Source organism: Opisthocomus hoazin, chromosome 26 (assembly GCF_030867145.1).
Source record: "Opisthocomus hoazin isolate bOpiHoa1 chromosome 26, bOpiHoa1.hap1, whole genome shotgun sequence".
In the NCBI taxonomy this organism is placed as follows: Eukaryota; Metazoa; Chordata; class Aves; order Opisthocomiformes; family Opisthocomidae; genus Opisthocomus; species Opisthocomus hoazin.
This window is the reverse complement of record NC_134439.1, coordinates 5,242,427-5,667,388: the sequence shown is the minus strand read 5'-3', so window position 1 is coordinate 5,667,388 and position 424,962 is coordinate 5,242,427. Positions and strand designations below refer to the sequence as shown.

The window sequence follows — 424,962 nt, the reverse complement described above, 5'->3', positions numbered from 1 at the left end:
ACCTGGCTTTAATCTTGGCGTTTACAAGTAAATAACCTTGTCCTTTTGCCTTCAGTTTGCCTCCCTGTCCCCCCTCCAACAAAACCACACAAAGCTTTCTCCAGTGAGCATCCCCCTGCCCAGGAGGCAGCAGAGCTGTTCCAAAATAAACGATGTGTCTTGGCGTTATCTTGCCCTTCTCTTGTTCTTCAGAGTTTCAGGTAAACTTTCGGAAGCGGTACTTCTTGCAGACTCACTTTGGGTGTCTCTCGCAGACAGGCTGGCCGTGCTGCATCCGAGGCACTGCCTTGCCATAATGATGCCCCGTTAAAGAAGCAGGAGCTTGATTCCTGCGAAGGTGGAACGCTGGTCTGATAAAACATGGGTTGATGCAGCCAGGCTGCAAGGCGAGTGGTCTTACTGCTGTGCCCAAGCTGCTCGCTTGAATTTCAGGTGATCGGGCTCGGGACGGCGGCTGCCTGTGCTGCAGGGGCTGCTTCCTGCTCAAGTGTGAACTGAGGCAGCGGCTTATGGAGAAAAATGTATCAAAGGAATGTAAATTACTTGGTCTTGAGTAGAGGATACGCAAGTGATGGGTGCAATGTTCTCTTAGCCTTGAGATTAAAGGGTTAATTCATGTTTTGAAATCACTTCTGAAACAACTCCACGCTGCAGATTGTTGGGGGCGCGGAGGAAGGGGGTGTGGTTGGGGGATAGTTTGTTTTTTACCTGTCCTTTTTTCAAATTGCCTCCCTAATCACCTTGCGTTGATCATGATTAGATGTAGCAGCCTTGGCCAGGTGGATCTTCACTTTGAGGTGTCCCCTTTTTTCCTACCCCATCAGCTTTAGATAATGGAATCCGAGTTCTAAGGAAATCTCTGTGTTCAGCGGTTTGCTTTTCTTAGCAGGGGCAGTAAAAATAATGAATGCACTTGAAATTTAGTTGATGTTGGTTGTGACTGGAAGCTGATACAGAGCCAGTTTGATACGGAGCCGGTACGGAATGGTCAGGCACCTGCATTCCCGTTGGCCCCATGACACCGAAATGCCGAGCTTCAAATAAGCTGGAAATGGAGTTCTTCAGAATTGTTTCTGGGAGCGCTTCCGATGGGTGGAGGACTGGTGGCCTCCTGCCCTGCTGTTGCTGGGGCAGATCCAGTCCTGCCGCCGACACAGGCAGGTTTGCTCGGAAAGTGTCCCCTCCATCTGAAAAACAACCACCACACCTGTGAACTCTCCAAAGCAGTTTGGAAAAGGCAAATTTCATAACAACCAAAATATACGTTCCTATATGTAGTCATTCCTTTGATATTTGCAAGACTCTTACACATGCGATAGAATAATATTTAATCCGTCAGGCAAAAAGGCAGAGGCTTGCCAGGTGGATGTGGAATTAGCTGGGAAAGAAAGTTTCAGGATCTGGCTTACTCTCCAAAAATACTCAGATTTTGGACCAGAATTTTGCCTAGCGTAAGTGGAACTGCAGCATCTGGAAAGACATACTATTTGCTTCCCCAAATGCCAGGCTCTTTTCCCAGACAAACTCGCATTATGAATATGCTCCATATTTTAAATTATAGTAAAATTACGTGGTGTACAGCAAAAGAAAAACAAAAAGCTTGTGAACCCTTTGAAAAACAATAAAAAAACCCAGCAAAACCCTAAATTTGAATTCCCAAATCCTTCTCTAACGTGTACTTACTTGTTCCCGTACAGGGCCACGGGATGCAGTGAGGTCTCGGTGTTCCCCACCGCTGCCTGTCCCTGTGATCAGCCGTTCTGCTGCTGTGTTGCAGAGACTTCACGCCCATGTTCTGTCAAAGGTACCTTAACCCCTGCAAAACACCTGGACGAGCGAACACGCTCTGTGACCGGCGGTGGACGGCCAGGATCAGAACCAGGCTCACGGCAGCCATCAGATTGATGTCACCTGGAGCGAAGCCCTCTTCCATTGCCTAGCGGATTCTGGTTGGTGAAGAGGGATCGTGTGTGGCTCGTCCTTCGGTGACGATGTCAAGATGAGCGTCCTTCCAGCCCAGGGAAGGAAGGACCAAGCAGTGACAAGCGGTCAGAAATCAGGCTGAGCAGTGGCTGGCTCAGTGAGCTCCATTTGGGCTCCTTCAGACTTTCATTACAGTAGAGTTCAATTTGCTGTGCTAAATTTGTGGTTTAAGGTTAAAATTATTCACGTTGAAGTGAAAACGTGTGGGGAAAATAGACATATGTGCCAAAACTCAGAGCCAAAGAGGATTGCATGCTCTGCTCCACTGTCATCTTTTTCACTGGGTTGATGTTGCGGACGCATAAACTTTTCTTTTACAGGGACCCAAACCAGGAAGGAAAAGTGAGGTTGTTTTAAGACTGAAGACAACCAAAGCGCTTGGAAGTCATTCCCCCTAAGCCAGGAAGGCCAGGTGAGTGTCTCTGCTCAGCCTTGTGTAACTTAGTCATCCGTGCTGGCTGGATTTCATCCAGGTTTTTTTCAAAACTGGATTTCATCACCTGACTGTTAGAACGCATCTTCTCTGCGCAGCACGTAAGTCAGCTGCTCCAGCAAGGTGAGATGGAGCCCACAGAGATCCACCGTGTTGCTGTAATTCAGGGTGTCCGGGTTTCGGCTGGCAGAGTTAAACCACGCCATGGGGTTAAAGAAATGCTGAGTGTTAAGCAGCGTTTAGTCTTTTGTTTCCTACAGGGGAAGGGCCGCACCTTGGTGGACGTGTTGTCCTTTCAGTGCACGTACTGGTTCGTGTTAAATCTTATTCTGGATTCCTGGGTTAACTTCTTACACCTGGCGTCATCCAAGCTCTGCTTGATTTACGGTGGTTCCACAGAGGTTTCCACTGAACTCCAAGCTCTGGATATACACAAAACCAGAGGCAGTTCCCGTCCCTTCGAATTGCTCTGTATTTAGGATTTTCTGAGAAACCTGAAGGCACTGAGCAGCCTCGATGGACTCGGGAAGGGGAACCTGGTTGCCTAGTTCTTGTTCTAACCCCTTCGCTTGCCAAAATAACCCCAAGTACCCTGACTGTCTCTGGAGTTGTTCCAAAGGTCAGCAGCTTTTCAGCATTTCTCTCCCAGTTTCTGTAGCCAGTTTATGAAAGCAGGAGGTGATACAAGCCTCTGTAATGTGAATGCTGAGTATGCCATTTATGGCAATGAGGAGAAAACCAGTACATGTAGCTCAAGCTTATGGCTCTAGCTCAAGTTTACAGCTCCAGCCCAAGCACTACCAGGGGGAGCGGACCCCGCAGTCTCACTTACCCTGATTTTACACGGGGGTTTCAGGCTCTCATTGCTACCAAGGCCAGATTTGTACAAAATTCTTTAATCCTCCTCTCCCGCCCTGGCTTTCCTATGGGAACAGTCCCCTGAGGAAGGCCATCCTGGGCAGCAACGTGGAAGGCGGTAATGGTCAGTGGCACTGCGCTTGCTGAAGCGCTGTGTGCATCTGGGTTGCATCCTTGGGCTGGGGAGGGCAAGAGGGGAGCAGTCTGGAGCAGGACAGTGCTCCGCTGACCCCAGCAGCAACTGCAGCGTGTGCCAGGCTCCTGCCTTCCTGCCTCGTCTCCTCCCTGCTGGGGATGAGCTGCGAGAGAGTGAATTTCACCTGATTTCAACCCAAATGACTTTGATCTGCTAGCAGAGGTGTACTACAGGGTGGCGAAGAAGGCTGTATGCGAAGTGAGCTCCATTCCTTCGGGCTGAATAGCGCGTCCGTTCTGTGCCGTGAGTCAAGCTGTGAACAGTAGTCGGTCTTCAACGAGTCAATGCTGCGAGCTGTTGACAACTCTGTCCCTCCAGACTCCTGCGCTGGTGCGGGTTTACCAGGGAGCCGCAGCCCCGTCGCCTCCTCCCGTCACGCAGTCCGTGCCACCGTCACGCTGTCTGTGCCGCCGCATCCTGCGCTCCCTCGCTGCCAGACGTCGGAGATCTCAGAGCTTTGCGGTCGCCAGCGAGGGCAGGCCCCGTCCTCCGTCCGCACGTTGGTCTCAGCGTTGTTTTTCCAGCTGGAGCGGCTGTGGCAGACGCAGGCGAGAACGTAAGAACGTGCAACAGGATGGTGGCAGCAAGACAAACAGAAACCACATCCCGATGCACGGACATGTTTTAGCCCTTCTTGTAACTGCAGTAAACCTGCCAGCGTGAGGCTTAGTGCTCCTCATCCAGAGATCTCAAAGCACTTCAAAAAAGAAGCTGATCCGGATTTGTCCCCGTTTTAAAATCTGAGACTCGAGGCACGGGTAGACAGAGGGAAGTTTTCCGCGATTCTCCTGCAGGCCGCTGGCAGAGGTAGGGACGGCAGTTCGGTCTCCTGAGCCTCAGCGTACCCCTCCGTCCCTGGAACCTGCATCTCTCTGGGGCAGTCACAGAATGGTTTGGGTTGGAAGGGACCTTAAAAATCTTCTGGTTCCAACCCCCCTGCCATGAGCAGGGACATCTTCCACCAGTCCAGGGTGCTCAGAGCCCCATCCACCCTGGCCTTGAACCCTGCCAGAGAGGTGGCAGCCACAGCTTCTCTGGGCAGCCTGGGCCAGGGCTTCACCACCCTCATGGTGAAGAATTTCTTCCTAATATCTCAACTAAATCTGCCCTCTTTTAGTTTAGAGCCATTCCCCCTTGTCCTATCCCTACACCCCCTTGTGAAAAGCCCCTCTCCACCCTTCCTGTTGGCCCCTTCAAGCACTGGCAGCTGCTCTAAGGTCACCCCGGAGCCTTCTCTTCTCCAGACTGACCAGCCCCAGCTCCCTCAGCTTGTCCCCGTAGGAGAGGTGCTCCAGCCCTCGGATCATCTCCGTGGCCTCCTCCAGCCCCGCTCCAACACATCCATGCCCTTCCTAAGCTGGGGGCTCCAGAGCTGGACGCAGGAATCTTTTTGGTGTTGCACAGCTGTGGGTGAGTCTGCTTCCTCGGCAATGAACAAGACCAGTCCTCCGGGGCCAGCACTGGCGCTGCTCTGCAGCGAAAGCCTTTTCCGTGGGCAACAGCTCGTGTGTGCGGGGAGAACAGCAGCAGCGCAGGGCAGGAAGGCCTGGAGACATCAAGGATGAGTTCGGCTGCTTTTCCTCACCTTCCGCTTTCGTCTGGAGAGGGGAGAGAAGCCTGTGCAGGCCTTCAGCCCTGGGAGGAAGCCAGGCGTGTGCCGGGCTCGAGGACGGCACGGACCACCCGAAGGTGCCAGGGTGCTGCCACGGGGCACAGCCTTCAGAATCCCAGCATGGTGGGGGTTGGCAGGGCCCTCTGGGGGTCACCCAGCCCAACCCCCTGCCCAAGCAGGGTCACCCAGAGCAGGCTGCACAGCACCGCGTCCAGGTGGGACTGGAATATCTCCAGAGAAGGAGACTCCACAACCTCCCTGGGCAGCCTGGGCCAGGGCTCCGTCACCCTCAGAGGGAAGAAGTTCTTCCTCATGTTCAGCTGGAGCTTCCTCTGCTTCAGTTTGTGCCCGTTGCCCCTTGTCCTGTCGCTGGGCACCACTGGAAAGAGTCTGGCCCTGTCCTCCTGACCCCCACCCTGCAGATATTTGTAGGCATTTCTAAGGTCCCCTCTCAGCCTTCTCTTCTCCAGGCTGAACAAGCCCAGCTCCCTCAGCCTCTTCTCGTAGGAGAGATGCTCCAGTCCCCTCCTCATCCTCGTAGCCCTCCGCTGGACTCTCTCCAGTAGCTCCTCATCTTTCTTGACCTGGGGAGCCCAGCACTGGACACAGCACTGCAGATGGGGCCTCACCAGGGCAGAGTAGAGGGGAAGGAGAACCTCTCTCGCCCTGCTGGCCACACTCCTCTTGATGCACCCCAGGATCCCATTGGCCTTCTTGGCACCCAGGGCACGCTGCTGGCTCATGGTCACCCTGTCGTCCCCCAGCACTCCCAGTCCCTCTCCGCAGAGCTGCTCTCCAGCAGGTCAGCCCCAGCCTGTACTGGTGCCTGGGGTTGTTCCTCCCCAGGTGCAGGACCCTGCCCTTGCCCTTGTTGAACCTCATCAGGTTCCTCTGCCCAGCTCTCCAGCCTGTCCTGCAGCCCGTTGGGGAACGCAGGTGCAAACGAAGGGCTGCCTGCGAGCTCTGCAGCGGGGTGACTGTCGCGACAGCCTGACACGCCCCTGATGTCAGCTCCTCTCGCGTATTCGTACCTCGAGAAGTTTTCCCCTTGCTGGGACCAGCTCAGCGTCCCCTCGTGCCCCTGCTCCTGGACAGCCACCACCGGCCACGTCCCAGGGCTGGAGCGCGGCCCTTTCCCAGGAAACCCAAATATATTCGGGGCAAAGAATAATTAACGGCGGAAGCCTTCGGGCCCCCCAGCTGCCCCTGCTCCCACACCGCTGCCTGATTGAGTTACTAATTGCTGCCACCCGGGGCTTTAATTACTGACCGGCCCCGCTGCCCTGCCCCCTCCCCCGGTTCCCTGCACCCCGTGGGGGGGACGCGCGGGGTCCTCTCCGTGGGGAGCGGTGAAGCCCAGCGCCGCGGGGCCCTGGGGAGCGGTGCTGGCCGGGGCCGGGTCTGGCAGCGCCGGTTCCCGCGGGATGTCGGTGTTTCCCGCCCCCCCCCCCCCCGGTGCAGCGTTAAACTGGCGGCAGTTTCGGCTCCTTCCCGGGGCTCCGCTCCCCGCCGGGCCGACCCCGCGGCCGCAGGGGGGGAGGAGCCGATCCCCGGGGCTGGGGCTGGGACCGGGAGCTGGGCTGGGGCCGGCAGCGGGGCCGGGGTTCGCGGCGCGGCCCCACGTGGTCGCCTCGCCCTCCGCACCGCCGGGGCGCCTTTCCCAGCCCCGCCCAATCAGCGCGCGCGCGCCGCCGGAAGCCCACCCACTCTTCTCCCCCCCTCCTCTACCTTCCTCTACCGCCTCCCGCCAATAGCCTCGCCCCGGCAGCCGCCGCCAATAGGAGCGCGCCCCCGCCGGGAGCCGTCGGCCAATCAGCGCGGCGGCGCGGGGCGGCGGGCCGAGGCTCGGTATCCCTCCGCCGCCCGCCCGCCCGCCCCGCTCGGTGTGTGCGCGCGCGCGGCCGCCCCGCTCGCGCGCGGCCCTTTTCTCCCTCCGCCGCCCGCAGCAGCAGGAGCCGCCGCCCCCCCCCCCTCCCCCCTCGCGGGACCCTCCCTCGGCCGCGTCCGCGGGGCAGGCCCCGGCTGTCCTCCCTTCCCCTCCCTCCCCTCCTCTGGCCCCGGCCCGTCCCGCTTCCGCCGGCGCCGGAGCCGCCACGCCGCCGCCATGGAGCTCATCACCATCCTGGAGAAGACGGTCTCGCCGGGTAGGGCGCGGGCGGAGGAGCGGCGGCGGCTCCGGGAGGGGGGGAAAGGGGCGGCAGGGGTGGGGGAGGCCGGTGGGGCCGGGCGGGGCGGGGGCCGCGTACCCCTGAGGCGGCGGCCCCGGGAGGGCGTGGGCGGCGGCGGGGACGGGCGGTGGGGAGCGGGGCTGGGGGGGGCGGTGAGGGGGCGGGTGCGGCTGGGCCGCGGTGCCTGAGGGCCGGGCGGTTGGGCCCCGCGCGGCCGCTGACTGACGCCGGTTTCCTCCCCGGGCTTCCCCCCTCCCTCCCCGCAGACCGCTCCGAGCTCGAGGCGGCGCAGAAGTTCCTGGAGCAGGCGGCGATCGAGAACCTGGTGAGCGCGGGGCCGGGGGCGGCGGGGCCGGGGCCGGCGGCGGGCGCTTCCCTTCCCCCCTCCCCCCCCCCCTTCCACCTTCCCCGCCCGGCCAGGCCGAACCGCCATGGAGCGCAGCCTACCCTGCCCGCGCCCGGCCGCTGAGCCCGGCCAATAGCGGCGCGTCCTCCACCCTCGCCAGCCAATAGGAGCGCGGCGCCGGGCGTAGGGGCCGAGCCGGCTACGGGAGCGGCCCGCGGGCCATGTGCGGCCGCGGCCATCGCTGCCCCGGGCGCCGCCCGGCCCCGCCGCCCTGCCCCGCCCGGGAGGCCCCGCCAGCGGCCCGGCCTCGCCGCCCCGCCCCGGCCGCCAGCCCCGGCGGGACGGGAGCCGCCGAGCTGCCGGGGACCCCCTCCGGGCCTGGGGGGGGGGGTCAGGGGAGGTTAGGGCCTGGTGGCTTCACCCCGGGGGGCTGGGCCCGGCCCTCCGCACGTGGCCTTCCTGAGGGGGGGAGGGGAAGAAAGAAATAAAACCCGAAAAAGCGAAAGAGGAGGTGGGGGAAAAAAAACAAACCAAGAAACCCCTCGGCGGCGCGGGGAAGCGGGATTTTTGCTTAGTCAAGGCGTGGTGCTGCCGGGCAACGGTGTTGGCTCCCGGTGCCGCCCCGGCGCGGCATCACCACGGGCAGAACCGGCATCCTTCGGCAGCAGGGCGGTTCCACCCACTGAGGTGAACTGGGGAAGCCGCGGCGTCTTTACTCCCGTTGCTCCGTTTCAAGGCGTTCCCTCAGAATCAGAACTGGCGTGGCCTCCGCGCTAAACATCGGTTTTTGACTCAAAATTCTCCGGTTTGCTGTTTGTGAAGTGTTCGGGTGCCCTCGGTTAGACTGAAGCTGCCCGGGCTGCGTCGTGCGAAGCGTTCCGGGGCGAGGTGCCCAGCTGCTCGCGATCCTGGGCTTCAGGCTTTGAAACCGGCCGAGGGATGCGCCAGTTCCTCGGGGATCTGTTTCTACCTAACGCGAGAGCCGGGCCAAGGCGACAAGCAGAGCTTGTGCTGGGGCTAAGATTTGTGCCCTGGGGTGGGCATGTGGAGCGGTCCAGGCGTGGAAAGGGGCTGCGAGGGCTGGTGAGGGCTCAGCTTTGGAGGAGGATGAGGCTGGAGAGGGAGGATGCAGGGCTGGGGGCTGCTCCCGTCGCAGCCCGTGGTGGGTGGGAGGGTGGGAAGGGGCTGGGGGTAGGGGGTTGAGCGAGAGGTTCTGCGCCCGGGGAGCTGGAAGCGCTCTCCCAGTTAGTTAATGGAGAGGCACCTGCAGAGCGGATTGTTCTTCCCCATCCCCTCCTCCTCTCGTAGTTAATTTAGATCCTTTCCAGAGATTTTCATTGACACTTCTGTAGGTGTGAGAGCCGAGGTCGTATGCATCTGCACTTGCTCTGAGTCTCAAGTCTGGAAGATTCAATGCAGTGCTTCTCATTTTTAGCTAGAATTATTCTTAAAGCTCCACGAAAAGACAAACTGGGTTTGCGAACTGATGAGTGGGAAATCCAAGGACGCTTCTTCACCTTTGCATCTTAGTGCAGCTTGCTTCTCAAAGGTGGTGGCACCACTTTGATTTTGCCGTCAACTTCTTGTGAGTGGTTCCTCGCTTTCAATAAAATCCGTGTGTAAGACATGAGCGATCTTCATGGTTGGGAGGTGGTTTAGTGTGGTGTATTTGTAGGGGGTTTGTCTATCGTATTGACGTTCCAGAGTATCTCCAATGGCTTACGCTCATCACTTGTAGCTGTCCCACGTTTTGGTTTCCAAATTCTGCAGTCTGAATGCCGAGGAGCACCGGATAGCCCAGCGAGGACTTTTTTTGAAGAGCTGCGTTTGGCCATTGAAAACGGGAAGTCCAAGATACTGGACTTATTCTGTATTTCTGTTGAACTTTTGACAGTTAAATTAGTTTCAAAAATAGTCATTTCTGGTGCCCTAAAATCTTGGTGTGTACCTTCAGTCCCGTGATAGAGATTTTTGGAGGTGGGTTACGTGTAACTGCGTGTTACACGCTCTCAGGAAAACCGTGCTCCGGCTCGGAGCGAGACGGTTTGGAGCACGGCGCAGCTGTTTCCACCGCTTCCTAGAAAGGTTTTCTCAGCAGGCAAAACGCTTCGTAGGGGCAGCGAAAGGAAAAAGCTTCGCTGCTGCAACTTCAGCTGCGTCTTGTACACAGCGGAAGTCTCTGAAACGTGAAGCTGGCAAATCAGGAAAGGATTTAAACGCGGAGGCATTTCTCACTGGCTCTCACCAAACGCGAGTGGCACGAAGGGCAGGTATTTTTACCCACAGGTCGGCACTTTTTGGGGAGGGGGGTGATCTTCATATGTGTCTGTGCACCTCTGGCTGCGGAGAGGGCGGTTGGTAATCTCACAGACCTGTTTGTAACACACAAGAGGAGCATCTGATTTCGCAATTTAACCATTCCTCTGTTAGGTTATAGTTGGAGTGTTTGCCTTGAAGCAAGGGAATAAGTAGCAGCGAGTTACTCTTCGCCATGTTTGATATCCATCCAGAAAATACATATCTTGGCATAGGACCCGAGTAGTTTATTTAAAGGAATACTTAAAGCAGGCAGGAGCACGGAAGGTAACAGTCTCTCAAGCAGGCTGAAAAAAAATCCAGCAAAGTCAGTGCCTACTTACGTCGCTTTCCAACGGTTCTAATTAGGGATTTAACGCCCGTAATCTGCGGATGGCGCCGCCGTCGTTGCGCAGTGCCGGGGTTTGCTGCTGGCCTGGGGGAGAAGCAGCTTCAGCGGGTCGAGGTCTCGTTTTACGGGGTGAATGGGGTTTTTTTTTTTTCCCCTTACTGGTGAGCAGGGGTGGGTGCTGAGCCCTCCTCTCTCCCCAGCCGACCTTCCTGGTGGAACTCTCCCGAGTGCTGGCAAACCCCGGCAACAGCCAAGTTGCCCGTGTGGCGGCCGGCTTGCAGATCAAGAACTCGCTGACGTCCAAGGACCCCGACATCAAGGCCCAGTACCAGCAGAGATGGCTCGCGATCGACGCCAACGCCCGCAGGGAAGTCAAGAACTACGTAAGTGGGGCAACTTTGGGTTCTCTGCCTGGTGTTTTCTCGTGAGGGGGACGAGCGATGGTTGTCTTGTCCATCCTTTTCCACGTGAGGAGCCTTCCGTTGGCCGGCTGCTCCCTTTCAGGAGAGAAGCCATGTCATCTCTGCTTGCTTGGGTGCTTTGTTGCTCGTAGCGTATTTAATCTGTAGATTTATTGGGGTAAAACCCAAACAGGTACAAGCCACTGCTTTTAAATTCACATCTGTAAATACTTTTACAAGGAGCTTCTGAATAGTCTGGTGTGATTGCAGGAGCTCGTGAGCACGGTTTCCCCACTGGGTGACTGCAGCTGGGTTGGTGTTTGCTGCTTCTTATGCTTGAACAGCTTCCTCAGCTCTTGCGCAGTCCACGTTAACATCTCTGAAGATGTGCAGTGATGAGCAAGACCGTGGTCTTGTTCCTCTGTGTCGGAGCACACATGTATACACGAGGCCTCGCAAATTTTAGAAGTAGAATATGGTCCAAAATTTGCCAAGTTCCAAATAGGAAACAATTTTCCTAAGTTTTCACAGATGGGGAATTTGCCTGAGGACTGCTGTGCTCTTTGATGGTTAAAGCTCAGGACTTGCGGTGGCAGAACTGGTGGCTTGGTGGGTTTTGGCTGGTGGGAACAAAGGTGTGCTTGGATGTGTGCGGGGTTGAGGAAGTGACACAATTTGCCAGTGTGCTTTATATAATGCTTTTGTGTTAACAGGATCCACATATAGCAGAATAAGGTTGGGGAAGTGATGATACAACTTCAGTCTTGTATTTACATTGATGGTAGCTAAAGGAGAACTTACGCTGCTAACGGGAGCTGTCAGATGGTTGTACTGGAGCTAACGAGGAGTTTGTTAGCAGCAATAGCCACTTTTCTGTCACGTAACATCAGAAGTACAGTATTTGTTAACGGAGTATAGGGGAAATGAAGGCGTATAACTGGAAGTGCTGAAACAAATGCATGCTCCTCCCTCAAGTTTCTTTTTTAAAGAAATGTTGTTGAAGTATACAAGAAAAAAATTCGTTCTTCTGATTGATTTCAATTAAAACGAAAGAAAATCATTCAGTCCTATTCAGATTATCTGGGCATAAACAGCCCGATATTTGGGTGGGATTTTTAAGCCGCAGTTTGTTTGGCTTTTGCAATTTTGCTTCAGAACACGAGCGGGGAGGAATTGTTCAGTGAGTCAGTGCTGCGCGTTGCGGCGCACGGCATTGTGCCTGGGATTTAAGGGCTGTGGCAGAAGTGCGGGCAGTGGCACAGCTGTATCTCGCTTCCTGAAAGGGGCAGCCGTGGCCGAGCTCGTTTCAGACATCATTTGTCCACGGTCACAGCGGGGAAAAAGCAGAACGAGCAAACAGCTTTGCTGGGGAGGGGGCGTGCCTGGGATTAACACCAAGTGAAGGCTGCGGTGCCCAGGCAACGCCCGTCTCCGGCCGCTGGCATCGAAGCATCATCGCCTGCCTGTCTGTCCCGCAGGTTTTGCAGACGCTGGGTACCGAAACGTACAGGCCCAGCTCGGCCTCCCAGTGCGTGGCCGGCATCGCCTGCGCTGAGATCCCCATGAACCAGTGGCCTGAGCTCATTCCCCAGCTGGTAGCGAACGTTACGAATCAGCACAGTACGGAGCACATGAAAGAGTCGACGTTGGAGGCCATCGGATACATCTGTCAGGACATCGTGAGTGTGTTTTGAGTATTATCATGAGTGTGTTTGAAGTGCTGGCCCAACCTCTCCCCAGCACCTTTCCTCTTCCAGCCTTTGCTTGCTCACACCTCTGTGTCTCGTACGCTGCGATCCTGCCTTGGGGCTGCCTTTTCGTGCTTGTCCGGAGGTCGGCTGGGTGCGAGCAGAGCGAGGGGCAGTGAACACGCAGGGATGGTGCCTGCACGGGCTGACCTGCTTTCGCAGCACAGATCCAGGTCGCCTTCTGTAAGGTGCAGGTTGAAGTCTGGATGTCGCTGCGGTCGTACGCTGGCGAGGGGTGCTGGTGTAAAACTTCAGCTGAACGTCCGCTTGTGCAAAGCGTTAAGTGTTTGATTCCTTTCTGTGCTGGGGAGACCTGACAAGTACCTTAATCTTCTGTGAGGATTCCTTTTATGCTTGATTTAGCAATTTTTTTGATGCACAGGCAAGAATATTTAGCTCTTTGAGGCACCTTCCATGAAAGGTCTTGTGGTTTTATTAGCGTAGTTTGCAGCATTGCAATGTGCTGCCCAGGGAGGTGGTGGAGTCCCCATCCCTGGAGGGGTTCAAAAACCGTGTCGATGTGGCACTTCAGGACATGGTTTAGCAGGCATGGTGGTGATGGGGTGACAGTTGGACTTGGTGACCTTAGAGGTCTTTTCCAACCTTAATGATCCTGTGATTCCAAGTATCTGATGGGAACTGCTTGCAAAATCCCTGTGTGCTGTCTGACCTGGCACTGACAGACAAAACGAGCTGCTGCTCTTCTGGTGCCGCTGGATGCCGTGGAGAACACACGTGCGGTGTGTCACGGGCTGAACCTGGGTACAGTGAGGTGGAAAGAGAGATGTTCAGTTTGGTGCTTTCATCAGGCTGCGGGGGGATTGGTTTCGTTGGGGAGGTCGGCTGCTTCGTGGAGGGTGAACGAAATAAGAGAGGAAACCTACAGCTGTGCAGGGGAGCTGCTCCAGGTCGCACACTGTTTGTGGCGAGGCCGTGCGAGGCTCGGGCGCGTGGTCGTTGGGAGGTGCGTGTCGCTCGCCTCTGGAGTTTTGGATGCCCTGGCTTGCGGGTTGGGCATTTTGTAACCAAGATCCCTGTTAGAGTCTGCAGTTTGTCGGTCACGTTGTGACACTGTTTGTGACCGTAGTTTGGGGATCTGCTGCTGGATGAATTCTGATGTAACTGGTAATACAGTTCTTTGGGGATCTTGTGGTCTTTACATTTACCACGAAGAAACGTTCATCTTTAGTCTACGTTCACAGCTGGATTCTTCAAGCCTTGAGTGCTTGAGCTGCCTGTCCTTGCTGCTGGTCTAGGCAATATATTTTTGCCCGATGTCCAAAAAAGATTCATGACTTTACCAACAAAAGAATCAACTGCAACTGCTGGTGTAGACCGCTGCCCAGCATATGGAGGAACTGGAAAACAGTCGATGTTTTTTAACTTGCTAATTGAATGAAGTCAACTAGTCTGAAGCTTGTTGACTTATTTGAAACAGTCAAGGTTATTTGGCATTTATGACCTGAATACCTGGAGTGTTGATGCTCAGTTCAGTCTTCTCTTTCCTGTCCCAGAAGCCGTGAATGGTGCATGAATTCCTTGTACTTGCGTTCTGGTCCTCCCAGTGAGCAAAGGGCTGCTTGGCCTTAAGATCTTACAGCTGCTACTTGTGGATTTCAAACTTAGAGGGTACTTTAAAACATGGAGAAAGCTGTTCAGCTGGCAAATAACCTTATCAACGCTTCTTTTAGGAACCAGAGCAGCTTCAGGACAAATCCAACGAGATCCTGACAGCCATCATCCAGGGAATGAGAAAGGAAGAGCCCAGCAACAATGTGAAGCTAGCAGCTACTAATGCACTCCTGAACTCTTTGGAATTCACCAAAGCAAACTTTGACAAAGAGGTGAGGGGGTAACAAGCCTTGGCCTAAAATCCAAGGGCTGAATCCACGGTCTGTGATGAGAAATCATGCACCACGCTGAGTTTTGATGCATAATTATTTTGGAACTGAGACTTGGATTCATTTCTGTAAATCCAGTATATTCTTGTTGTAATGCAGAAAGACTGTGGAAATCTTGAGAGCTTCAGCAATGGGAAGGAAGCATCGTGGACTTTTTTTGGATAAATTTGAACGGACCTCAGAGTTTAGCCTATTAGATGTTCTGCTTCCTAATCAAACTCTACTCTGTAATGCTGCTGTAAGAGTACCAGCTTGGATCAGCACTTTCTTTCGAGTGGTGTGGCAGCAATCCAGATTTAACTTTGCCTCTGAAAATTGTTGGGGGAGGAAGGCCTGTGAGAGTCTTCGGAACAGGGGCCTCGGAACGAGAGTCTGTTCAGAACAGACAAGTCTATTGAGTTTTCTTTTCCATCTTGGATGAAGTTCTATCCTCTGGGTGTCTACCAGGGAGAGTAAGGGGAAGGTGGAATAAATATTGGACCTTCAGCTTAGAAGGTCTTTTAATGAAAACCTGCCCTAGTCGACTGTTCGGTGGGTGTGGCTGGGGATCAACGAGAGTTGGTCAGAATTCGAGATGGGAGGTGCATGATCCGTTCAGACCGCGTTTCTGCTGGGCTTCAGTGCTGGAAATCGCCTGGGCATTTGTCTGTTCCTTCCTCCTAAAATGCAAGTGTCCAGGTCCTGCCCCTCGAGAAACTGATGTCCTGGCTGAGTTTTGAGGTTTCTGGAAGCAATTGCTGAACTAGTTCAGGAAACTGCACGATTTTTCCCTTCTCCCCCTGAAATGCTAGTGTCTTTAGTTCTGCTGTATCTTTCTATTTTGGACACCCTGTTAAGCACTTTCTAAAATGGAAGCTTGGGATTCCCGTTTTGGGGGAAGAAATGATGTAAAATACTGCGGTGAATAGGAACCTGTACTGCTCCTTGATCTTTAAAAGTGCTGCATAAGTGATTGTACCAGTCCAGACTCAAAATACAGCCTTCACGGGAAGGCTTGCAAAGTCTTTAATGCTTTTATAAGGCAATTCTAATGTTCTTTTATTTCTCCTTCTAGTCTGAAAGGCACTTTATTATGCAAGTAGTCTGTGAAGCAACGCAGTGTCCAGATACAAGGGTGAGTGAAATGAAATGCTTGATTTGTCACTGCACCTTGCCGGGGAAGCTGACCAGAAGCTCTGGCATCAACAAACAGTTGAGAAGTGTTGAGGGAAATAAACGGTGTTCTTCTGTTAAATGATTGGTGCACGTGTGAGTACGGAGACAAAATGAATTTTATACTTAAAGTTAGAAGTAGTAGACTCCTAGGAGGATTTATGTCACTTGTTGGGGAAAGTCTGTATTAGGTTCAGAGTAAACTGAATCAGCTGAAAGGCTGGGTTATTAATCTGTGGTAGGCTACAGCCGTGCCTGGTGTTCAGAGCACTCACAAAGGTCACATCTTTGATCCACTTTCTACTCTTGGCAGGTACGAGTGGCTGCCTTACAGAATTTGGTGAAGATAATGTCCCTTTATTATCAGTATATGGAGACATACATGGGTCCTGCGCTTTTTGCTGTGAGTACTCGGGTTTCTCATATACAGCTGCCTGATCTTCCAGTACTCCGTTGTCCTAATCCAGGAGGAAAAGTTCTCCTGCGTTCCCAATTTGTTTGGCTTTTCTTTAGCTGTGCCTGCATGCTGTGAATCCCTCTCTTAGAAAACTCCGTAAAACCGACATCAAATCTTTCAGACTCCAAAAGTCGGGACGACGCAGATTGCTTACCTTGCTCTGTCGTGCTCCCGAGGTGCTGAGAGCTGATAAACTTCTAAATGAGGAAATTGTCTTCAAGAACAGTAGCTCTAATGTGGCATCTGGTTTCAGACAATCTCAGATCTCTTACCAGCTGGCCAAAAGGTGGGGCATGTATTTCGGGAGAAATAACTGGCTAAAACGTCCTTCTCTCCCCTCCTTTCTTTCATGTTCCTAAAGATAACTATTGAAGCAATGAAAAGTGACATAGACGAGGTGGCTCTGCAGGGAATAGAGTTCTGGTCAAACGTCTGCGATGAGGAGATGGACCTGGCCATAGAGGCCTCTGAGGTGAGCTTGCAAATGACTGCTGAAAAGCGGCGGATGCCTGGGATCCCGTTTGGGAATACTGAACTCGTGCCGTCGAACTCTCTCTGGAAAGTCTTCTCGTTCTCCCAAGTGGAATAGCGTGGGAGAGCCCATCTCAGCCCCTCGTGCGGTGGTCGTGGGTCCGTGGTGGACACTGAGCACCACTGGTGTGACATGATGGGTGTCTGTGACAGAAGCAGAGACCTGCAGAGCGAGGGCCCCCGAGGCCGGCTGACTCTGCGGGTGTTAACGTGTGCGACAGGCACCGGCACGGTGCTGCGGCACCCAGCTCGGTTCCGAGCTGTCAGCCTGGGTGCTAGGAGCTGCCTCAGCCAGGGCTCGGCTGTCGTTCATTTATTCTGCCCTGCAAGGTAAAGGCGAAGCTTGTAGCTAAGGCTGCACAGCAGCCGTCGTTTGGAATTCCCTTAAATAACTCCTTGGGTTGTTCTGTAGGCTCTGTAGGCTAAGGTGAAGTTCTTGGGAGTAGCTGGAGTGTAGCCCCTTCTGCTTCCTACATGGGATGAGGATGAACTGCCTTTTGAAGTCAGCACAATGGCTTTAGTGCCAGCCTGGCTGGGAATTGAAGTTACTTGGGATGAAGATTCCCTGACAGGTTTGATGAGAACACGCTGTGACATACAAGTGCTGATTTTCTGCAAATGGCATGTGACAGCTACCTGATTTCTCTTTAGCATTCCAAAGTCAGCTCGAGCTACTCCTGTAAGGTTAACCTAAATGTGCATTAAGCATGTGTGCTAGGCACAGTATAATGCCAGAAAACTCTCAGTGTCATGAAGATCTCCGAGCTGTTGCTTGATTAAGACGGCTCCTCGAGTTGTTGAGATGTGTACCACACTGAAGGCAGAGCATTTCTTGAATTACTTGCTGTCGTGGAGGCCTAGTGGGCTCTGTTACGCTCACGAGTAAGGCTTTGGGGTCCGTTACAAGCGTGAACGACTCAGTCCTACCCTATTGAGCAAAAGGATTGATTGCATTCTGTATAATACATTATTTATGAGCCAAGTATAAAATTATGGGATGAGATAAAAGTAATCATTATCCCTTACAATGGATAGGGCTGGAGATGAATTTGGGGTATTGTTCTGCATGCAGATGCTGTTTGCATAAATTAGCTGTAGAGATCAATAATAGCTTAAACTTTGAAGGGCTCTAGATGAATCACATCCATCTTTAAAAGTAGCTAAATATATATTTATGTTGAATGCCCAAAAAAGCAAGGATAGCAAGGATAAAAGGACAGTCAGCAGCACATAGCTTTCGTTTCGATGCTGGAGACCTTTGGTGCTTCTGCTTGGGGTCACTTGTTAATTGTACATAACTGCAAACTGAAAATATTTGTGTCTGTACCACGTGAGGAGAGGCTATATACGTGTATGGAATGGCCAATTGAACGTGCTTATGGAATATTTAACTGGGATTCATGCAGGGTGTCCTTGAGATTCCTGTGTGTAATGATAACTTAAAGATTGTGCTGGGAGAGAGAGGAAAGCATGCTGGAGAGTTGGGCAGAGAAGAACGTGATGAGGTTCAACAAGGGCGAGTGCACGGTCCTGCACCTGGGGAGGAACAACCCCAGGCACCAGTACAGGCTGGGGCTGACCTGCTGGAGATCAGTTCTGCAGAGAGGGACCTGGGAGTGCTGGGGGATGACAGGGTGACCATGAGCCAGCAGCGTGCCCTGGGTGCCCAGAAGGCCAACGGGATCCTGGGGTGCATCAAGAGGAGTGTGGGCAGCAGGGCGAGAGAGGTTCTCCTCCCCCTCTGCTCTGCCCTAGTGAGGCCCCATCTGCAGTGCTGTGTCCAGTGCTGGGCTCCCCAGTTCAAGAAAGATGAGGAGCTACTGGAGAGAGTCCAGCGGAGGGCTACGAGGATGAGGAGGGGACTGGAGCATCTCTCCTACGAGAAGAGGCTGAGGGAGCTGGGCTTGTTCAGCCTGGAGAAGAGAAGGCGGAGAGGGGACCTTCGAAATGCTTCTGAATATCTGCAGGGTGGGTGTCAGGAGGACAGGGCCAGACTCTTTGCAGTGGTGCCCAGCGACAGGACAAGGGGCAACAGGCACAAACTGGAGCAGAGGAAGCTCCAGCTGAACCCGAGGAAGAACTTCTTCCCTCTGAGGGTGATGGAGCCCTGGCCCAGGCTGCCCAGGGAGGCTGTGGAGTCTCCTTCTCTGGAGATATTCCAGCCCCGCCTGGCCGCGGTGCTGTGCAGCCTGCTCTGGGTGACCCTGCTTGGGCAGGGGGTTGGGCTGGGTGACCCCCAGAGGTCCCTGCCAACCCCCACCATTCTGTGATTCTGTGAAAAGAGAATTTGTATCTACCGGAGTTCATAATTCAGACCTCGTGCCTATATCGCCACTGAGAATCATTTTGTAACCTTTTTTTCTAGGCAGCAGAGCAAGGAAGGCCTCCAGAGCACACTAGCAAATTTTACGCGAAGGGAGCACTACAGTATTTGGTCCCAATTCTAACCCAAACGTTAACGAAACAGGTGAGTTGCAAAATCCCTGCTGCACGTCAAAAAATAACGTACTGCGCCCGCTTTCCAGCTCGGGGCCGGGGATGCTGCTGTGGCACGGAGGAGCAGGCTGTCGGTGGTGGTCGTTGCTCCCTTGCAGAGGTGCCTTGGTGGTATGCTTGGTCCCGAAAGCGCTTGAGGACCCCGGGGGCAGTTTTCACTGGTGTGCTTGTCGAGGGCAGCGGCAGTCCGTGGTCTGTGATGAGCCACCATGCACCACTCTGAAGGAATGATGCGTCGGTTTTTAGGGCTGAGACTGTGAGACTGCATGCAGCGTCATTTTTGTGCTGAATTCTGGTAACACAGGCTTGTGTTGATGGTTTCTGAAGAGGTTTGATAGTGATCTGTATTCCTGAGGAAATGTTTGTGGAATTAGAACCAATATACAGTCTCTGTGTCATTAGAGATCCAATTTCTGGAGTTCTTCAGCTTTTCTTTTTGAGCTGTGAAGTCCATGTTTATTTAGTACCTATTAAGCACTTCACAGGGACTTGTTTGGACTGTGTTTCACAGTCTAATCAGAATTAATGGAATCACTTGCTAGAGCAGGTCTAATTATAAAATAAAACTGTTAATTAAACCATACGGGATGGAGTTCATTTGGCTTACTGCGATGAGCTGGGAAAATGCTTGGTGTGCTTAGCAAATCCAGGGCATTGTTTCCCTGTTTGTTTTTGTGGCACTGTCCGCTTGGATGCGGAGAGTTAAATTGCAGGAGGTTCCAAAGGAAAGAAAAAGCGGATAAGGGAAAGGTACGAAGCTTCAAAGGAATTTGGTAAGTGGCTGAGCTAACAGCTGGGGGGGGAGAAGCTATTTAACTGTACAACGGGCCACTCTGCCAGGCGACGGCGTGGATCAAAGGAACAAAGTCTCCACCTGGATGAGAGGGGAGCAGTCTGGGAGATGCACGAGGCTCCTCTAGGTGCGTCAGTACAGAGCTCGCAGCCTTGCGCCGGGGTGGAGGGGTACAGACGATGCAAGGAACTCGGGTTGCCTCTCTGTCAGAGCTGTAGCCAGTACTTCCAGACCTGAATTAATTTCTAGATACAACACCTGATGAGAAGGCAGTGTTACTTGCAGTAGCTCCAGCAGAATGCCACTGCCTGCGGGCGGTGAGGGATATTTTCCCCTGGGCTGACCAGAGGTGCCGTTTTCCTCCTAGGATGAAAACGATGATGACGACGACTGGAACCCCTGCAAAGCAGCGGGAGTCTGCCTCATGCTCCTGGCGACCTGCTGTGAAGATGACATTGTTCCTCATGTGCTGCCCTTTATTAAAGAACACATTAAAAATCCAGATTGGCGATACAGAGATGCAGCTGTGATGGCTTTTGGGTGCATTTTGGAAGGACCAGAGCCGAACCAGCTCAAACCACTAGTCATACAGGTAAGAGTCGTGTTTTCTTGGAGCAAAAGATTTCAGATTTATCCGGAGTAGGACACCTGCTTAGCACATTGTTCTTAATCTGAGGAAAAGTGAAAGGCTTTTAATCATGTTTTAGAGAGATTTGGTCAGCCCAGGGCAGGTGGTTGTGTTGCATAGCTCTGGTTCACAGGGACACACAGGACTTCAGAATGCCTGACTCCAGATGCCTCAGTTCTCAAGTCTTACCCCCCCGGGAAAGAACTTTGAGTCTTAAAATGTGAGAACAATGGCCTAACTGGATCTAGACTGTCTTCCCCTTCCCTGTCTATCACAGTCTCCTAGGGAATATGTTAAAATCGGAAACAGTGGCAAACTCACATTTCCATGTGTTGCATTCGATCACATCTTTCTCCTGTCTGCAATGATGTTCTAGGCAATGCCAACTTTAATAGAACTAATGAAGGACCCCAGCGTTGTGGTTCGAGACACAACCGCTTGGACCGTGGGCAGGATCTGCGAGATGCTGCCCGAAGCTGCCATCAATGACATTTACCTCGCTCCGCTGCTGCAGTGTCTGATGGAGGGCCTGAGCGCCGAGCCCAGAGTGGCCTCCAACGTCTGCTGGGTAAGGCAGCCCCGTTGCTGTTGGACATGCGAGGAGTTTCTGACAAAACACAGCTCATATTTGTATAATATGAATATACACACACACACATACATATACTCACACATATATATATTACTCATACGCTGGAGTGGATTTCAGAAGATGGCTCATGGCTTGGTCGTCCGGCACACACAACTGTTGTTGAGTGTCAGTTATCTCCAGTCTGTTTGGTGGCTCTGGTAGGAAAGAATAAAGGAAGAAATTGATTTTAAGGAGAAAAATGCTAATATTCGCTGAGTGTAGAAGTTGCCTTCGGCTTGAAAATGCTATGGAAACTCCTTGATAAACAGGTTTTTAGAAAAAGCATGTTGGGATTTAGCTTTTTTCCTGGGGGCCGCTGGGCTGCCGGCTTATCTTACGGGAGAGGCGAGATACCTTGTTTCCCATTACCTAAGCCTGCTCCTGCAGTGGTTCCAGAACTAAATTGAGGAGCATGAGGTTTTTTGTTCACTTCCAGAGCTGCAGTCCCTCGGGTTGGCTTGCTGGCTTTGGTTGTATCATCGTCTTGATGCTAACCTACTGCCAAGTAATATATCTCATCTTTCCCTATAAAGAGGATGTGTCCCTTACTGCCTTTTAAGAGAGCTGCTCAGTAAGAATTGAGCTGGAGATGAGTATTTGCATGTCAAAACAAGCTTTAGATGTGACAGAATTTGTTCTCTTAGTATTGAGGTCTGAAGACTTCTAGTCAGCACGGAAGCTTTTGCCTGATCTGTTGATCCTGGCAAAAGTCCATGGTAGCTGTGGCTTTTGTCTTCTGCAGATGATGACTGCTACATGTTCTTAGACTGAAATGAAAATCAGGAGGCTTTCAACTCTCTGATTCACCTGTCTCTCAGCACAGTTACAGTCGCCCTGCGGCTGGGAATTTGAGCAGTCCGCAGCCTGGTCTGAACCAGGATGTTAACTCGCAGTGCTGATGCTGGATAGTGGGCACAATCTGCGAACACCCTGCGAGGTTCAGGCAGCCTGCCTTTGCTCGGGTTGATTCTCGACAGCTACCGGTTGCTGAGACCAGTAACGGTGTGCAGACTTCTGGCTGCAGACAGCGCGGCTGCCTCGCGTGTTAGTGTGACAGTTTAGGTCTCTGAAATTTTCACCGCTGTTGCACCAAAGTTCACTGCACTGAGTAATTAGCTGATCAGGAGGGGAGCTGTTAATCTTGCACTGTTTGGGGGTTTTCTTGGTGGTGGTCTGTTAGAATGAAAACTGTTGGAATATCTGCTTCTGGACTCGTGGCAGTAAACTCCGTGGAGTAACAGCAATGGTTGTTCTGTCTTTCAGGCCTTCTCTAGTCTTGCTGAAGCTGCCTATGAAGCTGCAGATGTAGCTGATGATCAGGAAGAACCAGCAACCTACTGCTTATCCTCATCATTTGAGCTAATAGTTCAGAAGCTTCTGGAGACTGCAGATAGGTAACGCTAAACTGCCTGGCTTAAGCTCTGCAAAGATGCTTTGTTTTTTATTACTTCAGGCTGTTGGTCCCCTTTCTCTTGCAGCTCAGATCTGAATGGTGTTTTATCAGAACTGGGCTTTTTTGATATCCCATGGAATATAGAATGCTAATCCCCAGGAACAAAGCTATTCCCACAGCATGATATCTCAGTATTTTGTCCTTATCTGCTTTTTTAGCAAGTCTGGGGTTTCCTCCAAGAGTGCCTCTTCCATGTTTTCCTTTTGAAGTTTCCGAGCCCAGTTTAAGACTGTGCACATCTTTGTACAGCAGTGAGAAGACTCTGCAAGGTTGGCTGCGACAATCAGGATTGCAGCAAGAGATAATTGGAAATCCATGTGTATTGTGCAGTTCGTTTTACGGTGATTGTTTTATGCCGTGGCTGTTGCTGTAGTGTTACATCCCCTTCCATTAGCACCAGGTACTCCCAGGAGAGCTGAGGACCTAGTTTGGCTAGATACTGTCCTTTTCCCAATGAAGTTGAAGTATAAATAGACGAGGCAAAATATTTTCTCGGTTCTGCAGATGGAAGAATAAAGGTAATATTGAACTCATATTCTGCCTTGAAGGTCGCATAAATCCTGACAGCTCAGAGTTCAATCCCTGGATCAGTTCAGTCGTCAGCTGAAGCCTTTTGCTGCAGGTCTGCTTCTTCTGGAGTGGTGTCTCTGTCTGAACAGCTCAGAGTCTAAACTCTTCCTGTCTCATTTGCATCCAACCAGAAGTGTAGTGTCTAGCTCAAGGCTCTGAAGTCCATCAGTCATCTTAGCATAGATCTCAGCTGTCTTTATTTCAGATTTAACACCCTCAGCAACATCTCGGAGGGATGTCAGAGAGCTGGTAATGTATGCTGCTCACCTCTCGAGACCATCGCTTCCCCGGCAGGGTAGCGGCACGCTGGGAGATGAGGGGCTGAGGCTCTTTCTGCTCCTGAACTTGCTGCAGTGACTGAAGATATTGGAAGTCATTATTAACAGTGAATGCAAAAATGTTCCAAAAGTGGCTTCACAAATTTCATTTACTTCCAAGTCTTGGAATACAGGAATGCAAGTGCTTCTGCTTGTCACAACACTAAAATTTAGCTGTTACCAATTTAGTAAAAAAAGAGTCTGTTTCTAAGCAAGCCTGAGCACTGGAAGCTGCAAATATATTCCTTCTGTTACAGGCCTGATGGACACCAGAATAACTTGAGGAGTTCTGCATACGAATCTCTGATGGAAATCGTGAAAAACAGTGCCAAGGACTGTTACCCAGCTGTCCAGAAGACAACTCTGGTCATCATGGAACGACTTCAGCAAGTGCTGCAGATGGAGGTCAGTAAACCCGGGACTTAAAGCCCCGTTCCGGGAAGGGGTTTGAGGAAACTGGGGAGGAGTGATGTTGCTGTTGTGCTGTGATTTCCTCTGGTGTGGAAAAATGAGTTTTATTGACGACTGCGTGTATTATGGTACGATGTTTTTTTATATTTTTATAGATAGCTATATTAAGCTTCCAAACATTACCTCTTGTCTTAAAATATAACAAATATTTAGCATTGAATCTCTGGAACTTGTAGTGCCGTCAAGATCCGCAGGGTTTGCATGGACTGCGATGCAGGCTTTTCACGTGTGGGGTTTTGTTCTTTTTCAGTCTCATATCCAGAGCACTTCCGACAGAATCCAGTTCAACGATCTTCAGTCTCTCCTTTGTGCTACTCTACAGGTAAGCTCGTGTCTCCTGTGTTTGTGTTGATGGGGAAGAGGCGGTTTTAGAGACGCTGCTGTGTCCCCGAGGATGCAGACTTGGTTCTGTTGATGAGATCCGAACCAGGAAATTGGATCTTGTGTCCCAGCTGACGTGTGGGAGGTGACACAAGGTTCAGAAGGCTTCCGTAGAGTACGACTTACAGAATTCAGGGCAATATGAATAAAGAACGCTGTATGCAGCGTGTTAAAGGTTGTGTATGCTTTCAGATTGGCTCTCGTGTTGGCTACAGGCTGAACAATCACTTTGGTTGGCACAGACAAAAAAACTCCTTAACAGCTTTAATTTGTTCATCTGCCTCTTGTGGTTGGTGTTCTTATTTAAAATGGCACTAGTTAAAATGCACTGAATGTCCTTGAAATTAAACATCTGGTAATGAACAGCCCATGTGACTTGGAGTACTAGCACATTTCAGTTCTTTGCTTACTCCTACAAGGTCCATGGAAAACAGACGCTTTTTTTCCCCCAAAATCCGCTCTGGAGATTGATCGGCCCGTCCTCTGAAAAGCGTGGTGTTTGATATTGAAGCTTTCCTGTGGGACGGGCGGTCCCGTGCTGTCTTGCCTAGCTTGTTCACAGCTACAAGGCGCTGCTTTAAAACTCGAATAGGCGTAGGTTGAGCATCGACACAGCGCTGTGCAGCTCGGAGAAGGAGGGAGCGTTTTCTGCTGGAGGTGTAACAGGGTACTGTGTAATCAGAAATAAAAGTAGAGCTGAGTATCCGTCTCTACTCAGATTTATTCCTTTGCTGGGTGCTGATTCCGGTTCTCTGCAGTTTTCCTTCCGTTCCTGTAATCCCATGAAAGGGAGCCTTTTCCTGGCCTGTTTCTATCAGTTTTAGCTTCCCTTTCTCTTAAGCGAGGTTAGGAGGTCTCCTGGGTGCTGTCTCCAGGTTGTTTAGAGAAATCAGACTTCATCCTGCTTGTTCAGAAGCCCATAGCATCAGCTGTTACCTTCACTCTCCAATTTTTAGGGTAATTTTTCAGATAATGGGTAGATGGGAATAGTCTGTCCTTACGGTGGGCTGTAATGGGGAGACTTCAGCACCTGAGCATCTCTTCTTTTGGCGCAGTGTGATCACTGATCTCTTTCAAGACATCTCTGCCTGTGAGAAGTGTCGTACAGGTGGAATTAAACTGCTAGTTTTAATTTGTAAACGTGTGTTTCTTCATTATCTCAAAATCTGAACCCTAAGTGTTTACAGTACTTGCAGCAGATAATTAAATACCGCTGAATAAAAATCAACAGGGAGGTTTTTTCAGTGTTGCGTAGTCAAATATACTGCTTTGTTAAAGTACTTTTTTCTCTTCTACTGGAAATACAATTATGAACATCTAGCAGAGGAAAAACATTTGTTAATATTTAAATGTAACAAGAAAATCAAGACCAATTATTTAAACACTCAAAGTCGATCTTGTTGGAGTGACTCACTTTGAAGAATCAGACTTGAAATCATTATTTTCCTCTGCAGGTTAAGGAATCGGTCTTTCTCTTTTCATAGGAAATGCAAATTCATTTTAAACACGGACGCATCCGAGCTGTGTTCTGTAGTTCAGGTGCTGAAGGGGACGGTCAGAACGGTGCAGCCGGAGCAGAGCACAGGTTAAGCTCCGGTATTTACCCGGGGCGTTTCCTTGGCCCTCCTGCTCGCTGCGATCTGCCGGAGAACGCAGAGCGCGTGCGTGCTCACCACCCCCTCTGCTCGTCTGCAAGGCAGCCTCTGCTCTCGCCAGCAGTCGGGTTTGCTTTTCAGACACCCCAGTGCTAAACATGGTCCTGTAAACCCATTTTGCATTGGTTGTACCTTGATTTGTTCTGTTCACCCGGGGTAGGAGAGGTTTCACTGCAGTTAGCAGTAGGGGTGTTCTTACGTCGTATTTCTGAGGCTTAATTCTCTGGTTTAGAAGCAAAGCTTATGTGCAACCCATACTTGGCAGTAAGATTGCTGTCACATAGCTGTGATGGAAAAGGGTTTGTTTTTTCACGGGGCCAAATTTGGGCTGGTCACATTTAATGCCAGCTTACAAATGGAAAGCCTGGAGAATAGCCTATGCAGCAGGAAAGGTAAATTCAACTTGTTCTCTAGCTGGGAGATTGAATGCAGCTCAGATGAATGGGACTTTGCACTTGCACTGACAAAGCATATTTTTGCAGCAGCAGACTTCGAACAGCAGCTTCTTTTTCAGCAGCCCAGTGTGGTCACGAGCGTTCAGAGCTAGCACAGGAGATGGAAAGGCACGGTTCGGCCTCGCCTAGATGGAAGCAATCACACTCTCTTTCTCCATCCCCACGCAGAACGTCCTCCGGAAGGTCCAGCACCAGGATGCCTTGCAGATCTCCGACGTGGTGATGGCATCTCTGCTGAGAATGTTCCAGAGCACGGCGGGCTCGGGGGGCGTGCAGGAGGACGCCTTGATGGCGGTCAGCACCCTGGTGGAAGGTCAGTCTTGCGTGGCAGAGCGAGGTTGTGTTCAGGGGGACAGAACTGGTTTGCTTCCTTCACTTTTTGACTGTCATCAAGAAACATTATTAGTTCCTGGTTTTGCTTGAGGTATGGTTTTGACCACACATCTCGCCACATCTCTCCGTGAAGCCGCGGCTGGCCGGTTACGCTAGACTGTTTCATTAATGAACGGTTTGTTTTCTGTTAATAACGTAGCTACGATGCAAGTTCTGCCAGAAGAATACCCTCGTGCTGCTTTGTCCAGTGCCCAGCAGGCTGGGAACCTGTTCTCTTCCTGCCGCGGGACAGGTTTAACGTTACCTTAATGATTCATGCTTGTCACTGCCTGTGACCCCTGGTCGTTTTGTCAGCAGTGGATTTACAGACTTTGTTCTTCTTTAAAAGAAATCACGGTGGCAAAGATCAGCGTTACAGTGGGTCGGAAGGAGTGAAGTGAAAGAAAATTTGGGTTGTGGTGTTCCGGGCAGTTTGAGCTTTGCGGTTCAGGTTTAGGCGGTGGCTGTGGCATCACCTGGAGCTCTCGGAACACGCTCTGCTGGCAGATGCTACGTAGGAGTGTGAAGTTCAGGTGCTGTTGAAAGTCGGCAGCTAGCATCATTGCCTACCACCCCTGCCTTACCTCCAGTAAAATCCACACGTGATTCGGGAATGGGTCTCTGGGGAGATCAGTTTGCATGGAGGCTCCTGGTGGGTCTTCCCCTCTTCCCGAGGCCGTTACCCTGGGTGGCCTCTGAGGGTCTGGGCGGGCGACAGGACCTGTTGCTAGTAGAAGTACACGCCTGATTGCTCCCAGAACAGGGGACGCCTTGTCGGTGCAGCAGTTTGGGCTGTTTGGGGTAGCCCCTGCCGATGCGAGCATGGTTTGGAGAGCAGGTCTTTGGCAGGTACCCCCCTGCCTGCCTTGGGAACGGGTAGCGGGATCGCCTGAGGAAGCTGGGCAGTGAGTGAGAAGCTTGAGCGGGATATTGCAGGTTAACCAGCGAGTACATTGGAAGTGTGTATGCTCTTGGAGCAAGGGCCTTTCTGCTTTTGGGTGGATAGGTCTGCATTCACAGTCTGAGCAAAGCGAGTGACTTGGGGAAGGTGGGAGTTAGCGGAGAAGAGAAGAAATATTTTACTTCAAATATTGCCTAAATATAAACGTAGTGAAGAGTGCCCTGCTTGAACTGCGTGAACCTCTGAAGAGGCTGAGCAGCCGTTTCCGAAAGGAAGACGCGGCAGCAAAGCCATATGGAAAGACGTGGAGTTTTCAGCTGATGCGAAGCAACATGACAGTGCCGAACGCTGTCTGAAGCGTGTCGCCACGTCCCTCTCCCTCTGATGGGTCTGCCCCATCAGGAAGGTCTCAGCATCCTTTCTGAGCACCGGAGGGGGTTGTCTGTCTCCAAAGGCCTGCAAAGAACTCAGTGTTTTGAATCTCAGTGTAGCCCGGGTGGGTGTATCTCACTGATGCCAGTTTTTGTGTGAGAATCATTTTATTATGTTTCTGTGGAACGTACAGGTACTGGGTTTGGCTGGAATGTAATGGTGGGTTTCTGTTTTGTTGGGCTCCAGCAAATGCCTCGTCGGTTGGGATTTTCTTCTAACTACAATATTTTCCATGCACAGTCTTAGGTGGAGAGTTTCTGAAGTACATGGATGCCTTCAAGCCGTTCCTTGGCATTGGACTGAAGAACTACGCCGAGTACCAGGTAGAGGCCGCCCTGTGTTCACAATCTCTAAATTCTCATCTGCTCTGAGTTCGGTAGGTGTGTGTCTGTAAAAGACCACAGCTTCTGGTGGTGAAGCCAAAAGCAGAGCCCTGTAGACTTTTCTCTAATTACTGGCTGCACGCACACACTTAGACTCTCTTCTGTGTCATGCAGCAGAAGGCCTTCATTGACTTGCCACTTGGGTTTTCCCAGTGGCTGCAGTGGTTGCCCTTGATGGGAAAGAGGTTGCTACTGGCTGTGAATTTCCACTAGCAGGCCAAGTTGTGGTACTCACCGTGGGGTGGCCGTTCAGACCACCCGGCTGCTGAATTTGGTGGCGTTTGTGCAGACCAAGTACCTGTCGCTTTGCTGGTGTCTGGATCTTTTGCCCTCCCCCGTGGTGAAGCAAGCCCAGCTCTTTGCAGCTCTGTGATGTCAATGGTTAACGAAGCAGGGACTCGTCAGCTGCTGTACGAGGGCCCTTATTCTGGGTGGTTTAATGGCTGCAGACTCTCACCACTACTTAGTGCTTTAATAAGCTGGAGCTGTAAGGATGGAGTGTGGAAGCCTGACTCACTGGGTGGGTGTCTTCCTTGCTGTTCTATTTGCAGGTTTGTCTGGCTGCAGTGGGCCTGGTTGGTGACTTATGCAGAGCCCTGCAATCCAACATCTTGCCTTTTTGTGATGAGGTTATGCAGCTGCTCTTGGAGAACTTGGGGGTGAGTGTTTACCTTCTCATTAGCCAGTTAGTAACAGTTGGCTTGCACGCTGAGAAGAAAGTGGGAGGTGGGAGAAGCAGAACTGTTAGGCATGCTCTGAAGATCTCGTGTTTGACAACTATCATGCTTACTATTTGAATGGAATCCAAATTTACTGGGGGGAAGGATTTACATTTCCAGTAAATGTGTTGATTTATTAGCTCCTCCCCCCTTAAAAAGAAGCGCAGCTGAATGTAATGGCGCTGAAATCTCTTCCAGAATGAAAATGTTCATAGGTCTGTGAAGCCTCAGATTCTCTCCGTGTTTGGCGACATTGCCCTTGCCATTGGAGGGGAATTCAAGAAGTACCTAGACGTCGTACTGAACACCCTGCAGCAGGCTTCCCAAGCGCAGGTGGATAAGGTAAGCCGGCGGCGCACGCTCCGGTTCCGTCATTAAAATCGTAAACGAGTAGGGGCTGCGCACGCGTCGTCGGGGGCATCGCTGAAGTGCGCTGTCCTGGTGCTGTTCCAGTCTGACTATGACATGGTGGATTACCTGAACGAGCTGCGGGAGGGCTGCCTGGAAGCTTACACTGGCATCATCCAGGGACTGAAGGGAGACCAAGAAAACGTTCATCGTGAGTACCCTGTCCTGCCGCGGTGGCTCTGTGCCTGGGGTGATGGGGGCTGGGGGGGGAGGGGGGAAGAACTATGCTTGGCCAAGCTGTGTCACGGTTGTCGTCACGTCCATGGGCACATCCTTGTTCATTCCCTTTTGTGTGGGAGGGAACACTCTGCTGCCACGAGCTGGGAAGAAGTTTAGAGCCCTTTGCTACGGTGCCTCTTCCTCTGGCAGTTTTCCCCCTCGCTATCTCAGAGAGCTCTGCTGGGGCCAGATTCTGGCTGGCTGGGAGCATGCTGGAATCCCTTCTAAAGGGCAGACTATTAAACATGGGCTGTGTTTCACCCTGCTGTAACAAAGCTGTTTTCTTTCAGCGGATGTGATGTTGGTGCAGCCCAGAGTAGAATTTATTCTGTCTTACATTGACCATATTGCTGGAGACGAGGATCACACCGATGGAGTAGTGGCGTGTGCTGCTGGGCTGATAGGGTAAGCGTCCCGATGCCGTTCCGACCGACAGCACGCTCAGTAGAGAGAAAACTTGGTACAACAGCCTTCATGTTTGAAGCTGCGTTTTTATAACCGCCTGAAGTATTTAACGTCAGTTCTGGGTTTTTACGGTCTGGTGCTGGGTGTTTAACCCCAGGTGGGAAGTGGTTATGCGGGCGAGGCCCTTGAACTGGCAGGGTGAAAAATAATGGGTAGAAGTGAAGGTTGGATGTGATTTACAGAAATTTCCAGATCTCGGGTTCTTCGAGGGTGACCTGAGCTTAAACTCTGAACACCCCCACCCTCAGTTCCCTGGGCACGGAGGGACTCGGGTCAGGGTGTTTTAATCTTTTCTATTGCATTTAGGGAGAGCTGATGGGAGTGTCAGGGAGATCAGTCTTTGGACAGGAGATTGAGTGTCTCCGGTTAGTCACAATTTCAGAAAACTGTTCAGCTCTTCTCCTGCTGAAATTAGTGACCATATGCAGCGTTTTAAAAAGGACATTAGCTGTGAGTCAGATTTCTTTTTGCTAGCGAGAGCTGATCGGAGTGGTACTGGCACATCTGTTTGTGGCACACAGCCTCAAAGCCTGGCTTTCTTCTGCAGGGATTTGTGTACAGCATTTGGAAAAGATGTACTGAAATTAGTAGAAGCTAGACCCATGATACATGAACTGCTAGCGGAAGGAAGAAGATCCAAGACGAACAAAACAAAAACCCTCGCTACCTGGGCGACTAAAGAACTGAGAAAACTGAAGAATCAAGCTTGGTAAGGGATTACACCCACCTCCTTTTCATGTTGCATAATTACGAAATTGGCTAAACTCCGGAGCCTGAGAGAGATGCTTCGCAAAGGCAGTGTTCTCTGGAAGGTTGCTTCTCATTGATTTTTCTGTAAACAAGCCCCATCTGTGGTCTTGTCTATCAGAACAGAGACAAAGCGAGAACCACGGTGAAGTGCTTGGCTCTCGCAGGACCGTCACGACCTTGCTGGTCGGGGACGATCCCGCGCTCCTCCAAATGCGCCGTGACTGGAGCCCATTGACTCCTCGGTCCTGCTTGGAGTTCAGGGAGCATCTGGAGGATGCTCGTGGTCACGGCTTAGTGTTAGGCTGCCCTGCGAGGAGCTCAGAGTTGGACTCGATGATCTTTACGGGTCCCTTCCAGCCTGAGGTGCTGTAGGAGTCTGTGGTTCCGCCGACGCGCCTACTGAAAGGAGCGGATCGCAGAGAGGGGCGCGATGGTGTGCCTGCATTGGGGACAAGAAGTCTGTCACAGCCTTGTCACCCCGCCTTGCGAGGTTCCTCAGTGTCCCTGTCACTGCTCTTTTGGTCAATTATTTCCACTTACTGCTGGTTTTTTCTCCGGAACGTGGGGCTTTGTGGTATTGGGGTTGTTTGGGATTGGTTTTTTTTTTTGATGGACGCTTTTTGCTTGCAGATCTGTTACCATTGGGATGACACCTGAGACCCCCACTGGAAATCTCCAATCTTTTGAAAAAACCCGGAAGTGAGGAGTGTGCGCGGATGCTGAATGTTTGGGAATGAGAGGATGAGTGAGTGAGGCTTGAAACACACCACATCGAAAATCCCGCCGCAGCAACAGCAGCAGCGCTGTTAGCCAGCTGAGCACTGACTTGCGTAGACAACCTGGCGTCGGCCGTCTTCGGGAACGAGGGAACGCCCGACTTCTGCCCGAGTAACGAGCGAGTCTCTTCTTCCGACAGACCGGGACTGGCTTCTCTGTCGAGGCCGGCGCAGAAGGGGAACGGCCGGTTTGGAGGAGAGGGAACTGGGTTCAGCTGTGGTGCTCTGTGTCTGAGGTCTGGCTTTGGCTGCTGGAGGGAGACGGAGCCTGGGTCTCCAGCCGCCCGCTGTCGCCTTTGCCGCACGACGCTGTCGGTGCATGGGATGAAAGGAGGGGGTGAAGGATTTTCAGTCTAGGAGTGAGTGTGTGTGAATGAGGCGGTATCCACATTCTCGACTTCAAGTCATTGCAGTTTATCTTTTCCCAAAAAAAAAGGGTTAGCTGTTGCATTTCATAAACTAACCGAAGTTCAGTCTACTGACGCAGCATAAGAGATGTAAAAAAGAAAAGAGGAAAAAGAAAAAAAAAAAAAAAAAAAAAAAGAAAAAAAAAATAAAGGAAAGTCGCTCTTTAGGGCTTTTTATTTTAGGGAAACACTGACGAATGTTCAGAGCTCCCGTTCCGAGTGACGCTTTTCACGGTCCCGTTTCATCAAAGCGCCTTTCCTTCCTTAATATTGTTCAACTGTGAATGTAGAAATGGGGGAAAAACAAAACTCTTGCGTTAGAGGGAATAGAAATAAATTGTCAAACAAGATTACAGGCTTAAAACAAACAACAAAAAAAGCAAAACGAAAATGCAGATGTTAAGTGCTCCGAATTGGCAGTGAGAACGCAAAGGGAAAGATCTCTCCTGACTTGTACTGTAGCAGCCCGAACACCCACAAAAGTTGTGCCAAAGAGTTGAAAAACAAAAGAAAACTTCAGGTAATATTTTGGATTGCAAAATGAGGATAAATTCAATGTTCAAACAGAATCTGATAAAATGCCATTTGGAAACTGCTTGGCCTTTTGTGCTCTTTATTTGATCAAATCTAATGTGGTATTGGTCTCTTGCTGCACTTCAAAAACAAAAAAAGGAAAAAAGAAATTTATATAAAATATATATATACTGACTTGAGCTTACACAAGACGGCACTTGTAAAAGGTTATATTTTTCCACTGCAGTTGAAGATTAATAAAATGGTGTCAAACATTCCCCAATACTTCCTTTTTGTATTCTTGGTCTTTCCAGTAAAAGGGGAACCCATGAACGATGATTTTTTTTTTCCCGATAGAGTAGTGACAGTCTGATGGGCAACGCGGGGGTGAGCTGGCTGTTCACTGCTTCCCCCATCGCGCCACGCCGTCTTTTCACGCGAAGGATCAGAACCTCTCGTTTCCTCTTAACGAGGCTTTTGCTTTTGAGGAATAGTCCCTGGCTTGGCAGCAATAAGCCGAGAACGAAGGGAGGAGGTGCAGGGTTTCGAGACTGTTCTTCATTTCGTTGTTACTAATGCAGCTGTGGATGCTACCAGCATTTGAACCTGCGGTTGAACTCGGGCATTTTTCAAAGCTGCTTGTGGGAGGGAGAGTAGAAGACCTTAGCCAGTATTTGTTTTCCTTTTTTTCTCTTTTTTTTTTCTGCAAAGCAGGCGAGGATCTGCTTGATCCCCCAATTCCCTTTTCCCGGTCTGATCCGAGGATCCGTGACGATGGAGTCCGCTCTCGTTGCCCATCTGCGCTGCAGCATCCACCGTAGCTCTTGTACAGGGTATCAGATATGTGCCTTTCAGTGCTGGGTTCAGATTGCAGTCGAAGTGCCGACTTTGAACCAGTGTACGAAAAAGATAAATAAATGAAATAAAAAAAAAAAAAAAATCCCAGGTGTTTAGAAGAGAGGAGGAGCTCTGTGAGCTGGGAGAGCCGGCCAGCTCCGGAGCACCGACTAGGGAGAGGACTGGGTCACATTTCTCGTAATGCCTTTTCTTTTTATTTTGTTTTCTCGAGGCGGGGTGGGATTTCCTAAAAAAAAATATATATATATGAAAAAAAAAAAAGCAAAAGCCATTCCTGAAGTTGGGGAGGGGGGCGTGAAGGGAAGAAATCTGATCATTCCTCAGTGCTACCTGTTTCTGTCCTGTGTGGCTGTTCAGCTGTAGACAGCAGGAGAATAAAGTACACTGAGACAGTAGTGGAAACAAACCTTGTGTCTGTCCTCTTTGTTTGGGGCCTTTTTGTTGGGTTTTTCTTTTTATTTTGTTGCAGGGAACCAGTGCTCAAAAGTAACTCACGGGAGGGATGTAGGGGTGTGCAGGAGCTGGTCCGTCTGTCCCCCCCCCTGGTGCCTTAGCCCTGAATCCTGCTGCTGGCTGTCAGGGCAGGGCCAAATATCTTATTTATGTACTTTTTTTCTTTTTTTAAGAGCTGTTTTCACTGCTTGGCAGATTTAATGAATAGAATAAATCCTTCATTTTTTTATTTCTTTCCTTCCCAAAGTGCCATTTCAGCGCTGGAACCCAAAGGCACCGTGCGGCTGCGGGCAGGGCCGTACCGCCGTGGCAGCTCCGCGCTGGCACCTCCGGCCGTGCCCGTCCCTCCTGCCCTCATCTCCGGGTGCCACCGGGGGACGAGCTTCATCCAACCCATCATCAAATCATCCCAATTATTTCAGCCCCGACCCAAGTTCCTTGATTAACTTCACTTTGTCCATTTGTCACCTGTACCTAGCGAAGGACCCGGCGCTTCGGTGCTCGTCTGCAGAGCCTCTCGCCCGCCGCCACGCGCCAGCGCTGTCACCGCGCCGCCGGCTGCGCCCGCTCCGTCAGAACCGTTGGACAGGACCCAGTTACTAACGAATCGGTAGGACCCATTTATTTACCTTGGAAATTAAAAACAACGAAAAAGCCGCTTGATATTTTTGGTTCCCTCTTTTATTTTTTCTGCCGCTGCTTCGTTTTGCCGGAGCCCGCCGCGTCTCCTGCTGCCAGCGATCTTCCCCCGCCGCGGCGGCTGCGTGGGTGGGCGCTCAATGAGTGACGGTCGCCCGTTTCCTCTCCGGGGGAGCTGGAGGTGACAGCAGTGTGTCATCAGCCATATGTGCCACTCCGGCACCCGGGGACGGCGGGGCCGTGCGGAGCTATTCCTGGGAGCGGGAGCTCGGGCTCTGCTCCCGACGCTGGATTTGGCGGTTGAGCATCTTTCTGGCGACGGGTGGCTCGAGGTGAGCGGGCTGATGGGCCGAGCTCCCCCGGGACGGCTGTGTTCCCACAGGGAGAGGAGAAAACCCGATTTCCCCGCAGCTTTGGGCAGGGGGAAAAAAAAAAACAGCTGAGAACTTGATTTTCGAGGCTCGGAGGTGACAGCGTGGCCTCGGTGCCCTCCTGCGAAGGGCTGCTGGGGCTCGCGGTCGCTGTCTGACACCACTGGCTGAACGCCGCGGTTTCCCACCTTGGGGAGTTGGCATGATGGCAGCGTGGGGGGACAGGGCCATCCGTGTGGCCCATGAGCTGGTGTCACCACTCTGGAATAAAACTTTCCAGCCGAGGGGACCTTAAATTCACCGCCGTTCTCATTCACCCCACTGTCGGGGGGCTGGCTGCCAGCAGAGCGGGGTCTTTGCACGTTGTAGTCCATGTATCACAGAATCCCAGCATGGTGGGGGTTGGCAGGGACCTCTGTGGGTCACCCAGCCCAACCCCCTGCCCAAGCAGGGTCACCCAGAGCAGGCTGCACAGCACCGTGTCCAGGCGGGGCTGGAATATCTCCAGAGAAGGAGACTCCACAGCCTCTCTGGGCAGCCTGGGCCAGGGCTCCAGCACCCTCAGAGGGAAGAAGTTCTTCCTCAGGTTCAGCTGGAGCTTCCTCGGCTTCAGTTTGTGCCCGTTGCCCCTTGTCCTGTCGCTGGGCACCACTGGAAAGAGTCTGGCCCCATCCTCCTGACCCCCATCCTGCAGATATTTAGAGGCATTTCTAAGGTCCCCTCGCAGCCTTCTCTTCTCCAGGCTGAACAAGCCCAGCTCCCTCAGCCTCTCCTCGCAGGAGAGATGCTCCAGTCCCCTCCTCATCCTCGCAGCCCTGCGCTGGGCTCTCTCCAGTAGCTCCTCGGCTACTGGGGAGCGCCGGAGGAAACCGGGAGCATCCCCCCCTGTGAAACCCGGGCGCCGGGTGGCCACACGCGGGCGGCCGCAGGGATCCGGGGCTGTCCCGCCACAGCCGGGGAGCCGGGACCCGAGCCGCCCGCCCTCCCTGCCGCCAGCACCCGGGAGCTGGGTGGGCCGTGCGGGTGCTGAGCCGGGGTCAGCGCAGTTACGGAAGGGGTTTGCGGATCAGGGACGGGCTCCGGCGCGGGGACTCGAGGGCTTTACGCTCTCGCTCACGGGGTGCAGCTTTCCCCTGCTCATACTCCGCAGTGTCGTCCTCCGCTCGGTGCTCCCGGGGCCGGGACAGGGCATCGGCGGCAGCAGCGTCGTGCGAGGACTCGCAGCCTTCCGCTCGCGTCCTGCCAAGCTGAGCTCGAGCCGACGGCGCGGACACGGATCCCATCGCTGCGGCTCTCCAGTGCCGGTGAACGCTGTGGTTTCCTCTGTCCCCAGCCTGCAGCCACCTCTGTGTTTTAGCCAAGCGACTCGGTGCTCAGAGCCGCAGCCTCGCGGGAGCCCAGAGCTGGTCGCCGGGTCGCAGTCGGCGCTGGGCACTGATGCCAGCGCTGGGCCAGGAGCGTTGCTGCAGCCTTCGCACCGAATGCCCGGGGTGAGCTCTGCGGTGAGGGTGCTCAGCCCCCCCGGGGTGCTTCCAGCCCGCCCAGCGATGCCTCGCGCGGGTGGGAGACGAGCTCCGCGCCGGCGTTGTGACCGTGCAGGGCTCTTCTTCTGCTGTTCCACAGCGGGGTCGGATGAGCCAAGTGGAGTCCTGTGTCCAGTGCTGGGCTCCCCAGTTCAAGAAAGATGAGGAGCTACTGGAGAGAGTCCAGCGGAGGGCTACGAGGATGAGGAGGGGACTGGAGCATCTCTCCTACGAGGAGAGGCTGAGGGAGCTGGGCTTGTTCAGCCTGGAGAGGAGAAGGCTGAGAGGGGACCTTAGAAATGCCTCTAAATATCTGCAGGGTGGGGGTCAGGAGGATGGGGCCAGACTCTTTCCAGTGGTGCCCAGCGACAGGACAAGGGGCAACGGGCACAAACTGAAGCAGAGGAAGCTCCAGCTGAACCCGAGGAAGAACTTCTTCCCTCTGAGGGTGACGGAGCCCTGGCCCAGGCTGCCCAGGGAGGCTGTGGAGTCTCCTTCTCTGGAGATATTCCAGCCCCGCCTGGACACGGTGCTGTGCAGCCTGCTCTGGGTGACCCTGCTTGGGCAGGGGGTTGGGCTGGGTGACCCACAGAGGTCCCTGCCAACCCCTGCCATGCTGGGATTCTGTGATTCTGTGAAAGCGGTCGGAGGTTTTCCCGGCTGGGTGGCAGGCGATGAGGTTCCCCCCGCAAAGCTGCCGCTGCACCGCTGTGACCCCTCTGCTCACACCAGCGCTTCCACAGCCACATCCTGTGATTGCGGCTGGGGACGGAGTTCCGTGTTCCCACCTCAGATCCTGTTGGTGAGCAGGAACCGAGGGACGAATCCGCTGCTTGGCCCCGTCCTGGTGGTGCCCAGAGCCGGTGGGGGTGGAAGGGGAAACCTCAGCCGGCTGCAGGCTCACGCTGCCGGGTGTCACTGTGGGGATTTGGAGTGTCCCCTGCCAAGAGGCAGCCAGGCTCTCGTTCTTTGGTAATAACCGAGGAGCCCAGCACTGCCTCCACCGTAAATGCGCCAAATAATTCTGCTCAGGCGAGCAAAGGCTCGGACCGAGGGGTCTGACGCGCTCCTTTGTTCCTGCTGAGTGTGGTTAACGGGGGTGACAAATGAGGGACTGTCCCCGAGGATGAGGAAGGCAACGTTTTGGGGTTCGACCGATGTTTCTGTCGCAGCTCAGGCCTTGGGTGAACCCTGGGAGTCTGCAGGCTCCAAGTGCCGGGGGCTGTTCCTACAGGCTGGGGGTCGGGAGGGATTGCTCCCCCCCTCGGTCCCCCCTCCAGGTCTCCATCATCCCCTGCCGCGGGGACCATGGGAGTGCATGGAGCTGCCAAGCCCTCCAGTGCACCCGAAACGCACTGGAGTTCAATAATTCAGTTACGGAGCGAAGATGGGGATCTGGGGGAGCGGCTCGGAAACGCGGGGGGAGGCAGCCCCCGGCCGCAGGGCGAAGCACGGCCGGGCAGCGGGGAAGGGAGCACCAGGGACCGACCCGGGCAGGCAGTGGAGGCCCCTGTGAGATGGCGGGGGGTGGAGGAACGCGGCTTGGAGCAGGATTCGGGAGCAGCGGAGGAGCCAGCGGAACTCCTGGCCGGGAGGGCGGCTGCTGGTGTTTCCTCCGCTGCGAGCAAAGCCGGGTGATGAACGGCAAAGTCTGATGGGGTGCATACGCGTATTCCTGCCTGCATCCCTGCCCCTATCCCTGCCTGCATCCCTGCCTGCATCCCTACCCACATTCCTGCTCACATCCCTGCTCGCATCCCTGCCCCTATCCCTGCCCGCATCCCTGCCCCTATCCCTGCCCATAACCCTGTCTGCATCCCTGCCCCTATCCCTGCTCCTATCCCTGCCTGCATCCCTGCCTGCATCCCTACCCGCATTCCTGCTCACATCCCAGCCCACATCCCTGCCCCTATCCCTGCCTGCATCCCTGCCCCTATCCCTGCCCCTATCCCTGCCCCTATCCCTGCCCGCATCCCTGCCCCTATCCCTGCCCATAACCCTGCCTGCATCCCTGCCCCTATCCCTGCCTCTATCCCTGCCCGCATCCCTGCCCGCCCGCACCCTTACAGGTGCCTCTGCCTTCAGGCTCGACCGCCCGGGGCAGCCGGCGAGCGGGGCCGCTGCAGAGCGAGCGACCGGTGATGGCTCTGCCCGGTGCGTTCGGGCACGGACGCTGCTGGGAGGGAGGGGTTCTGCCTGGGTTTGCGATGGTTGCCGTGAAAGCTGGCTGCGACGCGGCGTTAGAGCCGTTCCTGTCGCGCTGGGCTTGCGTCGCTCAACCGCTGCGTCCCAAACGTCCGGGTGCTGCGAGCCTGCGCTCGCCGTCGAGGGCTCTCCCCGTCGCGGGGTGCCCAGCACCCCAGAGGCAGCCGCGAGGGTGGGCGAGCGACCGCGCCGCGCTCGGCTTCAAACTCTGCAGAAACTTTTGGGAGCAGGAGAAAAGGCGACAGGGGGGTTGGGGGGGGGGGGGGGATGCCCTGCGCTGCCCTCGCCTCCCCACCCCGGCATCCCTCCTGCACCGGGGCGGCTGCTGGGGAATCCGCAGGGAAGGAGCGGAGCATCCCACGGGGCGGCCGGGCTGGGTCCGGCTCTGCCCGGAGCCGCGGTCCCGGACGGTGCCTTGGCCGTGGGGGTGCAACGGGGACCCCAAATCCCAGGGTCTGGTTTACACAGGCGACGATCGCAGGGATCGCCCCTGCTGCCCCGAAAGCCTCTGCCGACCCCGCGACAGCTCCTGGGGCGGCCGCCAGCCGCGTCGCGAACTTCTGCGCCCCGGCCCCTGCGTGCAGCCCCTCGGGGTGGGGGGGCTTGGGCCGTGTCCCCCTGCCCGCTGCGACCCCCTGGGCTGCGCATCCCCGGCCCGACGCCCGTCTCCATCAGCCGAGGCCGCGCTCTTTTCCTTGCGTCAAAATTAACTTCGAACCTGATGGAAAAACCTTAATTTGCACTTCAAAGCGCTTTGCAGCAATCTGCCAGCGCCAGCCAAGCCCGGAGCTGGCACTCGGGATTTTTCTGGGCCCCTGTTTGCGGCAGAGCCCAATCCCCGGCTCCTGCCTGCCCGCGCCCGTTCGATGCCCTCGGGCTCACCCGCCACCCTGCGACCCCCCCAGCCCCCCCAGAGCGCTTGACCTCACCGGGCCGTGTGCCGAAGGCGAGGTGCCGGTCCCCTGGCAGAAATCCCAACGGGAGCACCCGCGCTTCGCTGGCCGAAGCCTCGCCGCTGCCCGCTGCCCGCCTGCCGTCGGCCTCCCCAAACCTCCCCAGCCTCGCGGCGCGTTTCCCCCCCCCAAAACCCCCATTGCGGCGCCCGGCTCCGGCTCCAGCCGTGGGAATCGCCCGGTGCTGGATGTCCCCCGAGCGGTACCCACCGACGCCGGCCTGGGGCGGGTGGGGGTCCGGCCGCGCCGCCGAAGCCCCCGTTGCTTCTCCGCCGGCGACGCTGCGCGCGCTGAATCACCGCCGTGCTCTGCCGGGCTCCATCCGAGCGATGATGCAGCGGCGCTAAACATAGCGCCGGGAAAGGGGGGGGTCCAGGACCGGGGCCCCCACGGGAGCTGCTGCCTGGGGGCTTTGCTCCCTTTTTGGGTCTCCGAGGGGGGCCTGGGGGACGCCGAGCGCTGTCTTTGCCCGGTTTTGCACCGACGCCTTTTCCCCCCCGCCCAACACGAGGCCGGGATGCGGGATGGCACCGTGCTGGGGTTTCCCGGTACCCAGGGACGGGGCAAAGCCCCCCCCCATGGTCACCATCCCATTGCCCCCTGCCATGGTCACCATCCCATTGCCCCCCCCGCCATGGTCACCATCCCATTGCCCCCCCCACACGGTCACCATCCCATTGCCCCCCCCATGGTCACCATCCCATTGCCCCCCCCGCCATGGTCACCATCCCATTGCCCCCCCCATGGTCACCATCCCATTGCCCCCCGCCATGGTCACCATCCCATTGCCCCCCCCGCCATGGTCACCATCCAATTGCCCCCCCCACACGGTCACCATCCCATTGCCCCCCCCATGGTCACCATCCCATTGCCCCCCCCGCCATGGTCACCATCCCATTGCCCCCCCCATGGTCACCATCCCATTGCCCCCCCTGCCATGGCCACCATCCCATTGCCCCCCAGGTCCTCCAGCGGGGGGGGACGAGGCCTCGGCAGCGACGCTCGTGCCGTCGGGGTCAGCCAGCACCGTGGGTCCATCCGCCCTATGCCGGGGGTCCGTCCGTCCAGGCCGGGGGGGCTGTGGGCGCGGGGCTGGCAGCGGTGCCCCGCACCCCGGGGTGGGGGTGGGGGTGCAGGAGTCTGTCCCCCCGAGCACGGGACTCGCCGGCGGAGCCCCCGGCAGCGGCGAAAGGAGAGCAGCTATTAATAACCCTGCGCAGAGAGGGGAAAAAATGTAATTCCATCATGGAAGCGGCTCCGAGAACAATTCAGGGAATAAAATGTTCTCGGGGGGGGCAGGGAGGGAGGGAAGGGGGGGACACAGACAGCCCAGCCCCCCCGGCGTGTGGCTGCGGCCCTGCTCTGCCATCGCCCCCTCGGGAAGGGAGAAGCCCCCTCCCGCCCCCCGCTCCGGTCCCGGGGTCAGCCCCGGGGGGGGGTCCCGGCCGCAGGAAGGGGTTGGGGTCCGGTGTGTGACCCCCCCGGGCAGGGGGTGCGGCTCCCGTGGCGGGGGGCTGCAGCGGGGGTCCGGGACCGGGGGGCAGCGTTATCCCCCCCCCTCCAGGGACCCTGCCGTGCTCCCGGGGATGGGGGGGGGGGGGGGGGGCAGCCCCGGGGGCGGCCCCGGCGCGTGGCGGGGGGAGGGGCTGGCGGCCGCCCGGTGCCCACGTGGTTTCTCGGTGTCTCCGGAGCGGAAGAAACGGGGCGGCCGCGGCCGGGGCTGCGGCCGGACCGGGACCGGGGACCGGGGACCGGGGAGCGGGGAGGAGCCGCATCCCGGCGGGCATCGCCGCATCGCTGCGCCGGTGAGTGCGGGGCCGGGGCCGCGGGGAGGGGAGGGGGGAACCGGGCCGCCCGAGCACCCCCCCGGGCCCCCCCGGCCCCGGTACCCGGCGGCTCCCGGCCTCCTCCGACCCCATCGCGTCCCCATCCCCTTCCCCATCTCCAGCCCCATCCCAGTCCCCTTCCCCATCTCCATCCCCATCCCAGTCTCCATCCCAGTCCCCATCCCCATCCCCGTCTCCCCCGGCCGCCCTCACCCGCGGCTCCAGCCCCGGCTCCGCCCCGGACCCCCCCCCCCCCCCCGCCCCAGTCCGTCCCCCCCCTTCCCGAGCCCTGCCCGGAGCCCCCCAGCGCGGTGCGGCACCGGGCCGGGGTCGCGGGGGGGAGTGGGTATGGAGGGGGTGCGGGGGGGGGTACCGGAGGCCGCCGCAGACCGGGCCCAGCCCCGCCCCGCCGCTGCCCGCGACCCCCGCCCGGGCTCAGCGAGGGGGGGGGCACCCCCGGCCCCCTCCGCCCGCGGCCCTGCAGCCCGTCCGCGCCCACCCGGGACCGTGGCCTGGTGCCACCCGCGTCCTGGCCTCCAGCAGCTCCCCCCCCCCGCAGCCCCCCGACACGGAGAGACCCCCGCACCCCCGGGGAGGTGGCAGCAGTGAGGAGGGGGCTCGTCCCGCTCGCAGCCCCCCGGGGCAGGGGCAGTGGGGGGCTTGGTCCCACCCAGCGCATCCTCCCAGACCCCCCGAGCAGGGTCGTGGGTGGGGGGGCCCGGACCCCTCCCCAAATGACCTCTCCCCAGTGGCACCCGCTGCCAGGCGCAGCCTGTTCCGGTCGCCGCCGGCGCACCGGGGCGACGAGCTCCCGCTCACCGGCCGAGCCCTCCCGCGGGGTCCTGCTGCCGGGGAGCCGCAGCCCCATTTTCGGTCTCTTTGAAGGCATTCGTAGGCCTCGAGGAAGGGCCGACCGCCGGCGACGCGGAGGGAGCGTAGGTGCTGCGGTGCCGTGGGGATCGCCGCCGTTAACCCTGGAACCTAATGACGGCGGCGCCGTCTCCCGCTGACCCTCTGGTGGTTGATGTCCTGAGCTCCCACCCGCCGCGGCTCCCCGCCCGCGCCGCCGACGCCTGAGACCGCGCGTGCCTTGCGCCGCAGCCCTGCCCAGCCCGCACCGCCTCGCCCCGCGCCCGGGGCCCGCTGCCAGGCAGGTGTCGCGGCACGGTGCCGGTGGGGAAACTGAGGCACGGCTTGGGGAGCGGCAGGCCCTGTGTGTCGGGGAGGGAGAGGGTCCCGGCCCCGCTTGGCGCTGGGGGCTCCCCCTCCACCCCACGTGGTGCCCCCGGGCAGGGGTCCGGGCACCCACCGGCCCCATGACTCCTGGGGTTTTGCCTTGTGGGGGTCACCAGGGGCTTGTGGGGGGGTCTCATCTTGGCTGACGGTGTGCCTCAGTTTCCCCAGGGGGGATAACACTGCTCACGGTGCCCTCCCTGCACCCCGATGGGTCCCCTCCATCGCTGCCGGGGGGGTGTAAGGCCGTCACGGGGGGCGGGGGGACAGAGGAGGGGTCGCAGCGCTGGGGAATTTGTCCCCGTCCCAGCAGCGGCTGTGACAGCCCACGACTGCCCGGCCCGGGCTGAGGGGGGGTCACCGTGTCCCCGCGGGGCAGAGCGGGGATGGGGGTGGCAGCGGGTGCTCCAGCGGTGGCTCGGGGGGGCCGGGCTGCGTCGTGTGTGTCCCCCCCCGTCACCCTGCAGAAATCACCTCCCCTCCTGGCTTCGCGCTATGAATTATTTGTGCGGCCGCGGCTCCCGGATGTCTGCCCGAGCCGGCGCGGCTGCGTGCGGCCGGCGGCTGTCCCAGTGTCCCCAACCGGGACTGGGACGGTACCGGTGCGGCCAGGGCACCGCGTGCGGGTGCCGGGGCTCAGCGCCGCGCTCGCTGCTGGCTCGAGGCGCCTTTTCCCCACGGGCCGGTGGTGCCGAGCCGTGGCAGAGCTGCCGGTGCCGGTGGTTTTTGGGAGCCTCGACCGCTCAAAATCCCCAATCCGGGACAAATCCTGCGGTGCCGGGCAGAGAGGGATGGGCAGGATCGGGCATCCCCCCCGGGGCCGGCTCGGGGGGGTCGTGGGGCAGGTGGGTCCCCACGGGGCGAGCGGCGGTGCCGGTATATAGGGCACGGCGCGGGCTGCGTGCCGCCGCGGAGGCGTGGGAGGGCGGGAAGCACCGGCACCGGCCGCTATTTCTGGCGCTTGTTCCCGGGGGGGGGGACACGTGGGGAAAGCCACCGTGTCCCCCCCCAGGGATGCTCGCTGCCGCCCCAGCTCCCGGCCTCGTCCCCCGCCGCGGGGGTGCTGGGACCCCCGTCCCACCCGGCGGGCGCGGAGGCGATGGCCTGGCTGCCGGTGACACGCCGAGCTCCCGCAGACCCCGCCGGGACCCAGCTGGGCTTGGGGGGGCTGGCCCGAGGGGGGCCCGATCCTGCCCATCCTCTCCGCCTGGCACGGCAGGATTTGTCCTGAATTGAGGAATTTTGAGCGGTCGAGGATCGCAAAAACCACCGGCACCGGCAGCTCTGCCACGGCTCGGCACCACCGGCCCGTGGGGAAAAGGCGCCTCGAGCCAGCAGCGAGCGCGGCGCTGAGCCCCGGCACCCGCACGCGGTGCCCTGGCCACACCGGTACCGTCCCAGTCCCGGCTGGGGACACTGGGACAGCCACCGGCCAGCTCGGGCAGCCATCCGGGATGTCTGTGTCCTGCGCTCGGTGTCCCCGCAGCGCGGCTCCCGGGGCTGCCCCCGGCCGGGTTCATCCCTGCCCCGCGGTCACCGGCGGCCGTCTGTCCGTCCGTCCGTCGCAGGCAGGACATGGACTCCATGTTCGAGGACGACATCAGCATCCTGACGCCGGAGGCGCTGGGGCCGGACGAGGACTGGCTGGACAGCCCCAACACCGACCTCTCGGGCGAGATGTGCTCGGCCTCGCACTTCGCCCTCATCACCGCCTACGACGACATCAAGAACCGGCTGACGGGGCTGGAGAGGGAGAACTCCACGCTCAAGCGCCGGCTCAAGATGTACGAGGTCAAGGTGAGGGGCCGGGGGGGGCTGAGCCGGGGGGGGGGCAGAGGGCCGGGGGTCCCCGCTGACGCCCCTGCCCCGCACCCGCAGTACCCGCTGATCGGCGACTTCGGGGAGGAGCACATCTTCTCGCTCTACGAGGCCAAGGAGACGTCGCTGCTGAAGAGCGAGAAGGCGTCGCTGCAGCAGCAGCTCAACCAGTTCCAGCACGAGGTGAGTGGGGCCGGGGGGGACACGGGGAGGGGGACCCCGAGCTGCCCACCCACCCCCCCGTGCCCCCTCCCGGCAGCTGCAGAAGAGCAAAGAGCGGGAGGAGCAGCTGGAGGAGATGATCCGAGCCTATGAGAAGCTCTGCGTGGAGAAGGCTGACCTGGAGACGGAGCTGGGAGAGATGGTGGGTGCCGGCGGGACCCGGTGCCGGGGGACGGCGGGGGACGGTGGGGTCCCCTTCCCCACCCAGGCAGCGCGCTGCTCTGTCCCGCCGACCGCTCAAAATCCCCAATCCGGGACAAATCCTGCGGTGTCGGGCAGAGAGGGATGGGCAGGATCAGGCCCCCACCCCGGGGCCGGCTCCGGGGGGCCGTGGTGGGGGTCACAGGGCTGGGGGGGCTGCAGTGGGGGTCACAGGGCTGGGGGGCCGCAGTGGGGGTCGTGGGGATGCACGTGGCTCGGCTTTGTCCCTGTCACATCCCGCTCCTTGCCGAGGGGTGCTCCCGGCTCCGGCACGGCGCGTGCCCCCCATCCCAGCACCGCGTGTGTGGTGGCAACTGGGCATCCCCGGCTTCCACCACCCCGTCCCGTGCTCTGCCAGCGCGGGGGGGCCACCTCCACCGTGCCCCCCCCTCCTGGGCTGGTCCCCCCCCATTGCCCTGCCGGGACGGCCACCAGCTCCGCGGGGACCCCGGGGGACTGGTGGGAACCCGGGGAGGGGACGCGATGCCGCGGGGCTCAGCCCTCTCCCCCCTCCCCGGGCAGCGGGCGCTGGTGGAGACGCACTTGGGCCGCATCCGGAACCTGGAGCAGCAGCTGCGGCAGCGGGACGGCGGCACCTTCCCCGCGCTGGGCACCCCGCTGCCGGCGCAGGAGGTGCCATTCCTCGCCCTGCACCCCAACCCCAGCCTGACCCACGGTGAGCCACCCCCTCCCCACCCTGCGGGACCCCCCGGGAGACCCCCGCCCGGTGGCGGGGTGCTGAGGCGTGCCGTGCCCGCAGTGCTGGAGCGGGCGGGGGGCTGGCAGAGCCGGGGGCTGGAGGCCGAGCTGGAGGCGGCGCGGGAGGAGACCCAGCGCGCCCAGCACCGCGAGGAGCACCTCAAGGCCGAGTGCGAGCGGCTGCAGGCGGAGCTGAAGCACCTGCAGGACACCCGGGAGCAGGTACGGGGCACGGGGGGTGCCCCCGTGAGACCCCCACCCATCCCTGGGGCATGGGGGTCCGGGCGCTGACAGGGCATCTGCTCTCCCCAGGACCAGTCGGAGCGGGACATGGCCTGGGTGAAGAAGGTGGGCGACGACCAGTAAGTGCTGGGGGGGGACTGGGGCGAGTGCTGGGCTTGGGGAGGGGGGCGGGGTGTCCCCCACCGTGGCAGGGAGGGATGGGGGCACACAGGGTGCTCTGCTCGGGCACCGCTGGGCTTCGCGTGGGGCAGGGTCCCCGCGGGGTCCCCCCCGTTGAGGTGCCACAGGCAGGCAGGGTGCTGCCCCCCAAAAGCCCCCGCTGCGCCCCGGGGTCTGGAGCTGAGCTGGGCTCCAGGCGCGGGGTGGCCGCAGTCCGGTGGCGGCACTGGGCGGGCGACTGTGCCACTGCCTCCAGAGGGCACTGACAGCTTGTGGTGACCGCGCCGTCACCGCGCCGTCACCGTACCGCACCGTACAGCACCGTACTGTCACCGTGCAGTACCATACTGTCACCGTACCGTCACCACAAAGCACCGTGCTGTCACCGTACTGCACCGTACCGCACCGTACAGCACCGTACAGCACCGTCCCGTCACCACAAAGCACCGCGCTGTCACCATACAGCACCGTACAGCACCATATCATCACCATATGCCACCATACCATCACCATACGGCACCGTACCGTCACCATGCAGCACCGTACTGTCACCATACGGCACCGTACCGCACCGTACCGTCACCGGGCAGCACCGAGGTGTGCTGGGCAGCCGTGCCGGGCTGTGGGCTGCCAGCCTGGCTGCACTGGGCAGCGCTGGGAGCGTGCGCGGGGTGCTGGGGGCCGCTGGCTGCCCCTTCTCCAGCTCAGCGCCGAACCCCGCCAGCGGGGTCTCGCCGTGTCGCCGATGGGGAGCTGTCGCGGTGCCGGGGTTCCCTCCTCTGGCCCTGGCGCCTCTTCCTGGCCCCCCATCGCCGCAGCCGGGGGCTCCATCCAGGCACCCCCAGGGTGCTGAGCACCCCTGGTTTGGGGGTTTGAGCTGAGACCCCCAACCAGATGCGGGGAGGGGTCAGGGGTGGCTGTGCCCGGGCGGGGGCTGCGTTCCGTGGCCGGACCCCTGGACCCTCCCGGGGACCGATCCTGGCTTTGGGGCGCGCAGAGCAGCTCTGCGCTGGTGCTGGCCGTACCCCTCTAATTAGGCAGCGGCCTCGTTACCCCGCCGTCCTCACCCCGCCTCACAGCCCTGGCCCCCCCAGACCGGGGGTGATGGGTGGGGGCTGGCAGCCCCCGCCGAGCCGTGGACGGATGGAAGGTGACGCGCGGGGACGGAAGGTGCTGGGGTGCGGGGGGGGCTCCCCCCCCCGTTACCTCCTTTTTCCCGAGGTGTTGGACGCTTTCGCCATTTCTTGTCTCCGCGGCGTGGATCAGCGCGGGGGGCTCAGGGGGGCTGTCCCTGGGGGGTGCGGCTGTCACCCCGTCTCTCCACTGCGCACCCCGGGGGGGTCCCCCGATACCCCTCCCCACCGTCCTTCACGTTATTTTTCGCAGCCGGCAGAGCTGAGCTCGCCCACCCGTGCCACCCCCCACCACCATGGCGGGAGCCCCCTCTCCCTGGCCCCATCCCCGCAATATCCCCCCCCCCACTGCGAAATAAGTCTCCAAATACATATATATACACACACTTTTTTAATATATAAAAAATATATTTTATAATTTTTTATTTATGTTTTTATATTTTTTATATATACACACACTTAATATATTTTTATATATTATCTGTTATATATTATTTTATTTATTTTATTATTTATCTTATTAATATATTCATATAATATATAATATACAAATATATAATATATATTTTATAATATATATTGTATATTTATATAATACTTCTATATATTATATAGTATATATCCTTTTTATATATTATATATTTTATATATATTACATATAATATATATTATATATAAAATATTAAACATGTATTAAAAAGTGTGTGTATATATAAAAATATAAAAACATAAATAAAAATTACATAATACAATAAAGTATAATATATATAAAATATATAATATATATTATATATACACACTAACATTTCCCCAATTCCCCTTGCTTTTCAGCCCGACTTCTCCAGGTCGGGGCGGGGAAACTGAGGCAGGGCTGGCTCCGCGCCCCTCGCCCGCCGGCCTGGGGGCACCGTCCCCCCTCCCCGGCCATGCAGCTCTTTCTGTCTGTCTGTAACCTCTTCTCTCCACCACTTTTTTTGGTGTGAAAGGTGCCTTATCGGCGCTTTCCATCTCCGGGCGCCTTTGCTGGCTGGCGTCAGCGTGCCGCTGTGCCCCCCCCCCCTTTTTTTATGGCTTTTTTGAGTTTTTTTCTTGCTTTTATCTGTTTTTTGTTGTCCTTTTGGAGGTCCCGGCCGCTCCCGCTTGCACTTTCTTGGGGTGAGGCCTGGGGAGCAGGGTGGGGGGTACCGGGGGGCTGGTAAGAGACAAGGGGGTCCTGGTTCTTCGCAGGACCCCCTCCCTGGGACATCACCACCCAGGGGTGACGCAGTGCCGAAAGCGGGGGGGGGGTGCTGGGTGCAGGGGGGTCAGAGCACCACCCCCCCCAGCCCCCATGCCGACACCGTTTTGGTGGGATTTGATGGGATTGAATGAATTTTTGCACCCATGGTTGCCCCGGGCTGGGACGTCCCCAGCTCCCCCAACCCTGCGGCAAAGGGGGGGGGTCCAGCAGCTGCTGGGGGTCATGCCCAGCACCCCCCCGCCCCCCCCCAGCCCGGCGGTGCCTGCGGTTCCTTGCTTTTTATTTCGATCTCCGCCGGCTTCGTGTTTACCACCCGCGACTCGAGGTCACCCCTTCCTCGCACCCCACCCCGCCGAGGGGGGGGTCTGCACCCTGGCCAGCACCCACACTTTTCCCCCCGCCCGAGGTGGGTGTGTGTGTGTGTCGTGTGTCCCCCCCGTGGGTTTCTGGGGTGCTTGGGGGGGGGGGGGGTGTGTGATGTGGTTTGCATCTCTCTGGGTACCGGTAACGTGGGTGATGGGTACCATTTGGGGGGGGGGAGCGGCACAGCCTCCCCCAGCTGGGTCTTGCACCCCCTCACTGCGTGCTTTTTGATAGGGGGGGCACACATTGCCCCCCAACCCCTCACTTTGGGGGTCACAGCGACACTTGGCAGCCCCGCTGTCCGTCCACCCCCACCCCAGCATCCCTATCCGGGGACAAGGAGGAGGTCGGTGGTCCTGCCAGGCCCCCAGGGGTGGAGGGGGGACACCCACGGTGCGGGGGGGTCCCGTGGGGTCCAGCCGGGTTTTCGGCGGCTGTTTTGTTCTCAGGGCTTATCTGCGGGTGCGTATCCAAACCCCACCGCGTGCCCTGAAGCGGAGCGTTTTTTGGGGGGGTGGGGGGCACCAAGACACCCCCCCCACCTCATCTTTCCCTCCCTCCCTCCAACACCAAACCTCCCAAAAGGCCTCGCAGACCCCCCCCCAGCTGCAGGGGGGACCCACGGGGGAGGTCTCTGCCCTCCTCCCCATGCAGGTGGGGGGTCCCGTAGGGTGCTCTGAGAGGGGGGGGCTGCTTGCTGTGTCCCGTCCCCCCCCCCCACACCCTAGCACCACTCGCTCCCCTGCCCCAGCGTTGTGGTTTTGACGCTTCCTCCCTGCGCCTCAGCGTGACTTTGGGGGGGCCATGGGGGGGGACCCCAGTGGCGAGGCTGGAGGAGCGGGGACCACCCCCAAGCACACTGGGGAGCGACCACGGGCTCTGTGCGGGGTCCCGGGCTGGGAGCTGGGTGCCCGCGATGGGCCGCGGAGGGGAAACTGAGGCAGGGGAGGTGGGAGCCAGTGCGGGGGGGGTCTGGGGGGAGTCGTGTCCGGGGGTGTCCCTGGGTGCTCGAGTCCTCGGTGCCGCCCTGGCAGGGCCGTGGGGACCCTGGGGACGTGGCGTGGGGACCCGGCTGGGGAAAGGGCTCTCTGTCTCTCTTTCTTTACATCTCTTTTTCACTTTCTTTTCTTTTTCTTTCTCGGTTTTCTTTATTTTTTCTTCTTTTCTTTTTCTTCTCTTTTTCCTCTTTTCTGTTTCCTCTTTATCTTTTTTCTTCTTTTCTTTTTCTTCCTTTTTCTCTTTTTCATTGCTTTTTCTTTTTTCACTTTTGCTCTTGTTCTCTTTTTCTTTTCTTGTTCTCTCTCTCATTTTCTTGTTCTTTTTCTTTCTTTTCTTTTACTTCTTTTTCTCTGTTCTTTTTCTTTTTCTGTCTTCTTTTTCTTTTTTCTTTTTCTCTTTTTCTTTTTCTCTCTTTTTTTGCTTTTCTGTTTCTCTCATTTTCTTGTTCATTTTCTCTTTTGCTTCTTTTTCTCTCTTTTTCTCTCTTCTTTTTCTTTTTCTCTCTTCTTTTTTCTTTTTCTCTCTTTTTTGCTTTTCTTTTTCTCTCCTTTTACTTTTTCTTTTTTCTTCTTTTTCTCACTTTTTTGCTTATTTTCTTTTTCTCTCTTTTTACCTTTTTGCTTTTTTCTTTTTCTTCTTTTTCTCTCTTCTTTTTCTTTTCTTTCTCTTTTTCTCTCTTTTTTTGCTTTCCTTTTTCTTTCTTTTTACCTTTTCTCTTTTCTTCTTTTCTTTTTCTTCTTTTTCTTTTTTTTTTTTTTTCTTATTTTCTTCTTCTCTCTTTTTGCTTTTTTTCTTTTCTTTTTCTTCTTTTCCTCCCCCCCTGCCCCCGAAGAGATGACAGGAGGGCGGGCAGGGGCAGACCTGTCGGCTGCTGTTACGAGCGGCGTCTCCCAGGTCCCCGGGGTGTCACAACGGCTCAGCTGAACTCCCCGCGCGCGGCGCAGGAGGACGCGCTGAGCCCCCAGCCCCGCGGGGCCCTCGGGAGACGGCTTCTCCCTTCGCATCACCGCAGAGAATATGGTTTTGAAAAGCGACACCGAAGTTGGGGAAAAATTGATGACTTTGTCAGGGCCTCCGAGAGCTGTGGCGGGGAGCGCAGCACCCACCTCCCTCCCGCTCCCGGCTGCTCCCGGTGCGCGGGGCGGCCGCGGGTACGATGCCGTGCGGTGCACGGACGCAACTTTTCACTTTTGAGTTAAAAAACTGAATTTGGGTTTGTTATGGGTGCACCCCATGGCACCCCATGGCAGGGGGCCCCCCCGGGTCGGGGGACCAAGGGTGTTTCGCCCTCGGTGACGCTTCGTCCCTGCCGCAGGGTGAACCTGGCGCTGGCCTACACGGAGCTGACGGAGGAGCTGTGCCGCCTGAGGAACCTCAGCTCCCTGCAGAGCCAGATCCTCCGTGCCCTGCTGCAGGAGAAGAGCCTCAACGGCGGTAAGGGGGGGCCCTGGGGGCTGCACCCCACGGCCGGACGGGGCTGGGAGGCAAAAAACGGGGGGACCACACTGGCTGCCGTCATCCTCCGGCCGGTGCTGAGCTCCTGCGGGGAGCATCCCGCCCAGGGAGCATCCCTCCCGGGGAGCATCCCTCTGTCCGTCCGGGATGCACACAGCTGACGAGGGGTCTGTGCTGCCAAGCTGATGGTGGGGTGTGTGTGGGGGGGTATTTTCTGTGCTTCCCCCCCCTCCCCGTTTCACTTTGCAGGCCAGCGCCACTCCCCGCTGTCCCAGTGCCATTCCCCAGCCCAGCAACGCCGCTCGCCCGCCCCGCAGTGCCCCTCGCCCGCTCCGCCGGGGCGTTCGCCGGCACCCCAGTGCCAGTCGCCAGCGCTCCAACGCCGCTCGCCGGGACCCCCCAGCCAGTCGCCGGCCCAGCAACGCCGCTCGCCAGCCCCCGGCCCCTGCCAGTCCCCCGCCCAGCAACGCCGGTCCCCGGTGCCCCCCTCCAACCAGTCGCCCGCCCAGCAGCGCCGGTCTCCGGCCCCGCCGCCATGCCCGTCGCCTGCTTCGGCGTCGCCGCACCGGCTGCCCGGTGAGAGGATGGAGCTGGGTTACGCCAAACCCTCCAGCCGCCACGTCAAAGCCGGCTTCCAGGGCCGTCGCAGCTACTCGGAGGTGAGCAACGTGGCCCTGTACCAGCAGAGCCGCTCGCTCTGGCTCCAGCCCGAAGCCTCGACGCTCCCCAAGCACCGGCCCTACGGCGAGGTGTACCTGGGGGGCACGGGGGCCCCCCTGAGCGCCCGCCAGCCCTTCGAGGAGCACATGCGCTTCGAGAAGCAATCGTCGGATGAAGAGGAGTGGGCGCTGCCCAGCCCCCCCAGCCCCGAGGCGGGGGCCATCCGTTGTGCCTCCTTCTGCGCCGGCTTCCCCGACGCCGACGCCGTGCACCGGACGGCCGCAGCTTACGCCCGGGCAGAGCACGCGCAGTCCTGGCCCTCGATCAACGTAAGCGGGGAACCCCCCCCCCTCCCCGGGGATGCGTTGCGGTGGGTTGAAGACGGTGGGCAGGGTTGGGGAGAGGCGAGGAAACCCCCCCCCCACCACCACCACCAGGCAGGTGGGGCGGTCAGCCAGCGGCGTGCCTCAGTTTCCCCGTCTCTGACCGCAGCTGCTGCTGGAGACGGCGGACTCGGAGGTGCGGAGCTGCCCGCTGTGCCAGCTGGCCTTCCCCATCGGCTACCCGGACGATGCCCTGGTGAAGCACATCGACTCGCACCTGGAGAACAGCAAGATCTGAGCCTCCCCCCCCGCCGCCTCCCCGGGCTTTGGATGCTGCATGAAAACACACGAGGGGCGACACGGCCCCCGAAATACCTCCAAGCCTTCAGTAGCTACGGAAAGACTGAGCCCACCCTTACCCCGGAGCCCCCCGGCCCCCCCGTATGTGGGGTCCTCCGCTCCCGCCTCGCCCCGTCCCTGCCTCTGCGCCGGGCTGGGATGCTCGAATCGGGGGGGTGCCAGGACAACGCCGTCCCGGGCGGCGGCTGGAGGGGACCTGTCTGCGCCCGTGGGTGTCAGCTGCGCCCGTGGGTGTCACTGCTTGATCTCAGGGAGGATTCGAGGGGCCGGGTCCCGGATCGGGCCCCCAGGAAGCAGGTGAGGGAAGGGGCTGCCCCTTCCCCTGTTCCTTGGGTTAGGGGGGGTGGGAGTGGGGGGGGCGGCTGCTTGTTCTTGGTCCCCCTCATCTCGTCCCGCCGGTTCAAGCGTCTTTCCACTCTTTTACATTAAAAGCACCCCCCCCCTCCCCATTTCTCCCCCTCCCCACAACGATGCTGCTGAGAAATGAACCCTGAGGCGCAGCATGGAGCCCTCCCCCCCCCCGCATTGCACTGGGCTCTGTGGCTTGGGGCTCTCCCTGACCCTCATACCCCCAGCGTGGGGACAGCGCAGCCCCCCGGCAGCCCCCCACACCCCCCGGGCCCCCCCTGCTTTCACCTGGGGCTGCAGGTGGCTGCTCACCCTGAGCCCCCCAGCCCCGTCCCCCCCCACGTTCAATCTACCTCAAAGCTGCCGGGAGAGGGGGGGTCCACAGCACTGTGCCCCCCCGCTGAGCCGCTCCGCGCTGCATGTCCCCCCCATACCACGGTGCGCACCCCCCATGCACCCCAAGGGGCTCGGCCGGGTGCGGCCCCCCCGCTGCAGCGGGACCCCCCGGGCAGAGGGACCCGCGCTCTCCGCAACGCCACCGACCCCAATAAAACCTTTCCAGCACCCGAAACGCCGTGGGGGGGCCGAAGCCGTCTCCTCTCTTTGGGTCCCCAGCGAGGGAGGGGGGGTGTCCGGGCTATGGGTGCCCCCCCGGGGGGCTGGGGACGGGGCAGGGGACGAGCCTGGCACCGGGGCATCCGGCCAACTCGTGTCGCCAGGGCTCAGCGGGGCGGCCGCGGGGGTGAGAGGGTTCGGGGTGCCCGTTGCGGGTAACCCCGTTCCCGGCACGGCGGCACGTTTCGGGTTTACTGGCCCGGTGGGTGACAAGAAATGGGACAATCCAAAGCAAAACAAACAAAAAAAAATCATCGCCGGCCCCGGGGGTGATGGCGGGGACACGGCCAAACCCTGACGCCGCGGCGCTTGTCCCAGGCCTGGGGGGTCCGTGGGGTGGGCACAGGGGGGTCGTGGCTGCTGTGATGCCAGCGGCTCGTGGCACGGTGGGATGACGCCGTGCCACTCACCCTGGTGACGCTGGATGTCCCCGGGGTGAGACACAGCGGGGGGGAAGTGGACATGGGGGCCCCCCACGAGACCCCTGCTCGGAGCAGCCCTGCCCGTCCCCGTTATCCAGGCGAGGGGAGCCGGGGGGGAGAGCGCGTGGCCCCAAAAGGTGCCAGGGACACGATGGTGGCAGAAGCCACCGGCGAGGTGCCCGGTAAGGGAACGCCGAGCGGGGCGGCGCGGGGGGGGAGCCGGGGCGGCGAAGGTGCCCATGGGCACGACGCCGGGGTGATGGGCACTGAGCCTCGCCGGCGGAGCCCGCGGAGGGCAGCCGGGCTTCGCGCCTCCGTCACCTGCTCACGCTCGACCTCGTTAGCGGCCGCGCTTCTCCCGCCTAACGATGCCAGCAAACCAGCGGGGTGGGGAGACCCAACTGGGTTCAGGGTCCCCGGGGGTGAGGGTGCTCCTGGGTAACCTGGGGAAGGGTCTGCCCTGTGCCCCATCCCCCCCGACACTGCTCTGGCAGCACCTTGGGGACCCGCTCCTCCGTGTTATTGTAGGACCTACAGCCTCCCTGCCTGCGGGCTGGGGGTCAGGGCCGGCCCCGCGGGGCCCTCGGCTGATTTTGCACCCTACGGGGGTCCGGGTGCCCGACCTCAGCGCTGAGACACCCTTAAACTGGGCTGCTCCTGGGGAATCCCTGGCCCTGCCTGGGAGCATCCGTGTGATGAGTTGTGACCGTCCTCCAGCCTCTCTGCCTTGGGGCATCCATGTGACGAATTGTGACCGTCCTCCGGCCTCTCTGCCTTGGGGCATCCATGTGATGAGTTGTGACCATCCTTTGGCCTCTCTGCCTGGGGGCATCCGTGTGATGAGTTGTGACCGTTCTCTGGGCTTGCTGCCTGGTGGCATCTGTGTGATGAGTTGTGACCATCCTCTGGCCTTGCTGCCTGGGAGCATCCATGTGATGAGTTGTGACCGTCCTCTGGCCTCTCTGCCTGGGGAAGGCTGCAGGAGGCCGGGGGGGGATGTGCTCTGTCCCAGCTCCTCGAGCACAGCCCTGAGCAGGGCGCGGAGCCGGTTCCCAGCCGCTGCGGCACAGGAGGCTGCGGGGCGATGGTGTGAAGGAGATAGCTCCGTGCCTCCGGCGAAGCAGCAGCAGCAGCGGGCGTTATCGCAAGCTGATCTCTGCGTCTGGCGGGGAGGGGGGGGGAGAGCAGCCCCTGCCCAGGGCTGAGCTGGATCGGGCCCCACGGCCGGGCACCACCAGCTCCGGGGTGCTGGGCAGCGAGGGACCGAGGGAGCCGAGCTGGGGGGGTGCGCGGTGACCCCCACGGGGACACAACGCTGCAGGTGAGAGTCCCAAAATGAGCAAACTGGGGGGTGGGGGGGTTGCACCCACCTGGGGACGAGGCCTGATCCGCACCCAGGGTGGCGTCGAGGGTGACCAGGCTCCTCCACCCATCCACCAGTTTGGACTGGAAATGCGGTGGGAGAAGGGTGGAGGGGGGGGCCCAGAGGTGGGCAGGGGGTGCCTGGCCCCCACCCTCTCCCGCCACCCACTCTCCCCTCCCGGCTCCTCGCTCTTTTTTTTTGAAATCACGTGATAAACGTCAAACTGCGGGTGCCGTTACTCATCCCGCCGCCGACTCAGCACCCCGGGGGCGGCTGCCGCTGAGTCAGGAGGGCGCTGGGCTCCCCCGGGGCGCGGGGACCCCCGGACCCCCCAAAACACCAGCCCCTCCCCGGCTCCTGGGCCGTGCGGGGACTCTGGGACGTGTGTCACCCAGGGGAGATGCGTCCCCGTCCTGAGTCCGTGATGCTCATCTGAGTTTGGGGGGCCTGGCGCCCCGAGTTTGGGGCATTCGCCTCCGAAGCCGCTGCCTGGGGGCTGCCCTTGCTGGGGGGGGACACGAAGGGCTGGCGGTGGCCCCAGGATGCCTCGTGCTCACGGGGCACCCGAGGCTTGGTGCTCGACGGCCGTGCCACGCTGCATTACCGGGGCCGAGCAGCTCACCACGTCCCCGAGCAGGATGCAGGCTCATCGCCCCCCCCCACACCCCCACTTCAGCCGTGGGGACCACCCAACCTCAGCCCCACTCTGCCTGGGGAAACCCCGAGCCCTCCCCGCTGCGAGAGGGACCAGATCCCACTGATGCCCCCCACGCCCCCGTGCCTCAGTTTCCCTCACCCACCCCGCTGCGACTCCGCCGCCCGGTGCGCGGGGCGAGGGGGGCTGCCCGGGGGGGGGGTGGGGGGTGGGTGTGTGGCCCCGTTTCCTCCGACCCCCCCCGGGTGCCGTCGCCTCCCCGGCACCTTGCCGGAGGGAGCTGCAAACCGCAGCGCTGGGTTGTGGTTTTGGTCTCGCCCTCACCCCCCCGGGGCGGCAGGGCTTTAAGCCTGGGGCGGGGAGGGGGGGGGGCTGAAACGGGTGCCCACCTTGGGTGCCTGAACACCTCGCAGGGCTCTGGGAGCCGTGATGCCACCCACCTGTGGCACCCCCTTCCTCCCCGCTACGGTCCTGGTCCCCAAACCCACACTGGTGCAGCTGCCCTGCCCCAAGGGTGCTGAGGGGGGGGCTGGGGGGGACAGGACGTGGCCCTGCTGTCCCCATGGGTCAGGGCAGGGCACCGGGTGGCCAAGAGCATCCCCCCCGCTGCCACCGGCATCACCCCCCACTCCCCGCAGCAGAGTCTGGGGACCGGGACGAGGTGGTGGCCGTCTCAGGGGGGGTCTGGCGTGGGGGTCCCGCTGGCAGCAGGGGGGGGAGGACCCACACTGCGGCTCAGGGGGGCTTGGCGGGGGTCAGGCATCGGCCTGGAGCCACCAGGTCCCCGCTGCGACCTGGCTGGGCCGGCTGCGGTGACAAGGGACGAGCCTTCCCCATGTCAGCTCCGAGAAGGCCGGGTGGTGGGGGGCTTCCCGCGGTGGCAGGGGCTGGGGTCCGGCCCCCCCATCCTGCCCCAAGGGCGGAAGGAGAACCCCCGAGGGGGGGGATTGTCACCCCGAAACCCCAGGGATGTCACAGCCGCTGCACGGGGCATCATCCCCCCGCGCTGCCCGTGTGTGGGCAGCCCCCTCCCCACCCCGCGCCGTGCTCCCCACCCATGGCTGTGGACTGGCTCCGCGTCCCCCGGCGTCCCCGGTGCCACCCCGGCCTCGCAGCGGGGTCACACCTCGCCGTTCCCTATGAGGCAACTTTCTTTTTTAATTCCCAGCAAAAAAAAACCCCTCTTATTTTGGGCCGGCTGAAAAGTTTCTTTTTCCAGCAGGCTTTCGGGGTTTGGGGTTTTTTTTTTTCTCTTTTCTCGCCGTTTCCCTCATTTAGGGGAAAAATGCAGCAGCTCTCGCCGCGCCGGGGCCGCTTTCTCCCGCGGCTGGGTCCTGCGGCGCGGGGAGGGGGACCTGGGGGGCTCCTGCCCCATCGCCGGGCATTCGGGGCCAGCTCCAGGCAAGGGAGGACGGCGGTGACAGCCCAGCGTCCCCAGCTGCGGGTGCTGCCCAGGGGGATTCTCTGATGTCTAGTAAGGGTTGTGCTGATGCCTTGCCCTGGGTGTTGCTCGCTCCTTTTGACTTCGCCCGCTGACGGGCTCCGTACGCTCGTGGGGATCACCCGCGTGGACAAGCTGATCCCCCCCAAACCGGGCTGGAAGGATCCCCACGGCTCCAGGGGACCCCCGGCTCGGCCCAGCTCCCCTCCGTCGGGGTTTATAGGAAACGGCGCTGCGAGGAAGCGCCCGGCTCTCGTGCCCGGGTGAGCGTTTCTTTCCAGCCGTGGGCGCCGAAAGGCCCCTCTCGGCTGCGGATCCGGTGTGAGTCAAAGCCGGAGCCCTGGGGTTCAACCACAAGCCCCAGAGCTGCCGTGTCACGGGGCAGCATCGCCAGAGGCGTTTATAAGAAATGGAGGGGCTGCCCAGCCGGGGGAAGGGACCCCGGCCCGCGCGGGGGGCTTTGCCCACGCTCTTGGGGAGAAGCCCTTCACCCCCGCACGCGGAGGTGGCACGACCGGTGGCGGTGACCGTGGTCTCAGATCTTGGCCCACGTCTTCTGCAAAGGACTCGGGGCTGCTGCGCTTCAGCTTCTCAGCTCGGCCCCTTCCCGGGGGTGCCCGCATCGCCCTGCGGAGCCCACGTCACTCTAGGGTGCTCACATCACCCCCGGGTGCCTGCATCCAGGCTGGGTGCCTGGTCCCTGCATCACTCTGGGGTATCAGCATCACCCCTGGGTGCCTGCATCCAGGCTGGGTACCCCATTTGTTGGCATCATCCTGGGTGCCAGCATCACCCCTGGGTGCCTGCATCCAGGACGGGTATCTGGTCCCTGCATCACCCTGGGGTACCAGCATCACCCCCGGGTGCCTGCATCCAGGCTGGGTACCCTGTTTGTTGGCATCGTCCTGGGTGCCAGCATCACCCCTGGGTGCCTGCATCCAGACCGGGTACCTGGTACCCACATCCACCTGGGGTGACTGCATCCAGCCAGAGGGTCTGGTCCCTCCATCACCCTGGGGTACCAGCATCACCCCAGGTGCTTGCATCACTCCTGGGTGCCTGCATCTAGGGCGGGTACCTGGTCCCTGCATCGCCCTGGGGTCCCTGCATCCAGCCAGGGGGTCTGGTCCCTGCATCATCCTCGGGTACCAGCATCACCCCAGGTGCCTGCATCACCCCTGGGTGCCTGCATCCAGGCTGGGTGCCTTGTCCCTGCATCACCCTGGGGTCTCTGCATCACCCTGGGGTGCCTGGTCCCTGCATCGCCCCTGGGTGCCTGCATCTAGGACGGGTACCCGGTCCCTGCATCACCCTGGGGTCCCAGCATCACCCTGGGGTCCCAGCATCACCCCTGAGTGCCTGCATCCAGGCTGGGTACCTGATGCCTGCATCACCCTGGGGTCCCTGCATCACCCTGGGGTCCCAGCATCACCCTGGGGTGCCTACATCCAGGCTGGGTACCTGGTACCTGCATCACCCTGGGGTCCCTGCATCACCCTGGGGTCCCTGCATCACCCTGGGGTCCCAGCATCGCCCCGGGATGCCCGCCTCGCCCCGGGGTGCCCAGCTGGCCCTCGCTGCAGGCAGCAGCTGCCCGTCGCTCCCCTGCCAGCTCCGGCTCCGGCCGCGGCACCGCTGGGTGCTGGTCCCCTCCCCGCACGCGCGCCGGCAGCTGCCTGACCTTTCGCAGATGCTCTTCCTGGGGAGGCAGAAGGCTTTCGCACGTGCCTCGCCCTCCCTCTCCCAGCTCCCTAAGGCCTCGGGGGGGGTGGGGTGGGGGTCCCACAGTCCCTGGGGACCCCCTGCCCTTGACGCCTGGGATGTGCCAACCCTGTCACCCCAGGGAAGATGTGGCATGTCGCCTCCTGGCCAAGCCGCGCCGGTGTCCTTCCTCATCCTCGTGATGGGATCAGCTCTGCAGTATCCATCTGTGGTGATCCCCCCCCCGCCATGTTCACAGCCATCAGGGGGGCCGCGGCCTCAGATGACAGCGGGGAGGGGGGACACGCACGCGGCCCCGGCTGCCATGTGCCCAGCGCCATCACGGATCCTGCGGAGAGACAAGTGCCACCGGGTCCCCCCCAGGGACCCTCCGGCTGCCGACCCGGCCCCGGCCTCGCGCGCGGGACCCGCCATCTCGCTGCGGGGAGGTGACGGAGCCAACGCGCCGTGACATGGGCCTTCGCGCTCCCCCCGCCGCGGCCAGCGCCTCGCCGAGCGCCCGCCGGGGGGGACTTCTCGGCTGTCACAACCCATCTGCGTCGGGGGCAGCGTCTGCCGGCGCCGTAAGTGGGGTTAAACTGGGGGTCACCCGGATCGAGCATCCAACAGGGGGGTGTCTACTGGAAGACAAGTCATCGTGTCCCCCCCCCAAGTCACCCTCTGCCTGGGCACCCCCATCCCCGGTTGTCACCAGGGTGGGATACAGGGGGTGATGCTCCATGATGCAGCGGAGCGAGGGACAGAAAACTTGTCCCCTGGTCCCTGTGTGGCTCTCGGGGACAGCGCGGTGGTGGCCGGCCATGGCGGTGGCCCCGTGGGAGCTGCGCCTCGGCTCCTGCTGCAGGTCCTGGCTCTCGCCACGGCCGCAGGGACGCGCGGGGCTGTGACGTCCGTGACCCGCTGGTGGCCCTGCTCTGGCCGCTGGCCCGAAATCCAGCACCAGGCGGGCGCCCGGGGGCCATCGACACCCACGCCGGCAGCCTGAACTCCCTGCGACCCGCTGGGACGGCGGCCACGGCCACCGCCAGCACGAGGCCACCCCGGGCACCGGGCCACCCTCACGGGGAACACAGCCCCAGCGGTCCCCGCTGCAGTCCTGCCTTGAACCCCCCTCCACGGGAATCCTTGGGGGCCCCCCAAAAGCCCTCCAGCACCCGCGGGGCAGCTTGGGGCTGGGAAAGTGACTTTTTGGGGACAAATCCAGCCCTGCTTGCAGCAGTGGGAGCGTCCTGGTCTGATGCCGAGCCCCGGCGCTGCGGCAGAGCCGAGCTTTGGGCAGGTGGGACTTGGGGCTGGGGTCTCACCACGCCGAGCTTTGGGCAGGTGGGACTTGGGGTTGGGGTCTCACCACGCCGAGCTTTGGGCAGATGGGACTTGGGGCTGGGGTCTCATCACGCCGAGCTTTGGGCAGGTGGGACTTGGGGCTGGGGGTCTCACCACGCCGAGCTTTGGGCAGGTGGGACTTGGGGTTGGGGTCTCACCACGCCGAGCTCTGGGCAGGTGGGACTTGGGGCTGGGGTCTCACCACGCCGAGCTCTGGGCAGGTGGGACTTGGGGCTGGGGTCTCACCACGCCGAGCTCTGGGCAGGTGGGACTTGGGGCTGGGGTCTCACCACGCCGAGCTCTGGGCAGGTGGGACTTGGGGCTGGGGTCTCACCACGCAATGCCGACAGCGTGTCGCGTCCCCTTCCTCCTCCATCGCCCCCCTCCCTCATTTTCGGCTCCCCCCGCGCCGGCTGGACCCGCGGGCGGCTGCTTTTCACCGGCGGCTGCAATGAAACCGGCCCCGGCTCCTTTCCCCTGACCTATTTTTAACATTTGATTGGATTTTCTTTTTTTTTTTTTTTATTTATTTTTATTTTTTTCTGTTATCTCTCCTCTTCCCGCGCGCCGGCCCCGGGTGCGACCGTGGTGTCAGCCCCGCGTCACATCAATTAGCGCACGCGGGGCGTCATTTGTCACTTTGCATTTCCCGAAGGCCCCTGGCCGTGCCCCCGCCGTGGCGGTGGGCGCAAGCCGGCCTGGGTGCGCCCACCGCGGCGTGGGTGCCCGTGATGCTCCTCCCGCCTTGGGGTGTTTCGGGGTGCCCCACGGTGGGGACCCAGCAGCCGGTGCTGCCACCCACTTCGGTGGGGTCCCGCTGCTGGGTTTGAGGGTCCCCAACGGGGGCCAGGACACCTGAGCTCAGCCCCCCCCGGTCCTGAGCAGCCGGTGCCGACACCTCCACTTCCGTCGGCTTGGGCCCCGTGGGTATTTTTAGCTCCCGGCTCTGCCGTTTGGCACGCGGCGAGCGTCCGTCCCCTGCCTCCGGCTGCCTCCCCCGGCCCGTGCCACCCCCCCCCGGGGCAGGATCGGGCCCTCCAGAGCCGTGTCGGACCCTGTGGGTCTGCGTGGGACCTGATGGGTCAGGATGGGACCCTTCATGGCAGGGCAGGACCCTGCGGGACAGGACGAGAACCTGCGGGGCAGGATTGGACCCCATGGGGCAGGATTGGACCCCCCCATGGGGTCCAGTCCTGCCCCACAGGTTCTTATGGGGCAGGATTGCTTCCTGTGGGGCAGGCTGGGTCCCTGGGAAGCAGGACCAGGATCTGTGGGGCAGGATGAGACCCTATGGGAGAAGGTGGGACCCTGAAGCGCACGAGGCAGGGTGGGATCCCGGGGGCGGGGGGGTGGGGGCAGGATCTGGAGACCCAGCTGGGACCCTGCTGGACATGGTGGGACCGAGAGGGGCAGGATGAGACCCTGCCTGGAAGGACAGGACCCCCGAAGGGGGCGACTGGGACCCACAGGGGCAGGATCGATCCCCGTGGGGGCAGGATCGGGCCCCGTGGGGGCAGGATCGCTCCCCGTGGGGCAGGATCAGGCGCCGCCGCCTCTTCTGCCAGGCTGGAGCATCCTCAGCCCCATCCCAGAGGGGTCCGGTCCCCCCCTTGTCCCCACGGGACCCCACCCCCACCCCTGGGGACCCTCGGGAGGGTGGCGGCGGGGGGGGGAGGGTCGCGGACACGCGTGTGCCCCCCGGGGCCGCGCCCTGTCAGAAGCTGTAGCCCGTGTCTGTGTCCCCCCCCCCCTCCATCCCCCCCCCCCCCCGCTCAGCGCACTTCACTCCCCGGCCTTCGCCTCCCGCTGACGAAGAGGAAGGGCCGGGGGCCCGAGCCCCGACCCCCCGCGGCCCCGTCACGCTAAGCCGCCCGGACAGCGGGGGGGGGGGGGGGGGGGGGGGGGGGGGGGGGCTGCGACCCCCCCCGGGGCTCCCCACCGAGCCAGGAAGCCGGCTCCGGCTGAAGCAAATCTCCCGGTACGGGAGCGGGCGAGGGGCGACACGGACCCCCCCGGGCCCGGTGGGGGAGTCGGGGGGGTGAGGGACCCCCTGCGTGGCACAGGGACACGGGGGGGGTGGGGGGGTCCTGGGTCCGTGTGGGCACGCTCACGCTGGTGTCCTTGCACGCGTGCGGCACAGCTCTGCGCACACCCGTGGGCACCCCGGCCCCTCGCACACCCACACTCACACCGGCCCCTCGTGCACACACCCAGACCCCTTGCACACCCACACCCACCCCGACCCCTTGCACACCCATGGACACACCGGCCCCTCACACACCCACCCCGGTCCCTCGCACATCCACCCCGGTCCCTTGCACACCCACACTCACACCGGCTCCCTTGCACACCCACTCCAACCCCTTGCACACCCACACTCTCACCAGACCCCTTGCACACCCACCCCGGTCCCTTGCACACCCATGGACACACCGGCCCCTCGCACACCCACACCGGCCCCTCGCACACCCACCCCAGGCCTTTGCACCCACAACCCAGACCCTTGCACACCTGTAGGCACACCGGCCCCTTGCACATCCACTCCGACCCTTTGCACACCCACACTCACACCAGTCCCTCACACACCCACCCCAGCCCCTTGCACACCCACAGGCACACCACCCCCCCTACACACACCCCCCAACCCCTGGGACACCCATGGGCATGCTGGCCCCTTGCACACCCACCCCGGCCCCTTGCATACCCGTGGGCACACCACCTCCCCTGCCCCCTTACCCACGCACACACAGGCCCCCCTTGCACGCCCATGCACACACTGGCACCCCCTCACACCCATGCCACCTTGCACACGCACATCCCTCCAGCTCCTTGCACACCCACACCCACTCATGCACACTCCAGCTTCCTTGCATGCTGGTGTGCACACAACTCCCCCCTTGCACACCCATTCGCACCCCTCCCAGCCCTCTTGCACACCCACACCAACCCCCTTGCACACCCACACGGCCCCACGCTCACCGACGCGCCTCGGCCCTCCTGCCCCACGCTCGGGGTGACGGTGACACCCCGGACACGGTGACACCCCGGACGCGGTGGCACCCCGGACGCGGTGACGAGAGGACAGGGCCGGGGTGGGGAGCTGCCCCCCTCCACCCCATCACCTCCCACGCGGGCTCCCACGGCCCGGGCGAGGAGGAGGAGGAGGGACGGGAGCCTTCCACCCTCCCGGGGCCAGCGGGCAGCGTCCCCCCACCCCGAGCCCCGGGGCATCGCGGGTGGGGGGGGTCCCACGGCCGGACCCCCGGCCCCAGCTGATGCCCCAGCCCGGGGCCGGGCACCGGGGGGGGTGGCGGGGGGGTGTTGGGTGGCAGCGGCTGGAACGATGTTAATGACTTCTCTTCCTGTCGCTCTCCGTTTACACCGCGGGCAGCTCCGTAACCGGAGCCGCTTCCTTCCCCGAGATTAAGGAGCCGTCTGCTCGGCCCCCCCCCTGCTCGCTGAACCCCCCCCCGCCCCCCCCCGGGAGCTGCCACCGCCTTGTCACCCCCGACGGGCCCAGGCACGGCCCCGGCGGGGCTGGGGAAGGGGCAGCACCCACCCCCAGCACCCATGGGGTCCGGCGGCGGGAGGTGCTGAGCATCCTCCCAGCACCGGTCGGAATTCATCCCACCAAGTGGGAGGTGGTTCGGGGGTGCTCAGGGGAAGCCCCCCCCCCTCGCTCCCTTCCTCCCCCCCACCCCAGTGGGGCTTCCCCCCACGCGGGGCTGCCGAAGGGCTGGGGTGGAGCTGAGGGGGGGGGCTGAGGCAGGGAGGGGGGTGACAGTGCTGGGGTGCAGGGTGGGGAGCAGCGGCGTGGGGAGGGTGGGGGGGCTGGGACCCACCGCCGTGGGTCCTGATCCCCCCCAAACCGGCCGCTGGCTCTGCCTCATCCCCTCCGGCGACACGGTTTCCCCTGCCCGCTCTGACTCGTGGGACGCTGCTGGTGGGGTGGGAGCTGGCTGCGCTTTGGGGGGGGCACAGGGTGCTGGGGACCGTGGGACGGCCAGGGTCGGGGTGCAGGAGGGGGGGGGCTTTGCAGGGTGGGACCCTGGGCGGGCTGTCTGGGGGCTCGGCAGCATCGCTCCGGGGTACAGCAGGGAGGGACGAGCGACGTGGCTTCGTGGCACCCCGCACCCCCCGGCCCCTGGACGTGGGAGCAGCGGTGCTGGAGACCCCCAGGTGCAGGATGGGGCCCCTGGGCGGCCGTGCTGGGGGTCCCCCGGGGGGTGGCAGGTGGCCGGCCCGGCCGCGCTGCGGTTTGCCTTCATGCCTCCATGAGCTTCTCAGCAACGCGCTGCCTTCGAGCAGCGGCGAGATGCAAATTCCTCGGGGGGGGGGGGGGGGGGCACTTGGTTTTCCTTGAGACCAAATTTAGCCCCCGTGGGTGCCCGGTGCCCTCGCGCTCGTTTTAATAATGAAAACAGGAACAACGCCGATTACCAAGAAAATAACCCCAAAGTTTCCCCTCGGTCCCCAGCAGCCGAATTCCTGCCGGAAAAGCGAATCCCGGCAGCGGCACCCACGGCTGCCCGGGGTCTGGGCGGGAGGGTGGCGTGGGGACAGCGGGACATGGGGACAGCGGGGTGTGGGGACAGTGGGGTGTGGGGACAGCGGGGCTCAGGGACAGCGGGGCTTGGGGACAGCGGGACTCGGGGACAGCAGGGCTTGGGGACAGCGGGGTGTGGGGACAGCAGGGCTTGGGGACAGCAGGGCTCGGGAACAGTGGGGCTTGGGGACAGTGGGGCTTGGGGACAGCAGGGCTCACGGACAGAGGGCCACGGGCAAGCACCCTGAGCGGGGCTGGCTCCTGCCTGGTGCCTCTGCCGGGGATTTGCTCCCGGGGTCAGCCCAGGAGCAGTGAGACGTGGGACAGAGACGCGTCGCAGAGGTGACATGGAGCGGGGGGGTGCCCAATAATCCCCCCCCAAAGGCTCTGACCCCTGCCCCGAGCCGGCACTGGAGACCCCAGGGATGGGGATGCTGGATCCTGCAGCTCCAGGAGGAGAAACTGAGGCACGGGGCGACGCCGGGGCCTGGCTGAAGCCGGGGCTGGGCTCTCGGCGGACTGGAAATCCTGCCGGGGCGCAGGCTCGGCGCTGCGGCTGCGCTGGGGAGGGACGGGGCCCGTGGGGCAGAGCCGCTTCCTCCCCGGCCCCTCGCGTTTCGGCATGGCCGGGAGGGAGCGGGCACGGGGGGGCACACGCTGCCACCCTCACCACCCACCCCGTGCTCTCGGGTGTGCGACGTGCCATGTCGCGTCAGCTCGTCTGCGGAGGGGAAACTGAGGCACGGGGCTTGAAGTGGGGGGGGGTTTGGCCTCGAGGAGGTCGCTGCGGAGCGGCTGCCTGGCTGCAGGGAGGTTGGGACCCAAAATCCCGGCGCTCCCTCGCCGCGGAGGGCTGAGACTGTCCCATCCCGAGGGACACCGCGTCGGAGGGGACCAAGCCGGGCCGGGGACACCCCGGAGCATCCCCGTCACGGGCAGACGAGGCCGGCGGAGGCTCTTCGAGGTGACAGTCAGGACACGGTCCCCAGCCCTGCTCTACCCCCTGGGCCCGAGCGAGTCCTCCTTGCGCGGGGACACTGGTGACAAGCGTCACCCCGGGAGTCCCACTGTGTCTCCCAGGGAGGGCAGCGTCCCCCGTGTCACTTTACCCCGCGGGGGGGGGGGGGGGAATCAAGGATGTGACATCCTGGGGACAGAGCCACACTCCTTCCCCCGCCCCGTCTGGGACTGGGACCCCCGGGGACGAGGGGGACGTGGAGGGGGGGGGTGGCTGGTCCCCGGCCGTGGGCGCAGCGGGGGTGCTGGTGAGGCCGCGGCGGCTGATCTCGCAGCCGGGGGGGGGGGGGCTGTGCCTGTGAATTTATCCTCGCCGGCGATGGTGTAATGGGAATGAATTAGCACGTCGTGACGTCGGGGAGCCCATGTGCCGCAGCACTTGCCCCCCCCCCCCCCGTTAATGAGTCTCTGCCCCCCTATCTGTAACCCCCCTTCCAGCCTTTATTTTTCCTCGTAGAAAAATTTTCTGGAAATTTCGTTGTTTTCCTTCTTTTTCTCACTTGGGAACGCAGCGGGGGGATTCCTGGCAGCCCGGGGGTGCCTGGGGAGGGGGGGGGGCAGCTGCCACGCGCTGCCCTGGCCGCAGACAGCGGGCACAGCGGGCAGCGGCCGTGCCGCGGAGGGGTGCACACGCGTGTGCACGTGCATGTGCACGCACCAGGCCAGGGGTGAGCACGGGGTGGGGGGGGGGGTGTGACCACACGACACGGCCCCCACTGCAAAATCCCCCACTGTCCCCGCTGCCACACGCCCCACCACCAGCCCTGTCCCCCCCCCCGACTCCCGGGGGATTAGGGGCCGGGGGAGCTGGCAGGGAGCCGGAAGGGAAGAGGGAGGGGGGGCGTCAGCAGGGGGGGGCTTTGCATAGGGATTGAAGCCCGGGGACCCCTCCGGACAATGCCCCCGGTGAAAAGCCCGCCGGAAGGGCTGCTGGGCCAATCCACACCCCCTGCGAGACCACCACTGCCGGGAGGTGACACCCCAGGTGGACGCGGGGGTCCCGTCCCTCCGCCCCCCGCGGCCCCCGCCCCGCGCATCCGTAACTCCGCATTTCCTCCTGCCCCACAGCCGGACCCGTCCGTGGGGGAAGGAGAGCTGTCCCCAGAGCTGCCCGGAGGATTTGGGTGTGGGTTTGGTAGAGACCCACGTGTGCCCCTTTCTCCCCCCCCCCCCCCCCCCCCCGCAGGCTCCCAGCCTCACAGGGGACCTGCGGGTGTGGGGACGGCTGGAGACATCCCTGCACCCCAGGATGGGGACCCACAGGCCGGTGGCGATGTCACTCGTCCTTTCGTGCAGTGCGGGAGCGAGGGGCGCAGGGTGGCACCCAGCCATGTCCCCCCCCCCCCCAGCGCTGCCTCACTGGGAATGGAGAGCATTGATGGGGGCCGAGCTGGGGGGCTGCCAAGGGGATGACGAAACGCCTTGGTGGTGGCTCCAGGGGACACAGGGACCCCCCTGGTGCGGCGGGGTCAAGGGTGGGTGTTGGGAAGGCCTGGCCTCGGGGGGGGCACAGAGGGTGGGCACGGCTGCTCCCAGCTCCCCGTGGGACCACCCCAAACCCAGTGGGTGGGGGGAGGAGGCTGAGAAAGGGACCCCAGCCCCGGTTCCTGGGTGCTCGCCAGCCCGAGCCACCTCCCGTGTCCGCTGTGACAGCAGGGTGCGGGGGGGTGGGGACATCCAAAATTTTGGGCCCCCAGGACCCACGCAGAGTCTGGGGGCTGCCCTGGTCTCCCCAGGGGGGAGGCACCTCTGCACAGGGCCCACCATTGATTAGTGGGCTAATTAATGGATTAATTAAGGGCCGGGGGGGGGGCAGGGCGTTAACTGGCCCCCAGTGCCCTGCGTCACCACAGAGCCCCAAAATATGGGGGGGCCGTCCCCCTGCTCGCTCCACGCTCTGTCCCCACTTCCCCCCCATGTCCCTGTCCCCTCCCATGTGTCCCCCCCACCAGTGTCCCACGCGTGCTCCCCCCGCGCCTCCCCCCCCCAGAGCCCCGTGTCCCCCTGCGACCCACATCCCCCCCACACTCCGTGCCCCCACCCCGCGTCCCCCATCCCCTCCCACGCTCCGTGCCCCCCCCACCCCCCGCGTCCCCCATCCCCCCCGTCTCCGTGCCCCTCCTCGGTCCTCCATCCCCTCCCACGCTCCGTGCCCCCCCCCCCGGGTCCCGCGTCCCGCATCCCCCCCCGCACCCCCCCCGAGCGGCGCTCCCCGCGTGTCCGGGACCCGCGTGTCCCGCTCCCCGCCCCCGGCCCGCCCCCCCACCCCCCCTCCGCCCCGGTGGGGGCCGCCTCCTCGGGGGGGGGGCGGGGGGGGCGGAGCTCCCTGCCGGAGCCGCTGCTTTGGATAAGAACCGCGGGGCCACGGGGCCGGGCCGGTGGAGCGCGTGAGGGCACCGGCAGCAGCGGGGCAGGGCGGCCCCCCCCTCCCCCCCCCCTCCCCGGCGCAGCCGACCGCCCCCCCCCACCCCCCCGGCACTTTTGGGGGGCTTTCCGGCTGTTTGGGCTTTTTTGTTTTTTTTTTCTTTTTTTTCCGGATTGGTATTTTTTTAGATCCCCCCCTTGGCTTTCCCCGGGCCCCCCCGGCTCCCCCCCCTCCGCCCCGGGGCTGCCGGGTATGGAGGGGGCGGCGGGAGCCCGGCGGAGCGGCCACCGCTGAAGCGCTCCCGGCTCCGGGACCCCCCCATGAGCCGCTGAGCGGGGCCGCTGCCCCCCCCCGCCCGTCCATGGGCGCCTTGGAACCGGGCACCGGAGCCCCCCTCCCCGCCGTCCCCATGCTCAGCGGCTCAGCCGCCTTCTCCAAGGACCCTCCCGGCCCCCGGGACCCCACCGCCGTCTACTACGGGGATGGGGGGGCCCCGGAACCGCCCCCCCCCCCGCTGCCTTACGGGGCTCCCGGCGGGTTCGGCGGGCGGTTGATGGGACCGTGCCCCCCTTACCGGGCTCCGCCGCCTCCCACCGCCCCCTCGGTGGAAGGTTACGGCGTGGAGGGTTACGGGGGGGCGGAGGGGGCTTACGGGGCCGGGGGGGGCGCGCTGTGCCCCCGGCCCGGGCAGCTCTGCGCCCTGCCCGGGTACCGGGCGGCCGGGAAGCTGCAGGTGATGCTCAACAACTACCCGCTGTGGGCCAAGTTCCACAAGCACCAGACCGAGATGATCATCACCAAACAGGGCAGGTGAGACGGGGGGGGACACCGTGGGGGGGGGGACACACACACCGGGGTGGGGGTGGGACACCCACCGGGGTGGGGGACCGGCAGGGAACCGGGGCTGAGAGCAGCAGCGGCACCGGGACCCGCACGGGAGAGGAGGGAGTGGGTCTGGTGCGGGGAGGGGGATTCGGGGGCTGGGGGGGGGAACGCTCGTGCGGGACAAGCCGGGGGGGCTGCAGGGTGGTGAGGGGCTGCAGGTTCTTGCTGCGTCTCCCCAAAGGGCTGGAGGTGGGGTGGGGGGGGTGTTTGTAGGGCTGGGGGTCCCCGTCTGCCCGTGAGAGGGGTGGGGGGTGTTGTGCAAGCAGGGACCCCCATCCCCATGGGTTTGGGGGTGATGTCTTTCTGCGTGAACGAATGAAAAAAGTGGGGGAGCGAAGCGGACCAGACCCCCCCCCAGGTCGCGTTTTCTCGGGGAGTTGAGGCTTGTTGGAAGGAGCAGGGGGTCCGGGGGGGTGTCCCCACCTCTGTCAGGGTGGGAAAAGGGGGGTCCGGACCCTGTTGTGCCAGGAAGCTGGCGGAGACAGTGCCGGGGGCCTGGAAGCGGCGTTTGCCCGGCCTCACCCCGCGGGCCACGGCCGGAGCTCGGCGCGGTGACAAGTAGCGAGAGCCCGGGAGGGTGCCAGCGGCCCTGACCCCCCCCACGAGCACAGTGGGTGGGTGGGTGACCCCCCCACTCTCCCTGCTGTCCTCTATCCGGGATGGGACCCCCCCACCCCGCTCCTTGGGGTGGGCGGGGGCCGGGTGCCCCCCGTGTGCCCGGGGAAGGGCGAGCGTTTCGGCAGCGTCCCGGGTGCGGAAACATCCGTGGGTGACATCGTGGCCGGGCGCCTGCTGTCCCCTCCGTGCTGCGGGTCCCTGGGACTGAGGGCAAGGTTTGGGGGGTATGCGGGGGGCCGAAGCCCACCCCGCCTCCGCCAGCATCCCCCCTTGCAGGGTCTGGAGGGGGCCGGGTGCTGCGCGAGCCCTGGGCGGCCATGGGGTCACCCCGACTCGGAGCGAGGGGAGCCCGCAACGCTGGTGCCCACCCTGAGCCCGTCCTTCGACCCCACACCGGGGAGAGGCGGGTGGGGGGAGCCGGACCCCCGGGCTGCGGTTTGGGAGGTCTCGGCGGGATGGTGCTGGGGTGAGGAGAGGAGTGCGAGCGCGGTGGGGCCGGGCACGGGGCTCAGCCCCCTCTGGATCAGGCTCAAGGGCTGTGCGGCGGCTCTCAAAAATCCACGGCGAGCGGGAGACGGGGCAGTGGGCAGAGACCCCCCCCAGCTCCTCCTGCTGCAGCCAGCCCCCCACCCTCCGCCACCGTTCCCCCACCCGGGGGTTCTCCTTCTGCCCGGCGCGGGGGCAGCCGGCGGCGATGCTCCGTGCCCTCTCCCCGAGACAGACGGTGTCACTTCGATGCCCAGACCGCCCCGCTCAACGCCTTGGAAGTCTAAACGCGTTAGGGCCGCTTCGTTTGCCACGGCCGTGCCCAGGGCTCGGGGCCGCTCGGCAGCAAACCGGCACCGTCACGGGTGGGGTGACGCGTCCCCGGTGTCAGCCGAGGGGGTGGCAGGGGTGTCGGGCCCCCCAAAATGGCTGTTTGTCACCCACCATCGTTCAGGAACCCGCTGAAATTGGCCCCGTTGCTCTCCTCCTGTCTTTCCTGGGTGCTGGGGCAGTGCCCATCCCCGCTGCGTCGGGGCGGCTCGGGGAGGGTCTGGGAATTGGGGTGCCCCCAGCGCTCCCGCTCTCTCTGCCCCGCTGCGTACCCCACTGCTCTCCCACCGGCTCCCAGCCCGAAGCCGGGCGATTTGGGGGCTCCTTTTCCAGCTCTGTCCCCCACGATGGCTCTGCAGAGGGGCTGGGGGCTGGGGGGGGGGGGATGTGCTCTGTGCTAGGGGGGGGGGGCTCATGGCAAACCCAGCCCGGGGAGATGGCAAACTCGGAGCCACAAAACATCCGTTTCCCCCGACCCCGAGCTGCTTTTGCAAAAAATCTGTGTGCAGGGCCGAGCTGCAACGCCGCCGCGACACAGGAAAAACCCCGAAGCGGGGGCTCGAGGGGGCCCTGTGCCCCGAAGTGGGGACCCACCGGGCTGGGGGGCTCTGCGGCAGGGCAGGGGACACGTCCCATCCCTCCGGCCGTGCGGGTGCCCCGTCTCTCCGGGCTACGCTGGTCCCTCAACACCGGTGTCCCTGGGGTGCAGCCCCCCCACCGAGAGGAGCTGAGGCCCTGCGGGAGACGGCGGCACGGGGGAGAACGTGATCTGGCGCTGGGATTTATCCCTGCTGGCACCTTCCCTGCCCGCTCCCTCTGCCCCGGCTCTGAGACGCCGTCCCATGCCATCTCACACCATCCCACGCCATCCTACACCAACCCACACAGTCCCACACCGTCCCATGACATCCCGTGCCATCAGATGCCGTCCCACGCAGTCCCACACCATCCCACGCCATCCCGAGCCATCCCACGCCGTCCCACGCCCTCTCGTCTCCAGCAAAAACAATCTCCTGCAGGTTTCCCACCAGGCCGCCGTCCCTCCTCTGCCCCCCCAGCTCGCGGGGCTCGGCCGGGGCAGGATTTCGGTGGAAACCCCCACGGACCCGCCATCGCCCCGGCTGCGAAGGGCGCGGGGAATTCCTGCCACGGTTTCTGTTGCGAAGCCGGGGTTGGCTTTGCGTTCGGGGGGGGCTCAGTGCTGCCTTTAGGGGGGTGCAGGGGCTGTCTCTGCCTTTGGGGACACAGGGGCTGGCGTCGCCTTTGGGGGGGGACACACAGCTTTGGGGACACAAGGGTGGGGTTTGCATGTGGCAAGCGTGAGGGCTGGCGTAGGTTTGGGGGGTGCTGGGGGTGGCTGTGCCTTTGGGGGAGCACGAGGGCTGGCTCTGCCTTTTCGGGGGGCACGCAGGGATGGTTCGCTCAGGCCGGCAGCGGCTGTTCCTGGGCGGGGGGGGCCCGGCTGGCAGCTCCGCGGGGCTGGAGGCAGAGGTATAGCCGTGCCGTGCCGTGCCGTGCCATGCCGTGCCACCATGTAGCTGTGCCATGCACCTATGCCATGCTGAGTGACACAGCCACGCAGCGCTGTGCAGACACGCCACGCCGTGCAGCTGTGCCGTGGCACAGTGCCGTGCCGAGTAGCTGCACAATGCATCCATGCCGTGCCATGCAGCCGTGCCATGCCACTGAGCTGTGCCGTGCAGCTGTGCTGTGGCACCATGCTGTGCCACCAAGCCATGCCGTGCCACCGAGCCATGCCGTGCCACCGAGCCATGCCGTGCAGCCGTGCCGTGGCACCGTGCTGTGCCGAGTAGCTGTGCAATGCAGCCATGTCATGCTGTGCAGCTGTGCCATGGCACCATGCCGTGCCGAGTAGCCGCACAATGCAGCCATGCCGTGCCGTGCAGCCACACCATGCCATGCAGCCGTGCCGTGGCACCGCGCCACACTGAGTAGCCGTGCCGTGCCACCAAGCCATGTTGTGCAGCCGTGCCGTGTCACTGTGCCATGCCGAGTAGCTGCGCAATGCAGCCACGCCATGCTGTGGCACGGTGCCATGCTGAGTAGCCGTGCTGTGCCACCAAGCCATGCCATGCAGCCACACTTCTTACTCTGTGTCACTGTGCCACGCCATGCAGCCGTGCAATGCAGCCACGCCATACCATGCAACCGTGCCATGGCACCGTGCCATGCTGAGTAGCCATGCTGTGCCACTGAGCCGTGCCGTGCAGCCATGCCATGTCACCATGCTGTGCTGAGCAGCTGTGCAATGCAGCCGTGCCGTGCTGTGCAGCTGTGCCATGCCATGCAGCCATGCCATGCCGTGAAGCCCTGCTGTGTCACCGTGCCATGCCAAGTAGCCGTGCCACGCAGCCGTGCAGCGCCGCCGCGCAGCACCATGCCACCGTGCTACGCATTGCCACGCAGCCGTGCTGTGTCACTGTGCCATGCCGAGCAGCCGTGCCACGCAGCCATGCAATGCAGCCGTGCCATGCCGTGCCGCCCTGCCATGTCACCGTGCCATGCTGTATAGCTGCGCAATGCAGCCACGCCATGCCATGCAGCCGTGCCGTGGCACCATGCTGCACTGAGTAGCCGTGCCGTGCCACCAAGCCATGCCATGCAGCCCTGCCATGCCGAGTAGCCGTGCCACGCAGCCACGCAACGCAACCGCGCAGCACCGTGCCGCCGTGCCGCGCGTCGCCACGCAGCCGTGCCGCGTCGCCAGGCCGTGCCGGGCAGCTGTGCCATGTCACCGTGCCGGGCAGCTGTGCCATGTCACCGTGCCGTGCCGGGCAGCTGTGCCATGTCACCGTGCCGGGCAGCTGTGCCATGTCACCGTGCCGTGCCGGGCAGCTGTGCCATGCAGCTGTGCGGTGGGGGCGGGGGGCAGGTGGAGCGCGCTGGGGGCTGCGCCCATCTCCCACGCGGCTGCGGTTCTTGCGGTGGCTTGGGCTGGGGCGCGTGGGGTTGCCATCGGGAGAGGAGGCGGCTCAGGAAGCCGGCAGCCCCTCACCCTCACCCCGGTGCTTCAAGGGGGGGCACCCCTGGCCGGGGGGGGGTCTGTGCTCGTGGCCCGGGGCAGGTTTGCAGGCGGCTGACCCCAGGGTCCCACATCGCCCCGACCCCTGCGTCCTCTGAACACCCCCATCCCCTGGCCGTGCCGGTGTGCCCCCAGCTCCCCGTGTCCCCTGGCTCCCCACCGCCACTCACCCTATGCCCCCCAAACCCCTCGAGCTGGGGGGGGTTCCTGCCGGGACAAACCTCGGGGAAGCCTGAGAGCCGGGATCCCCTTCCAGAGCTCCAGAAACAGGCAAGGGGACGCGGGGGGGGAAACCAGAGGTGCCCACCGGCTTTTGGGGTGCACGGGGGGGGTGAGCTGGCCGGGGCACCGTGCCTCGGCACCTCCCAAACCGCAGGGACCGAACCCGCAGAACCAAGTCCTGCCTGAGCAGCACCCCGGGAGCTCAAGCGCTGGGGGATTTAAAAATAAACGTGAGGCGCGCACGGTTTCGGGTCTTACCCCCCACCCTCCCGTGCCCCGGCCGAGCCCTGCGGTTTGCACCGCGGCAGCGCCTGAGCTGTAACTCGCTCTCTCTGCTCCGCCGGCAGCGCGAGGCTCGGGGAGCCGGGGAACCGGCGGTGTCAGAGCGAGCAAGGTGCAAAAAAAAAAAAATTACAGAAAAAAAAAAAGCTGTTTATCTTCCTCCCTGCTCCTCGCAGCAGCTCGGGGCTGGTGCAGCACCCAGCCTGGCTGCTCACCCCCCCGGCCAGCCGTCACCCCGGCTCGCTGGCGTGCCAGGAGCCGCTGCCGGCGAGGCCTTCGGCACGCGGAGCGCGGCGGCAGTGAAGCAGCGCCCTGCGAGGGCTCGGCGGGGGCTGGGAGCCAGCGCAGCCCCTCAGCTGCCGCCCTTTGATGTGGCTGCAGTTTTTATCAGTGCCAGGAACCACCTTTCCCTCGACACGGCCGCGTCGCGCTCGCTCCGCAGGCGATGCGAGCCCCCGGGGGCCGCCCGCTTTCGGCACACGAGTGGCGGGACGGTGGCGGCGAGGGCTCCGTGGGTACCGGGGATGCTGGGGGCTGCCATCCATCCCGGCCCCAGGGAGGGCTCCGTGGGTACTGGGGATGCTGGGGGCTGCCGTCCGTCCCGGTACCGGGGAGGGCTCCGTGGGTACTGGGGATGCTCAAGGCTGCCATCCATCCCGGTACTGGGGATGCTGGGGGCTGCCGCCCATCCCGGCCCCAGGAAGGGCTCCGTGGGTACCGGGGATGCTGGGGGCTGCCGTCCATCCCGGTACCAGGGATGCTGGGGGCTGCCGCCCATCCCGGCCCCAGGAAGGGCTCTGTGGGTACTGGGGATGCTGGGGGCTGCCGCCCATCCCGGCCCTGGGAGCACGTGCGCAGCTCCTCGCTGCGAGCGCCGCTTTCTTTTTCTTTTTCTTTTCCCCCTCTCTCTCTCGCAAGGGCAATTTTGAGTCAGCGCGCTCTTTTCCACCGCTCTTTGCATTCCGTTTCCCCGGGGCCGCGGCGCTGCCCGGGCCACGCTTCCTGCCAGGGCCACGCTCCTGCCCCGGCACCTGGAGCAGCCCCCAGCCCCTCGCTTTGCCCCTCGCCCGTGTTTCGGCCCTGCCGGACCCCCCGGCCGCTGCAGAGGGGCAGGACGACGGCCTGGGGGGCTCGGCTGGGGTCCCTGGTGCAGCAGCCCCCGTGGTGCACCGTGCCATCCCTGTCATGAGCGCACAGGTCTCTGCTTTGGTGGGAAACCCTGGTGCGCGGGGGGCTGGGGTGGCCAGGGGCAGGCAGGAGACCCCCCAATTCCCGTGCTGGCAGGGAGGCAGAGTGACCCCCTCCCCACCAGCCCCCTGCCAGGGGTGACGATGAGCCCCGCTGCCGGCTCTGTCCCTTGCTCCCGCTGAGATGCCGGCCGGGCTGAGGTGGGCTCCAGGGAGCAGCCCACCCTCCCTGCCCAAACCCAGCCCGGACGCCCGGGTTCCCTTCTAGCACGGGGGGAGGCGGAAGCCCCCAGACCCACGCGGGACCCCTCGGCCAGGCAAGGCTTTTCGGGGTGCTTTCGGAGAAACCCCGGCACCCGCTTTATGAGAAACAGTGGTGCTTCGAGGAAATGGGGAGGGTGAGATCAGCCCCCCCCCCACCCTGCCACCATCCGCCCCCGACCCTCGCCCACCGGGTGCCGGCAGACGGGAAGCGGCAGAACCCAGGGGAGGGAGGAAGAGGGAGGGGGGGAGATGGAGGGGACCGGGGGTGTGCGGAGCTGCAGCCCCCCCAACCCTCTTCCCCCGGGGGTGTGTGTGTGTTTGGGGTGGGGGGGGTCAGGATGAATCCCCCCATCACCCTGTGTCTATCTCACCCAGGCAAAGCTGGAAGGAGCTCTGGGGGCTCTCCATGCCCCGTGTCGGTCTGGGGGGGGGTGTCTCTGTTCTGCTCCCTGCAATGGCTCGTTAACGCGGGTGACACTAACGGGGCAGCGGGGCCAGGGCTGCCGGTGGTGCTGAGGGTGGTCCCCAGCTACGGCTGCCAAAAGCCAGAACTCCAGCAGGGTCCGAAACGCTGCGGCCAAAGAGCCGAGCTCTGCCGGGGTGGGGGCTGAACGAGGGACCCCGGCCACGGCTCGAGGGCCCGCTGCGGACCTGGGCCGGCAACTGGGGCTACTGGGGCTACTGGTGGAAAACGAAGGGTTGAACTTGGAGGCGGGAGGTCAGGTCTTGCACCCCAGGGCTGGGATCTGGGGTCTCCCCTGGGTGCAGGGGGACAGCGGGGTGCAACCCCGGAGGGGGGGGCAGCAGCTGCGGCCACAGGGTCCCCCCCAGCCGTCCCGTCCCGTCCCCTTCCTGCCCTTGGCTCAGGCTGGCGCCCGGCCCGAAATAGCAGCGGTGTTGGTTTCCGATCCGGAAGGTGCTTGGGGAGGGGGAGGAAGATGCCCGGGGTGAGGGGGGGGGGGGGGGGGGGGCTCGGCCCCAGGAGCATCCCCTCAGCTGCCGGGGTCCGTCAGCTCCTCACGGGCACCCAGCCGGGTGTAGGGGCAGGGGCCAGGCATCGCGCTGCCTCAGTTTCCCCATCAAGGCAGAACCTCTCCCCCCTCCCCAGCGCAGCCAGGGCTTGAGGCCGGGGGGGGTGACGGTGTCCGCGCCTCTGTCCCCTCCCCAGGCGCATGTTCCCGTTCCTCAGCTTCAACCTCTCGGGGCTCAACCCCGTGGCCCACTACAGCGTCTGCGTGGACGTGGTGCTGGTGGACCAGCATCACTGGCGCTACCAGGGCGGCAAGTGGGTGCAGTGTGGCAAAGCCGAGGGCAGCATGCCAGGTATGGCCCTCTCCATCCCCTTCCTCATCCTCCTCCTCCTCGCGGTGCCGGGCAGGGGGTAACCCCATCCCTGCTGGACACCCCCCCTCAGGGAACCGCCTCTACCTGCACCCCGACTCGCCCAACACGGGTGCCCACTGGATGCGGCAGGAGGTCTCCTTCGGGAAGCTGAAGCTCACCAACAACAAGGGCGCGTCCAACAACGTCGGCCAGGTAAGGGTCCCGCCGCCGCGCTGTGCCGGGTCCCCGCGTGCTCCCCCCTGACCCCCCTCGACCCCCCCCAGATGATCGTGCTGCAGTCGCTGCACAAGTACCAGCCCCGGCTGCATGTGACGGAGGTGAAGGAGGGCGAGGGCGAGGAGGCCCACCCGTCCCCGCACACCCACACCTTCGCCTTCCCCGAGACCCAGTTCATCGCCGTCACGGCCTACCAGAACGCCGACGTGAGTATGAGACCCCCCCCCAATCCCCCAAATGGGAATACCCCCCCCCCAAACAGCCCCCCGAGCAGCACAGGAACCCCAGCACGGCCCCAGCATCCTCCTAGGGCCACAGAAACATCACCAGTATCCCCCCAGCATCACGGCAACCCCCCAGAGCAGCCCCTAGTCACCCCCTCCCCAGCACCCCACAAGGTCCCCAGCATCAGAGAAACCCCAATGGCATCCCCCCAGCCCCACCCTCCCCCCAGCCCCCCCACCCCAGCATCTCCACAACCCCTGGTACCTCCCCGCATCCCCTCAGCATCCCAGTACTCCCCCCTGAATCCCTTCAGCATCCCAGTAACCCCCCACCCAGGGTCCCCTGCATCCCCTCGGCCTCCCAGCATCCTGAAATGCTCCCGCCCAGCATCCCAGAAGTGCCCCCCCCAGTCCCCCCCCAGCACAGCCTGGCCCCCCAGCTCTGGCCAAGCCCCCCGGGGTGCTGGGGTGGGTGTCCTGAGACAGACTGGGGACTCTGGTAGGGCAGGGGCTGTTCAAGGGAAAAGAATGGGGGGGGGGGGGGCACACCCGGGGAGGGGGGGGGGCAGGCTGGCAGCATCCCCAGCCCCCCCAGCTCCGTGTCCCCCCCCCAGATCACCCAGCTGAAGATCGACCACAACCCCTTCGCCAAAGGCTTCCGTGACAACTTTGACTCGTGAGTGTCCCCCCCCCGCCTTCCCTCTGGGGTCCCCCCCCAGGCCCCAGCTGGCAGGAGGGGGTCCCCCTCACTCCCACCCTGTCCCCCCCCAGGATGTACGCGGCCTCGGAGGGCGATCGCCTCACCCCATCTCCGCCAGACGCTCCCGGCTGCCAGCAGCTCCTGCCCGCTCCCCGCTTCCAGCCCTTCCTCCCCGAGCAGTACCCGCTGCCCCCCGGGCGCTTCTTGGGTGGGGAGCGGGGGGCTCCGCTGCCGCTGCCCCCCAAGGACCCCCCACGCTGGTACTTCACCCCCCAGCAGCCGCCCACCGGCGGGGCACTGGAGTACGGCGGCTACGACGCGGGGTACGGGGGGGCCAAGCTGGTGCCCTACGGGGTGAAGCCCTTCGCCCTGCCACCCACCGCCCACCCCCCCCTGCCCTACTACCCCGAGGGGCCGGGGGCTTTCGGGGCGGCGGGGGGCTGGAGCCCCAAGGGCGGCCCCGGGGCGCTGGGCTGGTACCGGGAGCCTCGGGAGGAGAAGGGGAAGGAGGCGGAGGGCTGGCCCCCCGAGCCCCCCGAGCCCCCCGCCGCCGCCTCGGGGGACTCCTCGGACTCGGGGCTGTACGAGTGCAAGCGGCGGCGGGTGTCCCCGTACCCCTCCAGCACCGAGAGCTCCCCCCCGCCCCGCAACGGGGACCTCTACGACAAGGACCCGGGTGCCGACGGCGGCTACTACGGCTTCTACGGCAACTGAGCCACCCCGGGGGGCTCAGACCCCCCACCCAAGGCCATGGGAGCTGGGTGCAAGGGGTCCTGTGTGTGCCCCCCCCATTTAACACCCATATCCTGGGAAGACTTGAGCGGGGGGGGGGGCTGCAGCCAGACAATCAGCCCCCGGTGCCACCCCGGTGGGGCCGCGGGGGCAAGCGGGGAGGGGGCAGGGTTGGTTTTTTTGTCGTTGGTGATTTTTAAGGGGGGGGGGGCAGGGGTGTTAATGCTGGAATATTTATTGAGCCCCCCATGTGCCTGGCGTGGGCCCGGGGGCAGCAGCATATCTTGCAATAAAGGGGACGCTGTGGGGCACGGCTCTTTGCTCTGAGCACATGTGGGAGGGAAACTGAGGCACGGGGGGGGGGGGGGGGGGGGGGCGGGGGGCTAAGGAGCCCATGGCCCCCCTTGCTGGGGGGACCTGGGCTGGGAGGGGGTGTCCAGAGCCCCGGGGAGAAGGAAGCTCTCCGCGCACCCCAGCTCCTCACAACCTTTATTAGTGCAGCTGGGGGGGGGACCAGAGGGGTCTGCCCGCCCGCGGGCACCCCGAGACCCCATGCTGGCCCCCCCCAAGCCAGCGAGAGACCCAGGGGTCCTGTGCCCCCCGGGTGGGGGGGGGCACCGCCAGCCCCTGGCCCCATGTGTGCCAGCCAGCTCCAAGGCTCTGCCTCAGGGTTGGGGGGGGGCACTGCCTGCCCCCCGCCCCCCCCCCCCCCCCCCTTTTTTATATCACAGTTTTGCTTAAACACTGGCAAAACGTGGCTGGGGGGGGGGGGGTGGGCGTTGCACCCCGGTGCTGGGGGGACCAGCCCCACTGCTGCGATGAGCTGGGGGGGGGGTCAGCGCCCCGTTGGGGGGGGGGTCGCTACCAGAGGACAGCGCTGTCCAGGTGGGCGAAGCCGGGGTCCAGGCGCAGCTTCCAGTAGGTGTTGTTGGTGACCCAGGACTCCTTGCCACCGGCGTCCGTCAGCCGCCTGGGTGGGGGGCAAGGGGGGGTCACCTCTACGCTGCCATCAAGACTCCCCCCCCCCAGGGAGTCTCCCCCATTCCCTGAGAGCCCCGCATCCCTCTGGGTGCCCCTGTGCCCCACGCATCGCCCCGGGAGCCCCCCCCCCCCGACCTGAGAAGCGAGCCTGGTGCGTGATGTTGCCCCCCGCCCCCATCTCGGCCCCCCCCCCCCCCCCCCGAGAAGCGAGCCTGGTGCGTGATGTTGCCCCCTGCCCCCGTCTCGGCCCCCCCCCACCTGAAGAAGCGAGCCTGGTGCGTGATGTTGTTCTCCTCCATCACCCGGCGCCGGTCGCGCTGCAGCTGCTCGATCTGGCGCTTCTGCGTCTCGGCCGCCGGCACGTTGCCTTCCTCCAGGTACCTTGAGGGGGGGGGGTCACATTGCTGTGACAAGCTGCGCAGCCTCAGCAACCCCCCCCCCATGTCCTCCCGGGGGCTGGGGGGCCGCTCACCGCTGGTCGGGGCGCAGGCGGGTGTCGGTGGAGGGCAGCACCCGCCGCAGTTCGGGCGTCAGCTCGTTCAGCTCCAGGGCGAACTGGGTGAAGCCGTAGTTCCTCTCGTGGTCACGGGGCATGGGGTCTGTAGGGGGGGGCAGCGCTGAGACCCCCCCCCCCAGGTGGGGTATATCCCCCCCCCCCAGGGCAGGGGACCCCCCCCATGTCCTCACTGGCTCTCCAGACGCACTGTCCCGGCGCAGGCCCGCGGCGCAGCCCCTCGTGCCACTTCCCGGCCAGGCGCTCCACCACCGTCCCGCTGCGGCTCAGCACCGTCCCCTGCACCTCGTTGGCCCCCGCGCCCCAGTACCGGGCCTGGGGGGGGCGGGGGGGTGGGTGGGGGGGGCGGGGCCGGGGCGGGGCCGGGGGGAAAGGGTGGGGCTGTGAGGGAGGGGGCGGGGACATGGGGAATGGGTGGGGTCACTGGGAAAGGGTGGGGCACCCAATGATGGGCGGGGCCACTGGGAAAGGGTGGGGCCCCGAGGGGCGGGGTCATTGGGAAAGGGTGGGGTCCCCAGTGATGGGCAGGGCCATTGGGAAGGGTAGGTTGATGAGTGATGGGGTGGAGTCATTGGAAAAGGGTGGGGCCTTTGAGAAGGGGTGGGGCCATGAGTGATGGGGTGGAGTCACTTGGAAAGGGTGGGGCCACTGGGAAAGGGTGGTGCCATGAGTGAGTGGGCGGAGTCACTGGGAAAGGGCATGGCCCTAAGTGAGAGGCAGGGTCACTGGGATACAGGGCTATTTGGAAAGGGTGGGGCCATAAGTGAGGGGTGGGACTGTCAGAAAAGGGTGGGGCCAGGCAAGGGGCGGGGCAACAACACACAGCATTTAGATGAGCATGTGGGTGAGGGGGCGTGGCTACACCAGAAGGGGCGGGGCCAGGCAGTGGTGATGCACAGGGGGCAGGGTCAGTAGCACAGAGGGGGTGGAGCTAGGGGGTGGGTGGAGCCCGGGGAGTAAAGGGTGGGGCCAGGGACGGGCTGGGGGTAGGCTGGAGGCTGCGAGAGGCAGGGACTCTGTGGGGTGGGGCGGGGCATGGTGGGGCGGGGCATGGCAGGGTGTGGCAGAGCTGGGCGGGGCGTGGCAGGGCGTGGCAGGGCGTGGCAGGGCGCACCTTGCAGAAGGTGATCTTGCAGTGGAAGGAGGCGTCGCGGGCGTTGCGGATCAGCACCTCCCCATAGTGCTCGATCCAGCGGGGGCCGCTGAGGACGTTGTGGACGCACGTCGTCACCTTGTTCCACTCAAAGTGGTCCCCGGTCCTGCGGGCACCGCCGCACCGTCGGCTGGGGAGGGGGGCACGCCAGGGGGGTGGGGGGCCACCGCCCGTGGGCAGGCTCTCACCTGGGCAGCTGGACGTGGACGGTGCCCACGGGGACGATTTCCAGCGACTTGCCCCAGAATTTATTCTTCCACCTCATGTCTGGGGGGGGAGGCGGGGGGAGGAGGTGAGACCCCTCCTCCCCGGCCCCTGCACATGTCCCCAGCACCCTCCTCAGCACCCACCTTGCCAGAAGACGAAGTTGTCAGACTCAGCGTGGCAGGCGGAGATGGGGGGGTGGTGGCAGACCTGGGGGGGGGGGGGGGTGTGGAAGGAGAAGGACTCGCCAGCGCCCCGTCCGGCTCCGTCCCCCCTCCCCGTCCCCGTCCCTGTCCCCACCTGCTCGCTGATGAAGCGGAAGCCGCGGTCGGGCCGCACGCACTCGTAGGTCTCGCCCAGCACCGGGTTGAAGGGCTTGCTGCCCGCCCGGTAGTAGGTGGAGGCGTAGGCGGACACGGCGAAGGCGGCCACGTAAACCTGTCACGGTGGTGCCAAGTCGGCACGGCGCTGCCACGACTCCCCAAGGCCCCCCAAGACCCCTAAATCCTTGAACCCCCCAAGTCCCCCCGTGTCCTCTGAGACCCCTAAATCCTTGAACCCTCCAAGTCCCCCCGAGCCCCCCAAATCCTTGGACTCCCCAAGTCCCCCCAAGACCCCTAAATCCTCAAACTCCCTGAGTACCCCTGTGTCCCCCGAGCCCCACAAATCCTCGGACTCGCCAGGTCCCCCCGAGCCCCCCAAATCCTCGAACCCCCCAAGCTCCCCTAAATCCTCGGATCCCCAAGTCCCCCCCGAGTCCCCCAAATCCTCGAACCCCCCAAGTCCCCTCATGTTCCCCAAGCCCCCCAAACCCACAAACTCCTCAAGTCCCCCCAAGCTGCCCTAATCCTCGGACTCCCCAAGTCCCCCCATGTCCCCCAAGCTCCCCCCAAGCCCCTTGAGCCCCCTAAATCCTCAAACCCCCCCAAGCCCCCCTAAATCCTCGGATCCCCAAGTCCTCCCGAGCCTCCTAAATCCTTGAACCCCCCCGAGCCCCCCCTAAATCTTCGAATCCCCAAGTACCCCCGTGTCCCCAGAGCCCCCCAAATCCTCGGACTCCCTAAATCCCCCCGAGCCCTCGAAATTCTCGAACTCACCAAAGCCACCCAAGCCCCTCGAGCCCCCCAAATCCTCAAATCCCCCAAGTCCCCTGGACCCCCCCAAGCCCCCCTAAATCCTCCAACTCCCCAAGTGCCCCCGAGCCCCCCGAGCTCCCCCGTGTCCCTCCGAGGCCCCCAAGCTCCCTCCGCGTCCTCCGAACCCCCTCGGGGGTTCAGAGGACATGGAGGGAGCTTGGGGGGGTCTCAGTGTCCCCCCAAAACCCCCGACCTTTCCGAGCCCCCCGTGTCCACGATCTCCCCTTCCCCCCCCTTGTCCCCGCAGCCCCCCGAGCCCCCCGCCCCGTCTCACCAGACGCTGGCGGGGGTCTCGGGCGCGGCTGGCCCGGTCGAGCAGCTCGCTGTATTCCAGCTCCTCGCACAGACGTTGGAGCGTGTTGAGGGGTTCGTTGAGCTGCACGGGCAGAGCCACGCGTGACAGATCCTTCCCCACGCTGCTCCGCAACAACCCCCACAAGCTCACGTCCCCCGAAGGCGCGGGGGGGGCCGGCAGGCAGCTCCGCCGGCGAGGGTCCGGTCCCGGTAATTCCAGCGGTGCCGCTTCCACGGGCAATCCCGGACCCTTCGCTCCTGCCGGGCAGCGGGTGGTGGGGTGATGGCCCCCCCTCTGTGCCCCCCCACCCCGGTGCACCCCTTACAACTCCTTATACCTGTCGGGGGGCGGCCCGGCCCCCCCACTTCGGTCCCGTCCTCGCAGGCGCTGGCCTCGCTGATGATGGTGGATTCGTCATCCGACAGCTGGGGAAGTGCAGGGACCGTCGGCGGCTCCGGGGGGGTCCCGGGGGGGCGGGGGGATACCCCACCTCGAGGGCAGGAGGGGCTGTACCAGACAGGACCCCCCCCGGGTGGATGGGACCAGAGCCGGGTAGCTGGGATGGGCTGGGGGGGCGGGGCGCGGGGATGAGGAGGGGGTGGTGGGTACCGGTGGGGCTGCATAAGGAGGGGGAGCAGGGCCGGGGGGGGAGGCACTGGTAGCACCCGGTCCCCTCCACTGGGCTCAGAAACTGCGGAGACCCCAAAAGGCCAGAGTGGGGGGGCTGCAGGGGGGTCCAGGGGACTGGGGGAGCCGTGGGGAGCGGGGGGGGGACTCCCGGGCCGGCTAACGGGGAAGAGAGAAGGGAGAGATGAACCCACGGCAGCAGCGGGAGTGGGGGGCACTGGCGGGGGGTCTGCAGAGACCCCAGCCGGCAGAGCCCCGCCCCCCGCCGAAGCCCCGCCCCACCTCGTTCTCCGAGGAGCTGGCGGAGAGGAAGACTTCGCAGGCGTCGAAGAACTCGGTGTGCGAGTCGGCCGCCGAGACGATGCTGCGGTTGGAGAGCTGCTGCTCCCGGCCCTTGCTCGGCAGCGCATCCGGCTGCGGGGACGGCCACCGCCTCAGCCCCCCGCCCCGGGGGCACCGCCTGGACCCCCCCCACCCCATCCCAGCTCCCCCAGACCTCGTCGGGGTGCAGAGAGGCGAAGGAGTCGAGGGTGGTGTCGGAAGAGACGGAGAGGGAGTGGAAGCGGCGCAGGGCGGGCTGCGGAGGCAGGGGAGGCTGAGCCGTCAGCGGGGGGCTGGCGGGGAGGGGGGGTCACCCCGCTTGCTGCCTGGATCCCCAGCACCAGGCTGAGACCCTGCCAGCTCGCTGCACCCACCAGCACCCCAACAGCAACCCCCGGACCCCCAGCACCAGGCTGAGACCCGCCCAGCTCATTGCACCCACCAGCACCCCAACAGCAACAACCTCTGGGACCCCAGCACCAGGCTGAGACCCTGCCAACTCGCTGCACCCACCAGCAGCCCAACAGCAACAACGCCCGGGCCCTGGCGGGACCCAAACAGGGGGTGGCCCTGCCTGGCCCCCCACGATCCCTCACCCCGGTGTGGCCCGGGCGCGGAGCTGAGCGTCGCCGGTCCAGCGCCTGCCGCATCTCCTCCAGACGGGCCCTCTCAGCCGTCAGCGCAGCCACCACGCTGCTGAGCGAGCCGTGCACTGCCAGCAGACACGGGCACAGGTCGGGCCGTGGCATGGCACCCCGGCACCCGCCCTGCCGCCGTCGGGACCCCGCACCCCGTCCCACCTTTCTGGGCCAGCACCCAGAAGCTCCGCTGCAGCTGGCTGTACTCGGGGGGCAGGCTCAGGGCCAGCTGGCTCTGGGATGGCTCCAGGTAGCGCGAGAGGTTGGGGACGGAGCCGTGCAGGCGACCCACCTTGGGGGGGGACACACACATGGGGGTCAGCGGGGTCCCCGAGGGGGGGGTCCATCCCCAGGCAGCGAGCGGCTCGGCCGGATGCCCGCTCCCCCTCACCCTGCCAATGGTGTCATCCTTGGCGAAGCTCTGGGTGCACCAGATCTTGGTGGTCCTCCTGCCCTTCTTCGGCCTCTCCGCGGTGGCCGAGGGCTGCGAGCGAGAGGAGGGGGCTGGAGCCGGACCCTCCCCGGGAAGGGGGTCCACTGGGTGACGCCAAGCCCCACGCCTGCCATGGCCCCTCACCTGGCTGCCAGCGACGAGGGGGGCCGGGGGGCCGCGGTGCAGGGCCTCCAAGCTCTGCAGCACGCCCGTCAGCTCCTGCAGCTTCGCCTGGCACTCCGACAGCTCTGCGACGGGCACCGGGCGAGCCCGCTCAGGGACAGGGGGATGGGACATCCCCCCCCTGCCCCGTACACCCCCTCCCGCCCTGCTCACCGGCCGAGCAGCGCTCCAGCCCCTCGCTGTCCCTCAGCCAGGTGTCCACCTTCTCCCGGGAGCTGGCGAGGGCAGGGGCACTGCCCGAGGGCAGGATCCGTGTCCACGGGCCCTGCGGCATGGGGAGAAGGGGCACCGCCGGGGGGGCTGCCGTCGGGGGACCCCCGCGCCCGGACGCTGCCTCGCATCGCCAACCCGAGGTGCCACCCACCTGGGCGTTGGTGGGGGTCCTGCCCGCGGGACACCCGCTGGGGCAGAGCTCGGGTCTCTCGCCCCGGTGATGGGAGCAGAGGCTGCTCACCCAGCTGGCGAAGAGCTCCGGGGACTTGATCTGCGGGCCAGGGGCAGGTTGGGGGGGGGGGGGAACGACACAGGTGGGGGGCACCCAAAGCCCCCGGTCCCAGCTAGAGCCCCCCGCCGGCACCTTGAGGTGGTAGATGTTCTCCTCCGTGTCCAGGTCAACCCGCTGCGCCTTCTTGTTGATGGACATGACGGACTGACGGATGTCGATGGCCCCGTGCAGTTTGTCCTTGAGGACCTGGGGGAGCCCAGGGACCCCCGTCAGGGGGACGAGCCCCTTCCTCACGCGGGCCACGGGGTCCCCCCGGCCGCAGCCTGGCCCCACACTCACGTCCTGGCGCGTGGTGGCATATTTCAGGATGCCGTTTTCCAGCACAAAGTACCTCTGGAGACAGAGAGGGACGGTTTTTTGGGGGGAGCAGAGACTGCTCCCCGCGGACCCCCTTTATCCGGGGGCACGGAGTCCCGCACCGGCCGGGGGACGGCTCCCGGTGCCCGCTCTGCCCCGTTACCTTGTGCCAGCCCTTCAGGGGCCATTTCCTCTTCTTGAGCAGGTAGCCCTCGTGCCGCTGCGGCTCCCGGCCCGGGCTGCCCCGCGCCCGTGGCTCCTCCACCACCTCCCAGCTCTCCGAGCCCTGCCGGAGACGGGGTCAGCAGGGGGGTCCCTCAGCACCAGGGTGCTGCCCACCGTGTCCCCTGGCAGGGATACTTCGTACCCCCGGGGGACGGGGCGTCTCTGTATCACCCTTCCTAAAGCGGGGTGAAGCCCCCCGAGGCTCCACGGCACCCCCAGGTCAGCTTGGGTGCACCGCCGGGATCCCGCTGAGCCCCCCCACCCCAGCCCGGAGCCCCCCGACCTGCTGAACGCTGCTGTGCTTGGAGGACACGGTGCTGCTGGAGCGTGACAGGGCTCTTTTCGGAGAGGAGGGGTCCTTCTCGTGGCTGCCCATGGCCGGCAAGTGGAGGGGGCCGGTGGGCCAAGCCCCCCGCTCCCGTCCGTGCTGCGGGGGTCTGAGCTCAGCTGTCACAGCCCGGGCGGTGGGAGCCCCTGCAAGGAGCGGGTGCCACGTCACGGAGCCCAGGGAGGGCATCACCCCCCCCGCCCGCAGCTTTCCTGCCGTGACAGAGACCCTCACCCCTTCCTGCGTGGGCACAAGCGGGTGGGGGGACCCCCCGGCCCCCCACACCCCACTGCGCTCGGGGCCCAGAAGCTTCCGTGTGTCACGGATCTGCCGACCCACCCAGCCTTATCTCGCCTCCGCCACCCAGCCCTCACCCGCTCGCCGGGTCCAGAGTCCGGCCCCGCTCCTGCTCCGTCGCCCCACGGACTGGGTGCCATAGGGCAGCCCCACGGCGGGCACGGTGACCCGGGGTACGGTGACCGGGACCAGCCCTGCTCCATCCCAGCACCCCCCCCGAGCGTGGATACGGCCCCCCAAAACCCCAGCCTGGCCACACTCCCTCCCAGCATCCTGTTCCCTTTGCCCTTTTCAGCTACGGGGGGGGGGAAACTGAGGCACGGCGAGCCCCCCACCAGCCTGTCCCTGCCAGGGTCCCCGGACGCTGCTGCCGGGGGGTCCTGGGGTACCCCCAGTACCGGTAACAGCAGTCCACACGCCCCCCCCCAGCTTGGCAGCGAGGGGAGCCCCCCCCAGGGTGCTGCCGGGGGGCTTGACTGACCCCCCCACACCGGAGCGGGGCTGAGCCGGTGCCTCCGGGGATCCCCAGCCAACCCCCCACCTGCAGCCCCGGTGCCCCCGGGAGTCCCCAGCCGCCGCCCTCACCTGCAGCCCCGGTGCCCCCGGGGGTCCCCAGCCGCCGCCCTCACCTGCAGCCCCGGTGCCCCCGGGGGTCCCCAGCCGCCCCCCGTGAAGAGGACGGGGGGGGACAACACACACGAACGAGCCCCTCCCGGCTCCGGGCAGCGCAACGACCCCCGGCAGCGAGGGGAACCCGGCCCGGCGCCCCCCGGAGCAGCGGGGCCGGGGGTCCGGACCCCCCCCGGCGCTCACCTGGGCGGGCGGCGGGCGGGCAGCCGGGGCCGGTCGCATCCCGCCCGGCGGCCGCAGGAACCGGAACACGGAAGGAGGCGGAGGCACCGGGCCGGAGCCGCTCGGCTCTGCCCCCTGCACCGTGGAGGACCGGAGCCGCCAGCGCCGGGGACCCGGGACCCCCCCCCCCCCGGTACCGGGGACAGCCCCCCCCCCCCCCCGCCGTGGGTTGGCGGACCCCCTGGAGAAGCAGCACCCCACGGGGGTCCCGCTCCGTGTCTCCTCCCCCCCCCAGATTTCCCTCACCCCCCCCCACACTACTCTACTCACAGCAGTGAGGGGCCGGGACCCCCCCCCTCGCCGCCCCCCCCCAAAGCCAAGACGAAGCCTGGGGCGTCTCCACCACCGCACAGCTCCTTTAATGGACCCCGCGGCGAGCAGTGCCGCAGCACATCCCCCCCCGCTGCCCCCCGCTCTGGCTCTGCCCCACCAAAGACCCCAGCAATCGCACCCCGCAGCCGGGACCTCGGGTGCCATCGGCGCGGGGAGCAAAGGGAAGGGGTCCCCGAACAGGTTGGTGATGCTGCAGGACCCCCGACCCCCACCCGGGGCCAAACCTCCGATCCCCGACCCCCACCCCAGCTCCCGGCCGACACCGGGGGCCAGCGTCAGTGAGCCCCCGAGCTCTGGGCAGGGGGGGGCTCGGGCAGGCTCCCTGTCCCGGCAGGGGGGTGCTCAGGTGGGCTCCCCGTCCCAGCACAGGTGGGCTCGGGTGGGCTCCCCGTCCCAGCAGGGGGGGGCTCGGGTGGGCTCCCCGTCCCGGCAGGGGGGGGCTCGGGTGGGCTCCCCGTCCCGGCACAGGTGGGCTCGGGCGGGCTCCCCGTCCCGGCAGCCCGCAGCCGGCAGACGTGCTGCTCCAGGAGAGCTGTGAGGTGTGCGGGGCCGCGCTGGAGCAGGGAGGAGGTCTGGGAGGGCAGGAGGGCCAGGGCACCCACCGTCTGCCCCCGGGCGGCCTCCAGCGAGGGCAGCTTGGCGAAGCTCTCCACTCCCCGCCTGCTCAGGATGGTGCCGTCGATGCAGGCGCCTGCGGGAGAGGAGCAGAGCTGAGGGCGGGCAACGCTGTGCCGGAGCCCTTTTCATCTCCCGGCCCTCGCCATCCGTCCCCTCGTTTTCAGCGATCCCGCAGCGCCGTGAGCGTGGGTCCTGCCGGAGGGAGCAGCTCTCCCCGGTGCCGGATCGGAGCCCCGAGCCCGCGGACGCAGGGCAGGCTCTCACCCAGGAGGTTGATCTGTGGGGCTCCCTTCAGCACACGCAGCATCTCCTTCGCCTTCGTTTCGGGGCTCACCAGCAGGATATTGCGTGCCACGAAGAGAGGGAGGAGATTCTTGTACTTGGACTGCGACAGCACGGGTCGGACAATCTGGGGGGGGACAGCTCTCAAAACGCAGCTTTTCACCCTGCGCAGCCGTCCCACCTCTCCCCCACCGTCCCCCCCACACCCACCCCGGGCCCTGCCCTGACCTCGTTCAGGACGAACTTGACCTCGATGCCGTGCTTGCGGAGGTAGTGCCTCATCAGCACCACGTCCTCGCCGGGCATGGAGTTGTACTGACAGACGGCGATCATCCGATTGTCCCGGAACGCCTCCTCCACCTGCCGCCGCAGCAGCCGGGCGTAGCCGTCCTCCTGAGGGGAGCGAGCAGCGCTGGGCCGCAGCGGCTGGGGCAACGGCTGCTGCCTCCCCCGACCCCCACCCCGCGAATGGACCCGCTGCCGGGAGATGCCGCCGGGGACCGGGGAGATCACTGAATCCCAGAATGTTCGGGGTTGGCAGGGCCCTCTGTGGGTCACCCAGCCCAACCCCCTGCCCAAGCAGGGTCACCCAGAGCAGGCCGCACAGGACCACGTTCAGGTGGGGTTTGAATATCTCCAGAGAAGAAGACTCCACAGCCTCCCTGGGCAGCCTGGGCCAGGGCTCCGTCACCCTCAGAGGGAAGAATGAGATGCTGACAGTGATTGGGAGATGCCGCCGGTGATCGGGGAGATGCCTACTGCAGAGAGTCCAGCGCAGGGCTACAAGGATGAGGAGGGGACTGGAGCATCTCTCCTACGAGGAAAGGCTGAGGGAGCTGGGCTTGTTCAGCCTGGAGAAGAGAAGGCTGAGAGGGGACCTTAGAAATGCCTCTAAATATCTGCAGGGTGGGAGTCAGGAGGACGGGGCCAGACTCTTCCCAGTGGTGCCCAGCGACAGGACAAGGGGCAACGGGCACAAACTGAAGCAGAGGAAGCTCCAGCTGAACCCGAGGAAGAACTTCTTCCCTCTGAGGGTGACGGAGCCCTGGCCCAGGCTGCCCAGGGAGGCTGTGGAGTCTCCTTCTCTGGAGATATTCCAGCCCCGCCTGGACGCGGTGCTGTGCAGCCTGCTCTGGGTGACCCTGCTTGGGCAGGGGGTTGGGCTGGGTGACCCACAGAGGGCCCTGCCAACTCCCACCATGCTGGGATTCTGTGATCAGGGACATGCCGCTGGTGATCGGGGAGAAGCCGCCGGTGATCGGGGAGAAGCCACCGGGGACTCACCTGGTTTCCAGCATGTGGACCCCAGCCAGGGCATCTCCCAGCCACCCACAGTGGGGTGCAAAGGGGCAGACAACACCCTGCAAAGCCCCGGCGGAGGCAGCCGGCTGCAGACCCGGTGTCACCTCCCCGCAGCGAAGCACCCGCCCCGCAGAGCCACCCGGGCTCCCCGCACCCCCCAGTCACCTCCACATGCGTTTCCTTCTGGCGGGGCAGGCAGCGGGGCGGGACGGCCGGCCGCGGGGCCAGGTATTCGGTCACGGCCATCAGCTTCTGCCGCTGGAAGTGCATGGCCTTCCAGTGCCGGGTGACGGCCTTGGAGCCGCGGCGCACGGCCTGCACGGCGGGCAGCCAGCCTGGGGGGGGCAACACGGCCGGCGCTCAGGGCCCCGCGTCCCCGGACAGGGACAGGCCGGGCCGCCCGCACGCCCTCGCCCGCCCCGCCCCGCCGCCGGCCCGTTCCCGAGCGCCGCGGAGGGGCCCAGCCCCGGGGAGCAACCGCTCACCCCCCCGCCATGGCGTCCACCGGCCGCCCAGCGCCGCCATCTTGGCCGCCGGAGCGCAAAGGCTTGTGGGGAGGAGGAGGAGGGGGAGGAGCCGCGGGGCGCAAGCGCGGAGAGACCGCCCTCCGCCCCGCCCCTTCCGGGGCCGCCCGTCTCCTAGCAACGGGCACGCTGCGCCCTGCGCCTCCCGGGACACCCCGAGCCCGGCCCCGCGGGGTCTCTGTGCCCCCCAGCCCGGGGAGCCTGGTCCCGGTGACCCCCCCATCCCAAGCGGCCTGGTCCCGGTGACCCCCTCCCCCATCCCGGTGGTCTCTGTGCCCCCCAGCCCGGGGAGCCTGGTCCCAGTGACCCCCCCCAGCCCCAGCCCGGGGGTCTCTGTGCCCTCCAGCCCGAGGGGCCTGGTCCTGGTGACTCCCCGCAGCCCGGGGGGCCGGATCCTGGTGACCCCCCAGCCTGTGGATCTCCTGGTCCCGGTGACACCCCCCCCAACCCTGGATCCCATAGTCCCCCCAGGCCCTGGAGTTTCTCTGCCCCACCTGGGGGTCCCAGCGCTGAGCCCCTCCAGCCCAGCAGTCCTGACCCTGGCGATCCCCCCAGCCCGCGGGTTTCCGCCCCCCATCGCCTCAGCACCCTGCTCCTTGCAGAGAGCAGTGGGGCCAGCTCAGCCCCTCCAACACACCCACGGAAAGGGCGAGGACCCAGGCCACCCCCCCGCCATGGCAGGGCATGGCAAGATGCTGCTTGAGGGTGAGTGAGCCATGCCGGGTCCTGGGGGGGTACGGGGGGGCTGGGCCCCACTGCCCTGGGCCCCATCACCCTGGATTTCCCACAGGCCCTGCGCAGATGTCCCCGGGGGTGACCCTCACCGACAGCCTCATCGCCACGAGGAACCTGCCCCGGCTGGCAGAGCCCCCGAGCCTAGGCAGCCAGTGAGGACCCGCGCCGCGGAGCCCACCCTCACCACCCCGGCTGGCAGCGAGGGGTCTCCCAGCACAACGGACACCTCGAGCACCCCCCTTCCTCTAGATCCACGGAGCTGCTGGGCCCCTCGGCCATCCGCTTGGACCGGGAGAACATCTGTGCTATCGGGAGGCTCCGGAGCCCGCGGGAGATCCACAGCCTCTACCTGCAGCAGGTAAAGCCCTGCGGCAGGCGTGGGGCAGCGGAGATCAGCCCTGGGCCTCCTCGGGGGGACCACAAACACCCCCAGTTCTGCTCCAGAGCTTTGCCTCCCCGCATGGCCAGCGGGGCTGGCAGCGCTCCCCGCCGACGGCAGTGCCACCGACAGAATTCGAGCGAGCGTCCGGCATCATCCAGTCCATGTTTTTCCAACCCACACGTGGAGCCTTAGGGCCCTCATGGACTCTGCCAGGCTCTCCGTGCTGTCACAGCTCCGTGCCCTCTCCATAAAGCTCCCGCGGCAGTAGTGGGACCTGGTGTTGCCCCTGCGAGGCTGGAGTAATCCCAGGGTGCTCCCACTGTCTGACTTCCCTTGCGGTAGAAAAACACGTTGCCTTTTCCCCCTTTTTTTGTTTTCCAGAACCAAATTGAGAAGATCGAGAACCTGGGCTGCTTTCCCAACCTGCGGTACGGGCAGCTCCTGCCCCCGGGGAGATCGCTTCCCGTGGTCGGACGAGAGCGGGGCTCCCTCCTCCCCTTGGGGGGGGGTCGAGGTGCAGCCCCTGACAGCCTGGTGCCACTGGCTCTGACCCTGGGGGCCGTGGTGTCCCCCCCCGCCTCACACCACTGCCCTCCCTGCGCTCTGCAGGTTCCTCTCCCTGGCTGGGAACCGCATCCGCAGAGTGGAGAACCTGCAGCCCCTGCGACACCTGCGCGTCCTGGACTTGTCCCACAACCGGATCCAGACGCTGGATCCAGGTGGGAAGCAGGAACGGCTCCGGACGTGGCCTGGGTCTGCCCGAGAGGTGCCTGGGAAACGCCAGCAGACCCTTGGTCCAGGCTCTGCCGGGGTCTCTGGCTCTGGGGTCCCATCCAGAGCCCCAGCAGACCCACCCTGGGGCTGGCCTGCGTGTCCCAGCGTGACACCAGAGGAGCTCGGTGGCCAGGTTTGAGCTGTCCCTTCTGCCGGCGGACCCCAGATGTCTGCTTCCACCTTGGGTCCCGCTTCAGCAGAAGGCTTCAGCGGCTCCCGTCAGCTCGGGGGGTTCAGCCTGGAGCAAAGCTGCTCCCACCCTGACAGCCCTTCATGCACCTTGCAGCCGGCTCCTCCCGTGGGTGAGTTTTGGCAGCAGAGGGAGGGACAGAGGGATAACGTCTCCCTCTGTAGCGATGCTAGCGTGGCACCGGGCCCTCTGCGTGGAGACGGGGCTGAGAAAGGCCACGGTGAGGGGCTGGGAGGGGGAAACCCCTCGGATTCCCGTCCTCCCTGCCTCAGTTTCCCCAGCCGTGAGGTGAGAGACCACTTCCCACGGCGGGGCTGTCGCCTCGGGAATGGGTGAAGAGCTGCGGGAGATGGGGGGCACGGGGGTTTGGCGAGGGGGGGGGGGTCAGGCCCCATCTCAGCACCTTCCTGCCTTCCCTTTGGTCTCCGCAGACGAGCTGCCCCGCAGCCTCCGTCTCCTCGACTTAACGGGGAACGAATGCACCCGCCAGCACGGATACAGGTGGGTAAGGGGAGTCTGGGGGGAGTTGCGGGGGGAGAGCAAGTCCCCCAACCGCACACGGCCCTCAGCAGGGTACAGCCCCCCCCAAACACCAAATACAGCCTGACCTCCCCCCGCCAAACCCAGAAATCTGCATCTCTGCCCAGGCCAGGCTGTGGGTGGGCTGCACGGAGCAGTGCCGGGGGGGGCGGTGCTGGGGGGGGGGGGGGGGCATGGTGCTGGGGGTTCAGGGCCACCCCAAAACACTCCCAGCCCCGTGGCGATGCCATGCGGTGGGGGAACATCAGCTCGTCCTTCGGTGCCTGCAGAGAGCTGGTGGTGGGAGCCCTGCCCCACCTCCTGCAGCTGGACGCCCAGCCCGTCCGCAGCAGCGTGGGTGAGGAGGAGGAGGGAGGAGGCTCTTCCAGCAGCGAGGATGAAGATGAGTTGCTCTCTGAGCTGAATGGCCCTTTCACTGCAGGCAAAGGTACCCAGACTGAAGCGGGACACGTCCCACGCTCGGGGGCTAAGCAGGCCAGTCCCTCTGTCCCCAAGGGTGACAGGAGTGGCAGGGAGCTCGGGTGGCCTCCTGCAATTCCTCTCCCTCTCTCCGTCCCTGGCAGATTTCTTTGCGGATCTGCACCGGGAGCTGGCCGGGCGCTCGCGGCGGAGGCAGAGGGAGGCCCTGGCCGAACACCGGACCCATCTGGCAGAGCTGGAGGAGCTGCGGGAGCGTCGGGCCCTGCTGCTGCCTCCCGCACCGCCGAGCCCAGGCAGCGAGGCAGCCGCCCGCACCACAGCCCCGGGACCCAGGCACTCGCAGCCCCGTGACCAAGCGAAGCCGGGGACATGGCTGCCACCACTGCCGGGTCCCGGCGGGCAGCACGCCTGCCCGCAGCCCCAGCGAGCTCCCGGTGGGAGCCAGCCCCGGCCCAAAGCTCCGCAGGAGGAGACTCGTGCCAAAGGAGCAAGAAACGGGCCGTTACCCCAAACACCCCGCAGCAGCACGGCACCGCGCGGTTCGGATTAAAGCCGCTTTATTCCTACGCCGTTCTGCCTGTCGGCCACCGAGCCCCCGGCCCCGCAGCCAGCCCCGGAGGGGCCGGGCACAGGCAGCTCTGCCTGATGGTGGGGAAAGACACGCCGGGCTGCGGGCAGGACTCCGAATCCCGCTCCACATCCCTCTCCTTCCCTCCACACCCGCGTTTCAGGCCACGGCCACCTCCCGATTCCTCCAGGGTGGGTTGGGGGGCTGGAGGCTCCGCACCCCCGGGGCTGGAGATGCCGGTCAAAGCCATTCCCCATCGCGCCGTCAGCAGCAGACCCACGGCAGGAGGAGGTGAGGAGCTGGGGCTGGGCACCGGGAAGGTTTCTTCATCCCCTGTCCAGGATCATGCTGCGAGGGGGGCCGAGCCCACCCACCTGCGTGGGGTTTATGTGTAGAACTTCATCTCTGCCTCCACGCAGTCGAAGAAGAGGTCGGCCAGCTCCTCCGGGTGGGGGGCCACCGTGCCCCCCAGCAGCGCGTTCATCCCCTCCAGGGCCTGCTTCTCCAGGTCCCGCAGCATCTGCAGGAGCTTCTGACCCTGCTCCTGGTGGGGCAGGGGAGAGAGGAGAGCTGAGACCGGGCGCCCTCAGGGAATTCCACAGCCTCCCCCACCACCAGGGCAGTCGAGGGTCCCGGGGCAGCGGCGGCTGGGGAAGGGTCTGCGGTACCTGGTCCCTCTCCATCAGCTCCAGCGCTGCCTGATGCCGGCGGTAGAGCTCGTGCCGCCGATCGACCGTGCTCTGGAACCGCGGGATCTGCTTGGCGGGGTCGTCGTGGAAGGTGGGAGACCTCACCTGCGGCACGGGCTTGAGGCCGGCCACGAAGACGAAGGGCTTGAAGACGGACCTGCCAGAGAGGAGCACGGGGCCCTGGGACCGGCCAGCACGAGGACGGACGCTGCTCCGTGGGGATGCTCAGCCCGGGGCACGGCTCTGCCTTGTCCCCGTTGCCCCTGGAGCGGGGCTGTCCCCCCCGCTGTCCTCACCTGGAGGGGTCAGGGGTGGCTGTGAAGAAGTGGACGCAGGGCAAGGCGGGGTCCCGGGGCAGCACGGACACCATGCTGCCCGCCGTGCGGAAGCCCTCCGAGTCCACGCAGATCCCGCTGGCCTTGTCCCGCAGGATGGCCATGAACGTCTCCGCCGTGATGCGACCTGGCAGGCGAGGCAGAGCCACGTCGCCGCCGGCACCTCAGACCTGGCCCCGGCTGCTGTGGCCACGCCGGGGCGAGCCACGGGTGGCCGTCCCTGTCCCCTGTCCCCGTCCCCACCTGCGTGCTGCCGCAGCAGCTCCGTGCCAGCGCGGTAGCGGGCCTTGGCAGCCTCCATGCGGGCGGGCTGCTCTGCCAAGGAGAAGGCCTCGGTGAAGCTGAACTCGCCATCCCCGCTCCACCAGCCCTGGCTGCGGGCTTGCTGCCGCAGCCCCGCGTGCTCGGCCGTGATCTCCCTCCCGATGCTGAGCTGGTTGGAGATGTTGCGGCTGCCCTCTGCGAAGGCCAGAGAGGGGTCAAGGGAGGTTCTCCTTCCCCTCTACTCTGCCCTGGTGAGGCCCCATCTGCAGTGCTGTGTCCAGTGCTGGGCTCCCCACTTCAAGAAAGCTGAGGAGCTACTGGAGAGAGCCCAGCGGAGGGCTACAAGGATGGTGAGGGGACTGGAGCATCTCTCCTCCGAGGAGAGGCTGAGGGAGCTGGGCTTGTTCAGCCTGGAGAAGAGAAGGCTGAGAGGGGACCTTAGAAATGCCGATCAATATCTGCAGGGTGGGGGTCAGGAGGACGGGGCCAGACTCTTCCCAGTGGTGCCCAGTGACAGGACAAGGGGCAACGGGCACAAACTGAAGCTGAGGAAGCTCCAGCTGAACCCGAGGAAGAACTTCTTCCCTCTGAGGGTGACGGAGCCCTGGCCCAGGCTGCCCAGGGAGGCTGTGGAGTCTCCTTCTCTGGAGATATTCCAGCCCCGCCTGGACGCGGTGCTGTGCAGCCTGCTCTGGGTGACCCTGCTTGGGCAGGGGGTTGGGCTGGGTGACCCACAGAGGGCCCTGCCAACCCCCACCATGTTGGGATTCTGTGGGTCAGGCTGGGAGGGGGCACAGGGCTCCCAGTCCTCCCAGTACAACCAGTGCCCACTCACCTCGGATCCGCTGGGCTGCCCAGTACCGGCCGGCCGTCTCCAGCACCCAGGCCTCGGCGCGGTCAGCCAGCAGGAAGGTGTTGTGGTAGACGAAGGGCTCCGGCTCCTCCTTGCAGCTCCCGCCCTGGCCGTAGCGCTCCAGCAACGCCGTGATCACCTCCACGGCCTCCCGCGCAGAGCTGCCCCGCTCCAAACCCAGCCTGCCGCGCCGGCAGCACCCCATCAGCCTGCGCTGGGGGCCGGCGCGGGGTCAGGGGGGGTCACGACATGGTCCTCACCTCACCAAGTCCATCCCCAGCAGCGCCTCGTCCTCCCCCACGGGCTCGCGGGTCCAGACGCCCTCGTTGCCCACGCAGACGCCGTGCTCGTTGGCACCCATCTCGGCACCCCACAGCCAGGCGGGACGGCTCAGCACCACGGCGTGGGTCCTCTCCACCTGCTCGATCTCCAGGTAGGTGCACTGCGGGGGGGGGGGACACCGATGGGGGCTGAGACCCGGCATGCTCGGTGCGCCGTCCCCAGCAGCCGCTCCAGTCCCGGCACGGTCTCACCTGGACTTTGTCCCCAGGACGGTGGACGGCGGCGGGGACGTAGACGACCTCCTGGACCTCATGGCGCGGGCGGTCGGCGTTCTTGGCAAAGATGACGGCGGGCGTCGTGGTGTGCGGCGGCAGCGCCACGAAGCAGTCGCAGGATGAGGGCGCGGGACCCCGACCCGCCATCCTAAACTGGGCAGGGGGGCACCCCGGGGGACATCACCTCCTTGTCCTGGGTATCCCCAGAGTGAGTCCCTGTAGGGCCGGTAGACGTGGGGACAGGGGGTCTTTAGGGGGGCGGCTGGGGATGAGGCGGTCCCTGGACCTGGGGGGACAGCAGGGCCCCCACCTCGGGGTGGCCTGGGGGGCACCTCCTGCCCCGGGACTCCGCAGCTCTGCCCCGACCGGAGCCGCCCTCCCGCACAGCCCCGGTAGCCAGGACCTCCTGCACCGACCGCGGATGGGACCCCCTGCCCGCACAGCCCCGGTAACCGGGACCCCCTACACGAACCGCGGACGGGACTCCCGCCCGCACAGCCCCCCCCTTCCCGTGACCCCCTGCACCGACCGCGGATGGGACAGCCCCCCCCTTCCCGGGACCCCCTGCACCGACCGCGGATGGGACCCCCCGCCCGCACAGCCCCCCCCCTTCCCGGGACCCCCCTGCACCGACCGCGGATGGGACCCCCCGCCCGCACAGTCCCCCCCCTTCCCGGGACCCCCCTGCACCGACCGCGGATGGGACCCCCCCGCCCGCACAGTCCCCCCCTTCCCGGGACCCCCCTGCACCGACCGCGGATGGGAGCCCTCGCCCGCACAGCCCCCCCTTCCCGGGACCCCCGGACCTGCCGCGGCTCCGCCGCCGCTGGTCCCGCCCCCCCCGTCCCGTCTCGTCCCGCAGACAGCGGCGCCCCGTGGCCGGAGGCCGCACGGCGGCAGCGGGCGGCGACCGGCACCGGCACCGGCAGCCGCGTGGGGCGCGGCGGGGACCGGATCCCCCAAAGGAGCCCGAGGGCCGGGGTCGTAGCTGCCCCCGCCGTGGAGCAGGGACGGGGGACCCTGGTGCGAGCCGGGGGGGTCCCGTGGGGCAGAGCCTCCCGTGGGCAGTACCCCTGTGGGTAACACCCCCTCCCCCCGTGGGCAGCACCCCTGTGGGAAAGCACCTCCGAGGGCAGCACCCCCGTGGGCAGAACTCTCCGTGGGCAGGACCCCCGTGGGCACCCCCCCGTCAGCAGCACCCCGGGTGAGCAGTACCCCCGTGGGCAGCAACCCACGTTGGAAGCACCCCGTGGGTAGCACCCCCACCCCCCCCCGCGGGGAGCACCTCCGTGGGCAGCACCCCGGGTGGGCAGAACTCCCTGCGCCCAATATCCCCGTGGGCAGAACTCCCCGTGGGCTGTACACTCGTGGGCAGCACCCCCCTCCCGTGGGCAGCATCCCCCCCGTGGGCCCCCCCCCCCGCGGGCAGCACCCCGCCCGCCCCGCGGTATGCAGGCAGACCTGCCGGCCAGCGCCCTGCCCGCGGGGGAACCGTCCCGGCGTGCGGGGCCGGGCCCCACGCGGGTCACACCCCCCACACACACCCACCCCAGCGCCCTCCCGCATCCCCATCCCGCAGCCCCGAGGCCAGGACGGGGGTCGGGGGAGCCCTGGGGGGGAGGAGGGGGTCGGGGGTCCCTGGGCACAGACGCAGCCGGAGAGCCGGACCGTGGAAAACACGCGCGTTTATTCCAAGTACAAAACCCGAACCCGCAGCCCCCCGCAGCCTCTTCACAGCACGGACGCTCCCCTCGCCGGGTGGGGGGGCACCCCCCATCCCACCCCCCACCCCCCCCCACCCCACCTGCCCCGGGGAGGCGGCTCGGGGGTGGGTGGGGGACGCGGCGGGTCGGGGCGCGGGGCCGGCATCCCCACGCCGCAGCAGGCTGGACTGGTTTCGGCGGGTGGGGGCCGGCCTCCGTCCTTCCCCACCCGGTTTTACAGCCTTCATTGCCCCATCGCGGCGGGCAGGGCCCCTCCGGGGGGGGGGGTGGGGGGGTGCGGGGGCAGAGCACACCTGGGGCCCCTCCTCGCAGCCCCCCAGCTCTGGTGAGACAGATCCTGAGCCGCAGCCTTACCGTGGGACCCCCCCCTCCTCGGCGGTTCCCTCCTCAACCCACCCTTGGGGTGCCCCCAGCACAGCCCCCCTAAACCTGCCCCCCCTAAACCTAACCTTAAACCTGCCCCCCCCCAAACCACGCTGGAGCCCCCGGCTGCTCCCAGGAGCTGGGCTTGGCTACCAAAACCCGATGGGGCGCGACGCTGCGGGGGCCTGGAGAGGGTCCCGAGCCCCCCACCCCGGCGTCCCCTCGGGAGACGAAATCCCAACTGGGGGCACCGAGGCGGGGGGAATTTTGTGCTGGACAAGGCCAAAGCAGAGTCGGGGACGTCCTTCGAGAGCCACGGGCAGCCCAGGTCACCCGAGCCCTGCGGCCGTGCCGGGGTGGGGGACGCGACCCTGCAGACCCCCCCCCAGCGAGACTTCACCTGGCGCTGGGTGTCTCCCAGCGGGGCTGCCACTAGCCCCTCGCGCGCCGGTGGGGACGGGGACAGGACCCTGCGAGGGGTCCTACCCCCCCCTCATCCATAAGGCCCACGGCCGCAGCTTCAGCCCGAGACAACCACTCTGCCCGAGTGGCAAAGTCTGGCTTCACCTTAATAAAATAATAATAATTAATAATAATAATAATTAATAATTAATAATAATAAAACAATCAAAACCGAAGGCCTTGGGGCGCCCTCCGGGCACGGACCCCACTCAACTTCACCTCCACCCCTTCCCCCCCAGGCCCCGGGGTGCTCCGAGCCCGGGCAGCCCCCATCATGGCCCCCCCTGGACCCCCCAGGATGGGGCCACCCTGGGAGACCGGCCCCCCCCTCCCCAATCTTCCCCCCTCCCCAGATTCCCAACTGGTGTGAACTGGTGTGGGCTGTGGAGCAGAGCCAGGGGACCCCCGGGTGCCCCGAGCAGACCACAAGCCCCCTCCCACCCGGCCCCCCAACACCCCCCGGGCCCCAGGTTCAGCCTCTCCTTCCACCTCCAAGGGGTTCCGCCAAAATCGGGGGGGATAAGACCCAAAAAGGTCTAAAACCCAAGTTTTGCAGACCGCCAGCCAGGGGTGAGGGACAGACTCGGGGTCCCCCAGGGAAAGGGGGGACAGCCCCAGGGGAGAAATATTTGGGGGCCCTGGTGGGGGATGCCCCGGGGCATCCCCGAGAGATACAGGGACCCGGGAAGGGACAGCTATGGGGTCCCCGGGGGGACGGGCAGCATGCAGGGGGGGGACAGGCAGATGTCCCCTGGAGATGCGGGACCCCGGGGAGGGACGGCTACGGGGCCACAGGGGGACAGGCAGCATGCATGGAGGGATGGGGGGGTCCCCTGGAGGTCCCCCCCCGAGGGACCTGCAGCACGCACAGGGGCAAGGCTGCGGTCCCCAGTGGGGTCCCCGGGGGAGGGATGGCAATGGGGTCCCCAGGTCACAAGCAGCATGCCCGGGGGGGGACCCCCACAGTCACAGGGTCCCCAGGGAGGGCCGGGGGGGGCCAGGCGGGGGTCGCGGGGCAGCATGGCCATGCCAGGCTGGGGGAATGTGGCCATCCCGGCTCTCCCGGGGCTGCTGCTGCCCCGTGTGCCCCCCCCCGGGGCTGGGGGGGGTGGGAACGCCGCGGGTGTGCGCTTGGGCAACCGCCCGCCGCAGCCCCCCCGGCTCACCTGCAAGTGGGACTTCTTATTTTGCCATTTTAGCCTCAATTCGAGTTAAAAAATCAGGTTTTCACATCCCCAAGCTCCCACCCAAAGCGGGGCTCCAGGGGACGGGGGACCCCCGCCAGCCCAGCATCCCCAGCCGGGGAGGGGGGGCCCAGGGCCCCCCCCCCGAGATGCCAAAACCTCCCGGGTGGTGAAAAAGCGGGGCAGGCGTGGACGCGGCCCGAGCCCGGGACGCCAAGGGTTTGTGTGGGGATGACGGGGAGGGGGCTGGGGGGCTGCGGCCGCCCTCCCTGCACGAAGGCTCCCGGGTTTCTCCTCTCTCCCTTTCTCCTTCTCCTTCCTCCCCTTGGGGCTGGACGTGCCCGGGCAGCGCCCGCTCCTTCGGCTCCCATTGATGTTCCTCCCAACCAGCCGCGCCGCCTGCCAGCGGCCTCCCCAACAAGAAAAAGATTTGGGAAGCCGGGGGAGGACGGGAGCGGGGCGGGGAGGGGGGGGAAACCGGGCCGGGAGAGCGGGAGCGGGACAAGTGAAACCGCCGCCGGGCAGCTCCGGCGCTCCCCAACCGGCACCGCGATGGCGGGGGACAAAGCCGTGCCACCGGCCTTGCCCCCCCCCCCCGACCCTCACCACCGCTCCGAGCGCAAGGTGCCAGCCCCGCGCCCCCAACCCGCACCCCGACTCCCATCGGGGACCAGCCCCGAAGGGTTTCCCCCCCACCCCGGGGTCCTCCCCACCTCCATCCCCGTGTCCCCCCCCCCCACCCGGGGCTCAGCGGCTCAGTTTGTGGGGGCTGCGTTCCCCCCCTCGGACTCCCGCTTGCCTCCCTTGCCGGCTGACGGGTCCCCGGCGCCCTTCCCCTCGGGTTCGCCCCCGTCCTTGCCCCCGTCGTGCGTCTTCATGTGCTTGCCCAGGTGGTCGCTGCGCATGAAGACGCGGCCGCAGACGGGGCAGGCGAATTTCTTGGCGCCGGTGTGGGTCTGGAGGTGCCGCTGGAGCTCGTCGGAGCGGGTGAAGCGCTTGCCGCAGAAGAGCCAGTTGCAGACGAAGGGTCGGTCGCCGCTGTGCCAGCGCAGGTGGGCTTTCAGGTGCGAGGTCTTGGCGTACGCCTTCCCGCAGCCGGGGATGTGGCAGTTGTGGAGGTGCTTGCGTTTCGCCCCCTCCGGGCACGGACCCCCCCTTTCCGCCTCCTGGCAGTTGGGGCAGCGGCACGCCGCCTGCCCCCCGCCCCGCGGCACCGCGCGACGCGCTCCCTTCGGCCGCCCGCCGCCCTCCGCCTCCGGCCCCCGCGGCTCGGGGGGTCCCTCCAGCGCCTTCGCCCCCTCCGCTCCCAGCAGGTGCTGGCTAGGGGGGGGCAGCAGGTGGGCAGGGGGGCCGCAGAGCTGGTGCTCCCCGCCACCGTACCCCCCCAGCGCCGGCGGCAGCCCGGGGTGCCCGGGCACCTGCAGCCCCCCGCCCTGCCCGGGGGGCAGCTCCATCCAACTGGCTCCGGCGTGGAGATCCCACCAGTTGACGCTTCCCTCGTCGCCGGGAGCGCCGGGATGGGGGGGCCGGAACCAGGGCTCGTAGGGATGCGCCATGTCCGGGGCGGCCGGCAGCAGCTTGGCGTAGGAGCCGGGGGCGGCGGGGCCGTCGGCGGGGAGCTCTAACCGCGGGGGGCCATGGGGCTCGTAGGTGGCGGGAGCGGCGAAGGCGGAGGCGTCGGGACCCGCCAGCGGCAGCTCGGGCGGAGGCAGCGGGGAGGCGAAGTCGGCGGCGGCGGCGGCGGAGCTGCCGTGGGGCTGGAAGGGCGGCAGCGGCTGCAGGTCGAGGTGGCTGGGCGAGGCGCGGGGCGCGTCGGAGGCCTGGGTCCCCAGGGAGCCGCAGACCGCCGTCAGCATTGCCGGGCGGCGCGGGGCGAGGGCGGACAGACCTGCGGGGCCAAGGAGGGGGGGAGAGAAGCGCTGTCAGAAGAGGGGGGGCACACCCCCTAACCCCCCTGTCCCTGCGCACACTGGCACCGGGGACGGTTTGGCACCGGCGGCAGCCCTGGCGTCGATTCCTGTCCCTCCACGCCACGGGTGACAGCGTCCCCAGCACCCTGTCACCCGCGGTTTGGGGACACCTCTGCCCTGCCAAGGGGGTTTCTCTGCCCCACAGCCCGGTGTGACGCCAGGACGGTGATGCCAGCCTGGGGGGGCACCCCTTCTCACCCGTCCCCGTGCCCCTGCGGACCCTGTGCCAGCCCCTGGCACAGCCCCGGTGCTGGTGGGTCACGTCTGTGGCCCGAGGGGGTCGGTGCCTATCGCTGAAACCTAAGAGAGCTGCCAGCATCTGCCTCGCCACCTCCCCACCCGCGTCCCCCCAACGCAGCTGGGGTCCCCAAGGGGACACGAGTGGCGTCCCCAAGCCCGTGCCCCAACCACAGGGGGACACGGCACCCACGGGGCCACCCTGCTTCTCCCGCGTCCCAGTCGGGCTGGGAAACCATCGCCCCCATCTCTGCTTCTGCCCCAAGCCCCCAGCCCGGCTGGGAGCCCCCCGGCAGTGGGGGGGGGGGGGGGGGCTGCACCCCCGGGCTGGTTGGCAGCGGGATGGGGGAGCGGAGCCGGCTGCGGGGCGGCAGCGGAGCCCGGGGGCCAAGCCGCCGGCAGCCCTTTGAAGTCGGGCTCTGGGCTGCTTTCGCCCGCAGCCCGGACCCCCGGGGCACCCGCTGCGCCCCCGGACCCCCGGGCACCCGCTGCCTCCCCGGCACGGCGGCCGTGACTCACCAGGAGCTGTGCAAACCCCACTGGGGACGGGCCCCACCCCGGTGTCGAAATCCACCTGCTGCCACCGGCTCCCGCCCCCCGACTTCCCACCGGCACCGCGGCAGGGGGCGGCTGAGCCCCCCACTGTCCCCTCCCGCTCCCAGCCCCCCCCATGCCGTCCCCCCCTGGCTCCTCGCCACCCCCGGCCCGTGCGGGATGGGGACGGACCCCCAGGGAGACTCCCCGGGGGTGCTGAAGCTTTTGGGGTGGGGGATCCCCTGTGCAAAGGGGCTGCACCCCCAGAGCCCCCCAGTCCCTAGCACTATGAGCCCAGGGCAGGGAGGGGGTCCCGGACACTGGAGACCACCCCAGTTACGTGAGGACGCCGTTTCCCCCTGCCCGGAGGCACCGGGGAGGGAGGGGGACCCCAAGGAGAGGGGTGGGAGCTGGGGGGTGCCAAAATCCCCCCGACGGGACCCACCTCCACCTGCAATACCGACACTGGTGGGGGCTCGGCCTTGAGCGGGTGTCAGGGTGGTCACGGGTGGGACGAGCCCCCCAGGGCCGGCAGCCGGGGCAGGTTTCGGGGTGCTGCTCCCCAGAGGGGGCCCAGCTCTGCCCACCCCAGCCCTGAGGGGGGGTTGGCACCGATTTCGGGGCCAGCTCCTGGGGACCGTCCCTGCCTCCTGGGGATGCCAGTGGGGCCGGTGCTGGCTGGCACCAAGGGGGGGCCATGGCTTCCACCCAGTGCTGGTCCTCAGCGGGGTCCTGAGCCCCCCCCACTCCCCGTGGGTGCCAGATTGAGGCCACCACCACAAAACCCCACAGTGAAGGCCTTTTGTGGGGCTACGGCTAGGCAGCCTGCACTGCACAGGGCCCCCCCGGATCTGGGGATGGAGGGGGCTTCGCAGGGAGGACCCCCAGCCCCCCAGGTGGAGAAGGGCCCCCCGCGGGTAACCGGGCAGCTCCCACCCGACCCAGAGCTGGCACGGCCACGGTGAGCTCCGGCGGCCGTGGCTCTCCCAGCACACCCTGCTCCCAAAAGACCCCCCCAGCTCGGGGGTCCCACCAGGACTGAGCCCCCCGACCCACGGCCCCGCCACGCGCACCGAGACCCGCGGCCGCGTCGCACCACCTCCGCCGCAGCTGCGCCCCGTCCCGCTCCGAAGCCAGCGAGCGGGGACCCGCAGGGGATTCGGGGGGCTGGGAGGGACACCCCCTCACCCCCCCCACTCCCCCTCCCCCCCGTGGCCCTGCCCCAGCCACGCGTGGAGGTTCCCGGGGCGTTTTTCCATCCGGGAATGACGACAAAAATCCCCCCGGGGCCCCCAGCGTCCCCCTCCCTGGCGGGGCCCGACGACGCGTTGGCCATTTCACCGCAGGGAAACTGAGGCACGGGCGAGTGCTGCGTCCCGTGAGTCACGGTCCGGGCTGGGCAGAGGCGGCTCTGCCCGTCTGCCGGCCGCGGCCCGGCCCCTCGTCTCTCGCCCCCCGGCCCCCGGCCCCCGCCCGGCCGCCACCGGGGAGCCCCGACGGGAGGAGGATGGTCGGGGCCGGGGGTGATGCCGCGGTTTGGGGGCGATACCGCGGGTTTAGGGGGATGCCGAGGGGTCGGGGGACGGTGCCGAGGGGTTTGGGGTAATGCCGAGGGTTTTGGGGTGATGCCGAGGGTTTTTGGGGGGGATGCCGCGGCTTTTGGAAGGGCGATGCCGCGGGTTTCGGCGGGGGGGGGGATGCCGCCACCTCACCGCACCGCCCAGCCCGCAGCAACGCTCCCCGCAGCCCGAGCGAAACTCCCCGGGGCTTCTTCGGGGGACACACACACACACAGAGCACCGGTCGCGGGGTTGGGGGGGGACACGCAGCCCCCCCCAGCTCCCTGCCCCGCACCAGGGCTTGGCACCGGCGCGGGGTCCCTGCGGGGCGGCGGAGGGGGACCCGGCCCCATGGGAGGGAGGGGACTTCTCGCTGTAAATCGCGGGGGGGGGGGGGGCACACATCAGGGCGTCGCGGCGGGGCCGGCAGCCCCGGGGCTCGGTGGCCAGTGGACGCGGCGGGGGGGCAAGCAAAGACTTGCCGGGGCTGGGCTGGGCCGGGGCGGCGGAGCCGGAGGCAGCGCGTTCCCAGCCGCCCGTCGGGGCAGCCCCGACCCCCGCGGCCCGGCCGGGGGTCCCCGCGCCCCCCCACCCTCCCCTCCCTCCCTCCCTCCGTGGGGCTCGGGCAGCGCCGGGGTGGGATGGGGGGGGGGGGGGTACGTACGGGTCTAACGGCAGAGAGCTCCCGGCGGCTCCGTCCTCATCGGCGTTGGGGTCCGGTTCCCGAGGGGACCCCGAGGGACCCACGCGGCTCCCCAGGGACGGGGCACCCACCGGGCCGGGCGAGCAGGAATGGCTGGGTCCCAGCCCGGCGCCCGGCTCTTGCCTCCTCCCCGCCGGCCCAGCTCCTCCCCTCCCCGGCCCAGGTGATTTTAACCCTTGGAGGCAGAGCCCCGGCCCCGCCGCTCGACGGGAGCCCGCTCCCGGTCCCGGGATCCGGGGGAAAGACGGCGGAGGGAGGGGACGGCGAGTTGGCAGCGAGCGGGGTGCGGGGGGGGGTAATTAAAGAAGAAAGAAACAACCGCCTCCCTCCCCCGCCCCGTGGACGCCCTCCTCCTGCCACCCCCCCCCGCCCCGAGCACCCTGGGGAGCCCAGCCGGCTGTCGTGCCCACCCCCGGGGGTGGCACCCGGAGGTGGCCGTCTGCTGCTGCCCCCGGGGATGGCAGCCATCCCCGGGGAGGGGGGGGGCTCGGGGTCCCCCGTTGTGGCTCATCCCAGTGCCACGGGGTAACCGGGATGGGGACGGGCGCGGGGGGTGAGTTTTGGGGTCAGGGCTGGACCCGTGGTGGGAGGGAGCAGGATGCTGATGGCGGGACCCACCGTGACCCGGATGGATTTGGGGCACCCCAAAAGGGTCCGGGAGGTCCCGGCGGAGCCCGTCCCCCCCAGCCTGGGGTGTCCGACCCTCCCGACTCCAGTTCCCCCACCACTGCGGCTGGCGGCACGAGGGGCTGCCGGGATGGAGAAGCCCCAGGAGCCGCCAGACGGCAACGCCATGGCCAGAGGAGCCACTTAATCACCGGGGCGTCGTGTCCCCATTTCCACGGCCGAAATCCCTGGGCCAGCACGAGGCTGGCCACCCGTCACCGCAACCCCACGTGGACCCTGGGGGAAGCCCACCCCACTCCAAAGCCCATGGGAAAGGGTGGTGGTCACTGGCCAGAGCCAGGACCTCCGCCACCAGCGCCGGGAGCCCGGCTGGCCGAGCCCGGCGTGCCGGCACAAGGGAGCCCGCATCTCGCCGCCACGCTTGCCAAGCGCCCGGCCGGGCGGAGGGCGCGGGGGAACTCCTTCGCCCAGGGGAAAACTCTCCTGGTTTTCATCATCCCAGGGATGGCTCCACCGCCGTCACCGCCGAAACGCGGCTGGCTATGGGCTGAGCCTGGCCCCACGGCTCGGGCGGGCACCGGGATGGGGACCCCGGGATGGGGACCCTGGGACGGACAGGGGCAGGGCAAGCTGGTGCGGGGGGGTTTGGTGATGAACACGCGCTCCAGTTCTCCAGTGCTGGGGGGGATGCAGGGGGACCCCAGCTCCAGGGTCTTGCCACCTCCCCTCCCCTGCACCTGCCTGGGAGGTGGCGGGGGCCATTCCGGTGGCCGCGGGGAAGGGGGATGCTCCGGTTTGGGGACACCCGGGAGCTGTTTGGGCTGGGGTGGTGGGGCCCCGGGCACCCCGGCTGCCTCCCAGTCGCCGGTGTCGCGGCCACCAGCAGCTCCCCGGGGTAGGGACCACCTCGTGTGCAGCTCCAGGCACCGGTGAGGCCGATCCCCGGCTGGATCCCAGTCCCCATCCCAATCCCCATCCCAATCCCCATCCCGGCCCTGCTGCCACCGGGAGCCGGGACTCCACAGTGCGCCTTTCCCTGTGTGTCGTGCACGTGGTGGGGACGTGGCTCATCCTGCGTCCCTTCGCCCCGGGGTCTCCTTCCCAGTCTCCCCAGTGCTTGAGGGACTGGCGGTGCGGGAGGGAGATGGGTCGCTGCGCAGGGGTCCCAGGTGCCGGCTGCCGTGGTCCCTGCCAGTCCCGGGCTGCAGGGTGGGAGGGTGTGGGACACTGTGTGCCTGCTCTGGGGACAGGGACGAGGACCTGGGGTGGCCCCGACCTGCTGACACCCCCAGCCCCCAGCCCCAAGGCTGGAGCGGGGGTCTCTGGACCCATCCCAAAACACCGCAGCTGGACTGGGGGGGAAGGAGCCGCCGGGGTGCGGCCAGGGGCAGCGGGGGCTGAGAGGGGCAGTGGCACCGGGCCAGGGGGACCAGGGAGGGGGTCCGGGGGGACCGGGGGTCTGGGGGGGCCGGGGGCTCCTGGAGCCACCTCGAGCGGAGCTGGAGCCCCGTCTGGGATCACACGTGGGGAGGAAATTGCGCCGATGCCGGAGGATTCCGGGGGGGCATCTCCTCGCCACCGAGCGTCTGAAACCCCGAGCCGTGCCTTGAAATTACAGCTAATTACAGAGCCCATTTGCATAAATTACAAGGCGAGAGGCAAATGCCTCCAGTCCCTCCCGAGTGCTCAGGCAGCAGCAGCCGCTCCGGCCGATCGGGGGGGCACCGAGGGGCCAACGGGGGGGTCCCGGGTCCTGCGTGGAGCCAGAACGGGGGCAGGAAGGCTCGGGGCTCCCCAAAACTACATCTGGGACCCCGGTGAGCGGGTGGGCACCAGGCAGCAGCCCCCCCCTCCGTGCTCCCAGCCCTCGCCCCACTGATGCCCCCAGAGCTGGGCACAGCATGGCCCTGCTGGGGGGGGGACACAAGGACAACGATGGGTGACAGGGGGTGAAAGGGACCTGCACGGGCAGCTGGAGGGGTACAGCCCTATGGCACAGGGGGGTTGGGGACACCCCTGTCCCTAGGGGGAAATAGGGGTGGGGGGAGGGAGGGGTGCAGGGATGGAGGGATGGGGGGACAGTGGGATGAAAGGATGAAGGGATGAAGGGATGGAGGGATGGAGGTACAGAGGGGTGGGGGGACAGAGGGGTGGGGGGACAAAGGGATAGAGGGACAGAGGGACGGAGGGACAGAGGGGTGGGGGGACAGAGGGATGGAGGAGGACAGGCACCTCCTGGGCCCCCCAGGGCCGGGGGGAAGGAGAGACGGGGGAGCAGAGATGTCCCCCCAGGCCCCAGGAGGACGCTGGGGGACAGAGGTACAGCGAGGCCCCTCCCGGCCCAGGGGCAGAGCCCTTCAAACAGTCCCGGCCTGGGGAACGGAGGGAGGGCAATTTCCTCCGCTGCCATAAAACAAATTGGGGTCTGGGGGGGTGGGGGGTAGAGGGGCCGGCTGGGTGCTGGGAGCGTGTACATGCGTGTGCATGCGTGTGCCACACCACTGCGCGTGTGCAGGGGGTGTCGTGTCCACGCGTGTGCAAAGCGTGAGCCCCCCCCGCGCGCTGCGCCGGCTCCCTGCCTGTCTGCACGTCCGTCTGCGTGTGCACCCACCCACGCGTGTGGGTGCTGAGCTCGGCGGAGGCTGGGTGCCCAGGAGCGGGGTGCCCGGGGGGGGTGCCCGGGGGGGGTCTGCAGCGGGTGCCGCTGGGCTGCGCCGTCTGGGTCGCCCCAGCCCGGGGGGAAGCCCCAGGGGCAGCCGTGGGACCGCAGATGTGGAGAGGGAAGCACCCAGATCCTTCCCCGAGGTTCTGGGGGTGCCGCTGTCGGCCCCGCGCCCAGACACCCCCGGGGGGGTGACGCTGGGCTGACGCTGAGCCCGCTGCGGGGTGCAGCCGGGGTGCTGGCAGGAGCTGGGGGGGACCCCGAGCGAGTCGGGGCTGGCGTGGTAGGACCGATGCCGGGTGGGTCAGGGACTGGGGGTGCCCCCAGCCCCATGGGGGGCTCACAGCCCCGTGAGGACCCCCCACAGCCCCGTGAGGACAGTCACCACGAGGGTGTCACAGCCCCGTGCCCCCATGTCCCCAGCCCCATTAGGTGCTCACAGCCCTGTGAGGGAGGGTCACAACCCCATGCCCCCAGCCCCATTAAGTGCTCACAGCCCTGTGAGGGGGGGTCACAGTAACCCTGGGGGTGTCACAACCCCATATCTCCGTGCCCCCAGCCCCATGGGGGGCTCACAGCCCCGTGAGGGGGGGTCACAGTCCCCCTGGGGGTGTCACAGCCCCATGCCCCCAGCCCCATGGGGGGCTCACAGCCCCATGAGGGGGGGTCACAACCCCATGCCCCCAGTCCCATGGGGGGCTCACAGCCCCATGAGGGGGGGTTACAGCCCCATGCCCCCAGCCCCATTAAGTGCTCACAGCCCTGTGAGGGGGGGTCACAGTAACCCTGGGGGTGTCACAACCCCATATCTCCGTGCCCCCAGCCCCATGGGGGGCTCACAGCCCCGTGAGGGGGGGTCACAGTCCCCCTGGGGGTGTCACAGCCCCATGCCCCCAGCCCCATGGGGGGCTCACAGCCCCATGAGGGGGGGTCACAACCCCATGCCCCCAGTCCCATGGGGGGCTCACAGCCCCATGAGGGGGGGTTACAGCCCCATGCCCCCATGCCCCCAGCCCCATGGGGGGCTCACAGCCCCATGAGAGGGGGGTCACAGTCCCCCTGGGGGTGTCACAGCCCCATGCCCCCATGCCCCTAGCCCCATGGGGGGCTCACAGCCCCATGAGGGGGTGTCACAGCCCCATGCCCCCATGCCCCTAGCCCCATGGGGGGCTCACAGCCCCCACTGGGGTGTCACAACCCCGTGCCCCCAGCCCCATGAGGTGCTCACAGCCCTGTGACGGGAGGGTCACAGCCCCCACAGGGCTGTCACAACCCCGTGTCCCCTCAGCTGAGCAAACCCAGTAACCGGCACCCAGTAGGGGATCCCTCAGCCCAGACTGGGACCCCGTGGGACCCCCATCACAGTGACCCAAGTCCCCGTGCCCAGGCACAGCCCCCATCGCTCCCACAGCCCTCCAGCCACGAAAGTAAATGGGGGGACACGGTCCTACAGCCCTGTGACAGCCGTCGTGCCCCCCGGGGACGCAGCTATGCTGCGTCCCCGGGGGGCACGACGACTGCCACGGGGCTGCCCGCTTGGTCCCTGGGGACAAGCTGAAGGCAGGGCACCTGCCTGCCTGGCAGAGATATCTACCGGGATTATCGCGACGGGCTTCCCCTGCCCGCGGTGCGTGCCAGATCGCAGCGTGCCCCAAGGGAGCGTTTCTCACCGAGAAGAGGAATTACTGTCGGGACTCGACCTCTGCGACGTGGCGATGGGAGCTGACGGGCTCGGTTGTAGTTTTAAAGACGGCTTTTAATTAGTCCCGTGTAATCTCCCTGCCTATCTGCGCCCGACCGGCCCGGCTGTCAGTCATCGCGTGGGGAAACCTGCCTGGCACGGCGGCGGGGAGCGCCCGGCATCGTGCGCTGGGAACGGGGCACGTGGATGCACGGGGGAGGGGACACGCAGCCGAAACAGGGACAGGGACACGCGGCTGAGCCGGGGTTGGGACGCATGGATGGACCAGAGATGGGACATGTGGCTGGACTGGGACTGGGACACATGGATGGACCAGGGATGGGACACGCAGGTGAACCAGGGATGGGACACCTGGATGGACTGGGGACAGGGACACGCGGCTGCACCGGGGTTGGGACACATGGATGGACCAGGGGTGGGACACCCAGCTGCACTGAGGTTGGGACACATGGATGGACCAGGGATGGGACAGACGGATGGACGAGGGGTGGGACACGTGGATGGACTGGGATTGGGACACATGGATGGACCAGGGATGGGACAGACGGATGGACCAGGGATGGGACACGCGGATGGACCAGGGGTGAGACATGCAGCTGCACTGGGGTTGGGACACACGGACAGACCAGGGATGGGATACACATGAATGCACCAGGGACACGTGGCTGCACCAGGGGTGGGACACACGGATGGATCAGGGATGGGACACATGAATGCACCAGGGACACATGGCTGCACTGGTGTTGGGACACATGGATGGACCAGGGATGGGACACGTGGATGGACCAGGGATGGGACATATGGCTGCACTGGGGTTGGGACACACAGATGGACGAGGGATGGGACGCATGGATGGACAAGGGACGGGACACACGGATGCACTGGGGACACGTGACTGCACCAGGGATGGGACACACGGATGCACCGGGGGCAGGGACACATGGCTGTACGGGGGCTGGAACACATGGATGCACTGGGGATAGGGACATGTGGCTGCAGCAGGGATGGGATGTATGGATGGACCCAGGACAGGGACACATGGATGCATCAGGGACAGGACACATGGATGGACCAGGGATGGAACACACGGATGCACCAGGGACAGGGATAGGCAGCTGCACCAAGGATGGGACACACAGATGGACCAGGGATGGGACACACGGATGGAGCAGGGACAGGCACATGCAGCTGCACGATGGACAGGACACTGGGCTGTACTGGGGACAGGGACACGTGGCCAGACTGGGGACAGGGACAGAGCGCTGCACCAGGCGTGGGGACATGCGGCCGCAGTGGGAACAGGAACATGTGGCTGCGCCAGGGACGGGGACACGTGGCCGCGCCGGGGACAGGGCCAAGAATTGCACTGGGGACAGAGCCCACCCGGCCGTGGCCCCGCCACCTTCCCCCAGCGCGGGGCCGTGCTGGGACCCCCTCGGGGCTGGGGCTAACAGGGGACCCCAGACCGCCCCAGCCCATCCCCATGCCCGGTGGCCCGCGGGGCCTGGGGGACAGCGCGGGGGCCCCTCTGCGCCCAGTAGGACCCAAGGGACGGGAGGCAGCGGTGACAGCACCGTCCCCCCCCAGCTTGCTGCGCCCCGGGAAGAGCCCCCCGCAAACCCACGTCCTAATGCTCTGCAGAAACCGTGGGGAGCGGCTAACGAGCACGGCGGGCGCGGGGACGGGCTGGCAGCCAAGGAGGGGCCGTGGTTGCTGTCACCGAGCGTGGGCTTGGGCACGCTTCCCGCGCCGGGGCGCATCCAGCTGGCCCCGGGCGCTGGGTGGGTGGCGGGGGCTTGGGGACCGCAGGGGACAGAGTGCCCTCGCCCCGTGTCATGGCTCCGGGTCCTCTGGGGCCTCCCGGTGCTGCCTGGCTCTGCACGGATCCCTGCCTCGCTGATGGACCTGTGTCCCCATGTCCCCATGATCCTGTGTCCCCGTGTCCCCGTGTCCCCTTAGCCCCATCCCAGCCTTGCTGCGCCAACCTGTGTGTCCCTGTCCCCTGCCTTGCTGCGCACACCGGTTCCCCCAGCCCTGCCTGTGCCCCCAGCCCAGCCTCACTGGGTGGACCTGTGTCCCTGTGTCCCCACCTCCCCATCCCAGCCATGCTGTGCCAACCCGAGTCCCCGTCCCCTGCCTCGCTGCACAGACCCCTGTCCCCACGTCCCCGTCCCCTGCCTCGCTGTGCTGACCTGCGTGTCCCTGTCCCCTGCCTCGTTGCAGACCCCTGTCCCCATGTCCCTGTCCCCTGCCTCGCTGCAGACCCCTGTCCCCACGTCCCCATCCCCTGTCTCGCTTCCCAGACCCCTGTCCCCATGTCCCCACCCCAGCCTTGCTGCGCTGACCTGGGTGTCCCCATCCCCTGCCTCGCTGCAGACCCCTGTCCCCATGTCCCCGTCCCAGCCTCGCCGCACAAGCCCCTGTCCCCGTCCCGCCACGGAGGTGACGTGGCTGAGGCCGTGGCGATGGCCCTTTCCCAGGGACGGTGACAGCGATCGTGCCTGCGCTCGCGTCTGCGCCGGGCTCGCAGCCGACAGCCGGCGTCACCGCCCGCCTGGGGAAACTGAGGCAGGGAGCAGCAGGCTGGGACTCGCCGGGCAGCTGGGATGGGAGCGCCGGGAGCGGAGCCGAGGCCGTGTGGGCACCTGGCCAGGCCGTGGCCCTCGGGCACCGGTGGCCCTGGGCCCCGCTGCATCCCGCCACCCGCCCAGGGTCCCTCCGTGGGCTGACCCCGCGCCCAGTCCCCTCCCTCGCCCCGGCACAGCTGGCTGCGGGCTGAGCCCGCGGGGACCCCCGCACCGGGGTCCCCTCCACGGCGGGCGGCGATGCCGGACCCCAGGGTGGGATCCCCCGACAGGGTCCCGCTGCGGGGTGCAGGGTCAGCGCGGGGGGACGGGGCAGGCAGCACGCGTCGCAGCCGCGTCACACACGTGCACGGCCCCGTGTCCCCGTGTCCCCGTGTCCCCTGGCACGCGGCAGCCATCACCGAGGTCCCTCCCGCACCCTTGGCCGGAGCTGGGTCCTGAGGGTGCGCCCCACCCAGGCAACCCCCCCACCCAGGGGACTCCCTCACCCAAGGGACGCCCCCACCCAGGGGACCCCCCCACCCAGCGAACCCCTCCACCCAGGGGACCCTCTCACCCAGGGGACCTCCCCACCCAGGGAATCCCCCCACCCAGGGGACCTCCCCCACCCCGGGGCACCCACCCTCGCCCCACAGCGTGATGGGCACCGGGGCTGCTCTGCCCGGCCCGGGGCGGCCCGGGGACCCCTGGGGTGCCCCTCCGGGACCCCGCAGCGTGGTTGGGGGGGGGGGGGGCCGAGGCGGGGGTCGGTGGCGCCGGGTGCCGGGCGGTGAGTAAGCCGGGGCGGGGGGGGGAGGGGAGGTAATTAAAAGGGAGGCACTCGCCGCAGCGAGTTCCCACAAATGGAGGCCCCGGGGCCATAGACACCGCACAACAAAGCACCGGGCAATTATTTGGCTCCAGTAGGAGGTGCCGGGGCCGTGGGGGCTGGAGCCGGCCGGGCACCCCGGGGCCGGGGGCGGGGGGGCTGCCGGGGACCCCCGCCCCCCCTCCCCAAGGCGGCCCCTCGGCTGCGGCGGGGCGGGGGGAGCCGGGGGATGGGGATGGGGGGGGGGGGGGGGGTGTCGGAGCCGCTGGGGATCCCGAGCCCCTCCGGGCCAGCCCGAGCCCTGCGAGGGGACGGGGGCACCCCGACCCCCCCGCCCCCCAAATCCCCGGGGGAGGTGAGGGCCGTCGGGAGCGGAGGGGCTGGGGTCACCCCCGCCCCCCCCCCCCCCCCCGCGCTTTTCTGCCCCGGGGAGCCCCGAGGGGACGGGGACGGCGCCAGCCCGGGGAGGGGGGGCTCCGGTGCCTCAGTTTCCCCATCCGGGGGGCGGGAGGGGGCGCGGCCAGGGCTCGGCCCCGGAAGGCCCTGCCCGCCCCGGGGCTTGGGGGGAGGGGGACAGCACCGGGGACACCCCCGGGGGCCGAGACCCGACCCCCCCCCTTCGGGGATCCCCGGGACTCCCCGCCCCCGCGGGGACCCCGCTGCCGTCATCAGGCTTCACCGTTTCAGACCTGCCCCCTCCCCCTCCCAGACGCGCGGCCAATCACAGGAAGAGCTCAGCCGACTCGCGTCTCCCATTGTCTTCTCGGCGTGTCAATCAAAGTGATGGCGACCAACCGATTTGGGGTGGGTCCCGCCCACGAGGAAGTCCGCCTCCCCCGCCTTGAAGGCTTGTCAATCAGTCAGCGGATGGGACGGCCTGGCCTTGTTCCCATTAGCCAGTTGCGCTGTCAATCACAGATCTGCCATCCCATTGGGTCTCTGCTTCCGTCCGTCACCCCGGAGGCACGCGTCCATTGGCGGAATTGTCACTCCATCAGGAGTCCTATTGCTCGACGGAGCTGCCCATCAAGCTGAAAGAGGCGGCGGATTGGCCGACGGTAAAGTATCTGGCCTTCGGTTGGCCAACGCGCCGGCAAACCGGACGGAGATTGGTCAGGAGGCCGTCGAAGGGGCGGGTCACGCAGGGCGGTGCCCGGGCGGCCCCGGAGGAGGAAGATGGCGCCGTGAGGGGGTCGGAGCCGCCGTCACCGCCGCTCCGGCCGGTTTGTGCGGGCCCGCGGCGGGGGTGGGAGCGCCGGAGCGGGGGGCGGAGGCGCGGGGGGCGGCAGCGGTGGTGTCGCCGGGCCCGGAAGGGGCGTGCGGCCTCCCCCGGCCCGCCCTCTCCGAGCGCCGGGCGGGCGGGCGGCGCTTCCGGGGCCGGGGCCCGGTCGGGGGCGGGCCCGCTACCTCGGCCCGCCTCCCCGGGGACCGCCGCCGCCGGGAGGGGCGTGCGGGGCGGCCCCGGGGTCGGGGCCGTGCGGGGGGGCGCCCCGGTACGTAGCGGGGGGCCCGGGCGGTGGTGGGGTCCCCCGGTGCCCGGTCCCGGAGGCCCGGGGGTGCCCGGGCTGCTACGGGGTCCTGGGGGCCGGGGGGCTCCCCACGCGTGGGGGCTCGGAGCGGAAACCGGCCCAGTTTATGGGGGGGGGGTGTCTATTGGGGGGAGGGGATCTATGGGGGAGGGGGTTCGGCCCCGTCCCTTTCCCCACCCCCGGGGCGCGGAGCGGGGTTCGGCCTCGCTGCCCTCGGGCGCTGGCGGTACCGGGGGAGCCCTCCCGGGGCGGGCGGGGTAAAGGCCGAGGGGTCGGTCCCGGGGGCTGCGCAGGGCAGCGGGATCTCGGGCTGCACCGGGGGCCGCGGGTTGACGCTGCTGGAAGTTTCCCCCGGGGCCTCTCCCTGCTTGAGGTCGCCCCGCGATCCGGCTGCTCCCGCGCCTCAAAACCGTCCCAGCTCGCTCGATGTCGGCTGCTTCTCCTCCTCCTCCTCCTCCTCGCCTGCAGCCAGGGCTGCCCGGGAGCAGGGAAGGAGCGGACAGGTCCTGATGCCACGGGCGTGTCGGAGTCCCACCGGGAGTTAAAACAACGGCAACAGAACTCCTGGCCGGTTTATTCTAAGCCGCTGCTGGATTTCCTGCCGTTAGTATGTAAATACGCAGGTGTGTGAGCTCCGTTCTGCCCGCTTACGGTCCCGACAAACAAGTGGGGCTGCTACCATCGGTGTGGGTTTCTTCCCCTCTGACTGCGCTTAGCTTCATAATCCTGAGCGGTTTTTTGCAGTTGTTGAGGAAGGCTGCGAGGGGACCTAATAAATGCTTATAAATATCTGCAGGGTGGGGGTCAGGAGGATGGGGCCAGACTCTTTCCAGTGGTGCCCAGCGACAGGACAAGGGGCAACGTGCACAAAGTGAAGCAGAGGAAGCTCCAGCTGAACACGAGGAAGAACTTCTTCCCTCTGAGGGTGACGGAGCCCTGGCCCAGGCTGCCCAGGGAGGCTGTGGAGTCTCCTTCTCTGGAGATATTCCAGCCCCGCCTGGCCGCGGTGCTGTGCAGCCTGCTGTGGGTGACCCTGCTTGGGCAGGGGGTTGGGCTGGGGGACCCACAGAGGTCCCTGCCAACCCCAGCCATGCTGGGATTCTGTGATTTTCGGGGACTCTGATTCACCTTCACGCTCAACGTGCTAATCAAAACCACAGGAACTCAGATCAGGCGTGTCCGTTGGCTTAAACCCAGAGCTGGAGGTTAGGGTCGTGTTCACCCCCCCAGACAACGGTCCATGGGGCGGACGGGAAGGGCGTTGCGGGGAGCGGAGGCTCCCCTGCAGCTGGGGTACCTGGGCTGACGGCTCGTGCCCGGTCTGTAGCCGCTGCGGTGTTTCAGCTCTCGGAGGGGGGCTGTGAGACGGTAACAAGGCTGTCGTGGTGACAGGGCTTGAAGTCGTGGTCTGATATGTACAGAACTTCTGCAGAGCCCTCGAGAGGGAGTTCTGTGGCTGCGGGGAAGTGCTCGAGCGGCAGGACGGGGCGCTGGTTGTGGCTCTGAGGCCTGGCGGGTTCCTGCTCGGCTGCGTTTGTCGCGGGCTCCTCGGCTGAGCTGGAAGCCGGAGGTCCTGCGGAGGACTGCCTGGCAGCTCCTGGTTGGGAAGGAAAAAAAACAAACCAACCACCAACACCTGTCCCCTTTATATCTCTCGTAGAATATTGAAGATAATGGCAGAGTTTCCAAAGTAAATAAATTCTTGTGAGAAGCGAAGGAGCCGCCCCTGAGCAAACCTACCAATCGTGCTGGTGTGAGCGGTCCAGCTGGCTGCTAGCAGGCGTTTCCTCCGGCTGGACATGGGGTCTCACGGCCTGGCGCGGTTGGTGAGTTTTCTCTTCCTACAGCTCCGTCGCTCGAGTCCTGCGGAGTTGGTTTTTTTTTTTTCCCCATGTGCCGTGAGGTCACGACGGGCTCCAAGAGCTCCTTGGGGCAGACGGCAGGGTGTCCGGACAGTCGGTTGGGACGCAGGTGCTTGGTCTGTGTGTCCTGGGGCAGGCATGCAGCCTGGCTGTGCTCGTTTGAGGGAAGTAATAAGGGAAACAGTTCTCGGGCCCAAAATCGCTGAGTTTTTGGTTGCTTTGTCCTTTTACACGGGTGAAGGCAGGCAAGGGGTGAGGAGGCTGCTGTTTCCAGTCTGCAGGGAGATGCTTTCCTTACAAAACTGCCCTTGTGACAAGCAGAAAAGGGAGGAGGTGGCCAGAGAGAAATGAATTTTATGAATCGGTGCCCTCTAATTGCCTTAAGGCAGAGTCCTCTTCCACGTGAGGCTTGGCTGGGGGTTCACAGAAGGGCAGACTGGACCCAAGCTGCTCAGCAAAGCCTTTGTGCGGTGTGAATAAGTGTGTAACGCAGAGCGGGCGGCCGTTCCGTGGCGCGGGTCTGTGGGAGGGTGCTGGAGGGGGGCTCGTGCCCCTCGGCGGGGTCCGTATCCCCCAGGGCAGGTCCAGAGATGGTTCCCACAGGCAGCGACCGTCCCGCTCCCGGTCCTGGCCTGGGCGAACACGCGGGCAGTGAAGCCGTGCGCTTTGGTACCCGCCTGGTTTCACCGTGCTGGACGTCGGTTTGTACCGCGTTACACCCTCAGGATGCGAAACTGTCGCTGCTGGACTCGGGCGTAAATTGTACAAGTGAGAAACTCGCGGAGGGATTACAGTGCGACGGCGGCGGCGCAGGGCTGCTCCCCCAGTCATTATCCTTATTTATTTGCTCGGGCTCATGGGATCTCCCCTGGTATGTGTCTCTCTTTCTGGCCAGCTCAGCATTGCTCTTATTTGTAGTCAGGGCTGTTAATCCTCAGCAGTGCCCTAATTCTGCTGAAAGGGAGGGTGCAGCCGTTGGACTCAGGCAGCCGTACAAGCTCCCGGCTTTCTGGGAAGAAAGCGTCCTTTTATCACGGGCCAGCTCGCTGGGTGCGAGCGTCTGATGCTCTCGTCTCCAGGAGGTTGCCACAGCGAGCGGCAGCCGGTGGCTTCCAGGGAGTGGATGCCCTTCGCTGAGGAACGGGGCGAGCGATTTCCCTGCGGTGCCATCCCGGGCGCCTGGGACTCTGACCTGACGCTTCCCGGGGATTTATGCGCTCGGTCGCAGCGGGGCTGTGAAAGAGCCCGCGTGGTGCCTCGAGAGGAGCCGTGGAGCCCGTGCTGGTGCGGGCCGAGCTGCCTGCCGTGGGGAAGCGGGCTCCCTGGGGACTTGGCCCGGGGCCCGGCCGCTTGGTTTCTAAGCAGCTTTCTGTCTGGTGAAAGGCTTGGCGTTCCCGGGGAGGAGACGTCTGTCCGGGTCCGAGGGGTGCCGGCGGAGCTGGGGGCCTTCATCTCTGGATTTATGCGAGCGTCGGCTGCATCTCGATTACCTCGAGGACTTTTCTCCCAGCCTTTGGCTGCGTTCACAGAATCACAGAATGTTCGGGGTTGGGGGGGCCCTCTGTGGGTCACCCAGCCCAGCCCCCTGCCCAAGCAGGGTCACCCAGAGCAGGCTGCACAGCACCGCGTCCAGGCGGGGCTGGAATATCTCCAGAGAAGGAGACTCCACAGCCTCCCTGGGCAGCCTGGGCCAGGGCTCCGTCACCCTCAGCATTAAGATGTGACGACCGGCCCTTGCGTTGGGCAGCAATGTGTTCACCTCCTGCGCCGTCCCGGATAGCTGACAGTGTCTAAACAACCCCTGGATTTTCCCGATGCAGCTGTGCCTTTTGGCCGGGGCTCCTGCCGCCACGTCCTGGCAGCGGGTGATGCTTCGAGCAAAGCCAAGTTTGCCCTTCCCAAGGCTGGGTGCTGGCCGCGTCGCCCTCAGCCTGCCTGTGCTCGCTCCGCTGCGAGAGACGCTGCTGAGCCTGTGCCACGCTGGGCTGCGGAACGCAGAGTTCGCTCCCTATGAAACAAACCCCACGCCTGGTTTTCCCCATCCGTGTGGTCCCTTGTCTGACCCTGCATCTCCTGCAGCTCCCGGGCTGGAGTGTGAGGTTGTTCAAAAGTGGCTCTGCCCATGCCAGATCTTGACATCGCCCACCCGGAGCCAGAGACCCGCGCGCTGCCGCGGCCTGGGACGCCGTTCTCGCCCGGGCCCTGTGAGCAGCAAAAAGCCGCTCGCCGCGCTGCCGCGACAGTTCGTGTTTTGGGCTGGTGTGGTGTGTTTTCAGCCAGCCAGGGCTTCGTGTCTTCATCGAGCTACTCATCCTCGGCCGGTGCTGCCCATCGCTCTTGCAGTCCAGGCGTCTCTAAATACCACAGCGCTGGCTTCCCGTCGGCTCGCCTGCGCAGAGGCTGCGTTTGAGTAAACGCCGAGCATCCGTGCTCCTCGGGTGGCCGTCACTCCCCGGTTGAAGCCGGCACGTTGTCAGCAGCGGGAGCGAAGAGCGTTCGAGCACAGACAGGTTCTCCCTGGCACTCAATGTCACGCTATTGAGCCACACAGCGACTGCTGGATGGGGGCGATTGGGGAGTTGGCCAGAGGAAATTCGAGGATGAAATATCTTTCTAGTCCAGAACAAAAGATTTAGCCGATTGTGAGGATTTAGGAGTCGCTTTCCCTGGCTTTGCCATAGTAAATGTTTAAAACGAAGCTGTTGTAGCTGCCCCAGCGGCCAGAGCGGCCTCAGCCTCGGTGTTACTGCTCTGCGGCGTTCGGGGCAGCAGAAGCGATGAGCGTCGGCGGTGGCAGACTCCCGAGGAAGGCAGCAGAGCCGCGGGGGTGGTGGATCGCACGCCCTCGGGGTGTCCCGGCCTCGTCTCAGCCTGCCGAGCGACCGGCTCCTCCGCCGAAGCTTCGCCTTTCTCCCCTCCCCGGCGTGCGGATCCCGTCGAAGCTGTGGGCTCCATGGCCCTGACTCCCGCAGGCACCTCCTCCCCTTCGTGTTCCACCTGCTGCCGCTCTCCTCCTGGCTCCCGACGGCTTTTCTCAGCCTCCCGAGGTCCCGCTGCCAGCCAGCGACAGCTTTTTTTTTTTTCTGTTCCCCAAAGTGACCTTTTAATTACATAACGACTTGCAAACCCTCAGCACCGACAAACATACCAAAATAATTGAAACAATATTTTTCCAGCCTTGAAAAACAACGATTCTGTACCAAAACTCTGTCCTTTGAGATTCCCAAAGTTAGAAAAACAAGCGGCAGGGAGGCAGCGTGAGCTGGGAGCCGGGAGGCCGTCGGCTCGCTGGGCACGCCTGCCTCTGCTTGGAGCGAGGGGGGTCCACGGGGCAGCGAGGGTCTCTCGGCCGGGGGGGCTGTGACTTCAGGTCCAGGCTGTGCTGGGGTGCAGGTGGGTTGCCCACCGTAACTGGCATTTCCCTTTGGTGGCGAGCAAAGGGGAGCGTGGGAGAGGGTGATGAGATGGTGAGAATTCTCTCGCCCCTTTGCAGCCCCCCCGCTGAAGGCGTGTGGGCGAGCTGTGATGTTTTGGGGGATCCAGGGAGACACCGGGAGAGTCCCTCGGGCATCGGGGCCGCGGGCTGGGTGCAGTGAGGAGTTGTGGTCTCGGCCCTCGCTGCTGGTCTCACTCCTCCGTGTCTCTGCTTCCTCCTCGCAGATCAAGAGACAGCATGGCTGCGACTGCTGCCGTCAGCCCCAGTGAATACCTGCAGCCCGCCGCCTCCACTGCCCAGGTGAGTCGGGGGGTCTCGGTGGGCTCCAGCTCCTCGCCAGGGCGGAGGGACGCGTCCTGGGGCGCAGGACAGCAAACGCCGCATCCTTCGGCCCCTCCTGCCTCCGCCGTAGCCAGCGTTGCCGCGTCAGGAGTGGGGCTGGTTGTGGGACGAGTCGGGGAGCCACGCTCTGGACTCGTTCCCAGCCCCGACGCCAGCTCTTCCGGAGAGGTGTTTCTCCTCCCCGTGCTGTGTTTTCCTGAAGGATCTCTTGGGATGGGTTAGCAGCTGGTATCATGGGGTGGTCTGGGAATTAAAACTACGCGGAACGCTCCAGGGTGTGTGCAATGGGTGTAAATGCCAGCAGGCTTGCAGGGTGTTTGCAGTTCTGTAGAGGTCGTGAGAACGTAGGTGCACGATTAAAAGGCAGTCGCCATCCTGATGGCTGGAAGTAGCGTGACGAGGGTGAGCTAGAGGGACACGTGGTGTGGGTAATTAAGCAGTTTCCTTAATAAGGGACGTCTCGTTGGCATTGCTCTCAATAGCGTGTACCCTTTCCTTTGCTGACTTGATCTCCAGACGCTTGGCACAAGCCTCTGTCCCTAACTTTCCCATCTCCTCCCCGCTCCCCAGGACTCCCAGCCGTCTCCTCTCGCCCTCCTCGCTGCGACATGTAGCAAAATCGGTCCCCCTGCAGTGGAAGCCGCCGTGACTCCTCCTGCCCCTCCTCAGCCAACGCCTCGCAAACTCGTCCCCATCAAACCTGCTCCTCTCCCTCTGGGCTCCGGGAAGAACAGCTTTGGGATCCTGTCGTCGAAAGGGAACCTCTTCCAGATCCAGGGCTCGCAGGTCGGCGCCTCCTACCCTGGGGGGCAGCTGGTTTTTGCCATTCAGAACCCGGCCGTCATCAACAAGGGCACCCGCTCGTCCGCCAACGTCCAGTACCAGGCGGTGCCGCAGCTCCAGGCCGCGGGGGGACAGACCATCCAGGTCCAGCCCAACCTCACCAACCAGATCCAGATTATTCCGGGCACGAATCAAGCGATCCTCACTCCTTCCTCTTCCTCTCACAAGCCTGTGCCCATCAAACCGGCTCCGGCGCAGAAGGGGGGAGCTTCCCCGGCGCAGGGCGCGAGCAACGTGGTCAAGTTGGCCGGCGGCAGCAACGTGACTCTCACCCTGCCCGTGAACAACCTGGTGAACGCCGCTGAGCCGGGCGCGCAGGCTCAGATCCTTGCAGAGAGCCCCTCGAAGCCCGGCAAAAAGACTCGAAAGAAAGCCGTGTCTCCCGCCCAGCCCGCCGCCGTGGCTGTGGCCGAGCAGGTGGAGACGGTGTTGATAGAGACGACGGCGGAGAACATCATCCAGGCGGGCAACAACCTGCTCATCGTGCAGAGCCCGGGCTCGGGCCAGCCGGCCGTGGTGCAGCAGGTGCAGGTGGTGCAGCCCAAGCAGGAGTCGCAGGTGGTGCAGATCCCGCAGCAGGCCCTGCGCGTGGTCCAGGCCGCCTCCGCCACGCTCCCCACCGTCCCCCAGAAATCCTCCCAGAACTTCCAGATCCAGGCGGCGGAACCCACTCCTACCCAGGTACCACCTCCTGTGTCCTGCAAGGGCCTCCTGCCCTGTTTCTCTTCCCAGCCCTCACCCAGGCTTTAGAAACCTGAAGTGTTTTGTGAGCCACCAGACAGCCTCAACTTGGCATCCAGTTTAGGCATCACTTGTGTGGATTCTCTGATGTCTAGGAAGGGTTGGGAGCGTAACTGTTCCCTTGGCAGGGCTCTGTGAAGCCTCTCTTGCTGGCCACCTGCGTTTACGGGGCTGGTAGGAGCACAGTGTCCTCGAAACCTCTGCTGTGCCGCCAGCGCGGGTTGGGATGAGCCAGCCTGCTCAGAGGCTTGGGGGAGACGGAGGGAGGTGGGGGAGCGGCGCTCACAGCCTGCGGGCCTGGCTCTTTAGTGTTGCCTTTGGACACCACGCTCCAAGGCCGAGGCGGCCCTTTGCTGCTGTGCAATGCCAGGACCTTCTTCAGGAGGCCCGCAAAGGCTCTTCACATGCTCGGGCAGCTTCTGCTCTTCAGATGTTTGGGCAGCTTCTCCTGCTCTTTGGCTCATGGCAGGCCTGGTCTCCTGGGTTGTGTGGAGCGGGCAGCCGGTGTGCTGGAGCGGGGTCTGCCCTGTGACCGTGGCTGCTCTCATTCCTCTTTTCTCTTCCCACCAGGTCTACTTCAAAACGCCGTCGGGTGAGCTGCAGACCGTGCTGCTCCAGGAAGCCTCAGCCGTGACGGTGGCTCCATCTGGAACCTCTTGCAGCAGCCCCGTGTCCCGCACCTCCGGCACGGGGACCGGCGGGAAGAAACCGCCTACGCGCAAGGAACGCACGCTGCCAAAGATCGCCCCGGCCGGAGGCATCATCAGCTTGAACGCCGCTCAGCTGGCGGCCGCGGCGCAGGCCATGCAGACCATCAACATCAACGGCGTGCAAGTCCAGGGCGTGCCCGTCACCATCACCAACACCGGAGGTGGGCTCGCCGCGCTCTGCGGTGGAAGGGACGGCGGGAGGGACAGCGGGACGTGGGCAGCTCGCCGGTCCGGAGGGCAGGAAGCCCCCGCCCCGCTAGCAGCAGGCTTTGCCGCTTTGCCAGCAGATCCCCCGTACCCTGGGGCTCGGTGCTGCTGACTTGTCACCAGCTTCGCTAGTTGCCGTCGCAGCGGGAGGCCCCAGGTGTGTTGTTGGGTGTCACTTTGGTGGCTCTGCCGGGTGTTTCCCAGCCTGTCCTGGTGAGCTGTGTCGAGGACGGCAGTCGGCAGAGATGGACCGGGCTGCGCGGTCGTGCCGAGCTGCGTCAGGCCGAGCGCAGGGGCTGAGGCTGCCCGAGAGCCCAGCGCAGCTCCGTTTGCTGCCGAGCTCCGTGCGGGGGAAGGCTGAGCTGTGCCCAGGCCCTTGGGGTGAGGCGGGTGGCTCTTTTCCAGAGAGCTGGGACCCACCCAGGCGGAGGGATGCGGTGCACCGGGGTTTTCCCTCCACCGGTAGCACTGCCAGCTCCTGGGGCTGGGACATCTCCCCTCGCATCTCCTGGGTGCAGAGGCCGCTGATCTGGGTTTCCAAATCTTGGCTGAGCCAGGAGAGCTGCCTTCACACCCGCAAGCTCTGTGCTCCTCCAAGCTCTGCAGCGAGGGATCACCATTCCCTGAGAGTGAATCCGTGGGACGAGTGTCTTCCTGAAGCCAAGGACAGCCCTGGCTGGTGGCTGGAGGCAGGGGGGTTGGACTGGGTGACCCACAGAGGTCCCTTCCAACCCCGAACATTCTGTGATTCTGTGGAACGGTCTGTGAGCTGCAGATGGCCCTGGTGCACGTCCGTCCCCGCATCGGTCATCTCCCCGCTGCCGGGAGAGACGCGTCCCGGCAGTGGCTCCGTCCTCCACTCCTGCCCCGCAAACCTTCCCCAGCCCGGTCCCCGTGGCGTGGGCTGTCGCTGGGGAGCCGAGGGGAGGGAGCTGTGTCTGAGGGAAGTTTATCTGCTCTCTGATCCAGAAAGACCTGCTGCCGGGCGGTGGTTTCTCCCTCGGCATGAACCGGCAGGAGTCCCGGCTCGGTTTTGCAGTCGGAAGCTGTTCTTTCTTGCTTGACTAAACCGTGTCAGCATAAAACGCGGGCCAGCGTGGTTTTGTGCTCCGCAGCGGGCCGCCGTCCTCGCTGGCGTTGCTTTTTAAGGGGGTTTTTAATTGCTGCTTCGCGTGTCAACCCGGGGCCGGCCATGCGCGTCGGGGAGATGCCATGGGCAGATGTTGCTGCAGCCGCAGCGCTGGCGGGGGCCTTGCTGCAGCCCCGGCTGCGAGGGGGACCGGCAGGACCTGCTGGCCGCTGCCCGCGAGCGAAGCGAACCACGTCGGGTCTCAGCCTGGGTTCAGCCGGGACCTGTGGCCGCGTGTCTGGCCAAGGAGCTGCCCCGACCCTCGGCTTCGCGCTTCCCAGTGGACGTGGGACCTTTGCTCTGCCTGCGCCCCGATGCCACCCTCCCTCCCTGCAATCACCCCGTATTCGCTCCCCCGTCCCATCCCGCTCCTCCTCCTCCCTCCCCGCTGCCCCGAGAGCAGCGATCCCGCTTGCTGACGCTGACCCCATCTTCTTCTTTCCAGCCCCCGTCACGGCTGCCGGGTGCTGTGCAAGGCCCAGGCTGCCGCCGCCGTGAGCACCCGAGCGTGGAGCGGCCCTTAGGGTCTGGGGTAAGTCCCGTTTTTTTGGTCAATATATTGCACGTTTTTTCAAAGTTTCTTTTTTGTTTCCTCTTTGGTCATTTCCCCACCCCGAAGGGTCGAACCGAAAACTTTGAAAAACCGCACAGTATATTCAGAAAAAAAGGGACTTACCGGCCCCGCCTGGGGACCAGCACGTGGCGGGGCAGGGGGCCGTGGCACTGCTGCATGTGGGGCTGGGGGGCTGCAGGCCCAAGGCTGTCCCGTCCCGCGCTCCGGAGGGTTCCGAGGCGTCGGACAGCGGCGCGGGGCGGCAGAGCCTGACTCCCCCTTCTCCTCCCCAGGCCAGCAGCAGCTGACTGTGCAGAACGTCTCTGGCAACAACCTGACCATCAGCGGCCTGAGCCCGACCCAGATCCAGCTCCAGATGGAGCAAGCGCTGTCGGGAGAGATTCAGCCGGGGGAGAAGAGGCGGCGGATGGCGTGTACCTGCCCCAACTGCAAGGACGGGGAGAAGAGGTGAGCACGGAGGAGAGAGGGGCAGCCCCACGGGACCCGCACCCGTCTCCGAGGCTTGGTTTGGACACTGGGAGAAATTTCTTTACTGAAAGAGTTGTGAAGCGTTGGACCAGGCTGCCCGGGGACATGGTGGAGTCCCCATCCATGAAGGTGTTCAAAAAACGTGTGGATGTGGCAGTTTGGGATGTGGTCTAGCAGGCGTGGTGGCGATGGGGTGATGGTTGGTGGCGATGGGGTGATGGTTGGTGGCAATGGGGTGACGGTTGGACTTGGTGACCTTGGAGGTCTTCTCCAACCTTAACGATTCTGTGATTTCCTCGCCAGGCCGGGGGACCCAGGGAAGAAGAAGCACATCTGCCACATCCCCGAGTGCGGGAGGACCTTCCGCAAGACCTCGCTGCTGCGTGCTCACGTGCGCTTGCACACGGGCGAACGCCCTTTCGTCTGCAACTGGGTCTTCTGCGGGAAGCGCTTCACGCGCAGCGACGAGCTGCAGCGGCACGCTCGCACACACACAGGTCTGCAGCCCCCTCCCTCCCTCCTGCCCGGGGGTCCGAGCCGTGCGAGAGCCGAGGGCTGGAGTGGTCTTGGGCCACCCTTGCGATCTGGCTGGGTTACTGGGAGGCACTGGGGAGCGTGGTGGGGGGGGTCTGCGCTGCTGAAGGGCTCTCCAGGTGCTGGAGGTGTCGGGGGGTGTCACTGCCACCCTGGGAGGTCCCTGCTGCCCCAACCGCGGCTGGGTGGGGAGCGCAGGGATGCGAGCGGGTGGGTGCCGGCGCCGCGGCACGCCGCCTTGCCCACCCCCTGAACGCTGCCACTCTTCCCCCAGGCACCAGTACAGGCTTGGGGCGGACCTGCTGGAGAGCAGCTCTGCGGAGAGGGACCTGGGTGTCCTGGTGGGTGACAGGGTGGCCATGAGCCAGCAGCGTGCCCTGGGTGCCAAGAAGGCCAATGGGATCCTGGGGTGTATTAGGAGGAGTGTGGCCAGCAGGTCGAGGGAGGTACTCCTCCCCCTCTGCTCTGCCCTGGTGAGGCCCCATCTGCAGTGCTGTGTCCAGTGCTGGGCTCCCCAGTTCAAGAAAGATGAGGAGCTACTGGAGAGAGTCCAGCGGAGGGCTACGAGGATGAGGAGGGGCTGGAGCATCTCTCCCACAAGGAGAGGCTGAGGGAGCTGGGCTTGTTCAGCCTGGAGAAGAGAAGGCTGCGAGGGGACCTAATATATGCTTATAAATATCTCAAGGGTGGGTGTCAGGAGGACGGGGCCAGACTCTTTGCAGTGGTGCCCAGCGACAGGACAAGGGGCAACGGGCACAAACTGAAGCAGAGGAAGCTCCAGCTGAACCCGAGGAAGAACTTCTTCCGTCTGAGGGTGACGGAGCCCTGGCCCAGGCTGCCCAGGGAGGCTGTGGAGTCTCCTTCTCTGGAGATATTCCAGCCCCGCCTGGACGCGGTGCTGTGCAGCCTGCTCTGGGTGACCCTGCTTGGGCAGGGGGTTGGGCTGGGGGACCCACAGAGGGCCCTGCCAACCCCGAACATGCTGTGATTCTGTGATTCCCCGCAGGCGACAAGCGGTTCGAGTGCGCCCAGTGCCAGAAGCGCTTCATGCGAAGCGACCACCTGACGAAGCACTATAAAACCCACCTGGTCACCAAGAACTTGTAGGACCGGGAGTTGCCCCCACGTCTCCTGGCCGCGCACACGGAGCCTGCCGGGGCCCAGCCTGCTACGCCGCAGCACGCCGGAGTCCCTGGCCGCAGAGAGGGGCCCTGGGGGACGCCCTCCTGCCCTTCCTCCCGCCACCCAGGCCCTCGCCGAAGGGTGCGAGGGGCCGAGCCGCCCTGCGGACCCCCAGGGTGGCCCGGAGCCTGGCCAAATGCCAGGGCATGGAGGAGACTGCCCGCTCCGGTGCCGGCGGGCCGGGAGAGGCTCCACAGCACATTCCTACTTTATATTTAAAGTCTATAAATAGCTATAAATATCTATATAAGCCCCTTTGGAAGGTCCCTTTTTTCTATGGAGATCGTTGCCTTACGCTCCCCGCTCCCGATGACACACACTGTGTATTGTGAGTGCTTTTTTTTAATCTTTATTTAATTTCTCTGTAAGATGCTGCCAATCTTCTTGCCCACCCCCCTTTTCTCCTAACGTTTCTTTCCCAGTACTAAGAGGGGGTTTTTTTTTCTGTTTTTCTCTCCGATGATTTCTTTCTCCTCACTTTTCTGTTTCCAAGTGACGTGGCGTTTCCTTTTGAATTTTGGGACTTCAGCCCCCTTTCCTCCCCCGTGTGCTGCCCACCATCCCCCCTGTGTATAGTGTACATTGTATCATAGATTATATTGCTTTTGTGTTTACTACATGTTGAAAAAAACATATGGCTTGTTATTTTTGAGCTTTTAAATTAAACAAATCCACTTTATTTTTTAGTTGTAACTGCCCGAGGTTGTTTTCTGGATTACGTGACAGATGTGTTCTACTTTATTAACTGTAACTGGCTGCCCGGCGTGGAGGCAGCCGGCAGCTTTCCTTGCTAAATAAATTTAGTCACCAGAGGCAAATCCAGTGCAGCGTGTGCCGCCGAGGGTCCTTTCTCTCCCGAGCCGGCACGGTGCGAGCCGTGGTGCTGGGCCGGGGGTGCACCAGCAGGAGCCAAGCACGGCGGTGAAGGGCTGGAGGCGAAAGGCTCGGCGAGCTGCTGGCGTCTCGGGCGGAAAGGAAGTGGGGTTTATTTACCGCAATCCCAAATATCGCTGGAAACAGATTTATTTACAGGAAAATAAAAATTCCTGGGGTGTAGCTGGACGTGCGGAGCCACTGCTGTGTGCGGGAGCAGCTCTGCCAGTGAGGACGGCCGCTGGCTCTGCCCACTGCGCCAGGGGACCCAGCATCACGACCCCGGCACCGGCCGGTAAGACGCACGGCACCAGCAGAGAGAGAGTCCAGCGCAGGGCTACGAGGATGAGGAGGGGACTGGAGCATCTCTCCTACGAGGAGAGGCTGAGGGAGCTGGGCTTGTTCAGCCTGGAGAAGAGAAGGCTGAGAGGGGACCTTAGAAATGCCTCTAAATATCTGCAGGGTGGGGGTCAGGATGGGGCCAGACTCTTTCCAGTGGTGCCCAGCGACAGGACAAGGGGCAACGGGCACAAACTGAAGCAGAGGAAGCTCCAGCTGAACCCGAGGAAGAACTTCTTCCCTCTGAGGGTGACGGAGCCCTGGCCCAGGCTGCCCAGGGAGGCTGTGGAGTCTCCTTCTCTGGAGATATTCCAGCCCCGCCTGGATGCGGTGCTGTGCAGCCTGCTGTGGGTGACCCTGCTTGGGCAGGGGGTTGGGCTGAGTGACCCCCAGAGGGCCCTTCCACCCCCCACCATGCTGGGATTCTGTGATCTCCCCGCTCCAGCCGGCTCCTGCCAGCACCAGGAGCAGGACGCGGGGCCGCGGGCTCACCCACCGCGGGGCCGTGGGGCTGAGCCAGCCGCTCTCCGCAGGGCGAATCCTCCAGCCGCAGCCCCTCCGCGAGCCACAATCCCACCACGTCCCTCCCTGTCCCCTCTCCCCATCCGCGGCAATGGGGGGCTCCGGGCTCGGCCCCTCATGTGGCCGGAGGGCCGTGGCCGTCCCGTGGGTCTCACCTCACTCCATCTTTCTGTCCATCTTCTCAACGGCCTGCCGGGACGTGCCGCACGCCTTGGTGATGTCACACCGTGGGGCACAGGGGGACCCAGCCCCATTCACGGGCAGCACCGTGGCCCTTCCTGACCCACTACCGCGGTGCTGAGAGGGGACAGGGGACCCCATCCCCCCCGCCCCGTCCCCCACCTCTGGCAGCGTTGACCATGGCAGAAGGGCTGCTCCATGGCGGTGGCAGTGGCATGGGCGACGTGATGGACCGGGCCAGCATCTCCCGCGAGAAGAAGTAACCGAGCAGCCGCTGGGTTGGGAGCGTGGGCTTGGCAGAGACCTGTGTGAGGTCGTCCAAGCTCTGGGTGGGTGATGGAGACCCCCGAGTTGGGGACCAGCCCCAGCCTGGGCCTCTCGTTCTCCTGCGGCGAGCGGGAGAGTTTGCGTCTGGGTTCTGGATGGAGCCTGGGGACCCCCTGCTCCGTCCCCAGGCTCCTGGAGCCCCTCCATCCCTTGGGGACCCTCTGGGCCACCTCTCCCATGCCCTGGGGCAACCCCTTTGTCTCCTCTGCTCCAGCTGCAGCACCGTGCCCAGTGGCACCCCAGGAGCCTGGGTGGAACCCCAGGGATCTGGTGGGACCCCAGGAGCCTCTTAGGGTCCCAGGAGCTTTGGTGGGACCCCAGGAGCTTTGGAGGACCCCCAGAGCCTTGGTGGGACCCCAGATCTCTGGTGGAACCTCCAGAGCTTTGGTGGGACCTCAGGTTCCTGGTGGCATCCCAGGAGCTTTGGTGGGACCTCAGGTTCCTGGTGGCATCCCAGGAGCTTTGGTGGCACCCCAGGAGCCTTGGTGGGACCCCAGGAGCTTTGGTAGGGTCCCAGGTTCCTGGTGGGACCCCCAAAGCCTTAGTGGGAGTGCAGAAGCCTTGGTGGGAGCCCAGACCTCTGGTGGGACCCCCATCCAGCCCCCACACACCTCAATGGCTGAGGCCCAATGCGGGGTGCCGTCAGGAAGCATGTCCCCTCTGCTCTCCTCTCAGAGGCAGGTGGGCTCCGTGGGACGTCGTCTGGGGCCGGGAGCAGAGCAGGGCTGGAGCCCCCCAAGCTGTGGGGACAGAAATGGTTTGGCTGGGCAGGGGGTCCCGCTCGCCCCAGTGTTGCTGGGGGATGGGACCAGGGTCCCCAGCCTCCATGGGGCGAGGAGCTGCGTGGGGTGGGGACACGGGGGGGACAGGGCTGTCCCCAGACCCCCACCCCGTGGGGACCAGGACCCACCCGCATGGCCGCGTCACCCTCCAGCAGCCCCACAAGCCCTTGAGGAACCGGAGGCTGCTGTCACCTGTGGGGACATGGGGTGGGGGGGTGAGCTGCGGTCCCCCCCGTGTCTCCCCCAGTGTCCCCTGGCCCCTGGCCCCGCCCCCCAACCCCGCTCCCCTGAGGCCCCGCCCCCCGGGGACGCTGTGCCTTTAAGAGCCCCTCCATGCGCCTGTTTACAGCCCCGCCAGCACTTCCGGGGCTCCGCCTCCCGCCCCCGCCACCCCTTCCAATTGGCTGGCAGCTCGACTCACCCCTCCCTACTGTGGGCGGGCTCCACCGCTTTCTATTGGCTGACAGGGAGGGGGTGGGCGTGGTTTGGATTCGTCCCTCCCCATGGGGGCGGAGCGATGGTGGGGCCGCGAAAGGGGGGCTCCGGGTTTTGGCTCCGCTCGGCTCCCGTCGCCCGCCATGGACCTGGGCCCGCTGCGGAGGAGCTACCGGGGGGAGGCGGAGGTGGGGCGGCGGTGCCGGCTCCCGGGGGCGGGCGGGGACGCGGGGCCCTCGGCCTGGCGGCGGCCGGGGGCCGGACTGACCCTGAGGCCCGCGGGCGCCGCCCCCCACCCCGGCGGTGGTGACCTTGGAACTGGGGTGACCCCCCCCTCCTGCTAGCTGTGCCCAGGCCATTGGGCTGCTCCCCCCAGGCTGTCCCTAGGGCCTGGGGTGCCCCCCCCAGCACTAGCTGTGCTCAGGCCATTGGGGTGACCCCCCCCCCCCGGCCGTCCTTAGGCCCTGCGTTGATCCCCCCCTCCTGCTAGCTGTGCCCTGGCTATTGGGGTGACCCTCCCCAGCCCTCACCTAGGCCCTGGGGTGCCCCCCAGCGCTAGCTGTGCCCCAGGCATTGGAGTGACCCCCCCCAGGCTGCCCCTAGGGCCTGGGGTGCCCCCCCAGCTGCTAGCTGTGCCCCAGCTATTGGGGTGCCCCCCTAGGCTGTCCCTAGGGCCTGGGGTGCCCCCCCAAGTACTAGCTGTGCCCTGCCCATTGGGGTGACCCGCCCCCCCCAGGCTGTCCCTAGGGCCTGAGGTGACCCCTTGCCATGCTGGCAGACCCTGGCACCAGGGTGATCCCCCCCCCCATGCCGGTTGTGCCCCTGGAATTGGGGTGGCCCCCCCCAGCTGTCCCCAAGACCTGGGGTACCCCCCTCTCCTCACGCTTGCTGCACCCCCAGGGCTGGGCTCACCCCGTCCCCATTGCTGGCCGTGCCCTTGGCTCTGGTGTCCCCCCGCAGTGCTGGCTGTGTCCCCAGAGGCCGGGTGCCCCTCCCCCCCTCACAGCGTCCCCCGTCTCCCCCCAGGCCTTCGAGGAGCAGCACCTGGCCTCCCGCGACCCCATCCAGCAGTTCGGGGCCTGGTTCGAGGAGGCCGTGGGGTGCCCGGCCGTGGGGGAGGCGAATGCCATGTGCTTGGCCACCTGCACCAGGTGAGGCCGGGGGGGAGTGGGGGGGGTCCCCTGGCCCTCGCAGGGGGGGGACATTTCATCTCCCCCCCCGTCCCCCGTCTCCCACCGCAGGGACGGGAAGCCCTCGGCCCGGATGGTGCTGCTGAAGGGCTTCGGGCAGGATGGCTTCCGCTTCTTCACCAACCTCGAGAGCCGTAAGGGGAAGGAGCTGGTGAGGGCTGCGGCGGGGGGCTCTGGAAGGGGGTGTCCGCAGGGGGGGGACGGCGGCTTCCCGGCTGTCGGTGAAGCAGTGTGGGTGGGGGCTGTGCCCAGCACCACGTGCGGGGGGTCGGGGCGCGGGGGGTCGCTGGGTTTTGAAGCTGGGAGCGGTGCTGGGCTGCTGACGGCTCCCTCCTCTGTCCCCTCCCCTGCGCCCCAGGACGCCAACCCCTTCGCGTCGCTCGTCTTTTACTGGGAGCCCCTCAACCGGCAGGTGAGTGGCGGGGATGGGGGGGCCGGGGGGGACACGGCGGGGCCCCTGGCGCGGCGTCAGGCACTGGGTGCTCCCCCCCTTCAGAGCCCACGTTTGGGTGGGGGTCACGCTCGGGTGGATCCCAGCCCCGGGGATGCGATGGGATGAGGGGTGCTCGTGGGTTTTTTTTGGGGGGGGGGGGGAGGAGTTGGAGAATCAGGGGACGGGGCAGTCCCTCGCCGGGGAGCCGACGCAGCCCCTTCGCCGCAGGTACGGATCGAGGGCTCGGTGAAGCGGCTGCCGGAGGAGGAATCGGAGCGCTACTTCCACTCCCGCCCCAAGAGCAGCCAGATCGGGGCCGTGGTCAGCAGGCAGAGCACCGTCATTCCCGACCGGGAGGTGAGCACCCATCCCAGCACCCTACGGCAGTGCCGGGAGAGGCCCGGAGAGCCAGGGCTGCTGCCCCGGCTGCCATCAGCTTCCTCGCTTTCCCCTTCCTTGCAGTATTTAAGGAAGAAGAACACGGAGCTGGAGGAGCGGTACAGGGAGACGCCGGTGCCGAAGCCGGCGTACTGGTGAGCGGCGGGGGGCTGCGGGCAGGGTGCTGCCCACCGCTGGGGTCCCCCTGATGCCCCCCCCGTGTTTCTCCGCCAAGGGGGGGTTACGTCCTGCAGCCGGAGGTGGTGGAGTTCTGGCAGGGCCAAACCAACCGCCTGCACGACCGCATCGTCTTCCGCCGCCTGCGGGACGCCTCGGCCCCGCTGGGAGCCATGACGCGCCGCGGGGAGGGCGAGTGGGTCTTCGAGCGCTTCGCCCCGTGAGGCCCCGGCCGCACTCGCCCCGTCGGCAGCGTCACCCGTGCCAAACCTGCCTGCCCGTCCCCGCGTCGCGCCCCGGGATGCGGGAATGGGCTCGCTCTGCCACCCCGGCAGCCACCTGCAGAGCTCTGGGGGTGCTGCCGGAGGAGGGGGGGGGGCTCTGGTCCAGCCCGAGACCCTCCCACTCCCTTCGCTTCTCCCTGGGGCGGGCGCGAGCCGCAGGAGGGTCCCAGAACCCGGCTGCTTCCCCTTGCCCGCGTGTGGGGAGCAACCGCTCCCAGTGCCGCTGGTGGCTAATTAATCACGTTAATGATTGCGGAGGGGCCCCAGCAAGCCCCCCGCCCGTGCCCTGCCAGCACCCGTGCCTCGTGTTTTCGCTAGAACCGTGCCGTGTGCTCTGTCCCTGCGAGAACTTCTCGAACCGCAGCTTTATCGTCACCGCTCTGTGCAGTAATTTATTGAGTGGCAGCTCTGCTGTCCCCACCGTGTCACCGGTCCTCGTGGCTGCCCCTGTGCGTTGCCACCGGCGCACCCCATCTCCCTGGGGCTGCGGGACCCCCACCCTCAGCCTGCTCATTCGGGGGGGGCCGGGCTGCCGCCGCTCCCTGTCCCCCCTCCAGCTGCCCGGAAAAATAAATCCCGATGGGTGCGGAGCCGTGCGGTGGCTTTGGGTTAATATTTACCCGCGTGGGGCTGTGCCGCGCTCTCCGGCAGACGGAGCTCGGCGCAGCCGGGGGTCCTGGGGTGCTGGCCGCCCTCACTGCCCCGGGCCGTGTCCCGGTGGAACCGGGCCCCGAGAGCCTTCGTCCTCCCTGGCTCCGTCTTGGCTCGCGCGGTCGCTGGCGCGCGGGGCGGGATCGTGCCCTGCGGCTTTCCTGTGGCTGGGGGTTCCCCGGTGGGTTCCCGGCCGTGCCCGGCGGTGGGTGGCAGTGGGAGGGGACAGGGGGGACACATCAGCGCCGGGGTAGGGGAACCGGGTTGGGTGGCTGTGGGGGTGTCACGCGCCCCGTGCCACTGTCGCAGGCTCGCTCGGTGGCCTTGGTCCCTCCCGGCTGTGAGCCGCCATGGTGGGGCAGGAGGGGACGGCGTGAGGACGGTGTTCTCTCGAGGGGACGGTACAGGGGGCCAGCTGGGCATCCCTGCAAGGGGCTGGGGGTGGCCGCGCAGCCAGGTCCCCCCCCATCCCGGCCTTGGGAGCACGGCAGGAGCCCAGACACCACCGTGACGGGCGTAGCCGAGCCGATGGCCGCTGGCCGCGTGCCGAGCGCTCTCTTCCTCCTCCCGGGCAGGATCCGTCCCGCGCTGCCAGCGGGGACAAAGAGCGGGCTGCCAGCCGGGCAGAGCAAACAGCGCGGAGGGCGGGGGCCGGGGAGGGGGGGCCCAGGCCACCCCGGCGCAGGGTTCCTGCTGGGCGAGGACAGGTTGGACTCTGGCGCTTGGCACCGTCCGGCTTTTGTAACGGCCGGGAAGCGGCGGCTGCCGTTGGCCCCCGGCACGGCCGCACCCCAGGCTGCCAGTGCCAGTGACGGCCACCCCGTCCTGTGTCCCCCTTGGCCAGGCGTCCCTTGTGATGGCACCGCTCCCCACCGGGGTCACAGAGGGGACCTGCAGCCCCTCAACCTGGCCGGGCTGGGGCCGGGGGTCCCCCGAGCTCTCCCGAGCTGCCTTTGCTTCCAGACCTGGTTTATTACCCGCAGTTAATTACCAGCGGCCGCGAGCGCCGGCCGAAGGCTCAGCGAGCACCGGGGCTGCGGGATCGGCCGCGGCGGCTGCCCCGGCGTGGGCTCTGGCACCGTGCTCCGGGCTGGGCTGTCCCCTGCGGGAGCAGGGAGCGATTCCTGGGTGCGAGCGGGAATCGGGTCCTGGGAAGCCCGGGAATCGGGTCCTGGGAAGCCCGGGGTCCCCATGGAGGTGGCTCCGGGGGGGGGCTGTGCCCGCGGGGTCGTTCCCTCGGGGAAGGGGAGTGTCGTGTCCCCTGGCTTGGCAAGGACACGGGGTTGGTGGCTCTGCCTGCGGCCACGCAGCCCCTGGGGTGGGGGAGATGAGTGGGGGTCCCCCGGTCTCCCCCCGCCAGGAGGGGATGGGGGTCGGGCCCGTCATGCTCGGGGCAGGGCTGGGTGAACGATGGGCGCCGGTGACCCGTGGCAAGCGACCCAGCTGGGGGGAGCATCCCCATCCCAGTATGAACCAGTCAGCCTCGGGGGGCTGCTGGCTCCGCTCCCCGGTTCTCCGGCTGCCCCCGGGGTGCTGGAGCCGCGATTAAACAGGGTCCTTGCCTCTCCCTGAAGCAAACTCCGGTCCGAGTCCTCTCTCCTTCCGAAGCCCCGCGGTCCAGCGTCCCCGGGAGGGACGGGTCCGAGCCAGCCCGAGCAGCTGGTGGTGGTGGCTGGGGGGTGACGACGAGCCGGGTCATTTCTCCTCCCGCTCACCGGCGGCACAGAGGTTGGGGTTCTCGGCCAGCGTCGCTCGCACTTTCTTCTTCTCCTTGAAGCGTCCTGAGTTGGAGACCTTGACGTGTTTGCCCTTGCTGCTCTTGTCCACGATCTTCTCCAGGCGGGCGGTGAAGCCGGGCGGCCCCTCCTCGCCTGGCCCCTCCTGGCTCTCGTCGCCGGCGGCTGCGTGGCCGTCGGGGCTCTCGTACAGCACCGCCGGCACCGACCGCCGCTTCCGCAGGAAGGTCAGCTTCCACCAGCCGTGGGTGTCCGCCATCGCCGACGGCCCCTGAAACGGAGGTGGGGGTCATGGTGCCTCCCGGGGGGTCCCTTGGCCCACCCCAGCCCTGCCGTCACAGAGCTGGCAGGGATGGGCAGGGGACACGGTGGCCGATCCGGCAGTGCCTGCGGGGAGACCGGTGCCGTTTGCCAAAGGCGGCTCCGATGGACTCCCGCCATCTCTGCCGGGATGCTCATGGCAGGCACCAGGGGGGCTGCGGGGGGCCCAGGGCAGGAGGAGCCCGCCGGTGCCGGGAGGGGACACTGGGGTGACCTGGGCACTGCCGAGCCCCGGCACCGCCGGGAGCTGCCGTATCGGCCCCGCATAGTGGGGCAGGGAGGGAGCCCAGTAAGCAAACAGGAACTGGGAAAGAGCTGGGAGCTGGGGAGGTGCCGGGGTCCCGGCCGGGGGTTCACCGCCCGCTGCACCCCGGGGTCGGGGTTTTCCTCTTGCCCAGCCCTGCCCGCGGGGACAGGCGGCAGCCGCGGCTGAAGCCGGGAAGGCTCCGGCAATCCGGGAAGGCTCCGGAGCCGAGCGTGGCTCCGGGGCAGGGACAGGGCAGGCGGCTCCCGGGCGGAGGAGCGGAACGCATCCCCGGCAGCGGGCGAGGAGGGGGTTCCCAGCCCCCCGTCCCCATCCCGGGGGCCAGCGCCGCTCCGTGCGCCCGCGGTGCTTGGCCATGGCCGACCCTTGCCCGGCTCCTCCCGGGTGGTGCCTCCGGCTTCACTTTCGGTTGCCGGGGCGGGGGGATGAGGACACCGAGACCGGGGCCACCACCCTGGGGAGGACGGCTGGTGGTCCCCTGAGCCGGTTCGCTGTGTCCCCCCGCCACGCCGTGCCCCCTCCTCATGCCAGAGCCGGGCAGCGCCCGTCGCCGAACCGCAGCCGTGCCCCGAGCCCGGGCTGGCGGTGGGGTTCTCCGCGTCCCCCCTCCCCACCGCGGGCACCCCCGGTCCGTGTACCTGCGCCTCCCACGCCTCCGCTGCGGGTGCCCAGCCCGGGGGTGCCGGGGGGCTCCGGCCGGGGTGCGCGGGCGGGTGCTGTCGAGCTGCCGCTGCCCGGTTTGCTCGCCCGTCAAGGTGAACCCGCGACCAAACCCCTCCTGCCTGAGCAAACAGCGGGGCCGGGCCAGGCCACGGCTGAATATTCATGATGGGGAACCCGGCGCTGAGCCCCAAAGGCAGCCGGGACCGACCAGCCGCGGCTCCGGGTGCTGGCACCCACCGCGGCACCGGGCTGGGCTGGCCGCCCCGCCGGCCTCGAGGGACGGGGCACGGCGGGTGCCGCGCCGGCACATGGCACGCGTCTCGGGCAGCCAGGAGTTAAGGGCGGCCGGCGGGAACTTGGCTTTCGGTGGGGACTGACCGAAACCCGGCGGGCGGCCAGACCGGTTCCTGCCTCCCGCTTCTCCCCGCGGGCACCCGGCCGTCCCCGGGCTGTCCCCAGGGCTGCCACCGCCCCGCCGCCGGCCCCAGCCCCGGGGCGATGCCACGAGGGCCATGGGACAGCCACCATCGCTCCCCCGCGCGAGGCTGCGGCTGGTGGGGATGCGTCCCCGGCCCGGGGCTGGGTGGCACCCGTGGGTCGCCCCAGAGCGGTGACGGCCCCGAGGTGCTGGAGGGGTCTGGGGTCAGCTCTGGGGGCAACTGGGGATCCCCGGGGGGTCTGGAATCCGCTCTGGGAGCAATTGGGGGTCCCCGAGGGGTTTGGGATTTGCTCTGGGGGCAACTGGGGATCCCCAGGAGGTCTGGGATCCCCTCTGAGGGCAATTTGGGATCCCCGGGTGTTCTGGGATTTGTTCTGGGGGAAACTGGGGATCCCTGGGGGGTCTCAGATCTGGTCTGGGGGCAACTGGGCATCCCTGGAGGGGTCTGGGATCCCCTCTGAGGGCAACTGGGGATCCCTGGGGGGTCTCAGATCTGGTCTGGGGGCAACTGGGGATCCCCAGGGGGTCTGGGATCTGCTCTGGGGGCAACTGGGGATCCCCAGGGGGTCTGGGATCTGCTCTGGGGGCAACTGGGCATCTCCGAGGGGGTCTGGAATCCCCTCTGGGGGCAATTTGGGATCCCCAGGGGATCTGAGGTCTGCTCTGGGGACAGCTGGGGATCCCCGAGGGGTATGGGATCCTCTCTGGGGGACCTGGGGATCCCCGGGACGTCTAAGATCTGCTCTGGGGGCAATTGGGCATCCCTGGGGGGTCTGAGATCTGCTCTGGGGGCAACTGGGGATCCCCGGAGGGTCTAGGATCTGCTGTGGGGGCAACTGGGCATCTCCGAGGGGGTCTGGGATCTGCTCTGGGAGCATCTGGGGATCCCCGGGGGGTCTCAGATCTGCTCTGGAGGCAACTGGGCATCCCTGGAGGGGTCTGCGATCCCCTCTGAGGGCAACTGGGCATCCCTGAAGGGTCTGAGATCTGTTCTGGGGGCAACTGGGGATACCCAGGGGGTCTGGGATCCCCTCTGGGGGCAACTGAGGATCCTTGGGCAGTCTGGGATCCCCTCAGGGGGCAATTTGGGATCTCTAGGGGATCTGAGGCCTGCTCTGGGGGCATCTGGGGATCCCCGAGGGGGTCTGGGTATAGCTGGGGGGTCTGGAATCCGGTCTGGGGGCAACTGGGGATCCCCCACGACCCCCGCCGGAGCCTCCCCGGGGACCCACTGCACTGCGCATGCATGCCCGGCATCCCGTTTCTCCCCCTCCCCTCAGCCCATTCCGATTGGTCGGCGGCGCCTCCTCCCCCAGCCTCCTCCCAACCAACCGAGACGCTGAGACGTGGCACCGCCCCTCTTTCCTCTCCCTTCTGATCGGTTAGCGTGGCGGGGGAGGGGGCCGGTCGGGCCCAGCGCGTTTTGATTGGTTGAGCTGCGGGGGTCTCGCGAGGGGATTGGCTGTAAGACGGGAGGGGCGGGGGGAAGGGAGAAGGAAAGCGGAAGTGGAGCTGTGGCGGGCGGCATGCAGGTGGGGGGCCGGGGCCGGGGCCGGGGCCGGGGCCGGGGCCGACATCGACATCGACATCGACATCGGCCCCGGCAATGGGAGCCGAGCAGGGCCCCAGGCCGGTGGGAGCGGGGACAGGCCCGGCCCCGCCGCTAGAGTAGGGGGAGCCCCCCCTGCCACCTCCCGCCTCCCCGCAGGTCTCTCCCCAGGACTACCAGAACGTCCCCATCGACATCCAGACCAGCAAGCTCTTGGGTACGGCACCCCTGGGCCGAGCTCCCCCCCGCCTGGGACCCCCCCCACCCCCGGGGTGGGCAGAGTTTGGGGGGGGGGCCCTGCTGGGGGTCGGGAACGGGCTGGCACCGGTCACTCGTGTCCTCCGTCCCCGGGGGGGGGCTGGGTTCCCCACGCTGTGTGGCAGCGCATGGCCCCCACTCCCCCCCCTCGGTGCCGCGTTGGGTTATCCCAGCCCAGGCAGCAGCGGGGTGACCCCCCCGACCCCCCCCGGGCCCCGCTTTTCTCCTCTTCCCGGGTTTCACCCCCGCGTTTGGCCCCTCTGCTGGGTGGGGACGGGACCTGCGGGGTGCTAGGGCCTCAGCTCCTTCTGCCATCACCCAGGGGGTGACCCCCTCCCCTCGGTGAGCCCCCCCCAGGGTCCCTCTCTGCTGACCCCCCCCCCCTCTGTTTCCCTCCCTCCCGCCTCGCAGACTGGCTGGTGGACAGGAGACACTGCAGCCTGAAATGGCAGAGCCGGGTGCTGGCCGTCCGCGAGAAGATCGAGGCGGCCATGCGGGACATGCCGGAGAACGAGGAGATAAAGCAGCTGCTGGCGGGGGCCTGTGAGTGGAGCGGGGGGCAGTTGGGGGGTGCCCCAGGAGAGCGGGGACGTGGGGTGCTGGGAGCCTCTTCCCCAGGGTTCGGTGGCGGGGGACGGGGAGCCGGTGGCACGGAGCTGGGAGAAGGTGGCAGGCGGCAGCCGGCCCAGTGACCGCGGCCCTTGCCCCGCCGCAGACCTGCACTACTTCCACTGCCTGAGGATCGTGGAGATCCTCAAGGGCACTGAGGCCTCCACCAAGAACCTCTTCGGGCGCTACTCGTCCCAGCGCATGAAGGTGAGCGGGGCCCCGCCGCCGGCGCGCCCGCGGCCTCCCCCACCCCTGCTTCTTCTTCCCCCCCCTCCCCAGGACTGGCAGGAGATCGTGGCCCTCTACGAGAAGGAGAACACCTACCTGGGTACGGCAGCTCCGGAGAGCCCGCAGCGGGGTTTCGGTCTCCAAACTGGGACCGGGATGGGGAGGGAAAGGAGTGGGGGGCAATGGGCTGCGGGGACCCCCGGGGAGAAGGCCCCAAGATGGCTCCGCTGCGCAGCCGGGACGACAGCCGCGGTGGCTGGGGCACCCAGGGGGCTGATGCGGCCCCTCACCACCCCACCTGCCCCCCCACACCTCCCCGCAGCCGAGCTCGCCAGCCTCCTGGTGCGCAGCGTCAGCTACGAGGTGCCCTCGCTGAGGAAGCAGATCGGCCGGTGCCAGCAGGCGCAGCAGGACTTCGCCCGCCGTGAGGAGGAGTGCCAGCTGCAGGCGGCCGAGCTGCGGGAGCGCTTCTTCGCCTCCTGCAAGCAGTACGGCATCACCGTGAGTCCCCGCGGTCCTGCCGTGCCACCCACCTTCCCCCCCCCCGCGATACCCGTGCTTGGCTTCAAAGCTGGGACCATGCGTCCCATCGAATGTCCCCACAAGGCCACCTTCCCCATGGGAGGAGCTGGGGGGGCGTAGGGTGACCCCCCACCCAGCCCTCTGTCCGTGCCCACATTGAGCAGAGGGTGAAGCCCCCCCGGGGGCCGCGTCGCCTGCCCTGACGCATCCCCGCGCCATCCCCAGGGTGACGACGTGCGCCAGGAGCTGCTGGCCTTGGCCAGGGACCTGCCGTCGCGCCTGTCCGAGATCGGCGCGGGAGCCGGCGCGCTCGCCGAGGCCATCGAGCTGTACCAGGCCTGCGCGGAGTTCGTGTGCGAGAGGTGGGCGGGGGGCGGGTTTGGGGGGGCGTGGGGGTACCCCCGACCCCGGCATTGCCTCTCCCCACGCCTTGGGCTGGCGGCTGCGGCCAGGCTTGGGGGTCTCCCAGGGTGGGGGACCCCACGCCTGGCCCCGACGTGCCCGTGGCTGCCAGCCCCGCCGAGGTGGTGCCGCTGCTGCGGCACGTGGGGAGCAGAGGCAACACCACCGTCTACGAGTGGAGGACGGGGCTGCGACCGCTGCGTGTGGAGCGGCCGCGGGCGCAGGAGGTGCCGGAGCCGCCCAAGGAGGACACGGTGAGTCCCGGCCGAGCCGCGGCCGGCTCCGTCACGCGGCGGGGGGCTGTTTGCCCCCCCCCCCCCCCCCCGGGCTCTCAGGGGGTCTCTGCACCTTCTCCCCGCAGATCGACTGGGGAGACTTCACGCTGGAGCCGGCCGCTGCCGACGAGGGAACCCAGGGCGAGGAGATCGACTGGGGCATCACGCTGGAGCCCGGTCCCCAGGTGCGTGACCCCCAGCTGCGTGCTTCAGGGCCGGGCTGGGGACCTGGGGGTGTCCTGGGGACCCCCTCACCCCACCCACCTCGCTGCCCTTCGCTGCAGGGTGACGGCATTGACTGGGGAGACGGCGAAAGCCAGGAGGTGCAGATCACGGTGCTGGAGGCCGGCACTGAGGGTGAGCACAGCAGCGGGGTTCACGGGGGGGTCCCAGCGGGTGGCAGGCAGCACCCCGCCCACCTACACACCCCCTCCCCTGCCCGCGGGGACCCTGGGCACCCGGCTGGGCACGGAGGCCTCTCAGGGACGGCACTGAACGGAGCCGTGGGGCGATGCTGAGCGGGACGGGGGGCACGGCCGGACTGTCTGAGCTGTGGAGCTCACCCCCCGTGCCCCCCTCACCCCCCGTGCCCCCCTCACCCCCCCACCTCATCCCCCAGCACCCGAGGGCCTCGCCTGCGGCTCCGACGCCCTGACGCTGCTGGAAAACACCGAGACCCGGAGCCAGTTCATCGACGAGCTGATGGAGGTGAGTTACGGGGTCAGGGGCGGCTCTGCCACCCTGTCTCCCTCCCCGGGGTGGGGGACAGCACCTGAGTGTCCCCCCCGGCCCTGTCCCCGCAGCTGGAGCTGTTCCTGTCCCAGCGCCTGGCCGAGATGGAGGAGGAGGCCGACGTGGTGGCCGTCAGCCAGTTCCAGCTCGCCCCGGCCGTGCTGCAGGGCCAGACCAGCGCCCGCCTCGGCTCCCTCCTGGCCGCGGCGCGGGCGCTGCTGGGCCAGCTCTGCACCCGCAGCATGCAGCACCTCTTCATCATCCTCGCCTCGCCCAGGTCCTTGCTCGGGCTGGGGGGGAGAAATGGGGCTGGGGGAGGGACCAGGGGGGCTCTGTGGGAGCCGGAGGTGTCCATGGGTGGGGAGGGGGTGACAGGGGTCTGGGGTCCCCCCCGACAGGTACGTGGACCGCGTGAGTGAGCTCCTGGGGCAGAGGCTGAAGCAGGCGGAGCTGCTGCTGGCCAAGAAGGAGGCCATGAGCCGGAAGCGGCGGGAGGCCCTGGCCGAGCAGGCGGCCCTGGAGCCCAAGCTCGACCGGCTGCTGGAGAAGACCAAGGAGCTCCAGAAGCTGGTGAGGGGGGGCAGGGGGGGATGTGGCATCTCTCCATCCCGGCAAGCCCCGTATCCATCCCCCAGTCCCTCAGGCCCTGCATCCCCTCCCGGTGTCCCTGACTGTGTTTCGCCCCCCCTCCATCCGTCCCTGCCTGCGTTTCCCCCCCCCCCGTGCATCCCTGCCTGCGTTTCCCCCCCCCCCGTGCATCCCTGCCTGCGTTTCCCCCCCCCCGTGCATCCCTGCCTGCGTTTCCCCCCTCCCCGTGCATCCCTGCCTGCGTTTCCCCCCTCCCCGTGCATCCCTGCCTGCGTTTCCCCCTCCCCGTGCATCCCTGCCTGCGTTTCCCCCCCCCCTCTGTGCCTCCCTCGGTGCTGGAGGGCCCCCCCTGAACCCCCCCTCCCCATTTCTGTCTCGCAGATCGAGGCTGACGTCTCCAAGCGCTACGGCGGGCGGCCGGTGAACCTGATGGGCGTCTGCCTGTGAGCCCCCCGCAGAGGGGCAGGGGGGGTCCTGCCACTCCCCCACCGCCCTTGGGTGCTGGTGACGTGGCCGTGGCTTTGTGGGGGGGGGAAATGACATGCCACTGCTGAATAAAGCCATATCCCCTCTCCCAGCATCCCTCCAGCCCCTCACTGCGGGGGTCCCTCGCTGGGGTGGGGGCTGCGGGGTGGCCCTGGGGACACTGGATCCCTGGGAGGAGGGGGGGGGGGGCGATTCGATTTTAATTTCATAGCAGAGCGGTTGATTCATGGCCGGCTGTCGCCGCCCGTAATGACTCTCCATCACCGGGGGAAGCGGAGTGACACCCCTCATTATTCCTGCCGCTCGTTAGGGCTGCGCGGGGGGGGCCCCCCCGCCCCCGCCCGACAGTGAGCGATGGCCCCCCATTAATCACACCCCACCCCCCGCCTTCACGTCAGCCCGCCCGTACTGGGCTGTACTGGGACATACTGGGCTGGGGGAGGCTGGACCCCCCACCCCCCCACCCCAAGCATCTCCTGGGAGGGGCCTGCCACACCCAGAGCACGTCATGTGTTGGCCACACCCCCCGCAGGCCATTGGTCACTGTGCCCTGCTTGTCCCGCCCCCCCGCCAGCTTGAAGTCGCTCATTGGTTTGGCTCTGCTGTGGGCCCGCCCTCCCCCGAGGGATGGGGGTTTCCGTGGGGTGGGGGGGGGTCCCGAGTGGGGCAGGGGGTCCAGCAGTGGGACGGGGGGTCCCGAGTGCGGGGGGGGGGGTCTCGCAGGGGGGCAGAGGGTCCCGAGCGGAGCGGGGGGAGACTCGCAGTGGGGCGGGGTGTCCCGAGTGGGGCAGGGGCTGCGGGCGTGGGGCTGTGTCCCCGCCGCGGGCGGGCATAGGACACTGGGACCCCCCCCCCGTGGGGTCTGGGGGCTCTTGATGCCGTGGGGTCCGGTTGCGGGGCGGGGGGTGGGCTCCTGCCCCATTGCTTGGGGGGGGATCCCGTCCCCCGCGGGGGATCCTGGGGCTGTCGGCGTGGGGTCCCGGTCCCCAGGGGCTGTGAGGCAGGACCCCAGGTGTGTGGCGGGGGTGCTCCCCTCACCCCCTTGCCGAGGGTCGGTCCGACTGCGGGGAGCCCCTCATTACCCCGCTGACGGTGATTAACGGGCAAATTAATTGTGCCTGTAACCCCTCGCTGCCCGTGGATGGCGCTAGGAGCTGGGGGGGGTCTCGTGACCCCCCCCCCCCCCCAGGGCGGGGAGTGCGGGGGGTCCCCACCCCGCCGGGTCTGGGGGGTGCAGCGGGCGGGGGGGGGTCACTACCGCCATCACCTCCGTAGCGAGCAGCAGGGACGGTGTCTGGCATGGGGTGGGGGTCCCGGCCACGACGCCCCCCCCCTTCACCACCCACCGCGGGGCTGTCCCGGACCCCTGACCCCGCCGGGACCCCCGGGCCCCCCCGGTCACCTCCCGGGTCACGGTGGCAGAGGGCAGAGCCGCCTCCGCAGGTCAGGGAGACCGGGGCACCGCGGGGGCTTTGAGGGGGAATTAAATGGGGGGGGGGGGGCGCAGAGATGCCCACGCGAGACCCTGCTGCCCCCAGACCCCCCCCAGCCCTGCCTGCACCCCGCACCCCATGCAGCCCCGTGTCTGTGTCCCCTAGGGGGGACCGTGTGGGTCCGGGGGATGCGTCGGTGGCAGGGTCCTATGGTCCTGGGCAAGGACCCCCCCAGAATTCTGGGGTCCCCCGCGGGTCCTCATCCCCTGCCCGGCTGTCCCCCCCCCGGCGACTGTCACCAGATGGGCTGTGGGAGGGGGGACCGTGGTGGCCCCGGGGGGGCTTGGGGCTGGGTTTGCGCCAGAAACCGGCAGACAAAGGGACAGAGCGGGGATGGGGACAGGGACCCCCCGCCCCCCCCCGCGGCCGGGGGGGCTCCGGCTGCTCCATCTCACGTGCCAGCGAGGAATTTAATTACCAATTAAGGGGCCTTCCATCTGGTTGAGGCCTGCCCGAGCGCTCGCGCTCCCCTTTAATTACCTCGCTGACAGCCATTTCGCTCAATTAGCTGCGAGGCGCAGCCGGGAGCAGGGGCTCCTCCGGGCCCCTCCAGCTGGGGGGACCGCGCGTGTCCCCCCCCCCCGCTCCCCTCGTGCTGTCCCCAGCCTTCCCCAGGACTGTCCCCATGCCATCCGGCCCCGGGGCCCTTGTCTGTCCCGTGCATCCCCCCCTCCATCCCCCCTCCATCCATCCCTGCATCCATCCCTCCATCCCTGCATCCCCCCTCCATCCAGCCCTGCAGCCATCCCTGCATGCCCACATCCCTCAGTCCCTGCATCCATCCCTGCATCCCTCCCTCCATCCATCCCTGCATCCCTCCCTCCATCCATCCCTGCATCCCTCAGTCCCTCCATCCATCCCTGCAGCCCTCCCTCCATCCCTCCCTCCATCCCTGCATCCCTCCCTCCATCCCCGCCTCCATCCAGCCCTGCATCCCTGCATCCCGCAGTGCCTGCAGCCATCCCTGCATCCCTCCCTCCATCCAGCCCTGCAGCCATCCCAGAATCCCTCGGTGCCTCCATCCATTCCTACATCCCTGCATCCCGTGGTGCCTGCAGCCATCCCTGCACCCCTGCAGCCATCCCTGCATCCCTCCCTCCATCCCCCCTCCATCCAGGCCCGCAGCCATTGCAGCATCCCTCGGTACCTCCATCCATCCCCACATCCCTGCAGCCATCCCAGTATCCCTGCATCTCTCCATCCCTCCATCCAGCCCTGCATCCCTCCCTGTATCCATCCCGGCATCCCTGCATCTCCACTCCATCCAGCCCTGCAGCCACCCCCACATCCCTGCAGCCATCCCAGCATCCCTGCATCTCTCCATCCCTCCATCCAGCCCTGCATCCATCCCGGCATCCCTCGGCACCTCCATCCATCCCCACATCCCTGCATCCCTCCCTCCATCTATTCCTGCATCCCACGGTCCCTCCATCCCTCCCTGCATCCATCCTTCCATCCCTGCATCCCTTGGTGCCTGCATCCCTCCCCGCATCCCTCCCTGCATCCCTCGGTCCCTCCCCGCATCCCTCCCTGCATCCCTCGGTCCCTCCATCCATCTCTCCCTGCATCCCTCCCTCCATCCCTCCATCCCTGCCTCCATCCCTGCCTCCTTCCCCGCACCCTTTCCTGCATCCTCCCGCCCCCCCCGCGCCCCCCCCGCCTGTGCTGTCTGACCGGCGGTCGCCGCAGCTGCGGGCCCCGTTAAGCCCCGGTGTCACGGCGACGGCCGCCCGGTGCGCCGGGGAGGGGGGGCTGGCCCGGGCCCCCCCGGAGCCGTCTCGGGGGTCCCGGGGGCTCCCCCGGTGCCACGGCGGGGGGGGGTGAAACCACAGAGAAGGCACTGGGGGGGGGGGGGGGGCTGTGTGCGCAGCCACCCCCGGCCCAGCAGCACCCAAGGGTGTCATGAATTGGGGGGGGGGGCTCAGCCAAGGGGTTTTTTGGGGGGGCTGGGGCTCATTGTGTGGCCAAGGATGGGGGGGCTGCCCCCCACCGCAGGACGTGCAGCCCCCGGCCGGTCTCTGAGGGCTGCTTGGGCCCCCCAGCCCCGGGGGGTGGGGGCGGTCCCCGGCGCTGTGACCCCCCCCTCCCCGGGCGAGGATGCTGGGGCGAGGCGATCCATCACCGCGACAGGCGAGGAGGGGCCCCCCCCACCCCGGCCCCCCCAAGCCCTGCCGCCCCCCCGCCCCGGGCCCTGCTCCCCCTCCTCTTGCCCTTTCTCTTCCCTTCCCCCCCCCGCGCCTGGAGACAAAACCCGGCTGCCAAGATGGAGGCGCGGCCATCAATCAGGGCGCCGCGGAGCCGCCCCCCGCACCCCCCCGCTAATGAGCCCCTGCCCGGGCGGCTGCTGCGGCACCCCCGCACCCCCGCACCCCGGACGCCCGGCACCCCCGCCATGGTCACCCCCGCAGTCCCGCACCTCGGCACCCCCGCAGCCCCACACCCCCGCCACGGCCCCCCCCCGCACCCCGGACCCCCGGCACACCCGCCATGGTCACCCCCGCACCCCCGCCACGGCCCCCCCCGCACCCCGGACCCCCGGCACACCCGCCATGGTCACCTCCGCAGTCCGACACCCCCACACCCCCACACCCCGGCACCCTTGCCACGGCCCCCCCCGCACTCCGGCACCCTCGCACCCCCGCCATGGTCACCTCCGCAGTCCCGCACCCCGGCACCCCCGCAGCCCCGCACCCCCGCCACGGCCCCCCCCGCACCCCGGCACCCCCGCACCCCTGCCATGGTCACCCCGGCTCCGCGGCCCCCCAGCCACGGCCCCCCCGCCACTGCCACCCCGGCTTTGTCACCCACCTGGCACCAGCACCCCCGAGACCCCCGGCATTGTCACCCCCCCGGCACGGGCACCCTCGGGACCCCCGCCATGGCACCCCTGGCATTGTCACTGTCCCCACACACCTCCGGGACCCCCAACACCCCCCTCATTGTCACCCCCCTGTCACCGGCACCCGCTGCACCCCGCCATGACCACACCGGCTTTGTCACCCCCACGGCACCGGCCCCCCCCGGGACCCCCAGCACCCCCGACACTGTCACCCCTGGCATTGTCCCTCCCACCCGAGCGCCAGCACCCCCGGCCCCCCTGGAACCGGCACCCCCAACACCAGCACCCCCAACACCGGCACCCCCGGCACGGCCACCCTGTCACTGCCACCCCCCAGCAGGGCTGTCCCCCCCCGGTCACCCCCATCATCGCCCCCCAGACTCGGGGTCCCAGCTGGGGGGGGGGTGGAGCAAGGGGGTGACCTCAGTGCAGGGTGGCAGGGGACTGGGGTGACGTGGGGGTGGGGTGACAGGGGGTTGGGTGACAAGGGGTTGGGGTGACAGGGGGTTGGGGTGATGAGGGTTTAGGGGTGACATGGGATTGGGGTGACAGGGCTTTGGGGGTGACATGGAGTGGGGTGACAAGGCTTTGGGGGTATCAGGGGATTGGGGTGACATGGGATTTGGGTAACAGGGATTTGTGGGTGACATGGGATTAGGGTGACGTGGGATTGGGGTGACATGGGAGTGGGGTGACAAGGGTTTGGGGGTGACGAGGGTCCCGGTGGTCACTCTGTTCGTGGGTGGCAGGGGCCTGTGGGTGCCGTGGCCCCGGACGGGCAGGATTTTGGGGTGCAGGGCGGCACAGACGCAAGCAGCAAGGTCTTTTTTTGGGGGGGGGTGTCAGCGTGGGTCTGGGGGTGCCGTGACCTTGGGCTCGCAGGGCCCCCCCCCCCCCCCCGTGAGGGACATCTGGGGGGGTCCCCAGCCCCGTGAAGCCCCTTTGTCCCCGAGCCCGTCGCCTGTCGCCGCGCCTTTGTCCCCGTGTCACTTGGGGGGGGGGGGGGCACCAGCTGTCATGGCCGGGGGGGGCCTCGGGGCCTTCGCGCTCCTCCTCCTCCTCTTCTTTGTTCGCTCCCACGCTGGGGGCTGCCCGGGGCGGGGAGGGAGGAGGGATTCGGAGTTCCCCCCCCCCATGATGAGGCAGCCCCCTCCCCCCGGTAGCCTGCCCCCCCCCCCCCCCCCCCCCCCCCGACGGGGGGGTGTCGTGGTGGGGGGTTCTTGCCCCATCCATCCCTGGCCAGGGGGTCCCTGCGCTCGGGGTGACTCTGGGGTTTTTTTGGGGGAGGGGTCCCTGGGGCTGGGGGTCCCCAGGGTGGGAAATCACCTCCCCGCCCCCCCCCCCCCCCCCCCCCCCGCAGCCCCTGCCCCACGCCCCCAGTTTTGGGGCATGCGGCGGGGAGGGGGGGGGGTGTCCCGCCGAGCGCTGGGCTTTGTTGTCCCGGGGTGAGGGGGGCAGATCCAGGGCGGGGGGCAGCTGGGAGGGGGCTGCGAGCTCCTGGGGGGGGGGGGGCTAGGACCTGCCCCCCCCCCGGGGAGACGGGGGCCGTGGGGACACAAGGGTGCATTGGGGGAGGGGGCAGAGGGGGAGCTGTCTCGGGGGGCCCCCAGAGCAGTGGGGAAACCTGGGGGGGGGGGTGTGTGACGGTGGGGGGGCTGTGGGGGGGCTGTCCTACAGCAGGGGCGTCCCTGGGTGGGGGGGGATTGCCCGGGGGGCGGTGTCCCTATGATGGGGGGGGGGGGGGGGAGGGGGGTCGCTGGGACTGTGGGAGTCCCCAAGGATTTGGGGGTGCTCAAGGCGGGAGGGGGGGGCTGTGATGGGAGGGTCCCGGGCTGGGGGTGGTCCCGGGGCGGGCTGGTCCTGTGCTGGGGGGGGGGGGGGTGACGGTGCCGGGCTCTCCTCCCCTCAACGGCCGTCAGGGGGCGCTGCAGGATCGCGAATGCGCTGCCCAGGTAGGGGCGGGGCACCGGGGCAGGGCGGGGCTAAGGAGGGTAGGGGCGGGGCCATGTTCCGTATAAGGGGCGTGCCCGGCGCTGGGCGGGGCTATGCAAAGGCCGCCGTGGCCCCTCCAGGGAGCGGCGAGCAAGAGCCGCGCTGAGACCGCGGCGTTAGGGAGCGTCGCGCAAGAGGTGGTGGGGGTCTCAAGGTGGGGGGGGGGTGATCCCAAGGTGGGGGGGGTCCCTGCGCTGGTGCAGCGTGGCTGTGGCAGAGCAGGCCATGCCCACCTGCGGGTGCAAGCCCCATGGCTGCCCCACGCATGGGCACACACAGGTGAGTGGTGTTTGGGTGCCCGGCTGCGTGCACCCATCCCCACCCTGGGCATGGCCAGGGAGAGGGTGGGGGGCTCCTCTCCTCTTCACCCGGACCCCCGCTGCAACCGCGGGGTCCCACAGCCTTCCGCCAGCCCCAGACCACTGGGTGCTGGACCCCATCAGCCTGCGGTGGCTTGAAGCGACGAACCCGTAGAAAGTGGGATTTAACGGAAAACCCCATAAATGTCGTGTTTTCCTCCCAAGGAGCAGCACCGCAGAGCGAAGGAGCCCCCGGGGCCTGGCCTCACTGGGCTCTTTCGAGCAGCGGGCGGCAAGAGGACGCCAAACCGAGGAAGGAAAACTTTTATTTGTGGCTGGTTCTGGCTGGGAGCGAGCAGGAACGGCAAAGCAATTCTCCTTCATTAGCGCTTAATTTTTCCCTCGATATTATTAATGCCGGGGGTGGAATGGAGACCTGGCAAGGGGCTTCTGGAGGCTGCCACAGCCGGGAGCTCTGCGGCCGTGGCCAGACCCCAGCCCCTGCCCGTCCTGCCAGACCCCCGGCCCGGGGAAGGGTTTGCACCCCCTCGGTGCTGCCTATTCGTGGCCACCCGCGTCCCTCCGCTCTGAGCCCCCCGCCAGGTAGTCGAAGAGGACGAAGCCGTACGCCGCCGGCTCCGGGGCCTGGGGGGCAGAGAGGACGAGGCGGGTGGGCCGAGGCAGAGGAGGGTGGAGGAAGGCCATGGCGCGAGACGGCCGCACTCACCCGCAGGCTCAGCCGCCGGATCACTTGCTGTGGGTCGCTCTCCAGGATCACCCTGTGGAGCAGCGCGGTGCTGGCACCGTCCCTCCGGGACCCCCCCCGGCATGGCTGCACCACCGGTCCCCGTGCCTCAGTTTCCCTCCCTGCCCAAGGCCTGGGACGCCCTGACGAAGGCTCGAGGAAGAGCTGCCATGATGGCAGCAAACCAGGGTGCCTGGGTCCCCCTTGGCACCCCAACATGGTCCCACTTGGCACCCCGACATGGAGCCGGGGACGGGGCCAGCCCCTTCCCAGCACCCGGGAGGGCAATGCCACCCCCTGTCCCTGCAGCCCCCAGTGCTTGTCCCCCTCTGTCCCCCCCCAGCGAGAGCTCACCCCCTGTCCACGATCTCATCCACCACCAGGAAGGTCCCCTCCATGTTGTCCAGCAGCCAGCGCTTCTCCACCTCCTTCCTGCCAGCGGGAGACGTCGTGGTCACCGCCTGGGGTCAAGGGTGCTGGGACCTGGTCCCCCGCCATCCCAGAGCAGCGCTGGCCCCGTGTCCCCCCTCCCCGGGGTGTCGAGGGACAGGGGGTCTCACCCACGCCGGGTCCCACCACCCCGCGCCCTGCCTCAGTGTCCCCACCCGAGGCGCAGGGGTCTGGGGGGGCCAGCCCCGGGGTCTCACCGCAGGAGGTGGCCGAGGGCGTCGAGGAGGCAGGCGAGCACGGCCGACAGCATCAGCTGTGGGAGACGGGGGGGGCATCAGCGGGGCTGTGGGGGGGTCCCCGGGGCCGTGGGGCGTCCCCAGGGCTGCCCCCCACCCCCTTTACCTCGTTCTCCTGGCAGCCCCCCACCACGTAGAAGAAGAGGTCGACGCTGCTGCTGTAGACGATGGTGAGCCCCCCCAGAGAGGCGATGCCACCTGCATGGGGGGAGGGGGGACGCGGGATGGCGTCAGCCCCCAGCCTGGGGCCCCCACTCCCAGCATTAAACGGTGTCCCCCGGAGCGGGACCCCCCTCACCGCCCCCCCGCTGGCTCTCGCTGAAGATGCTCCTCTCGAAGGCCGCCCGCTCCTGGGCCGTGGGGAAGGTGCTGTCGTAGTACTGCAGGGATGGGGGGGGTCAGCAGGGATCCCCCAGAACCCCCGCCGGGACCCTCGTGTGGGGGGGGGAGATGGCTGAGCCAGGGTGAGCGGGGGGGGGGGGCTGGGGAAACTGAGGCAGGGCCCGGGTTCACCTTGGCCAGGAGCCGCTGCCCGAGGCTGTCGAGGATGAGCAGGGCCTTCACCGTGTACAGGGAGGGCTCCTGGGGGGGGCCCGGGGGGGCTCAGCCCCGCGGCGGGGCCGCCCCCCCACCCCCTCCCTGGATCCTCTCCCTTGGGCCCCCCCCCCCCCAAGGTCTGGATTTTGGGGATCCCCTTTGCCCCCCCCGTCCCGCCCCCGCTGACCCCCTGCTGCCCGTCCTGCCCCTCCCTTCTCCCCATTCCCCCCCATTTCTGGGTCCCTTCTTCTTCCCACTTCTCCCCTCACCCCCCCCCTCCCCCCCCCGTTTCACCACGGCCCTCCCCCTCCTCCCGCCCGCAGCCCCTTCCCCTCCCCTCTCCCCCCCCTTTGCCCCCCCGGACCCCTTCATTTATTTCCATCGCCCCCTCGTTTCCCCCCCCCCGGTGTGTGGTCCCCCCTCCGTTTTTCCCCCGTGTTTTTTTTTCCTGTGGGTTTCTCTCCCGTGTTTCCCCCCCGCCCATGTTTTCCCTCCCGTTTTTATCCCATTCCCCCCCGTCCCCGTTTCTCCCCCCCCGTCCCCCCACGAAGCTCCCGGCGGGGCTGCGAACCCCGGCTCGGACCCGCTCCCCGTCCCGGTCCGGCCGTACCGGCCCCGCGGGCTCCATGGTTCCCCCGGGCCCCCCCCCCCCCCCGCTGCCGTGCCCGCCCCCCCGGCCCGCCCCGCCCCCCTTCCCCCACCCCCCGCACCCCGGGCTCAGCCCCCGCAGGGCCCCCCTCCCAGTAAGGGAGAAACCGGGGGTCCCCCAGGCGGGGCTCCCGCACCCCACTGTGGTGGGGAATGGGGGGGACACGTGTGGCTGTGGGGGCTTTTCCCCCAGTCCCCCCCCCCCCCCCCGCACCCGGGCACCTCCTTTGGGAAAAGAACCAACCCGGGGGGGGGGCTGGAGGGGTGGATGGAGGCCAGGACCCCCACGCACCCCGAATTTGGGGGTTCAGGGAAGCCCCTGCGGGGGGGTAGGAACGCTCAGCAGTGGGGTGGGGGGCATCACCCCTCACCCAACCTCTGCTGCCTTTAATTTGGGGCGGGTGGGGGTCCTGGCAGCGGGTGCCCAGCTCAGCCCCCGCTCCAGTGGGCTCTGCGGGGGGTCGGTAACCCCCCAGCTGCCGTCAAGGGGTGTCCCGGCCATGGGGCATGGCCCCCCCCATGCCCCTGCTGCCGACCCCTGCCCTCCCCGGCGCCATTTCCCGGCGACCCACCGGCTGCACCCAAATCACCCCTGTTCGCTTGAACCTCCGGGGCTGGAGCCTTTCCCCACGGCGGGCGCTGAGCCCACGGGGGACGCCGGGCCACGGCCCGGGAGCGAGGGGCAGCGGGACATGGGGGGACAGCAGGACACCCATGGAGGGACAGTGGGACACGGAGGGACGACGGGACATGGAGGGGCAGCAGGATACACATGGAGGGACAGTGGGACACGGCGGGATGACGGGACATGGAGGGACAGCAGGACACACACGGCGGGGCAGCGGGACACAGAGGGATAGCAGGACACACATGGAGGGACAGTGGGACATGGAGGGACAGCAGGACATGGAGGGACGCTGCTCGCCCCAGCTCTCCCTCGCCAACCCCACCAAACCGGGGGGCAGATGGCCCATGCCCCCCTCCACAGCACGAGGAACCCCACGGCTTTCGCCCGCCCTAGGCAGAAGAGGGCCAGGAGCGGGGCAGGGCGCGGGGCCGCCTGCCAGCCCCCCAAATAGCCCCGCGGAGGGACACCAAAAATAACCCGGCGAGCGGCGGGCCGGCTCGGGTTGCTGGCCGGAGGCTGACCGCAGTGAGAGGGTTTGAGGCCGCTCCCCTGCACCCCTTCTCCCCGTGGGGTGCAGCGGGGGGAGACGGTGCCCGAATAACACCCACCAGCCAGGCCAGCCCCGCGGCAGACCCTCGGCGGCCATCGGCGTTGGCGGCACCCCCGGGTCTCGCACCCGGCGTCCAAGGTGCCGAGCGGCGGCTCTGGGCGTCGAGGCTCCGGTAATGGGGCCGTGCCTGCCCGCCGGGGCCGTTGCCTCAGCAAATTGCCGGTTGTGGCACGACGTGGGCCGCGGCCGCACCCCGGCTTTCGTGGGTGTTTCGCAGCTTGTTTTCCAGGAGGAGATTAGCGAGACGGAGCAGCTGTGGCAGAGCGAGCTCCTGACCCAAAATCGCTCGGATCTGGGCGCTTCCAGGCTCCTCGCCACCTTCCCCCGGCCGCTCCGCTCCCCTTCCCTGCCATCCTGGTCCCCCTGGATGCCCTGGCAGGGTTCAAGGCCAGGTTGGATCGAGCTCTGAGCACCCTGGGCTGGTGGAAGGGGTCCCTGCTCATGGCAGGGGGGTTGGAACCAGATGATCTTTAAGGTCCCTTCCAGCCCAAACCATTCTGTGATTCTGTGATCCCTGCTCGCAGCGTTGGGGCTCTTCGGGTGGGGTGCGCAGCCTGTCCCCCCCCTCTCAGCTATGTGCCAGGCTTAGTCCTTGCCGTGAAAAAAAAAGGGGGCTCTGCTGCTGCTGCTGCCGTGGGAAGACACCCCCGGCTGGGAAACCTCACCCCGCCGCGAGGCGTTGGAGCCCACGCTCATTTTCCACGGGTTTTTTTTTTCGGATGAACTATTGTCTCTGGCATCCTGTTTGTCCCGGCGAGTTTCTGGGGCAGGGAAGAGGGTGTCCGGGCTTGGCAGCTGCGGGTGCTGCGGCGTTGCAGGAATAGCAGGCAGGGGTGGTGCTGCCCGGCTGCCCCTCGCCCTGCAGGCACCGGTGTCGGTTTGGGCAGGAGGCCACGGAGTTGAGGGTTTTTACACCGACGCCGCTCCGTGCTTATTTATTGAAATTGTTGACAGAGCTCCCCTCGGTGATCTGCTGGTTGATCATCCCGGAGGGGCGAGGACGGGCCGGGGGGCTGACGCCCGCCCCGCTCCTGCGGCCGCTCACGGCACCTTTCCGCCTCCGCTCCTGCAGCTCTACCGGGAGATCCCAGCGCGTTTCATCGAGTGGCTTCAGAGCCACCGTCCACGCGTGCTGCTGGCATGGGCCCTCAGGCGCCCGGCGAGGTGCTTGGGACGAGCCACAGCCTCTCCCTCGCCTCCGCTGGGTGGTTACTGTCTCGACAGCCATCGAATGTCGCGACCTTGGTTTTTCGGTTAAGCTCAAACCGGCCGGCGGGTGCAGCCACGACGAGCGGCGCTCACGGGACGACCTGCGGACAGCACGGCTGTTGTAGGCTGGCAAGGGACAGCCAGGCACACGGACAGCCCCCGGCACGCGGCTGTGAGCAGCGCGACGGCGGCAGCTCTGCGCGGTGGGGAGCCCCGTCCCGCTCCCAGCACCCACACCTCGGGGTCTCCGATCCCCCCGGGGTCTCCCCCTCCCCGCGGCTCCCAGCCGGCGTGGGTCGGGGCTGGGAGCCGCCATTGGCACCTCCACCGCCGCAGGTGGGGAGCAGCGACCAGGAGAGCTGGCTCTTCCCAACCCGGGTGTAACGAGCGGGGCTACGCCGGCCGGGCACCCGCCGCGGCGTCAAATTAAAGACCTTTAATTAGCGAAGATCTGGAGCAACGAAGAATGCAAAGCACGGGGTGCGCAGGCAATGCCCCCGCTGCCCTCCCAGCCCCGCCACCGACCGGTGGCCAGGCCCGAGGCGAAGCCCCGCGCTCCAGGCGCCTGCGCGGGGCTGGGGACCCGCGAGGGCTGCGGGCGGGAGCGGGGCAGGGCCGTGCCCAGGCCGCGGCCCGAGGGCCCGCGGCAGTGCAGGGGAGGCCCCCGGGCCCCTCGGGTGGGGTGGGTGAGGCCCAGGAGCCCCCTCCCCGCCGCTGGCCCCATTGGGGTGAGGCCCTGCGGGAGGCCCCGAGCCCCCTCTGCCCCCCCGGGAGGTGGCGGGGTCCCCGGGGCCCTCACCGGGGAGGTGTCGGGGCCTGCGGGGCGATGGAGGCTCCGCCATGGCGGCCCCGGGCCTCGCCCCTGCGCTAAGGGCCTGGGGCGCCTGGTGCCATGGCAACAGCTGCGGGGCGAGGGGAGCGGTGTGCCTGCGCCTTAGGGATTGGTGCGCGCCGCTGCCAGTCAAGCGCCCAGACGGGCGGGTGGCTGCTGCTCGTCGTCTCATTGGGAGCTGCCGCTGTCGTTCGGCGGAGACTTCGCTTTCCATTGGGGGGGTTCCTTGTCACACAATAGTTGAGGGGGCGGGTTGCTTTGGCGCCCTGTTCGTCTCTGATTGGCCTAGGGCGCGGCCAGCGGGCCAAGCACGGGGGCCGTCGGCCCTCTCCGCGCGCCGATTGGCCGCTCAGCCTGCCCATCCAGCCGGCGGCGGGGGCGGGAAGAACGCCTCACCTCCTCCTACCATTGGCCCGCTGCTTTGTCCCGCCTCCCGTCCCAGCGCGCCGATTGGCCGGCGGCGCCGCGCGAGGCGGGAGGGGGAGGTGGTTGGGACAGGGCGGGGAGCGGGAGCGGGGCCGGCGGCGGCGGCGGGGCCGGGAGCGAGCGGCGGCGGCCAGCGGGTAGCAGCGGGCGGAGGGGCCGGGGCGGTGGCGGCGCGGCGCGGCGCGGTGCGGGCCGGGCCGGGCCGGGGGGCGCGGGGCGGGCGGGCGGGCGGCGCTGAGGGGACGGCGAGGCCGCGCGGGGTGGGGGGGGGGCGGGTCACGAGGCGCGGGGAGGGGAGGGGGGGCCTTAAAGGGCCCGCAGCGGGGAGGGGGCGGCGGGCGGCACATGGCCCCGCCGCCCCCCGCCCGGCAGCGCTGGGACCCCCCGGAAGCGGAGCGCGGGCGGCGCCGGGGCCCGGCGGCACCTCCCGGGAGGAGCCGGGCCGGGCGGGGCGAGCCCCGGGCCGGGGGCGTTTCTCCGCCCGTGGGACCCCCCCGGGCGGGTTGTTGCGGGGCCGGGGAGCGGGGCGGGAGACGGGGCTGGGTCCCCTCGGCGGGAGGGGGGGGAAGTTGACGCACCGGCCTAAGAATAGCCCGGGGAGGGGACGCGCCGCCGGTACCGGCGTCGAGGGGAACCCCGACTGGGCCTTGCCGTGGCAAACCGGCCCCGGGAGCGGGCGGGCCCCACGGGGTGGGTGCTGCCCCTGACACCCTCCCCCCCGGTTGTGTTTCAGAGGAGGAGGAGGAGGAGGAGAGCGCGGCCGGGACCTCTGCCTCGCCCGAGGCCCCTGCGGGAGCTCCGCGGAGCAGAGGAGGGGAGGAAGGAGCGGGCGGGGGGAGCCGACCCCGGCCCAGGGCAGCGGGGGGCTAAAGGCCGAGGCTGCATGTGGAGGTTTCGGACAGTAAGTGGGGGGGGGGGGGTCGGGGAGGGGAGGTGGTCCTGGAGGTGGATGCCCGGTCTGCGCTGGGAAACAGCTCTGAGGAAGAGGAGGGGGTGAGCGAGGTGGGGGGCTGGCTGCTGGGGGGTGGTTTTATTGCTTCTCGAGAGTTAAATCCTGAATTAACGCTCTGCTGGCCGAGCAGCGAGCTCCAGGATTTTCAAAGACGATCGAAGCCGTCCCGAAGCCTTCTTGAAACTTTCATCCTGTTGCTCGGCGATAGCTGGGACGCCGAAGTCGTCGCTTTATTTCGTGTGGAAGTGGGGCAGGGGAAAGGCAAACCCAACCAACCTGTTGTGCGGAGGCTTCATCAGGCGCTGGCGGTTTTGGGGTTTTGTTGTGTTGTTTTTTGTTTTTTTAATTCCTAAACCCTCCACCTGCCATCTCCTCCACCAGAAATGCTTTCTCTGAAGAAATACTTCACCGAAGGCCTCATCCAGTTCACCATTCTGCTCAGCTTGATTGGCGTTCGCGTGGACGTGGACACCTACCTGAACTCGCAGCTCCCCCCGCTCCGGGAGATCATCCTTGGCCAGAGCTCCGCTTACACCCAGACCCAGTTTCACAACCTGCGGAACACCTTGGACGGCTATGGCATCCACCCAAAAAGCGTAGACCTGGACTATTACTTCACCGCTCGCCGGCTGCTCAACCAGGTGAGGGCCCTGGACAGGTTTCGGGTGCCCACCACCGAGGTGAGCGCCTGGCTGGTGCACCGAGACCCCGACGGCTCCGTGGCCGGCGGCCAGCCCGGCGCCAGCATTGCCCTCGAGAACGGCAGTGGCCTGCAGGATGGTGGCAGTCCCGACAACGGGGTGAGGGAGAGCGGAGCCGAGCAGGGTTTCGGGGAAGAACTGGAAGATTTGGGAGCCGTGGCTGCCCCGGTGAACGGAGACCTGACCAAAGAGGTAGGCAGGACCTTCTTTTGCCTGTGGCGGGGGGAAGGGGAGCCCTCGGGGGGGGTTTGCCTGCTGGTACCCATCGGACGAGCGGTATTTTGTACGTTGTGGGCATTTAGCGCTTGGGAAAAGCAAGTCCCTGCTTGGGGACAGCGCAATGCCGAGTTATGGTCCAGTTGGAGGGCTCCAGGGGCACGTGCGGGGTGGTTTTCTCCTCTTGGTTGTTTTATTTTTGCTCTGACAGCAGCAGTGAGAGGGAGGGGGAGAGGTGCGGGGTCAGCGCCTCAACCCGCGTGCGTGGCGTTGCGTTGGGAAAGTGATGAAACGAGACTGGGAAACAAGCAGGGGCGTTGGGTGACGGCCCCGTCCCAGGTGCCGGGCGGGCGGTTGGGTTACTCGGTGCTGGAGCTCGTCCAGCGGAGATGTTTATTGCTCCGTGTTCGTCGCGGCGGGGTGGGGAGAGGCGAGCTGGAGAGCGGTTTTGTTTTTGCTGCCCGAGCCTTGCGCGGGCCGTGATGCAACGCCGCTCCCCGGGAGCCCCTGCTCATTTTTTTTTCCCTTCCTGGCACCGCTCTCTTTCTCGCGGCGCGTTCCGGGGGCACGTCGGCACCGATTCGCGGCGTCGGGTCCTTCCAGCGTCCGGTAAATCGCACCCGGGACGAGGTGCTGAGGCGTCTGGGCATGGGGAGAGCGGAACTGGGCGGCTGCCGCCCCGCTCCCCGCGGCGAGGGGTGGGCAGCTCCGCAGCGGGCGGCTGTCGCCCATGTCTGGGCCTTTTGTGGCGCGGCCCCAGCACGGCGGCCGGCGGGGAACCGAGCGAGGAAGGCGGTGGGAACGCCTGCGCGCCGGAGAGACAGAGGTGACGATCGTTCCGGGTCCGGCGTTGGCGGACGAGTGGCGGGATGCTGGGAGGGGGCCTGGGGGGGCATCTCCTGGTGCTGGAGGAGGGGAAAAACCCCCTTGAAAAGTGCGCTGGGCGCTGGCAGCCGGTGACCTTGGGGTGCCGAGGAGAGGAGCTGCGGTCGGGGGGACGCCAGGCAGGCGTTGGCACATTGGGCTGCTGCCCTGGTAACGGAGAGGGGTGATTCCCCGTCTCGGGGAAGAGCTCGGCGAAACGCCGGGCGCGAGGGCACGCGTGGCCCGTGGGTGCTCCCGGCCAAGGGCATCGGGTCTGCGGAGCCCTCCAGGCGCAGCACGGAAACCGGGATCAGGTTTTACAGAGAAACGCCGCGGATCGGAGCGGCGAGAGGCCGAGAACGCCGCTCTTTTCCACAGGCCTCTTTATTTCTGCCTTAAAATCCAATCCTGGTCGTCTGCCGAGCGCCGCTCTGGGGTGGGAATCGTGGGGCGCTGCGCCGTGGGCGGGTGTGGGGAGCCCCTTCCCCGATGTTCCGCTCTCCGTGCTCGCAGGTCTCCATTTTCCATCGTTTTTCCCCCCAAAAAGCCCGGCTTGGGCCGGAGGGGAGGGTGCTGGTGCCGCTGCCAGGCGTGCCGCGCTGCCTGGGAGCTCCCATCGTCGGCCGAGCCCGCCTCGCGCGCCCGCGTCACCACACCGTCGCATCACGCCGTCGCATCACGCCGTCGCGTCACACTGCCCTCGCTCCCCCCCCCCGGGGCCAGCCAGACCCTACCCGCGGCCGGTGCGACGCCTCGGAGCCCCCAGCCCGACCCCAAAGCCTTACCCCAGTGTGTGGGGGGGTTATTCCTATTATTTTTGTTCTTTTTAGTAATTTTATTATTTTTCATTTATTTTTGGGGTGTCTTTGGCTGGAACCGCGGCTCCCCGGTAAGTGCTGAGCAGCCGCCCAGCCTTCCCGACGGGAATATCGTGTGAGCCGGCACCTGCAGGGCCCGATCCTGCCCCCCCCCCCCTCCCCCCCATCACTCGTTAGGTGGCCGCTGACGAGGCGCGGGCGGCTTCAGGGCCGGGCTTTGGATTTTTCCATGATTTTTCCTGGCGCTGGGAACGCTGCGGCTTCCCGCGGGGCCCGGCGCGACCTTGCTGGGGGAATAACGGCGGTTTATGAATAATTTCAGGAGCCGGAGCGTGCCCGTGGGTGCGGCGTGGGGCTCCGGGGCGTTGCAGCTGGGGCAGGGGCTGCGGCGGGCGCTGGCCGACACCTTGGGAATCATCCAAAACGGGGAATTTTAGTTTGTTTTTTGATTTTTATTTAATTTATTGGTAATCCCCTCCTTGTTATCCCGGAGGCAGAGCCGGGTTTGGCGCTCCGCAGCATTGGGGGTGGGGAAGGCGGCGGCTCCGCTGCCCCGGGGGCCGCTTCCAGGGCGGGAGGACGCAAACCCGCGGGAGGCGCTAGGAGTTTGCGGGTGCTCAGCCCCGAGGCGCGATGAGTTTGCGGGTGCTCAGCCCGGCCCCGGTGGCAGAGCCCCCCCCCCCCCCCCCCCCCCCCCAAGCCGGGTCCGCGGGGGGTGGGGGGGTGTCGCATCCCCTCCTCGGGTTGTTACCGCCCGGTCCTGGGGCGGGTCCCCGGGGGTGGGGGGTTGCACCCCGGTTTCAGACCCCCTCCGTCCGGGGGAGCCCCCCAAGGTGACCCCGGCCCCGCCCGCCCCCCCCCCCCACGAGGACCCCGGCGGGCTCCGGTGCGGGCCCAGCGCGGCGCAGGGCGAGGCCGGGCCCGGGGCGGGGGGGGGTGGGCGGTCCCGCTAGACGCCGCGCGGCCGCTCCGCCGCTCGCCATTGGCCGACGCGACGTCCCCCATCGGCGACGATTGGTCGGGGCGGTGGCTCCCGGCGTCGCGGATTGGCGGCGGGGCGCCACCATCCGGGCGCGGGGGCGGTGTTCCGCGACCCATTGGTGGAGGAGGGGGGGGCGTGGCCAGACGCCGCCGCCACCGCCTCCACCGCCGCAGCCCGGCGGGGCGGGGCCCAGGGGTGGGCGGGGCTTGGCGGGCGCCGCAGCCAAGGTAACGGCGGGGGAGGGGCGGGCGGGGCGCGCCGCAGCCGGGCCCGGGCAGGGCGGCGGGACCCGATCCCGGCCCAGCCCAGCCCGGCCCGGCCGCTCCCGCCGCAGCGCGGCCCGCGGGCACCTGTGGCCGGTGAGGCGGAGAGGAGCTCGGCTCCCCGGCTGCCGCCCCGACCCGGCGATGCGTGCGCGGCGCCGCGCCCCGCTCAGCCCTCCCCGCCGCCTCCTCTTCCTCCTCCTCCTCCCCCGGGGACCATGATCGGCGTGCGCCGGCGGCCCGGGCGGCAGCTGGGGACATGAGAAAGGTACCGGGGCGAGGCGGGGGGGACAGGCGGGCTGCCGGGGTGCCCCGGTTTTGGGGGTGGGGTGGGGGGGGTTGCGGGGAGCCCGGTGGCGGCGGCTGAAGTTGCATCAGGTGGGTGGGAATGCGGGGATTTTCCTGCCGCCGCCCCCCCCGCCCCGCCCGTTACGCCAAGGGCTGGGATGGCACCGCGGAGCTGATGCAAAGGCGGCCGCGACCCCCCCCTTCCCCGGCACCGGGGAGCCCAGCCCTGGCCTCGCCCCCCCCCAGCCACCCGCAGAGCCCCGGGGTGGGGGGACGGCGGGCGGAGGAGCCCGGTGGGTCGGTCCGGGCGGGGGTCCCCGGGGTGGGGGAGGAGGGGGGGGACACCCCCTGCCCCGGGGCTGAGGGGGTCCACTCTGTCTTGCAGGACATCGATCTGATTGACATCCTGTGGAGACAGGATATTGATCTCGGCGCTGGGCGAGAGATTTTTGACTACAGCCACCGGCAGAAAGAGAGCGAAGTGGACAAAGAGCGGAGCGATGGGAGGGAGCGCGGGGACGGCTGGAGGAGCGCAGGGAGCGAGGTCCTGGACAGAAACCTGCTAGTCGATGGAGAGACCGGGGAGAGTTTCCCTGCGCAGGTAACGGCCCCGGGCCGGGGTCTGCGCCCACCGCCGTGCTCCTGGCGAGCTGCGCCGCGCGTGACTCGGCCTCGGGGGTCTGCTGAGTGGCGGGATAAGGGTTTGCCTGGGTGGGCGAGCAGACTCGATGCTGGGAAAGCGCGGGCTGGCTGCAGGGCTGGGGAGCCGCAGCGAGGCGGGCAGGGCAGTGGCCATGTCACCCTCAGCAGGGTGGTTGGACAAGGGTGGCTGGTGCTCGCCGTGCCGTTCGGTCGCTGGCAGAGGTGGTGGCAGGTGCTGGGTGCCCCCCAGCCTATAGCCAAGACCTGGTGCTGGCTGTGGGTGAGGCTCGTCGGGCACAGAGCCCCTTTCCTTCCCCGCTGCACTCGGGGGCTGCTCTGAGGCTCGCTGGAGCCGGAGGATGGAGCCTGCGAAGCACTGGGTGGGGCCTCTGGCTCTTTTTGGATGTGCCGTAATAAAGCCCTGCTGTAAGAAGCTCGTTTCTCACCGCCATCTCCCTAATCTGTCGCTTGTGTTCCGCCTCAGGTGCCCGGTGTGGAGGATCAGACAGCCCTGTCCCTGGAGGAGTGCCTTAGGCTGCTGGAGGCCACCTTCCCTTTCGGGGAGAACTCAGAGGTGAGTGGATGGGGCCACAGCTTCTGCCCCTTGGCCCATCCGGAGGCAGCAGCATCTCCCCTTCGCTCGCCGGGGTTTCCGTGCCTCGTTACCCCTAGCCCAGAGCGCAGAACCGGCAGTGAATTGGGTTAGCCTGCTCCGGGAGGCTCCAGGCATCGTGCCTGCGAAACGAGTCGGGGGGGGGTGGGGGTGGTCACAATTAATTAAAGACTTCGGCCTTTGCTTCTAATTAGTTCGTAATGAACTGTGGAGGGATAACGGCAACCGGTTTGCTTTGAACAAAGGCGAAGCGATGGCCGGCGCGGAGGTGGGAGGGCGTTTGGGATGGCTGCCGCCCTGGCCGTGGCTCAGCAGCCGGCACTGACTCGGCCTCACGTGGTTAGTTTCCAGCTGCGGATGTCTCCGCCCTGAGCGAAGCCGTGCCCGGCGAGAGCAGGCCCGTGGGCATCCAGACCAGCCTGCTGTCCCCTCTCCTGGCCGAGACCGAGTCGCCCTTCGATCTGGAGCAGCAGTGGCAGGACCTCATGTCCATCATGGAGATGCAGGTGAGCTCGGGGCGTGGTGGGGCTCTTCCGCTTGGGTTTAGGTTTGATGGCTGTGCCAAGCGCCCGATTCCTGGCCGGTGGTGGCTTGGGGTGCTGCTGTGCCACCCATGTAGGGGTGCTGCTGCCTCAGCCCTCCCGCAGCCGGCGGCTGATGCTGGGCCGAGCTCCGTCCTGGGATCCGGAAGCGTTGTCCCGGCTCTGGCCAGGAGCGAAGGGCACCGAGGAGAGGCAGGGCTCGAGCGCGGATCCTTCACCGAGCTGTCGCGTCTCTTCCAGGCTATGGAAGTGAACAACACGACTGCTGAAACCCTGTACAACGGCACGAGCGGAGACCTGCTGGCGTCTAACTACAGCCTGGCTCCGAACACTCCCATCAATCAGAATGTCAGCCTGCATCAGGCCTCGCTGGGCAGCTGCTCGCAGGACTTCTCCCTCTTCAGCTCGGAGATCGAAAGCCCCTCCATGGCCGGCAGCTCGGCCCTGCTCCAGCTGGCGCCGGACAACTCCACCGGCCTCAACACCACCTTCGGCTCCACCAACTTGAGCGGCATCTTCTTCCCTCCGCAGCTGAACGGCACGGTCAACGAGACGGCTGGCCCCGAGCTGCCGGACCCGCTGGGCGGTCTGCTGGACGAAGCCATGCTGGACGAGATCAGCTTGATGGACTTGGCAATTGAAGAGGGCTTCAACCCGGTGCAGGCATCGCAGCTGGAAGAGGAGTTCGATTCTGACTCAGGTCTTTCTCTGGATTCTGGCCACAGTCCTGCTTCCCTGAGCAGCTCGGAAGCCTCCTCCTCCTCCTCCTCTTCGTCCTCATCCTCTTCCTCCTCGTCGTTTTCGGAGGAAGGAGCCGTCGGCTACAGCTCAGACTCTGAAAACGTGGACTTTGAAGAAGCGGAAGGGGCGGTTGGATACCAGCCAGAGTACAGCAAGTTCTGCCGCATGAGCTACCAGGACCCGTCGCAGCTCCACTACTTGCCTTACCTGGAGCACGTTGGCCACAACCACACCTACAACATGGCACCGGGGGCCCTGGATCCCGAGGAGCCCAAACCGCCCGGCGCGGGGAAGAAGAGCAGCAAGGAGAAGCCGTCCGAGTTCCTGGATAAGCAGATGAGCAGGGACGAGCATCGCGCCAGGGCCATGAAGATCCCCTTCACCAACGACAAGATCATCAACCTGCCCGTGGAGGAGTTCAACGAGCTCCTCTCCAAGTACCAGCTCAGCGAGGCGCAGCTCAGCCTGATCCGTGACATCCGGAGGCGAGGCAAGAACAAGATGGCCGCCCAGAACTGCCGCAAGAGGAAGCTGGACACCATCCTCAACTTGGAACGGGACGTCGAGGACTTGCAGCGGGACAAGTCCAAACTGCTCAGGGAGAAGGTGGAGTTCCTCAAATCCATCCGCCAGATGAAGCAAAAGGTGCAGAACCTCTACCAAGAAGTGTTCGGCCGGCTGCGGGACGAGAACGGCCAGCCCTACTCCCCCAGCCAGTACGCCCTGCAGTACGCCAGCGACGGCAGCGTCATCTTGATACCCCGCGCCGTGGCCGAGCAGCAGGCCCGGCGGCAGGAGCGGAAGCAGAAGGACCGGAGGAAGTGAAGGGACGGCGACGTGGAGGAGTGGGACACTCGCTCAAGTGAGAACTGGAGAAGGGCTGAGCCTGGAAGGACTTGGAGGGACTTTCATGCCTTCTTATCCGATATATCTTCTCAAAAAACAAAAACAAAAAAAATGGTGACTGCTGCCGGGCGGGTGCGCGCGGAGAGACGGCGGGAGCTGCGTTGTGAGGGCTCGCGGCGGGGAGGGACGGGGAGGAGCGGCCCCCGCGCTGGCGAGCCGGGCGCCTGCCGCAGCCTGGAATCCTTTGGGCGCAGGGAAGGAGCCGGCGTCGCCGGGGGTGAGATTGGCAGAGGCGGAAAAACTACTGTTAGGAACTGGCTTTAAATAAGAAAAGAGATTTAAGCGACTGAACTTCAAACAAGTTATAGGAGAGACATTTTTCTGAACTTCCAAAGTTCTGTGATTTCAGGTAGTTGGGGTTTTTTTTCCTTTTTTTTTTTTTTTTTTTTTTTGTTTTTTCTCCTTTTCCTGAACCAGTTTTGACATCGGTGTGTGTGATCCGATCCGACTTAACTCCAGCTTAACCACCCTCCCTTCCTAGATCAGACCAGCGCACACAGGGCAACGCAAGTGCTGTGGCTTCCATTAACCCTTTCCAGTCCGTGGAAGCTCAGAGCGGGCTCACGGAGACCTGGTCCCCCTACGTGCGGAGGAGCTGTGACGCCTCGGGGAGGGGGGGGCATGCAGAGCTTTTAGGATTTTTGAGAGATGGGGGGGTCTGGAGCTGGAGAGGGTGAACAGAACCAGCTACGCATCCCCCGCCGCCCTCGGAGCACGTCGCTGCCGCCGTGCCAGGCCGGCAGACGCAGCAGCCTGCATGCGAACGCTGCCCAGCTGGGGAGGGCGGCCGGCAGCCCCCCGCTCAGCGTACAGCACGAGGGGAGCATGGGGGGGTCCCACCCCAGGCCGTGGGCTCCTCACTTGTAGAAATTAAGACAGCTGTTAGGATTCCTGTTTCTTAACCGCGCTTTGATTTTTGTTTTTTATTTTTTAGGGGCTTCCGCCCTGTTTTTCCCGATAGGGTCTAGAGTGCTTGTGTTGAGTAAAAGGGAGAAGCCCAAACCTTCAAAGCTGCTCAATGTTCTCTTTGCCATAAAGACTCAGTGTAATCGTGTGATCACATTATAGGATTCTCTTCTGTCCCCAGGTGTTGGTCTGACTTCCTTTGTTTTCAGGAGGGGGGGGTGGGGGTAGTGCCTTGATCACTGTCGGTCTCTGCCACGGAGACCATCCTAGAAGCTGTATTTCCAATATAGCACAGCTGGGAGCGTACGGACTTTACCAGCAACTGAAAAAAGCGTTAAAACAAGAAAAAAAAAAAAAAAAAACAAATCACAAAACCCGGCTTTTCCGAGCCAGTCCTGTGCGTGTGATACGGGGCGAGGGCGGCGCGGCGGAGGGGAGATGCGGGGTTGGTAACTCAAGGGAAGGAAACCCGGTGCGGCAGGAGCGAGGCCTGGAGCTGCGGCGAGGGAGGATGCCCGGCCGCGGGAAGCACGGTTGGATCTTGGCGCGCGTGGCGGGGCCTTCGCCGCGGCCCCCACCGGCGTGGGACGGGGTCACCGAGCCCCCGGCGGGCTCTCCCCTCCCCAGCGCCGGCGATTCAGCGGCTTTACTTACGCACGAGACGAAGCACAAGTGGTGGCGATGGGGGTGTGGGGAGGTTGGAAGGGAGCCCTGCGTGTATGTTTTAAATTATTTTTCCTCTTAGAAACTTTTATTTTAATGATCTGTGACCTGTCAGGGAAAGAAGAGAGATTGTGTGAGCACAGGACAAAAATAAAACGGCTTATTCACTGTACGAGCATTGGTTCTGTGGATTTTTTTAATTTTTATTTTTATTTTTGTGAAAGATTAAGCAAGTCAGGGAACCGAAACGGCCTCTCCAGTGGCTCCTTCTCCCCCGCGGTGGCTCCTGGCTCTCTGCTGCTGCACGGGGCTGGGAGCGGGTCGGCTTTGCCCCTGGCGCGGGGCTGGGGAGGGAGCTGCTGTCGCCCCAGCCCGCGGGGAGGCAAATGAAAGGCTCCTTGTTGGTGGGAAATGGGCAGCTCGGGCTCGGCTGCTTTTTTCCTCGCTTCACAGGAGCAGTTTCTTACAGAACGCTGAGGAAAAGTGTGGTTCTGGTTAAATCTGCAGCTGCGCCGGCGTGGGTCCCTCAGCCAAAGCCACCAAAGTCGCCGTGGTTCAAAGCGTGTGGCCGTGCTCGGAGCTGCCTTGGCACAGCCCAGGCCCCCTCCTCAGCGCTTCAGCTCGGTGTTCGCCTTCCTCTTGGCCGAGCAAACGCCATCGGCGCAGCTCGAACCCTTCCCGAGCCCCAGCCAGGCCCCACCGGTTTCGGCTGTCACGCTGGGTACGGAGCCAAACTTTATTCACTCATGAGTGTATTTATATCGGGCTCTGCAGGCCGGCTCCTGCCCTGTCCCTGTCCCGGTGGGGCTCAGCGCTGCCCCGCGCCACGGCCATCCCCACCTCGCTGCCTGCTGGCCTTGGCAGCACTGGGAAGGGCTGGCTGGGCGCCTGCACTGGCTCCAGCCCGTTTCGCAGCCCTGCTCCCCACGCAGAGCCGGGTCCACAGCCAGACCCCGGCTCAAGGGCTCCCCAGTTCAAGAAAGATGAGGAGCTACTGGAAAGAGTCCAGCGGAGGGCTACGAGGATGAAGAGGGGACTGGAGCATCTCTCCTACGAGGAGAGGCTGAGGGAGCTGGGCTTGTTCAGCCTGGAGAAGAGAAGGCTGAGAGGGGACCTTAGAAATGCCTCTAAATATCTGCAGGGTGGGTGTCAGGAGGATGGGGCCAGACTCTGTTCAGTGGTGCCCAGCGACAGGACAAGGGGCAACGGGCACAAACTGAAGCAGAGGAAGCTCCAGCTGAACCCGAGGAAGAACTTCTTCCCTCTGAGGGTGACGGAGCCCTGGCCCAGGCTGCCCAGGGAGGCTGTGGAGTCTCCTTCTCTGGAGATATTCCAGCCCCGCCTGGCCGCGGTGCTGTGCAGCCTGCTCTGGGTGACCCTGCTTGGGCAGGGGGTTGGGCTGGGTGACCCCCAGAGGGCCCTGCCAACCCCGACCATTCTGTGATTCTGTGCAGGGCAGCCTGGGACTTCACGGCTCTGCTGTGCGAGGGCAGACCTGAGGGCAGGGGCTGGTCGGACGCTGGGCTGCTGCTGAACACCGCTGGCTCAGGCCAGGCAGACGCCCAGGCCCTGCGGCAGACGCCGTGTGCGGCTCAGCCGAACGTCCGGGGATGGAAAACTGCTCTCAGGAATGGCCGACGCGGCAGCGAGAGGCTGGGTGGTGCTGACCCGCTGCGCTTCGAGCAGCTTTCCCGGCAGCTCAGCACCGCTGGGTATTTTTAAGTTACAGCTGCCGTTCCCTAAGGCTTTAATACCCACCCCCTTATCAGCACTGCTGCTTGTAGGCGCTGCCTTTTCTCATCTGGCATCACTGTTATGTAGCAGTTCCTGCAGCCCTGCGCTGAGACTTCAGCAGAATCTATCGGTGAAAGCCAAGCTGCTGCTTTGGGGTCACCAAGGCCTCGTGCCCAGCACCTCCAGGCAGAAAGCACCCTCTCTGCTCCCCGCCGGGTCTTCCACCGGCGTTCCCGCGGGGCAAATGTCATTTTCCTGGGGCTTGAACCTCTCCTTACGGGACTGGAAGAGTTCGTCTCCTCCTGCTGCCGGCGCTGAGCCCAGGCCAGCTCTGTGCATGGCAACAGCTCAGCCAAGGGGAGCGCGAAGCATTAAAATACGCACGCGGCGGTGCTTCCCGCCTCTCCTCCTGGGCTCTAGGGTATTTATTCCAGATCCTCCTTCAGGGGCTGTTTTAGAATGCAATCCCGTCTTGCAAAGAAAAACCTGCAAGTCTCTCCCTGGCCCCGGCGATGCTGAGACCCCCGCGGGGTCACTGCCCCCTCCTCAGCTGGAGAAGGGATGCCGGGTCCGGAGTGTGCACCTCTTTCCATCTCCGCTCCTGCGCCCAAACACAGGCACGACCCCACAGGAACCCACCATCTCCCTGCCAGGAGGCTACGGGCGAGCGCAGCGCCGACCCCGGGCCTCCACTGCGGCTTCGGAGCACACGGCCACGCCGGGAACCGGCTGACAACAACCCCCTCCCCTCCAGCCCCCTGCCCACGTCCGTGCCAGGCAGCTGGGCACCGGCCTTCTGCGGGTAGCGAGGAGGGACGGGCGAGCAGGAGCTTCCCCAGCTCCTTCCCGCTGCGGCTCGCACGCCCCTCGCCTCCCGGCGCAGGCTCTCTGCCAGCCCGGCGTCAGGTGAAGAGCCGAGCTTTCATTTTTCCGAAGCAGAAAGCACTTAGCCCCCGGCGGGGCCTTGCGCCTCTGATCTCGGCGAGAGCTGCGGCTCGGCGGCCCTTTGAACCAAGCCCTTGGCGTGGCTGTCAGGCAGCCTCACGCCAGCATGCGCACTGCCCGGGATGTACCCTGGTTTCACAGAATCCCAGCATGGCAGGGGTTGGCAGGGCCCTCTGTGGGTCACCCAGCCCAACCCCCTGCCCAAGCAGGGTCACCCAGAGCAGGCTGCACAGCACCGCGGCCAGGCGGGGCTGGAATATCTCCAGAGAAGGAGAATCCACAGCCTCCCTGGGCAGCCTGGGCCAGGGCTCCGTCACCCTCAGAGGGAAGAAGTTCTTCCTCGTGTTCAGCTGGAGCTTCCTCTGCTCCAGTTTGCGCCCGTTGCCCCTTGTCCTGTCGCTGGGCACCACCGGAAAGAGTTTGGCCCCATCCTCCTGACCCCCACCCTGCAGATATTTAGAGGCATTTCTAAGGTCCCATCTCAGCCTTCTCTTCTCCAGGCTGAACAAGCCCAGCTCCCTCAGCCTCTCCTTGTAGGAGAGATGCTCCAGTGCCCTCATCATGACCTGTCCAGGTCACGCTGGACGGCAGCACAGCCTCCTGGTGTATCCACCACACCTCCCAGTTTAGTGTCATCAGCAAACTGGCTGAGGGTACGCTCTAACTCTTCATCCAGGTCATTGATGAAGAAGTTAAACAAGACTGGGCCCAGTACTGACCCCTGGGGGACACCACTGGACGGAGGAGCTGCCTCTGCCCTGCCCCGCTGCAGGTCCAGCCAGGAGCAGCCAGCTGGGGAAGACCACCATGCCATCACCCACAGATCGCTGAGCGCGTTACGAGGGTCCTGAGACTATTTTCCGGCGCCTCGGTTTCTCGAGGTGAGCCGTTCTGCTCACCCAGTGCCACAGCCAGAGACCGGCGGTGCCCGGAGACCCAGCGCCTGCCCGCGGCTCACGTGGGAGCCCCACGTTCTCGGCACGGCTGCAGACCCAAGCCCAGCACGGAGCAGCGCGTCTCTTCCAGCTACCTGCTGCGATCGATCGCCCCAGAGCCTCCCTAGGGAATCGCAGCCTTCTTACGTTCAATTAAGTGGACGTTACCCCTTCCATCTCTAGTGATTAATACAGGTTTAATTGCTGCTTCTGCTGGCTGCTGGGGCAGGGCAGACATTTCACCGTCCCGCTGGGTACAGGCTGGGCTGTTGCGAATAACCTGGAGCTCAACCGGCTGCAGTTTTGCAGCCCTGAGTGCCAGCGAGGGGCTGGCAGAGCCCCCGTTCAGCCCTGACCACCGCCATAACCTCCCCGCCTCTCCTTGCTCCGTCCTGCAGCACACAACGACCAGGAACCTCCGAGCCAGGACCCACCATCCTCGTGCGGGAACGCTTCAGCCCGCTCTGCCGCCCGTCCCGCTGCGCGGAGCGTCGGCTGGGCTGAGCAGGGGGGGACGGCTCCGCTCTTCCCCTCGCACAAGAGCTTGTGGCCTTCAGCAAGTCCGTACCGAGACTCGAGCGAGGCCACCTCCATCAAACAGTCCCCAGAAGCACTGCCAGAGCTTTCCGTAAGCGCAGGGTGACAAGGTCCGCTCAGCATCCCGACGCGAATCGGAGTTAAGATCACTTACCCCACCTCTGGCGCCCGGTCCTGGCTAGAGCACACGCAGCGCACGCTCCCGGCTCGCGCGGCGTCTGGCTACGCGGAACGAGGTCCCGCAGCCCCACAAGTCCTCGTGTCTCCAGGGGTGAGCCTCGACTCGGGCCTCTACACGCTAACCTCTACGACACTTCTCTTCTCCAGGTGGAAGTCAAGATAAATCAGACCCTGCTGTCAGCGGCTCCAAAGCTCCTGCTGCTGTCGACACCCAGACCGGAGCCAGCGGCTACGCCGGGCCGCAGCAGGGCCAACCTTGCTCAGAGGCAGCCACGAGCGCAGGCTGTCTTCCCTCCGTGACCTGCTCTACACCTCGTCACTCATCTCACGCACAAAGAGCTGGAGGAAGGAGCAAGGTAGAGAAGAAAAAAATCAGGATTATAAATCTAAAATTTTATTGAGACAAAAAACTGACAGAGCTCGGTATGAAGTTAAAATCCAAACACGTACTTTACATTTAAACAACGTTTTCACAGAAACCTAAACACATGCTTTTAAAAAAAGGTTTGTACAATGCAAGTCTAGATACATACCACCCTACAAGGAGGTGCCAGGAGTCTGGTGGGGCTCATGACTCCAGACATTAAATAGCTCAGTATTTGTAACGAATCTGATTAAAAAAAAACACAACCCTCAGAAGATTCAGGGTGACGCATCCGGCTCCAGCACCAGCGTCTGGCCTCCTGCAAACAATCGCTTGTTACGGGAGAACATGGAATTGATTTTTATCTTTTGCTGCTGTTGATTTCCTCTTCCTCCCACGACCAAAGGGTTCCCAAAGCTGCTGGCTGGACAGTCACATCAAGGTGAGAAAAGGAACAAGCAGTCAGAAGTCTCTCTCCCCCCCAAATTTTGAGAAATAGCACCTTGTAACGTAAAGAAGGGTAGAAAGGCTTTTCAAGGGTTAAAATCCACTCCCGCCCCACACCCCACACTCCCACATACAATGCATGTGTCAGTAACTGGCAGTTCTGCTTCAGGACAATACGAATCACAAGTTTGCATTTTCACAAGTCTCCCCTCACCCCCCTCCCCCCCCTAAAAATTGCTCGCAGGGCTTTGAGGATGTCGACTCCCGAGATTTGGACATTCACAGTTTCAGTCTTGTGTCAGTGTCCCTGTCTCCCTAGTTCTGTCATCAGCACTGAGCTCTTACCCCGCCCCCCCCCCCAGCTTTTTTTTTCTTTTCTGAATTCAGGTTCTACAAAAGATCTGGAAATGATTTGGAACATTGTCACCAGAGCTCATCTCCCTCCCTCCCCAATTAAAGAAGAGACCAATTTCCCCACATCCCTCCCCCCAACCCCCCAAACCAATACACCAGTAAATAGCAAAAGAAAAAAAAACAAAAACAAAAACAACCTACACACATGCTACGCTGTAAAAATGCAGAATTAACACTATTGGGAAGAAGGCTGTGGGTTGCTGAGATGGTCTTTGAAGAATAAGCAGTATCCATCTGCACTCCCTTTCCCCAGCCCACCCATCGCCAGTGATCGTCCTTCATGGAAGGGGCTTTGCTTCCTCTCCCACAAGCTGCAAAATAGACAGCCTTGAAACAAACACCCCGTTTCTCCCCCCAACGCCCCGAGTATCCCCTGCCCTTCCCCCCCCCCCCCAACTGAGCCGGGCTGGTTTGAATCTGAACACAGCGTGAAGCTGCATAAAGCAGTTGAGCAGCTGCAGGGCACAGAAACCATACTGGTCTCTTCAAAGGGCATCTTCTCCAGCCATCTCTACGCTCCCGACCGAGCAGAGCTGCGTTCTCTCCCTCTTGCTCAAACCCACAGTTCAGATCTTTATACAAAGGCTGGCCAGAGCGGGTGCCGGGGCTTAGTTCTTGTCCTCTTTCTTGTCATCGTCCTCTGAGGGGTAGGAATGCCATGTCAACCTCTCCTCGTAGAACGAGATGACCACCTGCGGGCACTTGATGTTGGCTTCCTTGGCAGGGACCAGGTCGGCCTCGTCCGAGTTCTTCCTACAGGCCAGAGCAGAGGTGCAAGTTAGGGGGCTGTGGAGGGGAGGTGGAAGAAGTGGAGACCGGAGAAAAATCAAGAAGCGGCAGGTAAATGGAGTCCCTGAGGCGCTCCGGGTATCCGAGTGACCCCTTCCCGAGTGGCTCTGGAGCAGGGAGAAGCAGCGCGTGAGCCCAGGAAAAATTCAGGCTTGAGTTCAGCTCTCTGTTGTCGGGGATGGGGAGAGAAGGCGAATCAAAGCTGTGGCCCTGCCCCCAGCCACTCCGCACTGCTGAGACGGTGCGAAAGCGGACGGCTCGCACACCTCCGCCTGGTTTGGCTCCCACCTGCGCCAGCGACAAGCCCTGTGTCACTACAGCCAAAGGGGACGCGGTCATCGTCACGGCTCTCCTCTCGGCGCAGCCTTCTGAAACTGCAGCCCGTGCCACGACACCGTGCCCCTCTCTCTCCCCAAGCTCGCGCCTGCTGCGGGGGGACATCTTAAGAGCCACACGATCCCAAGGGCCCTACCTGCTCGTTTCACATCCACGTTAGCCTCAGCGCAGAGGGTCACCTCAGGCAGCAGCGCCATCGTGAAAGATTTCATGCCAGGTAGCAGGGACTCCCCGGGTGCAGGTCCTTCCCTCTCTGGCACAGAATAAGTGAAGAAGTGACAGACACAAAGACACACTCACCACTTCATCAGGAACATGAGCTCCCCGCTGGAATCCGTGGCACCGATGATTCGCTCCGGCTCAAATCCTCGGGCAAAGCCTCGCGGTTTCTCCGACTGAAAAGAGATAAGTTTCCGCTTGTAGCATCACCTGGGTGACAGCCACAGCCCTGTTCCTGGTCACCAGACGCACCGGTGGCTGTTCAGCAAGGCTCTGCATATCAGACGCTCGGGCTGTAACGACTAAGGACCGCCTGGGTGCAAAGCCACCGCGCAGAGGTGACCTCCCGCCAGGCCGCGGGCAGCGCAGCCGAGCGCCCTGCTCACGCTGCGAGCAGAGGATCTGATTTCCAAGGGCCCGCTGGTTAAACTCTTGTGCTGGCCGAGATTCAGCGGCTCCCGGGATGAAAACCAGACTGCGGAGCCTTTCACCGTCCCTTTTCCCTAGCAGCTACAAGCACCCTGAGCAGGAGGCTCTCCGCTCCACCTTGTTCCCTCTTCAAGAGGCAACTCCTGCCTCCCAGCTCAGCCCCTGTGCGGTTCTTCTGGAGAAGCTGGGGCTCCATAGCCTTTTGCTTCAAGAACCGGCCTTTCAGCTTAGTGCTAGGACTGGCTCTAAGCAGCCCAGCTTAGAAAACAGCTCGCGCCTCCTCCCGAAAGCCACAGCTTTTCGGCAGCGCTCCAGCCGTGTCACACTGAGGTGCGACAGCTTCCCCTCCACGCAGGAGAACGGTTTGGTTTTGACTGAGGTTTTGGAGCGCGGCTGCTCTAGCTGCTAGACACTGTGCCAAGCGCAGGGGTAAGGAGGTGAGCGCAGAAACCCCACCCCGCCTCACCTCCTCCTTCTTCTTCTTTGGTTTGCTCTCCTCCCCTTTATCCTCCGTGTCAGACTCCGCTTTGCGCTTGCTTCCCTCGGACTTCTCGCTCTCGTGTGCGGTTTTCTGGGACTGAAGGAACTCTGCAATGAGGTCTGGGCAGTCGAGGTTCTCCTCCGGCTCCCATGTGTTATCTTCACTGCAATTGAAGACCACAGCTGAGTTCTACCCGTGGGCAGCTCGGCCCCATCTGGAGTACTCTGTCCAGTTCTGGGCTCCCCAGTTCAAGGAAGATGAGTAGCTACTGGAGAGAGTCCAGCGGAGGGCTGCGAGGATGAGGAGGGGACTGGAGCATCTCTCCTACGAGGAGAGGCTGAGGGAGCTGGGCTTGTTCAGCCTGGAGGAGAGAAGGCTGAGAGGCGACCTTAGAAATATTTATAAATATCTGCAGGGTTGGGGTCAGGAGGATGGGGCCAGGCTCTGTTCAGTGGTGCCCAGCGACAGGACAAGGGGCAACGGGCACAAACTGAAGCTGAGGAAGCTCCAGCTGAACATGAGGAAGAACTTCTTCCCTCTGAGGGTGACGGAGCCCTGACCCAGGCTGCCCAGGGAGGCTGTGGAGTCTCCTTCTCTGGAGATACTCAAGACCCGCCTGGACACGGTGCTGTGCAGCCTGCTCTGGGTGACCCTGCTTGGGCAGGGGGTTGGGCTGGGTGACCCACAGAGGTCCCTGCCAACCCCGACCATTCTGTGGTTTTGTGCAGCTTTTGCTGCCAAGAAAAGCCCAGGACACCCGGTCACGCAGAGATGCTGAGAGAAGCAGCAGTCTGGGTGCGGGTGTCCTCGCGCCATGAAACAGGACCCTGCCCTCATCCAGGCAGGGATGCCAGAGGGCAGGGCACTTCTTTCCCTCCTCAGGAGACAAATGCAATGTATTTTATTCGGCTGCTTGTTGCACACTAGGCTAAAGGCGGGGGGAAGCCCCACCAGGGCACTGCACAGCCTGTTTGCAAGACAGGACCTTCTCGCTTACGCTGTGCTCTCGTTGCCCTGATTCGAGCTCAAGGCGTCCAGCACCGCTAATTTTCTCCTCATGGCTGCCCTTGGCCCGTTAGCTCCATTTTACAGACAAGGAGAGGCGCAGGGAGACCGAGCCACCTGCCCGGAGGCTTCGGGAGCCAAAGGCAGCAGAGCTGCCTGTGCCGGAGCAGCCCAGCACCCACCCGCAGCGGCAGGCAGGGAGGCACTTACTCCGAGAAGCCTTTCCACTTCAGCAGGTATTCCACTTTGCCCTTTACCACTCGCCGATCCAGGACCTTCTCCACCACATACTCCTCCTCCTCTTCCTCTAAGACCTCTTCCACTTTCTTCTTGTTCTGTTTTTTTCCCATTGTGCTGGCCAGTTTTTCAGCTTACGGGCGACGCTGCTAAAAGAGGAGAGAGAACCACATGTTTACGTCGAGGTTAGGTTTGCCTTTGCCAGGCAGCAAACGCACGCAGAGGCAAAGCACAGGGCAGGAACGCTGCTTTGGAGAAAACAGGCAGTACAAAGGAGGTAACACCTGGAGAGATGGGCCAGGCTGGTCCTGCCAGCCGAAAATCCAAACGGCCCTCTCCAGCAGGAGCCACTGCATGTCCACAACGCCCTTCTGACACACGGCTTCGGCCTTTTTGTCTCCCCAGCACCTTATTTCACCACTTCCACCAAGACCTCGCCTGATCCCACCCACACTTCGTCCCTCTTTTCAGCACACCACGTCTTAACCTCGCTGCTCCCACGCGTTGCCCGTCGACCTCCAGACACGAAGCCACATCCTACGGCAGCGGCTCCACGCCTTGTCCTTCCTCTGCAAGTCCCCAGCGTCCCCCCTCAACCCGCTCTCCCCCCTCTCCTCACCTCGCCGCCCTGCCCTTCAGCTCAGTTCAACCCTGCCTTGAGCTGCAGAAAGCATCTGCAGGGCTGCGTGGCAGCGGGAGGGAGACAGCGCACTGCTGATATCAAATAAAAGTTAATAAATAGTTAATCCGAGTTAAATACGAGTCACAGTCCCTGATACCGAGCTCCCCACGTTCATTTCTCTGCTGGTTCACGGATGTGCACTCTGGGATATTTATCTAACTCACCAACCCAGAAAATGTTCTTTTTTTTCCTTATCTTCTAGAGCTGTTTGGACAGTCCAAAATGCCTGCACGTATGTCCTGTGCTTGCTGGGAAGTGGCAGCAGCGGTGCAGAGCTAGGAGAAGTCTCCAGCCCGACCCAGCCTCAGGCTACCTGCCGCAAAGGCCGCAGCACCCGGGGAAGGCGGGGGACCGCAGAGGAGAAGCAGCCCTGCCAACACGCCGGGCGCTTCCCCCAGGCTGAAACGAAACGCTTTGGAGAGCCAAAAACCACAGAGGGGCCCTGCTTCCCCGCTGCAACCCAGCTCGGACCAGTAAGAGCACCGCAGGCGGGCAGACCCAGGGTCGGGGATGGCCGCGCACCTCGTCCCTGCTGCGGGGCAGGCGGCTCTGTCAGAATCACCTCCGGTCCTCGCAAATGCTCTCCGGACGCTTCCTGGCTGGTACCAGTCACACTGGCACGTCCCAGCCCCACAGACAAGCTCCCGAGCTACTGCACAGCCCTGTGAGCGGAGGCACAAACCGAGCATCTGCTCATGCGGGAAGGGGACGCGGGATGGATTTTTCGTTAAAGAAAAATATAGAGGCCTCTAGCACCCCGACCTCGCCATCAGCCTCTGCTCCAAAGGAGTCCGCGCAGGCAGCCGAGCATGCTGAACACGTTGCACTGATTTCGACCGACCAAAAGGTCGGGAGGTTCCAAGTCTGCCCGTCTGTTATCCCTGATAAGCAGCTACGCCGTCACTGAGAGCCGCTGGCAACGGGACCCAGACTGCCTGAAACCACCTCAGCCTCCCAAAACCCCACCCTGCCGCCCGGGGAGCTTCCACAGCCTGAGCCCTTTTCTATTGCAGTAAAATACATATTTTCTGCCAAGGAAAATGACTGGCAAGCGGGTCAGACATTACCTGCCCAGAAACTTTTGTTTTGCCACTCAGGTTATCATGAATCTCTAGACTAAATTTCAGCTGGCAGAGTCTGTGCAAGCTGGGGCTGGTTTATACGGCACAACAAAACCCCGCAGATTTACGGGGCTGAAGGAGACGTCGGAGTTCAGCAACAGCCTCAGCTCTCGGGCTACAGCTGGATGAGCTCCCTCGCGCACAAGATGCTGCTGAGCCGAGCTGCTGCCGTTAGCGTATCCTACGAAGGAGAAGGCTTAAAACCAAGCTCCACAAAGCTCAAAAGACGTCCTGCCAGTTCAGACCAGCAGAAGCCACCGTGGAGGGAGGACAGCCCAGCCAGCATGCTCCAGACCCCCTCCGTCTCTGCTGCCATCTCGGAGAGGGCTCGAGGGCAGCCGAGGAGCGTGGCAGAGCGCAGAGGGAGCAAGCAGCACTTCTGTGCTTGGCAGGCGCTGGACCAACGTGTTCATACTTTGGACTCCACTGCTGCACTGCTGCTTTCCACCTGACCTTGGCATACAAGCTGTGCCAGCGCCCGGGATCTCGCTCTGCAGGGCCCTTGGTCTCCGGCCGTGCCTGCTGCCAGACAGACCCCTTCACACCCCAGTCCCGAGGCAGCCACAGCCTCCTCACCGGATGGCAATGCCTGGGCACAAGGAGGAACAAACACCTTCCCCTCGCCGCGGCACCCAGAGTTGGGGCTGCTCATGCACCAGGCTGAGGACCGGCAATAAAAGCCAGGCCAAAGTGGCTGCGACCATCTCGGGGTGTTTGGTGGTCACTGAGCAAGGTGGGGGGTCCCAGAGCCCAGGCTCGGCATCACAAGCCTTTTCTTCCTTCTGCTCGTTTAGCACTGGACATCTCCCCTGCCTTTCTTCTGACCAGTGCTCTCAGAAGAGGGGTTGGCACCTGAGCAGGCTGCAGAGCAGGCAGGGACAAGGGAAGAGCTTGTTCTGCTGCTGCACCGTGCTTGCAGAGCTCCAGTGTCTGCCAAGGGTGAAACTAAACCCACTCTACGTGTTAGATGACGTCAGAAGTTCCCTGCCCCGCACGGAGCGGGGTGCTGGTAGGGATATTCCGCAGACAGGCAGTGCATCCTTTATTGAATATCAGAGGACACGCAGCCCCCCAAGACGGAAATTTTATTGCCCTATTCAACAGGGGGGGGAAACCCAACTACACGGACAAAGCCCACTAAAACAGAGCCGTAGAAGAACACGCATCAGAGAGGCTTTCCCCTCCTTAGCTCCTGGGCTGAAATACACTGACAGGATCTTTACTCAGATGCCAGACGGAGGCAAACGAAGTGGCCAGGCTGGCGGTCGCCTGCGGCCTCGCCGAGGAGGAGGCCAGGCTGCTGGCACCGCCTCAGCTGGTGTGCAACACAGCAATGCGAAGCCTCCGACCCACTGCCAGCCTCTAATCCCCGAGCAGGAGCCAGCGCTGCAGCAGGAAGCCGAGAGATCGTGTTTCACTCTGGAATTCTTCAGGCAGTTCCTTCCTCCCGCAAAGGACAGCCTTCCTCCCCTCCATCCTCCTCCTCCAGCACCGCATGGCCGCTGGAGATGGGGCCCAGAGCTGAGCGCGCCATGGCAGAGGAGATTCCCAAGAATGCAGCTCCGACTACAACCAGCAAATAAACTCCGAGAGAGTCTGGAGGGCCGAGATCTCGGGCTTCCCCTCTCTCGGCAGGGAATTCTGCTCAGCTGCAGGTTGTGGAGTCTCCTTCTCTGGAGATATTCCAGCCCCGCCTGGACGCGGTGCTGTGCAGCCTGCTGTGGGTGACCCTGCTTGGGCAGGGGGTTGGGCTGGGTGACCCCCAGAGGTCCCTGCCAACTCCCGCCATGCTGGGATTCTGTGTGAAAAGGAGTTCAGGTGAAAGAGCTGCAGTTATCGCCTGGAGACAGGTTTGTTCATAAGGCACCTAAGGATGCTCAGCCAGGTCGCCGGGCCACTTGAGCAGCTTCCTAAGAAGGCAGCTGGATCAAAGAGTCTAACAGCAGCATCTGGCCAAGATGAGCTCAGAGGGGAGTTGCTAAAACTAGCGCTGGTGTGTAGGACAGGCAGGTGTGGAAAAGGAAACAGAGAGAGGTGACAAAGCAATGCAACGCTGCAGGTCCGTCGTTTTATTGTGGCAAGCGCTGAGCAGAGAAGATGCAAATCCTAGGCCAGGAGCACTTTGAGAAAGAGCTTGCCAAGGGGAGGGACAAATACACCAGTGCAACGGGCTGCAGCAACCGTACCTTAAGCGCACAGCAGACAGCAACCTCTCCCAAGCCCCGCGACGCTCGGGGCCTGCTCCTTTCAGCGGCCGCTCCCCTGTTTCTGCCAGAGGCATTTACACCGCGGGGCACCAGCGTCACCCCCTCGCACGGACCCGCTCTGCCTCTGCGGGTTCGCAAGATGTCTGCTCCCACCCAGCCGACAAGCCGTCCCCTCGGCGGTCACCCCTGCGGCAGGGACAACGGCTGGTTTTGCCCCCAGAGCTCGCAAGCCAGGAGGGTGCTCCGGGCAGTGAGGGCAGGCTGCGGCTCACCGCGGTGCAGATCTCAGCGTTCCAGCCAGCAGCACAGAGGCGAGCTGCTACACAGGCCTCTCGCTGCACTGCAGTCAAAAACGCAGCTCGAGTGCAAGAAAGGGACTTCAGCCCCCCCCCCCCATCCCCCGGGGGGTACGAACCTGCGCGTGGCAAAGCACCCGAGCTGCTCCCCACTCCCTCTTCCTCCTCCTCAGGAATGCCTCCGTGGAACGGAGCGCTCGACAAAGATTTCAGCCCTCTGTGACCGGTCATACCCAAACCCTCCAATTTTAATTGTTAAAAACAAACCGCAGCCGCCCAAAGCACTGGCTGGGTTCTGATCTCTGGAGGGAGGGGGAGAGGTTGAACGATCCTCGTCTGCTTGGAAAGGCAGCACAGGGAAGACTTGTCCCGTGCTCAGCTCCCTCATCTCCAGAGCCTTCAAACAAACACATTTCACTCAGACCGAGCTCCTGGGCACAGAGCTGCAGAGCGAAGCCGTCTGATTTTGCCTGGGCATTTCTGGGGAGGGCAGATAACTCCTATTATGTTTACACAAGCAGTCTCATGTCTACAGAATTTGGGGCTAGATGACTCCTGTCTGAGGGAGCTCTCAGCAGCAGCACGTTTCCTAACATCCAGCTTTGATTTTTTATACTCAATGTGTGAAAAAAGTTGGCTTATACCAAAGAATACGATTTCAAGACAAATTCCGGATGGGCCTATGCCAAATTTTTCCATTTTCACTCGCTGCTTCTTACCTAACACTCAAGGCAAAGACGAAATCCTTTGTGAAGAAGAAAGCAGAACAGAGAGAGACCAAAAGAATAACAGCTTGGTCTGCAGCTAAGAGGAAAAGGAACCAGGACACACCTAAGCCACTTGAAAAGAATTCAGACTCCGGTAAAAGTCCATGAAGAAAGAGCCCGACACAAAGGTGTGTACAAAAGCCTGCATTACTGGCACAGGAGCAGACGGAGGAGCAAGAGCTAGAGCTGACAGCGCGCCATCGCAGTAAATCCGAGCGCGGCACAAGCTGGTATCACGAGATCTCCTGGAGATCCACATCCAGGTGGTGAAACCACCACCAGACAAATACAAATTCACCCAGCCCCGCTGGCTGGGGCACTTTTTCTGAAGATCGTGAAGCTCTACTCAACGCCCTTCCGTGATGCCTGGCGCCGACCTTTTCGGTAGAAAGCTTAACAAAGGAAAGGAGGACCAGCCTAAGAAGAAAAATATGAAGACCCGGAGGTTTCACTGGGGCACGGACTAGTTCCATTAGCTGCATCATAAAGGAATAACAGTTCAGCTCGGCTTTAATGAGTTCTAAACTTCAAACATTTCCTCCTCCTGCCTTTCTCAAACTTGGCTGGGATCGCTCATCTCTTTAAAGACTTATGAGCATGCCAAGTCTCTTCCACACGCGCCACGGAAAGGCAGCAGGCATCTTTCTTTTGAAGTGGGAACAAGCATGTTAAGTCTTCCACTCTCCAGAACCTGAAAACAGCAGAAAACATTTCTGGAAAGTTTGAGTGAAAGCTCCAGCCTTTGAGCGGAGACCAAACTACAGAAAAGCCACAACCTTCAAGCTCGGCCACATCAATTCCAGTTAAATTCACAACCCAGGAGTGAACGCACCTCTGGAGTTAAGAGGAACACACATGTAACAGTAGGAACGTTACCTCCCTGCAGAAGAGGACCTGAAGTAAGAAATCCTGTCATGCAGACAGGAATTTTGTTATGTGAAGGCAGACACAACTTCTGAACTCTTTAGATCAGATAAATGCTCATGGAGCCAGAGCAGGGATTTATGGTCTTCTTCCTTTTGTATGAAGAGAAGCAAACGTTGCCCCAAGCGCTGCAGACTTCCCAGTGCCCCCGACACTGCACCCTCTCCCTCTCCACAAGCGTCCTCGGCAGCACCTTCCGCTACCAGCATCCATCCCCAGGGACGGAGCGACCGCATCTCCCCAGCAGCCCCGCACCCAGGAGCTGCTCCCTGCCCCTTCCCCCAGTTATTTTTGCATTTCCCTGGCACTGGGCAGCGGGGTTAGAGCAGCTACATCTGTTTCTCATCGCTTTCGCTACCAGGATCTCAAGCACTATCATGAAACTGTCCCCGCGTCACAAACCCAACGGGGCTGTTGACTTCAAACAAACCCATTGCAAACACCTTCACCTCTCCAATGCGCGAGGGATTTTTTTTTTAGGTTAATAAAATCTCTCATAGATAGAACCTGTAATTATCCACCCAGAAAGCCCTTTTATGCCTTGATCTCTCTGTTTTATAAGGACAACACACGTGCTTGCTGCCTCTAAACTGATCAACCCCAACAGAATTGCCCCATCTCCAGGATCCTCACGCTCACCCCCCCGTGTCCCCGACGCTCCCCACCCAAACTCAGGCCATTTTCCAGTCCCTGCCATCTCCTCTGTGCCACAGGAGAGCAGCTCAGCTTCACAACCCTGAGCCGAGCCCCGCTGCCGCCCTCCCGGCTGGCCCCCGCGCTCTGGGAGCAGCTCCACATCTGCCGCTTCCTCGGCCGGCGATACAAATCCCATTTTGGCTCCATCACCACCCCTTGCCAGAAGTCCTGGTCATCCCAACTCCCATTCCAAGCCTGGCTCCACTCCCCCAGCTCCCAAACCCCCTCCCTTGGCAGAGAGGTTGGGAAAAGCCAGCCCTGTTGGGGGGCTGCACCGACACCCACCCCATGCGCGGGTGAGCAGGGACTTGACACCAGCACAGCTCCTGCTGCATTCCCCTCTTCCCTTCCCCAGCCCAGTCCTGCTTCCAGCCACAACCTCCCTTTTCCACCTCCTGCCAGCCCCATGATGAGGTCTCCGCAGGGAAGCCCTCCCCCAGCAGCTCTCCCCCAGCCCCATGGCCCCCCAGTTCGCTCCCCAGCTCTCCTCCAGCCCCACAGCCTCCCAGTTCGCTCCCCAGCAGCTCTCCTCCAGCTCCACAGCCTCCCAGTTCGCTCCCCAGCAGCTCTCCCCCAGCCCCACAGCCTCCCAGTTCGCTCCCCAGCAGCTCTCCCCCAGCCCCACAGCCTCCCAGTTCGCTCCCCAGCAGCTCTCCCCTAGTACCTCCCCCCCCCCCCCGCCCCCCCTCGCTGCCTGCCCTGCTGACCAGCTTCCCGCTCATTCTCCCCGCCAAAAGCCTCACTCGTCCCCTCCCCGCTCCCGGAGCCTGCCTCCCCCTAATCCCCCCCCCCGCCAAGGCAACACCTCCCTCCCCTTCCCCTCCCCACCAGCGGCTCTTCGACCCCCAGCCCCTCCAAACGCCGCCTCTCCCCCGAGCACAGACCCTGCTCCAGCCCCTCCCCTCCCGAAGGACGCTTTCCCCTCCCCAGCCCAGACACCCCCTCCCCGTTTCCCCAGCCCCTCCGCAGCAGCCCCTCACCCCATCCCAGCCCCCCAAGACACACCTCTCTCCCCTGCCCCCCCCCCCCCCCGCCGGGCTCAGGGCCTCCCCCTCCCCTACGAACCGGCCGGGCCCAGCCCCTCCCCACGACGAGACCCGACTTCCCCACCCCCCCCCCCCACCCCGCGGCCCCTTTGATGGCCACGGCCCTGTCAGCACCCGCGACCCCCCCCCAAATGCTTCTCTCAGCACCCCAACCCCCCCCCCGCATCCCACCCCTCAAACGCCATCGCCCCCCCCCGCCACCTCACACCCCCCCGCCACCTCACACCCCCCGCCTCAACCGCCACTTCACACCCCCCCCCGCCACCTCAGCCCCCCCCAACCGCCACCTCACACCCTTCCCCCCCCTCAGCCCCCCCCTCACCCAGTAACGCCCAGCTCCACCCCGGCGCCGCCCGCTCACCTTGCACAGCCCCGCCAACCGTCGCCGAGGGGAAGGGGCCTGCGGGGCCGGGTGCGGTGGCGGCGCGGGCCTGGCCGCTCTCCCTCCGCCTCCCTCGAACAAAAGAGCCCGGCCAGCCCCAGTACCCGCCGCGCGCACTGCGCCTGCGCCGCGACCCGCGCCCGCCCGCCCGCCGCGGGGCACCCTGGGAGCTGTAGTTTCATCCCCCTCGCCGCCGCGGGGCACACCGGGAGCCGTAGTCTACCGTTCCTCTTCCGCAGCCCTGCCGCGGGCCTTCCCGGTTAGGCCCAGCCGCGCCGTCTCGGTGGGGATCGCACCGCGGCGTGGCGTGGTCGGGGCCCTCGGGGAAGCCGCCCTCAGCCGCAGGGCCCGGGCTGCCTGAGGGGATGGACTACAGCTCCCAGCATGCCCCGCGCAGGAAGCGGAAGCGCCTCCTTAGCTATAAGGCCGCCGCGCCGCTGCGCCGCTTAAAGGGACCGCGGCCTGCGTGAGGAGGTGAGGGGGCCCGGCGGCGGTGGGGGGGCCCGGCGGCGGGGGTGGCAGGCCCGGGCCTCCTCCGAGCCCTGCGGGAGGCAGCGACCAGCCCCTGCCGGGAGACCCTCGGCGCGGCTGGGCCTCGCCCCTCTCCGCGGCCTCCTCCGGCGGGGCTGGGCCGTGGCGGGCGGCCCAGCGGCCGTGGAGCCCCGGGAGCCGCGCCGGGGCCCAGCCCCTGCTCCCGGGGTTGCCGTTAGCGCGGTGGGGGGTCCGGCCCTCGTGGCGGCCTTGGGCTGGCTGGGGACGGCCCGAGGGGCTCCCGCTGCGGGGCCGCTTCCTCGGCGACCCCGGAGAATCCTCCGCGGTCGCGGGTGGGGACAGTTCTGCCCGCACCAGCTGGAGCGGGCACAGAGGGGCTCGTTCCCTTCCTCCCTGCCGGGGGGCTCCCCTCAAACCTCGGGCCGGGGTCCCTCGGCCAGCCCGGAGCTGAGGGAGGGAGCTCGGAGCCGGGCTGAGCTCTGCAGGTGGGTGCTGAGGAGCTTTGGATGCGGGTCCTGTGGTTATGGGGGGACAGAGAGCGCTGCCGAGGCCGTGTCGGAGTCAGCACGGGGGAGAGCAGAGAGCCAGCGAGAGGCGAACGCTTTCTCGGTCAGCGGCATGAGCACGGGCCTGGGGCAGGCGACCCACCGGGCAGCGGGTCTGCAGCCGGTTCAGCCCCCGGGCTGCCGTGTCCTGGGTGGGCGGCAGTCCCGAGGGCCCGGGAGCGTGGACGCGGGGCGTTCCAGTGCGGCTTCCTTCTAGCTGGGAGATGTCGAAAGCACGAGCCCTGGAAACACCGAAATGCAAATTGGAGGAAGATTAAACCAAACCCCAACCGCGTGTCCCAGGGCCCCTCGAACCGAGGCTTTAAGCAAAAGCCCTGAAAGAGGATTTGGTGTAACCGCTTAAAGCTGGCTCGGAGCTTTCTCCACTGAGTTTAAGTTGATTTATCAAGTTAAGATCAATTAACTCCAAATAAAGTGTAAATGAGATTATGCGTTTCTTAGTACAACTCTGGATGAAAGTGGAGGTAAAAGACGTGAGCGCTCGGGCTCTCTGATCTCGGTATTTCCCCCCGCAGCCTGTCCCCTCCTTGCTGGCTGCGGAGAGCCCTCTTCCCCCCGCATCCCTCTGCTGTCCGGAGCACTCTTTCCGTAGCTGGGAAATTAAATTCCCCTTCCTGGCAACCCTCCGCTGTTCTATTAGGTAATTTCTGAGTCTCTCTCTTCTCCCTCCTGCATTTTTAATCTAGGCAGGGCTGTTATGCAGAGCAAGGAGCTTTAAAAGCAACGGGACGGCAGCAGCCTCCCCTGGGGAGGCCGGGGAGCGTAATGGTCAAGTTCTGCTGCTGAACTGGTTCTGGCTGGGAGCCCCCAGCATGGGGGAGGATCGGAGACCCCCCCCCCATTACGGCGCTGAGCAAAGTGACTCGCGTCACATTTGGCTCCTTTGCTCCTCTCCTTCCCCAGGGGAAGAATCATCTGCGCTGAAGTGTGGGGTTTGGGGTTTTGGGGTTGTTTTTTTTTTTTGGTAGGTTCCCCTCACCCTCCCTTTTACAGCTCAAACTGCAAACAGCAGGAGCCTGACCCGACTCCAGGAGAGCTCGGTTCCTCGGAGGTGTCTCGGATCGGGCCTGGGTCTTTTGCTCTCTGCCCTGAAACTCCTCTCGGCTGCTGTTAACGCGCTGTGTGCTCCACGGGTGGAATCGGAGGGCTGAAGTCTGGCAGAAAAGTGCCTGCAAACCGGTGGAGCCGGATTTTTAAAGCGCGGTTTGTGGCTCGGCCCCTCCCCTTGTCCCAGCTAAAATTAGCTCCGTCTTCAGCAGAGCTTTGCTTCACGTCCGAGTGTATAAATAAAGGCTGAGTTTCCAGCGCTGCCTGACACTTGGCAGCTCGCATGGCCTAAAAGGCAGGAGTCCAGGAATGGGGAGCAGGTGAAGGGCTGCTTCGCCCCTGCCATCAGGCGGCTGAGTCCCTTGGGGGCCTGGGCCGTGACAGCCGAAGTCCTGAGCTGCCGGCTCGTCCCAGGGCTCCAAAACCTCTTGCAAACAGTCCCAAAGAGGAGGTGAAACCAGGACACGGGACGCGCTTGGTCTTCCAGCTCCCCCTGACGAGGAATCCTGCTCTGCGTCCGCGCAGCGCGTCGGTGGGGGGGGACTCTGCCTCCGAAGGGGTTTCGCTGGCTGGCCTGTGCGTTTATCGGGTGTGGGGGGGGGTTGTCTTGCTGTCCCCCCCCTCATCCAAGCCCTGGCGCTGTGTTCGTGGTGTTATTGCAGAACAGGAATTACTGCAGGAGCACGTAATGGTGCAGCAAATGAGCTGACACGGCCCGGAGGGACGTGGAGGAAGCGGCTGGTGCGATGGGAGAGCGCGAGCAGCTCCCGGCCAAGCTGAGCAGGGAAAGCCGGGCAGCACGGGGGGCACCGGGCACCTCTGCGGCTCCTGGGGGGCTTCACCAATGCCCGCCGGCCCCCCCGCCTCCCGCTGGGAGAAGGGGAAGGGGGTTAGGGAGGGGTGCGAGGGGGAGCGGTCACAATGCAGACACAAAACCTTGCTGGGTGGGGAAATTGTGGTAGTGAGATTGCTGCTTATTCGGGTGACTTGGGGAAGAGCTGGAGAGAAATGGGGTAGCCGCGCCCGGTGCGAATGGGAGGCTTGTTGAGGTGGCGGCTGGGGAGCGGGTCCGATCCACCTGGGGGAAAAGCAGGTTTCCCCTGGCGAGGGGCAGCAGGGTCCCGGCGTGGGCTGGCTGCTTGCCCTGTGCGGATGGCCCAGCCGAGCTCGTGCTGGGCAGGGGTCGGGGAGAGGGAGGCCTGCAGGAGAAGGAAGCGGTGAGGAAAGCAGGGTTTTCTCCTCCCCAGCCGAACTGGCTCCCCTGGCATTTCAGTGCAAACCTGCCCGTGCAGGGAGGGGCCCGGCTCTTCCACCCCGTCTCCCTTGTGCATTCCCAGTTGTGACTCTTCAGGAGCAAACTGGGGACCTGGGGTCTCGGTGCTGTGCAACCAGGAGGCTGCTCCTGGCTAATGGGAGTTACACTGGGGGAAAAGCTCTCCCAGAGACCCCGTTATCTGCCGGGGGAGCAGGACCATCCTCGGGTGGTTACAGCCCCTCTGAGCTGGGAGCCCTGCTCACCTCTGTCCGGGATCCAGGGATTTCTGAGCGTGGTTCCAGAAGGCTGCAGGATCCCAGTGCCTCTCTGTGGGCAGGGGTGACCTGAAGACGAGCTGTGGAGGAGAAGGGTGCTGCTGGCTCCAGATCTGTCACACCACGCTCTCCAGCATGTCCCAGCGAGAGCCCAGCAGGTCACGTTGCCTCAGGAGCACATGGGAGGTTAACGCTGGATGCTCTCTCCCCTGCAGGCTGCTGGATTTGAACACATCCTCTCTATTTCGCAGTGACTGAGGGGAGAGAGGATCAGGGAGGGCTGCAGAGGTGTCTGGGGGGATGCAGAGTTCATGGGAGACCCCGATGTGCTGATCTTGCCTTACTAAATGCTTTTTTTCTCTGTCCAGATGTTTCCCGCTGGGCTCTGGCTCTAGGATGTTGGAGAACCGAGAGGAAGTAAGACCCTTTCTGCCACGGGTTTTGTGTGTTCCTGGCTGGGGTCTGGCAGCGCTGGAAGCGGGAGGTCTCGGCTGAGCGCTGTGTCGAGGCGGGGGGAGGTTGGGCAGCGCTCGTGGGGCAGAGCTGGTGAGCGGGACGGTGCCTGCGCTGCCCGTGGGGCGGGATGGCCGGACAAGCCAGCGTGGTGGGGGTACCCATCCCCGGGAGCCCCCCTGAGCAGGGCCCCCGCCCTCAGGCAGTGTTTCTGCCGCAGGAGCTGACCACGGTGCGTGTCCAGGACCCGCGGGTGCAGAACGAAGGCTCCTGGAACTCCTATGTGGATTATAAAATCTTCCTCCACGTGAGTTGCGGCAGGGACAGAGGGCTGAGCTGCAGAGCTCGCTCATGCCGTACGTGAGGCTCGGGAGCAGAGTTCTCTGGCTGTGCCGAGTGGGGATGGAAGGAGCCGTGAAGAAGAGGGAGTTCTCAGCAGCCCATCCCTCCTCCTGCGCTGTCTCTGTGTGGGTCTGAGACTCAGCTGCTCCCCTGGAGCCTGCTCGGGTTTTCTGGGCGCTTTCAGCTCCCCCAAAGCCCGGTGCTTCGAGGGGTTCCCCTAGTCACTGAGCTCAGGGGTCTGCGCAGGCGAGACCGTGCCCTCCTCTGCCTTGCTGCCGCTCACTCGTGTGGATGATTTCCACGGTGGGTTGTTTTTTGCAGACCAACAGCAAGGCCTTCACTGCCAAGACCTCATGTGTGCGGCGCCGGTACCGTGAATTCGTGTGGCTGAGGAGGCAGCTCCAGAAGAATGCTGGCTTGGTGTAAGCATGCCTTGTGCTCCCTCCTTTCCCCAACCTGCAGCCAGACGCTGTTTCCATTGCCCTGGGGATCCCAAATGCTCTCTGAACACGTGTGGATGGAAACCCCAGGCAGGGACACAGGATACCTGAGCTCCTGGGTCCTGGCTGCTGCTGTCATGGTGACCCTGTGTCTCCTTGCTCTGGGATGATCTGACCCTGAGCTGCTGCCTCCGCTCTGTGCCCGCAGGCCTGTCCCAGAGCTGCCTGGGAAATCCACCTTCTTCGTGGGCAGCACGGATGAGTTTGTCGAGAAGCGGAGACAGGGGCTGCAGCAGTTCCTGGAGAAGTGAGTAGAGCATTTGTGTCTTGCTGGCTATGAGGTGGCAGTGGAGCTGTCAATGGTCACCTTGGTGGGATGGGGCAGGGCTCAGCGTGCTCTGGGCTCCTGCCTCACCCACCCTCATCTTTCTGTGCGCAGGGTTGTGCAGAACGTGGTCCTGCTCTCCGACAGCCGGCTGCACCTTTTCCTGCAGAGCCAGCTCTCGGTCCCCGAGATAGAGGCGTGTGTGCAAGGCCAGGGCTCGCAGACGGTGACAGAAGCCATCCTGCACTACGCCATGTCCAACTGCGGCTGGGCGCAGGAGGAGGAGAATCGCCCCGCGCTGCTGCCGGGAGGGGACCTGCGTGGCAGGTAACGCAGGCGGGGGAGGACCGGCCCCGGGGGTGTCACAGAATCACAGAATCCCAGCATGTTGGGGGTTGGCAGGGACCTCTGTGGGTCACCCAGCCCAACCCCCTGCCCAAGCAGGGTCACCCAGAGCAGGCTGCACAGCACCGCATCCAGGCGGGGCTGGAATATCTCCAGAGAAGGAGACTCCACAGCCTCCCTGGGCAGCCTGGGCCAGGGCTCCGTCACCCTCAGAGGGAAGAAGTTCTTCCTCATGTTCAGCTGGAGGTTCCTCTGCTCCAGTTTGTGCCCGTTGCCCCTTGTCCTGTCGCTGGGCACCACTGGAAAGAGTCTGGCCCCGTCCTCCTGACACCCACCCTGCAGATATTTAGAGGCATTTCGAAGGTCCCCTCGCAGCCTTCTCTTCTCCAGGCTGAACAAGCCCAGCTCCCTCAGCCTCTCCTCGCAGGAGAGATGCTCCAGTCCCCTCCTCATCCTCGTAGCCCTCTGCTGGACTCTCTCCAGTAGCTTCTCATCTTTCTTGAACTGGGGAGCCAAGAACTGGACGCAGTACTCCAGATGGGGCCTCACTAGGGCAGTGTAGAGGGGACGGAGAACCTCCCTCGCCCTGCTGCCCACACTCCTCTTGATGCACCCCAGGATCCCACTGGCCTTCTTGGCACCCAGGGCACGCTGCTGGCTCATGGTCACGCTGTCGTCCACCAGGACACCCAGGTCCCTCTCTGCAGAGCTGCAGGCCTGGCTCCTGGCAGAGCTCGGAGGCAGCTGCTGACTCGCTGCCTGCACCTCCCCTTGTCAGTGCTTGCAGCTGTGGGTCTGCCCATGGCCTGATCTGAAGTGGTTGGTGCCCATGCAAGGGACTTTTCACCAGCAGTGAACAGCCTCTGCCGTGAAATGAGAGGAGCTGCCAGGGTTTCTAGGGACCCTTGAATGTTTTTTGAATTTACCTCACCATCCTTGCTGCAGTCGGCTGAGGGAATGAAGCTGAGCCCGCGTTCCGCAGCCCTGCATGCTGAATGGGTGGCATTCCCAGGCTTAGGCGAGCGGAGCTGGGCATCTCGGGCTGTCACCAGCCGTCTGTCCTGCCTTCCAGGCTGGCCGGGAGGTGCCCTGTCCTGCCCGTGGCCAAGGCTTAGCAGAAGAGAGCTTGAGTCTCTCAAAGCTGAGATCTACCAAGGTCTTTGGCTGCTTTCCTCCCTTAATCTCTGGGGAGTGAGGAGCCTTTAGAAGCTTTCAGAGCTCAGCCTTTCTGCGCGTCTTGTCTTGGTCCTTGCAGCGTGAGTGGCTTCTGCCATTCTTCATGCCCATCAGAGTGCCTGCTGGGGAATTAATGGGGCATCTCCCTGCGGGGTGGCTGCCCCTCCTGCACCCCGTCGAGGGTTTTCTGCAGCCCGGAGCTGACCTGGGAGGAGAGGGATGGCATCCTCAGCCTGCCACTGCTGCAGCTCCCTGCCGGGAGCTGAACATGCACAGACGTCACCTGAGTGTTTGGGTGCTGCGGTGGGCACGGGGTGCCCGGCGGTGCCCCCCGGCAGCCCGGTGTGCCTGGCAGAGCTGCTCTGCGTCCCGCTGCCCCTCGGACGAGGTATTTCCCTGCCGAGCAGGAGGCTGGGTCTGGCTGCCTGCACCACCCAGTGCCCGTGTTTCTTCATCTTGGTTTTCAAATAGCAGGAGGAAAGAGGTGTCTGGACTCCAGCGAGAGACCTGTTTTTAAATAGAGCCCTTCTGGTTTTAAGGAAGGGGTTTGAGGGAGCGCAGCAGCCCAGGCTGATGGGTAGGTACCCAGGCAGCGCAGCTTCATGCGTCCCGCAGCTGCCAGCACCCTCTGCCTCTCGCTGGTGGCTGTTTCCCCTCCCTCTCCCGCTCTGGGCTTGGTGCAGGGGCGAGGGGCTGCTTCTGCGGCTGAGCTGGCTGGAAGCGAGGGGCTGCGGTGGGGCTGTGCCGAGGGGAAGCAGCCCCCGCTGTGCTGGAGGCAGCAGTGGACATGGAGACAGGCGGGCTCCGCGGGCCCTGTGTCTTCCCCTGATCCCTTCTCCGCTCTGACCTCTTCTCTCTTGCCAGCTGTGCCGGCCTGGGAAGCCCGCAGGGTCCAAGCTGCCTAGAGACCTTCCCGTACTGGAGCGACTTCGGCACGGACGACACGCACTCGGACAGCCTGGATGAGCCGGCTGAGCCCTTGGGCGGACGGCGTGAGATGCAGTGACCGGCTCCTCTGACCTCGCCTGCCTTCCCCGGGACCTGCAGCCCTCGCTGGAAGAGGGACCGCTGCTGAGCAGGAGGGACGTCCAGGCTGGTGGGACTGGGGCTGCGCTGGGAACAGGGCCCTGTCGCGGGCTCTGCGGTGTCCAGGGCTCACGTGCTCTCTCCCTGCTGACTCTTGACTGTCCTTGATGTCCCAGGCAGCACATTCGTTTCGCTCTTCTCTTTGGAGGAGAGATCTAGTGGTTCGTGAAATCTGTGTTTGTTGTTCCCGTGGCCTTTGCTCTCTGACTGGAGCAGTAGCAGGGCTCAGTTAGGTGGTGGTGCCAGCTCTTGGCGTGTCCCTGGCCCGGGGCAGGGCGGGAGACGCTGGCTCACGTCCAGCACGATGGAGGAAGGCTTTCCGTGGTGGAGCAGAGGCTGGCCACTGCCCGGCAGGTCTCCTCAATTCGGTCCCCCGTGCTCCCCTCTGTGCTGCAGCCATGGGAGGCTGCGTTTCCCCGGTCACGGCCGTGCTGTGCAGCTCCTGGGGTGGGGTGGGGGAGGTCTCATCTGCGTGGAGCCCACACGTGGGGTGCGGAGGCCGTGTCCGCAGCTGGGGCCTCCTGGCATGGCTCACCCCACCGGTCGCCTGCAGCTGGGGCGAACGGAGCTGCGCTCCCCCAGGAGCACAGGGAGATGGAGGGGGGCAGTTTGTCCCCCCTGCCCTTCCGAGAGGGGGGGCAAACCTCCTTCCTCACACACCGCCTGCCATGCACAGGGCAGAACGAGGAGCCTCACAGCCAGGATCTGGCTTGCTCAGAAAAAGGAGCGTGTAGCTGCTGTGGAGTCGGTGTCCGGCAGCTCTTGGGCTCTGGTTACTCCTGATGCCCCTCCCTGTGCTCTCCTGCACCTTTTCCTCCCACCCTCAGCACTGGTGAAGGCAGAGCTGACGTGCTCTGACTTGAAATAAAAATGAAGTAGAAGGGACTTAACTGCTTGCTGGCAAAGTGTGTCCTTGCTGCGTGGGCGGAGGGAGCTGAGGCCGAGCTAATTGCAGATGGATGGCTTCAGGGGAAAGGGGGTGCTTGCACCTCTTACCGTGGGGCTGGAGCTGCCAAAACCCCTGCCTGGGGAATCAGACAAGTCCCTGGGGCCAGCATGGGGTGCTGGGGCCAGCCCCGGGGTGGTGGCAGGGGACAGGCAGGGCTGAGGGTCCCACCCTGGCCTCGAAGCGAGGTTTGTGGGGTCTCGGCCCTGCGTGGGGGGCTGGGAAGCACCGGCGAGGGGGGCAGGGAGGGCTGGAAAACCCATCGAGTCACATCCGAAATGTCAGGAGAAGTTCATTGCGAAGGCTGGCAGCTGCTGCCGCGCCGGAGCGCCGCTGCCATTGGCTGCCCCCCCTCATGCATATTCATGTATATTCATGAGTGTGCAGCTCCAAATGGCGCAGCTGTGAGGCCAGCTGCGCCCACCGACCTGCTCCTGCGCCCACGGACCCGCTCCTGTGCCCACGTGTGGCCTTCGCCCGTGCGCAGCCTCACGCAGGCAACGCGCCCTCGGCCGGGGCCGTATCCGGCTCCCTCCGCTCCCCCGGCACGGTTTGCACCGGGAGCTCGGCCTGGCACTGCCGCAGCCTTCGCTCGACGCCTTGCCGGCAGCCAAGGTGGATTTTCCCGTGAGGATGCTGGAGCTTGGGGCTCCGTCCCCGCTCCTGGCTCCTTGCGGGGCCCGTGGAGCCCATCCGTCCCCCTCAGGGCTGCAGCCCCGCTGCTGGCTGTGATTCGGAGCCCGTCAGAAATTATTTTTAGTGGTGTTGATCAGCTTTGCAAAGCTGTCGGGGAAAACAGTGACTCAGAGGCAGAGCTGGCGGGGGCTGGGGGAGCAGCCCTGTGCCAGAGCTGAGCGTCGGTGCCCCCCGGGGCTGCCTTGCTGCGGAGGCTGGGGGCCATGGGGACAGTCCCCTCTGCCACGCACGGGGTCGGCTCAGCCCCGCCATGGCTGCAGGCGAGTGCCGTGCCGGGGGTTGTGGCAGCCGGTGAGCCAGCTCTGGGCACGGAGCCGCAACCCTGCGAGGGGTCGGGGACAGGGTGGGCACCCAGAGCTGCTCCAGGTAACCTTGCTCACGCGGAGCAGGCGAGGACGGCTTGGCCCCCTCCCCGCGCCCTCGCAGCCTGGCACGTCTCTCTCCTCCCCACCGCCTGCCAGGAAAACAGCCTCGCCGCTTGGAAGCGGGCCAGGCTCTCCAGACAGCGCATCTTCTCCTCCCGGCCCTGGAAGGCTGGCTCTCGGTCTGGGCAAATCAACCGTGGTGCTTCCCTGAGCCGATGGAGTGCACAGTGCCGGGGGTGGGGGGTCCTGCTCCGACCCGGGGCTGGAGCAGCTTGGGCTTGGCCAAAGCAGCCTGCGCCCATCTCCCCAGCCCCTCCTCAAGCCGAGCGTGAAGGTCTCAGCCCAGGCATCCTGGCTGAGTTGGTGAAGCTGGGGCAGGATCTGACCCCCTGATGCTCTTCAGGAGTGGTCCTGATGCTCTTCAGCATCGGCTCCTCCCTGCCAGGATCCCAAAGGGCTCCCAGGAATGGTGGAGATGGATACTGGGCCCTGCAGCTGCCTCAGAAATGAACTGGTCCTGGGTGAGATGCTCACGGATGGGGCCACGGAGCCAGGGCAGCGCTGAGCATCGCACCGAGGGGCAGAGCCGAGGGAGCGCGTCCCTCTCCCGGTGCCCAGATCCCGGCACGGGTTCCCACGGCTGCTCGGGGTCACCCACGCTGTGGGGAGCCGGGCCTGGAAGAGCAGCTCGGGGACACCGGAGGGATTTGAGCCGAGCTGAGCTCTGGGCATCCCACAAACATCTTCCACGCCAGATAAACGCCTGCCAGGGAGGTGCCTCCGTGGGTGCGAGCGAGGCCGTGTGCGGGACCCCGACAAGGCAGCGGGTGCTGGGACGGGTTCGGCTGCGTCCCCGCAGCCCCCTGGGCACCCCCGGGGTTGTCCCTGGCTTCCAAACCTCTGCACAGCCGGGCTTGGGAGCAGCTGGTCCCGGACTCAGCCCACGGGCGATGCTCCCGCTTCGGCATCAGCGTGCCCCAGCTGAGGGCTGGTGGGTGCCGGGGGGGCTGGTGGGTGCCGGGGGTGGTGGGTGCCGGGGGGGTTGGGCACCCTCCCCGGGATGCTGCAGTCAGCAGGTCCCTACCACCATCTAGTGGCCCTTCAGCCAAGTGCGGGAGGAGGATGATGAGGATGCGCTGGGTAATTCCTCATGGTGGGCTTGGGGTGGGCTTGGACCAGAGGGGTCTGAAGATGCTCAGAGCTGGGGCTGGGGGCGAGGGGCCGCTGCCCACACCCGGCTCCGGCTCCAGACCCCCACCAAAGCCTGGAGCAGCCAAACGTGGAGAGGAAAATGGCTTTATTGTGGGCTGCCGGCCCCCCGCCGCGCCCGGCAGCATCACAGCGGGTACCGAGGGGCAGAGCGGGGCTCCGGGGCACCTTGCGTGGCCGGGTGACGGGGCGGGGGGTCGCTTCGTGCCACGGGGTCCCGTAGCAGTGGGGACAATCTCGCCGGCAGCGCAGCGTGGCCAGGGAGAGAAGCACCTGGATTCGGGGAGGGGGAGAGACACGGGTGACGGTGGGGAGGGGGACACCGAGACGCGGACTGGGGCTGACGCAGCCTCACAAGTCGATGCCTCGTGGGCACGGGGGGACAACAAGGGTGGGAGATCTCCCGGCAAACAGGGAGGTCTCGCTGCCCAGGCTGCAGGGCCCCTCCACTTTCCCAGCCCTGCTCTGTGCCTCAGTTTCCCCAAATGGGAAACCATAACGGTTTTTTTTTTGGGGGGGCGGAACACTGCATATGCAGCGCTTGGTGCCAGCGTCGGTGTCACAGCCGGTGACACACAGCTTGCCTGGCCCGACGGAGGTGGCTGCCGTGGTTTTACCACGTTTCTTCCAGAGCTTGAAGGACTCGAAATCCAGGCAGGGACACCGCGCAGGGTGGCATTGTCCCTCAGCTGTGACTGTGCTTCCCAGTCTCGCTTGCTCCCAAGTAAAATGGACACCAGGAGATGGAGCCAAAGACAGTCCCCGAGGCTCGGCACCCCGGAGATGCCAGGGCACCCCAGGAACGGAGCCACCTCCCCAGCACCCGCCTCCACGCCCCATCCCCAGCGGCTGCACCCCAGGGTGGCACCTCTCACCCGGGTGGTCCTCATCGCTCCTCCAGGTCGTAGGCAGCCGCCAGGTAATCCTTCGGGACGATGCCGACCGCGTCGTTGAGCTCTCCGACCCACCAGCCGTAGACGTGGTACTCCTGGGGAGAGCCAGCGGAGGGATGCGGGCTTAGTGCTGGGGCAGGGGACGCGGCTCAGGTCCCTCCCTTCGGCACCTGGATCTACCGAGGCTCCCACCAGAAGATGCTCCCATCCCACCTTTGCCCCTGGTAAATCCTTTGCTGTCCTTCCTAACCCTGCTCTTCCTCCCACCCCGCTCTCCCCCTGCGTCCTACGGCTCGCTCAGAAATCCAGCGTTTAATTCCCACTCTGATATTTTGGGGTAGTTTAGTTACAGGTGTCAACCCTGGGGATGTCCCAGGCTCCAGCCCGGAGCTCTGTGAAGCCCCTCCACATGGATTATGCTTGGGTAACACATTCCCTCCCCAGATTTACGCGTGATTTTCCCTCTGACAGCAGATATTTGAGTCAAATAATAACAGAGAAAACCTCCACCCCACCAGGCAAGTAAGAGGAGAAATTAGCACACACAGGTGTAAGAGGTTTGCCATCAAAATAGGGTTTTTTTTTTAACAAGATGTTAAAAGTGATGCGCACCACAGCAAGTCCCATGCTGCCTGTTTCGGGCATTTAATGGGTCCCAGGAGTCCGGGAAGGGATCCCAGGAGTCTCAGTGCTCCCTGGATTGGGATAGTGATGCTCCCTGGGTTGGGATCTCAGTGCCCCCTGGATTAGGATCCCGATGCTCCCCATGTTGGGATCCTCATGCTCCCTGGGTTGGGATCCCAATGGTCCCCGGGTTGGGATCCCAGTGCTCCCTGGATTGGGATCCTGATGCTCCCCAGGGACCCACACCCCAGCAAGGAGCACTGAGCCAAGCCCCGGCGACGCTGCTGGGAAGGACGGAGCGGGGAGGGATGGTGGCTGCATCCCCCTGCGCCGCTGTCCTCACCAGCCAGGCAGGAAAAATCCTGCTGCAAAACCAGAAGGAAAACAAAAATTTGGGTCTGTTTGCCACAGGGTGATCTGCTGGTGGGCAGGGGGGCCGAGATACACCTCAGGCGTGACGGGGACCCCCCAGCCCCAGCTCGCCTCCCCCAGCTCTGCCGTAGCCTGAACACGATGAGGTATTTTAAAATAATTTCTGCTTTGATGAATTGCCGGGTAGTCCGCGATTGCTCATAATCAAAGGGAGGAAAATGCAAATGAGAGCCAGCCGAGAACTCGCGGCACCGAGCGTTTATTTCACTGCGCAGTGCCAAAAAGAATTAAAACAACATTAAACTCCCAGCAATAATGTTTAAGTCCTCGTTTCCAAGTGCCAAATTGCACCACTCTGGATCATACAGATGTTCGTTAATTATGCTAATTTTTATTAAACTATTAAAACGAGGAGTGCACTGGCACAGCAAGGCAGAGCCCAGTGCAGGGTGAACTCTGCTCTCGTCTGGAGGTGCTAATTTACATCTCGCTAACGTGCTGATGCCTGATACCGGGTTCTGGAGGGGGGTGAGGAGAAGGAGGGAGCCTGACGATGGTTTTGCTGGAATCTACCTAATTACATGCTAATGAGGCCTCTGCGCTCAGTACCTGCCTGGACCGGGTTGGGGGGAGGGAAGTAATTTAGCTGAGACTTTACAGAAGGGACTGAAAACCCGCTAATCGGGAAGGTAATTGTTCCGGCGAGGCTGGTGGGCCCCGAGCACGGTGGCATCAGGAGAGGGGAGCAGGATGCTCTGCGCCCGCCGCCCACGTCACCTCCGTCAGCTCCATGGGGAGCACCCACGGGTGCCGATGCCGTGCCGGAGCTGCTGGCGGTCTTGGCAGGCAGCACTGGGCATCACCCGGGAGAGAGAGCGAAGGCATCGCTCTGCCCTGTCCCCAGAGACGCAGCGGGACGGAGCAAACTGGGAGCCCAGTGCCCTTCCCAGGCTGGCGTATACAGGGAACGGTATTTGGGGGTCACCCCACCTGCCCGGCGGCCATCCCCCCTGCCCAGCCATCCTCAACAAGGCCCCGACGGCCTTGCTCCGCTCCCGAAACGCCGCGATATTCTCCCAGAAGGAAGAAAACCCCTCCGAGCACTTCTCTGCATTTCGTTCCCAAGATCCCTGGTGCCGAGCGAACCCGGAGCAGACGCTCGCTCAGATAATCGCCCGCCATCGGGGCTGGTGCGCGGGGCCGTAAAAGGCTTTATGCTGCTCGTCTCCACCGGCAAGGGAGAAGAAAACGGGGGGAAAAGAAACAGCAAGATGACAACCGCAAGCCGGCTTCTCTCCCCGCCGTGCACCACGGCTCCTCCAGCATCACCCTGGAGAGCCGACGCTCTTCCGAGGAGGGCGAAAGCGGGGTCCCTGAATGGCAGAAACCTTCTAAGGAGGGGGAAAATGGGGTCCCTGCATGGTGGAAACCTTCTAAGGAGGAGGAAAGCGGGGTACCTGCATGGTGGAAACCTTGTAAGGAGGGGGAAAATGGGGTCCCTGCATGGTGGAAACCTTCTAAGGAGGAGGAAAGCGGGGTACCTGCATGGTGGAAACCTTGTAAGGAGGGGGAAAATGGGGTCCCTGCATGGTGGAAACCTTCTAAGGAGGAGGAAAGCGGGGTCCCTGCATGGTGGAAACCTTCTAAGGAGGGGGAAAGCGGAGTCCCCGCATGGCCCAGCTGCAGATTCCCCTCGTCCTCGTCAGGGGGGACATCCCCCAGCCCGAGGTTGCAGCGGCGGTGACAGGAACGTGGCCAACCGTCCCCGGCACGGCCTCAGATGGCCGACTGCCTGGTGGGACCCTGAACCTGCAGCCACGTCCCTCCAGCCGCGCTTCCCCTGCTCCACCAAGCTCAACTCGTCCCGTTGGACGTCCCTCCTGCCCCTCGCCCCGGTGCGCTTCCTCCACTGAGTGCCGCAGGGATGATATTTACTCCCTGCCGGTGCTCCTTGCCACCACGCTCCTCCGCCAGCCCTCGTAAACAACCCCGTCGGGCTTCAGGAAGGCCATTAATCACCCCCCCTTCGCACAGAAGATCAATGACGCTTTGATGGATGCCGAAGGAAAAGCCAATCAGTCAGGGACTTATCGGTTTATGATTGCTCGGGCCCATTATTAGTGCTTGTGTGTCATACATTATTGTTAGGAAAATGGAGGAATCTAATTCATAGATGAGGTATGGCGGGCGTGCGAGGGGTCGGCTGACACCGGGGAGTTTTATACCGGGTCAGCTATACATCTATTTACCTCGGAAACCAGCTCGGAGCTGCGGCGAGCTCTGGAAACGAGGGGTTACCTGTCCTTGGGGGATTCGGAGCCGGCAGCAGCGGAGGGATGCGGCTGGGAACGCCGTCTCCTTGGCACGTCACCCAGCCCGGCACACGGAGGGGCTCACCCCTCACTGCAGATTGTGGCCTGTCATTGCCTGCCCTCCCCCGCTCTTTTGCAGGGTAAATCCCTACAAAAATGAGTGATTCCCACTTGCTTCCAAGGATTCAACTCTCAGCTGCCGCAAGGAGCTGAGGACACACAGCTGGGGCTGGGGCACGGCTGCTTCCCCTTGTCTGCAGCGCCTGCTCCGGCATCGCCCGGGGGGGCTGTGGTGGCCCACCCCACCGGGGTCTGTGTGTCCCACCCCACCGGGGTCCGTGTGTCCCACCACACCGGGGTCTGTGCATCCTATCCCACTGGGGTCCATGCGTCCCACCCCACTGGGGTCTGTGTGTTCTGTCCCACTGGGGTCCATGTATCCCACCCCACCTCAGTCTCTGTGTCCCGTCCTATCAAGATCCACATGTCCCATCCCACAGAGGTCCATGTGTCCCACCCCACCGAGGTCTTTGTGTCCCATCCCACCGGGGTCCATGTGTCCTGTGCCACTGGGGTGTGTGTGCTACCCCACCAGTGTCTGTGTGTCTCATCCCACTGGGGTCCATGTATCCCACCCCACCAGGCTCTCCACGTCCCAGCCCAGGGGGAAGAAGCTGACAGACATCAGGGGTTCAGGGCAAGCAGTATTGGGGGAGATGGAGGGAGAGGAAGGTGATGGTCCCCTGCCGGGGAAGGCCAGGCAGAGACGACCACCTGGGCTTGGGGAGGCACAGGGGTGGTTTTGGCCAAGATGACCGCACAGCTCCTCCTCGAGGTGAGTTCCCAGGCTTTCCGTGGGGAAACCAGCCTGACTGGAGATGCTCAGGATGGAGCCCGTTAGCCATCTCCCATTAAACCCAAGCAAGCCACCAGCCCAGCAACCAACCAGGGACCGAGGCTCCCGATGAGAAGCCAACCCCGAGCACACCGCGGCGGTGGCACGACTGGGCTGGGGGATGCCGACACAGCTTAGGGTGCCCACTGGGACGCTGCATCCAGCGGGGATGGCGCGGGGGACGCACGGCGGGGCAGACGGACGGACGAACAGACAGATGGACGGACGGCGGCCGGACCCCCGCGCAGCACGGGAGCGGGCAGAAGGCGCAGCCGGAGCCGCACCGGGGCCGGGCAGGGAGACAATAGCGGCGGCAGCATCCGATCCGCGGCGCTGACGGGATTGGGAGCCCATCTGAAACTGCCGTATTAATATTTATTCCATAAAGCGCGCGGCTCCCAGCTCCGCGCGGCTCTGCCGCGCTCTGACCGCAGTACCAACCCTCAGGCACCGCAAACACAATTTGAAAACAATGTGACGGAAATGTTTAATCTGCTCAGCCCATCTGTGCTGCGTATTTCTCCAGATCTCCCTGAGAGAGGCGCCTTCGAATCTCCACATTGCCTTTAATATTCTCCTAAATCACCTCCCCACTGCACTTCAAGGGCCATTGCTACAATATCACAGGTTCATCGAGAGTGCACGGGAGGAGGGGGGTGCAGGGAGGGGAGGGCGAGGGACGGGGGGGGGTCGGCTGGGATATTTTTTATTTTAAAATATTTCCTGGGGATGGTGTTCCTGTGCCCCTCGGACGGGTGGGAGAGAGGAGGGGGAAAAAAAAAAAACCCAATGGGGGGGGGGGGCGGAATAGGAGGGAAGTTATTGTGCTGTTGCCGGGAGGCGATTAGCGAGGCTGTTTAGCAGCAAACAGGCTGGAATGGAGCAAAAATCATTTCCAAAGAATCGCTTTTATTAATCTCCTTCCTCGGCCGCTCGCTTCCGCGTGCGGCTGCCGCTATTCCTCTCTCCGGAGGGCCCCATCCCGCCCCGAGCTTCGCTCGCAAACCGGGTGCGGGTGCTGGGGTGAGGGGGGATGCCCTGACACAGCGGCAGCCTGGGGGGGGGGGGGGGGCTGTGCCCAGCACCCCTGGGTCCTCCTGCCTGGCATGGCTGTGACCTAGAGCCGAGATGCTCCAGCTCGGGTGCATCCCCGCTCCTGCCTCAGTTTCCCCATCGCACCAAGGCTGATCTCCCCTTGCAGCTTTTCAATACGTAAAGGGGGCTTGTAGGCAAGCTGGGGACGGGCTTTTTAGCACGGCCTGTCACGACGGGACAAGGGGGAATGGTTTTAAACTAAAAGAGGGGAGATTTAGGCCGGTTATAAGGAAGAGATTGTTTACGCTGCGGGTGGTGAAACCCTGGCATGGGCTGCCCAGAGAGGTGGGAGATGCCCCCTCCCCAGGAACATCCCAGGCCAGGTCGGACGGGGCTCTGAGCAGCTTGGTCCAGTTGGAGATGTCCCCGCTCGTGGCACGGGGGGTGGACGGGGTGACCTGTAACCGTCCCTTCCCACCCAAACCAGTCTGTGATTTGATCCGCGCTGGGAGGCCCCTGCTCCCTCCCCAGGCTGCTGGGTTCTGCGACCCCCAGATCACCCCACAGTCGCGTGTGGGGTCCAGGGGGGGTGCGGGGGGTCATGGGGGGGGTGTGGGGGGTCCAGGGGTGCAGGGGGGTCCAGGGGGTGTGCAGGGCCTAGGGGGTTCATGGGGGGTGAATGGGGTCCAGGGGCGTGCAGGGTTCAGGGATGCATGGGGTCTGGGGGGTGCAGAGGGTCCGGGGGGTGCACGGGATCTGAGAGCGATGTGGGGCACCCAGGGGTGCCGGGGATCCCGGAGGAATATGGGGGTCTGGGGGTGTACGGGGTCAGGGTGTGTGTGGGACCTGGGGGGGATGCAGGGGGTCCAGGGGTCCGGGAGTGCCGGGAGTCCAGGGGGCATGCGTGGGGTCTGGGGGACCGTGGGGTCCAGGGGGTGCTGGGGGTCCGGGGGAGATGCGGGGGCTCCAGGGTTGCCCAGGGTCCAGAGGGGATGTGGGGAGCCCGAGGGCACATGGGACCCGGGGGTGCCAGAGGCCTGGGGGGGTGCAAGGGATCCGGGGGTGCTGGGGGTCTGGGAGGCATACACGAGGTGCTGGGGGTGCATGGGATATGGGGGTGCCGGAGGCCCGGGCGGGTTGCAGGGGGTCCGGGGTGTGCGTGCATGGGGTCCAGGAGGGTGCACAGGGTCCAGGAGGAATGCACGGGATCTGGGGGTGATGCAAGGGGTCCTGGGGGGGGTGCATGGAGTCCCGAGGGGATGTGAGGGCTCCAGGGTATCGTGGGGCCCACGGGTACCGGGGCTTTGGGGGGGATGCAGAGGGTCCGTGGGGGTGCGCAGGGCCCACCGGTGCCGGGGGTGCAGGGAGTGCTGGTGGCCCAGGGGGATACACGGGGTCCCTGGTGTGCGGGGGGTCCAGGGTGGATTCAAGGGTGCCGGGGGTGCAGGGGTGCCGGGGGTGCCGCGGGGATGCACGGGGTCCCTGGGGTGCGGGGGGTCCGGGAGGGATATGCGGGGAGCTGGGGGTCCAGGAGGGATACGCGGGGTGCTGGGGGTCCAGGGTGCCGGAGGTGCCTGGGGGACGCGTGGGGTCCCTGGGGTGCGGGGGGTCCGGGGTGGATGAGGAGGGTCCGGGGATGCCGGGGGGATGCGCGAGGTCCCTGGGGTGCGGGGGGGATGCGGGAGTGCGGGGTGTCCGGGAGGGATACGCGGGGTGCGGGGGGTCCGGGGGTGCCGGGGAGATGCGGGGGGTCCCTGGGGTGCAGGGAGTCCGGGGTGGATGCAGGGGGTCCGGGGATGCCGGGGATGCCGGGGGGATGCGCGGGGTCCCTGGGGTGCGAGGGGGATGCGGGGGTGCGGGGGGTCCGGGAGGGATACGCGGGATGCGGGGGGTCGGGGGATGCCGGGGGTGCGGAAAGGATGCGGGGATGCGGGGGGTCCGGGAGGGATACGCGGGGTGCGGGGGGTCCGGGGATGCCGGGGGGATGCGGGGGGTGCGGAAAGGATGCGGGGGTGCGGGGGGTCCGGGAGGGATACGCGGGGTGCGGGGGGTCCGGGGGCGAGCGGGGCCGGCGGGTACCGGGGAGGGGGGGGTGGGTACCGGTCCCGGGGGCGCGCGGCGGGCCCGGCGCTGCATCCCGCCGTTGCCATGGCAGCGGGGCCCGGCTCGGCTCCGCGCATCCCCCGGGGCCGGGGCCGGCGGCTCCACCTGCTCCTCCCCGACCCTCGGCGGGGTCACGGCCGGGTCGGCAGAATAAATGAACGCCGGCGCTAATGAGGTGTTTGCTGGCTGTTTATGCTCTCCGTGTGTCAGGGGCACTCACATTTAGAGAGCTCATTATGGCTGCAATTAGACTGCACCATTGCTAGATATTTAACTCCTTTTTCTTTTAAATTAGCATTTTAATAACGCGCTCGGAGCAGGGGAAACAAAATGACCATTTTTCACGGACAAACTTCCTAGCTGTAGGTGCGACTTTAATGGCAAAGTTGCAAGGGAGGTAAAATAAGCTCAGGCCTGTTCCCTTCCCACCCGTCCCTGCCCTCTCCCCCTCCTCCTCTCCACCAGGAAGGGGGCGAGGAAAAAAAGAAAAAAACCGGGAGAGATTTTTATTTGCTTTATCGCACACTCCATTTCCTAAATTTGTTCTGCAGCCAATTATTTTCGCCTTTAAAGTCCTGAACGCTCACGCCTGATGAAAATTAGCAGCCATCTGAGTTAAACTCTGCCTGTGACCTGTGAAGAGGGCTGGGAAATAATTGCGTACATGTGTGTGCGCACACGCGTGTGCGAGGAGCCCATCCATCCCCGGCTCCCTGAGCTGCGCGAGGGGCGCGGGGGGGTGCGGATGGGAGCAGCCAGCCCTGATTACGTGATGGGTATTATCAAAATATCTTTATAGAGTCACCCCCCAGGGCTGCTGCCCTGCCAAGGTCACTGCAATTATTTCCCCTTCGTTCATAACTCTTCAGCTGGGCTTACGGGGCTGGGGGAGGCAGAGGGGGACGAGGGGGACAGGCTGTGGTCATTGTGCCGGGAAGAGGGATGGGGATCGGCGGAGGGGACGTGACGAAGGCAACGGCTCCACGACTTTACCAGGAACTTGCAAAAATGCCCATTTTGTCGCGCCCGCTCCGCAAAGTGAAAAGCCCAACCCCAGCGCAACGTCCCGGCTTCGTTCCTCCATCAGGATTTAGGCTCCTAATTAATTGGTGACCCCAAAGCACCCATCTTTTCCCCAGGGATTGCTGTGAGGGCCGCGGGGAGGGGGCAAGGGACCCCCCGAGGTGGGTGCACCCACTGCTGCCAGGCTGGGAGAGGGACCCAAGCCAGGACAGGGTGTCACCGGGAGCGGGTGCCCCCTCTGCTCCAGCCCCCTCCAGCCCCTTTCTATAAGGACTGGCACCCCCAGACACCCCAGGTCATGACCAGGAGCCAGAGCCAGGATCCCCAGGGCCCCCACGCAGCCAAAATCGCACGGAGGGTCCCGACTCAGTGGGGACCCGCAGCAGGGGAGGGCAGGAAAGGAGGGGGGGAGACACAGCCTTGGTAGGAGCGACGCTTTCAACGTTTCCTCTTTCGCAGCCGCTCAGCTGTACCTCAGACACCGCCGCTTCATAAATACAACCCGGGTAGCGCAGGCTATAATTTGGTGATAGCTACCCCAGGACATATCTAGATACACTTCTGTTATTTTAATTAAATACTGCATTATGGTTTGTGACAACTTCATCGCTATAGCGCAAATGAATTTGGAATTAAAGTCTTACTTAGGCATTCCACTACTTCCCCCCCCCTCCCCTCCACCCCTCCGCGTTACAAAGCAAAAGGCTATAAAATCAAGATGTTTGTTCATTTACAGATGGAGCAGCTTGGAAAAGAAGAGGGGAAAAAAAAAAAAGGGAGAGCAGGCGAGGCGGTGCAGAAGCGCGCGCGAAACGCCGGTGGCTTGCGAGCATCCTCGGGCGGAGGAGGGCATGAACGGGGGCTGCGGACCACGAACGGGGCTCGTGACCGTCGCCCTCCGAACCGGGCTCCTCCGGACCCCCGTCCCCCGGGTGCGGGATCGCTGTGTTGTCCGTGATTCTCATTTTTACCCCTCGATTTGTGACCGCTGCAGGGAGGACGAGGAGCTGGAAGTTTTAGAGCTTTGGGGATTGGAGCTGCGGGAAGGGCACGGCAGCGGCCGGGGAGACTGAGTTATGGCAAAGGGAAACTTTTTATTTTCATGCCCAGGCCCGGGAGCTTCAATTCCATCCATCTATTAACTCGTCCCTAATGAAACTAGACCGTACGTGACATTTTGCAATATAACTGCTTTAAATGTTACCACATCAATTGGTTTAAATGTTACCCGCGCCTCATGAACCGGGAGATGGTTTTATAATTATCTCCGTCTCTCTCTAACGAACAAAGATTTCTACTGTCTGCCGGTGTTTTACATCAGCAAGGCAAACGAGGATGCCTGCTCGGAACACGGCGGCTCAACAGGCTCAGGGAAACGGCGACGGCGAGGCGTGAGGGCGGCGGAGGGGCTGCCTGTCACCTCTCGGCAGAGCAATGCCAGATTTAAAACCCTCCCGAGGTGTTTTGCGATCGGGGTTTCACCCTCAGGTCCCCTCTTCTTCCTTCTATTGCCAAGTAACCACCCCCCAAACGAAAACGACTCGCGTCCATCTACCTGCACACCCACACACGTACATATTTTTATATATATATATATATATATATATATATATATATATATATATAAATAATTCGTAGAGCCGTAAAGCGACAGCAGCCTGTGAAAGTTATGGCCAGGGAGGGATGGGTTGAACGGCGAGGCTCCGCTTTAATATTTCCCCTCGTCGCAACCCCGAGCGACGTTTCCCCTTCCATTTACGAAATAAGCTGGGAGATCGCCGGGCGTTTGTTAACGCTGGAAACAAAAAGGGTTTGGTGGGGGGTTATTTTTTTTGCCGCCCGTTTGGAACAGGGCATCGCCGCCAATGTCACCCCCACCTCCCCAGCAGATTAGCGAGGGGCTCGTTACTAAATCTCTGTCTAATAAAGGCAGAGTTGACTCTGGAGGAGCTGCTGGTTATAACGCTGGCTTTGGAAAATGGAAGGATTGTCACACTTAAAGACACAAATTTCCCCGGTAATATATTCGAATGGAAACCTCTGAATCCAATACTACATGGGCATACCTAATAAATTCACAATATTTCAGCCTCAACAGCCTACAACGGTTAGTTTTAAAGATTTATGTGGTAAAAAATTACTCGGTGATGAATATAGTTTATTCTGTGCAGTATTGGAGGGTATAAGGAATTAAACCACTGTCTTTACCAGTGAATTTATTATTACCTCTGTCAAAGCCAAAGTCTTTAACAGCATTTATTATGAATTTCAGTGCCAAATAAATAGTCAGAGTATGTCTCAGACCTTAACCCCCCCAGTGGAACCACGTGCCAGCCCAGGGGAAGTTCACGGACTTGGGGGCAACATCTCAGCCGCCCCCGGAGGCTGGCACTGGGGTCCTAGGACCACGGGGACGGGGTCACCACTTGTCCCCACCACAGCCACCGCTGCCCCGTGGGGACCGGGGTCACCCACCGCAGAAGGCAGGGCGGCACGCTCGGAGCTGGCGCGGCGGTCGGTGTGGGGTGAAAGCAGAGGGGTTGGGGCAAAATTTGGGATGCAGCATCAGGGATACACGGGTGAATCCCCATGGATGGGGCAAAATTTGGGCTGCAGCATTGAGGACACGTGGGTGAGTCTTCATGGATGGACAAAATCTGGGATGCAGCATCAGGGATGTGTGGGTGAGTCCCCGTGGATGTGACCAGATTTGGGATGCAGCGCTGGGGATGCGCGGGTGAAGCCTCACGGATGGGGCAAAATCTGGGATGCAGCATCAGGGACACGTGCGTGAGTCCTCATGGATAGGGCAAAATTTGGGATTCAGCACTGGGGACACGTTGGTGAGTCTTCACAGATGGGGCAAAATCTGGGATGCAGCATTGAGGACATGTGGGTGAGTCTTCATGGATGGGACAAAATCTGGGACGCAGCATCAGCGATGCGCTGGTGAGCCTCGCAGATGGGGCAAAATCTGGGATGCAGCACCGGGAATGAGTGGGTGAACCTTGATGGGACAAAATTTGGGATGCAGCACTGGGGACGTGTGGGTGAGCCCTCATGGATGGGACAAAATTTGGGATGCAGCATCAGGGAAGTGCAGGTGAGTCCTCACGGATAGGGCAAAATTTGGGATGCAGCACTGGGGACACATGGGTGAGTCTTCATAGATGGGACAAAATCAGGGATGCAGCATCAGGAATACGTGGATGAGCCCTCATGAATGTGACCAGATTTGGGATGCAGCACCGGGAACGCGTGGGTGAACCTTGATGGGACAAAATCTGGGATGCAGCACCGGGGAAGTGTGGGTGAGTCCCCATGGATGAGACAAAACCCGGGATGCAGCATCGGGGCCGCGCGGGCGCTGGGCACCATCGGCGCTGCCTCCCCGGCGCTCGGCCACCCTTTTGTCCTCGCCTGCGATGGGTGTCCCCTCATTTATAAAAATTACCTGGGAGGAATGAGGCTGCCAGGGGCTTGTTCTGGCCGATTGGTTCCCGCCGGGGGGGCGAGGGGCTGGCGGGGGAAGGATGGCCCTCGCTTGAATTTGACCGGTGGGTGACCGTTGCCTTCCAGCTGACCCCGCCGTCCCATCCCCAGCCCTCCCAACTCGGGAGCCAGCCTCCCGGAGGGGTTATTCATGGGGGCCGCAGGGCGCCGAGCCCCGCCAGCCCACCTCCGCAGCCCACCGCCCCGAAGGGCTGAGCCCACCGCCCCGGGACGCGGCTGCGCGCTGAGCCCCGACCGCGCTCGTGACACCTCGGCTCCATCACCCACGAGGTTCGGGGCATCTTTGGGGTGGGGGGGGGGAGCCATGGCCACTCCTGTGGCCTCTCCCCATGAACGAGATGGCCTCAAACCCAGGGAAAATGCCACTAGATGTCACCACACGCCTTTTGCTCGGGGTCCGGGTGTGGGAATACATCCCCCCCCCCCCCCCCCCCCGCTTCCATTGAAAGCAATTGAGAGAATTAACTTCTCCGGTTTTATGGCCTGCTTGTCACATCCAACTAAGCCCACTTAAAATAGGAAGTCTCGCTGCATTCAAATAATTATCATAACGTACAAATCACCCAGCCAGGGGACAAGGGACCGGTGCTGGGGAATGGGAGGCGATGCCGGGGGTTTGGCTGGGATTGCTGCTTCCCCCTCCCCGGATTCGTTCCCCCATACATCAGCCCTGATATATGGCTGTGCCAAGCAAGATAGTGGTGTTTCGGGGTGCTGGCAAAGCGGGGTGATGAGGGGGGGTACGGGCTCTGCAGCTCGGCCAGCTCTGGCCATGAGCCCACCTGGTCCCGTTATCCCTGCGGCACCGGGGCCCGACAAAGTGCTGGTGGCACTGGGGGAGCCTCCTGCCCGGGTCTGGGGGGACGGCGAGAAAAGCCTGTGGCAGTGGCACTCCCTGGACTCCCAGTCGAAGCCTCCTGGCGCTGGCACAGGGGCCCAGGGGACGTGGCAGTGAAGGGACCACGTCACGGAGGGAAGCGGTGGGTGACGATGCTGCCCTTGCCCCGGGCAGGACCGCGCAGCCCCTCCGCCGCAGCATCTCCCACCCTCCCCATGCCCGCAGCCCCGGGGCTGCCGCGTCCCCCCCGGTTACGGATGTCCACTGACCCCCAAGTCACTTTTCCCCGCTGTTGATGCTCGAAATGTCAGACAGGACCCGAGCAGCAGCCGGCGTGTGTTTCAAACACACCAGATGGATTTTTATATTAGCTACTATTTCATGTTCAGACAGAGCGACCGCACCGCTCATACGGCAGCCTCGGTGCTGCCGAGTTTGCTTCTGTGAGATTAATTCTGCGAAATTAATTGGGACAAGATTGAAAAGGAAATTAAAATGCAGCTGAGTGAACAGGCTTTTCAAACACCTTTACCCCCCCTCTCCCTTCGCCGCCTCCCTCCTTTCCCACCCCCGGCCCCACGCCGGCTCCGTTCTGCGGCGGCCGCGAGCATCCGTCGTGCAAAGTAATTTACGGGGGAAAAGCTCTCAGGACCGATCGGTTACGTGTGAGGAAGCCAGCACAAGAGTCGCAATCTGGAGCCACTGAAGAGAGCAAAAACCCTGCCGTGACTCCAAGCTGTGTCCCCGAGCTGGCACGGAGTTGGGGGGGGGGGTCCCAACGTGGTTGGCCGTCGGTGGGATGCACTGAGGTGCTGGCAGTGGCGTGGGCACTGGGGGCTGCGGGTATTGCCCCCAGGGATGGCCATGGGTTGCTCCTGGTGTCACCCCCCTGATCAATGGGGTGATGAGCTGGGGCTGTGAGTTCAGCGCCCGGAGCACGACAGCCTGGTCCCGGGGGGCAGCGAGTCACTAAACGCCGCCATAAAGTGCTTTGAGATCCACAGATGGGGAATTCTCAGCCTTCCAGAAAGGGACAGCGAAGCCCAGACTCCGAGCTGCTGCTCTCTGCTGCTGCCAGGGATGCAGCTGCCTCTGCGGGGATGCGCCGGAACCGGCTTCGGCTAAAAATGTCGGAGCCGCACCGGCTGCTGACCCTCGTCGGGGTGGACGTGTCCACGCCAGGCTCAGGGCAACACTGAGCTGCTGTCCCAGCCCCGCTGCGGTGTGGACGTGCCCCATGGGACCTGTTCTGTGGGTCTGGCTTTGAGGGCTCTGACGGACGGACAGACCTCCGAGGGGAGGCCTGACGCTGCCGCCTGGCTCTCCTGCCCATCGCTGCCGCAGCCGATCACCCGTCTCCACCCCGGGGCTGCTGCCAGGATGCCAGCCGAAATCTGGTTCTTTTCCTCAGCTGTAAAATGTGACCTTGGTCTTAACAAGCCTGGGACTTGGAGGTGCTTTTCATCTCCATAAGTCCGTCCCCACCACAGCTGAGCCGCCGCTGCACACGCTGCCCTTCCCTGCATCGGGTCCGCTCAGCCTTCCCCGGGTGGGTGCCCGCCGAGGGCGGACGGGGCACGACCACCGAGTTCATCGCTGTTCCCGTGCCAGATCGGGGTGCAAAGCACGCTGCAAAACACCATCCACAGCACACAACCCCCCCGGCTCATCGCTGTTCTTGGGGTGCAAAGTGCATTGCACAACAAATCGCAGCCCCCCAAGTTTGTTGTAGTTCCCGTACCAGATCGGGGTGCAAAGCATGGTGCGAAACACCACCCATAAAATGCAGCCCCTCAAGTTCATTGCTGTCCTTGGGGTACGAAGTGTGTTGCACAACAAAGCGCAGCCCCCCGAGTTCATTGTAGTTCCCGTACCAGATTGGGGTGTAAAGTGAGATGCAAAACACCACCAACAAAACACAGCCCCCCAAGTTCATCGCTGTTCCTGCACCAGATCGGGGTGCAAAGCTTGTTGCAAAACACCATCCACAGCACACAACCCCCCACGCTCATCGCAGTTCTTGGGGCACAAAGTGCATTGCAAAATGAAGTGCAGCCCCCCAGGTACGTTGTAGTTCTCTTATCAGATTGGGGTGCAAAGCATGGTGTGAAACACCACCCATAAAATGCAGCCCCTCAAGTTCATCCCCATCCTTGGGGTGCAAAGTGCATTGCAAAACAAAACACAGCCCCCCGAGTTCATCGCTGTTCCTGCACCACATCGGGGTGCAAAGCGTGTTGCAAAACACCATCCACACCACGCAACCCCCCCGGCTCATCGCCGTTCTTGGGGTGCAAAGTGCATTGCACAACGAATCGCAGCCCCCCAAGTTCATTGTAGTTCCTGTACCAGATCGGGGTGCAAAGCATGGTGCGAAACACCACCCATAAACATCAGCCCCTCAAGTTCATCCTCATCCTTGGGGTGCAAAATGCATTGCAAATCGAAGCGCAGTCCCCCCCAAGTTCATTGTAATTCCTGTACCAGATTGGGGTGCAAAGCATGGTGCGAAACACCACCAACAAAACACAGCCCCCCAAGTTCATCGCTGTTCCTGCACCAGGTTGGGGTGCAAAGCGCATTGCAAAATATCCCCATAAAACGCAGCCCCTCAAGTTCATCGCTGTCCTTGGGGTACAAAGTACATTGCAAAATGAAGCGCAGCCCCCCAAGTTCATCGCTGTTCCTGCACCAGATCGGGGTGCAAAGCACATTGCGAGACATCCCCCATAAAACGTGACTGCCCCTGCTCATCGCTGCCAGCGGAGACCACCGAGGTCCGGCGGGGACCGGCTGGGAGCCGGGACAGAGCCCTGCGGGGACGAGTGGGGCAGGAGGGGGTCACAGGCACCGCTGGCTCTGCTCTTGCCCCCGCAAACCTGCTAATGCAAAGACTTAATTTATTCACCTACGTGCGCTTGCCGAAGGGAACCCTGGTCACACCCGGCTGAGCAACTCAATTACCCCTGTAATACCTGAGCAACAGCACGTACAGACTTCATTACCATGCAAAAAAAATATTAAAAAAATAAAATAATCTTGCTTTGGGGCATTTGAAAAGCCACGTCTGAGGGCAGGGGCTACGGTCATCGATGGGGTAGTCATGGAGGGGGGAGTGGGATGCCAGGGTCCAGTTCCCGGCATCCCACTCCCCCCTCCACTAATTTCCAATTTAACTCTGCTTTGGACCTTGATTTTTACCCATTTCTTGCAATCGAGCCCCAGCCCCACAACGGTGAACGCAGGGCCGCCGAGGATGCTCTTACCTTGCTCAGGATGTAGATGAGGTCTCCGCGGCGGAAGGAGAGCTCGTCGGGATGCTCGCCGCTGCAGTCCCACATGCCTTGGTAGTAATTAGTGTAATCTCGCCAGGGACCTCCTGGGAGAAGAAAAAAAAAGAGAGCTTAGGGTGATGGGGAATTATAGGGGGAAATATTGGGGTAGTGGGGTAGGGTGGTGGGGGAGAGGGGCTTCAGCAAGGCTTTCGACACTGTCCCGCATAACATCCTCCTAGGGAAGCTCAGGAAGTGTGGGCTGGATGAGCGGTCGGTGAGGTGGGTTGAGAACTGGCTCAGCTCTGCAGAGAGAGACCTGGGTGTCCTGGTGGGTGACAAGGTGACCATGAGCCAGCAGCGTGCCCTGGGTGCCAAGAAGGCCAATGGGATCCTGGGGTGCATCAAGAGGAGTGTGGCCAGCAGGTCCAGGGAGGTTCTCTTCTCCCTCTACTCTGCCCTGGTGAGGACCCATCTGCAGTGCTGTGTCCAGTGCTGGGCACCCCAGTTGAAGAAAGATGAGGAGCTACTGGAGAGAGTCCAGTGGAGGGCTACGAGGATGAGGAGGGGACTGGAGCATCTCTCCTACGAGGAGAGGCTGAGGGAGCTGGGCTTGTTCAGCCTGGAGAAGAGAAGGCTGAGAGGGGACCTTCGAAATGCCTCTAAATATCTGCAGGGTGGGGGTCAGGAGGATGGGGCCAGACTCTTTCCAGTGGTGCCCAGCGACACGACAAGGGGCAACGGGCACAAACTGAAGCAGAGGAAGTTCCAGCTGAACCCGAGGAAGAACTTCTTCCCTCTGAGGGTGACGGAGCCCTGACCCAGGCTGCCCAGGGAGGCTGTGGAGTCTCCTTCTCTGGAGATATTCCAGCCCCGCCTGGACGCGGTGCTATGCAGCCTGCTCTGGGTGACCCTGCTTGGGCAGGGGGTTGGGCTGGGTGACCCACAGAGGTCCCTTCCAACTCTGACCAGTCTGTGACTCTGTGATTCTGTATTTGTCGGGGAAAGGAAGGAAATGTTGGTGTTGTTCATTTTGTGTTTCAATTAAAAGACAGAAGACGCAGAGATACTGCAGGAAAAAGGGGCCAGTCGATAAATAAATGCAATATCTATCACTAAATACACATCAACACATTGATAAACCTCTTTGTTTCGGAAGACCCTGAATTAAAGCTGTGTACTACAAACCACAAAGGGAACCAAAGACGCCTTCCCTCTCCCCCATATCCCTCATCTCCTCCTCAGGCTCAAACCAAGCTGTCCCCAAAGTGGACATCCATAACCTGGTCAGGAGGGGACACATAGCACCAGCGCCAGCTCTGCCAGGCAGCGTCCCCACCACGGTGACAGCCATGCCGGAGCCCACGGAAGAGGAATACCGTTAATTAACACCGGTATTCGCACGGGGCCTCTGGGACCATGCTGCCAGGGAAGGTGACAGCCAAGTTTATTTATTAATTAAAGCAGCCAAGCAGGGGGTTGCTGTCGATGGAGCAGGGCCTGCTCAGCAAGGAAACAGCACCGACTGCTCGACTGGGAGCACCTGGAGCAGCAACAGGGGTGGGAGGAGAGTGGGGAGCAAACATCTGCCTCCACCCCTGCTCCCAGGGGGTCAGAGGAGGTCCCAAACCCTCTACGGCAGGATACAGCCGGGTAGCTCAGGGCTCGATCATCCCGTCGAGCTGCGAGTTAGGGAAGGCAGAGCCTTTGCTCGATGCCTGTGATCACAGTCTGCTGCAGGAATGGAAGGGAATGTAAGCCAGCAAACTCTTTTTTTTCCCTTTTTATCTTTTTTTTTGGTGAGGCAAATGATCCGTTGACTGAAAGCCGTGGGTTTGGGCTGGTGAGACTGTGGGCAAACAGTGCCGAAGCTGGGAACTGCCCTGGGCTAAAGGAGAGCGTGGGTTGTCTGGGAAACGTCACAGCAGCACTTCCAGAAGCAAACATCAGCATTTCCCACCCCAGAAACTGGCCCAGAGACCAGGGCCACCACAAAAGGTGGCAGAAAGCATCCCACCGCGCAATGGGACCAGCCGAGCCTGATGCTGAGCTCTTGCAGAGCCCCACGGCCGGAGGAGATGCTGCTCTGCCCAGTTTGCAGACTGGGGAAGCGGCTTGTCCCAGCGCATCCAACAGATCCTTCACAGCATGAAAAAAACCACCCCAAACCCCCCAGATTCCCAGTGTTCAAGCACACACGATGAGGGTTAAAACATGCTCCTGGACCACAGGCTTCAGGCAGGAGACTGCTCTGATGGCACAGCACCAAAGCGGGGGTGAATCCAGCTGTCCCGACACGGACATCTCCATGATGTGACCCCCATGGATAATTAAACCCAGGAAAACAACATTTTGCGGAGGGGGGGGGGGTGATATTCGAGCACTGGGGCTGTACCAGCGATCTGTGCTGCTCTGCCATGCGGCTGAACCAAGCCCAGAAAGCATAAATAGAAAATACCGAGCACATGTTGGAGGCAATGTTTCTAATATGGTATCAGGGACTGAGCGATAAGGGTGCATCTGGAGTCCTGTGCCCAGATTTGATCACCTAAATATGAAAAAGGACATTACAGAGATGGGTAATGGCACAGCAGGGAGCAGCGGGAATGACTCAGGGACTTGGGGAGCTTTAAATAGAAAGGCTGGGAAAAAAAAATCATAAGTAGGTCTGCATCCTTTGGAAAGTATTAAAGGGGGAGCACACAGTGGTGAGGAAAAGATTGTGGAGGGAATAGAAGGAGTAGGAGCTGCTGAGTTATTTAAGCTGGTGCTAAGCGCAGGAACCAGAGGTTATGAACTGGAGGCAGAGGAAATATCAGGGCGCGCGGGCTCTGAGCAGGAGGACGAGGTGAGCAGCAGCTCTGGCAGGAGCCAGCGAATTGTGTAATTAACACAAAAAGGTCATTACGGGAGGGCGTGAGCACAACACTGCGACGCAGAGAATAACCCGGTACAGGGGGACGGCGCTTGGCACCGACCTACTGGTGTTCTGTGGGAGACAAGGTTGGGGAAGAGCTGCTCCGGCGGTGTCAAAAACACCAGTAACTCTATGGAGCATCGTCGTTAACTCGCTTCAAAGAGGCTTCGGCATAACGATCCCCCACGTCAGCCTCTGCTCCTCGGCAGAGTTCTGCTCTGTGTCGATAATGGATTGGGAGGGGAGGAGGGTTCAGGTTGAGATAGAAAATACACCTCCCTGCAAGGTGTTTCCAGAGCCGGAAGAGCCCATCGCCGCCCCGGAGCTGCCCCGGGACAGGGACCCGCGGGTCTGCTCGCCCGCAGCGAGGGGCTGCCGGGAAGACACCATCAGCCTCATCTCAACCGTCCCTCGTTTACCCGGAGCGCTTGGGAGCTGCCTCCCTCCCCGCTCCTCAAAGGGACGAGGGGACCTCGGAGGCGTCCAGCCACCCTGTCGAGGAGCGGAGAACGACACTCTGCGAGTGGGGAGAGAAAAAATGCTCCAGCCCACAGGAAGGTTCCCACTCCCAAAAGCCTGGGTGTTTTTTTTCCAGCTATGTCAGCTGCTCGGGTGGAAAGTCTCACCCCTCCCTCCAGCCCTGCCTTCAAAAGGTCAGAATTCGTTGCATCAGGCGAGGAAGATGCCGCGGTCGGGCTCGGCGCTGCATTCCCAGCCGCAGCTTCAAAAGCGACAAAGAAGTTCGTGCCAGCTACCGAGAATATCTTGTTAAAATTAAAGACTGTTTGCAGAGCAGGGATGCTGGGTCCCATTTCAGCCCTCAAAGACAAGGCCAGGCAAGGGAGGACTTCACTCTGCAGCCTCCACGTGGGACGGTGGATGTCCACGATCCTCTGGACCTGCCAGCTCCGGGCTGGGTGGGCTGTGAGTCGGATCCAGACAAGCAATCCCCGCACTCCGGCATTACCCTGCGTTAATCCTGCTCACTTTCACAGATAGGAGGTTTTGGTTCAAAAGCCCTGACGTCCCGTCTAGATGTTTAAACCTGCGTTCAGGGCAGAGCCGTGATTTCAGTGCGACTGATCTACACTGATGTAAGTGGGACGAGAGCCTGCTCCCGTGTTTACGGGCCTGGGGGTCGTTAAGGAAACCAGCCAAATGTGACAACCGCATCATTTTCTTCCGCAGCCTGAGCAGCCCCGAGCAGGGGCTGTGGGAGAGGCACGATCTGCCCCAACCCCTTCGCTCCGGGCGTGTTGCTTCCAAAGCCTGTTGATGCTGAAGCCTAATGACAACCGTCTGCAGCTTGGGGGTTGTCTCTGCTGGGCTCATGCTGGGTGAAACCTCCCGCCACGCCAAGCGCAGGGGATGGTGACAGGAGGCAGGCTGCAAGGCTGTTTTATTTTCCAACTAGAGGAATTTTGCTCTGTTTGTATGTGACTGGCAAGCTCGCGCTGCAGCGACAGCGCCGAAGCCCGTCCAGAGCAGAAGGCAGGGATTAAGCAGCCTCGAGCGGAGCAAATGGGTGTCTTGGCAGGAGCAGCCTGAAGCTCTCAGCTGGATTTGCTGGGCTGCTCCAGCATCGTGGCATCCTTGTGGTTCTCAGAAATTAGAAACGACGGTTTTCCATTAGCCAAATGCTCATCTGGCGCTTTGGCCATGTGATATAATTAAGAAACAGCCCTTTCTCGCCTTCCCTGCAGCCCGGCCCTCTGCTCAAGGACTCCCATCATCTCCCGCTCGCCCTTGGTCCAGCTGGACAGGAGCACAAATTACCAAGGCAAAAGGCACGAGGGCTGGGGTTCCCGGCGCCGCGATAACCTTTCCCCCTTGAAACGCAGCCCAGCTTTTCAGAGGCAAGAGCCTAACATATTATTTAGTGTAAAAACACAGGACTTCAAGCAATCACGACAACGCTAATAACTAAACCAGTTCTAACAATTAACAACGACAACCGTCAGGCAGATGCTAATGAGTACGAGCAGGGTGTTTAAATGGCTGCCAGGGCTGCGACAGGCGAAAGCCAAACTCCTCGGGGCGGCCTTGGGGTGTGGGTTCATCGTCACCTCCGGCACCAGCCTGCCATGGAGCCGTGCTCTGCACCCTTCCGACCCACCTCCAGCTCGAACACCCACGGGGGAGCTGCTTTGCTGCCACCTGGTCCGTTTAAATGCTGGGGCCGTTGTGAAAGGCAAAGAAAAACGTGTGTGTGTGTGTGTGTGCGCGTCCCATCACCTCCTGCTTTCCTTACCCGGTCCCGAGGAGTCTCCAGGAAAAGCGTGCGGTCCCGCTTTCTCACCACAGTACAGCTTACAAACATCGGGATGTTTTTTTTTCCGAGCTGTGGGTGCTGGTACCGGTGCAGCTGCCACGTGCTCCAGTGGGCAAATGAGTCGTGGTGCTGGGGGCTGGAAACCAGCTCCGTAAAACCATGAGGAGTGGAGAAATGCTGACTTGCTCTGGTCCCTGCAAGCAGCTGGGACTCAACCCTGGCTGTGCTACCAAGATTTTGGCAGAAAGCAGGCTGAGCACCCTCCTGGGCTGGGGACAACTGCCCAGGAAAGCTCCAAAGGAGTTTGATGTTGGCCAAAGGGCTTGTTGGAGGTTGGATCAGGCTTTTCAGAAATGCCAGAAAGTTGAGCCTGGGGGTTTTTGGACCGTGGGGAGGTAAAGCAGCTGAGCAATACTCCTGCATTCAGGAGAGCACAAGCATGCGTGAAACTGGTTTGGCCACCCACCATCCACAGCATCCGACACTGAACTCCTCTGGTCTCCATCACCCAACAAGCGGGATGCCTGCTGCGGGCCTCTGGCTCCGTCACCAGGGTGAGACCGGCCCCTCCAAGCTCCAGAGCGGGAGGATGGTGCGGGAAGCTCTCCCAAGCTGGGCTTTGGCAGGAGGACGTGTTTTCCCATGTGGCCAGGAGCGATCGGGGTGGCAGGAAGCCACGGCCGGTCCATTCCCGGCTGCTCGGACACAAGCGTTGCTTTCCTGCGCTGGGGCGGAAGCGGTGATGGAAAGCGAAGCAGGTGGGACCGGGGAGGAAACAGATCTTCCGCTCCCATCCCACGGTGCAGGTCCTTAAGGAAAAAGCAGGGGTGGGGGCCCTGGCCACCGTGGCTGGCTTCTGGGCTTCTGGCTCCGGGCGGGCGGTGCTGGTTCCTGGGGTGATGGTGTGCGTCCTTCCGGCTTCCCGCGCCGAGATCCCTCCCTTCGGCGGCTTCCTCTGGGCCGTGACTCGCTTCCTGCCCTCTCTCCAGGTTGTTTCTGCCCTGGCTCCTCTCCCCGGCCTCTCGGGACGTGCCTGGAGGGCTGGATCCCTCTCCGCGGTGCAGGATGGGATGGGGGACAGGGACAGGCGTGATTCCATGGGCGATCCGTCAGCACATGGAGCTCAGGAGGCAGGAGAGGGGATGGATGCTCGGACTCCTCCAAGGAAAGCTCACCAAGGCCAGCCCCCATCTCCCAAAAGGAGAGGCATCTGCCGTGCCCATAGCACGGAGAAGATGGGGAGAGCTCCCCAAGCCCAAGCTGTCTGCACTTCACCAGCTGCAGAGTCTCCCATCCATCTGCGCCTGGGGTCTCTCTCATCCTCCACACCCCACCCACCACCCCCCAAACCCCAGGACCTCGAGGGCAGTCAGACTTGGACCCCCAACCACGACCTGGTGGTCCTTTGGGTTGGCCAAAGCAGGGTGGGCTCTTACCGCTTCTCTGGCTGCTCCCGGCATCCTCACTGTCCTCTGGGCAGGGGGGCTCCAGCTCCTCATCTGGGGGGGGGAAACAGAGCAGAGAAGTCAGGGGAAGGGCTTAGAGCGTCACGGCTGCACCAGACCCCCAGGCAGGCAGAGGGCTGCAAGAGCATCCGACTGTCAGAATAATAAATTCCCAGCTTAATTGTGAAGAGTGGAAGGGAGGAAGTCACAGATAATATTTTAAAACGTGTTGCATAAAAATATGAATTGTTGTTAACACTGGTAAAAACAAATCACTTCTTATAGCCTCATAAATTTCGGCAGCACTTTGCCGAGTGCCCTATAGGGAGAGATGCTTCCTGCGCAGGACTTGCTGCCCAGAGAAAATGAGACGCCGAGGAGAAATGCCAGGACAGAAATGTGAAGGAGGATGGGGGACAGAGGCAGAAATTCAGGAGGAGAAGGAGGGCCCCAGGCAGCACAGGGTAGGCAGGCGGGCACAGCTACGGAGACCGGGGAAAGGCAATGCAGGAAAATAAGAATAGAGTGGAAAATGTTAAGGATGGAGGGGCTGGAAGTATTGGGAAGCCCTGCAAAAATGGCTAGAGACTGACAGGAGCAAGGATCTACGCACAAATAAATTTAAATGAGATTATTTAACACCAAGCTAGGTAGAACCCACCCAGCCTGAGCTGCTCTGGGTGCTGGGGCGAGCCGGCTGCACAGCACCCACATCAGCTGCTCGGGCTTCCTTCGGCAACCATAAAGACTAGAAGCAACCTAATAAAATAATACAAATAAAACCCAATTCTCAAACGTTTCAGAAAGCAAATTGCTCATCTGCATCTCTTGCCCTGCTGCTGGCAAGGGGCTGTTGGGGAGCACGGGGCAGCCCCAGCACGGCCGAGCCTGGTGCAGAAGAGGTTGCGTCTCGGGGGGACGCAGCTTTGCTGTCACCTTTAGGCAGAGCCAACAGAAGCCAAGCCGGGTTTTTCCGCTGCTCCCCCGGCACCTGATCGCACGGCGGGGAGGTGCTGGAGCTGCTGGGCGCTTGCCGAGGACGCGGCCCCAGCCGTCTCTCCCAGCCGGTGCTGATCAATGCAAACCAGGTCAGACCTCCGCTGCCAATTACAAATTGCAGCCCAAGCTGGAGGGTCACTGCAGCTGCCCCCCCATTAGACGGGAAGCGGCACCAAAGATCTTTTCTAAATAAATCAGACTTTATTGTAAAACTCGGCCACCGACGAGACAGAATCTCATTAGCATTGATTTTAAAATAAATTATTGAAAGTGGCTTTTGCCTGCTCTTTGCATTTGTAAAAGAGAACGTAAATGTCGCTGTCACAGCACTCTCCCCCCATCGTTCTCACGCACACGCCCCACACCCTCGCATCTGGATTCCTTTATACTTTAACCGACGGCACCAGATCCCCTAATCCCATCTTGGCATGGGATTGAGGGAGTCAGACCAGCTCCTGCATGCCACAAAAACCCCGGAGCCGTCCTCCAAGGCCGGGCAGCGTCTTTCCCCCACTGCTGCGGGTGACACCTGCACCCAGAGGCTCCCCACGGCCACCCCCTCCTCCCATCCGTGCCAAGCACACCCCTCTGGCTCGCATCCGCGCCTGCATCCTGCAGGCACCGCTTCCATCCCTGAGCTGGGCTGTCCTCAGGAAACCTCTTCCCAGAGCCCTTCTCGCACCTCCCGGCACGCACACGCGCTCCTTGGGAAGCGTCGGCAGGAAAACACGTGCCGTGGAGGAAATGTTGCCGCTGGGTCTCCGAGACGAGCAAAGCCGCAGGAATCCTGCACGCGGACGTGGTGCTGGGCAGCTGCGGGTGCCCCGGTGGTCCCGGGGAGATGGATCTGTCCCATTTCCTCCCCGCTTCCCTGGGAGCCCCCTCCCAGATGGCAGAGCTGGTCCCCATTGCTGGGACAGCTAATGGGGAGTCACATTTACAGCCCCTAACGAGCTCGGGCAGCTCTGTGGGTCCCCTCACCCCATGGAAAGCTGCCGCTCCCCCACGTCCCCGCTCTCCAGGAGCCACGTGAGGCTGCCAGGCCGGGGCTGGGGAGGTTTTCCAGAGCAGCCCCCTCTCCCTTTGGCTATTTTATTCCATATTTGATGGAACTGGACATGTTCTAACCAGAAATCAAAGCCAGGGATCCCCTCGTTTGCATCGCCCGCCTGAGACAGCAGCTGGGCAGTTGAGTGCTCCATGGCTTGGACAAGGTGCTGTCCCGTGTCTCAGTCCTCCGTGCCTCAGTTTCCCTCTCTTTTCAAAGCCTCTGCCCTGCCAACCACGAACTCTGTGTGTTTTGCAAAAGGTGATGGGAGGAATGCCTGGTCCCCACCCTGCCCAGCGTGCTCAGGGCTGGCCGCCCAGCAGCGAGCCCTTCAAGCCTGATGGGCTGCAAGGGCTGTGCCGGATGGAGCCTTTGTGGAAGGAACGGAGGAAATTCCCCTCGGCTGACGGCAGCCAAGCTCCCCTCGCCCTCCTGCACACCATCTTCTCCTGCAACGCCGCAGAGGGGCCAGCCACAGCCGCTCCCTGCCCACAGCAGGGCACAGACACCCTGGGATGGCCGTGGTAAAGGCACTGATCCCGGGGTGCTGCTGAGCCCTGCCTGCACCACGGCTTGTGCTGGGCAGCGCTGGCCCCAGCCGCAGTCCTCGTAGGTATCGAGCTGTGCAGGTCCTGACCCGCGGGGACGTGGCGAGCTCCCCTCCACGCCACAGCCTGTTGCGACCAGGTGCTTTTCTGAGTCAAGTCTGGAAGCGATGCTCTGCCTTGCCAGAGACTGGGCGCTTGATCTCAGCCCATATCTGGATTTTATAGTCATGCATCAGAGGGAAATGCTGAAAAATGCATCTCCTGGGGACTGTGCTGTGTTCCCCTACGCCACCTCCCTGTGTGGAACATCACACCCTTGGGAAAATGCCTTTACATCCCTGTGGGCAGCCCCGGGCACCCACAGCCGGGGCCCAGAGCCCCCCGGCAGCCCCCAGCCCCGGCATGGCCAGGGAGCCAGCGAGCTGTGCACCCCACCGCTGCACCGGAGCAGCCCGGGCGTTGGGCAGATTCTCAGAGGAGCTGTGTTTTAATGTAGCAATTTGATTCAATTTTCCACTCTATAAAATTACCCATCACTGCTCGTTGCTTCCTAACAGACACCTTCACTCTTAATTTAACAATCCTATCGAATTCTGCCAGGGAAATTGGAAAAATTTATCACCTGTGAAATTTTATTTTTCCTTGGTTGTATCTGTTTTTGTAAAACTTCATTAACGACGATGACTTGCTGAGGAAATTATCTCTTCATCTCACTCCCCCTGTTTCTTTTTCTTCCCTCTCCCTCTTTCTTTCTCTATTTCCACTCAGGACATGGGGGAGGCAGCTGGGACCAGAGGAGACCCCAGTTTGGATGGGGACTTTCCCTGTGCTTGCTGGGGGGTCCCAGGGGTGCGAAGGGCTGGGGGGGATGAGCTCGGGGCAGAGGAGACCTCTCCTACCTGTCCCTGAGCCCTGCAGCTGGTTTCTCACCACTCGCACGCTCTACAGCAACGTGTCACCACCACCTACCTTCGACCTGGCAGGGAACTGGGGTCTGCGGGGGGTGAGAAACTTGCCCGGATGGGAGAGCTGTGGCTTCGCTTCCCGCTGGCATCACCCTGCACAGCGTCCGAGCTGCGTCCCTGCGTGTCGGTGCGACTCCGGCCGCGGGCTGCAGGCAGGATGCTCGATGGCGGGCGGGCAGAGGCGATGAGGGCAGAGAGAGCTGCCCCGCAGATCCTGCCTGTGCCTGGGCTCAGCGCAGCCGCGACGCCGGGCGCAGGAGGCTTGGCCGGACCCCAGGGACAGCAGACCCTGCACGGCAGCAAATCCCCCGGGACCCCCACGCACTGGGACCGAAGGATACTGCTAAAGCCCTTCTAAAGTGAGGGGCTTCAACTCTGCTGCTCGCAGGGTTTGGGCTGGCAAGCGGCCTGAGCCACCACCCTTCGGGCTGCCTTAGCAACCTCTCCGCAAGCTCCTAAGATGGGCTGGAGAGAGAGCCCAGTAAAAGCCCATAGTTAAAGGAAGGGTTTGGCTGGGATGTCCCCTCCTCCACCACGATGTTCTGCAGCCCCAGCATCAGGGCACTGATCCATGCATGGGAGCAGGAAAGCAACATCCGTAGGGACCGAGGGCGAAGCTGGCTGGCAGGGTCGGCCCCGGCTCTTTCGAGACACTCCGCATCCCGGAGCAGGGGTAACGGCGGGGTCTGTCCCTACACCAACCCTGCACAAGCTCCTAGCACGATCACCATCAGCCACGTGTGGAACAAACCTCACGTCTGATATCTGCTCTGCAGTGGGTGTTGGCAGCCGCCAGGCAGCGAGGAGTCGGGCACAGCTGCCAAAGCAGCCAGGGATGCCGAAAGCCTTCGGCCTGACGGACCATCAGCACCTCACACCCACCAGCCCGGGGACCACGGTGCCGAGGGTCCCGCTGAGCTCAGGGCTCGCTGTGGGTATGCCCAGAGGAGCAGAGAGCGGCTTCTCGCGGCTCCTCAAAGAGCTGAGGGTGTCAACAGAGGAAGGGAACGTCAGGAAGGAAAGACAAGAGACGAGGAGAGGCTGAGGCTCTGCGCAGGCAGCGCCGGAGCCCCAGCACCGCTCCCGGCAGCTGTCTGGATGCCGCTTGCAAACCGCTGAGCAGAGATTTCCTTTGGCAGCAATAACCAGGGAAAGATCTCAGGCACCGTTAAACTTCCTGGTGCATTTAATATATATTTTTTTTAATCACTACAAATATAAAGTTCTGAAATAAATAAGAAGAAACAAGGACCTATTTTGCATCTCTGAACAGGCACCAAGGGACCCCGCTCTCGCCGATGGCGTGCAGGGGGCTGGGTGATCCCAACCTCAGTGCAGAGGCAGAACAGCACACGTGTTTGAATAAGGCTCGGGTGACCCGTTGACCAAGCCCTGGGGCATGTCACGCTGTGATTTCTGCTAGAACGGTAAGAAACGTTGCAGACCGTGTCACCCTCACAGGCTGTTTGGTTCTGTGCCAGGAAGATTGCTCCTGGCTCCTTTAACCGGCAGCCGCTGCCCTGCTACCTTCAGACCTCGTGCACTGTTAGCAAACAAGCGCTGATCTTTAATGCAGTTATTTTACCATCTCTTGGAAGGCCAGTAATTGTGTTACAGCCATGACTGCATGCCCAGAAGGGAGCATTTTCATCATCTAAAGTCCGATTTTCCAGGTAACACAGGCCAGAGATTCCACTCTCACAAAACTTAATATTACCCCAGCTGAACGGAGCACGACCTCTAAAAGCTTCCTTGCCTGAATTTACAAACCCTCTGCCTCACCAGCACAGAATGGGTTTCCTCTTGTGGTCCATCAACCAGCCTGAACAAAGAAACGCAGTCAAACCTTTGAGTTGTGGGTCCGTTAAAATCAGCAGAGCCCAAGACGTTCATTCCCACCAACGTGTCGTGTGGCCAAGGTCTCCTGCCACGTTTGCAGGGCTGCAACTAGGGGATGGCTCGGGTTTTGGTGGCTCACCTGGCAAAACCTCGTAGATGTCATCCTCTTCTATCTCAATGTTTGGCTCATCCTGATTCAGAGTAGTATTGTGGGATGGTGTCTTCACAGAGTCAGAACTGTCCACGTCATTGTAGAGCTCTTCTTCATCCTCCTCATCATAAGGGATAGTGAGGGAGCTCAGGTCTGGCAGAGGATAGCAAAAGCATGGTGAGAAAGAGCAAACCAAAGTGCCAGCTGGACACTGGCACTTGTGGTGAGTTGAAATCAAGTAACGAAGCCTACGCCACTGTACTTTGTGCTCACTACAGATCTTGCAAGGAGTGAACTGTCTCCTTGCTTGGCCCACAAGCATCTGGTGTAAAGAAAACAGCATGGAAGCGGAGAACAGGCTAAAAAAAAGGAAAAGCCCCAGAAAGGATGGCAAATGCCAGAGAACAAAGCCAAATTCAACAAGTGCCTCAAGGAACTCAGCCTGACACCCCTTCTGGGCAGCTGCCTATGGTTTCCAGAGGATTTCCACATGCATGGCTGGAGTCTTTTCTCTGTATTTCTGGGCTCAAACTGGAGCAAATCCAGAGGAGCCAAACCTCATCCTTCATCAGGCAAGGACAGAGCAGCGGATCTGCAACCCCAGCAGTGAGGAGCCATTCCCACCCTTTTCTTGTCCCACTTGGTGACACTTGCAGCTTTTGAGAGATCACACAACTAAAAGCAGCCAAAAGGTCTCGAATTGCAAGGAAACGCCCGTGGGCTCCAACCAGTCACCTCTTTTTAACCACCTGCTCGAAAGAGTACAGCCCCAGAACCTCTCTTTTCGATACGGGGGAACGTTGGGACCCCAGCCAGGTCTCAGCAATAAGCACAAGCCCACGCTTTGCTGGAGGGAGCAGCCCAAGCTGGGTGGGAAGATGCTGCCAGGATCTGCCCAAATGAGCAGGGCATGCTGGCTTGGCCCAGGCTGCTGGACTCACCCTTCAGGAGGAACTGGATCTGATCCACCCAGTCTTCAGCCTCCTCTGGGCTTGGGGCTGTGAACTGGAGAGAGGTTTCCCTGTTATTGTGCTGGTTCTTGTGTGTAGGAAGAGGAGAAAGATTAGCACCTAGAATAGGGGACGGAGATCCTGGATCCACCATTTTCTACCCTGTGACTCTGGGAAAGCCATTTCACTTCTTTTATCTCCCTGTTCCAAACAGGGAAACAGAAGCGGAACAAAGCTAGACTGTCCCAGAGGAAGGCTGTCAAACCTAATTCATTAAAATAATTCAGATGAAAACCACAGTCCCCACTGAACATACTATACTGACTCTGAACCAAGACTCTACATCCAAAATCTCCCTGAAGCTCAGGAAGGCCCTCACGCGCACTTTGTGGATTGGGCCAGGTTTTTCATTACACCCGTTTTTAGGCTCCCCCTTGGATGCTCAACAAATTGAAGGTTTAAATTTAACCTAGCTCTGAACTGCTTATTTAAAAATAGGCTTTCCAAACCCAATCCTCTACTGCTTCTCCCCCATGTTCTCACTTAACCCTTGTGCCGCACAAGTGGCAAAAGAGCCCAGGATCACTCTAGTGCCAAGGGAAGATCCATGCTGAAATACCCTGCCAAGAAGGAGAAGCATCGGCACCTTCTGCGCTGCTGCTTGGTTTGTTTTGCCAGGGCGGGTTGGAGATTTGCACCCTCCCTGACCCCGCAGGTCCAGCCTGCACCCCAGGCCTGGGAGTGTGTGTTTTTGTGCCTAGTGCTCGAACCAGCACAGAAGGTCCATTTCACCCCCCCGAGTTCCTACCTCGTAGGTGCGTTTGCCAGGGCAGATTAGCTCGAAACAGCATCTTTTTCGAGAGTCTTTGCGGAGGTGGAAAGCCAGCCGGGCACTATAGTGCTCGATGGAGAGGGTGCCTTTGGGTTGCTTGCCTGGAAGAAGAAAAAACATGCTCAAGCTGGAGTTTGGATCTTTTTATCAAGCTCGCCATCCTGCTGGGTGGTGCAGATGTCTGTGGCCCATGTAGGGAAACCGAGGTACACCACGTGTCAATGGGAAATGGCCAGAAAATCCTCTTCAGTCTAAGCATGCCCACCCCCAGGAAATCCAAAGGGATCATTACAACATCTTCATAAAGACGCAGTAAAGAGGATGCCCTTTTAAGCCTCCAGAGACTGCGAGCAGCCAGGGCAAGGTTGCCGGGGTCAGAAGGTTGCATGAGATGAGCTGGCTGTAATGAAGCAGAGACCACTGCGTACTTGGGGAAATATGATACCAATGATTATTCTGCTGGTAAGGCATTAACGGGCTGGCGTACAGGAAGAAATACTTAGTGGGGCCTTTGAGAATTGGCCTACGGATCTTGCCGATGCACACACGCGGCTGGTGTCAGCTGGGGTGGAGAGAGGGAACTTCACTGCAGTCATCTGAGGCATCTTTATTTACCCCAGCTCATTATTTCCTTATGAATCTTCTTGCAGAAGCATGGGAGTACGATTCAGGCAGTTGCTCTGAACCTTTTTTTGATTTGCAGATCCTCAGGAAACTTCCAGGCGTGAGGTCAAACCCTGTATGAGGATTTCAGCCAGTCGATAACAGGTTTGCTTTACTCTGCTGTCTGCTGGGGACCATTTGGAAGATGACAACTGCTCATCCCCCACAGAAACAACCAAATATCAACCCTTGGCTTCAACACCTGCCTCTGCTCACAGCTCATACCCCCGCAGCTACCCTGCTAGGGTGAGAGGAACTGGGAAGCTTCCCAAAAGCGCTCCAGATCCTCAGACAAAGGATGTGGAAGAAGGACCATGATCTAGCTTCATCCCCACGACCCACCGGGGCTTAATCCTATCCTAGCTGCAGACCTGGTAGTTGTAAACCGAGGACGTACTGGTGTATTTTGTAAGCTGTTAGCACGCCGTGTTTCTGGATGGGTGGAACAGAGGAAGGCCGTATATCTAATCATGCCAAACTCTGTTGGAGATATTAGCTGTCTGTTTATATGTACCTGATGGAGCATGACTGCAAAATATTTATGTATGCTACACATGGATTATGTACAGTCACTTAGGGGGTTGAAGCCCAGCTGATGGCTAATGGAAAACTTGGTACATCATTTTATTTACGCACAGCTCTGTTCCTGTGTCTCTCTTCTCTTGTTTCGTACCTACAAAGGCATTTGGGAGAGAGGAAAAGGAAAAAAGCAAGCTGAGATCTACCCTTCTAGAACTTGCATGTTGTGCCTTGATAGGGAATTACAGCCTTCCCATGGTGTACGCTTTCCTCCTGGCCTTCGGCAAGGGCTCTCCCCTTCTCTTTTCCAGTCCTATCCGTGCCCTCAGCTACCACCCACAGTCTGGGGACTGGAGGCAGGTATCTCACGACTTACTTTTCTCATTGGCGTAGTAGTAAAAGGTCCTTCTGTTGAGGACACACCAGCGCTTCTGCCACTCTGACCCAAAAAAGCTGTGCTCTAGAAAGAAAAGGACAACAAAATATTAAAAAATAATTAATTTCTGTTCTTTCATTGTATGCTTCAGATCAACATTTAGGGGACAGAAGAATTTTTTCCCCCAACAAAATCCTTAAGATTTCTAGCACAAAATTCAGGCAAGAAAATTTAGATAAAAAACCTCCGTGAAGTAAGGGAGAAGCAGCCCATCCTACCAGGCTGGAGCCCCCACAGGCCTTCCCCAGCTCTCCAGGGAAAGCTGAGCTGAGCTGCTGTGACCCATAGTCCTGTTAACCGGGAGGGAACACAGCTTTGGGTTAAACCTCCCCTAATTGAGGTTTAAGCAAATGTCTTTTACTCTGTAATTGGAGCAAGCTGAAACATGCACAGAGCCAGTTCCACAGCTCAGTTAATGGCCGTGAGGAAGAAAGGGCTGTTCTTGCCTCATACCACCTGTCATACAATAAATAAATCAAGATAAAATCTGAGTGATGAGGAAATAATTTGTAGCTTTCACAAGAGTCAGTAAAATCAAGATAAACCTGAGGCTGACTCACAGTCCTTATCTCAACTTGCTAATGTGTGTGATGATACGAAATACCTTGTCTTCACCAGGATTTTATCCTCATTAGGTATTGCTCGTTAGAAGGGCACATGCCGCCTTAGAGGACTGGACTGCTGCTTAATTCGATTTCTGTGTTTTAATCTTTGTGCAGTTTGATCATGGGCAAAAAAAAATAAATAAAGGCTGTGACCTCCCTGGGTGTATGATGCCTAAGACAGGCCTGAAAGTTTCTGCATGCGCCTACAGACAGATCTGCGGAAAAGATGTATTATCCTGCTCATTCTTTGTCTGAAAACTTGCATTCTTGGTAATTCTGAGGTGACATCCCCAAACCTTATCTCATGATGTACTGGTCAGGTCTTACCTCGGGACCTCTTCTCCAGATATCCTTGCTTCAAAATGTTCCCCGTGTCTTGAACAGGCTTCAGTGCGATTTCCTCCAGTCCTACGGAGAGCAAAGCAAAGCTTTGGGATTTCACCTTCACACAACGCCTCAGCACAATGTTTTCAGCCCCTTTCTCTGCAGAAGAGACTTAGGCAGGCAGATCAGCAGCTGGAGGTGAAAATCACAGTCTACCATGATCTCACTGGCTATTCCCAGTCCTGGCTGCAGGCTCCCAGAGGTCCTCAAGGAAACCAGGACCATGATTCACATGGCTACGCAGATCCGTCCTCAGTGGGCTGAGGCTGGTGCTGCTCCGGGGGCTGATGCTCAGCCCTTTACCCCCCAGCCAAGGCTCTCCAGGTCCCTGGGAGCCTTTGGCAGCAGGCAGGAGCTGGTCAGGTTTACGGACTTAGAAAACATGATTCCGTTATCCGATGTCTGGTCTAAATCTGACCATGGCACCTTGCCTGGGCTGGTGGCTGGACCCTGTGGCCACGGAGGGGCTCTGGCACTCACTGAGGAGGTGACGGCCACATCTCATCCCCAAAACCATCAGGGCCAGGACGTCCCCAAGCCATGGCTTGCTGCTGAGAAGGTCTCCCCTTCCTCTCCTGCCATCGGAACTTGTAATAAGCACAATAAAAAATGACTAACTAAATGCCACTAATCACCTCCCCAGTGCCCAGCCTTGGCAGCCTTTTCAGTCTGAATAACTTCCCAGAATCCCAGATCACAAGAGCTTCTCTTCTTTTCTTAACGTTTCTTGCTAACACCCAGCTCTTGGCCCAATACATATCCCCCCTCTGACTCGTTCATGGGCTATTTTCATTTTTGTGTTTTATAGTTTGCAAACTCTGGGCTCGCTATAAATCCTCTGCAAATGGGTCTCGGGGTGAGCGGCAGACACAAAGACACGCAAGCTTTGGGTTGGTGGAAGGGCTCCCCTGCGTCTGTCTCCTCGGTTGGCTGGAAACCGGATCCTTCAAAGACAAAATCCTTGGCTTGTGCAAAGCTGCCCAAGACGGGAAGCCTGGGATGCTGTGGGATTGCCCTCTGCAGTGCCTGGAGGACATGGACAGCCCCTTCCCGCACCAAGAAATCTCATTTCTCTCCAGCACCTGCCCGGCACAAAGGTGCTTGGGCTTTTCTCTAGCAACGCCGAGCATCCGACTTCCAAAAGGGCACATTGCCTTCTCAAATCCAAGCCCCGACCCTTTTTGCTAATGCAAATCTAAATGTCATTTTATGGGACATTTATGATTATGAAAATGGGACGGTGCTGCCGGATGCGCAGGGGGACCCTGCGAGTATGAATATTACATTAATGTGCCCAACGCCAGCTCGCCGATCCCGCTGGCAGGAGCATAAAAAATGCTTGAGTGAAACTTTTATTTAGACGTTAAGAATCCAGGCCCCAGCGGGGTGACGGAGGCAGCCCCGGCGAGATCCCATCAGCACGAGCGCTCGAATTGAATTACCCAGGGGGGAAGGCAGGAGCTGCGAGTGCTGCTTCGCTTATTTAATTTCATTTACTTTCAGTACATTATCAGCATGGGGCTTCCCTCTGCCCCCGTTCCCCCAAGAAAACCAGCTGCAGAAATTGCCGGCGTGCAGGATGCTGCTGTCGCTTTCGCCAAGGCAGGGATGTGTCCAGCCATCGCGGTCCTCCTGGGGATGCACTTTCTGCTCTTTCCTCCGGAGAGATCCGGGGGAATGCAAGGACCTTTCAAACACCACCAAGAGGAACCGAAGCGGGGAAGCAGCACGGACATGATGGGAGCCAGCAACAACCTCCTCCAGCCCAGCGTCTTCTCTCGTTGCCCATCATTTCTCGGCGCTTGCTTCTAAGCAGGCAGGACCCCTGGGACAGCTGCTGCCTTCTCAGTTGTGCTTTGCCCTGTTTGAGCTCAATTTTCCATGTAAGCAGATCCCATGTTTCAGGTTATTTGTGGCCCTGGGTCCCAGGATCTGACAGGCTGGCAGCTCCCCATCGCCTCCAAAACACCATCAGGAGCCCAAATCTCTCCCGCTCTGCAAGGGACACTGTGCCTCAGTTTCCCAGCAGGAAAACCAGGGTGAAAGGAGACTTCGTTCTTCTTAAATACTCGGTGGCTGCTCAGATAAACTAATACTATTAAGGAGGGGTTGCGAGGGCTGATTTGATTGCATGGGGCTCTGGAAATTTGAAGTTTTACAGAACATGACATGAAGATGGCAGCTGTAACCTGTGTGTTGCACGCAGCCTCTCTAATGCAGCCCTGCGAACGCAGAGCTGGGAAGATTAAATCTGTGCAAGGTGGGTGAGTGGGGGGATGCGGTGCTCGGGGCTCTGCCTGGCTGTGGACAGGGCTGGGGTTACGTGGGGTGTCCCCGTCCCTCCCTGCATCCCCAGCCTGCCCCTAACAACAAGCCAGATGGCTTTTTGCTAGCAACGAATGGCTAAATTAACCTGAAAAGACAGTCCCTGGGTTTTTTTAATTCTTTAAAGCGTCCTAATGGACCCCCAGAAGATCCAGATGGGCTCGGTGGGAGCCAGCCCCAGGAAGCTCGCTGGTCTCTGAGGGCAGAGGGTTTATTGGCTTCGATGGTCCCGTCAGAGCCCAGACAGCTCTGCCCCAGGGCCACACAGCTGGCAGGTAAACCACAGCTCACCACATCTTCTAGGACTCCAAGTGATGGAAAAGCCAGCCCGTCGCCTGGTCATTTGTTCCAACCGCTAATGGCCATTCACCATTTATACAAACAGAAAGAAAAGGCCTTAAATTCATCTGAGAGACACATCTGTGCTCTCCCAGACACACGGCTCCTCTCCGGTCGCTCCCGGCACGGCGCAGCAGGGCTGAGGCTCTGTCTGGATGGTCTCGGTGGTCACTTCCACCCTGCCATCTCCCCCAGCCCAGCCTTTGCCCAGCAGACGACTGGTACCAGGAGCCCTGCCCAGTGCCACCAGCATCTCAAATCCCATGTAACCCTCTGCAACCTCTCAAGCCTGGCTTCCGACGGAGCTGCTCAGCCCCAAGGGTTTTCCTGAAGATGAATTTCCCGATCCGCGGGACGCATCGCTCCATCTGGAGCCTCCAGCAGAAGGGCTGCACATCGGTGGCACTGGGAATAGCTCTGTGCTGTAATCCTGGAGACCGCTCTTCTGCAGAGGATACAAAACTGCAGAATTTCAGGAGCGAGAGAAAACTGGGGCCAGAGACCCACACTCACGGGCACAGGAGCAGACACCAGCTAATTCCCTTTCCTTCTTTATTGTACATCAACCTTTACTGTGGTGCGCATCCCCCAGGAGCTGCCGAAGGATGCTCTCAGCCTCAACGGCTTCACTCCTGCGTTAGGCTGAACCCAGGTCACCCAAGCCTCCACCTTTGCTGACCAAACGGCACCTTTTGGGCAGAGATTCGAGGAGTTTGGCTGCCGAACGCCATGACCATTCTACCCTGTCCTCGCCATGTCCTCAAGGACCTCTGGATTTCAGCTCTCGCCGCTTCGGTCTCTGAGTCATGCACACCAGCTGCACAAAATGTCACAGTAGCTGCAGCCAAACACGCCCGGGGGCCGTGTCGGTGCCCACGCTGTCACATCAACCGACTGTTCAAAGGGATGAAGCACGGAGGCACGACGGTAACAGCTAATTCCCCGTCCTCCAGCTTATTCACCAGGCTCAGATGTGCCAAGAGCAGATTCTGCTCCCGGGGACGTCGCAGGGAACACCCAGATACATTTCAAACCAGAGCACAACCGGCTGCGATGTCCCAAAGCCCTCTGCGGCGGCTGCGCTCTCTTTTTCCATTGAAGCTAATGAGGAAGAAAACAATCCGAGAGAGACAAACAACCCCTCCCGCCGCCTGCAAAGCGAGACGGACCGGGGAAATGCTGAAAGCCTTTGGAAATCCCACCCGCCACCAAGGTCTGCCACGGCAAACAGGTCCAGGACATGGCTGCCGGGGCTGCCGGCACCACCGGCCACTGCCGAGCAGCTTTTGCGGGTCTGTTCAAACACAAGCTTTGTACAGGCAAAACCAACAAGCTGGCTGTGAGCCATGCTCCTTTCGGTCTCTGACGGGAGAATAATGCTGCCTGTATTTAAACCGTTACCTTTTTCCAAGCTCAAGAGGATCCTGAAAGCTTTCTCACATCGTGATCCACGTGGGCACAGATCCCCCCCCAAAACCTCCTCCCGGGTACCCTTAATCAAAGCCAGATCTACCCCAGGGTCTAGTCACCCGAGGGAGGACGGGAGTGAGCTCAGCCCCTTGGCTCCAGGCTCCTGCTGATGGACACTGGATGTATCTGGCACAGCTGGGCAGGACCTTTCCAGTGCTGTGCAGAGGCTGCAGCCCGGCAAAGCAGCCGGCAACAGGCACGGAGTGATGCCCCGACAAAACGGAGCAGGAGGAGAAAGGCCATGGTGGGATGTGACATCCATCAGCGTAGTCCGCCCGGTCCCTGCCTCCTCGTGCCCCTGCTCCAGGTCCCAGCCCACCTCCTCGGTGGCTCCCAGGCCCTCGGTGTCCCTCGGACACGCTTCCCTCCGCGCCTCGGGAACGTCGCCGAAGCTTTCAGCGCCTTGGAAATGGCTGGGGATCATTTATAACGACGGGAACAAAATGAGCAACTATTTCAAAGAGAATGGGGAACTAAACAATTGTCAACATGGATCACATGAAATAGATCTTGTGCCAGACTAATTTTATTGCATTTTTTTGAGCAGGAAAATAAGAAAGTAGATGAGGAAAAGGCAAGGCACGGCAGAGAAGATTTATTCGGGCTTCGGCTTGACTTTTCAGAAGAGGCTAGTAAGCAAAATTCAGAGTGTAGGCACCCACCCCAGGATAACTACCTAGATTGAAAGCTGGTCAGCAAGCAGGAGGCAGTTAAAAATCAATGCCAACAAATCATTGAGGGGAAATTATCAACTGAAATATCCCTGTGTTCAGCTTCAGGATCAGCTGTCCTCAGGCTCAGGAGCCCGCGGCTGCTACAAGGCATCCCAGCCCAAAGAGCCATGCAAAAACTGCAGCTAAACCCAGAGCTTCCTCGGGGGCAGGCGGGGAATTGCTAAATGCTCTCTTGTAGCAGCCAGTACAGACCAGTATTGAAGGCAGGAATCAAGATTAACTGGTCCCAGGCAACGGCGGAGGCATTTGACAAGTGCTGACAGCCAGGAGCGAACACAAAATCCATGGAAGGCGCTCAACAAAACCGCAATTCTCACCTGGGGTTGAACGGTGCCTAATTAACTGCGTTGCCCCTAATGTCCTCGTTGGACCGCGATTAATGACCGCACACAAATAAATAGGGGATGTACAGATGGACCTTTGTTAAATGCTGAGTTAGTGTTGGATTCATTGTTGTTTATGCAGAGGAGCCCATGGCTGTGGTTTTTATGATTGATAAGCAAACAAGAGCAGGGACAGTCAACAGCAAGCCGTTGGCTGTAGATTGGGCTGGGGTTTAGCCCGAGAGGGTGGAAAAAAGCCTCCAAAACTTTAACTGTTTTCTTATTCTGTCTGGAAAATGTAACAGCAAGTTTGAAATTAAACCAACTTTGGCAAAGGGGAAAAAAAGAAAAGAAAAGAAAAGAAAATTCAAAGAGAAGGCAGAGCCTTTGGCCCAAAAGTTTCCTTCCAAATCACCAAGTCCGTAATTGCGAAATAAAACCCACTAAATCTCAATATCTATTTGCACAGCTCATTAGCCAAGGGCTCGCACTCAGCAAAGAGGGAGGGAAACCCCCTCCCCTTCAGCACCGAGTGGATTTGGGGAGTTGCTATGGAAACCGGCCCTTCGCGCCGCATCTCGCAAATCCCTGCTCAGATGGGTTTGTCTGTCCACCCGTCTGCCCGTCCACCGGCTTCCCGCCGACGCAATTTTTTAAAGCCCTCCAAAAAAAAGGAGACGTAATGGATGAAACATATAAATATATAATCTGTGTAACTCATTCCCCTGTTATTTCTCTCCCTCAAACATAACATTATGTCAGACATTCGACCTGCTGTGCTACCGGGACAACATGATTTACAACGTGAAAAGGGAAAACCTAAATCATCACGTAATGAAAACATTAAAGTTAATGCATCACAAGTGAGGAATTTATTACCATTAACTCCAATAAACAGTTATAAACCACCCGTCCTTTCCTGTCCACGCGCAGGGACAGAGGCGCGGGGACTTCATTAAGCTCAACTTTCTTTTCTTCTTCACTAGACCGCTCATGTGTGCTCCAACCGGCCACCATTTATTGTTAACTGGACTGGCTCATTTTCCGGGGACTGGCGAAGGTTTGAAGGCCTCATCCATTTCCTTCCACGGGTGGCTCGGCGCAGACAGATGGAATAGGAAAGTTCACGAGACGTGCAGCTCGATGAGTTTATTTAAACGCCGCTGAAATATATGCTTTGACAAAAGCCAACCCTCGCCCTGGCCCTGTACGTCGTTACTCAAAGAGGCTGATGGATAAGTAATAACATATGGGCATGCTGGGCAGCTACACCGGACACCAGCTTACCTCAGGGTGCACTTGGCCAAATATTTGCTTCTCACTGATGTGACACCACCACCTTGGAAACCCAAGCCTGACATCCAAAGCCTTTATCGACATCCCCCTGGCGCAGGGGAGGACGGCGGGGCTGGCTGGGCCCGGCATGGGACTGTCTCTCCCCGTCCCCCTTCCGCTGTGGAGGGTTTTAGGAGGGGTCTCGAGGGGGTTTCTGGCATCGGAGCCGTGGGGATGCAATAACAGGCACCACCATCCAGCTATTAACTACTGCCTCAGTCCTGAGATCTTTGTATAAAAGTACCCCTGGCTTCAGCAGGACCTGCAGATCTGACCCATGAATGGCGCTGCCAACAAGGACTTTAACAAGGACTTTAACAAGAACTTTAACGAGAACACGATTATCCCACAGTGCACAAACGAGACCCACTCTTCTGTGTCCCTGGAGTCAGGACCCCTCCGCAGCTCTACAAGCAAAGAGATGGTCCCTACGATGACCGGTGCCGCACGTGTCCCCTTGCTGTGCCTTCGGGGGGGGGTTTGGAGATGTTTCTCCTCTCCTCCAGAGTAAGCTAAAAGCAAAGCAGTGGAAGAGTGGGGATGGGACGTGGCGTCAGGGGGACCTCAGAGTAGGAGTCACAGCCCTGCCGCTGCGTGCTCAGGCTGGAACCCTTCTCCTCTCCACCGCTCGCTGAGTACAGGCACCAGTGGTTATCGATGCAGGGTGCAGCCAAGCAATGTTTTCTCCTTCTGCTAGAGGGAAGGTCACTCAGCCGTTCCCCAGCTTCATTAAACACCCACTTGTGGAGCTAACAAGACCGAATGCAGAGATCCAAGGGATTTGCAACATCCGTTTCTCCTAATTCCCAACAGAAACAAACTCCCTGCCAAGGAGTTTCCCACTGGAAATATTTCACCATCTTGAATTTTCCCTGGAGTTCCAGACCATGGGCAGGTCCACCCTGTACTGTGGGAGGACGTCAGTCCAGATGCGAGCACGGTGGATTGGGTCCAACCCCACCAATCCCTCTTGGCTTTTCTCCCCAAACAGGCACCTGGAAGGGCTCAGATGCTCTGCAGAGGTGGCTCAAAGCTGTGGCACCCCCAGAAGACACCAAGTACAGCACGCCTGGGCCTCCCATGTCCTCCAAGACCAGGGTCGCTCTGCATCTTTCGTCCACGAACTTTCCTGCCAGGAGCAAATGATGAGGATGAAGAGAATGAGGGCAATAGCCAGAGATGGGAATGCCAGGAATCAGGGACCCAAGCAGCAAATGCAAACTGTCGGTGCCCACAGCAGCATCTCAGGCCTCTGGGACGTCTGATCTGAGGGGGACACTGGCTTTGAGGGGCTGAACCGCATCACGTTTTGGTGTCCTGCTGTACCTCCCCGCCGTGTTCTCCCATCCAGCATCGTGACACTGTGCCCGAGAGCCGCTTGACCCGAGCCCTTTACCGAAGCCACAAATCAGCGCAGGAAAATTCCCAAAGGGCAGACGTGACTTTAATTTACAGGGTCTCAGCAAAGCCCAGACACCTGTTGGCTAAAGCCCGTCTTACGGCTTAGGCCTTTTATTCCTATAAAAATTCTGTACCGCGTCGTCGTCAGCCTTGACACAAACGATTCCTATAGATCACCGCGGAAAATCGAGAGGATTTAAGGAGAGAGGAGGGTTAGGAAAAAGTAAAACAAACGACATGCAATTTTTCAAGCGGAAACAATGGCAATATGAAGATATATAGGTGTCAGCCATTCTGTAGGAGGCAGGAGGCTGTGCTCTTTTACCTCTTACAGTGTCACTCTCATGACCTCTACCATTTGAAAAGCTTTGATTCCACCTTGCCCAAGGGATCTCTGAGCGCCGGGGAAGAGATGAGGAATGCCCGCGCCTGACCTCACCTCCACATTGTCTAACGACTGACGGCATAAATCAGTTTTTCCCCTCCGCAGACCCGAGTGTCAAGAACCCATGTGAGAAGGCTGGAAATATTAAATGATTTCCCTGAGGGTTTTCATTGTTACTTGGTTTCTCTCCTGTAACTGTAGAGTTGTGTTTCACATGAAGAACAACTTTCCCTTGAGACCTCAATTTGTGTATAAAATGCATGGGATGAGGGGGCGAAGAGGGATGCTGGCAGCCATCATCCACCTGGGACGGGAGCAGGAGGGGCAGGATGAAATCCGCAGCCCAGACTTGCTGTGCTGGTCCTGCCCGGCCCCAGGCAAACCAGAACTGGTGCAAGTCCAGTAAGGAGATACGCAGCGGTGCTCAGCGAGGCTGCTCACGTAGGGGCTAGGACAGACGGGAGCCATCCTGTCGCTGGGACAACGCGAGTGAGCAAATCCCTGAGAAAGAACGACACCAGCCAAGGGTTCTCAGCGTCCCTCGGCCTGTTATCAGCTGGGGAAGACGCCCAGCTCGCTGGATGAAGAAGGATCGCAGACCTCACGGAGGGTCCTGGAAGCTGCAGCCGCCCCGTGTGCTGGGGCCACACTGGCAGCCCGCAGCGGAGCACAGCCGACGCGCGGCACGGGGAGGGCTCGAGCAAGCTGCTTCGCCCCGGACGGGTGTTTTTCTGTTTCTCTAACCCTGACACTGACGTGCTGCCGCGCTCTCCCCAGCCACCGAACACCAGGTCAGGCAGAGCCATTCTGCTGCCTCCTCCCGACTTCAGAGCATCCGGTGCCCAGTGTGGTCATCCCAAGGAAACCGGTGGGAGTCGTTCCCTGATTACAAATGGATTTATTTCTCCCTAGCCAGTCTGGTACCATCCCTGTCAGAAGCCCCTTCCCCAGCCAAATACTCAATCCCAAGCACTGGACACGGCAGAGAGAGATTATAAGAGAGACCCAGGGTAAGAGCGGGGCAGGCAATGGGCTGTGGAGGCAGCAGCAGGCAGCCGGCGGGGACCGGCAGATGACTGATGGCAACCAAGTCCTGAGTCACAGGTTGGGGTCTGCACACCCAGACCGGGCAGCAGAACAGCTAACCCCCCCCTCCCTCCCCCCAGCTTGCCTGCGACAGGCGCTCCTGCCCGATCCTGCCCAGCTGCGGCGGGCCGGGGGCCACCGGCTGCGCCGACTGGGGGTACCTTGGGGCGCTGAGCCATGTTGGCTGGTTTCAGTCTGCCTTTCATGTCCACAGCAAGCTAAGAAGCTAACAAGAGGTTCTGGGGAATCAGATCAGCTTATTTCAGGCATATTTAGCCAAGCTTTTTGCGGCATTTCTCTAGAAAGCAGGCAGCCCACCTTCACCTGGCCGCTGATGCTGAGAGCATCATTAGCTGCTACTTGCGCAGGCTTCCCAAGCCTAAAACCCCACCGAAGCGCTAAGTGGGATCATTATTCCATCATTCGAACCCAGCGTCGCTCTTTAAAAACAAATTTTGCAGGTAATTAGTCCTAACTGCTATTTGCAATTTAGCTGCTGGTTTGTCTCATCTCAAAAGCCGGCGGAGGCACCTTGGTGGTCGGTTCCTCGGCAAAAGCTCCCCAGCACCTCCACGCCACGCTGACAGACTGCGCCAGTGACGTCCCTCGGCGACGGGAAACACCGCGGTGGCCCAGTGGGCGCAGACCCCCATCCTGCAAAGAGCACTTGCCCATGGGTGCGAGGGCTGTGGGCTGGGACTGTGGCAAACCAAATCCCCCAGCTCCCCGGCGTGGTTTGTAGGGCCAGGTTTGGGGCTGGAAATTGCTATCTCATCTGTGCGACTCCTGCAACGACCGGGAAGGTCCTTGCCAAGGCTCGAGGCAGCGAGGGGGAGGAAGCCGCCCTTCCCGTATTTATTCAACTCTTACATTTCTAGCGAGCAGCCTGGTTCTCCCACTTCCCTTTCATCTAGGCTCAGGTCTATTTTTCCCTTGCTTCCTACTTCTGAGTAATTGTTAGGAAAGTAAAATCAACAGGTCGTAAAATGATAAAAGCACGTTCTTTGGTAAATCCTCCCCTTGGGCTCACTTCTCCTCTCGTTTTACACTGATAAAATGCCCCTGCCTTCCCTGGAGTCCTTTTGATTTACATCACATACCTTGGATTACGAAAAGAAACGTTGATTTTCTGATATCAACACAACATGAATCTAGACACACCCAGCCTAGCTCTGCTAGTCAAATAAATCAGGAGCAGAGCCAGGAATAGCTTATATACGAGTAATAGAGCTTCAACTACACCATACTGATACGGTGAGAGCAATCCAACCTCCTTAATGTAGATAGTTATATCCAAATAAAGGTGCTTTATGTCAGTATAAATTATTCTCTTCCCATTTAGGGATGCCTTTCGACAAAATGAATGTGCTAGAGCAACTGCCAATCTGGATACAGATAGATTGTTTAGGAAAAAAAACAAAGCCACCGGCAAACCCTCACTGAAACGCAAGCCAGCACTGAAGGCTCCTTCTCCTGGACCTGCCGCTTTGGGGTGTCCCCGGTCCCTCAGGACACGGTGCTGTCCCACCCCAGCTCTTTTCCATGCAGAGCCAGTGGGGGATGTGCAGAAGGCAGCAGCTTTGGGTGTTTTTTCCCCAAACCTGCTGCCTTTTCTGATGCGTCTCCCCCAGTCAGAGCGGGTCGGGGCTCCTCTTGCAAGGAGGCACCAAGTGCTGCACGACGGGAGCGCAACCGAGAGGAGATGGGGACGGGGACACCAGACGGGAGAGACAATCCCCTGAGCCACCAAATGGATTTCAGCCCACACTTCACCTCGGGATTATTTCTGCACAAATTCGGCTCAGCCAAGGCAATCTGTACCAACACAAGGCTTTGTACCACACGCTTTTGTTCAGTCCTAAGCGCCTTACACTGGTTTTTAGTATCCTGTCTGTCCACGGCCACAATTAAACCCATGTGTAGATGAGCAGCGGGACCAGGAACAAGGGCCTGATGCAGGACAAGATAGGTGGAGCGGGAGCCTGATGTGACCACGTCCCCCTCGCAGCATCCCAGGACCTGGGGCTGGGACCGCCAGTGCTGAGGAACCCCTCCCTGAGAAAGCGCTTTTGGCCAGATGCTCTGGCTTTTTGTCCATGGTTTTTTTTTTTTATAAGATGCAAACTCTGCAAAATTGAAAGAGCTTGAGAAATTCCCAAGGGCCGCCTTGTCTCAGCCGGAGAGTGGGGCTTTGGGAGCCGGGCTGTATTCTCAGCCCTAAGGCAGCCACCTCCGTTAGCAGCCTGGCCTGGGACCCATCTGCAGACCTCTCAGCTAATTCCCTCGGCTCTCTTCTGCAGTCGGGGCGGGGGGGGGGGGAAACAGACCAGGGAAAGGGTGCCTGGGGTGCATAGCCAGAGGCAGGTGATGGGAGTAATTCCCACTCCCGATTCCCCCTGCCATTCCCAAGACTTAACTCAACTTTATGGCTCCTGGAGCAACTCCGGGAGGAGACAGAGTGAGGACACGGGGAGCGTCTGGAGCTCGTTAGAGGATCCTGCCTTGCGCTGGTCTGGGACAAAGATGTTTCCTTTTAAAGCCCGGGGCTCCCGCGGGCAGGAGCCCAAGTGATGAAAGCAGCTTTCTGGGTGGCGGCGATCCCGGCAGAGACGCAGGAACCGGAGCCCTGGGTGGGTTGATTTAACTCAAAGTGATTTAAATCGTCAATTTTCATGATGATTTAAATCGTCGAGCGAGACGTCTTGATTGAAATCATCCATTTTAATGTTCTTTTGCATTTGCACTTTTTACTCACTTTCTTCAGGAAGGCTGGTAACCATTAAAACACGTTGATAAAGTTCGCTTTTATGGTAAATTTAACATTTCTCTTAGCTAACCAGCAGAACACGCTATTTCTATGCAAAAATATTTCGGTCATTATGTAGCTTAACAAACATTTATTTGGGTACTTAAATTTTGTATTGTGTTACAAAATGGCAAAAGATGCAGTTTTTAGGAAGTGATTATTAACTTTTATTCACAGCTAATGTTAAACACTACACGGCCTGAGCCTGAAATTCAAATAAAAATATCCAAAAGCAACGTTTTGAATTTTATTGGTAAAATAAATCTACTTTTAACTTGATGGATATATGAAGGGGGGAAAATTTAAATCCCATTAAATTTAAAGCTGATTTATTTAACAAAGGAAGTATTATCGGCAGCGATGGGATGGAGTTTAAAGTTCCTGGTTGTCACAGCCTCCCAGCTGGCGGATCGCCTCCTCCCAAACCTTGTCTCCCTCTGCTAAATTTTGAACTAAACCAGAGGTTGCTTTCCTCTGCCTTCCAGTTTTTGGCACTGCACGAGAACATGAACGAAGCTCCTGCAGTACATCAAATTTACGAAAATATTCTCCCTAAGCCTCTGTGTTGTTCAGTCTGGTTTAGGATCCTTGAGAAATCCTGGGACTAACGGGGCTCCCCGGTGCCTTGCTGAAGACTTTGGTGAGCAACAAGTTTCAGGGTTTTCTATTTCTTATTTTTAAGTCTTCACAATTCCTTCAAAGCTTCATGTTTCAAGAAAATATCTTTGGATTTTTAAAATACGCCCATCTGCACTCACTCCTTGGCAGCCTCGTGACGAAGCCCGCGGCGCCCGGCGAGGCTTGGGGTGGCTCAGCACCCAGGGCTGCCCAAGGCTGCCTTCCCGGGGGGAGCATCCCGCAGCCACGGCCCCTTGGCACCGCCGCGCCGGAGCCAGCCCCTGGCACAGCAGCCGGCTGAGCCGGAGACCCCCAGATCCCACAATGGTGGGATGCAAAGATGGAGACATCGCCTTCCTTCGCGCCCCCCCCCCCCTCCCGCCCTGAGCTGCAAGCGTCGGACAGGCGAAGAGCCAGGGCTCACTGCAGCGAGTGCAACCCGGGATTTCGCACCTCATTTTTCCCAACCCAGCACCGTTATTCCAGCAACTTCCACCTTCCGGCCGCTCTGGTTTAACCCCCCCCCCCCTTTGCATTTCCCGCTCCCCAACTCTTTCCGGGGTCTGGCACCCCGAGGTGAGGCTGACACAAGTAAATCTGGTGTCTGTGAGATCTCCCAGGCTCCCCCCTCCAGCAGTCCCGGCATGGCTGGGCATGGAGCCACGCTGGAATCGGGAAATTAGGGAAGCGTCGCCGTAAGCCACGGCTCGGTCCGGCGGAGGAAGAACGCTCTGCCCGCGTCGTGGGAGGAGGAGGATGCTCGAGGCTCCGGTGTTGGGTGATACGGGGCAATTAGATTAAAGCATCTTCCATTAGCGAAGAGTGAGAGTTTGCTAAGTGTGGTATCTGTTAGCCCAGAGTCATAACAAACCCACAGATAAATGAAGTGCCAGTTACCTCCTTCAAAAATAAGAAAAAAGAGAACAGGGAAAAAGAGCAAGCTGCTTCCTCTTGGAAAGGCTCTGGGCTCCTGAGTCCGCCCCCTAAAATTCAACTCTCGGCGTGGTCCAGCCCTGCAAACCCATTTCTAGAAAACTGGTGTATTTAATAGCAAACCAAAGATGTGCATTCAAGGGAGACAGCTGGGAAATGATAAAGGTGGGACAAATTTTTAGGGAGCGCTGAACTGCAGTGGAAACGCATCGCACGCGGGACGGGCTGGGGTGTTTGCTGCTACGGGAACTGGGCATCGCCGTGCGGGGGACCGGGGGATGCAGCAGCCCCGCGCAGCCTCCACCCCACTTCAGACAACTTTCTGCAGGGAAATCACTGGGAAGAGACGGTTGTCCCGTGCAAAATTCATCAGACGGCGCTGCCTCTCCTCTGTCAACTGGTTTGACTGAAATGTATACATCACTCACAGAATCCCAGCATGGGAGGGGTTGGAAAGGACCTTGGGGACCATCCAGTCCAATGCCCCCCTGCCCAAGCAGGGTCACCCAGAGTAGGCTGCACAGCACCGCGTCCAGGCGGGGCTGGAATATCTCCAGAGAAGGAGACTCCACAGCCTCCCTGGGCAGCCTGGGCCAGGGCTCCATCACCCTCAGAGGGAAGAAGTTCTTCCTCGGGTTCAGCTGGAGCTTCCTCTGCTCCAGTTTGTGCCTGTTGCCCCTTGTCCTGTCACTGGGCACCACTGGAAAGAGTCTGGCCCCGTGCTCCTGACACCCACCCTTCAGATATTTAGAGGCATTTCTAAGGTCCCATCTCAGCCTTCTCTTCTTCAGGCTGAACTTTGCTCGTACTGGACCAGCTCAGCATTGGTGCTCCGTTGTTCTGCCACCGTGGTGAGCCCTGCTCCATCCCCGTCCCGTCCACCGAGCCCTGTGACCCCTCCAGCCCACGCTGCGAGCAGCCCCAGTCCCACCGACCACACACGGCTGGGGGACCCAAGGAACCCCCCAAAATAGTACCTGGGCAGAAGCCCGAGGGCTGGGAGCACGCAGGGAGCAGTGCGAACCTCAGCACTGCACAGACAAGACCATGACAGCAGCAGGAGCTGGGGCCGCCCTTGGTTTTCACTGATTTTCCCATTTTGGGCTCTTGTAATGGCAAAGCGGGGCTCCCGGCCATGCCGCTGGGCAAGGGGGAGCTGGAGGCACAAACCTGGGGACCTCCACCTGGGGAGGAACAACCCCATGCACCAGTACAGGCTTGGGGCGGACCTGCTGCAGAGCAGCTCTGCGGAGAGGGACCTGGGTGTCCTGGTGGGTGACAAGTTGACCATGAGCCAGCAGTGTGCCTTGGGTGCCAAGAAGGCCAATGGGATCCTGGGGTGCATCAAAAGGAGTGTGGGCAGCAGGTCCAGGGAGGTTCTCCTCCCCCTCTGCTCTGTCCTGGTGAGGCCCCATCTGCAGTGCTGTGTCCAGTGCTGGGCTCCCCAGTTCAAGAAAGATGAGGAGCTACTGGAGAGTCCAGCGCAGGGCTACGAGGATGAGGAGGGGACTGGAGCATCTCTCCTATGAGGAGGGGCTGAGGGAGCTGGGCTTGTTCAGCCTGGAGAAGAGAAGGCTGAGAGGGGACCTTAGAAATGCCTCTAAATATCTGCAGGGTGGGGTTCAGGAGGACGGGGCCAGACTCTTTCCAGTGGTGCCCAGTGACAGGACAAGGGGCAACGGGCACAAACTGAAGCAGAGGAAGCTCCAGCTGAACCCGAGGAAGAACTTCTTCCCTCTGAGGGTGACGGAGCCCTGGCCCAGGCTGCCCAGGGAGGCTGTGGAGTCTCCTTCTCTGGAGATATTCCAGCCCTGCCTGGACGCGGTGCTGTGCAGCCTGCTCTGGGTGACCCTGCTTTGGCAGGGGGTTGGGCTGGGTGACCCCCAGAGGGCCCTGCCAACCCCTCCCATGCTGGGATTCTGCGATTCTCTGCAATGGGGCAAAACAGGGAGGAAATTCAGAGTCCCTTGCACTCTACATCAGTGATGGCACAAGAGCTCAGTGCCGAGCCGGTCAGGCGCGCTCCTGACACCTCCAGCCACCCCGGCACGCGGGGCAGAGCCGAGCGCGGTGGCATCACCCCACTGCCCCCAGCATCCGGGCGGGAAACGGAGCTGAAACTCGGCCACTGCTTTTCCTTGTTCCAGATAAGAAAATCATTTGTCACCGCGGGGCGGGGTGGGTGTCGGGGCTGGGGGGGGTGTGGGCTTTTATCAGGAAAGTGTCAGCCTGTCCACACGACCTGGAGAACAAATGTGTGTTTTATCACCCGCCCCACAGAACCCGCCGAACACCTGCGGCAGGCGTGCGCCCCGGCCCCGCCGCCGCGCAGGCAGAAAGTCACCGTGATGGATTCGCCCATCTTAATTAATGTAAACAAACAAAAGAGGAACATCAAATAATGCCCTTGACAGCCTGAAAACGGAGCCGGGCGAGCAGCGAGCGCTTTATGAAAGGAGGCCTTTTGATGTGCAGGCCGCAGGATCAAGGTTTGTAAATAGCAGCAGCTCCGTATCGCGCCTTATCCAAATATTTTCATTTCCCATCACAAGCTGAGAGCCAGGGGTTGATGGTTTTGTACTCTTCAACTTTCAGCTTTCACCCTGCGGCCCCGGAGCGAGCAAGCGGAGGAGGGCGGTGGGGGGTCACCCGCTCCCCATCCCTCCCGGCTACGCCGTGCTCCCTCATCTCCCCGTGGAAAAGAGCCCATCGCTGACACGGGGCACCGGGACACCCAGCCCGGAGCTGCCAGCCCCGCTCTCCCCGGCTTCGCCATCCGCCCAGGGGATGCTGAGCCTCACCGCTCTCATCCTCATCTCCCTCCAGACACTCGCAGAGGAACGGATCTGAGGGTTAGGGCGGTTCACGCGCCCGCCATGAATCACCGGTGTCACGCCGGGGAGATGAAGCGTCGCCCGGCGATGTATAAACAGGATCAGCATTGCTAGGACAGGGGAGGAAATCCTTCCCCTCCGCTCGGCTCCGGGCAGGACCCCGGACCCCCGCGGGGCTCCTCCGGCCCAGCCACCCTTTGTCCTTGTCCCCGCTGGGCACCGAGACGGGCTCTGTGGGGAGAGGGGACGCGTGCCAGCCTCGGGGGTTGCTGCGGGAGGCCAGGGCAGCACCCTCAGTTTTGGGGAGCAGAGGGGAAGGGGGGGTCCCGCTGGCGGTGTCAGACAGAGGGGGAAGCCCACGTTTAATTCTAACGGCACTAAAATTAGGGAGAAAAGGAAGGGAGGAAAAAACCAAAAAGCTTCACGCCATAAATATCCCGTGACTCTTGACATCAGGGTTACATCGCGGGTCTTTAAAATCACATACGACGAAAATCACGTGCTGCCATCAGCTCCCCTGGCATATTTAGGGTCTGCGGGAAGGGGTCCCCGACACGAACCCCGCTTTGGGCTCTGAAGGGCCGGGCGAAGGCCAGCGCCGGGCCGGGCAGGGGGGAAGCCCCGCTCCCCTGCGGCTGCGGAGCCCGGCCGGGGGGCACCGGGGTCCCCGGGGGATGCTCGGGGGGGGTCCCCGGGGGAGGAGGGGGCTGCGGGCGGGGGGAGGCGGGGAAGGACCGTGTCGTTGCGGGGCTTCGCCACAAGGAAGCAGCAGAAGCCCAGGATTGAAGCCCGGAGCCGAGGGCAGCGCGGTCCAGCCCCGGGACCCCCCCCTCTCCCCCCCAGCCCGGTTTGCCCTTCCCAAAGAGGGGCTGTGCTGGTCCCCCCCCTCAGCGGGCTCCCCGGCACCCTGCTCCTGGGGACCCCTGGGGCTGGGGGTGCCCCCTCGGCTGCGGGGCACAAAGCAGGCTGGAAGGCGGGGGGTTCGTGTACCACCCAGAAAAAGAATTTTCAAAGACCTGGGTCCCAACCCTGGAGCTTTTTATCTTAAAAAGCCTGGAGAGGAGGGGACGGGCGAGGGCAGAGGCAAAGGGGAACTAACACCAGACCTGGGGGGTAAAACTGGGCTCTCCCGGGTCCCAGTCTGGTGTCCCACAGGTCAGACTGGCTGAGACTGACCTCCCCCAGTTCCCAGTCTGGTGTCCCACAGGTCGGACTGGCCGAGTTGACCTCTCCCAGCTCCCAGTCTGGTGTCCCACAGGTCAGACTGATCGAGCTGACCTCTCCCAGTTCCCAGTCTGATGTCCCACAGGTCAGACTGGCTGACACTGACCTCTCCCAGCCTCCCCTGGTCCCACGTCCCTTCAGCCCACCCTCAGCCCAGCCCGGGGGATGGGGGACGGCTGGCAGGGTGTTGGCAGAGGTGGCAGCTGTACCCCCATTTCTGCCCGAGATGGGGATGCCAAGGCAAGCGGACGGCCCAGCACGCTCCTGCCCTTCCCCTCTCCTGACTTCATCACTTTTCCTCTGCAGACTTCTAAAAAGTGCTGAATGCGGCACTGTTTCACTGTAATTATTTATCCAAAGGTGGGGGATGAGAGAAACACACTGTGATTAAAAAAATTATTGGTAAAAGGAGATAAAATAAAGTATTGATCGTGTTGGCTGTATCCCACCTCTGGAAATATAAGAAAGTGACAGGGCTGTATAAAGAATGCCAGGTCCGAAAAAGAAGCTGCTCCTTATTGGATCTCAGATACCCACCAAGTGATAAATCGTGGATGCTATAGATCAGGAGTTTATTATAAAAAGCACCAAATGTGGTTAATCAGATGCGTCCTTGGCTACAAATCCAGGCTGGCTCAGGGGCTCAGGACCCAGGGGTGACATTCGGACCTTAACCCAACCTCCAGCACCCCACGGGTAAAGGCTCCGACTAGGAGTTTGGCATGAACCACGTGCAACCTGCTCTGTGAAAATGGGGAGAAAAAGGCAAATTTTCAGTGCCAGTTCTGCACTACTTTAATCCCAAACCTTAAAATTCCTGCCTGGCAGAGGCAGAGCTGAGGAATGGCAAGGCTGGGCTCTGCAATCCCGATTCCCAGCATAGAGACAGGGCTGAAATGTTTAGGCAAAGGTGAGAGAGACACTGAAACCCTTGAAACGTCTCTCATCAAATCAAAACACTGAGCTTAATGGCTCTGGCTACCTCGGAGACCAATAAAAGCCCCAAAACCGGTTATGAGACTGTGATCTGAGGTTAGAGGAAACCTGGCAGAGTGCTGACTGATTGGAGAGTTATTGGAAATAAATAAAAAGGTTGCATTAAACCTAACGAAAGGTCACAGCGCGAGCGTATCTCATGGAAGGTGACTGCCCTCATTACCCATACCGGGGTACCCCCCTGCACCTTGGGGATGGTGCTGGTGGTTTCAGGTCGCTTTGTGGAAAGGAGATTTATATAAAACTGATTATTGTTATTTTTGCAGTGGAGGAACAGCGCATTCATCAGGCCGCTCTGCCTTCCCCCTCTGTCGGTTACTTCACTTGAGGCACCTGCAACCAACCCCCTTTTCCAGCCCTGAAACTGTTCAGGGATTTAAAAAGAACATTTAAAAAGGCAAACTACAGCTGCTGCTGACCCTAAAATTCAAGAGGACTTAGGCTGTATCCTCCTGAAACCTATCCGAGGTGGGATGCAAGGGGCCTATCTCCACAGGAGATACCTTATCTCTTACGATGCGAGCACTCACTTTTTCAGCCTCCTTTGAAAACCCCGGCTTTCTAAACCAAGGAGGAGACCCAGACAGGGCAGACGATCAAGGCATTAAACAAACTGAACCCCCCAAAAATATGAGCACAGAGCAACGAGGGCTCACGTAACTTCATCTCCCACCGTGTTATTCATGTAACTTCAGACACCACCACCCCACGTTTCTCACTTGACATCCCTGTAAATTTTCAGCTTTTCTTCAGACCTTTGCCCAAAAGGTACCAAGTTCTTCCAGGGAAAACATTAAAAATGAAATTCCAACCAATGGAGTTGAACTGGAATCTCCTGACAGCTCAACCCTGAACAACCAGGGGCCACGGCAAGCTTGACGATTTGCCCCAGAATCTATAAATCTGGAAACTACAAGATGTATTAACTCTGTAACCTCGGTCCTTCGAACCCTGAGAGAGCTCTCCCACAGGAACGAAGCATCTTTTCATCTTTCCGGCACGTAACCGAGCTGGGACGGGTTCACTGCAAACTTTCTCCTCCAGGAAGGGAGATGGTGTGTGTTCCTCCGTCCCCGAGGACCCTCTTGGTGGGGAGGGGAGGGAGAGGAACACCATGAAGAATTTGTAACCGTGCATGTAGAGATGACATTTATAGGGCTCTCAAATTGGAAACTGTACGTTTTATTGCACTCTCTGTCAAAAAATGCAGTTCCATCAGAGGCGAGAACGACAAGGGAAACAACCAATCAATATCTGGGCCTCTAATATCTGGACTGAAAAAAATCATTATCCTGTTACTTTTATTATGGCGTTATGCTTGAAATATGATAGTTTAAGGTTGTTTCCATTACCTAGACAATTTTTAAGGGGTGTTTCCCTCCCCTCCGCCCCTGGCTCAGCTCCCTTTGGGCTGAAAATCAGGACGAGTTACTCGTGAGTGGGACAGGGAGGTCCCAGCTCCCCCCAGCCCCAGGATGGGTATGTTGGGAGCCCCATAGATCTCATACACCCCCGGAGAGACCGAGAGGGCAGAGGGAGCCCACGTCCGAGCACGGATGCTCAAGCCAGGCGAAGCAGATCTGTATCCCGCTGCTGAAATGCTGAACCAAACAGTTGGCCTCCGGCTTCCCCAGCGCCCTCGTGCCAGCCCTGCAGCCCGTCCCAGCTGCCATCCCACCCAGCTCTCCCTCGCCACCAGCACACCCGGCAGCAGTCGGGAGCGAGGAAAACCATCTCCTCCATCACCCCCAGGACATGGTCCTTGTCCCAAAGAGTTAACCTGCCCATACCCATAAGGACGCGGCACGACAGCTCAAAAGGAAACGCTCTGTCTTAACCTTGTGGGTTTTTCTTTCTTTCGGGGGTAGTTTGGGGAGCACTAGGGTTGTATTTGAGTTCTGGGTTTGCGTTTGGAAGATTATTGATGAAGTTTTGCATTACGCAGGCTAAAAGCCCTGTGCTGCTTCTCTCTTCCAGACTGTCTCGCCTCAGTCCCACAGAGCACTAAGTGGGTCCTTAATGAACAAGAGAAAGGTTATCAGGACCCGCATGGGGCTCCACCGTCTGCTCCAGCGAAAATCAGGAGACGCCACAGATAAGAGTTCAAAGCGATGCAAAGAGACAGCCGGTGCTGGCTGCCGCTCAGGCCCCGGCGTGCCCAGGGAGCCGGTTCCCGGTGCCGAGCAAGCAGCGCAGGTATCAGCCCTTCTCCATGCAGCCCAGGAGCAACGGGCAGGGGAGACGCATCTGTGCGGGGCCCCCGGGCTCTGCTCCAGAACCCCCCAGAGCCTCACCATGCGTCCTGCTGAGGATGTCGGTCCATGACACCCCCCGGGCAGAGCCAAAGTTGCTCCCAGCTACGGGGGACGGCAGCTTATAAAACATGCAAGGTTGGCCTCAGGACTGCCAGAAGAGCAGGGATGGGATCCTGGGGGAAATGCTGTCTGCTGGGTGTCTGTGATGGAGGGAGAAGGGTTCCTCCGGCCTCGGTTGCTGGAGGCTGTGTGATGCATTCGGGCGGCTCCTGCAGTGTTTTGGTCAGGCTTTAGCAACTGCGGCAGGGTGAGAGAGCTCACCAGAGCACTCGCACCGGGGAAAAATGCAGTGAATGAGGAACACAGGCCTTGGAAGCTGTCTGCTACAGGCTGGCCCTGGAGAACATAGCTGGAACAAATCCCACGGATGTATAACAGAGTTCAACAAAAAACAAGGCCAAAAGCTCATAGAATGGAGTAAAAAATGCCCATCAGCATCTCCGACTCCTCCAGTACAGGCAGTTTGTCTTTTGGAGGACGGTCCAAAACGTGCCATGGGACTCATCCATCAGAGGGATATTTAAGAGGCTCTGCCCAGCTCTGTTTACACCGCTGACAGGGTCACAGGGGTAGTGTCTTCGTGACAGCATGGTGAACGGCGTTAGGAGGCAAATCCTGGCGAGTCGCTGAGCAGGAGGGCTCGCACGCTGCCAGGGGATGCTGGCAGCACAGCTCCTCACCAGGACCTGGAGCACAACCCAGGAGGGGATCTCATGGGGAGACGCAGGACAGTAACCACACGCACAGCATCATCACCAGCCCCACCATCGCAACCTCCTGACAAGCCATGAACAGGCATCTAACGACTACTGAAAGCTGCAAGGGATAATTACTGCTAAGCATAAGGAAGAACTTCTTCACCCTGAGGGTGATGGAGCCCTGGAACAGGCTGCCCAGGGAGGCTGTGGAGTCTCCTTCTCTGGAGATATTCCAGACCCGGCTGGACACGGTGCTGTGCAGCCTGCTCTGGGTGACCCTTCTTGGGCAGGGGGTTGGGCTGGGTGACCCACAGAGGTCCCTTCCAACCCCCACTATGCTGGGATTCTGGGATTCTGTGAAACAGGAAGGAGCGGAAAGGTTCCCAGAAATCATTCTGTGCTTTCACTTCCCTGGGCTGCAACAAGCACCAGGGTTAGTCAAGACACGCTCCTTTCTTGCCCCTTTTCGAAGCAGTCATGCGACGTGGATCACCGAGATGGCGATGCAGTGATGGAGCCATCTCCCCAGCCATCACCTCTCCCCAGGGCCGGCTCAGAGCTACCTGCCCTTCCCTGCCATCCCACCTCAGTGTCTCTTTCTCTCTGAGAAATTACATCACAGCACATAGATTCCCCAGCGCCACGATTTAGACGTCGGAGTTGTTTAAGCGGGACACCCTGGAAGGTGCTAACCTTTAAAGGATTTGTGGTTGAAGAGCAAAGAGAGTTGGGAGAGACAGGGCAAGGAGCGAACGCGAAGAAAAGACAGATCAATCCCAACGATTCATCATGCCAAGAGCTGTCCAAATAATCAAAGGCATCAGCCAGGTTGATGTATAGCTGATGTCACCGGGAGAGACCCTTAACAAGGCAGCCAGTACAGCAGCTGCTGGTCAGGGAGTGTCTCAGCACACGCCGGGCTGGGGCACAGGAACACAGCCCATCCATCACTGACCCACCTTAATGGCCAACCTTATTAGGAAGCATTCGCCGGGGCTGACAGCCCACGGCAGCCGCCCTCGCCCTCCCCAAACCGGGCTGTCCCACCTGGCAGGGGAGGATACTGGGGACGGGATGGGGACCGGCCAGGCTCGGTGGGCTCAGCCCCAAGAGAGGGTGGGCACCGGTGGGGAACCATAGGTGGTCACCGACCATTGGGTCTGGCTCCAGCACGGCTGAGAGCTTCGGGTGCATCTGTACAGCCCCATCAGCGATGGCAGAACAGTGCTTCAGCAGCTCTGAAGGCAAGGGCCACGGATCACCAAGGCACCCCCCATCTCTCCACACATGGGATATCTATCAGCATGGGGGGTGAGACCTGGCTGCTCTCCCACCCTGATGTCGTGGGTTGGGGCACGGGCCTGCAGGGAGCCAGTTTTTAACACCACGGTGATTCTGTAGGTCCAAGCTGGTGCAGAGGCTCCGAGACAATCCCAAACTCAAAGGTCCTCTCTGCCCTTCCCTCCTGCTTTGGACACCACCACACCACTCACCCGAGCAGGGCTCGCACCCCTCAGCTCGTTGTTTCGTGCTGTAGGTGATTTCGGCAGAGGCAACAGCTACAGCCCAGCCACCACGCCAAGAAACAGGGTCTCCCCAAACTCTGCCCTCCTCTGGGTCCACTCAAGGTCCATGTACGAGGCCAAACAGTGACATTCACCTGCTCAGGTTCCCAAATTCCTGCTGCAAACCCTCTGCTGCGCTCTCAGCAGAGCCATGGAGGTGACCTGAATGTGGGGACCCAACAGCCCCAGGGACTGATGGGCATCGCCCAGCCGGGACATGTTCCTCTCCCTGGCAGCCAGCAAGAGTGGAAGGGATGGGAAAAGCTTTTGGTTCATTTCTTTCTCTATTTCTGTTTTCCTAAAAAAGTTTCTGTCCCTCAAGTGCTACCCACAGGGTCAGCAAACCCTCCGGGGCTCTGGCTGGGATGCTGGAGGATGCATCGGGGACGGGAGCAGACCCACACGCCACACACCAGCCCACGGAAAAACACCAACTCCACTCGCCGAGTCAGAAATACCCACGTGAAAACAGAGCGGATTTACCAGCAGATGGCATTGCCCCCCCTCGCCCCCTGGTCCCCGTGTCCCTGAAGCCCCTCGGCACGCAGGAGGGGAAAAGCATCTTCCAGTGTATGAATCTCCCACCAGAAACAGCCGCGGCATGTGCCTGCACACACACATGTTTTCACATATGTGCATGTAGTGGGATCCTTTGCATGTAAAAATCACACAAAAATCCCTTATTTTTCCTCCTCTGTGGCAACAAGATGCGCTAATGCCCGTAATTAATGAATAACATTAATACAGGTGAAAAACACTTTGCTACACCACCTTCAAGCTTCCTGGCACAGGCAGGACGCCGCTCCTGCTCCTGTGTACGTCGGTGGCTATGGGCAGGCTCAGCACCACGGCCAAGCAGGCGCTGCTCAGGCCAAGCTCAGGCTTTCCTAAAACCCCCTCTTTCTGCCGGGCCCCGAGTTCGGATCCCATTGGATTAACTGGAGTCCAGTTGATTGCTGCAGTTTCAATAGCTTGTTCAGCCATCGATTGCCGTCATGTCACTGGGAGAAAAGGATTAATAATCGGGTGCTCAGGTTGGCTCAATACTGCTGATAGTGCCTGACAAAATACCGTTCGGAGCACTCCCACCGGAACACTATCTATGTAGGAAAGCTGCAAGAAACATCATTCAGGTTTTCGCGGAATAATGATTAACTCCAGATCTTCAGCCTAGAAAATCCAACAAATAGTTTCTATTATTTCCAGATAAATTCTCTCGCTTCTCCAGCTCATTGCTGCTGCACACACAAACCTTTTTACCAAAACCCACCAGGGGAGATGCATCTTTTCCTGTCTCCCCCCTCCTTCCTCTCCCCCCACAACCCCTTTATAATCCATCCCAGAGGAAACACACTTCTTTGTAACCCTCACATTTCTTCTGACCCTTGGCTAAGGAAAACACATCCCCTCGCAGCCCCCGATGCCGCAGGCGAGGAGCGGAGGCCCACCAGGTCCACCGATGTCCTGCCTGGCCTTGGGCATGTCACTTCTGCCTGCTACCACCTCCCTGCCACCGCTCCCACCTGTCTCGATGGCAAAGGACAGCCTGTCCCCAGGCTCCCTGGGACCCGTGGCGCAGCGGCGCGGGCAGGGAGCTGCCGTGCCCCCCGACACCCCGCCTCGTTGCCAACGTCACTGGCATTATCAGCAACCAGGGCTGGGACTGAGCGTGTGGCAGCAGGGATCTCGGCCGCGGAGGTGCGGGATCCCGCACTCCCATCTCCTGGCCTCCGTGAGCCGGTGCTGGGTGCAGATCCGGTGACCTCCCTCCGAATAAAAGGAGGATGGGATTGGGGCAGTAAATCCCAGCCCGGTGCACATCAGCCCGGCAGTAAATCGGAATCCTCTCCGTGCCCTCTTTATTATCACATTCACAGCATGAAGTTATGAGCTTCTTCACAGCTCCTGCTATAAAAATGTGATGGATGGCAGGGGAACCTCAGGGAGTTAATCTATTCTCCCATTAAATTTTACTTTAATTGGTCTTTGAGTCAATCAGAAACTCACTAGACAGTGAATTAAGAAAAGAAAAAGCTAAAAAAAAGGGAATGAAACAGGGTAGGGGGAGTAAAAGGAGGTGCCTTTTTGCTGTTACCATATTCTAATACTGGATTAGCCACCTAGAGACAGGCGAGAGGCTGGCAGGCCACGCAGAGTGGTTTCTGCATGGCTTGAGGTATCACTACAGAGGTGGAGAGAGAGTCAAGTAATGCAAAAAAAAACCCCAACCAACTCCAGAAACACAGGGGCATCACTGAAATCTGGTCATCAGCACCAATCACGCAGCAGCGAGCCGGCCCGGTGACAGGGATGCAAGCGGCAGGATGGAAACGGCGTCGCTAAACAACCGCCATCGAGAACCTCAACGTGGAGGCTGGGGAACGGCGCGGCGTTCCCGATTTCTGGCGACCAGCAGTGCTACGCGGCAGCAAAGCCCGGCCTGATGGCAGGCGGCACCCGGAGCGGCTCCGCCGAGGTCTCGGCATCGTCCCTGTCCCCGATTCGCATCGGCACAGTCAGGAGCAAAGCAGGAGGATGGGGAAGGCAGGTTTGGGGATTGCGTTGCCTGTTCGGTATCAAAACCTTTAACAGCCTCCAGATAAAGGTATTCAGGGCCCGTTAACGGTCTCCCAGGATTTTGCGTCTTATTAGGAGAGTAAGAATCGGCCTGCAGATCAAACACCCTAACAAAAATAAAAACTGCAGCAGCGAGAATAAAACCGGAGGAAAATGGCAGACAAAACAAGGCTGCCTTCGCCCAGGAGCAGCGTGCCGGGGCTGACGTCTGAAGTTTATGCCCTGGAATATATGATAATAAGGTTTTATGGGAGTGAGCCCCAGGGACAGGCATTGTCTCTGTAAACAACGGACTTCAGGGAAAAGCTGAGGTTTGAGTAATGTGCTCAACCTTCACTTATGATAATATATATATGCATATATGCATATGTGCATGCGCATACGCACATATATACACACGCATAGGGCAGCGAGTGCAGGAAATTATCACCCTGCTCTGCCTGCAGGACCCCGCAGTGCAGCCTGTGCCCATCAAGAGCAAAACAACTGGGAGCCGGAGTGCGCAACACCTTGTCCTGGGCTGGTACGAGGTGCTGAAACCAGTGAGGAACCAGTCCCGGCTGTGGCACGGCCCCAGGCAGGGGTAACCTGCATCTGGGGGCTCTCTGGGGCAGGGCTGGGCCACGGAGAAGGGCAGTATTTGTGCTGGAGTCAAATGCTTCAGCCTACGTGAGCCGGGTGGGTCTACGAGGGGTGCAGCACCCCCAGACCCCAATCTCAGGGGGTAAAACCTCTATGGGGGGAGAGGGCCAGATGCCGAAAGCTCCCCCTTTGACCAGCCGCAGCTATCAGGCAGGGGCCTGGAGGGGGACTTCACAGACCCCCGCTGCATGAACGACTGCTTGCCAGCTGGGCGGCTTTCGTCATGAGTATTGCAAATGTTTCCTTTAAAGCCCTGTGCTCCTGGAGTCCCGTGAATACACAACACACAGCTTCATTTCCCTTGTAGAGGAAAAAAAAGCTTTAAAACACAAGGGAGAAGACAGAAAACAAAGCCATGCCCCAGATTTGTGAAATTTCAGAATTAAGGGCAGCACCATCTTGACCTGAAGGGCAGGTGTGGAGTACCAGGGTGCACACACGACTGAATCCACCTCCCAGGCAGCAAGTGCTCTGAAAGCCAAAAAGTTATGTTTTTTCATTTTGGAGGGGGAAGACGGGGAGGAAGAGGAAGGGCAAGAGCGAGGAAGGATGGCTTGGGCTTTTGCAGTGCTTAGAGCTGAAAATTTTGCTTTAGGCTCCCGGCACAGGGAAGGAACAGCCCCATCCAGGCTGTACGGGTGCGTTCCCACCTCTCTCTCCCAGAGGAGGACCAAGTGATGCTACTGGCCCCGGACCCCCAAAACACACCTGCACCAGCCCAAGAGGCTGAAAAGCACCCCTGGCTCCCTGTGCAGGATCTGTGCCTGACCCCGGAATGAACTCCACAGCCTCTCGGAGCAAAGGCAGCGATGAGTCCCCTGGGAGCGTGCCCTTCGGCGCGGCTCTCGCGTGCGGGTTGGGTGGCGAGAGGGGGAGAGGGACGGAGGCAGGCAGGAGTGGTCCTGGGTAATTATGAAAATTAGATCTTTTAAGCGCCAGACTTTAGGCTCAATTTGGACTGACAGCTCATGAAGAGATCATCTGACGCCCTTAATGGGAGAACATGGGTTCAGTGGCTGTGTGCAATTAAATCATGCACGCTGGTGTTGTGGCTGACACGGGGAAGGGGGGCAGGCCCAGATGTGCTGGAGGGGCTTTTAGGGACCAGTCTGCATCCAACCGCCGGCTCTGCTCTGCAGGAACACAGGGCAAAGGCATCACACACGCTCCATCGCCTCCTGCACCCCTCCATGCCTGCAAGTACCCAGTGCCCAGCTCTCAGTGGGCTCAGATTTCATTTCTGCTGGGGTAAACCCTGGGCTAATGTGCCAGTGGCCATGAGAATTTGGCCCCACGCAGGCAATTCGCTCTCCTAACAACGCATCACCTATTCATCACCTTCACTTTGTGCTTTATGCAGTCCACAATGAATCAGCAGGGCAAAGCCAAAACCAGAACTCGGAAGCACTCAGGTTGCCGTTCCAGGATTTCTGGGAAGTCTCAGCAAAGGCACAATTTACCATCCAGATAGTTCCTGGTGCAAAACGTCCATCACCAGAGACCCAATGAGAGAAAAAAGACATGAGGGCCGTGGGGAGGTGATTCACGGCAGCGGCAGGTTTACCTGCCCCGCTGCTGTCGGAGACCCTCCATGGCACAGCGGGGACACCCCAGGGGACTGCGCTTGTGCCCCGGCCATCCTGACCTGCAGTGAACACATCTGCCCCTTTGCAGAGCGTGCCAATGAGCCCAAGGGGTTAATAATAACAGTAGTAATAGTAATAATAATAATAATAACAACAACAACAACAAGAAGGTAGCCCCCATGCAGGTCCCAAGGGTTTAATGCACACTGGAACCCATCCTGAGCGAGAGCAGGATCTGCTCTGCCTGGAGCAATTATTTTCTTCTCCGCTTTCGCCATCTCTTATGAAAGTTCGAGGCTGAGGCGGAGCAGAACAAAACCGCTCCCCTACCCGGCATCCGCCTTCCCATCCCCTGCCACCCTCCAGGCTCGGCAGAATCGGCAGCAGCCCGGCAATGAGCACCGTCCATCAGCGCCGGAGCAGAAGCGTTCGGAGGGGTGTAATTCTGCCGGAGGAGAATGGACTTCCCGAGCACATGGACCTAAACTGCAGAGAAACAGAGCCCTAAATCTCTGGCTGTAGATTTACGGCCTCCATTCTCTTTCTTTACTGCAAATACAATCCGGCAGTAATGGTCTAACACAGGAACACCATCACCAACTGGCTGATGGCTCACATAAAAGCAATGTCAACCAAAAACTATGAGTTTATAAAAGGGAACAAACCCTCAACAGTGACAAGAACATGAAACCCATTAACAATTTAAACACTCTCCATTTTTTATTCCCCACCTTGAAGCTATTACGGCTGATAGAAGGCTTCACAGCTGAGTTAACCACTTCAAGGGAGGGCTGCTCACATGCATAAAGAGTTTGCCGAGGCCGCGAGGTGGGAGGTTACGTGGTTTAAAACCATCCAGGGCTCTGCTCCTGCAAGATGCTCGACCACCCTCCCCTCCCCGGACCTGTTCAGCACCTGGCAGGATTCGGCCGCTTGCAATTTCCAAGGCTTTTGAAAGCCGTCTGGTAACCCCAAGATACCAAAAGATTATTGCTATGGTTACCAGAGGAAAAAAAAAAAACCCGCAGGTGTGTTATAATTGTTTTTTCCGGAGATATTCTTGCTGCTCTGGGTCTCTTTTGGCACCTTGTCATATTATGGAGCAAATATTTGTGGAAGCTGTTGTGGAGTCCCGGAGCCGAGCACAGAGCCAGCGCAGAGGAGAGGAGACGAGACCACCTGCTCAGAGAAACTCGTACGACTTCTCCTTGGCGAGATTTTCCAGAAAACATAGGCAATCACCACACATTTGGGGGGGCCATTTAAAATCAGGACTCATTCAGCACCCGAGAGGTAAATGCCCCTGTGTGAGAGCTTGGTGCCCGGTGCTGGCTCCCAGTGAAGTGCAGCAAACGCACCAGGACGCTGCTCCCGGCTCTCCGCTGACCCTGAAAACACCATTTTCCCTCTCTAACTATCAATCTTCTCCAGCTGCAAAACAGGGATAACACCAGTTAACCTCTACTGTAAAGTGCTTGATAATCTTCGATGTAAGGTGCTCTGTCCTAGCAGGAAAACGACTGTAATTTTCCCCTATTATTAGAGAAACTGAGATGGGGCTGATCCTCATCCAGCCTGATCTTGACTCTTTCACATGAACTGCCCCAGGGGCAGGAACAGCTTCGACTCCTCCAGGTCTAAAAAAGCAGCAGCTCCGTGCAAGGCGCAATGCTGTTTGCGTAGGAGATCTCGCCGAGGAGATCACTGATCACCGAGGAGATCATTGATCACTGAGGAGATCGTTGATCACTGAGAAGATCATTGAGGATATGGTTGACCATTGATAAAACCAGGTGACTGGGAAAGGGAGAGCGGTGGAGAGGCTCGCTGGGCAGGCGGCCGTGCTGCTCCCCGCCTCCCACACAAACACCCCCGGAGCCCACTTTTCCAGGCTGGCTCTGTCATCCCAACCGCTGCGCATCCTGAATTCGAGGTCGTGGGTGCAACCTGTGCCCATGGAGGTCCACGGGGTCCCTGAGGCATCGCCGTCCCCTCCCTCCCTCCCTTCCTGCCCTGGCTCTGGGGCAAACAGCGGGATCACCAGGAACAGCTTGAAATCAGATCCTCGTCCCCAAATGGAAGGAAGCAGCACTGGAGGCTCCTGCCATAAAGCCGGTCCCATCCTATTGAAACGCCGGCAGATGGGGCCATAAACGTTTCCTCCTCCCCTCGCTAACAGCCACCGAGGCTTCAGATTGATCTTTATCTCGCTGTCAGGTTGTAAATGCCTCTTGCTCTGTCTCTCGCAGCTGGGACGCGCCAGGCCAGCTCCCTTCCTCTTGAGGTTCGTTGGAACCAACAACAGAGGCGAAAGGAGAAGAAAAGGGCGAAATGAAAATGGGATCTGCAAGCGAAAAGGAAAGAAACCCACGCCTGTCTCATACATGGGTTTATGAAGTCCCCCATGAGGAGTCCATGGGATGGAAGCTGGACCAGAAAGACCCGCCAGCAGCTCTGATGGGGCCAAAATCTAAACCTCCCAGAGATCTGGGCACCCCCCCATGCGCGTATCTAAATCACAGGCGACGTGGCAAGGATTAATGCACCCTCTTGTTTACCTGTGCCGATACGGGTTAGATATTTACACGAATAGCACGAACATCTGCAGCTTCATTAGGCAAGATAAAAGTTAAGGACTATAAACCTTTATGCTTCAAGTCGTAAAGCAGTAAGGGTCAGGAGGGAATTTCTAAATATAGGCAAGTTATTCCATCACTGTCCGTTACGGGGTTTTCTTGTGACTCTCCAAAGCAGCTGGTGCTGGTCACTTGTAGGGATCGGCTACTGGACAAGGTGGCCACGGGTCTGATGTGAACTAGCAGACCCCCCATTAATATGGTCTTTGTTTTATATTGCATCCCACATTTCCATGGTCTTTGTTATACATTGCAACGGCACGTGAGGACCTCACATCAGATCGGGGTTTGCTGTATTATTGGGCATAGAAACAGACAGACAACCTCTGTTCTGAAGACCTGACGCTCCACAGCTTTATACTGGAAAAGCCACCTTTAGGCTCTGTAATTAACGCTGTCTTGAGCAGGATGGGGAAAAACGTCACCTTTTTGACCTAGTTTTTCTACTCGTTTGAAGATTTGGGCAGGCAGTTTGTATCACACCAGATACTTTCTGGCATGCAGCGTCCAGCTCTGAACCAGAATGGGCAGGGGTCTTTCTGTGGGAGGAACAGCTTATTCAGAAACCGCCGTAGCTCGCCCATCCTCGGCTGCACACGCAGTCATTCCTGGGGTTGATGCTTTCCCGTTCTTGTTAAGAGCTTGGGCCACAAAACCCTGAGTCTGAATTCCACAGTCTAATTCCCTGTTTTCCAAATGCCAAGCATTAATTTTCCTTCCTAGCCTGCTGCCTTGTTCACCTTCTTAGGACATACATGCCATAAACCCAAAAACCCACACAGCCATCCCTCCACGAGCTCAAAGTAACCAGCTCAGAGCAGGCAGTGCCTCGCACATCAAGCCACCGCTGGGTCAGGACCGGGGGCCAGCAACTCCTACCCTAAACACCGCATTTCCGCAGCCAGCAACAAACTAAACAGGAAAGGAAGCCTGAGCAGCATACGGATACGTTCAGGCTCCACCATCCCACGGGCAGGAGAAGCTTGACAAGATGACGGCGCTTTTGACCCCTATGATATTTGTACATCTACAACAAAGCGGCAATCGGATGGGAGACACCGGGCTTCAAAGCACAAATTCTGGGCGAAGCAGTTAAAACCCCCTAACTAATAATAATAGTGACAGGCTGACATTAATTAGGACAAGTGGACTCTTGTTCAAACAGTTTCCTCAATGTTGCTTCATCCTGCCCAGGGAATGGATGCTCTGGACTGTTTTATTACACTGGACCTCAACCTTTGATTTTACGAACAATGTGTTTTGGAGGTGTCCTGGCTAAAAGGGTGAAAGTTTTGTAGGAGGAAACGATCTGCCATCACTCCTCCGTGGAAGCCCTAGCACGCGATGCTCCAGCCTAGCCCTCATCTTGGCTCCTGCCCGATGGGCGGCCCGGCCACGGGGACGCCAACCTCCACAAGTCCCATCGAGAGCACAGGCACACGAGCCGTTTTTGCAAGGATAAAACGAGTTGTCAGGACCTAAGGACTGGCTGTATCTCGCAGGAGAATGCAGCATTTTAAGGCCGCTTATACCTGGCGTCTGATGTGCTCGCCTTGGGCTCGAGGAGTTGCAGGAGCTGCTCCAGGATCTCTCCCAGACAGCCCCTGCCAGAGAGCCCACGCTTCTTCCTCAGTCCAGTGACACGTCAAGCGGTTTTATGTTGAAGTTTCCCATACTGACTCCCTTTGGCATCGAGTCTGCTGCAAAAATGACGGATTTTTTACATCCAGTCATCTTTTCCTATATTTTACACAAAGCGATAAAGCCTGGGTACGCTTCTGCTGCATTGGAGCCTGGAAATGTTCCCCATCGTGTGGGGGTCAGCCTGCGCCAGGACGGCTCAGACAAGATGAGGATCATTAAAGAAATGCCTTTTTCAGAGGACCAAGGAGCTCCAACCAGTCTTTCCCACCACAAGCTGGAAACACCACAAAGGCAAAGCTCTCTCCGCCTTGGAAGGTTTGAGGGTTTGTCCCCTTGAATGTTTAATAAAGATGTTTTTTAAAGAAAAGAGTGTAAACACGGAGGAATTTATTTTTATCTTCTTAATTGTGGGAGCCTGCTCTGCATTTGTGTTTTCCAGGATTAACAGCTAGAGCCGGAGCTCTCCGTTTTCTAAGCCTTCTAATTCTACTAAACATCCGCTACCCTGAAAGGACTCCACAGAATCCCATAAAACATTATTTATCTGTGTGCGTTAGCTGCACGATACTGTAATTTCCAGAATAAATGCTGGGTGTAAATTGTTGTTTATGTTGGAGTCTGACTGTCTTTACGAGAAACAAAGTGAAAACTGAATCTTCACAGCTTTATTTCTTCCGCTGAAACCTCTTCTGCAGAAGGAGAAATGCCTGGTGGAGCGCCTTAATGGATGGCTGTAAAGATTGTTGGGTTAAAACAAAGTACAGGGAATCACCTTCATCCCCCCCTTTTACTGCCAAATCCTCAGCTGGTGTAAATTGGTGTAGCTCCAGTGACTTTGGTTCATCTGGCCCACGAGTGTCATTTAAATCAAGCTAAATTAAAGTGAAAGCAGCGCCATTCACACGGTTCTAATTAAAGGCCCATCAACGTTTCTCTCACAAACCCTGGCTGGATAAAAACACTCCCTTCCACACCAGTGTCCAGCCCTAAGCCGCAGGCACAGCGACCCCAGCACCTCCCGGGTGTCTGCACCCCATCCTTGCAAGGCCTGGGAAGATGCCCTGAGGTACCTTGCTCCAAAATGGGCACCACAACCGATTTTCTCCTTGGATAAGCTTATGTGGAAGAGTCTGATCAGGCTCCAGGAAGGATTTTGGTGCTGGACCTGTCCTCACTGCTCATCACGTGGCTGCTGTGGAGGGACAGTCCTCTGCTGCCTGAAGCCTCGGCTCAGCCCATTTAACTTTTGAGACCCATGTGAGATGTCTCCGTTAGCAAAAAACCTGTCTCCTCATGCCAGATGCAAATCTCTCCCCAGGGACACCTCATTCTGCCCCAAAGTCTCAGGGTCTTCACCCAAGCTCCTGTCTGACGGCCTGAAGTGATGAGTCTGAGCCAGCTATCAACTACAGGAACAGAGAAGCTTGGGCTTCATCTTGGCTCTCCTCTCTGGTGGATGTTTTATTTTAGTCCCACCAGATCAAAAGCACTTTTCAGATACAACGGTGGGATGGATCGTAGTTGGGAGGACCCGGTTTGGGACAGGAGCTTGGGAGATGCGGCTTTGTGCATGTCACTCAACTGATGGTGGCACTTGGAGGACTTCATTGCTCTCTCCTGTCTCCACTGGCCTTGCGTGCCCAGACTGGGAGCGTTTCTGAGTTGGGGCTGCCTTGAACTTGGTCTGTGCTGAAGCACCAACTGTAACAGGGTGAGTGTGGTCGGGCAGGAGCTGCCGCACAGGGGACATGCCATGAGCCGTGCTCCTCTGGGCAGGGCAAGGCACTGTCAACCACACAAAACACCAAATGGTGGAGATCTCGCCCAGCTTCCAGCTCCCAAAACCCTTGTCCTTCAGCTTCATCAGTGAAAATCAGCTGTTGATGGTGTACAGGGATGGGAGAAGTGGACGGAGCCTCTGCCCCGAGCTCCTCACATCATCCTTGGACTGGGTGACCCCCAAGAGATCCCACATGAGAGGGTAAAGCCCAACACCTTCCACACTGTGGGACTAACCCCGATCCTGGAAGGTCCCTTCCTGAGGACATCACTCCTCTGATCATCCCTTCTCTGCTTTTTGAAGGAGCCCTGGGAGGGACAGGAGCCCTGCACCATCCCGGTCCCCAGGGTGCTGCCGAAATGGCCGGTACCGCTCCGCCGCGAGCGGGAGAAGATCAAAGTTCAGGGAAACTTTTGATGAAGTGCTCTGGTAGGCCCATCGTCGGGAAGCAAGAAAGGTCAGAGAGTGGAAAAAATAATAAGAAAATATAACTGCTTTCTTATGAGGAAAATATTATGAGTTCTTCCCCTTTTTCAGCTTTTATGGAAGGAGATTCTGCCAGTTCCCTCAGAAAAAAAGAAGAAAAAGTAGTTTTAAAATGAGATTATGCACCTTCAGGGTGCCATTAGGAAGTTTTACTGTACTGAGATGACATGAAAGCTCTGGAATTAATATCCCTGAGATGCTTCAAACCTGCAATAGCAATTATTGTACTACGTGTCCCTGGATAAATAATAGGGCCATTCAGCTAATTAGCTTCAATGATTTCAGCTCCCTGTAAATTCTCTCTCACTCTGCTATAAAAATAACACTAGGCAAACTTTTGGTAACAGAAACTTCTTTCAGGGAAAAAAAAAAAAACGGGGGTTCCCCCAGCTCCTAATTCATAACTGCTGTCGTGGTAGCGGTGCGATTCCAAGGACTGGAAATATTAATAGGCTATAATAGAAAATATAAAAGGAGAACTATTATTAATTGCCATTTACTGGTAATAAACCTATCGCACCAATTTCTGCCCGCGCACATGTGCAACCCCATTAATTTCAATGGGGCTGCACGTGTTAATTGAGAGCAGAATTTAGTCCACTGGTTGTAATTAATTAATCAAGTTTTCAGTATGGTTTGCACACTTTAAATCTTTTTTTTTTTTCAAATTATTTTATGTCTTCACATTTCTCTGGGTTTGACTTATGCAACAGGGACTCCATTCTCCGCCACGCCGCGATTTACTCCGGGGAAGAACGGGTTGCATCCTGCCATCGCTCATTTTGCGCGGCGTAAATTCACCGCCACGGATCAGCCCCCGCGAGGCCACCGCACGCACGCCTGCCCCAAACCCTGCTCGGGATTATCTGCGCCGTGTTCTGATCCAGACCAGCACCCCTTGATCCCGAGCACCCGCTGTCCCCCAGGACTGCCCCCCGCTCCGACATCCACCAGTTTCTGGGTGCTCGGAGCAGTAAAATCACTTTCACTGTGTACAAGAGGCGGCACCGCCTGCACTGGCTTTTAGGGCCTGATACACCGAGAAATTTAAAGTACTGACAAATTCCCATCTCCTCTCCCGCACAGAGTTCAGCAGATAATTAAGGATTTCCTTTAGAGCCGGTACGGCTCTGCCTATAAAATGGAACGCCGTGAGAGTGATACGCTGCGAGGCTTTTTAAGGCTCAAATACGAAACAAGCTTCAGAGGGCAAATCTTCACAGGGATTGTCATTCCCCCCTCCTGGCTCGCAGGTGGGGACGTGGCCGTTGCCTTTTTCCTCAATATCTACAACGGGATGAAAAACCTTTCTGTTTCTGATGTGAAGTAAACTTGATTTCCAACACAGCAGCTAACGAAGCAAAGCAAATCAAAGCCAAGGCACAGAGAATTTTAGGAAGGTAGGGAAAAAAATGACAACAAAAAAGCACTGCAAGCAGCTTCCCAGCCCAGATATTTTTCTTGTGATTCAAAACAAGCACGGCTCAATTTTTTCCAAACAGAAGAGCGCGTACTCGAACCCCTCACCGGGGCACCCTCTGAAAGTCCGAACTACCGAAGGAGCTGCGTACTTCCCAGGATCAGAAAAGACCCAGCAAAGCCAAGTGATGGCCAGTTGTCGGCAGAACACAGCCCAAAAGGCTCAGCTGCCCCGTGCCGGAGCCCGGAAAGGCCAAAGGCTCCTGCAAAAGCCCTGAGGAGGGTGAGAAGCCGAGAAGCCAGTGGCTGGGTGTCGGGGCAGCTCGTCCCAGGGTGGCACCAGCCGCTCGCGTCGGTGCTGGCCCCGCACGCAGACCTGGGCTGAGAGCAGGACGTCAAAACAAAGCGATTCCTCTAAATAGAAATTTATCTCAGGCATCCCCCTGCGTCGGCGCAGCGGCACTTTCCATCTCAGCACTCGACATTATGGCCCTTGGTGGTAATATTAATAATAATCCTGCGATCAGACTCCACACGATCCTTAAAGAACCGACCCAGTGTTATTTTAACACTCTCAAACCCCTTTCTCCTCGCTCCCCGTCAGCTGCGCCGCTGCCGCGCTGCCTGCAAACACATTTCACTTTCGGCAGGATCTGCGCTGATGAGAAATCCAGGCACCTCGCTCGCCGAGGATGGGAAGTCATAACATTTGTTTTGGAAATTTATTTTAGCCGATATTTCTCAATAAAATAAATTGTATAAATGAAATCAGACTGACACCGCAATATTTCCTAACTAGCTGGCGTCTCCCTGTAGCACTCAGGGACTGTCAGAAATTTTTCCCTGAGGTTTTCCCCATTTATTTTATTTATTTTTGTAAAGCAGGAGAATGCATGAAGGTTTTGGCACGACGTATTTTTCAAATCAGCGCAAACCTCATGACATAATACGTAGGGTTTCCACGTTTCGCCATGACATGCTCCTCATGTCTGAGGCACGATCGCTAGAAATTCTGATACCATTTTGACTAACAGGTTAAAAGAAATTAAAATCTGAAAATAAATTAAAATCCTGAAAATAACTAATTTGTTGCCCTCAACACCTTTAGAGGTCTGTGGAATTTGAAACTGTAAGATTCGAGCCCAGGTTTGGAAGGGTAAAATTGCCTTTTATCTTTCACTCTGATATTGAGTTCTGGTCACTGCAAGGAAGATCAGGAAAGATTTTTGCGTGGCTGACGCTCTCTGTTCTATGCATTGCAAAAAATTAGCTCAAGAAAGAAAGAAAACCGAGCATGGCAAAGACGCAGCAAACAATCTGTGCAGATCAACATCACCAGCAGCGATTTAAACCAGCCAAGCCCTGGGACCAGACACCAGCAGAGCACTCGAGTTGGAGAATCACTAAACCCCAGATCTAATCTACCGTGGTGGGAACCGAGCCCTTCGTTTAGTACGTGCTCATCAGGACACCGAAGTCAGGAAGACTCCAGCGTCTGTTTGCTGAACTGGGACCCGCCTGCAGCCCAGGGCTGCTACAGGAACAAGCTGTTGGTTAAATCACGCAGCAGACGGAGGAACGTGTTCTTCTCTTCTCATTTGCAGAGAAGCAAACAAAAGCTTGGCGAGGTTGAGGTCACGTAAACCGCGTCTGCTCTGGGCGTTGGTGGCCCAGGACCATGGCTTGCTCTACCACCCCTTGGTCTTCCCCAGGGAGGAGGACTGGGCTGGAGCATCCCCCGGGCTGGAGGGCAGCAGAGCTGCTCTGCTTTCTGCTCCTCACCCAGGCAAAACCCAGAAAAGGGAGCATCCACACCGCGTTATCGCTCGCTACGAGGTCTCACCTCCGCACTGGAGGACCGGCCCGTGCCCATCGTCCCTCTTACTCCGGCTACAGCCACGTGAAGCTCCAGGCACAAACCTGGAGGAAAACCACAGCGTCGCAGCTGTGCGCCCGGCAGCGTGAGAAACGAGCAGGCTGCGCGCGGAAAAGCAAGCGCTGGGAAAACGTGACAAATCTAGCCCCAATTCCTCAAGGGTTTAAATTTGTCACTATCGGGGGTTAAATTGCTTGCAAGGGCTTGCATTATGTGGAAGCAGCTTTTAAAAAGCAGGACAGGCTGAAATGCCTCATGTTGACCCGTTCATGTACCCATGGCCTTAATCTAAACTTTCCTGGATCTCATTCTATGAATAATTATACACACAGGAGGGCAGCTCATCAGCTGGCGTAAACTGGCTTAACTCCACCGAAGTAATTGGAGAACGGGCCAGCATACCGTTTCCAGACATGGTACGATGCCACTGGGGTTGAGCAGGCAGCGCACGAGGGCTGCAGGCAGGAGCCTGGGCTTTTATCGCCGCTTGGGGATCAGCTCTGGGCCAATGGATTACAAGCCAGGACGCCTGCACTCTTCTGCCAACTCCGTGTGTGTCTTTTGAGCTCGCTTAATTCAGTTCACTTCTCTTTACCTTTCGTCTGCCGTTTGTTTTTTTTTACAAAATTTGCATCCCACATTTCCGTGGTCTTTGTTTTATATTGCCACGTTATTTCACAAAATAACACTATGGTCACATCTTGAAAAAGCAGCTGGAATTGCGTGGTGAAACAAAAAAAGCCAAACTCTCTGAGCATCACGGCATACTGCTATTTGTTCCTTACTTTAAGACATCGACGCGTGGGCAGCTCTGCTCTCAGGCACCCTCCCTTTTACCTCCCAAAATCCACTTTCAGCCTCAGCTCCTTGTGCACACGTGCTCGCACCGTCCTGACCCACAGAAAATGGGGGTATGCACCCCCTCCGGACTCGAATTCCCAAGCAGCATCACCCCAGGACCCCGGCCAAGCTCCCGACACCCTTTGCAAGCACTTCACCCATGCGAAACCTCAGCGCTGGGTCCTGCACAAGGCAGCCAACGTGGCGGCTGCCCCGTACGGGTGCGAGCGACCCATCCACGTGCAGAGAGGACCCTCGTGGAGGGCCGGCGGGAGTGGGGCTGGGCTGTCTCCATCCCTCCTCCGCTCCACCTGGATGGTCAGATTCAGTCCCGCAGCCAGAATCAGAGAGTATCGCAGACTGCTCGTCTCACCAATCAATTTTTACGGCTGGAGAGGATAATAATGGTAATATCAGTATAAAAAAAACCCCGCAATGACCCATAACAGTAACATATTACAGCTCCTTTTAAATAACTGTGCTCGCTGCAGTCTCTTTGTTTCCCCGCAGCAGACAAGCCAAGGCGCCGGGACAAGCTCCGTGTCTCTGGGACGTGCAAACGCTCCCAAACCGAGGAGGACGCGTTGGGACAGGGATGGGTGCGCGGAGAAGGGCTGGGAGGGGACAGTGGGATAACAGCGGGGAAGAGCTCCCCATTCCCCTAAGGCAACACCACCTCAACCTGGAAAAATTTAGGCTGAGATTTGATTCTGTCCCGGTTGCCATGGCCCAGCGGAGTGGTCCTGTGCGGTGGGTCCTGTTCCGACCACGGGCACGGCGTGCCCAGCCACAGCTGGAAGCCAGCGAAGCAGAATGCACAGCTTAATTTCCAACATCCCCCCACCCCCCCGACCATATGCTGCATCGGGAAAACGTGAAGATAGAGCATTTGACTGTAACACTGGGCACCAAAAGAGAGCACTTTCCCTAGAGCTAACAGACATTTACTGTGCTTATTGGTACCGCAGGAAGCAAAGTTCTCAGTTGCCATACGCAAAACTAAAAGTTAAAGCACAAAACTCCCCTCACCTTCACTCCCGAGAGCCCAGGGAGGAGGACAGGGTTTATTTTACGTCGGGACGTTATCTACCCCACTGAAGGCAGCAACGGGGCAAGACCGAGCAGCTTTTCATTGCAGGCTTTTGACGACAGGCAGAAGAACTATGCAGGATTTAGGTTCATTGGGATGAGGGGTGGGAAAATGCAAGCCACTGCCACTTGCTTTGCATGACTTTACTTCAAAGCAAGCCCTTAGCTGTTCAGATCTCCACAAAAAGCTCCTTAAATTCCTGGACTTGATTTCCAGGTACAGTAAAGCACCTTGATGCTTTCATGTAAAAGGACCTTATGGCTGCCCTCGATCTTCAGCACATCATTAGCCCCAGAGTACCTGGTACCTAATGCTCCCGTACCTCCCGTGCAGGGTCTTAGCCCCATCCAAAGGGCTGTTTTCTTCCAGCCGCTATTCCATACAAATACGAAAAAAATTTTTAAAACTGTTATTTAGAGGGTTGAAGCCCTTTTTTTTTTTTCATTTAAAAACAGGACCGGATCCAGAATATTGCTATTTACTTCACCAGAACTGCTTCAGATTTACACTTGTGTAACAGCGACAGCAAAGCTGAGTCCAAACTGTGCAAAAGAGATTTAAAAACGAATGGGTGACGTGAGAATGTGACAACACACACACACACAAACACACACACACACAGCGTGCTCGGAGCTCCTGCGCTCCCTGGTCCTAGCTCCAAACCCTCGCTTGCCCTCACGAACCTCACTAACACACCAATTTGCCACGGATATTATTTTAAACGGTGCTTCCGAGTGACCCGCAAATTTGCACACACAATAAAACCTAATCTGCATCCGCAGGCTGTGAAACGGCGTGGGGACGCTGGGGTGTTCGCTTCCTACAATCCCTCGTACACACATAGACCCTTTTCCAGAGAGCAAATCTGGAGCCCGCTTTCGGCAGAGAATACCCGTCCCCTTCCTCCCACAGGCACCCCAAAAACCAGAGGCCAAACCGGGCTGGAAGAGCTGCCTCGACAGTGGCAACCAGGCTGAACAGGAGAGAAGAAAATGTCAGAGAAGGGATCTTAAAACCGCCCTAAACTGTGCTGCTTTGGGTGGACTGGTCTTCTTCAAGTGCTATTTTTAACCCTGCATCTCGTTCTTGTGTTTTCTGCACACCAACCCTTAGACTGCGAATTCTCCCTCCCTCCTAATATCTGCTTCATTTCAGGATATTTCCCCAACCCCATCTTGGCAGAGCACAGTTCCCACACACCCCCACGCAAACTCTGCAAACGGAGGATTTCGACTTCTCTCAGACACCCACAAACGCCCTCAGGACCTGACCCCCCCCATCCCACCGGGCTGTGGAAACGGGGTGCAGCCCCCCAGGCTCCCCTGGCTCCGGGGGGATTCCCAGCATCATTTTTAGCCCTTCATTCCCAACAGATAACGAAGCCGGCGCAGGAGGATTGCGTTAGCGCGGAGGAGCGGGTGCTGCTTCGTTCCATCACCTCCGCCGGTTTCACCGATTCCCCGTAAACCAGTAAATGCTGCTGGGGAGACGTTACGGAGGCGTTTAAATGCAGCAGCAAATGGGGGTCCGTGCCGCAAAGCCAGGTATTAAACACATAAGCAGACCATTTAAATCCATCTACTGCTAATGCCTCCCAGTTCACCGAGAACCTGAAGCACAGGTACCTTCCAGTTTTGTGAAGGTTTTGCACAGGAAGATTTCGCTCCAAAAATTCCCTTCTGCAAAAAATTTAAAGTGGGAAAAAAGTTCCTTTTATTTATGTATTTATTGTCAAACGATTGTATGTGAGAGAGAGAGGAAAAAAAAAGTGTTTATTTTAATCAAACCCAGAATATTTAAGCAGCTGAAATGGGTTTATTTTTCATGTTAAAAAGGGACATTTTGAAAACACTCCATGAAACGAAAAAAATCAACCCAAAACGCCTTGATCACAAAATAAATTATTTAGCTCTTATATAAACCCTGGCACGAAGCGACAAACATTTTTGTCACTTTTGCGCAGCCCTGATTACCGTGCATTATGCTTTCTAACAGCTTTTCCTAGCATCATCACTAATGGATTTTATAGCATGCTTTATAACAGGTTATTAAGGAATATGGCTATAGCTGGTAATCGCTGTATAATATGAATAAAGCATTTAAGAAACGGCCCCTTCATTTAAACTGTTAACTGGGAAAACCGTCGCGTTATAAATAACAGAAGTGAGAGGCATTTCGGGGGGGGGGGCTCCATCTCCAGCCCTGCAAAACCGCGTATTTGCACGTTTCTTTCTTTCTCTATCTTTTTTTTTTAAAAGAGTAAACCCCACTCATTCATCACTATTCTTAAAACCTACTTTTGCCGCGATGCCCACAAGAAGCGAATCCCTCGAGACTATTTTCTTTTATATGATGAGTCATTTATTTCATACCATGGTATCATAAATTTTAAAAAAGTTCAAGCGCGCTGTGCATGGGCCATTGCCAAGGAACCGTGTCATCTCGCGGCTGTGTTTACGGTCTCTCCTTCCCCACACCTCACTGTTTTGTCATCCCGTCACTGAATCATTTCGGGCTTGATCCTGCTCCCATTTAAGTCAATGGCAAAATTCCCATTGACGTCAACACGAACAAGAAACGAGCTATCTGGGAGCGAGATGATAGATGAATGTGGACGTATATATCAAACCGGGGCCCGATGTGGAGTAGCTAACTAATAATAAAAAATTATAGTCTGCTGTGATAGTAGGGGAATAGTAGGTGGGCTTGGGGAAGTGAGGAATAAAATTAACATTGTAATTGGGCAGGTATTTATAAATCTGCATCCTGGAGGAGTTTTAAAATGTCTGTTAAAAATAAAAAATATCGACTCCTCCCCAACTAAGAGACCTCTGCGGGTTTCTGGGGAGCGCCCACCCCGGTCCCACGGATGCTCCAGCATCCTGCATCCTGCATCCCTCATCCCGCATCCTGCCCGCACCCCACATCCTGCATCCCGCAGCCATCCCGCACCCCTCATCCCGTACCCATCTGGCATCCCACATCCCTCATCCCACATCCCACATCCTTCACCCCATATCTCGCATCCCTCATCCCTCATCCCACATCCCGCATCCCTCATCCCGCACCCATCTGGCATCCCGCATCCCTCCTCCCACATCCATCCCACATCCCTCATCCTGCACCCATCTGGCATCCCGCATCCTTCATCCCATATTCCACATCCCGCATCCCTCATCCCACATCCTTCATCCCGCATCCATCCCGCATCCCCCGGCGGGTGCGTGTCAGTCCCCGCTCCACAAGCAGGTGGCAGTGGCGACATTTCCCGACGAGGTTTCTCAGCTGGAAATGTCCAAAGCGGGGAGAGGAGGGGGGAGAAAAACCCTCGCCCAGGAACAAACACACAAAAATAAATAACATCTCGAAACGTTAACTTCTTTCCCTCTATCAGATCATTGTTAACAGCTAATAAAATATCAGTCTGCAGGGACACGAGATATAACCAATACCCTAATAAAGAGAGTCAAAGAAAGGAAATTAGATCTGCCGGGTTTTTATACCATTCGAATAAAGTGATGGATCTGAAGATTTGGAAAATCGCTTCCTAAAAAATTAAAAGCGAAGCCTGCGCGTGCCAGCAGGTTGCTGAGCCACGGAGAGCCGGGACGCGGCTCTGCCGCAGATCAGATTTCCTCCTCTTGTAACTATTGGTTAATGTTTTTAAAAAGGGCCCATTAGCAAACGCCACATGTGAAATGATTCATTGGTGGAAACCCATACGAAAAAGTATTACGGTCTCTGCTCCTATACTGCAATGTAATTAATATCAATTGAATTAATCATAGTGAGTTAAGTGAAATGTTATTAAACAATGCACACACGCAAACATCATGGCATCCCCCTTCAGACAAAACCTAACGTTTCCAATATTTGCCTGCAGCTGACAACAATAAATCCTCTTAAATTTGCCTTCCAAGGTCAGCGAGTGCGGGAGATGCATGTATATGATTTTCTAGTTTACCTGCTAAGGAGAGAGAGGGGTCAGTAAATTACACTCCCAATTCAGCCTAATTGAATAGACTAGTGGACGTCAGACTGGGACTGGAGGGAGCATGAGGACGTACTTGACAACACAGATCTGTCACCGCAGACAAGAAGAGACAGGTAAATGGACTGACAGAGGGGAAAGATATACCACGCGTATAATAACCACCATGTGATGAGAAGAACAAGTGTTAAAGGAAGAATAACAGAGCCACCTCCATTATCTGGAAAGCAACTTCACTCTTTTTTTTAATTAGTGGAACCTGCGGCTGACAAGGGAGGGCAAGATTGAAGACTCGCTGGGAGCTCATTACATATTCTCATCCTGAAATGGGTGGCAAGAGGCAACGTTTTTAAGCAAACCCAGTTGCGTTTCTCTGGAGCAGGACAACTTCCAGGATTTGCCAAATGGGCAAGGAATGACAGGTTGATGTTTTCAAGAAAAATGGATTCCCACTGCAAATCTGTTAGAGCAGCCAAAGCAGCAACCCAGGGATTACACAGCGTTTGCTCTTCTATGGGGCTATTTTACACATAGGTTTCAAGGTTCTTTATATGAGAAGGCTTAATGGCATTAATCCCGCTTCACAGATAGAGAAAGTGAGGCAAAGTCATTTGCTCAAAATTACTCAGTTGAGACCAAGAACCAATTGCTCCGACGACTGCTCCAGAGCCTGAACCGCAGGGATGAGCAGAGAGGAGCAGCAAGCAGACCAAGTACGGCGAGAAGCGGACTGACAAGAGAGGAGGGGAGGCGAGGTGTTCATGGGAGAACTCCAAGCTGGGTCTCTTCACTAGTCTGATCTGACAATGCCAAAATCACTGTACTAGACCTTGGAAAAAGTAGTAGCGCAGAGGCAGTGTAGGGATTGAGGAAATGAAGGAAAACTAGGAACCACAGAACTAAGCATCCTAATATATTAATGCAGCAGTGCAGAAATAAAACAAATGTACTTGTCTTTTTAGAAGAGGGGCCGTGAAAAGTCTTCAGAGACAAGTTTGTTTTCCACAGCAGAGGCTCTTCAGTTGGGAATTTTTCCTCACACTTAGCAGCTCCTGCCAGAGGACATCAAAACCCAGTAGAAATGTTAACAAGCTACTACCGGGAACGGGGAGAGTAGAAGAGGAACGTTGGATGTCGTCATCCAGTTTAATCAATAAGCAAACCAAGGCAAAACATGTTCCACTCTTGTCTCAAACTCATCAGCAAAGTTCAGGCAGAAAACAGCAATCTGAACTATTAATCTCATTTTAAGTCACAATAATATAAATCCACGTGGAGTACTACACAGCTCACTGATGGAGCCCGTAAGCTTCACATCTTTCCCTGCATCATTAACGGCAGGGTCCAAATGAACATTATCAACGATGTTTTGGTGAATAGTTGATCAAGCATCTTTTAGCTGCCCAACATTCCTGTGCCCTTCCCAAAAGAGCACGGTCCCAGTAAAATGTTGGAGACTCTTGAAGGCAAAGTGCAACCTTGGATGGACAGCAAAGGTTAGCCTGTTTGACAGTGAACATAATTTCAAAGAACAAGACTAGAAGATCAGAACACCGCTGATGGGATAACAGGACATTCTGGCACTTGCAGGTGACAGAGATGGCAGAACACAGTCTGAATTCAAGCTGCAAAGTACCCTTAAATCCAAGCATCACAGGAAAGGTCTCCGTGGTTAGCTATGGACCAAGTTAAAATGGTGGCATCCCATCTTCCTGCAGCTGCATCACTCTCTGTGACCTGCCAAGGGCATTCCCTGATGAAGGGGGTGCCCAGAAGCCTGCACTGTTGAAGAAAGCTCCATCCCCACCATCAGATCTCAACCTCTGGTGAGGAGTCTTGTCCTCAAAACATGGCAATTCTTCCACCTGGCGGAGAGTAAGACCTGGGGCTGGCCTGATCCTCCCTGTCCTTCATAACAGGGACAGCTTCAGAGCAGCTCTTTGGATCAGCATTTCACACCATCCTCGAGAAGTTCCCCAGGCACCTGCAGAGGATGAGCAGTGTTCACCAGCTCAGCACGTTTGGCTCTCGCTACCTTCAAAGTCCCAAATCCCAAAGATACAAGACTGCCTGAAGATCTTGGCCATCATTTAAGCAATGGTCTGGCATCCATGGTTGAAAAGAAAGTTGGAAACCAACACTTCTCAGTTCCACAGAGGACAAAAAGCCTGACTATTAAGATGACCTGCCCTTTTTAGTTCATGTCCACTTCCAGTGGTACCATGAGATGAGAGAGGGTTGATATTAAACATGTGAGGGGGGGCACAACCATTACAGTTTACAGAGTGGAATAGGAAGCTGGGAATGTCTTAAGGTTAAAATTCCACTGCCTGGAGGAGAGTAGGTAATCGTGGCCACCCCAATGGACATGGGTCTGAGGCTCAAGCTCTTCAGAACGTGGGGCAGATCTGGGGACCTCCCTCTGGCTTCAGACTCTGCACGTGTCATGGAGAATGGGGGCACAGGAATTATCAAATTCACAGAATTTTATGGACAATTTCTACTTACACAGTGCTTTGGAAGGACATTTTAAGAGTGCATAAGGTACCACGGGAATAGGCATAAGGCACTAGAGGAGACCAAGCATTACTATCACCACTCTGGGACTTTCTTCTATATAATTCCAGTGTAGTCAGTCATTCAATTTTAATCATAACTAATGCAATGCCTTTTACAAGAAGAGGTCGTGCTATATTCTAATCCATTTTGTAATTAAGCATAAATTTTAAAGAATCAATTGACTACAGTGATGAACTCACAGTTTACCCAATGCCTTCGCTGCCAAAGGGTGTCCCTGTGCAATTAACAGACTTAAAAAGACCTGGCTAAAGGATGGAAAATGATCCCAACCTCTGGCACGCAGTCTTATCTGGGAAACAATGTCAGGAATAAAGCAGCAATGCCATAAAGATAAGGTGGAGAGGCAGGAGGGTGGGTTTTTTAAGGAAATATTTAACAAGAGAGAAGAAGAATGGTCTGATTTGGGACTGAGCAGGAAAGGGAGGCTTTGACCCCTAAGAGGAAAATCTTGCGAAGTGCTTGGGAGAGACACTGTCGGAACTTCAGCATTATCTTTAGCTTTCATCTTGGGCATCTTCCAGTTCCTCCAGTTAACGCCTTTTCCACTGGCCACAGCCAGGATGGACCCGATCCTGCACACACTGGTGGGAATGGTCCCTTCCATCAGCCAGTTCAAAGTACTGGGACTGTCCAGGCAGGCCCGTGGTGGGAGGTATCGGCAGGGTCTGGGCAGCGATCTGCTTTGTCTGATTTTGATGAAGTAGCCAAAGAAGCATAACGAGCCCCTCAGGTCCAACTCTCTTCCCCGTCCAGAGGAAAATAATTTAGCCTGAGAACTTGAAATTGGAGTCGGGAGAAGATGAGTTCTCTCTCTCTGCAGTTTTGTTAATTTAAACTGGACTTTATTAGGCATGATTTTAAAATCTAAACATTTTTAACCAGAGCCAGGATTTTAAATGTGCTAAACAGTCTGGCTGCAGGAGTTTGGACGGCTGCAGAAATTGCTGCCATTTGCAAAATTTGGACGCGGACGCTGGGATGATTTCAAGCGTCTCCACCCCCCCGGACGAGCCCTGCGTCCTGGCTGCGGCCTCGGCTCCAGCTCCAGCACCTGCATCCGTCGGATGCTTGGCGACCCAGTCGGCCCCTCGGCCGCTGTCGGCAGAGGGCAATGAAGGCCATGCAGAAAACCCCACGCCAGCACCACCCAGAAGACAGAAAGCAGAATTTTTTCCATCCAAATCGCAAGCCGAGCGGCCCCCAAATCCATCTCCTTTCCCAAATCTGGGATCAGATTTCTTCCCCGTCTGACAACAGAGCATTTTTGCTTGTGTTTACACAGGGCAGAGCAGAGCAGAGCCTTGCTTCCCATACAAACACTTTCTCTGCAGCCAATGCTCCCTTCGCGCACACAAGGGCGAGCCTTCCCAAACGCCCCTCGCGCGAGCCCGAGGTCGGAATCCGTCCCACTGTCTATTCATCAGCGCAGAGTCCGGGGAGATTTTATTCTCTTCCTTTCTAAAGCCAAGATGAACGCTGCATGTGCTTCAGACCCTCGCAGCCTCAACGGCAAGGCTCTACGCAAACACAGTTGCTAAGGAGAAAACATCGCTCTCCCCATGTCCTCCTAAAAATACTAATTAAAACCAAGCCCGCTCGCTCTCGCAGGGTACCAGAACGATGCGAGGCAGTGAACTCCACGCAGCCAGCCAGCAGCATCGGGAACAGGCTGGAATGATTTGGTTTTGACCGCCAGATGACCTCGAGGGCTGCCCGGCCTGATGGACAGTCGGACCATTAGTCCTTTTAACACACATTCTTTTCCCGAAACGCAGACATCACTCCGCTGGTTCGCAGAGAGAGAGAGAGTGAGCGAGCACCATCTAAACCAGCCATGACCCTGCCCGCTGGGTTATGGGCCCTAAGGCGAGGGGGAATTCATTCGGGGAAGGAAGGCGACAGCTCGCCTTTCACAAAGAGCCCCCGAAACCCCAAGCATTCTCCCCAAGCCTGAGAAAACCATGACACGCCACGGCAGCCCCGCGAAAGGAGGGTACGGAGCTCCGCATTCCCATCCCCGTGCCCCGCAACAAAAGGGAAGAGGCAAATCTCTCCTCTCTTTGTGTTTCCCGATGCCGGCGTTGGGATTTTTCCCAACTCAAATAAATGCTGAAAGTCCCTCGCGGTGCCCTTTGGGAACGGCCACGCTGCTCCGTGCTCTTTTATCAGAGAATGCAAAATCCCGATTTCTTTTCTTTGCCCCCTTCTCTTCCGCCGAGGCATAATTTTTTGGTCTTATTATTCCAAGCAAAATGAGGCAAGAGCGAACGAGCCCTGCTGCTAATAGACCAGAACAACCTATTAATCCAGAGCAAAATTAAGCAGCGCAAAGGTTAGGGAAACGAGAGTCTTGCTGTTTTTTAACCTCATAACCGAGGCCTGAGCCTAAAGCCTGCAGATGATGAGAGTTTTTTCTACTGAGTTTAACGAGATTTGAGCCAGGAGATTTAGGTGCAATCAAGGCTCTGCAGATATCCAGAGGCATTGTGCCTCAACAGAACCAGAACTTCAGCAATATCTGCAATTTTCTGTCACCTTGCTGCCAGACTGAGAGCAAACTGCTAGTGCCCACAGCTGCCTCAGTTTCCCCAACTGAAAAATGAGGATAATAATCCTCCTTCGGCAGGTTTATCACAAAGAACACCTATTAAGTGCTCCAAGACTACCAGATGGAAGAGAATAAAACCCACAAATTGCTACAATACACTGTTGTTATATTCATTTGCTCTGCCTGAACCAGTAGCTTAAAAAGAGGCTGAATTCTGCCGGCAAAATTAATACAAAGCAGCAAAGTACACTTTGAGGTGGAAGGGGCAGCGTGGAGAGGGATTTTCTGCCCCATGCCCCAAAGAGATGACTCATCCCATCCAAAAATAAAAAGAGTAAATAAATACAGATGCCAAGCCCACAACATGGGGGGGGAAGCTTTTCATCTCCCTTCTCAGTGACCGCAGCAGACAGAGCCTTGCCTGTCCCGAGCCCATTTTAATTTCCCTCTTGGGCTGACTGACAAGCTATGCTGAGCTAAATGAGGAAACATCTGTTTGACTTTCCGAAAGCTGGCACTGGGTGCCGAGGCCCGAATCCTGAATGCCACTTTCACAAAAGCCAGCCTCTCCCGCTGGAACCAGCCCAGCCCGGGCAGAGGCAGCAGCGCTGCGGTCGAAGGCTCCAGACTTTCTCCTTACTCGAGATGTAAGCTCAGAAGGGAGGCTGCGTCGGAAACGCAGGCGCTCGGCCTCTGCTCCCCTTACTAGGAGAGAAACGGAATCGCAGAGGGCAAGCTGAGCCCCATTTCCCCACGCAGCCTTTCCCACTGCAGCTTGTTTCGGGACGACTGAGACGATGGGGAGCATTGTAACTCCTCTGAACAAGAGACAGAGAGCAACTTCGGATGCCTCCAGCCTGCTCTATGTCCAGGAAAACTTTACAGAGGTCTTTAATTATTTTTTTTGAGTTGCTTCCCACAGTCCCTGACATTTTGCAGGCTGCTGGCTGTTTGTTTTCTCTAGCACGGTGGCTGTACAGTAGAGTGTGCCTGACCCCTGCACTCCGGCCAGAAGTGTGTCTAATGCTCCTACAAGGTAACCTTTTCACTGGAGTTCTCTTGGGTGACCCCAGAGTCCCATCTGTCCGAAGACTAACTCCTACGGCATGTGGAAAATGCAGCTGGCCTGTCTCCAGAATGCCTCCTGCAAGATCGACCCATCTGCATCTTTTCTGCTTTATCCAAGTTTGCAGTATGGCATATTTCCCCCTTCTCCCTCTGCACAAGCTCAAAAATTAACTCTTTCTTCCCAGGATCTAGGATTTAGTTTAAGCAAAATGAACCGAGCATTAGGAGCAAGTTTAGACTGACTTGCACCCACACAAATCAGCAGTGACTTCAGCTAAATTATACTCCGAATTTACTTTATAGTGGTTAAGAAAATAATCTGGCCCTTTATTCCCTCCCTTTCCCCAGGAGGATTTGCCCATCTCATCGTGTTCCCAGTCCCTCTTCAGCAGCTGGCAGAGCCGATGCTGCTGTGGGGACGATAAGATGCTGCTGGTAGTGCTTGAGGGACAAGCTCAGAACGGAAAGTGGCCCGATCCCAGCGATTACCGGTAAACGACAGCCAGGAGGGACTTTCGGCAAACGATCAGCTGGGTGGGGGCCGCACCATGGAAGAGTGCGTTTCCACTTTGATGGAAACAACTGCGTGCTTCAATTCTTCAGGGAATCTTCTTAATAGTGAATTAGTGGCTGGAGTTCTCCGGAGCACGACCAGAGGGATGCTCAAGCCTGGGAGCGCGCAGACTGCCAGGCTCAGCCCCCGTTCGCGTTTATACATGTTCTAGCAATTAGCCAAATATTTGCAGCGGCAGTGAAGTGCGGAGAAATCCTCAACCTCAAGTTGGGAGTCGATGGGCACAGAACGGTGGCATTCAGTGACCAGCCTGCCATTTAAAACTGGTTTCAAATAAAGGAGGGAGATGGCAAAATGAAGCCGCGCTTGCTTCAGCGGTTCTTTGCCACCCCGTCCTACAGTTTGAGGCTTTCGCTCCACCTCCCCAGGAAACCCTGAGTAGCTCAAGGAACAAGGATTGACATTCAGAGACGTTTGGCCACACTCGCGAAATTCCTGGTTTTCTGCTTCATTTAGATGAGTAACATTTCAAAACAAACACCGGCACCGACCACTGGTACCCACCAAGCTGTCCTTGCACCGCTCCTCCGTGGGATGAGCACACCTGAGAGGGGCAGAAAACCTCCCATTTATTTATTTTAACAGGACTAGAACAGCATTTTATGATGAAGGGGCAGAATCCAATTCCAAATTACCTGGGAGTGAGGATCCAACACCCACAGGCACTTTCGAGAAATCCCAACTTTCATTAACAAATTACAACAGAGCTTCGGTTCCCGCAGGCTAAAACACATAATAACCCGAGAATTTACTCCAATGCATTCACAGGATTAACGTTGTACCGAGGGTTGATAATTAAAAGAATCCTGATAAAGACTCTGCCAAAAATTAATTAATAAAAAGAGAAATAACAGCGTAACGTTAGATCTGTGGGTTTGATACTCCAGATCGTGCGGTTAAACAGATCTCTCCCGCTCACCGAAAACCTGGCACTTAGGTGATGTAAAAACTTTCGGCAGGGCAGTCAGTGTGGCTGGGTTACAAAAGCAGAGCTTTTCTGCCCTGATTAGGCTCTGACACTTGAAATCCAAGGCAGCTGCTCTGCTTGGCTCGCCCTCGCTCCTTCCCCCCTCTCCCAACAGCCCATCGCTCCCTTCTCGTTCTTGATTTTTAAACTTCAAGTTGTTGCAATCAGGAAAAAAAATGGCAGCCATTAGAAACACTAGTTAGGGGCTTAGTCCAAAATCAATTTTAATTAAAAACACACCGCTTTATTGTTGAACATGGTCATTTTTAGCATCGCTGTTGGCTAGACGGTCTGCGCAGCCTGGCCACCACTGACACGCGAGGAAGGGCTCTCCACCAGCAGCAACCCTTGTTATTAATGGGGGGGCTGGACGTGAAGCCCTGGGGGTCGGGGGGAACACTCTTATGGCTATCGGCTGTCTCTAAACGCCGTTAGGGTCACAGCGCCTAATGACTGGGCGCATTTTGTTCTGGGGAGGGGGCTACGTGGGTGAGAAGGGGCAGGCGAAGCAGGGCTGGGGGTAAATAAACTGTAAAGAGGAACGCCGTGGTTTTATGAGAGCCTCTGTGACCCAGAGTCAGTTGGTCACATGCAGTCGGTGCCCATTACCAAATCAATAAGCATTAAATCAACCTCATTTTCTACTATTTAAATTAACTATAACTGTTTTAATTGCAGATTCATAGCCTGCAAACTGCTTATTACGCTTTACATTATAGCTGAGATTTGCTCGCACGTTACAGACCATTGAGAGCACTCTACAAACCCGGCCCTGCTGAAACCTTTCCCCCCCCAGCCTCCAGCGTGCGGGAGGAGACCCATTAAAACCGGGGGAAGCGGGGAAGGGGAGGCAGGGCTGGGAACGCACAGCGTGGGAGCTCCGCACAGGGTAACGGTCACCGCAGACCGTAGCAGGAGGCGAGAAATTAAGGGCTTGTTCTTGCTCCCACGGAAGATGCTGCTGTGGCTGGCAGCGGCCGGGGTCCCAGCCCGAGGGGCTGTGGGTGGAGGTTGGCTGTTATGGGGGAGCCACGTTGTGTGGGGTGAACCTTTGGGGGCTGGAAAGCGGGGTCCCTTAGCCCTCGGATGAGGTTATGGGGCTGTAAATCCTAAAGAAGAGCCTGTGTGCCAAATGGCAGCGACCTTCAGCAGCGCTGGGCAAGGCGGAGAGAGGGCAAGAGAGACCCCAAAAGGCAAAATCAGGCCAGGGACATGGGTGAGCCCGGGCTGTCCCTGAGGTGGGGCTTCCCACCAAAGACAAACTCTCAAAGGCCGGAACCAAGTCCCAGGGAAAGCAGCGTCAGGGCCAGATCCTGCAAACGCCCATGCGGCACGTGGCAGGATGGAGCCCACCCGCTCGGGCAGACGGCAGCATGGCAAGGCTCGGGGCTTGCCCGCGCGAAAGTGCCCTTGCTCGGCTCTTTATTGCATTTCTTCCTAATTTCCAGATTGCTCTCCAGCAAAGCCAGACATATTTGGTTAAGAAAAAAAAAAAACAACAAAAAACCCATCCCATCATTAAGGCAGGAGCTCTTTAAACAATCTATGAAAGTTTTTGTCTTTCCTAGGGAGTGCACAACCCTGGCTTTGGCCCTGGGCATCGTTCTGGCATTTTGCCTCTGTCGCCCTCGTCTTCCTCCCATCCTGCCTCTGAGACAAGGAACAGTCTGTAGGTAAACAGGAGTTTGTTAATTTTTTATGCATGTCAGTCTCTTGACATTCATGCTAGATAGACTGGTCCCTGGGTCAGTGGCAATGACCCCAACAGCACTAAAACATGCGCAGAGTAAACACTCGAGGGTGGGCAGCGAGGAGGTTATTCCACAGCGAGTTTGCTCAGCGCTGGCCGCAGCCTCCCCCTCGCTCTGCAAGGGTCTGGGGGCACACGGGACCAGCCCTGCTCCCCAGTCACTCCCAGAGACCGGGTCCCTCCGGCACGTCAGTGGGGCCACGGTCAGCGAGGGGACTCCCCAAGGGACTTCTTGGAGCTTTAAGAGCAGTGAGCTCCATTCAACGGGCTTGGCTTCGCTGATGAGAAGCCACCTCCTCACGTGCCTTTCTTCCCCAAGTCTCCAAGGGACGACGTTGTCCCCATGATTTCTCACCTGCTTGTTTTCACATCTCAGCCATGCACCAAGGTGAATGGATCACACATTGCCAGTTAGATCCCTGCCAAAGCCCCCGGTTCCTGTACGATCAGCCAGTGACAATAACAACAAAACTGGGATCAAGACTGGATATAAGGAAGAAACTGTTTATGCTGAGGGTGGTGAAATCCTGGCACAGGTTGCCCAGAGAGGTGGGAGATGCCCCATCCCTGGAAACGTTCAAGGCCAGGTTGGATGGGGCTCTGACCAACCTGATCCAGGTGAGGATGTCCCTGCTCATGGCAGGGGGCTTGAACTAGATGGCCTTTAAAGATCCCTTCCAACCCAAACCATTCTGAAATTCTATAAATACTTCCAGCTAATGTCATGGGTATTCCTGAATCAAGCAGCCTCAAGTATTTCCTCGAGCATCATCCAATCTCCCATCATCAAAGGAAGAGCTACCATGAGAGAATATGGGCAGCACAAGAAAAAAGGTATCTGTCACCGCTATCAAAAGAGGACATCAAGCAGCAGAGGGGCACATGCAGCCTCCTCCACCCCCACCATGACCTGGGCAGCGTGCATGTAGGAGTCTACACAGCTCCAGCACCTTCAGTTCACCATCTCCTGAGGCACTCTCCTGGTGTCTCTACCCTCCTCCTCCTCCTTCTGCACTAGTCCCAGACTGTGAAGCTCCTGGCTCAGTGACTGGCCTGAACCCCCACCTCCCTAACAAGGTTTTCTCAGCATCGCCAGATCTGTCTTTTTTTTAATATATTTTGCCAGGCCAGAGCACCCAAGGAAAAGAGCAAACGCTCAACAGTGGCATGCAGGCTGCCCTTCATGGAGCGGGCTGTTTACAGGATCTTGCTCCAATCTCTTGGGTCTGAACGAGAAATTTAATTCCGGGCTCCCAGATTTTCTACCCGCACAGCTGGCTCCGTAACAGGAATTCTGCATGCACGCTGGGCATAAACCGGGACTACTTTAACATCTAATTTCAGCACAGCAAGAATTAGCTCATCCATAAATGACAGCAGGCCTGCAGCTCCTCTGTCCTCTCAAATGCCCAAAGCACAGATTAGCGATAAAAATATCTGATTTTCTAGATGCTGTACTTGATAATAAGCTAGTGAATTCCCCTGGATGGATTTCTTAAACAGTCCCTTTTACTCAACAACCTGCCCTCCCCGAGAACTGTGGTTTCCAAGGCTACACCAGTGGACAACCCCCCCATCAGTCCCTCCCAGACCCCAAGGTACAGCTCCACTGGGACAGTTAATAGCAAGAATTAGTGAGCTAACCAATATCATGACTCTCTCCCGTGTATTTCCCTGGTCTCCATTACTGCCCAGAGCGCTGCCGGAGCCGTCTGAGCACTTTGCAGTCATTAATGTCTCCCAGAGCACACGGGGCCGTTATCCCCATCCTGCGCACAGCCGTGCTGTGGCTCGATTCCCCAAGAACCTGCGAGGAAATGCAAGCGAAGAGACCTGCCCTCTGGGCAGAGCAGCCCATCGCCCTCGGACTCCCTCCCCAGCCTCCTGTTCCTCAGGAGTGGAGGAAAAGAAGAGGTTAAAAGGAACACGTAAATAAGTAAATAATTATAACCAGATTTGGAAGCCAAAGAGACACAAAAACGTGCCAATGTTGTTCTGTGGAAGATGTTCCTGTCCTGTTCTCTGGGTTCTCGAGGTGAAAAGCATGGAGACCACCCTACAAGCATCCTCTTACAAAAGTCCCTCCTCTCCTATCACTCAATTTTGCTCGAACTCCTTCCTCAAGCTTCGCCCCAAGGGAAAGGAGCCCACCACGCTGGGCTGCATCCCTTCTCACCCGTGTATCCCCGCTCCCCAACATGAAATGTGTCCAGTTGTTAGGCGCTGTGACCCTAACGGCGTTTAGAGATGGCCAATAGCCATAAGAGGGTTCCCCCAACCCCCAGGGCTTCACATCCAGCCCCCCCATGAATAACAAATTCTCAAAATCAACAAAAATTCCCAGTTCCCTGAGCTAATGCCATCCCAGGAAATGCGATCCTGGAAGTTTTAAAAGCTGTGATAACGAAGCAGCCACTGGACCTTGCTTTTTGTGAGGGCTGGTACAGGTGCCCTGCTAAGATAAGGGAAGCTCTTCCCTTAACCCGGGGCCTGGTCCCCCCTCGTTTTTGCCAAAGCTGTTTTGTGAGGCCCCCCAAGGGCCGTGGAGCTCAGCCGGGCGCCGCGGGGAGCTCGGCTCTCGGGCAGGTAGGTGAATGCTGGACTCGTCCTGCTCCCAGCCTGAGCAACGGTGAACAACGCGCAGGACCCCAGAAGAAGCGGAGAAAAATGAGGGGATGCCCAGAGCTCTAATAGGGAGGCAAAGGTCCCCGCCCAGGTAGGAGAAAATGTGCAATAAAATTGGCCGATTTGGCTTAACAGGTAATTACAGAGTTAATAAAACCAGGCTCCTTGACACGATAGGTCCTACCGATACAGCCTGTGTCATGGGCACTAAGTGACTTCTCCCGTTGCCGGTCATTGATCCAGCAGACAGTAACAGCTCCGAATTGGATCGATGCAGCTGTCGCAGGCTGGCAGCGAGGCCGCGCGCTCGCAAACCGCAGGACATTTCGCATGAAGAAGTTTACTGCTCTTGCACTGTGACCTGTTTGGAAATGAAACATCTGGCCATTTACCTCTCCTGCTTTTAATACAAAGATTAATCCACGCTATGAACTGTTTGCCAGAAAGATCCATTTTCTTTCTTAAAAAAGTAGCGGCGAGTTTTATTGCAAAGGGAAGCCGCAGCTTTTTTTGTTTGTAAAGTTTTATTTTAATTAAAAAGTTCTGGAGTTTAAAAAAAAAACCCAAAACTCATACAACAAGCAAGTCTGGGTCAAGGACTACAACCGGAGAGACTCTCTCCCCATGTTACCAATTCCCCAGCCAAAACTTTTTAGGTTCCATTTGAAAATAAAACCCCAATGCTTTTGCTAGAGAGACTATTTTTATGGTGAGAGGTGTTTACTGCAGACAGTTTCCCAGCAGCTCGAGCACACCCAACGCGCAAGCCCCAAGCGCTTGCAGGGAAAAGCAGGATGGCTGGGCAGCCCTGGGGTGGGGGCGGATGGATGCCCAGGGACGGGACCACAGCCCAGAGCTGTCCCCGGGGCTGGGGCACACAGGATTTGACTGCCCTGGGACGGAACGACGGCCCAGAGCTGTCCCCGAGGCTGTGGCACGCGGGCTCTGGCCACCCTGGGCTCCTGCAAGACCCAAGCCTGACAGCCACCGTCCCTGTGCCACGCCAAGGCACCGAGAATCATTCGCTCTTCTGTCAGACACGGACTTGCATAGAAATTGTAAGAGATTAAAGCCTTTAAAACAACTTCTGTTAAATTTGGCTGAAACTGGCCAACAGGTTGAAAAAGTAAGAGCGAAAGCGGGAACAGCCAGGCAGCTGAGGTGAGCTAGAAACTTCACCTCCCTCTGGAAACCTGCATAAAAGCAAAAAAATCAAAGCTGCACTTTTCTGGCAGGAAGCAAAGGGTGCGGTAACCGTTTCTCCTGGTTTGATCTCCCCGGGTATGAATACCTGCGGGGCCGGGAGCACCAGCAAACCCAGGACCCAGGCCATGGCGTGCCCCCGGACGGGGCCAGGAATGTCACCCCGGCTCAGTGCCTCCTCCTTCACCTGCCCCAGCGCAGCACACCTGCGGCTCGCAGCCCTCGTCATCGGCATAAACTGCCACAACAAAGAAATACAGCTGGATTAATATTTAACAGTGCCACCCGGGCATCTTTAAACATTACACAGAATACATTTACAGCGTGCTTTAGAGTTTGTCCAGCTCTAGAAACTTTCCACAAAACCAGTCACCCGTGCTCTGCCTAAGTGTGCGTTTGGTGTTGCTGGGAAGAAAGCAATTTATCAGGAGCTGGAATTCAGCGTGGCCTCGCATGAGCAGCTCGAACCTGATGGATAGGAAGCACGGTCTGCTGGGGCCAGCACCAGACTGGAACTGGGGTGACTGGGCTCAACCGTCTTCTCTGCCACCGAGTCCCCAACAGCCCCGGGCACATCACTGAGCCTCCAACGTGCCTCTGCTACCCGACCATTGCACGGGGTATGGCTTGTATGAAGAGAAAGACATTAAAATAAAACCACGGGGGGTCGTAAGGCTCCTGTAACTGTGTAATGTATCAGGGAAAAAAGAGCTGGAAGAACTGCCACCCCAGCCATTGCTTGGGGGGTTGATGGGGAAGAGGTCCCCAACCCTGGCTGACTCGCCTATGACTCTGCTTACCTATTAATTATACCTATTTGATGATGTGGAGCTGGCACAGTCTCACAAAACAGCTTTGGCAAAAATGAGGAGGAACCAGGCCCCGGGTTAAGGGAAGAGCTGCTCTTGCTCTTCACAGGGCTCCTGTACCAGCCCTGGCGAAAAGCAAGGTCCGGTGGCTGCTTCGATACCACAGCTTTTAAAACATCCAGGCGCGCGTTTCCTCTGCTGGGATGGCGTTAGCTCAGGGAAATGGGATGTTTTCTTGATTTTGAGAATTTGGGTCTCACAAGTATACAATAGTACCCGTCCTCATAGACAGGACAAGCATCACGTTCTTCTCTGGGACCCAGAAGCAACAATGCTGCATTGAGTCCACAACACAAAATACTTCTGCAACCTCTTCCGACTGGAAGAGGGAGAAAAAAGTATTTCGGCATCCTTTGCAGAATAAGGGCATGAAGCTAAACACATGCTCGATAAACACATCTCCCTGGACCAGACACATCTGTCTGGCTCCTGAATTAACAGTTTCTGAGCCTGGCTGGGATAGGTGACTGACTCTTAGCCATTACATCAACTATTTCCCTACTAGAAGACAAGTCTGTCAAATTTTTACAGCCTCCTATGTGGAGACCAGATACACGCGCACACACACTGTGGGAGCAGAGAAACGAAAAACATCCAGTTGCTTCTTTACAAGCATTCCCACTTTAACTAAATATTTGCAATATGTTTATACAGCGAGAGCTGCATGACCTTTTATAGAGCGAGCTGAACGAGCGTTAGCTCCACAGCCCTCACTCTGCGCCAGTCCCCTGCAAAGTCCTAGGAACCATGGTAAGAACGCAGTGATTATCCTCCCCCCCGGCTGTTTTACCGATGAAGGAAAGGCAGTGACTGCTCTGTCAAAAACATTGCCAAAGATTCATCTAAGTTGTCATTTTTTTCCCTAACTAAATCATTTCTGAGAGGCACGATAAAGTGCAATACAAAAACCAAAAAGCTGTCCAACACAAATTATTAACCGTGAGCATCACACGAGGCACCGCAAACTCCAACCAAGCAGGGGCACAATATCAGATGTAGTTAAGAGAGACATTTAGTTAACCTGGCACGGAAACTCTGCGATCTGATACCAAACCGGTTTAAAACCACCCAAGCCTCCTCCCACATAGTTCAGGCTTTCTGTACCTTCTGCATACAGAAGCACGTCATTTGAGAGCACCTATAGAAGTCAGTGCCTCACACCGATGTAAGAGCACCCGTACAAGGGGTCTGCACCCACCGCAATGACAGTGTTTAGAAACTGGCTTCGAACCCTCTGGCTCTGCGGCTGGGTGCTCGCTCAGTTTCCAAGTGTTAGTTCAGGGTTGTGCAACGCGGCCTTTCGCTCACACACTCTCGGCTAAAACTGTCTTGGAGGATTTATTCCATTTCTCCTTGCAGGACTGTTCGCTTCAGAGCCCGAGAGCAGACCTTGGTAGGCTTGCCTTGCTGCTGACGTGGCCCTTGCTTGCCGAGAACTAAGGGACTGTCAACGTGCTACATGACAGAAAATGCAATATCAGGTATTGCACAAAAGGATGGTTAATCTCTAGAGTCCTTCAAATGTCTTATAAAAACTCCCATATATAAATAATATCAGTATGGAAGCAGAGGTCCCTGCAGAGATCAGGGCCCTATCACGCAGGGTGTTTTATGTACACGGTGAAAAAGGCTGTCTATATTCAGAAGAGATTATATTTTAAACAGGAGATAATGAACCTCATTTTGCAGGTGGGGACAGAGACATAAAGATAATTTGCACATGCAGAATCCGCTGCTCATCCAGACGCTGCACTCAGATCCTCTTACAGGTCCTGTCCACCGCCCCAGCCACCAAAGCCTCCTTTGCCTCCCTCACCCAGTACTGTCGTGTAACACTGCCAAGTTCCTCCGGAAAATCACCCACGCTGTCACCTAGCGAAACTGCCGCTCTGGGGCAAATTCTCTGCTCGGCGGTACCGGTGCAACCCTGCTCACTTCAGGCTGGTTGCAGTGGAAAACCAGGCTAAATTCGGCCCTTGGGCACCTCCAGAAATAATTGGAGGTGAGAAAAAACACAACGGCAACACGCAGCTTTTTAAAAGTATACATAAAATATTTAAAAAAAAAATAGATAAATTATATATGTGTATACAATGCCCAGAGATGCCTCGATTTATAGGATACGCTTTCCTGAGAGCAGTACAGCTCCAGGCAACAGCAATGAGAAGTCAAGCTGAACAGCAATAGTGTATCCCAGAGATGGTGACATCTTATAACAGGGAACAGAGGTGCCCCTGGGGCACCCCGTAAAAATTATTACTGAGCAGCAAAACAACAATGCAAGTTAATTTCATTGAAATTAACAGTAGTTTCCTCCCCTTGAGCACACGGAGAGGTAGAATCAGGGCGGAAGGGGGGAGGCACAGGGACAGAGTCAAGCGGTTGGAGCGGCTGAATCGTGCAAATGCTTTGGAGAGACGTAAAACCAAACAAAACTATTTCAGGGTTTTGGACTGACGGGTTTAAAAACAACAGAGTGCGCTGTTTAAATGATTGCTCTATCTCGCTTTTGGAAGCTTTGAAAAAGAAACCCTGCTTCTTCTTTAACTACATTTTCCTCCGCCGCGCCCAGACGTGACAGCAGGGCTGCTTGCTGCTGGTGGAGCTGCTCGGTCTTCCCTTCCGTAAGGAGACAGCAGCGTCTCCTCAGTGTTTCCAACAGACATGGGATTCCACACGCATCTGATCTCTCAGCGAACCCCATCCTGATAAAATCTTTCGTCCAGAAATGGATTTTTGCATGCTGTAACCCCTGCTGTGATTTATCTGAACTGGATTACAAGAATTATAATAGCACATACTTCTAAAGTAAGTGTAGTTAGACCAGAACGGATCTGGTTTATGTTGGTACAACTTGTTTACTTCCTCTGGAAGTATTCTGGTACCAGTGCCCCCACGTGAACGGGTCGTATGTCTTAACGCATCGTTAAAACAGTACGGAGCGTGCAGACACAACTTTAATAGATGGAGGCTCTGACTCTTTAAAAAGACAATCCCCATTCAAAAAGTACTTACACACATGGTTAAGCCCCGCTGACTTAATTTCTTAAGTAAAGGCTGTTTTAAGCATATGCTTAAATATTTTGCTGCAGTTGAGGCCACAGAACTCGGAGCTGCTCTGCCGAGGAGGACCAGCCGCGACAGCGAGCACGAAGATGTAGCAGAGCTGCGTGGACCGGGCTCCGTGCTGGAGGAGCAACGCCTTGTTCAACACTTACAAAGTGCAATTGAAAAAAACAACCCCGACAACCCTTTTAAGAAGGGGAAAGTTACTGGAGATGAAATACTACAACTTTAAGAGCAATGAAATCAGGGTGCAATTTGCTTTGGCTCTACGTCCTCACTGGGCTGGCTGCTCCGTGCCTCCATTTCCTCCCACCCCAAGGCTTTGGGAATCACAACCCTGCTGTCTTCCTCTAACCATCATCCTAAAAATCACTTTGCTGCAAACTCTTTTTCTTTAAACACAAGGATAAGAGACAAAACATCCTCTGGCGATAATGAAACAAAAGGGAAAATACTTGGAAATTCAAAATGAAGACCGAAAGCCTTTCGTCACGTCCTCCTGCTGAAGTACAGTAATATATGAGGCAAAGAGGGTAACATATCACAGGCATCCAGGACATTTGTAATGCCAGGGTCAAAGTGCCATGCACAGAATTGTGCCTTCTCCCTCCGGGCAAAACTCTCCCAGGCAGATTTTCAGCTGGTGTAAATTGCCCAAACCCCATAATGAAGTTATGACAATTTACAGCAGCTGAGGATCTGTTCATCTAATGAAGAGAAATACCGGGAGGATGGAATGAATTAGTTTTAAGTTAAGAGCTCATTGCAGAGCATGCACAAACGTCTTTTAGAGATCCCTAAGAACCGTCCCCGTATCTAAAGAAAGGAGAAAGAGCAACGATGGCCCTTCCCGAGCAACGGGATTTTTCTTCGGCTGAAGGATGGGGAATCGATAAAACGCTTCTCGGACAGGCAGGGAAAAAATGATCTACAAGGAAGCAAAGATGTAAATAGTATTAAAAAAGGAGCTTCACTTTTCTTCTGGGCTGTGGGTTGTTTTTTTTCCTGTTTCCCTCAAACAGGAAAGCCAGCCACGCTGCCCATATTTCACTGCTGACAGTCCCTTCCATCACTGGAACAATAGCCCTGCGCGGCTGACCAGGGTCACAACCACGCCGGCGCTTTCCCAACGCCGCCGTATCGACAGAAACCATCCGTCTCTACCTCCGATTCTCTTCCTGCGATTCTCTCGACAGAGCCCTCTCTCCGAGCCCTGGCTATTTCACGAAATATCTACGAAATCCAGGCAAAAAGGGATGCGAACAAAGAGCGCAGATGTAAACCCTTTCATCCGGAGACGGGCTGGGCAGCGCAAGCTCGCTGCACTACAGTCGAGATCCCGTATTGATCTATAGATAAACTCTCAGGGAAGTGGCTCCTTCCTCACAACCACCCTCTGTGAAAATAAAAGACGCTGTCTCCATGTATGGAGCACATATGTCCTTTCCACATGGGAGACCCCATTCCCTGCCACAGGTGTCCTGAGGACGGCCGCAATAAATAGAAGTATTTCAGCTGTACAAGGAGTAGCAGAGAGTTACGTATTCCTATCAATGCCAACGGAGCAGAGGAACTCCGCAACTGAATTTAAATGAATTATGCCGGTAGTAGACTATGTGCAAGGTATAAAATACTTGCAGAGTAATGGATGGGCAATATTTCAGCCACCCAAGATGAGAAAGAGCAGGAGATTTGAGCTGGTGTTTTCAGGCACCAGAACAAAATCTTTAGGGGCACAGAAAAAAGCCAGAAAGAGGGTGACAGAAGGCAAAGGATAAAGAGAAATAAAATAACACCTTCACGTTCCCGGCCTGTAAAACAGCACACATTTTAAAAGCCCAGAAAAAAACCAGTCAAGTTAAAATATATTAAAATAAAAGCCATGCAATGCAAAATCTAACCTGGCGACTTTGAATTCAGTGTTACTGAATTGACTGACAATTTTACTTCTTGATCTCTTAGTGTTCACTTTTTTAAGATAATCTAAGTTTTTGAATGTTCATCTCTTGTATTTTTGTAAAGGAAGGAAGGAAGGAAGGAAAAAAAGTCCAAAGCTCTTCAGCTGAAAGGACTTATAAAACATCTGTCATCGTAAATGTGTAAAACAAAACCAGGCAGCAGTGAATTCTCTGTATTTATCCACTGTGTGACCCGGCAGAGGCAAAATCCATGCTCCGTAAGTTTTTCTAGGAAGCGTTTGTAGCAGAGATTTTTTTTAATTAAAAAAATTTTTCAATTAAAAAAAAAAAAAAAGAGAGAGGGACTAAGTTGAGGATAAGCCTGAAAAACGCATCTACTTAGCAGACTTCAGGCATTTTCTCCAAACAGAAACGCAGATTGCAGCGATGAGAGGAGTGACGGGGACGCAGAGAGAGCACCTGAAAGATCCACTGACAGCACTCGTGTCGGAGGTGCTCGATGGCTGTTTACACCAAGTGCCATCTGGCTGTATAGATATAATAACAATTATTCCATCGAGGTATGCAGCTCTCTAAATCATATTAATATACAATGATTCCACCAGTCTTATAGGACTCGCTGTTTCTATGTGCTCCCATTTAACCTGGGTAATGCGCTAAAACAAGCCTGCCTCATCATTAAGAATTGATTTTTTATTTATGTGAACGTCGCTTGCAATCCCATGATATCCCTTTGTAATTCAGGAGAACGGGGGCTGCTTCTCTGCGTTCATCTCCTTTTATGGCATATCTTTAAAAATTCGCAGCATCTTGCTGCATTTGGATATTTATGGGGAGATTTGTGTCCTCACACAAGGCTGCTGTTTTGCTTCACAGATCTATTTCACATGGCACCGGCGCAAAGTATCTAATATACTTCATTAGCTATATTACATCAGATAAGGGTTTTATTTCTTTAAATTATTTAACCTTGGTAGAGCCCACTGGGACCACATAAATTACAGCCCCACTAATGAAAATCATTAGTTAGGCTATTCAAAAAGACAACAGGAAAAGAATTAAATATCTTTTAAAATCAACATTTTATATATTTGAAATCCAAGATGTTTGATCATTCAGCACAATCGTCTGTTTTCCCACATCGGTGCTGATTAGAGCTTGAAACATCTGAGACAGCTATATAACATTTTTGCAGAATACACTTTTTTTTTCCCCCTCCTATTTCTGGAGTCCTTTGAAAAGCTCCTCTGCTGCCTTCCGAAGGAGAGCAGACTATTAAACACCTTTTTATCATCATCAGTAGAGGCAGAATTTAGTTCCTAATTACAGAAATAAATGTCTAACACTTTGTGTGTCTTTCCTTAAAACTGGAACACGTCATCCAGCCATGGATGGATCCAGCTGGTGGAGCTCAGCCCCTGAGGCTGGATCATACCTGCTCCTCCTGAAGAAGACCCCTGTGCTGGAAACCCAACCAGGGTCTGCATGGGGTGGAGAGAAGAAAGGGGAAGGAAGCAAAATTAAATACACTTGCTTCAAGTTGTTATCTGAGCTTTAAGTAATAAACCCAGCACATTTAATTTAGACTCTCCCCCACTAAGTATCTCATGGGGGACATCTTTAATAACACCTTCCACCATCCATATCATGTTATGGTAAATGTTGCTGCATTAATCCAAGTTATTCATTTTTTGTCCGTCTTTTGTAAAGCAGGGTTGTGCAACTCACTTTGGTCAAGCTCTGTACATGCTGAGCATCATGATGCTTTGGAAGAGGCGAGATTTAGATGAGATATTAGGAAGAAATTCTTCACCGTGAGGGGGCTGAGGCCCTGGCCCAGGCTGCCCAGAGGAGCTGTGGCTGCCCCCTCTCTGGCAGGGTTCAAGGCCAGGTTGGATGGGGCTTGGAGCACACTGGGCTAGTGGGAGGGGTCCCTGCCCATGGCAGGGAGTTGGAACAAGATGGTGTATAAGGTCCCTTCCAACCCAAACCATCCTGTGATTCTGTTTTGGGAGGGTATGAGGAAAGACAACAGATTTTTGGATGGATTCTCCAAAATAAAAGCCACAGAAGCACCACCTCCCCATTTTTGCCTCTGTTTTTGTTTCTTTTTTAAAAAGAGTCAGACAAACCCCACAGCGTCTGAATTGACCCGAACGGGGGTCAGGAGCACAAGGACTTGGTCCTGACTTACACAGTGGTACCCCCCGAGGGCTCTTGTGCACATCTAGCCCCATCCTTAGAAGACACCATTGGAGAAAAGAGAATGCAGACCACAACCGTCCTACTCCCCCTCACTCCCAGCAATCAAACCAAAACCAACTTCAGAAAGCCACAGCAAAAGCAAAAATAATAAACATGGATGATTTCAAGACGAAAATTATCCTATTCTTGTAGTGCCCTGGAAGTGGAACCACCTCCCCAAGAGATAAGTTGGACTTATGAAGCTACAAAAGTTTCTAATGGTCTACAAGTAGACCATTAGGCACTGAGCAGCTCTGTAGGGCCAAACAGTGCCTGGTCCTCCTGGGCCACTGGTGACCACCGCCAGCATACATGAACATCAAGACTGGGCAGGCCTGATGCAAACCAAGAACCCCACAGCTTCTCAAAAGCATCAGCAGTCAGATAAATGAAGCGGTCAGAGTCTGGTTTGCTCTGCTGGGCTTTGCTCAAATCCGGAGCAACTTTGCCGGAATAAAACTGGAGCCAAAGGAGACTTCATCCATCGGGTCCAGGGACGAAATCAGAGGTGGCTGGACCCTCATCTCTAACCGGGCTTTGGATCCTACTCGCACCGCGTGTAGGATCACACGTTGCTGTGACCCCTATAAAACCCCAGGTTTAAAATGGTGATTTAAGAATGGCAGTTCAATTTCCCGGCTCCTGCGGATTTAAACTCAGACCCTAGTATAAGCCAAATGTATTTTCCCTGCTTTAATTACTGCACCTTAGTTTGTTTCAAAGGGCTTGCTTTTTTTTCGGTTAAACCTGTAAAATACGCCCGGTGCGGAGTTCATTTTAACATTCAGCTGATAAACCATGAAAAACACGGGGTTTGCAATGAAAGTGCTGACAGCAACAGTAAAGACAGAGCACTGCCATTGGGTGCTGCTGCAATTTGCCTTCCAGGGCTGTCTCTGAAACAAAAAAAGCTCCACATGCAGCATGCAAAGAAGTTACAAGTGTGTTGGGGGCTTGGGGAGGGGGGAAAGCGCATGTAAGACGAGAAGGGCGGGCAGCGACGGGAATGGGGAAAGCGGCAGATCAATCATTTATAATTAACAAAAATCCGATCGGTGCTTTAAATCGAGATCAATGCGTTGCAGGCTGAGTGGATTGCGAGGATGTATTCACCTTCTCGTAACTCTCCTCGCGAGCTGTCACACCTACCGAATCCCCATTTGTTTTGTTAACAAAGCTTCGGGGGGCGCCAGGCTCTCATTGAAATTTCATTAATCTAATGGAGTAAAGTCCTATAGAAAAAAATCAAATTCTCGTTGGGCGAGATGGTACCTGGGAAAGATAACCTCTGGTTGAACTCCCCGACTCTGATCGCTCTGCTATTAGTCTGAGGAAATAGACAGCAACTAGGATGATTACAGCCACCGGCCTCAACAATTTCCCCCCCCCTCCCCTTCTCCCACCACCCCTTTTTCCTCACCAGCAATTTCCAGCACAGCGGGCTCGGCTCCGAAGCCGCAGCGGCGGAGGGAGCTTGGTCCCCACAAGCTGGCGTGGGAGGGGAGGGGGGCAGCAAGGGGGGGGTGTGTGGGGTGGGGGGCTCTGGACACCCCCCCCGGGGCGGGCAGGGCAGCAGGCGCCAACGGGGATCTCTTTAAAGAAGTTCTTTGGGATGAGAGTGGAAGAGTAGGGCACTAGGAGGTGTGCGGCCGGTGATGCTGTCAGGTCCTGCGCACGCTCTGGAGCTGCTCTGCGTGGCCTCTTGGCTGGTGCCCACCATACTCAAACCACGTGCTGTCATCATTCCTACCCCTAATTTAAAAAAAAAGCCCAAATTTACTTCTCTTCCCCGTGCCAGTCCACTCCTCAACTTCTCATTCTTCAGACACTTAAAGATTGTGCTGGAGGTTTCCACCGCTGCATTTCTTCCGCTGCTGGATGCGTGACCTTTACAGACAGGACGAGCAGCCCTTGCTCATGTTTTGAAGATGTTGTATTTGGAATATTCCAGGAATCCCAACAACTGGAGTAATACAATCGCAGGAGATTCTCAGCTTTCAGTTCACACTCCTCCCAAATTCCTTGTCCCCTTGTTTGTGGGAAAGAGCAGGAAACTTGAATCCAAGGGAGGAAAGACCATTACAAAAAAAAAAAAATCTCACGGTTTTGTGGATGCTTGGGATCGCAGTCAGTGCGTGATTTTCAGCGGAACTCAGCACCAGTTTGAATGGGGTTTTAAGTGGATGGTTATAAAGATACTACTGAGCACAGGCACATGTACAGCTAAATTCTGCTACCCAAGTGGCAATTATTTCAAAAATTCTTTTAAATTTATTGGAAAAGTGAAACAGTCCATTCCTCTACTCTCAAATCACTCATCCAGGTGGCTTATAAAATCCAGCTGCAATTTTTATTCTGGAGGACTTGTAGAATCCAAGACAACACTATACTTGCCATCTGTGGCATGTGGTTCAGGGGCCTTGGCCAACTGTCAACATGAAAATAATAAATAAAAATCCTGCCATCATTTCAAATTAAAGGACTCCCACAATAAACAGAACTTTAAACAGATCACATGTGGAAATCAAACCCTGAAAAATCTCATCTGACTGAGCATAAATTTAACTTCATTGGATAAAGTGTTCGTGCCACTTCACCCACATCATCGGATATAGCTATAGAAAAAAAATGTATTTGCTTTCTGTTTACAATCTAAATGTACAGTGCACTGCAGTGCCTTCATCTGAAACTGTCACAGGTCTTTACGGTAAGCTGATCAAGCCTCCACTCTTCTGGGAAGGGCACTTTTTCCGTTGTGGATGGAGCAGCTGAGGCAGCCAGCGCCATGCTGGGAAGAGGTCCACGACCACCCAACCTCCTCCTCTCAGGAGCTGAAGGGTGCATGCATGGGGGCTCTGCCGCAGAAAGGTGATGGGTCCCACCTCACCCCTACACCAGTCCCAGCATCGTGACACAGAGGTGCTGAGGGCCCAGCTCCTCCTTCCAACATCGGCTGTTGACCCCCTGTGTCATCTTTTGGCGTTTTCCCCCCCAGACTTCACGTTCTCCAAGGTTTTTGCAGCAATGGCCTTCTCCAGCGCTGAGACTCACTTCCCAGCTCTACCCATCTCCAGCCTGCTAACCCATCCGTGCTCTGCAGGAAGTCAGAGCAGAAGGACAGATACTCCTTGTCCTGAGACAAAGGGGCTCGGTGGCACCGTGGAAGTACCCCTCCCTCCTACTACCAGTTGCGCAGAGCCCACCCCACCACGCTGCAGCACACGGGTGTTCGTGTGGGTGTGCTCAGGTGAGCTGCACCTCATGATGGGGCTTCGCACTTCATCTTGAGCAGCCCAACGCCCTCCTGCTCTCAGCAGGTACGAGCGCTCCAGCTCTGACCAAGCTTCCCAGCCCACTACGCTACATTGCTGCCAGGGGACAAGTTGAAAAAGGTGGTGGGGAAAAGATGGCAAATTGAGGGGGGGAGAAGCAAGAGGGCAGCCGGTTGGCCGCGTCAGCTGGCACGGAGCAACCTTGCGGAGCGGCTGCAGAACGGGCGACGGCAGCGGGAAGGGACACAGCCAGCCCAGGAGGGACACGGGGAGCTGAGCCAGCAGAGCCCCAGACTTCAACCGTGTCCTCTGTGGAGGACAGGGCATGCCAGGGCTGAGGGCTGAGCAGAAGGAGCCTGATGGAGACAGGGAAGCAGGCAGGGATTCAAGGACAGGGCAACATTGGAAGAAGACAAGAGGGGATGACGCTTTTGGCAATGTGCACGCTGCCCTCCCCGCTGTCCTTACCCGGCACAGCTCTACTCACTGATGGATATTTTTCCCACGTGTGCCTTGCGTGCCCAAACTCTTCTCCTTCCACTGGACCTTGCTCGTTTGCTGCTCGCTCTCACGCACACACAGGCGCTTCCTACCAGGAATCCACCTGTGGAATCGACTTCCCGTCCTCCACCCCTCACCCTGTTTATTCGCTTACACTGTTTTAAGCTATCTGCTGGAAGTGCCGTTACCTTCTCGAGCCAAAGGGGCTAAAGGACAAGCAGGGGTGGGAGAGGAGGAAGGGCACTACCAAGCTAGGAGTCTTCCAGGGGCGGAAAAAAAAAGAGTAACCTTTGTTTAAAGTACAGCACCTTTCTGGGCATCTGTCTCTTAGCAGAGAGCGAGCAAGTCTGGAAGTGAGAGAGAGATGTGCGCACACACACCCAATTGCAAACACACACACACACACAGATGAGCCTTCAGGGAATTGTATGAACTTTTGAACCAGAGATGCAGAGACAGAGCCTAGCCTGTTCCCACTTTAATAAACAATTTTTTTTTTCTTCAATTAATTAAGGTTTGGAAAGAAAAAAAATTGCAGAAGAGAAGTAATTTAGCATGCAGCGCGTACTTTACAGATGGATCCTACCTTTGGATGCTTATTAAATCTATGCATGATTGCGCTAGAGAAAATTAATCGCATTGTTTTTCACTATTCAGAGGGGTTTGCAAACAGCACAGAAAATGATGCAGAGCTCCGATTCCCCACCCCCACCCAGCTCCCCCCATTCCCACACTAACAATAAGGACAGAAACCTAATCCACGTCCTACCCGCACCCGCACCGTGCCAGAAGGAGCATGTTTGGACTAAGTGTTTTGACCAAGACTCGTCACAAAACCCACTGCCACGCAAACATTTATTTTCAAGACTCAAAAGCCCCACTACCTGAATTTCTCACTCTGTGGCCTCTGAACTATCCAGTTAGAGAGTGAGGGGTTTTACTCGGACCCTACTGGGAAGAAAGAGCTGACCAGCTGTTGGGGGTGTACTCTGGAGTGAAACTGCTGTTTTGCAGCCCGTTGAGTAAACCCCAAACCTCCAGTCCTCTGACGATGGAGTATCTGGCTGAACATAGGCAAAGTATTGAAAGAAACGCCCAGGGGAGCACGAGAGAGCTGCATCCCATCAGCCTTGATAAAAGGCTGTTGTACTCTAGAGATGGAGCCCACCTCCAGCTTCCTCCTCCCGTTGCACCCTCACCCGAGCTGCCCCAAAATGAGCCTCACGCTCAGCTCGTAAGGACCACGCTCTTCTAAAGGAGTCGAGAAGAATTACTGGGTTTTCCTCAAGTCATCATGAGGTTCCTTCTAAACCAGACCCTTTCAACCCAGCTCCACTTGGCTGGGTTTTGAGCGAGCTTCCCATCAGAGGCAAACCCACCATACTCGATTAAAAAGCCCAGAACATGTTTGAACCTGGATCGCAACAGGTCAAAAAGATCATAGTCCCTTCTTTCTCTCCTCATTTCTCTCTTCCTTCTTACCCCCCATTCCAGCTAAGAATATGCAAGAGTCCGTAGCTTTGAATCCCATGGATTGGGAACTGGCAAGTTTCATAAACAATTCAGAGTTTTAACGGTATCTGAAAGGAAAGCGGGAGGGGAAGGAGTTGGCCCAAAGAGGAGTAATAATGTCAGGAATCTGACCGAGGAAACGATGCTGAGGTGGGTATTCTCAGCAAATACTCTTCCTTCCTAGAGATAAGTCCCATGAGAAAGCAGGGCCTGGGAGGATGCTCTGCTGTAACCCCTGAAACCCACTTGATTCTATGTTGGTACTAATGTGAAATATCTTATAGGCACTCTGCTAAATGCCAACTAAAGAAAAGAGGCCTGTATCAGCATTTCTTCTGGGCTACAACTGAGAAATATTTTATGGAAACTAATCAGGTCAAAATTTGACTTTCAGAGCAACGATAAAAGAAGGGCTCCTTAACCAATGGAGCAAAGGAGCATGTGGAAATATGGGCACAGGGCGAGACTTCTCTCTCACGCGTATTTTGATATTCCTAGTGACCATCTGCAATTTCACGCTCTATTTTACAAAAGTAGAAATCGTTAGCTGTAAGCTACTTGCCTCTCACTTGCTCAGATGGCCACTACAGAGCAAAGGATGGAAGCAAAGGTCCGCAACACGACAGTGCACATTTTCAGCGAATGCTGAAAGCAAATGTCAGGAAACCAAGTACGTCAGAAATTATGCACAGGACTGTGCTCTAATTAGGTATATTTGGTACACAGAGGAAAAATACGCACGCAAAATCAAGGGCAAGTGACGTAGCACACTGGCCTGGGCATGCAAGTGTTAGGGACTACAAGGTGTTCAGGGATTTAATTTAACAAGAACTTAAGTTTCTCTGCTCCAATTCCTAGTCCTTCACCTCCACACGCTCTGCAGAATGGAGATAATTCCTCCTTAGCCTACTAGCAACACCACAAGAGTGAAAGCAGCAGAGTCTGGCACACAAACCCTTGGTTCCTGCATGGTCATAGCCAAAAAAACCGATCCATCTTGGGCATAGGTGACAGAATTCCAACATCTAGCACACAGACTAGCCATCGAGGGGAGAGGTCAGCAACACGAACGCTAACCTGGCTGACGAAGCAATGCTCGCTCTGCTTGGGTACGGAGCCTGCCCCAGCATCGCTACGTCACCATAAACCTCGATAAAAGTCTGAAAGTCGGAGATTTTGTGCCATGTGTTTGCCTGTATCTGGAGCAGCAGCTTCGGAAAAGCCTCCTGCTCCAACATTGTCCAAACAATTAACCCTCCCACTCAGAATACGGTTAAGATACAGAAAAACAGCCACTGAAGAACAAAGAGAGGACCAAAAGGATGGGAAAATCGTATCAGGTTTTCACAGAGCTTTAATGAAACGAGCCGTAGCTGGGGGGACAGAGGAAACTAGAGAGAATGAATGCCAGGAGCTGAACAGAGAGGTGGAGTCAGGACTCCAGGTATTCCTCTAAATTCTGCTGTTAAATCTCTTTCATCTTAGGCAACTTATTTTCACCTCTCAGTTTCTCTTTTAATAAAACAGAGGCAGAGATACTACGCTTCTGCACAGGATAAAGAGTATAAACTGGTCTGACCCTTGTCAGGAGAGCATCACGTAAGACCTTGCCCATTCCCAGCAGCTCCACTCCTCGCTAAGAGCGCATTTCAGACGGGGATCCAGCTGAGATGAAAGCAGAAAAGGCTTTTCTTGGTATGAAGTATCTGCAAAGGGAGGTTTCACAAAACTCCGTCCTGGCACTTCACCATCCGCATCCCAGTCTGCTTTACAATAGCTTCCTGGCATAGTTCTACCCTCATTATGACATTTCAGTGCATTAAAAATACATCGGGCAAAGCAAATAACTTTAAAAAACAAATTTTATCAATGTGGAGCTATAACATTAATTGCTGGGCTGGTTATACGTCTGCTGCTTTCCTCTCAGTTATCGCTAGCGCATCTCCAGCCATAAGGGTAGAGGAAAAAACAAACATCCAGGGGTTCTGGCTTCCTCCTGGGGACAAACTCACGCAGCTGAGAGCACCAGGCACACAGAAAATGATGCTACCAGTTTTGTTGCATCCCGCTTTTCCTGCAGAAACCTTGCAGTCCTTCACACACAAGCTGCCTGCGCCTCACTGAGCGCATTTGTGCTTTTCCACATGCCAATGGGTAAGATCTTGTTTATAACGGATATAAGCGGAAAGAATATTGTGGAGCTGTTGGGGTTTTCGGCTCCTTTTATTCAAAATTTCTTCTACATTCCAATTCCGCAGAGATTCAAGCGCTGACTCCACCAACCCCACGCGGCGACGGCCACCAGCAAAGCACCAGCGGTCCCTTACTGTGCTCCTTGCATAAAAAAGGCCTCACTCACACAGATTGCAGCTGATTTGCAAAAGTTGTTTTACATTATGGTTACAGCCTTATATCTATTAACTTATAATAATAGGGTTATAACAACAATTTTTAAAAATAAGACAGTGAAGTCATACTGATAAAATAGGCCATAAACAGGGATCTATAGCCTGCTTATTGCTTTGTAATGATGAAATACGACTTACTCTCAGTTAGCTGGAAGCAGGAATTTTTTTTTAATACCACATCTGTTAAATAAATTATCAGTAAGTTCTGTTGTTTGGAAGACACTACACATCACTGGAACTTCACAATACGGCCCAGGTGGGGAATAGAAGCAAATAAAGCTCCGTATCACTACGGCACTTTCCACCCAAGGTTCCCAGAGTATTTCAGATGCTGTGGAACTTTAAAACTTTACGGCACCGTGTGCACGGATGAAGAAATGTGATGCAGAGAGAAGACGCAAAGAGATTCGCTCGCAGGTCAAGCACAATCACATAAAAGGTGAAAATAGACACTCTACTCCTTAATTCCCATTCTGGTACCTCCAGAACGTCTTGAGCCTATTTCCTCCACCCCAAGAGACACGCAGGGACACGGGTCGCATTCCCTGGGACCTCCCTGGGGTCGCGGCAGGGTGGAGGACCGGTCCATGTCTTCTAGGGCATCACCGCACCCACTAAAGAGCAGCTCTCACAAGTCCAGCTCTCCTGAGGCTACTGTGCTGCTGGGACGGGGATCAACATCACCCCCACCAAGGCCTTTGGCCGAGTAGATAGTGCCTTTAGTATTTGTAACTGCATTGTTTCGAGCAAGTGAGTATTTTCACAGCTGTGCCGAAGTCTTTGGAAGTTGCAGTCAGGCCCTTTAGACACCTAAACTCAGGAAAGCAATTAAGCATATGCTTATGTGCGGTGCTGATGACAAATCATTTTCTGTTCTGGAGCTTAGAGAGGGAGGGACTGCATAAATATTTTCAAAATAACTTCAGTGGCAAATGCCGGCTTTTCTCCAAGTTCAGAAAAGCTGGATCGAGACCTCTTCTGGGACACGGGGAGACCGAGGGTTCGCCAGAAAGGTAAAGGGAAACACTCCCATGTGGGAAGACTCTCCTTGCAGATAACACCCATTCTATCAGCCACCCAAAACCAGTGATATTCTTTGGATTATCACAGTGAAACGAGTACCAGCTCCAGCTTGAGACGGCCTTGCAGCAGGGATGACAGACTTACTGCCCAGCTCCAGTGAATTTGCCTTCCCAAGCCATCCCTACCTGCGCAAAGCGTATTTGCGGTTCGAAGACTTACTGACTCTACTGAGGCAGAGGTTCTTCATCCAGCTTTAGCCTCATGCTGCTGAGCATGACTCAGAATTACAGAAAGTTTTCTCCTTTCCTACAGAGTGCAAGGAAAAGACACAGCACAGAAGTGAATCGACCAAATGGTCATCCAGAGAGGATGAGCCACAAACCAAAACAGCAACCGTTACTTGTGCATGTCATACAATAAATACATCTACAATAACAAACTGGATAGGATGCGAGTGCACGACCCCAACTGGAGTATGTGAGGGGGTGTTAATTATTCCTGCATGCAGAATATGCACAAACACGTCACTGAGTGGTCGCAGGAGCTGCCGCAGTTGCCCCTTTTGATGGGTCTTAGTGTTTGTGCTCTGCTGGGCTGAAAGCAGAAGCAGCCTCCAACAGGAACGGCAAACCCCCAGCCGCCTTCCCCAGCGCAGCGTGGTTCTCCTTCAGCCTTTCCTACGAAAGCTCGGGCAAGGAAATGTGACCCTTCCTCAGCACAAAAAACTGAGGCAATGGAACGCCGGTCTCCAAAACCCACCGCGATCCTGAGCTACCAGCCACCAAACCTGCCACCCATCAGCCCTCCAGCACCCAGGGGTAGCCCAGAAATCAGGTCTTGGCTGCATCCCCATCAAACTTATAAGGAACTTGTGCTTTCACTTGGGCCAGGGACAGCAGCAATAACCACCAGCACTTCACATGCAGATGCATAATGAATAAGCACCTAACATTCATTGCCAAGGAGGCTCAAAGCTTTTAGAAAATAATAAATATAGCCCAAAAGGTTATTTCTGGGTGACTCGTGGGGAAACTGAGGCATGACGGAGAGGAAGGAGGTGACTCTGCAGTCAGTGTCCGCCAAAGCCAGTGGCAGGACCAGGACCCACCCTGCCCACCCACATCGTGGTACCCAGCACCCATCCTCTTCCTTGTGGTCCTCGCACTAGCTGCTGACATAGAAAAGCTCTTCGGCAGCGGGTTGAGAGGAGGGGGAACACCACCAGCTTTTTGCATCCTTGCGCGAAGGCGCCCGAGGTGAACGGCCCGAAATATAACCAACTTCTTGGCGGTTTTTAGGGGCTGGGGGCAGGGGAGGATGAAGGAGGCCTGGACTATCTTTGGGGGTTGCCATGGCTGCAAGGTCATCCTTCCAGACTTGGCTCTACCAGCAGAGTTCAGACGGGTCAGCGTGTGACCGGCTCAAACCCCGAGGTTAAAAGTTCAAGCAGCGAAGGAAAAACCAATATGTCCACGCAGAGTATGCTGTACAATTTATTTCAATTTACATCAAGCCATGCATATAAAATTTAGATAAATTCTATTCAGATCTGATGTTGCCTGACACACAATGTATGCAAACAGATGTCTTTGGGGCTTTCACTCAGCTTTGGGGAGGAGACAGGGTGCTAAGTTAATATATATTAATAATAAATATAAATGTTGCGGGGGGGTGTCCTTTTATTATCTTGTAGAAATGCAGGACAGAGATTTTAGGTTTAAAAACGCTGGATTCCCTTCTCCCAGTTTTAATTTTTTCCCCCTTTTGTAATTTCCTGAGCTCTCCCAATCCACACGGTGTCATATTAAGAAAGATAATGAGTATTTACAACTGCAGCCCTGCTTGTCACTGCAGTTATAGCCTCTATTTATATCCTGTGCCACTTTCTCCCGATTCCCGGTGACTGATGGGTTTGATTTATATTCGAACGCGGTTCCCCCCTTTCTCGCCTCTCCTTGAGGTCCCACCTTCGGAGCCGAGCGGGGCGGCTGCGGCTCGGCACCGTGGCCACGAGATGGCTCCTGGACCCCTTCTCCGGCTCCTGGACCCCTTCTCCGGGGTCCAGAAATGCAGCGGGACCCCAAGGGACCAGCGCTGCCGTGAGCCGCGGTTTGGCACCGGACCGGAGGGCGAACCCCCCAGCTGGTCCGAGCATCAATGCTACCTAAATCTATGCACAGAACTCCCCCATAACTGCCTTTTGATGCTTTTAGGAAGTAATAGGAAGAGAAAAAAGAAAAAGATGGAATATTATTTACAAATTAAAAAATAGTAGGGCACCCAAAATGCCGGAGATAAAAGGGTTCCCGTGGCTGCACAGTAGAAGAAAAGTAAAAATAATTTCGTTTTCCCTGATTATTAGCTCACCTGGGTGGGTTTTTTGGGTGGCAGGCAGGAAAAAGAGGAGAGATAGGGGGGAAAAAAGAGGGAGAGAGGCAGAGGGCTCTAGCGAGTGCCCCCCTTGTCCCGGGGGGCTGGATTAGACCCCCCGGCTGGGCAGATATTAGAAGTCGGTGCTGCCCAGGCACCCGCAGGGCTGGGTGCCTCCGAGCCTCCCAGTCAGGCGCTGGAGCTGCACCCGAGCTGGGATCGGCAGGATGAGCTGAAATAATAAAATTGGAGTGTTCTGGAAACACACTGCAGCCTTTTAGAGAAAATTAGCCAGATTGTTTCTGTAACTCGTTTAATGAGAAACAGTCACACTTTAAGGGGTGCTTGAGTCGCTGACAGTAATGAGAAGCTGCTGCACTTCGGACGAACACCGCAGTTATTTTCCAAAGGGCACTCGTCTGTAATGAGTACATACGCACTCCTGCATCTACCAGCACCTTCCAGCTTCCCCAGATTTTTTTTTTTTGTTTTTAATAAAATAGTCTGACTTGTAAACAGCTCCTTTGGTCTGCCAGATAACCAGCAAAGTGTTCAATGCATTTTGGTAAGGCAGCAATTAATAAAATCAACTTCCTTGAAATAAAGTTTTTTTTCTTTTTTTTTTTCTTTTTCTTTTAAACCAGTCTCTTTTAAGCTGCTTTCAGTGGTAAAAATTATGCTTTCAGGTGACCAATAATTTTCTAATAGTCACCCTTCGCTTTTCTTCCTCCAGCAAATAATGAAAAAAATCATTTACAAATTCTTTAGTTAGTCCCATAAATTTGAACAAACCTACAGTCAGCTTTCCTCTGAAGTCAGACGACCAGAATTTCATACATCAGAATATAAATCCCATTCTCTTTACCTGCCAGAATTTCCTTGGAGAGCAATTTCAAGGTCACAAAGAATGGGCCAAATCCTGAAGTCTTTATTCAGGTTTATTTAGTAATTATTCTGACTTCACCGAGAGTTCTGCCCGTGACCCGCAGTCCGTACAAGTAATGCCTAAGTAATGGGTTAATAAAGACCTTGGCGTATTAAGGTAAGAATATTAGGTCAAATGGCAATCATCCGTCCGAGAGCACGCGTGTATGTTTGTGTTACAAATGTGCGGACGAAACCTTCCGCGTGTTCCAAGCAGTTCCTTACTCCAGGACAGGAAATTAATGATCTACCCACTTTCCAATGACTAAAAACGAGGGAATAAAACCATTTCAGAAGCCCTCAATTTCTCGATATGTACAAAGTGCCTTATTTTCATCATCCCTGTCAGTTATGACAAGTGCCGACTGGACAAATACCAGCTCGAATTCTGGCCATTCATTTCTATTCATGATGATTTGAGCAGCGGCTCAACTGCCTAAAAATATATATGAGTTCCGTTTTCTTTTTTTCTTTTTTTTTTTTTCCCATGGAAGGAACAATAAACTATAAAAACAAGACAGGAAGATTTCAAGCCGCTTTGCAGTGGTTACAGCTACTGCATTTCAGGCTCCGGTTCTGCAAAATGGACATTTCCACCTTTAGAAAAAAAATAAAAAAGAAAAAGCGTTCGCCCTCTCAGCCCCTCTCCTCTCCCAAGATGTGCCCGTCGCTTGCTGGAAGCCAAGTGGCAAGAAATAAGATTTACTGCAGCTAGAAGCTTTTACTATATTTGTAGTGAGTGTTTCTTTGATATCAGTTCCAGACTCCAGCTCACAGCATCCCTTGAAGAACAGATGTCCTGGGGACGTGTCACCATTCATCCTCCCCACAGTTTGGGGGGTCAGTCCCGTAGGAGCCGACAGCCAAGAGGGCTCTACAATTGGCATGAGAAATCTATTTTTCTGATGAGCCGGAGAATAATATAAAAACGGAGGATTGCTGTGAGCAAAAGACGCTAATTTGCTACACTACTGGATGTGGCTGGGGAGAGGCGGTGGGGGGGAAGAGGGAGGTGGGGGGAAGAGGGGATGGAGGAAGAAAATTCCACCCAGTTACAGAATCAGTGTTCGAACCTGCTCCCAGTTCTTCATCAGCGTGAAAAATTACAACTGTAACCAGATTTTTCTCTGTCGCCAGCGTAAATGTGCGATTACAGCTGTTCATATTTTCACTCTAATGAAGGGTTGCACATTTAAATGGTAAGATTTATTATATATTGTATACCGCCTATGCACATGCAAAACTGTTAACCGACGCCTAAAATGCCGCTTGTTTATTCTGGCATCAATTATCATTTTTCTCAATTTTTAAATAATAAAAAAGACCATTTCGACACAAACGGGTTTCTGTTTCTTCTGATGAAATAAACAAAACCTCAAAATACAAAGGGGGGGGTGGAAGGAAAAACGCAACGAGTGTGGACCGCGGGATCAAATAAACGAGAAAGAAGCCCCACCAGAGAGCAGGACCCTTCCTCACCCCGGCAGAAACCAGGAGCCGCTCGCCCACGCTCGTTTGCTTTTGTGCAGAGAAACCGGTACGAGGTTGGGTTCATAAACAGGTGAAATGATGGAGTTTATTGCAACCAGCATCAACACTGAAACTAAATAACCACGTTGCCATCTCGGTCCCACTGAAAGACGGATGGTAAACTTGACCTGCCGCTGGTACTATCCGAGTGCCATTTTTTATCGCCCTTGGCCGCCCCCCCGGCTGAGCGCGCTGGGTAAATGCCTGTGCGTGGTCAGGTCAGGCGCGGGCGCGGGTGAAACTCCGTTCACATTTGCATACAGGCGGGCTTTCACAATGAAGACCCATCTGTTCCCGTCACCGAGTACAAATCGAGTGTCACCCAACTCGCTGCAAACGACAGCCGCACGGCCATTAGATGGAGGAACACTTAGCTCAGGTTACGGATATGGAACTGCTGATTTGGGTTTAAATACCTGATAACTGAAGACTTTTTATTACATGCGAACAAAGAGTGAACCTTGAACTGATCGCGAGAGCACACTGCTCCCCCACGGACCCTCCACCCCAACACCCTCGGCCTCCCACCCTTCACCCTCCATTATCCACACAAAACCACTGTATATTTTTCGGGGGGGGGGGGAACTCACAACCCTAAAACAGATTGAAATGTCACAAAACAGACCCTAACCGCAACCGACGACATCAAATTTATACGGAAGACAGGACGGGAGCAATAAGAAAAGAGAGAAAAGCATCCGTGGTGTAAACAGAAGGCGAACTCTGAACTTTGCGTGCCCTTTGAGGTCATTAATATTGTCGCAATGTTGTTCCTTGAACTTCTACTAAATTTTGCCAGGGTGGAAATATTTGCAGCTGGGGTTCAGCAGAGGTGAGGCTCTGCCCTCCTCACCCCTCCAGCCACCCCTTCCCAGTCCCAGCTCCGGTCATCAGCTCATCGGTGTTGCTCGTGCTGAGCAGGGATGGGGCAGGACCCATGTCACCGTGTCCTCCTCTGTGTTGTGTCCCCAAAGTCAGGCACCAGCGCAGGATCACAGACCAAGTTCACAGCGAGCTTTAGTGACCATGAAAGGTGTTTGAGGGTTGCCCTTATCTCTGTCCAGTTTAGAGGTTCCCTGGGGAGCTGCCTTGGTACTTTTCCCCTTCAAGTGAGGGAAGCGTTAAACTTCTGCGGCTTACTTTCGAGGTGAGGTTAAAAGACATTATTTCGTGCTCAGAATGAGCCTCTGTCCCTCGATTTAGCCATTAAGGGGGGGGAAAAAGCAGCGAGGCTCAACACTCATGCAAGAAAAACAGCATGGTCATCACCACCACCAAGCTGTCTTTGTTTCCACAGAGGAAAAGGGACAACGAGCACAGCCAAATCCTCCTACAGAGCCACGTCCAAGCATCTGCTGCAAACTCTTTGGGCGCAAATGTCAGCTCTGCACGTTCACAGCCCAGCCTTGGCCAAGGCACCACGGGAGCCCGGCAGACCTGGGACGAGGAGCGGGGCTCCAGCCCCCCAGAACTGATGCTCTACTGCTCTACAGATCCTTCTTGGTGCCACAGTCAAAACTGTTTCCAAGGTCACATCATGATACTGCGAGGAAGTGGCCAAAGATCTTGACTTGTATCACAACTGTTCGCCCACCTTTCCACACCTACGCGTGCAACTGAGTAACACCCACTTGCAAGGGCAGCCATGACAATTTTTTCTTATGCCCTTTCCTCCTAGGTTCCAGAGCACCCAAGGGCTTCCCAGGTGGGCTACAGGGAAGCCTGCTCCTGCCTTCCAACAAACCAGAACACCCACAAGCATCAACAGAGGTCACATATTTACCGGGAGGAAAACAGACCGTTTCAGAAACGTGAATAGGAACACATTTTTGTTCCACCAAAAACAGTTCTGGGGAGTTGAAATCCTATTAAATCCCCCAAGACTGGCAGTTGTCCCCACTGTTTGTGGCCCAGCTGCCTTCCCCTCTCCTGAAAAGTTCCTGTAAACAAAGTGGGCATTTGCATATCACAGGCAAGGCCCGTCTCGGGATGTCACCCATTTGCATGCAAGGTGGCTGCATGTGGCAGCGCGCTCCGAAGGGAAGAATAAACCAACTAGGAAAAAAACTCATTACACGAGGTTTACCCTTCTGCTGGCTCCTAAAGAAAGAAAGCCCCATTAAAGAGCTGTCACTGTTTTAATTCCAGTTTTCCTACAGGGATATGATCCCATTCCCTTCCCCAAAAGATAAAGCAACTCGTCTGATAGAAATATTGGCTGCTTGGTGTGCGTGGGTGTTGTTTTCTTTTTTTTTTTTTGTTAGGAGTGAACAGGAACTGAACCTTGAACTTCATTTACCCTTTGAACTCGTTACCTTTAAACAAAATTCCCCATGCTTTCCCTCTTCAAACAAATTTCATCACAATTACAGTCCCTTCCACTTCGCTTAAAGATATATAATCATTGACTTGACCTAATTACCTGGTGCAGGCCTTTCTCTACAAGGTGAAAGCCATATTGGTGTGAACAGAAGCTGACCCCTGTATTCTTGATACCCCAATTTTATTCTAATTATTGTATAGGAGGTTTTCCATCTTCCTCTGTCCTCTGATTCCCTCCCCCCAGTTGCTATTTTGTTGCTGGCGTGTTCGGCGATGCCCTTTGGGTTGCAAGCTGCCTGGAGACAGGCTGCAAAATACATCTCGTGTTGAAAAGCGCAGGGGTTTTTTTTCAAGCTCCCCCATTCAATAGGGAACCGGAGATTCGGCTCTGCGAAAGGCTGCCAAGGACCGTCTCCCATGGAAGCGTGCACAGCGTGTACCCTTCACCTGTGATGAGCATGTGGGCTCGGGGAGCAGCCTCCGACCCCCACAAAGTGACACCCCGCATCACAGTCCCCCTCCAGGGACGCCTGGGCTGTTTGCATCCGTGGATTAAAAACTTCACCAAAGAACGGGAATTCTGAGCTGGAGGTTGAAGCCAATGTTTCCTGTGACTCCAGAGCAACGCGACTGCGTTGAGAATGTAAGCTTAAAGCACAGGGGTCTGGATGGCCCCGCAGTCCTCTGTTTCTCCAAATCCAAGCGAGGAGAACCTCGCCAGCGAGCCAAGGTCACTCCACTGCCAAGAATCAAAGTTTTCAGCTAAATGATATTTTCAGCTTCAGCAATCAGTATGGCAAACCCAGGACTCGTGCACGTCACACTGCTGTTTTCTCATCCCCTAATCCACCCTCCCAAACTACAATGGAAATTTGGAGGGTGCTGGGTTGATCCTAGTCCGACACTACCTCTAACAGCCGGTGTGTTGGCGTCAAATCACTTCATGCTTCTCTAGCGTCACCCCCCTTGTCATCCTTTACCTTCTCTGTTTGCCTGTTCATATTACAAACTCCTCTGAGCTGTAAGTTATTGCAAAACTTTGATACTGAGCAAGTACCACAAAATATCACTGTAATAGGAATTAAATCATATTCTGGAAGACTAGGACAGGACTGTCGTACATTCTTGTACAAGGTTGAGGTTTACTGTGGACCCTCACCTTCTCTGAGGACAATTTTTCCCTTCAAAATAAAATGAAGTTGCAATGAGAAGATGGAACTCCCCACCAACGTCATTAGCCTGCTAATTTCTGATGACATTCAGAGACAGGGAAAGGCTTACGTTACCTCTGCTATTCAAGATATTTCACTCTTATTCTTTAAAACCAACAAGAAAAATCTAACAAAACCAGCTCCAACATTAATAAACAGTCACAGCAATTGACAGGCAGGGTCACGGAGAAATGGCACCTCCCTAACCTTCTCATTTGTCTTGGACAATTGAAAAATAATTAGCAATTGCAAAAGGGTTCAATACATAAGAGTAAACAAAGCGAAAAAGGTTTCTCTAAGTCATGGTCCCATGGCAGAGCGGTTTCTCCTCCACAAGGTGAGCATCCCCCCTCCATGAAAAATTAGCCAAGGACCGGCCAGGAAGCGAAGGGGAGGGCAGGTGTGGACAGTCAACCGGAGCTGCTCTATCCATTCAAATCCCTTCCTGCTCCCTCTCAGTTTTCCAGGCACCACAACAAAAGAAGAAGCAGAGGCAGAAAGAGCCAGCACCGAATCGCGCAGATAGGTGGTGCGCAAACCTCGGCTCTGTGTCAAAGAGGTAGTGCATCCATTTGTTATGGTCTCTTGGCGAGAAAGGCCATGCTCAGATGCCCTGGAGCTCCACTGTAATAAATAGACACTGAAGATTAAAGGAGCAAATCCTACCACCTGCCCCAAGCCTGAACCCACAGATTTAGCATACTGGGGTACCCAGGAGGGATGGAGGCTTTGTAGACGGCGGAGCTATAGCCATTTTATGGCAGTTTCTGCAACCTCAGGGCTTGTGCCGGTGCCCCTGGCTCAGACAGCTCAGCTCCCCCGCTGATCTGTGAATTCAGGGGTTGAAGGGAAGACCAAGGGGGAGGGGAGGGAAGCGGTGCTCATCCCCAAGCCTACCCCAGCCATCATGGGATCAAACTGAGGAACCAAAACCCAAAGGCACCATGATCCGCACTATTGTCCTCCTCCTCCCAGCGTTCTTTGATCAGCAGCAAGTTTGCATATCAAAGAAAAGAAGGGGAAGAGAATATTCAAACACCGATATTGTCTGGCCTTACTTTCCCTTGGTAGGGCTGGTTAGTTTTCCATCGTAAAAGTTTGTGTGTTTTTCAATCTTCTTGCCCTGCTTTTCTGTTGGTTGGTGTTTTTTTCTTCAAAAAAACTAAGAGTGGCTTTGCGAGACCTTAAACATAAAATGGAAGCATTTCTGATCAACTTTTTCAAAAGAAAAGCTTATGTTTGGCTTTTTTTCCAACTAGATTTATCCTAGACTGCGAGGGAGGGGGGGGAGGAGGGATGCAGAATTTTTTCCTGATTCAAAATAAGACGCATTTTTTTTCCCAAACAAACTAATTGAAGCTGATGGATCTGGTCCAGCAGACCACTCAAAGCAGACCTGGTATTTCCACCTACAGATGAAAATAAAGCAACTTCAAATTAACCTTGGCAGAAAGCAAACTGGAAACCCATCTTGCGAGCAGTGTCACCCCCCTGACGTCCACTAGATGACAAACATAGCTAAATGTTGGCAGTGAAGATTTCTCACCTACGTGGGCGATGCCTTTACAACTTGAGGGAGCCAAAGTCATGTTCCTTGATGGCTACAGAGATTACTTAGGTAGCCATGGGCTTCCTCCGCTAGAGCTAGAACAGCAGTGGAAAGAGGTAGACAAATGTACCCATTTATTGATTTGTACTTCTAAGGTTGTTCTTTCTTTCCCACCAAGCTCTATTTGCATGCAGTCGTACAGGAATTACGGTAACAAATTTCCCAAACTTACCAAGCCACTGGCCTTTCCTTCTAATCGTAGCAGAGGACTAAGAAATATGGAGAGGGCAATAACCAAAGGTAGCACCAAAGTTTAAAAATACAATACCAAGGTGAAGGTGAAAAATGCCCTGGCAATCTAATGTCACACTCATAAAATAACGGAGCAGATTTTAAAATAGATATATAATCAAAAAGGGACTCAATTACTTTATGAGCACCTAGGCTATAATTGCCTTCTTAGCAACAAGCAACCTTTGGGTTTGTAAAGAGCGAATGACCTTAGGCGCATGCGGTCAGCCTTTCTGATCAAGCTGCAAAATTAGCAGACGAAGGGTAATGTGGAAGACGCAATATATCTAGAGACTTTACTGAGCGTTTGATGTGGTGCCACAGCAAATCTCACTGAAAAAATTAATTTACCTCAGCTTGGATAGAAGCAATCGTCACAGACTGAAAATTGGCCCAAGGGCCACAGACAAAAGCTGGTGATAAATGGCTTGCTGTCACGTGGGGGAGAAGCCTCTGTGTTGGGGTACTGCAGGGTATTAGTCCCCGTTTTATCTAAGGCAAGTAAACAGTCCATTAATTCAATGAGCAGGAAGGTACTAAATTAGGTGGTAATGCAAATATCAAGTGAAAGCAGAGGAAATAATAGTAGGGGACACAAAGAGGTTAGGAATATGGATAGAATAATAATACGAGATTCATCCTACAAAAGAATAAACCAGGGTAACAAAAAAAAATAATCCAGAGCACATCCAGCGCCAGGGAATGTTATGGAGTAAAAAGGGAGAAAATGAGGATTTGCAACGTAATTGAGGATCTCAAAAATAAATCGTTTGCATAGTGCACAGGGGTGAGGGAGCTCTGCCACTGCGTGAGAGGAGGGGAGCCAGGATAACAGGCTTCTCCCAGCAATGATGCACCATCAACCCAGGTTAAACTCCAACACCGGGTCTGGCCCGAAATCTTCGCAACTCACACCTAATACACCGACTGCACAAAGGGTGTGTGCAGGAGCGGGACGGAAACCGTTTCCCTCCAAGGTCAGGGGAACTCTGAACTCATCCTGTCTCCCACAGCTCCCGCGAATAATCAGGCCTGCTTTGAAGCACAAGGATATGGATGAAGTTTAAGGAAGCAGAAGTCAGGGTAGACTTGAAAGCTCCACCGAGCCAACGACCTCTCCTGCAGATGCACATGGCCTTTGGGGGACAGTAGAGTTCTGTCTTTTTAGGTAACTCCAAGTGGATAAAGCAGAGATACAAGTCATAGGGGGTGGAGAGCACCACCCTATATATAATTTTCAAAGATTGACACCAACCACCTGCCTGCTCCAAATCTTCAAGGAAACTTCATCCCTATCACAAGTGTCCTCTCCACACACCTCATGCATCAGGTGTTTATCAAGCAAGGCAGAGTGCTTCCAGGATTTGGAAGGAGTTCAGAGAGCACAGGGAGCTTTGCTCCACTAAATTTTGTCCTCCCTTGGGCTTTGTGACTTCTTCACCCACTGCTAGCACAGCCCTTCCTAGGCATCTCTTTTGGCAGGCTCTCCTTGCCCTCAACAGAAAACTGTCTCAGTACTGAATGCCTTTGCCCCAGATACCATCAGTTTAAAGCTAAAATAAACTTCCGATTTCTTCCCCCAAATTCCGTCACTTCTGTCAACGCTTTGATCCTCTGCAGAGCAGTGCCAGACCATTTTCATTTACAGCAGATGGTCAAGTCTCATTACAAAATGTAAAATAGTTCTTTGGCCAGAGAACCTGAACAAGGTGCTTGGGGCTTGGAGGCATTAAGATGTGACTGTCACCTACACCACAGGCTCTTCATCGGACCGGGGTCACTTGCAGACCACGTCAGCCCCAGCTCAATAAGAATTATCTCCTCCATTCCAATGTATGGATCTTACTGTAAAACCAGGCTAATGCTCTCCTCCTGCTACTCTCTGATCTGCCTAGCGAGCTCTTTGGGTTTGTCCAGGCAAGGAAGTCAAGGCTTCTTGCTCCAAAGGCTACCCAAGTGCCAGCAGCATCTCTGCACTGCTTCGCTGCTGGGAAGGTGCCACTGCGAGGGCAACTTGGTTCAAAACTGCAGCTGCAGAGACACAGCCCTGGGTGATGGGATGTTTCAAGGGATCGATCTATCTGCCAAAGTGTTTGTTGAAGCACAGGGTAAGAGTGGAGAGAAGAGCAGCAGCAATTCACCAATTTTAAACAGCAGCTCCCACTTTAACCTGTGAGCGCAGGGAAAAAAAATAGGGGTGAAGCTTTGTAACCAAATAAAGAGAGCTGTGAGCTCAATAACAGGCATTATCCCATGGCAAAGATTTTGTTATTGTTGAGTACTGATTCCTTTATCTCTCAGAGACAATCAACCTTCAGCCAGAGGAGTCTAACCTTAAAACCCCATAACTCAATTTTACATAGTGTTAAAGTTTGGGGGGATATTTGTCAGTGCTGGAGCTGATACAATCAGTCTGGAGGACCCTAGAACAAAGAGCAGTGGGTGAAGAGCGTGTCACCTCCGCGCACATTCGTTTCCTTGATGAACAAGGAGCTATTAGTTGGCGAGAAAGCATTATCAGGGTGAAGGATGATGCTGATTGTTTCGGCTGCTCTTCCCGTGACACTGGATTAGGAGAAGAAGTCCCAGTGTTTGCTCAGTGCCCCACCGGCTCTGCCCCCGCCGCACACCGGTACGCTTCCGCACGCTCCCAGCCACCCTTCACCGCAGACCAAAAATCAATCTGGACACCCAATCTCTTTCAACTGCCACATGTCTCCGAGGGTTAAACAATAAAAGTTTAACTTGTTTTCAGAAGTAGTTCATCACCGAAGCCTTAAACAAAGCTACTCTTTAAAATACACGTGCGCACACGTACACACAATGCCTTCCTGCAAAGTGACAATGACAGAACATCAAACGTAGCCTCTTTGCTTGAGTAAACCCACCGGCAGGTACAACAGCACTGGGGAGAAGCTTCCTGAATAAAGTTCTACTTGACTCCCTACATTTAAAGGAGAAATGAAAGAAAAGGGGGGGGGGGGACCTTTTCTTCCTTCCAGTTGTCCTTTAACGCATTTCTCTTCAGAATTTATTATACCCGGCCTTTAAATTAAATTCTTCAGGGCAGTGGCTTTATTTTTGCATGTAGTGATTTTCAGCACTACATAACCCAAGTAATAATTTAACATATTCCCTGTGGCTCACACAGAACCACATGCTTAACTCGGAATGAAGTCAGTAGTAGTTTAGCATGTGTTAACGTATATATGGCAGGGGCTTTTATTGCTGTCCAGACCATTTCTCTCAGCTGAAAAATTTGTATTTCAGAACTCGTTAGTGTTTTGAGATGGATCCTTCAAGATACAGGCACAATCATCATGATTCCCATGAGCAGATCCACCCAGGTGAGCAGAGCATCTCTGCAGGGGTTTGTGGGATGAGGCTGTCTTTATTCGGAGCGCACCCTGCTTCTCCCCCGAGGGAGCAGGGCCCCAGGCTCTGCACGCACAGGTACCAGGAACACGGGGAAAGTACACGTTCTGTTTGTCTTGTTGTCCTCAAGTTGTCCAGCAAACATGTGCCACAGAGGAACGAAGAGAAGTTTACCTTGGTTTCAGACAAGTCATCTTGTCATTTGAGCAGAAGAGCCTCCTTTGCTTCCCTTGCTAACGACCTCGTTACGCTCAAAATTCTAATACAAAAAGAATTAAACCCAAATCCTTGCTATACCCTCAGTACATTCCAAGTGCACAATCTAGAGCACCTCATACCCTTGTTCCTGTTAAAGTGTGCACGCAGAACCCACCAAATATTTTATCTCACTACTCATATACCTGGTGAAAGAATGTAAATTCTAGATTTGCTGTAACTCCATCATGACCGGTGCCAAGCACGCTCTACCCCGGCCCTGCTGCCAGGGCGAAACACCATCTCCCAAGTCACGGCGAGGTCCTCGGTGCCGGCCGGGGGCTCTGGGCATCCCGCGGCTGCTCCCGCATGGCCACAGGGCACCGACCGGCTGATCCAGCACCGGCACCTCAGCACCCTACGCCCCGAGCATCCCACAGGGAAAACCCTGCGCAGGTCAGGAGCGGGAGACGCTGGTGCCTGTTCATTTAGGAAACTTGAAAAAGGGCAGAAGAGACACTGTAATGAAGTTTCACCCCGACACTTCATTACATTACATTTCCTGCATATTGATCCCTCTGCTGGGGAGAATATAGAGACACAAAGAATTTACGCCTTGGATTTACATACTCATGAATAAAAAGGCCTTTAGGAGGCGGGTGCGTAAGTTATCCCAGCCCCCCCCACGCCACAGTAACTTGCGCATGGATAATTCATGTGTGTTTGACATGGGGAACACTCAATTCGCCACGAGACGAAGCTCCATCCCGGCTCCCGACAGCTGCCACAGCACCCAGGACCACGCACCCGACAGCACCAAGCCCCCCGTTCCTGCTGAAATAATCTACGGGCTGAGGGCATCCTCCCCCGCAATTAATTGGAAGCTGCGATCGTAAGCCTGCGCGCCCTGCTTTCACGCAAGCTCGCTGCCGTTAAGCCGCTTCCTGAAAAATCCACAGAACACCTTGTCGTTAAAGACTGTCCTCTAGGTACGGAAAATAAATCTGTTCATCTGATCCTGCACTTAGAAAGCAATACAAAGAAACTTTAATTATGCTTTTTCCCTGTTGGCAAATAGCAAAGCAGGCCGGATTTTTGCTTTAGAAAAGCCGCATTAATAAGTTATTGGCATTTCACTGACTTCTAAGCGATTTGAGTTATAACTCCTGCCTGGGGCCCCACAGACCCACCAAACTGCTGAGATTTTACACCAGAGGTTTCACAACTTTTCTGTTTTTCTTAAGAGCTCTTGCGATCAAGGAATTACTTGAGAATCTCAGCTTAAAAAACAAACATCCCAGTGGTCGGAACCCCCTTCCAAAGCACAGACCGAGGCGCGCGACACCCAAAGACCGAATCCCAAACACGTTATTGCATGTGAAAGCAACTGATGCTTTTAAAGCCAGCGCTTGAATCCTGAGGTTGACTGTCCTCAACTGCAAACAACCACCGCGAAATTGCACCCCACTTCGATGTGCGAGCTTAAGGGATTGGCTGGGCCAAAATGTTTTGGGGCCCAACCTGGTTTGTGTCGGGATTGTGTCCCAAGAAAGGGCGAAGGAACCACCAGACAGGATGGTCCCAAGAGATCCAGGCTGCCGGCCCCGCACAGGGCCGAGCATCAGCCGGGACTCGCCCTCTGGTCGGGCCCATGAGTTATGTTTCAACACTTTAGAAAGAAGAACTGCTTTTACGGGGTGCCATGGAAGAGAAGGGGGGGATTAGACAAGACAGAAGGCACTTGCAATCGCCCGCCCTTCCACAGACACCCTTCGCACAAGAGCAGCCTCTCAGACCAACTTCCAAATGTCTTCACTTGAGGAAAAATGACTTTCAGCTCAAAACGGGCACCCGCAAAACCGCGGGCTCAGCGGGCTGCCCTTGGACCAGCGTCGGCAGCTCGACGTGCCCGGCCGCTGGAAGCTGCGGCCACAAGGCAGATAGGATTTCTGCAGCAGTTACTCGCCCTGCGATTTGCTGCTGCTGTCAAATCCCAAACACGAAGCCACTTTGGGTTGGGTTTTGGGTTTATTTTGTTTGCTTGTTTTCAATGAAAGCTGGAAATCTTGGTAGCATTACTCTCTCTGCTGCTTGTTCTCTGCAAAGGTCCAAGCTCTGCTGTATAATTTATGCATCTATTTCTGGCAGCCTGCAAGCAACCCACCCTCCTTCTCTCCACCCCGAACAAATAATCCTTAATATAGAGGTGAACCGAGTTGCTTTGTATAAAATATAGCCAAACCTTTTGACCAGCCAGAGTACCATTCCAGGAACTTATTTGCACAATGCCAGAGACATTATCGCACCGGGCTGGAAAGCGCTAATGTTATGGTGCATTTCCATTCAGAGACCGATAAATCAAAGAACGTGAGCTCTGTAGCTTTAAGGGAGTCTCATTTCTTTACAAAGTGTCACGCAGTGTAAGTAGGTATTTTTCAGAAAACGTGTTGTTTTTGTATACATGGATTCATGCCTGTTCTCCTCCCCTTGGCGAAAGTCACATTGAACTGGTCAAACCTGCTGGAAGCCACAGTAAGGAACTGGGAGCAACAACCGATCCGTGTTTTAACCTCTGGCTCCCCGGGCTCGTTCGGACTATGCCCGAGACCAGCGAGGAGACAGGGCAGGAGCAACCCTCAGCGGCAATGGCGCTCGTCACAAACTCCTTCCCTGAACGGTTCCGACCCTGTTTCTTACGGCTTAAAAGTGTAGGAACAGTGAGTTTATATTAACGCAGTCAAGAGCAAGGCAAGACGTTTCTGGACGTCAGGGAGGCAGACGTGATTGCTTCTAATGGTGTTTGAAAAGAAAAATGTAAAGCTTTCAACTCCAGCGTAAGAGGCATTTCCACTCAGCTGTGGGCATTCAGGGCTGGATCTACACAGACTTGCAGACACTCAGCATTTCTGAGGCAGGTTCTTAGTCTGCATTTTATTTCACGCGCTTTCGTATTCCCCCTGAAATCCGGCTGCGGTTGGGCGAGCGGCTCCTTTGGGCCACAGCTCAGACGGGGAGAGAGCCCCCAGCCACTCTTCCCTCCCCTGCACTGGTCACCTAGCCCCTCACCGCCGCTGCCTGTCCCAGTGCAGCAGACATCAGGCTGCCACGGGGGAAGAAAATCGCGATTCCCACTTTTGGTTTGGAAAAGCAGAGATTCGGTATCACTGAATCGACACGGGGGCTTCATTCGCGCCCCCGCCGCGCTGCCGCAGCTCCCGCCGCGGGAGGAAGAAACTCGCAGAACCAGCTGCGGAGGGTGTGGGGGGTGTTGGTTGGTTTGTCGGTTGTGTTTTTTAAATAAAAGCAACCAGAAAGCACCGGGCGCCCACGCGGGTTTCCCACCTCGGAGCCCCGCGGGAGCGGCGCCGCCCTGCGCCACACGGGGGCGCTGCAGAACTCCGCTGCCGCCGCCGCGCGCCGGCCCCGCCTGCTGCGACCCCCCCGCACCCCCCCGTATACTCCCTGTGCACCCCCCGTACCCCCCTGTGCACACCCTGCACCCCGCCCGCCCGGTCCTGTGCACCTCCTTCACCGACACCCCCCGCACACCCCCTGTACCCCCCTGTGCACCCCCTGTGCATCCCCTGATACCTCCTGTGCACCCCCCTGACCGGCCCTGTGCACCCCGATACCCCCGTGCACCCCTTGTGCACCCCCTTCACCCCCCGACACCCCCCTCTTCACCCCCCCGACCAGTCCTGTGCACTCCCTGTACCCAGCCTATACTCCCTCTGCACCCCTCTGTGCACCCCCCGACACCGCCCCCCGCCTGGTCCTGTGCACCTCCTTCATCGACAACCCCTGCAACCCCCGTGTACCCCCCCCCCGACATCCCCCGGATGTCCACCGCCTGCACACCCACCGACACCCTCTGGCCTGGCCCTGTGCACCCCATGCACCCCCACGCTCACCCCCTGCACCCCTCTCCCGGCCCTGCACACCCCCTGACCCTCCGTGCCTTGTCCTGCGCACTCTCTGCACCCCCCTGTGCACCCCTCGCCTGGCTCTGTACAGCCCTGACACCCCCCGTGCTCCTTCTGCACCCACTAACACCCCCTCACCCACCTCTGTGCACCCCCGACACCTCCTGAACCCCAAGCACCCCCTGATAGGCTCTGTGCACTCCTTGCACCCCCCGCTTAGATCTGTGCCCCCCCACCCAGCCCTGCGCACCCCATGCACTGTTGACACCCCCTGCATGGCCCTGTGTACCCCCTGCCCAGCCCTGCGCACCCCATGCACTGTTGACACCCCCTGCATGGCCCTGTGTACCCCCTGCCCAGCCCTGTGCAACCCCTGCACTCACTGACATCCCACTTCCAGCCCTGTACACCTCCTGACACCCCCTGCCCGCATCTGCCCACCCCCTGCCCAGCCCTGTGCACCCCCTGACACCCCCTGCCTGCATCTGCGCACCCCCTGCCCAGCCCTGCGCACCCCCTGCATTCACTGACAGCCCACTCGCAGCCCTGTGCACCCCCTGACACCCCCTGCATAGCTCTGTGCACCCCCTGCCCAGCCCTGTGCACTCCCTGACACCCCCTGCCCGCATCTGTGCACCCCCTGCCCAGCCCTGTGCACCCCCTGACACCACCCAACAAGCCCCCTGCACACTGCCACTACCTCCAAGGGGCACCCACCCTGCACGCCCACCTGCACTGCACCCTGCCCACGCACCCCGCCTGCCCGATTCGCCCCCCCTGCACCACACGCTGTGCGGCACACTCACCGCACACCCACCCGCACCCCGTACCAAGCGCCCTGCACCCCCACTCCGCATCCCCAGCTCCTCCAGGGGCCACCGAAAATGCTCCCTCAGGCTGGAGTTTTAAAGCAATTACTTCCACCCTGAGGAAGGGATTCCTTCGCGTTTCGAGGCGCGTAGGAAGTACGGGGGAAGCAGACGCAGAAGGTGTAGCTGTAGATGCAAGGATTCCCCAAGAGCAGGGACGCGCGTGTGGCTCAGAACACCACCCACTTCAGGGCGAAAGGATTTGGTGCTCCCCAACAACACCAAGAGAGAAAACCGGACGCCCTGGGAGAGAGGAACGCGTCCAGCCACGTGCAGAGGTTGGAGGCTGCCGTGGACCGGGTGAGGAACCGCTAAAAGAAGTTTGCAGACTTCTGCCCCGCATTTGCCAGCTGGCCCACCAGCGTCTCGCTGCTGAAGAGTTACGCACAACGCTCACTTTGGTGGTTTATTATTTCCCTACCCATTTCTATGTATTAAAAGGCCAAACATGAGCAAACAGGTCCTTCTCCGGGATGCAGATGGGTTCAAGCAGGACCTGGAGATGGACTAATGGCGTGCCACCTCTGTGCAGTTGCTAACCCCCCCAAACCTTTAGTATCCTCTTGGATTTGTATCTGTCCCCTCCATCCCCAAGCCACCAAGGCACAGTGAGGCACCATCTCCTACACCACCCTCCTCATCTTGTAAGACAAAAGCCATTTTTAGCGTATTTTTATAAAGCATATATATTTTTATAGTTTTAATATATTTTATAAATATAAATATATATTTATATAAATATATTTATACATATTTTTATAAAGGAATTTTTGCTAAAGGATTTGGTTTAAAGATACTCGGCACTTACTTATGTTTTTTTAAAAACCCACCAGGCAGAACGGAATGAGCTGTAAGTGTGTTTGGCCAAAGTTCCCTGCTGACATGATGGAAAAATCTTGGAAGTCAGAGGTAAGATTTCTTACCCCGGAGCCCCTGCCCAACAGAACCCGTAAAGCACATTCCTGTCGCTGTGAGTTATGCTCCCTTCCACGTGCTAATGGATACCTGTGCAATATAAAAGAAAATATAGTCGCTTGTGGTGTGGTGACAGGGCAGCACAGCCGGGCGCCGGGGCAGGAGCCGCAGTGGCCCTCACCCCCTCAGCTCCCTGCGATCTCGCCGTGACACCGAGGGAAGCGTCTGGGTCCTGGCTCGGCATCCCTCCAGCACGAGATGGGATGCTCCGCATCGGTCGCAGAACCGCTGCTAAGGAGCCGCGGGGAAACCCCAACTGACGAAGTGATATCTAGAAGTGCTGGATATTAAAGATGCACAGCTCCTGCCCCTCAGGACACTGGGGTATCTACCTTCTGCTTTAGTAAAACTCAACGCACGAACACTGGCAAATTAAGTGATCTACCAGTTTAAAAGACAAAATATTTTTGAACAGTCTTCGAGTGGTCTGAGCAGAGTACATTACATGGGAATTGCCTCCTAAGAAATACTTCTCATTATAACAGTACTTAGCACTTCCACGGTGCTTCCCAGCCTCCCAGCACTGTACAAACATTAGCTTCTTAATCACTCATTAGGGACGATCCTACAGAGCTGGGCCATGCCTCATTGAGTAAAGTCATCCCCAACTCACTCAGTCCCTCCTGCTCCCTCCGGAGACAACTTTGAAGGTTCTCCGATTCCCACGAGAAGTTCAGAGCAAGCAAGGAAAAGTCTGTTCAAAACGAACAGTGGTGGCAGTCCCCTGCCTCCAAACTCGCCCATTTTTCACCGCAAGGAGAGCCAGAAGTGAGCATCAGCCCAGCCAGAGACCTGCTTCCATTAAAACCTTGCATTAATGAAGTTAGGAAATTCAGGAAGGTGGGACACAGCAGTCTTTAGCAGCGCTGTGGGCTTGCACCTAAGGACACAACTTCTTGTTGCTGCAAAACAGGGCTGGGAAGGGATGGAAAAAGCCACAGGAATGAGAAGTATGTTCCTACAACCGGCCCATTTCTTCTTCTGACCGTAGCTAGATGGGTTACCCCCATGCACCAGCCAACTGCGCTGCCTGAAAGGAGCAGCTCTCGGTCACTGCGCTGGGTGACAGCAGCACCCCGAGGGCCCGTGCCGGCCCAGGCTCCATCCTAGCACTCAGGAGCAGGGTACCCGCTCCAGGGACCTTGCTGGCTACATGGACGAGAAAGCACGGGAGCAAAAAGAGACACGGTAAAAGTGAAGTGTCCCCAAGGCGAACTGAAAAGATGACAATCAGTTCATGCAATCTTAAAACTTTCTACTTTTCCCACAAGGATGTTCTAATTCAGAAATGAAGGCTGACACACCCTTTAGCTTAATCCACTTTTTGGAAGTGCTGATTTAAACCCTCAGGTGACTGACTTCATATACATTTCAAAAAAAAAAAAGTGCCTTCTATAAAATAATCATTGTGTCTTCTATTAAAAAAAAATCATTGTGCCTTCACTGTCTATAGTGAAAAAAGTAAGCAAAGAAAACAGGCAAAATACAAAAAAAAAAGATCCCCAAAGAAGTAAACAGAAAAATCTGATAGAAAGTCATCACAGAAACTCAAAAGCCCAGAGGAAATCACAAACCCAACCCATACCCATCCCACTGGCAGATATCTAGAAAAACATCATTCGAATGATGACCCCACAAACCATGGCAGGGCAGAGTAAAGGTTCCAAAATCCTGTGTTCAGTCTTTTTTTTCCCTTTAATGTTACTGTTTCAGACTACCAATAGCCTGCATCTAATCATCCAAAACCGGTTGACTTTCATCCCGAGCGAACACACACCGAGTCCAGCCCGTCTTCTGCTGTTATTCAGCACCCTTACCCGTTTCCAAGAACTAACACCTCATTTTAATGTAATCGCTCTCGATGCCAGCTTTTTTCCGTCCTTTCTGTAGTATGTCATTTTTCTATGTTATCAATCTCCTCGCCGTTCACCCATTTGGGCACCCTTCCATCGAGCCTGGCATTTCGTCTGTGTCTGAAAACTTCCAGTGGTGCCAAGTGTTTGCATACCTTGCAAGTGTTCTGTCAAACTCTGCCCCTTAGAGCTGCCAAAAACCACCACTCAAAGTTAGCAAAGCAAATACCTCCTTAGACAAGCTTAATAAACATGCCAGGAGAAACCCTAGACTTCATAAAGACATTGCTCGCCTGACGAGGCCAAGCTTGAGGTCTTCAGCACCCTTTCATGTCCCATTTAGGGCAAGATCCATTACCCTTGTCACACGTCCTCCATCCGCACTCTGCGTAAGTGCATCGTATCTGAGCACCCAGATTATTTAAAACAACCAATCCCGAGCTCCACACCTCTTTTACTCCACACCTCTTTTCATGCTGCAATTACCAGCTAACTACCAGGCCAACCTTGTCTCTAATCGGTCTAAACAAAGCCTTTTATTTCGTCGCACGAATCGACAAGTCCAGCAGATACGCCTGGTGTTCTGCACTGCGCAAAGAAGCAAACTTTGGTGCCCATCAGCTCTTACGGCCTCATCCCAAATAAATCCTCATTTCTTTGTGTTCTTGACTGATGAATACTGATTCACTAACAAGAGTGGGAGTAAAAGTGAAAGAGTACATTGAGCAGAGGAGGGGGGAGAAGAGGAGGGACGGAAGCGGAGAAAATGAAAGAGGAAGGACAAGGCGGGAGGGGGTAAGAAAACATGGGGGAAAAGTGCAAGGGAAGGGAAAGAGGAGGAGGAAAAAAGATCTGAGGGAAGCAGGAGATTGAGAATCTGAGACCAAAGCAGTCAAGCCTTCGCTAGGGCCCAAAGATAACCCCTGAGAAGATTAGAGCTAGCTCAGCTCTGAAGGCTTCAATTTCAATAGCACATCGAAATCCATCACTCCCAAACCACCACTCCCAAGCAGACGTGAGCATCACAGCAACTCTTTGCCGAAAAAAACTCCGCCTGACATTTTAATGGTTCGGAAAGCGCCCTTGGCCTCGGGTGGCAGCTTCCATCAACCACTCGGCCGGGAGCACTTTTACACTCGCAGGAAGAAGCAGCCCCAAATTCCCAAGCACGAAAAGGCCCCAGAAAAGGCTCTCCGAAGCAAAGCATTTTGAAGAGGTATCATTTTCAAAGGGTGGGGGGAAGACAAGGTTTGAGAAGACACAGCCCCTTTAAAGCGTGAGGCTGAGCACCCAAGAAGAAACGCAACCAAAAGTCGCACGTTAACTTTGGGAAACGCTAGTCACCAGGTCAAATTCTGCTCTTTTCCATCCAAAACAGAACAACCAACTCCACTTTGCACCAAGATGATCAAGGAATACATTTATCTTAGCAATACTAAATTCGGGATTGCTGTAACATTTTATGGTCATTGATCAAAGAGGTACCAGTTAACAAACAACAAAAAAACCCCAAACGCCTCCAACGTTTTCTGATGGATGAATGACAACAAGGAAGTCATGCTAGATTGCACTTACCTTTCCAACTGCTTCACTCAAGGACTTCAGAAAACATCACTGACTTACCATCGTCCTGGAAGTCTGATGGAAGCGAAGCATCAGATGTCATGGAAGGGGCCAAACCCCAGCTCTGATTTTCATCAGAACTGTCCTGTCCAAAGCCAGCATCATGCTGATCTTCTCCTGGAAAGAGCAGGAGAACCTGATTTTAGCGAAAAGGACTCATTTCTATATTGGAATCTTATTGCCTAGTCCGTGAGATATGTTTCCTCCTGGTTCCCACCCTCCACTGAAGTTCTCTACAAAACTCCAAGCCACTTCTGTGGGTTTAAGGCCAGATTCATCACTTAGGGCCAAAACAGCATATCCCTGACGCAAGAACACTCATGCTGGATTCGTACAGACTTTGCACTTGGAGGTCATATGAGGGGGATGCTGGAAATGCCAGTTCTGGGGCCAAACTACCAGAGCTATGTCCAGCTCCTTGTTCCCGCCCTCGGTCCCTGACCTCTGCATAAACCATCCATCTGTAAAATGGAGGACTATGCCTCCTCCTTCACTAGAATGAAGAATCTTCCTATACTGTAGGAAAAAGCTTTGAGATCCTTTCTTGAAAAAAAGATTGACTCCCTATGCCAGGCAATCACACACATATTAACGAAGCAATGTGTCTGTGTGTGGGGGCAGCAGCTCTTACCTCCCCGTGCTTGATGTTGCACTGAATTTTTCTGTAAGCAGACATTTTGCTAGGGAATTTGCTACCGAGACAGGATTTTATGCAGAAGGTATTCAGATACTACAGTGACAGATGTTAATATCAAACTTTAATAGAAATGGAATGAAGCCAGCCCACTTGTAGAAGAAAATACTACTCGCCCTAAACAAAGTGAAAAAGTGGCCTTTCAAGCTTTTGCCGTACATTTCCTGAACACACACAGCCCAGACTGCTGATAACAGAGGTAAAGACAGCTGCTTACTCATTCAACACACAACAAACAGCAAGAAAGGTGGTTTTCAGCTGATGTTAATTGTGTTCAAACACTAAAAACAAGTTTTATCTCAGCAAACAGAGGAACTGTGCCCCACAGTTTAAATCAAGCACTGATGAAAGGGTACCAAGGCCTGGAATGGAGGGTTACGACTCTCTTCCTCCTACCAAGAAACACAGTGGAGACGCCATTAAGTCTCCAGCTGCAGAAAGACATGACACAATGTTTTGGATGCGCTTTATTTTCAACATCCCACATTGCAACCTGCCCCTGCTTGCTTGGAGCGCGAAGCTCTTGGACACCCCAGACTCCTGCATTCAAGGGCACATTTTCAAGAAAACTCCAATTCTTCACCAAAAGGAACAATCTGGCTGTGAAGACCGTTAACACACACAAGATTGTCCTCCCACAGATCAGTTCCTGAAAAAACAAATCACGCTGGGTGCCAGACACCGTGATAGTCTGGCTGACATTTTAAACTCAAAGGTCTTAAAAAACTGATTGAAGATTTGACTTTAAGATTCACCAAAGGCCTTCGGGGGAAAATGGCAGAACAGAGGGGTCCCTGGCAGTCCTCCCTTCAAGCCATTACAACTTTCCTAGCAGGGGAAGGGGCCAAGAAGTAATTAAATCTTATCCCAGCTCTATTCTCACTTGCTTCCTGCAGCCACCCCGGCACGCAGTGCGGAACATGAGATTCAGGAGAAAATTCAGAAAATAACTTTTCTCCTTTTGGGAGGTGAATCATTCAGCATCTGCATTACGAATTTCTCATGCCAAAGAAGCAAGCTGCAGGTCCCTGGCCCAAAAGGGCAGGCTCTGATTCCTCCCGCGGGATCAGACATCAGCAGAGGTGGGACTGCAGTCCGCCCACGGACTACTTCTCAGTCATGAAGAATAAGCAAAGCACGTTCCTCTACATTACAACAAACTGAAATTCATGCATGCACCTCCATGAGGAGGAAAAACAAGTAGGGGTTAAAAAGCAGAGCCTGTAATGCCCCGCTCCACTGGCCAGGCTCTGGGAAGCGGAGCACATCCGTGAGCGCGCCCCTGGCCGCCTGACCTTGGAGAAGTCATTTCAGCGCTTTGCTCCGTTGCGTGTGACAAGAGGATGTTTCTTCCCTGTTTTACTGTAGCACTTTTGAGCTCCTGAAATAAAAAGCCTATAGAAAAAGCTGCTAGCAAATAGCAACAGCTCGGTGGCGTAGGAAAACACGGCGCTCATTCTAATGAGGAGCCTTCCTCCATGCCGTGCCGCAGCGCCGGGGGCTCGGCTGTCTGCAGCGGTGTGAAGATGCCAGCGCTGAGATGCTTTCCGTCAGCCCACTCAGCCCCTTAAAAAAGAACATTTTCTCCCAACCAAACCAACACCAAGGTAACAGGTGGTGCCTTCTAACGAGATACAGGTGCAGGATGATTGCGATAACGAGCAGGCTGTTTGTGGTTGCACGGAGCCACGGCCGCGCCGGGGAGGCACGGCTCCCGCATTGCCGCGCCGCTGCCGTAAACCGCACAGAACGACGAGGGCCCAATCGGGAAAGTTGCTTGCAAGAATAAGTCACGGGCTTTAACGGCGGGAGAAGCCGGTGCACACATCGACCACGGGGAAGGATCGAGCCACCGGTCTCTGTTTTGGCAGAGTAACTCCCAAGCCTGAAATATCAGATGGAGGGGGTTGTCACCGCAAAAGTGCTCTTCCTCGCTGTCCCCGAGCAGGAGCGGAAATTGGGGTTTCACGTGTTCACGCAGGCTACAGCAGCCCCCGCAGATGTACCCAGGCTGCAGCAGGTACGCACGTGCATCATGCCAGGCACAGCGGGACTCCAAACCACGCGAGCTGCTGCACCGCAAATCAGCGCAAACAAAGCCATTTTGTTTGGTTTAGCCTCGGCAATATTTTCAAACACCACTTACGGTTCCAGTAACAAGCAAAAAGATCAACAAAAACTCTGCAGACATTGCTACTTCGAACAAATCCTATTTCCTTTCCGTCTGGATTTGCATTACGAGAACTTCTTGCGCTTTAATCCACTTCTCCATAAAGTTTATGGAGCAGCAACAGCTAGTTGAGTCCAAGCAGAAAAAATAACCAACAACTTGTCAGGGGCCAAGCTATTGTTCTGAATGAAGAAAAAACTCATTAGCTTTTAATGAAAACACAGGGAATAAAAACCAAATAGCACAGAACCCCAGCAAATAATTACTCTGCACCTGACGCAAAGCTGCTCTATCTTCCTACTCAAATCCTCAGCAAAATTCCCCAACTTATCGCTCTTTGGAGCACAAACCAAAGCAAGATCGACTCTCAGGGAAAGAGCAAGAGGTTTCTTGGGCTTACACCTCACCCAGGGGCTCCCCTGGCACTGTTTGACTACCCACAAGTGTGCTAAATACCCAGCTTTCTTGCTGCACGATAGTTGTGGCACAGGAAAAAAAAAATGGAATTATTCCATCTTTTAGCTGTCGGACATTTTCTGCAGAAAGTTTCTCACACAGCAGCAGGAAGCGGGGCTTGAAGGCATTCTGCGTAATTAACACGGTTATCACGCTTTATACGTCTCGACTCCAAGCAAATTGCGGAGGGGACAGGCTGTGTCTCTGGTGACTGGGGTGTCCCCAGCAGAGGCGGGGGTGGCGATTCAGAGCGCCGTGACTCTGGACACAGCGTCAGCCCAGTCACATCAGTCACACGAGGTCCCTGCGGACATCGCACAGAACTGGCATCGGGCACAGACGCAGCCTCTGGCAGACCCGCTGCCCCGGAGGAGAGAAATAATTACGAGGAGGAGAATGAAAAGAACCTAACTAAGCATTAACAGGGCTGCGAGCAAGCAGCACAGGCAGGACCTAGAGGAGAAAGAGTCACCACGACCAGGGAACACACTGTTGCTTCCATCTCCACAAATTCAAGGGCACAAATGCTGCTCTCGGCAAGGAAGGGAACACTCTGAGCCTACCCTCCCTATTTGCTTTGGGGCTTGCAGTGCTGGAGGGTGAAAATAAAAGCCCTGTCTCTGCTCTGGCACAGCTGCAGGATCGGGCAGATGGCAGGACAAACGCTGGAAAAACCTCAGCTCAGGTTCTGGTTCCACTACAGAACCTGCCTCCGTGCCCATCTCCCCTTCTGCAGAAGTGGAGCAGAGACAGCTACTCCCTTTAAAGACTAAAAACTCTCATTTAGACCTCAAAAACCAAGTTCCCCAAGGTCGAAATTTTTTCCATGCACGAACTGGCAAAGAAGTTTTCCTTTCTTTAAGCTGCAGTTTGCCTGTTGGGGAGAGGGAAAAAACACCCTGAATTAATGCATCCTGGCACACACAGGAAGAGAAACAATCTAAATAGGTGAAAGGGCTTTGTAGTAGAAAAAAAATTCATCTCCAGTAGCTTGTTAAGGGAACTGCAATTAAGCTTACTTTGCATTCAGTGAAGGTCTTTATCTAGGTACCTCGAGTTTCATTAAGCATCTTTTTAGAGCATAAGAAAAATCAATATCAAGCGAGTTCCATTTACGCTTTTATGATAAGCTCGTTCATGCCAAAGCGGAAGTAAAATCCCCAACTCGAGTTAATATTCAAGGAAACGAAGTTCCTGCGTTAAAGTAATGACTCCTTAGTAGCATACTACAAATAAAGGTCTCTGATCCAAATCCCATCTGCCTTCATGCTCGACAGTGTTAATATCTCTAGATTTTCAGGGACTAATTTAGCAGTAATGCATTTCCCAAAGCAGAGCTGTAAAAGTATTATCAATACTATGGTTTAATATCCCTTACTACAATCACTTGCTGAAATTATGGAGAATCACATGGAAACACATCAACAGCGACGCGCCCACACAGTAAGTACTGCTCACACGTAAATACATTCTAGTTCAGCTTTTGTCATGTAGTTAAAGCTCTGTCAGCATTGCTATTATAAATTATATACCTTTTTAAACACATTTATGTGCTAGAAAATGTATGATGTTTCTTTTTTGAATGCTTTAAAGGCTTCGCCGGCTCCTGAGTGCCCATTTGGATCTGTGTGGTTAGCGCCTGTGATTAATACGCAAATAGGTGAGGGTTTGGTGGATGCAGGTTTTCTACACCTTCTCCATACAGACTCTTGACTTCCTCACAGTGCCAGCGCCCAGGTAATGCTACATTTGCCTGAAAATTCCATCTTTTCTGTTGCACGTCACTGTGGTACGGACACACGTCCGTCCTCCCCTCCCCAAGCTGCACAACAGCAGCGGTATGATTAACAAACTACGAGAGCAATTTCTTTATCTACAGATCCCAAAGTGTTTATCCTGCTTAACAAATATTTTCTTGGCTGTGGAGAACAAGCGCAGAAGGAAAATAACTTTGTCCCCGGCTCACGAGGCAAACCAGGCCACGGTGCGAGCAGGCCCCGTCTCTGCTTACGCTGTGTTTTATCAGCGGGACAGGTCTACCGCACGGCAATAGGGTCAAAAGCAAAGCGCAGGACCTTCTCGCACACGGGAGGAGCCAATTTATCATTGTGTTAGAAACGTCGACCCAAACAGGCCTTGGCTGGCCGACAGGTGAATCCAGTCCAAGCTTCATTTTGTATCCAGTTTTTGCTAATTACGCGTAGTGAAAGCAAATTAATGGGCCACTAAAAACTCCACTTCTGTTAAAAACCAGCTAGAAAGGAGAAAGCTCTCCTGCAGCAGGCTGCCGGCTGCGGGGCTGGGGCTGCAATGATGCCGAGTGCCCAGCAGGTCGGGCTGCAGCGCGCAGCATCGCCCGGGGATGCGCGGCCAGGGATGCGCGGCCCCGGCCCGGGATGCGCAGCATCGCCCCGGCATGCGCTGCCCCGGCCCCGGGGATGCGCGGCCGCCTCCAGAAAGGCAGACACACACCCCCCCCCCCCCCCCCCACCAGTACCCCCAGCACAGTCTTAACCCACTAACAGGCAGAGGAAAGGCAACAAACTTCCAGGGATGAATAAAGTCCGTCGGGCAATGTAACGGCAGACTCCCTAAAGCACAGAGAGGTGAAAATCGCGGGTTTCTGGGGTGCAAAGGCTACTCCTGTTGTCAGGGGGGAAGCCCTAGAACGGGTCCAAGTATTTTATTACACCAAAAGGAATTCAAGTTTTGCAACTCTCAGCTTCCAAAGAATAAACCCAGAGGAAACTGAGAAGCTCAGGCAGGCTGGGGTTAAATTATTTTCTCTCCCTATCACATGGCAAAGAATCTTCATGATTTCACAAAACAGAAGATGACCTGGAAGTTATTAATTCACGGATCTTTAACCCGACATGCAGATATTCATACCAAAGCCTTCCCTCAACTGATTATGGGTTTATTTCTAGAAAGGAAAAAAGCAAGCGACAACAGAAAACCCAAGCCCTACTCACACACCAAAAATGCCACCCGACAAATGACATGCAAGAGGTTTGCGACTTGCAAGCCTTGACCAAAAGATGACTTTGGCAGGGCCGCTCTGTAAGACAGCAAAGCTCATTCTCACAAATCCAAATAGCTGATGAGTTTGGGGGGGCCTAGATATCCCCCCCAGACCCACGAGGACAAGAAGAAGCTGCTGAGCTCACACCGCACCTCTCCCCTCACTCTGTATTTTCTACTCCCCTGCCAGTCTCTGGTGTCATTCCCCAGCTGAGCTCTCCTCTCCAGTTTTCGCTGCCTTTTCTCTCTGTGTGCCTGCTCTCTCCCTCTCTCCCTCCCCCTCTAGCTTCCTCCCTCCGGCTCCTCGCTCGCAATCCTTGGCACCCTTTCAGCAAAGGCACTGCGTATGCTCCCTCTCAAGTGGGCAGCAGCTACGCAGAACAGCTGCCTGACAGGGGAAGCACAGCACATTTCAGCCTTGCTAGGAACAAGCCTGAAACCCAGAGCAGCAGAAGATTCCCACGGGATGTAAACAAGTAAACAAGATTTATTATTTCTTTTATGACCTGGTAACACGTCAGTGAAACACAAAGCCCATCCAGTGTGAGCAAAATCAGCCTAAACCTACCATTTCTATTTCTGTCCGCTAATAAATTATTCCTTGTGAGCCTCTTTGAAGAAAGAAGGTCTTCATTTAAAGGACGGGGATACTGAGGCAGAGGAAGATCGCAAATCTGCACTTTGGCTCATCTGCTGAGGTACCAGCTCTGCTAGGGGCACAGCAAAACAGCGTCTGTGAAGCCAGGCCCCACGCTTGTACAGTGCAATAGTTACAACCAGTTCTGCAAATACAGTCTGGGATCTGAAAAAAGAGGTCAACATCATCAGTACCAAAGAGGAGACTACAGGCCAAATAGCTTTGAATAATGTCCATTGCAGTGTCAGTCGGTTCAGCCTATTTTCTTAGCCAAAACCCTTCCAGGAGAACAAGGAATAAACAGAACTAACCCACGAGGGAGCTGGAGTTTAGCGAGCATATTCCAATGACAAGACACAAGGAGGCTGTCTTGCCCGTATCTGCAGCAATTCTCACTGTTAAGAAAAAATAAGTACAGGCAGCAAAAGCAAAGAGAAGAGCGTACAGCAGAGCGACAGGCACTCTGGGGACTGGAGGAGATGCCCATTAGGAGTTTATGATAATGCAAAGGGTGATTTTTACAGTTGGGTTTCGGGATGGAGTCTGGCTAAAGGGCAGAATTACGGCTTTGTAGATGATTTGGATGGGGTTACTGCTCTGCAAACCACAGCAATACAGAAGTCCTTGTAGGGGCAGGGGGAAGAGAGACTCAAAACTCCAGATCTGAACCAGCTGAAGGCTTGGAACATCAAGGAGTCAGGACCCAGCGCCGCACTGCCAGACCTGCTCCCGCTGTGCGAGGGCTGTGGATGCAGAGGGCACCAATTTCCCCACTCCCCAGGGAGGCTCCAAGGTAGAGAACTGGGCACTCCTCTTCCTAAGGCCTCCAAAACATCTTAATGGCCAAAATAGCGAATTTGCATCCTTTTCCCCCATTACTGTGAAGCAGGAGAGTCTATTATCCGCTGTGAGAAAGCTCAGGTGATGGTATATGTGAACACTCTCATGCTCTATCCCCAGTGGGGCAATTTCTTGAACGTTCTTCTGTTCTGCACGAGCACAGAGCAACGCTTGGGCTGTGTGTTCATCTGAGTACATTACCGTAGCCCCTGAGATTTCTTTGTAAAAAGAAAGCTGCAGCACGTTCCTATTACACAAACAAGTTCAGAAAACACAGAGGGTTCATCTGAGAAGGCTCTCGGATCTCCAAAGCTGCACATCAGGCAATTTAGGCAATCTAATAATTAGAGTATTTTATTAACTGACCAAAGCGAGAGCAATAGAACTTGTTAATCTTTAACTTACTGGGGCTCCCCAAACTGCTGTATATTTAACATCTTTACTGACATTTTTATACCTTCTTCTTTATGGTGCATTGCTTTATTCTTAAGAATCTGGCGTGCTCTGAACTTCCCTGGGGAGGGAAGCGTGGGACCCTGCTAAATGTGACCGAAGAGGGCAAGCTCTGCCCCAAGGTGCTACAATTCGGATGGGTTTCAAAAGACTACGGGTGACTCAGTAACTTGGACACTTTGATTAATGGAGTAGACATCTCCAAGAAGCACCTAGTAATCCAAACCAGGAAACTTTCCTCGAGTTTGTAAGAAGTTTTAAATCAATGGGCTGGTTTAAAAAGAGTTCAAGAAGTCCTCCTCATTAACTTAATGCTTCTCAATAAAGGTCAGGAAAGTTTTGACATTAACTGCAGAATAACCCTGCCAAACTGCTCATTGTTGTTACCTGGTCTTTCAATCCTATTCTAAATTCTGCAAGTTCTTCATTTGCTGGCTCCACATAAAGATTGATAACAGTGAATCTAATTTTTTTGTAAATCAAATGAGATGTTTATTTTGGGAGGCTTTTCCCTTCTCCTCCCCTCACTTCATCCAATGAACTCATCCAAAAAGAAAAAAGTGCCTAACATTCTCAAGAAACTTGGGAAAGGCCTTTTCTATTTCCTTGTCCTACAGCAATCTGAATTTCAGTCAAGGGTAAACATGACCCCTTAATTACCATGTGCTCACAACCAGCTAAATCTGTTTCTGACCAATACAGAACTGCGTTCAAGGGGGCTCGTAGGAGCAGCCTGGGTCAACAGGCTTTGCCCCAGCCTCGTGGGACGAGGCTGGATGTCCACACACTCCAGTGTTCTGCCAAGCTTTCCCGTCCTCCCCAGCCGAAGGATGCTGCATGGTCTGCACTCCCAAGTTTTTAAAAGATTGTAAAGCTACATGGTAAGGGGGGTGGGGGTCTTGGTTTCTGGTTTTAATGTTCCAAATGCGATAGCAACAGCTTTAAGTTGCACATACCTCTTGATTTTTTTATGTATATACATAAAAATGCAAATACACCTCCACACAGCCCCTCCCAGAGCGCAGACGCTTGCCTCCTACCTATGACATTTTTCCAACTGAGCATTCTGTTTTCTCCTATAATCGTTACTTGCCTCCAAAATTTGTGCACAATACCTTAGGTAGCAGAATAATTTATAAGTCAGTGTAAAAGCAAAGCTGTGCAGCTGCTCCGAGTTTGCAAAACTATGAAACAGGAGGGATTTCAATGCAAAAAATACTGTCTCTGCACAGACGAACTTGCCCAGAATGTGCTACACGCACGGAGGCAAAGAACTGCGCGCTCAGAGCTGCAGGAAGCAAAGCTTCAGCGCTGGTAAAGGGAGCTGTCAGAAGTGTTGATACTAAAGCTTCTCTTTTTTAAGTTACAGAACATATGCCTTTGTGTATATTTTATTTTTCATTAATTAACTCTGTGTTCCACACACCGCCCAAACACGTCTTGGACTTTTGAAGGCATTCTAACAAAAGTTTTTTTGTTTTCTTTTTGTCTCTGTGTGTTATGACATTTCAAGGGTTGTAGCTAGCACTCATGTTTATAAAGCAGGGGAATTCCATGCAAGGCGACAGAATAGATATTTTAACAATATGTTACAAATATTGTCAATTCAGTATTTTTTCCCTCGCGTTTTCAAACACTTCATAAATCTAGACTAGGTTTCTGTGTATGAACCCTGCTTACCACTGAGCTGGAGACTCTTGGCATGAACGCAAAGAGGGCTTTTTATAAATAAAACTTAGTAAAATCACCGTGCACTCCATTAATTTAGGAACACTCTGCCTCAGCTTCAAAGGGATCTTTACAGTAAAGAGGGTGTTTTTGCTGCTTTAATGATTTGCTACTTGTACTTGTCATAACTACATGAGCCAAATATGCAATACCAGGGAGCAGTGGTTTAGGGAAATGCACAGTTCCGTCTCCGATCCAGCCCCGCTTTGGTTCAATTCAATAGATTTGAGGCTTTTTATAGAAAAGCTACTTCATAAATCTAACACTTGGGGCCATCGTATAATGCCAGCTAATGAGAGCAAGCTACACGCATGCCTCGGGTATGTACACGGACCCTCACCATTCTGTGACACTCTTCCTGCACTGCTACAACATCCAGCCCGGAGAAGAACTGGAAACCCACGAAGCGCCCCGCATCCAAGCCAAAGTAAGAAGGGTCGATAGAGGTAAAATGATACCTGCTTCCTCTAAATAGTATATACTATAAGTGGCCTACTAAGACTTTCCAAGCTGTTACTTAATCCTTTTATGGAACATGAAGGCTCCCAGTTTTTAGGTCGTGTTTTACCCCAGCTTGTCCCTTTCCCCACCCCCCTGCCACACATTTATATTCATTCCTCCCTGCTTCGGGGATGCGATGTTTTCCGGGGTTAAGGCACAGAGCTGGGAGAAGCAGTAGATCTGGACCCATTTCCTGGACACACCTGTAGATGCTCTGGTACCTTCAGCACATTTCTTGAGCTTCAGTTTTCCTAAATTTAATAAACGGGAACAACGATCCTCGCTCTCTCGCATGTTTTGACTACTTGTGCATATTTTGAGGAACACTGCTATTCAGAAAACACTCACGCAGCACTTCAGACAGAGCCATTCGGGATGAATTTTTGATGGAAAAGCAAAAATGTTACCATAAGCTCATTGAAAAGATATCTGGTTTTATTCATCTATTTGGGGGTGTTTTCTTTAAAATAAATTGATAAGTCATTGCCTGCAACTGCATCCACTCTTTTTTAGGGTGAATGAAGGCAGTCGAGTGCAATGATGTGCTAAGGGGATGCCTGCCCAGCAGGACGGCCCAGGAGGATTTGGAGGGAGAATTCTTTGCCAGCCCCAGGCTGGAGCCCTTGGCTAGGAGGGCAGAGCCGCGTTTTCTCCAGCCCTGAAGGTCTGCGTCTTCAAGCAGAGTGTTAGAGTGACTTGTGCTCCTGAGTATCTCAAAATGCTGTATAGACATCAGTGATTTAATCTAATTCACTTCTACCAGTGGCCATTTATGTTTTTACACTCACCTTCGCGTGCCTTTTGGGTTTGGGAGTGGAGAAGCTGACAGTGACAATAATTAGGTGCAAAGTCCCATTCCATCAAAGCCCAACTGCCAGCCCTGACCCACAGCTCTTTAGCCACCTGTGTGCCTTGTTCTTCTTTAGTCTTTCCTTTTGCACTGCTCCCTGTGCCTCCATTCTCTTCCCAAACGCTCATCTCTTTCCTCCAGCTTCCCTCTCCCCCTGCCTGAGGCCGGATTCCCTTGCAGTACTGCAGAACAGCCTGACGCCGCTCCCTCAGACCATGCGTTTCTTCTAACCCAAAGCTGTTGCAGAACATTTCCCCTGCACTGACTTGTGAGAAGAGACGGAAACAACAGAAAGGAACTTGAGGGAGGGCTACAACTGACCCAGGTGCTCTCCAGATTTTCTTTGCCAACTTTCCTTAGCTCTCTTTCCACAAAGGGGAGGCTGCTGCAAGACAGCAAGGGCACACACCCATAAAATATATTAAGTGTATAAAATGCTTCACATAGGCACCAGCCCTCCTCCGAAAGGAAATATGAGTCATGCCAGGGCTCTGTTCACAGAGCACCTAAGAAATAAAAGTAATTTGCAGCTACACACTACAGTCAACAACATCATTCGGTGTCTATGAATCAGACAGAGCAACTCTTCCTGCTCTGTTCAGTTAAGTCTTTCTGAGACCGCATTGGTCTGCCCAACCCATCCTCGAGACAAGACCTGCACTGCTGTTTCATCTAAATTTTGCTTGCTGGGAGATATCAAGACCGATTCTGTTCCTTTCAGCCAATACTGGAAACCAACAGGTTGGGATAGCTGGAATCACTGAGGTTTTGGTCTTCAGAGCAATTTCAGCATGGACCCAAGTTCAAGGAGCTCACCTGTCTTTACCAGATGCGGTCACAAGTTGCACTCATCCCCTTTAGAAAGGCTGCTTACTAAATACTACAAAAAAATCCCAACCCTGCTTAAAGCAGCCTTTTCCTTTGCCACCTCCGCCTGTTATTCAAATGCACTGGCAGTGCAGCTGGGCAGATAGTTTCTGCCTGATTTTTGCAGTCCTCTTACCAATACATCCAGGCACGTGGGATCTATTTTTTTACTTTAAAACCGAGCCCTGTGTGGTAGCTCTCTGGCTCTTCTCCATTCAGCGTGCACCCAAGGTCTCATCTTCACCTTTCCTTCCCCCAGCAAGGTATCACAGACTGGAGCTGATGCTCTCAAGGTGATGTCTGAGCCCATGTTTTAACTGCCAAGCTGTCCCTTCTCCTCAGTACATTTTTTCAGACTACTATTAGTCCAAGATGACATAGGGACACATTTGGAGATAGATACATACCTGAAGCCCCAAACACCTATACAGTAATTCCTAGCAGGAATTTCAGCAAGCTAGGCACTTCATTTACAAATCTATGCACAGTTCTACAAACCAATCTTCTTAATACTATTTAGGCTTCCAACTCTATAAAAGAATCAGGAATATTTCGAAAGAACAAAAGCATCTCTCCTCCACCCTTTAGATTGTATGAACTTTCAAAATTAAAAATAAAAATCTAATTTTGAACCCTTTTATGTCTTCTAATCCTCTCCTACTCTTTTTTTTTAATTTTGAACACAGCTGTCTGTTGTACTTTCTCAAATGATGCCAGATGCTGGGTTCATCAACCAAACACATGAAAACAATGGTTTGAAAGCAATTAGAAGCACCGAGGCTGCACTGAGGCTCATATTAAAATGTGATAACACTGTTCTAGTGGGAATTGCAACGCTGCTGCATTTCTGACATTTCTGTGCTGCCAGACAGACAGGATGTGCTGGAAGTGGGCCCTGATCGAGGAGGTAACATACTGGAATTTATTCCTGGAGTAAATGAAGGATTAGCTGAGTTGGAACACTCGTGAGGATTTTTATTACAGCCCCGGCTCCCATCTTGTTTGAACGCTGGCAGATCCTTCTGTCTGTGCTCACGTATCACAACCACTATTTAAGCAAAAACGATGAACCCACCGAACTACATGCCTTGGCTACAGCCAATGCTCCAAATCAGGAGTCCGAGCTGAGCTCCACCCGTTCAACACAAAGTCAGAGGAGCTCCAGGTCAGCTCTGAGCAAATACATATCCATCAATTGCCCCGAATATGCCGAAGTGCCCACTGACACAGCTTGCAACCCACAGGCACCCTGGAAAGTTTAAATCATCACCCACATTATTGCGGAGATGAAGATCAAAGCCACAATCAGATCCTCCCAGCTTGTTAACAGACATGACAAGAGATGGTCACGGTCCTGAAAAAATTTACAGCCTGACCGTTTGTCTACACCTGGAGGTCGATTCAATTTCAAGTTTGGGTTAACATGAGGCAATGAGACTGGAGGAAATTTGCTGAAGGTTCCCAACAGTCTTTGCTCCTAAGTCAATGGCTCATGGGAATACACTGCCCTTGCTGAACTTTAAGCCTTTTCTGGAGACAGAAGTTCTGCAGAAAAATTTCCTGCGCTTGTCCAAGACAAAATGCTTATGTCAGCACCACACAGTTTTGTATTATTTGCTCTCAAGGGTAAGGAGAAATGGACTTCTGCTGCCCAGAAAGAATACTAACCCCAGCTCCTGCACTGCAGCTTTGCCCCTTTCCACCCCTAAGAACTGCCACATGGAGCTCTATATTCAGTTTAAGCTCTTCTCCTTGTTGGCTTCACATAGAAAACCCCACACACATCCAGCCCATCCCTGCTCCCTAAGCTCATCGCAGTGAGAACTCGCCCTTCCTTCCCCACCAGCTTGTACTCACCTCGGAGCAGAAATTCCAAGTGGTACCTGAAAGACAAAAAAAAAAAACCACAGACATAAGCACACATTATTTTGTTAATGATTTGTTCCAGCCTGATGAGTAAGCGACAGATGGGAGAATTATGCCAGAAGTGCTGCCAGGAGCCCAGTGAATGGTCACAACAGACATTTTGGTGAAGAAGCTTCAAGAGGAACTGCGAGTCCTACAGATGTTAGCTGGCCCCTGCGACATCCTCTGCTACCCAAGGAACCTCCTTCACTAACCAGACCTCCTCCCTTCAAGAGTTCCAAAGGCTCCCAACTTCCTTCCATGTGAACAGGTCTCTTTCTCCAAATGCGGAGGTTTACATGATCATAGAGTCATAGAATGGTTTGGGTTGGAAGGGACCTTAAAGATCATCTGGTTCCAACCCCCCTGCCATGAGCAGGGACATCTTCCACCAGCCTAGGTTGCTCACAGCCCCATCCAACCTGGCCTTGAACACTTCGAGGGGGGGGGGGGGGGGGCAGCCACAGCTTCTCTGGGCAACCTGGGCCAGTGTTTCACCACCCTCATGGTCAAGAATTTCTTCCTAATATCTAATCCAAGTCTTGCAGCCTTAACGAACCTCGCCTCACACCTTCCCTTGCAGCAGCAGCATCGCAGAGGGCAATACGCACGCTGCCCATTGCCATGCCAAAAAAAAAAAAAAATTCCTCCATTATTTCTTCATCTCTCACACTTGGAGTGCATCTTGGGTTGACATTTGAGTCATTTTAATAAGGGAACAGCACTGGAGAGTTTTGGAAACAGATCAAGGATTGGGGATAAACCACAAAGTGACCCATTCACAGGCAAGATGTATAACAAAGGGTTGGTCTATAGGCATTAGTGGCAAGAATCCAGCATGTAAAAATCCAATCAATTTATTTCCTCATTAAAAGCTTTCATGAAGAAAATGATTTAACACAAACATTCAGGCTACTGACACAGATTAATTAGAAAACAACAACAGAATTCTGATTAAGGGTATAATATTTATTTGACTTGTTTGCTTTGGACAAAAAAAAACCAAAACAAATTGTGCATAGACAGAAGAAACTTTCCTGGGAGAATGGGCTCAGTGACAAATAACAGCTGTATTTTGTTGGAAAGAGCCACACCACTCTGCCTTGTAGTAAGAAATGGCTGCAAATTTCTCTGGGCCTGTGGATGCTCTTGGCAGTGGTCCGCTATCTCTTATCTCTCAAGCCCAGAGAAGTGACACCACCTCTCCAAGGTCAGCAGAACCGTCAGAGCAGCTCCATCCTTTTGTTTCCAACTAGCATTAACTTTTACTCAATATTTGTTTTGAGAATTCAAACGTTATTCAACATTCTTCAACATTTGATTTGAGCAACCTCTCCTCCTCGAGCTCAGCCTCTGCTCTGCGAGAGATACCTGCACTTCCCTGGCCCCCCGGGTTCAGCATCCCTCAGAGGTGAAATACTTTTGTCTCCTGAACCGATGACTCCAAGACAAGGACAGCAAAATCACTTCTGGTTTTGTGAACTTTTGTCTCTTGTGCTTGAGAGACTGTCCTAATCTCCCCTGAACATGTTTTAGTGATAACATTTACTGCACTAAGACCAAAATGATTTTCTGTCACTTCTAATTCCAGTTCAATAAAAGTATAAGAGCTTTGTTTCTAACCTCTGTCATTTTTAATACAGGAAAATGGTTTAAAAAAAATGTAAAATTGAGTTCCATTTCCTACTGGACCAACAAGCCCATGTTAGCTTCACTCTGATCAAATTTATGGGGGGGAGGGAATACCAAAAAGATGGTTTGCTTTTCCTTTCTGTTTTTTAGCATAAGGAAACAGTCAAAAATTCTAATCTCGTCAGATCAGAACGTGTCTTTAATCTCATGCTTTGATCATTTTCACTCTGGAAAGGCTTAAGCAGAGAATGCAAGTTAGTTTAGAATTTAATCGGGAGCAGGGGGAACATGGTCATCTTCTTATGGAAGATGAAAGAGTGACGATCTAATTCCTTCCTCTGCCACTGACTGCATGAAAATCTTGAATAAATTACTTATCCTGAGAGCTTAAAAGGCACCCACATACGATGCCACAGTATATTCAGGGGAATCACTTACAGGATTCCTTTCCTTCCCCTGCCATTCGGTAAGCGTCAAAGAGAGGGGGAGGGGAAGGATGAATTTCAGCATCTGTGTTTCCCCCACCCCTTCCTGCAGGTAACTCCAGCCTTAGTTAATCAGTAAGTTATATTTTCGTAATTTTCAGGAGTGGCCAGAATAGTCTTTTTTTTGTGCCTGCATTACCCAAGAAATGCAATTATTTGGGCAAAACAGCCATTTTTGCTGCAGCAACCTAGGTAGCACATAAGGCTAGTTCAAATGCAGTTATAGACCTAAGCCATGGGCATGCTTATAGCTTCAGAATAAAGCACGTTTCTGCGCAGCAGAGCAGGAGGAACTCATCTAGCAGAAGCAGGTTAATCAGCTTGGACCATTCTCCAAAGTACAGAGCTAGAGGCCAATTCTGATTTTTGTTCCCAATTAAGACAGTACCGACAAGTGTGTTGCGCCTTTAACACGTCCTGTCTGCGGTAACATGCAGTTACACAACACTTTGTTCTTTCGCTTTGCAGGTGGCTTACCCTGAAAGCTGTAGTCCAATGATTTCTCACAGCAAATAATTTTAAAAAATTGTAATTGCTCCATACACATCCCCCCTTGAGCCAGACAGCATGAGCTAGAAACCAGAGCCCTAATCCTTACTCAACCACTTGGGGTTTTTTTTTGGGGGGGAGGTTATTTGCCTTGGGATCAGGTTTGACAGTTTCATCTTTAACAAACAATTTTTAGATCTCACAGACACCAAGACTAAAAGCTTCTCATTCATTGTCTTAACCAGAAAGCTTGGGAATACGCAATATATTTGGTCATGTCTTAACTGTTCCTTTTAAGCACTTGATTAAAAAAAGCTATCCACCAGCTGCGGGTGGAATCCCCCAAGAAGGGAACCCCTTTCAGGCAACGCACAGCAGAGTATTTCAGCCAAATAGGCAGGTCCAGTCTACATCGACCTTAAGAAATTGGAGGGAGATGGGGAAAACTCTTGTCAAATGATTAACTAGCTTCAGCCAAACAAGAGCACAAAGGAATCTATTGAGAATTTTGATGCAATATGTAAAGCAAGGAACTAACCCAAAAATATCTGATTTCCATTACAAAGCCACAGAGCGAGTGTTCCACTGCCAATACTTTAACAAAAGACATCCTCTAAGTATTTCACCCGCGCGGTTCACGAGGAACCACCCACCTCGCACCTCATCGGTGCAGCCTTCGAGCCAGACAGGAAGAAGCCACAGATTTGTTCTGTTGAAAACACAAACTGTTTCTCATGCTCGTATAGCCTTTGAGGTTACGCACTTAACAAGCAAACATCAGAGGGGCTCACTTTTCTGGAAATGTTTATGTTCTTTGCTCCTGAAAAACATACAGATCCCAGTTCTAATTCATCAGCCTCCTAGTAGCAGTGTCTCCAACTGGACCCAATCAAAACTGCAACTCAACTGTGTAAACAGACCTCAGAGGGCAAATTGTCACGAGAGAAAGAGTAGAAGAAAATGCTGTTCTCATGTTGGAAAGGGAGATTTGAGTCAGAGCAGGCAGGTTTGCCAGAATGCCTCCTTCCCAGTGCGAACCCACTGTCCTTAGCAGTCTTAAGCCAGAACTACCATTTCTTGGTGGCTGCATTGTAGGGACTGGAGCCTTCTGCTGCCTCCCACAGAGCCAGGACTTGGTCTTCAGAAGGGAAAGATGCTTCCAGGACACACCAGGACCTCAATCACAGATCTTATGCTTGTGCTGGTTTGTAACAGAATCAAGACTGGAAGCAACCCCAAGACCATCGGTTGAGCACTTGAGAGGTTTGAAAACAAGTTCTCCAAATCCTACCCTTCCTAACTGTGCTGTATGATGGATTCACCTTCAAAGTACAGTTTGGTTTTCATAGCTCTTTTACTCAACAGCAGTAACAACACCTGAGGACAGTGATGCTGCCAAGCCCGACCAAGCAGGACTCCATCCATCCCTTGCATAAACCAGGGAAACACAGAAATAGCCCTTCTTGTTCCGAAAGGAAGGGCAGATTAAGCCCTGGAATAGGCAAGGATGAAATTACACACACGGTCAGTATTATTCCTGCCACACTAGGTCTAGGTTTGCCCTTTGGTATGAGCACAGGACTCGTGTTTTCTTGGAGCACTGAGATAATTTGGTTTTGTTCGTACATTTCCAACCTTTACACAAGACTCAAGCAGCAGATCTACCGCAGACCTCCAGTCCTCTGTTGCTTGGGAGGGGGTGAGGGGTGGTGTCACAAATCCCATCAGCGCACAGAAATCCAGTAAAATACACAATTAACACACCCAGTCCTCCCATCCACAACTTGAGTCTGCTGACCAGCGTCCGCTGCTTGCGGCAAGTCCCAGAGCTGCCGGAGTCAAACCAGATCCTTTTGGGGCTGGAAGCAGAAATTGCTGTCTGAAATCTTACGGTCTGTATTACGCAGGGGGTCAGACCTGATGGTTATAATGGTCTCTTTGCAGCTCTGAAGTCTATAAAAGTCTAAACCCCACTTTCCTCTCAGACTCAATTTCAGCAGGAACCATAAAATAAAGTCAGGTTTCAATCAGATTTCCTGTATTTTCCTGTCCAATTAAGAACACTAATATCACCACAGTTGTTATTGAATTAGGTATTTCAAGAGAGTCTAATTTGTTTGGTGCACATTATTTGTTGGTTTTTAATGTTTGCAGAAAAAAAATTTAAAGAAATCAATGCTGTACAGGATTTCAAGTAGAAAAAAAAGATGAAAATGGGACTGGGGAGCTCACCATTAGCAAAGTCGGTTACAAACCACTTCAAATGCATTTCTCGGTTAAACGTTACAGAAGCAGCAGCAGCAGCTATGCGAAGACTCTGGTTACACAATTTCAATCATTTACAGTCCTCAGGTTTCAGATTAACAATGCATTCACAAGGAAATGGATGGGGAAACAAGGGTAATTTTATCAGCTGGAATGGAAAATGATGCAAATTACTGAAAGGAGTCTAACCCAGAAGGCACCAAACTGCATTACTGGCAGAGTGAATGGCCACATTCACCCCAGGTATAAAAGCAGGTAGAACATGATAACAGCTGAATCGAATTTGTGCCCCTGCCACACCATGTATTAGCACAGGAGAAAACCTTCCTCAGCACTCCCCAAAAGGAGGGGAAAAAAGAAAAATCCCCTACCGAGATTACAGAATAAATTGGGAACATCCTAACAGAAACTTTACCACACTTTTAAAAGAAATAATCATCACTGTCCGTATTAAACTTGACTGTTGAAAACTGAAGGAATGCCTGTGCTCACACCCCCCGGCGCAGAGGTACTGGTGCAGGCTGGTGAGACGCTTTAGATCTCCATTAACACCAGCTGGTGCAGCTCACGCTTGTGTGTTCCCAGGCCAGTGATCCCCCTTTATTAACAAAAAAAAAAAAAAACAAAACAAACTTGAGGAGCTCATTTTTAGGATAGAAAATGCAAATCCAAAGACCGCTAAGCTCTTCTGAGGTGACAGGGACTGGCCTTTGGTTTTTTGCAGAACAAATCTGTATTTAATGGCCAAAGTAAGTGTGAATGAAACCCTGCTCAGCAAGATCATTTCCTTGCTGAGCAAATAAATTTCAGCCCTCTGAAGATCATGAAGGAGGGAGAACAGCACTTTGCCTAATTAAGGACAATGTGGTAAGGCTACAGTCCAGCCCTGGCATTAATGTGCTGAGCTCAATTATCTGCCCATCAGGTCACATCCTCAAATTCCTTTTTATCTTGGTATCACACATTATTCAGCATAATGAGCTTAATATTGGTAGGAATTACAGGCAGTGCATTTACACTAATGAAGCAAAATTACCCTGAAATTGCATTTTCTTTAATTTCAATCTTAAAACTGTAAAATAAGGTTGAAAATTGAAGTAATAAGTGTAGTTAATACAGTTCGAAGTTTCTTAAAACATGCCAAACAGTCTGCTTTAGACAGAATTTTGGATATATTTCCATCAGTGAATGTTTTACAATCCTACTGTAATACCTTGCCACAGAAAGGATCAAATTCAACCCAATAATTAGGCGACATTCCCCTGGTGCTGAAACAGCTACAGCTCAGCTACACCTGTAAACCAGTCGCTTATTGGTTTGTGACAGCATGCACGAACCATGTGTTACAACAGCTTGCCCAGATTTGTAGCACAACCCCAAGGACGCCCAAACCAGAGGCGGTCACACTGTGTTGTCTTTACCTTCCCACTTGATTTGGGGTCAAACCATCCCATTCCAGCTCCAGCAGCAAGCGCAGGATTTCTTACTGACAGTAACGCTGTTGGGGCCAAATGTGGCAAAGCACCCAACAGGAACAAGGTGAGGGGGTTACCGAAGTTTTCTCCCCAAAATCAAATATTTCTGCATCTCAGATTGAAGCAAAGGACGGAAACATACAGCCAGGCACCGGGAGCATCTCGGACCCCTTCTGCAGTCTGCACCTCCGCACGAAGGACAAGCAGTTTCTAAGCTCAGAGGCTGTATTTATTTTCCTGAACCTCAGCGTTACGAGCAAGGCTCATGGTGGCAGAGCCCAGCCTTTGCTTGAAGATGCAGGACAGCTACGGCGTTTCGCTACAGAATCAGACATTCAACCTTCATCTCAGGCTTTTATTAGAGACGTAAATCACTCGACCAGGCTGGGAGTCCAAACATGTTGCCAATCACAGCACTCTTGCATTTGTGATACCAGCCTGGCAGCACAGCGACTGTGGAGGTCCGGGAATGCCCTTGGCTTTGGCAAGCTCTCCCTAGCAGGCCAGGACATCACCTAGAGCTGTCCGATACCTGAGAATTTTCACTGCAGAGTTAAAAGACCACGTGCAGACTTCTCCTCACCGATAGCACAGCAGCAGCATTGGGAATATTGCCATGAACTTTAAAGAGGATTAGACTACAAGGCAGCAAAATGAGGTTTTGGGGCTTGTTGTCCAGAGAAGAGCCTGGTCTACACTGGAGCTCCTGCTGCTGGTAGGAATGTCAAGAAATGGTCCTGTGTGTTAATTATGAGCAGCAGGATTGGGCCTCGGGTTCACAACGGTGTTTTAGTCACAGCGGAGCAAATTGAAGGTAAAGCTTCAGTGTCTATTTTGGATTTCCTAGTGGGTGTGTGCGAGAAACTCAACACTAATTAAGCCCTTTTCTCTTCATTTCTGCTTTGATATACAACAGGTCTGCCTTGCCCTCCTTCTAGCACTATTATATTTCGCCTCAGGGGAAAAAAAAAGTATGAAGAATTTGTTTCCATCAGTGCAAACTTGCCTTCCAACAGGGAGTTTAAATGACTAGCTGACTCCAAGGAGATGGAGGAACTATTTATCTCCATATTTTTAAATAAATCCCATTCTCCCCATCTCACCCCCTGCTATTGTAACTGCTCTAGAAATGTCGAAATGTTGAGGTGAGGTCATTTAACAGCAAGACGACTTTTTTTTTTTTGGCTACTGCTCTTGCCAAAGGACAAGAATGGGTTTGTGTTCCTGAGCCGAGTCATGTAGCCGATTCATCCCAGGTGTCAGACATCTGCTGCTAGCTCTGCAGCCGCCTTTGTTAGGACACCAGACACAGCAGCAACGTTCCCAAGGAACAACTCGAAGGAAATCCTTGGCGCCAACGGACCTAAAACAGAAGCAACTGACAACCTTCGGGGCTTCTGGAAGACAAGCAAAACCCAGCACCATATCCTCTGGCTACCCTCCCCAAACCAAAGCTGCTTTTTAAGCGATTTTTGTCCTTTACAAACATTTTGCTCTTCTGTTCAGGACTAGAGCAGAGTTCTCAGCCTATGGTCGGAACACGGGTAACTGTGTGTACTACTGTGCTGCGAGATCCTCGTGCCTCACAGAGATAATTCCGGGGACCAAACCTCCAGTTGTGTTCTGTTTCCTGCATGCCATGAAAAGTAATCAGGGAAAGCAATGAAAAGAGATTATCAAACGAAACCAGAGAGATGATTAGGAAGAAAATTGCCGGGCCAGAATTTACACATAAGGTATTAGAAAGTGGAATAGGATCTGAGTTAGTAGGGAGAAAAAAAAAAAAAAAAAAAAAAGAGAAAGAGAACCGTTTCAACACAACAGTGCACTTTAAATAACCAAATGAATTCTGAAAGTAAAACGGTACAGGGACTCATAATTCAGCCGCATGGTGACAGCCTCCCCACAGCCACTGCCTGCAACGCCTCCGACACGGCTCCTCGAGCAAAAATACCCCAGACTGCCGTGGAAAAAAAATTATAACCTGCAAACACAATCCACTCCCTACCTACCGCACTTCTTGCGGCGAGACGGGAACAATATATCCACCCAGGTAGCACATGGAGACATAAAGCCCAACCGCTTGTTCACATTATAGTCATCAGCAAACCGCCTGGTGGGGGAACGTTATGAGGCCATGGGGAGAGCAGCGATATAAAGACCTGACGGCCAAGTTACAGGAACAGTGATTGAGACTGGCTCAGGATAATCATGCTAGATGAAGCTCTTCCCTTTCAGAGACATGTATGTCTCTCCCCAGTAGTTGAGCAGTTTACTTATGTCCATTATGAACCCAAATAACGAAACCCTACACGCCGCGCTGTGTTTCACCCCACGGAGGTGGAAGGCAGCGAGCGGGGCTGCTCGGGGGAGGCAGGCGCTTCCTGAAGACGACGGCCAATGATTTCCTGAACACCCGCCGCAAAAGCCACAGGAAGCTCCCCAAAGAGACGAACTCGCGCCTCATCCCCAAGAGCGAGACCTGCTTAGATCCTTTCAAATAAAAAAAAATACAGTCATAGTTACAGTAATCTCCCACCACAAATCATTGCATTAATGGCTCAGGTCGGAACAAGGACTTCTGTGTACTCTGTTCTTCTCACCCTTTCCAAATGCCACCGAGCAATAAAACACAAGTAGGAAATCAGCAATGCCCTGTAGTCTTTGCTCAAGGGTCTCACTTTCCCCTCCAGAAGTACCTGCAATTTATTTCAATAAGCAACAGGACCGAGGGCCACATCTGAACCTGAGCATGCAGAAGGAATTTGCGCATTACCTCTCCTCCCAATGCAAGGCCGCTTCACCCAGTCTCCTGCTTTTCTGAGATTACTTTGTCCTAAAAGCTTTATCCCACATTGTGTTCTTAGGATGAGAGTGACCTAAGAGCCAAGGCTGGGTTCTGGTTCACAGCATCAGTGTTTGCCCCAGGACCCTAAACCTGCTCCTTCTCGAGCAAGTTACCAAAACCACACACAGTCTCTGGGTGGCCAGAGATCCACAGGACGATGGTCATGGCAGCATCTTTCCCTACTGCTCAAGCACCATTCACAACTCTAACAGCACACGAACACAAACCACTTCAGGAAGCAAGAACAATCCAGTATCTCCAAGTCTGCGAAGTGTCTCACACATTTATCAAGTTCCATGCTATTTTTAACTCATTAAAAAGAGACCTAGAGTTTTATTCTATGAAGATAACAGTTGTCAGTTTTAAAGTTGTGTGCACTCAGGACAGTTGGAAATAAAAAAAGCTTGACTTGATGCCTGAATACTTGCGGTACAGAATTCTGTTTACTTCGCTCTTTCCAGTCAAGATCAATACCTGCCAATGAGTGGGAATTTTTCAGAGAATCCAAACCAACCCGTTACAAACATGCAATCACGCCCTTTCTTCTGCAACATTACAGGACACTGCTACACACACCCCACCCATTCTTCCATTAGATATGCTACGGTCCCATTTTCCAAAGGCTTCCATCTTCTGCATTCAGCTTGTTTCAATTATTCAGTACAACCCAGGCTGATAATTACACAGTCCCGTGTTGCTGAGTAAAACTGATGCTTAATTAGCCAGCAGGAAAGATCGATTAAGATACAGCAGGGCATCTTGCAAAGTTCTTCAGTGGGCCTGCAGGGAATAAAGTCTGGCTGTGCCCTTCCGAAGGATAAAATTCTCCGCTTCTCAAGGACTCGATAGCAGTTTTATTTAAACTGGATGCTTAGATTAGTCAGCCACCCTGAGTTTTATTGTCAGGTCTTAACTTCAAGTGACACAACTCATACCTTATAACTAGAGTATTAACAGCAAGGTCTGAATCGTGTTTCTAGCCAAAAAAACATAATGCAGCTGAGACAAAGTTTTATTTAAGCCTCCAGCAACCTGTTTTCTGTTTACATTCCTTGATTTTCCCCTAGCACAACAGAACAACCTTGGTTTGCTTCACTCACTTCTCCAAACGATGCAGCTCACGTTCTCATGCAGGACTGAAACAGTCCTGCGGACATGAGATTTTGGAATCCACTTCAGACCCGAGTCTAAGTCAAGAAGTCCTCTTCATTGCTTTTTACTGTATCAAAGTCCAGGCAATGCGTAGAGTTGAGGAGCCACTCGTGAAATAGATACTTTTAGCAGCAAGCCAGCAGCATGAGTCTTTGCTCGCTGTATTGATTTACCCACACACCTAAGTATCAAGTGATGGATTTTTTCCACAGAATCCTCTCTAGCACAAGGGAGAAGGAAGAACAGGACAGGATCAGCAGGCCATATGTAAAGAGCCCTACAGACACAGCCCAAGGCATGTTTTCTTACCTTGAAACACAAAACAAAATCCAAACACAAATAATGACAACTTTGCAGGCAACCATCTAGCTGCTTAAATAGAAGAGTGTACAATGCACTCTCACGTTACACCAAGCCCTGAACGCCCATGAACTTTCAAAGCCTGGTCCAGCCAGTGGCACACACCATGTGGCACCCCAAGGCGTGACACTATTCTGAAGCACTTTCATTAGCAAGTAATGCAGACAGCACAAACCTGGCTTTGACTTGCTGGAAGCCAAAGAGAATTGCATCCCTCTGCTCCCTTGCTTTAACACTCAGGTTTTCATTCTGCAGTCCATCTGCCAGGTAATCTTCAGCATCTGGGGAAAAAAAAGAATTACAGGTTAAAACTAACCTGTTCTTGGCTAAGAAACCTGGACCTGGCTGTGCACTGGGAAGCCCTCAAAGCACCGTACCCGACAGCCTGATCTAAAGACACAAGTCAGTCTGAAGACTTCATTTGGAGAAGTGAAGACATTGCACTGATTGAGGATAGAAGATCTAAATATTGCATGTGATTACAGAGCTTCTCTCTAGTTACAATGGTGTAAGGCAAATAAGCAACTGCAAAGAAACCAGCAAGCAGAAAAAAGGGAGAGGAAGGTGAAACCTGGGTAAGTCTGTTAGACTAAAGTGCAAATCCACCTATGCTAAAAATATGCTGCTGTGCAAGGCTGTTGGCATTAAGCAAGGAGACAGAAGTGGTCCTCCCATTCAGAGAGGGATCCAAAGCACTTTTAAAACACCAGTGCAAGATATTCACTGACGCTTCCAGGAAGCTCTAACCTACAGCTTTCACAAGGACGATCTTTGCAAAGGACAGGCACTGAATAACAGGCTGGTTGTGCGCTAGCACTTGTATCACTACACGGGTTCTCCCACAATAAGGTTGTTGCTGAAATACTACACCCTGTGCTTGCTCAACAGAGACAGCTAGGTAAAGTAAATACTGTATTCTCTCACCTGGAAACCACATCTATATGCAGAAATTTAACCCGAACTGGAAGATAAAAGGATTAAGTGTCTTCTATTTGCATAAATATTTATGTTCTTTACAGAAACCTCAAAAAAAAACCTCACAGAACAAAACCGTTCCAATCACGCCTGCTCTGTGTAGGAGAGTATCATCCATGTACTTCAGCAGCAGTACTGCTAGCTTCCCCTAGCAGAGAAAAGATTGGCTTCAAAGCTATGGTGTTGTATATCCACAGGCCTCTCCAACTTTTAACTCGCACCCCATGCCATTACACTAATGTCAGGTTAATATCCTGCTTGCAAGACTTTCAGCTCCTGATGCTTCAGCTGCCGGTACAACAGCCAGCACGGTTTAGCACACCCCAGGAATCTGCACAGCTCCTTAAAAACAGCTTCTCCACCTGCAAGCACATCTCAAGATCAAAATGCCACAAGAGAAATTAACACCTTTTTCTGCTAGTAGCATGAATCCTCATTTCTTTTTGTTGCCTGCCCGTGACACACTGAAGAAAGGCTTAGAGCTTGGGGGGTGGAGTTGGGGGGGGCAAGGAGCTCTAAGTGAGGAGCATAAAGAAGGATGTGGAGGACAACAGGGCTGATGTTTGGACATCCCCCAGGAACAGAGCCCTCTTCCCACCTCCTCTTCAGAGTGACAGGACCAGGGAGACCCAATTCTGCCCACAACAGCCTGGCAAGGAGTGAACACAGACCATTGCACTTGTTTCCATAGCAGTCTAGATCTCCTTTCTGGATTTGTTCAGCTGAAAGCACCAGTTTCCATGGGAGCACTCATGAGTAAGCACATTTCAGCCAAATGCAGACTCCTCCAGGTCCTCACTAGCTCTTCTGTCTCCCTGCCTTTCCTCCTGACCCACAAGACCAGGTCTGACCTGGGCATGCCACATCACCCGCAGCCACCACTTCACAGCTGAGGAACAGAGCCTAAAGCAGAATACAGCCCTGAGAGCGCGAAGCATCCTGGCACAGCCCCTCCGGCACGGTTCCCACATCTCAGTAAATGGGCAGGAACGCTAATTCACAGCTTCGCTCTCAAACCCACACCTACCTCCAGCAGTGGTTTGGGGACCTCCGGGAGCACAGAGATATCAGGCCAAAATGCCTATTAATATCAAGTTCACTGCTAGTAATTTAGCCCTAGGTAGCCTGCCTAGGATAACACTACGGCTTTGCCAGAGCAGCTGAGTGAAGCTTTTTAAATCCCAGGCCAATCCTGTAATCCTTAGGCTAAGTTTCACTGTCAGTACACCTCTCTGCAGTTTTAATTATACATCTATGATACAGTATCAGTTTATGACAAGCCTAACAGCGATGAGGCTTACACCACTTACAAATTACATAGAAAGTACCGAAGTACACACACCCAAGCACAAAGGATGTATCTTGCTCCAAGGAGCTTACTGTTTAAGAACAGATGAGGCTAAGGGGGCAATTTATTATATACAAACCAGCATAAAATGAGCGTAGTAGAAATGGGTCAGCAAGAGAAGCCACGTACAGGCTCTATTTCCCCAGTGAAAGAGAACAAGCAAGAAAAACAAACCGCTCCCAGAACTTGTGCAAATATCAGCTGCATCCCTCTGTCATTTTTAAGCGCAGATTAGCTCCGTGAGTATGCGATTAGCTCTAATACGGTGTTTACTTACTGGGATGTCAGCACAGATCAGCTGCTGGATAAGTTATAGTAGAACTAGGGTCACTTCTGCAAACCAGGCAGAGCCCCTTTCAGAGCCAGCCACTATGTTTATAGCACCAGGAAATGAAAAAGAAAGCCTAACCATAAACTCTCAAAGTGGATCAGGAAGAGCAATATGTAAGCAGCTCTAGAGTAAATCACCCTAATGTTAGTTTTACTGCTTGTCGGTAACATTATATTCTTGATGTTTATAGATTGCTCTCTGCGATCCACTCCGAAAGTTTACAGGACTCTCCTTTTCATTTCCTGCAGCTAAAAAGGTAAGAGGGGGAAAAAAAATAGTTGAGATTTCATCAAGTGTTTCAGGGGAGTTTCTAGAGGCAATTGCAGCTATCTACTTTAATCCTGCAGGAGATGCACATCATCATAAGAATTATGTCACAACCACTGAAGTCCAGGCAGTAAATAACCTTTTAATGGCAACACTAAATTCTAGGAGTTAATCAGCACTCAATGAGCAGAGCTGAAAGGTATTAAGATGCCATGTGTACTCTCTCCATGCACATACACACATTCAGGTTTGTTTTTTTCTTTTCTGCTCCTCTGCCATCAGCAGGCTGCCATCAGCAATCCTGTACTCCAAGAAGCACTGAGGAACTAGTCCCACAGAATCACAATGTTTTAGCCATGCAAGATAATGCTGAGCCAACCAGTCTGCTCCAACACTTCTCTGATGCTTCACACAATCCCTCCTGCAGTTTATCACCCCAACTGGCTGAGAAAAATTACTTTAAAAAAAGGTTTAGGACATCTATCAACACAGAGATTGCTGATACCTTGAGCTTCCTTGAGACTGGGTTAATATTTCCAAGATGCGTCCAAAGACAGCCAGGGATTTGGAAGGCTAGCTGTACTGTCCCTTGTTCCGCTAGTCAAAATAAAAGCCATGAACTATTGCACACAGTGTTTCTTGTCTTTTCTGCAAGCTCAAGAAAAGATGGTTTAATTGTGAAACAACATTTTTCAGATGAGCCTTCCCTGCTTTTGGGAGGCAGAGTCAGACAAAACCTTGAGAACTGCAGCAATCTTCATCCATCCTCCTGCACTGGACTGCACGGGGCATTTTCCTCTGTGCAAGGGACAACGAGGGAATGGAGAACAGCTTCCCAGATTTTCAGCTTCCAAGTCTCAACCCCCCTTTCCCTGACATTTGAATTCCAGAGCTACTCATGATGCTATGCCAATGCTGACTTTGGCTTCTTAACCCTCACACAACAGAGCATTTTATTGTTTATTTTTAAAACAGCACCGAGGCTGTTTGCCTCGCAATTAGCAGCTACCAGCTTCGTTAGGCCACGCAGGTGCAGTCACAGTCCTCCCACTGCAGCACCTGCTCTGTCTCTCCTGAGGCCCAAACTCCAGCAAAAAAATGGCTTTCTAGACCTACGATCCGAAATGAAGAGGGTCAAGCAAGGCAGGCAAAGGGAAGATCACCAGACTGCCAGACTGCATTTGCTTCTACAAACAAAAACAGAAGCCCCGGGTTTGTCAGAGATATATGACATTTTTCAGAACCACTGTTTCAGCCTTCAGAAGAGATTTGTGCTAGACAAACATGAAATACCCTTAAGCAAAAGTTGTTTTAAAAGGGACCTGACCGAGCCAAAAATGAAACCCTGTGCAATTAACTGACCACATGGTGTTAATGAGAACTTGAGTTGCTTATTTTCAAGGTGGGACTTATAGCAAAAAAAAAAGCAACCACATCTACTCATCAACAGAAAATAACAAGCGTTCACAAGAGTTGCAGGATTGCAATGCAGAGAATAGCCATATTGTGTTGGCTTTCTACCACTGCAACCTCGGAGATGCCTTCTGTGGTAACAACACAACTGTTACTAGCAAGCCGCTGACCACCTGCTGTTGTTCAGCATGTGAACGGTCCTGCACTACGGACCAAACTTTAACACAAGGAAGCAGATTTTCTCACCTGTACATCAGTACATGTTTCCCCTATTTGTAATTTTTATTTTAAATACAAGAATTCTTCTGGTAATGCAGTTTGCAAACACTGCAATAGCTGAAGTGCCCTTATTTCCAGACTGCGCAGCCTGAAACCTCCGCAGCCACTGGAAGGCCTGAAGACCGTATAGATTGTTAAGACACAGCAAGTTTGATACAGAGATATGTGACATGCAATTAATCTCCATTCATAGCCTGCTATACTTGTCAGCAAACAAAGGCTGTGCTTTAGAAGGAGATCTGAAGCCTTCAATTAAAAACAGTCAGCTAACAAGAAAATAATCTAAGTTAAAGGAAGGTGGCAGGTGCAGAAATGAGTTGTTTACAAAAGTGTCAACACTGAACAATAAAGCGCTGCCCATCAAAAATGTGAAAGGGTGAACTTCGCTGAAGCCCCCATGATTGAAAAACAGGGGAGAAAATCTACACCTACATCTGGGGGAAGACACAAAGCATTTGAAAGGGAGCTTTGAGAGGCATGGAGGCTGCACGCTCTCTGACTGACAGATCCCGGGATTGGAAGCTATCCCGCACCTCGGAGGGGTAGGGTGCTCCGTGCTGCCAGGAGCCATCACAGCAGGAACCGAAAGGTCGCAAAGCCTCAAGGCTGCCGGGGCCAGCCCCGAACGCAACCGCTCCGAGCGGCGAGATGCGAACGACTGCTTCGCCACCGCCCAGCCACATCTGCGACAGCAGGATGTGTCGCCAGCACATGAGCAACGGGCGAACGCCGTCGCTCCAGCCTGCCATGATGCTGAGGAAGCTTTATTTACAGGCAGGTTGTGATGTGGTCACCTCCGCTCGGCGCTGCTCTCACCAAGCCTTTGCTTACCACACTATGGGGTCAGCAATAGTCACAAAGGTCCATACAGAGCTCGTTTATGTTTGTGAAGCGTATTTTAATCGAAGAGTTTAGCATGGTTTCTGCTCAGCTGACCCACCGCTTCAATGAGTAGAGGTGTTGCAGTTCGAGTTTGTGAAAAAATCCATGAAAAACAACTTCAGAAGCCTCCCACCCTTACACACACACAGAAGTAAAAGCTGCCAGCACAGCTCATTCACTCAGAAGCTGAGACCTCAGGAGGTCAAATTCAAATTATCAAGCAGAAGTGGGGCTTGAAGCCAGCCCTCCTTTCTCAGCTGTACCCCCATTTTCAATGGGATTGAAGCTTTCCTCAGGACACACCCCCACCGAGCAGGCTTGCTCACCACCTCCCCAGAGCGACATATAACACTTGGACAACATCTAAAGCCAGGAGACACCTCCATCAGAGCCACAGCAAACTACAAAAGCCTGCTGCGAGGGCTCACTACAGCACATGAGCTGCTTTTACCCTTCGTACCCCTTCCTGTGTCTCACCCCGGTGATGCTCACCCACGGAGCCTCACTACCTTAACTGAAAGCACTCAGTGGGGACATCTTTTGACTATGCCAGAAGACACCCCTCAATCTTGCTTACACTCTCTTCTCCTTACACAGAGTCTGAGACCACCAGAAAGCTTCTCCAGCCTTAACACAGGCATGGACCCACCTGCCAGCTCCTCAGCAACAGGAGGACAGCCCCAGAAACACCAGGACAGGCAACCACATCCCCTGCACTCTCACTGGGGTTAGAGACAGGAAAGGCACACGCAACATGAGGACCCCAAAACCATCAACCTTAGAGAAAGAAGTAGCTCCCACAACCCTTCCACTCCTCTCTCTGGCTCAGCACAGCAAGGTGCAAAAAGCTTTTCAGCTTCTTCCCCTATAACCACAGCAGATTTCTCCCATTAAGCAGAAGGGGAGCAAGAAGGAATTGGTGGTTACCTTCCAGAAGTCTCTGAATCTCCTCTGGAATCATGATACCTGCCACCTTCCTTTCCACAAGAGTCAAACCTGCTGCTACTCTCCTGTCCCTCAGGGGCAGGGACAAAGGAAGCAGGGAGGGCGGAGACACCCCAAAAACGGTAGGAGGAACTGCTGGGCTCCGCTCAGATGCATCCTCCTCCTCTTACAACCTACCTCCTCACAGGCAGTTGAGATGCCCAGGTCCTCTGGATGCTGAGCACCTCTATGCTCCCAAGAGCCAGAGCTCCAGCCACCAAGCTGCAACAGCACCTGCCCCGACCCCAGCAACAGCACAGCTGAATCTACTCTCCTGCGTTAGTATTTTAATCAAGGGTGTATCTCCTTTATTATCACACAACTCAGCGCAGCTGCTGGCAGAGCAGACCCAGGGACTCTGGGAGGCTGTGAGGCCGTTGATCTAACCTCCTGTGCCTGTCCCTCGCACAACGGGAGCTGGGGATTGGACCTGCTCCAGGTTCCCTCCTCTAATGTGCAGGGGAAGAGAATGGTACTTGGCTGTTCTGCAATAAAACTTCCCCTCTTCCTGCATAGGAAGGGGGCTAGATCGTAATAGCCATTCATATTTCTGTGTCTTGCCCAGAGAAATAACAGGGTTGCACACTTTAACTTGCTTTATGACAGGCAATAAATGCAAACCGCACTCAAACATGCAAACAAAAATGGCATTCCATTAGATTAACCCACAGCCCTACATCTGCTCCTCTCCTATAGAAATGAATTAGCACAAGCTGACTATGAGGATACCACTCGCATTTTTCATTCTCGTATTCCCAGATTTTAGGCTTAATACTGGCAAAGCCAAAGACTGTCTTCTTTATCTGAAGCTCATCAATGAATCCAAAGACTAGTTTAAGGTTTCCCATAACTTACGAGTACAGGATCCAATCCTTGCACTGCAACATCCTGGTATCAAACAAATATTTATTATTATAGCACATAGAAAAGGTTATTCTGAACATGCTTGCCACTTTTCAGGTATTTTATGCCTGGAATGTGATCTTTAATTACACTTTCCCAGCTTAGGAAATGTTGGAGATGGTAAAAAAAAGGATGCGATCGAGCTGTGTTGGCCACAAATACAAAACCACATCGCTTCACAAAAGTTCGCGCTTGCTGCTTTCAGCAGGGGCACAACACAGCTCGTGGGAGCAAAGAGCCGGGGCCCTCTACTAAGGTGTAGCACAATGTGATGAGGCAGGGCCACTAAACTCTCCAAGGAGGCCCCCTAAAACTACTTCCCTTGGTGCTTTGCTGTCCTCCTGCTCTGGGCAAGACAGCCTGCCACAGTAATGGTCACAAGCTGGCAAAGCAAAATCTGGAGGGGAATAGAAAAAAGAAGTGTGCCTTGAGCTCCCAGCCTGCAAAGGCCAAGATACACAAACCCTTCACTAACAGTCCCACTTGCTTCAGTGGGGCAATACCATGTTGTGAGGCCAAGCGTATTTCCAAATAATTGCAGAATCAGATTCTTGCAGTTCTCTGGGTGCATCACTTGGATGGAATAAAGTTGTTGGCAGCAGGCCTTGGGTAAAGGAAGCCTGGGGCAGATTCCAGATTTGCCCCGAGCCTCTTGCTTTGTTCAGTCAAGACAATCTATAAGAGATAAGGCTTCAGGCTCACCTCACATATGTGATGTAAGAGCTATACTGGCCAAGGCTCAGGTATGGGAATGATGGAAATATCAATGAGAGATGCTCCCCTATATGCTATCAGCTGCTAACATGCTTTGTGACACACTGAGACACACTTTCTGAGACACATGGGCGAAACAAGGGAAAAGGCTCTGTTACGCTTTTCATTATCAGTACAAATCAGATAAAGAACAGGTATAAAATGAAGCACAGTGCTTTGTGTTTTTTGGTTTGGGGCATGTGTGCCTGCAATTCTAGTGTGTTGTCTCCTCTGTAGACAGTGGAGTGAAAGAAGGAAACCACCAAAGCAGCTGCAAAGTTCTTTTGGGACTTTGTGGTTGAAATGTCCAATTTTACGCATGGGGACAGCAGCTCAGTAACTCACATACAGCTAACCCTTGTCAGGAAGGGATGGCTTTAAAGAAGTGAAGATACTGTGACCAGGAACATATTTAGTACACGTGGCTGATCTACCAGGACAGTAACATTGCCCCCGTGGCAACGCTGAAGAGGCAGCTGCCATTTGGGGTTTAGTCGCACAGAAAAGAAGTCACTATGTTCTCCCTCCGGCTTGGGGAGGCTCAATCGCTCTCTGGATCTGGGAAAATAAACACACCACCACTTCTGATCCATCACTCAGCTGTGCTCTGCACGCACGCATAATTTCAGAACAACCTGGAGACAGATTTTGCATCTGACATTACCAATCCAGATCTATTCTGAGTAGGTTTACTCAGTTTCTGCCCTTGCTCCTTTACCTTGTGCTCTGCTGGGTGGGCTCACCCACATTGAAAACACTGCTGCAGCATATTCTTGATTTTAGGCTAACATGTACAAGAAATTGATTTTCAGCAGATACAGAGGTCTTAAAGCACAGGAAACGTCGCTGCAGTTCAGAGGGCCTCATAGAGGAGATTGCCTTGCTAGAAAGCATATACATCACAGTAGTCTTCCCCATTACATCTCCTAGTCAGGTAGGGTTTCACGAGTCAGGATTTAGAAAATTGAGAGTCTGCTATGGAAGCAAAACATGAATCTGTTAGCTGCCTACAGCTCCTGACACATTTGAGTGGTTCTGATCATATGCAAGAAAAGGTAACGTGTAGGTGGATGTGGATGGTAGATGGATTTGTACATCTGTTCTCACCTAGAGGTGTTTAGGGATAAATATTTAAACACCTCTGTGTAGGAATCCTAGTCACTTCATTATAGACTACAAATAAAAAGCAGCTGCTTGCTGAGACTGACTAACTTTAAAAATTAGTTTATAAAGGAATGAACTAGGTCCCTTAGACAGAAGAAACTGCCTTCAGATATGCCAGAAAGATCAATAAAACCTGATCAATGCAAATCTCAGAGGAAGAAATGTTCATGCAACTGCAAAGAAAAGGGTGATCTCACACATTCTCTGTGTTTCTGTAACTCACATAATCGTCTGAAAGCATAGTGTTGTAAAGAGTGAACTAGAAGATATCTGGTTAGTGAGTCTTGCCCAAGAGCTAAACTGATTTATCATATTTAGGGTCTGGAAGAAATTTTTCCTTGTGTCAAACTAGCAGTGACTTGTTTTGCAGGTGTTTTGTGTGGTTTTGCCTTCCTTTGCTGCCTTGGGCATGATCACTGCTTAAGAGTATATGAGGATTGCACCCAACAAATTTCCTGCTGTTGCAGTCTTCACAGCATCAGCAAAGCTCTAGATCTTTTCTGCTTAACCTCTGACATGTACTGCAGTTGTGATTTTTGGTCATTTGCTCCAGATCTTAAGGTCATCACAGAGCACTGAAAATGGCACCACGTACGGAGACAGGCACAGTTGCACCCTGGCTGCTCTTGGACAACACCTCTATCCTGTAGTCCTGGCAGCCAGAGACAGGACCCAGCACCTAGAATGTTCCCCTCAGACCCTACAGGAAGATTTTGCTAAGACCAGGTTGACCGTGCAGCAGCTGTTGTTATTACTAAATCCATTTTACTGAGGGATACTGAGGCATAGAACCTCAGCTGCCACAGAGACATAGGTGCCCAAAGCCTTAGCACCAAGCCAAGCCTTACACTCAACCGTATGCAGCTGCAGACAGAGCCAGGCAGGCTGATTCCCACGCAAATGACCTTTTTTTCCTTGCTTTTTTCCTTGCCACTTTCATTTTTGAATGTGTGAGTAGAATCATAGAATCAGTTTAGTGGTCAGCTGGGAAGGAGGTGGGGGAGTGTGGCAGTGACTGGCAACTTCCACTACATCACAGTTACGTAGCATCAAGCTTTATGTGCTTTAGACATAAAGCTGCCTCCCTACATGATATAAGCCCCACCTTAATCATTTTAGGTCCCAAGTTCAGCAGACAGGCTCTCTCCTAATGATATTCTGTTAAATGGACAAATTCCTTTGAAGGCTTGTCTTGCTTTGAAATCCAATTTCACAGGAAGCCAGATGCGATTGGGTGTAGCTATGGAAACAAAGCAGGGCAGCCTTAGAGGAGCTGAGCGATGCAAGGTAAAATGTGAGAGTCAGAGTCCTTTGCTGCGCTGTCGGAAATATCAAAGGATCTGGAGTGGTTGGCAGGAGACGTGTCCCTGTTACGGGCTGTTCTGTGTGGCTGCGTACCAGTGCCTGTCAGGGGAGGTAAGCAGCCGGCTGTCCTGTCACGCAGCCTGGACTGGGGCTGAAGGCACAGAACTGGGGGGCTGCAGACTCGCCAACCCCTGTCTGCCCCCTCCCCGCTCCTCCAGCATGTCAGAATCTCAGCCTTCCCCCCGCTGCCATTCAGAAAGGTTAACAACAAAAGGGTAACAAGGTTAAACCACAAAGCCCTGGCTGATAACAGCCCTTTCAAGCAGCTGCACTGAAATTAATCTGAAACTTCTAGTAATTAGATAAGATAAGGATGTGTGCGTGCTCGTGCGGGCACACGCTGACCCTGGACACCCATTCCACAAAGGAGGTGGAGGATCACAGGCTTCATTAAACTGGATCAGGTTATTTGTTCACCTAGTCTGGAGCTGCAGCACTGAAAGTACATTTCCAGCCCCTTTATTCATCTTGCTTGGTATCCCTGGACAGAGCGCTGACTTGCCCTTTTGTCCTCCCTTCCCGGTGCTGTAGCTCCTGCCAATTCAGAGCAGACTCTAATTCTTGCATTCTCAGAGCAGATGCTAGCCCATCCATTTCTCTATCACAGCTCCTGCCATTCCAGGGCAAATTGTTGTGCCACTGGGTGTCATTTGCTGCTTCTGACAGTGACCGACAACTCAGAAAAAAGGCAACTTTCCAATCTGGTAATGCACCTGACTGCTTGAGTAATGTCTCCCGGTTTACTAATCAGCTATGCCATGCTAATGCTCTGCTGTAATCCCAGAGTTTGCATGCTTATGTCATTTTCATTGTCCAACAGCTCATGTATCTTTTTGTGTGACGAAGTCATTCAGTTGAACGTTAGTTGCAGTCCTCATAAAGCCTCTTTCATTTGTTACAGCGGAGTGGTCTTCGGTTGTCTTCGTAATTCGATTCTGCACCTCTCCTTCACAAGGGCTTGCAGGTTACTGTTCATCAGTTTCTGAAGCCAAAGAGAAACAAAAATATGTCAGCAGCTCTGAGTTATGGTAAACAGATCTGGTCCCAAAGCAAAACTAAATGACCAGACCTTGCTCCTGGCTTAGGCAGCCAGACTTTGGATTCATTTACCTTCCAGACATGCTGCATTTTCTCTCCTGTGAAGGCTTCTTGGAGGCAAGCAGGTGTGTTGAGATGTATTTGTCAGAGCATCTGTGACTGTATAGTAATTGTTGTTCATCACACCAACACATTAATTACAGTAGAACCCCACTGAAACGTTTCACTAGCACACATAAACCCCTGACAGACTTTATAGTCTGACCAGACGAGGAGAAGCATAGAAAAGAATTGCAAGAACTTCTCAGGAGAAGACCCTGGGAAAATAAACAAGTGTGTTGGTGCCTGGGATAGTGTTCAGGTTATCCAGGGCCACACTGCTGTTGTCAACAGCAGCGTTTTGTGCACAGCACCCCAAAAATGGAAAGGCAGATTCAGAGCAGTTGTCAGCTGGGAGGGAGGAAGGAAGCTCCGAGTCTTAACCCAGGAGTGGAGAGGCCCACGTTTCCTCCCCTGCTTCTTTCTTCCTGTGCAACACTCAGCTGTACGTGAAGCTCAAGTTCAAGCCCAAGACACAGTCCAGAGTCCAGACTGATCTATGTTCGCCACATGGCCCCTCACTGTAATCCTATGGACATGAACCAGTGAAGACTGGGCACACATTTCTTTTTCAAACGGCATGAACAACCTCTCACCTTCAGGGGAAATGGGCTCCACTGGTCCAACTGCTCCTCCATCTACCTCCCTTGTGGAGGTACCCACAGTGATCACTGGGGTGGAGGTGGTCTGTGAGGTGGCAACAAGGACGAGGCATCTCCCAGCTTCTCATCTGGGAATGCTGCGAACTCATCTCTCAACCTTCTCAGAAAACTTGTGATTCTGAAGCTAGATGTGGGGAATGGAGAACACCATTGGAATCCTAAGCAGGACACAGCTCCAAGACAGCATTCCTACAGCCTCTGGCAAAAGCCGGCCAGCATCAGAAAGGGAGGGACCCTCTGTAAAGGAAAGGATTAGAAAGATAGGAAGCCAGAAATGAGCAGTGAGCTGAGCTCCTGTGGAGGCTGCTGGTCCTCAGGCTGACGGATGGGCCTCAGCTTGATGCAAAGGTGTTATTGATCCCTTGCTTTTGAGTACAATGTGTGATGGAGCTGCCCTCTGCCCCGTAGATGTGTTGTAGCACCTCTTCTCTTTCTTCCAATCCTCATCAAACTACTTTAATGACTCTTTTATTGACAACACTGAGTCTTAATGAGGAGGACTGACGCACACTTCATTAAGGCTGCAGAGGGTACACTTCCTATGAACAGCTAGGACCAAGGGCTGTCATCAAGGCTGAGGGAGCAGGATGGAGCTGAGGGAGGATCCATAGTTCTCTGGAGGAAGGAGAGGTCCCTGTCTGCTCCTGAGAGAAAACAAAGATTTAGGACAAAAGTCCACATGATCTGAGCAGCAGTTGATTGAGGAAGGAGAGATCAGTCCTGGAGAAGAGTCTTGTTGGACACAAAGGACATGACATGAGAGCTCCCTGAATGTTTCAGTTCAAGATGAAGATGAGAGATGAATAAATGATGGGTGGCTAATGACTAGATTTAATCTTGATTTTATTATTCAGCATAATAACACAGTGTGTCTACACTGCTGTGGTGGTGGCAGCATTTGTCAGATACCCGTGAGCAGGAGTACAGACAGTAACGTAGTGCTGGCTTTGATACAGTCTGCCAAAGTAGCGTTACACAGCTGGCTCACCTGCACTGAGCTCCGGGCTGCCACAGCGCAGTTTAAAGCCAGCTCAGAGAAATCTGTGTAAACATCAATCACATCATTTCACTTGGTGGTCCTGAGATTTCCTGGACGGTTCAGTGACATTTCAGGTTAAAACTGGACCAGTCATTCTGAGAGGTTTTCTTTGTTCTGGAAAAGATGTCCTACCTAAAACCAGCACAAAAGACAGATTTGGACCCGAGGGTCTGGGTTCAGAAGAGGCTCAGATACGATGTTCTAATGCAGCTCTGCTTCTGCATTAACATCCATAAATCTCCATCCATCACACAGTTCTATTTCAATTATTGAGCCAATTTCCAGACACTTTTATGATGTATTGTTTGATTTTATTAACTGGAGTGAAGGTTTAAACTCACTGAATTCCCATAGTAATCTTGCCCTGTAACCCTACCCACCTTATCAAATCTTGCTTAATGAAATGCAGGCATCTGTCTTAATGGCTTTCAAACTATGCTATGTAGACTGACCCAGATGTTAGTTCATAAATAGGAATATTTGGAGGTGTTAAACAGGGTAGCTGGAGACAGAAGTAGGTCCCTGAAGTGATCTTTTCTCTTATGAAGAAATCAGTGATATGGGAGAAATTACTATAAATCTTCATGAAGAAAAATGAGAGCCAGAGGCCTGGGGAATGGAAGCGCAGCACTGCAAGCAGCACAGCAATAGATCTGGTCAAAAATAATTTCCTGAAGAAAATGATTATTTTGGTAGAAATTTAAAAATCCAACTAGTTTGTCTGAAGACCAAAATACTTACCTGAAGTATTTTGCCTGGGAACTGTGGGTGTTCTGCTGCATGGAAGCAGGAATTTGGGTGTTTCAGGCTCTAAGAACAGGGTCCATAGTCAGGCTGCCTTCCCTGTGGTGCTCGACCTGCCTTGGCAAAGAGAGCATGTCCTCAGGGGCCACGGCACAGCCAGGAGAAACAGCCGAGGGGTGGAAAGGGGAGTGCAGGGCCCGTCTAAATTATTACATGGAGTACTGGGATTAGGTCCAATGTAATATGCTATGTAATAGTAATTGCAAGTTGAAACAATTTCCATTCCAGAGAACTGAGGGTGTTTCATTGCTCAAGAAGAAGAAGAAAAAATCTTTAGAAAACAAACATTTTTCTTGAAGTTCACACCCCCACACACTTCTTTTTTTGCATTTAAAAAGTAGCAAAAAGAAATCCACACAGTCTTGGAAGCAGCCTTGCAATGTGATGGATGCAACACCAGGGGCTGGCTGCGAGTGTTCACCGCCTCACTGTTCCTTCAAAGCTGTGACGGTGAATAAGCCATGATTTTTGTCCCTCAAGGGTTTTTTACTGCCACACTGCATCACCTCAGCTCTTCAACTTCTCCTTCCCCACAGCTGCTCTTGTTCCATACTCGTGAGAAAGAAAGGAAGAAAAACTGACAAGGCTGCATGACAATCTGGTATTTAGTGTGACAGTTAAACTTAATCATATGGGAGGCATGTTAGGCTGTATTACATGCCCATTATCTGCGAGCTTGGATATTGGATGCATTACATTATTAATTAAACACAGAAATGACTACCGTTAGTCGGCGATCTTATCTGCTAAAAGAACTGGAAGGCAGCAGTATTCCCTAAATCCAAGAGGTTATTGTTTCATTCCTGTCATTTTGTAAAACCGTTACCCTTCCGTTTCATGCTTGTCAAGCAATCAATGAATGTTTGTAAACTGCTTTGAGATCTTCCAGTGAATGATGCTGCAGTTTATAAATGCAAAGTGTTACTACAGTTCATTCATTATGAAATTACAGGATAAAACTTGCAGATGCAAAAGAATTTGGCTTGAAAAACACCCCAAACATTTGTGCAGCTGCTATTATGTTGCCCTCTTCTGCCAGCTGCTTTAAACACTCTGACGTAAGGGATGGATTTGAACATGGCAGAGCCTCTCCAGGTGAAACCCCAGAGATGTGTTTGAACTAACAGCACTGATGTCTAGCTCCTGCACTCTTCATGCACAGATTTGAGAGCATTCAGAGCACAAAAATGCAATCCTCCATTCACAAAAGAGGAAACTGAGGCTGAAGGAAAGGAAGTGTCTTGCCTAAACAACGCCTCAAGCCAGTGAAAGAATGAGGAGCAGAGCCCACATCCTCTAAGTTTCAAGCCAGTGCCCTTCCCACCAGCTCAATTCATCTTCAAGTTTAAAATCGGAGTCCTCTTCTAGTGACTCCTGCTGCAATGGGTATCCTCCAAGGGTGCAGTTCTGCAAGGTGCTCGGCTCTCTGGCCTTCTTCCAGGGAAGCACATAAGTACATGGATAACTCTAAGCTTATGAATTGTCTAACTGAAAATAGTGGAAATGGTACTTTAAAGAAAAAACAGCACAGTTTTCCTAATTAGTGCTTCCCACCTCAGGAAAAGGCAGGTAATGAGCATCTGCACTAGGAGCTGTGTCACACTGGGCTCTGTCCATTGGCAATGGGCAAACAGAGGGTGGCACTTTCATAACCTCACTCTACCGATCATCTGAACTACCGTCCGGAGCTGCTCATTTCTTCCACTGGCTGTAGAGGCCATCCATGCTTGACTACATATGGAAACAGCAAACACAGGCTCTCTGGATGCTGTGCAGGCACAGCACAAGCACGCAGCGTGAGTATTGAGCTGGGCTTCTCAGACAACGGCCCCGATCTAGAGCTGGATCACCAGAAAAGTGTGCTCAGAGCTTGCTGCCTTCTCAAATATGGATGGTCTCCTGCGCCGACAGGGAAGGAGCACGTTTCTGGCATTCTTACCCACAGCTCTTAGCATCCCTGTTTGGGGAAATTCCCTGCTCCCATGCTGAGCTATGGTTCCAGCCACGAAGAAGCACCTGGCAGTGCAGCAGATCTGACCTGCTTCCTGCTGAATGTTCATGGGTGAAATTATACAGCAGATCTCAGCAAAGCAAACCAAGTTCCCCATGGCAGGGTATAGCAACTAGACCAGAGAAACATCAGCCTTCACTGCAGCAAGACAACCTAAATAAACATTACAACTCGATATCTGGATCCAGTCTACTGCAGTGATTTGGTCCAAGTCTGTAAAAGAGCTTGGAATCAAACCTGGGTCTCCTAAGCACAACTTCAGTGCATGACTCCTACAGCAAGGCTTCCTCTCTTTCATCCCCTTATCACTTCCTAACAGACCCGGGCAGGCAGTAACAGTGCCTCTCTGCTGCCTCTGTTTCAGCTTGAAAAGGGATGGTGGTAAAGTGTGTGAAAAGTTTGGCCTTTCTTTTGAGTCACTGCTCAGTATAAACAATGGTGTGTGCCTCTTGGAGTGGTTGTTCACACTACAGATCTTGAGCTGGGTAAGTGCCCGATTATCCCACTAAGTCTGAAAATCTCTTTTCCTTCTCTACTTTTATCTCCTCTGATGTAATTACCTGCTACTTTGTATTGCACTTCTCTAAACTTCTGCAACCCCCTACTTTTAACCTCCACTCTCTGTTTCTCCACTTCTACCCCAGAGCAAATGAAGATTATCCAAGGTGAAAGAGAGGGCAGTGGAGAAGCACCCTTCAGCGGTAGGGATGTCTGTGGTGCTGCTGCGCTGCCCCATTCTCTCTCACTCTGCATTTGCATGGCTTTGGGGGATGCACATATTAAAGGCTATGGAGATGTAATCCACCAGGATTACAAGGGTTTACAATTTCAAATCAAAGCATTACAAAGGTCAGATATCCAACCCAGAGCAAGCTGATCTGGGATTCCAGCTGATGCCTTTTCTTTCTCACCTCCTTCTGAACCAACTGATCTCTTAGTCATGGCTCTGCATCCTCTGTCTACAGCGCTCACGGTAATCACTCTTGTGGTGCCTAAACAATGGATCTCTTACACTGAGCTGGGCTCCAGGGGCTCCTGAGCTGGTATGCAAACTCTTTTTCTTTGTACCGTGATAGCTTTGTTAAATCCTTTCATAGTGCAGACTTCTGCTGGGATAGGCAAGCTAAGGCTAAGAGATGCCCCAGAGGGCTTACAGTCGATGCACAAGGCAAGAGATGAGAGGCAAACAAAGAGGTAGGACCTTAAGGGATGCGGGCACCAGAGTCTAGTGGATAATTCAGCTAGATGCACTGGTCCCCAGCCTGTCCAGCTCCCTAGAAGCATCCCTAACTCCTCGCACAACAGTGTCCTTTATGTATCACTCTTTCTGGTGTTCAGCTCTTGAGTCCATCCCCCTTATTTCAGCTTTCCTTGGCACGGTTCATATTTTGTCATGCTCTTCTGGTTAGGTAAATCCTCATTCGTGCTGATTCAACAGTAGTCAAGATGGTGCTTTTCTTTGTACCGTATGTGTTAAAATGAACATTTCCAGATCTCACGCCCTGCTGTCTGGTGGGAGCCTGGATAACTACCTCCAGACTGAACCCACAGAAACTAATGTTCAGGGAGGTGAAGCTGACTTTAATTGACCCACTTGAGATCACACAGAGAATTGTGGAACAATCTGGAACTGAACCAAGCTCATCTCAGAACCCAATGAATGTTTTAGCTACCCACTTCCCATTCTGTGGGGCACTGATCCGGTTCCCAGCTTCCTGCCCGTATCACCACAAGTGCTTTTCTCCTGTAGTTTATCTCCTTTCATCCTGCCCCCATCAGCTAGTCCCCAGCTCCCAGCTCTCCTCTGTCTTCCACCAAACGATCAGAGAATCACATCTGCGAGAGGAGCAGAGAGGGAGCAGCGCCTGGGTCCCGTGTCAGTTTTATTTACCTTCATTGCACTGCCTTCCATTGCTTAACAGAATAGTTTTATACCAGAGAAAATTGGAAGCTAAGTAGTTGCCTGTCAGGTAGTGTCTGTCGCCTGCGTGAGAAGCTGACATGGTAGTCAGCTACACTGTCAGCCATCTCCATGCTGAGCATCAGTCCTGGCCCCAGATCCCTCCTGCTCGTGCTCTTTCTCTATGCTGGTATTTGTAACAGTGCCACTGGGGACTCCTCTTGTACAGCAGCATGCTGCGGTTTCCACCTACATCCATGGGCACTGCACACGTGGCAAGTCGGCTAACGAGAAGATGAAACTGCTGAGATACTGAGCCCAGCACGGGAGGAAGTCTAATTTCTCAACCAGTCAGGGATCAAGAATCCCACTCATCTCCAGAGCAACATCCCCAATTTCATAGAATGTCGGGGAATGATACCAAAGTTACAGTCAGTTCCAAATATATAGAAGAGAGAGACACAGAAGAAAATTATAAGATCTTTTCGCATCAAGGCAGACTAGGAATAAGAATGTGTTTGGTACAGGAGACACTTGGGCTGGAAGCAAAGCCTGTTTTGGAAGGGGGGGATGAAAGGTGAAGGCTATTTTGATGGATCCAGAAAAGTGCTGTGTTTCATAATGAGTTTAATGCACAAATTCACTTACATATGCAGGACAATAGCTTGATAAAGATGAGTGAATTCTCTTTCTGCCCCTCCTTCCTTCTTCTTTCCTTCTTGTTTCCTTCTCATTTTCTTCTTATCTTCTGCTTTTCTCCTCTTCTTTCTCTACCACCTTCCCAGCATCTCCTGGAATTGCCAGTCAAGATTACAAGGTGTCAAAGGGAGTGAAATGAATTTTGCCACTCAGCTGCTCGTAAACTTGGTGCCCTTGCTTTCACTATTACAGCGCCATAGCCTCTACCTTTAAATATCAGCCACCCACAGAAACAACCTGACTGTACATCGGCAGCAGGAGAGGTTTCCATGGTGACAGGATGCAGGTCACAACCTCTGTAAATGTAATCAGAGCACTGGGACTGCTGTGTGGAGACAGGTTTAATTTCTCCGTTAGTGGGAGCTCTGTGGTCCAACATGTACATAAGCTCCTCACATTGACAGACAACCTGTTATCTTTGGGATGGCACTGCCAATTGCCAGTCCTCTCGCGCACCTACCATCTCACTTTAATTCTTCAGCACCGACAGAGCAATTCCACCTGGGATCCAGCATGGCCCAACCATCACTGCTGTGGGCTTTGCAAAAGCCTGTTCATATCCCTTCAGCTGCTCACCGCCTTTTCTCGTTTCTGCTCCCTATCCCACACTGGCTGCCCGTGCAGGTGGCAGGTTGGAGGCATAGCTTAGTCCGCTCCGCTCCACAGCTATCAGGTCTCTCATTCCTCCTCCGTCTGGATACACAGGTATTGCGTTGTAATGCGCCTGTCTCCACAGTGCCTACATGCCCAGTGCAATACAGCAGAGCAGTGTGCTCAATGCTGTCTGAGGGTCAGACAACTCTTCAGCAGGGTGGGAGCGTTGCTTACGGAACGTGCTGCAGAGAAGCTTTGGAAGAATGTACCCAGGGGCTTTTACTGAGCACACTGAAGATTTACAAGAAGGGCATGTGCTGAATGTTTATAGGGTGTGGGCTGAGGTTATACTCTATGAGACATGGAATTTCTGGCTATTTATGACATATACAGAATCCGGATGTTTACTGACTGCACCTTAGGTTGAGTATTTCCAATAGTTCTCAGCTTTATGCTTTTCTGTATCCTTTTTTTTCTGGCTATATATATGTCTTGCATTGCAAGCCTCAGTTTATCTGCTTTTAAGATGCATAAGAACGGAATTGTTCCCATCTTCAAAGATAAAAGCAGTTGCATATGCCAAAATGTTTTAGCAATACACAGTGTTTAATAAGATTTAATTACTGGCTTCTCCTCTCTTATTAAGTTAAACCAAGAATATTTTAAGCTCAGCTTGTAATAGTGTTGGAGATCTCCATTTTCGGAGTCAACAGTTTGCACAGATGACTTTGGAAGTCAAATAGCAATTACTGCTTTCTCTCCTGTGTATTTGTGCATTTGCAGTGAAGAGAAGTTAAAAGCTTCTCTCTAGTAGAGCCGCATACATTCAGGGTCTGTCCCCGAATGCTATCAGATCTGCAGAGCAGCTTGACAGTAGCAAGTCTGACAGATACCGGAAGAGAAGAGTTAAAGGACTTGTTCGTTCACAGTCCATCCAAAATTGGCATTCCAATGTAGCTTTATAGCCTTTAACTTCAAACTAACTTTCACATGTAGTCAAACCTGTATTTAACTGGGCAGCTAATGTGGCATACATCGATTCCTTGAAACTATGCCTTCCAATCTTTGAGAGAATGTTTTGAAAGCATTCAAGATTTTCAGCTTGTGAGGAAGTGTCCTAACCACTGGTTCATGCTTCCCTTACACCGGCAGCAGGTAGCAGCCTTTCAGTCCTTTACAGGTACTTGCCTTCCAGTCCTTTTCTTTCGCTACGCCGTGCTGTGCCAGTCTTTTCAAAGTGCCGTCACTGCGCTCAGGAGGGAATTTGCTGAGTACATTCGCGCAAGTGCTCTTTGAGAGGAACTAATCGATTGCTAAAGACAAAGCTCAGGAGCAGAAATCTCTCTGCCTGTCATCTCTATTATCTTTTTTGCTTCGTCTGCCGCCACACCGTGCATGGACAGAGAATGGAATCTCTGCCAGGATCCTGTGCGTCTCAGAGAACCCTGTCACCTGAAATATTACCCTGTCTAGTTGTGTGCAGCAGATCTTGCTTTTCAGAGCAGCGGGCCTGAGTTGCCAGTCTGTCATGTGGATTGCGCCGCTCACACCTAGGTGTTGATGGTAAGAGACATACGTGCTTGGGAAGAATGTTAAACCGAAAGAGGTGAAACCAATGGGAGGAATAGGGCTTTCCTGGGCTATTGGTATCTGGCTTACAAAAGCCTTTTTAAAGTAAGAAGGAAGAAATAGAAGTGGATAGAGTTGGGTTAGGGGAGGTTTTTTCCACCTTTGATCCTCAGATTGTCCTGTTCAGCTGAGTGGAATACAAAGCAAGGGTGTCTCAGAGCTCACACTTCACCTTAGCAGTGCAATCGACGGGAGAAGCAGTGAGCGAGACCGACAGACTGTCACTGGCAAAATGAACTGTCACCTCCCATTTTTCAGAGGCGCGGTGGGATGAATTGCGGCTTTGAACCATGTGGCCCGTTGCTGATTGAGTTCCGCTGTCTTAGAACCCCACTGAACAAGGCAAGTTCATTTCAGGCTGACGTACCACTGCTTATCAATTTTGGAGCCAGTAAAATTAACTGCTTCAGAGCTGATTTCCCCTTTTCTTTCCCTCCTACTGCCACCATTCTAGTTTTGTACCTGGAAAGGTCAGTGAATAAATCTCACAAAGCATCAAGTAAGATCCATGTAGCTCAGAGAAGGCTTAACAGAGGTGCTGTTCTTAAATGGTGCTGGGTCTAAAAGACAGCTGTTCCGGCTGCCAATCTCCAGCATGCATTTGTCCACATCATAAAAAGCAAAGCAGAACTTGCTGCACAGTTCAGCACAATTCAGTGTGCCTGGCAGCCTCCGAGGAGTCAGGGGGAACCCAAGCCCTGCAATGCCAGCTGTGTTGGACATCGGGATTGAGATGAATTGAAATGGCTGTGGGAGAAGGCTGGTAATGGAACGGCAGTGGATGTTCAGGGTCAGGAACAGATCCCTCGCAAAGCTGTGTGAGACCAACAGTGCTAAAATCCCAAAGACCGTGCGAGCCAAGACTGCTTTCCCAGAGCTGTGCAGAGGAAGATGTGTGTGTCCCACCTGTTTGATCCAAACAGTATCCTCAGCCTCTTGCCATCCTGCGATGCTCACTCCAGTCCTGCCGATACCAGTGAGCCGTCTCTGGCGTTGATGTTTTCTGTCTCTTCCTTCCCTCAAGAATTGGTCTTAGTTGCTTGGGCTTTCTTGTCACCAATAATTTACATAAACCTGCCCTTCCTTTGCTTTCACATTATCCTTATTTTCTGATCTCCTCTCCTTTTAGATCTTTCTCCTTTCTGCCTATAGAATTGTGCACCTGCTTCCAAGCCAATATTTTTGCCACACAGAGCCTGTGAGCCTATATTGCTTCTGTCTTCAGTCTGCCTCTTGAGTTCTGTTCTTCCTATTTGACCTCAAAGGTTGGTCCTCATTTTGTGTGCCAGTTGTGTGTCTACGCGTTTTTGCTGCTATTCGGTTGTCTTATGTCTTATTATTAACTTAGGGCAAAGTCCTGAGGTTCGTAACACTTAGTATGGAGGCAAAACTCGGCTTAGGGTGGAGGAAACCCTGAAGACTCAGCCCTTTCAGGGCAAGATTTTGCGGGACAAGAATTACACTCCTTCGTTGTGTTTTCATGAAAGGTGGACACACACAGCATTCAGCAGTGTAAGTCTTTTGCTTATGTACATCAGGATCACTCCACACTAAGCAGCCTAGCTGGTGGTCAGGCACAACAGACTTTGGTTAAGTTAATATCTGCTGTAATTCTACTGGTGTCTGGAGAAGAACCTGTTTAGTCAAGCATCATCCACTGCCATACTCCTACCTGCACAAACAACTCTAATGCAGCATTTCATCATAGACTACCTAAGCTGTTCTCAGCCTAGTTCCAGCCCTAGAGACACTCACTGTTTTTCCTCTGAATACTTTGTATTCTGTGTCCCAGACGTTTTGGTAAGTGTGCAGAGCTTCAAGGAGAGATGGATGGGCCACTGACAAAAGGGGCAGGAGAATTAGTTCCAATGGAAATAATTTAAGAAAAGCTTTATTCAAGATGTCCATGAGTGCGAAGCTCTGGGCCTGTGTCTCACCTTCCTACAAACTGTACAATCGGATGAAATATTAGCACTTTCCACATGTTAACACTACAGGATATCATCCATCTTCCTCACCAGTGGGAAGTGTTATCTAGCACGGACCTTTATGAAGCTGATTTCTATATTCCCATACGCCAATCACAGCTTAGAAACTGTCTGAGTTTGCACTTTAGGAAAAGGGACTGTGAATCTGGGGAGGCAGCCCTCAGGCTAATGGCTACCTCCCAGGCTTTCTTTAAAACGCACAGCTGTGCATTACCTCGACTAGCTTGAGAAATAGCACCACAGTATGCCCTCATTCTTCAGTGAATGAGCTGCAGTGGCAGAGCCACTGAGAAAACTTGCTGCAGTGAGTCTGAGCTTTGCGGAAGATTTCAAGCTGTGGAAGCCGAGCACGTGTAACCAATTATTTATGCCGGGGAGTTGAGGTTTGCTGATTCGGAAGGTAGTCATGATGCTCCCTTGGGGGAATGTTGGCTGAAGAAGCTGGTCCACTTTAGTCTGTGTGAGTAGGCTCAGAGAGAACTGACGATGGTGACCACCTGGCAGTGGCATCAAATCGTGCAAGTTTCGTGTCATTAGAAAGGGAAAACTTCTGTCAGAAATCCTTCCTTCCAACAGGAGTCAGAGATTTGTTCATACCAGCAGAGAGAGAGTCTTTCCACCAGTACTCAGAATCTAAGGCTTGGTAAAAACCTATTACACAGCACTCTGACTTCAGGAAAAGAGTTTTCCCATGTTGCAGGATCTGACAACACATGTAAGCCTGTCCGTTATACACAGTTAAGGTGGAAGGGCTGATGTAAAAGATGTTCCAGCTCTCACTGGAAACCAGGCAACGCAGCAGTGTCAGCCTTAACAGTTTACTGTGAGCTGTGGGAACATTTCCCAGCAATTCCTAGGTCACACTGTGAATCATCTTGCTCAGGAGCAGCACTTAAAGTGCTGAAAAGCCCTGTGTAGCTTAAGAGCTACAAGCTGACCATCCTTGTCCCCATGCGACTTTCATTAGAGCTTTCTCCTCTGGGTTTTCAGTACTTTTTCTGATTCCTGCAGTGAAAGCAGTCTGAACACACACACACATACACATGCACACACAGCAAAATAAAACTGATTGTTTCAGAAGAGCAGAAGTATACGGAGACCCTCTATTCAGAGCAAGAGCCACATCCCTGTTTCTTGTGTTGCAACAATCATAAAAGTGCAAGCAGTAAACTGAGTTAGAGCACAAACCAGCCTTCTGAGCAGCAGCTCTACCACATTGCAGCGGGCTGAATATTTAAAGTACGCAGACTCTTTTAATCCATCTTTGCTCAAGTAACCAAGTCCTCAGGTTTCTGCTGAAGCTCCCTGCTCACAAGGGACAGTTTGACTAATACAGCAATGGATAGAAGATTTTACTATGGTTTAAGTATTTATCCCTAATGCTGCCAGAGAGTGCTTTTTTAAAGGCCTGCCCTGGGAGGCAAGATGCTTTAATATGAATCTTCTCTCCTCTATCCAAGAAGAGCCTGCAGGATCAATGCTTGTAACACTCCTTCACAGAAATTAATGCCACTGTGTCAGGGCATGTCTCCGCATGAGTTATCCCAGTGAGGCATTCTGCTTTACATTTGCGCCTATTTTACTGCAGAATAAGTTTCACATATAGACAAAAGCTCCCTTCATAAGTTCATCATGTAATTAGAACATTTACCTAAACTTTAAAAGCTAATGGATATTTTCTGACCATGTTGCAGTGCCCGCAGGAGTCTACAGAAGGATTGTACTGACTCTAACGGCCATTGGTCCAAGCTGTGGGAAAGTAAAGTTGATAAGCAAGGACAGAAGGAAGTGGAAAAGTCATTTCTCATATGAAAATCAGAGCTCAATCCATGTTGTGAACTTCAGACTGTAAATAGTACCAGGTTGAATTGTTCCCACAGGTAGAGAGGTGTGCATGTGCTGTGTGTAACACAACAAGGGAAAGGAGAGCTGAACAGAGGGTAAAACCAGGCACTTTTGGCATTTCAGCTTCCTGCGAATTTACAGTTTCAGTAGAACAGATAAACACACAGCAAAAAGAACAGAGGGACTGTCATCCTTCACTGAAGCGTGAACAAAATCTGCGTCTGAGGCTTCCTCAAATCTTAGTGTGTAACAGAATGAACTTGACGGCTGTTTTAATTAAGCTCCCATCAAGGCCTGATCCATACAGAGATTATGGAACATGTGACTAAGAGGACTGTTATTTTACTGATGGAAATTACCCTGGGACAATGAACAATGTGAAGACAGTAGTGAAATAAAATCCTAACCTGGCTTTGAACTTCCCCAAGATGTGAGTGTGAGTTCATTTATAATTTAGTAAATAAAAAGCCTCAAATTCAGTATCAGCGTTTGGGAGGAATATTATTAAACCTTGACTCAGGTCAAATTGTGCCATGTGAGCTGTGGCACCGGTCACATGGTGTGCAGTGGGTGTGATGTCATCAATCTGTGTGGCAGATGTCACAGGTGGGCGCATCATTAGTCTCTGCAGGGCTGTGTGATGCATGGTGACACCATGGCTGAGAGGGGCGTGATTAATATTTGGTGCGTGGAGCCATATGAAAAATCTAGTGTGCAAATAACAGTTTTATAAATGCCTTTCTCATTCTCTATGCAGACAGGCCCCTGGAAGGAATCGAGGAGATTGAATTAAGCTTTTAACCCTCTAGGCTCTCCTGTCGTTTATTGTTAGGGAATTAATAGGAACGCAGGAATGCAGATGGCCTGCCTGTCAATTCCAAGAGGTGATTTTTCTGATCTTCACGGACGTTTCCAGCATCTTTCATTAAACACTCATGTACCAATTTGTCATTTTAACTGGGCAGGAAAGAAACTCCCATTGAACTCCTTAGCTCAGGTGCTGTAAGTTAAATTCAGAAGCGGAAAGCCTTGCTCTGTTACATCTGCCAGACAGGCTTAGGGCTGACGAATGGCCTTTGATATCTGCTCAGGTGGGTAGAGGGATTCCAGTAGGATGCTCTAGACCTTTTCTCTCTGCAAGCAGATTTAAAAGATATTATTCAACAGGAATGAGAGAAAGCTTATATAGATCCACCGAGATCCCAGAGCAAGTGAAAGTTTAGGAACAGCAGCACTTTCAAAGGGAGGTAGAGAAAAACCATAGCAAGACAGGGTCTAATTCAGATCTTGCTTACTTTAGTACTCACGTAAGTGGAGATCTTCAGTGGGTGCTCGTTTCTGTCTGAGTAGAACAGGGACCCCAGCTTTCCGAAGGCAGAACTGGTCTTTGTAAATAGGCCTTTAATAGACCAGATGCGGAGCTTCGTAGAACAGATTTACAAATATGTACAGCAGCCAGGTGCACAGCAGTGGGATCAAAGAGCAGTGCGAGGTGCGCTGTGCTTAACCTAAGCTTTGATTAGTTTGAAGGTACCTTGGTATCTCAGCCCTGCCTGTGCTATAGATGCGACATCAAGAGATATCTGAAATGGGCACCTCGAGTCCTCGCCACTGCACAGGGCCCAGAGTGGGAAAGCAGCACTTTTGGGGAGCACGGGAAAGGTCAGACTTGGTCGGATGTCTGTTCTGCCTGCTGCTGGAGTCAGGAGAAGTTGTAGGAGCAAAGCCTGGCAGTAGGACCCGCGCAAATCAGTTCTACTTAGAACAGCAGCAACATGGGCCCAGTAAGCCATGCCCATGCCTTCGCTGACTGCTTTGCCTGTGATGGAGAAGACCGGTACAGGCTACATGCGCGGAAGGAATAGGGGATCTCTTTAGGTTTTGCCCCCAGGTTACAACCACTGCTGCGGCTGCGGAGGGTGTCGGGGGGCAGCAGCTATGGCAGGCTGGCTCCGCCGGCGTGTGCACCGCTCAGCTTCCCTGGCCTCTCATCCAAAAGGAGTTATTTCTTTTATATTCAGGTTTCATTTCATTTTACTTAAGAAATTGTAAAAATTATCTGCACCGATATGAAGTATAAAGTTACAGTTCAAACTGTAAGTTCTTATTTTTTTTTGCTTGAAGCAAATAATTTGACAGCTTCTCAATCTACCAAGGCACTTTTAACTATCTTTAAGCTCAACCAGAACAGATTTAATGTCCAGTATTTTAATCCTAAATTGCGAAGATCAGAACTTTTCCATTGACTCAGACAGGCACAGACCAGGCTGTCTGAGCGGGTGATGTGTTGAACGAAAGGGATTAAATCCAAACTCCAAGAAAAACGTGGGTGCAAACTTCCCAGAAGAGGAAGTCTGAAGGCTCCAAGCATGGTGGAAACTCTCACCTCTGCTGCCGAGCTCTCCTGGGCCTCACAACAGCAGCAAGGCCATAGAACCGCCGAGGTGCCTTCCCCTCAAAATGGAGGTCATTGGAGGACCGAGCGAGGTTATTCCTACAAACAGACTGAAAACACCATCACCTGGGGGGAGGCTGTTTATGAAAATTATCTGTGGGGCTATTTCCAAAGGTAACTGCTAGGCAGAAAGCAACCTGTCATGTCCCTGGTGCTGCGGCGCTGGGGGCCATTGTCGGTGAGGGAGCGCAGGGAGGGCGGCGGGAGGGCTGAAGCTGAGGGAAAGCTGGAAGACGCGGTCTGGGAGGTGATGTGGGCTGTGAGGTGACGGGGCTGTGAGGTGAGGAGGTTGTGAAGCGATGCGGCTGTGAGGTGACGCAAGGTCTGAGGCAACCTGGGCTGTGAGGCGACGCAGGCTGAGGCGATGGAGGCTGTGAGGCGATGGAGGCTGTGAGGTGACAGGCTCGGAGGCAATGAAGGCTCCAAGGTGACCCCAGCAGCGAGGCAACACCGGCTCAGAGGCAAAGCCAGCAGTGTGGTGACACCGGCTGTGAGGTGATGCTGGCTGCCTCTGTCTGTGGCACGGCGCTGTCTCTGGAGAGCAAGGCCTAGGCCACCATCTTGTGGCACCCGCCCTGGCCAGGCCTCTTAGAGCTCTGCAAGGCTCCCTGCAGCGCAAGGACAACATGGCCGCAGCCTGAGGGGAGAGGAGCCACGCCAGCTTGTCGGGAACCTTCCCAGGCTGAGATTTCACTCTGGGCACATGCGTGGAGGAGTTGAGCAGGGACAGGGAACAGCGCTGCTTGGTAAGTGCTATGGCCACCTCCGCCTGCACTTTCTGGGGTGTTTCATCGGCCTGAGGGTAATGTGCGCGGCCACCCCATGGTTCCCCTTCTTATGGGGATTAGTTTGAAAAAAGCAGCAAAAGTTGTCTTGATGGTTTACACGGGCTTGGGAGCTGCCTGTGGAGAAGAGTGAGAGCCTTGTTTTTCCAGGATTCCCGTTTATGGCTTTTTGCCCCCAGCAGCTCCTCCGCAGCCCAACGCACTCCTGGCACCGAGAGCTGGTAGAGCAAAGAGGAGTCTGCCCGGTGGAAATCATCAGCCGAGCTGAAAAAAATGAAGCAGGCTGACTTCATTATGTGCTCATTAAGAAATCTGTAGCTGTAGTTTGTTCCTGTGTGTGTGAGCTCTGGCTGTCATAAACCCTGACAGATGGACAGACAGACTGAATTATCGTCGTAGAGTATGGACTGGGCAGGATCCCTCATTAATGCTTATTGGAAATTGTCAGCACTTCAAGCTGAATGGGCTCCAGATGTTGAAACCCTTGTAGGGAAGTCTTGAAGGTGAAGGTTAGAGGTTTGTGCTTTTGCCTATGTTGTATGAGCTGCAGCCGTTCCCTTTGATTTATTATTGTTTAAGTCAACAAGATTTGGAAGTAGGGGAAAAACTGAAGAGAGCAACACATGGGTGAGGGTGCCTGGTTCTGAGCTGCTGAAGGGATTGCTCTGCTTTTATTGCCTGGGTGTGAGAGAAACATTAAGCAAATGACTGCTGAAAGTTTCATGGGCAAATTCACTGCCTCAATATTGTCTGCTTTTACAACAGGTAGATTTTAGGTGGCTTTATTTGTGCTTATGTACATTTTCGTTTATGTATTTCAAGAGCACTTGGAAGCCACAGTTGCAGAAACACAGAAGATAGACCTGTATCAGCTGATCTCTCCTTCAAACGTGAGAACAGCTACTTCAGTCAGACATTTAACTTTTCTTAAATTTAAAAATGTCCAGTGACAGGGATCCCTAAGCCCCCTCAGGGAGTACACACTGAGGCTGCACCATCCTTACTGTCAGGAAGTTTTCCCTAATGCCTAATCTTAACCTCCCCTGGTGCAGTTTAAACTCATTACCCCTTGTCAAATACTCAGAAAACATGGAGCATGGTTTATTACCTTCCTTTCTGTGGCAGCTTTCAGCATGCTTGAAGATTGATAAATCTTCCCTCAGTCTTCTCCCTAAACTCAGCCACTACTTTTGGTCTCTCCATATAGGTCATGATTTCTAGATTTGAAATTATTTTATTATTCTCCCTTTAGAATACTCTCTTGTGGTGTCCAAATCTGGACCAGCTGAGGCCCTTGTTAGGGCTGAAGAGAGTGAGGAGCTTTCTTTGTGTATCTTAAATCTGACATCCCTTTTATGCAGGTCAGCATAATTCTGTTCATTCGTCTTCAGTTTTGGCTCAATGATTGTCCCAGATCTTTTCCTGCAAAGCTGATTTCTTGGCACTTATTTCCCAGCTCACATTTTTGTGGTTGATTATTCCTTCACAAGTTTGGAATTTAGCACTCATCTTTAATATCATACTGCTTTCAGATTATTGCTCTTTCTGAACTCAAACCCTGCTCTCTGAAGGGCTTGCAGTTCTGTCCCTCTTCCCCATCTTAAAATCATCTACATATATGCTCTGTTCCATTGCCTGAGTTATAATAAAAATATTGAATACTGTTGAACTCAAGAGCAGGGATTCAGATGAGAACTGAGCACTAGTAGCACTTTGCAGGATCAAGCTTTCTGTTTTGATCACATCAATATTTACAGATACCAGAACGGTTGCATCGCTGAACATGTACCTTGCTCTTGGAGGTTGTGTCTCTGGCTTGTTGTGCGTGATTCACGTTTGCCTTCCTCCAGTAGAGCCACTGGGAATGGCTTCTCTCTGCACTACAAACAGGCTTTTTTTTTTCCTTTTTCGCTTATCAGGGTTCGTGAACTGTTCCCTGGGCTGGACCCACAATGGGGCCTGAGCCAGAGGAAGGGGCTGGAGCAGAGACCTTAAGAATGGCCCTTACTCATCAATAACTGCTCCCTGACAGGGCTGAAGAATACACAAAGTGGCTTGTCTGTTGTGCTGTCACTCCAGCTGGGGCACAGTCCACAGCGGGGTCCTTCCTCACCAGACTTTGCTGTCCAAAGCACCAGAGAAATCTTTTAACTCGCCTTTTGAATGTTTAAACTCCTATATTTCTCAGGAGATGTGTCCTGGGGAACAGGACATTGCTAGTCACCTTTTGGGTTTTTTTAGGGTGATTTGTACAACTGGAACATGAGGGCGTTGGCAGGGTCAGTTATGCTATGCACTCAGAGCAGGTACAGCCTTCAGACGATGGACTGAAGTTCTGTTTAAGTCCGCTCAACCAGCTGAAGAGCTGGCCACCAGAGATCCTGACCACCAATTGCATCCAGAGCTCTGTAGGATGACTGGATGGGCAATGGCAAATTCTCTCCTGCGGTTCATATCCAAACACTCCCTTTCTTCTTCAAAGCAAATCTTTTCTCCTGCCTGACTTCATGTGGTGTAAATGAGGAGCAATTTGACTGAAAACTCTGTAATGAAGTCAGAGTTGGGGGAGATAGGAATAGACATGTAATTTATGTTGTTTATGATGAAATTTAAAAATGGAAAAAGTCAGTTAACCTGGCAAACTTCATAAGCTTCCATGTCCAATTCTTTACAATGGCTGGGACATTTAGGAAGCTTCAGTGTCTGCTCTGTGGGAGAGTTTATTTGGCAACAATTTAAAAGCTACGCTTTGAGGAGGTAGTTACTATTTCTAAATCCCAGATCTTTTCAAACTTTAAAAATTGGAAATCAAAAGTAACTCAAGTAAAATCAGGATAAAAAAACATGTCTAATTCCTGAAAAGTAGATTTTCTATCATTCTCTGTGAATGTACGTAGAGTTAAATCCTAAAATTCTTGTTTAGACCTAATTTCAAGCAAAATTCCCATGGCAATCAATATTGGATCCTGCAGTCAGCCAGCAGTGTACCTGACACCTTAAGGTTTGATCCTCTTATTTTAGTAATGCAATTCTACAGACTGTAAAGAGTTGTTCAATATTTCCCCAAGCGTGAGACGAATCAGGCTGTAATGTTTACAGCCTGGTTTTCGTGAAGTGCGCATATACATATTAAAAGAAGAGGTATAGCCGTTTGAACGTATCACAGTAACACCTACCAACTCCCATTAGAAAGTGGTCTCTGTTACAACAAGCACTGGGAAATACAGGAGGAAAAACCATCTCTGCCTATGGAGTTTACAGTGTGGACAGATTCTCTCCTTGTTAAATTAAATCCTTTTGCCACTGACTACAAGAAGAGCAGGTTCAGCCTTAAGAAACTTTAATAAATGGAGGGAAAGAATCAATTAAAAAAGGGGAGCTGATATCTGTAATTATATGACATTAAATCATGCAAAAAAATGTTGTCTCAAGTATCACACTGGCAGGGGATGGATTTTTTACCCTGAGCTTTGCTAATTTCCATTGATTTATTTTTCCTGGGAAGCATTTATTTTCTGCAGCAAAAATGACTGCTCTAGCTAAGGATTAGATGTTTATCCTTTAGTGTGGGCAGGAAGCCTAAGTGGATGGGAGAGATTTCACAGCTGAAAAGGATATTCTGCTTTTTTAGTGTTTCCTGTGTTTTGAGCATATATAATTCCAGCAGAAAAGCAGAGAACAAGCAAGAGAGCTCCTAATGGAGCACCATCCTCTTAATCTGAAGACTTCTTAAGTTTAAAAGCCAAGCATTTTCAGTACTTCTCTTCATGGGCTTGCTCATAACATTTTGTGGGTAGTGATAGGAGGTGGAATGATTGCTAAGACTGTATTTCCCTCTCCAACTCTTCTCTGAAGCAGACAGAGGAAGACAAAATCACTTTGGTGGCTCATCTCTTGGGGCTGGATGGCTGTTGCTGGGATCTCTGGAGTCTGCAGTCTGTTGGTGAGCACAGGGAATGGCTTTCGGAGCCTGTAAGTCATGTCTATTGGGGCCTTATCCTTCTGCCATAATGACGCATGAGCAAGGTCTTTGTCTGCCAGGATTAATACAGAGGGGTTAAAGGTCCTCGGAACCAGTGGTGTTTAAAACCTGTCTATAAAGAGTTCCTTTCTTGAGTACTTCTTGCCACTAAATAAGGCTTGTGCTGTTTCTGTGGAAGGGGTATTTTTTCATTTTTTAATACATCCTATGAAACAGTCACTGCCGCTCAATGTAGGGCTTAAGGCAAGCAGTGTTTTGGAAAAGGAATCAAGCCAACCTGAGTCTTCTCAAAGGGAGGGATCTGGAGGAGCTGTGTTTCTTGTAACCCCTTCACCTCTGAATTATTTGCTGACACATGGACACCACATCACGTCTGTAACTCCTAAGGGCTGAAGGGTTAAGTATCTTGTCACTCCAGTATAGACACCTCACTTGCAAATCCCAGACTTTTTACCAACCTTTCCCAGCAGGAGTGGGGGATCCCTGCTGTCAAGCCAGAGCGAAAGCCGAGGGCTCTCTCTCAGCACCCCAGAACAGTCTCTGAATGCCAGGCAGTGTAGCCTAGGGGGAAAGGAGAGTGGGAGAGCACTGAGCAGGAGGTCCAAGGAGTCGGGGTCCACTCCAGCTTCTGTCCCTGACCTGCTGGATGGTAACGGGCAAGCAAGTCGCTTTCTTTCTCTGTGCCTCAGTTTCTTCTTTTGTTAAAATGTGGGAGTGATGCTGACCTCCTTTATGAAGGTTTTTATGGCCAAAGTGACGAAAACCAGTGTGTAAGAGCTGGACATTGCAGTATTTATTGCAGCAAAACAGGTAGAAAATCTGCAGATTTAAGATCCTATTGCAACTTGCCCTCCACAGAGCTGTTCCTCCTACCCCACGTTCAGATGCCCTGGCCATGCACGCATGCTGCACACACACCTAGAAGTGATGAATAACAGAGAGGCTGCAGAGCTGTATGATAAATGGTTTTCATCGTGCACCTTTGACCACCTCACCTGTGCACTCTGCACGCTCATTTGACAATGTCTGGGCAGAAAGTGCACTGACACCATGGCCTCACTCTGCTGGCCAACATTGTCTCATCATTTTCTTAGGTTCTCCCGTCTATCTGCATCCACCTGCTGTCTTTCTTATCCTTTGATTGTAAACACTTTGAGGTAGGGACTGTTTGTTTGTAATCATGAACAAATAAGAGCATTAGCAACTCATAACAATCCACAGACTGGGATATGAAATAAATGAACAGTGAGAACAATGGCACAGAGTTCATACAGCATTCATTACCCCAAATCTTTGAGTACTTTCACACTGACTATATGGAAAGTACCAAAAACGGATTCCTTCAGTGGGGGCCTTACTCCTAGCAACTGAAAAATTGCAGGTGGTTTGTAGAATGCCTTGAACAAGCAGCCACGAGGGTGGCTTGGAGCTCTTCATTGCTAGCTTTGCTTCGCCTCACAGCCACCACTCACACCAGGATCTCAGTGCTGGGAACACTCTTCCCATCCTTTTCCGCACTCTCGGTTGTTGACCTTCCCTGTGGGACATGCGATCTGGCCTGAACCTGTGACCCATTCAAATTAGTGGTAGAAGTGCTGGGTTGAGAGTGAGCAGAATTCAAACCTCAAATCTTCTACTGCTTCATCTCTCTGCTTTCTCATAGCCAGCAGCTTGTTCTTTTCTCTCTTCACCCAAGATTACCTGTAATCATGCTTATTAACGATCTAAACAAAATTGCATCAAAATCAACGGGAAAATGATCATTAGCACTGATAGTTTTGGATCAGCCCCTGAAATACAGGCTTTCTGCTGCCCTCACGCTGTGCTGATGTTAGCTATTTCATTTCCACAAAGCTTGCAGGCAGGTGAACTTAGAGGCAAGGGAGACCCTCAGCCCTTGCCCAGGAGAGACTGGTGAAGAAGAGAAGGGGAGCTTCTGTTTTTGGATCCATCACTCCTCCCTCCAGCCCCTTTTCCTCCTGCCCCAGACACAGCCTTGGCTGCTTTGCAGTTGTTCATAAACACCATCTACATCTGTCCTGAGCCACGAGATGTATTAATCAATTTGATGAGGATGTTAAAGCTTTCTCTTTGCACCTAATTATGGGCTGATTTATAGTACTGGCCTTGTGTTTGATGGAGCTCTCCCCTTGGCAGTGATTTACATGGCATTGGCACCAACCTCTCCCTCTCTCCAATACTCTGTCATTTTCTCTGCCCCTCTTTCTCTTTCTTTCTCTCTCCCCTCGCCATCTCCCCCCTCCTCCCCACACGCCTCTGCTCTATGTTCCCTCATGAGAGCCTAATGACATGTTGACAGACTAGTGAAACATTGCTCCCTCTTCACTGCATCTGTCTCTGGCTCGGTGGCTCCCCAGTGCTCTCTGACACATCCAGATGGAAGGCCTGGCAGGCGAGGCAGAGGCTCTGGCCATTGCCCCAGTGCAAGCCCTGCAGCTCCACAGATTTCCTTCTGGAAGCAGTTGATGGAGAGCTCTAGATTCCCCTGGGAGACATCTCCATGCTGGCAGGGATCCGGGGACCCCCCATCCTGATTTTCTGGACTCCACTGAAATTCTCTAATGAAGTAATGAAGTAATTAAATAGCAGCGATTCAGACTTCCACAGTGTGACTCACCTGAGGACTGCCAAAATTTTCAGGGCAGGGAAGTTTTACTTCCTTTTAGTACCAATGAGGAAACTGAATCACAAAGGCATTAGGGAGTTGTGTTTCTGAAAGTTGCAACAGATATAGTCATCCCACTGTAGTTACTACCTAGAGGTTGCTCTCTTGAAGTTATTGGGGAAAGCGGGAAGAGAATGAAGCAATTACACCTGCTTCACTCATCTCTGTGAAATTAAGTCTGCCCCAGAGCAGAACCTGTTCCATATGTTTCAGTCTTACGCTTCTTGTCTTTTTCTTTTTTCTTTCTCTATTTCTTCTTATTTTTCTTTTACGTTTTCTTTTTTCTTTTTGCCTTTTTTTTCCTTTTCCTTTTTCTTCTTCTTTTTTCTTTTTCTTTCTCCTCTTTCTCTTTCTCTTCTTTATATTTTCAGAGCTGAGATTACTATAATAAAGTCAAAGAAATCTGAGGATGTTTGGAGACATGCCAAAAGAAAGATGTGTTTTACATAGGTCATACATTATACTGGATCAAGCATTTGTGCCTACTGGTACTAAGGCAACTCCAACCTTCTTTCGTGCCTATGAATTCCAAAATTCACTTTTCTAGGGGAAATACTGTTACCTTCCCTGTGTGAGCAAAGATAACAGGCTGAGGGTGGAAGGGATTCACAAAAGTTTTCTGTTTGCTAACTCTGAATTTCCTAACTTTGGCTGCTTTCAATTAGGAGGTCTAATGTGTGGGGAAATGACAACAATGATGCGTACCTGAGCTAAGGAGGTGTGCTTAAAATCTCCAGAAAGCAATGAGATATTAGATGGCACATAATGACCCTGAATCCATCCTCTGGTTGACACGTGCACTCACTTCTCTTTGAGTTGTACATCCCCATTCCCTACATGCAGCTGTCACTTTGCACAGCAGGTGGTTGGTTTTCCAGCTGCCAGATGTGCCCGTGAGACCAGATGTTTTGTGTGTTCAAAATCAGCTGCACATCCACAATATATAGATGAATTCAATGGTGTGTGCTGAAATGAGCACAACAAGCTAGAAGGTGAAATCTTCTCCTACTGCATTACTAATACTGTAATGACAATAGAACTTCTAGTCTGTCCCTTACGAGAAAAGTTTCTGCCTGGAAATTGTAGGTAAAGCACTTTTTGCTTTGCTGTGATAAAACCAGAGCATGTTGCCACTTTCTGGGCTTGAGCCATCAAAATTCAACTCACAACCAGACTAATGACTTTAAAAACCTGAACTTTGAAGTTACACCAAAGATAAGCTTGGCCAGCTGTAACATACACCAAAAAACGTCGACAGTCCAAATCAGGATATTAGGATATATTCATATGTATACCATATTGGTGTGTCACTGCAGTTCATGAATCCATGTCCATCTTGCGAAGACCAAGATCTTGGCTCGACAAGATGCCCTTTGCATGCAGGTGTGCATATGTGCAAACTATGTGGACACTTTAGCCTGCAGATTGCACACGTGTTCCATTGCACTCCACAGAATGCATATTAATGGTGCTGAAGCTGGAGTCCTGTCCAGAGAAGCAGATGCTTGCCGATGGTGAAGCTGGCTGCGCTGAACAGATGAAAAGATATCTCTGCTGCTGAGTGAATTCCATCAGACCAGGAGCAGCTGCTCTAAAGCTTCTGAAAGCAAAAATCCTCATGAATAAATATTAGGAGGGAAAAAATGAGGCTTCTAGAGAACAAAAGGAAGCAGGGGAAGTTACTGAGAGATGCTGAGACCTTTCTTCTCAGCAAAATATGCAATTAACACAACACACGCATCTCCCCCAGAAAGGTCTTGCATTTGTTCAGGGTGACTATAGGATCAGAGATAAGGTTTCTTTTGCTGAACAAGGAAGACCACAAACTGCTGTTCCTCTGCCTGTCAACACCAGAGCGCTTGGCATTAGGGATTTCACAAAGTTACTGAGTCAGTCTGCTGGAAATGCTCAGCAATCATTTGATCTACAGGGAAGCTGCCGGGGTTTCAGGTTCAGAAATGCTTGGCATTCCCTTGAAAAATAGAGTCCGTTTTTGAGGATGGCCATACCTTGGAGCACTGTTGCATTCCTCTACGTATCATTGCTTCCAGGTACCAAAACAAAGCTGCAGGACTTGATTTCTAATAGCCCAGTTTACACCTGCATGATGCAGATGTAAAATGCTGCCGGATCAGCACGCTGCACAAAAGACTGTGGCAAAGTGACGTGTAATGCAAAGGAGGACTCGCAGACCCAGCATTCTCTATTTTTACAAGGTATCTGTTGATAAGGTGAGCAGAAGTGGCTTCGTCTCTTCTGGGAAATGAAGGATGGACTTGCGAGCAGATGCGACTTGTATGCTTTCTGTCCACACAGCCATCTGCTAGGCCAGCTTTGACTCAGACTCAGAATTCTGTAGTGTACTTAGAAAGAGCTGACCTTAGACTATTTGCTGATGGCTTGGGCCATGGGACGGTTGGCTTCATCTGATGTATCCCATCCCTTTGCGCAGCAGGAACAAGAACCTGGATGCCTACTGAGCTGGGGCTTTCCCCTTCCCATGAGCTTTAGAGCCCAAGTTCAGGCAGCCTCCCAGCATGACCCTGAGGACTTACACTGCAGATAGCAGGCGTGGCCAGCCTCGAGACATGCCCAGAGCTGTGCTGGACTGGCACTACAACAGGCCCAGTGGAACACATAACCTACTCTGTAACTAAAAGCTGAGATATCATTTCACACAATTACTTTCAAATCCATTGCTCAATTATTAGTCCTTCTGTTCACACTAGTGCAAATTCTTCATTTCCACCAGCTCTGCTTGTTAGTGTCAACAGCCAAGAAACAGGGCACCAGGGCCACATGAGAACACTGACATATCAAGGGAGTAGGCTGAATTTGATCCTGTTTGTTTCAGGAGCCGAAAGCAGATGCCTAGAAGAGCACTTAAAACCTTCCAGTAGGCAAATGTTTCTTCTACACTCTCGTCTTCCCACTCTGCATGTACACACACTCACTAGACTGTTGGCTCCAGACTTGCAGAAACTGCTTTCAAATGTATCTCTTTTCCTGTCCCCCTCCCCGTAGCTCAGATTGCTACCAGAAGATGACATGTCACTGCCTCATTGTCGTATGACTTGCTACGATGCCTGTCAGGAATAGCCAGCTTCCTCCTTTCTCATTTGATCCAGTTGAACCACTTCTTGACAGCAACCTGGAAATCTGTTTCTCTGCTTTTCAGTGTGCTCACCCCTTGGAGTTATCAGTTTATTACAGATTAAAAAAAAAATTAGGGAGAACTACAGATGGCTCGCAGCTGGAGGAAAAAAACAGACACAAATTTCTGTTGGCTGCAGTTTCAATTGAGCCCAGGATAATTCCCTCCTTCTGTTTCTTCTGGGTGAAGAGATGCAGTTCTTTCTTTTCCTGTAAGCAGTAATAGGTAGGCTGAATTGGTGCAAAAACAGTAACAGACTGAAGCAATCAAAAAAGTCCAGAATGACTTTGCAGAATAGAATAAGATTTTTGCCTTTCTTTTAGTCTTCTCTTTCGTTCTTTTTCTTTCCCCTTTCCTTTCCTTTCCTTTCCTTTCCTTTCCTTTCCTTTCCTTTCCTTTCCTTTCCTTTCCTTTCCTTTCCTTTCCTTTCCTTTCCTTTCCTTTCCTTTCCTTTCCTTTCCTTTCCTTTCCTTTCCTTTCCTTTCCTTTCCTTTCCTTTCCTTTCCTTTCCTTTCCTTTCCTTTCCTTTCCCCTCTCTTTCTTTCACATTTTTGCACCCACAATGAGCAGGTGCAATTCTGTACTTATAGCACTCCATGTATTCTGAAGCAAGTTGTGCATTAAATGCCTCTCAGAAGAGTGACAATTTCAATTTATTCAATCTCCACAAAATATCTCCCATTCCTCCTTCTCATGTCTGTCCCTCTTCTCCCCTTCCCTTTATTTTTCCATCACATATGCAACTGTGGCTTCTGGTCAAAAATAATCTGATATAAGATGCCATGTTTAAAAAACAACAGCTAACCAGTCCCAAAACACTGGTATCTTCCACTAGACAAGGATCCAGATTTCATGCATATGGAATCCTTAACTAACATTATCTCCTGTTCTTTCTTGGTGAGTCTGGTGCATCTGGACTCACTCACTTATCTGTTAGATATGAGGAGTTATCTGATTTACAAATTCTGCAGAAGGTACAAAGAAGAGCTATAAATTGATCAAAGGTATGGAGAGTCTTAGCAATACTGATAGACCAAAGTGTTTAATCTCATGCAGTTTGGAGAAACTGAGATTACAGGGTGGGATGTTGGGTGTAGAGAAAGATATGGGAGACAAAAAACTGCTCTTGCTCTCCCTGAAAGCAGATCTGAGAGACATGGATAAGAACGTGTTCAAACTGAGCAGGAATAGAGAAATATGCAGCTGCTTTGAGAGGTTAAAGTGATGCTGTCAAATATTTTTACTCAGAAAGTCGGTTTGCTAAAGCATTGTTTTCTGCCCTTGACGAAGATGGAAGGTAACTCTAACCATCCAGTGTGTCAGAGGGAATCCCAGGCCTGTTTGTATTAATCAGACAGTAGTAGTACTATAACCGTGACAGATTGTGGATTTTTTTATCCATTATCCAATGCTGTGAAAGTGGCACTGTGGCTGATCCCCTCCACCAGTAAGAACAACATTTCTGCCTTTAAAAAAGATCTGTTTTAACAGTGCATTTAGTTCCCTTGAAGGAAGAGCTGACAGTCTAGACTTTCTCCTGTTAGTGCCACAAGAACTACTGGTTGACAATGACCCTAATACAAGAGATGAGAGGAAACCTTTCTTCCAGCACTTGTTCCTAGGAGCTGGACCTCCCTGTAAGCGTCATTATGGTTGTGGCTGAGGCCCGGAAACAGTTTCTCCTTATCCAGGAAGAAAATGTAGTAAGTGTGACCCCTTCCATTCTTCCATTCTTCTCTGCTGTGAATGTCTCCAATGCTGGCTTTTGCCAGCGTGCTTTGGGGACCATTCGTTACAGGGAAGGATTAGGAATATCGGCACAGAGGTGATTCAGACAGTTGGGAATTAGATCCAGCCCAGCTTTAATTTGAATTAGAGTGCTCTTGACAAGAAGAGTTCATGAGCAGCTTCATATATACGTCTCTCCATTATTGCTCTTCTGGGCACTTGTTCTCATGATGCAGAATTTTGCTGATGACCCATAGTTTCTGGCCTTGTTCCTTTCATGCTGATTCTCCAAGTGCAGTCAGCTGCGTTCAACTGGTGTTCAAGTTCTTCGTCACCCTCACTACGCAAATCGAAAGGGTTTGCTCAAGCTATTCAGGGACAGGTGGTTTCTACAAAATGATCTAATTATGTATTTTCAAGTGCTTTTAATATTTGCTCTAGTAATGCTTTAGCACCAAGCTGTGTTGACAGTGCAGCCTAGTGGATAGAGCACTGGACTGGGACTCAGCAGATTTGAATTTTGTTCCCAGGTCAGCTTGATAAATAATTAGGAGTAACTCACTTTTCCTGGCCCTACATTCCCAATCATAATATCATAAAAATGCTGATACCATTTCTGAAATCTACCAGAGGAAACCAGGACTGATCTTTCACTTCTCTTCTGATTGCCTTTTATCTTTGTATAATGTGGTATTTGCTGACAAAGGTACTTCAGTAAACATTATTTATGACCAGTGTCATGTGAGAAAGGGCTTTCCAGTGCTAGTGATTAGGGAGAGAATGCAAGCAAAATGGCATTAGAGAAGGTAGAGGGATGAAGAGTGTGGACAAGGTAGAGTTTTTTATCACACTTTTTATAATGGCGTATTTCTATCCTGGCTTGTCTTCAGCTGGTACAGCTGGGGCAATTCTGTTTCCTTCAGTGGAATTCTGATTATTTGCAATAGCCAAAAAGAGAGTCCAGTTCCTACAGTGAACTCTCGCTACACAAGAGCAAGAGGAAAATCAGGTCCCGAAAGGAATTTTGAAAGAGTGTTTTCTGCTCTATGTGTCTCGGTAGATTGATGCTGAGGCCCATACAGCTGGAGTTTTTCTGCCACTGTGTCATCAGCCGCCATGATGCTTCCATAGCCTATTTATTCCTAGACAGTAGGTAGAGCTCCTTCTAGTGTGGATTTTTACTCCATCTGTATAGACTTCAGTGTGATGTAAAACTAGAACCAACCCCAAACCCTACAAGACAATCAGCAGCTGTAGAAGATGTATTATCCTTTCTTAGCTGAAACAGGAGGACAAGGTCTCTTAGGCTGGTAAATGCAGCAAAACCCAGAAAAAATGCAGCATCAGTCAACATTAAAACCAAAGTCACGGCGAGCACTTCTGCTGTTTGGGTAAGATCTAATGCTAGTGATGGGGCAAGTTTCCTTTGCCAGCATGCTGTGGCTCTGCAGTTCCTCAGCAGGACTGAGATGGCTCTGTTGCTTTTGATTTGGTTTCCCTGTTGCTTTTGATTTGGTTTCCCTTTCAGAAGGTGAGGGAGAGAAGGGCCAGGTTGGCTGGATCCAGGAGGGGCTGGAAGCCATGATCCACTAGAGTGCATCTGTGGGCTGGATGTCCGAAGGGTGCTGCTGGCAGATGCCAGCTATTGGGCTTTGGGGTTGTTTCTACTGTAACTATAATTAGGAAGGGGGGTTCTTTGTTTATTTAGGCTGAGAGCTTTAAGATAAATGACAGCTCCAAAGATGCTTTTCAGCACTTCATAAATCAACTGCCAGCTGGCCAGTTTCACCTCTGAAATGTCTTCTGCTTTTTTTCTTTACTTTTTTTTTCCTCCCAACTTTGTAAAGATGGTATATCCAAAAGGAAAAGATCTTCCAGAGAAAGAACTGTGATGAGGAATATGTGCATTTGGGGAAGGGGGAGGGGAAATGACTTCATCCTTGAAAGGCTCGAGGTCTTCGAAATCCTAGCCCATTGCCTCACTGCCATTTCTGAATTCAAAGCCATTAGAAGGCATCCTCACTGAGAATCTGCAAAGGGCAGAAACATCCAGCTGACTAACTGACACATCCTCAGCTGCCATGACAGACATTTTTCTGATTTATTTTAATGCCTCTTTTTGCTGTCTCACTCAACACATCCAGAGATTGACTGGTGTTCTTTTCGTTAGCTGAGTTGCTTTGATTCCTGCACAGCTCATGGGATTGTTTGTGCCAAGGACCCAGCATCCCCTTGCTCCAGAGTGAGGGAGGATTCCTGCCGAGAGGTTGTTGACAGCCATGCAATCTCTGCAGGCAGAAGTGAACAGCATTTGAACTCGAACGCCACGCACACATAGCAAGGCTCTGGACTGTTCTCCATCCTCTTTCCAAGCCTGGAATCACATTTTGTCTGTGTACGAGGGTGGGGTATGGTGTAAAACATGACTGAGGCCTTTGGATTCTCAGAAAAAGTACAGACAAAATCTGTGGTGGTTGAATTTTAGGGTCTCAGATTATAGGTCTGTGCAGTCTGAAGAGACAGAGCTGTTCTTTCACTTTGGAGCTGAATTACAGACTAAACATTGTTCTTACAGCAGAGGAAGACAACATTGTCAGTCTAATCCTGCTTTACATGGGCATCTGAGCACACTGAACTGAAACATGGATTCTACCCCAGTGGGTGATACAGAGACCCAAACAGAGGGCCACAACAGGAGGGACACCGGCCTTAGCTATTGGAACTGGGAAGAGGGCAATTCTGCCCACAATAGTCATGAAAAAACAGCCTGAACGGAGTCCTGCCTTGGATATTTCCTTCCAGGATTCCCCTCTCATGGTTACCATGGCTCCACACAGTGATGGTACATGGGTAGGTGGAAGTAAATAGCAAAAATTATGCAACAGTCAAGACTTGCCAGCTGACCGGTTGAATCAGGGTCTCCAGGATGTCCTGGGGAGATGGGGTGGGAGAACATGTACGAGTATATGCTACATGAACAGGGAATGGCACTCTGTTGGCAGCAGCATTACCAGTATAACCCTGCCCCCCTGACCTCCAACCTCACTGGGCAGAATGTCAAAGAACTGTGGATAGAGGCCTAGGTTAGTCCGAAGAACATTTGGAAGGAGGAGAGGAAAGGGAATGAGAAATCTCTTTGTGAAAGATCCTGTTAAAATAGGCCCTAGATTTCTTTCTAGATGGGCGGTAAACCTACTGTGGCTGTGGGACATGTTCCTCCTCTTTCAAGCATGTTTTTCTGGGCATCTAAACTTAGCCATGAATGGAGGAGCCAGAAGCTCTGGCTACCGACCAACATAAATGCAGCAGAGACAAAAGGAAGGAACAGAATGAGTAGGAAATCATGTGAAGAGGAGATAAAGGACTAAAAAAGGTACATATAGCTTTTAGACAGATCTTCAGAGGCTGTAAAACTTTGTGAATCTCAGGTGCATGTCACAACATTGATGAGAAAACTGCACTTAAATTAACTACTCTGAGCTTGTGTAAATTGGCCCAGCTCCACGGACCTCTTGTAAAACATGAAGAATAACGGGGAAAAGTTTATTTTCAAAGAAGAATTGGAAAGACTGAGATGTTTAACAAAGGGGCCTAGAAAAGCTCCAAGGACTGGACAGTCTCCACCTGGTTGCATTAAACCAGTCCCTACATTTTTCAAAATCCACCCGTGCTTTAATCTCTGCTCCATTTCACATTTCCTTGTGATGTTGTCCAAAGAAATGCACTCTTTGGCAATAAGCTTAACAGTCACCACAAAGCTGAACAGGACCTTGATGTGGCTTTTAAAAAACTCCATGCCCTTAACTGCTGAGGCTCACGAATTTTTTCTCCTCAGCAGATGTTACAGGGGGACTGAAGCTTGGCAAACATTTGCAGACGTGGATAATGTTCATACTGGTGGCCTGATTCTCATTTACATGAAACTGCCTTTACAATTCTCTGGCTTGGAAAAAAGTGCCTCTAAAGTGTGTGCGAAAGCAATTTATGTAAAGGGACCTTAGCAGGAATGAAATTCAGACTGCCAGTCTCCGCAGGCAGATGAGGATTATAAATATAGTTAACTTGGCTTTCTTGATTGTAGTCTAAAACTCCTGATATTAACTTCTCTGTGTAAGTCTGTTATAAATGTCAAATTCTTTTGCAAATAGCCCTTGTGACAGTCACAGCCTCTGTCTCCAGATTCCCGATTATCCTGATTGTTAATGTGTGCTGTGATAGTATCTAAGAGCTGTTTTCCTGAGTCAGGACCTTCTGTTCAAGCACGGAAGAGCGAAAAGGTGTTTAGTACAGAATGCTTCCTATTTTGCAGGGCAGTACAACCTTGTCACCCAAAGACCAGGTTTGGGATTTTCTTCCTCCCCTTTGGTCTGTGGTGTCTTTTCTTGTGTGGAGACAGTGAATCAAGCACATTTTTACATATAGTGTTCTCAGACTTCTGTGGATTGATTTAAAAAATTTCTAACTCACTTGAGGTAGAGCAGTTCCGGTTCTCTTTGCAGATACAATTATGATAGTAAACTTCCAGCATACCACCCTTACGTATACAGTCTGATGTCTGGGAGTCCCACAGAGGGGTAAACCAGAAACTGTAAAATACTTGGCTGATCTTAGAGCCAACCTACTCTTCTAGGAACGGAAATAATTTAGAATATGGTGCACCCTAATGATACATGGGTAGATTAGGTACAAGTGACTTCTTCATCTCTACTTTGTTCAAAAAACATCATGGAGAACTACTTCCGTGGTTTCTAACTTCGGGAAGAGGACAGTAAGAGGGGAATATGTTTTTACAAGCTTTGAGGCACCTCCTCCTCTGGTGATACTGAAGCTACGCACGACAGAAGTGGTGACAGTTTATCTGTAGATGCTGCTGTGTTCATGAAGAGGAGCTGTTGCTGTTTATCTGCATCTTGTCTGCAAAATCAGGTGTTCAGAAAACAAATTCTCAATCTTGTCAGCGTGCTGTAGTGTTAGTGTGGAAAAGGGTAGATTTTCAGAGGCGTTCACCCAAACTCTGAAGCTGGCCGTTTCTGGGAGATGCTGCTCCTCCTGACAAAAGCTTTGGTGGTGTGGGGGAAACCATCTCAGCTCTAAAATAAAATCTCCTTTTTCACTCAAAACTTCATCCAGGTAAAATCAGAAAATATGTAAAGCCTTCTAGCAACTTTTTAAATATTGCCTTAGGCAGACTGGTACATCCATATGGGCAGGAATATGAACAATACTACAGGTGAGTCATCATGGATCTGGTAGATACCTGCCTCTGAGCTGGTGGGTTGTGCTTTCTTCATAACAACTCGAGGGAAGCAGGCACTTTTAAGGTGCAGCTCATCTCCTCCCGAGCCAGGGTTTAGCTGAACTGTGCAGGCAAAGTGCCAGTCGCTCTCCACCAGCTATAAAAGGAGTCTGGATGGCTGGATTGGATAAAAACATACACATTGTAAGCATCTAAAGTTAGCAGAGATGAGTCCCTCTGGTGAAATCTGCGGGTCAGTTTGCTATTACTGACTTCTTATGTAGAAGGCATTCAGCTATTACTATGATAGGCAGCAATTTAAAATCCTAAACCAATACATGATCGCCCTGTTGCTTTCCACTCTTTAGGTATGCCACAGAAGGAATAAGCAGGCACTGAAGACAGAGTAGCAGGTGGACCAAATAGCCCCATGGCTAAACGATTTTTTTTTAATCTTCTAAATTATGTTTTTGACTTGGAGAAATGAGTTTGCACTAAAAATAGGAATGAGAAGATTTAACCTCAGCAAAACTCCATCTCTCTAGCTGTCAGAATACTTTGTCCTTTGCCTGTAGCCATGTGAGAACACCATGCAGCCCTTCAGTGGTGACTGCTGCTCTGGTGGCTCTCAGGTTTTCTCTGCAGCAGAACCTGCAGCAACCCCAGCCACTCCACTCATCTCACAAACCCCAGATCTGACAATGGCAATGACCTTTTTCTGCTGAACTCTCTGCTATCCCCACCTGTGTCTACAGCCAATTCTGATAGCTATCAGCAGTCTTTCCTCACAGCAGTAACTCTTCTCTGATCCAGCCCTTCCTCTTTCCAGCTTTCTTAACCCTAGTAAATCCTGCTCTGCTCCTCCATGCAACTAAAGCCCGATAGACTGTGCCCAACCATTCAATGCTTTGTGAAGTGACCCAACAGCTGGTCAAAACCATAACATTCATCTTTATGAACAAGATGAGCCTGCATTTTGGGGACAGAAAGATGACCATGTTTGTCATCCTACTGACACAGCTTCTTTTTTTTCAATCTGAGCAAACAGTCTGGGCTTGCTTTCGTGATTTGCCATTTTTCTCTCTATGAAATGCCACAAGCTGACACAATGTATTAGTTACTCAGAGATTTCAAAGCTTCTGCCAACTTCTCAGCAGCCAAGAGCACTTGTTGAGAAAAGGGAAATCAATATGATGAGAGAAGCAGGTATTTGCTATTTAAAATAGACCATTTTAAAGTTGTTGAGCCTAGTTCTCTCTTGCCTTGTCCTTTCTATGAGACCTGCATGTTCTGTGTTTTCACAGTGGTGAATGAGGGTTGCACAGGTCAAAATGCTGTCAGAGAGGAAAAGACAACAGAGGGCTGAGATGTAAGGTGTATGTGAGTGGTTTTTTATTGCTAGAAAGACATCACACCCTCTCCACCCCATCCCAGTCCATGTATTGGCTTTGGGTAATTAACCCTTGTACATAGTGCCTCTGCCCCATAACAAACAGTGAACTCCCAATAATTTAAAATCGATGTATCTGAAACCAGAACCCTACTGTGTGGCTGCAAATCCGTGCAATACCCTGGACAATATCCCACAGAACAAACCTTCCATTTAAATTGAGCTCTTCCACCACCATCCATTCACTGGCTTTCTAATGACAGAGCATAGAAAAGAGCAAGCAGCTTGTCTGAAGTGATGTACAGGATTTACAGTGTCATAAGGCTGGAACTGGATCAAACCAGTGTTTCTTCTGTTTTGAGACTCTTTCCAGGAGACACAGCACCAGCTGCTGTACTGGAAGGTACAAAAAAAACCTCTGCAAATGTAATTATCAAATCACCTACCCCCAAGGAAATTTTCTTCCTGACATCCATTAGTTAGAGGTTAGCTCATACCCTTCAGCATGAAGGTTTATAAACTTTACAAAACTCTGCATCTGAACATTTTCTTTCTCTCTCTCTCTTTTTCTGTGTGATCAGATATGGATGGTGTTTCTTACTTGGACTCCTTCTAACAGCAATCATTTTAAGTGTCCATATTAAAAAGTTGACCTATATGCTTACCCATTCACTTTTGAAACCCTAAGCCCCTGAAAAGGCAAAAGAAGCCTTCTGTTGGGATTATGCCAGGGTTTAAATCAGCCTCAAGACATGAACAGTTTCCCATCATTCTCTCTAGCCTTTTTCCTAGGATTGGGGGGAGGAAGTCCCCCCTATTTAGTATCTATTGGTCCCTTAAACACAAGAACCACTTGACCCTTTAGCATAAACTCCTGTTAGCCCCTGCCAGCTGGATCCCATGTCCTGCAGCACTCTGTACACCGGGGGGTATCAAGCAAAGCACAGATCATCTGCTGACTGCTGGGCAGCTACTCACCCACCGGCGAGCAGAGTGTGCTTATCAGGATGCTGCACCTCCAGACACCAACAGCACAATGACAGCAGGACCTGCCTGTGAAATGAGGCCAAGATAAATGATGTATTGCCCTCATCCCTAACAGTGTGGCCCAGACAGAAACCAGGTGGAGGGGAGGGAGCCAGCACCTTCTGTAAACAATCCCCTGTCTCAGCTGAAACAGCTTTAGACTGAGATGCTGGATTAAGAAAGTGATTCTTGCCCTGGACAGAAAGTTAAAGGGCAGGGGTGATAATGCACTGCTGGCCAAAGGTGGCTGGGGGAACTTAGCCATTACTCAGCACTGGTTCATTTGGCCTGGCAGGAGAACATTTGATATCTAAACAGCCCCACTCATCCTGAAGCACTCAGAAACCTCTACACTAAATATTTGATGCCCTTGTTTGATAATGTTTATTTTGCTTTCTCCCCACCTGTGTGAGGCTAATATGCTGTGAGTGGGGAAAACACGGGGTAGCACATACCAGAGATAAAACATCAACGTGTGATCTTTTTGAAACAGATTTATGAGACGTACTATGAGGCTGACTGGGCAAAAAAGCAGGGAATTTACTATAGGGACCAGTTCTGCATTGATCTACATGCCATCAGCAGCATGTGATCTCTCAGATCTTCCCTGTTCTGCCTTTGTAAGAAACTTGTGCAAATCATGACACTCTCAGTTGACTTGTGACCAGGATTTTGATTTCCCTCATCTAGGTGTCAGTTTGTCCACTTCTTCATGGCTGGAAGGGCAGGAGGAAAAAGCGAATTTCAGTCAGCCTCATTTCCCTCTACCTGAGATAGTTCTATACCCTCTCATCACCTCACTGTAAATTAGAACAGTTTCTATACAGTCATAGTTTCTGAGCTGTCTACTGAAGACTGTGCTCTCTCCTTGTGAGAGCTTGTAGTTGATTGGGTGATGCCAACTTACACCAAAAATCAGTGTGCCCTGGTTTCCAAGAAGGGAACACCGCCTAGGTTGTAGCCATGTTCGTCTAAGCTGGTTGTCCAGAAACTCTTTACAGTCAGCAGAGATCTAGTCAGTACAGTCAGTGACATCTAGAGGGTGATTCATCTGAGCAGACACGACCTTCTCTAGAAAGAGACGGAAGATGCCCCGGACTCCGCTCTCTCTACACACTATGATTCCAGTGATTAGAAAGGGAAGCCAGCCAAGACAGAGGTGATGTTGTTACAAACACCCACATTTGATAAAGTGAGCCCTGCCCTTGTTCTCTGAGGCTGTTGGAGACAACCGTGCAACGGATAGGTTTGCCACTGGGTTTGTAAGTTTATTAATTCTTAATTCAAGATGCCCTCATGGACTTTATGAAGGCCCTTCCGTCCTGATATCTCTGAGACCAGTTTGAATGGCAAGGCCTCCAGTCTCCTACAGTACTCCAAAACCCTACAAGGCCTACCCAGCATTTAAATCAGAAATACAACTTTCTCTTTTGTGCTCCTTTACAAACCAAGACCCTCCCCTCCGGTTTTTCGTATCAAGGCATTTACCACACATAAGGAGAAAATACTGTGTGAGCTGGTTTCTTTCTCTACCTCATTTGAAAATATCCTTTGGCCTTTTTAGCTTTCATTTGACTACTTTGACAGGAAGTCTTGGCGTCAGGGCTGATGTGGTTCCTGTTCAAATGGAAAGAACTGTGGTCTTCAAAGAATTGATGTTGTCTAGTAGTTACTTCTGAGAACCAGAAATCCTGGATTTTCTTACTGATTTTGCCCCTCTGCAGGAAAGCCACATTCATGTCATCTGCTTCAATTTCCTTGCTTGTCAGAGGTACAGTAAAACCCCTGTTACACAGGTTGCCCTGTTACTGGTGGCCAGCAGTTTCACATTCTCCGATGTAGGTTTAAAAACTCTACATTAAAAGAAAGAGCTGGCTGTCGCTTTCTAACAAAAAGTAAATAACAGAGGTGGTCATGGTGCTGGTTCTATTGCTCTTGATCTGAGATAAACCCTTTTTTTATCTGCTGGGTTATAAGAAGTACACCTTTACTTGTGAAAGTTCAGGTGAAATTGGGATAAAAGCTGGAAAGGATGCGGGCTATAAGTATGTTTAAAATGTTATCTGTTCTTTCTCAAACATGTCTTTCCAGCTCAGGTATTTACATGCTGATAACCTTTTGGTCCCAGCGGTGCTAGAGACTTCGTGCCTTGTATTTCAAAACTGATAAGAAACCGAAAGATGTGGAGCCTCCAAGAAACATTATGAAAAACAATCCTCCTCCTTTTCCCTAAGTTCCTTGGGTTATTGTGCTACTTGAAACACTGAATTTCTGGAAATTATTTACTGTAAGAAATCTTTTGCCCCAAAGAACGTAGGAAGGAGATATAACTTTGAGGACTGATGGAGGAGACACCACTGCTTTTGTTATTCAAAGGTTTGGCCTTTGTTCTCCCTTTGATCTGCCACTCTCGTAGATTCCTTCCTATCAGCAGATCAAGGAGAATTTTTATCTTGCTGGGAGCCTTTGCATGTGTGCTGTTATTTTTTATTAAAATCCTTTCGTAGCAATATCAGGAGGCCTTTTGCAACCGTCTCTGTCTGGTCTTGTAGGAACTCATCGGACAAAAAAACTCCATGTTTTTGATGTTTTAAATAAGCTAGTGAGTAAATGCTCTTGGAATGCTTCCCCCCACCCCCCTTTCATGTAGTAATGTGGCCACATCATAGAAGAAGATTTAGCCAAAAAGTAGAAATTTAGCAATGGTGGACATCTGTGAGTGCAGGAAAGCAGGGGAAGCTCATTCTACTGCTTGACTTTCACCGAGCTGGTAGAAGTTGATAATGAACTTTCTCTGGTGTTATATAAAATGAGTTCAGCAGATATAAGGTGCAGTTTTTCTGTAAAAAAAAAAAAAAAATAAGTAAAACCCATTGCAAGTGACACTGTCTAGCACAGACTGGAGATCAAGTGAATTACTGACACTGGATTCCCGTTCCTCGAGATCAGGAAGGGAAGGAACCTTGGCAGGGTGAAACTTCCCCTGCTGTTCCCCACCTTATGAATAAACACAGGGCTCATTCTCCCAGGCCTTCTCACTGGCACCTTGCACAATCTCTCCATTTAGTGGACAAGAAGGAGGAAACTGTGGGGGGATACACAGCTCTGAATTTACTGGCAGAAACACCAGCAGTTTCGACTTGGTGCTGTTGACCTCTGATCACTGCATTTTTATGTTCAAGTAGCTGGTACAAGGCCAGTTTTACGAATTGGGTTTTAAACTTGTGCAAAGGTCTTCAGAAGAAACAGACTTTAGACTGTTAAGCTGTTGAAATGACGCTGATACTGACCTGAAATACTCTGATCTTGCAGAGGCAGAGCCCAAAAGGCGCTGAGATGCTGAGCAGATACTTCGCATGCATCAAATGCACTAGTTTAGTGACATGTTTCTTCTTCTTGTGCTTCCATGAATGTTTCTCCTCACTGAGAGACAATGACCACCAGAGACAGCTAATACAATGTGCTTCAGCTGGAATACAGGCCAGCACAGCAGGGTACCAAGGCCTTGGCACAGAGGCAGTTAAGCAAGCCAGATGAGGTTCCAGTCATAATTTTCATAGCCAAGACCGTGCAATTGATTTACATCCAGTGCTGATGATGACAGAAAAGTGCAGGCTAGTTAAAACAGGGGTCTTGGTGTATTTCATGTATGACTGGACAAAGCTTAACACAGCAGGTCAAAGATATCGCAAAAATTCAGGTCCTTAGCAAATACCCTCTTCTTCTGCATCTCACTGGAAGGCTACAGAGGGTATCACCCTGACCAGCTTGGCACTGCCTGCAGGCTGCAGATTCCTGCCCTCGGGCTCTGTCCATGTTGTGCAACATCAGCCAGCTGACCTCCGACTGCCTTCATCAGCTGTTCGAAGAGACCTCGCTCAAACTGGCCTCGGGGAGCGCTCAGACCACCCTTCCTACAGGCAAATCTTGCTGCGCACTCACTTCCAGCACCAGCGTTCTCACAGGCATCTGGGATTCGGTCAACTAGGCTGTTGTGTCCTCAGGTACAGTTAAATAGGCTTGGTCCAATTTACCTCAGGAATGCCGCTTCCCTCGCAGGTGCTGGAGTTACAGTGAAGGGAAGAAGCCACTTGAGACAGCCCCCCCAAATGTGATACCTCCGATGTCTTTGACTGCAAGGTGCACGAAGCAGAAAGCATCCCCTCTTCACAGCACCCAGCTGAGAGAGACCCTCACCCTCCTGGGAAATAGCATACACAGCACATAATCTTTTCTCTCTTTTTCCCTTGCCTTCTTCCCCTTATTTTGAGTTTGGACTGTATTATTTGTGGGATTTTTTTGATGTAGCAGCAGAAACACTATTAAATGCACAAAGAATGCCTGCTGATTTTCATGGCACTATCAATTTCCTCTCCAGCATGGAGGAGAGGCAGGGTATGGGTCAAGGGAAAAAAGATTTACTTTTCCTTGATACGCAGAGCCTTGGCAACACAGTTGTGAATGTACTGAATCTGTAATAAGCCATTCAAAAAAGCTCCCCTAGAAGACTTTATAACTTTGTAGGCAACCAGCCTCCATAATCAAGTCTTACAACATAGCTCGCTACTTCATAAATTTGAAATAAATCATAAAAGGGGTATATTAAAATAATTTGTATCAGTAGAGACTGATTTAAAGCCCAGCTCCTCATCCATCAATGAGATGCTTTCATTTGCTAGCATATTCCTCCAAACTGCAGGAAAAGCTTCCCCAAAACCATTAATAATAAAAGAAGAGAGCCTTCACAGACCAAATGGACAAAGGGAAAGCGGAGAATGATTCTCATAAACTTCTTTTTGTTTACAAGATCCCCTCCAAGAATAATTATGGGAGACAAATGCTGCCGTGACTTTTGATCTTTTATTGAAGAATAATTTAGGACAATTTTTAGTGCACGAAAATAACCTCTTTTTTTGCCATCCAGCTCTGAGGAGATAATACATTACAGGGGAGCGTGGCTGGGAAAATAAAATTAGGAGGCAGTAAACCTGTCCGGTTGACAGGGGGAAATCTAGCAAGGAAAGGATTTCTCCTTTGGAAACTGCTAAAGAAACAGATATCGGTGATGCAAAGGAAGGGGCTTCCACTTTTTCCCCACCCTTTCGGCTGAGCTGGAGTGGACCCCGGCCAGGGAAGTGCCCGGTACCTGTGGGGCAGCGGGGCCAGGGGTGGCAGGGCCCAGCACCAGCGAACCCCGGCTTCACCAGGTTCCTCTGCTGGGTTCCCTGCAAACGGCAGCAAATTTGCCTGGAGCTCGAACCTGTCCTGCGGATGAGCTCTGTGTTTAGAAGCATTATTCCAAAAACGTTTTGTTTGCACGCACTGAAGCGCTTTATCAAGAAGACTCAGAATTGCCTTTGAAATATGAGAGTCCTAAAAAATCTCTGGCTGTTAGAAGGAGCTGTATTTTCTTCACTCTGTCAATTGGCATTTAAATGTGAACTATCTCAAATCCTTCCATAGGAAACACAATTAAAGTGTCATTAAGAAAACATTTTTCTCGTATCCTTTTCTGTAATAAACCAGTCAGGCTCAGTGTTTCCGCGCTGTGCAGTGCTGAAACACATGGTAAATCCGTGGCCATTTAACACACTAATTGGAGCAAACGGGATTCAAATCAGGAACTGGATTTCAAGTACTGCTCCTTTTCACTCCAGCCATGTCAATATTTTCAGGTGTGTCACGTTCAGAGTAACTCAAAAAGAGATATACTTTGTAGTAGTAAAAAAAAAAAAATTCTTTCCTTTCTCCAAGATGTATTAATAATAAAACGTTAAAAGTCACTTTCTTGTTTGAGGGAAAATATTCTCACCTAAGTTATGGAAACTCTTTGGGAAACGCTTTTTGTTGGTGGTTTTGATCTTTTAGCTTGCCAAGAACAGGGACCCTCTGAATTCTCAGCAAAAGTTAGAGAGACTTTGTTTTTAGACGACAAATAGTTTGTTTTACCATCCTTTTGCAGTGGCATCTTCTCCATTTGAAATAAGCAGCATGTTGTTTTCTCTCTGGTAACATTGTTTTCTTGCTGCTTTCCCACTTGTAGCTCCGTGCCTTCACTGTCTCAAGCGAGAAGATCGCGAAGATGTGGAAAAAACTCACAGGGAACTCCAGGCACCCGCTGCTGAGCTGGGAGAGGAAATACAAAGAAAAGGATTTGCCCAGAGTTGATGAACAAAGGAAGAAATTAAAGAAAGACAGGCTGAGGTGAAATTTCTACAAGGTAATATTTCCACTGAACTAAATCCCGGGGGAAAGACCAGGTGAATCATGTGAGATTCCCACCCCCCCTTTATTTTTCTGAGACCAAAACGCTTGTGTTTTGCCACCTCATCAGGTTGTTTAGTCAACAGGGATTGTGATAACCTACAAAATTTTACAGCCATTAACAAATCCGTTAACTCTCATCGAATTAGCTTTATGGCCGCTCAAAGGGAGCTCACTTTCCTCCTGTCTGATTTTAAGAGATACCTCACGCACACCGTTGTTTGGCAATCCTGTGTGAAAGGGCTGTAGACTCACAATATAGAACTCACATTCCTCTCGTTCTCAGAGATGCTCTGCCAAGGTATCACAAGGGTGAAAATACTCCACAAGGCTGTAGATCCTCAAACAGAGATTCTTGCCACAGGCTCTGGGGCCAAACCCTGCCCTCCCTGGGACCCTTCAGCTCTCAGGTAGGAGCTCCTACCCTAGGGTCTGAGCCCAAACCCTCTGGAAACTCACACAAGCTTTTGGCCAAGCCGCAAGACAGACAGCAGGTGCCCAAAAAAAAAGTCTTCCCACCTTTACCAGAGACCTAGTTCCCCAGACAGGGGCAGAGTCAGCTCCCACCGTATCCCTGAGACATCTCAGGTCTTGGTGACCCGTCCCCAGCAGACCCTTGTTCCCTCCATCACCTCACGGGGTCGGCCACGGAGCTGCCCTAGGTATCAACCCAGGTGTTGTCTCCTTCGGATCTGCTTTGGATTTGCCTTGTGGTTCTGTCTTCTTTCTTTTCAATGGGAACACGTGCGGGTTTTGCAATAAGCCCTTTTGCAATATTTCTGGTTTGCATCACATTTTGATTTGCTCTGCTAACAGAAGGCTTTCAGAAAAGACTTTTGTTATTGCTGCTGAGACAGAGTTCAGCTTGCTGTTACCTATAGCCATCTCCCCTGTCTTGGCTGCAGGCAGAATCAAAACAGCCTTAACTTTGCTCATTTTTAAGTCTGGATCACTTGCTGTCGGATATACTTTTACATATAAAAATACAGATTTCTGTAGTGTATAACAAGTAATGTATATGTGTGCATTTTATACTTTATAGAAATACTTTTTTTTATTATTTTAAATATGTATATCTCCCTTTTTCCCCCCTGCCTCAGTTTTTAGGGTTGTACTGAGTTTGCAGGATTGTACCTTGTCACACAGGCCCCCCAGGCAGAGTAAATGAACTATCCACCCTCCCGGAAGGGCTGACCTGTGCTCTCTGCACTGAAAAGCAGCTCCTGCCTTGCTTGGTGTGTCCTCCCTGGCCCAGTGCTTTTTCTTTTTTAACCCCAAATAATTTTTCAAAGCAGCCTGCTGGCTGGCAGCACTGAGTGCTGGCCTTCGTGAGGGCTGGCCGGGATACAGAGACCCAGGCTTGACCCCATCTCTGGTCCTCAGGCCAAGCTGGGCCCATCTTTGGGTGAATTCATTTCAGGCTGAACTTTGTGTGAACCTGGGCCCGAGGGGAAGGGAACCCGACAGAGCAAGGCTGATGGAGGCAAGTTGTGAGCAAACCCATCAGCCTGAGTAAATATTGAACAAGTCCATGTGAAGGCTGGGGTTGAAATGGAGCTGTCAGACCAGTGTAAACTGAAAGGATAGGTGAGGCCTCTGAAGAGCAAGGAAACATTTTGTACACTCACTTCTGCAATTGTTTCTTCCACCCCAGCCCTTTGCCCCAGACCTGATCTCACCTGCCTGAGTGGCTAAAGCAGCCCTGAAGCTGATAGGTGCTGAAATATCTGTGTTGGTGGAAGAGAATGGCTGGGGGGCAGAGGGGTGAGCAAGGGGATGACACCTTGGGGTGGCCCTTTCATCATTAGAGCCGGAAGCGTTATGGCTGGGGTGGGACATGAGACGGCAGATCGGAGGTCCCCAACTTAAATCCAGTTGACCTATGCAGCATCAATCCTGAAAAACGAATATATTATATATTTGATACAAATACAAGTGAAGCACATTGTCTATAAATATATAAAACCCAAATAAAGGTGTAAATGCCCAGCTCCCAGGGTCTGATCCGACCGTGGTGCCGGGGCCATGGCAGTGGAAGTCCCCGGGGATGGGACTTGCTGTCGGGTGTGGGAGCACTGCTGCCCAGTGGGGATCTGAGGGCAGCCGCGCCCACCCAGCGCTTCCCAAGGCTGCAGGTCTTTTGCCTGGTTCTCCAGGGATTTTAGTGACACCCAAAAACGTGTTCATGTCAAAATGTTCAGGAAAATTAGCAGGCGTGAAAATCCTTCCTAGTTTGCCTGATTTAGGGTGCATCAGCTCCCTTGGCAATGTTGGTGCGTAAGCAGGTGCATGGGCACCTTGCTGCCTTGGGGCCACTCACAGAAGGTGAATCAAATTCTGTTTCGGTTCTGATTTGCTCAGTGTGTGACAAAAGTGTCTCATCTTGTCCTGCTCTGTTTTTTTGCTGAGAGCTGGGGAAGAGGTGGCCCCTGACTAGTTTTTTTGGTGTGAAATGAGTTTGGAGAAACCCAGAAGGCTTCCTCCCCTCTTCTTCTCCACTTCAAGGCATCAAAGGCTTTCAGGGGCTGGCAATAGCCCGACCCAGCCACAGTACAGTCGCTGAGAGGTGGTTTTGTCCCCAGAGACCCCCAGGAACACTTCACACCTTCAGTGCAAAGAGGCTCCAGGAGCAGAGTTAATAGCAGCCAGTAAAGTGGAGTTGAAAGTAAGGAAGTCTTCAGGGTATTATTATTATTATTTTTTAATAGAATGTCCTCTTCTGAGATCAAAAGGGCCTCACATCGTGAGAACAAATGCTTTAGGGAGAGGAGAAACATTTCACACCGAGGGGTAAGGAACAGATGGCCCTGGCGTAGCTGCCACGCCAGGCCGGAGCGCCGGGTGTGCTCCTCGGGTCTCCGCTCCGGGAGCAGAGCTGGCAGAGAGGAGCTCTGGGCATCCCATCCCCTCCTCCCGCAGAGGGACAGCAGCCCCAGTGCTGCCACTGCCATTAATAATTTACATGGTTACATTTCTTTAAATGGGAATTTCCCCTTCCTTTGGGATATTAAAAGAATAAATCTCCATTACGACGTGGCTTTGTGTGCGAGTGTACAGGGGGACTTGGCTAATTTTCCTGCTCATGAAAAATGCAATACCAGGGACCCGTGGACAGACACACATGGAGACGTGGGAATATACCAGATTATGAATAACCACGTCGTTGAGTACCATTTATACAAAACAAAGGAGTGTGTCTAGACCTCATATTTGTGATAAAGCCCGACTACGGCGATAGGACTAAGTCTCGATAGGGACTTCTGCACGCGGGTCTGCAGAAACTCGCGTGTGCCTCGTTCAGTGCAGCCTGTGCCGACGTGCTGCGGTAAGGAGCACGCATCCGTGTCCCGTATGAATATATAGGTACCTCCGTGGGTACTGAAGTACTGGTGCCCGCTCTTTATCTGCTTCTCTGGGTGTGGGGTGCACACGGGTGTCCCTGAGCGCTTCCCAGCAGCATCTGCTGCCGACCCAGGGACCCTCAGCCGCGGTATCTTGGCGTGGCCTTTCCAGCCGGCTCCTGCTTCACAGCGGTCGGTTTCGGGCTCCTGAGGCAAAAGGGAGCGTGAGAAACTTGGAGGGAGAACGAGGGGGGTGGGGGAGGAAGAGATTATCTGTGTGCGGTGATCGTCGTTAAAGAAACGCGGCTTGGCAGCGTGGGGGGCACAGGCAGCGGGCTGGGGGGAGCCCGGGGGGGGTTACATATGTAAGGGCGCAGCGGCACCGACCCCGCGGACTCTTCCGGAGATTCCCTTTGAGTTTCAAATAGGAGCCGGGAGCCTTTGTTGTGCCCGACGCACTGACACATCGGTACCCTCCTCCTCCTCCTCCTCTTGGGCCCGGCCCCCCCGCTCTCCCGGGGCTGGCCGGCCCGCCGCCGCCCGCCGCACCTGGGAGCCAGCGGGGCTCGGAGCGGGCTCCGCAAGCAGAACCGGCGGCGGAACCCCCCGCAGCGGGGTTTTCACTCTGAGGGTGATGGAGCCCTGGCCCAGGCTGCCCAGGGAGGCTGTGGAGTCTCCTTCTCTGGAGATATTCCAGCCCCGCCTGGACGCGGTGCTGTGCAGCCTGCTCTGGGTGACCCTGCTTGGGCAGGGGGTTGGGCTGGGTGACCCACAGAGGTCCCTGCCAACCCCAAACATGCTGTGATTCTGTGATCCTGTGGGAGCCCCCGGGCTTGCCGAAGCACGACGGCGAGACGGCTTGAACCACACGTGTTCAACACAACCTGCCGTCGCCTTGGTTCAACGCGCAGGTTAAACCGAGCTGACTCATGCCCAACAAGTTATAAACTCCAGCTGGCTGCTGCGCTTTTTTTTTTCCCCTTCTGTCCTGATGTTTCGCAAACTGCTACCGTAACAAAATCCTCTTTTCACCTTCCCCCTCTCCCGCCTTATCTCTGAGCTAACTGGACACTCAAAAGTCCCTTCTTCCGAGCCGGAGAGGTGTATGAAACGGGGGAAGACTGTATCCCGGGGGAAGGGCGATGCTCTGCCGCCCGGGGACCCCTGGAAGCGGCGGGGCGCGGGGCCCGGCCCGGCCCGGCTGCAGCGGGTACTGCGCTCCCCCCTCGCCCCCCCTCACGCCCCCACCGAGAAGGTTTGCAGATTTGACGAAGCCAGAACAATAGTTTCTCCTGGCAGCCCCTCTGCTTACTTGTTTAGAAACCCCAGAGGCGTTTCGAGGTAAAAAGGTCAGAGCTACACCCGGGGTCGCTGCCCGCTCCCTCCCCGCCCGGCAGCGCTGCCGGTACCGCCGGCTCCGTCCCCCCCCAACACGGCTCGCGTGTTGCTGGTGCTGTGGAAAACACCCTTTCTGCCTCGGGAAGCTGAAGGGGGGCCACCAAAGCGACGCTTCGTATCGGGTTTGAGCTGGGCCAGCCTCGCAGAGCTGTGCCGTATAAAAGAGAAACTCGCTTTGCCCCCAGCCCGGACACCGGGTCCCTCCCGATTAACGTTGGTGCGTCAGTAACGCAGGTCTGCTCCGCGCCGGGATGCTTGCACGGGGGAGGATGAGGATGATTTTCGGCTTCTCACCAGGCCTCGTCGCACTGAGCAGAAACTCCACTTGGGGAGAGCCGTGTCGCGATCCGGGCCCGATCCTGCCGCTGCCAGCGGGGGGGCCGCAGGGAGCGGGGTCGGGAGTCTTGTTCGGGAGCTTTGGTAGCAGCCGGAGACCTTTTCCTTCCTCTTCCTCCTCCCTCGGAGCCGGGCTCCCCCCGCCCCGCGTTCCCCTGGACGGCAGAGATTTCCATTTCGCTTAAAGTCGAGAGGACTTGCATGTGGAAAGAGTAAACTTTATTAGACTGAGGTAGTTTCGTTCCGAGATACAGAGCACTGGGAAGGGAGTGGAGGGGAAATGGGAGATTCCGATTAAGAAACCGCTAGTTTTTCTGGATGACGTTGTTCCCTTTAAAACAATCTTTAACAAAATTTGCGGTGGTTCTCAGTTCATCCTACCCTAAAGTTTCTGGCGGGGAAGGGAAACAATTTAACCATGGTTAAACAACGCTTTTATCGGACTCCGATAAGCCTCAGAGGGTGGGGGTACAAGGAACCGTGCTCCTTCGCTCCAAGGCTCCAGGCTATCGAGACGCACAATAAATAGCAGCCAGTGCATCGGTGCCGGGGGGAGCCAAGCCCCGCGGCCCCCCCGCAGCCCCGTCCCCCTCCACCTTCACACCTCCTGCGACAGTGACCGTTGCCGAAGTACCCCGGGGTCAGCCTTCGCCTCCTCTCGTTTTCTCTGATGGCACAACCCTCCCTCCCCCAGGACCGGTAACAGTCGCAGTCGCAGAGCGTGTAGCAAACCCTGTCGAGCAGTAATAGTGCAAAACGGTAGTAGAGGAGTAGTATTTTTTGCTTGGTGTTAGTTTGGGTCTTCGCAGAGGCCTCCGGCATCTCGGACGTCTCGGATCTCATTCCAAGATATACATACAGTAAATAAAAGGGAAACAAACAAAAAAAAAAATACCCCAAACTTTTTTTTACAATCTCGCGGGGAGGGAAAACACATCAAACGTAGGATTCTTGCAGGCAAAAGCCGTTGTGCACATTTTTAAAACGGGAGGAAGCTAAATTCGTTTTCAAGTTTCTGTAGTTGAAAGTGCAGTTCCTATGGGGGAGGGAGGAGGAGGAAGGTCCCTGAGACAAACGCCTATTGCTGAGGGTGTGCGAGGACACGGCTGCTCCTTGGGAGTCCGGTGTTCTACGGAGGGGCTATAAATTAAGAGAGAGAAATGCGCGCGGCAGAATGGGCATCACACGCGTGGGCACGGCCGGAGCCGAAGGCACCGCTCGGGGGGGAGTGCGGCCTGGCTTCCACGCGTGTGCACGGGACGTGCGTGTCTGCCGGGGTCTGCAGGGAGCAGCCGCCCCTCGGGGACAGCCCCGGGCTGGTCCCTGAGCCCCGCGGGACCGCGTTTCAGGAGGACCCCGAGCTGGGGGAGGCCTCGGGGGAGGTGCAGTTGGACTGATCCGAGGCTTCGTTCGCTTCCTTCGCAGACCTGGAAGCAGCGGCCGGGGCGAGACCTTCCTTCTCCCTCTTCTTCTGCTTCATCCGCCTGTTCTGGAACCAGATCTTGACCTGGGTTTCGTTGAGCTCCAGGGTAGCGGCGATCTCCACCCTCCGGGCCCGGGTGAGGTACTTGTTAAAGTGAAACTCCTTCTCCAGCTCCGTCAGCTGCTTGGTGGTGAAGTTGGTGCGGATGGTGTTGGGCTGGCCCAGCAGTCCGTACTCCGACACTTTCGCTGTTAAAGAGCAAACACCAACAGGGCAGGAGCAGCCAGAGCAATTCCCTCGCTGGGGGGGGAGGCTGGGGGTAAGGCTTCCCCCCTCCCCGCTCCCCTCCTCTCCTGGGCGTTTGGTCCCACCACCAGCCGGAGCTTCGTGCTCCCTCCCGGATCCTCAGCTATCCCTGACTTCCCAGCCCAGGGATGCAACCTGGAGGGACAGACCACCCCGGGCTCTCCACAGCAACCCCCCTTCCCTTGCAACCATTCCCCCCAGCTCCCTGCGAACTGCCATGAAACTTGAACGTGCGTGGGAAGGAGTGGAAGGGGAGGGTGAGGGTGGTGATGGGGGGAGGAGGGAAGATTGTGATTTAAGGAAGAGATTGTGGCGAAGGAAGTTGAACAATAGGGGAGATGGAAACCACGACTGTGGAAGAAGCAGGAAGCTCGGAGCATTTCCTACTCTGAGCTGGGCTCAAATCGTGTTGGGCCTGGGGGAAACTGAGTTCAGGGACCCTCCATCTGATGCGTCTGGAAAATATCTAGCTGACTTTTCCGCAGCGCTGAGCTGGTGTTTAAAAAACTCCCCTCCAAAAAAACCCCAAAGCAAACCAAACCCGTGTTCTCCTGGAAGAGGAACCCAGTTGACTTTGGGTCCAAACCCGGGGCAAGGCCACCTTGCCTTGCAGGGCTGGGGGGCTGCCCGCCACCACCCTCCTCCCCCGGCCCGGGACCACCTTCGCCCAGCTCCGCGTCCCCCAAACTCACCTGTCTTGGGTGGGTTCCTCTTCACCTTCATCCAGTCGAAGGTCTGCGCGGCGCCGGGGCACGGCTCGGAGGGACAGGCGGGCTCTTTGTCCTCGTTTAAAGAAGGCGAGAGGTTGCTGTAAACGCCGGGCAAGTAGCTGGGCTGCTCCTGCCCGTAAAGGTGTTGTTGCTGGTACTGCCCGGCCACCGCCCCGCAGTAGCTCTCTGCTAGAGACCCGAGGTTGGATCCCGCGCTGGCGGAGTACCCTCCCGCCTGGTAGTAGGCACCGTCCGCGTCCTGCTGCCCGAGGTAGAGCTGGTGGTGCCCGTAGCCGGGGCTGCCGGCTTGGGCCGGGTACCCGGGGGCCGGGGCAGCCCCCGCGAAGGGGCTGGGGCGGCCGGAGGAGGGAGGGTGGTAGCCGGGGCTCTGCGGGGGGAGGTGGGCGGCCGCGCTCCCTCCCGCGCCGAAGCGCCCGTCTCCGTTCAAAGTGTCACTGGCGGGGCTACCTGAGCAGGAGGGGAAGGAAGGGGAGCTGTGCTCTAAATGGTGGTAGGAACCCGTCCCACGGTTACAAATTGCATACTCTAAGAAGGAGTTCATCCTAGTATTGTCCATCTGCCACTGATGGAGGAGGGTCAGCCTGTTTTGGGGGGGATTCCGCCTGCCCTACAACCTTTAGATAGTATGTCAAAGCTGTAAAACTTCCTTCCATGCATCGCTGGCCCTCGAACCCCGCAGCCTTCGGGGGGGACGGACGGGGGGGGACAGGGGGAGGCGGCCACGTGGTCCGCCCCCAGCCCAATGAGCGAGGGGCTCCTGAAGTTTGTCACATCTCTGAGCTCATCCATCAAGGCCCTGACATTTGCATGACAAAGGGGTTTCAATCAAACCCTGCCCATCAATCTGATAACAACACGAATACGTCAAAATCTTTCCTCAAAGACTTTAAAAGAGAGGAGGGAGGTGGGGTGCGGGGAGGTGGAGGGGCAGAGGGGCTGGGGGAAGAATTAGAATTATCCAAGACTGTTTTAAGTGCTAAAAAGGCCCCCAAGTTATGCGATTAGCCAATTTCAGCAGAACTTCCCCTTGCCCCAACTTTAAAAGGTTTTCCCCAACCCCAGCTCCATGTGAGAAGAAGAAAGACAGAGGGAAGAGAGGTAGGGAGGTCTGACTGCTCTTCCACGCAGGCACAAAAGGATGCTCTTCTCTTCATTTCGAAAATTTTCCCTAGAAACTGGCTTGAACACGTTTGGTGTTTTCTGGGCTGAGGAGCTTAATAAAAAGCTCCCAAGAAAAATACGCTCTGTGTGTTTTAATTTTGCCACACTGGCTTTGTGTCTAGAGCCAGTGTGGGTAAAAGCAAAATAATTAAATCATTATTCTAATGAGGCCATGAAATAAAGTTAGGAAGATAGAATGTCTTTCGTTGGAGAAATACCATGCCCAGCTTAGCAATTAGAGCAAAGGAACCAAAAATGACCCATGTGTCTATCTACGTACCTTCCTATCCATCCACTCACCCACGCACCTACACATTTACTACGGAAAAAAGTGGAGGTTTTAGGGGCTTTAACCAACGTTGGACCTTTCAGCTCTGCTTTTCCACGGCAAACGTGGTTTTATCTTTCCCCGAACCTGCTTGTCAGACTGGAGCTTACCCCTAGCAGAGTCCAGCTGATGAGTAGGTGGAAAGACGCTGACTTCAGGCTGGCCACTCCACTGCTCAGAGAATGGAAACATAGGTAGGCAACATTTATTTACTTGTTAGCAGAAGGGAAACAAGAGCACCCAACAATATGACGCCCACAGTCATTTGTTACTTGTCAGGATATTTACTAGTTATTCAGCCTCTAAGAAGAACCAGGAGGGCTCTTTTTTTTTTCTTCCCCAGGCCAAAAGTTCACTTTGAAAGGCATAAACACGTCCTTTGGTTGGTAGGTTTGGCTGATGCAACACGTTGGGGTAACATTTGTTACGAAACTGCAACTCAGACAGCCATGGCATCAACCTCCCCTCCTCTTTTAAGTCCCCCCAAGAGAAATCGTGAGGTTTAGCCAACAACAGCTCTCGTCCTTCAGCTCAAAGAATAAGAAGAAAATTATTTCCAAAGCTGCGTGCCTATTTATTCATTTATTCTGCCGACTTTGCTGATGCTGAGATATTCAAAAAGAAAAACTTTCAGGTTACAAATGTTCTCTGAAACTTGCTATCTCCTTTTTTGCATAAAACAAACGAAAGTGATTATAAAGATTCAAAGCAGCTCTCGTGCCATTCCCCTTGCAAAAGAAATCGGTTTCTAATTTGATTCCAAGAGTGCTTTTTATATTTTTGTTGCACTCGCGTTTAAATTGAATGTATTATATTTAAACGACGCCTACAATAGATGATTTATGTGTTTAAAATGAAAAATGAAAAGGATAGATGTTTATTTCACCCTTGAATCAATTGTTTCGTATTGTCTGATTTTTTTCCACCGTGATCTCACTCCACTGTTACATTCAGGGGATGCTTTGTGTCGTTAAAATGCAGCTGTCTGCTGGGGTTTCAGAATGAGCTCCGAGAGAGCTCGCTGCTGCGGAGTCACGGAGGAAAAAGTTTTGCTGTACATCTCCTCTCAGCGAAGGCTGAATCACAGTTTGGACCTGAGGCAGGTCTGGGGTGAAGGCGCAGCGTTTCTTTGGTAGATGGAAAAAGGGGATAGGACGGGATCAAAATCTCAGCCGTGAAACCAGCAATCATCCCGGCCCGAGCAGGGGGGGAAACGCGGCCCTCGGGCTCCCGGCAGCCGCTCCAGCCCCGGCTTTTGGGGGGGTGAAGACTCTGGTGAGACCGGGGGGTGACGGCGGAGATGGAGCCGAGGAGGAGGGGTGCGGAGCTGAAGTCCCTTTGGCAAAGGGGGGTTTTGTCCCTCTGCGGAGGTAACTCTCAGATCGCGATAGACGGGGTGCTGGAGCCGGTTTCTTCCCAGCAAGGGGCCGTTGCTCCCCGCTTCTCCCTGCCCCCCGGCACTGCGGGGCCTCTGGCCATCTGCTCCTCCCCGCACCCGCTGCGGGAGCCTAGGCAGCAAAATACCGGGCGGATTCCGGGGTGCGGCGGGACGGGAGATGCTGGGCTCCCACCCCCTGCCCGGGGCCGGCACCCCCGGGGATCCCCCGAGCTGCCCCCCGGCTCCGGCTTCCTTCCCCGAGGTGACACGGGCTTCCCCACAACGCGTGGCTTGGGGCATCTGCGCGCGATTTTCGAAAGCCGCCGCCTCATCGCGCACGACGGCACGCTGGGAATCGCTCAGCAATGGCTTTTCCAAATTTCCTTCTTAGCCCCTTGCCTGGATGAGATATCAGATTACTGCTGTTATTGTTATTGGGTTGAATTCTCGTTGTGGAGGAGGCGTGAGACCCGGTTTCGGTGCAGACCTTCACAACCCGCAGGAGGAAGAAACGCCGGATTATTGTTAACACCCAAACGCCGGGTGAGCCCAGCTCCATCACTTACACATCTATTTCTTGAAATCCCCCGTGAAGGGGAGCGGAGAGAGGGCAGGCTGTCAAAGAAAAGGTGTAGGTGGAGACTCTCGAATTGTCAGAACTTTGTCCTACACCTCCCTCAAATAGTGACTTAGCCTCTCATTACATTTATTACTTGATTTTCACCTATGTTTTGAGGGAGACAGTAGTTATTCCTCCTCTCTAAACCACAGATGGCATTGTTTTAGGGCTGCTGCTCTCTTTCACTCAACAGGATCAAACAAAATATCTGGACATAGATGAGGACAGAGGGTGAGCGGGGAATTTTTAGTTCTTTGATTCGTGGAAAAAGAAACTGCGCTGTCCAGAAGCGAGGTCGGTTGGTCCAGGGGAGGAAGGGAATTCGCGTCCTTGCTTTCGAAAATACCGCACCCCTCGCTGCTAAATAGCAAGATGAGGCTTCCCCCCCCTCCCCCCCCCAGGACAACCACTCCGTTTGTTCCAACCCGACAGAGCCATCTTCTTAAAATAAACCTTTTCCTGACAGCAGCTTCTCCCTTGTAGCGGCAAAAAGCGGCTCCACGGAACTCGGGGCTGCAGCAGCCTTGGGGGGGGGGAGAGATTTCGCCCTTCCCTAAGGGAAGGTTTGTTTGCTTTGAAACAACTCTCCTGACACGGAGGACAGGGCCCTTCCGAAGGCGGTTGGTGGCAACACCCCTGGTCAGAAAGCTTTACCCGAGGAGTTCTCTGTGCGGGAGACACGGAAGGAAGGAGCCATTTCCAAAGGCTCCCGAGCGCTCGGAGTCTGCAGATGCTTCGTTTTGGAGTTAAATCTAACTCTCCGCGGAGAAAGTTTGTGTCACGCGTGAGAAATGTCAGCCCCGGCTCCCGGCGGGGGGGATGTGTAAGCAGCGCTGCTGACGCTGGGGTGCGTGTTTGGCTGCGGACTCCCTTCTCACCCAGAAGGACTTGTTCCTAGGAATTGCCAGAGATGTCTAGCCCCGGCGTGTGCCTTGGTTAGATCATAGCCTGCTAAGCTATATTTAGGGCTAAAAACTAAAGGGGAAAAATAAAACAGTATGTGGAAAAATGCTTCAGAGTTTGGGAGTCCAAAGAAGCGTAGAAGGAACCCTCTTAACGAGTTACAAGCACCGGGCTATCTCCGAGCCGCAGAGTAAATACGCGACAATTAAGATAAGACGGAACAGCTCTACTCTGCCGCTCCCGGGCGCAGGGCGGGGACCGGGGCGGTGGGGACCGGCTCCAGCACCATGCCGTGCGGGTCCCTGGCTGGGGACGGTCCACGGGTGGTCAGCATCCCGCCGAGGGGATGGGGGAGGGACATGTTGCGTGTTCTCGGTCTCCCGACCAACGCTTCGAGTGGAAGATTTGGGTGAGAAACGACTCTTTCGATATTTTTTTCTTTTCAGGGTGGCACAGACCCCTCAAATCCCACCTCTTCCTGCGCCAAAAGATTAAATCCCTCCTCCGACGTCTCTGGGCAACCTGTCCCGCTTCCTCGTGAATAGCGTCAGCCCTTTCTACCTGGTTCCCCAGGGCAGAGGTGTATGTGTTAGCCGGGTCGTCCCACTAATGAGGTTCATTTAAGCCTTGCTACCGGGTGAAAGTGGAGAGGAGAGGTCTGTATCCGCAGCTCCTGCATGCAGCCGTGCCCTTCCTCGTAGCGGGCAGACCCTACGGGCTCCTCACCCCGACCGACCCCCGCTCCAGGCCACCCCCGCCTGCCCCCAGCAGAACTCCGCGACCCTGGGGAGGGGGGTCTGGGCTCAGGGCTGGGCTGGGGCTGAACCCGAGGGGTCCCGTTTCATCTAGACCAAGTGCCTGGCATGCCTGGGGAGGGGGCTAGCTCCACCTCACCCCGCCCTCTAATCAGTGCGTGAATTTCTCAACAACTTCATCAATGTTGCTAACATTAGTAGGTCAGCATTATTAATATCGTCAGTTTAAACAGCATCCCGCTGGGGTGGAGAACTAGATCCACCTGGCCGAACTGCAGCCATTCCTGAATTACTTCGGACCTGGCACCCTGTATTTTCCCCTTCGATGTGTGTAAAGAGGAAAAAAAAAAATCATCAGCAAAGCTGGGATAGCTGTGGGAGGTGCGAGCAGAAGGAGGTCCCCTCTGCCAGCTCCTTCCTTTGATGCTGGGGGGGCCTGAGGAGAGTCCCTCAAGCTCCGGCCGCTGAGGCCCGGGACGCGGTGAGCTGCTGGAAAAGGATGCTGCAACTCGGCTGAGAAAACGGTCTCTGGAGGCAGATTCCCGGCAAGCCGGAGCCCGGCACCGGCAGCTCGGGAGGAAGCTCGGGGTGATTCCCCGGGAGAAGGCAGCTCTCCCCACCCCGCGCATCGCAGGCTCAGCTCCCGCCTGCCCTGCTCAGGAGGCTGCCCACCCTCAGCCAGCCCGTCCTGCAGCATCTTCGGGGCTTCCAGTCGCTCTTTAGCAAACACATCCCCAAGACTAGCTCGGCGCAAGATAAATATTACTTTAGCATCCCTACAACACGTGGCAGCGTGCCTCATTTGCATATTTCTAGGTTAATAATCGTGAGGCAATTGCACTGTTTTGACAACGATCAAGAGCTGAATAGGCTTAATATGCTTAATATATGCCCTCCAGTTGCAGAGAACAGAAGGGCAGGGTTGCAAATATGCGTTCCCCATTTGTTTGACATTTTGAAGAAGGTAAAGAATGGCTGAACTAATGGCGAAATCTTACAGTCATTCAATAATTTAGATTTTATTGAATATTCCCCTTCTTTCCTCCGACATTTCAGTCTTGCTAATTAGGACAAATAAGAAGAGGCCTGCTGTTAGCAAGGATAATAACTGGCGAGGTTCCATTTATTAAGTCACTTTCGGTGGGTGTAGAATTGATCTGTGGCTGTGACTGGCATGCTTTCCAGACCTGCAGCAACTTGGAGCAGTCATTATGCTCTGCAGAAGGGCCCTCGTTAGAGATTTGTATTGATAAGGTGTCAGGGTTTATGTCGGGGGGTTCGTGGAAGCCCCTTCCCCGCCCCCGTCCCACCCCGGCGCTGCCTCCGCCGTGCGAGGGGGGACCCCTCAGAGGAGGGTGTCCCTTCTGGTCCCCTCCCCCTCTCCCTTCCCCACGGAAAGGGCGGGCGTGTTTGTGGAAATCCACCGCGAGATCCTTTCGCGGGGAGAGAGAGAGATCCCGATTTTTAAGTCGAGTGAGAAGCTTCCTGCTCGTGGGAGGCGAAGGGGAGCCGGAGCGGAGCAGCCCCGGGGGGGGGGGGGACGGACGGGAGGACCGGGCCGGGCGGCCCCCGCCGCGGAGAGCCCTGCGCCCGGCTCGGGGCTGCCCCGGGGGTCTCGGCTTGGGCCAGCCCCGACCACCGGATTCCTTGCTCCCGTCGCATTCCCTGCTCCCGCCGTCCCCACCAGCCCGTATCCAGGATTGGGGGGGGGGGGGGGGGGGGGCGGGAGGGGGAATATGTAAAGCGCTGGAACAAATGGCGCTTTGATAGACAACGTCTGGCAGTGCCAACGCTGCCGCTGAGTACGTTCCAGAAGCTGGAGATATTAAATAAACTTAAAGATAATGAATAGCCTTCTGTGGTGCTCGGGCTGTGCCTGGGCTGGCTTCCCCCCCCCTTTCCCCCCCCCCGTCGCTCTGGGATTTTGGAGGGGGGGGGTGACTCCCAGGCTGGGGTGCGCAGGCAGCCCCTCTGCAGGCAGTGCGAGCCGGGCGCAGGGCCCTTCCTTTTATTTATGGGAAGGCGTTAAGTAACGTTCACTTGCATATTTTAATTGCAATCTACTTCGATTTTCAATACAAACCCACTCCTTCCCGAAGTGAGACGCTGGCAGGTTTGAAGCGTCTGCTCGTTTGGGAGGGAGAGAGGCTGGCGATGCTGTGAGGAATAAAAAGGTAGCTGTAAAATCGACCCCCCTTTGTTACGGCGGGGAGAGACAATCCAGATCTTCGAACAGCAATTTCGAAAACATCTGTCGAGGCCTTGCTTTATTTCGTTTTATTTCTTTTTACAGCCCAAAGCAGAAAGCCAGCCTGGCCCTGGTGCTCCTCCGCCGACACCAACCACCGGGCCGCCCCGCAGAAGCTTCCCGGCCCCCGCCCCTTCCCCGGGGGACTCCGGGGGGCCACGACACCCTCGGGACCAACCCCGGGCTCCAAGCAAGCCGGCCAACGGCCCCGCTCTCTGCGGGGGCAGCCAGCAGCCCCTGGGGCCCCTCCCCGAAGTCCGAGCCCCCCCGAAGCCCTCAGCCCGGCCTGCGCCTTCCCCCGCCCTGACCCGAAAGCAAAGGGCCGGTGGCAACGCCGCTGATCGCGGCTGCTCCGCGGCTCCCCGCGCCATTTTAAGGCCCACTCCGCGTTTGTGTGTCCCCTCCCCTCCGGGCCGCTGCCCCCCTGCCCCACTCCGCCTCCCTCCCCCAACCCCCCCCGGGCTCGCCTTTCCGCGTTATTTTCGCCCAAAGCCCGCTCGAACGCCCACCAAATTTCTGCCGCCCCTGAGGAAACACCGATGACTTGGCAAAGACGTAATATGATTTATTTGGGGTGTCACCGCCATTGATTCCCGCGCTGACCCCTTTTCATTCACAAGCCTCCCCACCCCCTCTGCCTCCCCCTCCCTCCCTGATATATGAGTTTCGTATTTAAAATTACATGTTGCGAGAAAGCTTTCGCAGAGGGACCCGCGAGCCGGGCCAGGGAGGCAGCAGACCACAGATTTATCAGGCCGGGGGAGGGGGGGGTGTCTGGTTTGTACTGCTGAGAAAGAGGAAAGGAACAGAGAAAGGCCTTTCTGAGGCTAATCCCTTACCCCTCTTTCCTTTCCAAGGTTTATTTGTTGACTAAAATGCCGGCACGCACCACCCTCCCAGGGTGGATTTTTTGCACTGACTCAAAATCCTCCCTTTCCGCCTATTTTCGCTGCGGGTCTGCGCTGCCTGCTGCAAGGAGAGGAGGAGGAGGGGGGGGGGGGGCGGAGGCAGGCAGCAGCGCTGGCCTTTCCAGGCCGGGGGGGGGGGGAACGGGGGGCAACGCGGGCCGCGGAATGTGCGGGGGCTGCGCGGGGCCCCTCCGAGCGCTGCCTTTGTGCTGCTTTATCCGTCCCTTTATCCGGCCGCTTCCTTACGGGGAGGGATTTTCAGGGACAAAAATACAACCGCAAACGTTGAAAATCAGAAACAAATGTCCTGCTTTGATTTCGTAAAAAAATAAAACAAATAAAAACCAAGCCGAAGGAAAACGCAATCCGAACTGAATACAGCAAACATTTCTGACTCCCGAAGCCTCTTGAAATGGTAGCTGGGAACAATTTCTTTTGTCTCCTCCCTCCATGCACACGAGGACATTATTAGGACATCATTGCTGCCAAGCAGGAAAGAGAAAGGTGAAAGATTTAGGGAAAAAAATAGCACATTTTCCTATGAAGTATGTGGCAACACACGTTTCTTGGTTTTATAAAGACATTTATTCACTATATGAAAATAATGTACAATAAATAATTTGCCATTTACTAATAAAGGATTTGAATAAATAGTCTACATCTAAAACTTAAAAAGAGGAAGGAAAATTCCTCTGGTTTTTTTTTTAATTTGATTTTTTTAAGAAATCTAAAAGTCTTGTTCTGATTCCTGAGAAAGTCGGTTGAAGGATTCACAAAGGTCTTCTCTCGGGGGCTGACCTCTCTGATGTGCATGAGAACTATCGGGTGCTTTCTTCAAAAATAAATAAGGAAAAAATACCTATAATTAAATACCTGCATTTAGCAAAAATCGGGCTGTTCTTTCGTGTGAATCTTCTAAAATAAATATTGGGAGGGTGATTCGGGTCCCACAGTGTGAGAAGCTTTGAGAGAAAGTGTTCGGGGGGGACGGGATGGGGGGACCGAACGAGAAACGGCTTGGGTTTATTTTCGGGGTGCCCCCTGCCCTCTTGCAGCAGACTGGGGGGAGCTGGCCGTGCCTGGGGACCGGGGCTGGTGCGCCGGGAAGGGGCAGAAAAGGCGAGGCCGGCGGGGAGCGGGAGCCGCTACTGGAAATTGAGATGTTGCCAATCTATAGCACAAAGCGCGCTGGTAAAAAAGTCCAGGTCCTCCTCGGAGAAGTGGAGGGGGCTCTGCAGGGAGCCCTGGAGACCCGGGGAAAGCCCCTCCGAGAGCTGCAGGCAGGACTCCCCCGAGAAGATGCTCAGCTCCGGCAACAAAGGCGAGTCCCGGCTCTCGGGGTAGGCACGGTCCGAGGGGCCGGCGGTGGGGGTGGGCTCCCCCCCGGCCCCCCGCTCCGCCCCGGACTCCTCGCTTCGGCAGCGGCCGTCGGGCTCCGGAGCCGGCCCGAAAACCGGGCTCTCCTCGGCCTCCTCCGCCGGGTCGCTGCCCTCGTCCAGGCCGGGGTAGGGGAGATCCCCGTCGGGGGGTTCTTTGTACTGGGTTTGCCTCTTGTGCTTCATCCGGCGGTTCTGGAACCAGACCTTTACTTGCCGCTCGGTGAGGTCGAGCAGAGCCGCGATCTCCACCCGCCGGGGCCTGCAGAGGTATTTGTTGAAGTGAAATTCCTTCTCCAGCTCCAGCAGCTGAGTGTTGGTGTAAGCGGTGCGGAGCCTCCTGGAGCCGCTCGTGTCTGCCAGCCCCTGGGGGTCTTAAACAGATAGAAAAGGGCGCGTTGCAAAGCGGGGGAGCATGGGCGAGCGGGGGGTCTGGGTCCGTTCCCTCCCTGGTGCGGGCAGGGCAGAGCCGTGCCCCGCACCGACGAGCGGCAGTGGAGGGGGAAGAGCCGCTACAGGAGGAAATAAATGGTTAATTAGACTCTTCTCGCTGTGGAAGAGGGTTGGAAATCACTCTCCAGTCCCCTTGCCCCAAGGAGGAAAAAGGATTTTGCTCCCTGGCCTCTCGTTTTAAACACCTTCCTTCTCCGCCACCTTCGCAGATAAGCGGAATTTCGACCCATTCCTTCCTTCTCTTTTTTTTTTTTTCCCCTCCTCCTTTTGGCAGTAGTTCGGGACCGGGCGCTGCGGGGATCTGATTTAATTATTCCTGTATTATCCGGCCGGTGAGCTCTGGTGTCAGCCCTGCTCCTGCCCGAGCGTTTACCTGAATGGTGCCATTAAAACACTGAAACAGCGAATTGTGCCTCCAACATTTTGTCCCGGGGGAAGGAGGGTCCCTGGCCAGGGCTCCTGAGCTTGCCGGCCAAGGGGGGCCTCGGAGAAAGGCTATCGCTTTATGGGGGGGGGGGCTAGGAGGGGATTTGGGGGTGTATTTATTTTATTTTGCAGTGGGGAGCCGGCTCTCCCGCCCGTGACGGGCGCTGACGGTCCCGCTCTCGCCCCTTCCGCCTCCCCATCCTGCTGGCAGCAGCCCCCGCCTTACCCACCGGCCTTCCTCCCCCCTCCCGCTCTGCTTTCGGGTTTGTTTTGGGATTTTTTGTATGGGCTTTTTTGTTTGGTTGGGTTTTTAAATTTTGTTTTAATTTAGTTTTGGTTTGGTTTTTCCTGTATGCTGTAAAAAAAATATTCAGGGCTAGGAGGGATAAAAGCAATCGGTTCCGCTGCCAGGTGCCCCCGCCGGAGCTGACGCAGAGCCCGGCTCCCCCGGACCCCTCTCCCGCTTCGTTTTCGCAGCAGTTACAGCAATTAGCGCTTTTATTTGCGGGGGGAGGAGGCAGGAGAATACCCCCCCCCCCCCGGCTGTGTACATTGCTGCGGTGTTATTTTATTGCGTGACATGGTTTCGGGGGAGGTGCGGGGCAAAGTCGGGAGGGGGGGCCTGGGGTAGGGCTGCGGGGGGGGGGGGGCATTGTTTATTATTCGGATCCTCTCCTATTTCAGCAAACACCCCCTCACCCCCTCGTTATACGAACCTGCAGGAGATCCTGCGGCAGGGACTGGCGCCGAGGAAGATGATGGGGGGAAAGAGGAGGAAGAAGAGGATGGAGCCTGGGTAGCTTTCTTGGAGGATTTCTTCTCCTTCATCCAGGGGAATTCCGCTGCCAAGGGGCCGGGCTGTGCCGGAGGCTGGGGCTGGAGCAGGCCATGAGATGCTCTTTTTTGGCTCCTCGGTCTTCCCTGGCTGCTGGAACAAGGATTCAGGCTGAGGACGGTTTGCTCAAAAGGAGGAGGAATTAATGTCGAGTCCTTGATTGATGAAGTTTGAAATGTCTCCAGGACAGCGGGGAGAGACGTCAGGCACTCTGCGAGCGAAGGCTGGCTATTTATAAACCCGATCTCCCTCTCAAATTCAAAATTCATGGCTTTTCCAGGGCCCAGGGTTTAAAAAAGCGGGAGGGGGGGGGGAGAGGGAGGAGGAGGGGGAAAGAAATCGGAGGGCCTCAGTTTTGATGGCAGTGATGATGCTGGTTCTCGGGCTGTTTATAATTGTTATATTGCTGATAATACAGGCGTACGGGGACCTTGCGCGATTAAACTCGAGACTGGGGCGAAATTGCAGCCAATTCCTGGTCACGTGGCCAGCCCCGGCCAATGGCAGGCGGGGCCTGGTGGCAAACAGAAAGCATTATTTTCTTTAATTGATTTAAAAAAAAAATAGGCAAGAGAAGATCCCCAGAAAATACTTCCTCCCCCCGCCTCGCCTCCATCCCTCCTCGGCCGGCCGCCGGGCTGCGGGCAGGGAGCCCCTGCCTGCCCTGCCTCCCTGCCTGCACTGCCTGCCCTGCCACCCTGCCTGTCCTCACTGCCTGCCCTCCCTCCCTGCCTGCACTGCCTGCCCTGCCACCCTGCCTGTCCTGCCTCCACTGCCTGCACTGCCTGTCCTGCCTGCATTGCCTGCCCTGCCAGCCCTGCCTGTCCTGCCTCCCTGCCCGCCCTGCCTGCGCCAGGCGGCTCCAGACACCTTCGTTGGGCTCCCGAGAGTTTGTACCCCCGGGGAGGGGGGAGACCCGGACGTGGGAAAAGCGGCTTTGCCCCTCCCGAGGTGCCCGGCGGCAGCCAGGGAAGTGCAGGCCGCGGCTGCCTGGGTGGATTTGCATATCTCATATATATATATATATATGTATATGTACATACCTCGGGAGCGTTTGGTCCGGAGGTTTGTGTCCGAGTCTGGATGTGAGCACTCAGGAAATCAAGAGAGCTTTCAAGCCAAGCACAGTCAGACCGGCCTGATCTCCCGTGTTAAATTACTGTTAAAGAAAGGGCCTAATCCTGCTGCTGCTAAAGCCAGACTTAATGGACGCTTTACACTTTCCTTAAAGGCCAAACATGTTTTAAGGTCATGGATAGCTTTGAAATCACATTTCTTCCTTCCTATCTATTTTACCCCCTTTCCCCCACCACCAATAAACAGCCCCACTTCCAGAGTTTACAAAATAAATAAAATGAAAAGTCATTTCCCAGGAAGATTTTTTTTTTTCCTTTTAAAGCACCCGGGTCCACACAAACCGAAAAGAAGAGAGAAACGATCAATCTTTTTCTCCAAAGACTTTTGACAGCTCAGCCCAACTCACTAAGCAGAGAGATTTGTCTTTTGCTGAAGAGCTACTTAAACCGAGAAAGCTTTAAAAAGTTTAACCCGAGGGCCTGAATTCGGGAAGCCTAGAAAGTAAAAATTTCGAGGGGGGGGGAAAATCAGCTGCCTACTGCAGAACTGAGAGGTGGCTGATTTGTGGTTTGTTTGTTCAAGCTCCATTTCTCCCATTTTGCAGCGGAGAGGGACTGGGAGGCTGCATTCACGCAGGGAGAAGCCTGGAAACTTTTGTCAGTCCAAGCATCTGTGTGGGTGGGAAGGATTTCTGAGAAACATAGAACGAATCTCAAGCTGAAGCCGAAGGGCAGTTTCACGAAGGAGTAAGGAAAATTTAAAAAGAAAGGCATTTACAAAACGCAGCTCCACCAAAGGGAGAATTTCCCTAAATATTTCATGTCTGGGAGTGTGCCTGTTGAAACCAGCAGAAATCCACTCGATCTCGGCAGATCAGGACCGGTGTAAAAATTAACGGTTGGGTTTCCAATCATTTCTTGCTGATTTGGATTAAAGTGGCGTTTTGGGGGTGTCGGGATTTGTCACGGGGCTGCCGGTTCCTCCCCGCGCTTTGGGGGACGGTGAGGTTCACTGGGGAGCTGGGGTGCAGCGGGGGAGTTTGGGATGCAAAAGGAAAACACTTCCCAGACGCTCCCAACAGTTTTC

The 424,962-nt window shown here is 56.9% G+C and overlaps 20 protein-coding genes across 34 annotated transcripts; 9 read left to right on the top strand and 11 right to left on the bottom strand.

Moving 5' to 3' along the window:
- The first annotated feature begins 7,023 nt into the window (after positions 1–7,023).
- Positions 7,024–32,905, top strand: KPNB1 (karyopherin subunit beta 1). 2 transcript variants are annotated; one of them, XM_075443543.1, is made up of 22 exons: positions 7,025–7,226; positions 7,517–7,575; positions 10,444–10,626; positions 12,123–12,323; positions 14,084–14,236; positions 15,348–15,407; positions 15,759–15,848; positions 16,264–16,374; positions 18,799–18,900; positions 20,090–20,314; positions 20,727–20,918; positions 22,245–22,375; positions 23,579–23,726; positions 24,043–24,114; positions 26,452–26,596; positions 28,229–28,311; positions 28,923–29,030; positions 29,289–29,432; positions 29,544–29,649; positions 30,008–30,122; positions 30,730–30,891; positions 31,563–32,905. In XM_075443543.1, coding segments are annotated over exons 1-22 (2,631 nt in total). In that variant the 5' UTR covers positions 7,025–7,186; the 3' UTR covers positions 31,564–32,905. The 2 variants fall into 2 exon arrangements, with proteins under 2 accessions (XP_075299657.1, XP_075299658.1); XM_075443542.1 differs by lacking the exon at positions 31,563–32,905 and having other exon boundaries at positions 7,024–7,226; positions 30,730–30,895.
- Positions 32,906–38,712: 5,807 nt separating this feature from the next.
- Positions 38,713–42,774, bottom strand: LOC142364255 (uncharacterized). The gene is made up of 5 exons (XM_075443562.1): positions 42,276–42,774; positions 40,576–40,842; positions 39,841–40,072; positions 39,142–39,395; positions 38,713–38,894 (listed from the first exon to the last, which is right to left on the bottom strand). The coding sequence occupies exons 1-5, from the start codon at positions 42,772–42,774 to the stop codon at positions 38,713–38,715; spliced, it is 1,434 nt and encodes a 477-aa protein (XP_075299677.1).
- Positions 41,317–53,472, top strand: TBKBP1 (TBK1 binding protein 1). The gene is made up of 11 exons (XM_075443536.1): positions 41,317–41,435; positions 42,342–42,610; positions 44,262–44,486; positions 44,568–44,690; positions 44,767–44,871; positions 45,453–45,606; positions 45,691–45,851; positions 45,942–45,991; positions 51,082–51,200; positions 51,471–52,210; positions 52,374–53,472. The coding sequence occupies exons 3-11, from the start codon at positions 44,265–44,267 to the stop codon at positions 52,500–52,502; spliced, it is 1,803 nt and encodes a 600-aa protein (XP_075299651.1). The 5' UTR covers positions 41,317–41,435; positions 42,342–42,610; positions 44,262–44,264; the 3' UTR covers positions 52,503–53,472.
- A 15,008-nt stretch (positions 53,473–68,480) lies between these two features.
- On the top strand, positions 68,481–78,991 carry TBX21 (T-box transcription factor 21). 2 transcript variants are annotated; one of them, XM_075443541.1, is made up of 6 exons: positions 68,481–69,191; positions 76,888–77,021; positions 77,113–77,234; positions 77,306–77,464; positions 78,097–78,158; positions 78,254–78,991. In XM_075443541.1, exons 1-6 carry the CDS (start codon positions 68,743–68,745, stop codon positions 78,894–78,896), a joined length of 1,569 nt encoding a protein of 522 aa, XP_075299656.1. In that variant the 5' UTR covers positions 68,481–68,742; the 3' UTR covers positions 78,897–78,991. The 2 variants fall into 2 exon arrangements, with proteins under 2 accessions (XP_075299656.1, XP_075299655.1); XM_075443540.1 differs by having other exon boundaries at positions 76,867–77,021.
- A 405-nt stretch (positions 78,992–79,396) lies between these two features.
- Positions 79,397–87,932, bottom strand: OSBPL7 (oxysterol binding protein like 7). 6 transcript variants are annotated; one of them, XM_075443669.1, is made up of 23 exons: positions 87,865–87,932; positions 86,710–86,900; positions 86,365–86,487; positions 86,184–86,237; positions 85,977–86,090; positions 85,764–85,883; positions 85,553–85,664; positions 85,361–85,464; positions 85,175–85,267; positions 84,946–85,075; positions 84,742–84,857; positions 84,321–84,401; positions 84,107–84,238; positions 83,535–83,622; positions 83,177–83,454; positions 82,067–82,204; positions 81,913–81,976; positions 81,751–81,829; positions 81,524–81,668; positions 80,583–80,724; positions 80,368–80,494; positions 80,154–80,276; positions 79,397–79,884 (listed from the first exon to the last, which is right to left on the bottom strand). In XM_075443669.1, the coding sequence occupies exons 2-23, from the start codon at positions 86,800–86,802 to the stop codon at positions 79,776–79,778; spliced, it is 2,565 nt and encodes an 854-aa protein (XP_075299784.1). In that variant the 5' UTR covers positions 86,803–86,900; positions 87,865–87,932; the 3' UTR covers positions 79,397–79,775. The 6 variants fall into 6 exon arrangements, with proteins under 6 accessions (XP_075299784.1, XP_075299782.1, XP_075299781.1 ...); XM_075443667.1 differs by lacking the exon at positions 87,865–87,932 and adding an exon at positions 87,681–87,839; XM_075443666.1 differs by lacking the exon at positions 87,865–87,932 and adding an exon at positions 87,637–87,703.
- Positions 87,933–88,329: 397 nt separating this feature from the next.
- MRPL10 (mitochondrial ribosomal protein L10) lies at positions 88,330–91,006 on the bottom strand. Its single transcript, XM_075443539.1, has 5 exons — positions 90,924–91,006; positions 90,604–90,773; positions 89,365–89,529; positions 89,119–89,263; positions 88,330–88,927 (listed from the first exon to the last, which is right to left on the bottom strand). The coding sequence occupies exons 1-5, from the start codon at positions 90,961–90,963 to the stop codon at positions 88,512–88,514; spliced, it is 936 nt and encodes a 311-aa protein (XP_075299654.1). The 5' UTR covers positions 90,964–91,006; the 3' UTR covers positions 88,330–88,511.
- A 672-nt stretch (positions 91,007–91,678) lies between these two features.
- On the top strand, positions 91,679–94,553 carry LRRC46 (leucine rich repeat containing 46). Its single transcript, XM_075443561.1, has 7 exons — positions 91,679–91,696; positions 91,897–92,055; positions 92,461–92,507; positions 92,689–92,798; positions 93,475–93,544; positions 93,853–94,010; positions 94,147–94,553. The coding sequence occupies exons 1-7, from the start codon at positions 91,679–91,681 to the stop codon at positions 94,551–94,553; spliced, it is 969 nt and encodes a 322-aa protein (XP_075299676.1).
- Positions 94,511–98,128, bottom strand: SCRN2 (secernin 2). Of its 2 annotated transcripts, XM_075443683.1 has the most exons (8): positions 98,076–98,128; positions 97,246–97,485; positions 96,973–97,154; positions 96,695–96,894; positions 95,839–96,054; positions 95,557–95,722; positions 95,240–95,417; positions 94,511–95,115 (listed from the first exon to the last, which is right to left on the bottom strand). In XM_075443683.1, exons 2-8 carry the CDS (start codon positions 97,414–97,416, stop codon positions 94,957–94,959), a joined length of 1,272 nt encoding a protein of 423 aa, XP_075299798.1. In that variant the 5' UTR covers positions 97,417–97,485; positions 98,076–98,128; the 3' UTR covers positions 94,511–94,956. The 2 variants fall into 2 exon arrangements, with proteins under 2 accessions (XP_075299798.1, XP_075299797.1); XM_075443682.1 differs by lacking the exon at positions 98,076–98,128 and having other exon boundaries at positions 97,246–97,753.
- Positions 98,129–101,757: 3,629 nt separating this feature from the next.
- SP6 (Sp6 transcription factor) lies at positions 101,758–106,069 on the bottom strand. The gene is made up of 2 exons (XM_075443702.1): positions 105,967–106,069; positions 101,758–102,890 (listed from the first exon to the last, which is right to left on the bottom strand). Exon 2 carries the CDS (start codon positions 102,856–102,858, stop codon positions 101,758–101,760), a length of 1,101 nt encoding a protein of 366 aa, XP_075299817.1. The 5' UTR covers positions 102,859–102,890; positions 105,967–106,069.
- A 9,470-nt stretch (positions 106,070–115,539) lies between these two features.
- Positions 115,540–128,754, top strand: SP2 (Sp2 transcription factor). Of its 3 annotated transcripts, XM_075443658.1 has the most exons (8): positions 115,835–115,882; positions 117,579–117,744; positions 121,441–121,516; positions 122,129–123,082; positions 123,713–124,013; positions 126,035–126,209; positions 126,534–126,727; positions 127,771–128,754. In XM_075443658.1, the coding sequence occupies exons 3-8, from the start codon at positions 121,454–121,456 to the stop codon at positions 127,869–127,871; spliced, it is 1,788 nt and encodes a 595-aa protein (XP_075299773.1). In that variant the 5' UTR covers positions 115,835–115,882; positions 117,579–117,744; positions 121,441–121,453; the 3' UTR covers positions 127,872–128,754. The 3 variants fall into 3 exon arrangements, with proteins under 3 accessions (XP_075299771.1, XP_075299772.1, XP_075299773.1); XM_075443656.1 differs by lacking the exons at positions 115,835–115,882; positions 117,579–117,744 and adding an exon at positions 115,540–115,612; XM_075443657.1 differs by lacking the exon at positions 117,579–117,744 and having other exon boundaries at positions 115,817–115,882.
- Positions 128,755–131,465: 2,711 nt separating this feature from the next.
- PNPO (pyridoxamine 5'-phosphate oxidase) lies at positions 131,466–134,454 on the top strand. The gene is made up of 7 exons (XM_075443662.1): positions 131,466–131,592; positions 132,431–132,555; positions 132,646–132,745; positions 132,953–133,006; positions 133,256–133,384; positions 133,490–133,560; positions 133,641–134,454. The coding sequence occupies exons 1-7, from the start codon at positions 131,473–131,475 to the stop codon at positions 133,804–133,806; spliced, it is 765 nt and encodes a 254-aa protein (XP_075299777.1). The 5' UTR covers positions 131,466–131,472; the 3' UTR covers positions 133,807–134,454.
- A 1,015-nt stretch (positions 134,455–135,469) lies between these two features.
- Positions 135,470–137,587, bottom strand: PRR15L (proline rich 15 like). Its single transcript, XM_075443663.1, has 2 exons — positions 137,478–137,587; positions 135,470–136,524 (listed from the first exon to the last, which is right to left on the bottom strand). The coding sequence occupies exon 2, from the start codon at positions 136,510–136,512 to the stop codon at positions 136,213–136,215; it is 300 nt and encodes a 99-aa protein (XP_075299778.1). The 5' UTR covers positions 136,513–136,524; positions 137,478–137,587; the 3' UTR covers positions 135,470–136,212.
- Positions 137,588–139,424: 1,837 nt separating this feature from the next.
- CDK5RAP3 (CDK5 regulatory subunit associated protein 3) lies at positions 139,425–143,678 on the top strand. Of its 2 annotated transcripts, XM_075443456.1 has the most exons (14): positions 139,425–139,473; positions 139,650–139,707; positions 140,160–140,291; positions 140,464–140,564; positions 140,637–140,685; positions 140,908–141,086; positions 141,333–141,469; positions 141,622–141,763; positions 141,871–141,969; positions 142,069–142,141; positions 142,404–142,492; positions 142,588–142,793; positions 142,915–143,086; positions 143,486–143,678. In XM_075443456.1, the coding sequence occupies exons 1-14, from the start codon at positions 139,468–139,470 to the stop codon at positions 143,549–143,551; spliced, it is 1,509 nt and encodes a 502-aa protein (XP_075299571.1). In that variant the 5' UTR covers positions 139,425–139,467; the 3' UTR covers positions 143,552–143,678. The 2 variants fall into 2 exon arrangements, with proteins under 2 accessions (XP_075299571.1, XP_075299570.1); XM_075443455.1 differs by having other exon boundaries at positions 141,871–142,141.
- Positions 143,679–150,521: 6,843 nt separating this feature from the next.
- On the bottom strand, positions 150,522–152,823 carry COPZ2 (coat protein complex I subunit zeta 2). 2 transcript variants are annotated; one of them, XM_075443538.1, is made up of 8 exons: positions 152,792–152,823; positions 152,158–152,226; positions 151,943–152,024; positions 151,751–151,842; positions 151,606–151,661; positions 151,313–151,390; positions 150,941–150,992; positions 150,522–150,858 (listed from the first exon to the last, which is right to left on the bottom strand). In XM_075443538.1, the coding sequence occupies exons 1-8, from the start codon at positions 152,807–152,809 to the stop codon at positions 150,772–150,774; spliced, it is 534 nt and encodes a 177-aa protein (XP_075299653.1). In that variant the 5' UTR covers positions 152,810–152,823; the 3' UTR covers positions 150,522–150,771. The 2 variants fall into 2 exon arrangements, with proteins under 2 accessions (XP_075299653.1, XP_075299652.1); XM_075443537.1 differs by having other exon boundaries at positions 152,753–152,816.
- Positions 152,824–156,595: 3,772 nt separating this feature from the next.
- Positions 156,596–166,803, top strand: NFE2L1 (NFE2 like bZIP transcription factor 1). The gene is made up of 7 exons (XM_075443621.1): positions 156,596–156,671; positions 157,268–157,435; positions 157,868–158,379; positions 162,004–162,219; positions 162,745–162,834; positions 163,218–163,379; positions 163,656–166,803. Exons 3-7 carry the CDS (start codon positions 157,870–157,872, stop codon positions 164,979–164,981), a joined length of 2,304 nt encoding a protein of 767 aa, XP_075299736.1. The 5' UTR covers positions 156,596–156,671; positions 157,268–157,435; positions 157,868–157,869; the 3' UTR covers positions 164,982–166,803.
- A 5,776-nt stretch (positions 166,804–172,579) lies between these two features.
- Positions 172,580–183,920, bottom strand: CBX1 (chromobox 1). Of its 2 annotated transcripts, none has more exons than XM_075443506.1 (5): positions 183,784–183,920; positions 175,657–175,832; positions 174,427–174,604; positions 173,613–173,707; positions 172,580–172,940 (listed from the first exon to the last, which is right to left on the bottom strand). In XM_075443506.1, the coding sequence occupies exons 2-5, from the start codon at positions 175,794–175,796 to the stop codon at positions 172,796–172,798; spliced, it is 558 nt and encodes a 185-aa protein (XP_075299621.1). In that variant the 5' UTR covers positions 175,797–175,832; positions 183,784–183,920; the 3' UTR covers positions 172,580–172,795. The 2 variants fall into 2 exon arrangements, with proteins under 2 accessions (XP_075299621.1, XP_075299623.1); XM_075443508.1 differs by having other exon boundaries at positions 175,657–175,829.
- Positions 183,921–184,209: 289 nt separating this feature from the next.
- SNX11 (sorting nexin 11) lies at positions 184,210–192,485 on the top strand. Of its 2 annotated transcripts, none has more exons than XM_075443632.1 (7): positions 184,210–184,278; positions 187,808–187,856; positions 188,113–188,199; positions 188,556–188,656; positions 188,883–188,981; positions 189,114–189,326; positions 191,385–192,485. In XM_075443632.1, exons 2-7 carry the CDS (start codon positions 187,836–187,838, stop codon positions 191,524–191,526), a joined length of 663 nt encoding a protein of 220 aa, XP_075299747.1. In that variant the 5' UTR covers positions 184,210–184,278; positions 187,808–187,835; the 3' UTR covers positions 191,527–192,485. The 2 variants fall into 2 exon arrangements, with proteins under 2 accessions (XP_075299747.1, XP_075299748.1); XM_075443633.1 differs by lacking the exon at positions 184,210–184,278 and adding an exon at positions 184,698–184,781.
- Positions 192,486–194,933: 2,448 nt separating this feature from the next.
- On the bottom strand, positions 194,934–356,702 carry SKAP1 (src kinase associated phosphoprotein 1). Its single transcript, XM_075443550.1, has 13 exons — positions 356,619–356,702; positions 350,372–350,477; positions 339,443–339,468; positions 325,369–325,485; positions 228,219–228,299; positions 227,227–227,310; positions 225,645–225,769; positions 224,828–224,891; positions 223,875–224,039; positions 218,328–218,390; positions 211,697–211,809; positions 195,698–195,810; positions 194,934–195,095 (listed from the first exon to the last, which is right to left on the bottom strand). The coding sequence occupies exons 1-12, from the start codon at positions 356,650–356,652 to the stop codon at positions 195,709–195,711; spliced, it is 1,080 nt and encodes a 359-aa protein (XP_075299665.1). The 5' UTR covers positions 356,653–356,702; the 3' UTR covers positions 194,934–195,095; positions 195,698–195,708.
- Positions 356,703–410,294: 53,592 nt separating this feature from the next.
- On the bottom strand, positions 410,295–411,965 carry HOXB1 (homeobox B1). The gene is made up of 2 exons (XM_009933558.2): positions 411,371–411,965; positions 410,295–410,620 (listed from the first exon to the last, which is right to left on the bottom strand). Exons 1-2 carry the CDS (start codon positions 411,963–411,965, stop codon positions 410,295–410,297), a joined length of 921 nt encoding a protein of 306 aa, XP_009931860.2.
- An 8,441-nt stretch (positions 411,966–420,406) lies between these two features.
- On the bottom strand, positions 420,407–423,068 carry HOXB2 (homeobox B2). Its single transcript, XM_075443602.1, has 2 exons — positions 422,681–423,068; positions 420,407–421,459 (listed from the first exon to the last, which is right to left on the bottom strand). Exons 1-2 carry the CDS (start codon positions 423,066–423,068, stop codon positions 420,855–420,857), a joined length of 993 nt encoding a protein of 330 aa, XP_075299717.1. The 3' UTR covers positions 420,407–420,854.
- Between the last annotated feature and the right edge of the window lie 1,894 nt (positions 423,069–424,962).

Bases quoted from the DNA above. Each gene is read 5' to 3' on its own strand.
- KPNB1 (XM_075443542.1), top strand. From the start codon at position 7,187: ATGGAGCTCATCACCATCCTGGAGAAGACGGTCTCGCCGG. The intron at 12,324-14,083 runs GTGAGTGTGTTT...CGCTTCTTTTAG, and splicing joins GATACATCTGTCAGGACATC to GAACCAGAGCAGCTTCAGGA. The intron at 18,901-20,089 runs GTGAGTTGCAAA...TTTTCCTCCTAG, and splicing joins CCCAAACGTTAACGAAACAG to GATGAAAACGATGATGACGA.
- LOC142364255 (XM_075443562.1), bottom strand. From the start codon at position 42,774: ATGGGGCCGGTGGGTGCCCGGACCCCTGCCCGGGGGCACCACGTGGGG. The intron at 40,843-42,275 runs GTGAGCGGGAGC...CTCTCTGCGCAG, and splicing joins CCCGCGGGAGGGCTCGGCCG to GGTTATTAATAGCTGCTCTC. The intron at 40,073-40,575 runs GTGGCCATGGCA...GGCGTCCCCCAG, and splicing joins ACCTGGGGGGCAATGGGATG to GCCCCCCTCGGAGACCCAAA.
- TBKBP1 (XM_075443536.1), top strand. From the start codon at position 44,265: ATGGACTCCATGTTCGAGGACGACATCAGCATCCTGACGCCGGAGGCG. The intron at 44,691-44,766 runs GTGAGTGGGGCC...CCCTCCCGGCAG, and splicing joins TCAACCAGTTCCAGCACGAG to CTGCAGAAGAGCAAAGAGCG. The intron at 44,872-45,452 runs GTGGGTGCCGGC...CTCCCCGGGCAG, and splicing joins AGACGGAGCTGGGAGAGATG to CGGGCGCTGGTGGAGACGCA.
- TBX21 (XM_075443540.1), top strand. From the start codon at position 68,743: ATGGGCGCCTTGGAACCGGGCACCGGAGCCCCCCTCCCCGCCGTCCCC. The intron at 77,465-78,096 runs GTGAGTATGAGA...TCCCCCCCCCAG, and splicing joins CGGCCTACCAGAACGCCGAC to ATCACCCAGCTGAAGATCGA. The intron at 78,159-78,253 runs GTGAGTGTCCCC...GTCCCCCCCCAG, and splicing joins TTCCGTGACAACTTTGACTC to GATGTACGCGGCCTCGGAGG.
- OSBPL7 (XM_075443664.1), bottom strand. From the start codon at position 86,943: ATGCCCTCCCTGGGCTCCGTGACGTGGCACCCGCTCCTTGCAGGGGCT. The intron at 86,238-86,364 runs GTAACGGGGCAG...CTCTGTCTCCAG, and splicing joins CCCTGAAGGGCTGGCACAAG to AGGTACTTTGTGCTGGAAAA. The intron at 85,665-85,763 runs GTGGGTGGCACC...CCCATGCCGCAG, and splicing joins GGACCCCCACCAACGCCCAG to GGCCCGTGGACACGGATCCT.
- MRPL10 (XM_075443539.1), bottom strand. From the start codon at position 90,963: ATGGCGGCGCTGGGCGGCCGGTGGACGCCATGGCGGGGGG. The intron at 89,530-90,603 runs GTGACTGGGGGG...CGCTCCCCTCAG, and splicing joins AGAAGGAAACGCATGTGGAG to GAGGACGGCTACGCCCGGCT. The intron at 88,928-89,118 runs GTGAGAGCCTGC...CCTCTCCCGCAG, and splicing joins CCCACAGATCAACCTCCTGG to GCGCCTGCATCGACGGCACC.
- LRRC46 (XM_075443561.1), top strand. The intron at 92,799-93,474 runs GTGGGAAGCAGG...TGGTCTCCGCAG, and splicing joins GATCCAGACGCTGGATCCAG to ACGAGCTGCCCCGCAGCCTC. The intron at 94,011-94,146 runs GTACCCAGACTG...CGTCCCTGGCAG, and splicing joins CCCTTTCACTGCAGGCAAAG to ATTTCTTTGCGGATCTGCAC.
- SCRN2 (XM_075443683.1), bottom strand. From the start codon at position 97,416: ATGGCGGGTCGGGGTCCCGCGCCCTCATCCTGCGACTGCTTCGTGGCG. The intron at 97,155-97,245 runs GTGAGACCGTGC...CCCCCCCCGCAG, and splicing joins GTCCTGGGGACAAAGTCCAG to TGCACCTACCTGGAGATCGA. The intron at 95,723-95,838 runs GTGGGGACGGGG...CTCGCCTGCCAG, and splicing joins GCTGCTGCGGCAGCACGCAG to GTCGCATCACGGCGGAGACG.
- SP6 (XM_075443702.1), bottom strand. From the start codon at position 102,858: ATGCTGACGGCGGTCTGCGGCTCCCTGGGGACCCAGGCCTCCGACGCG.
- SP2 (XM_075443656.1), top strand. From the start codon at position 121,454: ATGGCTGCGACTGCTGCCGTCAGCCCCAGTGAATACCTGCAGCCCGCC. The intron at 126,210-126,533 runs GTGAGCACGGAG...TTTCCTCGCCAG, and splicing joins TGCAAGGACGGGGAGAAGAG to GCCGGGGGACCCAGGGAAGA. The intron at 126,728-127,770 runs GTCTGCAGCCCC...GATTCCCCGCAG, and splicing joins GCACGCTCGCACACACACAG to GCGACAAGCGGTTCGAGTGC.
- PNPO (XM_075443662.1), top strand. From the start codon at position 131,473: ATGGGGGCGGAGCGATGGTGGGGCCGCGAAAGGGGGGCTCCGGGTTTT. The intron at 131,593-132,430 runs GTGGGGCGGCGG...GTCTCCCCCCAG, and splicing joins GCTACCGGGGGGAGGCGGAG to GCCTTCGAGGAGCAGCACCT. The intron at 132,556-132,645 runs GTGAGGCCGGGG...CTCCCACCGCAG, and splicing joins TGCTTGGCCACCTGCACCAG to GGACGGGAAGCCCTCGGCCC.
- PRR15L (XM_075443663.1), bottom strand. From the start codon at position 136,512: ATGGCGGACACCCACGGCTGGTGGAAGCTGACCTTCCTGCGGAAGCGG.
- CDK5RAP3 (XM_075443455.1), top strand. The intron at 140,565-140,636 runs GTGAGCGGGGCC...CCCCCTCCCCAG, and splicing joins ACTCGTCCCAGCGCATGAAG to GACTGGCAGGAGATCGTGGC. The intron at 142,493-142,587 runs GTGAGTTACGGG...CTGTCCCCGCAG, and splicing joins TCATCGACGAGCTGATGGAG to CTGGAGCTGTTCCTGTCCCA.
- COPZ2 (XM_075443537.1), bottom strand. From the start codon at position 152,809: ATGGAGCCCGCGGGGCCGGTACGGCCGGACCGGGACGGGGAGCGGGTC. The intron at 152,025-152,157 runs GTGAACCCGGGC...CCATCCCTGCAG, and splicing joins GGCAGCGGCTCCTGGCCAAG to TACTACGACAGCACCTTCCC. The intron at 150,859-150,940 runs GTGAGTGCGGCC...TCTGCCCCCCAG, and splicing joins TCCGGCGGCTGAGCCTGCGG to GCCCCGGAGCCGGCGGCGTA.
- NFE2L1 (XM_075443621.1), top strand. From the start codon at position 157,870: ATGCTTTCTCTGAAGAAATACTTCACCGAAGGCCTCATCCAGTTCACC. The intron at 158,380-162,003 runs GTAGGCAGGACC...TCTGTCTTGCAG, and splicing joins ACGGAGACCTGACCAAAGAG to GACATCGATCTGATTGACAT. The intron at 162,835-163,217 runs GTGAGTGGATGG...TCACGTGGTTAG, and splicing joins CTTTCGGGGAGAACTCAGAG to TTTCCAGCTGCGGATGTCTC.
- CBX1 (XM_075443506.1), bottom strand. From the start codon at position 175,796: ATGGGAAAAAAACAGAACAAGAAGAAAGTGGAAGAGGTCTTAGAGGAA. The intron at 174,605-175,656 runs GTAAGTGCCTCC...CTTCAATTGCAG, and splicing joins AAGTGGAAAGGCTTCTCGGA to TGAAGATAACACATGGGAGC. The intron at 172,941-173,612 runs GTGAGTGTGTCT...TCTGGCCTGTAG, and splicing joins CTCATGTTCCTGATGAAGTG to GAAGAACTCGGACGAGGCCG.
- SNX11 (XM_075443632.1), top strand. From the start codon at position 187,836: ATGTTGGAGAACCGAGAGGAA. The intron at 188,982-189,113 runs GTGAGTAGAGCA...TTCTGTGCGCAG, and splicing joins CTGCAGCAGTTCCTGGAGAA to GGTTGTGCAGAACGTGGTCC. The intron at 189,327-191,384 runs GTAACGCAGGCG...CTCTCTTGCCAG, and splicing joins GGAGGGGACCTGCGTGGCAG to CTGTGCCGGCCTGGGAAGCC.
- SKAP1 (XM_075443550.1), bottom strand. From the start codon at position 356,652: ATGATTCCAGAGGAGATTCAGAGACTTCTGGAAG. The intron at 228,300-325,368 runs GTAAGTCAGTGA...TGCTCTCCGTAG, and splicing joins ATCAGACTTCCAGGACGATG to GACTGGAGGAAATCGCACTG. The intron at 211,810-218,327 runs GTAAGAGCCCAC...TTCTTCTCCCAG, and splicing joins CGGGAGCAGCCAGAGAAGCG to GAGGTCCCTGGCGAGATTAC.
- HOXB1 (XM_009933558.2), bottom strand. From the start codon at position 411,965: ATGGACAATACTAGGATGAACTCCTTCTTAGAGTATGCAATTTGTAAC. The intron at 410,621-411,370 runs GTGAGTTTGGGG...GCTCTTTAACAG, and splicing joins GAGGAACCCACCCAAGACAG to CGAAAGTGTCGGAGTACGGA.
- HOXB2 (XM_075443602.1), bottom strand. From the start codon at position 423,068: ATGAATTTTGAATTTGAGAGGGAGATCGGGTTTATAAATAGCCAGCCT. The intron at 421,460-422,680 runs GTTCGTATAACG...TATCTGTTTAAG, and splicing joins TGCCGCAGGATCTCCTGCAG to ACCCCCAGGGGCTGGCAGAC.